The following is a 576,716-nucleotide window of genomic DNA, read 5'->3' on the forward strand; positions in this document are numbered from 1 at the left end:
TTTTAGTCCATTTGGGATCTTATGGTCACTCAGGAACATGGTTAAATCCAACTAAAAAGAATAAAATGAGGGCTGGGGATGTGGCTCAAGCGGTAATGCGCTCACCTGGCATGCACGGGGCGCTGGGTTCCATCCTCAGCACCACATAAAGATAAAATAAAGATGTTGTGTCCGCCAAAAACTAAAAAAAAAAAAAAATATATTAAAAAATTCTCTTTCTTCTCTCTCTCTCTTTAAAAAAAAAAAAGTAAAATGAAGCAAATAAATAATAGGCTAAGGTTAACATCAACCAATATTAAAATAGTTTTTAATCTAATAAAATTAATCATTTTAATGAGTCACTTTTATGACTTTGTATAAAAATTCTTCAATCTGATATTTTTTAAGAAATATTAATGTTTTTATATTGTGCACTTTATCTTTGTACTTGTTGACACTGGACTAATTAATAACATTTTAAAATTTTTTCATAAAAATACTTTATAAGATGTCAAGTGAGAAAATAAAATCAGTAAATTTAGATTGAATTATTTGCTGAGATTTCTAATGATCCAGAAGTCAACTTTTATGTATGGGGCTTATTTTTATCTTACAGATTAAAAGGTAATAATTACTTAGTATAAAATTATGCAAAGGGGTGCTGAGCCATAGTTGGCAGTGCTGCATTGTATGAGAGTAGGCTACATGAGGTTAATGAGCTTAAAAGATAAGAATACTTTTGCTATGACATATTAAAATTCTAAAACCAAGCTATATAAAAGGTAGGAGATAGCTAATATATTTATTAAATCTCTTTAAAAAAACATTCTTCAGTACAAATAATATGCCAATGTAAAATTATTGTTTCCCCCATATTTTAAAACAACTTATTTTAATATTAAAGTTAAACCAGGTATTTAGAAATTTACATAGAATACCTTCTACCTTATGATACTTCTTCCAGATTCGTTCATAAAGTTTCAAAAGTTTTCACACTGCTTAAAAGGTGCAGGGGTGTTATCAGCAAAAATGGTGGAGAAAGAACCTTCCAAAACATTCTCTTTTAACTAGCAAGTTATCAGAATCATCTTTGGCAGAATTCTGCAACTTAGCAAAGACTTGCTAAAACCTAGGGAATCTTTCTTCAAGAAAAAGTGGTTAATCTAAAAAAGAACAGTCAATTTTGTGGCATTTTTATCATGTTCTAGCTATATTTCCTGCTCTCCAGCACAGTGGTATCCATGAAAAATAAGTCCACATTCCTGGCACATCTTGGCAGCCACTGGAGTTAGTGGAGATGGAACTCTTTCAATGACTTATTCAGAAAGATCTGTCCTTATCTGACCTGTTTTAAGTATCCGAAAAAGACCCGTCTTATATGGATGACTTATGCTCCCAGTGCTAAAATATTTCTCCCTTATGGAAGATGTGTTTGGAGTGGGTAGTTCTGGGGGCATTTTTCAGAAAATAATTATGGCCCAGGTATTTTACAATTGTGGAGAGAGAGGGAGGTATTTTACCACTGCTCAGAGAGTTGATAACTACTGGGGCAAGTAATAGACTAACCAAAAAGCTTAAAAGGGAGAACTGAAAAATGAGCTGACTACATGGGCTTTGAAAAGTTCCAACTTATTCCTGGGAATATAGAAGCCCACATCCTGGGAATAGAGAAAACCTTATGAGGCCCAATGGGTTGTTCATGTCTGACTGACCTTAAGGCTATGCATAAGCAAGAGGCAAAAGTTTAAGGCAGAGTTGTGAACTGCTAGATTGAGAATGAAAACAGTATCCCAACATGAATGTACAGCCACTCTGCAAAAATTAAGAGTATTTTTTGATCCAATCATATGGAAATTTCTCTATAATTAATAGCTGACAACTGTGTTAACAAAAGAGAGACTTAAGTGGTTATACATGACAAAGAACATAGACTTCATAGAATTATTTCATAAAAGTCACTACATAGACGATAACAAACATAACAAGTGGCAGGAACAAAAACCCCTAGGGAAAAGAGATGGTCTGATTTACGGAGTTGTCATACTATATTATTTAAAATATCCAGTTCCCAACAGAAACTTATGAGCCATGCAAGAAGTAAGAAAATTTAACACATGCTGAGGGAAAAAAAAATAGAAACTGTCTCCAAAAGTCTCAGATGTTGGTTTTGTTCAAGAAAGATGTAAATAAACTATTTATGTTTAGAGAGCTAAATGAAAACCATACTGCAATGTCATAAAATGGCATGAGAATGATCTCTCATTATTAGAATTGTAGAAAAAGGACCTAAAAAAATTCTGAACTGGAAAATTATAATTACTGAAATAAAAAATTGACTAGAGGGGTTCAATAGCATTTTTGAGCAGGGAGAAGAAAAAAAATCAGCAAAAGAAGATAATCAATTGACATTATCTTGTCTGAGGGATAAAAATAAAAAACATTAAAGAAACATGAATGGGCCTCAAAGAACTCTGGGACAATATCAAGAGCAACATTAGGATTCCAGAATCAGAGGACAAGATAAAGGGGCAGCATAAGAAAAGGTCTGTAGAAGTAGTGGCCAAAAATTTCCCAAATTCAAAGAAAATAATAATTTTACACATCAAAGAAACCCAATAAACTCTAAGTAGGAGTCAAAGAGGTCCATACCATGACACAACCAAATCAAACTTCAGAGGGAAAAAAAAGGTGGGGGAAATCTTGGAAAAATCATGACAAAAGAGATTTATCAAGTGTGAAGGATTCTCAAAAATATTGACAATTGATTACTCATCAGAAACTATGGAACACAGAAGACAGTGGAATGGTGTTTATTCAAAGTGTTTGGGGTGAAGGTGGAACACAGAAGTAAACGAAATCTTTTAACCAATAATTCTGTATCAGTCAGAACTATCATTTAAAACCTAAGGATATATCCTGTTAAAAGGAACCATCCACCAACAAGACATAACAATTATCAATTTGTATGCACCAAACAATGGAGCTGCAACGTTCATAAAACAAACTCTCCTCAAGTTCAAGAGTCAAATAGACCACAACACAATAATTATGGGTGACTTCAACACACCACTCTCGCCATTAGACAGATCCTCTAGACAAAAACTGAATAAAGAAACTATAGAACTCAACAGCACAATCAATAACCTAGACTTAACTGACATATATAGAATATATCAACCATCATCAAGTGGATACACGTTCTTCTCAGCAGCACATGGATCCTACTCAAAGATAGACCATATATTATGCCATAAGGCAACGCTTAGTAAGTATAAAGGCGTGGAGATAATACCATGCACCATATCTGATCACAATGGAATGAAATTGGAAATCAATGATAAAAGAAGGAAGGGAAAATCCTACATCACATGGAAAATGAACAATATGTTACTGAATGATCAATGGGTTACAGAAGACTTAAAGGAGGAGATGAAAAAATTCTTAGAGACAAATGATAATACAGACACAACATACCAGAATCTATGGGACACAATGAAAGCAGTTTTAAGAGGAAAATTCATTTCTTGGAGTTCTTTCCTCAAAAAAAGAAATAACCAACAAATAAATGAACTCACACTACACCTCAAAAACCTAGAAAAGGAAGAGCAAAACAATAGCAAATGTAGTAGAAGACAAGAAATAATTAAAATTAGAGCAGAAATCAACGAAATTGAAACAAAAAAAAACATTGAAAAAATTGATAAAACTAAAAGTTGGTTCTTTGAAAAAATAAATAAGATAGACAGGCCCTTAGCCATGCTAACGAAGAGAAGAAGAGAGAGAACTCAAATTACCAACATACGGGATGAAAAAGGCAATATCACAACAGACACTACAGAAATACAGAAGATAATTAGAAAGTATTTTGAAACCCTATATTCCAATAAAATAGAAGATAGTGAAGATATCAATAAATTTCTTAAGGCATATGATCTGCCCAGATTGAGACAGGAAGACACACCCAATTTAAACAGACCAATAACAAAGGAAGAAATAGAAGAAGCCATCAAAAGACTACCAACCAAGAAAAGCCCTGGACCGGATGGGTATACAGCGGAGTTCTACAAAACCTTCAAAGAAGAATTAATACCAATACTTTTCAAGCTATTTCAAGAAATAGAAAAGAAGGAGCTCTTCCAAATTCATTCTATGAGGCCAACATCACTCTGATCCCAAAACCAGACAAAGACACTTCAAAGAAAGAAAACTACAGACCAATATCTCTAATGAACTTGGATGCAAAAATTCTCAATAAAATTCTGGTGAATCGAATACAAAAAATATCAAAAAACTTGTGCACCATGATCAAGTAGGATTCATCCCTGGGATGCAAGGCTGGTTCAATATACGGAAATCAATAAATGCTATTCACCACATCAACAGACTTAAAAGACAAGAACCATATGATCATCTCGATAGACGCAGAAAAAGCATTTGACAAAGTACAGCATCCTTTTATGTTCAAAACACTAGGAAAACTAGGGATAATAGGAACTTACCTCAACATTGTAAAAGCTATATATGCTAAACCTCAGGCTAGCATCATCCTAAATGGAGAAAAACTGAAGGCATTCCCTCTAAAATCTGGAACAAGACAGGGATGCCCTCTATCACCACTTCTATTCAATTTAGTTCTCGAAGTACTAGCCAGAGCAATTAGACAGACAAAAGAAATTAAAGGCATAAAAATAGGAAAAGAAGAAATTAAATTATCGCTATTTGCGGATGACATGATAATATACCTAACAGACCCAAAAGGGTCTACAAAGAAGCTGCTAGAGTTAATAAATGAATTCAGGAAAGTAGCAGGTTATAAAATCAACATGCATAAATCAAAGGCATTCCTGTATATCAGCAACAAAACCTCTGAAATGGAAATAAGGAAAACCACTCCATTCACAATATCCTCAAAGAAAATAAGATACTTGGGAATCAACCTAACAAAAGAGGTGAAAGATCTATACAATGAAAACTACAGAACCCTAAACAGAGAGATAGAAGAAGATCTCAGAAGATGGAAAAATGTACCCTGTTCATGGATAGGCAGAACTAACATCATCAAAATGGCGATATTACCAAAAGTTCTCTACAGGTTTAATGCAATGCCAATCAAAATCCCAACGGCATTTCTTGTTGAAATAGATAAAGCAATCATGAAATTCATATGGAAAGACAAAAGACCCAGAATAGCAAAAGCAATTCTAAGCAGGAAGTGTGAATCAGGCGGTATAGCGATACCAGAGTTCAAACTGTACTACAAAGCAATAGTAACAAAAACAGCATGGTACTGGTACCAAAACAGGCAGGTGGACCAATGGTACAGAATAGAGGACACAGAGACTAATCCACAAAGTTACAACTATCTTATATTTGATAAAGGAGCTAAAAACATGCAATGGAGGAAGGATAGCATCTTCAACAAATGGTGTTGGGAAAATTGGAAATCCATATGCAACAAAATGAAATTGAATCCCTTTCTCTCGCCATCCACAAAAGTTAACTCAAAATGGATCAAGGAGCTAGATATCAAATCAGAGACGGTGCGTCTGATAGAAGAAAAAGTTGGCTCCGATCTACATATTGTGGGGTCAAGCTCCAAATTCCTTAATAGGACGCCCATAGCCCAAGAGTTAATAACAAGAATCAACAAATGGGACTTACTTAAACTAAAAAGTTTTTTTCTCAGCAAGAGAAACAATAAAAGAGGTAAATAGAGAGCCTACATCATGGGAACAAATTTTTACCCCTCACACCTCAGATAGAGCCCTAATTTCCAGAATGTACAAAGAACTCAAAAAATTAAACAATAAGATAACAAGCAACCCAATCAACAAATGGGCCAAGGACCTGAACAGACACTTCTCAGAGGAGGACATACAATCAATCAACAAGTACATGAAAAAATGCTCACCATCTCTAGCAATCAGAGAAATGTAAATCAAAACCACCCTAAGATACGATCTCACTCCAGTAAGATTGGCAGCCATTATGAAGTCAAACAACAATAAGTGTTGGTGGGGATGTGGGGAAAAGGGTACACTTGTACACTGCTGGTGGGACTGCAAAATGGTGAGGCCAATTTGGAAAGCAGTATGGAGATTCCTGGGAAAGCTGGGAATGGATCCACCATTGGACCCAGCTATCGCCCTTCTCGGACTATTCCCTGAGGACCTTAAAAGAGCGCACTATAGGGATACGGCCACATCAATGATAATAGCGGCACAATTCACAATAGCTAGACTGTGGAACCAACCTAGATGCCCTTCAATAGATGAATGGATAAAAAAAAAATGTGGCATCTATACACAATGGAGTATTATGCAGCACTAAGAAATGACAAAATCATAGAATTTTCAGGGAAATGGATGGCATTAGAGCAAATTATGCTAAGTGAAGCTAGCCAAGCCCTAAAAAACAAATGCCAAATGTCTTCTTTGATATAAAGAGAGCAACTAAGAACAGAACAGGAAGGAAGAGTACGAGCAAAAGACTAACAGTAAACAAAGATGAATGGGGGGAGAGAAAGGGAGAGAGAAGGGAAAGCATATGGAAATGGTAGGAGACCTTCAATGATACACAAAATTATAAGAGGTTATGAGGGACAAGGGGGAGGGGGGGAAAAAGGGGGAGAGAATTGAACAACAGCAGAGGAGGTAGAGAGAGAAGATGGGAGGGGAGGGGAGGGGAGGGGGGATAGTAGGGGATAGGAAAGGTAGCAGAATACAACAGTCACTAATATGCCATTATGTAATAATGTGAGTATGTAACAGTTGTGAATCTGCAATCTGTATTTGGGGTAAAAATGGGAATTCAAAACCCAATTGAGTCTAATGTATGAAAGATGATATATCATGAGCTCTGTAATGTTTTGAACAATCAATAAAAACAAAAAAATAAAAAATAAAACCTAAGGAGAAAATAAGACATTCCCAGTTAAACAGAAACCGATGCAGTTTATCACTAGAAGTCCAACCCAGCAAGAAAAACTGAAGGGAGTTCTTCAGGCTGAAATGGAGGGATACTAGATAGTAACCCTGATCCACATGAATAAAAAAGTTGTTTAAGTAAGGACAACTACATATGTAATTATAAAAGACAGTGTATTTTTTGTTAGTAATGTTTTCTTCTGATTTCAAAGACAACTGCATTACACAATAATTATAAATCCATGTTGACCCATGCATGATGTATAAACATGTAATTTTGACTATTAGAGTGTGGAGGAGTAAAAACTCCTATAATATACAGGACAGGAAAAGGGGGCAGAAGAAAAGGTCTTTAGAAGTAGTGACCAAAATTTTCCCAAATTCAATGAAAATAATAATTTTATTAATAATAATAATAAACTACAAACTATAATATTTTGACAAAATTGAAACTACTTTGGCATAAACTAGTTTTGAAGCTAATTTGGTATCACTTCAAATTAGATCATCACAAACTAAGAAAACCACTAAAAATAGTTGTAAACCTAAAGGAAAAGAATTAACATAAGAATTAAAATGTTACTATAGGAAATATATGTATATAACACAAAGTCAGGTTTACAAGAATGAAAAGACATACAGAAAATAATCGCAAAATTACAGCTACAAGTCCTACCTTCTCAGCAATTACACTAAATATAAATTGTTCATATTTTTCCAATGAAAAGGCAGAAATTGGCAAAATAGACTTTTAAAGAGACTTATCTATATGCTGAAAATAAAACACAAGATTTAAGATTCAGTGAGACAAACTGAATGTTAAAGGATGGTAAAAGTTACACCTTCTAAACAGTAATCATGATAACTAGGGAGACTATATACTAGAGAAGCAAAAGAGACTTTAAAACAAAATTTGTTATCACAGATAAAAGGATATCTGATATTGGTAAAAGAATCAATCTACCAAGACAATATAAAAGTTACAAATGTATATGAACCTAACAACAGAACACAAAATACATGAAGCAAAACTGGCAGCATTGAAGGGACAAAATACAATTGAATACTACTACTACTACTACTACTACTACTAATAATAATAATAATAATAATAGTTGAGGATTTCAGTACTTTACATTCAAGTGGATAGAACAAGTAATCAGAAAGTCAAATATGATATGGATGTCTTGCACAAAACCATAAGCCGTCTATATCAGACATCTATAGAACATTCTGTGTACCTATAAACATCTGTAGAACATCTGTAAAATGGTAGACAAATAGATTCTTTTCTAGTGCACTCTCTGGGGTTGACAAAGCAATAAAACAAGTCTTGATAAGTGTGAAACAATAGACATCAAACACAATATGTTCTTTGGATATAATAGAATGAAGTTTGAAATCCATACCAGAAGGAAATTTGGAAATCCACTAGTATATGAAATTAAATGATATATTCCTAAATAACCAATGGACCAAAAAGAAAATCATAAGAGAACTTTAAAAACATTTTGGATATAAATGGAGATGAAAAAATATCAAAAATTATGAAATACAGTAACAACAGAGCTCAGAAGGAAAGGCATATCTATATATGCCCACATTAAAAAAGATGAATATCAGCAATTTTCTACCATAAGAAGCTAGAAAAAAAGCAGCCTCCCAAAAGTAAGCAAAAGAACTCAAATAGTAAAGATTAGAATAGAAATAAATGAAATGGATAGTAGAAAACAGTTATGAAAATTAGAAAAATCAAGGCTTTTACCTCAACTGACAAAGAACAAAGGAGAACACCCAAATTATTCATATCAGAAATGAAAAAAATGGTTATTACTACCAACTTTAATAAAAATTATTACAAGGAAGTATTATGAACAATTAGATGCTAACAAGTTAGATAACAAATGCACAAGTTTATACTAAAACAGACTCAAAGAAAATTTGATGAGACTGATAATAAGTACAAACAATGAATTAATAATTTAAAAACTTCTGACAAAGAATATCCCATACCTAGATGGCTTCACTGGTGAATTCTACCAAAAGATTGAAGAAAACACCAATTCTTTAAACTCTTCCAAAATATTCAAAAGAATCAAACACTTTCCTAGCTTATTCCCAGAGGTCTGTATTACTGTGGTACAAATACCAAAGACATCTCAGGAAAAGAAAAACACAAACTAATATTCTTTATGGACAGAGGTGCAAAATATTTCAAAAAGTATTAGAAATTGAACTCAGTTTTCTTAAAAGTATTTTTTTTCCATGACCAGGTAGAATTTATCTGAAGTATGCAAGATTGTTTCAGTGCATCTCAATCAATGTAATATACTATATAAAAAGAATAAAGGGAAGAAATGCAAATTCTTATCACTAGATGCAGAAAGAGTATTTGACAAAATCTTACAATTAAAGAACAAAATACTGGACAACTAGGAATGGAGGGAATCTGGCCCAACCTATTCAAAGGCATCAATTAAAATCCACATCTAACATCTTGTGTAACTGTGAAAAACTTAAAACATTCCCTCTAAGATCAAGAACAAGGCAAGTATGTCTACTCTCAATTCTTCTTTTGAACTTTGTACTGGAGGTTCAAGCCAGGGGAATTATGCAACAATATAAAACAAAAGCAATCCATATTAAAAATGATGATCTGATTTGTATCTAGAAACTTCCCACCCAAATCTCATGTTTTAAAAGCATGGTCCCAGTGCAGCAAGGTTCAGAGGTAGTGTTTTTTTTTTTTTTTTTTTTTTTTTTTTTGGAAAAGATTGGATGGTGACACTGTAACCTCATCAGTGGATCATGGATTAATCATTTGAATGGACTGTTTGACGGTAACTGTGCACAGGTGAAGCATGACTGGTAGAAGGGAGTCTCTGAAGGGATGCCTTTGGGGACTATATCTTGTCCTGACTCCTCACTGTCCTTCTCTGCTTCCTGTGCTTACAGCTTTCCTCTACTGTGCCTTTATACCATGATGTTTCTGTCCTCAGGTTGGCCAACCATGGACTGAACCTCTGGTACCATGAACAAAAATAAATCTTTCCCCCTCTAAGTTGTTTTTATCAGATGTTTTGGTCACAGCATGCAAAACTGAATTAACACAGATGATAAGAGAAATTATATCTGCAGATAACATGATCTTATAAATAAAAAAACCCTAAAGAATGATCACACCTGTCAAACACTGTTAGAGCTAATAAAACAGTTCAGAAAAGTTGTAAGATATAAGACCAATAAAAGACCAATAAAAAACAGTTGATTATAGGCTGAATTTTCCCTCCTAATTCCCAAATTCATATTCTAAGGACCTAATACCTATATCTCAGAATGTGATGATGGAGATAGGGCTTTATAGAGGACATCAATTAAATTAGACCATTAGGGTGATCCCTAAGCCAATCTTATTGGTATCCTCATAAGAAGAGAAAATTTAGACAAAAAGAGAGATTCCAGGAATGGTGGTGCATAGAGAAAAGACCACGTGAGGTCACAGAATAAAGTTGACCATCTGTAAACCAAGGAGACAGGACTCAGAAGGAATGGAACTCAGACATGTTGCTCTTTCACTTCCAGCCTCCAAAACTGTGGGGAAAAAAATCTGTTGTTTAAGCCACCCAGTCTGTGACATTTTCTTATGGCAGCCCTAGCAAATTAACCTATTAGTAATTAATACACCATAAATAAAAATAGAAAAAATTTTATTTTCAATACCATCAAAAAGAATAAAATACTCAGGAATATGTACAAGAAAAAAAGTACAAGACTACAATATTAATACTAAAAACTAAGAGAAAATGTTGAAAGAAATTCAAAAAGACCTAAATAAATGGAAAGAGATATCCAATTCATGGATTAGGAGACTTAATTCTGTTAAGATGACAATAATCCCTACATTAATTTATTCATTCAGTGCAATCCTTTCCAAAATTTCAATAGCTTTTTGGCAGAAATGGACAAGCTGACTCTAAAATTCATAGGAAAATGCAAGAGATTCAGAGTAGCCAAAATAATCTTGAAAAAGAGTAACACAGTTGAAATATCCACACTTATTTCAGTGCTTACTAAAAAGCTGTGGAAACCAAAAACAGTGGGGAGACAGATAAACTGGTAGGGGAGGCCTGAGAATCTAGGAATAAACCCTAGATATCGATGGGTAATTGATTTTCAGCCATGATGCGAGGATCATTCAGTAGGAAAGCAATAATTTTTCCAACACTTGGCAGAAACAACTCAATATCTACAGGCAAAAGAATGATTTTTGTCACCTTCCTCATAACATATGCAAAATTTCACACAAAGTTTACCTAACTGCAAAAGCTAAAACTTCTTTCTTCTTTCTTCTCAGAAGAAAATGGCATAAATCCTTGTGACTTTGGATTAGGCACAGGTTGTTTATAAACATGACTTCTAAAGCAAAAGCAAGAATCAAAGATAAATATGTGGACTTGGTTGATTAAAAAAATGTTTATTAAAGAAAACTATCAAGTGAAAAGACAATTTACAGAATGAGAGAAAACGTTTGCAATTCATGTATATGAAAGGGCCTAACATCTGCAACATATTAAAAAACCCTTACCACTCAACTGAGAAAAGAGGAATCTGATTTAAAAGGATAGAGGCTTGGTTAGACTGTTCTCCAAAGAAGTTATACACATGGACAATAAGCACATGAAAAGATAGATGCTCTGCATGATTATTTATTGGGAAGATACAAATCAAAACCATAGTAAGATACCACTTCATACCAACTAGGATGCTTATAATTAATTTTCTTTAGAGGAAAACAGTAAATGTTGGAAAGGAAGTGGATAAATTGGAACCACTGCATTATTGATGAGAGTGTCAAAAGTTGTAGCCACAATGGAAAATAGTTTCTAATTTCCTCACAAAGGGAGTGTAGAGTAGCTGTATTTCCTGCGTGTCCTCAAAGGTTATACAAGTAGTAGTTGGATGTTCATTAGAGCATAAGTCATCATAGCCAAAAAGTAAGAACAATCCAAATGTCCAACAACTAATGTTCACATTTTTTCCCAGAGTATTTATATAGTATGTCCATTCAATGGAATATCTTTTGAAAATAATAAAGAGTAAAATACTGATAACATGCCACAGAATGGCTGTACCTTCAAAGCATTGCACTAAACAGAAGTCATATAATACACAAAAGACCACCTATTCTATGACCCTATTTATATGAAATGTCCAGAATAGGCAAATCCATCAAACAGAAAAGTAGATTAGTATTTGCTGTGGGCTGGGAGAAGAGGAAAATGGAGAATGGTCATTGGTGGGCATGGTATTTCCTTTTGGGGTGATGAAAAAGTTTTAGAATCAAATGAAAGTTTTGATCCTATCATCTAGGGGAATAATAAAACCCAATGGATGGTAAACATTTTAGAGTGACTCTTAAGCCATGTGCATTGTATCTCAGGAAAACGTTCATAAAGATGGAAAGAGAGGAAACTGAGGACAAAGGAAAAGAAAATTACAAGGTGAGAAAGGAGATGTAGCACAAGACAGAAGGGCTGCAGTGGTTGACCCTGGGTAACTCAGAGCACTCTTACAGTCACTCAGAAAAACCCAGTGACCAATGCCTGAGTAGTAGCCTCCACCAGAGGCTCTGCAGAAGCTGACATGAGAAATGAATTCCCTGTGGTTTCTTAAAATCAATTCAGAAAAATCTGGATAACTAAGTCCACAATAAGCATTTGGGCAATTTCCTAAATACTTCATTATTACGCATTGTACAACATATTCTTCAACACATTTACTTCATTTTTTAATTCACTAAGTGCATGTCAAGCAGTTGCTCATTTTCTTTTCTTTTTTTTTCTTCTCCAAATGCAAGAGTTTAACTATCTTTGAGTCCAATAATTTTGGAATAAGACCTATGTTTCTACTGTGCATAGATGCTTATTAAAAAGAACTATAAGGTAATGCCTCTACCCTTTTTAAGAGTATACTGTTTCATTAATTTTCTTTTCTACTATGTTGAGTTGCTCATTTTTTACTTTGCTATTTACTAGTCAAAAATCATGTTAGCTTATTAGTTTCAGAAAGAAGACTATACACATGTCATTTTATATTGTTATTAATTTAGTCTAAAAAGTAAATGTAGCTTTGATATGAGGCTAAGAGCCAATAAGTATTCTTGCATGTTAAATGTTCCTGTAATAAAGAGTGTGCTATTAGCTGGTAGGTAAATTTTTTAATGTTCATCTGATTAAAAAAATTACGGCGTTCATAAAATTGTCTACCTAAATCTATAAAGAAAAAATCTGAAATATCTATCTGGAACAGTACAATAAAATCCCATTTGATTCTGAGACCAGATCAGCAAGATGAACAAATGAATGTTGTAACTGCATAGCAGAAGTCAAAAAATTAGCCCTATCAAATGAGGAGAGAGAGGAAATGTCACAGATCTAGAGCAAGGTCATAATATTAGAACTGAATCAAAGCAGTTCACTAATAGTAATATCCCTTCCTCTGATCACAATTGTGTCAAGTTTTAAAAGTCCTGGAAAAATGGGTAAGAATTATTTCCTGAAATAATTTTTTAAAAATCATAATAAATGCAAAGTACTACATAGGTTATATTTCAATTGTTTCTCAGTTTTTTTTTAAACCAACTGAGCATATTGTTTTCTTAAGCATCCTGTCAACCAAGTTTTAATTTAGGACAGTTCCTAGGAAATATAACATTGAGTTGGAGGCAAGATGAGATGATTAATTGCAAGAACCTTTAATACATATATAATTTCATTTGAATGTGTGAAAATACCTCTGGGGGTTGTTGGAGATAAGGGATTGTAAACATGTTTGAAATATGCAGATATAATAGTTCAGGTCCAATGTCTGCTCAGAGTTCCATGTTGTTAAGAATGATCCTGATGTCTGATCCTAAAGGAGAGAATGTCCTGTGAATCCCAGATCTTTGCCATGGACAAAGAACAAGTATGACACATTTGCAATCCCTAAGGCATTTGTTCCTTGTGAGATTAGCTCAAATTAAGGCAGCAAGTACATAAACCAGCTATTCCTTTCCTGTCTCTACAATAAATATAAGCAAACTGCACTCCTTACAATATCTCTCTTATATCTGATGAAAGATGATGTAATTTCTTCCACAAAGACGTCTGAATTTGTCACTGTGCAAGCAAATAGACACTTCAACTGTGGTGAAACATATATGGAAGGCTCAAACAATTTAGGCCACAAAGTATACTACTTTTAATTAGCCAAAGGGATATATCCTCCTACCTATATTTTCTTTCTTGTTTCTTGATACATGTGAGGCAAAATGCATTTTTACAAATAATTGTTGGTTGACATTTAAAGTAAATTTTATAACCTAAATTTATGACAATGATAATCTTAGTTCTGAGCACCATATCATCAAGCATGATTGACTTTTCCTCACTTTTATCCTCTCCCATACTTAAGTTTTTTCGATGTGTATAACTTTTCAGAATAAAATTAAGACAGAAGTAAAACAATGGAATTAAATAGTACCAGTGAGAAAAAACAAGACTGTTCAGATGATCTCTGAATTATCATTTGGCTCCATTTCAACTTTTGGCAACAGATTTACACTTACAAAATATATATGGCATCAACCAGGAGGGCAAAGCATCTCTGCCAAAAACATAATAAGAAAAATAAACACTGCTAATTTGCACATATAATAATGAAAGGAAAAAGAAAGAAAATAAGAGTAGGAAGAGGCGAGAATGTGTTTTGTCTCAAAAAGAACAGACATTTTTCCTCCCCTTGCTGGGAAGGAAGGGGGAAATATCCCAGGTTAAAAATAGGGTCTTTAATAGGTTCCCCATAATGTTGCCTATCATGGAAACTCGAGTTGTATGGAAGGATTTAGGAAGCTTTCCACATGGATTCAGGAAGTAATGACTGCAAGGAGAATGAAAGAAAAAAAATCAACATCAATTAAAATACAACCAAGCTGTGGTTGGATAACTTAGTCTTAAACAGGTAACTTTACTAGGTACCCAAATTCCTATGTAACATTAACTAGAAGTAAATACACCTGGTGGAGCAGAAATAAAAGAACCAGGTTTCTTAAATATGCTAGCAAGGGGGGAATAAATTAGCCTGGAGAAAGCTCAGGAGAGAGCAAGTTCTTGGCATGATAAAGGGTTTAGGTATGGCACGTTTATGTGTTTAAATATATACACTAATTGCTCTGAAATAAAGAATAAATTGGGTATCATATTAGGGAAAACATGTTATATGTCCCCTTCCAATGAGAAAGGCATCCTTTTATGGCATCAAATTCAGAGTAGATTGTTGATCTGGACTCAGCTCCAGGGAGTTTTGTAACAAGTCAGGGCATCTATTGTTAGCATCCATAAACTCTTCAGAATATTGAATGTCATGGGCAAGAATATGGATCTTTTGAATATAGAACACTAGCAAATGTATAATTTAGTTCTTTCTCTTCAAGAAAAAGCTATTGCTAGGAAATCTTTGAAAATTTTGAAACATACAGAATCAACTCATCTAATCCACTACTCTGACCCTGTAAGAGTATTACTATAAAATTCTCCACATTTGATGCATGGGGAACGAATGCTAAAAGATTGTTTATCATGGAGGAAGTGAAATTTCGTCCTGATAGTCTTTCAATAGTACTTTTAATCAGTAGTGTTTTACTTCTTTCCTTTGAATTTATCTCTTTCAAATGAGTGTAACCTTATGCCAAATAAAATGTAAACTAAATGGGGAGGCCTGAATGGGTTAACAGTGAAGCAGATCCTGAAGCTGAAATAACAAAAACAAACTAGCTAGGGAAAGCCTGTTAAAGCCCCTGTAGGAAATTCAATGGGGCCTCCTGTTCCTTTAAACTCTCGCTTTCGCTCCCGCTGACACTTTACAAAGCCTTGGTGGCGGCAGCAGGACCGCGCTACAGCGGGCTATCTTCCACCACCCTCTGCGCGGGTCTGGGGTCCGAAGGGGCCTCTCTGGGTCAGTAACCCAACTGGCTCCGGTTTGCTTTCTTCACACCCCAACCACGGCCCAACAAACCCTCCCGGAAGGGAGAGCTGAAATTAACCCTTTAGTGCCCGGGAAGACCCCCGCCAGAGGCGGGCGCCTACTGGGGCCTTGGTCGGTCCGATCCAGTCTCCAAACCCCGCTGTTCTGTACCCAGGAGGCCCGGGAGCCAGGTGGGTGCGGGCGCTGCTGGCCTTACTGCAGAGGGCGCAAGCCGGGTGCCGGATGGCGCCCCAGCAGCGCGGAGATGCAGCCCCCTGCTCCCTTCCTCGCTCTCCCGGTTCAGCTCCTCTCCTGGTGCTCCCAGGAGCCGGCTGCCCCGGGCACGCGAGGCTGGAGTTGCCCTCTCACTCCCCCTGGCTTTGCTTCCCCAGCTTAATCTGTCGGCGACGACTCTGCCAGTCCCGAGGAAAGTGCAACCATTGGACAGGTCGGTGCTGGCTGCTGGTTTGGGGAGGAAGGTGGGAGAAGCCTGGAGGAGCGAGGGGGAGGGCGGAGGGAGGAGGGAGGAGGGTGCAGCCGCAGATCTGGCAAATTGCAGGCTGCCTTCCCTCCCTGAAGTGTGGAGCAGGAGCGTGGTGGTGGCGGCGCCTCCTCCTCCTCCGCCACCAAACTCCCGGGCGGCGGGGATTTGGGGCCACCTCCTCCTCAGCCTGGAGGAAACCTCTCCCGAGGTTTCAGCCTGACTTCTCCCCCCACCCCATTTTCTTTCTTCTTCCTCTTTTTAAAAAACACACACATTTCCCCCCCTCCTGGCTTCAGATCTCAGGCTGCAGCAGCCCGAACCTTCCCAGGGCTCAGCTCTTTGGGGCTGCCCATCCCTCCGGCTGCCAGGAAGGACGCGCGCCCAGCATTGGGCGAAGAAAAGAAGAAAAACTTGTCGGAGGGGTTTCGCCAACCCACAGTAACCCTCTTCCCACAAACCTAAACCTCCCACCGGGGCCACCCCAAGACGGGAAAGTTCCTTCGGAGCCGACAGTTCTCTTGGATTTTGCAGGAGGCACCCGCGCTGGCTGTGGAATTAGATCTGTTTTGAATCCAGTGGAGCGCATCGCAGGGGCTAGGAAGTCACCGTCTGCCGGCACTCGGGTGGCGCTGCCTGTGTGGAACAGAGAGTTTGAGAGCTCTGGCTGCCCATAGCGTTTCCAACCCGCAGTTGTTCTGTGTCCGGTGAGAGCTGTGAGTGTGGCAAGTTGCAACACAGACCCAGAGGTCCGGAGAGTGCTGTGTTCCCTTTTGCATTCCCTGGTTATTTTCGGTTCCTGACTGTGAAGTCCCATCGAAATTACAAAGGCCTCCAAATCCTACGGAGACCTATCCACAGCGCTCCGCAAGCATCGCCCCCCATCCCCACGGGGAGCCCAGGAGCCCAGGGCACCGGGGAAGGACTGGCGGGGCGGGGGAGAGAGGTCTTGGCTACGGCATGGCGAGGTTCCGGCGGGCAGATCTGGCAGCTGCAGGAGTTGTGTTACTTTGCCACTTTTTAACCGACCGATTCCAGTTCGCTGAAGGGGAAGCTGGCAACCAAATCAATGGTAAGATGCGCTTTCGCTTGTTGATTTTGTGCAAGCTTAAGACCTCTCCGGCACCCCCATTCTCAGCCCACTCCCACCTCATCTTTCCGCCCTTGGGAAAGTTATTGCAGTTGTTCTTCTGGTAAACTTGAGCTCCCCAAATGGGGAGAAGGTCCACGAGAGAAGGATAGGGGCTGTGGGCTTTCTTGAGGTTTTCTGCTTACTTCACCTGGGCGATAGGGGGTGGTACTGTCTCCCCCAAGCAATCCAGAAAGAACCCCGGGATAACCTCTGATGGATTCCTCTACCAGGAGCTGGCACCCGGGGCTGCTTCTTCCCTGTTGCTCAGTTATACTAAGCGAGAGCGTGGTGGAGGTAGTTGGGGGATGTTGTGACAGCCAGGGATTGCAGATCTCCCATTCGCAGGATAAAATTTTATGTAGCTCCTTGTTGCTACTCCCAGGCAATATCCACTACCTACCGACCTCTGGCCATCTGGGGCTGCGCAGGCGCAGGAAGTGGGGTGGGGTTGGTGCTGCCAGGCTCAGAGGTGGGGAGAGCAGGGAAAGGTGGGGTGGGCAAGTTTCTGGAGATCAACTCCTGGCTCCATTGTCCTCCGCCTGTCCGATTTGCAAACAGGCCTGAACTTGCTGGAGGGTGACTGGGGAGCCAAGGGGTTACTCTGATTGCCCAGACATTGTCCCAGCTAGGAGCCCAGGCCTTAGCATCCTCCCAGTGCCAGGGTCTACTCCTCTGGTGATGGTTCCTGCCAGGTGCATGACCGCGCCCCCAAGGCCAGGGCACTGCTGGAAGCCAGGGCTGCTTCCCTGAACCCTGCCTGCTGCGAACAGTAGCCTCTCCCCACTTCTGCTCTTCAGAGAAGAAAGTGAAAAAACAAATAGGCACAGAGACCTCGACAGACATTTGTGAACTTGTGTAGACTTCCAGAAGAAATGAGAGGTGGGGGGGGGGACACTTGGAGGGAAAATAAAAAAAAGAAATGGAACTTTCTGGTTAGGATAATCAATTTCATTCTATTTTGCTTTGTGTGTGTATGTGCTTAATTTTGAGGTAGCGAGAATGGTAAATGATTCCTCAGAAAGTAAGTCTGTGTCTCCAGTCCTCAAACATGAGTCATAGATGGAAGGCTAGGGAGACTACCTGGGGATTCCAGGTGAGAATAAATCTTGGAGGAAATCCTCGAATGAAATTTTACCAAATTGAAACCTGGAAAAGAGTCCAAACACTAGGACTGTCCCTGATATGGATTTTTATAGAGAAAGCACAAATACTTTATCTGTGCTCTTATTTATGATTGGAGGGATGTGTATGTTGGGGGGGGGTCCTTCAGGGGTGGGGGAAATGGGTTGACCACACCTATAGATCTGAGAAAAAAATGCAAAATTTCCTGGCTCTTGATTTGTTCTGATCTAATGGGCATGAGTTGTTCTTGACTATGAATAATTTATATCAGTAGACCATACCTTCTGTTTATTTCTCTGGTACATTTCATTGGTTGAAAAAAATAATAATACTTTTCCCTCTCCAGGAAAGGACATATTTGTAACAAAGGTGCAACAGTAATTTTCATTGGCATATTCATGGAATAAATAAGTAGCTCAAGAAAGAAATTTTACAAAGGAGGTTAAGAGAGGTGTGAGTGCCAAAATGCATTACAAATTGTTTATTTAAAAACTTCTTTGGCACCAGGAGTAAATTATGCATTTACAGTACAAGAATAAAAGAAAAGTCAGCAAATATTTATATTTTCCTGAACTTTCGGAAATTAATAATTTTGAGAATAGAAAACACACACACACACATATACACACACTAAATTTGCTATTCCAAGTTCTTAAAATGAGGATGAAATTCACTCTACTCTTAAACTGGGCAAGGATTTAAAAGCTTTAGCTCTTGTGTATATAAAATACCTAAGTTGCCAACATGATTGTACCAGTATTTTAAACTAAATCAATAATTCTGAAGGAAATCTGCTCTTAGAAACCTACAGGTTTTGGGGATTGAATAAAAAAGTAGTTTTAAATTTCTTGGTAATGTTTTGAGACTTTATTATAATCTGAAATAGTTTATTTCCTGGACATCAGTCGACATGGAGTTTTATGAAATAATCTTGGAATTAAATGGTTAGCCTACCAAATATATAAAATATAGCAAGGTAGAACAGTAGGAAAATTATAGTTCCCATCATAAAATAACCTATCTAAAAGTTCAACCCAAGGGAAAAACTCCAACAGTCTTGAAATTTGGCATGTAGTAATCAGGATCTTTATTACAGACATTTTGGCACAGGAAAAACATCTGATTTCATAACAGGGACATTTTATTATGCATTACTTTTGGAAATGTTGCAGTAGATTTTATTGCCACCAGAGGGCAGAGAAACTGCTAATTTCTTCTATTCTTCCTCTAATGTTTCCTTGTTCTAGAGGCAAGTAGATTACGTTTAACACATCTTGTATACGTATTTTAGCTATTCTTTTTCAGGTTGAATATTTTCTATTATTTTTTTTGCTTTCCTTAAAATCAAACAATTTAGTTTGAAATATTATGAATTTGTGGAGTGTTCTATGAAAGTGCCCCTGTTAGACATATAACTAGTTTAAAGTTTCTGTTTGCGGATATACCTAGAGCAAATGATACAGGAAGGGTTAATTCAAGTGAATAATTCCTATGGAATTAACATGATTCAGACTATTGGACATTTGAAAGGTTAATTATTTTACCTATCAAAGACTTGTTACTGCATACAAAAAATAATTAAAATATGGAATATAGGACCTTTTTGCTTTAGAAAATAATATAAATTGTAGCCTAACTTTGGGTAAGTTTGAATTGAAGCATAAATGTGACTAGAACATTTACATCAGAGATAAAATTTTCATTCATGGACATCTTCGTGGAGGTTTAACTATTAAAATCAGTAATTTGCCCATTTGTTAAGTTTGATCTTCAGAGTTAGACTTTTATCAGAGAGAATGTATTTGAATAACACTTATCAATAGAAGATATTTATATGTTTCAAACAGTTCCTATTCCAAAACCAGTATGGTTTTTATGAGGAATGAATTGATCAACAACTATACTCATGAGATCTAAAGTGTTAAAACTGTTAAACTGCCCCCCCCTTTCAAGGCCATGACCATATGGCCACAGCCACTTCCCTACCCTATCTTTTTGCATGTGCTTTAGCATTCTCACCAAATGTTGAAGTGTGTACCATGTGTTCCTTCCTACCTTCTTACCATTGCTTTTGTTCTTCCATCTCTGATTCCATCTCTGTCCGTCCATCCATTCATCCATCCATCCATCCATCTTCTTTTTCTTATAGGCTTATCTCAAGTGACGCCCTCCACAAAAGCACTGTTGTCTAGTGCCTTCTTTGAGCCACTTTAAGGAACTGTGGTGATGCACTTTGATAGTGCAGGGTTTTCTTTTCTTTCCAATTCTGCATCTCTTTCATATATTCTATTAGACCAGACCTCACATTCTTGAGGTCAGGGTCTATTGTCATTCATTTCTGAAGCTGTTGAGGCATCTACCATGTAGGCTTAGGCATGCAATAAATAGTTGTGGAACTGAATGGAACTGAATAGACCTATAGTTCAAGCTGGATTATTGCCTTAAATGCCACTTTGGGGTACTTTTGAAAAAAATCTTCACCCTATAATTTTTCCATTCATAAAAATGAGTATAGAGTCTAGCTTATTGAATAGTAGTTTACAAACCAGAGCACAGGATCTAGGGATGTACCAAACTGTCCTAATGCTTTTGGTGAGTAGATTTTTGCCTTTTACCTATTATTAGTAGGTAGGAATTTCAAAAAGTTCATTTCACTCTTCTCCTATACTGTTGGTTTCTGGCTAAGTGTTCATTCATGTTCTTAATTTAATATCTTAAGATATAGTATCTGTTTCTTTACATATAGATATACACATATATATAGTGGTGGTACTCTTCTAGTTTTTAGTAGAGGTGAAAGCTATTTAATCAGTGTTATTCATGAAATTGCTTTTGAATTGAACTGTGCTTAGATCTTATGCCATTAATACCAAGCAAAGCTTTACAAACTTAGTCTAGGGCTGGGAGTGTGGTTAAGTGATAGGGCTTTTGCTTAGCCCTGGATTCAATCCCACAAATCTCATTTTGGTAGCTGTTGGAGGGGACGTGAGAAAACAATATCTGCTCTCTAATCTGCCATAGAAAATAAGAGCATAGATGGGGAGAGAGGTCTTGTGTTTCAATAACAGTCACAGTTCCTTATTTGAACTGATTCATTTATATCTTCTCGACACTGTGATTGGTTACCCTTGAAAATTTGGTTTCTTGAAAGCTCAGAACCCAATTTGTGGCCCATTTTGGACAAGCATTCGAACCTTGCGGCTCAGAGTTTGAGTCCTAGCTTGCTCGTGTCTTCCTCTTATCTTCCTGGCCTGTGGTTTGGGTATGGTTTTTCTGCTTCAAAAGTCTAGTTGAAGTTTGTTCAGCATTGTTACAGTGTTGAGAACTGTGGAGTCTTTAAGAGGTGATTGGATTATAAGAAAGATTGATGTCGTTCTCCTGGGACTGGATTAGTTCTGTGAGAGCACCTGGTTCTCAAGCAAGGCCAGGCCTAGTATTTTCTCCTTTGGCTCTCCCTTTGGCTTTTTTCACTGTGTTATGATGCAGCATGAGGAAGAAGTGAGCAGATGCTGGCACCATGCTTTTGGACTTTCCTCCCCCAGAACTGTGAGCTAAAAAACTTCTTTACTTCATCAGTTAGTCAGTCTCAGGTATGCTATTATAGCAACAGAAAATGGATTAAGACATATCTTTTCTCACTTAAAACCCTATACTCGTTTGGTAGATGTAAATAAATAAAATCCAGCCACCACAAAACATACAGTTTTAGATTAATAAGTTGCTTTTAAGCTTCCTCAGTCTTATGAATTCCAGTCCTTGGTCTTCATTCAGAGAATATATATATATATATTTTTTTTCCCAAAAGTGTTTGTATCTATAAAGCATCTTCACTGGGGTTCACATGGATCTTCTCTCACTGTCCTCTACACAATGATTCTGTTAACAAAGGAAGTTTCTACAGAGTGACAGACTAAGTAACAATGCTTTTATTAAACAGGTCTCTCAGGGCTTATTGTGTCATATGTTGACTGGTCAAACCAACAGAGTCCTAGCTGAGAAAAAAACAAAAAGTTATAAACAAGCTTTGTTTATAACTCATGAACTTGGTTCATATCTGTCCTTTGGTTTGTTTTTATTTTTCTTCTCTTTAACTAAAAAGGTGGTAATATATGGAATGATGGTAAGATGTATCTATTTAAACAGAATTAGAGGCCTTGTTAAAGGCCTGTTTGGAATTAGCACAGCCTGTTAAAGACTTCAGGTCTGAACATGGGGTCAGACACAGTGTGACCTTACTTGAAATACAGATTTTAATGCCTCCCTCCAGAGGCCATACAACCAGACCTGAGCACTGCACTCTCTTAGCCTCTAAATTAAAAAAGGCTGTTCTTACAGTTACTGCTTCTGTAGCCAAGGAGAGTGGCCTGAGATTCCGTCAGGAGAGGATCACAAAGGACAAGAGTGGTGCAGACTGCCTCCAGTTTATTTTCCTGGAATCTTGTCACTTAGCTCCTTGACACCCATTGCTGTTCACACATTAATTGAAAAGTTTCCCTAGAATCCACAATGATTGAGGTCTCATTCCATAGGCAAGGTGTGCATCATTGAGACCTTGAGCATAGAGAGAATAATTAAGAATTTGCTTTGTAGATAAACTGCATCTAAACATGAACCTCTAACAGTCTACTTTCTATGAATTTGTTGAAGTACTGAGTGACAGGCAATTTCTTTTTTTAAATCTTTTTTTTTTTTTTTTTTAAAGAGAGAGTGAGAGAGGAGAGTGAGAGAGAGAGAGAGAATTTTTAATATTTATTTTTTAGTTCTCAGCGGACACAACATCTTTGTTGGTATGTGGTGCTGAGGATCGAACCCGGGCCGCACGCATGCCAGGCGAGCGCGCTACTGCTTGAGCCACATCCCCAGCCCCGACAGGCAATTTCTAATGAAGGCTATCAATGCTTTTTAAAAGAGTGATTCTTGATAAGTACACCCTGGTTAACTTAGATTAGGATAATGCATTATCTGGTTCAGTTGGAATGCAGAGCTTTCAACATGCACTGATGTTTCTTGGATAGTTGTGATGGGTTCCTCTGATGTCTTGTTTGTTGTAGTTCCCAACACTCTTATCTGAGAAACCATTATATGACCATCCAAAAAAATGTTTATTTCCATCAAAGGTAAGTAAGACAGGAAGACTTTATCATTTTTAAAACATGTATTTCACAAATAACAATGACTTTAAATATGTGAGATAATCTCTTAGATGTGCTTTAGGAATAGTTCTTATTGAATCTATTCTCACATTGGCTTCATTCTCTCCAAGATGGAAGCTGCCACCAACCCAGTGAACCTCGTTATTTGGTGTACTTTTGATCATTTGTTTTACCCTGACCTTCCTGCAGCATAGTCTGGCACAGGTCCATTATTTTATCTGACTTCTTTAAGTTTTCCCTGACTCTTCTCCTTTGCTGTTTCTTTCCTTCAATACATGGAGAAAGGTCTACATACCAATTACATGAAGGAAATTTACATTGCAAAATGTTTATATTTCATGTGTTTGAGAAGTGATTTTTGTTATATAGCATTTTGATCTTATTGCATACAGCTTCCTGCTATTTAATAGACTCCTTCCTTGAACTTTTTTTTTTTTTTTTTTTTTGGTACTGGGGATTGAACTCAGGGGCACTTGACTATGGAGCCCTATTTCATGTAGAGACAACTCATCTCACTGAGTTGCTTAGCGCCTCACTGTTGTTGAGACTGACTTTGAACTCACGATTCTCCTGCTTCAGCCTCCAGAATGTCCTTGAACTTTTGATTAAAAATAAAAAGAACCTTAATTATTTTGCTAGTCCATAGTTTTATGTTTAAGATTAACTAAGGTGTACTACATGTATTTATTCTTTTAAGAATTATATCTTCTTGAAGCAGTAATATAGTATTTTAGTTTTGACCATTTACTATCTTTGTACTTCTTGAGAACACACATCTCTGATTTTTTTAAAAATAATTTGACCATTTAATTTGGTAATTCCTAGAATCAAAAGTTTAACTGAAACATACATTCATGTGTCTTTGCATTTTGTTCTTTATTTCTTTTGGAGTGTAGAAATAGAGAGTCATTTAGTCATATGAGTTTTTCTTTCTTTTTTTTTTATACAAGAAAGTCTTAAAGTGTACTTAAACACATTTCAGAAAACTCTGGTGCCCTGTGTGATAAATAAAGTTGACTTGGCTTCTAAGGTTAAAAAATTCCATTTCACATTGTAGCTTGAAAGCTTTCTTACTATATTCCAAAGATGTTGCTCAACTTTTTTCTTTCATGTGCTAGTTTAATATCACAGAATAATGTATGTCTGGCATAATGTATATCATAGCTCTTTTGGTTTTAAGTTGTAAAATGTTATTTTCAAAAATTATTTATTTCATTCAAATTAAGTGAATTTTATGAAAGACTTTTATTTTCCATGAGTTATGAGGAGCATATTTCCTGTATCAAAATACTGTGGTCATATTTGTTAATATGGCAAGGTTAAATGGATATGTTGTGAAACTATTTGGTTTGAGACTGAGCTGGATAATAATTTACACTCTGTTTTGTGTTTGACAATTGCATATTCTTGTTAGTCCTACTCCTCCCACAGCAGATATGTGGTCTTTCATCAGTGGGTGCTTAGTGCTCCTGTGGAGGCTGGTCTCTATGTCCTGTGCTTTTCTCTTCTGTTCATATTGCAGAAGGTACTCACCTTAGCATTTAGAGCTAGCATTCATGGATTACTGGGCTTGTGAAAGTTCTACTATAAAAGATAATTCCTGGGTTAAGCTCTGCTAAGATAACATACTTCAAAGATAAAGGGAGGAAACCCATAATTACCCCTGTACTGATATCACACATTCTTAATTACTATAGTTTTAAAACAAGTCTTTGTGTCTGATGGGACAAACCTGTTCTTCCTGTTCTTGATCTTCAGAAGTCTTCAGTATTCTCATGGGCTCTTTGCTTTTCCATATCCATTTAGAATAAACTTTTCAGATTTTGCTCAATAACTCTTTTGGAATTTTGATTGAAATGATATGACATCTTTGGGTTATTTTGAAAAGAATACAAGCTCTAAATAACTGCGTGATGATCCAGTTTCTTTTCTATGATATCTAATAGTCAGAATGAGTACCGCAGTGACAAATTGTTAGCTGTGACTATTTGACAGTGACCTTTTTCAGTTGAAAGGATGTGCCTGGCTTGAGGGCTAGTGCTGTTTCCTGATCACATCATCAGATTCACCGTACTCCTAATTGTTTTTAGGAACACAGGGACAATGATGGGTTAATTGAAATGAACAACTCAACAAGGGACAGAATGTTCATTTCCTAATTTCTTAGAACTACGGCAAAGGAGGGGTGAGCTCCAGGCAAACAACACGTCAAGATGATGACACTTTTAGTGTCCCTTGTACCAGCCTATCTCTTGACCAAAAGCAAAGCTCCCACCAAAAGTCTGCTACATCTTAAGAGAAAGCTCTGGTGAGAATATCAAAAACATCCTGGACATAGGGTTCTCCTTTTCTCATTAGCTAATTAATTTTGATCCCATGGGGGGTTTATATTGAGAGCGTCCTTCCCAAATTGCTTCCATTCTAAAGGTGATAGAATTTATGATCTTGTTTAGAAAGCCGGTATCTACAATTAGAGTTTCAAACTTCACCTTCGTATCTGAAGCTTATGAATGACTATTGCTCTGAACTCCTGAGTACTGATCTGAGTGTTTTCCAATCAGGAGTAAATGGACAAGATGGGCAGCCTGTTTTATGTCTTGGTTGTTTAGCCTTCATTATCTTTTAAACATCTGTTGTTCATTTCAGATATTTTTAAAAACAAGCATGATTCAAAGTCATTCTGCAGCTGATAGTCTCATTGTCTGGCTATTGCAAAACAGCTCCACACAGGAAGCCAGATTTGTGCAATCTTGGTTTTGTCAAGTTGTTTTTAGCAGAGACGTTTGTCAAAGAGGCACAGCCAATAAGAAGCTGATTTTTTTTTTTTTTAACCCAGGCACTGGTATTTGACTTCTGTTGGATTTTCAGCTTTTCTTCAACCTCACAGCCATTTTTTTTTTTTTTTTTTTTTCGCTCCAACCACCTACCATCCTTTCTGGCCTGGTTTACTTCAACCATTTCCCATTTTGCTTCTAAAAGTGTCCTGCTAGAACCCAGTGTTCATTCCAGAGCCCCAAAGACCTTTTGAAAATGCACATCTGGCTAAGTCCTTCTCTGTTGAAAATAATTTCCTGTGTTCCTGTGGCCCTCATGTTAAAAGGTTAAGGCCTTTGATAATCTGATGCTGGTTGATTCTATCTAGGTTCAAATTTGCCACTTCCTCTTCTTCCCCAAGCTTCCCACACAGTCTCTTCTCTGCAATTCTGCACATTCAGTTATATCTTCTTGGAGGGAAACTTACATACTCTTTTTGGCTACTTGTACTTCAGGTTTCTGCTTAGACTTAATTCATTGTGTAGTGAAACTTATAAGTGCTTCTGTCCCAGCACTAAATCCAAGATGGCTGCCTCACCACAGTGTATTCCAAACACCTTCCTTATATCACAGGTCATCAGCTGTGCCATTATTTGTGCCTACACTTGATTGCAAACTGCCAGAAATTGGAAACCATCCGGGACTTACTTCCATTGCATCACTGTCTTCAAGCACAGGAAGTCTTCTCTGAGAAATCTGTTGAATGAGAGACTCTGGTTGGAGTTCCTCTGGCATGATGGTGGCTCATTTACCCAGATTTATCACTTGAGCAAAGAGCTTTATTTTTGTCTTCTTTTTGCATATTTCTTAAACAATTTTCTACATCATAACTTCTGTAACATGATGCTCTGGGTTTAAATATTAATAACAAAGATGGATTGAAAAGCCAGAGATGGCGTGACTACAGGGTGAGGGGAATTGTCCTGTATTTTTGAAGAACTGAGAATTCATTTATAAAAGATGGCTCAGGAGTGAAGCAGTCATGTAATAGACCAGGAAGAACAAGAAAAAAAGGACGCTTTAAACAGTCTTATTGAAAGTAGTTTTAAATTTCTGAGCTTTGTAAATTTGAATAACATTTTCAAAGGCCATAAAAGGACAAGATTTTAATCTTCTGTAATGATTTATAACCCAGCAACTTGAACTATCTGATAAAACATTAAAATTAGTTAATTTTCTTCCATGGACAGATTTCACAGTTAGAAAGGATAGGCAGATAAACAATGAATACAATAGAAATCAGAGATAGAGCCATGACATTTGTTTAACCAGCTTTCCAGGTATCTCAAAGTGAAAGACAAAAACTGGGAAATATTCCCTGGGATGAGCTATGTAAGAGATTTTCAGATATAGATTATTAAGCAGCCTTTTAAACTTTTTTTTTTTTCAACGAAGGAGACTAAAAGATCTCTTCATACTGTGCTCAGTGATGTGAGCTAACTTTAAAGGCCTTAAATGTGACTCACATGCTCACATTGGCATCAGTTTGGGTCAGCAACCTGCACATGCTCAACCATTTGTTTTTGTTAGTCCCAGAGTATATTTCTGTCACCCATGTCTTTAATAGTTCTCTTGGAATATTCTTCACAGTTCTTCCTCTCTTCCACACTCATCATATGGTGTGAACATTGGAGATACATATGTATGTGTGTGTGTGTGTGTGCGTGTGTATACATACATACACACACACACACACACACACATATATATATATATATTTTTTTTTGTAATGGGGATTGAACTTGGGGCACTCAACCACTGAGCCACATCCCCGGCCCTATTTTGTACTTCATTTAGAGACAGGGTCTCAGTGAGTTGCTTAACACCTCACTGTTGCTGAGACTGGCTTTGAACTCACAAACCTCCTGCCTCAGCCTCCTGAGCTGCTGGGGTTACAACATTGGATATTTTCATCTGCTGGGTATCTTTTCCCTTTTCTTCTGCTTGTAGCACTTTCCATGGCTCAACAGTGCCTTCCCGCTGACTGTGCCATTCTTGTAGGCCTCTGATCCTAGTGTCATATGTCCCCAGGAAGTTCAGCATGTGTAGCAAAGGTGGACATTTATCACACCTCTTTGGCTTGAACCTTAGATCAACTAGTTCTCCTCTTCATGTTTCATATCTATTCTGGAAGAGAGAAGGTCTGTTTCCTTTCTACTCCAGGGGGTTACTGCATTGGGAAAACACAAGTCTATATCCATTCATGGGCCATCTTGAATTTCCCAATAGAAAAAAATCAGAAAATTCCAGTTTGGAGTTGGGATTTGTTAGCACTTAAAGAATCTTGGGGGCTGGGGATGTGGCTCAAGTGGTAGCGCGCTTGCCTGGCATGCGTGCGGCCCGGGTTCGATCCTCAGCACCACATACAAACAAAGATGTTGTGTCCGCCGAAAACCAAAAAATAAATATTAAAAAATTCTCTCTCTGTCTCTCTCTCCCTCTCTCACTCTCTCTTAAAAAAAAAAAAAAGAATCTTGGAAAACACATCAATGTTTTCATGTTGCTATTTATATAGTTAATTGATTGAAGACTTTCCCCTTCACTAAGGTATGAGTTCTTTGAGCATAGAATCAAGTTTGTTTTATTCCTTTTTTTGGGGTCTTTTCCTTGGCACTTTTTGTAGCGCTTCTTTATTGGAAGATAATAAATATTTATTAAATGAATTTCCTGCATACATTCATTTGGTAGCTTATAATCCACAGTGACCATCAAAATAATTCAAGTCACAGACATCAGGTGACATTCATCAGATGAATCAGAAGCAGAATTTTCCCTGGTGGTTTTCTTGAGTAAAATGTCTCCCCCACGCCTCATTTTTATGTATTACATTCTCTTCCCTGAGTCTTATCGGAATCTTATCTGATGAAATCTTTGTTTCTAATTTGGTGTCTTCCTTCATTTTTATCAGAAGCTGTGACTGTAGCAGATTTTTCTCTGTTGATTTTCTTGAGTAAAATTTTCCCCCACTTCTCATTTTTACTTATTACATTCTCTTCCTGGAGTTTTATCTGTCAAAATTTTTGTTCCTAATTTGGTATCTTCCTTCATTTTATCCTGCAGTTTCTATCATTTTATTTTACCTGCGGGTATAAACATTCCAAGCATCAGAACACAGGGAAAAAGAAAGTTTGAACTTTCTCATGAAGGACCCATTGTAGCTTTTGTTAGTCCCTTATCTCTACCCAGAAGTAATAGGCAAAAAAAGCCATCAAGCTGATAATAGCTGTTCCAGAGCTGGTGCTTATTAATTTTATTCATTTAATACTGTCGTTTATTGGCATTTTCTAGATGATTATGACTTTTTTAGAAAAATCGAATAACTGAACTTCAAGTACAGCACCTAGCACATAATAGGTCTTGGTTTTAAGATTGCTCACATGCTTATTGCATATGGATGGGCCCATGAAGTTCTATTTTACTTCTAATAAGTGTGGACTCCTCCCTCTATTCATTCATGCATTCAAAAGTATTCAAGAATTTTAAAACCTGGGTGGAGGAATAAGTTGATGCACTTATTAGAAGTAAAACAGGTTGTTGAATGCTAATCAGAAAGTGCTGCAGTTTGGATTATAAGTGTCCCTCAAAGGATCATATATAAAAGGGTTTGTTACAGTTTTGGATCTACAATGTTCTTCAAAGGCTTGTGTGTTGAAGGCTTAGTCACCAGTGCAGCAATATTCCCAGGTGGGGCTTTTGAGAAGTGTTTGGATCATAAGGACTGCAACCTTGTTGATGGGTTAATGCATTGATGTATTAATAATTTAACAGCATTTTTGGAAGGTGGTGGAAATTGCAGGATGTGGGATTTAGTTGGAGGAAGCAGACCATGGGGTATGTGTCCTGGAAGGGTATATCTTGTCTCCAGCTACTTTTTTATATCCTCCCTCCCCCTCCCCCTTCCCTCCCCCTCCCTCTCCCTTTCTCTCCTTTCTGGCTGCCATGAGCTGACAGCTTTGCTCTGTCATACGTTTTTCACCATGATGCTCTGCATCACTGGAGGCCTGAAACAATGGAGATTGCCAAGTGTGGAAAACACATCCAAATGTGGATTAAAATTTCTGAAAATCATGAATCAATCTTTTCTCCTTTAAGTTGTTTTTGTCAGGTATTTTTTCACAGCAATGAAAAACTGACTAACATTAGCTTATTCACTAGGATAGTGTTATTGGGAGATGGTGGGGATTAGTGGGAGATCTCTAGTTCTCATGCCGCCAAAGGGGATAATGGAAATTTATCCCCTTCTTCTTTTGCCATGAGGCTATGAGCTAAGCAATTTTGCTTTGTCATGTATCCCCTGACATTTCCATCTAGCCTCCCTATCCCCGCCAGAAACCTAAAAACAATAGGTCTGCACAATCATGGATTACAACTCTCTAAAACCAAGAGACAAAATAAACGTTTTCTCTTTATAAATTCATCATCTCAGGTGTTTGTCACAGTGACAGAAAGCTGACTACCCTAGAAACCTAGTCATCTTTACATATCTTGCCTTCTTTAATAATAGGTAGAAGACTGCATATGTTACACATCTACATGAGATATACACTCAGAATATGACATATTCATGATATGATGGGAATTCTTCATAAAGTTCAGTTTACCTGATTTTCATATTTTTTAACCATCTCCTCTGCCAGGACAACTTCAGTTGGAAAGTTAGAAGATATTTCTTTTTTCTTTCTTTCTTTCTTTTTTTTTTTTTTTTTTTTTTTTTGAGGGGGGTGGTGGTGGTATTAGGGATTGAACCCAGGGCCTTGTGCATGCTGGGCAAACACTCTACCAACTGAGCTATACCCCCTCCCCCCCAATTGGAAGATATCTCTATTAGGTCAGTTTAATTTTAGAACTTGGTGTGTGAGATTAAAAAAAAAACAACATAGTTTTATATTTAAGGAATGTGGTCTTCAAACATCATGAGCATGTCCATAGAAAGAACATAGTGCAAAGAAAATACAGCCACAGGAGTCTAGTGCAAGGGACAAACCAGTACCATGGGAATGTGGGAGTGACAGGGCCAGGGGTGAAGTCCTGCAGGGCATGCATGGTAGGAAAGGCTCTTAGTGAGAACAGCATTCTGTTGTCTTCTGATAGCTAGCAGGGTGCTTTTGAGGCCAGGTAGGCTTGGCCAGTATGTTGGCTCTGCCATATACTTACTTTGTGAACTTGGGCAAAAATATGAATGCCCTGGACCTCCATTTCTTCATCTGTAATATGGGAATAAAATAACCTATTTGTGTATTAATAATAACTACTCTGGAATATTCTCATTCTCTGAGGGGTTGGATAAGAAAAATGAGGAAGGTGGAAATGGTATGTTGAGGAAGACTGTATCCCAGAGCCCAGGGCAGGTCAAAGCATGGAGTGTCCCTGAGAATGCTGAGCTTTAATTATTAACTATTAAATATGAATAATTAATGTCTCCATTTTTCAGAGTGACAGAGGTAAAACCATATCACCTTAGAATTAGTGATAATCATGTGCAGCGGTCCCCTTGGAAAGTCAGGACTACCTCAAGCCAGTGGATCAGAGCAGCTGATTGCCAAGTGTTCTCTGAAGGTGCTCACTGCACCGTCAGCAGGCTCTGACTTGTGTGACTGCCTGTTGGAATGCAAAGCATTTTTCCCATTCCTTCCCAGTCCTCCCCCTCACCCAGTAAGAGCCTAGGGCACCATGTGGATTTGAAGAACATTATTCCAATAAACCAAGCATTGAAAGAACACTCAGGAACTTAATTTTTAACAACTTCATGTTGTGTAAAATGAGATGAGGATCCCAGAAAGTTTCCTTTTCTTGGCAGGGACTAAGGACACAATACTAAATTCTGCTGTATCATCTGTGAGGCAAGAAACCCATATTTTGACCTCATTTATATACACGCTTCTGGGGATACATACAATGCTTTGGGAGGACAGGACTCCCTCAGGCAGCAAGTGATTTTTTTTTTTTTTTGAATGCTGCTGCTCTGTTGATAAAGAAATTCTAAATGCTACTTCCATCTTGGTGAGTTTATCTAAAAAAAATAAGCAATATATATAGAACAATATGTCAGTGGTCCTAAGATTTCATTCAGGAATGGAAGATAAGAAATGTCAAAAATAAAACTGAGTCTAAATCTTTAAAAATCCAGTTTCCTGTGCATTTCATATTTTGCATTTTTTTTTCCCAGAGAGCTTTCATGTTTAGGTAGAGGTAAGGAAGCAGAGATAGGTGCATTCATGGTGTCATTTGGAGTGATGGGACAATCTTTGTTCCTATACAAATATTGCCTACACTGATGTGTCAGCCAGTAGCCTTTAACTTTAAAGGGCCATTTATATAGGTTTAGGAAAGGACCATGGAAAATCTAAATGTGACAGAAGTAGCAGTGGTCACCCATATCCTTTCTATTTGAAACCTATGGAGGAATAGGGGTGGTAAAGACAGGTATGGTGTCCTGGTTTAGACAGACTGGGAAAGGAAATTCTTAACAGAATTCCTGGGTTTGATCAAGAATTGCAAGAAGTCAGGAAGAGAATATGTGGGTCTGTATGTGCCTGGAGAGAGAGAGAGAGAGAGAGAGAGAGAGAGAGAGAGAGACAGTGTGTGTGTGTGTGTGTGTGTGTGTGTGTGTGTGTGTGTGTGTGTAGGAGCGAGGATTAATAGAGGCAGAGGACCAGGGATACCAAAAGGGGACTGGGAGAAAACTGGTAAAGTGAAAGGTGGGTGGGCTCAAAAAAGAACCAAATCAAAACACTGTTTGGACTCCATCTGTGCCTACCACCTCTGATGCTATTTTAATACACATTGGCTGAGACATTATTTGTGAATATTATCAGACGTTTGAATTTTCAGAATATTTACATCTTCCAATTGGATTAGCCTATAAGCAGGAAGAAATTGGCTCAATATGTAAGAGTATGAATTAAACTGAATATGCCATGGTGTTGGTAGGGATGGTGAAGTTCAGTTCCCAGAAGAGTTAGTCACTCGGCACACATTTGTCAGATGTATCCTATATGCCAAATATCATGTGTAAAAAGTTAAAAAATGTAGTCATTGTGAAGTAGGGGTTACAGTGAAGCACTGAAAACAGGACAGTAAAAGAGTCAATTCTAAGACGATGCTGTGTGTGTGTGTGTGTGTTGAGAGAGGGAGAACCACATGAACATAGATCAGCACAATGGGAATATGGGGTTAACAGAGACAGTCAGGGAAGCCTTCCTAGGGGTGGTACCTGAGTCTGGCTTTAAACTCTGTATGCGAGTTGGTGGGTAGAGATGGTGGAAAGGAACTCAAACAGAATAGCCTGGGAGCAGGAAACTACCGGATCTTTGGGGAATTGTATTTGAGGAATTGCATTTGAGGAGAGTCAGGTGGAGGACTTGGAAGGGCATTATATACGCAGCTGAAGGTTTATCTCTCTCCTGAAGGTGATGGGTGGCCAGTGGAGGCTTGTGAGCTGTGTGACAAACTCAGATGGGTCTCTGTCCTTCGTATGGACAGCAGAAGGAAGGGGCAGGGCTGGAGGCAGACCAAATCACATTCTACTGGATTTATATGGAAGAACTAGGTGAAAGCTTCAAATAAGAGGAGACATTCTGAGGGTTTCAGGAAACTCCAAAGTCCCTCTCTTCTCCAAAATGAGACTTGTTGAGTACCGAGGATCTTGTGGGACGTCCCAGCAGAGATGCAAACTCTCCCACATCTGGATTTAGCAGGGAAGTCTCGAAACTAAGTTTGCAAATTATCAATACAAGTGGTGATGGAAACTAACCAGGGAGCAGGAATAGAGACGAGCAGAGGGTCGAGATCCTATCCTAGAGAGATGATCTGAGAAGGCTGATCTAAGGAAGAACCCAGGAGGAAAAAAGGAGGAATAGTGACCTGGAGAAGGAGGCAGATTGGTAGGAGGAAAAATAGAATTACTAGGGCAGGGGGAAAAAAAGTAGTTAGAATTTGGCAAGGATGAGGTCATCTGGGAATTTTACTAAGAGTGGTTTTGGTGGAAGAATTGGGGCCACTGGTGCCAGAGTGTGGTAGGTTTGTGAGGAGGAAACAGTGACAAGGAGAACACTGTAATCTTAAACAAACAAACAAACAAACAAACAACAAAAAAAGTATATATATGGCTAGAAAAGAAATGGTAAGAGACAGTGGGGAGAGTGGAATAGAGGGGAGGGAAGGGTTTTGCTAGAGGGGAAGATTTGAGCTCTCTGTAGGCATGGGGGAAGTAGCCAGTCCTTATAGGGGCACCCTAGAAAAGCAGCCGTGCTAGAGAAAGCACACTAGGGTGGCAGTCTCTACAAAAAGGGTCACAGTTTTGTTTTTTTTTTAAATCACGTTTAAGAAAATTGCTGTGACATCTAATAAAAATTTAATTAAGATTTAGATGATATCACATTTTATGTAACCTGAAGTCATTAAATCCATGAAATCGCTCAGATAAAATAAAGTTTGTTGGAAAGAGAATCTCATCTTAAGAAGTAGCAGCAGGAAAAATGAATAAGTTCCATTTATTTTATTAGTTAAATGTGGACTACAAAACGGTTGTAGCATGATCAAGAAGTTATAGCTGCATTCGATAAAAGGTGTTTCAGATCATTTGTTTAGCTTTGGACATTTTGTTTTAAAGCCACACATTATACTTTTAAAGAAATGCAATAATTACTTTTGTTCTTTTAAACAGTATGAAGATCAGGAATTCAAATAATAAGCTGAGGAAAGAAGGTTGTTTTTTGATCATCATAATTAATTATTTTATTTTATTTTTTCTTACTTTATTTTATGGCTTTTGTGAAGATACATTTTTTTTTTTAGAGAGAGAGAGAGGGGGGGGGATTTTTTAATATTTATTCATCTTTGTTTGTATGTGGTGCTGAGGATCCAACCTGGGCTGCCGCATGCATGCCAGGTGAGCGCACTACCGCTTGAGCCACATCCCCAGCCCTCGAAGATACATTTTTATGGTGAATGAAATAGTACGTACCCAGCAAATATCGGTGAAATAAGATTTTTTTTTTTTTTTTTTATTTAAGGAATCAAGGAAGTAAAGTCCTAAGTATTCTTTTATAAAGACTCTGGAACTCTTTTCTCGCTAAGAAGTTGTAAACTCTTACAAAAGAAGCATTATTTATTTTCTCTCAATAATTCCATCTAAGTGAGTTGGAGTTTTAATCAACAGTTGTTTTATAAAATTGTTTGAGGAATGAAAGGCCTGATTATTATCATCTGTAAAATGCTACCAGGCAAGACATTCCAGGCTAGCTTGAAGTTCAAAAGAAACACAACAACAACAACAAAAAAATCAAGATTATTCAATTTTCAAATTAAAAATGAGAAAAGTTAAACCAGTAAGCCCTTCTTACCTGTAGGATATTTTTCAGAATAGATTAGAAGGTTGTTTCTCTTAGTAATCAGAGCATAGCAGTCATTGCTCTGAGTCCTCCAATTGGGGGTGCTGAGATGGCCAGGGACAGAGGACTAAGCTAGGGAGAAGGTAAATGATGACAACCAGTATTGCTAGGTCAGGTTCTGATAATTTCCCAATATTTATAGATATACCACAAGGTAGTTAGTTTGTGTTTTCATAAATTATCTGCTGTATGTCAGCTTTGTAAAGCTTTACAAAGACCAAAGCAACAAAATGTGATATTAATGAGTTTTGTTTCATGAAACATGCAGAAATGTTAATGCAGAATATAAATGTGCCTTGTTCTACAGTGATTGTTCAGCTTGTAACTGAACTTGTTGGGTCATTTATCATTGTTTGTCCATGTAAATTGCTCTGTCACCTACTTTCACATAAATCAGAAACACTAGTCTCTATTTTTGTTTTGCTTATTTCTTATTCATTTTAGACTCTTAATATTTAAACTGACTAGGTGTGAGTAAAAAGTCACTACCATAAAATCATTAACTTTATCACTTGCATTTTGGTGAAACAGGAAAAATAAATAGTTTTTATTTCAATTAATTGATATAGCTTTGTTTTTTTTTCTTTAACTAAAACTTCCAGGATCCAAATACTTGTTTTTTCTAAAATAGATTATATAATGCTTTCTTAATATATAAAATGAATAAGAGCAGCACAAGTTTTCAATATTTTCTATATGATTTAATTGCAACTCTATCCTTTTTCTGCCTACATAATGACAAATACAACATTTGATCACAATCGTGTATTTAAGACCCCCCCAAAATCGCCAAATCAGTTTGTTATAGTCTCCTCAAATTTATGAGGGGTTTTGAAATAATTTTGAAAAGTGTGAACTTAGATAAATTTAAATCACTTATAGATTAACTGCCCCTTATGCCAGGACCAGAGAATTTGGAATTTAGAATATTTTAGTATTTAGGAATATTTGTATATGCATAATTAGACATCTTGGGACCTCAATCAAAACAAGAAATTTATTTATCTTTCATGTGCATTTTATACATATAGCCTGAAGGTAAATTTATATAATATTTTGAATTATTTTTTACCTGAACAAAGTTTCATGGTATAGAATTTTCTGCCTTTAAGAAATTTCATATTTTGGAGTATTACAAATTGCAGATTTTGGGATTGGGGATGCCCAATCTGTATTTCTTATTTAATCTTCACCTGGATCCATTGACTTTTACTAATAAGGAAGTAGAAGTTATAGGGAATGAATCAGCTTATGCAATATTATATAAGTAATAGGAATAGCTAAGGAACCTATCATTCCAAAATTCAAATTTCATCTTTTTGTTGTATCGCGGTCAATTGTGTGCTGAACTTTCTCTCTTAAACTTTTTCAATTATCTACATGTTCTTACTCATAGTCAATTAAGTAATCCTAATTTTTTGATCCCATATATACTTAATTGAACTTTATATAATTTGTACTGTATTAATGTTATAATACCAGTAGCTTGCACCATTGAATTTTTTCTTCCTTATTGCTTTTATTTTTCTTTGAAAAAAATCACACTGGTAAACAAAAGAATAAATTTTTTTTGGTGGTGTTTTAATTAATATATATTATATAATGTTACCATTTACTTTTAAAATCTTCTATTCAGGAGAATGGTTATTTTCCCTCCCCAAAGGAACATTTTCCAATAAAGAGGCTTAATTATTAAATATAAAATTATGATTCATCAAAGATACTATCTTTAGGCTAATATTCCATAAAAAAATCAATGGTTAAAAAAGGTGCTTATTTTTCATATGTACATTTTACTTTGTGTATTAGTAAGGTTTCCATCTTGGTAAGAAATACCTGAGATAATCAACTTTTTGTTGATTTGTACATCTCACAGTGGCTGGGAAAGTAGAAACAGAAAAGGGTCATGGTCTCAATATCTCCTTCAAGGCCATGTCTCCAATGACTTAAATAACCTCTTCTAGGCCTCACCTACTAAAGGTTCACCCCATAGCATCTTGACTGGGGGCCAAGTCCAAGTTCTTCACACATAGGCCTCTGGGAAACATTTCAGATCCAAACTATAGCACTTTGTAAATTTAGTTGTTATAATGTCACTTTGTATCCAGGATGAACAGCAAAAAAACCAGATGCCTACATAAAATACAAAATCTTCAGTTATTCCAGGAGGTGCTTTAACTATTGAATACATAATTCACATTTGGTATTTGTCCTACTGAACATTAGTGAATTTTTTTTATAGCTGTTATTTTATTTTGGAAACTGAGTGGGAAGGTGTATACAGTTGCATCTTGTTGAAACTATTATTTTATTTTAATTATGCTTAATTGGATTTATTTTCATGGTCATTTTATAACTGACATCTGAAGATAAGCGTGATAGATGGCTGACTTCAACAATCTGATGGTTGATTAGAAAGCTAATGACAAGTGCAGACTGGATTGTGGAGGTCACTAGTAGGTTTTGATGACCCTTGACATTGTGAGTTTCAGCTTTTCATAAGCAGTGCTGAGGATCACCACCTTGCCACCTTCAGCTTAGAAACAAAGGAACAGGGGCCCAGTTCGGCTCACAGAGTTCTTGAAGAATTGTCTGGGGTGGATTCCAATATCATGAACCTCTAACTCTGTGATCTTGCGAAAGCTGCCACTCACACCCCCTCCTTAGTTTTGTTATCTGCTAAATTATAATAATTTTTGTGAGGTTTCAAATATGAAATATAGAAAACCCTTAGTACTGGTTTGGAGCACAAAACACACTCACCAATGGTAGCGGCTGTTTGTCTGTTGAATGTCTATTATAGATATTCAACAGATTTTCACATGCAATGGTGTGCTCTTCAGAATGTAGGCTTTGGATGTAGATCCGCTTATTTTCTTGCCTGAAGATCTGATTTCTATTAAACATCTTATGATAATAAAGGTTGAACTTGCTTTCTTTTATTTTAAGAGTGGTCATTTAAATCTTTAAAAAAATGTGAATTTTCAGAGTTTGAATAGATAGCATAGTATTGTTTTTGAAATCACTTTTTGAAAAATCTATATGGATAATAAAAAATAAGTGAATTTTAAGTACATTTCTGTGTATTGCTATTGGGAACCTAAGGAGTTTGCTCCTGCCTCTGATTTCCTCTTCTGATGCATTGATTACTGACAGATGTTTTTCCTTTGCAAAAATTTTATCTTGAAAATGCCAGGGAATGGCAATGGGTTTGGGTTGCTGGTTAATATCTGTATATAATTGTAGATGCAAAAATTTTTGCACCAAAGGAATCTATTAGGATTAAAACTAAAAGAAATCTGTTTATTTGACTGTAGAGAAGAAAGGAAATCACCAGTAACTGAGAATTCAAGAGTTTGAGCTCTAGGTAAATATGCAGTTCTCCAACAAAATTACAAATTTTTCAGATCCAGAGGATTGGAGGGAATATCTTGTTTAATCTCCTCATTTTACAAATTCAACCCAGAATGTTTATATAATTTTTTGAGGTCACACTGCTAGTTGTGGTGGCATGATCAGAGCTAGAATTCTCTTTTCCTCACACTGTTATTAAATTAAATTTGGCAATATGACTAAGCAAGTTCACAGCTCAAAGACAGAGGACCTTGAATAGGTACATTTATTGATAATAAAAATTTAATAGAAACACAATTTATTAACAAATTATATATCATGTGGCTTGAGCAACAATATGTAGGTTTTATTTATATTTTAATTTCACAAAGGACATTCTGATTTATATGGCATCATAAAATTTTGACAATTACCATGGGAGGAGGATAAGGGCCAGTCTATATGAGTTATTGTATTATATATCATATGTATATTACATGGTGAAGAGCATATATAATTGGTATATAATTTAATTTTTATTTTAGTGAAGCATTGCACATTACTGGTTAGATATATACTATTCATGTCATTGCCATTATCAAAGAGATGATGATGACAGCGAACAGATGTCAGAAAGCAATTACACTAATAGCAACATGATTACTGCCACAATTTAACTCTAGAAGAAACCTGTCTAGAAAGAATCCTCACAAAGCCAGTGATTTTCCTCAGCTGACCAGAAGAGGCATTGATCTGCATTCTTTACCCCACACAATTTATAATAAAATGGTAATTAAATATTTTTGATTAGATGAACCATGTAACCTCTTTTCTCTTTAAATCTTATTTTTCAAAGTAATTCAGTTACTTTCAAAACTTACATTAAAGAGGCATTTTCTTACATTTATTCATACTTAATTTGAACATGAACACTCATTGAAATATGTGAATTAAGATTTAAAAAGCCATGCTGGTTCTTAATTTTTTTAGGCAACCTACATTTCTTCCTTGATAGCCCTTCTATTGTTGTCTTTATTATTATAATACTGGGAATTGAACCCAAGGGCTTGCCTATGCTAGGCAAGCTCTTTACCACAGAGATACATTCTGAGTCCTTTTTATTTTTTCTTTTCAGACACCTTCTTGCTAAGTTGCCCAACCTGGCCTCAAACTTGCCACCCTCTGCCTCAGCCTCCCAAGTAACTAGCAATACAGACCTACACCATTGCACATGGCTCAGTATTTTTACCAGAATATTTACTGCTTTTCCTTAGTTATTCCAACTTATGAAGTCAATCCTTTTAATCATAGATATATTAGAAAATAGGAAGCAATATGCTGAAGAAAAATATTGTCTATCACTCATTGGTCAGAATGGTCCATTATATTGAATGTGGCAGGTTTCTTTCTGGTTTTTATCTGGATTTTTAAATTTACTTCATATCTATTGTCTTTCTCCCATCTATTCTGGTTCTAACACTTACCAGCTGGGATCTCAGTTAGCTAGACCTCAATGCCTTTCCTTTTTCATTTGTGAAGGAGGACATTAACAACCCAAACCCCATGAAGAGACTTTGAAGAGTAAATGGGATGATTCATGTTGAATAACTAGAAGAGGAATTACACATAGAGAAATTTCACTAAATGCTAATGAGTTTTCTTCTATCTCATTGATTTGTGTTTTATTTGCATATGATAGCATAGTACTGTATACTACTATGGAAATGAAAATGAACAAGTGACTCAATAGATGGACTGTCATTTAGCTACCTTTGCTTGCAATACAGTAACTAGCAATACAGATCTACTCCATTGCACATGGCTCGGTATTTTTACCAGAATATTTACTGGTTTTCCTTATTTCTTTCAACTTATAAAGTCAATCCTCTCTTTTTTTTTTTTTGAGAGAGAGAGAGAGAGATAGAGAGAGAGAATTTTTTGATATTTATTTTTTTAGTTTTTGGCGGACACAACATCTTTGCTTGTATGTGGTGCTGAGGATCGAACCCAGGCCACATGCATGCCAGGTGAGCGCACTACTGCTTGAGCCACATCCCTAGCCCGAAAAGTCAATCCTCTTAATTGTAGGTATTTTAGAAAATATGGAGCAATATGCTGAAGAAAAATCTCTGGAACCCCCTTGTGATAGGACATTGAAATTTTGCAAGGAACATTTATACTAATGTTTACAAATATCTTCAAATAACTACAATTTCTTTGAGGTTTCAGTTTTGGGGGAGGATTCTGACGTTTGAAATCTCTGGTACTCTCTAGGTGTTATCTGTGTTTAACTGAATGAAGGAATGATTAAAAGGTATCTTATGATGTTTTAGTGTGAAACATCTAAATAATCACAGGTGTAGAATAATGGATTTAAATGCTGGAATTACTTCTTAAGGTTCATCTAAACTGTCCCACTTCCTATTCCTGCCCTTTCGTAAGAAATGTCCTGACAATTGATTTCTCCCTATTCTACCCACTTGGACTTTGAACATCTAACCACCATGTTTTCCATATGTGCGAGTATAATGAATAGCAGTGATAGCTAACACTCATGCTGACTTCAACTCAAATGAACTTACATCCAGAGCATAGAGATTATCTGCAAATCTAACCCAGCAAAAGCTCTTACTGAGCTTGAGCAAGTTAAATGTAAAGGTAGCTAAATATATTGTACATTTAAAAGAAGACTATGGACTGAAATTCATGGATAGGCTCTTCTTAATATGTGGTTTAATGAATTTTACCTCACATTCCTGCACTCTCATTCATACACAGTAGTTCCCCCTTATTCATGGTTTCACTTTCTGTGTTTTCAGTGATGGAAATATCCAGAAATAGACAACTCATAAATTTTAAATTGTGTATCATTCTGAGTGGCATGGTGAAATTTCTGCCATCTTGTTCTGTTCTGCCTGAAATGTGAATTGTGCCTTTGTCCAGTGTATACAAGCTGTACGTAGTGCCCTTCCAATAGTCACTTAATAGTTATCTCAGATATGAGATAGATAATGTCATAGTATCACAATGTTCGTTCAAGTAACCCTTAAGTGATAGCTCAATGCTACATCCCAATGTCTATGTCACTGAACTCACTTCATCTCATAGGCATTATATGAACTCAAATTATCACAGGAACTAGGGTGAACACATATAATAAGATATATTTTTTTAAAGACAGAGAGAGAATTTTTAATATTTATTTTTCAGTTTTCGGTGGACACAACATCTTTATTTTATTTTTATGTGGTGCTGAGGATGGAACCCACTGCCGCGTGTATGCCAGGTGAGCGCGTTACCACTTGAGCCACATCGCTAGCCCATAATAAGATATTTTGAGAGGGGGGAAAGAGAGAATGAGAGAAGCCATACTTACATAACTTTTATTATATTATCCTTTATCATCTATTTTATTATTATTATTCTTACTAATCTCTTACTATGCCTGACTTATTAGTTCAACTTTATCATACATATGTATATCAATAAAAAATCTTTAAGGTTTTGTATTATCTATGATTTCAGGTATTTATGAGATCTTAGAACATGGGTCCTGTGAATGAGAGGGACCACTCTACACCATAAATGGTGCCCTTTCTTATTTGCTGCCTACATGTTTTCTGACATCATGTTTATATTATCTGATGTAATATAGATAAATTTAAGAAACATAATAAAAAAGTGTAGAGCTACAAGTGTATTCAGTGTTTATTAGCAAAGATTATTTCCCCAAATAGCTTAACTTTGAAAAATATTTTTATTCTCTTTTACATATGTTTCTTCTTGTCAATGCTTTTTACTTATGTCACTTTTTCTCTATAAAATTTACTGAGCTCCTAATGATTTTGCAATTATGTATTACATCTGTCACCCTTACAGGATTTTTGTTTCTCACCAAAGTTGTTTCAAATCACATTTAGCACAATTAACTTATTTATGAATATTGTTTGAAAACAAAGTGCTCATGTGGGAAACATAATTTACACTGCTGCATTTTATAGGATCACAAATGCATTTGAATGCTGAATTTTTATGTTTCACAATTTAAAGCTAGAGCATTAATTTGATAATTATTCAATACTTTATTTTCATGTTGTATATTTATAAAATTTCTTCTGAATTTTCAAAATGTCAACCACAGTTATGTTAGTATGTCCCCATGAGAACTCCATTCATGGGTTCAAATGGGAACTTCTGGGGGCAATAAGATATCTTCTAGTGAAGAAGAACATCAGGGGAAAAAAATATAAAAGTCAGAAACAAAAGAAATGGGAACTTTGCGGGAGGGGAATAACTAAAGAATAAATAAAAAGAAAGATAGCAAACTTGCATATTTTAAAGACAATAGCTCAATATTTCTCAGTATTTCTCTTCTAGAATAGTCTATGATGTGACTGTGAAAAACAAAAGCATGATTAGTTCAGGACAATTTAATTCTTAGTGGTGAAATTGGTTTCTTGAACCAATGGTAGGTAATTCCAGTCAATATTACTAACTAACCAAAAATTGAATTAAAGCTGTACATTTTCATGAATACTAATTGATGTCTATGTGTGATTGGTTAGAATTATTGTTGCTAACTGGATTTGACTAGCTTAGCCAATGCCTAACCACTGACTCCCACACCATTATAGGAGAGGAGAAGTTTTCTTCCCTAAGGCTATCAGGATGTGGAAATTTCCAGTGCTGCCAATATGGAAGCATTTATTATGTCCAAAATTCACAGGATTTTGGCCATTGGAAGCAGGAGTAGAGCCTCAGACTTGGTTCCTTCCAACATTTGCAAAATCCAATGGCCTGAAAAAAATATTTTGCTCTGGTTATTCTCTTTATTCTTTTCTTATGAGTGATAGGTACTTGCTCGGGCATAAGTCAAGTTCTTTCTTAGTAATAAGACTGGTCCTAGATGTGCTTCTTCTAGTGAGTCTTTCACTGTCAACATGTAGGCCATGTCATTTAGCATCTCTACTAATCCCTGTTTGTGTAAGAGGGCCCTTCCAACAGTTCTGAACTTCTCAACAGGTGTACCAAACAAAAAGGTTTCACAGGTGTACAAATGGAAATGCGTAGGATTTATTTTTGCTAAAACTTTAGGAAGGCAATTATGGTAACTTCTTGTCAGATGAAATGTTGAACCAAGCTGTGCAGAGGGGGGACGATTTATGACAAGCAGGAGGCAAAAGTGCCATGGTAAGCCTGTGCAGGAGAAGGCCAGGTGTTCACGGGGACCCAAGAGAACACTTCTTCTTCTGAGTGTCAGTCTCAGAGCAAGATCTTGGCTGTCAACATTTCTCTCAATAAGACACACTGTGTCAAAGATGACCGAAATAGTAGAGCTTTGTCTGTGAAAGCTAGTTATCTATTTCCTTCAAATCAGATCTCGTATTTTTCAAAATATCCTGGCTATGCCAAAAATTTACAAACTGTACTAGGTTTCATGAGTCAAAGTTCTTATTTCTTGCTTGGTACCACAAGTGTGGTCATGGCAACCACCCTAAAGAGTAAACATAAAACTGATGTTGGTGCCAAAGGTGAGTAATTTGGATCTGTTAGTGGCAAGGAAGCTATTTTTAGGGATGGAGGAGAAGAAAAAGAAAGGAAAAGAACATTAACTGTCTTTCTTCTTTATTTTCTTATGACTTAATATTTTTACCATAAGAGATCAGATTGCAAATTGGAAGTGCTCATATGTTAGCATCTTTCTGTCACTATAACAAATAGTTAAGATAACTTATAAAGATAAAAAGCAACTTATAAAGAGAAAAGCTTTATAGTTTTGATGGTAGCATCAGTTGGCCTTGAGGCTTTGGGCTTGTTGTGAGATGGTACATCATGGTAGGGAGCACATGGCAGAACAAAACATCACCTATGGCCAGGAAATAAAAGAGAGTGAGGAAGTGACTGGGGTCCCACAGCTCCCTTTAGGAGCACAATGTTAAGGACTTAAAGACTTCCCACTAGGTCCCACCTCTTAGAAGTTCCATCATTTCCCAAGAGCTCTACTGGGAACTAAACCTTTAATGCGTGGACATCTGGGGAACATTCCAAATTCAAACCATAGCAGAAGGGCTTTATAAAGTAATTAAATCTAGAGAGAGGGCAAAAAGAAAGTTAAACCTTACCAATGGCTTATGAATCGGCTTATCCTAGAGTTTTTTGGCTTTTAATAGCACAGTGTTGGTGGCGTAATGCATTCCATCCATCTTTTTCTTCATCTATAAAACCTCTCTTCCCTTTATGGGTTTAAACATTATCGTAAACTCTTTTGTCCACAAAAATATGATTGATTTTTGGATGGGTCTTTCATAAGCCCTGAATTACAGACTTCCTTTATCTTGCCAAATTTTTATGGAGTGTCTGAAATCAGTGACTTCCCTGGGAACCAATGAGAAGATACACAATATAGATCATATTAGTGGGAAAAGTCTCGTGGGCTAGGACCCCATGGTACTGAGTTGACCTGACATCATGGAGCCATTTGAGAAGTGTGACAAGCCACCCCAGAAAAAGAATTTGTTGGTCATTGGGTTCCACTTTATTTCAATTCCCTATCCCTAATGAAGCATTTTATAGCTTATTGCACCAAATATTTGAATGTCATACTTTCCTAAATAGGCCTTGAGGGTAGAGAAGTCCAGATGATCTCTAAGAGTGGATTTTAGTATTGGCAAAAATAACAAAACAACAACAACAACAACAACAAAACATTATAATAATCTGAGTGACTATTGGAAATGTATGGGGCACAGATTGCAGAAACTCTGAAATACCCACTTTGGTTATGCAGGCATGTAAAACACATTTGGCAGGGAGTATGTACCAGGAATTGAACTCAGGGGCACTTGGCCACTGACGTACATCCCCAGCCCTATTTTGTATTTTATTTAGAGACAGGGTCTCACTGAGTTGCTTAGCACTTTGCTTTTGCTGAGGCTGACTTGGAACTCTGGATCCTCTTGTCTCAGCCTCCGGAGCCCCTAGTATTACAGGCATGTATTACTGCAGTCGGCTGTAAAACATATTTTGAAACCACTGATATCAGTCATTATATCTGGGAAAACACACCTGACTGACAGGTAAACCTTAAGCCAATGATTCTCAAAGTGTTGAACATTTGTATTTCCCAGGAACTTATTAGAAGTACAGATTCTCATTCCCACCTAAATCTACCAGGTGAAAAACTCAGGTTTTGGGTCCCCAGCCATCTGGTATTAACACCCTTCCAGCAAATTCTAAAGCATACCGAATTTTAAGAATAACTACCTATACCAATACTTCCTTTACTACCTCTACTTTCATTTCCTAATAATCCCAAACTCAATGTATTTCAGCCCAACACTATTCATAGCTGACATTGTACTCTGAAAGGTGTTAACACACTATGCTAAGTGCTTCACGTATAATATCAGCTTCTTAGGGCAACCTTTTAATATACATGCTTAACTGATGCTTACAATGATAAACTTTACCAAGATGATCCAAGTAGCAAGTAGTTAGGTCTGGGATCCACCTAGTTTGACTCCTAAATCTGTGCATCTGACTACAGAAATGTGCTTTCTATGTATTTACTAAATGCAAGGCCATTGGCCACCTGTATTTGAATAAAATAGTCCCAGACCCAGAACAGTTCCTTTATCATACACTGGAAATTGATTCTTCTTCACTTTTCTCCCTGTGTACATGCTGTTTTACCTAGGAAATAACGTTTTCTTCTCCTTCATTTCAGTTCTGTGGCTGTTATTAAACTTAGACTCAAGATGTCCCTTGTTTCTGGAAGCTCCCTCTGTTTTTTCTTGTGTAATGATTTGCTTTAGACATTTCTCATCTGCTCTGGTTGTCATCTTCTGTTTCTGCAGTTTGGTGGTTTTGCATTGGTTGTATACCTGCTACATCTAATCCCCCAGATGAACTCAGAATTCTTTGAGAGAGGAGGTCTATTAGTGATTTTTTTCAGTTCCTCAGCAGGACTCTGTGCATGGGAGGCCTTCAGTGAGGCTCCTTGAGTGACAGGCATGCTTCTAAAAATCTCTTTTATATAAATGCCATTCTGGGTTAGGTGTGAGAGAGACCCACCTGAAGTATTAAAAGAAAATGTTTAAAATAAATGGAAAATTGAAACAGCTGATGTCATTGTTGCCATGAACTTGAATTTCTAAACATCTTCAATGCAATGTAAGAGGAATTTCCAATGTTCCCATGAAGTATACACTAGGATTTCTCTTCTTCTTCCTGTAGCACTGTTGCACCCACAGGCCGTTCTTTTTGGTTGCACTTGAATTTCAGCAAGTGGTGCTGGCTTCCTCCAAGGGTTTTGCATGGGAGGATGGCAGATATTTTAATGAACTCATTCTTCATCCCGTGAAAAGAAGCCTTCAGATAAGACAATTTCATTTGCTACTGCAATCTTAGGCAGCGCTACAGAAAGTTTTCAACATTAAGTGAAAATTAAGATTGTTGTCATTTGAAGAAGGAATCCCTGCTAATACTCTATTTATATCTCTTGTGTCAATATATTTATAAAATTGTAATTCCCTTGTGATTGTCTGATGCTGTATATTTATTTAAACATAGGGATTTGTGGAATTTACAACAAATATTTTTGCAACCAACATATGTGTGTAGATTTTAAAATGAAGACTACATTGTTAGCATAAAGAAACATTTATTTTATTTAAGGGAAATGACACAATAAAATAAATCAAATTCATGTTTCTTCCCCATGTGGTGAATTTATCGATGTGTATTATTAATTAGGATACTTATCCATATAGACAAGTGCTCCTTCTCTTCTTTCTCCCTTCCTCCCTCTTCCTTCCCCCATCCCCCAGAATTGTCAAGTTTTTTAATGAAAATCTAAGTCTACGTAGTGAAATCTAATCTTACATGTTATCTTGTTTCAATGGATGAAATGGGTTATTGTAAAGTAAGAGGAACATTAAGAGGAAAAGGTACTTAACAGGAAGGAGGAAGTAGAGGGGAAAATAAATGGCAGTGGAGATTTTCCACATTCCCTCCTAAAGGGAGGTCTGCTTTGCCTGTGGTGTGGGCGTTGGGAATGGTCCAGATACGTCAGTCTCTGAAAGTATTAAATGTAGTTCTCTGAGTTACGTTCTCTTACTCCCTAAATTACTTTAGAGTAATTTGATAGACCTAAGGTAGCAGTCAGAAAGTGCTACCCCCAGCTTAGCAAGTTCCATCAGTATATTTTGCAGCCACTAAATAGCACAGCAGGCAGGAGGATTATGCTGTTTAAATGCTAACCTGGCTGCCTAACTTCACATAATTGTTCCCCTTGTCACTTTTCTTCTACTGAATGCTTCAACTAGAAATATCCCTTATCTTACTCAGAAGAAAACTACACTTGCTTAGCTGATAGTTTTTTAGACACACACACACACACACACACACACACACACAAACACAATTTGAATAACAAAAAAGTAAATATGTATTTTCCCTGTCAGTAATTTTCAGTACCTAATATTGATTCTTCTGTAGTGAAAGTCTTTGTACTTCAAAATATTGTGAGAAATCAGCTAAGTTGTTTATAGATGATGTGCCCTAAAACTTTTGAGCCCCTACTCTTTTATGGGGCATTATAATTAAAAGGCCAAATAGAAAGCAAATTTGTGAAAAAGATTAATAGCTCATGGATGTTTAATCATGAAAGGCCCATCTAATCAGTTCCTACATGACCACTACTTACATACCTCATACTGAGAGACTCTAAAGCAAATAATCTGCATTTGAATTACTGTCTGTTAAATTCTTTATAAGAGCCACCAAAGTATGCATTTTAAATAAAATATCCTGTACACAGCACTTTGGAAAAGACATGAATTTTAATGCATTTTTGAGTAGCTGATAAGAAAGCAAATCATGGCTTACTCAGAATTCTTAAATGACAATCCCAGAACTAGAGCTCAACTAAGATGGATTCTGCCTTGAAGCTTATGGTCCTTGGCTATTGGATCTCAAAGAGGAGAATCTTCTTCATAGATAGTAGACCTTACATGTCATCCAATTTACTTTCAAAAACATCTGTTGAGTGCATGTCATATACCAAGCATTCAGGTATATAATCCCAGAAGGTTAAAAGAATAATAACAACTACTTCTTGGTTTTGAGGTACTAAAATGTAAAAGATGATATAATAATTGGACAAACATATTAATATATATTAATATAAATATAATTTATATTTATAGATATATACATACATATATATGTAAAGACATATATACACAAAGATGTATATATGTACATATATATGTATATGTACAAAATTTTTTATGACAAGTGTTACAAATAATGGTCTTATGAATAATAGTATTCTTATAGTACTATGTCTTGGGATGTAGAAAGGGTATAATTAATCTTTCCAGAGACAGTTAAATCCAAAAGGTGCTTTGTTTCCCTTGCTCCAACATTATCATCCATAGGAATAAGAAGATATAGCTTAGGTCCTTTCCCATACTCCTCACTATTTTTAACTTCTAGTTCTTGAATTTTTTTTTTATTTTATTGTTGGTTGTTCAAAACATTACATAGTTCTTAATATACCATATTTCACAGATTGATTCAAGTGGGTTATGAACTCCCATTTTTACCCCGTATACAGATTGCTGTGTCACATCAGTTACATTTCCATTGATTTACAAATTGCCTTTCTAGTGACTGATGTATTCTGCTGTCTATCCCATTCTCCACTATCCCCTCTCCCCTCCCCTCCCCTCCCCTCCCCTCCCCTTCTCTCTCTCCACCCCCTCTACTATAAATCGTTTCTTCCACTTATATAATTTTTCTCCTACCCCTCCTTTCCTCTTATATGTAATTGTGTATAACCCTGAGGCTCACCTTCCATGGAATTGAATTTTTTTTTTTTAAGGAGTGGTCGGATACACAATTGGTAATTGGCAAAGTGTTCATTTCCTGAGGTGCCCACCACTTGTCCTTTACCTCATAGCTATTTACAACACTGAGAAGCAGTCCTTGATGGAGTATCTGACTAAGACAGCGGGGTGGAGGGGGGGGTAACCACATTTTCTCTCTACTCTCCTCCCTTAATCCTGAAGAAGCCAAGTTAGCCCTGAGTGAAAACTAGTAGATGGTGACTGTGGTAGCCACTCTCCAAGGAGACTTTCGTCAAGAAATAGCCTGATGGTTAAATTTAGAAATTAAAGTTTGAATCAGGCTATACAAAATTGTTCTGAAAGTCTGGTTACTCCAAGTGTGGTTCATGAACCAACAGCTTCTAAATTCACTTGGGAGTTTTTTAAGAAATGCAAACATCTCCAGAAACCCAGTACAGCAGAGTCTCTATTGTAGAGAGGTTCTCAAGTGGTGCATTTACTCATTAACTTTGAGAAGGACTGGTCTCCTTCAGTGGGAGAGAAGATAAATCATTAAAAACTGAGAAACACAAACAGATTCTAGAAACAATTTTTTTTTGGCTATGGTGATATTGTTATAATTCATGTGCCATCTAAAGTTGGTTGACTATAGATAATATGCAAATAATGAATACACAAGGGATCAAAACACACATGCAGTTAAATGAATGACACTGTGGACTTTGTATCCTCTAGATAATGAAAATCTGCGTTTTTAGGAGGCAGTTTGTTATTTTGACTAGTCTGCAAAATAATATGTATTTCAAGGCTCTCCTGAGGTGAAATTACCAAGAGGCAATTATTAAGCAAAAGACTCTCCTTGTTAAAAATAATTTTTGATCTCTTCATATTGCAACATCAGTTTCTAACTCAATCATGTTCTTAGATTTGTACAATAAAATAAGCAACATAACTATCACCATCCTGAGAGTAAAGTGCTTTATACTAATTTTACAGACATGAACTAATCAAAGTAATTTGAATCTTGGACACGAATCAAGAAAGTCATTTATGCAACTACTCTGAAATGTGTTCTTTCAATTGCTTAATAAAAGCTACAGACACAGACCACACAACAAATAAAAGCTATAGGTTTAAAAGGCTCAAGCAATAGACAAGGTATCCAATTTAGAGCAGTTTGTTATCAGAAATTATAGAACTTAAAGAGTAATGTCTTGCTTTTGTTCTTAGGTTATGTGTCACGGTTCATTAGGAGCACTACTATTTATTCCCATATTGCTTATTTAATAGGAACTGCACAATATGTGCATGTTATTTTCTCTTGATTGAAGAATGCATGTGTGATTACATTTTACTACTTTGCTGGAGTAGTTTCCCCCCTGCCTTCTTTGGTTTCTCTTTTTCCCTATTCCTCTTCTATTTCTCTTCCTCTAGTTTATTTCAGGGTCCCTATAACACCTAGCAATTGCTTCTTCTTCTCCTTCTTTTTTTTTTTGCTAATGTCCAATCCCTGGAATATAAGAGTGAGGGCAAAGGGAAAATGAGGAACAAAGGAGGGAAGGCAAATAAAAGGTGTTACTGAACTGGGCCCTGGTTGCATAAGGAAACATAGCTAGATGCTTGGTCCCCACACTCTATCAAGTGGTTATATGAAACCACAACATCTTGGATCAGATTTTGTCTGGATCAGTTTATTGCCTGGATTTTCCCATCTTTTCTCTCCTTGGCCCAAACGTATCCCAAAGGACATTGACCTCCTATACTTACTCTGGCCCCCTGGGCAAACTAAAAGCTTCATCTCCATGGTTTGGTTGGGTCACACCTGGGCATTGGATGTGTTGTGACTGCCACCATGGTGGGTGTACTGGAATTCACACAGAAGCCCGATGCTAGACCCTGGGAGGCTAAGTCTGTTATTAAAGACAGGAGCAAAGGCCCCTGCAGTGGTGGTTGTATTATGCCACCCACTGGGAAAAGCACTAGGGGCTGTGTTGTCCTGGCATGGAGGCAAGTGCCCAAGGCCTGGGAGGTCAGTGGACTGAGCAGATCTGGCACATCACATAAACTGTGTTTACTGCAGTCTCTACATAATTGACTAAAATGATAGCATCTTAAAAGAAAATACCCATTTGCCTTTCCACAACATAAATACAACTAAAATACAGTGGAGAAGAGGCTTACATATGTTGTTTTTAATATAAATTAGTGATTATCAACTCAGGATGATTTTGCCTCCTAGAAGAGATATGGTGATGTCTAGAGACATTTTGGGAGGTTACAACTTGACAGGTACTTATGGCATCTAGTGTGCAGAGACCAGGGATACTGCTCAAAATTCTACAATACATAGGACAGAACTTCTATAGCAATTATTCAACCCAAAATGTCTCAGATGAGAAAAGTTGATATAGACAAAGGACCTAGATATTTTTATTATAAGGTTAGCTACTATTTTGTTGAACAATTGAAGTGGAAATCTTAGTTCCTATACCTTGGACTTTTCTGGGAGAATTCCAGCCTAAGCTAGGCTTCCAAAACCACCCATGCTTTTGAGTATAATAAGTATCTCAAGGCAAGAGGGACCTCAGAAGCTCCAGGGACAACTGCCAGAAAGAGACCGAGAGAGCCAGGGGCAGAGTCCACATTTTAAAAATTAACCCTTAGCTAAGTCTGCACAGAGGAGAGAAATTGAACTCTGATCTTTATTTCTTCTTCTTCTGTTCCCCATTTTTGTAATCACTGTTTTTAAACTCAAGAATTCTGGCAATAATTTTGAAGTCTCTGTACTTCAGTTGTTTATGGAGTAAACACATACTGGGGATCCCAACCACCACTTGTAAGTTTTCCACTGAGAGATTAAAAATGTATATATGATATTGCAAACATATACACAATTTTCAGAATCAGTCTGCATTAATTTAAAAAATATATATTACATATATTTAGCTCACAATTTGAAGAACTCTCCCACAGATTTTAAAATCACTTCTGTTATTGCTACAAATAGATTCAACTATAATACATCCACAGTGTAAATTATTGAGAGGCAGGGATCTTTGCAATGTTCATAGATGTATCCAACAAGCCTAGAATTGTGCCTGGTTCTTACAGTAAATATTTGTTGAATATAAGTTCAGATTGCAGTCATAGAAATGATAATTTTTAATGAGAAGAACATAAAAGTACACACATAATTAAAATTCAAATAGCTTTTTCCCCCCTTTTTTGTCTGAGTTACTAAACAGACTTTTCTAGGCCCATTAATGTGTGGTCTCATTTCAAATTATTATCAACTATTGACCTTTGAAATTCTTGAAATGGATATTGTCTCCTTATTCCCATTAAGATATTACATTTTTGGAATTCATCAAATATGGATCTGAGTCTTGGTTTTGCTTTTCACCATGGTATAATTTTATAGACAATTTAGTGGAACTTTCTAAGCCTTTCCTCTTTGTAAAACCCATGATACTCAGTTAATTAATGCAATGGACTTATTTTTGTGCCTATTACGAAGCATGTACTCAAAACAATTAGCTTCTAGTATTATCTGGTATTATTGGATGCTATTTAATAATTATGTTAGATTTTATAATTTGAAGATATTCTGTCAGTTTACTGTATTGACAGGTAGACCAGTCTTTTTTTGCAAACTGTTTTGTTTTCACATATATTTTTGCATGCGTTTGTTGATTTCTTTCTTTTGTAGAGATACATCTGTTTTCAACTTTTTAAAGCCAGACTCTTACTTTTGGACTTTTAGACTTCATCATAATTATTCAGTAACACATTTATTTTGTTGAAGATAACAGTTGAAGTTTTACGCATCACACACACACACACACACACACACACACACATCACACCACATATAGGGTGTCAGTATCTTATAACTGAACACAATTTGCCAAATATCATCTACCAGCTCAGTGATCTGGGCTGCACTTGGGAGAGACATTGACGGGGAGTCTGGGACACACACTTGCTGTGGCTCAGCAAGAGCTGTAGCTTTGTTTAGAATTTTAACACTGGTTTGTCTTTCCCTGTTCTTTTCTCTCCTGGACCTGTCGGCTCCACTCTGTCACTTCAGATGCTCCTCTGCTTTCCTCACACCTAAAATGAACTGTTTCCTGGCATGAAGGAAAAGGGGAAATCAAAACAACTTGTACTGAAATGTTGATGGTTCTAAATAGTCTTTATTTATTTTCCATGATTTCTTTTACTAGTATTCTTCACATCTTTGTTTAATCACATCCTTCAAGATACACTGCAGGATGGCGATGATGATAATATTATGTAAACAGAACAAGATTTATAGAAATAAAGAAATAATGTTTACCCAATTTATAATGAATCCATGAAACTATGGATTCATTATTGGAATATTTAAAATACCCTTCCTTTTCTCTAGAATTTATGTTTTGAGTATTTTTTATAGGGTTGGGGAGGGCTCAACAGAAGGGAGACATTTCTTCATTGGACTTGCTTACATAAACATGTCATTTAAATTAGAAATTATTTTTCCTCCCTCGGTTTGTCTTTATTATTGTTGCATTGGGAACACCATACAGACAAGCCCATCAACCACCCAGCTGGCCTCTTGGAGGAATAGATGCAGAAGGGGAGCAGGGACAGACCCTGTGTACAGCAAAACAGTTTAGAGCTGCTGATTTCTAGAGCGAAATTTCAAGCAGAAACCTCTCTTGTGGTGGCTCTAGTCCTCTGAATTGACCTTCTTTCTCTGGTACTTTCTCTGCCAGGAATCTGCACCATGCAACTAATTCTGCTCTCCCCTTAACTGTACGTTCCTGAGAGTAGATTGTGTGGTCCCCGAGTGAAACCCACAGTGCTTGATGCAGTATCAAAAATAAAGTACATTCTCAACAAATACTTGTCAAATAAAGGAAAGAAGGAATTCTTTAAATCACTTCCATTGTTACTTTAAGACTGTAGTGACATTACTTCAAGTTAGACATTCATCTGAGTTAGCAAACATTACCATATGTGAATATAAATATCTTTGGTAGTGTTAGGGGCTCTCCATTTAATAGGAATAAAATCAATTTATATTCCCCTCTTCTTAATATCTAAATTTGAATTAATTGCACCAAAGAAATATGAGTTTAAGGTGAGGGTGCCAAGTATAGGGGAGATCTTGGAAGAAGGGAAGTATACTTCAGGATATACCATCATTCCCTGTGATTATAGGCAAAAGCCCTCAAAATGGCACTAGAAGCTATTAGGCAGGAAGGCTGAGGGAAGCCAAAGAGAAACTTCAGATAAGCCTAAGAGATGGCGAAAATTCTTTAAGTCTTTTTTTTTTCTTTCCTTGTTACAACTTTTCTTATGTCTAAGACTCAGGTGTTAGACATTACCATTAGTAATGTATTTCAGGCACATTTTGGGTCAAATTAAGTAGGGAGTTGACATGGATTTATCACTATTTGTCAAAGACTTTCTTTGGGGAACAAGCAAAGAATAGCATTTTAGAATTTTAAAGATTCTTAGAAATCATCCAATTCAATGGATATTTTGTACTTATTTTACGATCAAAAAGCTTTACAAGTATTATTCAAAGAAACTCATAACTTTTAGGTGAAATGTGTCATATAGAGAAAGGCAAAGCTGATCGGAAGGTGGCCGTGGTCCCACTCACAACTGAGGCCTCCTTCTGTCTTCTCTTCCTTTCCCCTAAGATAGTCTGGACTATAATGAGAACTTGAGCTTTGGGAAGCAAATCCATGGACATTTGGAAACTTGATAAACTGGGTTAAGAGCAGAGAGTCTGTCTGGTTACTATTCCTGCACAATTGCCATGGTATCAAGATTCTGTAGTAGTAAAGCCACATGGCTCAGTGTTTCCTGTGTGCTTAGCAGGGAAGACACTTAGCAAAGACATATGAAATGAATGAATGAATGAACCCTGATGTACAGATTAATAGTGTGAGTATTGCCTGTGTTTGAGAAATAAACCCGTAGAGATTTGATTCACATTTGAGGGCGACTTTCCTCTGGTCAACTGCTCTCTTTTCACTGTGAGAAACCTAAACTTCTGTAAGGGTAGCAGGCATGTCCCCTTTGTTCGCCATCAATACTACCAAGGCCAGTAGCACAAGCCAGATGCTCAATAGATAAGTTTTGAATGTACTTTTTGAAAATCCTTCCAGATCCTTCTATCCTTCTATCTGTATGACTCACTCAATTCAGCAGTTAATGTGCTTGAATTAAATTAATTTCCTTCTGTGTTACAAGTGTTGGGTTAAAGGCACCACTGTATATTGTTTAATGCCAGAAGAAATATGAGAGTTAGGATTGTCTAATCTTCACTCCACTTCTGTGTCTTTTTGACTTTTCCTGCAGCAATTTTGACCCCCAGTTAGAGACAGAGCACATCTTTTATAAGCTTTTGGATTCTAAGATAATTGGCTTCATGCTAATGTCTCCACTGGACTCTGAACTTGATGGCAGGTACTTTCTTCCTTTCTTACCTGGAAGCTACATTAAGAACTGGGTCTTTCACAGAGAGAAAGTGTTTTCTGTAGGCTATCTACAATGAGTAGGAAGAAGTATTTATTTCAGAATCCAGGGAAATGCTAGCTCATTTTGTTTTCATCACTATAGGAGATACTCAGCTCTGCTTATAAAAGATGATAGTAAAGATGTTCCAAATGTCTACTTTCCTGCAGAACTCACAGTAGCAAAATGTCAATAATGAATATGATAATTAATGCTATATATTGCTGAACTTAAGGCAATTTAATTTTTTTTTTTAGTTGTCTATGTACCTTTATTTTACTTATTTATATTCCGTGCTGAGAATCGAACCCGGTGCTTCACACATGCTAGGCAATTGCTCTACCATTGAGCTATGATCCCAACCAGGCCTTAAGGCAATTTAAATGAAAGTATTATAATTCAATTTATAGCCTAAATTAGTTGTATTCTCTACTCATGGGTACTTTGGTGAGTGTTTTTTATATAAATGATATTTCCTAGTCCTTTAGATGACCACATCTTTTGTGTAAAGTGTGAAATTATGGAGGAATCCCACTTAATCAACAAGTAGAGGTTTTATGCAGTGAATATTTATTTAGTCATTTAAAAATCATGTATCATATGTTTACCATTTCACAAGCACTCTTTTAGGCACTGGAAATTCAGTCATTATCTAAAGAATCACAATAAAAATAACATCAGTGCCATAGTTTTGATCTTGAATGTCCTCCAAAGGCACAGTGTTGGAAGTTTGGTCTCCATCTTGGTGCTGTTGGAAGATGGTAGAGACTTTGAAAAGTGAGGTCCAGTGGGAAGTCCATTGTGCATTAGGAGCATTTCTTTAAAGGATGTGCTAGGATCCCAGCCCACTTCTCTTCTTTTTCCTTTTTTTCCTTTTGCTTCTTGGCCACAAGGGGAGCTGTTTTGCTACTCTACATTCTCCAGCCATTTGCTCCCACAGGGACTTGTTGCCCTCTCATCAGAGATCTAAAAGCAAACTGTCCTCCAGATCATGGAGTAGAACATCTAAAACTGTGAGCCAAATAAACCTTTTCTCTTTGTAAATGGATTATCTCGGGTATTTGTTACAGTAATGGAAAGCTGAATAATACAGTGGAATGGTGGGATGGGAGAATAAAGAAAGTGCTTTTCTCTAAATTTTTGTCTGTCTTCAGGCTTGAGAATTTGAATCAATCACAAATGAGAAAGTTTACTGGCTTTATGTATTGCTATTAAAACATTCATAATACCTACACTGTAGTATATCTCCTGACCTCCTCTATGGCAAATCTTTTCTTTTTTTTTTTTTTTCTTTTTAATGTGGAACTTTCCAATTAGAGTAAAAGAGAAGCAAATGGTGTAAGATCTGTTTACATCCTGCCAAGAGCTAGCCAAGCTTCTTAGACTTATTTTAGGTTTGCATCCTGTGCTTTTTAATTGCTATTAGTCCCTGGGGTTCTAATCTCTTATTCTTTTTAGAGTCTAAAAGTGAGGATGTGAACTGAATGGGACTCCAACTCTATTTAAATTGGCCTTGAGGAATAGCAGAAATAGGTTGCAAAGGGCTTCCCGAGAGCCGCAAAAGTGGTGTCTATTTTATATCAGCCTTCTTCTGATTTTCTTCTTCAGAGAAGTGAGCAAAGTAACAGGAGCTTTTTTTTCCCCCTACTTTTGTTTTTAAAGGGTAAAAGGAGGTGATGTTTATATATAAGATCTAAAAAACAAGCCTACTTCTCTTATATTTGTGTTTGCATCATATTTCAAATTTTAATAGCATCCGAGATATTAAGGATGTGAATGTTGTCCTTTTATGTTTGGGCCCTTATTTGGGTCCAGCTTTTGTTTAGAGAAATCTTGGATTACAGGGAGATGTTTGTGCAGAAGTTGTGTTGACAAAGACATCTGTGCAGATCCCAGTTCAAAACAATATTTAGTTCTGGGAATTGTTCAGAGACAGCTGCCAGCCAACATTACATTACAGAAGCGCTTGCAGGGCTGGTACACTACATGGAATGTTTTGCATTTGCCACTTATGAACTGACAGCTGGGTTGCTAAGAAATTATACTTAATGTTGTGAGGAGCAGCATATCAGACAGAGCATCCTAGGTTACAGATGAGCATCACTGCTTCTAAAGCAGGCCTGGGAGAGGGCAAGTGTGTCATGCAGCAATTCTTTGTATATAAGTTGTTTCGTGATGATAGCTCAAAATTATGGGATTGCTGTGGCAATGAGTTAATGATTCTGAAAGAAGGAAGCCAGCCTACATGCCTTGGTTTAATTCAATATCATTTTTTACGTGTTACTGTTATTTCTTCCTGCAAAGAACTGCTGTTTTCATTTTTGTTTTTGAAAAGAGAAAAGTCCAATGATTTCTGTCTGATTTCTTTTATAATAAATAATAGTAGGCTTTTTTTTATTTCAATTCACGTTAATGAATAAATTATTACCCAGTGGGTAATAGAGAATGCAAAAATTGATGTTTGCCTGTTTGGAAATAAAGAAAGAACATACTTATCAAGATTTTTTTTTAATGTTGAAGGGAGAGAATATTGGACTTACTAAATATGTTTTTTTTAATAAAAAATATAATGAAATATATGTAGGTCTCTGACCAATTAAAACCAATTATCCACAAATAATGCAACATATTACCTCATCTTAAGTAAAGGAGCAAAAGGGCAAGAATTGAAGCCAAATGCTATTTATGTTAAGTTCAGAAAGATTCTTTTATATTAATATGAGAAAGAATGATTTCATGCCGATTAATCATTTCAGTTCCTTGGGCTAAAATAGACCCCCATTTAGCACACAATCTTAGATAAAATCTGAAAATAGCACTTGCAAAGTGCTATGAAGTCTCTTGATTTTGATTCAATTTCATCTACCAACTTAGTAATCTTCTTCAAGAATATTTGAAGTAAATATTACCATGAATATTTTAGTTGCTGAAATTTATTGCAAAACTTTGTTGCTTGATATACAAGCAAGCAATCTCCCCTTATCTGTGGGAGGTACCTTTCAAGACCCCAGTTGGTTGCCTGAAACTGTGGATAATACTATACCATATATATTTATATATATAATGGATTATTTCTCCCTAACTACATTCACATGATAAAATTTAATTTATAAACTAGGCATAAAAGATATTGACAACAATTACTAATGTTAAAAAAGAACACTTATAACAATGTACTATAATAAAAGCCATATGTATATGGTGTCCTTACTCTGAACTCTCACAGTACAGAGAGAGTGGGAAACACAGGACATGGGACAAACTTGCATGTGGGGCAGGATGAAGCAGGACGAGTTTATCATGATACTGAGAACAACATGCAATTTCAAACTGATGTATTATTTATTTGTTTAAATTTCCATTGAGTACTTTTGGATCTTGGTTGTGGACACCTACATCATAGAAAGTAAAGCTACAGATAAGAAGGGAAAATAATAGTTTATCAATTATATTTCAGTATTGTATTATGCAAAATTGCAATGAGGGTAAAAATAGGAAGGGGAAATAGATTCATTGGATCAGGACCATGGATACTCTGAAAGTAAGATACCTGTGGAAATCCCAGTGGCCCTTCACCTGTAGTCGAAGTCAAACCACACACTCAAGTAACTTCTCTCTGTGCACACTCTTCACTGTAAGGAACTTGTTTCTACTTTGGGTTGAAATCTGTTGCAGCATAAGAATTCAGAAAGGTGAGGAAGAATTAGGTTCTTCTGTATTCATGAGGAATGTATTTATTTATTTCGTAGAGGTGAAACTGGATGTATTTTACTTTGTAAATTGCAAAAAAAAAAAAAAAAAAAAAAGCTTTTGGGTATTCAGAAGGTCCTGCCCTCTCATTATTTGATGAGTAGACTGAAAGATAATCTCTGGTTTTGTGTGTTTAAGCCTTTCTTACATCATGATCATTGATTTGCTACTTCCTGCCACTTAACATTCCACAATGATCAGTAAGAAGACCTAAAATACCTCCCGCAACCTGAATATTCCTAGGAAAGTTCTAATGGAGAGTTATCACTTTCCATTTCACCTTGGTTAGATCAGGAAGCTCTATAAAAAATTGAAGCTTTAAAACAAATGAGACATTTAGAAAGAGCAACCTATTATAGCAGTAGTAAACATAAAGTAGATTTTCACAGTTGCTTTATAGTTTCTTTAAGCTATTTCTCAGGGAACACAGAGTTTTCACTTATTTTCCTTGTAGACTCACAGTTTCTATTCCAGCCCTGTAGCTCATTATTTTAGCTAACCCAAAGATGCTTACATTTTTTGGCCAGCTCTGAAAGCTCAAACCTCATTGCCAACAGAAGATGGGAATCATTGGAATGGGCACATTGCAAAAAGCTGCCTTCCAGATAATTTTAAGTTTTCTTGCCTTTGGGGGGATGGTTAAAATAAAAGGAAACAAGGTGAAATTTCCCAGTTGGAGCTGGGTAGCAAGGCAATCATCTTTTGCAGCTGAGGTTTTCTCTAGGGAAATTTCAGAAAAATACATAAACAAACAAACAAACAAAAAACAGAGTTAGAATATGTAGACCCATCTTTGGAAAACTAAAAGTGGCAATCATTTGAAATTTGGTTGATTGTTGTCAAATTAGTAAGTAGGTCCTAATAAAATCCCTGTAAAACATCAACATTACAAGTAAAGAAATGTCTCAACTAGATTTAAACATGTTTTTTGAAAGTGCTATATTTAGAAATTAACTGTTATTGAGGGAATTTATAACATGTTCACTGATGTTACTGAAGGTTTCTATGTAGATTTGAAAGTTATTTCTATTATTTTCCTTAAAACAATAGGGAGCTGGGTGCTAATCCTAGTGAACTTGAACTTTCAGGAGGATAGCAAGTTCAAAGCCAGCCTCAGCAATTTAGTGAGGCCCTGTCTCAAAAATAAAAACAAAACAAAACAAACAAACAAACAAAAAAACAGGCTGGAGATGTGTCTCAGTGTTAAGTGCCCCTGAATTCAATCCCCAGTACCAAAATAAATAATAATAACAAAAATAATATAAAATAAAACAATAGGGACATCAACACTGAAGAATTCCTCAAACCTTTGACATGGTCTAGAAAATAAAAATGAATATTTCACAATTATTGCACCTAATACAAATTTAATGTAGTCTATCTATTTTATTTCTTTTCCTTTGTACTGGCACTATGAAAGCTTTGGAATTAACTACATTTGTGCCTCAACCTGGTGGTTCCTATGTTTTGAAATGATATTTGAAGAATAAAGTGTCATGGTCAAAAAGAATGAGATGTTGCAATAAACAGAAATAGGACACAAGATTTTTTAAGGAGAATAGATATTTCATTGATTACATTCTTGATCATTTTTAAACAGTTAATATCTTCTGCTCTACCCTACAGATTATTACAGACAGATTAGTATAGTTTTGGAGAGGCTTTTGAGTCAGACAACTCAAGGTTCATGAGTGGCTGTGTCCCTTCTCCTTTAACAGTGAGCCAGTGAGTTTAATTTCTCTTAAGTCTACATTTTTCTTATTTGTCTAATATATTAATATATAGTTATATCATAGATTCTTGTGAGAATTAAATGAGAAAAGCTATATGCTTTATTATTACATTACTTTTAACATTTAGTATTAATATTAAGTTAAATGTTTAATCTTTAATGTTATATCAAATAATATTTATTTGTATTTAATTATCTTATTAGTCTAATATATTAATATACAGTTATAGATTCTTGTGAGAGTTAAGTGAGAAAAGCAATATACTTTATTATTACATAACTTTTAACATTTAATATTAAGTTAAATGTTTAATTAATCTTTAATATTATATCAAATATTATTTATTTGTGCTTAATTATCTGAAATGTCTTGTTTTTATTTTACTTAATAGAATAGAACTGCCTTATATTTTAGGACATTATAGAAACATGTATAATTATTCAGAAAATAAGTTAAAATATATTTAAGATTCATGATGAAGGAAAATGCAATAAAGTAATGGTTATTTAAACCTTTAGTGAGCCACCATGAGCATCTCATGTGGTTGAGTTTTGTAATAACATTAACAGATTTGGGCATTTCTCAGCAATAAGAGACCAAAGAGAGATTGAACACATGTAACTTTATGGCAAAAGTAATTTATAGCCAGACTTACGTACTAGTGGGGAGGAAACTGGGAAAGCTCCTAAGAAAGAGTAAGCATTACTTTTGCACAGATGAGATGAAGGAAACAAGGGTCTTATTCAAATAACTATGCTGTGGCATAAGGCTAAAATTAAGTAAAGATGGATAGAAAGAAATGCACTTCCTAAGAAAAAATGTTGAAACGACTAGACATTTTAGCAAAATTGAAAGTGCAAAGCAAGGCATCTGTTATTTATCTTTAAATATGGTAAAAAGATGATAAATTAGTTGAAATATCAGGTAAAGTGCTTAGGTCATTTCCTGGCAATACTAAATGAAGATTCACTACAATTATCACTATGACTTCTACTAATTAATATTGTGCTAGATTGATTTGTTTGTAAAACACATTTGGTGTTAGCTTCTAAAAGTACATATCTGTCCTATGTGATTTACTGACTACTTAATGTGCAGTAGGTCTTGTGTTAAATGCTTGATGTACACTCTCTCATCTGATGTATATAGTAGCCCTAAAAGTTGTGCTTCATTATTATCTTCTTTATGCCGATAGGTAAACGGAGATTTAGGTTCAGGAAATTGCCCAAGATGAGAACTGGGAGTTAACCACTGGTAGGGCTGCTACTCACCATTAAGATGTGATTTAATCCACTCTCAGGGTGAAAAATTGAAATGGGAGACAAGACAGATGGAAATCCTCTTAGAAGTTGGAGCATCATTAGATTTAGTGTTCCCCCTCACTCATCTCCCCCCCGCCCCAGAAAAAAAGGAAGGACAGCAAAGCCAAGGATAATGAGAGCTGCATTTTCTTTCTGAAGAAATAGGACCTCATGAGGAGAAAAGGTCATTAATATAGCAAGTGGATTCATGAGGACACTGTTATCCCTTTAACCACATTCTGTTGACATGGGGGCATGTCATAGCTTGAAACCTCCCATAATTACAGGGTATATAAGCAGTAGAAGATAAAGCATAGCATTGTGACAGCCTCAAAATGTATCAGAGACATGAATTTTTATTAAAATTTGTTTTTTATGTTTTAGATTCTTTGAGTTAAGTCATGGTTCAAATATGGTTTTGCCCATGAGGACTGTCTGTACCTTTCCCATCTGTCTATGCAGCACTCCCAATACCCATTTCCTGCCCTGTTTTTTCTCTGATGGCCTTTGTTTTCTGGAGGACCGCATACTTAATACATCGCTTATTGTTTGTTATTTTCCTTGAGTGGAAGCCCTATGAGGGCAGGAATTCCTGTCTTTATTACTCACTTCTATATGTCCAGAGCATAGATGAGTGTCATGTATAGATTAGTCATGGAATTAGTAGCTCATGAATGAATAAAAGGTGCCTTTCAGCCTAGTATGGTGGTGTATGCCTGTAATCCCAACAGCTTGGGATTCTGAGATGGGGATCTCCAGTTCAAAGCCAGCCATAGAAATTTAGCGAGTTCTTCAGCTACTTAGGGAGAGCCTGTCACTAAATAAATATAGAAATGGGGTGGGGATGTTGCTCAGTGGAATGATGGCTGAATTGTTTTTCTTCAGAGAACTCAACTGGCTTAAGAAGAAATTTCTGAGACCATTAGCCTTAAAATTGTCTAGAACAAGAATGAAGCTTTTCTATGAAGGCAGCTGGGATCAAGTAGGGAAAAATTTGCTAAAGGTGTTCCAGGCAGCTCCATCCCTGAGATAAAGTTCAGTCCCATCATGGCAAGCATCAAAACTCACTCCCTGTGGTGGTAACAGTACACAGGTCAATGTAACATCTCATCCTGGCAGGAATTTGTGGCCTCAGAGAGAGAACCAGCCCAGCAGAAACAGTGTCAGTCATTAGTTCTTCTGTCCTGAGGACATCATGTACTTATTACTATGTTTTTGTAGTTTTTCCCTTAAATGTCTAAAAAAAGATCTCTGAATAATTTTGACATGGCTTTAGCTTAACTAAGGAGAAAAGCTTTTTAGCCACACCTAGACAAATGTGGTTTGGAGTGTCAGGATGCTCCAGAGGGAAAGGGGGTGGCAGATGTCAGCTGAGAAACTGGGTGGAGTGCAGGGGAGCTGGGCAGGGTAGGGAAGTGGGATTAGGTAAGCATCTATGCTGTCCCTCCAGGGTGCAATGTGGATCTTGGGTAATGGGGCATCAATCTTCCCTGGAATGAGTCAACCTAGATGCAGAAAACTTCATTTTGTTGCATCCAGAGACAGGCTTTTAAAGTTTCTCTGGGTCCCCTGGAAAGTCAGCAGTGTTCAGGGAAAGGGTCTGGGATTGTTTTGTTAACTCCCCCTTCATATGTCTAATCCTTATGCTGATTCAAATGATTGCACAAACTCCTAACAGAACTTTTTGGCTGTTTACAGGACACAAAAGAATTGTTTTGACAGAAAACCTCCTACTACAGCAAAAAGGCCAGTACTGGTTCATAAAATGAGTGTCATGCAGTGTGCTAAAGGGCACCATAGTTGAGACCCAATGTTTGTCCATGGAATTCCCAAGGCTCTTTGCTACAGTGATTTAGGATGGGAGAGCCTAGAGACACATTGGAAACAATAAAGAATGGCTGTGTGTAGTGTTGGCTAATTCTTTGCTTATTGTACTGCACACTCAGCAAAGTAGTTTGATTTATTTTGCAGATAATGGTTTTAGATGTTTGGGTAATGTGGATCTAACCCCGATTCCCACTGGTGGAGATTCACTTCCTTTACTGAATTTTAACCAAAGTATGATCTTTTGCACACAATTCCAGCGGTATACTCTCAGTGGATCTGGAATTGACCGAAAGCTTTTATCAAAAATCTTATAAAATATTGTTTAAAATCTACCTTTTCCTTAAAATTCACATTATAAGACATTTCATTTCATTTCTTTGGTATTGCAAAGATCAATTTCCATTGACAATAAGGTTAGGTGGGTTTATAAAGGTTATGCAGTAGTTGGTATTACCTAAAATGATCTGGAGTCCAAAAATGGTTTGGGAGTAAGTTCTTGGAACCAATTTTTGTTCTTATGAGGACATATTATAAATGATCAGTAAGACTTTTTCTTAGTCTTGGAAGTAGTTTTCCTATTCTCAAAATTTTAGACCTGATTTTGGGTGGCCAAGAAAGAGACAAGAGTCAATTCAGCAAGTGATAGGAGAAATGCACAAATCTGTTCTTATTAAATTAAGATTAATCTAATGAGTAACTTCCTAGGAGAGTTCAACAACACTTATGATCACAGTTGACTATGTCCCCTTACTCCTGACAGTTAATTCAGTAACAACTACTAATAGGTTTGGTGAGAGGTAGTATAGTGGCAAGAAACGGGCATGAGGTTGAAAACATGCAGAGCATTTAAGATAAAGCCTTTTCTTCTGTTTAGAAACAATTCATATAAAGCAAATGTGGAATATGTTTAATCATTGAACCTCCTCTGTAGTATCTAGGGAGGTAAATATAAGGACTCTTACTGAGTTCCACATGGGCACATCAATAGTTGTCTCTTTCCCACCCTCCAAATGGTCATGAATTCTTGGATCTGTTCTTTGTAAAGACTTTGTAACACGGAGAAATTGCAGTAGAATCCTTGCCTTCAGGGATTTGCGAGTCTAAAAGGCAATAACTAAAATATTCAAACACTTAGGATATAAAAGGTAATGTGCTCAAGAATAGGCTGGTGTTGCTAAAGGGCTAAGAGAGTCAGATGCTGAAAAGGGAATTTGCTTTTGGGGAGTTGAGGAAAAATTAGACAAAGTTTCTTGAAAAGACAAACCTTTGAAGGACAGATGTGATGTTGGCAAGTAGAACTGCGGCCAGAAAAGCAGACGGCTTTCTAAGGAAACTAAGAAAATCTGTCTATAGTGTAATTCCAGTTGGAGGATTTCAGACACAAAGCTGGGAATGTCCATTGACATGTCTTCCGCAAGGTTCTTGTGCCAGCCCAAGGAATTTCAAGTTCTTATAATATAGGAAAAGCAACTAATGGAAATGTGGAGGAATCTTATCATGAGACAGAAGATTAGTCCAAATGGCTTCTCAGACATTCTAAGGTATCACCCTTGGGGCCAATTATATTATTCTAAAACTGAAGGTCAAAAAACAAAAAACAATAAGGCCAAAGCAATCCACAGGTGCCATAGGAGATTTTTCATCTTGGCATGCTTATTTGGGCTCCAGCCTAGATAATGGTGCAGGAGGCAGAATCATATGTCATTTACTACTTCAATAACTTTCAAAAATATGGCAGTGATATAAGACAAATAGAAAAGATAGCTGGATATAGTTAATGGCCCTTTCTCATTTTCTTCATGGATTGTGTCACAAAAAATAGACAACTAAAGGTAATAAAAACATCATGAGAGTGAAAAGAATGATGTGTTTACTATGCAGAAAGAATAATCTGTACTGCTAAACTGATAAAGAAGAATATTGTTAGTGCTTAGAAATATTTTTATGCAGTAATTTGGTAGGGCCAATTTAAGTTTAGCCCAGCTAATGACATTGGTAGTTAACATTCATAGAGATAGTAAAATTTCCAGAATTCTGCAAAAATAAATAAATAAATAAATAAATAAATAAATAAATAAATAAAACGTGAGGTAGAAATAAAGGTACTACATGGTTTGAGTGTGTACACACATGCAAGAAACAACTTTTAGTCCCTTTCAATTATGCTCAGCTGAACAAAAATGAGATTCAGAGTTCTTACTGTGAATTTGTGTTTAAAGTAAAAGTTAAAATAGAAGCTAGTATAAATTTTCTAAGTAATCAACTGAAAAATATCTGTTTCCTTCAATTGTATAAATTTCCTTCCTAAATAAAATTCAGAAATTTGAAAATCAAAGAGGTGAGAGATTTTTATTATCTCTCTTTAGTTCAATGTCACTTAAAATATGGGACATTTTAATGATGAGGAAAAGTCATTATGTTGAATTACTTGATATGTCAAAGGCACTCAGTCCAAATTTACTCTTGAATTTTTTGGTAACCTTTGACTTGGAAAAAAAAAATCATCTTAGCACCATTTGTTCGGAGAACATTTTCTTTGGGAGATTCCACAACATTAGAGGATAATCAGTGCTGGGGATGTAGAGTCCAAACACTGGTCTATAATTTATTCTTCCTCATTTCTTATTTTCAAGTCCTATTTATACTATGATTCTGGCTGGGAAAATAGTAAAGAAATAGAAGGGAAATACATAGGTCATAAGATAAAGGTTTGGCATGATACAGTAGAGATCTTTACCATTCATGGCAAAAAGAGAGTTTGCTAACTTTGAAGATGACTTGAAACCAGGAAGAAAAGTTTATGTGAAAAGATTTCAACATTTGAAAATCTTTGCAGAAATGTTTCCTCAGCTTGATGAAGCAAATGATATAAAGATATAATTATATAGCTGTGGATTTTTCAGTTTCTCAGCCAACATTTTGCTGCAGGTATATATATATATATTTTTTTTCCCCAGCAATGGAAAAGATTTTAGAAGCCAATTCTTTAAGAGGAAACAAAGCAAAAACATCACAGCATCTCCCTGGGTATGACAGAATCACTCCTGAGTGTGTCTGATTTCAAGAACCACATTTCAGTGTTGCTTAATTTCACAGTGTTTTTCTGAGGTTTCATTTAGATTCTTGAATATGACAAGGTTACATAGCAGATAAAAGCATTTCTGCCCCTTAACAACTGTAACTGTTGAAAGGTTAAATATTATTATCTTTTAGCTCACTTAATATTGTTAAAACTCAGATATTTCATCAGTGCTGTTACATTGCAGGTACTTAACTCATTCAAAAACCTATATGATCTTTGGATAATTACATCAATATTAGCTATAGAATGCCCAAATTGAAAATTCAATCAAGGATTCAAAGATAAGCTCAACAAGGTGTTTGAGTCCTGCTGAATATAGATTGATCATTGAATATTGTGCTCATAAAATGGCATTAGTGATATTTGGACTGAAACTATTTTGTAGATGAGTAAGATAAGGAGGGGATGGAGAGGGAGAGAGAGAAGAGGATTAAATGACTTTTCAAATGCATACATATCATATAATCAGTAACAGAATTGGGAGCAGACCAAACTTCCCTTGGTCATCATTATTTTGATTACATTGTATTCAAATCCAACTCCCTAGATTGTTTTTTGCTTCTGAAATCCATCTTCTCTTTTTTCCAGATTAATATAATTTTCATTTGGGGGTACAATTATCTAGCTTATGAATTCTCCTCAATTCATGAAGCTAGCTGTGGCTATGGGACCAGGCTTTTGCCAATCACTTGTAGGAATGATGTGGGGAGAGTCTATATCATTGCCCAAGTGAATACTGCTTTCTCTGCTGTGAGCATTCAAAGATCCAGGCCTTGATGGACCAACAATAGGATGGGACAGGGTCCCTGAATGAAGGAAAACCACTCTGGAGAGGAAAATGAACCTGTAACATTGTTGAGACACTGTGTTAGTGTAAAAAAGCGTCTTCAGTTCTTGTGTTTTCAAAGGAGAGATTTCAGTCAAGACACAGAAGCAGTGCATTGTGTGAACAAGGAGAATTATTAAACAAGAAATGCAAGTACACTCTAAGAATGGGTGGTCCTGAGCTGGAGTGATCCTGTATTTCAGTCAGAAGACAGAGCAGACAGAGTAAACTAGGACAAAGGTTTATTTAACAAAAGAACATTACAGAGAATGTGGATTGGGGCTTCCCAAGAGAGGCAGGTTGCCCTAGGATATGGGTTCAATCTGTTTTTAAGTCCCTATTAAATCTGAGTTTGGTTTCTCCCCTGTCCCTAAGTCATATGATTGGCAGATGTGATTGACAGAGCGTTTATATAACTGGGGGGGTGGTGGTGGTGGTGGTAGTGGTAGTGGCAGGGGTGTGTGTTCTTGTGCTATCCCAGCATTCCACGGGAGGGGTGCTTGTGCTATCCCAGCATTCCCTGGGGTGGGCTGTGCTTGTGCTATCCCAGCATTCCCTGGAAAGCCCACAGGGAAGTCCAAAACCACAATGCTGATGATGTGACAATGGCCTGGTAATTTCCCAAAGCTTACCTTCGGACATTTTGCAGCTTAGTTCAGGAAGGCAGTGGGGCAAGGAGGATGATTGACTGAGCCGGTGGGCAGCATCCGGATAAACCTACAGCTCTAACTGCAAATGCACGTGGCCTTCCCCTCACCTAGCCTCAGGACCCTCCCCTTAGTCAGCCTCCAGTTTTTCCCTTCTCTGTGATCTGGTTCACCTCCATAGCATTAACCAGGTTTTCTTCACGTATCCACCACGTTTGTCTTCTTACTCCCTATCCACTGTATTTTGACCCGTTTTATAAGAGCTCTGCCTATTACTTAACTCATGCAGTGGTTACAGTATCATTTCTAAAGCTTTAATGTGACCTTCCCTCTTATTTGGACTTCAACATGCCATGGCATCAGTGGTATAACATCTTCTGTTGAACATAAAACCAGCCAATACCTTGAGTGGGACTTGAAGAAGCTTCGAGCAGCATGTCTGTAGCACACACCGTTAGCATCACTGCTTCCTTTTGAGAGAGATGAATTGAAGAACACAGGTAGCCAAGACATTTAGAATGGGGTTAAACAAGAAAAGATATGCCAAATGGTTAAGAATAAATTGGAGTCACTGCTTTATAAATTATAAATTTTATACTTTTTACAGACTATGGACTTAAGATATAGAGATATAAATATTTAGGAAATATCACATGGGTATAATATGCTTTTTTCATCAGCCTCCTGAAATTTTAAAAGGTTGAAATTATGTCATTTATAAAATGATCTTGAATTTTTTTATAATATTACCTTATTTAATTAAAGAAATTTTTAAAACAGTTGGAACATTTTACTTCATAATACTATTTCCACTTATTAGATTAAAAAATGCACAAACCTGTAAAGACAGAGAATTGCATATTGTATCAGTATCATGAGTCATAAATAAGTAGAATCATTTTTGTTGCAATGATAGAATTCACAGAGAAAACCTTTGGGGAAATATAGTACCCAATTCTGGGCAAATTCCTTTATTATATGTTGTGGTCATTGGCATTTGTTTAATTTAATCTGTCAATGAGCTTTTGTTTCTCCTGCCAGTTAATTGAAGCTAAAATGGTTGAAGTTATTTCTGATTTATTAATTTCACTGTATGGTTCTTATAGCTCAATTTGTTTTTATTGCCAAAGCAAATTATTTTATATTTTTTCAATAATATTTTGCAGCTTCAAATTACTCTGTAATCTCCTACACATTATGTAAAATGTGCTCTAGCTTTTTCTGGGTGTCATACTATTTTGAAATTGCCATCATTAGGCATTTTGATTTTCCCTTAGAATTAATGACAAACTTGAGTCATGGTATATGGAGGCAAATAGAGTGTCTCCCTCACAAATGCAGGCTCTCTTCAATTTATGGTGGGATTGCATCCTGTTAATCCTACCACATGTGGAAAATACTGTAAATTGAAAATGCATTTAACACCTAACCTCCCAAGAATCATAGAACAGAATGTACTGTAGGGTTTTGGTACACTCTCAGTGTACTTGGTAACTGGGAGCTGTGGTTCAGGGTGCCCTCCAGCACTGAGTACATCATACTGCCCATCACTAGCCTGGGAAAAAAATCCTAATTTAAAAATTATTATTATCATCATCAATTTATTTTTATTTTGGGGTACTGGGGAATTTGAAGAACAGTTTCTGCTGAATGCACATCACTTTCACACCACCATGAAAAATGAAAATCTTAAGTCCAACCATTATGATTCTCCCTTTCTAAAGGGTGTTTCCTTTTTATCTTAGTAATCCTGGATTTTCTTAGTTGTTATTGATACCAATGAATTAGGCATGTTGACTTCTCTTTCATATAAGTGAGCCTGTATTATCAGCTAGCAAATCCTTGCAGAATCTGGGGATTCAGCTTTCTGAAACATCCATAAGGAAAAATAAGATCCCTTCTTTTAGGGGAAGAAAGCAATGAAAGGAAGAAAGCAATGAAAGGACTGCTAATTAATGCCCTGAGATTGCAACTCTCTTCCTTCCTGTGGTTTTCTTAAGTCTGAAAAGAAAAAAAGAAGGAGGGAAAGAAGGAAGAGAAAGAGGGAAAGAAGGAGGAGAAGGAGAGAAGGAGAAGGAGAGAAAAAGAAGGAGAAGAGCTGGAAAAGGAGGAGGAGGAGGAGGAAAAAGAGGAGGGGGAGGAATAAGAAGGAAAAGAGGAGGAGGAGGAACCAAAATATGGATGTAAGTGCTACTTTATGCAATCATCTTAAGCCCTTAGACATCTGTTTGGACAAGATTTTGACTGCTTGTTCCAGCTCAAGTTCATGTGTTAACTTTGGCATGCTTCTATTAAAGTCCATAGAGAGTGCCTAACAAGTACCTAGTCAAGTATATTTTTGACCCATTGACTTTTCTCTGGGTGAATTCCTGGAATTATGTCACTCTGGCTCCCCTCTGAAGCAGTGTGAATGTTTATGGTCAGGTTTGAGAGAGCTAACGCAAACTCAAGAGTTGCTTGTTTTTTCCATGTAAGATCTTAAAAATTTTTATTTGTTGATTTCTGTCCCAGCTTCATACAATGAGATCTAATTACCATTCCGAAGTACGGGTATTAACCTGAATGTCATCATAAGCCAAAGGGTTTAGGGAATTTATATTCTTAAATTAATGAAAACAAGAAGCCCAGAAGGGGGATAACACTAGGAGGTCAAAGAAATGTTTAGGTTAATAACAATGGAAAGGTGAAGGAGTGGATTAGTCAGGGTTTTGAGCAATTGGATAGTTAACTAGGAGACCGAGGATGTAAACCCATTTCTGTTTCAGGTTCAAAGTCAGAGCTTCTATTTCAATTCTCCTGTCCTGCTTCCATAAATAGGTGCATGAGCTGTATGCTAGAACTAAATCAATAAATTAAATATAAGAGTGTAAAAGGTTTATAAGGACCAGAATTAAGTTCTCCACTTAGATTTGAGGAAAGAACTAGTAAAGAATGGATGAGATGTGGATAAACAGTAGCATGTGTCAAAAAGATTTGTTTAATGTAATTTCAGTGTTGGTCAACACTGACAAGGCTGGCTGAGATTATGCCTTGGATAGTGTTCAGAGCAGCCCAATATGAGGAACACATAAGACAAGAATGCATTTTATATTGGCTGCTTTTGCAGGAGTTTCATGTTTATCTTATACTTCAAGGAAATAAGTGGCAACTAAAATTTATTAAGAAAAAATAAAAAGTTGGGAATATAAGGCTTACAAGGAAAAAAAATAATGGAAGACGTTTAGTCAGCAGGGAGAAAACCTGGGTGGATATGGTGTGCCTTATGAAAACCAGACTCTCTTCTTTTCCATGTATAGATGTATTTTATTCAGATTTGAAATCCATAGCATGAAATTAAAAATTGCAAATTATCATCTTCTTCCTATTTCATATCTGTGTAGGTCATTCCACCTGCTGTATTAGTGCACAATGCTTTGTCTCAAATGGCTTGTCACTTATAGTGAGCAGGAAAAGAGACTGTTGAGAACTCAATTGTCACACCATCTTCTTCTTCACCTTCTCCTTTTTTTTTTTTTTTTAGAGCAAGAGAGAGAATTTTTTAATATTTCTTTTTCAGTTTTCGGTGGACACAACATGTTTATTTTATGTGGTGCTGAGGATCGAACCCAGCACTCCATGCATGCCAGGCGAGCGCATTACCACTTGAGCCACATCCCCAACCCACACCTTCTCCTTTATATTAAGAGAATTTGAGTAGTGTGGCCAAGGATCAGTCTTTTGGCTTCTCTGTTCTTGCTTTTCTTTTTCTTTTTCTCCTTGTCTTTTCAAACTTGAATAAAGAACCCAATGAAAGAAGAGAGAATCGTGAATGGAAAATTTAGTTCAGTCATTTTCCATCAAGTTCTGTGTGCCTCTCAGTCATGCCCCCGCCTTCCTCAGTACCTGTCAGTGCTTTGGAAGTCAGCTTTCCTTAGGTTACTGGTGCTCAAGTCTCGGAATAGTCTTTAGACTTTTTAAAGAATATCGAGGACCTAATAATGTATTGATTGCATTATCTCTCAATATTTACTCTATTAGAAATTAAAAATAATTTAAAAATATTTTCCCATGAGTTCACTTTAAAATATTTACATATGTAAATATGTTATTTTATTTTTTCCATATTTATTTATTAATATTCCATAAATATTTATTCCATATTTACATAAATGACATTTTTTGAAAAAAAGTTATATTTCTGAAAACAAAAAACTTAGAAGAGTGGCAATATGTATTTTTGGTTTTGCAAGTCTCTTTAGTATCCAGCTTAACAGATAGTGACTAGATATACTTATCTGCTCCTGTATTCAGTCTCTTCTGCTCTCACACATCATGTCATCTCTGGAAAACTCCACTGTGTTCTGAGAGAGCAAGAGTAGGAAAAAAAAAAAATCTTAGTATGATTGTGAAAATAGTGTGACCTCTTGGTGCCACTGAAAGGATCCCAGGAACACCATAAGACCCTCAGAACATACTACTTTAAAATGCATTAGTCTGGACATTTAGTGTGTGTTTGAAAGTGCTTTAACTGTGGTTGCTGGTAAGATGTTCTGGATAGTGACGTCATTGTCATTCAGTGAAACTCTGCTCATCAGAGAACCTAGTGATTGCGACTTGGAAAGTAATTTATGTGAATAAAAGACTGGCTCAAGAGTGCTGTAAAATGTGTTGTGTGTGTGTGTGTGTTTGTATATGTGTGTGTGAGTGTGCATGCTCACAAGTGTATGCGATATGTTAAATATAAATGTATTAATCAACAGAGAATGAGTAGAGACCATTCAGAGACATCAGTGGAACCAGCGAGAGTATTTTCCTCTGTCTTGGAAGTGAAAGTGGCCCCAAAGTGAGAGTAAAACAGATATTGTTGGTATAGGATGGACAGCTTTACACAGACAACGTCAGCAGGGTGTAAGTCATTTACAGATGACATTAATGCTGAGCCAGCCAAAAGAAAGAAGAAAACAAGATTCCCAATTACTTCTGCACAGCCCACATTCTGTCATGTGTAATTTTTTAATTGCATTTTGCTGTGTCGTCTCGTGAAGGAACATGCCTATCACTCTGCTTCTGGCAGTGCAGGATCTTTGGTGTCCACAAGTGAGAAATTATTAATGGATTTGTTATAATTAAAGCATTCAGCCTTTGAAGAATTTTCCTTTCATACCTTTATTTTTACTTCTAAAAAATAAGCTGGCAGACTGAGTTTCACCAAGAGTGCTAAAAAAGTGTTGTTTAATAAATATTTTTTTGAACTGTCTTCATATCAAAAGTGATAGGAATTTTACTCCCTAGGAATGCTGGGAGTGTTTAAATGACTGAAAACCATTCCCATGTATCTAGCACTTGGTATAAATGATTTTATTTATTCAGATTTTATTTTTTCAGGCCAAGTTCTTTTTCCTCTGGTGTTTGGTTTCTCACTGTTTGGCAGCCCTCAGAGCGATGATTAAACAACGAGCAAGAATGGGTTACCTATCGGAGGGTGCAGAGGATTAGACCCCAAAGAGATGTGTACCTGAGGGAGAATTAAGGGAGAGGAGGCCCAAGGAGACTGGGAGAAGAACAAGCAGATGGATGACATTGTGACTTGAGTATCACACAACAAAGAGTCACCATAGGCAAGCTCATAACAGAGTGAGGAATTCATTGTCAGGCAAGTGGAACAGACAGTGTTGGAGCAGACTATGCATTTGTAGATCTAGGTGGCCAAGTAACTGACATCTGAGAAGTGGTCAAATGATGGGGTTTGGAGCAGGAGTGACCATACCTGGGGAGGTTGAGAGGGGTAGGGTGACTAGTAAAGTCAAGGAAAGCTCAATTACTAAAAATTCCACTGAAGAGGGAGGGGACTTGCAAATCAGGCAGGATGCAGAATTCCACAATGAATGTATTAGATGAGCATAAAGAACCAGGATGTCAGTGTTTTGACTGTGTCAACCAGCATTCTTTGGAGGTGTCTCAACAGAATTCCAACTCACATAAACATTAATTAAGTACTTTGAGACAAATCTTTAAGGTTAGCTCATAGTTTAATCTTGCAGAAAGTTGTAGAAAAATACTGTGTACTTCTGGGAAATATTTTTATGATAATGGTGTTCAAATTTTGATCCACTGATTTATTGGAAAGATAGTTCAAGACTAATGTTTGTCTTTCTCTTAGTTTATGATTTAAAGACCTTTATAAAATGTTCAAAATGTTTGCAAATAGTACACCCCCTTTTTAATAAACATATCCTTTAAATTTATAAGGTGACTAGCTTTGTTGATTCTTTTCATTGTCAGTTATTTTTGTTTTTCTAAATGGCCATGCCCCTCTTGCTATTAATCATGCATTTGGGGACACACATTAACTCATTCAAGCCACTTGGGTCCCTCCAAATATACTGGTGTGCAATTCATTAAATGACTCATTAATTGTTTTCAAATCACAAGAGTCTCATTTAATAACTTGCTGGAGCCAGGCAATTAAATAGTGTCCTAGTGCCCTCAAAATGTATCCTCGTTTAATGACTCAGGCAGTCTTGAAAGGGAAATTTATTAAGTGACCACAACTATGCTAGGGTCATAAAGGTAAGCAAGTTACTTTTTTTGTTTGCTTTCTTCTTTTCCCATCTGTGACCTTCTCAATGTCTTGCTGAAACATCACCTATGAGTATTTATCAAAAATACAAAGATCTTTTTAAAATGTTGCAATTTAAAGACATAATGCACTTCCCAGGCTAAAGTTTATATAGCTCTAGACAGGAAAAACATAGACAAAGAAAGACCTTTGCACCTTGTATCTGAGACAGATTCCATATTTTGTCAGCAGGTAACCCATATAATTCAAATAAGTGCTATGCATAGGCACTGGTCTAAATCTTTGTCTTTATTTTCTCATTGAATTTGGAGAAAAATCCCCAAGGGATGTTAGGCTTTTAGATTACCTTGGATTTTACAGGTGAGGAAGCAGTTGAGGCTCAGAATAGTGATACGTAGAATAGATGGCAGAGCTGAAATCCTAACAGGTGCCATTAAATCCATAAACTTGTCAATCAAATTCAGAAATTTCTATTATTGCATAGCTTCCTCTATCCCATTTTTTTTCCTTCAAGACATTCTGTAAGCATTGCTTAATTCTTGCTTTTATTCTGCCTTCAATTATTAATGCCCACTTTGTGACTGATTTGATAGCTTACAGAGTAAAGGGCAGGGAGTCTATAGTTTCAAATCTTGGGGATAGTTCTGGACTTCCTGAAATTCCTTGAAACTTTTTAATCATGATAGAGAACTGGGTTTTGTTTTTTGAGTTTTTTTCCTCCATCATGGATTGCTAAGTTCCACTCTTAAGTCTCAACTTTGTATAAGCTTATAGCCTCTAAATGTGTAACACAGTTCACTTGTAGTAGGACAGAGATGCTGAACACCTGAGGAATTTTCAGGAAGCAGGTTTATTGTTTGCAGGGTTCAGAGGTGGCTCTCACCTAAGAATTCTTCCTCTGGACAAAGATTTTGGAAAGTTTTGAATATATACCCCATGTGTGGGGGATGGGGTTCTTGGAGGTTCACATGATAAGTGTTCTCTGTTCCATCCCCCTAGACTAGACACAGGTTTCATGAGGTTTTTGTTTTGTTTTGTTTTTAAACCAAGTAAACAGATGATATATTTTTGTACAACAAGCTTACAGATTTTAGAGGTATCACACCTTTTGTGTGCAAACTTGGCATTTACAAGAAAGACAAATCTACCAACCGGAACAACTTCTGCAGTCATCCTGCTGATCTGACAAGAGGAGAAGCAATTAATTAGAGTAAGGGTCTTTTGGATGGGGGTACCTGGTCAGTTTTACACTGTGTTCTGATATTTGTAAAATGTAGTTAGATATGTTTGTGTGTATATCACTAATGTATTTCTCTCATTTTTGCTGATAATTCCCAACACACATATGGCCCTTGCTTCTACAAGTCTAACATACATGTAGCCATCTGGAAATATTCTGTTTTAGGCAATTCAATTTTCCTTCCCCTTTACTACTTTAGTTTGGGATCCTTTCTTTCTGATTCCTCCACAAGGGTGCAACTTCTGCCCTTGATTTCTTTGGTTCTCTTTGTTGTTTGTTTTTGCAGTGCTGGGGATCAAACCCAGGGCCTTATTGTAGGCAAACGATCTGCCACCAAACATTCTTGGACCCCACCTTGGTGTTTTCCATGTGCCCTCCTTCCTATAGGGTCCTCTACACAGCTCCAATTGCTTCCATTTTAAATGTTTCTCTGTTTCTCAGTCACCAGAAAATTGAACTACCCAGTTAAGGAATTAGAATAATACAAATTATTCTATGTTTCCCTTTTAAAAAATAGTGGATGCTTAGTATTTCTGTTCTCTTGATAGTAATTAAAAAATGCACTATTCTGATGGCCCATACACCATGCTGTGTGGGTAAAAACTCATGACTTCACAGCTTCCATTTCCTGGGTCCTGATTTAAAGTACATTCACACCTGGCTTTTATCATCTTTCCCCTGCACTTTCCATTTCCTCTTTCCCCATTCTTCTGTTTCCCCTCCATAATCTCCTGTAATTACCATTCACATTAGCTGAATCACCCTATAGGCTTTTGAATGATATAGCCACAGAGTCTAACACAGGAAATATTATTTTCTGAGGCACACTGCCTACTTCAGTGCCTACTTCAGGCAATGTAAGATGAAAGCCATGGTCAGTCTCCACCTCTACTCTTGCTTCAAAGCCCCCTGACTGCCACTTCCCCACATAGAGAGTCAGCCTATTTAGACCTGCTGCCTTTAGGGGGTAGGTGACCTCTGGGGTCATTATACAACTAGACATGATTAAGGAAACTTCTCTTTTGCTTCTAGACTAATTCCATTTAGCTGTTATAACCCATGTTTGAAGTAAAACTTAGGTCTAATAACCAAAGAATTGTTTTTACCTTCAAGTTCTCAACAAAGCAAATGCCAAATGATATTACTCGTGAAATTGCTTCTTTGATTTAAAAAATTGGATTTTCATTTTCACAGAATATGTTAAGAGATCTTTCCTGAAATAAAAGGTAGCATAGCTTTATTCTCTTGTTAGGTTGTTCTCTTTTAATGAGTTTGCTTGTTTGTGGTGGGGGAAAAAAAAAGCAACTCTTACAAAAGACACTTCCTTTTGTTAGGAAGAAAAAAGATTTTATAATAACAGAATATGAATGTTGACAATACAAAGACATTTTCAGGCTACATTTACTATGGAAGAGTCATATATTCTTGGTACTTAGATGGTACTTATAAACATTTATAAACAATAATAATAATAATAGCTAGTATTTACAAATTTTTTTCACTATGTGCCTGCCACTGTCTAAGGGCTCCTAATTAACCCTACAACCACTTAGTAGTCTGTGATATTATTGTTTCTAGTTGTAGATGCAGATCTGGGGCCTGGTGAACTTGAATGTCTTAATTTATTCAAATCATTTTAGCTTGGGAGAAGTTGAGGGGGGATTTAAGGTCAGGTAGCATGGTTCTTGAGTTTTGCTTTTGACCACAATGCCACACTTCAGATACATAAAAGTGCAGATAAATAAAAAGGGCTTGCTCATGAAATCACATGCCCAAGGTGCTTAGTAAAATAATTCTACTGAGGAAGATTTCAGACATAAGTTACAACTATGACCTCAACCAAAATTCTTAGATGCTGTGGATATAGATAGTCATTGTGTTATTCAGCATTTATTTATTGTGACAAAGTAACTGAGCTAATCAAGTTGAAAGGAGAAAAGGTTTAATTTGGCTCACTATTGCAGTTTTCAGTCCATGGTGGTTTGGCTCTGTTTCTTTGGGCCTTCAGGAATGCAGTATATCTTGGTACAAATGGATTGTGTTAGAGGCCTGTTCACCTCAAGGGGACTGGAGAGCAAATGGATACTAGAAGGTGTTAAAGTCTAAATATCCCCTTCAAGGGTACATCCCAATGACCTAACCTCCTTTTACTAGGTCCCATGTGGTTAATATTCTACCACCTCCCAACTGCAAAACAGAATGGTGATCAAGCTTTTCACCCACAGCCTTTAAGGGACACTTCCAAACCACAGCAGTCCTGTATAGGACTATCAATTGCTATGAATTCATAACTCACGCAGTTACACATCTTTGGCCACAAAAGGTCATTCCTACATTAAGGATGATTTAAAGGAAAGATAACTTTATCAACGTAGATTTCTCATGTTTTAAGATTTCTTTTGCTTTTTCCCTTGAACTGACATACATTTAATTGTCACTTTGAAAAAAAAGTGACAATTTTTAAGTAAACTTTGAAGAAGAAATCAGAATAATCATGCCCAGAATTTAGTGAAAGACTTCAATAGTGGGGAACCAACCTTGCTCAGTTCCTTTGAGCCCACTTGAATGCCCAGGAATCTCCCTTCTCACAAATGTGATGAGGTCATTGAAGCAGCCAGAGAGACCCAGAGCTTGATCCTCTGACAATGCCATAGAAGATTTTGATGTTCTCCCATGTGCAAGCATAGCCATAAGGCTCAATAATGAATTCATTTATGTCTCAGTAGAACCCATAGTTTACAGAACAATTACGACTCTAAGACAGACAGCAAGAAGAGACTTCCTGCCAGGTGCAGTGGCTCATGCCTATAATCCCAGCAGCTTAGGAGGTTGAGGCAGGAGGACCATGAGTTCAAAGCCAGTCTCAGCAATTTAGTGAGGCACTTAGGAACTCAGCAAGACCCTGTCTCTAATAATATATATATATCTCATGGGGGCTGAGGATGTGGCTCAGTGGTTAAGCACCCTCGATTCAACCCCCAGTAGCAAATAAAACAAAACAAAAAGATGAGCTTTTTCCTTACTCTAGGCCTAGTTAAAGTGGCCTTCACCACTTCAACAATTCACCATTATCATTTGGGCTATGTCTGTTGAGGTCAGATCAAATCTATAGTTATTTAGAGATCTATAGTAATTTTATGTTACATCCTGAGATTGTGGCTCTGACCTTCATCAATGGAGAATAATCTTGTTCTAATAGGTAATTTAGCTAACAAAAATTTTATTAATGAGCTTATGCAGCTATCAGGGGTTGCTAGGTATGAGGAACTTCTTTGATGCCAGATATACAATGATTATGTCTACAACAAGCACATTTTGCTAGAGTTCAGTGGTTTATGATTTAGAGTGCATATGTGTTACTACAAAAAATTCCTTTCATACTGAATATTAAGTTCTACTTTAGACTTCCAGGGAGGGATATACATCATGAGTGTCTAATATTCTTGGTGTTTTTTGTAAGAAGCAATAAATAGCACTTTGGGGGGAAAAAGTACCACATCTAGTTATTTCATTTGCTGATATACTTGATGATTTTAATAATAAAGTGATCTGTGGAGCATTTAGTTTTTTCTGTAGTGAATTCCTGTACATACATTTTTATAATGCTTATTCCAAAAGTCCTAAATGTTTTCAGAAAGCCATATAATATAAATGTTTTAGTCAGCTTTTCATTGTTGTTGTTGTTGCTGTGACTAAAGGACCTGAGCAGAACAATTTTAGGGGAGGAAAATTTTATTTGAGGGCTCATGGTTTCAGAGGTCTTAGTCCATAGAAGGTTGGCTCCAGGTGAGGCAGAAGATCATGGCGGAAGAATATGGCAGAGGGAAGCATCTCACTTGGTGATGGGAAGCAGAGAGGTCTCCACTTGCCAAATACAAATATATATCCCCCAAACATGCCCCAATTCCCACCACTTTCAGCCAAACCTTACCACTTCAGTTACCACTTGTTTAATCCCTACCAGGGGATTAATTCACTGATTTGGTTAATAGTCTCACAACCCAATCACTTCTCTGAACCTACTTGCATTGTCACACACATGAGCTTTTGGGGGACACCTCATATCCAAATCATAACAATAAATAAATAGAGGGAAATTTCCCTATTCTTAAGAATGGCTATCAACTCCATCTGATGACTCCAAGTCTTATTTTAAATCAGGTAGACATTGTATACAAAAAGATGAGTATGTGACCAACATCATAAGTGTACCTTTGTATAGAAGCCATCCTTCTGAAATTAAGGGAAATACTTTAAACCTGTGGGTGATAAACAATGGAGACAAAGCTTTCTAGAAGTGAAATTTTATAGTCATTGAAACACATCTTTTAAGCATCAGCATGCTGGGAGAGCAAATGACAGCTCATGTCTCATCAACTAGTTACACAGCCCTTTCCACAAATGGTTTCTTTCGAGAAGTCTCAAGAGTCAACTTTGAAGAAGAAATCTGAATGTTCATGGATAGGGTTTAGCAGTTGACTTGAGCAGTTGGGAGCCAACTTTGCTAACAGCTCAACTCCTTTGAACCCACTTTAATGCCTAGGAGTTTCCCTTTCCACAGTTGAGATGTCAGAGAAACAGCTACAGGGAACCAAAGTCTGATCTTTAGAAGAATAAACCTGCTTAGACACAATATTCTGGGCTTCACGTGCAGCAGGAACCAGAACTCTAGTGGAAGGGAAAGGTAAGCCATAAGAACAAAAGACATTTCTGATATGTACCCAAAGTCTTCCAAGATTCCAGAGATCCCTGGGAAACCAGAGGTCCATTGTTTTCCGTTCTCACACAATCCTAAGAAGTTAGTTTGTTCTCTACACTTTTCTAGGCCATAGTGTAATATTGTCCTATAAACAGCAGTTCCAGGAATCAGAAATTCACTTACATGAACCACTCTCAGTTTCCACAGATGTTTATATATTTCTTAGGGGACAAAGCAGAGTAAGAGTCATTCATTTGTTCGTATCTCTTTGTAGACACTTTAAACTGAATTATTTTTCTTATAAATGAGGGGAAGTCTTGAAACAGGGGGTCAAGAGTCTAGACATCTCACAAGTTTATGGGGGCAATTCGGAGTATATTAGGATAGGACCAGGCATTTTCAGGTCTCTGAAATATAGTGTGTATTTTCCACTTAGAGCACATCTCATTTTGAACTAGCCATGTCTCACCATCCAGTGGTCATAGGTGACTAATAGCTACCATATCAGACTGCTCAATTCTGCAGCTAACTTTGATCAGTCTTCTGAAAGAAGAACTTTTTCAATAGCCATGTGAAATAATCTTCAGTTGTTGGAAAACAGGGTGGAGAATAAATCCCACTTCACAGTCATCCTAATCATGGTGCTTGGCAGGAAGCTCCTGGAGCAGGTCCAGTGGTGGAGGCTCTAGCCAACCCTGCAGTCTTTCACCCTAGGATCCAGTTGAGAAGGGCCCCCGTCTCTCCACAATTCAACTTGATCTGAGCTTGGCAGAGAGATTTAGCCACTGAGAGCTGACTCAGTTGCCAGTCAGGCCTGCTGTGGGGAATTAGCCCAGGAACTTACTACATGATCTTAGCTTTACACACACATGGAAAAGAAGGTGCACTGGCAAACTGTCTTGTTCCGTCTGCCACTAGAAAGAGTTAAAGAATTATAGACAGCCAGGGAATAGCAGTTCAGAGTTGGATATTGGTACAGTGCTAGTTTGTTTTTTGTTAGGTTTGCATTTTTCACTAACTTTGTGACCTTAAGCCAGTTACTTAACTAGATTTTTCTTGATCCTGGGGTTATTCTGGACAGAAGAAGATGTGAACATGTAGAAGTTTCTGTATCAGTTTAGGTATATAACTGTCCCACAAATTATTGCAGTTATGTAAATCTCAAGTATTTATTCTTTGCTTTAAGTCATCTATATCCTAGAACAATCCTTGACATACAGAAGATATCCATTAAATATATGTTAAACTAAAACACAATGAATGGATTGATTTAATTTTTATTTAGCACCTACAATGAATGGAATAGCCCCTGGGCTAGGTTCTGTGGAAAATTCTTGGGAGTTTTACCCACTTTTTTAGTACTTTGTCTCTGCTATAAAACAGAAAGCAAAACAACAGAAAGAAGCAGAGAAGAAAAAAATTAGAAAACAAAAACATACAAAACAAGGAACTCTAAACCAGGTGCATTAACCCTATGAATTCACTGAGGATTTGCAAGAATTTTTTTTCTGTTGCTTCTCCTGCTATTCCCCAAGCCTGGCTCATTTGCTTTTCCTTTTATCCCTGAGAAACACTTTCCTTTGAGGTCTCTTAGACCAGTTGTTTCTCTGAAGTTTGCTCTTAAAGTTGACTCTCATAATATTTTCAGGTTGCTTATTGAACATTTGTACACTTCACTGATACCCTAAACATTTAAGGGATTAAGAATAATTTAGCATAATGTGCAATTTCTTTTCCAACCAGGTAGTTTATAAAGATCAAACAACCTGCTTGCCCTCCATCTGCTGTTAGAGCTGGTGATGTTCCAGTAGCTAAACATTCTGGCCTTTAAAATACCAACTGTTGCCTAATTAAGACATTGTTTCTACAAAATGAATGCAGGGTTTTTTGATTGCATGTATTATATGAGGGTGAATCCTCATGAACTTCATCAAGTAGCTTCAGAAATGACCTTCGAAGGCCAGAACAACACAAAGTGGGGAAAACAGCAATACTTAACTTGTAACTTGTTTAGATTTTCGAGTTTTTGATTTCTTTTTAATTTTTTTTCTTTTTTGTAGATGTAGATGGACAGAATGCCTTTATTTTATTTATTTTTATGTGGTGCTGAGGATCGAACCCAGTGCCTCACGCATGCTAGGCAAGCACTCTGCTGCTGAGCTATAGCCCCAGTCCCCTTTCAATTTTTTTAAAGTATATTTGGTCTGAAAGCATCAGTTAACTGGGAAAAAAAAGAAGTTTTAAAACCAGCAAAGTATTAAGCTTTACATAGTTGCCAAATGTGAAAAGGTAGAAGGATTCTGAATTAGCACTTTGTATGACTACATGTTTTGTTTTTTAGATTTGTTTCAAATCTTTATTCATGTATCATATAAAATATTTTATAAATTACAGTATTTTTATTATCTCTGTTCTTATCTATTTTTTTTAATGTTGTTGTTTGTAGTACCATGGATTGAGCCTAGGGTCGCTTAACCACTGAGCTATATTGCCAGTCATTTTTTATATTTTATTTAGAAACAGGATCTTGCTGTGTTGCTTAGGGTATCACTAAGTTGTTGAAGCTGGCTTTGAACTTGTGATCCTCCTGCTTCATCCTCCCAAACTGCAGGGATTATGAGTGTGCCACCATGCCTGGCATACCTCTTTTTATTTTATTTTATTTTTTTCAAATCTCTACATTGCTTGGGCTAATTGGTATTTGACATTTTCTCATTTTTTCCTTGGATTATTAGGACATGGATTTATTTCAAGTCTTCCAGAGTTTCTTTGAGATATATCATGATAGGAAAAAAAAAGACAAAATATGTAATATATCATACTTGGGGATTTCTACTTGGCCCCATTATTTTTCTGTGTTCTACAGTAAGCAACTTTATTGATTCTTTCCAAAGGCACATAGTAAATGTTCCTTCATTTACCCACTTACTTACTTATCTATATTATTTCACAAAGATTTGAAAAGCATAGAATAAGATTGATGTGAAATTAGAATTAGAGAAAATAGGGAAAACAAGAATCCAGGTGCAACTAAAAGGTGCAGTGTTGGAGGTGGTGTTTGGAATAACAACATATGAGCTAAGTGCTTCTAAATCATTCAGTTGAGTTGAATTTTGGTTTTGACCTTCCTGATGGTAGACCAAAAAGAGAAATAAATATGCAATTCATAATGTCTGTTGGGAAAATACACGCCATTTCTTTAAAAAAACTAAATTTTTTTCCTATTCTTAATAAAAAAAACCAAAAACCCAACATTGCACATCCTGTCTTCAAGTTCAAGTCTAGTGGACAAAGTCCTCAACAGCATCCACATAGACTAGTAAATAATGGTTTGCTTTGTTATGGTCTCTCATTGAAACCACCTATAATATGCCACTAAGGTAAAGTTTTTAATGAATTGAGTAAGAATCCTAGATGAGGTGATATCTTTGAAATCTATAGAGTGCTTCTTAAGAGCTGGACTCCTCAATCCTCCACTCCAGCTGATGGTGTCATGTGGAACAGGAACTTCCTCCTGCCACAATATTGACTAGTCTTCTATATCATCAAACATCTTCCTTGCATGCTACTCTTCCAGCAACTTCAGACACCTACACCTATCCTGTGGTGCTTACTTTTCCAGGTTAGAGCTAAGAAACAGATACAGGTGGCACAATAAACCTCATTGGGAAACCAAACCTCTTGCTGTATTTTTGATCTTATTGGTAGAAGTGCATAATTTCCTTTCCTCTTTGTCTATTATAAATATTTTATGGATGAGTTCTTGGTTTATTTTCAGCATAGGTATAATCATGAATCCAAGAGATCAGTCAGTAGGAATAATTCAACCAGAGGCCAAAATAAACATGATCCCAGCATCTAGCCATCTGATGTTTTGGGGGTTTATTGAGATATTAAACCTTGGAAAAGACATTTTGAGTAATCAGTTTAAGGAAGACTCACATACTTAAAGATCTACAGAGTACATGGTAAGGTGGTAAGACTGATGATATTTTATTAAAGATGAGGGTCCTAAAAATTAGTCTTTTTTGAATCTCTTTTAAAAAGAGTTAATACTTTTTACAACTCTTTGTTTTAGTCAGGATTTTTTCTTTTCCGCTGTGACTGAAGGACCCTACCAGAACAATGATAGAAGAGGAAAGGTTTATTTAGGGGTTACTATCTCAGAGGGCTTAGTCATAGAAGGCCTCCTTGAGGCTTGAGGTGAAGCAGAACATCATCGCTGAGGGAGGCAGCTCACATCATGGTGATCAGGAAGCAGAGAGCGATTCCACTCACCCAATACAAAATATATACCCCATAGCTCTGCTCCCAATGAACCACTTCCTCTAGCCACAACCCACCTACCTCCAATTATCAGTTAATTCCATCAGAGATGGATTTACTGATTAGATTAAGGCTATAGCCCAATCATTTCTCCTCCAAACCTTCTTGCATTGTCTCACTTGTGAGCTTTTGGGATATACCTCACATCCAAGTCATAATACCTTTATTGCTACATAAAATTCTCAATCACACCTCCAGGTAAATAGTGACTTAGAGTAAATTATTTCTTTTGAATACTTCAGGATGAAGTCTTTAATTGCAAAATGTACCTGGGACAAAATATTAGGTTTTTTATGATATCACTTGATACAAGCCAAATCAATGTGTGACATAAGTTTTTGAATAGATGCTTCTAAGGCAGTCTCTTATCCTTAAATTGTTAACAATTGTACAAGCAATTGCTTATTGAGAGCATTCCTGGTTCATTCATGTAGTCAACAAATATTTATTGTACACCTATTACATGCCCAGGTATTTTTATAGGTAATAAAGGATACAATTGTGGAAGAAATATCCCCAACTCTCTACCTTCCAGAACTTACATTCTGTGGGAGACAGACAAAACCCAGAGTGAATGACAGGCCAAGTTAGAAAGTGCTTAAGCAAAATTAAGAAGGGAAAGTGACTAAGGGGGTGTGTGTGTGTGTGTGTGTGTGTGTGTGTGTGTGTGTGTTAAAATGTAGGTTTATTATTATTCATAGGTATACACATACATATAGGTGTTTGTGTGTGTGTGTTGTTAAAATGCAGGTTTTATTATTATTCAGGAATGGCAAGGCCAGCAGATTAGAAGATTGCCACTGAAAAAGTAGTTGCTGTTATACTCAGAGATTCCCAGAGAAGAGGCCATGCCAGGCGAGATCACACAGGAATACATCAGGGTTGATGAGGAGGCAGAGGGAGCCAAGAGGAAATATGGGCATTTTATGGGTAAGAGCCTCTATTATGGTTTTGTAGGAAGAAATGAATGAATCAGGGGAAATCGGGTTTGGATGGCTTAGTCCAAATAGTTCCAGTGGACTCTGAGGTATAGGGCTTTTCCCTAGTTGTCTGGTGTGTGATTCTGGGATTTAGGGGAAGTGGATAGTGTTTTGAGTGTCAGAGCCCTATGCAAAATGTGATTGAGGGCATAGCCTCAGGATTGATTGGTTTGCATGTGAAAGGTAGACACAGAGGCCTGAGGTTTATTATCTAGTAGTTGACATTCCCTCCAGAGTTAGTGACACTCTGGATATCAAAGCATCAAAAATACAGAAAATGAAAAGACACACCTAATGGAGTGTACATGTGTGTGTGTGTTGCTGCTGTTTAAGGATGATTAAAGATTTCACATATAAAATGATGTTTGAACAAAGACCCAAAGAAAACTAGGTAGAGAATGAGGCTTCGGACAACTGGGTTCCAGACAGAGAAGTCAAGGCCAAATTCTGGAGAATGGAGCAGCTTAGCATTTAGGGTAACATGGCAAGAAGGCATCTGTAGCTGGGACAGTCAGCAAATGTAAGAATCGGAGATGAACTGAGAGGTATAAGTTGAAGGGGAAGATCACACAGGCCAGAGGAACTGTCGGGGCTTTGGCTTTTGCTCTGGGTGGAATGGCAGCTACTGCAGTATTCAAACAGATGAGTGACATGATCTGGCTTAGATTTTAACAGCATCATTCTGGCTCCTGCACTGAGAATAAACCACAAGAGGGGAAGATGGCATTTGGGGCTAAGTTAAGAGGCTATTGCATAAAATATAGCGGCTGGAGCCAAAGTGTTATCAGAGAAAGTTATGAAAACTGGTCCCCGTGACTTTCTGAAGATCACATGTGGGTATGAGAGATTTATGGCAGTAGAGTCAGAGCCAGGAGAAAAACAAACAGGATGCTCTCAGTTTATGCATACATTTACACAAATAAGAGTAAAAGCCCCTCAGGGACATCTGCATCCTAGTGATCATATTTTGATAGGAAGCAAATGAATCAGATTTCAAGCCTTCACTTGAGCTTCTGGGCCAAGTATATTTGACAGTGCCCCAAGTGCACAGTCATGTATAGTGGCCCATTTTCACCTAATAGAGCATTTTCATATTTGCTTTTTTTTTTTCTCTCTCTCATCCAGGATGCATGCATCCAACTGATCAATAATTAAAGGTGGTCAACTTGGAAGAGTTGACACCATCGCTGCTAGAAAAGATCTGTTGGAGCATGTTAACCAATTTCCCATGGAAATGTTATTGTTAAATTGTCCTTTGAGTTTTTAGGGGCTAAAGTTTTATTTTCATGAGAGCTGAGAACCTGAAATTCTGGGCTTAAATGATATTGGTCAGTCTACATTATCATTCATTTCCTTTAAGGATCTAATTATTTGTACTTCCAATGAATTCTTTATAAAAACTTGAAGTTTTATTCATGCCCCATTATCCGGAAGTTATCTTTGATTCTTCTGTTGTTTTTCCCAAAACATTTCCATCTTTGTTCATGGTGTCCTTACCCTCTCCCCACTTGATATTTGGGACAATCAACAAGATGAGGCAGGAACATGGAGAGAGATGAGGTTCTACATATAAAATTGTAAAAAGGTAACCTGAGCTGGGAATAGTGGTGTAAATCTGTAATCATGGTGGCTCAGGAGGCTCAGGCAGAAGATTCAAGATCAGTTTTAGCAACTTAATAAGACCTTATCTCAAAATTAAAAATAAAAGAGGTTGGAGTGTATTAATTAGTGATTAAACATCCCTGGATTCCATCCCTAGTACCAAAACCTAACTAACTAAATAAATAAATAAAGGCAACTGGCAACATGTGTGGGATCAGTAATCAGTAATCTTCCTAGCAAAACAAAAACAAAAAATAATTACCTTCACTTAGTGATAAAATATAAATATGATTAAGAGGTGATAGAACATTAAGTCAATCACAGGAATATAGATAGCACACCTAATTATATTAATTTTCCTAAGTTGGTGACTTAATCAGAGACACTGACATTTTTCATAGGATACTTTCAACACAAAAACGGTAATCCATTAAACCAGTCTCTTCAAATTTTTTCCCTTATATTTATTTATTTATTTATTTATTTTATTGGTTGTTCACAACATTACAAAGCTCTTGACATATCATATTTCATACATTAGAATCAAGTGGGTTATGAACTCCCAATTTTTACCCCAAATGCAGATTACAGAATCACATCGGTTACACATCCACAATTTTACATAATGCCCTATTAGTAATTGTTGTATTCTGCTACCTTTCCTATCCCCTACTATCCCCCCTCCCCTCCCCTCCCATCTTCTCTCTCTACCCCATCTACTGTAATTCATTTCTCTCCTTGTTTATTTTCCCATTCCCCTCACAACCTCTTATATGTAATTTTGTATAGCAATGAGGGTCTCCCTTCATTTCCATGCAATTTCCCTTTTCTCTCCCTTTCCCTCCTATCTCATGTCTCTGTTTAATGTTAATCTTTTCTTCCTGCTCTTCCTCCCTGCTCTGTTCATAGTTGCTCTCATTATATCAAAGAAGACATTTGGTATTTGTTTTTTAGGGATTGGCTAGCTTCACTAAGCATAATCTGCTCTAGTGCCGTCCATTTCCCTGCAAATTCCATGATTTTGTCATTTTTTAATGCCGCGTAATACTCCATGGTGTATAAATGCCACATTTTTTTTTATCCATTCATCTATTGAAGGGCATCTGGGTTGGTTCCACAGTGTAGCTATTGTGAATTGTGCTGCTGTGAACATCGATGTGGCAGTATCCCTGTAGCATGCTCTTTTAAAGTCTTCAGGGAATAGTCCGAGAAGGGCAATAGCTGGGTCAAATGGTGGTTTCATTCCCAGCTTTCCCAGGAATCTCCATACTGCTTTCCAAATTGGCTGCACCAATTTGCAGTCCCACCAGCAATGTACACGTGTACCCTTTTCTCCACATCCTTGCCAGCACTTGTTGTTGTTTGACTTCATAGTGGCTGCCAATCTTACTGGAGTGAGATGGTATCTTAGGGTGGTTTTGATTTGCATTTCTCTGACTGCTAGAGATGGTGAGCATTTTTTCATGTACTTGTTGATTGATTGTATATCCTCCTCTGAGAAGTGTCTGTTCAGGTCCTTGGCCCATTTGTTGATTGGGTTATTTGTTATTGTCTAATTTTTTGAGTTCTTTGTATACTCTGGATATTAGGGCTCTATCTGAAGTGTGAGGAGTAAAAATTTGTTCCCATGATGTAGGCTCCCTATTTATCTCTCTTATTGTTTCTCTTGCTGAGAAAAAAACTTTTTAGTTTAAGTCCCATTTGTTGATTTTTGTTATTAACTCTTGTGCTATGGGTGTCCTATTAAGGAATTTGGAGCCCTACCCCACAGTATGTAGATCGGAGCCAACTTTTTCTTCTATCAGATGCAGAGTCTCTGATTTGATATCAAGCTCCTTGATCCATTTTGAGTTAACTTTTGTGCATGGCGAGAAAAAGGGATTCAGTTTCATTTTGTTGCATATGGATTTCCAGTTTTCCCAACACCATTTGTTGAAGATGCTATCCTTCCTCCATTGCATGCTTTTAGCCCCTTTATCAAATATAAGATAGTTGTAACTTTGTGGATTAGTCTCTGTGTCCTCTATTCTATACCATTGGTCCACCCACCTGTTTTGGTACCAGTACCATGCTGTTTTTGTTACTATTGCTCTGTAATATAGTTTGAAATCTGGTATCGCTACACCGCCTGATTCACACTTCCTGCTTAGAATTGCTTTTGCTATTCTGGGTCTTTTATTTTTCCAAATGAATTTCATGATTGCTTTATCTATTTCTACAAGAAATGCCGTTGGGATTTTGATTGGCATTGCATTAAACCTATAGAGAACTTTTGGTAATATCGCCATTTTGATAATGTTAGTTCTGCCTATCCATGAACAGGGTATATTTTTCCATCTTCTAAGATCTTCTACTTCTCTCCTTAGGGTTCTGTAGTTTTCATTGTATAAGTCTTTCACCTCCTTTGTTAGGTTGATTCCCAAGTATTTTATTTTTTTTGAGGATATTGTGAATGGAGTGTTTTCCCTCATTTCCGTTTCAGAAGTTTTGTAGCTGATATACAGAAATGCCTTTGATTTATGCATGTTGATTTTATATCCTGCCACTTTGCTGAATTCATTTATTAGTTCTAGTAGTTTCTTTGTAGACCCTTTTGGGTCTTATAGGTATAGAATTATGTCAACCACAAATAGTGATAATTTAAGTTCTTCTTTTCCTATCTTTATGACTTTAATTTCTTTCGTCTGTCTAATTGCTCTGGCCAGTGTTTCGAGAACTATATTGAATAGAAGTGGTGATAGAGGGCATCCCTGTCTTGTTCCAGATTTTAGAGGGAATGCCTTCAATTTTTCTCCATTCAGAATGATGCTAGCCTGAGGCTTAGCATAGATAGCTTTTACAATGTCGAGGTAAGTTCCTGTTATCCTTAGTTTTTCTAATGTTTTGAACATAAAGGGTTGCTGTACTTTGTTGAATGCTTTTTCTGCATCTATCGAGATGATCATATGGTTCTTATCTTTAAGTCTATTGATGTGGTGAATAACATTTATTGATTTCCGTATATTGAACCATCCTTGCATCCCAGGGATGAATCCTACTTGATCATGGTGCACAAGTTTTTTGATATGCTTTTGTATTTGATTCGCCAGAATTTTATTGAGGATTTTTGCATCTAGGTTCATTAGAGATATTGGTCTGTAGTTTTCTTTCTTTGAGGTGTCTTTGTCTGGTTTCGGAATCAGGGTGATGTTGGCCTCAGAGAATCAATTTGGAAGAGCTCCCTCTTTTTCTATTTCCTGAAATAACTTGAAAAGTATTGGTTTTAATTCTTCTTTAAAGGTTTTGTAAAACTCTGCTGTATACCCATCTGGTCCTGGGCTTTTCTTGGTTCGTAGTCTTTTGATTGCTTCTTCAATTTCATCCATTGATATTGGTCTGTTCAAATTGTGTGTATCCTCCTGACTCAGTCTGCGAAAATCATATGACTTAAGAAATTTATCGATGTCTTCACTATCTTCTATTTTATTGGAATATAGGTTTTCACAATAATTTCTAATTGTCTTCTGTATTTCTGTAGCATCTGTTGTGATATTGCCTTTTTCATCCCGTATGTTAGTAATTTGAGTTCTCTCTCTTCTTCTCTTCATTAGCATGGCTAAAGGTCTGTCAATCTTATTTAGTTTTTCGAAGAACCAACTTTTAGTTTTGTTAATTTTTTCAATAGTTTATTTTGTTTCAATTTCATTGATTTCCGCTCTTATTTTAATTATTTCTTGACTTCTGCTACATTTGCTGTTGTTTTGCTCTTCCTTTTCTAGGGCTTTGAGATGAAGTGTGAGCTCATTTATTTGTTGGTTTTTTCTTTTTATGAGGAATGACCTCCAGGCAATGAATTTCCCTCTTAAAACTGCTGTCATTGTGTCCCATAGATTCCGATATGTTGTGTCTGTATTTTCATTTATCTCTAAGAATTTTTTGATTTTCTCCTTTATGTCTTCTGTAACCCATTGATCATTCAGTAACATATTGTTCATTTTCCATGTGATGTAGGATTTTTCCTTCCTTCTTTTATCATTGATTTTCAGTTTCATTCCATCATGATCAGATAAAATGCATGGTATTATCTCCACCCCTTTATATTTACTGAGGGTTGCCCTATGGCATACTATATGGTCTATTTTTGAGAAGGATCCATGTGCTGCTGAGAAAAAAGTATATTCATTTGATGATGGTTGATATATTCTATATATGTCAGTTAAGTCTATGTTATTGATTGTGGTATTGAGTTCTATAGTTTCTTTATTCAACTTTTGTTTGGAGGATCTGTCCAGTGGTGAGAGAGGTGTGTTGAAGTCACCCATAATTATTGTGTTGTGGTCTATTTGATTCTTGATCTTGAAGAGAATTTGTTTTATGAATGTCGCAGTACCATTATTTGGTGCATAAATATTGATAATTGTTATGTCTTGTTGGTGAATGGTTCCTTTTAACAGTATATAATGTCCTTCCTTATCCCTTTTGATTAACTTAGTCTTGAAGTCGATTTTATTCGTTATGAGGATGGCCACCCCTGCTTGCTTACGAGGACCGTGTGCATGGTATATTTTTTCCCATGCTTTCACCTTCAGCCTGTGTATGTCTTTTCCAATCAGATGTGTCTCCTGGAGGCAGCATATTGTTGGATTTGTTTTTTTAATCCATGATACCAGCCTATGTCGCTTTATTGGAGAGTTTAAGCCATTAACATTTAGAGTTACTATTGATATATGGTTTGTACTTCCAGCCATGTTTGATTATTTATCCTTTTTTTTTAAATTTAGTTTGTTTCTCCATGATTATCTTTCCCCCCGCCCTCTGTCTTTACTGAGGTACTTCCCACTGTTGGCTTTGGTTATTGTTTTTCATTTCTTCCTCGTGTAGTGTTTTGCTCAAGACGCTTTGCAATGCTGGTTTTCTGGCTGCAGATTCTTTTAACTTTTGTTTATCATGAAAGATTTTTATTTCGTTGTCATACCTGAAGCTTAATTTTTCTGGATACAGAATTCTTGGTTGGCATCCATTGTCTTTCAGTGTTTGAAATACATTTTTCCATGACCTTCCTGCTTTCAGCGTCTCTGATAAAAAATCAGTTGTTAACCTTATTGGTTTACCCCTGAATGTAATCTGCCTCCTTTCTCTTGTAGCTTTTAATATTTTCTCTTTGTTCTATATATTGGATATCCTCATAACAATGTGTCTTGGCGTTGGTGTACTGTGATTTTGTGTGCTCGGTGTCCTGTATGCATCTACAATTTGTATATCCATTTCCTTTTTTATTTCTGGAAAGTTTTCTGTAATTATTTCATTCAGCAGGTTACTCATTCCCTTGGTTTGAACCTCTATACCTTCCTCTATCCCGATGACTCTTAAGTTTGTTTTTTTCATGTTATCCCATAACTCTTGGATGTTTTTCTCATGATTTTTTACCTGCCTTTCTGAATTGGCTAGACTCTTTTCAAGATTATATATTTTGTCTTCATTATCTGATGTTCTGGCTACTACTTGCTCCACTCTGTTAGTGATACTCTCATTTGAGTTTTTAATTTGGTTTATCGTTTCTTTCATTTCTAGAATTATTGTTTGATTTTTTTTATAATCTCTATCTCCTGATAAAGATGCTTAACTTCTTCTTTTATCTGTTTATGTAATTCGTTTTCAATGTGTTCTTTCACTGTTTGAATTTGCTGTCTCATATCCTCTTTAAGGTTCCATTCCATCTGTCTAAGGTGTTCCTTGAGTTCTTTATATGACCATTTTTCTGATGACTCTAGGTCCCCCTGAATATTTAGGCTGTCCTGCATTGTTTGTACTCCTTTTCTTCCTTGCTTTTTCATGCTGCTCATGTTACTTCTTGTTCTGTTTGACTGCTGAGTTACTGTTTACTCCTATAAATTTATTTGATGCTTGGGAGGAAAGGTATTAGAAGGGAAGGGAAGAAGTCACTAAAGAGAATTATAGTAGCAGGTAGAATTCAAGGAAGGGGGGATAAGAAAATTGAAAAGAAATGAAAAGACAAAAGAAGAAAAAAATAGGAAATAAAAAAAGAAAAAAAATTTTAAAATAATAATATTAAAAAAAATAAAAATTAAAATTAGAAGAAAAAAATTTAAAAAAATTAAAAAAATTTAAAAAACAAGAAAGAAAAATGAAAATGAACAAAAAAACCCAAATCCAAACAAACAAACAAACAAAAAAATCTAATAAATGCAGTCTTAGAGTTTGATTAACTTCTTTTCCAGTAGGTGGAGCTGTGCCCACAGGGCCAAGCTTCTCCTGTCAATATGGGGGAAACAATCACTGTGCAGCAGCTCCTCCTCCCAGACTGGGCGAGTCTCCAATCCTGAGTGCCTAGGGCCTCCTCTTGTGTCTAGTCACTTCCCCACTTTTCCTCTAGCCAGGCCCCTCTCACCGGTGATGCTCATCACAATACTGGTACACGCCAGGTCTGCTGCTCCCGGAAGCCCTGTTTTCATGAACGACTGGGCACACTCTCCCTGTTTGCCATTCCCTCAGACCCTAAGTTTGTAGAGCTTGGGGCTGAGAATCCTCAGCCAATTTTGCTTGCCCTCCAGTAGCCATGACCCGTGCAGCTGGTGCAAGAGACCTCAGTTGTCAGCACTGGTGGAAGTGGTAGCCAGAGTTCCGCGCCGTGGGTCCTGCGCCACTTCTGATTCCCTCGGTCTGGCTATTGCGCTCACGGGAGAGCTACCAGGGGCCCTTAAGGGAGAGCTGGGAGGGGCCCTTAAGGTTTCCCCGATGTGTGGAGAGGGAAGGCTAGGGGATTACACACCTGTTACTGCAGGTTTCAATGAAGTTATCTCCTCCACTGCAGTCTGGTGACGACAGTTCTCTGCCATGGTGTTATCTTGCAAATGGCGACAGTTCGTTTCCCTTTGCCGGATGACCAATGCAACGGGTGGGACCTTACTGTCTCTCCCAAGCCCCGTTTCAAACCTGTGGCCACTACCTATGAAGGCTCGGTTGGCATTTACCTCAGTAGGATCAGAAGGGCCGACCAGTTGTTTCAGCGCGATGGATTAGTGCTGAGTCACAGCTGTTTGTCTGCGGGAAGCAGTCGAACGGGAGCTTGAATTCAGCCGATCCAGGCTCAGTGTGTGTTCTGAGAGGCTCAGACTGTTTGCCCCAGATCCACTTCAGCTCAGCATTGCCTAGTGATCCTGAGCAAACAGCATTTAGACTGTTTACGACTCCCTATGCCCGCACAGCTGAAGAGGTCAGAGACTTGATCTCTCCGCGCCCGCCACCATGTTGGATCCCCTTCCCTTATATTTAGCTTAAAAGATTTTGAGAGCCAATTTATTTCCTTTCTCATTTTAAAATTGGCATGGAAAATCTTTCATCACAAGATTCAATGCTGCATTGAAAAAGAAATTATAGTAATAAAAATAATAATGAATTAGAAACTGTTAAGGTTTTTTGCTTTTTAACTTTTTACCTTGGTTCATTTTAAAGTGTAATTTCAAAATTTTTACAGTAAAATATTGTGAATAGTTAATTATTATTCTACCACACACACACACACACACACACACACACACACACACATATCGATACGTAAAAGACAAAAATTTTATTTGGTTATTTTCCTCCATAAAATCATATTTTCATCATAATTACCCCACAAAATTTATCCCCACAAATATTCTTTAAGTTTGAAACTCTTTTACTCATCAATTTATTTGTGATTCTTTGCATTAAAATATGTATATAAATTGAAATGGGACATTTTAAAAAGTTTTACATGGCAGTAACTCCGCATATATTGAATTATTTCTGTAGATTGAGTTATCCTTACAATATTGTTAGAAGCACCCAACTGTTGAAAATTTCACTAGTATATTCTGTATTCTGATACGTATATTAAACATAAAAGGATAAATACTATTGAAAATTCATACGTAAATAGCAGGGATTAAGGATGGTAGTTTGGGGTCCTGATCAAGAAAGATCCAAGAGATACCATACTAAGATCTGATGAATAAAAGGTGTAATCAGGAAGATCAGTTATAAGAAATAGTTAGTGTGGGTATTTAGGATCAAGATGGCACATGGTCATGTACACATAACCCAATGTAAAGAAAACAGATAGTGGCTGTTAATTCTCTGGCAATATTTCTTACACATCTCATCGCAAGGCTTGTGTAACCTTTGGAAGGGGTGGCCTAGTGGAAGGAAACTTGTGTTTTGGGGGCATATCCTGGGAGGGAACACAGGGACCCTGGCTCCTTCCTGTTTCTTTTCTCCCCTCCCCATCCCATGATGTGAACAGGCTACCTCTAACTCTGCTCTCTGTTATGATGGACTGTGGTGCCACAGGCCCACAACCACAGGGCCAAATGACCGTGGATTGAAACTGAACTCAAATTACCTTTTATCTTTATAATTTGATGATCTCAGGTATTTTTTCACATTGACAAAGCTGACTAACACAAGGGCATTTGGGTATTGGCTGTAAACCTTCTGACCTTTCCAGTGGAGGGTATGTCATAGAAAGAAGACAGAAAGATTGCCTCATTCCTTCAATGGGGCTGACAGCCTTATGCTTCTTGGCTGAGCATTTTTTTAAGAACTTCTGATTTGCCTTCATTTTGACTTTGATTTTTTTTTATCGCCACACAATTTTCTGATTTTAATTTTTACCACCAATATAAAATCCCCTTCAAAGAAGGAGTATACTATAAAAGTCATTTCTCTGCCTATTTGTATGATGCACATAAAAAAAAAAAACATTTGGCATTCAGATTTTATGTCAATCTCTAGAGAATTTGGAGAGTGCGAGTCCCTGGTCAGAAACCTGGTTTCTATGTATAAGAAGCTCTGGACTCATAATGAAGATGACTAGTCTCAACAAAGCTGAGAGTTCCTGAATCAAAATCTCAGGGATGTTGGTCACTACTATGAAACAGCTTTACACACACATACACACACACACACACACACACACACACATGCAGAGACATACACAGAAGATGAGATCATGAAGCTAATCTAATTTCTTTAATTAGATTCCTACTTATCTAACCCCAAACTAGCCTTTACTTCTGTGTAATAGACAAAACTAGAGTTTATCCAAGAGCTTTCTCACCTCAACATTATATTATCCAAACACAAGTTAGCAAGAAGAAAGAAATTAATAAGACTTGTGGAAACCAGCAAATAGTTTGCCAAAGTCACAAGCCAAATTTGACAGCAGCTTGGTAAGAGGTTAAGGTAATGACCAGATGACCACAGTGGAATAGTCGATGATCAACAGAGTGATTTATTCCGACTTACTCTCTCATTTTATTTTTATTCTTGCATTCATTTATACACACAATTATTTATACTACTATAGTCAAGCAGTGTTCAACACACTAAGGGTATCAAGAATAAGCATCAATTCTTATTTTGGGGAGCTTTGCTCTGTACTGGCTGAAGAGTATAGGCAGGTAGATAAATCATTACAATAGTGATGATATGATAATAATAACAATGATGATGACATCCTTCCAGAACAACACAAGCCAATCATTCTCCTAAAAGCCCCTAAGATCCAAATGCTCTAAGTGCTATAAAGTGTGTATATTTGCTGTACATCTAGAGGAGTCATTACCCTGTTATGTTATGGTGCTATTTGTAGTTGGGACCCTGGAATTCTAGTCTCACCTCTTTCAGGAGTATTTGGTGAAGAACATAAAATTAGCATTGTGTCTCTGTTAATCAGCCACACATACTCATGGTACCTGTGTGGTGAAAACAAGGTGGTGTTATAATCTTGGAATCATTACTGTGATGCAGCAGCATCTTTGACAGCCAGGAACCACAGGAATGTGGCAGGAGACAATGCTTAGTAAACTGTATATGCATGTATATATTTTCCTGCAGGTTTAATGGATTTTTATTTGTAAACTCACTTTGGAAATGAATTTGTTGTCATCATTACCACTACTCTATTGATAATAAAATAGGAATGAGAACAACTCTCATATGTTGACTACATGTAGTGTAGTCATCCTTTGGTATCTTTGTGGAACTGGTGGCAAGGTCCCATCAGATAGATACCCCAATTCGAGGATGCCATCACTTTTCAAGCTGCTGTGTTCTCTCCTTTGAAACAGAGTTTGCTACTGGGAGAAGTATAGGAGAATTAAAGATAACACACTCCATGCTCTACCTGTGTGGCCAGTTGTCTTATCTAAGGACATCCTCCTCTTCACTCTGCATCCCTCCCTCCAAACTTTGACCATCCTCTGGGATTGGGGCTCCTCTCCAGGAAAGAGGCTGAAGATATGGTTCAGTGTTAATTTTCATCAGTCTAAGACCATAGTTTTTGAAAGGGTGGGTACAAATTATCAGTATGTAGACTTAAAAACAAAATTAAAACCAGCAAAGGAATCAGTTAAGGTTTTTGATCATTCAGAGATACTGGTGAAAATTGAAATGTGTCTGCTGAAGGAAATAAGAAATTAAAGGTGACCCTCTGGCAAGTATTTTTGTCTACATACACTTTAGGATCTACGTTTTCATAGACTATTCTTAATTTGACTTCAAGTGCTGATGCCTCCTTTAAACCTTTTTTAGTTTGCTCTGGTATAATTGTAAATTAAACCTCCTCAGCTTTCTCACTTACGTTCTCTAAGGTTCTTTTTGCTCTATAAAACTTGCTGCATACCTTCCACCATATTTACCAGTGACAGTAAAAAAGTAGAATGTGAGCTTCAATAAAGCTTTTGTTAAACATCCCAGGCATTGGGAGATGTTAGACATAGTTTCAAAGAAAACTCAGAGGACCTTTGAAGTCATCTCATTTCACCTTATAGTTATGAAAATTAGAGACCCAGAGAAGAAAAATGATACCCCCATTGAAGCCAGGGCTTTCAATGGCTGAGCCAGGTAGAACCAAATTCTCTTATCCCTAGTGGAGAGCTTTTTCTACCATGCCAAGAAACATAAAATCTTTTCTATTTTTAATTCATTAAAGGACAAAAGTATTTCATCAATGAGGTATTTTTGCAAAATAATTTTGGTTCCAGTCAGTATTTAAAATAATTTCATACAGAGATAGTGAATAGATACATAATACTTAAAGACTATGTGTTCCATGTAAACAGATTCTGTTTCTCAGGCTTTAGCATTTCTGTCTGTTGCATCTCAAAATATTTCCCTGAAGCTATCTCCTTTTTTTTTTTAATAGTCTCCAGTCTATCTTAGTTTATTACTTCTGTCATTTTGCTTGGACTTAGTTTATTTTTCTCAAACTGATTCCACATGTTACTTTCAATCACAGCGTCTCAAGATTTTGGATGTACAGCCCTGAAGCATTTCTCTTGTTTGGTATTCTGCACAGATTTCAGTCTGAACATACACAGTCAGCACTAAAGCCTTTGTCTGAGTTTTGCCTGTTCCTCCACAAGCCAGTGCATGTTTCAAACAAGCAAACAACAACAGAAAACTTGTTTCATTCTTTGTACACAAATGTAGATGTTAACATGTTCGTCTTGAAACCAAAAAGAGCAGGAACTAATTATTTGAACCTTCTGTAAATGGTTTAACCTTATTGTGGACTGGAATGTTGCTCTAACAAAGGACTTTGGGAGGTAAATATAAAAATCAGTTACCAAATATCTCTTATATTTGCTAGTGAAGAATTAGCTAATTATTACCTTAATGCCTTGTGATACATTTGGCTTTGATATCACATTTTCAGTATCACGTTTAGTGCCCACAGCCAATAGGAATAATGAGATTAGTAACATCTTGTTGATAACAGATATTTGTAACATCTTTTTTTACTCTTCTTTAAGGGTCTATTTAAAGGTCTACTTTAAAGGTTGGCTTATTTTTAAATCAATCATTCAACAATATGATTGGCTTTGAAAGCTGTCACAAATTCATTTAGAAGTTAGTGGTATAGTCTAAGCACAACAAAGTAAAGATTACAATAATTAAATATGGTCAAAGAAATTGATGATCTGGTTAGTCTTTCTCCACTAGACAGTGGGATATCCTTCTATCAACAGACAATGAGCTAATTACATTTTTTTAAATCACCAGCTGTTCTAACTGTAGTGCAGAAAGCAAGCAGGACTCTTTCCTAAGGCAGTTTAATAATCTAAAATGAAGTTTTCTAGACTGAATTTTCTAAGCTTTGACCTGAGAGAGCAAGACCTTTAATAAGCTCTGCTGTCTGAGATCTCACGAGTTTTCAGAGTCTAAATGTTTGTGAATGAGGTGATGTAGAGTGAATTGAATTCCCATAAGAAACATGTGAACACAAGTTTCATTGCTATTAATAAATTTGCAAGTTCAAAGTTAATATGAGGTTATTTGAAATTTCAACTCTTTTATTGCCAATTATTCATTCAGCAAATCATTTGGTAACTAAGGCATTTCTTAAAATTAAGTTAAAATGTAGTGTAAATTTGTAAATCTCCTTGCTTCCCTCTATTTTTCTGATTCATTATGATGGAAGAAATTAACAATGTCACCAGCCTCGATGGTTGGCCAACAGTAGGTGGTTGTATGTTCACTTGTAGGTGGAAGGTACATTCATCATTTTTTTTTTTTTTACTTTTTAAACAATACTCTTGCTCTGGTGACATTTGCCTATAATCCCAGCTGCCAGGTTGAGGAAGGAGGATCACAAGTTCAAAGCCAGTCTGAGCAATTTAGTGAGACCATATCTCAATATAAAATAAATAGGACTGAGGATGTAGCTCAGTGGTAGAGCCCTTACCAAGGATGAATGAGGTCCTGGATTTAATTCCCAGAATTTCAAAAAAATGAGGAAAACAAATTTTCTAGAGCATTTTCGAATACTAAATTTTGGCATAAACTCTTTAGTCTGAAAATAGAAAATTTAATTTCAACTATAGCTTTTTATTTTTCTTTTACTCAAATCACATGTTAGAATAGTTGAAATGCATACACACACACACACACACAATGATGAAAATTATTCTTGGAAAGAATAGATGAAATCTTCAATTTTTCACTGAAAAAAACATGCAGTTTGGTATACAACCAAACTGTCAGAAAAAATACATCACACAAGATGACTTGAATAATCAAGTTTTGTTTTTTCTTATTTCAATTTTCTTATTTTGCGGAATACTAAATAACAATCACATGATCTGATTAACCTCACTCCATTGCCATGTGCAATCACTTTCTTCTCTCTCAAGAGATCTTCCATCCATTCACCTTGCTTTACACATCACAATCCATCCTAGAGTTATTTGGAAAATGTATTTTTTAAATCTTTATTAATTTACCAATTGTTTTTCCTTAATAAGAAGGAGAAGAACCAGTTATATCAAAAGATCATAATTGCTGGGCACCATGGCTCACATCTATAATTTCAGGGTCTCAGGAAGCTGAGGCAGAAGGATTGGGAGTTCAAAGCCAGCCTCAGCAAAAGCGAGGCACCAAGCAACTCAGTGAGATCCTGTCTCTAAATAAAATACAAAATAGGGCTGGGGATGTGGTTAAGTGGTTAAGCACCCCTTGGTTCAATTCCCAGTACCAACAACAACAACAAAAAAGATCATGATCACCAGGGATGCTCATGACCATTTATTAGAAAGAAATAAGATGTAAATGATTGAAAAGTTGTGGTTACATTGAGGACTTCTCAAAGCAACTGTCAGGCCAACGTGTTTTATAGTGGAGAGGAAAACAAATAGAAAAACAGGAGCTCGGTGCTTCTTTGTAATGACCTCCTTAAAACCTTCAAGCAACCCTGCGATATAGGCATTGCCAATCCCAGTTTTTCAGTTGAGTACAAAATTCAAAGTCTAGCCTCACATCTCTGTGACTTGAAACTTCTTCTTACAGGGTTGACACTTTTATTTTCCTAAAATGCCCCTTTCTGTCACTGGTAATTTTCTTGGTATGATATTTGTTATGTGAGACTAGTTTAGCTACTCCATATTTTGTGTGTGTTTGTGTTTTTGTGTTGGTATTTGCATAGAACATCTTTGTTTCCCTTTGGCCATATCATTAGGTTTGAAATGAGTGTCTTGTAGAAACCAGGTAATTAGGTTTTAATATCCACTCTGCCAGTTGCTGTCCTTTAATTGGTATATGTAGAATAATTAACACTTAATGAACTTAGTGGTATTTTGTTAAAATTTAAGTCTACTACTTTATTATTTGTTTTGTGAGATTTTTGTTCATCTGCTTTCCTTATTTACCTTCCTATGTGTTTCTTAAACATTTTTCAGTGTTCCATTTGGTCTTTAATGTTTTTGAGCATTTTTTTTAGTGATTCCTTTGGGAAAGGTACACATGAAGCTTATTAGTTTACTTCAAGTGAAATGAAGTGCCCTTAATGACAACACAGGTCCCTTTTCCAATGACACTTTGTAATTTAGTTGGCTTAAAAGTCTTCTTTACATACACTGAGAAACACATTAGAAAATATAATTTTGTTTTCAACTATCTAATATAATTTAAAGAATCTCAAGAGTAATAAAGAAGTCTGTTTTATTTACCCATCTATTTACCTGCCTGTTTGTTCTATATGCTGATGATCCAAGTTTCTTTCTGATGTCTTTTCATCTGTTTGAAGAATTTCCTTAAGCATTTTTGTTTGGGGGTGGGTGGGTGCTGGGAATTAAACTCAGGGGTACTTGGACACTGAGGCACATCCTCAGCCCTATTTTGTATTTTATTTAGAGACAGGGTATCACTGAGTTGCTTAGTGCTCCTCTTTTTGCTGAGGCTGGCTTTAAACTTTTGTCTCCAGCCTCAGCCTCCAGAGCCACTGGGATTACAGGTGTGCACCACTCCACCTAGCCTCCTTCAGTATTTTTTAAGTGGGTCACTGAGTACATTCCTTGTGTTTCAAGGTAGCTAGAAAGTTTGCCTTCTTGTCTCTATATTCAGTCTTCTGTTGGTAGTTTCCTTTATTTTATCCAGGGGTTTGGCTGTAATAAGAGGGGAGACAATGGTGAAATGTGTTTTCTCTGTTGTTCTGGATTGGACATCCTTCCTTCATTTGTTTAAATATGCTCATTTCAATTTAGAAAATGACTGTGGTACATAGTCTCTGCAACTTGCAGGGGAATAGAGAGCTCCTTTTCCCCTTCCCTCCATTTCTGCTAGCATCCAATAGCCAGCTGGTCCTTTCATGTTGACCTCTCTTGCACCCAGTAAAGTGCAGAGTGCATCTGACTTAGAACAGCTCTGGACATAAGATCAGGATCTCTATCCAAGTACAGCATCCCTCCCCTCTCTCTGGGTTAACTTTCCCAATTTTGGTTATTTGTGGTCATTGCAGAACTGCAGTAACCAATAATAATAAATGGAAATAAACAATTCACCATTTTCAAATTGTGGCCTTTTCGAGCAGTGTGACAAAAGTTCACTCCACTCTACCTGGATGAGTTTTCCTTTTGCCTAGAGTATCCACAGTATATAAGCTGCCTCTGTGTTGTCACTTAGCAGCTGCCTTTGTTATCAGAGTGACTCTCAGGTTATTGCCATGCTTGGATATAGCATTTTGATACTGTTCCTGGTTTTGGATATCACTAGTGGTCTTGAATAGTCCCTCAAGAATAATTGGGAGCTATTATAGATAAAATGATAAGGGAGAAATTATGTGAAAGGAACTTTCTTTTTCATTTGTCTTCTTTTCAAAATATTTGTGGATGGATAAGAAATTAAAGTTGGGGAAATACTCAAGTAAATATTACAACAGTAATTGTGGCTAACAATTATTATAGGTACTATCCTAAGCTATTCACTATTTCAAAAGTTATAGCACTCTATTAAACGACTATTATTATTATTATTATTATTGGACAAACAATTGAAGCTCAGAGACAAATGTCACCAAGCTACAGAGTGGTAGTGGTGCCGTGAACTCAAAGTTTTCCCCAAGGATTATTAGACTATAAATAAATATGTTAGATAAAGTCAGGTGGGTGGTACATTCCTGTAATCCTAGTGACTATGGAGGCTGAGGAAGGAGGATCTCAAGTTCAAAGCTAGCCATAGCAACTTAGGTGGCCCTAAGCAACTCTGTGAGACCCTGTCTCAAAAGAAAATATAGAAGAGGAATGGGGATGTTTCTCAGTGGTTAGCACCCCTGGGCTCAATCCCTGATACCAAACCAAACCAAACCAGAAAGAAATATGTGAAGTACATGGCATCTATTTGGTGCTCAAAAATAGGAGGTATAGCTGGTTACAGTGGTGCATGGCTGTAATCCCAGCAGCTCAGGAGGCTGAGACAGGAGGATCCTGAGTTCAAAGCCAGCCTAAGCAGCCATGAGGTGCTAAGCAACTCAGTGAGACCCTGTCTCTAAATAAAATACAAAATAGGACTGGGGATATGGCTCAGTGGTTGAGTGCCCCTGAATTCAATCCCTGGCATCGCCCCCCTCCAAAAAATGGGAGTTACGCACATAACTGTTATTATCTTTTTCTTGTAAGTGAAATGATCATTTTGTTCAGGTATAGTTCTGATTTTCTTACACTGAGCTTCAAGAGCACAATTCCATGTATATGCAGAAGAAAAATTTCTAGCAACAGTGGTGAAATTTGACCTTGCAGTCACTCACAAAGGGGATGTTCAGGAAAAATAAAAGTATTGCCAAAGGAGTTTGAAGACTGTTCTTCTTTATAAAAGGCTTGTGTGTAGAAGTGGCTCTTGACTGATTTTCATCATGTAAGTTTGAATGCTGGTATTTCAAATGTCTCTACTCTTCTTGAAAATTGTGGAATTTATTCAGTTAGCATTGGTCTTGATTCTGACTCCAACTTTATGTTACTCAAAGAGGCACAGACTTTGAATCCAGCAGTGCCATTCGAGAAAGAACATGTCCACAGAGCCTGGTCACAGAAGCAGCAGAGAACTGGATTCCACAGACTGCTGTCATGAAATTAAGCCTCTGTTACATTCTCAGCGGGCTACAGCATGTTGTAAGCTCAGCTGGGCCTCCTTATCAACAAGAATGTATTTTCCTGGATACTTCAGATCCATTCTGAAGTTGAACATAAGAAATATTACAGAAACTCAAATCACGCTTCATATTCATCAAACTCTGTGAATCTCCTTTGAATTTTGAACGTATATTCTCCCAAATGATTTTGCAATTCTTTAAAATATCTAATTCAGTTTAGCCCTTGATGCTTTCAGCCATGAAAAGAGAAGGCACTTCCTGCTTGTTCAATGTACATGTTCAGTCAGAATTTCAATAACCATCCTTTTAAGTTTGGCTGTTTGTATTTTCTCACATAAGTAAGAAAGGAATTCCGACAAAATATGGGTCTCTTAGAGACCTCTAATTCTCCAAAGTCCCTGATCTGTGTCAACAGCTGAGTAAACTTTTTAAATGGGTATTTAGAACCTACTCATCTGAATGGGTTACAATAAAATAAATGCCTATATTCTGCTTCTGCTTCATCTGAATAGCTCATAAACCAGAGAACTGGATAACAAAGAAACACACAATCACAATCCGTTTTTCCCTCACGTTAAAGCAGTGAACCTGAGTCGCAGAGTTCATAGCATGCAGCTCTTCTGGGGAATGACACACGGTGGGGGTGGGGGGCAGACATTGTATTTCTCTTTGAGTGTGAATGAGCTAGCGAAATATCTTCTCCCCTTTCCATGTCTGTATCCTGTGGCTGTAGTCTGCCCTTTGGGATTGAGAGCTAAGTTCTCACACTCCATTTCAGCCATGGGTTAGAGTGTGTGCATGGAAGTCAGATAGATATTGTCCTCTTGCCAGTAGGGTTAGGCAGGTCAAACCCTGAGTTTAGATGAGCTGCCCTAGGCAGTGCTGCTTTTAACTGGTTTACCACTGGTTTACCACTGAGTCACATCCCCAGTTCTTTTTATTTATTTATTTTTTTTAAATTTTGGGACAGGGTTTTGCTAAATTGCTTAGGGCCTTGATAAGTTGCTGAGGCTGGCGTCTAACTTGCAATCCTCCTGCATCGGCCTCCTGAGTTGCTAGGATTAAAGGTGTACACCTCTGTGTCTACTGTCCTTCATTTTTCAAGAAAGGAGATTAGGCCAGGAGAGATGAAGAGACCTATGGTTTAAGACATGTAACTGACAGAGCCAGGAAGTCCCACCCTGTTTTCTTGAAAGAATGTTATTAGATTGGGTTGAAGTAGTGAAGAAAGCTTTGTGGAGCAGGTGGAGCTTCTAATAAGCCTAAGAGATGAGAAGTACATGAGCAGGTGGAGTGTGAGGTCATTATGTTTTCTGTAGTTAGGAAAGCTAGGACAGCAAGGTCAGGAAAATGATGAGAGACAGAGATGAGCATGGAGGCTGGTGAGCCGACTGTTCTTCTCTAACATCAAGTAAATTAAACACAAGCTGAGTAAAACAGAATGCAAGTATTTTTTAATTAAAGAAATTTGGGGGTTATTAGGTATGCAACAAAAAGAGGGGTTTGGCCTGGGTTAGGACATTGCAATTATGTGCAAGAACATATTAAGGAAAAGGAATAAATTAATACCAGTGGTGCTTTCCTAATCCTCTAGTACCTGTGTCTCAGAGCACATTGGAAGTTCAGAGTAACTTGTTTGTGATAAGCTTTTCTTAGACAATAAGCAAAACTTTCTTAAAAGGAAGTAAATAAGGATAGCTTCCCTTTTGCCAGGTATCACAGTACTAAGCATTTTTAAATGGTTAAGAAGCTGCTACTTCATATGTAGGGTGCAAGTGGAGTTGTATGACCCACAAGCATCATTGTGTCGTGTTCAAGTGTGCATTACTGTGATGTACCTCTCCCAGGAAACAATCCGGATAGCCATCAGAGACCTTTGACATGTTAGCATAGCTTATGAAAAATGCAATGTTGATTAGTTAAACTTAAAATATTTAACTGTGTACATTTTAAATACAGAGTGTTGACTCCATTGGATTGTGGTTATAAACTCTGCAGAAATGAAAAAACAGGATCTAACTCTGTATAAATGGCTTCTCATTATTGCTAACAGTGTGCTATTTGGAAACTGTTTTTCAATCAATGCAATATGTAGGATTCTTATCCAAAAATCCGTCTTATGGACATTTTGGTTTTAGTTGGTATTACACATGCACTTACAGTGTTGTGCTCATTTCCATTTGCACAAAAACCTTATTAAAAAGGACATTATCTTGCATGTAGGCACTTGCTAAAAGGAATGCAGCTTGCTGGCAGAGAATATTCTGAACTGCCAATCTCACTGGGAGCCTGCTGTAAAAACATCTGCAGCTTGGAAGAAATGGAGATGGCTAATAAGAGTGACTATAATTAATAGTTAATTGTTTTAAGGAAAGCAATTAACAAATTGAGCTGATAATCTACCCAATTGAAAAACAAGAAGGGAACAGAATTCAGAGAAAGGTGGCAATGTGTATTGTCTCCCTGGTTGTTTCTTACGGAGATTGTTTGGTTTTACACATTTTCTTTTCGAAATATACCTGCAGAATGATAATGGTGATTTTATCCAATGAGACTTGATCTATTTTGCCTTTCTCTTCCATCTTTTGTCATTAAAATTTGCACTTTAGTTACTGTATGTTCAAAAATCTATCTGGTACTCCATTCTAGACTCTGTGGTACAGGGGGAGATTGTAAAAAGAAGCTGTGTTTAGTCTGCAGAAGAAAAAACTAGGCAAAGATGAGCTAACTACCTTCTAGTATTTGAAAGGCTGTGTTCTAAAAGCCAGGGATTTATTGTGTTGCACAATTCAATCACATTGATTTAGGACTAATGGATAAAAAATGAGAAAATAATGACCACATTACCTACGCCCAAATACACACCCAAATAATTCGATAGCAATGACATTCCTTCAGCAGTCAGTGACTGGAGTTGACAGTTGCTATTTCTTTGCCACTGCGATTTTTGTCTTTTGTTTTCTTTTTAATATTTTAAAATTCATGAACCAGGGTCTGTACATGCTGAGTACATGGTCTACTGCTACACGATACCCCAGCCCTGACTTTTATTTATTTATTTTTTGCGTCAGGGATTGAACCTAGGGACGCTTAACCACCCAACCACATCCCAGCCCTTTTTTCTGTATTATATTAGAGACAATCTCCCTGAGTTGCTCAGGGTCTTCCTAAGTTTCTAAGGCTGGCTTTGAACTCGAGATCCTCCTGCCTCAGCCTCTCCAATCTCTGGGATATGTGCCACGGCGCCCAGCCAGCACTGACTTTTAGAAGGAATAATATGTCTTCTTCTTCTCCCCATTGCCAGTCCCCATCACAGAGGCCAAGCTTCTGTGGCCCTCCATCATCAGCCTGCATTTTGCTTTCTCTATACATGGCATTTACACTCCTTAATGGGACTTGCCAAGTCTCTGTAGGCATTTGAATTTTGTCCTGACCTCTAAGGTCTCTTCTGGAACCTAGTGTTATGATGCTCAATGGTTCAAAATGACTGGCTATATGAAATTTGTATTCTTATATTCGAGTGAGCAATTTACTTCACTAGCTTCAATTTTTATGACTTAAAAACAACTCTTTGGCATCATAATTTTAAAAGTATTGTTTTGGTTGTGAGCGTTTACAAGTTCATCTTGATTTGCATGTGTTAGATTTGAGAAAATATGTTTACCATGCATCAATGAGATGACAGATCAAAAGTAAGAGTATATGTTGTTTTTATGGTTGTTTCAGAGGGGCAGTTCTAGCTCTGCTGGCCGTTCTCCTCATGGCAAACTAATGATAACTTCCCTATTTCCAGAAAATTCTCACACTGATTTAGGATTGGGAGATTATTCTAAGAAGATATGGTTCTTGCTTTAGTAGATCCTATAATCTGACATGATTAATTGACTTTGACTATGCATCATTATGTAACCAGACAAAAACAAAGCATGTCACGTTAATTTTACTGTTTGTTACATTTTTTTTTCCCATGAAATCTCCACTCTGCTTCCAATTTTCCTTTTGTAAGGTTACCCTTTAGCTTTAATTGGGCCAACAGAGCTACCCAGGGCTGCGGATGTACTGATTCTGTGAACTATGTTCTGCATGGAGGTGAGGGGCTAAAATCTAGCCTGCTGCCACACACCAATCCCAGCACCCTGGGGCTACTCAGGACAACTACATAGAAATGTCCCACTCAGGGGACACCTGTTCTAATTTACACTGACACTCTACAGGGGAGCACGGGCCCCTGAGTTAGTATTATGCCTCTGCCTACCTACAGTGAATCACTGGACAGTTTGAAAGTGTGCTTAAAAGCTTATCATCACTTATCCTTTATGGGTTTCTTTCTGGAGGGCAGAGCTGTACGCATGTTGGGGGAGAGAAGCAATTGGACACGCATCAGTGGTGGCTTTGTTTACTTGATGTTTTCTTTTTTTTCAATTGCCAGTCCTGAGGCTCAGCAGGAAGAAGCTGTTTCTGGAAGTGAGAGCTCTAGGAGTCATTGTTCAAATTGACTTGAGGCCCCAGGACTCTACCTGGGTGGAACTTTTCTTCTGGGGGTGACCAGCACTGTGTGCATTTTCTGTTCCTAATAGTTTTGAGCAGTCCTGCTATGTCTTCTTTATGCCTGAATTGGATGGGCCAGATCCCAAAAGAGAATGAACAGTTGACACTGTTCATGTACCAGCCATAGCTCAGTGATTGGAGTGGCAAAATGCAGCTCAGTGATTCAAAAACTAAAACATGTTTTTAAAGCTCATAAAGTTGGTCTGAAGTGCCAGAAATTCCCATTTTGGACTCTCTTCAAGGCAATGAAAGCTCAGACACTGACTCATCGAACTATTTCCTTATTAACAGACATTGGACCGCACATTTTTTGAGGGTTGAAAAAATAATTGAACTGTTGTTCAAAACCTCTGCGCCTCTCCAGTACAAAGTTCTTTCCAACTTTTCAGTTTGAGACTTTCATGATTTCAAAGGAGATCTCATCTTTCTATCTATATTGTTTCTCCTTATCCAACAGCTATGTGGCCAAGGTTGGCTTATGTTTTAGAAATCTCTGGAGTCATTTTAGAAGTTGCTCAGAGCTTTATTTCTTTAGACCAAGAAATGACAATTTGCCAGCATTAAGCAGAAAACATGCTATTGAGTACTAGCTTTATTTTGAAAGAATGAGGTTTCACGTGTTTGTGAACAGATTTGTGTCACTGACAGTCCACCCTAAAGTATCACATAACACTTGACATTTCCTTTAAGTATGCTGTCAGAAAAGTCTTGCCTAATGAGAATAATGTCTATCCAAATTATTTTAACAAAACATGTTTATTTTCAACACAGGGTTGACTGAAGAGTTCTTAGAGTAAAAGTCCAAGGATTTGTATAATCATTCTTTGTGTTAATATGATGTTTTTCTGAGGCCTTGGGATTATTATTCATACTAATTCGACTGCATAATTTTCATTCAAAATAGGCAGAAAAATTGTTTTATACAGTTGTTGCACTCTGGCAAGTTAAGATAACTTTAAAAATTCATGACTTGTCAGTAGAAGATGGAAGAAGAACTGAACAAGCCTCGTCTTGGCTTCCATTTAAAGATGGATTTGATTGTTTTTCCCTGGCAAAAACTAAGATGTGAGCCCCACTCTACTTTTTGTATAAAATGTTAATAATCTATAACTGATTTCCCCGGTCCCTAGTTATTGATGTACAATTTACCCATTTCCTTCAAGTTGCACAAGCAGGCTAGCAATTTAGTTGATCTTCTGATGATTTCCTATGCCAATCTCTTAGCAGGGTTATGCGATATTGGCCAATAACATCCTGATCTATTTTAGAAGAAAATATTGGAATGGATAGAAAACAATCTTTCTGAGCAGCAATGCAATCGGTGTTATTTAAAGTAGAGTTTTTAAGGAAACTAAAATCCCCAGACCTTCATCTAACTTGCAGGCAATCTGTGCTAATCATTTAGGAGATCTGAAAAGAAAACTTGCATCTGAATTTCTTCTTCTTTACTGAGTAATAGATTATGATAAGGTTTTCAGTTGCTTGATGACTCAGTTTCTGCATATATATATATATATATATATATATATATATGTAAATGTAAAATAAATTCTGGTGTCTGTGTTTTCACCTGTGATACAGGAGAAGAGTTAGTGGTAGTAAAATGGATTTTACTCCCTAGGTGGCAAATGGAGTTTCCAGGGGCTGATTTTATTACCATCTATGGAGATAACCATAATGGCTTGTTCCATATGACAATGAAGCTGTATGTCTTATCTATTACCTCTCCAGGCTTCTTGGGAAGTTGACAGAAAATGGATTCAAAATCAGGGCAAAGTTAAAGGTCTGCAAACTGTGACTGTATAGAATATAAATGTGTGGCCTTGCTCATGACAGCACAGTTAACTCACTTATGCTCTAGCAGTGACACCAGTGAGCTGTATTTAACATCAAAGCACCAGAGAAGGTCACCCAGGTCCTGAAGGAAAGTCTGTCATGCTTATTGCAGCTCAGCTGGAACCATGAGGTGGCTGAAGGCACGAAGAGCCCACAGCCTCTGTACACCAGTGAATTTATAATCTGGTGGTATATTCTAGCAGGCCAACGACTCTGTTTTAAGTGGGCCTTGTGCAGAGAGTCTAAGAGATGTAGTGACAGGCCTGCAAACAGTAAGGAAGGAGCTGAGCCTTTGGTCGTTTCAACATGTTTAATGACACAAAGCTTTGGGTCTATTTTTTATATTTTGGTTTGTGATGTTAGCAGCTGGCATTTGTATTCATATCATTGAAACTAAAAATAGCACTTGAGTAATTTTTTTTTTTTTTTGTATTGGGGATTGAACCCAGAGGCACTTAACTACTGAGTCATACCCCCAGCCCTTTTATTGTATTTATTTATTTATTTTTATTTTGAGACGGGGTCTTACTAAGTTGCTTAGAGTGGCACAAAGTTTCTGAGGCTGGCCATAAACTTCTGCCTCAGACTCTTTGAGCCACTGGGACTACAGGCTTGTGCCACTGTGCCTGGCTGCATCTGTGTATTTTATCATGGGATTTTATGCAAAATTATATTTTACTAAACAAACTGTCACTTTGCATAGACCTTCCCCCTCTTTGACTGAACAACTACAATAAGCAGACTAATGAGTCCATTTTTTCTGTTCAGGATCTATCCATTCTAAAACAGGCTTTCACTGGCCGCTGTGGAATGGTACTTAGGTGAGGAAAAAAAGTCAGCAAGTTGGGGTTGCCTACTGCTTCCCACACAGTGAACTGAAAAAGCATTGCAGCCTGCACAGTTTTTCTAAGTGGCTATTTTGTGCCATAGTTTCTTAGCTCAACAGTATGCTTATGATACCTATCCACTGGAATTATGAAGTCCCCATGTAGGAATATTCACTGTATCCATAGGATTCATTAGGGAATAAGGTAAAGTTGATATTTTCTTTGCTTTTAATATGAGAAAAATATAAATTAATAAAAAGAAATTTTAGAGAGTAAAATTAGGAACACTAATTTCAACTACATATACCTGATCAATTTAACCACAAATATAAAGAAGCAAAATATATATATTTATATATATATATATATATATATATATATATATATATATATATAAGCAGAAAAAATGTCACACAGCACTTTCCATATAGTACGAATCTGTGATTCATACCATTTCTTAGTATAAAAGAAAAGTAAGAAAAATAGTGATTTTTTTTGTTCATGTTTAACCAGGCATCCAGGTGAGATTATGTCCCTATTTGAATGGACAGTGTCCCCATTCCTGTTTAGTTTGATGGGAATTACAGTTTCTGCAGCAAGTGGGTGGCAGGTTTTTGTTGTTTGCAGTATTATTGTCAGAAAATCACCTAAAATAGTAGGAGAGAATGGACTGGCTTCCTGATAGAGGAATCAGCAGGCAGAATCTATGCGACCACCACACTGGGTCTGTCTTGGCTGAAAAAAGTAATAAGCAATTACCAGAAAGGGTGCATTCAATCACTTTCTCAAGATTCTAAGATGGAGGAAAAAAACTGGCAAATAGAATAACTTTTTCCCATCTGTTCCTGTTTTCATATTGTGCGGTTGTGTTGGTAGTGAGAGTGGACTCAGTGTTAATTTTGCTTAAAGTAGGGACTCTCCCACACCACACAAGTCCCAATACCACCTTTGAGACATATGGCATGTCTTTTTCTTGGTGGGGGGGTGTACTGAGGATTGAACTCAGGAACACTCAACCACTGAGCCACATCCCCAGCCCTCTTTTGTGTTTTATTTAGAGACAGGGTATCATTGAGTTGCTTACTACCTTGCTGTTGCTGAGTCTGGCTTTGAACTCATGATCCTCCTGCCTCAGCCTCCAGAGCCCCTGGGATTATAGGTCTGCGCCACCATACCCAGCTGCATATAAATTTTAATGGTGAAAAGATAAAGCATAGAGTCCGTGGAGTTTTTCAGATTTACTGAAAAATAGATATGTCATGGGAAGTATCAGTGAGACAGGGTAATAAATTATCTCTAAAGGCCATGAGAGCCCTGGATATGCTGATCACTCCATTATTTATTAAGATAGACTTGAGACCTTTCCAGGTAGCTGCAGACCTAAAGAGTTTTTTTGCAATGTGTGTAAAGATTGTCAGCTGGTCTTTGCCTTCCTCTTCATGTCTACTGCTGGGCCCCCAAGGCCATCAGCCTTTCCTCTCCCTACCCTTATCCTGATTTCCTGTGCCACTATTGTTATGGACCAAATCGACTCAGGCATTCATTTATTGAGTAATCATTCAATTTGTTTAGAGTGTCTTACACACTCCAGGTGCTCCGCAAGAATTCTGAGAGTAAAAATATTAAAAAATAAATGTCACCTAATAAGTGAACACATAAGGCACTAATCTATGGTGAAGCACAATAGTTCATGAAGCACAGTGGAAGGGGAAAGAGCCCCTGGAGGAGCCTGGAAAGTTCCCAGAGAGAGTTGATATTCTACTTAGCTTTTGAAGGATGAGATGACATTTTTCTGGTGAAGGAGGGAAGAAGAGAAAATCAAATAAAGAGATAAGTTTGCAGTAGCAAGAGATCATGAAAAGGTATAATATCTTCCGTGGCAGTAAGTCTTAAGCTTATGGTAGGTAGTGAAGGATTTAAGTCTGGGGAAGGAAATTCAGACCAATTTATGATGGGCATTGTGTACAATTTTATTAGATCTTTGCTTTTGATATTGGGGTACCAGTGAGTGTCCTAATGTAACTAGAGTCTTACAAATATAGATTTTCATTATGTAAATAATTTTTTATTGCACAATATGGGAAAACAAAAAACAGGTAAGCAGCAGAAAAGAAGAACATTCATATCCTATTAAAAATATGGATCCTCCCCGTGTCACTACTGTAGGCCACATTTAGGTGGGTCTTAATGCATGTAACATGTGGGAGAGAGAAGGATGGTAATTGTAATCAGGACCTTTATTCTCTCATCTAAGAGGAGACAGTCTTTGGTGTTGGGAGGGAAGATAAAATGTTTTTACCATTCTAAGAAGCACCCACCTCAAGGGTAACAGGTTTTGCCAGAGAACTCAGTGTGACTAGAGTCCTCTTAATTTATAAACCAACCCTCAGATTTCTATCTTGAAGAGTTAGACTAAATCTAAAGTAGTTTTAGCATTGCCTTTCTGTGCATAGCATCATTAAGCTCTGTTTTGGCCATGTGAAAAGTTAAAGTAGATTCTCATAGAAATCGCTAATCTTTGTAGAAATTGTTTTACACCATTTAACGGCTGTCTGACAAATAACTTTTTTTTTTATTTTATTATTATTTTTTTTTAATTTTTTATTGATTATTTAAAGCATTACATAGCTCATGATATATCATCTTTCATACATTAGACTCAAATTGTGTTTTGAACTCCCATTTTCACCCCAAATATAGATTGCAGAATCACATCTGTTACATATTCACATTTTTACATAATGCCATATTAGTGTCTGTTGTATTCTGCTACCTTTCCTAACCCCTACTATCCCCCCTCCCCTCCCCTCCCCTCCCATCTTCCCTCTCTATCTCCCCTGCTGTTGTTCAATTCTCTCCCTTTTTTTTCCCTCCCCCTTGCCCCTCATAGCCTCTTATAATTTTATGTATCCTTGAAGGTCTCCTACCATTTCCATATGCTTTCCCTTCTCTCTCCGTTTCTCTCCCCCCATTCATCTTTGTTTACTGTAGTCTTTTCCACATGCTCTTCCTTCCTGTTCTGTTCTTAGTTGTTCTCTTTATATCAAAGCAGACATTTGGCATTTGTTTTTTAGGGCTTGGCTAGCTTCACTTAGCATAATCTGCTCTAATGCCATCCATTTCCCTGCAAATTCTATGATTTTGTCATTTCTTAGTGCTGCATAATATTCCATTGTGTATAGATGCCACATTTTTTTTATCCATTCATCTATTGAAGGGCATCTAGGTTGGTTCCACAGTCTAGCTATTATGAATTGTGCCGCTAGATCATTGATGTGGCAGTATCCCTATAGTGCGCTCTTTTAAGGTCCTCAGGGAATAGTCCGAGAAGTGCAATAGCTGGGTCAAATGGTGGTTCCATTCCCAGCTTTCCCAGGAATCTCCATACTGCTTTCCAAATTGGCCTCACCATTTTGCAGCCCCACCAGCAGTGTACAAGTGTACTTTTTCCCCACATCCCCGCCAACACTTGTTGTTGTTTGACTTCATAATGGCTGCCAATCTTACTGGAGTGAGATGGTATCTTAGGGTGGTTTTGATTTGCATTTCTCTGATTGCTAGAGATGGTGAGCATTTTTTCATGAACTTGTTGATTGATTGTATGTCCTCCTCTGAGAAGTGTCTGTTGAGGTCCTTGGCCCATTTGTTAATTGGGTTATTTGTTATCTTATTGTTTAATTTTTTGAGTTCTTTGTACATTCTGGATATTAGGGCTCTATCGGAGGTGTGGGGGGGTAAAGATTTGTTCCCAGGATGTAGGCTCTCTATTTACCTCTTTTATTGTTTCTCTTGCTGAGAAAAAACTTTTTAGTTTAAGTAAGTCCCATTTGTTTATTCTGGTTGTTAACTCTTGGGCTATGGGTGTCCTATTAAGGAATTTGGAGCCCGACCCCACAATTTGTAGATCGTAGCCAACTTTTTCTTCTATCAGACGCAGTGTCTCTGATTTGATATCTAGCTCCCTGATCCATTTTGAGTTAATTTTTGTGGATGGCGAGAGAAAGGGATTCAATTTCATTTTGTTGCATATGGATTTCCAATTTTCCCAGCACCATTTGTTGAAGATGCTATCCTTCCTCCATTGCATGCTTTTAGCCCCTTTATCAAATATAAGATAGTTGTAACTTTGTGGATTAGTCTCTGTGTCTTCTATTCTGTACCATTGGTCCACCCGCCTGTTTTGGTACCAGTACCATGCTGTTTTTGTTACTATTGCTTTGTAGTACAGTTTGACCTCTGGTATCGCTATACCTCCAGATTCACACTTCCTGCTTAGAATTGCTTTTGCTATTCTGGGTCTTTTGTTTTTCCATATGAATTTCATGATTGCTTTGTCTATTTCTACAAAATTGAAGGCATTCCCTCTAAAATCTGGAACAAGACAGGGATGCCCTCTATCACCACTTCTATTCAATTTAGTTCTCGAAGTACTAGCCAGAGCAATTAGACAGACAAAAGAAATTAAAGGCATAAAAATAGGAAAAGAAGAAATTAAACTATCGCTATTTGCGGATGACATGATAATATACTTAACAGACCCAAAAGAGTCTACAAAGAAGCTGCTAGAGTTAATAAATGAATTCAGCAAAGTGGCAGGTTATAAAATCAACACGCATAAATCAAAGGCATTCCTATATATCAGCAACAAAACTTCTGAAATGGAAATAAGGAAAACCACTCCATTCACAATATCCTCAAAGAAAATAAGATACTTGGGTATCAACCTAACAATAGAGGTGAAAGATTTATACAATGAAAACTACAGAACCCTAAAGAGAGAGATAGAAGAAGATCTCAGAAGATGGAAAAATGTACCCTGTTCATGGATAGGCAGAACTAACATCATCAAAATGGCGATATTACCCAAAGTTCTCTATAGGTTTAATGCGATGCCAATCAAAATAACTTTTTTAAACAGTAAACATTTTAAAAAGTCATGTTCCAAAGTGCTTCTACATCTGTTTTCTTTAACTTTGAAGCTACTTTTACTGATTTATAAAATTGAGATCAGTATTTTTCCCTCTTGTACTGAATCAGAGTCTGTTAGTTTTCCATTACTATAATAAAATACTTGAGTTAACTTATAAAAAGGAAAGGTTTCTTTTGGCTCACAGTTTTAGAGTTTTCAGAACTTAATTTGTTGTTTTGTGCTTCTAGCAAGGCAGCACATCATGGCAGGAAATACGTAGCAGAGCCAAACCACTTACTTCATGGCCATGATGCAAATGAGTGAGGAGGGAACTAGAGACCCATTATTCTCTTTGAGGGCACACTCCCAAGGACAAAAGGGCCACCTCTTAAGTCTTTTAGGAAATCTGAATTATCCAAACTATAGCAGAGTCTAAGCCATGGCTAGCATGCAGCATAAGTCTGGAATAAAACTAAAACAATGCTACTTTTTGGTCCCACAGATACCGAGAACCTTCCTGTTGGTTATCTGCTCTGATATAAAGGACAAGAGAATAGTTTCCATTGCAATTTAATGTTAATGCCTCCTATGTTCATTTCACATTCTTTGGCCTTTTCATATGCAGTCACTGGAGATCGCTTTATAGTTAGAATTATATTAGCAACTGTCCTTCTGTAATCACTATGGCACGTTTCCTTGGAGAGTTGGTCTGCTTGGAGAGTCCAGAAGGAAAAGGTCCTCTTTCCTGGGGGATGTGTGGTTTGGACTTCTGTTCCTGTACGCAAAGGGCACATTCTCATTTCTTCCTCTCTTCCCCCAGAACTTTGTTTTTCACAACTTTTTTTTCTTGTTTTTTTGATAAATCTGAAGTGGCCAAACTTCCCTTAATGCTATTGAAATGTGAGGTAGTATACTCTCCTTAAAACTAAATTCAAAAAATCCATTTTGAAAGATTATTCTGAAGTTGATTTTAAAATGAGGATGACATATCAATGGAAAACAGCAGGACTCTGGTAGCAAACATTTACTGATTTATAGAAGAATCGAATCTTCTTTTTTTTTTTAAAAAAAAAGCTGGATTTTTTTTTCCTGTTGAGCTTTCTGCAAACCACTAATAAGGTCTTTAGTTTTGTGATCTTAGCATAATTCATGGTTGTCAAGAGAAATATTTGCTGACTTAGAGGATATGTTGACTCTTATCAATGAAATGCAAGGAAGCCAGTATTTACCCAGAATTTTTATTTCGGGCATCAGAGCATGCTCTAGATGTATCGTAAGAATGGAAAGAGGAAAAAAAAATAGTTGCACCTTGATAAGCAGAGGTGTGTACTGATTCTGTAAATCCTGTCAGTTACATTTGGGAAGATTGCTAAAGAAGCTCAAATAGAGGTGTGTTAGGAAGAAGCAGCAGGCATGGCCCTTGTGTTGGCTGAATGGTGGATAGAGAACAAACAGTCTTCAGCAAGTGGTGGAAACTCATGAGAAGGGAAGCTTGTCTGGTTAATTCAAATGACTTTGTGTTAACTTGGTATGTATAAATGCCATCCAAGAAAAGGGGCTTCAAGAGCAAGATTTGAGTCCCCTGTGAGCTGACCCTGGCTCCTCAGAAGTCCTGAGGAAGAACTAGCTTGCATGCATGTCTCCCTAGTCAGCATCCCCTTCCTTTCTTCCCCGATACTCCTCCCTCGATGTTGGAATTTGCCTAGTGCGCAGGCTGTCAGCCAAGCTGATTTTAATAACTGTCCCTAAGCTTCAGCCAAACAGCTGTTTTACAGGTGCACATTATTCAGCAATTCACTGTTAATATATTATTTAAAAGGTGCACATATGTCATCTAAAAAGGTATTTTGAATGCCCCAGTGGACTTGCTAGTTGAAGGAAGTCTATGGCAAATCTCTTTTGAAAACAAAAGAATCTCTTTATAATATCTGGGACAATCTCTACCACGTTAGTTTGGGCCTTGTATATATTTGATAGTTTTAAAATATGGTAAGGTATGTTTTCAGGTCATTGCTGCTCTGTGGAGGTACAAGCTGAGCTTCACCAGCTCACTTATCAGTTTTGTCACCGCCCCCTCCTTGGCAGCAGCATCAGTCTGTTTGGTAGGAGGAAAGGGCAGGCCCCTTCAAACTGGTTTCAAATTCCTTATTTCTGTGAATGATCCTTGATGAAGAATCACAATGTAACACAAATAAAGTTACTTGCTTCAAGGATGAAAAATTAGGAAATAAAGTTTAATTTCAAGGCAGGAAGTACCTTCTAATTTTTGAAGGTGTATGTGTGTGTGTGTGTGTGTATGTGTGTGGTGTGTGTGTGTGTGTATGTGTGTGTGTGTGTGAGAGAGAGAGAGAGAGAGAGAGAGAGCGAGAGCGAGCAAGAGAGCGCTGAGATTTAAGCTAAATAATGCAATTTTATAAAAACTTCCTGCCTGAAGAACCTACATGGCTGAATAAATAGATTTTTGATACTGAGCATTGAAAATTATACAAATAACCTATCCATCCTAGTGGGTTCTAGGTCAACATCCTGTCATTTTGTTACATCATGGTGACACAACATTCATTTTTTTTTCTGTCAAAACAATTTTGAGTACTATTTTGTGAACAAAATTTTTTGAAAGGGTTCCAGATGCCACTCAATTTTTGGTGATTTTTTTTTTTTTTGCTCCTGACATATTTATCTTCTGAGTTCCTCCAAAAGGCCTATGTATTTTTCACTGTTCTATATCTTTTCCTCTTATTCTCACCATCCCCTTCATTTTCTTCGCTTTTGGCACATATGTATATTTCCTGATTTTAAACTTCTCTTGCTTTCTAATCCTCCTTTACATATACCAAGACCAATGTTTCGGTCAGCCAGCAATAGTCCTGAAATTGACATTTCTGACAAGGTTCCAAATCTCTTTCAACAACTATTAAACGTGTTCTCTCTTAGTCTTGTTAGCAACCTCTTTCATTTGATTTTGTTTTACACACTGTGTGACATTTTATGACTTCCCCTTACTTTGATTTTCTGCTTTAAGATTGTTTTCTTCTGAACAGTGAGACACTAACCATGTGTGCTGTCCTTGGTGGGAGAGCAAGACAGATCTCCACATGAAATGATCTATGTAAATTGTAGTATTTTGATAGATTTCCCCAGTATCTCATAATGTAGGTTTTAGTTACTAAGCCCAAAGTTAGATCGTTATGGGAATAAAAAGCACATTCTTTCTGAGCATGTTTGAATATTAAACTTTCCAAACTAAATAAACTGAACTCATTGGTCTCCACTTAGGTAATACATCACATTTGAGATATGCAGAATCATGGCTATGATGTTGGGTCAAGGAGAAAGTGATTTGAAGAAGCATAAGAGGGATTTTGTCATGTTCAATTGCCTTTTTTTTTTTTAAATAGAAGAAATCATTGTGGCTACATAGATAGCATTTTGCTTTGCCAAAAAGGAATTAGATAATATTTTAACAGCAGTTTGAAAAAAGAAAGTCTGTGAAAAACAAACGAATGTTATCAAGTTTGTACTATAGTTGGTTAGGCCTGGGCTGGACTCCTGTCTGAGCTACTTTGTGAGATCTTAGGCAAATTACATGCCAAGCCAAGGGTCTTTCTTCTTCAGCAACATGCAGATGATGCTTTCTGCATGGGGTTGAGAGTGTAGCTTCTGGATCACATTGAGTGTTCACAGTGTGAGCTTTCCTACTGTGAAAATGTTGTTGGTCACTTCAACAGAAAGCAAAGATACACTTTGGTCACAGTCATGGCCTGATTCTACTTCAATCTCCAAGTCAAATTCACCCACCATTTACTAGGTGTTTCAGTGGCTAAAGGAGGATCTGAGTACAACTATTTCTCTTTCAGTGTTGGGGTATAGTTGGTTAAAAGCAAAGTGGTATACTAGTTCAGTAGTGTTTCCTACCCAAGAAGGTACATAACTAGTTTGTTTTCTGGATTGTTAAAACTCACAGAGTTTGTATGACAGCCACCTGACCATCCATAATTATGGACACTTCATTCAAACCTAAGAAATACTTAACTCCTTTTGTGTTTCTCTCATCAAAGTGAATTGGCTCTTGTGTCCAACTACAACTAAAAAAATAAATAAATAAACATTTTTAAAAAAATGAGTGGCCTCTTTATTAAAACTATCCAAAGAAAATCACTCACATGGATTTCAGGAGATTTGTTGACTCTTAGGGCCCCCAGTATTCCAGCATCAAAGCTAATCTTGCTAATGTCTTAAGGCTGCCCTTTATCCTGAAAGAGCAAGTAGACTCCCCTTGAAGATTTAGTAGGAAAGTAAAAAATTCATTGTTATGCTTAACAATTCATTGACTGTTAGCTGGTGAGAGATTTTAGCCTCTTCTCAGCTTCTGCACACACGGCATAGTCTGGCCCAGCCTTAGAGGCTTTTAGTGGCAACAAATACCCTTTGACAAGCCTCATGGCCTTCTCAGAAGCTTCAGCAGCATCCATGTGCTCCTGTGCATTGCTGTGAGGTAAAGACTGGCCAGCTGCTACAGCCTGAGCCACACACTATTCTGACAGCTGACAGGTGCTGTGGTCCTGGAGCTAGAGGAATATCAACTCCAATCTGCAAAGTGGCCAGCCCGGGACCTGGCAATGGAGGAAACCAAGGAGGGGTGACCTACAAATTCTCTCATTTCATCTTAGAGAGAAATGTAGGCTGTGAGAGTTGGCTGGAAGGAATCATACCCCAGAGCTTGGCATATGGCTACCTCCTCTTCGGTTCCAGTGTACGGATCTGTCTGTTGCCATTGATGGTTAAGCAAGAGCCAAGCATCTCAGTCACCTAAGAGAATATTCTTCTTGATATCATTCATCTTCCTCCTATTTTTTAAAATTCCTGCACATAATATTCACAAGGAAGAGTCATGTCCCTGAGGAAGCTCAATGATCTAATAAACAAATCAAGTCATAAATGACATTCAAAGGAATTAATATTTGAGAATAACATTTTAAAACAGTTAAATAATGTAACCAGAATTCTACCAGAATAGTATAGATGTGAAAACACTATCATACCCAGGAGAAAAGTTTGGGCAAGAATCACATCCAGTCGATAGATTCTGTTACTTATGCTATGACGGATGGGTATCTATAGAATTCATCAGAACCTGTGTAAATTAAGCAGACAAACATATCTTAGACCTATGTTGAGGTTAAAAAAGAAAAAGTTTAAGTTTTTGATGAATAGATATTATAAATTTGCTCTTAGAGCATCTCAATATTACCATTTTAAACAAAAAATTTATTAAGGTATAATTTGCTTGTAGAAAACTTCACCAATCTTAATTGTAAGCTTGATATATTTTCAGTGAGTAGCTAGCACCCTGATTAAGGAACAGAACATTACTGGTACCCCAGAAGTGTTACGTGCTTTTCTCTGGTTACTCTTCCATCATCCCATCTCTCAGGATTTCCACTACCTTGAATTTTAATAATATAGATTGGTTTTGGCATTTGTACTTTGCATTGGGCATTTGCAGATATTATCTGTAATGACCAAATGGTAAATATTTTAGGTTTTGGAGACCATAGAGTCTCTGTTGCCACTATTCAACTTGGCCATTTTTGTATAAAAGTAGCACCAGACAATATAAAAACAAATGGGTATGGTTATGTTCCATTAAAGCATTATTTACAAAAATAGAGTGATGGCAAGACTTGGCCCATAACTCCTAGTTTTCCAGCCTCTGCTTTATAATAATATGTAAAACTCATCTGCTGGTGTACCTGGTTGGCTTAGACTGGCTATGAGATCCTATCTCATTGTGCACCTATCTTCCCAACACTGCTGTCAGTGCTGTCTTGTTGTTAGCCCTAAAAGCATACATGGATGAGTATTTACACCATGGAAATGGGCAATCACTACAAAACATGCTCCACATCTTCCCTCTCCTGCTTTACTCATTCACTTTGGAATGTGACAATATTGTCAGTGGCAATTGACTTGATGTCTGTGAGGCTATGTTCATCTGCAATGGGGATTTGGAAACACCCAGAGATAATGTATACAAAGTGTTCAGAGAAATGGCTTTTACATAAGTATTCCTTTCCAACTCCATGATGGTTTTCTAAAGTATTTGCAACATTGGAAGATACTAATAGGTCATCTTAACAAATTTTACCTGTTAATTTTAGATTTTTGATCTTCTTATTAACTTTAGAAGCATCTCCTATATTTTCTCCCTGCTCTCTAATTACATTGAAGTTTAGACCCCTGACATTCAATACCAAGAATTATCCCAACATCCTTTGGTTTTTGCCTTCAGTCTCTTCTGTGACCAGAATTAATCTTTTCCAAAGAGTGCAATTTATTTGCTTGTGGGGAAAGTTAATGGTCCTGTGGCCCAGAAATTAAGTAATCTTCTCTCAAACAAGTCATGCATGGTCCTAATCCCACGTCCTTATTATCATCTTCAGACTTTTTCCAAGCCCTTCCATAAACTCAGGGCTTGGATCACACTGATGCTTCTACATAGCATCTTCTTACTACCCAGGCTTCAAGGGACAGTTTACAGGATATCTCATCAATTCTGCATACATTTTAATCCCTACCTGTAACCTCACTCACAGAAGAATGAATTGTTCCCTGTTTCATGTTCTCATGGTCCTTAGAGCTTAACATTCCAAAACCTGTATCACATTATATATATATATATATATATATATATATATATATATATATATATATATATATATCCCACTAAACTGTGAGTTCCATGAAGACAGACATTGTATTTTCATCTTAGTATCATCCCACCATACTTTTTCTGGCATGCTAATATGTTGTTGGAATATATCAGAAAACAAGAAAACACAAAGACAGAACAATGAATTTTTTTTCCTACAATCCAAGGAAGGATACTTTATATCCGAGGAAGCTCATTTAAGTAGAATTTCTCTCTAGATGAAAAAAGACTTCCTGGTCAAACTGAATATGAGAAAATATGGTGAAGGAGGCAGTGGCCAATCCTTGGTAGCTGTCCCATCCCAAGAACACATTTGAAAGAGCTACTTATCTGGTGTTGGCTGTGTATGAGGGCAATTGTAATTGTGATTTTATGAACAGAGTAACGATAGCTAACATTTTTTTTCAACTCGGGATGCCTTTTGCATTTGATTTATTGGTTGTTATAGAAAATCAAAATCTTTGTTTTCATAATAATATTGTCACAGCCATATTAACAATATTGCAGTGCATTGCATATAGATATTATTGGCACAGGGAGGAGACTTAGGGCTCTAACTAAAGCAAAAACATTAAATGTTTCCTAGGGCAGGGGTCTGAACACTTAGAAGCAAGCATTATAGTTACAAGGTAGCATCGAAAGAGACATTTGGAAAGGAAGTGAGATCAAGTTGTGAATGGCCTTGAAGTAAATCTTCAGAGATGGGGTCTGTTGGATAAGCAATCAGAAGTAAATGAAAGTTGATTATCAGGGGAGTGTTGTAATCAGAGTTAGGTTAGAGAAGATTAAACTGGTAGTCGTGTGCAGAATAAATTGGAGTAGGAAGAAATGGAAACCAGATCTCTTATAAGTAGTCTATTGCAATAGTTCTGAAAGGAGGTCAATGATGTAGAGCAGTAGTAGTGATTCCTGGAATCAAAGAGTGGGTGAAATCAAAGAAGTTTTCATGCACTAGTGTCTGAGACAGTTCACTTAAAATAAAGATAAATATGTGATAAACAGGTGCAAAATTGTGGAACAATATAAATTAATCAATTAACACATTTGAGTGACCTCTATGGGTATTTAATAAATGAATGAGATAAAACAACCATTTCTAGGCTGATACACAACAGAACTTTAACTGTGGAAAGCAACATTGGCAAAGACTTTGATACATATTGGAGTTGGGGGATAGATTACTCTCCTTCCAGAAATAAAGGAAAATACAGATAAAATATTATTTTAAAAGAAGTTCAACATCTCTAGCAATTAGAAAATTGCAAATCAAAACTACTCTAAGATTTCATCTCACTCCAATCAGAATGACAGCTATTAAGAATACAAACAACAGTAAGTGTTAGTGAGGATGTGGGGAAAAAGGCACACTCATACATTGCTGGTGAGACTGCAAAAATGGTGCAGCCAATATGGAGAGCAATATACAGATTCTTTGGAAAACTGTGAATGGAACCACCTTTTTACCTAGCTATCCCATACCCAAAAGACTTAAAAACAGCATACTACAAGGACATAGCCACATCAATGATTATTGCAGCACAATTCACAATAGCTAAACTGTGGAACCAACCTAGATGGACTTCAGTAGACGAATGGATAAAGAAAATGTGGTATATATACACAATGGAATATTATTCAGCATTAAAAGAGAATAAAGTCATGGAATTTGCAGGTAAATGGATCAAACTGGAGAATATAATACTAAGTGAAATTAGCCAACCCTAAAAGACCAAATGCCAAATAATTTCTCTGATTTAAGGATGTTGATCCATAATATGCTGAGGTAGGTGGGAGGATTAAATGAACTCTAGATAGGGCAAAGGGGAAAGGGGAGGGAGAAGAAGAAGGGGTATAGGTGTGGGAAAGATGGTGGAATGTGATGGTCGTCATTACCCTAAGTACAGGTAAGAAGACGCGGGCTGGGGATGTGGCTCAAGCGGTAGCGCGCTCACCTGGCATGCATGCAGCCCGGGTTCGATCCTCAGCACCACATACAAACAAAGATGTTGTGTCCGCTGAGAACTAAAAAATAAATATTAAAAATTCTCATTCTCTCTCTCTCTCCCCTCTCTCACTCTCTTAAAAAAAAAAAAAGACGCAAAGGCTGTGACTACTTTGTGTACAACCAGAGATATAAAAAATTGTGTAATATGTGTAATAAAATTGTGTATATGTGTAATATGAATTGTAATGCATTCTGTTGTCATATATAACAAATCAAAATTAAAAAAATAAAAAAAAAGAAGAAGGACTCTTAGGGAGTTAAATTTGCTGAAAAAAAAGCAACCCTGGTCAGAGTTTTCTCAATGATAATGTTTACTAAATTAGCATTTGGGTACATGGTTTTTTAAAACAGAAATATGTATTACAACCATAGGATTTATCTAGCAATCCTTCTAAACTTTCGTTTCTTGTTGATTTGTGAGATTCTTATGGCTGAAGTCTCATGAAAACTTGCATTTAAGAAGGTTGAAGTTTTTCTTCTTTTCCCCTTTTTTCTTTGGGAAAAGGTCACACACTGATGTGTAGGAAGGAGAAATCACTACAGCTGCTGAATGAGACCTAATAGTTGTAGGGTTCTACTGCAGCCTTCTGTTGGGCAAAGAGTAACAAATGTGGCATAAATGACAGAAAATATGGATGTTTCTGAGCTATAAGCAGATGGAAGCTTTATTTTTTCAACCATAACTTGTAAAATCTGAAAGATGCTTATTGGAGCTTTAAGAGTGTCAAGGCAGGGAGAGAATTGTTGGTGTGATTGGCATTTTACATATGTATATGCATATATATTTATACATATTCAGGATATATATTTATATTCAAGATGGCTGCTTTAATAAGTTCAAATTTTAATTATCTAATTATTATGTATCAGTTATCATTTAATTATTATTAAATATTATTAAAAGGTGTTTAGGTTATATAATATATTCATGTAAATGATCTCAAGAAGAGAGGATCATATCATTGAACAAATTTGTATGCTAGAAATGGAAGATAGGAAAATAACATCATTTAATGCCATAGAGTCCTACACTCTAGGAGGATGTATTTCATTTAAAATATCATGAGGGGGGCTGGGGATGTGGCTCAAGTGGTAGCGCGCTTGCCTGGCATGCATGCGGCCCGGGTTCGATCCTCAGCACCACATACCAACAAAGATTTTGTGTCCGCCGAGAACTAAAAAATAAGTATTAAAAATTCTCTCTCTCTCTCTCTCTCTCTCTCTCTCTCTCTCTCTCTTCACTCTCTCTTTAAAAAAAAGTATCATGAGGAACTTTGCACATTATAATGTAATTTGTATTAAAACGCCCAGAACTTGAAAATATATTTTCTAGTAAAATTTTAAAAACTGCTAGGAGGTAATGTATTTTAAATTCATATTAATATTCCAAATGATATACAGAATGAAATAAATTGCTTGCATTATCTGTTCCTTTAAAACAAATCCATATTTTGGCTACAATTAATTGAATAATAATATAATAAATACATTTTTTCTCTTATTTGAATTTTTGAAGACAGTAATTCTCTTACCATATACTTTATTTGAATAAGCATTAAAAAATCTCTTTACTTAAAAATAATTGTGGTAAAAGAACCCAAAATTGTCTCTTGGGTGTTCAACCATTTCTGAAATAGAGTTCTGAAAATAATTGTTTTCATAGGTTTGAATTTTCGCCACCCTAAAGAGTTGCATATTCTTTTAGGGTTTAATAGTTTTTAAACAGGTATGGGAGAAGAAAAGAGGGTCTATCTTGGCTGGGGTCTCCTCCTCCACCTCTGTGTCTCTCCACAGTAACTACTCTGTAAGAGCTGAGAAATTAAATTGGTTCTCAAGCCTCCTCTGCTTCTATGGATTCTGTGATTCACTTGCCTGTATTCTATCACCTGCAGAGATGGGATACTAGTATTGATACCGAGATTTATAAAGTACTTTGGGTTCCTTATTTGAAGTATGAAAATAAATTATTAGTATCTTCTGAAAATCAGAAATAAAAATAATATGCTCATCACCTATTAGTCTTATTGCTTAATAGAAGTATTTGATACATTTTGATACTTTTGAGATATGCTAAGAATTTGAGACAAGAAGAAGTATAATTAAATACCATATTGGAAGGAAATCTGTCAAGTGTGTTGGGAGTTGCTCTTCTAAATATCATACCTGTTAACATTGAATATTTATTGTCTCAGCTATATTTGGGATGCAAGATATGTGTGATACTTAAAAATTATATTGTTGTGGATCTGGGAGCTGATATCACATCTGAAGTAGAGTGCTATGATCATTTATTGGTAGACCTAAAGATTTTCAGATGAGCTGGGGATATAGCTCAGTGATATAGATATAGCTTAGTGATAAGGCATTTGCCTAGCATGTGTGATGTGCTCAGTTCAATCCCTTGCAAGAATTAAGAGCAGGAAGAGATCAATTCTCTAATTCTAGGGATCAATAGACCAATGAAAGCAGAACTCAAGTACTGTTTGATTAAGTTTACATGGCTGTACAGCAGTAGAACAAAACAGGGCTCTGGATCTCTGGTGGAATTCCCCATACCCATTGCTTATTTTATTTCAAGAATCAATGCTTCTGATTCCTAACACGTAAATTTCCAAAGATATTTCTAAGAGAATATACCTTTTAAAGTAACTGGAATTACAAAGACAGCATTGCATGTGTCCACTCCATATTTTACTTTGTAGAGGATAATGTGTTCTATCATGGTGGTAGTCAATGAAAATCTTCCTCAGAGCCCTCAGTGGTGGGCATCATGTGGTGATCCAGCCAGGTGACCCTTACCAGAACACCTGTGCCAAGCTGGCTAGACCCTGCATCCACCAGAAAATTGTAAGCCAAATGAACCTCTTTTTTCTTTTTAATGAAGTACTCAGCCTAGGATATTTTATTATAATAACACAGAATGGACAAATATATACACATTGTTTATTCATTTAAATATCTTTATAGAAGAAAGATTTCTTTTTTGAGACTCTTTTAGAAAAAAGCTTTACATTTCTCTTATGCAAATATACATGGCAATCCAAGGTTCATCTTTCTAAAAAAAGTTATTATTTGGGCTTGGGTTGTGGCTTAGTGGTAGAGTGCTTGCCTAGCATGTTCAAGGCCCTGGGTTCGATCCTCAGCACCACATAAAAATTAACAAATAGAACTATTGTGTCCAACTAAAAAATATTTTTAAAATTTTTATTTTTCCCCTTCACTTCATACCTTAGGAGTCCACTAACATTTATTGAGTTCCTATCGTTAGTTCCACTAGGTCCTATCATTTTATTTAAAAAATACATTTTTCATAAGAAATGAAATACACCTATTCCCTTTGCACACCTTTATGTATTGTATTTGTTTCCAACTTTTGAAATTTAGAAAAAAGAAAGCATTGGTTTTGAAGCAATGCTTCTAAAATGATTGAAGAGCTGGACACAAAGGCAGGGGCTCAAGTGTTGTTTATCTTGAACTAAAGGGAAGATTTAATAACTATTCACATTTGCTATTTTGTGAGGGTGGTAGTAATTTTACAGCCACTCTCTGTTTTTTCAAAAGCACAAAGAATAAATGGATTTAAACTGAAATACTAGAGATGCTTTTTGAAAAGATTGCCTGGGTTATAAATGCAGCTAAATATCATGGTGTGCAAAGTAGCACATACAACACATTCTACTGTTTCTTAAAAAGCAAGCGATCCACCTGTCTGTATTTTGTAGTTGTTTTCTCTAATAATTCTGGGTTCCATACTATGGGAATTGTATTGCATGATTCCATCAATTTCCCTTGTTATAAGCAAATTCTATAATTTCTCTATATAGTTTGACATAACTTGAAACATTTCTAATGAAACCTAATGAGGTTCTCTGAAAATACTACAAAAAATGTTGAATCTACTTTCTCCCTTGTCTAATTAAATGTATATAATATGATTTCATCCTTAGTTGACTAAATGTAATTTTTAAAACATTTTCTTGATATATTTTAATTATACATAATAGAGGGATTCCTTGAACTAAATGTTCATTTAAATATTCACAGGGAAAAAGTCAAGGATCCTTTGTAATAACAAAGGATGTCTGTTATGTATAATTACATTTCCCATTAACTTAAAATAAGTATTTTAGCCACTAATTTTAATATCTCCTCCTTTAAAAGGCCTCTTCCATGCAATTACAATGATTTTGAATGTGACTTTCTGTTGCGGTAAAATTGACACAAGAGTGTCTAAAAATCAGGGGCATAACTGGCACATGAGGACAGAAAAGGGATGTGTAGCTGAAGTCTGTAGTCATGTCATAATGATATGCTTAGCCATTGAGTAAGAGTGGTATAACTGGGTCAAATGGTGTTTCCATTCCAAGTTTTCTGAGGAATCTCCATACTGCTTTCCATAATGGTTTAACCAATTTGCTGTCCCATCAACAATGTATAAGATACCTTTGTCCTCACATCCTCACCAATATTTATTGTTACTTGTATTCTTGATAATTACCATTCTGACTGGGGTGAGATGAAATATCAATGTACTTTCAATATACATTTCTCTAATTTCTAGAGATGTTGAACATTTTTTCACAAATTTGTTGACTGATCGTATTTCTTCTTCTGTGAAGTGTGCTGTTTGCTTTCCTAATGGGACATTTTTCTTGCTTGCTCACAGGTGCTGTGTAACATTAGGTTCCTTTTCAGTCTAAGCATGTAACTTACTCTCATGGCTATTGAATTTAAACCTTTCTCGGATGATCTATGCAATTGGCTTTAGGTCTTAGGCAAATATTCTGAACATCTCATGCTGAGTTTTGTATCTTTGCTATTATTCTCTCAGAAATGAGGATGAAATGCCTCTGCCAGAATGAAAAATTCTTTAATGGAGCAGCTAATAGACAAGATTTGGCCCATATTATGCTTTAGCACATCAGCTTCCCCATATGCTAGTGGCATAGCTTTAGTTTATTGGTGGAGACTTATTAAGCACAATTTAAGAGAAAAAAATCACAGAATTGTTGTGCTTTGCACAATATTAGACTAGATAAAGCTCCCTGAGTCACTGCTTTTCTTCATAATCTGCTGCATATTTTCTGTGTTTCCCTTACATATATTGCCAGAAATTGAAAGAAATGATTAAAGTAGGACACGTACTATCTTTTCCTTCTAGATTTACCAAATTCAACTGTCCTAGGAAATTGCATTATTATAAGGACTTATATACTTGGAAGCGAAGGTACTAAGGGAGGTGCTTTGTGTTTTTATGTGAAGGAGACAGAATTTCCTGTGACTTACACATTGGAATGATCATGTTATGATTTGGATGTGAGATGTCCCCACAAAAGCTGATATGTCAAAAAATGCAAGAAGGTTTGGAGGAGAAATTATTGGGGCATAATCTAAACCTAATCAGTGAATGGATCTCTGATGGGATTAACTGAGTGGGAACTGGAGGCAAGGTGGAGTGTGGCTGGAGGAAGTGGTTCATTGCAGAAGAATGCACTGCAATTCTTATTACACATATACAGCACAATTTTCCATATCTCTGGTTGTATACAATGTATGTTGACACCAATTTGTGTCTTCATACATGTACTTTGGATAATGATGTCCATCACATTCCTCCATCCTTGCTAACCCCCTGGTCCCTCCCTTTCCCTCCCACCCTGTATATATTTATCTGGAGTGTGGAGGCTCTCTCTGCTTTCTGATCACCATCTGAGCTGATTCCCTTTGCCTCACTCTTCCGACATGATGTTCATCCTCACCTTGAGCCCTAGAGGAATGGTGACAGACTTCTATGGATTAAGATTTCTGAAATTCTGAGATCTCAAATAAACTTTTCTTCCTCAATAATTGTTCTGGTAAGATCTTTTAGTGACAGCAGTGAAAAACCTGACTAAAACAGATCATTTGCCACTTTACTGAATTCAGCCTTTTTTACCATTAAAATGGCTTGCGGTTAACTCTTACCACTTTCCCCTAAAGGTTATGGGTTAGTTTCTTCTTTTGGATACTTGTTATGCAGAAGTAACCACATAGCAAATTTATAACAATTTGAAAAACTTTTAGGTTATAACTATCTAGAATGTTTTCCCAAACCTGAATCAGTTTTATATGCTTCCTAGTAGCTGTACAATTTCTCCAGAGAATCTTTCTTGTAGCCTCATAGTAATACATATTCTCCAGAAGAATAGAGAAATTAAAGGTATAATCCCACTGAAAAGTCATCACATTCTATTGGCTTCTGTATTTTAAAGTGATGAAAATAAAGTCCAGGTTAAGAATCTTTTTTTTTTTCTCAATTCTGACATGTAAACTTGAGTATATATGTAAATTCACACCAATATGCCAGATATAATGTTAGGGCTATGTAATTGTTAACCTGTTAACTCCGTAGTTGGTAGTGCCATTGATTATTGCATGTCACACTGAAGTTTACGCTAATATTACTGCCCAGATAACATGGACACTGGACTTGTTGCCATTTTAGGTCTTTCTCTGCTGACCTAGTAACTGTAATCAGTTTTGTTATTGAGAAACTTTTCTGTCAAAGACCTGTGGGGTGAATAAGAACATCTGATGAAACCACTTACAAACTCCTGATGTGTATGTAGCAGACCAAAGTCATGCAGCCGTTCTGGTAATGAAATATTCTCCTATCCCATGAACCTTCAATTTGTTCAGAAGTGGATGTCATCTTGGCAGTACTCACCAATATTTGCTAGTACTTGCCAAGGCCAGGCTCTCCTGAACTCACTTCTCTAGGCCTTGGTCTTGTATTTTTCCCTGTGTAGCCCGGATGGAATAGAGGATGCCTCTAGTGAAATCCTTGGTGGTGAGCAGTTCATTAAGTGACCTGAATTGTCTCCAGGTTCATCAGACCTGCCAAGGACATTTTAGTGTTTTCCTGTCATCTTGTCTGTGCTTCACGAATGCACACATAGGCTTAAATTCCATTGCCTCCTGATAGGGGTGGATTAAATGTGGCTTGTGGAGTGAGAAGAGCCCGTAGTCTAAGCCCAACAAACTATTTTTACTCAATGTGACAAAACCTCCAATACAATCCAATCAGATATGAAGGATTCATATTATGTTGTTCTCTGTTGCGTTGAAAAATGTTTCCAGAGGACCAGAAATGTATTTTCACACCAGCTTCCAATGCTTTGTTATAATTCTGAGCAAGACCATGTAAGAGAATGAGAATTCAAATTGGACCCACTACTATGTATTGCTCCAATTCCTTCCACCCACTAAGGATAAGAATGGATCAGGCAGAATGCTTTCAATTCTGAAAAGACTGTCATCATCATCTGAATTGGTTGTGGCATATTAGGAAATTTTCTCAAAGCATCTCAGCTGAATTTGCTGATGCCTAACTGAATCCCCTGCTTCCAATCATCTCATCCTCCAATTAATTGCATATGTCATTGCCTGAGTGAGGAATCTTCTAAAATATAGCTCTGATCGTGGGAGATGAAGGAAGTGTCTCATTGCTTAAATTAAAAAAATCTAAACTTATTAGTATTGAATGCTGTGTAAACCTCCTTTTCAGCTTCCGTTTGATCCAGCCAAATTTAATGTCCTATTGCTAATGCTAATAAGTATAATGCACTGCCCCCCACCAAAAAATATCTACATCCTATTCCCCAGTACTCGTGACTCTGCTATGTTACTGGGCTAAGCAGAAGTAAGTTTGCAAATTGAATTAAGTTTGTAATCAGCCGCCTTGAGATGGAAAGATTATTCTGTACTAATCCAACGGGCTCAGTATAATCTCAAGGTAGTTTACTGGGAAGAAAAAGAGAATCAAGAAAAATATGAAGATGCTAGACTGCTGGCTTTAAAGATAAGAAGAGGGTCACAGGTAAGGATTTCAAGTGACATCTAGAAGCTGGAAAAGGCAAGGACATAGATTATCTCTTACATCCTCCAGAGGAAGACTGCAGTCCTACAGAGAGCTTGATTTTAGTCTTGTGAGACCTATTTTGAACTTCTGACCTCCTGTGTATATGCTAATAAATTAGTGTTGTTTTAGGCACTAAATTCATGATTGTCTGTTATAGCAGCAATTGGGACTAATACACCATTATGTAGTGCCTAGTTAAACAAACAGGCTCTAACCCCAGACCACCAAGTTTGACTCTTGATCCTGACATTCACTCTGTGCTCTTGGACAAGAACTAAGAATTTTCTGTGACTTGGCTTCTTCCCATACTCGCTGATTCTTCAGATAAGTGAATATTTTCATTCCTTCAAAACATCTGTGCCTTATTGCTGCCATGCTTTGTTAACATTATAGTCATAATTCTTGAAAAATATACCTATTTTATGAATCCAGCACTAATATCCCCTTTTCTACTAAAACTTACTGGGATGTCCTGAGGAAAATTTATGTCTGTTTGTTTTTGTCTCTGTCTCTGTCTCTCTCTCTCTGCAATTCCAGCACTTTTTTACAAATTATAACTCCTGCTATAGTGAATTGTTGTATTTACTTTGATATCTCTGTTAGTATTAAAAATTCTTAAAGAGATGGATAGGTTTTTATATTTTAAGTCCTCACCCCTCACCATCAAAAGTTCACATTGCTTATTATAGAAGTCCCTCAATATTTAACTATTGATATGTTTTGTGAAATTAATAGCCCAATATCATATTTTTTGAAGACTATCTTATTTTAATGACAAATGAGATCATGTACCTAGTAGGCACTTGGAATGTATTAGAGGATGAAATAGTTAAATTATCTTAAATTTACTGGGAAAGGAATTTTTAAGTTCACAGCTGACAACTTTTAATATAATTCTTTATTAAAAATACCCAAAAGTATATGTCAAAATATATTCTACTGTCATGTATAACTGAAAAAAAAAAGAAATAAAAAAAGCTGCTCAACAGTATCCTTTATATACATACTGAAGAGTTCCTGGCAGCATGATTTTCTCTGTCTTAGGAGTAATAGGAAGGTAGCAATGCCCTCAAGGAAGAGAGATTTTGATATTCTGTTCCACTTCAAATTCTATGAGTGACCAATAGTGCTACTTACTGTGTATTAATTAAATAACAATGGAATGCTCTGTTTAAGAAAACACAAATTATATAGGAAGCAGAACCACCTCCCCTGTTTATGGCTGGTAGTTTTCTTTATAAATAATGCTTGATAGTTTCTCTGGAAAATCATGATTGCTGTCAGAAAAATGTTATGCATGGTAGTTTAATGTTTTTTTTATTGGTTGTTCAAAACATTACATAGTTCTTGATATATCATATTTCACACTTTGATTTAAGTGGGTTATGAACTCCCATTTTTACCCCGTATACAGATTGCAGAATCACATCAGTTACACTTCCACTGATTTACATATTGACATACTCATGTCTGTTGTATTCTGCTGCCTTTCCTATCCTCTACTATCCCCCCTCCCCTCCCCTCCTAGTTTAATGTTTTAAACTCTGAAGAAAGGGTCACCTGCATATGGATTCTAACTTGGGTGTCTTAGGATTCTTGTGCCTTTGAGCCATGCTCCAAACCTTTCTTTTCTTACTTACATGCTATTTATAAAAGTAGTCGTTATTATTTCAGCAATTTTGCTGCCTACATAGTTTGCATTTTAAGTTAACCATTATATTAGTATATAATAAATAAATTTTAATAAGTATACATTATGCATTTCTATTATAAGGCTGTCTATACTGCATAGATTATACGCTCCTATATATTCTACTATCTTCACTCTTGAAGAGCCTGAATTTGTATCGAGCATTCTTTATGTGACTTGGGTTTTTCAAGCCTCAGGCTAGTTGAAAACTTGACCTTTAATGGGCTAGTGGTGGAAAAAAACTCTGATAGGCAGAAAGGAAAGAATTAGCAGCTATTCTGACATGGTCATTTTTCAGGGCTGGTCAGAGCAGAAGGATGTGGTATCTTGTGGAATTACATGAGGCTGGGCTCAGTGAAAAACTCAAAACAATTATTAGGAGCAGTAGGGGGTACATCAGAGATGCACCTTTCACCTCAATTGAAATGTGGTAAATGAAATTAACATTTCAGAGCATGGTTAGGGTGATAAAATAGCAGGAATGGTTCTTCCATTAGGATGTGAAAGGAATATTTCTTTATATGATTCACTCTGTGAATATCTAAAAGAAAATGTTAATTTAACTTGAAAATGGAGATTTTTTGTAAGTGGGTCTATATACACATTGAAGCTACTAAATGGAAACATGATGTTTGCTTTCTCCAGTTATATAGTTCTTTTTAAGTGAAGATATAGTTAATGTATACATCCCCTTGACTATATCATAATAATAGTATTTAAAGATCATTAACTGAGTTACATAGGATGCCTGATAATTTTAAGCATGTTCAGTTGGTAGAGACTTCATTACAGCCCAAGTTCTGGAGACCTACGTGAGTTATTGATGTACTGTGCCACCATGGGCCCAGGGCAAATGGACCAACTGAACTTGGACAGAAACCTCTTAGACTATGAGCTACAATAAACTTTTTCTCTTATTACATTGATTCTCTCAAGTATTTTGTCACGGTGATAGAAAGTAGAATAACAGACATGGCTAGGGAACATGACTTTTCAAGACCTGAAGAGAGCTCAGATTCTCTGGGGATATGAATTCCAGAAGAATGAAATAGAAAAAAAGACCCTGAATGGAGTGGTCTCAGCCTGTTCAAGGACCTACAGGAATCCAGGGTACCTGGAGAAGAAGGAATGAGGGAGATAGCATCCTACCCAATACCTATGGGTATGATGAGATCAGATCATGTGAGGGTGTCTCAAAATAAGGACTTTATGGCAAGATTTTTATTGTTATTATTATTATTTTTGGTGGGAGGTTCTGGGGATTGAACCCAGGGGCACTCTTCTGCATCCCAGCTCTTTTCATTTTTTTTAAATTTTGAGACAGGGTCTCACTAAGTTGCTGAAGCGGGGCTCAAACTTGTGATCCTTCTGCCTCAGCCTCCCAAGTTGCTGTGATTCCAGGGTGCTCTGTCATGCCCAGCTTATGATAATATTTTTACATGAGCCTTTAGTTAATTTTAAGCAGAGAAGTGATGTCATGACAGTTTTCACAAATCACTGAGGTGATGTATTGAGAACAGAGTAGGAAGAGACAGAAGAGAAAGCACTGAAGCCTGGTAGGAGATTTAGTGTGTTAATTTCAATTTTAATCTTACAGAGAAATAAAAAACACTGACTTGAACCAAGAAAATTGCTAGAAGGCGAGATTCCTAAAAGACATCAGTCTGGATGTTAGAAATGTCTAGAAGTTAAACTCTTATGCCCAGATACTGCTATAGCCCTGTGGATCCCCCCTTTATCCAGGCTACTATAACAAAATATCACAAATTGAGTGGCTTAGGAAGCAATAGACATTTATTTCTCACTGTTCCAGAGGCTGGAAGTCTGAGTTCCAGGTGCTGCTGACTTGGGGTTCTGGTGAAGTCTGCCTTCCTCTTGCAGACAGCTAACTTCTCTTGTGTCCTCATATGACAGAAGCAGGGAATGAGCACTCTGGGGTCTTAAAAGGCAGTAATCTCATTTGGATAATAATAGTAATCTCTACCCTCCTGATCTAGTTATATGCCAAAGTTTTCACCTCCTGACACTATCACCTTGGGGAGTAAGATTTCGACATACAAATTTTGGTGGGGATATTAACATTCAGTCCATTGCACTCCCAGTTACCAATCTCTGTCTGAACTTATGGAGCTCAATTCAGTGTATTCAGTCTTGTTTATTCTAAACACCACCCCCAAACAGGAAAATTGGGTTAAATGTCATTCTGATATTTTTAGTAAAAATCGGGGAAACTGAATGCAGTCTCTCCATATATATATATATATATATATATATATATATATATATATATATATATACACACACACACACACACACACACACACACACACATATGTATTTATATAATATATATGTATACATTTTTTATAATAAAACATCATGCAAACATGAGAAATTGCTGTGGTGGCATTATTATAGTAGTCTCTGACAGAATACATATCAGCCATCTTTAAAAGATTTTACTGTATCCAGACTATAAAATGAGTGCTTTTTGTGTTGAATTTATGGTCTTGAATCTCACTTTCATAGCTTTTAGCTAAATAATTTTTACCTGCTTTAGTGCCTTGGCTTATAGATATTCATAATCACCTGCGTTCATTCTTCACAAAACATATAATTCTATAAACCTATCCTATCTTTGAAAAATACCTTTTGAGCAATAGTGTTAGTGCTTAGCTTATATTAAATGCTCCATGAATATTTTGAATGAATGATTTTAATACAATCTCCAACTTTTACAGCAAAATAGGATTTTTCTCTGTGTATTACTGCCCTTTTAAAGCAAGTCCTCATGATTTTGAAGATTCATATGCAATTTATGATAATCTCCTATCATAGTGTGGGTTTAAGATGTTTATTTGCTTAATTTGCTTTCACATGATATTAAAGATAAAGATTCTATACAGAATTAATATAAACACTTCGGAGACAATGTAATCATTATTTAATATTTGTCTTCTGTTAATTCAAAAATTATCAATTTTGGTTAACATTATTCCATATGAGAAAAGAGTGGCGATTTATTATCTACTACTATTAAATTGAAATTAAAAGAAAAATTTTATTAATTAATCTGCTTTGTTGGACTTTTGAGTGAGCACTAGAAATAATCTTGTAGTTTGATTTCCTTGGGCTTGCATGCATCCAAATACTGTTCATGGCAGAAGGAAGTTAAACTAAAACTAATTTTTAAAAATACAGGTAGGCACACAAATCAGTGCTCACAAGTGTTCACAAGCTGGAGTGTGCTTTAAAGAGTCATATTTTATTTTAAAATATATTTAAAATTCTGCCCATAACATATGACATTTGAGTATTCCCCCTCAGCACCCTCACCAAAAACCTTTTCTGTTTCTGAAAAACTCTGTTTTCCAAGGAACCTCAACCTTAGTCTCATCTCTGCCAAGGAATGAAACCCATTGTGTGTGATATTGTCATTAACAACAGACACTGATTCAAATAGAATAATTTCCCTGTCATAAACGAATATGACTAAAAACTTGAGTATCTAGGAGATCTCTCTCGGCCTGCTTGTACTTAATAGTAACTGCTATTCAGGCCATAAAGGTGAGTTATTCAATAAGGCAGCCGACTGATGGCTGAATTTCTGGGAAATGACACTGATTTCTTAAGATCCCCATGTTAGTTACCATAATCAGTTGCCTAAATTCATTCAATCGTAAATAAATAAATACTACACAGATTCCACCACAAGATTGCAAAACCAAAACAATAGTTGTTCAGCTGAAATTAAATGATCTTTGGTTGTATAAGACTAATAGAAGTTGAAATAGAGGAAACTCTATTTAGCACTAAAAACCTCAGAGGATACCAATCTTATTCAGAGCATTGCCTCCATGTTTTGCTCACAGAATACACGGGGATAGGTTGAATATATGAATTTCTAATATGATTGCTTGGGTTAAAAGGACTTGCTTGGGTGTGTACTTTTTTTTTTTTTTTTAAAAAACAGCTACCTTGGAAACATACTGATTTGTAAGTAAAATCTGTAGAATAATTGGCCAGTCATCTCTTGCTTCAGGTTTTCCAAGAGGGAAGCATTACTGAGATGGAGGGGCAAATTTCAAACAGGTTGACTTGTTCTTGTTGGAGCCTTATGGGAGTCTGTCAAAGGAAATACAGGTTGTGTGTTTTTCAATTCTGTACCTTTCTACTTGATTTTCTATATGTAACTTGGAATCCTGTGATTTCTGTACATTTTCTTAGAAAAAAGAGATGATGCTATTATAGCCATCCTTTTCATACCTTACTTATCCTGCTGATTGATTTAGAGTGCTATATAGAAAATGCACTGAAGAGAGAGGTCATTGAAAATGAAGCCATTAGCTTGTTGTCAAAGTTCAGGCCAAAGTTAGGGGTGATTTGGACCAGGGTTGTGGGATAGAGGAGAAGAGAAGAAGAGCTATAGGAGATTTCTATTGAGGGTGGAGCCAATAGAACTTACTGAGACATTGGATGTCTATGCTGCAAGCTTGAGTGAAGCCCATGCCCTTGATTGTTAAGAAGGAAGAGTGCAGAGAAATGGAAAGTGAGGAAGGAGAAATCAAGGATATCTTCTATTTTTTTTTTTTTTGGTTTGAACAATAAAACAGAAGATCGGATCTGTCACAAATACCAATCTCATTTGCAGTTTGCACAAAAGTTCCAATGTATAGTAGTTCTAAAAGCATTTATATTCAAATGGATTATTCTGGATTTGGCTTAACCTGGAAAGATTGGAAGGGGAAAGATATTTCAAATTTCAATTTCAGAGCTGTCAATCTTGTATCTTACTTGAACACTGAAATTATTTGTTATGAAGAAGGTTATGATCCTCATGCTCTAAATGATCTCTAGGAGTGATTATTATAAATTATCCTTAATATAGAATGAGAAGAAAGCAGGCATTTTTTCCTTTTTATTTAAATATGACAGCAAATGTACTGTCTCAATGAAGTCATGTTCTTTCAGGCCTTGGTGATTTCTTTTAATTTCAGAGTCCAGAAAGGAAACTGACAGCTGATAACTTTCCAAAGCGTGGGAGGGATGATGGGATCCTGAATTTAAATCATGGTAAAAGCTTGACTTGAATCTTAGAAAGCTCAGTAATTGATAGCAACTGATATAAATCCAACTGAATGGTAAAAGATGGACAGGCTGGTTAGACATTGGGAAAGGCAGAGATTATGAGAATAATGAATAAATAGAACAATTGATTCAGTTAAACTAAATGTATGGGCTTATCTTTTAGAGCAATTTCTTCAAAGCCAATTGATAAAAATTATACCATGCCTTGCATATTTACTGATATTTCTCTAGTAGCCCATTTAGTACTATTTCCCAAGAACAAAATGTGGACATTTTTATTCTTTATTATCTTTACATGTTTTGAATATTACCCTATAAAGCCTGTCTTTCTGTTTCCTGCGTGTCTTTCTGTACTTGTCTTTCTCCTTCAATTTCTGCTTCCACAGAGTTAGGGAGAAAACACGGGAATCTTAAGTTCAACAGACCCAGATTGAAATATTAACTTTTTAAACTTTAGATCCCTCATCTATAAGAGGTAGTAAAGTACTTATAAGATTGTTTGGGGGAAAATAGATAAAATGTATAAAAACACGTACATATTGCCTGATATACAGTGGGTGCTGCTAAATATAAATCAGCTTTCTTTCTCCATATAAAAACTAATTCCTGACTGTTTTCTTTTGCTACACTGGAAATAAGCTGTCTTCTTTGGAGCTGTCATGGTAATTCATTTACATTTCTTTTTCTAACTATTGGAATAAATATCAGGCATGTAATCACTACCAGGCTGTAAATTCCTTGAAACTCCAGAGATCTTACTATTTTGTTCTTGTTGTTGTTATTTCCATAGCACCATTTTTTTTCTTTTACATGAAAATAAGTCTGTATTGACTGGAACGGTAAGAGAATGAATGGGTACTCCTCTCAAGAGGGGCACTTATCCCTTGAATGAAAATATCTCACTTATTTCTATATTGATTACATGTTAAAATGGTAACATTTTAGATGTACTGCATTTACTAAAATGTTATTGAAATTCATTTTCCCTGTTTCTTTTTATCTTCAAATGTATCTTTGAGAAAGTTATTGCTGTGACTCTTGTTTTTATTTCTATTGAAAAGCAACCATTCAAGAATCTCAGTGTTAATGCATAAGGACAACAGCTCTCAAACCTGTTGATCTGAGAATTTGCTAATTGTTGGTTAAAAATAGACATTAAGAGGTAAATGAATGGTGAGCAAATATACAAATGGAAGAACAAAAAGGAGGTGGAATAAGAGATCAGCAAACGTATAGATTGTGTCTGTCTCACACATTCTGTGTGTTCCCATTATCTAACATGTTCTCTGTCAATTAAAAGTACTTATATTCATGTCATTCATACCAGTATTGTCTGAAAATTTTAATTGGCTTAGTCCTATAAATGAACTTCCTCAATTCTGCAATGTCTGTGACTGACAGCTTGCCTTACACTCATATCCTATATCAATTTATCAATTTCTCTTTCTCACAGAAGATTTAAAAAAAATAAAACAACCACATTGAATAACACCAGAGATATTCTCTTTTATCGGTATGCATTAGGCATACAATTGAAAAACTTTGCTAATGGAACATTTATTTGTATTTTAAGTCTATTTTAAATGGTCTTGCCTTCATAAATCTTAGATTTTTTTATTATTTGAAAGAACATGTTCATGTGGGTTTGTAATGTACATTGATGGAAAAAGCATAAAATAGAACTCTCCTTTTTCATTTTAATAAATCTATTTAGTGACTAAAACACTCTATTAAATACCCACACTATTGCTCATTATGTTGTAATAGTTCTTCATTTAATAGCTTAGCACTTATGGATAGTCTAAATCTTTGTCATTCAAATATACATAGATCTCTATCACCATTTATCTGGTTTTTCTTTTCTTTTTCTTTTTCTTTTTTTAAAGAAGGTAAAAAGTCTGTGCCATTATTTTACAATTGGATATGCTTTTTTATTATAATTTTTCCATTCACACTTTAGAGTAGTTCTAAGTTACAGTTTGACCTGTGGGAGAGTCAAATTACCCATTGTAATATTACCTATTATAAAAACGTTTATATCTGCAAATTGGCAAGTTTTCAAATATGACTGTTGAAATTAGAATCTTTTCCTAGGATAGAGTTCTTTTATTTTCCTTTCTTTCCTTTTGTTTTGTTATACTTTTCTAGCTTCCTAAGGTGGAAGATTGTAGCATTATTTTTTTTAAGAGAGAGAGAATGAATCTTTCTTTCTTTTTCTTTTTTTTTGTAGATAGACACAACACAATGCCTTTATTTATTTATTTTTTTTGTGGTGCTGAGAATGGAACCTGGGTCCCGCCAGTCCTAGGCGAGCGCTCTACCACTGAGCCACAATTCCAGCCCCATGTAGCATCAATTTTTAAAGTGATTTTCAGCACTTGTTTTTTTTTTTCTAAAGAAATATTTATAGCTATACATTTCCCTGTAAAGACTGTATTAACTGAATCTCAGGTAATGTTCTAGAATGCATTTTTCTTATTATGCAATTAAAAACACTTCAAATTCTCTCTGATATTTCTTCTTTTATCCATCTAATATTTGATTCCCAAAGTAAGTCCACAGGGTCCAAAACATATTCTGTATAATTTAATTTCTGGAAAATTTAAGAGAATTCATAGCCAGCATATATCTTGTTGAATAGCCCATGTATACTTATGTTATCTATTTAGCAATTGCTGATTATAAAATTATTCAAATATTAACTAAATTAAATTGGTTAACAGGATTGTTAAAATCTTCAATAATATTAATGTATGTTTAATTTTTGGTAACAAATACTGACAGAGAAGCATCAAAATCTCCATGATTGAGTTAGGATTATTTTTCTCCACCTAGTTCTGGAACTTTCCTTCCTATTTTCAAGAACTTGTCTATTTGAGGCATCTAAATTTAGAGTTTTTGTGTCTTCTTGATGAAACAGTCATTTTTTCATGATGCCATGTTCCTATTTATTCTGAATGAGATTTCAAGTTTTGAAGACTATTTTGTCCAATGTTGAGATACTTTCCCCAAATTAGTGTTTTATTTTATAGCTTTTTTTCATTCTTTTATTTTATAAAATAAATGTATATATGTATATGATTCTATGTGAGACATGTCTTTTGTGAACATAAGATAATTTACTTGTTTTTTGTTATTGTTTGCAATATTGTATTAAGTATTCAGGAGCTGCCAAATTGAAAGGTTGCCATTTAATCTTAATCTGAAAGAAAAACTCTAGATTCCTAAGGTGGAATGATTTTAAGTGGAAGGAACTTTGGGTTTTTTGAACTACAACCCCCACTGTGTTTTTTTTTTTTCTATTTGCCATTTCTTATTTATTTATTGTCATTCTTTTTGTTTATTCAATCTGACAATCTATACTTTAATTTGGATATTTAGTTCATTTAAATTTAATTATTAATATTGCTGGCTTAAATCTACCTTTTTGTCACTTTTATATCTGTTTCATCTGCTCTGTTTGCATGTATCTCCTTCCTACTGTTCATATCATCTAATTTTTTTTTTTTAGTTTTCTATTTCATATGATCTACTTGGGCTATTCTACTTAATTATTTAGTGGTTGTTCCGTGGAACACAGCATGCACTCAGAACTTATCAAAGACTATGTAGAATTTTTTGAAAGAATATTAGATCACCATATGTGTAAATGCCTTACAATAGCCTTTGTCTCTTCCCTTCTCTTCCATTCTTTGTATTATTGTAGTCTCATATTTATATTTATTTATTTGCTTATATATTTCTTAGTATATTATGAAATTCATAATAAATTTTATCATTATTTTATTTTAAATATTGTCTTTGACAGATATCAAAAAGGGGATAAAATAGCTTTTTACATTCACTGTCTTTTTTTATCCTTTCAGGTACACACTCTGTTTTTATTCCTATAGATCTAACTGTTATCTGGTATATTCTGGAGATCGACCTGCATCACATTCTCCTAGCTTTTATCTCTGAGTATGTCTTTATTTGGCCTTCACCATTAGAGAAAACTTGCTTTATATTGAATATTCAATTTTGGTTGATGATCTATCTCCTCCTTTCATCAAAGGTGTTCCTTCACTGTTTTCTGGCTTTCATTGTCTCTGCTGATAAGTCTGCCATACTTCTTATCATTCTCCCTCATAACTAATAATCAGTCTTGTTTTCTCTGGCTGAAGTTTTTCTTTTTAGTATTCAGTTCCTTGACTTGGATGTTTCCAGATGTAGTTTACTTTGGATTTGAGGAAAGGCAATGATATACTTTTCTCACCTTTGTTTCTTCTATCCTTGGAATGAATGACTCTAGAAATATAGTCAAGATATAGGAAAAAGTCTGCCATTAACAAAGGGGTGTAGTTTAAACTTTCATTAACAAATAGAAGGGAGATCAGTAGAGGAGAGGTAGGGGACCAAGCTGAAGGGAGGAAGGGAGAGAGGGAAAATCTGGGGGAAAAAATTGACCAAATTATGCTACATGTACATATAAATACAACACAACGAATCCCACTTTTATGTATAATTAAAATGTACTTATTAAAACAATTGAAAATATGAAGCAAGCATTTACCATGCATCGGGCCTTGGGTTAGGTGTTAGGATACAACAATGAAGAGACAGACAAATCTTCCTGCTTCTTTGAGGTCATGTTCTTAGAGCACAGGTTGGAGTTTTAGGGACACATATGGGAAACAACAAACATGCCATAATTAGCCTATTTAAAAATCATAAGTAAAGGAGATATGTGTTTTGAAAACCAGGCAAGGATTATCAGGATATGGGGCCATAGGAAGGCCAGAGTGGGAATGAGTCCAGTTTGCAATATTGTATTAAGTGTTCAGGAGCTGCCATATTGAAAAGTTGCCTTTTAATCTTAATCTGAAGGACAAAGTCCCAAAGTGAGCAATTTAAATGGAAAGAACTTTGGTTTTTTGAACTACAACCCCCACTGTGTTTTTTTTTTCTATTTGCCATTTCTTATTTATTTATAAAATTTATTAACTTTAGAATGTGAGTTAGTTACTATGCTAAATAGAAACAGTACAAATATAATTAAGATAGATATTTAAGATCCAAATATATAATTAGTAATATAATTAATATAAAGTTGATTTCATGTTTATGGTTAGTTCTAGATACCCAGTTTCCAGAGAGGTAGTAGACTTGGTGTGTCGGCCTAGGGTAAAAAATAAAAAGTGTGAATCCCATACAAAGACATTCAAATTCATGTCGTGAAATATTGTGCTGGACTCAGAAAAGACATCTGAAATTCTAATGCTTCTAGCTGCTGCCAGTTTGTAGTTCCTTTGAGAAAAGGGCATATCAAAAACTCAATGCAAAATACAGGTGTGTGAGCTAGAGGTTTGCATGAAATAACAAAGCAGTGGGTTCCAATCCTGCAAACTAGAAAACACTTAGGAGTGTGTGTTGCTCCAAATTAAAAAAGGTGACTTTCTCGCTATTCCTAGTACAATTCACTGCTACCATTTGCACTTAAAAATGGGGTATAGTTTATTAAACTGTGTTTTCAGGTGATTCAGTTAAATTAGCTCGTCAGCAGCTCCTGGGTCCTTTTTCTGCTAAAGGATTTGGTGTACCCTTCATAATTTCTCATAAACAAAACAAACTCTATTCTGCATAACTTCTGCTTGTTTCTTACATCACATGCCATTAAGTCTGCCTAGTTTAATTTTAAGTATCCTGCAGTAGTTTTTCTCTTGCCTTTTCTGTCTTCTCTCATTATGGATGAACTCTCTTCTGCTGTGGAAGTGTCCCCTCTATTGAAGCCAAGTCACATAACTGAGAAAGGGAAAAATATTACACCCTCCTTCCTTACCATTGCACTAGGTCAAAAGATCTCTTGGGTTGTCCTTCAAACCTAGAATTTTATTCTGAAAATGGTTTACTAACAGAATCATTAGTAAATGTGCACATTTGAAAAATGCTCCATGTCCAGGGACTTTACAGTCATGCATATGGTGAAAATAATTATTATAAGATATTGCATACAAGTAGCTCTTGAAATGTGCATATACTACAGTTGGCAATGAATCGTAGTAATAACAAGATTGTCCCATATAGCTATTTGAAGATAACTAGAGACAGTGTTGTGCATTATTTATTAATACTTTATCTCAGACGTATACAATCAATCCTATTTTTTAATGGAAATAGAAAAACTTAAGAAAAGTTAGTAATTGAGGTGCTACTGGGAATGCTTTTCTTTAATTAAGGAGAAATTTTAGGTATTGACTCCTTGGACACTTGCAAAGTTTTTGAAAACTCAGCACAGATGTCTGTGCCTTTATGGAGGGCTGGTTACATTGTGAAATTCAGCAATTTGAAAATATGGCACCATGAGAAAGATTTATGTGTTTTATTTGAAAACTGAGGTCTCCAAAGCTTTCAGAGAAAACTAGCACCGACTTACTTTTATTCCTCATTCTAGCAATTGATCAGGGACTGTGTGGAAATTAATTTTCAAGCACATAGAGTATGCTACTGATGTGTGTCATATTTTCAGAGGGATATTGATCTACTTATAGTTGTTTTGTTGACTCTAGAAATGATTTGCCATAAATTCACATGGTAAGAAATGTGAAAATATATAAAGTTTTAATACAAATTGGATATCCCTATCCAAAGTCCTTGGATCAGAAGTGTTTTTGATTCTGCATTTTTCAAACTTCTTAATGTTTACATATTCAAAATGAGATATCATGGGGATGGGACCTTAGTCTCAACACAAAATTCATTTTTTGTTTCAGATACACCATACACACAGTCTGAAGTTAATTTTACACAACGTTTCTAGTTCACCTGCATTTTGACTACAAATGGTGACATGAGATCAGGTGTGGAATTTGCCAATTATGGCATCATTTTGGCACTCAGAAAGTTTGAAATTGTGGAGCATTTATGAATTCAGATTCTGCATTAGGGATGCTCAACCTGTACAATGAAAAAATCTTGATTTTTGTAAATATCCTAAGTTAGTGCTTTAAATATTTTCATACGCGAAACTTCGTTTCTATCATATTCACATTTAGATTATATGTGTGCAATTTTAGAAAAAAATGGATCAATTTTGTGTTTTTGACTCAATAATATGCTACAAATAACTTCTTTCCATGGCAACACATGAAGTTATTTTTCCAACAAAAAAGGATGATTAAATCAAAGGCCCTATTACTAGAAATAATTGGATGGAAGTCTCATCCAAATTTATCTTTGATAAAAAGCTACTAGAAAACAATTCATACCGAAAAGAAAACAGCTAGCAATAGACTGATATTGTAGTAGTGAGTTTATTTCTTTTCTCAGCAGAACCTCAGATTGTCCAGATTTTCATTAGATTTAAGGTCACTATGGGTTGAGAGCTCATATCTTAATTTAAGAATCTCAAAATAGCTTGTCTTTTTGGTGCTTACTTAAATAAGTTTAGAAATATTAGTATCTCATATATATCTAAGTGTAGAGTGAAGAGCAAAGTAAAAAAGTTATTTAAATCAGTCATTCTAAACTTGAGGTTTATGTATCACCCATACAATCCTCTTGAGAGACACCAGATTGCTTTAGAATGTATAATGTCTAGAAACAGAATGGAATCCTAGAATCCTGTGTATCTTGAAGGGTTTGTTTAACACCTTAACCTCCTATCCTTATGACCTCTGGAAAAACAGAGCCATTGCCAGGATTTCTGAAAATACCCAGGGCATTTTCTATGTGTATAGATTTTAGGATTCTGCTTCCAATGTACTCTTTGTGGGCTGTGTTGGGTGGCATAGATGTAAAACCTTTGGGTCCCTCTCCAAACCATTTACTAAAGCAACAATTTCTCATATACTTAGGATGGGAAGTTCTAGAGAATAAGTTTAAACAGCAGCTGCAAACACTGGCAAAGTAAAACAGGTTATTCTATTCTTGCAGTATTTGGGGGACATTAAAACTTTATAATATTCATGAAGATGGAGCCTCAGAAGTGAAAAGGCCTCTCTCTCTCCCTGCCTCCCCACCCCCTCTTTTCTCCCTATTGTCTCCTCTACTTCCTTCTAGTCTGTTTTCTATGAAGGAAGAATACTTTTCTTTTAATACTCTAAAGTTGAATGGTATCCAATTCTTATGAACTTGAGCCTACACAGACACTTTTTAAAAATATTTTTTCCAAGCAAAGAAAGCTCCTTTCCACCCCTTGACTACGTAATTTTGGGAGATTTTTCTACTTATTGTTTTCTACCATATTGCAATTAAATTTTCATATTAAGCCATAACGAACACACAGACTGTCAAACACTTATTACTTACCAGCTGCCATTTTTACATTATCCATTGGAATAGGAACCATCAGTGTACATGGCTTTATGTCTATGGAGACTAAAGAAATAAAATTGATAAAGGTTTAAATGTACCAGCTATTGTAGCACTTGAGAAACTGAAAGGCAATAAGTTACTTGCCTTGAGCTGTGATACCTCATCTTAAACTATTCGTCTATGTTGTCATGCAGTTCTGGAAGCCGCTGATCATCAAGGAACTGTTGGAACTCGCTTAGCTATAGTTAGCAGGGTGCTGTTTGTTTTTACAACAAAATTCTGCAGTGTTTTTGGATAGTACTTCTGTGTTTATACCGATGAACAACATCAATTGGGATAATTATCATGGAATGGTGGAGATGGATATACCTAAATGGCAGCAATGCATTCCATGTAGTCCCATTATTTTCAAGACCTGAATACAAACCATTGATCCTCTCTGCATGTATCAAGAAGTTTCATGATGGTCCAACCAAATAAGATAGTGATGATTTGATAGTCAATGCTATGTTGCAACTGGATTGTCTTGGAACTCTCAGCACTTTGAATATGTGTAACTTAACACAATCTTGGGAAAGAGGGGCTTTTAAGTCTCTGATGCATGTGTCACTGTAAAGAAACCTTGTGAGAGGGAAATATATATATGTGTGTGTGTATGAGTGTGTGTGTGTGTGAGATACACATACACATATGCACACTCACACATACACACACAAACATATATGTGTATCAAAATCTCATGTACTACAAATGACATAAATAAATAAATAAAATGGAGACCAGAAGATTGAATAGGACTTTTTGCCATAGGATATGATTGGTTCTAGAATTCATGAAATGAACCAGATTTACCTCCAGCAAGTGATGGACAATATCAAAGCCAATTCTGTTAATGTGCATGTCATCTAAATGAGTCAAATGGTGCTGACTCCCATAGTCTGCAGTTGATGATTGGGTGGTCCATTAAACAGACAGCTTACGGCAACTTTTGCTCTGGGAGCATTGCAGTAATCTATGAAGAGAGTCAATTTGATCAACCTCATCAGAGTCTGCAGTGATTTCTGAGTGGAAGCTTGATTGCTTTGCATGGTTGATGTCTTGACCATGATCATAAGTCCCTCAAATGCTGATACATCATCTATTGTGTCATGCAATTGCAGAGTAGTGGCCTAACAAATTTGAAAAATTTTTTTCTATTGTGGCAATTGCTGTGCAGTTGAACGGAGAATCTACTTTAATTATCACCTTTCCTGTACCTTTTTCCAAAGCACTCCATACTGAAAGCATTGTTATTGTTATTGTTGCTTTTCATGTGGAAATGAGGTTCCCTTTTGGGGCCTAACTATATATTTGTATATTTAAAAGGTGGAAAGAAAAAATCAGTTTCTTTACTGCTGGTGAGCTGAAATTTAAATTTTCTTTTTCCGCCATAGAAATACTTGTTTGAAGAAATAAAAGAACAAACATTGCAAGTGAAATCTTGAATTTAGAACCCTTGGGTATTTTCATATCTGGCCATTTTTCTTTGGAGAGTATACATTGAAAAGGAATAGATTCCGAATTATTTGTTTTAACGAGCATTCTGTGTACAATAATAAAATAATAAAATGTGATCAAAATGAATTTTGAGGCAGGATCCCAAACTGAATTTTATTCAGGGCAAAGAAGCTTGAGCATTTTTGATGTGGTGAGTCCGTTTCTTCAACAGATAAGAACAGCAAAGGAAGCCTTTTCATTCAGAAACTACTTATTGACCCTATGAGGGAGACATTGTGGAAGACACTAATGATACAGGAAAAACCTCAGGGGCATAATCTGTTCCCTACCATGTTCCATGTCAGTCCAGGTGATGCATGTGGCACATTAAAGAAGCCTTATGAGAGAGAAAGAATCAGTGCATCTTTATGTGAATTAGAACTTACCCAGTTTACCTTCCACATTAAAATTAGTACTTCTTTTGGGCTGGGGTTGTGGCTCAGGGGTAGAGTGCTTGCCTGTCATGTGTGAGGCACTGGGTTCAAATCTCAGCACCACATTAAAAAAAATACAAATAAATAAAATGAAGTTTAAAAAAAAAAAAACTAGTACTTCTCAGAATAGCTTCAGAGTTTTGTTAAACCACATCTCACTGGACAATTCCTGAGTTTCTGCTTCAGAAAGTCAGAGTTGAACCCCAAGAATTTGCATTTCTGTCAGGTGCCTGGGTGATGCTGATGCTGGTGACCCAGAACCACACTTCAGCAACCGCTGCTCCAAATAAAGATCAGAAAGTGCTTCAATATGAGCAATGATGGGTGTGAATAGTAACTGACAGGTCACTTGAATCACTGTATAAATGTTGCAGCAGAAGAGTCACAGTTTCCATGAGATTCAAAAAAGTATATCATTTTTGTTTGCAGTGTCACTGTGAAACTAAAATAGTTGTGAAATTTTTAATTCAGTAGTTATAAAGTATATTTTATTACCTTTAAAAAAACTCACCAGATTGGGCAATTGCTAAGCCATTCAGAATCTTTGTGTATATTTGAACAAAGGAGTACAAGCCACAGATGGAGAATCTCAGATTTTCAATATTTAGAAGTATAGCATCTAATATATTCTTCATCCCAATGTACTATATGTTAATCGCCTTTCCATTAATATAGCAAAATACCTGAGATAATCAATTTAAAAAGGGGAAAAGTTTATTTTGGCTCACAGTTTTGAAAGTTTCAGTCAATGGTGAGTAGGTCCTGTTGCTTTTCTGCCTATGATGAGGCAGCACATCATGATGGCAGTGTGCAGTGAGGAAATTTGCTCACCTCATGGTAGTCAGGAAGTAAAAGAGAGAAAAAGGAGGGGCCAAGGACTCAATTTCCCCTTTGAAGATTTGCCCCCTTGTGGCCAGAAGACTTGCAACTGGTTGCACATCATAAAGTCCCACAGGAACACCATGGGAGGAGGACCAAGCCTTCAACACTTCTAAGTCTTTCAGGGACACTTATCCAAACCATAGCAAACCATTACTGACACATTTAATAATACAATTAATTCATGCTTTGGAAAATCTATTTTGACTTGTTATTTTCTCTGACGTGTCTATTGCCACCTTTATTATGAATTGTTCTTAATTCTGTTGTCTTTTGATTGTTTGTTTAATAGGTATGGCTCAGTTTTCCACTCCCATTTGTCTGGTGGACTCTCTGTACTCTGTGTCAATAATTCACTTTCTACTTCAAATTTGCAATATTTCAGAAGTAGACATCAGAGCCCACGTAATCTGTAGAAGTACTTATTTTCCCACTGAAATTAGGAGTAACACACTCTGAGACCATAGAAAGGCATGCACAATTTTCATTATTGTTATTTCTATCTGACATTTGATGTACTCCACCCAAGGGTCCAGATTTATGGGGAGGTATATTTTGGAAAGTATCTGATTAGCCCTTTTGTTGATGTTGACTAGAGTCAAGCTTCAGTTTCGTTAGTAGTTAGGTCATGTCTAAAGTCAGAAAAACAGTTTAAACTCTGGCCCTTTGGGAAGGTGATCATAGTTTATTTCTGTCTATATGCAGGTTGTAAAGTATATGAATTTTTAAAAAAGTAGTTAATTCATTTATTGGGTGAAATATAGAGAATGTGGCAAGTAGGAAAACTTTACTGCCAGAAAAACATCATCAGTTGTAAGCAATGGTGTGCCAGTAAACATTAATAACTGGCTTTCTGAGGGAAGGAAAAAGCCCAGATTTGTAATGTTTGCCAATTTCCTTGGCCACTCCCAATATGACTGAAGTCAAGCTTTCAACTAGACATCTCTGAAAATGGAGTTGGCAAGAGATGCATGCAATGGATTCCTGGGAGCCAGGCCAGCGCTCTAGTCACAGCTTTATTGTTAGTTGCTTGGTTGGTTTTCAGGTGGGTGAGTGCAGCCATCAGAAGGCAGAGAGGAAGCTCAGATTTTCAGTATCAGTCCTTTATATGAGCAGAGTTGGCTCTTTTCCAGACTACCAGCTTGCCACTCCCAGATAATATATTAAGTAGCTCCCCATCTTTCATCACTGCAGAAACAACTCCAGAGACTCAAAAGGAGCAATTCACAAAAAAGAGTTAAAAACTGATCACTGCAGAGACGATCATAAATGCACAGCATCAGAATTGTGTCTTTGTAGTAATGCCTCTGAGCTTTTGATGGCATATCTGATTCCCCTGGCACAGTGTTATACACCATTATTGCAGCACTTACCACCTTGCTGAGTCATTATTTATTTGCATGTCTCTGTGCCCCACTAGACCCTGAACATTTTAGGGAAGACTCCATCCCCCACCACCCCTATTATCTCTAAACATTAGCAGAATGCTTGGTTAACAATGGGAACTTTTAATGAGTTCTGTGCCTCTGTAGGAATACCAACTCCCCTAGCTCTCCTCAGGATTAACCCAGGACTCTGCCAGCACTGCCTGGCAATTGACTTTCCCCTCTGTCTAATCCTGTTCCTCACTTCTTTATAGAAGTTGTTGCTAAGCCTCAGGCTAGCATCATTCTGAATGGAGAAAAATTGAAGTCATTCCCTCTAAAACCTGGAACAAGACAGGGATGCCCTCTCTCACCACTTCTGTTCAACATAGTTCTCGAAACACTGGCCAGAGCAATTAGACAGACGAAAGAAATTAAAGGCATAAAAATAGGAAAAGAAGAACTTAAATTATCACTGTTTGTAGATGACATAATTCTATACCTAGCAGACCCAAAAGGGTCTACAAAGAAACTATTAGAGCTAATAAATGAATTTAGCAAAGTGGCAGGATATAAAATCAACACGCATAAATCAAAGGCATTCCTGTATATCAGGGACAAATCCTCTGAAATGGAAATGAGGAAAAACACTCCATTCACAATATCCTCAAAAAAAAAAAAAATACTTGGGAATCAACCTAACAAAAGAGCTGAAAGACTTATACAATGAAAACTACAGAACCCTAAAGTGAGAAATAGAAGAAGATCTTAGAAGATGGAAAAATATACCCTGTTCATGGATAGGCAGAACTAACATCATCAAAATGGCGATATTACCAAAAGTTCTCTATAGGTTTAATGCAATGCCAATCAAAATCCCAATGGCATTTCTTGTAGAAATAGATAAAGCAATCATGAAATTCATATGGAAAAATAAAAGACCCAGAATAGCAAAAACAATGCTAAGCAGGAAGTGTGAATCAGGCGGTATAGCAATACTAGACTTCAAACTATACTACAGAGCAATAGTAACAAAAACAGCATGGTACTGGTACCAAAACAGGCGGGTGGACGAATGGTACAGAATAGAGGACACAGAAAGCAATCCACAAAACTACAACTATCTTATATTTGATAAAGGGGCTAAAAGCATGCAATGGAGGAAGGATAGCATCTTCAATAAATGGTGCTGGGAAAACTGGAAATCCATATGCATCAAAATGAAACTGAATCCCTTTCTCTTGCCATGCACAAAAGTTAACTCAAAATGGATCAAGGACCTTGATATCAAATCAGAGACACAGCATCTGATAGAAGAAAAAGTTGGCTATGATCTACATACTGTGGGGTCGGGCCCCAAATTCCTCAATAGGACACCCATAGCACAAGAGTTAATAACTAGAATCAACAAATGGGACTTACTCAATCTAAAAAGTTTTTTTCTCAGCAAAAGAAACAATAAGAGAGGTAAATAGGGAGCCTACGTCCTGGGTACAAATCTTTACTCCTCACACTTCAGATAGAGCCCTAATATCCAGAGTATACAAAGAACTCAAAAAATTAGGCAATAAGATAACAAATAACCCAAATCAACAGATGGGCCAAGGACCTGAACAGACACTTCTCAGAGGAGGACATACTATCAATCAACAAGCACATGAAAAAATGCTCAGCATCGCTAGCTGTCAGAGAAATGCAAATCAAAACCACCCTAAGATACCATCTCACTCCAGTAAGATTGGCAGCCATTAGGAAGTCAAACAATAACAAGTGCTGGCGAGGATGTGGGGAAAAGGGTACACTTGCTCATTGTTGGTGGGACTGCAAATTGGTGCAGCCAATTTGGAAAGCAGTATGGAGATTTCTTGGAAAGCTGGGAATGGAACCACCATTTGACCCAGCTATTCCCCTTCTGGGTCTATTCCCTAAAGACCTAAAAAGAGCACGCTACAGGGACACTGCTACATCGATGTTCATAGCAGCACAATTCACAATAGCAAGACTGTGGAACCAACCTAGATGCCCTTCAATAGATGAATGGATAAAAAAAATGTGGCATCTATACACAATGGAGTATTACTCTGCATTAAAAAATGACAAAATCATAGAATTTGGAGGGAAATGGATGGCATTTGAGCAGATTATGCTAAGTGAAGCCAGCCAATCCCCAAAAAACAAATGCCAAATGTCTTCTTTTATATAAGGAGAGTAACTAAGAATAGAGTAGGGATGAAGAGCATGAGAAGAAGATTAATATTAAACAGGGATGAGAGGTGGGAGGGAAAGCGAGAGGGAAGGGAAATTGCATGGAAATGGAAGGAGACCCTCATGGTTATACAAAATTACATACAAGAGGAAGTGAGGGGAAAGGGAAAAATAATACAAGGGGGAGAAATGAATTACAGTAGAGGGGGTAGAGAGAGAAGAGGGGAGGGGAGGGGAGGGGAGGGGGGATAGTAGAGGATAGGAAAGGCAGCAGAATACAACAGAGACTAGTATGGCAATATGTAAATTAATGGAAGTGTAACGGATGTGATTCTGCAATCTGTATACGGGGTAAAAATGGGAGTTCATAACCCACTTGAATCAAAATGTGAAATATGATATGTCAAGAACTATGTAATGTTTTGAACAACCAACAATTAAAAAAAAAGAAGTTGTTGCTGAAAGCAAAGCACTCCACAGCCAATCTCCTTCTTGCAGATCTCTACTTAAGAGACAATATTTCACTTGGGAGTTTTTGAATATTGCATATTGAAAAATCTGGAAAATTTGGACATTTTTCTACTATAACACACTTCAAAGCAGCATGAAGTCATTTGCATTATTTAAACTGAGTATCACAATTAGTTAGTGGCCCTTTGCTTGGGGGCACTATTAAACTAAATGATACATTAGAATCTCAAACTTCCTAAAATTTCTTTACCACTCTTCATTAAAATTACCTGACTCTGCCGTAATTAATGCAACAGAGTTTCTAGATAGAGTGCAAGAGCTTTTGAGACATCACACAAAGTCATCATCACAAAGTCTTCTCCCAGATTATTCTGAATTATTGGTGTGGACTATTGGCCATTTTTTATTTGTACTACCATTGAAAATGTGGATATGTATTTTTGGTCCCAAGCAGCCAGGCCAATGCTATACCTTTGAAAAAGACATCACCTTTTGGTGTTGAATTTTCACATCAACTCCTTAACATGTCGTGTGGGATTCCTTAGTACAAACAATTCCCACATGCTGCACATGTCACCTGGCCAACCTGCATCTGCACCTGGAATAATATGCTGTGAAACCAGAAATGCTTCTGCATAGATGAGGCAGGAAGCTTGGGGCTGCCCAGATCCGAAGCAATAGCAGACTTCTCAGGAAGACAGTTTTTTCTTTTCCTCCCATTTTGTTATATGACTAAATAAAGGCATCCAAATGTATGAATCTCAGAATTCAGAAAGATTAACGTCTGACTCTACAGCATGCCCAGGAACAGCCATCATTAACCCTGGGCTTATGTGCCCTAGTTTTAGAATGAAGTTCCTAATTTAATTATATCCCAGTAGTCCTCAGATGGATTCATGCTGCCCTTCTCATTAACAAGATCCCATTCTCTATTTGAGAGGATGTTACTGTTAGGTATCAGTCAAATGGGACAAGGAAACTTTCCTTCAACAATTTCTTTGAATAAGGGAAAAGCAGAGTGGGCTATTATAATCACATTGTGATCTGATTTGATTGCAAATCAGAGGAATATATAGCTATAGAATTGCAGGTACTAGAAATCCATACAGAGCTAAATAATCTCACTGTGTATGCCTCTATCTGTATCTCTATCAATATGTATATGTATACGATATAGATACAGAAATATGTACACACACATATCATGATTTCAGTTACATTTTAAATGGTGCCACTGTAAGTCAGCAAGTGAAATGTCATAACATAAGCTTATTTTATTAAATTCCTTTGTCTTGTGAATTTAGTACACAGATTCATATATTAGAATTAAACTTTCTTTCCTCCCTTCTCCTCCCCTTTCCCTACATTCATCTTTTTTGAATATGACTGAAGAAAAGTCAGCCATGCTGGGCCTGACTACTAATCATGGTGAGGCTCAGAGTGAATGAGCAGGCCTCCTTGAAAAGAAAGCAATTGGTGTTAGTGGTTTTCCTCAGCATCTGCTCTGGGTCCCTCACATCGACTGTCCAGAAATATGGAGGCAAAGGGAAATACTAGGAGGTGATTCTGAGGACCTAGCAGTGTGACAGAGGTGGCTGGTGTTGGGGCAGCTGCATTCATAGCCATATCCGGAGTTCTGAATGGCCCATCCAGACATAAATCCCAGCCTGTCCTCATCAGTGCTAACAGATGGCAACCTTATGGTGAGGCTAGTTTTATGGCACACGTTTTTATAATCTGTAGAAGCAACCCCCCCTTGAGTAAAATGTGACTATCATGACACAATCACATAAACCTTACTTCTAAAAACAGAAAAAAATATGTACATGTTTTGTTATAATGTATTAACTACTTCATTATAATTTTGTTGCAATAGCAAAATCATAAAATGGGCTTGTTGAGAAAAATTAATCAGTAACTTAGGCAATTAGCATGAGTTCATTAAGATTCTCACATCAAGGTTAATTTTCAAAAGATATGCCCAGAAGATGGAAAGGTGTAACAGTGTCAAAAACAAGTGAAAGGAAAGGATATTAACCAATTATGCTTCAATAAGCCCAGAAAAATAAGGGAGTTTGCAAAAATAAGTAAACGAACAAAGTGGGCTCATAAAACATTAGTTAGCTACTTGGGCTTAGACTCAAGAAAACCACTTCATTCATTTCCTTTTTCATTCCTTACTACTATGAAAAAAAAAAGTGAAATAAACATAGTAAGAGAACACAATGCAAATCACAATGATAACAAACTAATGAAGAAGGAATAAAATACATGAAAAATATGATAAAATCATATCTACTTAATTGTTCAAAATTCCAGGCATATGTGAGTGACATTTTAGTGTACCAAAATATATAATACATGTATATATTTTATTTGTGTGTGTGTATGTGTGTGTGTGTGTGTATATATATATATATATATATATATATATACATACATGTATGTATGTGTGTGTGTGTGTGTGTGTGTGTGTGTGTGTGTGTGTATATATATATATATCTTCACAGCCACTTTGATGGTAACAACTAACAACTGAAGGAGGAAAAAAAAAAACCTTGCTTTCTATTTTTAGAGGAAAATACACAAGTAAACAAGAGTCCAAAATGTACCTGTATCAAAAGTGAATGTTGTATAAAGTTACATCAATACAACTTTAGTTTTCAGAAAAATCAAAGACTGCATCCTGGTTATTATTATTTGGTATTGTATACTCAGAGAACACATTTCATACTGACATTGAAGTAATGGATCTGATTTATAGCAACTGAAATGATGAAGAAAAAGGAAAAAATATTGTGTACATGAGCTTAAAGAACTTGGAATATTTAGGGCTGACAAGACCCAGAGAAGAAAGACAGTTATTTTAAATATTTGAAAGACTGTCATAAAGATGATGGTTGAGGCTTCATTTATGTCACTCTACAAGGCTGAAGAACAATAGGTAAGTTGAAGTTCGGAGTAAACAGGTCTCCACTGGGTATGAGAAAGAGTTTCGTGAGAGTGCCAGCTATTTAAAGTAGAAATGAACTGCTTTGTGAGATAGCTATGGTCAAATGGAAGGTGAAGTCAATTGTTCAGTTCATGGTGGAAGGAATTTCTTATTATATGAGGCATTAAATATGATGACCTACAGATTTCCATTGTTTCTAAAATTCTATGTATCATTTAGGGCAGAGCATTATTAGGGACTTAGACAAACCATATAGGACTATTAATATTTGAACAATGCTGTTCATTCAGATCATTTTATTTTTAGATATTGCCAATAGTGGTAGCACATAGAGGAAAGGTTAAATAAAATGTCCCTCAGCAATGGAGATGGTATCCTGTAAAATATATTGATTAAATACCAACATCACTGCAACAGATGGCATAACCCAGTGTTAGACCAGTAAGCTTTGTCAGGGCAGGGCTGCCAATCCACAAATTGAAAACAGGTGGCACAAGTTCCCTGGAGGACTTGGCATCTGTAAGTAATCAGTTACTGTAAAAGTCCTGGTCAGACACAAATTAGCTTCATTGCCGATGACATTTTTAATAGCTGAAGGACCTCACAGCTTTATTTAATTAGAATTACAGTATACGCTATATATGTGGCTGATCACCTTGGACAATTGTTTGGTTCTCTTCAACTTTGTTAGTCTAAGTTGTGATATTCTAGACATTTTATTTTTGTAACACAATGGGATCATAAAACCATAATGGAAGGCAAGATGGACCTATATGTCTATATTGCTCCAGCATTTTCTCCAGTTCTTCTTCTCATCCATAACCAACCCTTAAGAAGAAATCAAATACATATGTATTTGGTTTCTCCTCAGTGGAATTTGAATCCCACAAAAACCAAAGTGTGGTTTGAACTGAAAATGTTCATTTTTAAAATTTGTTACCATTCTCTCTGACATTATATTCCAACACTATCCTCTCCCTCCCCAGTGGATTTGGAAATGAATTTAAGTTTATTCATGGGGGAACTGATAAAGATAGATAAAGTCTCAAATTGCTAACATTATCCAAAGTTTTTATTCTCCAAGCCTTGGGTCTTATACCTCAAAATTTCTCTGGAAATGTGGAAGATAGTGAGAATTCAGTAAGCCCTTGCAATTAGTTTGGAGAAAAGTGATGAGTTTAGCATCCTTAGGCATGTCCTGGGAACACTTCTGTAGATTCCAGTATGCTATTGACCACTATTTCAGTTAATAGGGTAAAATATTTTTCCTTCTGATTATGCTCTCGGTAATTTGTCAAAAAAGAATTTGCTTTGTTGAAATAGTAAGTCACTGTACTTATGACAACTGAGACTGCTCACAAAACAAGATACAAACATAAAGTAAAATAGTAAAATAGTTTAAAATACCCTATTTTAAAAAATAAATACCATATGATGTCAAAGGACAATAGACTCCTCTATACAATTCAGATTTTTATTTACCTGCAGATTTTCTATTTTCTACATAATAAAAATATAGAGAAGTCAAAGGCAGAATTATACTACATAAAATAGCTAACATTTTATTCTATGCAAAGAAGCGGTAGGTAGAATTGGCAGAATTCACATTTTTTTATTATTATTATTACTGGGTTATTAAACTCAGGGGCGCTTAACCACCAAGCCACATCTCCAGCCTTTTCTTTTTTCTTTTTTAAATTAGAGACAGGTTCTCACTAAGTTGCTGAGGATGGCTTTGAACTCATGTTATTCCTGCCTCAGCCTCCCAAGCCACTGGGATTACAGGCACAGGCCACTGCATCTGGCTCAGAATTCATATCTTATCCCTGTGGCTGTATATCAGGGTGCCTCTGCCTACAGCCTTCTCCTCCACCTTGCAGATATTTTGTCTTCAGTTGTTACATTCTTTCCTACTGGGTATCACCCTCTTACCTAAAAAGCACAAAGCATTTTATGTTATTGCCTTTGGTGGAGCCTTTGGTTTGTGTTTTATTGGTCTATTCAGGTAATGAATGGCCAATTTATTGTTAGAGAATAACCTTTTGGTCACAATGGTCCTCATACTTTTTAAGTAATTATTTTCAGTAATGGGAATTATAGCCAGGGAACATTTCAGACAAGTGCTCTGCCTCTGAGTTACTTCCCTAGCCCTTTTTATTTTTATTTGATTTTAAAATAGGGTCTCAGAAAGTTGCCAAGGATGGCCTTGAACTAGCAATCCTCCTGCCTCAGTCTCCTGAGTAGCTAAGATTATAGGTACCCACCACCAAGCCCAGATTCTCATACCATTTATATGTCAACTATCTAATCATAATCAGAGTCCTCTTCTTTTTTCTTTTTTTAAGTTTAGAGAAAATTCCTTGGAGATTGCAATCATATTTCCAGGGGTCAGTTCATATAAGGAAAATGGAAATACCTTTGTGTTGTTTTTGACTGTAATGTGAACTTAACAATATTCCTTCAGATTTCATAGCCATTGCTAACTGTGAAGCACATATAGCAATCTCTACTCTACAGTCAATAAAGATGTTACCCTGTCTTATTCTTCATTTAAGAAGCCGGCTTGGCCTTTTCTTATCTATTATAGTATGCAAACATCAAAGTATATTTTAGACCATTTGTATGATCAAACCCTCTGGCATGACTTTATAGACCCCAGAGATTCCAACTTGGTTCAGGAAGGGATTTCTGGAGCATAAGATGCAAGATCCAGGCCTTTGGTGGTTCAAGAACTAGGGCAGGGAAAAAGTGATAGAGAACTAGCTGGTGAACGTTTGGTGCCACCTGAACAGTCCTAAAGGGGTCCTAAACTAAACATATTCTACAGTGGGAATCATGTTCTGAGATTCATTCCAACAAAGCAGGATTTGTCAGAAGTTAAGTTGAACCTAAAATGTATAAAATCCCTTAGCTATGTTGAAATTAAACTGTACATCTGTTCCCAGCATCAACTGCTCCTTTATCTATCTTATATGTGATTTTATATGTGATTTCAAAAATATGGCTCATTTTATGCTGTAGTTAACTTCTGATTCTTTTGTGAATTGTAAAGAAGTTGTTGAACTATTCAGGTTCATTGTTCTTTTTTTTTGTATTCTGCTGTTTACTTTTTAGTTATTTGCTTCTTCATGAAATTGTTAGAGAAAAAAAGGAGTGAGTGAATTGGTCTTTTTATATGTGCAACATAACAAGATGAATGACTTACTTTAAGTGATGAAAGTTATTGGCTGAAAACAAGTTTTGCAATTAACTGCATATTTGGGTCCCTCACATGTTTTCAGTTCTTTGTTACCATGGGTAAGTGGGAAAGGACCATAAGTTAGTTAACATTTCATCTCTCTCCAACACAATTGCTATGCCCTAAATCACAAGTAAGAAGTTAGTAAAAGGGCCAGGGATGTGGCTCAAGCGGTAGTGTGCTCACTTGGCATGCGTGTGGCTCAGGTTCAATCCTCAGCACCACATACAAACAAAGATGTTGTGTCCGCCGAAAACTAAAGAAAATAAATATTAAAAAAAATTCTCTCTCTCTCTCTCTTAAGAAAAAAAAAAGGAAGTTAGTAAAGGGCTGACATGAGGAGGCTGTAGTCTCTCTCCTAGGCAAAGGAGGCATGTAGTAAGCCCTAGTGAGAGGGCAGCCTGGATAGGGACAGTGTGTGAAAGAAGCATCTCCTGTGCCAGCAACACTAAGATAAAAAACAAACAAACAAACAAACAAACAAAAAAAAAACGAGCCACTTCGGGACATAGGATATCATTTGGGCTTTTTTCATTCAAAGATTGATTAGGGGGGTCCTGTGTTGTTCTAAACTTCTACTTGGCCTATGTTTTTCCCATTTATTCTTTTTGAACCAACATCTATTAAATTCCTTTTTATGCATGAAGTATCTTATGCTGGGGTCGTAACAAGTTGACTCAGCCCATCCAAAGAAGGGAAGTCGGATATGATTACAGGCGCTATAAGTCAGCATATGTTAATGGCGATGGCAAGGGGAAAAAAAGTTCTTGTGGATGTGTAATCAAGCGGGGCATCATGGTCTGGGGCTTACAGAACAGGATGGCTTGTTGGGAGACATTCTAAGACCAGGGAGTGGCCTGAACCAGGCATTGAGGCAGGAAAGTCCAAAGATGAATTGGAGCATGAGAGAGCAGTACATTTTAGCTAGTAGGTTTGAATTGGAGTTAGGGCATCATTCAAATGAACTTGAATTTCAGACTAATAAACATAGCCTTTATCCTGTGGGTAACTCAGAACTAGTAGAATATTTTGAACAGGTCTCTTAATACTATCAAGATACATCTGGTAGCCCTGAGAAAGGGGAACTGCATTCAGGGATACACTGAAGTTGTCAGGATAAAGAACAGATAAAACATAACATTTGATTTAATATTATGCAATAAAATGGAAGTGGCCCTTCATTGGTCAATCAGAGGAACTTGAGCAAATTAATGCCTTCTAGGTGCTTTTTCTTTTCTTTTAACATATGAAAACAGTTTTATTACTTGCATAGCATTGTTCAGAAGTTGATGTAGTCTTACTCTCTTATTTCTCCCCATACAGTAACTATAGCTCCTCCAAAGAATCTAGTTTTAATAAGACTTGTACATACCCCCTTATCTTCAATTTCAAAACCCCCAGAAATCCAAAATCCAGTACTTCTAAACTTATTTAAGCAGCAAAATCTTATGTGAACTAACAGACCTACTTTTTATCCCATTTTCCTTATCTAGTATGATTATTCATTTGTTTTACAGCTGATATATCAGTATAATTATTGGGTTATGAATGACTCATTCCTACCCATAGCAGCTATTCCACAATACTTGCTAACATAGCAGATTATCCTCCTAGAACCCAAACATCCTGTATCCCAATATACATCTCCCTTGGAGACTGGATTTGTGATGTGGAGTGGAATCCTGCTGATGCAGCTTAGAGACTAGACTGCCTGATGTTGGGATGTGAAGTTGTGGGTGAGGAATTTATGGATGATAGAGACCATAGGTTCTGGGGTCAGTCATATTGGATAGCCCTGTAGATATCCAATGCTCCAGTCCATATTCCACCTTCAACTACTGTGACCTTTTAATGGCTCTTTTTAGAGCAGCATGTATAGCTTTTTCTACATAAGTAAAACAAATGTATAGAAAACATTACAACTCCCTATATACATGCAGTGAATAATCAAAATTGAGGAAAATGTCTAAAATGTTCTATAAACCAGTGTTTTTGCTAAAGGGAAAATTGATTAAGGAAGATTTTGCTCAATTTTTATAATGGGAACATGCAAAAACTCCTTCAATCCATGGGTAAAAATTTAGGCTTCTAATCTACAGTTCTTATTTAGACTTAAACCTGTAATTCTTCATTTTGAATTTTATTTTATTTTTTTAACAAACTGTGTGTATGGTAAATTTTTATGTCTATGAAATTTCAACTATTTTATACAATTGATGGAGACATTTTGATTGTCTAAAATCCTTCACAATATAAGAGCAAACAGTCTCCTTTCTTTCCAGAGAGAATTCAGGTCATGGATCTCATGCTTATTGCTTATACAACAACTTATTGTCCTTAATATTGTTAAGGGATTTGACAGAAAAAAAAATGATACTTTCCCAAGGATACTGTAGCCTCTCAATTTTTAAGTAAGGATTTCTAATTTCTATTATAACCTAAAATTAGTAAGTACAAATTCATGACGAAATTCCTTGGGTAGGTCTTATGGAGTCAGACATGTAAGTTTCAAGTTTGTCTTTAGAGAAACAGCAGTTTTGCCAGTAGAGAAAAAAAGTTGTAATAATGGAATTTTCCCTGTGATGATGAATTACCAGTTTGAGAGGAAGTGGTTAGGGAATGGTGGCCTATCAGCCAGAAAGGCCCAAGAACAACCATTAATAAGCACTCTTTGGTTGGATCCCTATCATTATGGTGCCTGAGCTCCCTGGGAGAGCGCCATTCTGCCTCCATGAAACATTCAGAATTGTTCATTAAAGAATGAATGAAAGAGTATAATAAGCTGTCAAAACAGACTGCAGAAGTTTTTGAAATAAGAATAAATATTAAAATTGGAACATTTTGTTTTGTCAAGAGAACTCTATTGGTGAAACTAGGGTCATCATAATTACTTGACTGGGCTGGGGATGTGGCTCAAGCGGTAGCGTGCTCGCCTGGCATGCGTGCGGCCCGGGTTCGATCCTCAGCACCACATACAAAGATGTTGTGTCTGCCAAAAACTACAAAAAAATAAATATTGAAAAATTCTCTCTCTCTCTCTCTCTCTCTCTCTCTCTCTTTAAAAAAATTACTTGACTAATTTGTCAAAAAGTAAATTGTAGGACATTTTATGTATAACATTTTATGTATAACATTTTATGTATGAGTCCTACATTTCTAATACAGATTTTTAAGAGTTTAAAAGGGAGGAAAGCATGATTGATCCAGAGCATCAGTAGATGATCTTTTGGAACTGTTTTTGAAAAGCTAGAGAAAGCTAAAGATACATAGATTATGGGACTGTTCCTTTAAGTAGGATTTACTTAAATCAGATTTCCATCAGGAAGTAGATTCAGCGGTCAGTTTCACATGTAGTTCCACAATCTTCAACAAAATCAACTTACTACTGGATCCTCATTGTACCACGAGATGTAAATCATTAGTTCTCCAACCAGTTGGTGGTTTCTGTGGCTGGGAAAGGGCTGTCAGCCAGTCTATGGCCTGAAATGTTGGCGATGAAGCAACATTAACATGGAAATTTGAAGTCACTTAAAGGCCATGTTTCATATGCTGGTAGCTGGACCCTTCTTTGCACTGAGGAAGAAAGGAAAAATAAATGGTCTCAGTGCTTTGTGCGTCAGGAAGGGAAGTCACAAGTTAGCCTGTCTGCGGTGAGACAGTCTTCCACAAGAAACAGGGATATACAATTAGGGCCTTACTTTCCCAGTATCATGGTCTCCTCACAGTTGGCTATAAATGTCATATAATGTCTTTTAGCAACTTGTATACTTCATGGGGTCAGGGTTGGGTCTGTTTTTGCGTCTACTCTATTCCTGGAGAACACAGTTGACATTTGATAGATTTTTGTTTAAGTGAATGAACAAACTGATATCTAAACGGTTATGACTGTGATCATGTTTAGTAACATCATTATGCCAATTTAAATAATGAATCAAGGAAATGATCTGGTCTTGATTCTTAAAGCAATTGGTTTAGTGACCTGGGAAAAGATCAAGATTTGTCCTTCATGATTAAAATGAGTTTTTTTAGATTCGTTCCTTATATTCTTTCTATTTTCATTGAAGTAGAAGAGATACATACAGTTAAAATAGTTTTTTTTTTTAAATCAGCATTGGCATTATGATTTGAATATAAGATGTCCCCCAGAAAAAGTTCATGTGTTAATATAGGAATGTTCCCAGGTGAAATATTATTAGGGCTGTAACCTGGTTGCTGCATATTCCATTCCTTGGACTCACTGGGTGGTGTCTGTGGGCAGGTGGGGCTAGGCAGGGGAGGTAAGTCACTGGGGGGGGGGAGTGTGCCTTTGGGGTTTATATATGCTGTCCCTGGCTCCTTAGCTCTCTCTGCTTCTCATTTGCAAGGAGCTGAGCAGCTTTCCTCCTCCATGCCCTTCTGCTGTGATGCTAGGCTTCATCTTTGACCCAGAGCAATGGTGTCTGGTCAATCATGAACTGAACCTCTAAAACCCTAAGCCCCATATTAAACTTTTCCTCCTGTAAGTTGCTCTTGGTGTGTGTTTTGGTCCCAGCAACCAAAAGCTGACCGACACAATTGGCCCTGTCATATTCCACGTTCTTGAGGCAGCTTTTTTCTTTTTAGATGTTCCTCTTGGTATTTAATAATGTATATTTAAGTGATATGCTTCTAGTGCTAGCTCTGAATTTTCAAATTTAATAATCACCTCTTAAATGACAATGGAAGATAAGATTTTAGCTCTTTAAATCCAGCTTCTTATTACCTACTATTTCCCCAACTTCCCAATATTAAACAAAGCTTTATTAATAATGGAAGAAGTTTTCAGCACTGAGATGTGTCATAAATTTTCATTTCTTTCATTTGTCTTTTGAGTTGGTTTCCCTGTCTCATAAATTCCTTCTCTTTTCCTTGCCCCATTGTTTAATTTTGGTGCAGTATATCTTCCAGTCATTTCCTGGAAAAAGATGGTTAAAAGATACATTTTTGAGAGATTTTTTTTTTTTTTGCATAGCTTCAACAGTCTATGCCATGCAAAATGCCCTACAAATCAACTCTTAAGTTGAAACGTAATGGAAGGTATCTCTTGTATTACTCAGTTTTATATTGTTTTAACTGAATACCACAGACTAGGTAATTTACATAGAAAGGACAGTTGTGGAAGTTAGGAAGTCCAAAAGCTTTGCTCCAGCATCTGGTGAGGTCCTTCTTGCTATATCCGTAGCATGGCAAGAGGTCAAGAACTCCAGACTCACATCTCTCTTCCTCTTGTAAATCTAATCCCACAATGGGGCCCCATTCTCAAAACAGCATTTAACCCTCACCTCCTAAATCCAACATTTGAGTTTGGGGAATAAATTTTCAAAACATGAATTTAGGGGATCCATTCAAACCAAAGCATCACTGTTTTGTCTTCTAGTTTCTGACATTCTTGTTGAAAAGTTCTAAGTCACAGGGCTGGGGGTATAGCTCAGTTGGTAGAGTGCTTCCCTTACATGCACAAGGCCCCAGGTTCAATCCATAGCACCGCCCTCCCCCACAAAATAAAAGTTCTAAGTCACCTTTACATTTTGGTCTGTGATATTATGCCCTCCTGCTTCTTGTTTATGCTCTTTTTTTGTTTTGTTTTGTTTTGGTTTGGTTTGTTTCACTGTCTTACCCACACTGGTCAAAAATTTCATGATGGAGCCAGATATGCATATGTGTTCATTGCTTTCATGGCATGACAATGGATTCTATCAGTTTGGATACACATCCATTGTAGGCATTTTCTTAGCAAATTTCTTAAATGTCTTTTTTCTTTTCATCTTACTGTACTTCCTTTTTGGAGTCCCTATTGCTGAGAATTGCCTTCTGGAATATTCTCTCTCTTTGCATTTGCCTCTCTTTAATTTTCATCTTTTTATCCTCATTTTCCCTTCAATAGTCTCTTATAAACTTCTTTTTATTCCTGACATTAAAAATTTAATTTCTAGGAGCTCTTTCTTTTTTCCTATTGTTTTTATTTGAAATAAAATCTATTCTTATTTCATGGGTGAAAAATATTCTCTAAACTTTCTGAAGATTTTCATGATAGTTTTTATTTCACTGTATAAAATCTGTTCTCTTCAAGTTGTCTCTGTTCAATGTCACTCTTATTAGAAAATGTTCCTCAGATGCCTTGACATCCTTTGCCATTTGTTCATATTGTTAAGTAGGATGCTATAAAGTTGATTGGCATTCACTCTAGATTGATATGACTGGGCCTTTTGGTTGGAATTTCCCAATTATACTATTTATTAATCTTCTGTGTTGGTTAGATTCTAGAACCTTCTACCAAAAGTATGGACCATGACTAACAGCTAGTCAGATGCAGGACCCCTGGCTTCCACTCTAAAACCACTGATCTGAATCTCCTCTTTCACAACCTCCTGGAAAAGATGAACTGCCCTGGAATACAACCTTGTGGTCACCTGCTTGGAGTGCCTAAACCTGTACATCCAGCACTCTAAGAAGCCATAGGGTGAGGGAGCCTAGGGACATTGTGTTCACTTTCTTATTGTCCCTGCTTTCACCATTACCTGTGTCTTTGTCATGTCATGCTGCAATAACAAATACTAGATAACATTTTTGGTATGAAAAAGTACAAATTCATTATTGCCAATCACAGTTATACCACTGTGCTACAGGACATTAATTGGGACTTCTCAACAACTGCACTCCTATACCTTGTTAATCATTCACTCTTCATCCTCTCTGCCCCACACCCTTCCCAGGTTCTGATAAACCACTATTCTCTACTTATATGAGATCAGCCTTTTAGCTTCCAAATGTAAATGAAAACATATTTTGCCTTTTTTTGTCTCACTAATTTCATGTAAGATAATGAGCTCAGTTTCATCCATGTTGCTGCCAGTGACAGAACTTTATTATTATTATTATTATTATTATTATTATTATTATTATGGCTGAGAGCATTCCGTTGTGTAACATATTTTCTTTATCCATTCATTCATAGTGGACAACTAGGTTGATGCCATACTTTACCTATTGTGAATTGTGTTTCAATAAACATGGAAGAGCAGATATTTCTTTGACTTACTTATTTCATTTTCTTTGGATATATATACCTAATAGTGAGATTAACAGTTCTACTTTTTTTTTGAGAACCTCCATATTGTTTTCCATAATGGCTATATAAATTACATTCCACTATAAGTGGATGATAGTTCTGTTTCTCCACATTTCACCAGACATTTTTTTTTTTGTATTTTTGGTAATAACTGTTCTAATTGAGATGAAATGATATCTCATTGTGGCTTTTATTTGTATTTCCCGGATGATTAGTGATGTTAGTTCTCAAATTTAATTTCAACTGAGTAATAAGGTGAAATCATGTTGCTAACAGCAGAATTCAGTGTTACTTAAGGGTGTAAGGATTGCAGAAACAGCAACACAGGGCATGTTTTATTTCTATTTCACCCTTCAGTAATTGCTTGGTATTTGAATGGGATGCTAAATAAAATGCTACCAATCAATCATAATTCCATATAAAACTCAATACTTTAAATATTTTATGACAATTGGACCTGGTATTTTTTAATATTAAAGTAAATTGCAGGCTTGGTAGGCAAATGAACAATAAAAATGACAGGTTATTGACTACTCTGAAAAAGCTTAGAGTATGGGATAAGAATAAGTTCTCATAGTGCTTGTTTTCCCCTTTCCTCTGTGTAAATGACAGAAAAGCAGTGTTGCGGGATTAGCTATCATTATGGAGATTTGCAGAAGCATTGTAGTCCTTCAATGTTAAAAGAAATTTAACTTGATTTAAGCAGGTTCTTGAACTTTGATATGGGAACCTCATTCCCCTTACTACATTTTAAGAAGTATACCCATAGAAACAAGATGGATGAGGACTACATCCAATTTTGTGATACCTCCATACAGTGTCAAATTTGTGTCCCTGAAATCTAGTTCAGTAATGGACACATACTCACTAAATAGTTTCAGAATAATCTGAGCCAATTGGATGTACTGTACTTCTTCCTTTCATCACAAATTTTAACCAACTTCCTCAAATTATCAGCTGAGTTTCTAGAATTTTGTTATGATTTGAATGTAGTTCCTCCCCCTGCCTCCAAATTCGTATGTTGAAACCTAACTCCCAAAGCATAGTATTAAGAGGTAGGACCTTAGGGAAGTAATTAAATCATGAAGGAACTCTCTTGAATGGGGTCAATGGCACTGCAAAAGAGACTGAAGGTAGTGCTGCTGCCCATTCTGTCATATAAAGACATAGCAAGGGGCATACTTCTGAAGAAAGTAATGACCTATTTCCAGATTTATAACCTGTTGTCAGTTTGATCCTAGATTTCCTGCCCTCCAAAACCTCGAGAAATAAATTTCTGTTATTTATAAATCACTTAGTCTAAGCCAATTTGTTATAGCAGCTTGAATGAAATTAAAACAGGGTTTTATTTTCCTCCCTGTTTTAGTTTCTCTGAAGGTATCACTATAATTATGAGTTAGTTAAGTTCCTAAACTTGTGACAATGTGAGTTCCCATTTACCACCTTCTAAAATAAACTTGCCTCTGGGTTAGATAAATAACTAAGCCTAGAAAATCCTTACTGATCTAGGAGTCTGGCATTTGGTTTATTTTCTAATTGAATATTTATCATTGAGTAATCTCTTTTAAAAAGTTTCCTTTTCCTAGCAAGTGTCATATATGCTGGGTATTATTTGAAGTAACATCAAAGTACCTTAAGTGCTATTCAAATTCTCTTTGATGCTTTTGATAAGTGCCTCAGGCTTCTTATTTCAATTATATTTTGCTAAACTGTTGACATATAAGACATACAAGAGATGAGAACAAATGTCAATTCGATGACATCTTTTCAAATTTTTAATAGCAAATGATTTTGTTTTCTTTTATATCTCTTTTATGCTTAAATGAATGGATCTTTACAATGGGTATACCTAGGTGATAGCTTCAGCATATTGGCAAATTTTATCAAGTTGTACTTGAAAGGAGCTTTTACACTCTTGCAAAAATTAATTAAATGCTGAACACACAGGAAAGGATCAGTTACATTTTTGCTAAGTCTGGTGCCTTAATGTGCCTATACTGCTGTAACACAATTTCATAGACTGGGTGGCTTAAACAACAGACATTTGATTTCTCACAGATCTAAAGCCTAGGAGTTCATGATCAAGGTGTACATAGCTGACTTCTCAATAATATCTTATCTGGATGTGTGGGTGAGGAGGTTGGAAATAGAAAGAAAGAAAGAGAAAGCTCTGGTGTGTCTTATTAGAAGGACATTAATTCTCTCGGATCAGGGCTCCACCTTTATGGCCTCCTTCTTTTACCTTAATTACTTCCTTAGGTGCCCTGTCTCCAAATACAGCCAAATTCGGGGTTAAGGCTTTTACATATAAATTTTGGGGAGATGCAAATGCTAACTCCATAAATCCAGTTTTATAAATTTCTTATATTTCCCATTTTGAGTTAGTTTTTAAAGGTTCATTAACGTTTAATTCCGAAATGTATTAAGCTTGTTTTATTTCTTTCAAAGGGAGGATGGATAGCTAATGATTTTTTTGTGTGTCCATGAGAATTATAGAAAGAACAGGAAAGTAAAGTATGCCGTGTTTGATTCTCAGCTGTATTTGACTCAATTACTGAAATGTTTTTCAATAGTGCTATACATTCATTTTTTGTGTTTTAGATTTCATTTGAAATCCTTTTAGTTTATTGAAGAGGCAACACACTTTGAACAACTTAGCATTTGCCTTTTCCAAATCTTAATTTGGGTACGAGACATGAAAGGTGACGTAGTTGGCATAGGTGCAGAAAGTATTTTACAGGCAAAGGAATTGAGCCCCAGAAAAAAAGACAATACAGGACTTGTGGTATATTTTCTCTGCAGCACATGTTCTTCCTTGTGTCCACTTGGGGTGCAACTGAGACTTGAACCTCATTCAGTTTCATATGATCTTATTGGTCCATTTATTCTAAAATTGATGTAGCAGAGTGTTCTAGCAGTAAAATTCTGAAACCCACACTGACTTCTTTCCCAGGACCTGCATACCTCTTTGCATAGCCTGATAGGTTGATGTGAGATTTCACAAGACGATTGACAAGTTGGGGGTGGGGATCAACTTTACTTCTCAGTGGTGGCTAACTCAGGATGGATTTTTTGTTGTTGTTGTTGTTGTTAGCTTACAGACAACCTGTAGATGGTACCTGTGGATCAGAAAACAAAAATGCAAAATTATTTAAGTCTGTAAAACAATGGGTTGTTTCATTTTAGCATGGGAATAAAATTAGTCTGGTGTTATTCTGGCTGTGTAGAATTCTCTTTTAGGAGTGTAAATTAATGTGAGCATTTTTATACAAGATTGGTAATATTATTGTTGTAGCATTTAAAAGTAGACACCATGTGTAACTAATTAGAAAAATTTTTTAAATATTAAAAAAGTAAACATCATGCTCACTGCATAAAATTATGATGAATAACTATATATTGTTTTACTTTTCTCTTTTCACTTTTTTTAAATTGGTTACTTAGCATCCAGTAGGAAGGTTTTATATTTAAAAAAAATGAAGGAGACCTTCAATGATACATAAAATTATAAGAGGTTATGAGGGGCAAGGGGGAGGGAAAAAAAGGGAGATAATTGAACAACAGCAGGGGAGACTAGAGAGGGAAGATGGGAGGGGAGGGGAGGGGAGGGGGGATAGTAGGGGATAGGAAAGGTAGCAGAATACAACAGTCACTAATATGGCATTATGTAAAAATGTGAATATGTAACAGATGTGATTCTGCAATCTGTATTTGGGGTGAAAATGGGAGTTCAAAACACAATTTGAGTCAAATGTATGAAAGATGATATATCATGAACTATGTAATGCTTTAAATAATCAATAAAAAATTAAAAAAAATGAAAAAGAAAAATCTGACATATTCTAAAAAAATCGGTTTCTTTATTGGTTTTGGTGGATGTAAGTCATAAAATTATAAGTAAATGAACGATGTGACCTTCATTCTAGACAGGTGATGGTCATTCATATTGCTGAGGGAACAGTGAATTGCTATAACACTGAATCACTATATAGTTGCCTCTTTATTGAACAAGAACATCATATCTGCAAAGCCAATTTACAGATGATAGAGATATGCTAACATTTAAATATGTTATTATAAAAAGTTCATTTCAGCACTTTGTGCAAGTCTTTTAAAGTCCTTCAATTTTCCAATAGAAACATAATTTTTATACCAGTTGTATGTTAAACATATATTAGGATGTTTTAAATCCAAAATTATTCATATCACATTAATGTTATAATTTTTCTCAAGAAATATATCTCTATTTAACCCCATTTAATCAAAATGATAAAATTCTAAATCTTTACTTTTCATTGATTGAATAACTTTGTACTAATAATTATCAGAAGTAGATTTGATAGCAACTGGGTCTGCAGAAGGTGAGTTCTGAGTTCCATTTCTAAATTAATTCCTTTTCCTAATGCTTTAAATTGTGCCTACATTATAAGGATTTCTGATATCTTTGTTGGTTGTTATTTTTTAAGAATGAATGACCACTTGACTTCTTTGAAGGTCATAGTCAGGTGGAGGAATTGACCACTACACTAGGTCAATATTCACTAAGCAGGTGAAGACACGAAGTCTTTGGTATAAGAGCTATCCTTATGCAATAATTTTAGGTAACCTTAAGGTAGCTAATGTCCCAGAGAGACTAGATTATTTATGTAGCTTTATTTCTTTTTGCTTTTCACCCCTATCTGGGTTTTTCTTTAGATCTTGTTTTTTTTTTTTTTTTTTTTTTTTTTTTTTTTTTTTTTCTGGAGTTACAGGTTTAATTTATCTCTCTCCAGTCTTGGTGCTGAAAGTATGGTCTACAGACCAGGGAAACCCGCAGCATTACCTGGGAGTTGGTCAGTACTGCAGAATGCCAGGCCTGTGTTGGACATATGGACATATAAGTCAGATCTTCATGTTAGCAAGCGCCTTCCCTTCCCTCCAGGAAAATTCTGTACCCACATTGAGAAATCAAGTTCATTTTCTCAAGTAGCTTATCTACCAAGGCCATCACTCCATCAGTTAATTCCAATATTTACCCTATAGAAGTCAGGGCTCAACTCTAGGGCAGTAAAATTATTACTCTGATGGAGTCCAGAAATTTGCCATAATACTATGTATTCACATGGGTTGTCAAAGTGTCAAGCAAGAAAAAGTAGAAGAGATTCATACATGCACCTCCTGTATGAGAATGATTAAGTTCAAAGAGAATTCTAATCTCCATTATCCCTAATTTTCATTGTGTACCCTTATCTCAAGAATATCCATTTCTGGTCGTTACATTGGACACCACAAAAGAAGGTGTGGTGCTGGAGTAGGATACTAGGGAAAAGAATATCACTGTAACAATGAGTTGGGTACTGACACTAAGCAGTCCACACAGTCTTTGGGTGGGAGCTGGAACACCCTGATGTCTGAAGAACTTGGTTCAGGTGTCAACTATCCAAGGACTGGTGGTGGGACTACAGAGAGGGTATTTACCCACTTGTGGTTGAATTTCTTCATTTGTAAAATTGGAGCAATGTTACTGCCTTATGTAACTCAAGAATCAGTGTGAAAACTAAAAAAGGTAGGTTTTAAGAAAGTATTTTTAAAGGGGACATATGCAGATAAGGAATTAATATAAACTTCCAAATATTTGAACAAGGCTTTTCCATTTTGAGTATAAAATCAGAACTAATATCCATAGACCATTTTATGTTTTCTCTCATATTTGACATTAAAAACATGGAAGGTGTCCTCAAGGTATAAATGCATGATCTTTAACCCCAGAGATGATGGAGAAATATAATTCAGTGTTTCACTAAAAGTATTATTTCTCCTAGTTCTCTGATCCACCTGCCTCACTATCTCCTGGAGTCTCTGAGAAAGGGTAGGTTTCAGAAAACCTCAGGAAAATTATATGATTCTGATGCATTTTAAAGTTTGAGAAACTAGTTTATTATTTTCTTTTTGTCAATTTTAGGAAAATGAAGACTTTTTATTAAACTTCAACTTCCAGGTGTTTTAGTTTTATAACTAACCCTAATTTCCCCTGTCATATAAAAAGTGAATTGTACATCTGCCAGGTTGCTCATGCATTCAGTCAAGATTTCTTGCACATCTACTATAACTCTCAGGTCTTATTATTTAGCCAGGACACCAACACCATTACTCTTTGCAATTCTGAATTATTAAGACAATAAATGCATTGGCAACCAAGTGTCTTTGGTGAGACTTCTGGTAGAACTGTGAACCTTGGGTAGAGTTTCTGCTGTGAGAATAAACCTCCATAAATTGCGGGATGTTTCCTCTGCTTCTTTTGTCTTTGATTTTAATTTAAAATTAAATTGCTTTTCTACCTTTTTTTTTTTAAATTTTATTGTTGGTTGTTCAAAACATTACATAGTTCTTAAAATACCATGTTTCACAGATTGATTCAAGTGGGTTATGAACTCCCATTTTTACCCCGTATACAGATTGCTGTGTCACATCAGTTACATTTCCATTGATTTACAAATTGCCTTTCTAGTGACTGATGTATTCTGCTGTCTATCCCATTCTCCACTGTCCCCTCACCCCTCCCCTCCCCTCCCCTCCCCTTCTCTCTCTCCATCCCCTCTACTATAAATCGTTTCTTCCACTTATATAATTTTTCTCCTACTCCTCCTTTCCTCTTATATGTAATTGTGTATAACCCTGAGGCTCACCTTCCAATTCCATGCAATTTCTCTTAACTCTCACTTTCCCTCCCGCCTATCATCCCTGTTTAATGTTATTCTTCTTCTCCAGCTCTTCGTCTCTACCCTGTCCTTGGTTACTCCCCTTATATCAAAGAAGACATTTGACATTTGTTTTTTAAGGATTGGCTAGCTTCACTTAGCATAATCTGCTCTAATGCCATCCATTTCCCTCCAAATTCTATGATTTTGTCATTTCTTATTGCAGAGTAATACTCCATTGTGTATAAATGGCACATTTTTAATCCATTCATCTATTGAAGGGCTTCTAGGTTGGTTCCACAATCTTGCTATCGTGAATTGTGCTGCTATGAACATCGATATAGCAGTGTCCCTGTAGCATGCTCTTGTTAGGTCTTTAGGGAATAGACCGAGAAGGGGAATAGCTGGGTCAAATGGTGGTTCCATTCCCAGCTTTCCAAGAAATCTCCATACTGCTTTCCAAATTGGCTGCACCATTTTGCAGTCCCACCAACAATGAACAAGTGTACCCATTTCCCCGCATCCTCGCCAGCACTTGTAGTTGTTGGACTTCTTAATGGCTGCCAATCTTACTGGAGTGAGATGGTATCTTAGGGTGGTTTTGATTTGCATTTCTCTGACTGCTAGCGATGTTGAGCATTTTTTCATGTACTTGTTGATTGATTGTATGTCCTCCTCTGAGAAGTGTCTGTTCAGGTCCTTGGCTCATTTGTTGATTGGGTTATTTGTTATCTTATTATCTAATTTTTTGAGTTCTTTGTATATTTTGAAAAATTCCTTTTGGAATAGTAAACAAAGAAAAATGGGGATAGAGCAAATTAGATTATTTTGCCTATCTATGCCACACTTTGATGTGTGGGGTTGAAATGTACATTCTGCTGTATTCATGGGTAATAGTGGAGATGAGTTATTTTCATATAGAAAATGCTGATGTTACATGTTGAAAATGCACAGTCAAGTGTTTTATATACTTCATTTAATAAAAACTGGCCCCAGCTTAGCATAGTTCCAGTAAAAAGTTTTAGACTTTAAGATAATATGAACATGTACCAACACAACCATTCTGTTTCTCAATTTCTGTATGGTAATTCAATAGGTTACATAAAATAAACAACATTTATTATATAATAGGCTTTGTGTTAGATGATTTTGCCCAATTTTAGTAAACATATGTGTTCCTACATGTATTTAAGGTAGGCTAGGGTGCACTCTGATGTCAGGAGTTTAGAGGTATCACGTATATTTCTGACTGAGGCTCTTTTTCAGTTTATGAAGGGTTATTGAGAAGTAACCCTGTCGAATGCTCAGGAGCACCTGTCCATGAAATGGGCAAACTTATAATCTTAGACATTTAAGTTGTCTGTCATCTATCCGTCAGCCTAAAAGTACTTGCATTAGTCAAGTTTCCATCAGATTGACAAAGTACCTGAGATCAACCAACTTGAAGGAGAAAAGATTCATTTGGTTCATGGTTTCAGAGGTCTTAGTCTTTGGTCAATGGCTCTGTTGCTTTGATCCTGTCAGTGGAAACACATTTATCTCATGATGACCAGAAAGCAAAAAGAGTGAGGAAGGGAATGGGATCCCCAAATCCCTTTCTAGGAAGGATGACTCAACCTCCTTCTGCTAGGTCTTACCTTAGGTACTTACCAAAGGCCCAGTACCTTCCAGTAGTGCCGCAGGCTGTTGACCAATCCTCTAGCTTATAGGCCTAGGGGGATAGTCAAGTTCCAAACCATAACAGTACTGTGCTTCTTTTTGTTTCATAGTTTTCTTTATGGTGCCAAATAACCATGGAAATTGGCCAACCCCTTATGGAGTGAGCATGTGGATATTTCTCTATGACAACTGAACATCGTCAGAGCATTTTTCCATTTTATTTTTATCAGTTGAGCTTAAGGTAACTGAACATACACGAATCATTCCTCAGTGAATAACAGAGATGGTCTTTATAAAACATGTACCAGACAGATCTGGCCTTTTCCTCCTAAACCTTTCCAGTGGTTTTCTGACTCCCTCAGAGTAAAACCCCAGGGTGGTCTGTTTCCTACTTGTTTCTCCTCCTTCTCTCAAAGCACCCAGCCCTTGACCCCCCAGCCTTCCCTCCCACACATGCTTTCCTCCTGCCTGTGCTGTGGATAAACTCATTCCTGCCTAAGCTGTTCTCTGATGCTGCTTCTGCAGAACAATGGAAGCTCTACGAAGCTTCGGAGCTGGCAAGTGACATGATTAGATTTATGAATGAATGAATGATTTTACAGTAAGTTGAAGTCAAAGTAATTTTTTTTTTTTTTTACTCAATGGGAACTTAGGCATTTTTCAGAGTACTTTGAAATGTTTTAAATGCATGATATTGGCATATGGGTTTTAGAGATTGGTGAGAGGGTTTTCTCAGACTATTCACCTTGGATTTAAGTATGGTAGGTTAAGTTGAACATTCTCAGGGAAGACCTGAATCTAAGCTTTAAGCTGAAATTTACATATAAATAGAAAATTAAATCAGGTTTCTAAACAGCTATTTTTTCTTAAATCCAATAATAGGTTAACAAATTTAAGATTTATACAAACAGAATATTTTTGACTTAATTTTAATTAAACTTCATGGAGTATTTGATTGATAAGTGAGAAAGGAACAAAGCATTCCCTCAGCATTCCAAATAGTAATGAATGATGTTGATGGCTTTAAAAAATGACTCCGGTCTGCCTGTCTGTTACCCAGCCAAATAATTCATAATGAAGGCAGGTTAAAACACTTCACTTCAGAGCAGTGTGTTGTGAGACGTTATGTAAAGTTAACATGAGACCATGACAATGTATTTTCTTCTTCTGCTTCTATTTCTTTTTTCACATGTCATCTTCTATAAACTGTATGCTTGAAAGTTTGTCTCTTGCTTTTCCTCTGGGAAACGTGAATGAAAATTATCTGTGTAGCATAAAAACATGTTATAAGGAATAAGAAATAAACATGTTATAAGGACTAAGAGATAAATAAGAGATTAAATGTGTGGATTCTAGAATAGATTCAGTCACTTAACTTTAAAGTAGGACTAAAGTTGAAGGGAAATAGTGGTTTCTGTGCATGAACATTGGAAATACTCATGGCTAGTTCTCACCTGTTTTTGAAATGGGAAGTAGTCAGGTTGTATATATTTATTTCATTAATATCTCACTTTCTCAATTTTCTCTACTGAAGCGTGGCCATTCTGAAGCTCATATTAATTGAACTATAAATGCAGTAAACCCATTATGCAGTTTTCATGTAAGTGAAGAGAATAGTAAGGCCAATCCCTTTTCCATAGAGTATAGAAACATGGACTCAGGCCCAGGCCTGGAACAACACACTGCACATTCTAGAAAGACAATATCAGATCACCTATTGTCTCCAGAGGGCTTCTCTTCACTTAAACTGATTCCCTAAATTATTTTTATACAATCTGGCACCAGTCTAAATACCTGCAATCAAAACATGTTTGCCTTGCTTTTCACTTTCCTAGTTTGCTAAAGACTTTTCTGGCTTTTCCTTGCCATGGACCTCATTTCACATCACATATTTTACACTAACTTAATACCCTCTCTTTAGTCCTGAGTGTTATTCATGCACATCTGGATTTAAATTCATGAAATTTAAATATTAATATCTTTGCTCTAGATTGTTTTTCTGAATTTCATCATAATTATTTGATTTTTATTTAACAGAGTAGGAAACGAATTCAGGATCATAACATCCATTTTATCTCTCATTCCCTTTCTCCTTATTCTATTTTGTTTAAAACTTAGACTCACTTATCAAATAATTGCACTTTGGCTTCTTAAAGCCTCTGATAAATAAATTTAGTGCCATTGTCCTTGATTTGGCACCAAATTTATCATTTATATAACTGCCATTTTGGGGGTAATCTATCATATGAGCCTACTGTCCCATTTGTTAGAATTTTGGAGACTCGTTTTTTTTTTTTTTTTTTAAAGCTGTTCCAGGCCTAACTAATAATTGAGAAATACAGAATTGGAAGATGCCTGATATGTATATTTTCTAGGAAAGATAAGGATATTCCAATAATTTGTAAAGAATTTTAATCCTTCCCTGGGCTAACAATTTCTTGTTACCTTTTATACTATCATCTTTGCCTTTTTTCCCCCTTGAATCATTTGTAAGTTATAGAAATCGTATCTAACCTTTTCTCTCAAAATCAAATAATCCCCATAATACGGCTATCTACAGTTTGTGAGAATTGCCTCAATGTAATATTCAGGCTTATGTCTGAAGTATCAAAATGCATTATTTACTGCATGGTGGAATAGGATCAGCATATTGAACAATACCATAGAGATAAGGAAGAGGAAATACTTAATGTATGGCATCATCTACAAAATTGTATACTCTGACATGGATAAAACATATTATAATCTCACTGTTCAGTGATAAAATCAAATGCTGTATTGCTTTAAATATGGTTATTTTCTGGCAAGAGTTTTTAACCTGTTTGAAAAGGTCTAAAATATGTACATTGGCAAGTTTTCAAATTAGGATTAAGTTGGTGATGCCATATTTAGGGGGTTGGCAATTTAAAACTACTTTACTGTGATTTAATCAGTAGAATGATTAATCAAACAAATACTAGGTGATAATAAACTGAATGTAGAATTTTTACAAAAGCAGATGTTTGTAAAGTATGATTTGAATCAGACTATATAAAAGGTGGTATGCTATCTTTATTCCATAGGCCAATATAGATGACAATATAGATCAAATGCTTATTTTTTATTGATTTGTAATAAAGACTGCCTATTGAACAAAATGCCCTAGGTGAGAGAAAAAGTAATGGGCACCTTTCTTTCCATAGGTATGACAATTCTTCTAGAAGATTCACGAGTCTAGGGTGATATAGATCACATAGTCAAGACACACATGATCTTTCCTTCACAGTTTCAGGAGAGACCATCAATAAAATGTTTTAACTTGTGTCTTGTGAGAGGCAGAAGCATTCTCCATACATTTATGGAATATTTTTCCCATAGTATATGCTGAAAATAAAGATGTAGATAATCATGCTTATTGAGTTTTATCTAAAAAAGTAATCCTTCCATCTGTCCTTAAGTCAAAACTCTGCAAAAACAACGGAACAATATAATTAAGGAAAAGTATGTCACCATAAATAAAGTTGTTTCTGACAGATGTATAGCAATAGAAAATGTAAATTCAAATAGTGAGAGGGACTAGGGTAGGGTACTACTTGCCTTGCATGCATAAGGCCCTGGGTTTGATCACCAGTATCACGGAAAAGAATAAAAATTGTGTCAGTGATGGAACCATCAGAGATTCCATTTTCACCTAATATATAAACTTTTTTGAAAGACACCATCCTGCTGATGAGTGATGCAATGGGTGTGCAATAGTTTTCATAGTCTACTCTGGAATGTTTCCTGAGAGAAGACTTGAAGTGGTTTACAAAGATTTAGCATTTCATATCAAATTGAAAGTATTGCCATTGAGACTCAATTTTTCATAGATTCTGATTATTTGTTGAATATTATATAACCATTACTATGGAAAGATATTATGTAGTGAAGTTACGCACATATATGTACACATGTATGCAGTCATATACATAATTTTATGGACGTGTCCATGTGCATACATGCAGATAAATATCCAAGAAGGAAATTATGTGTTGATAACTCCATCACCTGTACATGAGATAGTTGTTGGATATTTTAAATTATCTCTTTTTCTAAACATATCTATCTCAAATATTTATCATAGCTTTGTGGTGAAAACATTCAAAATTCCTTTTTTTTTTTTTGAGATAGAATGTAGCTTTTTCCTGTTGTCTCTCTACTATGCAATAAATAGCACAGCAGAAACTCTGCCCCTATCTAACTGAAATTTAGGACCCACTGATCAACTTTTGCCATTTTGCCCTGCCAACCTTGATGTCCCCAGCCTCTGGTAAGCATCATTCCACTCTCAGCTTCTATGAGATCAAACGTTTTAGATTCCACATATAATTGAGATTGTACAGAATTCATTCTTTCTGTGACTAGCTCATTTAAGTTGTTATAGTGATCTCCAGTTCCATCCATGTCATCACAAATGGCAGGACATCATTTTTCAAATGGCTTCATGGTATTCCATTGTGTGTATATTCCAGAGTTTCTTTATCCTTCCAACAAGTGATGGATGCTTATGTTGCTACCGTATCTTGGTGATTATGAATAGTTCTACAGAAAACTTGGGAGTGTGGGTGGCTCTTTTATGGAAAGATTCATTTCCTTTGTACACATACCCACTAATGGGATTGCTAGATCATATGTAATTTCTCTTTTTAATTTTTTGAGGAAGCGTTATACTGTTTTCCATGATTGTACTAACATATATTCCCACCAACAGTGTGCAAGGCTCTATACCCTCACCAGCACTTCCTTTGTCTCTGTGATAATAGCTATTTTTACTGGAATATGGTGATATCTCATTGTGGTTTGAATTTTCATTTCCCTCATAATGAGTGATGTTGAGCATTTTTTTTTTCATGTTCCCATTGGCCATTTGTGTGACTTCTTTTGAGAAATGTCAATGTGGGTCTATTGCCCGATTTTTTTTTTAACTGAGTTTGTATATCTATTTCTTTATTGCTACCAGAGTTCCTTATATATTCCAAATATATTCCAAATATTAACCCCTTGTCAGATGCACACTTTGCAGTATTTTATTTCTGATGATTGTTTCTTTTGTTGTGCAGAAAGTTTTTAGTTTGATGTGATCCCTTTGTCTCTATCTTCTTTTGTTTACTGTGCATTTGGAGTCTGCTCACAAATTGCTTGATCATTAACGATGTCCTGCAATGTTTCTCCCAATGTTTTCTCCTAGTAGTTTCTCTGATCTATGTCCTATGTTTAAGTTCTCATTCCATTTTGAGTTGAGTTTTGTAACTCCTGTGAGATAGGGGACTAGTTTTATTCTTCTGTATGTGGATACCCAACTTCCCTGGCACCATGTTTTCAAAAGATTCTTTTTTTCAACATATGTTCTTAATAACTTTGTTGAAAATCAGTTGTTGTAGATGTGTAGATACACCTGTAGGCTCTGTATTCTGTTCCTTTGGTCTGTGTGTCTGTTTTCATGCCAATACTATATGCTGTTTTGATTACTATGGCTTTATGATATGTTTTGAAGTCAGGCAGTAAAATGCCTTCTGCTTTATTGTTTTTGCTCAAGATTTTTTTTTAAATCTACAATTTTTTCCTCTTTGTCTACCTCCTTCTCCTTGTTTTCCTCTTCATCATCATCTTCCTCCTTTTCCTCCTTCTGATTCCATTAAGTCTTTAGGATTGTTTGTTTAGAATCCTTTGGATTTGGAACCCAGGGAGGTGTTCTCTATAACTCAGCTAGTTTTGCAGCCCTTTAGGATTGCCTTGCCTTTGGAGTTCTGTGAAGTACTTCACTGGCATTTTGACAGAGATTGTATGAATCTGTATATCATTTTGGGTAGTAGGATGTTTTAACAGTATTGATTCTTCCAATCCATGAACATAAGATATCTTTCCATTTCTTTTTCTCTTCACTTCAGTTCACTTATCAATGCTTAATAGTTTTTGTTGCAGGGAGCTTTCTTCCTATTTGGTTAAATTCATTCCTAAGTATTTTATTTTTAATTTTTGAAAGTGTTGTAAATGGAAGGCATTCCTAATTTTTATTTCTGGTAATTTGTTATTGGCATATAATATTGCTGCTAGTTTTTTTAATTTTTAAAATTTTATTCATTCTAATTAGTTATATATGACAGAATAATGCAATTCAATTCATATTACACAAATCAAGCAGGATTTTTCATATCTCTGGTTGAACATAAAGTAGAGTCACACCATTCGTGTTTTCATACATGTACTTAGGGAAATGATGTTGCTCCTAGTTTTTGTATGTTGATTTTTATAGCTTGAAATTTGCTGAATTTGTTTTAAGAGCTTTTTGGTGGCCTCCTTAGGGTTTCATTTATATATAAGATCATGTCATCTTCAAACAGTAGCAGTCTGACTTGATCTTTTGCAATTTGATTACCCTTTATTTATTTCTCTTGACCCATTGCCATAGCTAGGACTTCCTGTAATATGTTGAATAAAAGAGATGAAAATGGGTATCCTTGCTTTGTTTCACATCTTAGAGAACTTAAAGTTTTCCCCATTCAGTACGATAGTAGCTGTTGGATTATTATATATGGCCTTAATTGGGTTGGGTCAATTCCTTTCCTGCCTAATTTGTTAGGTGTTTTTAATCATGAAGTGATATCCAATTTTATCAAATGTTTTTTTTTTTTCTGCGTCAATTGAGATGATCATATGATTTTGACTTCTGTTGTATTCTTTTTTAAAAAAATATTTTTAGTTGTACATGGACAGAATGCCTTTATTTTATTTTTATTTTTTTTTTATTTTTCTGTGGTGCTGAGGATCAAACACAGTGCCTCTGCACATGCTATGCAAGTGCTCTACTGCTGAGCCACAACCCCAGGGCTCTATTGTATTCTTAATAATTCAATTTTTATATTAGAAGAAAAGTAATATTTAGGTTAATGTTTGAAAACCGTTTCAGGTACAATAGTGCTTCTGTCTTATTTTGTTCATAAATGGGGTGGTTGTAACCATACAAAATTGTGGAATTCCCATCTTTCAGCAATTTTTTGAGTTGTAGCATCTTTTCTTAAACCCAGATGCCTTTATAGAACAAACTCAATAATTCTCACATTATTAATTTACTGAACATAGTACATATATAAAATATAATTTTTGGCAATATCCTGGCAAGGAGTGCTTGCCCAATAATGAAAGATATTATGTTTTTAATTATTTTATGAAATTTGGATAATTTTCTTTGTCATGAACTAAAATCAGGCAATCATAGGGTGAGTTTTTTCTAAATTTATATTGCAATAAGTATGTAAAGAAGAGAGTTTTCTAATTTGTCTGGAATTTTCTTGTGACTAAAAAACAACAACAAAAAAACATTTACAAAAATGTATTGTGAAGAAAAAAGAAAGGAGTGAAACCATAACATTGTAAAAGTTAGAGCTCTGCTAATGTTTTAAGTTTCAGATGTGTCCCTGTAAAAATGTCAATTTCCATCTGGCTTTGGTGACTTCATCCTTAACTGGTTGTTTGTATATTTCAGGAATATATCACAAAAATTGAAGTCTAATTTTAGTATAGTTTTCACTGTCTTGATTTCTTTTTTAATGTAATTTTGTTGATTGTGGTTTATTTACAATGTAAGTTAAATTGTGTAATCAGCATAAACATATGCAATCATGCAAATCAATTAAGAAATGTTATTTGGGAAAGTAGTGACAGAATTCAGACATTCCTGGCATTTGAGAAATTCCTGAGATCTTTACCACTACTGCTCTTTGAATGACTCTTACTTGCTATTCAAATTTCAATATCTCTCTTTAAAAAAAACCTGAAAATATCTTGTAAAATTCAGTGGATTAAAATATAGTATCAACATTATGATACACTTTTTGAATAACCAAACAAACTTTAACTAAATTTACACTGATCTTGAACTTTCTATTTTTCATCATTTCCCCATTTTTAGCTTGAAGTTTTCCACATTATTGGGAAAGAGAATAATTGGAAGATGATTTGTTTTAACTCAAAATTGTAGGTTTACATAGAGAAACATTTTTTCCCTGTATTAAGGTGCTTCATCTTGAATACTAGCTTGAGTTAATTATAAAGTGTCCTGAGTAAGTTGAGTAAATTCTGTGCCATCTATCTGATAGTAAGTATTAAGAACTACTTAATCAAGTAAGTAAATCTTTGCATATAAAGCATTCCAAATTTAATATGAAGAACAATATATCCACTTGGTTTTAAGAATTATGATGTGATTCTATATCATGTACAACCAAAAGAATAAGAAATTATTCTTCAGTTTTGTATGATGCATCAAGATGCATTCGACTGTCAGGTATAACTAAGTAGAACTTAAATAAAAGAAAAAGAATTACATGCTCTTTCCTGAAACTAAGTATTTGTGAATTCTTTACTTAACATATCTTTCCTGTGGTTTTTTTTCCATAGAACTTTTTTGTAGTTATTTTGAGATATCAGAGCTAAGTGGTTTTTCCCATTGCTTTATGGATCTGAGATTGTGTGAACATTTATTTCATTAACTATATGAATCAAATGTGAGAAGTAGAACAACTTGGGGAAAATTACTTTTCTCTAGTTGCATTAATCTCTCTGAATCTTTTAAAGGATTTTGAAGTTATGGTGCTATAATTCTTATCTTTTATTTGTTGGACCTCATATATAGCAAAAAGAGGTGAGAAAAGTATAGGAAATTACATAGAAATTTGCAGGACTAATTTTTTCCAGAAATGATCCAATGTATCCAAGTAGCATAATATAAAAACCTTAAGCATAAAAAGAAGATTATCATAAGCATGAGCTGCCATCAAGGGGACCACAATGCCACCACCCCAACTATATTGTGAAATAAACCAGGGAAATAGTCCAGCTGGAGGTCTGGGTAGTTTTAGTGAACATTTACTATAATAGCAAAAAGGAGCATAGACATAGAAAACAGCATGGCACTTCCCTTCCCCTGGCTTAGGTCACAGTGATTTGCAGAAGAATGTAATTTATTCGATAATTGTAATGCAGCAAGAACAGAGTGATTAGTTTTAGTAAAGTTTGGAGATCTCATTAAAATAACTGTAGGAAAATGAAGCGGTAGTGGTGATGAAAGGCTTCATCAGGTTCAAATAGTTGAAGTGGGTGGCCTTTAATAACAGAGACAGTGCTTTTTTCCTCTCTCCATATATGCAATACATTGTAGAAAATGTATATAATGTATATACACCAAAAGAACAAACCAAAAACCAGGAGCCATCTTGAATAACAGAGAAAAGGGCTGGCAGTGCTACAATGTATTTCTGTGTGTGTGTGTGTGTGTGTGTGTGTGTACGCGTGTGTGCGTGCATGTGCACGTGCACCCACACACATAAGTATAAATATTTTTTATTGTTCCAATTCAAATTTTAAGTAGTTTTCTATTTTTATTCGAATTTTTTAAACACAACTTTGAGTATTTCCACAGTATCATGCATTAAAGGCTTTTAGTAGAGGCTCCAAAGCTTCTGAGAAGTAATTTTGGTTAAAAATAGAATCCCTGTAGTGTTAGTAAATTATACAACATTAGAGTTCAATGCATGTTAAAAAAATGCCTTATCTAATACTGAGAACTACAATTTTACATTAAATCTTTGTGAATGCAGGAAAGGATTTGATTTTGTTGCATTCTTTGGACTTTTGTTTACCCTGTATACTAAAACTTAGCACACAACAGGCAGCCTATAAATGCTGTTTCCCTGATTTTATTTTAAAGCCTTATTCAGGAATGATATTTAACAATTAATGACTAGTATTATCTGATTATTCATAATGGACAAAGCCCAGGCCATGGGGCTGAGCAGAGACCTAACTACATTGTCACATCAGGTATCATAATCATCCCATTTCTGTGGATTTACTTTCCATGCTTTCATTTACTCACAGTCACCTATGTTCTGAAAATATTAACTACAAAATTCCAAAAATAGATAATTGGTAAGTTTTAGATTGTGTGCTGTTCTGAGTGGCATGATGAAATCTCAAACTGAATCCCTCTATCTAGCTGGGATGTGAGTCATTCCTTTCCAGTGTATATATGATGTATATAATACCTACCCATGAATCACTTAGTAGCCTTTTCATTTTGGTTATCAGGTCAAGCAACTCGTATTTTAATTAACTATGGCCCAAAGCACAAAGTAATGATGTGGACAATTTGAATGTGTCTTACTGAACCTGTAAAGTGCTTCCTTTAAGTGAAATGTTGAAAATTCTTGAATTAATAAGGAAAGAAAGAAGTAATTTGCTGAGAATGCTAATATATATATATATATAAAGAATGAATCTCCAATTTTTGAAGCTATGAAGAAGGAAAAAAATTGCGCTAGTTTTCTATTACATCTCAACCTGCAAAAGTTAATGACCACAGTCCTTGATAAAAGCTTAGTAGAGATAGAAAAATCATTCTAGCATAGGATTTGGTTTTCAGGCAGCCACTGGGGGTCCTAGAACATATCCTCTGTGAATAAAGGGGGCTTATTCCCTCCTGGTTGTTCAATTATATATTGAGCATTGCTTATCTTTGGGGGGCAGGTAGAAGTCCCAGTTCGCTACTAAGTTATTTGAGGTCAAATTTGAGAATCAACATAAGTCAAATTTCAGAAAAATAACATTGGGTTTGTTTCTGAGAGTATGTGGTGTCTTCCATTTATAAATATCATCTTTTAATGGCCCTGAGTAGTTAAGTGATTGGCCTATAGATATATCCTTAGGTTTCATTTTCAAAAAAATTAGTGATAGAAAAAACTTTGTTTTGAGAATGTTGTAAGTGTTGTTGGCCAACATCCAAGTCCAAACAAATCTCTAGAGGACATTTAACCTATGGAAATTTGGTGCTAATTTGCTAATGTTTGATTTATGTGATTTAAATCAGGCAGAATTTACAAAATACAATCTGATAGAAGTCAACGTGTTGATTGTCATCTGTAGTCATTGGCTAAGTCAGTCTATTCTCAACAGTGGGTCATCAGGGATTCTGACCCCACAAACAGAATATAATGTGATGACAATATGGAATGAGATTGAGTCCATCAGACATCTGGTCATCTTAATTTAATAGAAGGCCCTCAGCGATTTGGGCCCTAGGCATTTGGATATCATCTCTGACACTGGGCACCATTGTAACAATTGATTCCATCTGGCTTGTTCTGACTCGGAATGTTCACATTTTCCCAAGAGAAAGGCTGTTGGCCATGACTGGTCCTTGTTTACAGAATTTTCTGTCTCCCATAGTTGGCAGATTAATGCTTTTTGATGCATCAGGATGTAAGTTTTTAGTGAAAAGCCCTCATTTTAAAATGAGCCATTCCCAAGACAGGAAACACAAGGGCAGCATAGGATGGCTAATGCATCAAAGTGTAAAGCTGTTTACCAAGTAGTTTTAGTTATTTATTGTGCTGTGGGACCACTGGACTATCATAAAACATGAATTTTGCCAAATAAAATAGGAAACATGAAAACAAATGTAGAATATTTAATATATGACTGCAAATTGCCTAAAATGCATTAACAAGATATTCAGTCAAATAGTAGAATGGTAGCAGATATTTAGTTAAAAAGAACTAAACATTTAGCTCAACTACAGAATAATAGACTTTTCTAGTTTAGAGGTATCATAAAGGTTATAAGGCTGCACCCCCTCATTGGCAGATGGTATGAGGTTATATACTTAAATATTCTATGTGGTTTCTAGGTTGATAATGCAATGTTCTCTATGGACAGTCACAAAGATTTTATTAAATGATAGGACCTCTGATTTAATTAGAGGCTCTTTACCTATTTCTAGATTACTTGTAGATTACAGCTTCTGTGAAATGAGCCTGTTCCCTGAGTTTTGACAGGTTTATCTGAAAAATCAGTTCTTGGTTGAAATCTACTTGAATTGCTGAAATCTACTTGAATTCCATTTAAAAAATACTAGGAAGTTAATAGAAAAATATTCAGTGAATAAGAAGATTGTTTTTAATGACTTCCCAACCGCTCATGTTATAATAAAAGACATAATCAATATTAGTAGCTGTTCCTTGCTGACCCTGCTGTGAGTGCTCAGTCACTGGGCTGGTATGCTGCTATCCTCATTTGCTCTCACCTGCTACATTGTTTACTTACCTTTGCTATTTCAATGCCACATATTTTTGCCTGGTTTTTATTTTTCCTTTTAGATAATTTTCTTGTGTTATATCACTAAGATTTGGGAGAGATTGCTAAATTCATACCTGGAAGAGTTGATAAGAAGTAGATTATATAACATTTTAGACCACATCGGTGTCCTCATATGTAAAATGGGATGATGGGACAATCCAGATACATTAGTAATCCTGACTGATGGTAGTTATTATTAATATTATTTTTATTAACCATTTCTTATAAGTAATGTATAAAACACCTTTGTTCATAACCATTAGCACAGTGTTTTCTTTTATTTTTAGTAGTTCCCTAATATTGTCTTCAGTTTCATTTTATTACTCATAAGGCTGATTGAGTTTTCTATTTCCTACAGAAAAATTCACTATTTTTACCTACAAACTAAAATGCCTATAATTTTATTTAATAGTACAATTATAAAATATTAAATATTATGAGTGTAAATTGATTTGGTCTATATTTTGGATCAAGTGCTTGGTAATTAGTTTCCCATTCTATTTTGTTTTGTTTATATTTTTCTTAAACTTCCAAACGTTCTTCACCAGAAATGTACCATACAGTGAACAAGATTGCTGTCATGATGTGAAGTGACAGAAGGGTAAAGGTGCAGAACAGGGCACTTGCTTCTTGGCCGTGACCCTTAAGGTCCTAATTCTGTGCTGCCTGAGACAGAGAACTCAAAGCTTCTAGAGTAATTTTCTACTAACTTTCTATTATCAATTAATAATCATTCTCTTTTCATCTACTTCATAGTTTTTCAATCTCTCTGGACCATGCCCACATTCTTCCAAGACAGGTGTTATATTTCTCAGTGATCTCATTATCAAAGAGGACAGAGATAATAAGCTGCGACCATAATGTTGCTGGACATTACACCACCAGCCAGTGACCTATTTTAAGTCAAATTCACCTCAGATCAATAGAAGCATCTACAGATTTGTTTCCCATTATTTTCTCCTTCTTCTGTTCTTTTCTCTGATTACTGAGAAACATGGCTGAAATCTGAATGAGCTAAATAAGAAAGCAATACCACATATACATTTTGAACACTGTCTCAGATGAACAGTGACCTAGTCAATCATGCATTCATTGATTTATCATTTAAAAACCATATATTTATTAGATACTAGTGCCTGTATTTATACCAATAGGACACCCCCAAACATTATACTATAAAATATCTCTTATTGGGGGCCCCAAGACCCCCCCCCCAGCAACACTGGTGATTTACTAAATAGATTCCAAGAGTCATCATATAATCACATTCAGGATTTGATTTATTACAGCCAAGGAATACAAGGGAAAATCAGAAAAGTGACAAGGCCCATGGGACAGTGGAATCCAGGGCACATATCTAAGTGTCCTTTTTAGGTACATAGGAATGTGTTTCTTACACATTTCTCCAGCAATAAATTTTGACAACACACATGAAACATTGTCTATCAAGGAAGTTCATTATAAAATTAGTCCCCATGGTTTTATTAGGAGTTGTTCACACAGCTACCTTCTGTCTAGCATGTACCCCAATTCCAGACTCCCAGAAGGAAGGCAGATTTTCAGCATAAATGATATTATATACTCAAATGATTTAGGCACAGTGAGGCACTTTAATCAGAGAAGGCTTGGGAATCCTTCCTCAGACTAAATTCCCAGGTGTCAGTCCACCACCAACCTTGCAAAAGGACTTTCTAAAGAGAGCAAGTCTCAGGCCTTCTGTGTGAACTCTTTTTCTGCACAACCTCATGTTCAAGTAGGTAGGCCTGAAAGTGTTTGCAAAGTAAAGTGAAAGGAGTTATTGGATTATAAGAGAAAATTCAGTTAGCTATTCAAAGGAAGATTCATTTCAAAAGATAATATTTGAGCTGGGTCTTGAAGGAGTTGTTAGATTTACCAAAGTTTTGAGAGTGGGGGAGCAGTTTTCATTTATGCAAAGGCAACTACGTTCATTGCTGGTAATGAGATCATTGAGAAATTCTGTGTGCTGGGAGTGTAAGTCATGATGGGGAAAAAGAAAGGTAGTTGGAGCAAATACCTGAAGTGTTCTATAGTTGGGTGAATAGGAAGAACCCAGGAAGCCCAGGAATCTCCTGGAGAGCTTTAATAACATGGCAGCTATTTCCTACTCAAAACGCTCAATCTCTCTAGATTAAGCATTCTCCAAGCTTTATCCACTATAGTTACCTCCCTCTGTAATGCTGTCGAAACCTCAAAGTCCAACTGGGGTAGTCAGTTTATTATTGAACATAACCACAGATATCATTATTTGATGGAATTTTTCTTCAGTTCTGCAATACATTGAGATCAAAGCCATATGGCAGTCTACCTTAGCCAAATATTTTCATCTATTCTCAGATGAATCTAGCAGTAAATCTGATTTCAGTGTAGAATATGACTATTTCTGCAGAGGATTTACAATGGTGATTTGGTTCACTTGTGAAGTACAGAACAAAGTGCCTCTCAAAAGGTATAGTAGCAATGTGTTCTAATTAAATAAGATGCATGTCAATTTATGCAGTTACTTCTTGGTTGTTTGGCATGTGTACATTATAAGTATAGTTCATAGTTAGAGATGAAGAGATGGGATCAAATATTTTCAATATATAACTATTCATTAAATGCAAGATATTTAAATGAAATTACTGGAGTATGACAAAATAAATATACTCAGCCCAGCACAGTTTACTTCCATTTTGCTTTATTTTATAATAGATAATGACACAAAAGAGACCTCAAGATTTACAAAAATAGCGTAAGGATACACATGAGTTTCTTTTTCTCAGATAAATTTATGGTTCCGTAATGATCTTCTATTGGAAAACTAATGAAGCACCTTTTTCAATAACAGTTTGCTAATATAATGTCTCATTATTTGCAAATAGAATGTCTCAAGAATGTGTTAAGATCTATTTATATGTGTAGAAATGTGTGTTTTTAATGCTTCCTTATATCCAAATGGAAATCATTAAATATACTTAATGTTTCCATGAGCTATCTGATTAACAACTGTAGTCAAATATGTTGGAGAAAATTATCTTTGAAGGTTTTCCATCACTGGTTTAATTAACATACAGTAGACAGAAAGCAAACAATCTGTTCATCCAGACTCCTCACCAAGCCCTCCAGTTGCCTGTGTTTTCACTACAGCTGGGAAGGGAAAAATTACATCCCATCTATCCCTTTGTCTTGCTTCTGAATGATTCATTTTGGTGCTGATTTAAAGAGTAATTTGAAATATTTTTATGTGACTGAAAAACAGGGAAAAGCAGAAAACTAATTTACAATATAGATAACCAAGTTGTGATTTTTTTCTTCTGACTTTTCTATCTTTATTTCTGTCAAACATCCATTTTGACTTGTTTTATCTTCTCAAAAAAAGCCATTCCCAAATGGGATCGAATCTACACCAATTTCATATTTCAGTCTTGATGAACCATGTACACTGAATTATGAACACAGATTAACATTTCCTCTACCCAAGATCCAGAAGCCTGGCCTATTCATGGCATAACCAGGAAAACAGAATTAGGTTTAAAATGGCAACCCAAAAGATGTTCACAGAGTCCAGGCTTTACATTCAGAAATTTTCTCATTAGCAAATCTCCCAGGCCCTTCCTGAGATCCTGTTTATTCTTTGTAAACACAATTAGAGGGAGAAAACAATTGGTTTCAGAGTTTGTCATAGCAGGTTTTAGGAGGAGCAAACATGTGGATGATAGATGGAATCCAACAGACTCCTGGGACAGCTGTCAGTGGGAGAGCTATGCAAGCAAGGTTTGTCACTGTATGGTGCAGGCACCTGTGAAAATGTCACACTGAACCCCAATAGTATGTACAATTAATATATGTTAGTGACAATAAAATGATTTAAAAATTAAATGGTGAGAATAAAAAAGAAATCAGAAACTATTGTTAAGCAATGGGAGACAAAAGAAGCCTACAGGAATCTGGACAACCTCACAAGTGCTAGTGTAAGCATATCTCTCTCTTTTATATAAGAATTCTGCCTGCAAAATTCACCCACCCCAATAATCCTGCTAAAGATTGAGTGTGGATATTTACTTGAAAAACAAGAGTTTGATGCAGGAATCACACTTCTCAGATTTCAACTTACATGGGAAATAAGAGCAACATCATTCCTAAGTTTTGAAGCTTCTTTGTAGTTGCTGTTTAGAAAAAATGGACAGGGAGAAAAATGAAAAGAAAGATTTGAGAAACATGAGAAATAGAATCCTATTTCTCCTCCACAGTTAGTTATTCTGTTTGCTCCTGCTCAGGCCAAGATTCCAGGACTGAGGTGAGACCAATGGACCTAGTGAGAGTTGTAGAAAGAACTGAATGGATCTACATTACACATACACCAAAAGAAAATGGTAGGATTATGATCAGAATGGAGAAAATAACATCCATTTAAAAGAAACTGAAAGGGTAAGAGTGGTGGCATATGTCTGAGAGGTCCCAGCTAATCAGGAGGATGAGGGAAGAGGTTCTCTTGAGCCCAGGAATTCAAACCCAGCTTAGGCAACATAGTGAAGTCCCAGGTAATCAGGAGGATGAGGGAGGAGGATCTCTTGAGCCCAGGAATTCAAAACCAGCTTAGGCAACATAGTGAGGTGGAAGGAAGGAAGGAAGGAAGGAAGGAAGGAAGGAAGGAAGGAAGGAAGGAATTTAAATGAAATAAAAGAAACCAAGAGTTACTTTGAAATTCTTTATTTGAAGATTTTTAATGAAGACAAATATTCTTTGAGATTTAGGTATATTTTCATTTGATTTATACATTAGAGATCTGACATCCTCCTTACTGAAGTGCTCTTATATACCTGTGTGTATTTTTTTTTAATTCAGTTTTCTTTCTGGTGCATTTTAATTCATTTACTGCATTATCTCCCTTACTATTTCTTTTTTCTTTCTTTCTTTCTCTCTCTCTCTCTTTCTTTCTTTCTTTCTTTCTTTCTTCCTTTTTTTTTTTGATAATGGGGATTGAACTCAGGGGTTCTTAACCACTGAGCCACATCCCCAGCCCTATTTTGTATTTTATTTAGAGACAGGGTCTCACTGAATTGCTATTGTCTCGCCATCGCTTGGATAGACTAACATGCTATCAAAGATACCATCTCAGTGTCCAATTGTCTCTTTATGACTGTTAGTTTCCCCATAGGCATTGCCTCTTCCTCAAGGTATAAATGACAGTCACCACCCTGAGTGCAAGTTAAATGTGTCTCTGAAGTTGACCTGAGTTTTGTGCTGCGATGTCTTTTCTGGGTGTTTTAAAATTTTATTGCTTACCTTGGTTGTAAGTTGTCTCATATATTTTTGATAATGAGGCAGGATATATAAATAAAGCAAGTAAAATTGCTTTATGTAGCTGTACCTAAGATCATAGGTCTTGAGCCTGACACATCCTCAGAAAAAGCTGCCTTTGCAGGAAAGGCATTTTCATTTGTATTTAAAATATGGGGCAAGTAAAGCACAGGCAGATTTATAAATTATGCTGAAGGTTTGCTGGTTGTGGGCTAACAGAAAGCTAGTCCACGTCTCCTGAATCTTTAGAATTTTCCCATTTCTTAATGGGAATTAACCAATTACTTGTCTGGTACTATGATTCTTGCTCCAAAAGAGACTGCCAATAATATGCATTCATTCACTCATTCAGTCATTGATGAATATTTAGGTACTGTCCAATGGCCATTAGTGACAAGAATATTAAAAAAGAAGCATTTTCTAGAGTGACAATGACAATATTGATATCACATATGCATTGAATTAAATTGTAGGAGGTTGGGGGACCATGGGATATCCTTCCTGTCCATGAGTTTTGCTTTTAAGGCAGTGTTGGGGATTGAACCCAGGACCTAGAGCATGCCGGGCAATTGCCAAACCCCTGCCCACATGAGTTTGCTTTAGTGTACAGTTCATCAAAGTGAGCACAGGGCTGTATTTATCTTGACCTTTAATTATTTTGTTCCTTGTGGTTCTATTGGAGACTCTCTGGTAGGTTTTCTTTCTGGTTCTATCCACCAAAGTTTAAGGATGTAAGAGCTCTTTTTAGGTTCACTGCAAAACCTCTGGATGTCCTCTATGTCTAGAAGAATTATTAGCACCTCTCTGAGTTGAAAGGGATTTTCAGCTATTGTGTCTGCCAGTGATGGTGGTAACTTTAGTTAGTTACTGGGGTTCTATATTGCTGATTCAGTGGTATGGTGAAAAGCTACATTAAATACACCTTGGTTTCTTGGAATGTTTTTGTATAGAGGGGAACGTCCTTACCAAGATTAAATCACTTTTCCCTTCACCCTTTTTGAACCTGTATCCGGCCAGTTATAAAGCCTGTCGATTCACATCTTTTGGTAATGGTTGGGTAGAGGAAGGCTGTTCTTCTTGCTCAGAAACTGAATTTTCAATCTTTGTGGTACACCTTCGCCTGCTGACCTACTGAAATGAAAGACTAGGAGTGATGATTAAATCTAATTTTCCCTCCTGTAGTGGCAGGCTGAGCTGGGTCAGCAGGCTGGTCCTTGCAGATGGCTTTAAAGTACCTCTGTGATTTGATCTCTTTGCCGTCCCATCCATTTCTATAAGTGCCTATCACTGTCATCCTTTACCACCCTGACAAGATCCCAAGGTGAGAACAGCACAAATGAACAAGCTCAGCTGCAATGACTCCTGAGGGTGTTACTTATTAAATGAGTTAGGCAATGAACCAGGTCTGGCTTGTAAACTACAAGGCAGGTTAGCACATTTACAATAAGATAATTCCATCTATTATTTGACCTATTCAAGGAAAGTGGTATTTCTTTGAATTTCAGCATAACTCATGCAAAATAATGTAAACTTACAGAGGTCTGAATTTTATTTTCATATTAGCTGAAAACTGCATGATTTCATTCTTTTGTTTGGATTCTAGATTACTTTTCAGAACAGTTAAAGTGTGTTTATGAAATGCACTTGTGCAGGGGATGGGGGGGGAATACAGATTTCTGCACTGTGCATCTATTTTAGGAACTCTGTAAGATCTGTACATTAACCATGGTCCATTTCTGGTGCATCCTGAAATGCATTCTGCTCAGAGATGCTCATGCCATCTCAAAAAAATATTATAAGTAAACTGATTTCACTGTTATAAGTTGGTTTCATATTCTAATGACTAGCAAAATTACTTTTTCCTTCACTACTGAATAATATATATATGATTCATACCAAGAGGTAACATAATTTGTTTCTTTTTCAGATTGGAGATATGAAGTTGCTCAGGCCTTCCCTGGTACAGCAGAGGAGGTGGAAGTGGACTCCCAGGTATACAGCCACAGGTGGAAAAGGAACCTGGACTCTCTCAAAGCAGTAGACACAAACCGAGCAAGCATGGGCCAAGACTCTCCAGAACCCAGGGGCTTCTCAGATCTGCTACTGGATGACGGGCAGGACAACACCACACAGATTGAGGTAGATAAATTATCTGGGTAGTTGAGATAGATTAATGAATCTATTTGTTGTAATGTGCCCAACTTCTACTTCCCTTCATTTCAATTTCAATCTTTTGGTCTTAAAAAAAAAGAACAATTCATTTTTTTTTTAATATAGCAACTAATCCACTAATTCATTCACTCATGAAATACACAAATGTGGACTTGGGGTTGTGACAGCACTGAAGGGACAACATAGTATCTGTTGTTTGGAAATTGATTGTGTTGAAGGGTCTAAAGTCCATAACCAAATCATCCATGTCTCATAAGACTTTTACAAAAATGTGTACCCTGGTGTGCCAGGCAGGAGGACAGAGTGAACCCCTCTTGAGCTTGAGGGTTAGAGCATTAACAAAGAGGTTTTGCCAGGAATGGGTATTTAGGCAGGAGCTTAGCCTACTGAGAGGAGTTTACTCAGTCAATAATTTGTTAATGGAAAGAAAGAAGGTTCCTGGCAGTGTGAATCACCTCTGTGATGACTGAGTGTTGATACAGCATAGCATGTTGGAGTCTTGTGGGTGACGCAGTGTCACAGTTTGCCCAATGCTGTAGGAGTTTCCAGGAATCTAGGACCTCGGGTGCTAACAATGGGCTAGTTCTGGACAAACTAGGATGCTTGGCCACTCTGTGACTATATGTTGTTCTTTGTTATGGTTGGAGCCATGAAGCAGCAAGAGGAAGTTGGAGTGAGTTTTGGTAAGTATGAAATTTGCAGAACACACATTTTTAGGCAGATTTTAGGGTCACTCAGATGCCTCAAAGGTGGGGTTACATTTCGTGTTTCCAGAGTCGTTAACATTGCGATCATAACCTATGATCTTGATTGCGAAATAGACACAACCAAAACAAATAAGCAAATCTCGTGGAAACAAAGACTACCCAAATGAGAAAAGAGGCTCCTTATTTGGTACAAAGGGTGTCAGCCACCTTCATTTTGCCTTTGCTGAAGACTCAAAGTATGGAAAGGAAGTGGAAAAATGGTGGGAAAATGGAAGGCTTCGGGATGCTCTGATTGGAGGTGTTTGGCATGGGAAGCTGCTGGTGGACTAATACAAACAGCATCTCTGGTGAACGGTATGAGGGACATATTTGAATTGTACAGTTGATTTGAAATTAGAAACAGGGACATGAATAAAGGGAAGCTCTAGGTTATTAATCAAGTGCTGACCATTCAGATCTGATTACTAACAAGGCTGTAGTTTGGCTTCTTGGAATGGTCGCTATAGCACTTGGGGGTCATAGTTCCATGGTGATGCACAGTCTGGCCATTTACAGCTCATGTATTCTCTCTCTATTTGAACTTTTAGTTCCAACTTTCTCTCAGATGACAGGCTTGTGATTTTAAGAACGAGGGAACACTCTTTCTCCTGGAGCACTGTCTCCAAATTGCTCATTATTTAAGAAAATAATTCAACGTCATGGGACAGATACTATAGTCCTGCAAATGGTACCACGGTATCATTTTGTTCCATCACAGTGAGAGACTCTTCAGAAGATCTGAAGCACATACTGTTGGAATTCTGTGTATGTGAGAAACCCAGCAATTTCTGAAACCCTCTGCATGGCCTCACCATGTGGCTATGGTGTTTCCTGTCTACCCCAGCCACTTCCTTTAACCAGCAGCAGGGGATGCATAAGGAGCAGAAGTTGTGTAATTTTAGGGTCATAAGAGAGTATTCTGACTCCTACAGTGTGTCTGCTATTTTGGTAATAATGTTGTTTTAACAACTTAGAGTAGGCAACATCGTCTACCCAAGGCCTTTCATTTGCTGGGGTTTAGCATAAAGAAGGGAGAGTCAATCTGAAATAATCAGGCATGTACCCTGCCCAGGACAAAGACCTTACAAACTGAAGGGGGACAGCACAGGTTCCTGGAATTCTGTGATCTCTCCTAATCACTAGTGTAATAGAAACTCCCTTTCTCCCTTTTTTCTCATATCAAAATATAATCCCTTTGTTGTTATAACAGTGATTTTGTTGTTCCATCACTTTTTTTCCTGTTTTCTACCTTAACAGAAGGAAATCACAAATGATCAGGAGTTTTGAATCAGTACAATGTAGGAGGAAGGATGGGCAGGTAGCTCTTTTATGGATACTTAACTGGAGGCTGAAATCTGATGGATGCTCTATGGATGATGTCTATTTTGGTCATTACAACAACCTTGTGAGATGTGTGTCCCAGGTTCCCTGGGCAATAATAATGACTTTTTACACAGGGCATTTTCTTTTTAGTTTTAGAGGTTTTCTATTAATCATTAATGGGGTTAGCATTCAAACCCAGGCTTGACAAGCTCCCACAATTTATCCTTTTAGTTATCTGAGCTTCCTCTACTAAGAGGAGAGACAATTGCAGTTGCATTCTGTAGTGTTTTTGGACAGGCAGCTCCTACATATCCACAGGGAAGTAACCTTAGGGTTCCAATATGCCTGGAAGTAGTTTATTATGGAGCCACAGCTGCTCTCATAATCAGAGCACTGCCTACCCTTATATTGAAATTTATTTTGATCGGATTCTGGGTTTTGATGGAGATGATGGGGAATCTTCCTAAGTTGTTCGTAGGTACTGCTACTTGTTTTAGAAACAAAAGTCTTTGTCTGAAACTTCATTGGAAAGTTTTACTTCTCCTGATCCTCAAGTAGTATTTAGGATACATTAAAGATATGCTGACTCTGGAGTAGTTTGTTTGAACACTGATGCATCCCTCTTGGAGAGAATTCTTTTGCCCAATTGAGTGAAATATTAATAATCAAAAGAACCCATTGGTTAAAAGTGACTACTTACAGGTAATCATTGTGACAAGATTTTTCTTACCTTTTAGGAATAAGCACTTTGGTTCATACGTCCAAATATAAGCAAGGTACATGAAAGACTATGGGCATCTTTTGCTTTAAATGCTTTCAAAGTCAATGTCAAGAATTTGAATCATTTTGTCCAGCAGCCCTGTCTGTAGCTATTAAAATCATTTGTATCCCAGTGAAACTGAAACCACTAAGAAGGACATTATTGAAAATGTTCTTCTCTTTTCTTCCATTGTCTAGACTTCATTTCCCATTTTAAAAAACCAAAACAAACAAACAAAAAGAGACAATAGCATGCTTATCCTTTTGTTACAATTTCATTCTTAAATACACAAAGGCTGTTATTCTCTTTGATTTGGTGCTTGGTGATAGTATTTTTTCTGGCTCTGCATCAGAATAGATAATGGAAGGATTGTAAAACTGGCTATCCCAGTAAAAGAATTCTTTCAATTTAAGTTTTATTATTCTTTTTATTGTTTTATTTTAAAATTTTCTTCCCATATAGATATAGTAGATTTCAAAAACATTTTTGTATTTCCTCTTGACTGCAAGAACCCATCAATGGTAGCTGTCACTATTGATCTGAATGTTGATATTCTGGTAGATATGTATTCTTTTTTTTAAAAAAAAAACAAGGATTGAACCCAGGGTCAATTAATCACTGAATCATATCCCTAGCCATTTCTAATTTTAGGGACAGGGTCCCACTAAGTTGCTTAGGGCCTCACTAAGTTGCGAAGGCTGGTCTTGAACTTGTGATTCTGCTGCCTCAACCTAATGATTGGCTGGGCTTATAGGCATGTACCATCTCACCCAGAGAGATCTTTATTCTTATGGGTCCTCTATTCATGTGGCCAGGTAATCAATGAACCTTTGCTGATTTGCAGGAATTAAACTCAAGGTGTCAGAAAACAGCCAGCAAATGTGCAACTTTTTAGAATTATTTCAGAACTATAAAGGAGTACACAGGACTTTCAGGTAAAGTTGAAATCCATTCATGATTTGGCCTTGCTTAAGCAGACTGCTGTGAATCCCATGATTCCAAGGATATAACTGTAAACAAACAGTCTGGGGGACACCTTGTCACCTGGAAGCAGGCTGCTCTTCCGTTTCCCAGCAGGGAGCTCTTACAGTAAGATCAGTGGTTCCTAGAATGAAGAGAGCCTTAGCATTTGTTTGCTGAGAATGACAGATGCTTCATAAAGTTCAGTTTCATCAGCCTATTCCTAAAGGATAATGTTGGTATCTTATAGTTCTTCCCTTTGTTGAAATTGATCATAAATTCCTTTCTGACACTCTGAAGCAAATATGTAGTTTTTCTAGTTAGTTACATGTAATATTGGAAACTGTCTTATAACTTCCCTTGAGAATCTGAGTAAAACACACATTTGAATGTCTTAGTTCTGCGCTAGAGGCTTCCTGACAGTCTGCATTTCTAACAAGTTCTCACTGATGACAGCCGTGGCAAGACCAAAGGCCACACTTTGAGTTGCAATGAGCTAGACCACAATGCAGAATTAGATATGAGTTTTGAAGATATAAATGGTATGAAAAATCTTTTTTATTGTTTACCAACAGAATGCCTTATAGAGTTCTCATGCTGTTAAAAATAAATAAATAAATAAATAAAATTATAGGCATATCCATAAAAAAGGGGGGGGGGAGAATAAAACATCACGGTGTCAAGCAATTGAAAAGGATAAGAAATATGGCATAGGTTGATTCCTATGTGATGTAGAGAGCCAGGATTAATGTAGGGAAAAGGTGTCATTTGTATGTGTCATCTTCCATGTGTGAACCCGAGTTCATATCTAAGGAAAGTACAAAGGAGAATGATAAGCAAATATATGTGATAGATTTAGCTAAAATTAGAGATCAAGAATTTTTCTCTTACATACATATGTAAAACTCTTTGATCTTTTGCCATTGCACATGCTGCCAGTTGTGTGGGAATCTTATTGTTTCAAGTTGTACAATACATTTCTTTTAAAATTACCAATTGTCAAATGCTGCACACGGGTTATTGTATGAGCTCTAATTTTTTGTCTATGTCTAACAGGGTGATCTATTTAAGATGAAAGACATCATTGGTAAATGCTTAATCTAAATAATAATATGATTGCCTTTATGATTATTTTTATGAAGAGGCAAATTTTATCATTTTGATATAGGCAGAATCTTCATGGGATGCTTGTAGTAATAGAGAATATATCTGATTATCCATCAACAAAATCCTACTGTGCCCATGTCTTTTAAGCCTAAATAAACTTTCTCAGTTTGACAGTAAGAATAATGAATATAAATATAAAATAGTAATAAGATGCATCAATTCACAGAAATAAAATAATTAGTTTGTGGAACTCTGTGATGATTCTGTCCTCTGGCTGTGTTCCACTCAGTGAATTCAGGATAAAACTTACTTACGTGCCAAAAAAAAAAAAAAATGATGTGATAAGGCAGATTTGTGACATTCATTTTTAAAAGAAAGAAAAGTATTACCTGATCCTGAACAGTACTATTGCCATATTTATTATGAATGTGAAAAGCTGGTGACTGTTTTTTTAAAATGTAACATTTCCATTTTAGGGAAACTAAAAGTCATAGAGATTTCAGCATGTGGTCGCAAAGTCAGAAAACTATACAAATGGAATATATTAAGATTAATACTAAACACACACACATATTTGACTCCAAAATGAATTGTAGCTTCCCAAATGCATGTAGGTGTTAGATTGGTTTCCAAGAAATATGAGAAAGAAAACCTTGTGGGTGCATGCAACTGAAAATAAGAAGAAATATGGCATAAGTTAATTAACATGTTGGAAACTCTTATTATGTAGTAAGCCAGGATTAAGGGTAGGGATAAAGTGTCATTGGAATCAAGTCATGAAGAGTCACAAGATAACTAGGTGTAAAGGTATTTCTAGGCAGACTTTTGCACAGATAAGCAGGGATAAGATTTTCTTTTATTATGTGAGATTTTTAGAATGTATACTTGGGAGCCACTAAAAGATTCGATACAGAAAATAGCAAGATTGTATTAACGCTCCTAAAATATCACTATGGCAGCCTGAATGAGAACTAGATCAGAAAGTCCAAGTCTAGAAGAAGAAAGATGAGTTCAATTTAGCTGAGAATAGTTCTGAGGTGAAAAGAGAAAGTAGCTGGGGGAAAGGCCATGGATAAACATATGAATTTTAGAAATATTTATATTTTCAGTCATTAATTTAAATGAACCACTATGGATGAAATTTTGCCCATATTTTTGGTGCTTTCCTGAATTTTAATGACAGATATTTGTCATTACCTTCCCTGGGAGGGCAGCTTGTTACTACCTTGACACTACCCATCTTTTGTATGTTGAGATGGCCCTCATTTCTTCAACTATGTATTGCCAAAGATACTACATTAACTGAGAACAAAGTCTATTTCAATTTCTTCTCTTTGGGTAATTGGCAAATATATGTAGTTTCAACTTTTCATTGGATTCTGTTCATTTTGTAATATTGATGAGGACTTTTACTTTTCAAGGAGGAAAATGCACTGAAAATAGTAAATCAGACAGAAGTGATATCTGTAATCATTGCTCATCCTCTAAAATGATAATGAGGATTAAAATAGGGTACCATATATCTTGCTCAATTATAGATTATTCTTAGCTTGATATGTCAGCTCTTCATTGAAACAAAAATGGAAAAAGATCCATATATGTCCCTCAAAGAGTTTTATAAAGAATAACTAGATTATCTCTGTGATGCTTCACTGTTAGCTAATTGAGTATACTTGCAATAATGGCATGGAAATAGTCTTTGGAATGATACATACAAGTTGTAAAACTAGTAAGTGTATTAGTCATATAATTTATTTTCAGAACTAGAATTGTGAATATTTTTGAATTGGACATATACAGAGAGAAATATCATTTTTAATCTCCCCATCCCTTGTAGGATTCTGAGATTAATTTTAAGACTATTACACTGTGTTTTTCCTACTTCAATTTTCTACCCACTTATGAAGACCCCAGTATGTCTTTTCATTGCATTACATAGTGACAGTGATAGGAAACTTCTTGTATGGGGAATATCAGAAAACTGATAATCAGTTGAATTTCTCTTTTTTTTTTTGCCTTGCAATTTTATTTTCTTTTTTACCCAGACTAATTTCCAATAATATACTTAAAATAGGATTGTATGAAATTATTTTCAATATGAAAAATATAGTTTAGCTTCAATATTATATGTCTAGATATGTATCTACAGTGGTCCCACATTATTTTTCACTTTTGTAGTTTTAATTACCTGTGATCAACCATGACCTGAAAATATTAAATAAAAATTCCAAAATTAAACAATTCATAAATTTGAAAATGTACACCATTCTGAATAACTAAACAATTCAGTTTTATGTTGTACCCCATTCTGAGCAACATGATGAAATCTTGTGCCATTCTGTTCTTTCTGGTCCAGCATGTGAAATATCCCAATGTATCCATTCTGTAAATGCTACCCTCCCAGTAGTCAATTAGAGTCACTTAGCACTCTTGGTTATCAGATTGGCTAGCAAGGTATTTTAATACTAGTATTTAACCATCCCTTACTTACTTCATCATGACTGCAAAGCATAAGAACAGTGATGCTGGTAATTCAGGTATGGTAAAAACAATCCATAATATGCTTCCTTTAAGTGAAAAAGTAAATACAACAAAATATTTTGAGAGAGACAACATCCACGTAGCTTTTATTATGTTTTCATGATTATTTTATTGTTATTTTTGTTAAAGTTTAATTTATAAATTACATATAGTAAAAAATTATCATAGATATGTATGTTTGAATATGTAAAAATATAGTTCATATAGGGCTTCATACTGTTTGCAGTTTCAGGCATAGTCTGAGTGTCTTGGGCTCTGTCAATCATGGTAAGTTGAACAACTATAAGTAATTTTTAGAAATTGTGCTAAAATTCATATTGGCTGTTTTGTTAGTTCAGAATGTATGAAATCTGCATATGTTGAGTAGAAGGCTCAGAGCAAAGGAGTAAATGGCCACTCAACATGGGCTGGAACTCAGGAACAGAAAGGCCAGTAGATGCCTCAGCTTCCTCTTCTCCTAACCATTCATAGAGATTTATGCCTCAACCAGAGTACAGCTGGATGCACCTACAGTGGATAGTGTTCCAGGAAGGAATTGCCCTTTTTGCTTCCCCATACATGGATGGTGGAAATGTATAAGAGAAGTAAATACTTGTGGATCAAGCATTAAGTGGTCCAGGTTTATCTGCCAGCAGTGTTGATTGGGGATACCAGCTTCCAAGGAATGTGGAGTTAAATTCTCCCACTGTGGATTATAACCTGTTTCCTCAGCTAATTAGTTTTCTGACAATAAAGAAAGAACCTCTGAGATCATTCACTGGACTGCCCCTTTCTGTATCAATGCATTATGTCTTAAGGACTTCTTGTTTTACATGTTATTTTCAGAATTATAAAAGGTAATTAAAGTATTGTAGCCCAAAGGTTAAATAGGTCTATGTTGGCATAGACACGATAATAGTGTGATCTTTATTACTGCATCCAAGTAAGTAAGGGGGTCTCTATTTATTCCATGAATATTTGTAATATGATTAATCTGCCAACCCCTTTGGTATAACTTACTTGAATTTTAAAATTGATGATACTATAGTATAGTGCCACTATAGTGCACCAGTCACACCAAATCTTTGCCATTTATTTCATCTAACTAATTACTGTTCACTGCATAATTTGGCATCGATTCTTTGAAAAAATAAACGATATGAATCTCTGATAAATAGTGAATTTTTGTAATTCTACGAGGCAACCAGAAGTTTCTATGGACCTTTGCCAAAGATGTCTCATGTGTGTTTGCCAAATATTGTGAATTTTATGAAAACAGTGTTAAGTTTATACATAAATAGTCCGTTGTAAATACATGAGACATTTAAAGTCTTCTGATTATTCAAACTTAAGGTAAGAACACTTAGCATTTCTATTTTTAAGCAAAATTATGTAATATATTCTCTAAGTGTTCAGAGTTTTACTTCACCTTGTATTTCTGAAAAAGATTTAGTATAGACAAGGGTCTCTTTATTAAAAGAAAGTATGCATTTGTATATTCATATTCATCGATTTTGCATTTGTCATAAAGAAATGTGCGAATGTGACACTATATGCTCTGGTATTGGGGAAACAGATATCCTAAGGTCTTTTCATTTTGAATGGAAAGAGACTGCCTTAGTTTTCCTTTTGTGCTTCCCTGAAAGAAAACCTTTCTGTTCGTGCTGTAGCAATGCATGGATGTCTGAATCTGTCGAGAAACAAGAGAAGAATTGAACTTTACAGCCCTTGGGAACAGTTGTTTTGAGCTATTTCCATATGGTATTTCAAGCCTGAGCTATTAAATTGAAGTACTAGTTTGAAATCCATCTCACTGAATTGAATGTATGGATTAAACACAGCTGAAACTATTTCTCTTTTACAAGTAATTTCTAGCCCTTTTGTAAGCTTCATATATTTATGCAATCTCAAGCTTAAAGAGAAAAGCCATAGAAAATAGTTTTTCATCTTTTAGACATTATCTCTATCTTTTAACCTACCTATCAGGTATCCATATTATTTTGAATTCATAAATGCAAATCCCACTTGTGGCCAAAGGAATTTGAAAAAAAAGTGTATAACAAAACTTCTATCTGTTTAAAATTCCACTTAATTATAACCCCTCTTATTAAAAAGGAATGAAAAATTTCAGGTACTTCCAAAACTAAAGAGATTTTTTTCGAGATAGTATTTTTTTTTATCAAAAAATAATACTGCCTGACCTTTTGGGGTTTAATGATTATAGTCTGGAAAATTTTTATAATTGTCAAAGATAAAGACATTGATTTGATTTTCAGATTTTTCTAAGGAAATCTAGGCTATAGTATTTTTCCATAATTTTATAGTGTTTTCCACAGTGTTCATTATTTGAATGCAAATCTTTACTTGTTCTATCATTTAAAACTAGTATGGAGGGTCTCCTTCCATTTCCATGCAATTTCCCTTATACAAAATTACATACAAGAGGAAGTGAGGGGAAAGGGGGAAAAAAACAAGGGGGAGAAATGAATTACAGTAGATAGGGTAGAGAGAGAAGATGGGAGGGGAGGGGATGGGGGATAGTAGAGGATAGGAAAGGCAGCAGAATACAACAGACACTAGTATAGCAATATGTAAAACAGTGGATGTGTAACCGATGTGATGCTGCAATCTGTATACGGGGTGAAAATGGGAGTTCATAACCCACTTGAATCAAAGTGTGAAATATGATATGTCAAGAACTATGTAATGTTTTGAACAACCAACAATAAAAATTAAAAAAAAAATAAAACTAGTATGGAGTAAAAGATAATATAAAATGTCACATTCTGAAAATATTTATAAGAAACATCAACAGATCTTCCAAAAGAACTGAAAACAGTTAATTTGTCCATTGCAAATAGGATTACAGAATGATCTGTTATCTTCAAAGGCAGATATATAAAGTGTCATTTTTCTCTTTCTTGGATACCATTTTAATAAAGAATGACTTGTCATCTTCCCTTGTATATCAAGTAATCAGATGTTGCTGTGTTATTTTTAGAAATGAATGTTTTTTTTGTGAGACTAGAAGCATTTCACATTCAAATGGAATGAATGCAATTAATAGTGTTTGTAACTTTATGAATAAATATAGAAATGTGACAGATCAAAGTAATAAGTACTCACTAGAAATTCTTTTATATCACTAATCAGAGCTAGTGATAATAAAATTATCTCCTAAAAATAAGCAAATGTTTTTAGACAAATATTTTTTATTCCCTGATATTAAAAAAATGAAAGAAATATTCTTCCATTATACACATAAGGAAATAAAATAATTAGTACATTCAAAAGCCACTCCTACTCTTCTGCAAATAATTCATCCCAGATGAGCTTACGGCAGAAGACTTTGTAAAGTACCAACAGTCAGGTATTTACTGACTCACAACAGACTCAATTGGAAGCTAAGATGGTAAAAGTGTTGTCTTGTGGACTTGTGGATAGCTCATTGAGAGAGAACTAGCTTAACATTTACAAGGTCCCAGGTTCAATCTATAGCACAACAACAAAATATTATTTTGCCTCATTGAGTAGATTTACTGGGTTCAGAGCAGATTTAGAATGTTTTTAATATACTCTGTTCATTTTTGTGGCTGAACAAAGATAAATGCCATTTTAAAGATTATCAGTGACTGAGTTTAGCTCAGTGGTAGAACAGAAGCTTAACATGCACAGGGCCATGGATTTGATCCCCAGCAGGAAAAAAAAAAAAAAAAAAGAAAGAAAGAAAGAAAGAAAGAAAGAAAGAAAGAAAGAAAGAAAGAAAGAAAGAAAAAGAAAAACAATATTGAAAGTAAAAGGACTTTTTAAAATGTTGCTTTCTAAATGTATATTTCCTGCCTTGCTATTAAAAAAAATGTGATATATTGTGTACACAATCTGTCATATGCACAAAAGAGAAAAATCTACATTATCTCTAAGAACAATTTTGAAACATTTTCAAAGGGATCTTTTGTCTTCAGTTAGTGATCACTGGTGAATGCAAATTATAGTAAATGTTGTAAATGACTGTAGGGCTATTCTTCCTGATTTTTTAATTGACTTTTTAAATGTTGGTAATAAAGAATCTGGGAAGGGAGAAACAATTTCCAAATTTGAAATGGTCCCTGAGAAAAAGCAATGAGTGAGTTGATAGCCTAGAATCAGAATCTGGGACAAACATTAATTTTTTTCACTTTGTTCCATTTTATTCCAGCACAGCTTACTACCAATGATCTTCAGCCACAATATCAATGTATCATTGTCCTCCCTGGGGTGGCAGTGGCAAAATTATAAAAGGAAGAATTTGGCATCATAGGTAGCAATTTCAAAAATTATTATCTCTAGGCAATGTGTGCATATATATATATATATATATATATATATATATATATATATATATACTAGAAAGTTTTTTGAAATCTATAAGTAGAAACTTTGGTAATTTGTGTCTGCATATGTATGTCAGTGTGTATGTGTGTTTGTGTATGTATGTATGTTCATGTAAAATTGTGTCAGGTCCTACTCATGTATGTGTGTACCATTCCTAATTATTTTCATTGAAAACTACTTCAATGGCAATAAACAGAGGCTTGGATCACCTTCTGCCTTACACTTGGTGTGCACATCAATTAGAAATCTTATGTCCCTATATAGTACAAACAGCTTATTTCTTTGATAGGGACAATAAGAAAAACTAGAGAGCTACATGGAGGGCTGGTGAAAGGTCCCTTTTATTTCATTGAATTCTTTAAGCTTTAAATATGCTCTGGACTGTGGCTTTAAATAGGCTTTAAACGTAGAGTAGATTATTTTTGTTTAATAATAAAGTTCAGAAGTTATGACGGGCTGGAGAAGAGATAGACTGGTGATTAAGATGATGGACAGCTTGATTGAGCTTTGCCCGCCCTCTCTTTCCTCATTATTCCCCCTTTCCCAAACCCATAACAACCTTGCCCACCTGGTCTGTCCCAACCACTATGGTCCTTCTGCTCCTTTAATGGTAGCTATGCCCTCTAAATCAAGTATTTCTCTTAAAACTTATATATTTCTTTCATTTGAAAAAATAAGAGGCCAAGAATAGCCAAAGCAATCCTCAGCAATAAAAGTGAAGCAGGAGGCATCCCGATACCAGTCCTTAAATTATATTACAGATCTATAGTAACAAAAACAGCAAGGCATTGGCATCAAAACAGACATGTAAACCACTGGTACAGAATAGAAGACTGAGACCAACCTACATAAATAGTTATCTCATACTAGACAAAGGAACCATAAACACATATTGGTGAAAAGATAGCTTTTTTTTTTTTTTAAACAAATGGTGCTGAGAAAACTGGAAATCCATGTGTAGCAAAATGAAATTAGGCCCCCATCTCTCATCCTACACAAAAATCAACTCAAAATCAACAAGGACCTAGGTGTTAGGCCAGAAACCCTGTGCGTAGTAGAAGAAAAAGTAGGCCCAACTCTCTATCATGTTGGCTTAGGAACCGAATTCTTCCACAAGACTCCTAAAGTGCAAGAAGTAAAATCAAGAATCCATAAATGGGATGGTATTAAATTAAAAACCTTCTTCACAGCAAAGGAAACAATCAAGAACATAATAAAGAGACTATGGGAGAAAATCTTTGCCATCGCAAATGGAGCATTAATCTCCAGAATATATAAAGAATTTAAAAAATTTAACACCATAAATAAATAAATAAATAATAACCCAATCAGTAAATGGGCAAAAGAACAGAACAGGTACATCTCAGAAGAAATACAGGTGGTCAACAAATACATGAAAAAAAATGCTTATTTCTAGCAATTAGAAAAATGCAAATAAAAAGAACTCTAAGATTTCATCTCACACCCGTCAGAATGTCAGTTATGAAGAATGCAGACAACAATAAATGTTGGTGAGGATGAGGGGCAAAAGACACACTCATACATTGCTGGTAGGACTGTAAATTGGTGCAGCCACTCTGGAAAGCAGTATAGAGATTCCTCAGAAAACTTGGAATGAAAACATCATTTGATACAGCTATCCCACTCCTTGGTTTATACCTAAAGGACTTAAATTCAGCATACTACGGTGACACATCCATATCAATGTTTATAGCAGCTCAATTCATAATAGGTAAGCTATGGAAAAAACCTAGCTGCCCTTCAACAGATGGATTGATAAAGAAAATGTGGTACATATACACAATGTAATATGACTCAGCCATAAAGAATAATGAAATTATGGCATTTGTTGGTAAATTATTGGAACTGGAGACTATCGTGCTAAATGAAATATGCCAATTCCAAAAACCCAAAGGCAGAATGTTCTCTCTGATATGCAGATGCTGTCTCACAATAAGCAGGGGTTCTGGAGGGAAGACTAGAAATTCACTGGATGAGACAAAGGGGAAGGAAGGGAAGTGGGGGGATGGGAACAGGAAAGATGGTAGAATGCATCAGATATAACTTTCCTCTATTCCTATATGAATACACGATCAGTGTAACTCCACATCATGTATAACCACAAGAATTGGACATTATACTCCATATATATTGGATATATCAAAATGCATTCTACTGTCATGAAAAAAGGAAACATATTTCTAATGACTTCTGAAGGTTGACCACATTTCTCCCATCCCTGTAACTTCAAGGCCATGGGAGCATAAATACATCCTGTTCTAGAATAAGTGAAAGGACTTCTCTACTTAAAGCAGGGTTTGACAAATATAACTACAGACATTGCTCCAACCTGGATAAGCCATAAAAAGACCAGACCATTTCAAAAGACCACATCGAGGGAAAATCTAACTCAGATTGCAGTCTCCTCAAGGTAACAAGGTTGGGTACTTTGTTGTTGTTCATAAAGAATCTGTTGATTTGAAGTAAAAGTTATTGGGTGCAGGAAGAGAAGTCACATAAAATTCAGAAAGGACACTGAGAATTACTTCCTTTTATACAAAAAACAAACAAACAAAACAAAACAAAATTCAATTGTGGTTTGTACTATAAGTACAATAGAATGTGACAAGAACTAAACCAGATTATTAACAAAAACTTGGTATTTTCTTTGGGGCATTTCCACATTATAATAAGTGATAGAGTGAAGTATGTGATGATAGGTCATCCACTGGGATTCTTGAACCAGCCATAAGTTTGCTTTCACACTCAATTTATCTGAGTGCCATTTTCTTCTGCAAAAGAAGAGATAATGAATGAAGGACAGTGGGCAGTTGCAAAACTGCAGAGAAAGTGTTTATTCCTCAGCCATGGTATAGAGATCTTCCTCCTTCAGGCATAGGAACCTCCACTGTGCATTTGCTTGCTGAAGGACCTATTTAGTTCTGCTTATGAAAGCTCATGCCACCTGCACCTTCTCTTCTTCACCCTGGAACTGTTTCTGAAGAATTGCAGATTTGAGGTTGTCCACATGCAAAATAAGAGTGGGAGACAGCAGTGCTGATGTTAGCAGCTTTGCCTATTGAAGCATTCTGCACAGAGAAAGTGAAGCCACAGCAGTTTGCAAAGGCAACTGGGCCTTATAGGAAAAGCACACTCTTGGCTTTAGCAAAGCACTGCAGCTTTGGTTTTGCTTGGCTATTTTGCTTCTGCTGTGTTTACCCACTTTACTGCTTTCCTCTGCTTCCTCTTTCAGACCATGACAAATTGAGATATTGCAAAGGCTCACATGCCTAAAGGTAGAGACCTAGCGATAGGAAGAGAGAGGGAGAGAACACAGAAGCCCCTTACTGATTCCTGTTCATGCTGTTGGGGACAGGAAACCTTTAGTCCCTTCTATAAAATTATAAAACTAAACCTGAAGCCCCTACTGTAAAAATGTGAAACTACCCACCCAGAGTGCTAATTGGGCTTTTGCAGTTGGAGCAAACATCACACTGCTTTGAGTAGCTAGCAGGTATTTGAGCATTAAGGTAACAGAAAAGGGATGAGCCTCATCAAAACACTGGACCCTGCCAGGGTTGTGAACCTACTTCCTCCTGGGAAAATCAGCAGTGGTATCCAGAACCTTTAAAAGAGTAACGTCTCTTAACATCTTTTAGGGAATTAAGGGATACCTCTTTCCAAAGCTCCCTGTGATTGTGATCAATCTGGAGTTTCTCTTCCCATCTTCTTGATGGATTACATATCTGCCTAGTTCTCACATGAAAAAATTAAATATCAATTTTCTTTAAATAGCTGTTTACCCACTGTTTTGGATTGATTATTCCCTTTCTTGTGACACAGACTTCCTCGGAATGGAATTCCATACAGTATGATTAGTTTCCACTTCTGAAACGAGTAGCACATTCCAAATTTACTTTCCTGAGGTTTAGTTAAAGTTTACCTTGATTGGAGTCCTGAGTGTCCCCACACTCTTCAGTTCCAGATGTATTTTTTTTCCAATTTCATATTTAAAGATAACCACTGCATTTACACTTTGTTGACAAATGTAAATGCTCATGGGCATTATGCAGATTATAATCCAGGTGTTTGAAGAAAAAGAAAGAAAGAAGCACATGCCACATGATTTATTTCAAGGAGCATTCTTCCTGGACATAAGAAAACAGGGCACAGAGAATAAGACAGACCAGAAAGAGAGCTTTCAGCCTAATGGGGCAGCTGTTCCTCAGTAGCAGCTGATTAGGGCCATGTGGGAATGTGTGCCCAGGATTCCAGACTTTCTAGTTTCTCAAGAGATATCCAAATACTTAAATATTGGCTATTCATTCATTTATTTTTCTCTCTTCTTCACATATTGACTAGCATAGTGATAGCAAAACAGAGCATGTTTCAAACCCATCTGTCCAGTGGGCCACCAGTTGCTATTGCAGTATACACCACACAAATGACCAATCACCTTCCCTATTGATGTTAGCTTTCTAGGTCATCGCCCAGAGGGCCTCATTTTCAGGTTTGGGGGGTACCTCACGGCTACCTTCATGTTTACCCCATAGACAGTTTATTATGTGTTGAGTTGAATTGAACCAGATACAATATTACTGTTGGATGTACATTCCAGACTTCTCTGCTACTTTTCCTTTGTATATATTTTATGATAGTTCAGGTAAACTACTTCCTTTGACTTCCATTGAAAACAAGAAGTTGTGAATGGTTTTTAGAGCACTTGCCTTCACTGGTTATTTCCAGCATATGTCCAAGATTGCGTTCTTGTTTCTCTGCATTTGAAATTGCTGTCATGGAAAATCTATTGCTTGTCCATGATCAACATATTTCTCTAGTTTTTTGAAAGAATCTAAACATGGGCCAAAAAAAGTGCATGTATTATTATATACACATGTATTAATGACACACAAATGTTATAATTTAAGCAATTACATTTCTTAAAATAACCATCTTTGGTTTTCTTTTTCTTTCTTTCTTTTTTAATGGAAACATTTTAGACTTGCCAGCAAGACTGCAGAAAAGTTAAAATGATTTGAAAAGTTGGCAAAAAATCCATCTTTCAACAGTACAGCACATGGTCAGTGGTTATCACTAAAAATAAACAAATGGGTTGAATGATCACCATGTATGCAGGTATTGATAAAATATAAAATGGATGTAAGCATTTCTAAGTTGCACAAATTTGGAGCAAAAATGAAAAGAATGAAAGTCAGTCAAATAACTCACTGGGGGTAAACTTGTAGTTCAAAATTGGCTGCATTGCTTCTCATTTTCATAGCAGCTTAAGTACATAGAATTGGTAGCTTGCTGAAAACACTTGTTTTTGATGAAATAATAAAGTAACTGCATCTAGTTTAGATTGACAAGTTACTAGCAGAGCTAGGATCAGGACCAATATCTTTTGTTTCTGGCTCCTGAAGACAGACAGCTCTTTTCCTTGTACCACTACTCTGTTGGTTCCTGGTAACTGATACCTGTTGCTGGATTGTTGAAGCCCTAACCCTCAATGTAACTGTATTTGGAAATAGAGTCTTTAGGAGCTAATTAAGATTGGCAAGGTCATAAGAGTAGTAGCCTAGGAAGTGATTTCTCTGACTCTCCTACTCCTCTATTCCTCCTCCTCTCTCCTCTCTGCATGTACACACAACAGGGAAAGACCACATGAGAGCATACAAGAAGGTGGCCAACTAAAATATACAGGAAGAGGGGCCTCACTTATATGCACCTAAATGTTGGACTTTCATCTAATCACTAAGACTGTGAGAAAATCTATTTTCTGTGGTTTAAGACTTCTAGCCCACAGTATTTTGTTGTGTTAGTAAAAGCAGAGTGCTGTACCTATCACATATGAAGAGATGCCATATTACAAGATAATTTTCCAGAAAGAGTCCTTCTGGTATTTCCCACTTTTGGACATCTATTCATCCTGCCAATCTGAATTTGTCCATGAGTGGAGAATGTCCTTTTTATTAAAGATAGCACTACCCTTCAATCAGGAGACAGGCTGCATGATTAGCAGCATAGCTGCTAAAATGTGAGACTCAATGTGTATCTTATTTATACCTGTTTTTTTTTTCCTCATGGTCCATTTCCCAGTGAACTCATAGTGGTAATAATTTTTTTTTTAAATAGCCATTTCAATTATAAATGGTCTTTCTCCATTCATAGGGACTCCCTCTAGTTTTGGTGTTTGAAAGATTCCTTAATTTCTTGTACTTATTTCTCTTTCTGTTCTAGCCTAAAATTTTATAAATAATATTTCCTTAACCTTTTAATATTTATAGGCTGCACTATTTTGGACACTAGTTGTATAGCTAACTCCTTCACATCTCTACCACATTTTGCATGTGTGAGCAGAACCACACAAAATTGCCTATATCCTTCAGTAACCATAACTATCTGGTGAGAATACTGAACATCAAACAGCTTTTTTTCTTATACCCCAGATAAATCATCCATAGACAAGGATATTGCAAAAAGTAAATAGTATCCCAAGAGGTCTAACCCAAATAAATGAGGACAGAGTTAAAACCTAGAAAAAGAAGGTGGAAAAGAAGGAAAAGAAATAATCCAGAACTTCTATTTTTTAAATTCAGACTGATTGATTATAGGTTATTCCTGTCTGAACAGTGAACTCTTTGTTTAGTCACCAATTACTTCAAAAAGTGTTTCAAAACACCATGAAACTGAGTGTGGCTTAAATTTATTAATTATAGTTAGAATAATGTTGGATATTATAAAATCCAATTTATCTTCATATAGAAAATGTATTCATAATATGCCTTTGTTAAAAAATCTTCCAATGGGAATTTTACTGTCTTAAGAAAGAAAATTGTTTTCAATATCTTCACCATTTATTAAAATGTTTTCTCATTCTTATCCAAATTTTCAAACCTCAAAGTATTCACCTTAATTTTTATTTTGACTTCCATATACGGTAAGATCAGTCCCTCATGTTCTCCAAAAATCTCTTCCCCATTCATTTCTCATGTAAGTTAATGCACTGACCTTGACCGCATAGGGCTTTCTCCTAGAGCCACATTTTATTGTGAGTATTTGTTCACAGTTTTACTCAGCAAGAATTTATCATGGGAGCCTTAGGTACCTACAGATGGAGTACCAATCATGTATGCCTCAATTTAATCTTGGGTTGCCCTCTATAAATCAATTTATTAACTGACAGGTAAGAATATACAGTGCATGTTTTTACAAGATAATAATGTTCTTAGATTTAACTCATCATTTTTTCCCATTTATTCATTCAACAAATATTAAATCAGTGCTAGTTGCTAGGATTCTGAAATAAATAAAGAATATATGAATTCAGCCTCCTTGGGAATTACAGTCTAGTGCAAAAGATAAAAATAAACAGATTAATCTATTATAAATATGAAGGAACAAAGTGAGTATGGAGACAGAGGTTATTTTTTGGAGGTGAGAAGGGTGTTCTAAGACAGGACAGTTAATGAAACCCCTTCCAAATGCTGAGGCAAGAAGCCAGAGGTCCTTGAAAGCCATGTGAAAAGATTTTCATTTTTTAGGATCCTAATGGACTCAGTGGCCATTGTTTGTACTATGGACCTCTATATCATCAGAAGATTCTCAGAGATTTCTTTCTAGAATAAGGATCAGAATTCCATGTATAGACACCTGTACCTATTTCCTAGTTAAATATACTTTGACAAGTTCCTTGCATATTCCTTTGCACAGTAACCTCTCAGCCACCTGTAGATAATGAGAGTGATGTTAGGGGCTGTTTAGAGTCCAGTTCCAACAAGAAGCAATCTGAAGTTCATGTGTGTTAGTTTTCTATCACTATAACAAAATATCCAAGGTAATTAACTTTAAAAAGAGAAAAGGTTTATTTTGTCTCACAGTTTTGAAGGTTCCAGTTCATGTTTGGGTCTCCCCATTTTAGGAGCCTATGAAGAGATAGCAAATAATAAAGGGAGCACCTGGTACAGCAAAATCTCTCACATGATGAGCCACAGAACAAAACGAGAAGCATAAGGGGCCTCACAATCCCCATTATGGACACATTCTTCTCTATGACCTAATGTCCTTCCACAAAGGCAGGTATCCCAAACATTGCTCCTCTCTCAATAACACCACTCTGAGAACCAAGTTTTTGTTTTTTTGTTTTTTTAACATGGTGGCCTTTTGGGGAACCTTCATAATGCAAATTATAACAACATAAAAAATAATTTATTTTTATTATTTTTGTTATTATTATTGGGACTTTTGACTTTGAAAATGACAATCTTTCAACTTTGTGATAGCACTTACAAATTAAACTTACTTGTCTGGAGAAACATTAAGAAATTCTCCAGGCTTTAGCTCAGCAATTTTATGATCAATATTTTGCTTATTTAAAGGTGTTCTTTCTAGACGACCTCCAAAGGAAGAGACAAACATTATGGCAGCAGATTCAGGAGTCTGGATACAATCATAAAACAAAACCGGCAGGGGGCAGGTGGACGTTTAACGTTTTATTTTACAAAGCAATGGCATTTAAAAATACATATTATATACAATGCCTATGATTTCAGAAAAAGAAAACATGATAAAAGAAATAGACTTGAAAGAATGAATCGTAGTTGAAGTACTACATGTATCTTTTTTGAAAAAAACTTACCAAGTTTCTTTATCTTTTCATATTTTACTATTTGGGATTCACTTTTTTATGAACTCTTCACTATGGATCTAAACAACTTTTTTATATCACAAATGCCTTGATTACAATGTGCTGTGGTTGAATGGGTCCCCCACAAAGCATGTGGAGGAGACTTCATCCCCAGTGTAACAGTGTTGGAAGATGGGGACTAAGGACTCTGCTCCATGATCTAGTTATCAGGTAGCTGGGTCCTGATAAAAGGATGGCTTTGGCCTCCTCACCCCCTCAGTACCCTTCAGCCATGATATGGTACCACAAGAAGGCCCCAGCCAAATGCAGCTCCTTAATCTTGGACTTTCCAGCTTCCAGAACCATGAGCCAAGTAATTTCTGTTCATCATAATTGACCCAGTCTGTGGTATTCTGTTATAGCACTGCAAAACAAAGTCATAGGAAAATAACCGGAATTAATTATAGGCAGCCACTTTCCAAAAACCTTTTATTATAAAAAAATTAACCTGAAAATGATTTTATTGCTTAATAAGATACTTCTGGGGGAAATTTCCACCTATAGTTTGGAAACATTCTGTTTCATTTGCTTTGTTGGCTTTAAAAATGATCCCTGTTATTCCTTCACATGTTTTGCAAACCATTGTTGGCAATATTTCTTGCAGTAAATCCTTTAGGCCATCACCAGTTATATAAAAACTTAGCTACATAAGGCAACCAAATAAATATGTATCGGATTTGAGAAACTATGTCTTACATATTGGACTGATTACTCATAAATCATCAAGTCAAAATAGCCTAGTACAAAGACCTGGATTGAACTTTTGATTTTGTGCTGGTTGTAACAGAACACTGATGTGCTATTCATGCTCGTTCCCATTCTTCTGATCCCAAGGAATATTTGTTACATTCTTTACCCTCTGAGTAACCATATGAATTTTTCTCTTTATCCTATTCCCCATTGTTTTTTCCTTCGTTTTCTGGAATAATAAATATTCCTTTTAGAGGATATCACAAAGATAACTTTTGACTTTTTCCTTATTGGTTGTTACTAATGTTTTTTGCCCTCAAACAATAATCAAAATTTTCTCTACGAATTACCTACATCCCTTAGTCTGTGACAATTCTAAGCAGATTTGTTTGTTTTGGTTTTTGTGTGGGGGACTGAACTGAGGGGACTTTGTCACAGAGCTACATCCCCAGTCCTTTTTGCTTTAAATTTATTATTATTATTATTATTATTATTATTATTATTATTATTATTATTATTTGAGACAAGGTCTGTCTCATTTCCTCAGGATCTTGGTATGTTGCTGAGGCTGGTTTTAGACCTCTTACAGACCTCTTGTCTCAGCCTCTCGAGTCACTGGGATTACAGGTGTGTACCACCCCAAACAGCAAAACAGTGTTTATCCCATAGTAGATAAGTCAGTAAAACTTCTACTTCACTATCTCAGTTCCAGCAGAGAAAATCCATGAGAGAATGAAATTATCTGCCTTTACAATTATTTGAATATATATAGAATTCTAATATAAGATCATTCAATTAAGTGTCCCTGTTCTGATTTCTTTTGAACTTTTTATTTGATAAGCACAGGTAATTCAAGTGGCCCTAGGGTATACTATTAATGTAGTCACTTAATGTGGTGCTTCCTTTAAGACTGTGACATTAATGTAAGACTATGGCTTGTTTGTGTTCTTGTTTACTATATACTTCTTAAAATGAAAATCCCCTGAATAAATATTTTTGATATCCTAATAGCTTAAAAGAAGTCCCTTTATAAAAATGCAGCTGATTTACATTTGAACTACAAACTTCTGGAAACAGAGAACTCCTCTCTGTGAGTTTCCACTCAGAGATACCAAATGCCAATACCAAGACTGAACCAGTTGCTTTAGAAACATGACTCATTTCTTTAAAGGAAAGAAAAAGATAATTAAGTGATATCATTTCAGAAAAATGCCCTCTCTTTTAATGGAAAGTATCATGAATAGAATTATCTGGAGATCTTCTAAATATTCCAGAGCCCAAACTACAATATTGCACACCAACTCAATCAGACTCTGGGATGGGTGAGATCCCAACACACAGGCAAGTCTAAGAACCTCCTAACAAGAGCATATTCAATCAGTCAGCTGAAATTTTCAAACTCATGGGTGAATAAGGTTAAATGCATGAACTTAAACCTCCCAAAGCTAAATACACCTTCTTTCTGCTGAGTGTTCTTAACATTGCATTTGGTAACATTACATCTGCAGACAAATTTGTGATGGTATACAGTAGTTCAAAGGTATTTGTTTTGTTCTGGCACTGTTCAATGCTTTGAACTACATAGGCATGCCCACCTTGATAATTATGTCCTGAGGTATAAATATGTGCTCCAAATTCACATGCTACAAATTTAATCCTCAATGAAACTTTGTTGAATGGTAGAGCCTAATGGGAAGTGCTTATTACATCCTAGGTTTCTGTCCTCATGACTGAATTATTGCTGCTATATAAAGGACTAGTCCCTCTTGCCCTTCTTCCATGTTAGGACCCAGTACTCATCTTCTCCTGCCTGTCTGCCTGGTACAGTGTGAGGCTGCAACAAGAAGCCCTCACCAAACATTGGCACTTTAATCTTGAACTTTCCAGTTTCCAGAACTGTGAGAAAACAATTTTTGTTTACTTATAAATTCTCAAGTTTGTGCTATTCTGGTATGTCAGCATCAATGGACTAAGCCAGTCACCAAGACTGGCTAGTGGTCTTTAAATTGTGCAAATCTCTCAAAGTAGCAGAACTTATCCACTGCACTTTTGAAGATATCTTAACACTTGTTTCAAAGCTGGTATGACCCCAGGTGGAAAAATCACATGAAATTCTGCATTAAATGAGTGCAGCAAAAATAATTTGAGGATTCTACATTTGTAGTGTTTGGGACAAATATAAATGCAACCTGTGAAATACTCATTAAAGATCCCAGAAACTGTCTAGATTCAATATCCATCACAGAAGAAAAAAATTGGACACAGCTTACTTCATGAAGAGGGATTTCAAACATAGGAAGAACATCAAGGGTCACCTTTTCAAAAAGAGACGAAGGACTATTTGTTATTTTTATAGCTCTCTGAACCATAAACCTTACCATATGTGGTTGGAAAGTGGCAAGTTCAATACAGACATGAGTGAAGTTCTTACGTTTTTTGATCACTCTGTACGAATAAGATGGATTTTTTTTAATAGATTTCTGGTTTAGGCATGATCATGTTGAACTTGGGACATGTTTAGTGGCAATTTGGAAATTTCAGCTGATTAGTGTTCTTTGCTCTTTTGCAGTGGTTCTCAGACTTGAGAACCACTCATCTTGGATTACATCTTGGATCTCATCTTGGATCACATTCTATCACACCCAAGATCTTGATTTAATGATCTGGTGTCTGACATGAATTTCAGTGATTCTAACCTGCAGACAAATTTGTGATGGCACACAGTAGTTCAAAGGTATTTGTTAGTTTCTGGCACTGTTCCGCCTGAAGTATATATTCCAGTAGTTGGTGAGGGAAAAATAGAATGGCAGATATTATTGGAATATCCGCACTTGTGCTGTATTTGGGAACCTATGATATTTATTTTGCTTTATCTGTTTTCCATCATTTAGAATGATGTATACAGATGTCAAGTTCTGCTTTCAAATGCTGAGTGACACCAGTAACTCTGAAATATCCGGGCTGTCCCAGTTATATTGACTGAATACTTCAGAGTCATTTTCAAAAGCCCTTCTCCTCTCAAATACTGCAGTCTTTTGAATTCTTCACATCCTTTTCTACCCATGACCTCTTTCCCTTTTATTCTTTTAAGCAACCAAATTTGAGCTATTATGATTTTATTCTTAGCCTATTGAAATAACTTCCAAACCAGTGTCTGTTTCTAATTTCTCCACTCTCCAGTCCATCCTCTTTTCTAGATTTTTCCTTCCAAATACACCCTCACTCTTCTTATTCCACAAGCCTAAGCTGCTTTTAGAGAAAAGCTCAGACTTTCTGGACTGACATTCACTGGTTTGTGAGACGTAGATTCTGCCTTTCTGATTGTACTCACTTTGTGGTACTCCCTGTAAGTGCCTGTTGTTCTGTTTCTGTAATATTCCTATTTTTTTTTTCTACTCTTTCCCCTATACTTGGATCAATCTTTCTAACTGAAACGACTGTTTAAAGTTCCAATTCATTTTTCAAGGCCTAGAATAGATACAATTACTTCTATGAGCCTTATTTTTCTTATCGCTAAAACTGAATGAGATTTTCTCCTTCTTAGAAGGCTCACGTTACTGAGTCTGCCATTAGTACAATAGCTATCTTAAACTGCTTGGAATAGAGATATTTGAGTATCTATTTTATCTTACTCTATTGCCAGCTAAGGCAGAGCAAGAACTGTATACATATATTATAAGCATCTTATTGCCCTTTACAACCCCCAGAACTAGGCCTCTCACACACATAATCAGAGCATCAGGAATGCTTGTTAACTTAAATGAGTGACACCTAAAAGAAATGGTTGTAAATAAATAGGCCACTTTGCATACCTTTCTCCTTCAACTACATTCTCTTGAATATTTTATCAGCTTCAATTTTTCTTGGGGTCATTCCAGCTAGTTCTTAAGAGAGTGAGAAACTAATAACACTGATGTTTTCCCCTTGGTGATTTTGCAAGACAGAGATAAAAAAAAAAAAAAAAAGGCAAACACACTTCTCAGATGGCACTAAAATAAAAAGCTCTTCAAGCTATCTTGTGATTTTATTGCAAGATGTAAATGCTAGCTTTATAGATCTGAAAGTGGATCTTCCTGCAAAGTCAGCATAACCATATTGTGAAAATATTTGTGTGAATCTTGCATCAGTCATTTTCAAACAATTGTTCAACAGTTTGTGATTTTTGTTGTTGTTCTTTTTACTTCTGTGCTTGAAATCTGTCTCCCTTCGCTCTTGCCCTTGTTTGACCTCCACTTCAGCTACCTGAAGTTAAGTGAGTTGCCAACAAGCTTTTCCTGCTTGGAAGATGTGATCCTAGTGACTTTATAATTTGAAACTAGCTTTTACATTTTTTATTTAGAAACCAGTCATTGAGGACAGAGTGACTGTTATGGTTTGGATGTGGTGACCCTGAAAGCTCACGTAAGAAGGTTTGGAGGAGAAATGACTGGGTAATAGCCTTGGCCTATTCAGTGAATTAATCCCTGATGGGATTAAGTGAAGTGGTGGGGCATGGCTGGAGGAGGTAGGAATTAAAGCCTGACTTTGGTGGATATATTTAAAAACCTCTGCCACCCTCTGCTGTCATGACACATGGAACAGCAGCTTCACCTGGAGCCTTGAGGAATGGAGCTGGCCTTCTATGGACTAAGACCTCTGAAACCATGAGCCCTCAAATAAACTCTTCGTCCTCTGTAATTGTGCTGGTCAGGTCATTTAGTCACAGTAGCAAAAAAGCTGACTAAAATAGTGACTCTGCATTTACACATAGCCAAACTGCTCAGCTATTCAGGGTCAATTTGGATAGCATGATAGGTTCAAAATGACCACAAATTTCCCCAGTTCCACACAGAGTTAGGATCTATCTTTCTACCCTTGGAATCTAGGCTATGCCTTGTGTCTTGTTCTGATCAAATAAATGTGATAAAGTAATGATGTGTGGCAATGGCTCAGGAGGTGCTATAGCTTATACTCCTACATACTTGTTTCTGTTATCTTGTGAAGACACCTAATCTAGCCTCTTAGAATGAGAGAGCAAATGGAGATGGAAATCCTAGACATATGACTATTATGACTATGGCCACCTGGTACTCTCCACCCCCCAGATACCATGCCAGCTGACTGTAAACTAGAAGTGAACTCATCATTCACCTCATAACATAGAACCACCATTCCACCAAGCCAGGCGCACTTCACCAGCCTGCAGAGTTCTGAACACAGGGAGGATTGTTTACAGTCACCACGCATGGGGTGGTCACCACAGGCCCAGCAACATGTCGCTAATACAGTGACTTGAAGTTTTTCTAAAAGAGCATGGAAATGGATTTATAAATGAATTGAGTCAGTTTACATATGACGTCTTCCTTGCTGTTAAGAAAAATCTGCTACTCTGACTTCTTTCCAAGGAGGGGGCAAAAGCAAAAAAAAAAAAAAAAAATAGCCATGTGAAATGTAAAGAAGCTCTAAGATCAACAACTATGGGTTCAGTCACTATAATGTACCAGGCAGTGTTTCAATATAGCAAAGGACAAAATGCAGAGAGGTTTTCCAAGGGTTAGAGGAATGTAATTAATAAAAAAAAATTTTAAAAGGAATGTCTCCTTTTCCCTCTCTTTATTTATACAAACACACACACACACATAGATATATAAATTTATACATATAACATATAGATTTAGACAGATATATCTATACATATATATATAGTTAGATATATAGATATCTATCTATATATATCTATAGATATCTGTATGTCTATACATATATATATATATATATAATATATTATATATATATATATATATATATATCTGTAAAACAGTGTTTTTAAACAATTTATGCAGACTCAGAAATAAAACATGACACAACAGGGACTATCATCCTCAAATTCTTAACACATGGAACAGCGGGTACAATGTGTGTTGCTGGAGAATATTGACATAGTCATGGAACAAGAAAAAAGTCTGGTTTGTGTAGAGAAGGTGAGGAAGAGGGTGAGTTGGAGAGATGGTTAAATCAAGCCCAGTGTTATCATTTGACTATGAGGTTCCTTCAAAAGAACTCATGTTGGCTAGGGATTGTATCTCAGTGGTATAGTGCTTTCCCTGAGTCCTATCCTCAGCACTATTTAAAAACAACAACAACAAAACTCATGTAGAAGATGCATAAATATTCAGAGGCAAAAGCATTAGATTATACTAACTGTAGCCTCATCAGTGAATTAAGTGTCATGGATTCATAATTTGAGTAGACTTCTGGGTGGTGACTGTAGGCTGGTAGGGCATGGATGGAGGAAGTGGGTCATTGGAGGCTTGACCTTGGGGGTCACATTTCATTCCAGGATCCTTGCTGTTTCTCTCTGGGCTTCCCATCTGCCAGGAGCTGGGAAGCTTTCCTCAGACTTGTCCTCTCACCATGATGCTCTGCCTCACTTTGGGTCTAGAACAATGGAATTGGATGACCAGGGTCTGAACCTCTGAAAATGTGATCCTAAATAAACTTTTCTTCCTGCAGGTCGTTCTTATCAAGTATTTTGGTCTAAGCAACAAAAAGCTGACTAACTCACCCAGGATATGGGAAAGACTTTGGAGTTGTAGCCTTTGTAGAGTAGGGAAGAAATATGACTAGATCACTGTTTCAAAAGGATTACTCTGTAGAGAAGACAGTGAAGGGAAACAATAGAAGTAGGAAGGCCAATGAGAGAGCTCTTACAGAAAACCTGATAAACAGCCCCCTGAGACCCATTAGAATAAGTTTTATGTTTATTTTAAATACTAAAAATAAATAATTTCAAATGAGTACTGTAGAAGTTGTTGGAACATAGAGTTTGGAAGCATGCAGAACTGCTTTTAAAAAAAATTTAGTTGCAGATGGACACAATACCTTATTTTATTTATTTATATGGTGCTGAGGATCAAACTCAGTGCCCCTTGCATGGGAAGCAAGCACTGTACCACTGAGCCACAACCCCAGCCCCAGAACTGCTTTTATATCCCTGAAAATTACATGGTATTAAGGAAGCTACTCAGTGTATCTCAGCCTTTCTTTTAAAATTAGATTTGATTCATTGAGTTATTATAATGACTAAATATATAATGTATATTATGTGCTATGTTGAGGGCTTGAAATATTATAGGTTCATAAACATTAGCTCTTCTTGCTAATCAGTTTTCATGTATAGATGATTATCTGTTTTTCCAGTTTTAAAATGAAGGACCAAACATCAAAAGCCCATAGTGATAGATGGAAGGAATAGAGACTATACTTAACTCTGATAAATACAAATCCTGGAGGAACATCCCTGCATCAATAAAAGTTGGCAAAAAAATAATATCTTGGAATAATACCTGAAGATTTTTCCCTGGAATATTTCTATTAATAAAAGTAGTATCTAGGGGCTGGGGTTGTAGCTCAGTGGTAGAGCACTTGCCAACATGTGTGCAACATTGGGTTGGATTTTCAGCACCACATATAAATAAATGAATAAAATAAAGGTCCATCAACATCTAAAAAAAATTTCAAAACATAATATCTAATAACCTTTTATTTATTATTACCTATTTCCCAGTGTTTATTGACATATTTATCTCAGTGTTGTGATTTGACTATTTTTATTCTAGTTTCCATTGAATATTGAATATTGAAAATATAGGCTCAGAAAGTTTACTTTACTTGAAAAATGATAAGTAGTATGGTAAAGTAGTATTCAACTCTGAGTAATAAATATGCCAAGTGATGACAAACTTTCTAGCAAATTTCCATTCATAGTTTCTCTATTCTTTGTTAATCACTGCCTGAATCTAGGATGTGAAAATTTTGAAAATACAGATATGTTAGGAAAAAAGAAGAAAAAAAACTGCAGGAAATCATTTTTCTATGACATTGAATGAATAATAGTATGAAAAAACCTTAAGGAAAATTGTATTAATATACCTGTCACCTGAAATACCAGACCGCATAGATTTTATATATTAACAGTTGCCTTAGAAATGAGAATATTGGCCAAGTGTTGACTATTTGGTAGAAAGAAACCAGGCATACAACTTTTCCAAAAATGTTTGTCATGTAAAATTCTTACCTGGGATATAATTTCTAAAAATTACTCTTGAGTAATATTTTCCATTATCTTTTTAAAATTATTAATTGTCGTTGGTTCATATTTTAATTTTTCTGTAAGAAATAGACCAAGACAGAACTATTTGGATTTTTTAAAAGCTGTCTTACATTAGAAATCTTGAATGATAATTTTTATTAGTTCAATAAAATGAATAAATTTTCCAAATTAACACATCTGGATGTGTTAATTATATATATATACTTCATAAAACAACCATATACATCAATGTGGACTAAATTGTCTCCCTCCTCAAATTTATATATGGAAACCCTAGTCCCCATTGTGATTGTATTCAGAGATGGGCCTTTAGAAACTAATTAATGTTAAATAAGTTCATAGGGGTGAGACCCCAATCCCATGTAACTGGTGTCCTTATGAGAGGAAGAGGAGGAGATCTAGAGAAATTTTGTCTTCACTTTGTGAGGACACACTAAAATAGTGGCCCTTTATAACCTAGAAAAGGAACCCTCACTGAAAATCATTTGGATGGCCTCTCAACCTCAAGAACTATGAGAAATAAATTTCTGTTTTTTAAGGCATCCCATTCATGACATTTTAGTATTACAAGTTGATTAAGGCAGTATGGCCTGGCCATAGATAGGAAATCTAAAACAAAAATTTCCATATTTTTAAATAACAATGATCTTTTGGATTTCATAAACATTTAGGGCCAACTACATCATAATTGTTTATTTTCAACTAATTGGAAAAACATGCTATGCCAAAAATTATAGAGACATTCAGTGGCACTCTGAAATGGACATGCTTTTTACCCATCACAATTTTATTGTGCTATTGAGAAACAGTAGTGCACTCAGATGTAAGACATACAATTTATTCAGTCTGCACAGTGAGGCATAATGTTCCCAAGAGTTAGTTCTTAGACCCTGAGCAAACAGTCTATGAATTTGCCTGCAATCTTGATGCAGATCTACAACTTATCAGTAAGAATCATTAAGTACCTATTGAAATGGTACTGGTGCTAACTGTAACTAGCTACCTATATTGGCTATTCAAACTGCACTTACTTGTTTTGGTGAGGATCACGTAAATCAGGCAATCTTACCTACATCTATCAATCACTTCCTATTTGCCTTGCAGTCATATGATTTTAGAAGCTAAGTTGAAAGGCATTTGCAGAGAGGTCTGGTTCAAATCGTGCTTACACAGAACTTACAATGACTATTTAAAGTAAGAATCTGTTCTTCAACCCTAATCTCCTCTGAGCGGATTATTTTAATGCTAATTTTATGCATGATAATAGAAATCTCATATTTTAAATATATTTTTTGATTAAACATTTTTGAAAGGTTTTTGAAGCCCTGAAAAATCTCTTTTAATGGACCTCTATAGTGGCCAATGTTTGCTTAGGAATTACTTACTTGAACTTATGAAAGACAAACTGAGATTATTAATAATTCATTAAAATCACTGTCCCAGATTCTCTTTCTGGCCTCTTCTCTCTTACCACTCCACTCCAGGGAATGATACACTGCGCTCTCTCAAAGTTTGAAGGTTATACTAGAGACAGATAAATAAAGGTATGATATATCCAGGTGGAAAATACATTATTTCATTTAATAAATAACCCAATAAAAATATATACCAGCATATCTCAAATGACTGTTGATCTAGGCATTCTCTTAATTAAATTAAATTGTATAGTCTTAATTTTGTTCTGATTTTGAAGTATCACAGGTGTGTGATTTTCTCCTTGGTCATACAGTTCATCCAGCTCTGAATAGTCTGGAGGACAATCTTGTCTATTATCAGGAAAATGGGAACATTAATAATGGGAATATTTCTGGAATCCCACAAATTATATGTTGCACAATATTCTGACTTTATCATAAATTCTCATACACATACATTCCACTCTACTAATCCTACAGTCTTGGGGTGATTAAACTAAATTGGTAAAATAAACACTGCCTATAAAAGTCATTGTTAGAGGGCATAGTCCAGAGTCCATGCTGAAATTAAGTCAAGTGGGTAAGAATTTTTAGGTAAATGATGAAGATTTGTGTAAGAAACAGAATCAAATGTAAAAGATGTGTATAACAAGAACTATTGGAATGATCTGATAGAGCCAAGAGGAGATTGATTTTAATTCTTCTAACACTATAACAGTAAATTGAATTATATATCATATAAATGTTATTACTATCTGGAGTCGATATGAATGCAGTATTTGCTGATATATACTAAAGACTATTCAAAAATAATATGTAATTGTTCCTATCATGCTGAAATTGCTTATTTAATTATGCCAAACACTTTATATTTTCTTCATATGTTTTAAAAGTGTGTTTAAATATGTTAGTGTAATTTCAGTCTTTCATAATCTATTGAAAGAAAGCTAAATACTATCATTCATTTATTGTTAATTAAAAAAAATCTAATATGGCCAGGTGTAGTGGCACAGGCCTGTAATCCTATCACCTCTGGAGACTGATCTATGAGGATTGCAAATTCAGGTCTAGCCTCTGGAACTTAGTGAAATCCTGTCTCAAAATAAACAATAAAAAGAATAGGGATGTGACTCAGTGGTAAAGTGTCCATGGGTTCAATCCCCTCTACCAAAGGGGAAAAAAAAGAAACTAATATGACTTAAATATATTTCCAGACCTACTTCCTATAGGTGACCTTCACCTAATGCAATTGAAAAAGTCCATGCACCCTCGATCCAGCTGAGACCACCAGGCATTCTGCTGATGGGTCCTGTGGGTCCAAGATTGCTATCTTTCTTTATGGTCTCTCTCAGGGAGAAAAAAATTCAGTGTGTAGGAAAGTTTATACTGAAATGAACCAAATGTATAATTGACTCCACTAAAGTGACAGAACTTATTAGTGACCAATGCTGTGAGAACAAGAGGTCAGTTGCCTGCCTGCAGATGTAATGTCTTTACTCACTATGGCCATGTCCTCCCAGCAAGCCCTTCCCCACCTTCCCTTACCAACTCACAAATTTGTTAGAATGTAGCTGCCCTCAGTCTACAGCCTATTGTTGAGATCCCTGAAATAGGCCCTAGAAATAAGTCAGCAGATTATACTGGGGTGATAACTGAAGGGAAAGAATGAGCAACTCATAAGGAGTCTCTTGGTGATAAGCATCACTGAGATCCAGCAGCACTATTGAGTAATTTAACAGAATTACCTCATATGCATTCTATCACAGTGCTTCTCACTAAAACGATGTGTCTCAGACATGTGAAATTAATGATTTCTACATAAAGTAGGCAAACAAAGAAGAGAGATTTTATGACAATGCTTCCATAAATTGCTCGCAACATAGAATCATGTTGGATTCAAATTTCAGCTGGGTGCAATGATGCATGCCTGTAATCCCAATGACTTGGGAAACTGAGGCAGGAGGATCACATTGTTCAAGGCAGCCTCAGCAACTTAGCGACACCCTAAGCAACTTAGCAAGACCTTGTCTCAAAATAAAAAAATGGAAAGAGTTAAGGGTGTAGTCAGTGGTAAAGCATCCCTGGGTTCAATCCCCAGTACAAAAAAAAAAAAAAAAAAAAGACTCAGATTTCAAATTCTCTCTCCAATATTAGATTAAATGAATATTTCCCTATGTTTCTGTTAATACTGAATTTCATTGACAGCAAGTAGTACAAATGATTAGACTGTACATTAGTTAATTTGTTGAACCAAATAATTTAAGAAAAAGATTTAATGGAAATTTGTATATCTGCCATTATTCATAGTAATTTTAAGTTTTTAACTCTGAAACCCTATGTTGAGTATCTAGTTTATTAAAAGATTCTTGTATAAGAACTCATCAAATTACCTGTCATGAAAATTCCAAAGTACTATTAGCTGTACACAGCATGTGTCCTGAGGCCCCTCGATACCATTGGTGGTTTGTTTTTGAGAACTGACAATTGATACCTTTGTGCATCTTCAAATATTTTCTAAAGCTTTATATGAAGAAAATGAAAAATAAAATGGTTGTATGTAATTGGTTTATTATAAATAATTAAAATAATATAGATTGTGGGAATTTCCCTCTAAATCCCATCTCTTAAAAATTACCAATCAGTATATAGTATATATCTGATATATATTTTTACAATCAGAGAGGATATGTGTGTGTGTATATATATATATATATACACACACACACACATACATATATATATACACATATATACATACATATATAGAGAGATGAATAAAATATTTATTCATATGTGGAAAGAAATAATTTTATAAATTAGGATTATACCATGAGAACCACATTTCAGAAAATTAATGAATTTAATATTTTTTTCCTAGTCTTGGTGGCATGTATGGAAGCTGCAGGCCATTAGTTTCAGACTTTTGCCTCTTATGTTAAAAATTAAACATTTGAATTTGTTACTTTAAAAATGATATTTCTATAACTTCAAGTTTATTGTCTGCTATGAAACATTAGATAATCATATTTCTATTATTTCTATATTTTTATGGTGAATAGAAACTATATTCTGATTCAGAGGCAGAATAACTGAATTACCTATTTCTCTTAATTTAATATTCATGGAATCAGTGCCCACCATTAAGTGTTTACCTTAGCTTCTTTGTTGCCATCTGTAGACAATGTTGTCTACAGACAATGGTTCTGCAGAATTTCTATGATAGGAAATTTGATTAGTCCCTGAGTTTACTTGATTGTGTAAACAGGTACTACATATTCAAGAAGTTCTAATTGGTGATATATTTACTGTGAATTTGGATGTATCAGAAATCTATTGCCTTTATTCTTAAATTACAATTTCATTGAGCAAAAATTCTTCAAGTCACAATTTCATTTTCTGAATTCTATAGACATCATTTTCCCTAAATGTTATGTTTTTTTCTCTCTCTTCACAATTTGATTTGTCTTTCTAGATACCTGTAGGACTTCTCTATGAAATCTATGAGAAACCTCATCAGAAAATTCTGTAGTATCCAAAATTTTACCTCAGATTTTCTTGGGACTTGCTGATTTCTTATGTCACTCAACATATATATATATATAAAATGTTCAACATCTCTAGCAATTAGAGAAATGCAAATCAAAACTACTCTAAGATTTCATCTCACTCCAGTCACAATGGCAGCTATTAAGAACACAACAATGGCAAGGATGTGGGGGGAAAGGCACCCTCATACACTGCTGGTGGGACTGCAAATTGGTAAAGCCAATATGGAAAGCAGTAGGGGGATTCCTTGGAAAGCTTGGAATGGAACCACCATTTGACCCAGCTATCTTTCTCCTTGGTCTATACCCAGAGGACTTAAATACAGCATACAATAGGGACACAGCCATCTCAATTTTTATAGCAGCACAATTCACAATAGCTGAACTATGAAACCAACTTAGATGCCTTTCAGTAGATGAATGGATAAAGAAAATGTGGTATATATACACAATGGAATATTACTCAGCAATAAAAGAGAATAAAATCATGGCATTTGCATGTAAATGGGCAGAGTTGGAAAATATAATGCTAAGTGACATTATCCAACCCCAAACAACCAGATGCCAAATGTTTTCTCTGATATAAGGAGGAGGATTCATAGTGGGGTTAGGAGGGGGATCATGGGAGTATTATAGAAACTCTAGTGAGTGGAAAGGGGTGGGAGGAGAAGGGAGGGGGGCATGGGGATAAAAAGATGATGGAATGAGATGGACATCATTACCCTAAGTACATGTATGAAGACACAAATTGTATGAATATACTTTATATACAACCAGATATATGAAAAATTGTTCTCTCTATGTGTAATATGAACTGTAATGCATTCTTCTTTCATATAAAACAAACTAGACGGATTTAAAAAATCAATGCCCTATTAGAGCATTCCAAGTAAAAAAAAATAGGCATTATTTTAAAGTGAAATATATATTCTTTGTGAAATCATTCTTGTAAGAATGTAATGTGTTTAATTACACCTGGCAAGAACCATTCAAATTCGCATTCCCCCTTATTGATTGTGGAGCACTCTTGAAGAGGTAGCTAGTTAATTCAGTGTTAAATAACTTTATCCAAGAACTTTTATGTATCCATGCATATGAAATAGGTAGGACAGTTATGGTCATACAGTATGGTCTTTATAGTTTTTAAGTCCTCAATGAAATGGATGTGGAGTTCAAATGTCTTTGCTGCATAAGCCAAAGATGTGAGGCATCTGAAAAAAATTAAGTTTCATAAAATCATCTCAGTACCCATGAGAGAAGAGATCATTTGCAGTAGAAATCAAGTAGCCTGATTAACAGATGATTTGCCTTCTGTATCTTTGGTTTATGTCTTCTGTTCCTCTACAGCTGCACATTTCCAGGCATTTTTGAGAAACCTGAATTGATAGGATTTTCATCACCCACTGTGCCATCTACTTTCAGTAGCAGTTAGTTTCTAAAATGAATTGGCAACTGGGCCTATCACAGTAGTGTTTTGTTTTATATTCTTTGGTATTAGAAATAGTTTGCTTTCAAATAGAAAATAAAAATCTTTGTGTCCAGAATGGCTTTTGACAACTCTTTAAATACCATTACTCCTAAAAAAGAATAAGATGTGTTTCGAATAATTTAGCAGTGCTAAAATATCACATTTGGGTAGATGTCTGGTGTATGGCTTTTCTGAATATCTGAGCCGAACACCTCTCTGGAATTTCACAATTTGTATGTCTACATTGTTAGGTAAACAGTAAGTTGTCTCTGTCTTGGAAAAAAAGTTGCTATGACAACTTGGCAAGCTTGGGATAGAAAAATCAAATACCAAGTTCTAGTCTTCAGTTTTTCAATATGTTCAAAGATGGGATATTGGTTTGGGCAGCTCTGATTTAAGTAAAACATGGAAGTGTATCTTCACATAGCCATGTGAGTGAAATTCATTGTAATTGGATAAAGGTTTATGTGCATATTGCATATAATTCATTATTTTAATACAATGGTATTCTTTATGATAATTTCAAGACTATTGACTCATTGCAGAGATTCAGGGATTAAGAAAAATTGCTACTTTTTTTTTTTTACTAATATTGACTTTAAAATTTATACTGAATTCTATTCTGCAAGTTGGAAATTTTATGAGTTAGTAATTATATGAGAATTTGGCAGCATCATAAAATATATTTTTTAATTTGCCTAAATATTATATCCTTTACCTTAGTGCTGCTGAACTCTTTATAATAATACCAGCAATAGCAATAAAATATTTTAATTTTTTTATTGCAACTCAATGTTGAAAGCCATTCTTCCATACCACTCATTTAAAATTAAATGAAACATCTTTTGTTATTCCCCCCTGATGATTTCTGGCAAGTTTTATACAAGCTTCCATTTCTGCTGTGTGATTACCTAGAAATACTAGAATTAAATGAGAGATGTTTGTCATGCAGACTTATAAATCTGTTCAAGTTGCCTTAATCAACCTTGCTGAAGTTTGGTTTCAAGTAAGAGAAAGCTGGTTTTCAGCAAGGATTCCTTTCGTTGACAATCACATAACCTCGGGTGATTTAAAAGTAAAAGAGATTGAACAGGTTCAGCAGTAGAGCACACTTAGATACACTTGATCAGAGAGCTGGCTTTTCCTTTGCCATGTTTATTATTCTATGTATTTGTATGTGTTGCTGTATCTTCTGGTAGGGCCTCCACGTGGCAGCAAAACAGGTAGCACTTCCAAGTCTCCCATATACATATCTCAGTAGTCTGGATAATGGAAGTTATTTCCTCCCTACCTAAGCTCTTGAGCATCTTGCCCATAGGCCTCTCTTAGCACATGTGCAAAGTGGTGTGTACTCATATCAAGGAAGGTGCCCACCTTCCTTGTTATTCAAACCTGATGTTCCAGTGGTGAAGCACAGGACAGCAAGGAGGGCTGAATATGAAGGCACAAAATGCCATGCTCTTTGTCTCACAGAACCCAAAGGATTAGAGTCAGTGCCATGATGTTCTAAAAGGCAGGGATTGAAAGCCCACAAAGATTTGGAAGCTCCCTTGGGCTGCCTGGCATCCTATTCCTGCTCTCTTCTCATATTTTTTCTTCTTTCTCTGCTGACTTTCTTTTTCTTCCATGTGGGCATACACAACATTTGAATGCAATACCCAAAGTCTGGTTGGAGGTTTACCTATAATGTTTATCAAGGAAGAAAAAAGTTCCCTCTCTTTTAACATCTAAATCACCGTTCTCTACCTTTGCATTGGGGTCCTATGATTTATTTTAGTCAAGAGGCAAAAATCCCTTTAGAATACTATGTAGAATATTCTTTTCCTTTCTGTAGTCAATTATATTATTTACATATGTGTATATATATATATAGTGCATGTATATATATATATATATATATATATATATATATATATATAAAATGACTTCTGATAAAGTATATAGGATTTTTGTTTAGATCAAATTTCAAAAATACTTGTAATTTATTTCATTAGCACTTAATAAATGCATTGGGAAGAACCGATATCCCAATCTTTATTATTCAAATCATAGTCTTTCAATTCAATCAACATTTTTCTTACATTTATCCAAATGTCTTCAGGTGTATTCTATTTAGGGACTTCTCAAATTGATAAGCACAATTGTGTTTTTATGGTTAAAAAAATGCAATCATAATTAGCCAAGAATTGTATGATTTGTTCTGGATGTTCCTCATCAAAATTACTTTTTTAAACATTTTAATCGATTTATTGAGTGGGAAACAAAAAATAAAAGCTTTGTGAAAGACACCATGGTGATGCTAATAATGAGGATCCAAATAAGAAATTAATAACCCAGATTAAAGGGAAATGCATATTCTTTAATTTTTTAGAGCCATTAACTGAACACAGGCCTTGCTATAAGCTTATTTTTAAAGAAAAGAAATTTCAATTTGTTGTCATTCAATAGTAGTTATAGCTCAGACTTCTAGTAAATATTTCTAAAAAAGATGTCTTTTGTTTGGGCAGCAATCAGATTCAATATTATTGTGGTAGAAAAGACAGCTGTACAGAGAAAATATATTTGGCTGTAAGTTTTATTACTTAACAGTGACTCCTAAAGAGGATGGCTAATTTTTTGTATATTATTTTCATCATCTTAATTCACTTTCTTTATGATTAAATAGTATTTTGCTCTTTTGAAGACTACTAAAACTACTAATATCAATAGAATTTTTAAAGAGAATTTTAGGAACAATATTTCAGTTCTTGATATAAATTCTTCTTTATTCTTCAGGAGGATACAGATCACAATTACTATATATCTCGGATATATGGCCCATCTGACTCTGCCAGCCGGGATTTGTGGGTGAACATAGACCAAATGGAGAAAGACAAAGTGAAGATTCATGGAATACTCTCCAATACTCATCGGCAAGCTGCAGTAAGTGTTTGGCATTAGGGTTTCTTTTGTTCCGCTACAAAGTTTGTTGGATTAATTGGCATATGAATTGGTATATGGCCTGGTCTGTGTGATCATTTTCCAAATGTTTTCAGTTCTGTAACTGCAATATACATCAATAACTGCATAAAAATATTAAAGACAGTAAGAGGATTGTTTTGTATTGCCACCATTAGTTGAACCAACCTTTGATCAGGGATTCAAAATTAAAGTTCACCTTCTATTATTTTTAATTTTATAATTCATGAGTCAATGGAACTATTTTTAAAAATTACTTGACTTTGGGGGCTGGTATTGTGGCTCAGTGGTATAGCACTTGCTTAGCATGTGCAAGGCCCTGAGTTCGATTCTTAGCACCACATAAAAATAAATAAATAAAATAAAGGTTAAAAAAAATGACTTGACTTTGGTTGGCTTCCATTTGATGTGGTTTTACTGTTCTTGGTTTTGGAAAAGATTTAACCAAAATCATTAGAGATTTAAATAACATATGTAGACCAAATAATAGGTTTAAATGAAAAAGTTCAATATAAAGGGAAAGACTAAAATCTGGAAGGCATTAATATGATCATTGTAAGCCTGGGCCCCTTATTTACTGGCCTTGTTTCCTTCAATAAATAATTTAGCTATTCTAAGTAACTGCTTTGGCATCTGTTAAGCAGAGATAAAAGAAAATATTCATACCAGCCAATATATCTACTGACCTTATACAGTAATAGATATCCTATCCTGTGTGCCAGCCTCTTTCAATCTCTGCAATAATCCTATGATTTAAATATTACTAACATTTAGTTACTGCAGATCTGAGAACTAAGTCTTGGAAATGTCAGAGAACCTACCCAAATGTCCAGCTAGTAAGTAGTGAAGTTGGGATGGTCATGCATATGGTCAAGCCCTTGCTCAAAATGTGTGTGTAAAATTGGTCACATTTTGATCATGGAATGCACTTTGGTCATCATTTTTTATTAGATGCCTAATTTAGCATTTTCAAGTTTCCTTTGGCACATCATCTTCAGTTTAGTATGGCTTCAAGTGAAAACAAAGGGAATTTAGCCTCCTGGATGCTATTATCATTATTGATATAAAGGTAGAATTAATGGAGCCAGTGGTTGAAGTTATTTAGAAAGGCATTGATTTCATAAATGTTCAATATAAAAAAATTGACAATAGACTTCATTGTTTATATACAGATATTCCTCTGCTAGGAGATCAGCTTGAAAGAGTTAAATGGAAATTAATTATAGTTCTCCCTGATGAGTCATAGAACTTTCAATGTAGAGCACATTTTTTTTTTTTTTTTTTTTGCCAGGCAACCCCAAGCAAGATGATAGATTCAGAAATGAATCACTGTGTGATTTAGAGCAGATCTTTAAAAGAAAAAATTTTTTAAAAAATGAGAAAATTAAGATTAGGACAATGCCAACCCAGAATTTGTTGTAATTGGCTGCCTTCCCATTATAAGACAGTGCCTACTAGTGTAAAACACACTTCCTGGAGTTTGAATGTTTAGTTGTCCAAGTGGGGATTCTATGATGCAGTCTAGTCTGGGTGTCAGTCACTGTGGGTGATAGCTACAGGCAGAGGAAAGTTCATCAGTTAAAATGTGAGCTGATCTCTTCTTACACACTGATAAGGCCATCAGTGTGTTCTCTGCTTTCCCAAAACTAAGGAAGATTGTGTGTCTTGTCTGTTCTTAAAGAGATTTATTTTTTCCTCTCTCTGAGATAGGTTTTTTTGGTTGTCTCGACCTCAGTTTTCTGGTTGTCTCAGGAAGAGTTATGATGATTTAGAGGATCCATTCATTCTTTTTGTTCCTGTGGGAGTGACATGGTTGCCTTCAAATCCTAAGGCAGGCCTAAACAGAAATAGAAGGATATTCTTCTTGTAATGTAATGTTTCTGGTATTCCATGCATTGATTTTTAATATAATTGTTAGAAACCTTTCTTTGAGTTACCCTGTCATTGTTGTTCCTTGATTTCTTGCTTTTTCATGTGTATTTTTTAAACTTGCTGTAATTAGTTATCAATGACAGTAGAATGCATATAAATGGAGTATAAATTCTCATTCTTCTGGTTTTACATGGTATATAATCACACCAGTTATGTAATTATAGGCACATAAGGTAATAATGTCTGATTCATTCTACTATCCTTCCTACCCTCAGATTATCTCCCCTCCCTTCACTCCCCTCTGCCAAATCCAGAGTGCCTCTATTCTTCCCTAAGTCCCACCCTTGTGGTGAATTAGCATCCACATATCAGAGAAAACATTTGGTCTTTGGTTCTTTGGGATTGGCTTATTTAGCTTAACGTAATATTCTCTAGCCCTATCCATTTACCATTAAATGCCATAATTTTATTCTTCTTTAGGGCTGACTAATATTCCATTGTATGCATGTACAACATTTTTCTTAATTCATTCATCTGTTGAAAGGCACCTAGGTTGATTTCATAGTTTAACTATTGTGAATTGAGCTGCGATAAATGTTGATGTGGCTGGGTTTTCATGTGTATTGAAGCTAATTTTTTAGTGTTATAAATCAGTTCTATACCCACTTTGTCATACCTATAGAAGTACCCATACACATGCACACAAAGCACACTTACAAGCATACCCAAGCACAAAAACACACCCAGGCACGTTCAGACACACACTTTGATTTATTGCAATATGATATAATGACTTAGTTTCCTTTCTTTTTTTCTTTTTTATTCATAAAAATCTTGGAAACCTACATTTAAATAAATTATATATCTTAAAATTTTAATAAATTTACTTACTAGAATTTTTTAAAAATTTCCTAAGCACATTTTCTCTTTAATAATTTGTCTGAGCTTCCAGAGTTGTACAGAGAAATCCATGTTTCAATACTTCCACGGTTGACCACCCCACTGTTCAAGCCCTGCCTGGCTCTCTAATCCATTTTCATTATTCCTTCCTCCAAATGAATCAGGTTGTTAGAGATGATGACAGAATTGTAATATTAGAGTAGTCACATGGCCAGAGGGCTCAGTACGGCCCTCATACATGCTCTTCCTTGGACACATCACACACACACACACACACACACACACACACACACGTACACATGGCATGTGCACAAAACCATAGCTACTCTTCCCTTTGATGTTACTGAATGCCTTAAGCACAGGAAAAAAAAATGTTAAATGGGCAACATGGGTCCACTTTATTGATTAGGTTTGCTTATTTCTTAATAGACAAAATTCTTGATGCAAAGCTCTCTCCTAATTTGGCTGGAAACAGGATTTAAATTATTTTCCCTCAGGAAAAGAAGGGGGATGTTTCTCAAATCTTATCACCAATTGATGTAATTTGTGTGCTCAGGGGCATGCATTCTGTCAACAGATTAGACTGTAAGAAAAGATTTGGTTAGAGAAAGACCCAGGGGTAGCTAACCAATCCAGCTCTCTGTGAGCAAGAGGTGGCAGGAGAAAGCAGGAAAATTTACCTCCCCCAAGAGGTGACTCTCCAGCTTCCCACTGTCTCCTTAGGAATGGGTGAGAATAGGGTGTAGGAGAATGTCTCCTTGGGAGCAGGATAGTTTAGAGAAAAACTCCTCCTCTATCTTTGTTATCTATTAACTGTGGTCCAAACAGTCTTTTGGAACCTTGGATTAATATTGCAGAAAGACAAGGGTAGAAATAAAGTCAGAGTCTCCCCATCCACATTACTATCTTTCCAGAGCAGAGCAAATCATAGAAATCATTTTATTCACATGTCTGCCATGCCAAAACACATTGAGTTTCTTTCTCTCTTCCCTTTTTATAATGTGAATTATAATCCTTAGTACTTAGGTTACACACATACATCCCAGAATTTTATTTTATGTTCCTTTAAATCTGTCCATTGTTCTTTTTGTTTAAATAGCATTTCTTAAATCACTATTGCAGAAAAAGCAGATGTTAAAATCTAGTTTGGCAATTGACAAATTGAAGCAAGGAGTATGACTACATAAAGAAAGGAAAGTGAAAAATTTCTAAGAGTCCTTCCCATATGGCAAGCAATAAGGCAGGCATTTTATATGAAAATTCTTATAATTATTTGAGTACTTTGTTCTTCATTCAAAGACATGACAGTTATCAGGTTGCAGATCTAGAAGTTTTGACTATAAACCTGAAAACCAGCCTGGTCTTGTTTCTTTTCCTCTCTCTGGATCTTTTCTAGTCCACAGTTTTGTGATTTTTCCTCTGTACTTCTATATCCATATTATTTAACTTATCGATGATCACAAAGTTGGACATATTAGAATTATTATGTCTTCTGAAACTGCCAGTGATATTCTGATTCACAGCTCCCAGAGAACTATCCCTGTCCCAATAGAAGGAATCTGGGGTTAGAAGTGATAAGACATTGGCTCCAACACTTATTATCTTGGATTCTGGCCTCTCTGCAACTCAATTTTATAACTTGTTAGTAAGGGGTAAAAATGCCTGTCTTGACTCCCTCTACCCCAGTGCTATCCTGAGAATAAAAATGAAATATGTTATGAAAGCACACTGAAAAACCGGGGAAGAATATGATATTGTAGAGCAAGGTTATTTGAAAAACCTAATTCTTTACAATAATAGTGATCAACCATGTCAAAGGAAAGCCAGAGCCTAACAGTAGTTAAAGCAGTCCAGACTAATTTTGCTCAGTGCTAATTTTATTCACAATGGGAAGAGGTATAGCTATAGAACTGTGCTCAATTCTGAACATAGCATGGGCAAGTAGGGATTTTTAGCCAAGGAGCAGAGAGTGGGTGTCAGTAGACAGAAAATTACCAAAAAGTAACATCCAGGAGTAAAGGGAACACCAGCTAAACTGACCCGTGGAATTCTTGCTGAAGCCAGGCTAGGGTGATCAGACATCACCTTAAATATAGTGGAGGATAAGGAACCTGATAAGTTATTGAGGGTAAGGATGGGGGGGTGGGTTCTTGCAAACTAACACAGCTGAGTTTTTGTTGGTGGCATTTTTTGCTAAAACTGGATTTTATGTGTAAGTACACAGATGGGCCTAGCAGAACTTTCAGAAACCTGACTAGAGTTTGGCCAACCAAAGAATGTTTGTCAGAAGGTAATCAGATATGATGGAGGGGAATTCTTGCTAAAATGACTTAGGGCTTTTGCTAAAATGGAGTGATGTCAAAATTGACACCAAATAAGTCTGAAGGTTGAGGCCTGGTGGAGAAGGCAGCTAGAGGAATTTGACATAGTCAAGGAAGTCATTCAGAGAGATAGATAGAAATGGATGAATGGATGGGATATAAGTATACAGTCAATGGTCAGATAGATGGATGGACATAGTTGATATAGATGATATAGATTAATATCTATATGCATATGTATTATTTGTGGCCAAGCAATTGCTGATGTGTTCTTTTCCAGACATAAACATCCTCTGGCTTATTTTTTTAAATTATTATTCTTTCTCCATGTCAGTGGGTAGATTGATTCTTTAAATAAAGAACACCTGCAAAATAAAATCTTTGAAGCACTCCTCTTCGTCAATCTCACTCTCTTTATCATAATACAGGTAAAGCGTTTGATGAAACTGGTATCAATTTTGACGTGGTGATTGTTTCAAATTTTTAAATTGGATGTGGTGGTTGTTTCAATTTTTTTAAATTGTCCTTGATGAAGTTCTCTGACTCTTGAATGTACACATAAATCTTCATTACAAAAGTTAAGTTTTCTGGAGTTGTTTTCTTTCACACCTTCAGGAAAATATTGCTTCAATTAGCATTCCCACTAGTCTTACATTTGCATAATGCTTATGTTCAGAGAGCTAAACTTGACTGCATCTGGTGACTTTAGTTGATTATTTTCTAATATTGCAGCATTTCAACTTTTTTTTCCGTGCATCAAAAAAATCTGTTGATATGGCTTATTTTTCTAAACAATTAACTTGAAAGAAAATTTGATTTGTTATTTCTATTAAGCTATTGTCTAGACCACACATTTTTCTCTGAGTTCTGCTTACAGCATCTAAGTTGGTTGCTTTTATTTATTTTTTATTTTTAATTGGTTGAATAATCTTGCTGTTGCTTCATTTCCAGTAATACACCCACCTTTCATCAACCTGGCCTCATTTCCATTGTTTGTCGGAGTATTCTCTAATTGAATGACAGACTGGGATCACTTATGTATATGCATGTGTCTCTATAGCTTAATGGTTAAATAAGATTCTTAAATACATAAAGAAATTATTTTCATCAGTTTTCCATCACTGTAACAAGATACCTAAGACAATATTCTTATAAAGAGGAATGGTTTGGTTTGCCTCATGGTTTCAGTGCACTGAATATTATTGGTGGACTCAGTTGGTTTGGGGGTTGTGGTGAGGCCGGACATCATGGTAGGAGCTGCAGTGGAGGACACTGCTCATCTGCTGAGGGCTAGGAAAAAAAAAAAAAAAAAAAAACAAGGAATAAGAAGGACCTGGAGTCCCATTGTAACAGAATCAGGTGAGCACTGGGGAGTTCTTGTCTCAGGCTCCCAAAGAATGAAGTATGCAGATGAGGGAGGGTGAGAATTCAGTAGCAAATTTATTAGAAGCAAGTAAGGAGAGTTTTCATAGCACAGGAGAGGTTCCAAAGAAGGTCTCATGGGTGGCTCTCTGTCTGGGGGTTTTTATACTATTTTGATGGGGAACTAATCTTTCATTGAAGAGTCCCCCTGGATTGTTCTCTTTCTCTGACTCAGTTGAAAGTATACAACTTTCTTGTTTTCATAATGGGATGATGAAATGTGTTGTTAACTTGAGTTTTTCCTTTACTTGTTTCTTAAAACAAAATAATTGCTTGGGTTCACAACAATTAGTTGAGGTTCTAATGTTACAGTAGTCAAGGAAACCTGGGTTAACAACAGAGTATATGGCCATCCAAGTTTGAGTGGAGCCTTCCATTCAGACAGCCAAAAATAACAAACTTTAGCCAAAGGTTGTAATCTGGGGTAGTGGTCTTGTCCCACCCATTATGCCCTTTGAGGTCATGCCTCCAAAGACTTTATTCCTCTCTACCAGTAAGGCCCAACCTCTTAACAATTTCCATAATCTCTCATAGGGCCCATCTGAGTACCAAGCCTTTGTCACTTTGTCACTTGAGGAGACATTCCACACCCAATCTATAGCAGAAATGTACTTGTTATAATATAATGCAATATTTTTTCAATACTATTTATATTTTTATTCTTATCGAACTCTAAATACTCAGGTAATTCCCAAAGTTATAAACGTCAATGGATTTTTTTTTCTAATATTTAATAAGCTCAGTCTATTCTTCAACCTCCTAGGAAACAGCTGTAAATTTCAAAAGTGATAACCAGTTTAGTTGTTTAAAAGTAACAAGGGATCAAAAGCAAGATACCATAAGATCCAAATTTAAGGTCATTATAATCTATGAGACCTTGAGAAAGGTCTCTTTTTTTTTTCTTTACTAAATGATTATGATATTTATGTCTGTCCTGCCCACTACATAACAGTAGATTTTAATGAGATGTTATGGCACTACTTTGTAATTAAATATTTATAAGTCCTATCACTGATTCATTTTACTATTATTGCTAGACTTAACTCATTTACCAATTTTGAGATGCATTTGCTCTGTCCAGACTATTATTTGATCGCCTATTAGGGAAAAGGCTCTGTCTTTTTTTTTCTTCCACAAAACTAACATGATTATAATAAGTGGATTTTATTTCTCTTTGTGCCAGAGAAACGGGCTTTGTACCTTAAAATGACAAATTTAGTACAAATATCTATTTAACATTAATACATAAGTAGATATATGTTACTATTCATTTAAGTTACCCTTGTAACTTTTCCTGAAGTCAGGAATCAAATTTTAGACCTGAAGGGATCTTTAGGGAGCCTTGAAGATTGATGCCTATGAAATCCACAGTGATTAATTTGTATGCATCTAGCAAAGTATCAATTTCCCAAAATAAGAATTTACCTTATTAAAAAAGAAAAAAATCATACTTGATTTCATCATATTTCATGGCAATTGAATCTCATTTCTCCATTTGAGGAGGATGGACACCTTTTTTATAAAAATGGAGAGTCATACAAGGTAATCTAATATATTCTCTGTTATCCATTAGAGCTTTGGAGAAAATGTCAATAGATAAATGTCACTCACCTTTTCTCAGTCGATGGGTAGCTAGCTGAACTCTTGATACACAGAGACCTAGAACCACAATGCTTGGATTTGAGTCTCTACTTTGCCAACTACTAGCTATGTGACCTTGAACATGTCATTTACTCTTTCCTCATCACTTTCCTCATCTGTTAAATGGAAATTATAACAGCATTTGCCTCCCAAGGTGATCATTAGGGTTCAATGGTTTAACATTTATACGACATTGAAATAGCACATGGTACCATGTTAAAGATGTTCATAATAATTATCATCATGCAAATGTTTAATTTTAAAACAATCATTTGTCACTGACTGAAAATTAGAGAGTGTGTTCCCTGAAGAAAAGATTATTATCAACTGAGGACAGGAAGGATTTTTTCAAGGTGTAAATGATAAACTCATAGGAATATTTTGCTGCTCTGCCCTGTTTGAGGATCACTGGCCAAGGAAGTAACAAAACTGCCACATCCCCCATGTGTACTCAGGCTGAAAAAAGGTTTTGCAAGTCATTGCTTTAAAGGTGCTTGGCTAGTAGGTACCTCTACACTTCAGTTCCTTTGATGGAAAATTCTGGGCCATGTAAGTGCCACCAAATAAATAAAGTGAGATGATGTTATCCAGAAACGAATCTATTCAGCTTTTTAACCCATGTCACACTTGCCAGAGTTTTCTTAAAGCAATGGTTTTAGAGCTTCAAAGTCCATTTATATTACATAGAGCCTTAGAATCCAGAGGCCAGAGGGAGAGTAAGCAGCCTTGAGGGTTTGTTAGAAATGCAGGATTTCAAACCACCACCACCTCACCATGTGAATCTGAATTTGAACCAGAGCCCTAAGTGATTCATTTGCACACTCAGATTTCAGAAGCCTGGGGAAGTCCACTACCTGGCTACTAGAGCAGTGGGAAAAATCCAGAAGTAACTTTATAAAATTCTGATGCACTTTCTCTTGAACAGTGATTCTCTGAATTTTGCCTGATAGTAAATATTCCCCTTGCTAATTTGAATGATTTGCAAGCATAGGCAAGAATTTTCACAGAGTCTCACCTTGCTGAGAACCATGCAAGGTGAGATATGGTAAGGGTTCACTTCATCTCAAGTCTAGAGGAGCTAGCATCAGGTAACATCAAAATGTTTACATTTTGTTGTCCACTGTATGAATATTCCTTTGAAGAGGGTCATTCCATAGGTGGGGCTGATTAAATGTTTAGCTCTGCTCTGAAAAAAAGTGCTGATCAGGTTAGAATCTCCAACTCAGAAAATCAATGCCATTGATGGACTGTGTTTGGGAAAGAAGTAGCCAGTTCCCTGTCTGTATATTTGCATATTGATTAGCTCTTTTCCATGAACATTTTGATCTTTTAATTAGGGTTTCCAGTGTTTTCAGTCACTGGATTAATGACCCATGTCCTGTTGACTCTTCCCAGAGTGTGAGAATTGGTTAGAATTCCATTTTTTTTTTCTTTTCAAAACCTACATGGTAAAAGCATTACTAATTATCCTGCCCACTGCACTATTTTATTATCGACTCCCAGAGGCTCATTTATGACCTGGAAGCAGGTTCTTACTTTACACAAAATAATAGCAAAAGAAGTTTGCAATGCTCTAGTCCGTACTTACCTGCCTCCCCATGTTTTATCCTTTCTAATATTTGCTTGTTGTAGAAACCTACCAATTTACATTTTTTTCCATCCATGGGTCTATTTAGTCATGCATCACTGAACAAAGGGAATTATTCTGTGAAATGTGTCCTCAGATAAATTTGTCATTGTGCCAACAATGTAGTGTATTTGCAACAAAGTTAAATGGCTTAATCTTAGGGACCATTTTTGTGTTGATGGTCTGTGGCTGATGAAATATAAGGCTGCACATGATTGCACTTATATTTATACCATTCAACTACCTGGAAATTTATATTACTTTTAAGTGAAGTTATTCCAGTTATTTTTTTTTTTTTTTTGATAGAAAGTCACAATTACCAATGAGAAATTTTGAAAAGAAAATAAATGGCTTTTAAAGTTCAGAAAATAAACCCCTGGCTCTGTCCTTGAAAAAATGGAAGCCTCTGATACCCTAATATCCAAAAAAAAAAAAAAAAAATTGAGTAATGGAGGCTGGGCAATCATTGATGATCAAAGTGAGCACACTTTACCACCAGGCTGAGGTGGCACCCAAATGGTGTGGCGCAGCCTGTGCTGTTGTTGTTGTTGTTGTTTGTTTATTTTGTTTTGGTTTTGCTTTCTGGTTGGTGGATATTGGGGACTGTATCCAGAGGTGCTGAACCACTGGGCCATATCCTCAGCCATTTCAATATTTTTCTTTAGAGACAGGGTCTCCCTAAGTTGCTTAGGACCTCACTACATTGCTGAGACTGGCTTTGAATTCACCATCCTCCTGCCTCAGCCTCCTGAGCTGCTGAGATTATAAGAGTGGGCCATCATACCTAGCTGACCCTATATTTTTGATTTGAGAAACTGGCTCTTTGCTTTTCTCAGATTTTCTGTTTTGGTGGTGTTGACCTTGTGCATTTGTGTGCTTTCTAATTGTTTCATTATTACTTTGTTTTAAGAGAAATTAGGACAAAGCAGGGTAAGAAACAGGTGATGGGGCAATTGAGTAGATTTTCTGTCCCTAGGGCATCCTGGACATTCATGCTCTTGCTTTCCTTCTTCTATTCAGCAAACATGTAGGAATGTCTGCAGTGCCATCAGCTGACCCACAGGCGGGCATAAAGTGCCAACAATTAAATTGTTATGTCTACCAGGACCACAAACATGAAGGCCTGAAAATATTAATGATTCTAGTAGAAAACACAGTTATTAAAGGCCTGAATTGGCGGGAGGGGAGATGAATCACCTAGTATAATAGAAGGGAGACACGAATATGTAGTTGTCAAGACTCTGTTTTGGAGTCAATTATATTTAGACTGAAATCTTGGTTTTGTTACCTAATATAGCTCTTTTTGTCTGTTTGTTTGTTTGTTTTGTTTTTGGTAAAGCTTTGCTTTGAAATGATTTTAAGATTATAAAAAGCTTCCAGAACATTCCAAGACATTCCCTTAGCTCCATAAATGTTAATACTCTATATATCCACAGTATAATGATTAATTCCAAGACATTAACACTGGTACCATATTCTTAACTATTCTGCAGTTTCCATACTCTTAACTATTCTGCAGGCTTTTTTCTAATTTTGCTTGTTATTCGCATATTATCCTTTTTTAAAAAAAATTCAGGCTCCAATATAGGAACTACTTTGCATTTATTCATCTTTTCTCTTCTCCTCTAATCTATGACAGTCCCTCTGTCTCTCTTTGTCTTTCATGAACTTAAAGTTTTGAAGAGTATTGGCCAATTATTGTGTATAATGTCCCAGATTTGGGGTCTCTGTTGTTTCTTCATGATTAAATGCTTTTAGGACGAAGGAAATGGAGATGGTCTCTTTTTTTTTTTCTTTAATGCATTGTATCATGAAGTATATTGGTAAGATTTGAATATGTTCTCCAGCATCCACATGATGGAACTCACTCCCTAAGGCTGCAGTATTTGGAGATGGGGCCCAATAAGAAGTGACCAAGTCATGGGGACTGTGCTCTCCTGAATGGATGCCATTATGGCAGGAGTGGGTTAGTCATCATATGTTTGCTCTAAATGTGGATTTGGTATGTTTCTCTCTCTCTCTCTCTCTCTCTCTCTCTCTCTCTCTCTCTCTCTCACACACACACACACACATACACACACGCATACTCTCACACACATTCCATTGCCCTTTTGATTTTCATCATGGGATGATACAGCAAGAATACCCTCACCAGAAGCCAGCCTGTTGATTTCCCAACCTCCAGAACTATGAGAAAAAAGATTTTCTGTTCTTTATATATTATGCTATCTCAGGTTTTCTGTTATAGCAGTAGAAAATAGATGAAGACATAAATGATGCCAGAATGTCTAATTAGTGATGGTGCTAACTTGCATCATGTGTTAAGGTGATTCCTGCCAGGGTTTATTTCTTCACTGAAAATGCTGATCCCATTCTCCTAACACCAGTAAGTACAGTAGTTATGATGATTTCAACATAACAAAAATGCAGGAATCATGGCATTGCTCAGAAATATATTGTCTAGTTACCAATGTGATTAGAGATTTCCCTGCATTGGTTTTATCTTTTTTATTAAATGTCGTGATGATGTATATGTGTATCACAAAGAACACATAACATATCACTTATAGCTATGTTTAAGGAATCAAATAAGGGCAATTTTTGTTTAGAAAATTAGTTTTAAATAATTATTGCAGTGGTAGGCAACTTCACATACATAACTTAACTTAATGTTAACCATTATTTACAGAGGGTTTATAAAGGTCCAGGTATAATTCAGTTATCTGATCCCTTTAACAAGCTTTTAAAGAAGTCTACTTACACATCACAGAAGAGTGAACTGTCATTTAAGACAGCTAAATAATTTATGAAATCATATAAACTACTAAATAAGAATGTTGGAATATAATTTCAGTTCTCTCCAATTCCAAAATTATGCTAGATCCTTCAAAAATTAGAAAATAATGATTGAAATTTTAAAAATAAAGTTCCATTTAGTTGCTTTGAAGATTGGAACATCTGTGTCATGATTAGCAAAGGAATAAAACTGTAATAATCTTAGCATTTGTAGGTGAATGAATTTTATGTGGACCTTATTTAGTTTCAAGAAAGTTAACTGTGAAGTGCATTTCAGAGGAAAATATCATACCAAATTAAATTAGATTTATTATGGTTTTATGTAATGTTTGTGAAATCATTTACATTTATTGGAGATATGAACCTTCATAAAAATAAGTGAGTACTTTTATATCCATGCAATATCCAGTATTTAATATCCATGTAAATAAAGCAAATGTATTTTCCTTAAATTTTGCAATTCATCTCAAATTTTACACTGGGCATAAAGAAATGAACTGAAAATAGTATTTTATTTGATCTCCTTTTTGAAATTATTTTTTGAAAAAGTAGCATAAATCTCTCTTTATCAAAAATATTAATAATGTCACACCTATTTGACTCTTTCAAGAGACAAGCATGTGTCCCTCAAACAGAATATTATTTAAATGAATAAAAATAGATGCTTAACATAAGTCTGCAAAAATTAATAATTAATGCATTTATTCATTTTTGAGTATATTCATAACCCCTGTATTCTATAAATCTTATGCTATCATGATCCCATGAAATCAGCAATTATGAAAACCTTTGTTATCTTAGATTTTCTGCCCAGTAGTTGCTTTTAGCAGGATCATGGCTTATAAAGATGAAATAAAGCGACTTGGTCCAACCAGTATATACAGTTTTATTACTCTACGTAATATTATTATACTGAGCTTTTATTTTATCTTAAAACAAAAAATGGAAATGGATTTGAGGATTATAAATATGGTTACTCTAGATTCTTAATTCTTACTAAGAAGCTTCTATCTTCAAGGTTTTGCAAGCTTTGATTAATTAATTTGTCTTTGTAAGACTACTGAGAAATAAGCAAAGAAGTTAAATGACAAAAGGGTATGTTTAGGATTATAATTTTATGGTATTAAAAGATTAGTGGAGATTATAATAATTAATCTAAAACTGAATAGCAATGGGCATCAAAAATACATAAAAGAGGTAAAAGGATGAGGGCACTCTTAGAAATCTAGTCGTTTGGCCCCCAACATGATAGTCTGTGACCAACAGAAAGTTCAATGGGACATTTTCATGGAAGCACCATCTGGTTTTAAAGGTCACAATTACATATAGCTATAGCTGCCATGAATTTACATCAAACCACCTGGACTCTGTATATTCTACCAGATTGTCAAACCATATCCCTAAATTTAGCCTGCACCATGTGAAAAAGTAGTACTGCTTTTGCTTGTCTCAAAATTACCATCTCCATTTTCCAATAGTTAACCCCTTTCTCTGGAGCATAAGAAACTAGGTAACAATTTTACTCACTTCTATTGTGTTTCTCATGATGTTCCACATGTTACTTTTGAGCTTTAAAAATGTTATCCACAGTCATTTACACCATAGTTTCTCTGTGATGTCTCTTTTTATTTGCTATGGCTTTTGGTGGCAATGCCCAAGACTCTGTTAACCTCTTTAGTTGTAGAAGAGGTATTTGTTTCCTAGACAGTACGGGGTCATTTTAAATTAATTTTTAGTATATAATCAGAGGATATATAACAAAAAAAAATTCAGCAAATTTTCTCAAAACTAACCTAATAGCTCTTTTTTTGTAGTTACTTTCTCAGCTGATGGCATTGTGGTTCATATTCAACAAGTGAGAAGTCTGCTTCATTCTAGATTTTCCCCACTTAATCCAAACCTTTATGTTTGTAAGTTCTTTCAATTTTACTTGATGTATGTTCACATACCGCTCTCACTCCCCTTGTGACAGGTTCTTTTAAAGGATCCATTCCATTGCCCTGTGCTCTTGGTCATTGTCTTCTGTTGTTCTTACTCTCCCTTGCATGGTTGTATTGTTTACCTATGAATGATGCTCTTTCCCATCACTGAGGGGACCCAGTGAGACTTACTCCAGTTCTCCACAAAGTGCCTAACTCAGTGCCTGGTGTATTCAAGGTGATGAATAAATGGTTGTTCAATGGCTGACTGGATGAATGAACAAGCAAATAAAACACCCATTTACATTCCCCTTACTTATGTCTTCCATGCCACACTGAGACAAAGTAGTGATCGATTATGCAGAAGTAATTATGTTGAATATGTAAACATTTAGTTTCCAAATGCTTCCTGAAGTTCTAGTGCTTAACTGTGTCATGTGTATGTATGTGTATGTTTTTAGGTGATATAACAACTTTCCAAATTTTCCCTTTACATGTGACCCATCACTTTGTTTTATTATCTCAGTAATTAAGAAAAAACATTGCTTTACATCCACCATACCTAGGTGCATATTCTAGTTTCCCACTGGAGCCATTCTTTTTTCTTTAAATTTTCTGGTGCTGGGGATTGAACCCAGGGCCTTCTGCATGCAAAGCAAGCACTCTATCAACTGAGCTATATGGAGCCATTCTTAACCACTCATTATGAGTGATTTTCCCTTTGAAGTGGTTGCAATATGAGCTTTATGCAGTGCTTTAGATGTGTACATGTATGTTGAGAATGTTAGGTGAGAGATATCCGGAACATGTCTTGAGCTAAAAAGTCCCTGTGATCTCGCATTTACTGCTCCTATTGATACTTTTCCCCATACTGAAACTGTGGGAGGCTGTTTGTAACATACTAGCGATTTCCAATCTCAAGTTGTTTTCTCTGCTGTTTCTTAATGCCTCTACAGGGGCTGATTCTCAAGAGGCTATAATGGTAACACACCTTGTTATTTATTTGACTTTTTTTTTGTCTCATGTTTCCCACATCCTTTAGCAAATACCTTCTAGGATTGCTTTCTAAAAAGAATATTTTCCCTAAATCCTTCTTTCTGGGTCGATTTGGGAGGTAACCCAAACTAAACCAAGGCTTGACGGCATGGAAGCCATAACTGACCAAGGATGAGCGACTATTCTAGTAAGAAGAAATGTCATGAGGAACGACAAGAGCTCAAGGTTAAGAATGGCAGATGCAAGAAACTAAGAGATGCCCTTTACACCTGGCTGGAGCAGGCAGCGTAAAAGAGAAAGCTTCAAAGAGGCAGGTGCCAGTTAGTGGTGGGTCTTAGAACTGATTTTCACTATGCTGATATCATTACCAGTGACAATGACACTCTGGACTGAATGATATGAAGAGGAGGAGTGATACACCAGACAGTGTGGTTCAGGGGAACTGGAGCCAAGACACAAGTTATGAGGAAATAACTACCATATCGTAACTACACAGGGGGACAAGTGTCAATAGTGACTGAAGAGAAATGCATGGATTTCACAGCTATGTAGAAGATAGCGTCTTCCTAAATTGCCATTGCTATTCTGTATCAGAGTGCAGCAGGTTATGGCAGTAACTAAGATAAACTGCTCACTTCAACAGGGAAGCATTTCAGTTATTCCTGTTGTATACAAGGGTGGTGTATTAGTAAATTTTCTGAGAATCTATTTGTTTCTCAAGAAAACGTCTTTAATTTATGTCAGTATTGATGTATCTTTATCTAATTTGAAGCAAATTTAAATAGTTGCAATGGCTAAGAAAACTCAGGTCATCTCTCTCTAGGTCATCTTTTGGTGGTACTTGATGGAGGTTGTTAATGACAGATGTTTAAAGCAACTCATTTCCAGCAGTGAGGTGAGAATGCTTGAGGGTGTAAATTTTACCAGTTTACTGATGAGCATGGAAGCAAATTGGAATGATGGAGAACCATATGTATAGCAAGCGCCTGTATGAGATTATTTCTGACTTCTTTGAGATGAATGATTTTGCTATTGCAGCTTTCATCTTTGTGTTATTAGTGGCTACCTTTTATAGGTACCGCAGTGAAAATGGGTTTGGTTGTCCCCATTAGTCAGCACAAAAGAAACCTTTTTATGAAAATGTGGCTTTCATTAAAAAGGAAAGAAAACCTAATTGAAAGTCACTGTAAATTTTGAATGATTAATTTCACGCCAAGTCATTAGAAATCTCTGATGGATATAAAAAAAAAAGCAATCATTTGCAAAATAGAAAATGGAAAACAGCTAACTTCCAACAGATACATTTTTTCTGTTTTTTTTTTAATTTGTGTATTGGGAGAGATATAATGTAGAAATTGTGAAATTTTAACATAAAAGCCTGTAGGTAGCTTGTATTTACTATTGGGCTACAAACCAGCTCATTACTTTTTCTTTGGATTATTTTATTTCAGGTGATCATGTTGTTGTAATTCAGTGGTTTTCTTATTTTTTCCCTAGCAATAATATAGCTACTTCATTATCATTTCAAGCACACAGCAAAAGCTAGGATCTGTGTTTTGTTGTATTGTGGTTTTTAATTTTCACAAAAGTTATTTTTAAAAACTCACATGCATGAAAGTGTGTGTATGTATGTATGTGTGTGTGTGTGTGTGTGTGTGTGTGTATTTTCTTTTAGCAATTAAGATCCAAACTTTCAGGCCCCTTTCTAGAAAATAAGAAGGGCATTATTTATTAATGAACTTCCTAAGATGCTCTAATACTCCTTTATATCAAATAAAAATCTCTCTCTAGTAACCAGGATTATTTATCATACAACTTTGTACTTTTGCAAAATAGACATAATATACTAAGTCTGGAGAACTCATTATTTAAAAATCAAAAATGTCTCCAGTTCTATATCTGTAGGTGCAAGACATTTTCTACTGTGAAGCTATCTTTCATTATGGGCTATATAGAAAACAAATTGAATATATAACAGTGTAAGATAAAAATCTTTTGATTTTCCTTCAATGAGTCTGACATATAACATACTCTACTATTTTGCAGGAACTAGACAAACTACAAAGACCCCAGATCAGGGTGATAGAACTTAATGTTCATTGGACAATTAAAACCAGTACTGATGGTACAGAGCATAGCTTGATGTAGATAGTCTTTGTGAGTTAGGAGTAGATCAACAGAACAGCAAAACTTTAATCTTTTCACATACTTCAAACAGTTACCAGAAAATATTCTTTAATACCATCCAGAATTCAGTTTTTAGAGGTCAACTACAATAATAATGGGGGAAAGTAGAAGCATCAGTTTTTTTTTAAGTGAAAGGCTCTTCATTTTACTTTTACTATTCTGCACATTATTGATTTTTTTTTTCTGGTGTTGTTCCTTGCAGAGAGTGAATCTGTCCTTCGATTTTCCATTTTATGGCCATTTCCTACGTGAAATCACTGTGGCAACTGGGGGTAAGTGGTTTTCTACCCATTCACCTTAAATAATCTACAGTTTCACTATAGTCATTACTTTGAATTTATCCCATATTTCAAGAGTGATATTTATTGGGAAAACCATTGTCTTGTGGCAAAAAGTTGTGAGGATATTCTTATAAGCTAAGAGAATATAGCTTTGGAAAAACTTTTTAGCACAAAGTAAAAATAGTTAGCATAATGTTCAGCTTAGATTCACCTCTGCTTTCCTTCTAAATTTTTATTCACTTTTTTAAATATAATAAGCCTATACAAATGGCAGAAATTGGAATACAGCTAGAGAAAATGTTCTCAACTAAGCTTTTGGTGTATTTTTATTTTGTTCTAATGTATGTAGTTGATAGATGTGAGTATCTCGACACACTCACAACCCCATGGATATTAGTTTGAGCTGGGTGTTTTCCCAATAATGCCACCTTTGTTGACTGACAACTTGTTTGAGGGTCTTAAAAATCAACACTGAAACCCAGTTTGAATTATTAAAGTTTTGCTATTCTCCACAAACGTGGAGGTTTGTTTGACAATTAGCAGTATCCTACCAAAGCAATTAGTATTAGAAATAGGTTGGGACAATTTTAAATAAAGCTATAAAGGTTAGTTTGAGTCATTAATTGTAATTTGGTAAGTAATAAACATTAAGAAGATAAATCTAAGTGAGATTCCTATAATGCCAGCACTGGAGAGGCTGAGGCAGAAGAATCTCAAGTTCAAAGTCAATTTGAACAACTTTGTTACTTACAGAGACCCTGTCTCAAAATAAAAAGAAATGATAGCTGAGTATGATGGTGCAGACCTGTAATCCCAGCATCTCAGGAGCTTGAGACAGGAGGATCGTAAGTTCAAAGCCAGCCTCAGCAAAAGTGAGGCTCTGAACAGCTCAGTGAGACCCTATCTTTAAATAAGTTACAAAAAATAGAGCTGGGGATGTGACTCAGTGATTTAGTGGCCCTGAATTCAATCTCCAGTACCAAAAAAATAAAAATAAATATGGGTGGCGCTGGGGATACAGTTCAGTGGGTAGAGTGCTTGCCTTGCATGCACAAGGCCCTGGGTTTAATCTGCAGCACCACCAAATAAAATAATAATAATAAAGTAAAATAAAGTAAATAAGGACTGGGGATGTACCTCAGTGACTCTTACCTAGCATGCATGATGGTCTGGATTCAATCACCTGTACAATACTGAAAAAAAAAATCTAGACATTTAAGACAATACTTTAAAGTGGAGAAAAATTGGAATCGGTACAGGTACAGTACTTTGAAGGATGTAGCAAAAGTTTGTATGAGATGCTTTGGTTATTCTGCTCTTACAAAGCAAGATGAAAAAAATGTATAGCTTCGGACACACATTACAATGTCCAGCAGAGGACTTTATGAAGCATTTTGTTTTTTAAAAAAGGACTATATGCAAATCATAGTACAAAAAGATGATGGTTCGCTGTGTGCATGTTGATAAAGAATACAGATAATTGTTGTTTTCTGATGTTTAAGTTACCTGTGTTCCATTGCATTTTAAAAAGTGAGTTCTTAAATCATGTGTTTAAAATCTGTACACACGGTGGTTTAAAAAAAAGATGCATTTTCAATTTCTCAAGTTGTTTTATTTTTGAACCTCATGTCAGTGATTCAGCTGATGTGGATGATGATTTGTCTTAGTGGAGTGGTTGGTGACAAACCCAGCAGATGTCTGTGTCATCTTTACTGCTTCAAAGTGCCGTTTTCCTTCAACAAGATCCCCCAAATGTTGATAAACCTGATGTTTTGAATGATCTCTGTCTTCTTTGGAGAAAATGCTGATACAAAGATAACTTTCTTTTCATCTTTACTTACAATATACTAGCCTGGAACTTCTGTATATAAATCTCTATACCTCATGTAAAGGGGGATAGCAGAAATAACTTAGAGACGGACCTGAATTCCTTCAAAATAAAACCAGAATCTAATGTACAAGTTTTCGGATTAATAAATAGCTTGCTTGTCTTTCCATTGTTCATTCATTTAATCAATTAACCCCTTTAAGAGACACTGTACAAGAAGCTTCACTGTACACTTGGAAGGATAAGCTCTAGTTCCTGCTCAAGAGCTTAGAGTCTAAGATGAGGAATAAGACATAAATAAACATTAAGAGAAGGCTGATTGTAAGTGCTCATGGAGCAGGATCTCGCTCAAAAAAGAGATGATTCTTGTTGGACCAATTAGCAGGTTTGTGAAAGAGCCCACCTTTGGTCTTGGTCTAAAGGAAGATAAAATTTCAGTAAGCAAAGAAATAGTCTGCAAAAGGTGAAGTGTGAAGGGGCATTCCAGACAAGGGGATGCCAAACTAAGTGACAGTCCTGAGCCCACATGGGATATGCTTGGAGGGCTGTCAAGATAATCACTTTATCTTGAAAGGAAGGTTGGAACAAGAGTCCAATGAAGATGGCAGGAGCTATATAATTTGAAAATTAGAAATTTGGATGATATCTTGCAAACATTCTTTATTCTTGGGTTATTGTGCCTGAAGTAGGATGGATTTAGTAGAAAAAGAGAAGGAGCCAGTGCAAGACCTATAACTTGAATTATTTAATCACTGTGGTCCATTAAGTTGCAGTGAAAAAAACTAAGAACAACTTAGATGCCTTCTGGACCACTGACTTGATGGATCTCTTCTGTGATTGGCTAGCTGGTATAAACAGACAGGCCTATGTGACAAATTCTCATCAGCCTTACAAATCTTAAATCAATTATTAACCATGCAAGGCTTGGAAGAAAAAAAAAAGAAACCACATATCAGGCTAAAGAAAGTTCATTGCAGGCCATTTCACATAGGTTAGGGCTGAGATTATTAAGAAGGAACATATTGGTTTCTATTCTAGGAGCTGTCAATTCTCCTTGTGTCTACAAATTCCTCTTGAACCTGTTTCTACATTGGATGTGGGAAAAACAAAGTGAAATGTTTTCATGGTGAATCCAAGCTGTGCAAATAAATAAAGTGGACACTCTAAACCACAGTCCCTTTCATCTTACCTCGCTGCTTGCCATTTCCCACATCTTCTTAAAAATCTCTTTCCCCATCCCCTCCACACAGACACAGACTGATTTAAAACTGAAATTAACTTCAAGATAATGCCTCATGTTTTCTAGGATCAATACAATTTCAAGTCAGAAAGTAGTTTAAAAATATAGACATTCATATAATTCACTGTGGCCCAGCTTTGTATTTCATAATATTTCACTATGAATAAACTTAAGTCCCTAGTTAAAAAATGCAAATTAAAATCAAACATTGGGTCATTTATTTATAAACTACTAAGATAAAATATTTACCTATTGAACATTTTAATATGCACAAGCCTCAATCAGCCATACAAATAATGCATAAAATGAATCGGAAATACAATCTTATTTTCTGGTTCACTGATAACAAAACCTGAAAGCATTTATTTATATTGTATTTTTAAAATCCTTTAGAATACAAATATTTCAGGCCGTACAAAGCTAATTCTCTATGCATTTCATAAAAATATTTCCATTAATGGTATCACTAAGGTGTGTCATTTGCATAACTCACTGCTTATTTTCTTTCTGTATGAATACCTTAATTAGCTCTTTTGTATTATTAGGGTGATCTTTTAGATGCTTCAAAAAGTAGAATTAAGTTTGAGAATTTAAACTTTAATGCCTGTGGCCATCACTGCTGATGGTATTTTTACCCAAATCCATAATGGGTGCACATGACTAGCATGAGTTAGGATTAGGGTGGTGGGTTAATTGCTGCTTTATGTAACAGGAAAGGGAAGAGGTATGTACAGTTATTCAGATAATTCTGCTCCCAAACTTAACTATGTGGACAGATGGTGATTCATAATTAAAACATTGTGTGGAATTGCAAGCATTTGGACATGAGATTAGAAAGCAAAGGTGAAATGAATTAAAAAACAAATATGAAAAGCATATTTTCTACATTGATTATATGAAGGATATGCCCTGTCTTCCTGTCTATACAAATTTCCAGTTGTAAGTTTCATAAGGGACTTCTGAATTTTAGGTCTATTTTCTTTTCATTTGCCATGTGGTAACTAAGAAAATATAAAAGTGTTAACTCAATAATGAACTCTTATTATCAGAGAAACGAATACATGGATATTTGAAGAGTCAACAGGCAAAAGCAAAATACAAATTACTCTTCTTCCCCTGGCTCCTAGTCTCCTTAATTCCCTTCTCAAGATAGAAACACCTGTTACTTTTTTGAACTCATAATATATTAAATGTAAATTTACAATAATTATATTGGGTCAATAATCATTTGCTTTTCTGCTTTAACTCCCCAGTAAGAAAGATTTTTAAAAAATGAATACATATTATCTTCATTGAGTTTCAGGAAGTATATTACCAAATCTTATATCTTCTTTTGTTCTGGCTTTCAAATAGTAATATTTTATTTATAGTTTCAAATAGTATTTCTTGCTTTTTAAAGGGACTTAATGAATAACAGGAATAAAATGGATTTTAGGGGAGAAACAGAGTTAGTTATTGTAATGACTGATTTATAAATACCATCCCCATCTTCTTTCAAGTGTGTAACCTCATGAGACAGAACTTGATGTATCCATTAACTTTTAGAATCTAGTGAGAAAGCAAAGTTATTTTGTCTTTTAAAATTATCGTTAGCAGAAAGCAGAGATTGTGAATACCCAGGGATCTGTAAATGAAGGGAAGATATAGAAGTTATAGATACTAGACAAAAGCAAATCCATTCCAATTTGGTTTACCAATTTCATGTAACACCTTCAGTTCACAAAGGTTTCTGGACAGAAGATAAATTGTGTGTTGTCTGTTCCACTGTGTGTAACTGATTCTCTGATATACCTCCAAACACCATAGAGCTCATCTTAGCAGTCCCTGGGATGGTTTATTCTTCCTCCAAACTGTCCAGTGTCAGCAGAAGATTCAGCAGATTTACCAACATTACTACATTTCTTTTCCCTCTGGCTTTAGGACTTGCATTATTTGCAAGCATCTTGGTTTCCACTACTCTGGACACATGTTGTATTTAATTGGCACTGACTCCCTGGGTTTGTGGGTGGGAAGTGTCAATAAATGACTTGGAGAAAAGCCATCTAGAAGCTAGAGCAGAGTGATAGGAATAAGCAAGAAAAATATCAAAGGCAGAAATATGGATCCAGTCAAGGACAACAATTAATTATACATAAGTGAAAGAGAGAAGCATCTGTACTTATGACTAGGAGATAGGATTGGTGGAGAGTTGATCAGCTGAGATGAGGGTTTGGGTAAAAACCATTTCCCCCCAGCACATCCCCTTTCATTGACATAACAGCCTCAGAAGAGCCCACTTGTAACCAGTGCTTGAATATACACTTAGGAATATTTATCTGTAAAAAGCATCTGTGGATTCAGGTTTTATTGGAAACATCAACAATAATACTCTGTGTACATCCTTTCTTAGTGACTGAAGCAATCATTCAGAAAAATAGAAATATTACACAAATGCTTCAGTACATCACCCAGCTGAAAATAAAGGGAGTCCAGGTGACTCTTTAATTAGTAAAGTAGCAACATGTGACAGATGGTCTGTCTATCATCTGTGTTTTCCTATCTATCAAATAGCACAATAAAATTACCTTCACGTAAAGATTTTCAGGATCATTAATTAATTCATATGTTATTGATATTTGTTTCATAGAAAATATTACATAAATAGTGTATATGATTACTATAATTTTTATGTTAATTTTCTTTTATTTCTTTTTGAAATGGTTTCTCTGTAAAGCTGTGTTTATTCACTAAATCTGTTTGTCTGTAGTTTCTTAGATGACATAATTTTCTAGATTTCCAAGAAAAAAAAATGTAAGCTATAACTCAAGGAATATTTAGAAAATTAACTTAGAGCTGTGGTAACTGCTCCTTTTACAGGCTGAGTCATCCATTTGTGACCAGGAAATATAATTGTATTAGATGACTAGTATATCCATTTTATCAGGGTGATTTTATCTGTCATTTCTATGTGCAGTGTGCAATGTCCAGTTTCAAGTTCACTTCTAAAGACCTCCCAATATCTGGGACTCTGGGACACTTTCTAGAAATCCTTGTCTTTTAGCACAAGGCAATAGAATCTTGAAATCTCGACCTAATAGTGATATCATAGCAGGAATTATTATATGAAGCAGGTCACATATGCCAGTATGCTTCTTATCCTATCCTTTTTTTTATTAGTTGTTCACAACATTACAAAGCTCTTGACATATCATATTTTATACATTAGAATCAAGTGGGCTATGAACTCCCATTTTTACCCCAAATACAGATTGCAGAATCACATCGGTTACACATCACATTTTTACATACTGCCATATTAGTGACTGTTGTATTCTGCTACCTTTCCTATCCTCTACTATCCCCCCTCCCCTCCCCTCCCCTCCCATCTTCTCTCTCTACCCCATCTACTGCAATTCATTTCCCTCCATGTTTATTATCCCGTTCCCCTCACTTCCTCTTACATGTAATTTTGTATAACAATGAGGGTCTCCCTCCATTTCCATGCAATTTCCCTTTTTTCTCCCTTTCCCTCCCACCTCATGTCTCTGTTTAATGTTAATCTTTTCTTCCTGCTCTTCCTCCCTGCTCTGTTCATAGTTGCTCTCATTATATCAAAGAAGACATTTGGTATTTGTTTTTTAGGGATTGGCTAGCTTCACTAAGCATAATCTGCTCTAGTGCCATCCATTTCCCTGCAAATTCCGTGATTTTGTCATTTTTTAATGCTGCGTAATGCTCCATGGTGTATAAATGCCACATTTTTTTTTATCCATTCATCTATTGAAGGGCATCTGGGTTGATTCCACAGTCTAGCAATTGTGAATTGTGCTGCTATGAACATCGATGTGGCAGTATCCCTGTAGTGCGCTCTTTTAAGGTCTTCAGGGAATAGTCTGAGAAGGGCAATAGCTGGGTCAAATGGTGGTTCCATTCCCAGCTTTCCCAGGAATCTCCATACTGCTTTCCAAATTGGCCGAACCCGTTTGCAGTCCCACCAGCAATGTACAAGAGTACCCTTTTCCCCATATCCTCGCCAGCACTCGTTGTTGTCTGACTTCATAATGGCTGCCAATCTTACTGGAGTGAGATGGTATCTTAGGGTGGTTTTGATTTGCATTTCCTTGACTGCTAGAGATGGTGAGCATTTTTTCATGTACTTGTTGATTGATTGTATGTCCTCCTCTGTGAAGTGTTTGTTCATGTCCTTGGCCCATTCGTTGATTGGGTTATTTGTTTTCTTATTGTCTAATTTTTTGAGTTCTTTGTATACTCTGGATATTAGGGCTCTATCTGAGGTGTGAGGGGTAAAAATTTGTTCCCATGATGTAGGCTCCCTATTTACCTCTCTTATTGTTTCTCTTGCTGAGAAAAAAACTTTTTAGTTTAAGTAAGTCCCATTTGTTGATTCTTGTTATTAACTCTTGTGCTATGGGTGTCCTATTAAGGAATTTGGAGCCCGACCCCACAATATGTAGATCGGAGCCAACTTTTTCTTTTATCAGACGCAGAGTCTCTGATTTGATATCTAGCTCCTTGATCCACTTTGAGTTGACTTTTGTGCATGGCGAGAGGAGGGGATTCAGTTTCATTTTGTTGCATATGGATTTCCAGTTTTCCCAGCACCATTTGTTGAAGATGCTATCCTTCCTCCATTGCATGCTTTTAGCCCCTTTATCAAATATAAGATAGTTGTAGCTTTTTGGATTAGTCTCTGTGTCCTCTATTCTATACCATTGGTCCACCCGCCTGTTTTGGTACCAGTACTATGCTGGTTTTGTTACTATTGCTCTGTAATATAGTTTGAAATCTGGTATCGCTATACCGCCTGATTCACACTTCCTGCTGAGAATTGTTTTTGCTATTCTGGGTCTTTTATTTTTCCATATGAATTTCATGATTGCTTTATCTATTTCTACAAGAAATGCCGTTGGGATTTTGATTGGCATTGCATTGAACCTATAGAGAACTTTTGGTAATATCGCCATTTTGATGATGTTAGTTCTGCCTATCCATGAACAGGGTATATTTTTCCATCTTCTAAGATCCTCTTCTATTTCTCTCTTTAGGGTTCTGTAGTTTTCATTGTATAAGTCTTTCACCTCTTTTGTTAGGTACTTTAAGCTCAGTCATCAAACAGGGATACATTGATGGTATGGGGATGAGCACTGCCCTGTGGATCCCAATAGTGGCCTTTCTTAGAATTGAGATTTATTTAAACACTTACAGTTTAACTCAAAAACATACAGAAGACCCAACCCCAAGTGAAAACTTGAAAGTTAATTAAAGGTACATGTAAGGCTTTGCCTTTTAATTAGACAAAAGTTTATTTATATCTGTTGTTTCAATGCTACATTTATTTGCAGTATGTTTTTCCTACATCATAGATAACTTGTAGGTATAATGTAGTTCAAACTTGTGTTCTCACTTTGAACTGTATAGCTTTGGACCTGAAGGGTAGTTTTAAAAAAGTAATAGATCAAAATATTTTGTGGATTAAGACTAATGGGATTGTGATGGGATTGGATTACTTTGTTTATCTGACTAGCTTGAGGGCTACTGATAAATTTTTATTTGAACTACCGGAATTGTTCAAATGAGAGTTTTCTGACTAAAAAAGCAAATAAAGTAAATTAATTTACTTTTAATTAGTTAATTGTCAATTACTTTTAATTAGTTAATTGTCAATTCCCTAGGATACTTTAAAAAAAAGAACATCCTTACTTAAGTACAAAATTAATAAAATTTGGGGCAATTATATTTTGTAAAAAATAAGGAGAGCATGGGTGGAAATTTACTTCCCACCTCTATTCCCTTTAGATAGGGAATAAAGGTGGGAGGGAAAGGGAGGGAGAAGGGGAATAACAAGGATAAAGGAAGGAAATGGTCATCATTATACAAAATTCATGTATAAAGATGTAAATTTGGTGTCAACATACCATGTATACAAACAGAGATTTGATAAATTGTGGTATAAAGTTGTATTAAGAATTGCAATGCAAAAAAATTATGAATGTAATGTACTCCACTAGTGTCATGTAAGAAATAATAAAAAAAATTGTATAAGTGATAAAGAGTAAAATACTTTAAATTTTACAAATTGTGGTAAAATATACATAGCAGATGAAGTTTATGAAATTACTATTTCTGAAACTATTACTATTTATGAAATTACTATTTCTGAGATCTTAGTCATTGAGGTATAAAAAAGAAGTTTTTTTCTCTTGACTATCTTCTTCTTCATATGTAGTAATCTCTTTAGTTAATTTGTTATTTTCCTCCAAAATGCCTTAGAAACTTAACAGCTTCCCAGATCTTTGTACTAGCGTATTTTGCAGGCCAAATTTCCTGTTGTTGTTGTTCATCTTATCTATGGTTCAATAATTGAAGATTATTTAGGAGAAATTTTTGGAACTATTTTTCAATATTAGATAAATCTAATCAAACTGATGATATTATTCAGAAATCATTGACTACTTCCAACTTCTGTAAAGTTTAAAAAGTAAAATTCATAAAATATAACTAGATATTATTTTTTATACAATCATGTGTTAATATAGAAAAATGCTTATGATAAAAATCAAGATGTAAAATTGAATAATACTATGAGAACAATTATTTAGAAATGCACAGCAAATAGAATAGGAGATGAATTAAGTACTGATTATTTTAGAATCACTGCATTAAGAGTGGTTGGTTTTCTGTTGCCTAGTTTCCAAATGTTCATGTAAAAAAATGTTTTTTTGTTTTGTTTTGGGAGGGGTTGATTGATTTGGTGTGATTTGGGTTGGGTTAGTTAGTTTGTTTGTTTGCTTGTAGGGTAGGGGGTAAAGCCTAATATATGCTAGGCAACTGCCCTAGCACTGAGCCATATCCTGAGCCCTGAAAAATGATGTGTCAGTTTAAATTCTTATATAATAATTATTATAAGAAGTGAGTAGGAATCTGACTTCTTTTTGCTGGAGATGGCTACCCATTGATTTTAACAGTTCTTAATAAATTTTGTTTCTCATCAATATACATTATGCTACAAAGTTCTCTTATTTTTCATAGAATTAAAAAAATATATTATTAACATTTACCTGATTTTTATCATAAGTCTAACTATAAAAAATACATCAGGAGTCTATTTTATAATCATGACATTGGGAATTTTTTTAGAGTGGTATAAAGCCCAGAAACTATAAGGAAAATATTGATAAAATTGCATATAGTCATACCTCATTTTATTGCACTTAGCTTTATTGTACTTTGTAGAAATTTCATTCTTTTTACAAATTGAAGGTTTGTGATAATTGTGTTGAGCAAATCTATCTGCTACCATTTTTTCAACAGCTCAGATGATCATTAGCTTTTTGTTTTTTAGAAATAAAATATTTTTTAGACAGATCTGACAAGTAAATGGTGAATGTTTTGGTTTGGATGTGATGTGTGACTGTGAGACTATGCAAGAAGGCTTAGAGGAGAAAAGATTTGGGTATGAGATCCTTAACCCAATCAGTGAATGATCCCATGATGGGATTAACTGAATGGTGGATGAAGGCCTCTAGGATGTGGCTGGGGGAGGTGGGAATTGGAGACATGCCTTTGGGGTATGTGTTTTGTATTTGGCAAGTGGAGTCTTTTTCCACTTCCTGATCATCATGTGAGCTGCTTCCCTCTGCTACACTCTTCCCCCATAATGTTTAGCCTCCCCTGGAGTCTAGAGGAATGGAGCCAGTTGTCCAAGGCCTGAGACCTCTGAAATTGTAAGCCCTCAAATAAACTTTTCCTCCTCTCAAATTGCTCTTGTGGGGTCTTTTAGTCACAGCAGTGAAAAAACTGACTAAAACAATGAGAAATGACAAAGATCCTTTTTAAACAGAAGTTAAAGGAATTTCTGATTTTAGGAATTTGTTGATCCCTTTTTAACACCAACCCAAAACTATGGAACCTGTTAGGGAGTTGAAATGGCAGAGCAAATCTCCATTCCCAAAATCTGAATGGATATGTGACTTCAAGGACACTTAAAATTCTGGTTTTGGAGCAGAAAGCATTGTAACCAAAAATTGATAATAACCCCTAAGAGCAAGGTTAAAGTTCAAGTATAGATTGGTCTAATAGTAAGCAACTCCAAGGGATTTCAGTCTTAAGGAAACAATTAAACATTTATGGACTTGGCCTTCCAGAAACACAGCAGATTCTCCCAATGAAAGTCTGAGAAAGGTCCCTCTTGTCTCTGGGAAGGAAGGAAGAAGCAATCACTGTGGAGGACACCCAGCCTTCTGCAAAGGAAAGGCCTAATATTTAGGGAAAGGTTTGCATCAGTTAGGGCAGAAGTATTCCTTCCACTAGAGCAACCCTCTTCAACCTTCCCTGTTGGCACAGGGGAAAACAAAATATGTGGTAAATAGTCCAGGAATGCTATATCTAGGGAGGGAAGTGACAGGCAGGGGGAAAATACTCCAGTACAGAAACCTCTGGGAAGGTCACAGACCAAAAATACTTAGGACTGAGAAACTTATAAAAATCGAAAATGAAAGAGGAAAAGAACTTGGAAGAGTTGCATGATTGCAATAAAAATGAAACAGGAGTATCCAAAGAGAAGAGAACAGAAGAAATATTTGGAGTAATAATAGCCAAGATCTTTCCAAAATTGACAGACACCAAGCCAAAGGGCTCAGAAAACACCTACCAGGAAAGGAACAACCAAAAACTGTGCCTATGCGTATCATTTTCAGACCAAAAAGGAGGGAAAAAAAGTCTTAAAGAAACCAGAGAAAACCATATCTGCTGAAAAATACTCAACCAGCATTCCTGAAAGCTGTCAAGGTCATCAAAAGCAAGCAAGTATGGGAAGCAGACAGGGGGATGCTCAGCAGGCATGACAACTGAATGGAATGTGGCGTCCTGGGAGGGCTCCCAGGCAGAGAAAGACATTACCTGGAAACTAAAGAAATAAGAGTTTAGTTGATAATTTAGTTAATAGTAATATATCAATTAACTTTCCAATAATAATATGCCAATTGATGTTTCCTTAATTTTAACAAAGACACCATACTGTTAAGATGTAACACTACAGTAGAAAATATGTGGAGTAGATGGAAAGACTCTAAACTGTCTTTTTAATTTTCTGTACATCTAAACAAATTCTAAGATACAGCTTATTTTAAAACACTGGAAATACAAGTGGCAATTAAACATATGAAATGATATAATCATACTCATAGTAACTAGAATACAAATCAGAATTACAATGAGATACTATTTTCAAACGTGATTTAGAAAGATTTTTTTAAATGAATTTTTATTGGAACATCATAATTATACATAATAGTGGAATTGATTATGCAATATTCATACATGCATATAATTTGATCAGTTGCATTCCCCACTACCTTCCATTTCCTTTCTTTCCTTATTCTCTTGCTTTTATCTACTTATTGCCCTGTTACTTTTAATACTCTTATATTTTATTTAGTGTATATGTTTGTGTGTATATATACATATTATATATATATATATATATATATATGTATATCATATATATATATATATATATATATATATATATATATATATATATGAATGATTCATTGTGGAATGTTGTACATAGACATAGCATAATTTGGTAGATTCCATTCCCCAGTACTACACCCATGGCCCTTTCCTCTTCCCTACCTCTCAATCCCCTTCCTCTACTCTGTTCTTCCTTTTATTCCCACCACCACTATACACATACACACACACACACACACATAAATATATATAAGACATATACATATATAAAATAAATACATATCTAAATGTATATATATATATCTGAATATAATATATATATTCATATTCTCTCTCTCTCTCTCTCTCTACCTTTCACATATGTGAGAAAACATCCAACACTTGACTTTCTTACTCCGGCTTATCTGTGCATGATGTTAATATTTTCTTTAGAGTGTAAGGAAGGTGCTTCAAGCATTGCTAATGGAAATTCATTATTATCTACTAAATTATAAAATATATAATTGACACCGTGATTTCTACTTCTAAAAATGTATCCTGATGATATCCTGGCATACATCTGAAAGATCTATATAAGGATAACTAATACAAAAAAACTGAAAACCACCTGAATGCTCATTAATAAGGATGTTCAGGATAAATAAGTTATTGTACACCCATAGAAAGGAATGTTGTGTGCTCTTTAATTAGAATGAAATAGCTTTATGTGTGCTTGGTTAAAAAAAAAAAAACGAGATGCAGAACTACGTTACTTATATTTAAGTGTATGTATATGTATGCAGACAGATTTATACATGCATAAACTCTCTCTGAAATAATTTGGAAGAAACACGATGCTTGCAAGAAATAGACAAATCTCTTCAAGGACATATAAGAAAGTATTAATAGTTCTAATTCTCAAAGCAAATCAATTGGTGGATGACTGGAGGTCAGGAATAGGAAAGAGATGTAATTTTCACAATCAGTTGAGCATATCAAATTATTACTGTATCACATATTACCTTTAAAACACCATTAATATTTAAAATCCTTATTGGTAATATTGATAGGAGTAAATTTTGTCAGTGTATGTACTTTTATGATATAATCTTATAATAGATGTATCAAAGAAAATGAACAGTCTATAAGAACATAATGTGTAAAGTTTGTTTCATAATTGTTTCTATTTCAAACTTATTCTTTTTTTTTTTTTAATGTTGAACATAGAACCCAGGACATCATACATGCTTGGCAAGGACTGAACCACTAAGGTATAGCTTCAATTTTAAAAATGCATAATGTTTTAGAGTTTGAGGCAGTTGAAATTGTTCATGAAAAAAAACCTGTTTTTTTAAGAAAGGATAATTTATATTTATTTTTTTTGAGGGACTATTGTATACCATCCTAAAACATGGAACCCATGACACTAGTTTAATACAACAAAGGTTCCTGAGGACAAAATTGAATTGGTATCAAATTGCTAACATGGCCAAGAAAGAAGGGCAAAAAAAATTTTTTCTTGATTTAAATGCATCAGTCACAGTAAGGATAGAAGATATTCCCATTTTAATATTTTATATTATTAGCAGCTATCTAGTTAACAAGAAGATCATTTATTTATTTATTTTTTTGTTAGAGTAGAATTTTCTTTTTTTTTCTTTTTTTTTATTGGTTGTTCACAACATTACAAAGCTCTTGACATATCATATTTCATACATTAGATTGAAGTGTGTTATGAACTCCCAAATTTTACCCCAAATGAAGATTGCAGAATCACATCAGTTACACATCCACAATTTTACATAATGCCCTATTAGTAACTGTTGTATTCTGCTACCTTTCCTATACCCTGTTCATGGATAGGCAGAACTAACATTATCAAAATGGCGATATTACCAAAAGTTCTCTATAGGCTTAATGCAATGCCAATCAAAATCCCAACAGCATTTCTTGTAGAAATAGATAAAGCAATCATGAAATTCATATGGAAAAATAAAAGACCCAGAATAGCAAAAACAATTCTCAGCAGGAAGTGTGAATCAGGCGGTATAGCGATACCAGATTTCAAACTATATTACAGAGCAATAGTAACAAAACCAGCATGGTACTGGTACCAAAACAGAGACTCTGTGTCTGATAGAAGTAAAAGTTGGCTCCGATCTACATACTGTGGGATAGGGCTCCAAATTCCTTAATAGGACACCCATAGCACAAGAGTTAATAACAAGAATCAACAAATGGGACTTACTTAACCTAAAAAGTTTTTTTCTCAGCAAGAGAAACAATAAGAGAGGTAAATAGGGAGCCTACATCATGGGAACAAATTTTTACTCCTCACACTTCAGATAGAGCCCTAATATCCAGAGTATACAAAGAACTCAAAAAATTAGACAATAAGATAACAAATAACCCAATCAACAAATGGGCCAAGGACCTGAACAGACACTTCTCAGAGGAGGATATACAATCAATCAACAAGTACATAAAAAAATGCTCAGCATCTCTAGCAGTCAGAGAAATGCAAATCAAAACCACCCTAAGATACCATCTCACTCCAGTAAGATTGGCAGCCATTAGGAAGTCAAACAACAACAAGTGCTGGCGAGGATATGGGGAAAAGGGTACTCTTGTACATTGCTGGTGGGACTGCAAATTGGTGCGGCCAATTTGGAAAGCAGTATGGAGATTCCTGGGAAAGCTGGGAATGGAACCACCATTTGACCCAGCTATTGCCCTTCTCAGACTATTCCCTGAAGACCTTAAAAGAGCATACTACAGGGATACTGCCACATTGATGTTCATAGAAGCACAATTCATAATAGCTAGACTGTGGAACCAACCCAGATGCCCTTCAATAGATGAATGAATAAAAAAAAAATGTGGCATTTATACACCATGGTGTATTACGCAGCATTAAAAAATGACAAAATCATGGAATTTGCAGGGAAATGGATGGCACTAGAGCAGATTATGCTTAGTGAAGCTAGCCAATCCCTAAAAAACAAATACCAAATGTCTTCTTTGATATAATGAGAGCAACTATGAACAGATCAGGGAAGAAGAGCAGGAAGAAAAGATTAACATTAAACAGAGTCATGAGATGGGAGGGAAAGGGAGAGAAAAGGGAAATTGCATGGAAATGAAGGGAGACCCTCATTGCTATACAAAATTATATATAAGAGGTTGTGAGGGGAATGGGAAAATAAACAAGGAGAGAAATGAATTACAGTAGATGGGGTAGAGAGACAAGAAGATCATTTAAAACTAAAACAACTTCCGAAGTACTTTCTAAGGAGAGATAGGAAATGGAAGTGGTTTTTATGTGTCATAAATCTTGCAAATTTGGCAGCAAGAAGTACAAGTGTTTCCACAGTAGACCCAGGAGGAAGAAGTGAGTTAGAAATAAGAAGGGCCAAAACTGCAGGCGCTCTTCTTGCCATGGCTGGGACATTGTTTAATTAGGATGTCCAAAGGGCTTAGTGACATTGGGCAGGATTGACACTCTGGAAGTGGAAATCTTCTGGAACAAAGAGATCCACAGGGATGTCCTCATTCTGGCCATCCTGTCTTTGAGCAGGGCTCCACAGAGCAAGAGCCAACTGACCTCTGAGTAGCAGAGGCTTGGCTGGGTTTCAGGGCTGGCCTTGGTGAGGTGAGAAGATGTAGTGGTGCCTTCCTGAAGCCTCTGTGGAGTCATTCTGAGTAACTCCCTGCAGGAGGTGGGAGGAGGACATTTCCCAGTGAAGAATGCTTGGGCTGGAACCTACTCTAGGCAAGATGGGATACATTTCCCACCAGGAGATTCTTCAAAGACAACAGACAGCTCCTGGCTGTCCTCAAGTTGCAAAAATACCTTAAAAAGTCAAGAAGGTATAGAATGCAGGATTCAGTAACAACTTCTGAAGGTGCTCAGGATGGCTGCATTACAGGTAAGGGATTACATTCTAAGTTTGTAAAAATATCCCTATTGAGAAATCTGCACCTCTTTAATGTTGTCCAGGTGGAATCTTTATATCTTTCTTTTTGATATGGCAGACTTTTAGGTCAAGGACAAAAAGCATGTATTTCTTTTTTTCTCTGGAGGTGATGGGTTATTTTGTTCAGTGGTTGATCTCACAGCAGTTTCCCAAGCAGCTTGGCACTGTTAATAGCAGGCTCTCATGTCTTGATTTTTTGGTAAAGACTACTATTCAACTCAGAGTGTATTTTTTTAATCTTATTTTCATAGACTAAACTGCAGCTATGGTTTTCAATATTTCATGCTTCGTAGGTGACTATCACGAAACAGATAAAATGCTAGAATGAAAAACAGACTGTGTCTCAGAATTACCAGAGATGTTTCTTTAAGATGCAGTTCTCTGGGCCCTGTTTAAAGTGGCTGCTGTAGAATTTCCATAAAGGAGGGACAGAGGGTCAACAGCCTGGTTAGCAGGTAGGGCCAGGAAGGGCTGAACACAGCAAGGGGTCTCTCAGTTCAGTCTGCATGGCACACATACTGTGCTGGGCAAGATTCTGTTTCATTTTCATTAAAAAAAAATCAAGATTCTTAATATTTCAAGTGTCCAAATGTATATAAGATTTGTATTTGTTATTGATGGTTAAGGTTTTGTTTGGGAAGACATGAGAAAGCTGGTGTGCATAATGGAGACCAAAGCCCTCCTCTGAGCCACCTCCAGACATGGCCACTCCTACTCAGTTAGACATTCTGGCAGCAGGACCAGCAATGTAGTTTTCAATAACTCCCCAGGTGATTCTCCTGTTTATTTGTGCATGCCTATGGGGACAAGACACACTCTAAGGAACAGCTTTTATGTAACATCTGGTCAGTGAGGACTCTGTAGTAAAAATGCACTCATAAAAATCTCTCTACTTACAATATAGAGGAAGCAATTAGAGGTTTTAGATATAAATTCAACTACAGCTGCATATAAGCCAGAAAAGACAGGTGCCTCAGTCTGGCTGGGCACAGAATCACGAGCCACTCAAGCAGGAACAAAACTTTATTTTTGAAAAAGCCGCCAATACTCCCTATGCTTAGGCAAGCCAAAAACCGGTCCACCCATGCACACGTCTACGGGAAGGGGGGGGCAGACCTCCCCGGGAATTCCCTCCTACTGTCCTTCCCCAACCAATGGGAACTCTCCAGGAGTCCCATAACATGAGTCCCCTAGCAGGCCAAGGTGAACAGCAGGAGTCCAATTTCCATATGAATGTAAATCTTAACATAATCATATCATCTCAATGGCTAGCTGGAATCACCTTACAACCAAAAGTGCCATGCATCATATTATTTGCTTGTGGCTCCTAGCAGACAGGGAGGAAAATGACACTACTCATCCTTAACAGAGGATCTAATTACTTTCTTGTAATAGTTTGCTTGACAGATCAAGATTTAGACCTCAGAGTAAAGATTGTTGCTCCAAGGTTCAATGTCACCTCTGTTTTGTGTCTTTCTCCCTAGAGGTTTCACTAGGGATAAGTACTTGTTTTGTCTATTTTGTGGTCTGACAGTATTTAAGTGATAGATCGCTTGCCTGGCACGTGTAAGGCACTGGGTTCAATCTTCAGCACTACATGAAAATAAATAAATAAAGGTATTATGTCCATCTCCAACTAAAATAAATAAATAAATGAAAATTAATTAAAAAAAAAGATAGCACTTATTGTCTTTCATTAACTTTTTCCAGATATGAGTCCCAAACTATAATGTTTATCCACATTCTCTCCTTCTTTATTATGTTGTTTTTAGGAAATAAGGGCATTGTGCACCCCACCTCAGCAAAACCAATTTTCAGGATTCTTTCAGTTTGGAGCAAATGCAAAATTTGGAACAGTCAGTTCAAATTAACAATATAATCATGAGCCATCGCCATTTGGATACAATCTCAAAACTGGACACAGAAGTTACTTTTATTTATCATTTCAAAAATAAGATTCAGTAGGATGATATATGTCACAACCATCTCATCATAATCACTGATGTGTTAGGAGCCTGTGTAGGAAGGAGTTCCTTGAAACACCAGGCCTCCAGAATAGCAGATCAGTCGCCTTCAGAGAAGTGTCATGAAGACCAGTTGGGATAACTACTGCACCACTTACATGTGCCCTGTACTAAAGACAATGTCCTAAGATTAAAGCTGTCCGCATAGAGTCTTGTGGACCTTAAACACATAGCAAACAGAACATACAAGAAATTACTTCTAAATTTTATGAAATAATTCCTAAGTTCATTATTAGTAAGATCTCCTCTTGAGCCCCTAATATTGGACAGGCAAAGATAAGAACATAAAGATTTTGAAAAAGTCATTAAAGTTCTTGATTTTAAAATCTATTTTAGTTATAGGTTGTTAAGTCTTAAGTGCATAGCTCATCTTTCCTATGTCAGTCAAACCTGTTTTCATTTATAGACGGACTACCTAAGTTCTCATGGGCTAGCAAAGACCCCAGAATTTTGATCTGGATTTGCAGATTCTCCTCTAACCTCTGTGCTGGGGCTTGAAGAAGACTTCATGCGAACTGTTCAGCCCAAAGATACTACCTGTAACTCCAAAAATATTTCAGATAATTTATTAGTAATTCTAAAAATGCTTGGCTGGTTAAGTAATTTAAAAAAATCCATAGCCAACTTGCCCATTTCTATGTAGTAAAGCACAATTCATCATTTTCATTTCCTTTACCTTACACAGAGAAAAGATTCAAGCCAATAAATATTGAAGCTGTCCAGTGAGAGATGTGTTGAGCTATGTGTAAGACCCTGTGTGACTGTAGAACCTCTAGGAGCTTCTAACCTTCAGTGATTTGTCTTCCTTCAATAGATGCAGTTTAAGTATTTAAGCTTTGACGCTTTGGCAGCTGGATACACAATCCTTGATGAAGAGCCACTTGCTACCAATGAAAAAGTAATTCCTTCACCTAATGAAGTAGAAAATTTAAAACCAGGGGCAATATATTTGCAGTTTGTTCTAAAGGAAAAAAAAAAGTGGACTACATTTGGTAACCACATAGATTCCATGTCCCAGGCTTATTTCATTAGAATATTTTTTTATTAATGGTTTCCATACTACTTCTGACATAACCTTGAAGCTTCCTGGTATCTTAATTGATGGCACATTTGTTTTGGCACTTGGGCATACCACCTACCTCTTGCCTCCACTTGAATGCTAATAAAGTGCATTTGAGACTGTATAGAATTAAAGAAATAGAAGATATAAATTACTACAGAATTCAGTCCATAAATCATGATTCATTTTTATCTCTGAAAATAAAAATTATCTAAACAGCTATGGGTCAAACAGTAAAAATTCAAATACTTCATATTACTGGGGATGGAAGAGGCCTGGAGGTATTTCAAATCTCCTTTAACTCTGTTTCTGACAAGTGGTCCCTAATGCATAGAGTGAGGATATCTCATAATGCTGCAATTTATGTGCCAGTGCTTATTCTACATAGCAGATTTTAAAAAGCTAAATGTTCCCAATATGTATTAAATTATTTTGAGTGACTATCCCCAAGGCAAATAAGCATTTGTAGCTTTGCATTTAGAATAAAGCAGAATTATGAGTGAATAAGGTACTTTTCTGGGTCAAAATTTATCATTAAGGTTCAACATTTTAGTAAAGATCTAGGACTTTGGAGTTACTACTGTTTACTGGTAGTTGTAAAGTCTATTGTTGGTACAAGAGTCTTGCTTACAAGGAGCAATGCTGAGCATTACCAATGGAAAAACCAGAAGGCTTGATCACTGTCCCCAAGAAAGGTAGACTTCAATTTTAAACAGTATCTCTGGTAACTATTTCTGTTTACCACTAGGTAGGCAGCAAATATGTTGGTTAAAGGTATTCTCCAGGAATATGGCTTTGTTCAAGTTTTGCCTCTGTAATTAACAACTCTGTACCTACTTTTCCTTAGTTTTCTTTTCTGTAAGTTGATTATATCAATAGCACCTACTTGAAAATCATTGTGAGAATTAAATACTATAATATACGCAAATTGCATAGAACATTCCTCGGCAAATGCTAAATTTTCAATAAAATTAACTATTTGGGCTACTTTTTATATTTGTTAAGGAAGATATCTATTCCATAGTTTAGAAAATTACTACAACTTATAATTTACCCCCAAAATAATATTATGAAGCACATAGCTATTGAGATGTGGGGAGAAGCTCAGCTCACAATTAGTTGTGAAACTTATTCCAGCATATTCTCACCTTAGTAAATGATTCAATGCATGCTTTGGTAAAACCATAAATAATGCCTGTCATGGATCTTCAGAAACATCCACAGATAGTCAAAAGAGGAAATTTTAAATTGGCATAATTTCAAAGTCTGCTGTTAAACTAAAAATATGTGGATGTGTGCTGTGTGCGTGTGTGTTTGTGTTAGTAAGGCTTGGAAAGGCCAGCCAAAAGACCAATTTCAATTGCATGAGCCATGGATGAGTTTGTAGAGAAAGTAGCATTTGACTTGGATCTTGAAGGCCAAGAAACTTGTGAGGGGAATTTCAGGCAAAGGAAGCAGAAACATAGGCAGATTCTTTATGGCATTTTACAGAATAGTGAGATGTCTAATGGCTCGTCCATTAGATTCCTAGAGCAATTTACTGAGAGTTCATGAAGAGAGTTTAGTGACATATGAAAGTCCTCAGTATTAGGGGAAAGTTGACCGTCATGTAGTAACCAGTGAGTTGGGTCATTGAATGTCTTGTATAGGAAACTATTATGGTTGTATTTTTTTGGTATACATTGTGAAAGACAGATGGAAAGCAAAGTCATTATTATTCTGTTGTTGTTATTATTGTTGTTGAATTATTATTTCCTTAGATTGGTTAAAAATAAGGGTGCCTAAATTAGACAAGGTGAAGAACTCTGAAGAATGGGATGAGAAAGGGAATAGTTCATTGACTATTATATAAGAACTTTTACTGTACATTAATTAATTGAAGATAGAATAGAGTTCAACTGAGAATAATAATTAACTGATATAAAAAACATAAGATAAATACCACTTTCATACATTTAGTGATAACCATACCTTTCTTTTAACATGGGATCCATCTTGACTTGGAAAGGATGAAAATGGACATTGGATACTATCACTATTTTTTGTTGTTATTGTTGTTGTTGTTTGTTTGTTTGTTTCCAAGTCCTTTTGGTAGTTTAGGTAAATTAAAAGAAACAGCCTATAGTTGCCACAATTTGGACACCGAAGGGTAAACTGTGAGACTCATTTCAAAGCATTGCCAGGGGCACAAGGAGTGTTGGGGAAGTTGGCTCACCACAAATGAAGCTGAACCTTCATAGCTTGGTAAACCCGTTGTCCTAAGTGCTGGGTACACAGCCCACAGAAGTTCATGGTGGTTCAATGATGGTTCCAATTCCCATTCCGTGCCTTTTTTTTTTTTTTTTTTTTTTTAGAAGATGGCAGTAGACTTAAATAGTAAACAGGAAAGCAGGCATATATGTTCTGGAACACCAGTTTATTTATTTTTTTAAGTTTAAACATAAATCCCACCAAAATCAAATCATAGCAACCATTTTTCACAGAAAATAAGCGGAAAGCAAACCTGACATCACTCTTAAGTTCACAAGCAAAATTGGAAATGACAGCCAAGAGTTAGGAAACCGTAAATTCCAAGTGAGAGGTGGTTGTGATGATGAGCAGCACACTGCATGAATTAGAAGGAAGGGAAAAGGTGAAGGGAAATGAGCTCTGCAGTTCTACCTGCAGGCCCTGGAGACAGTAGCATCCATATATTTAATCTTGCTTTACTGTCTAAATGCATCCTTCCCATCAGTTCACCTTTGTTCATTTTGTGCCTTATAAATGTAATATTTACAGTACAATTAATGCCTTCAGTGGAATGATTCATTAGCAAGGTAAAAACAAAAGTAGAGAAAGGTCCTGAAGTTCCAGATTCTTCTTTTGCATAACAAACGTGAGTACTCTATAAACATTACACACAAGATGGACATTAAAAACTGGCTTTCAGGCTGGGTGTGGCAGGACACTCCTGTAATCCTCGTGGTTCAGGAGGCTGAGGCAGGAGGATCACAAGTTCAAAACTAGTTTCAGTGAAAGTGGGGTGCTAAGCAACTCAGTTTATTTATCTCTAAATAAAATACAAAAATAGCGCTAGGGACGTGGCTCAGTGGCAGAGTGTCCCTAAATTCAATCCCTGATACTAAGAAAACAGACAGACAAAACAACAACTATGGCTTTCAGTTAAACTAGAATTACCTAGCTATCTTCTTAAAGGCCATAGAAAATAATCCTTTCACAAAATAGATCCTAAAAGATAAATGCCTACCATAGGCAAATATGAATTTAAGAAAATCAAACAACCAAATAATACTAATTAAACGCTTTTATAGAATATTAGTAGTATCATTAATATAGTGCCCCATTTTTCACAATTTAAATATTAAGGTATTTTCTGTAGAATATCCAACTACATGTTTAATGAATATGTACCAAATCATTGGAATCCTGTATTGTACACAGGAAGAGTAGAAGAATATAGCTTTGTGAATTTGAGCATTGCTAGCTTTTCTAAGGTTTTAAACATTAGTATGTAGATGTATTCTGAGAATTCATATATATATATATATATATATATATATATATATATATATATATATATGAATTCCGTCTTTTAAATCTTTTAGATCTTTTAGAATCTTTTAGAATCTCTCTGTTTAGGACCAACAGGACACCCACCACTTTATCCAAACCTGAAATCTTGTTGTCATTCTTGATGCTGCCTTCTCATCAACACTTATCGCATCTAATAATAACCAAGACCTGAATAATTGCATTTTTTTTTTAGTCTTCCTGTACTACAACAACTTTGCTACTCACTTTCCGAGTTCACCTTCTCTCTTCTGAGAGCTCACATCGTTGCCTAATTCATTGTTATTCTTCTGATCTTGCCCTTGAAAACTTCTCTCCACATGACAGAATAAGAATCTTGTTAAGATGGACATGTCCTTTCTGCTTCAGCAGGAATTTCATGAAATGGAAACTGTCCATTTCTTTAAATTTATCTTTTATCTGGACAGCCCTCCTACACTGACTTTCAGACATTCTTAAATACTTTGAGGTTCCAGTGACATTCTTCCACCTATTTCAGGTCTTTTTAAATGCTCAAAGTCTTCAGGTCTAAAATCTTTGATGAGAGTGCTCCTCCTCCTCCGATTCTTTACTCAGATCATCCCTTTTCATCCTTGGGGTCTCAGCTTTATGCACTTCTTCAGAGAGCCACCCCTGGGCCCCAAGAATGGGTCAGGTGTCCCTTCAATATGCTCTCTAGTGCCTGACCCTGGCTCCTGTTGCAGAGCATCTACCTATTCCTCTCTATTGCAATCCCGGACCTTCATCTCCAAGCCTCTTAATGCTTAGGATATCCTAGGGGATTGAACACATGGGCAATTTAACAGATGTTTTTCTATGAATCTGTGCTTTTCCAGTTGAAGTTATGCAACATTTCTGTGGAATTTAACATATGGGGCTGGGGATGTGGCTCAAGCGGTAGCGTGCTTACCTGGCATGCGTGCGGCCTGGGTTCGATCCTCAGCACCACATACAAAGATGTTGTGTCTGCCAAAAACTAAAAAATAAATATTAAAAAATATTTTAAAAAAAGAATTTAACATATGTAATTGAGGGGCAGTGCTTTTGGCTTTAAATTGAAGGCTTAAACTGATCATAGGAGGAATATACGTTTATGTTAAGTTCTATCAAAAAGTCACTTTTCATAGTGTTTAATATTGGCAGGCCAGTTAATATTAGGAACTTTGTGATATTGATTTTGAAGCATAGATTCAAAAGGCAATTTATTGTTATAAATCCTATAGTATCAGCAGTGCTTGACATATACTGGGTACTCAGTAAATATTGGTTGAATGACCATGATTCGAAAGGCATTAGAAATTTTTAAAAGATGATAAAAATGATCATGAGGTGTTCAAATTCTGGAAATCAATTTTAGATAAAAATAAAAACCCCTTGATAATTGACAAGGAGGTTAGGAAGTGAATGCCCCAGAGTTTTAAAACAGATGTTAAATGTCTGTAGTAGGATGAATAATGATGACATAAACATATTTGACCTGCCTTCTTAGAATTTTCCAGTGTTGCCTTATGATAAGGAAAGAGGTCTTTGAATATATGATGAAATTGAAGATTTTGATAAGGAGATTATACCAGATTATCAGGATAGATCCCAAATGCAATCACATGTGTCTTATACGAGGACAGGAGATTTCACACAGAGGGGAAGGAGACAGTGAGATCTCAGAGGCAGAGATTGGAGTGGCAAGGCCACAAGTCAGGAAATTCTCACAGGAACAGAAACTGGAGAGGCCAAGAGGAGGCTATACCCTGGGCCTCCAGGAGAGAACAGCTTTGACCTTAAACTTAGCATCAGTCCAGTGAAACAGAGCCCAAATTTCCAGTCTATAGGACTGGGGAAGAATGAGCATTTGCCCTTTTAAATCAAAATATGGTGCCTATTTGTTACAGCAACTACAGGAAAATAATTCACTGTTAATGTGATCACATCTTTCATCTTTGGAATATATAAACCTGTGGCTATAACTACATTGTTGAAACAAATGTAGGGATAAAACAAGTAGTCTCTTGAATTCCATCTGCCTGGAGCAACTTTACATATTAAGAAATTATTAGTATTTTATTACAGTTTTCTCCCTTCTCCATTTTTTCATATTAGATTAATCATTTAGGAAAATGCATGAGAATGTCAATCCTAAATGAATCTGGTAGTTTGTATTTTATGGACTTTTTTTTGAGTGCATATTTCCTTTCTATAATATGCCTGTTCTGATAATATGATAATATAAGAAAAACACTAAGGAGTTTTTTTTCTGTTCTCTTGTTCATCACCACAAGATTTCTGTGACCTCTGACCACTGAACAGAGGTGGGAATTTCTTCCCACCAAGGATCAGTGGGTTCACCTGGACGCCACCTGGATGTCCTCGAATCCAATTCCATTATGAGGCTATCTACCTGCAGAGAGTCCCAAGGACTCCCCACCACCACCCCCGGCCCCAATGCAGATGCTGATTCAAGCCCCATGTTGTGGCCTGAGCTTCTAACCAACTGGTTCTATAAATCCCCATCCTTAGACGTAGTTATTTTTCTGGAGCAGCTCACAAAATTCATGGAAGCATTTTACTTACATTTACCAGTTTATCATAAAGGGATATCACAAAGGCAAGAATGAAGACACAGGAATAAGGTAAGATGTGGGGGGAGGAGCTCAAAACTTCCATGCCCCTCCTCAGACACATCTTCCAGGAACCTCCCTGTGTTCAGTTATCCAAAAGCTTTGTGAATACTGCCTTTTGGTTTTTATTCATTACATAGGCATGATTGATTAAGTCACTGACCATTGGTGATGAACTTAACTTTCACCCCTCTTTCCTCCCCAGAAGTTGGGAGGCTGTGCTGAAAGCCCCAACTCTCTAATTATGCCTTGGTCTTTCTGGTGACCGGCCCCCATTCTGAAGCTACCTAGGTAGTGCCAACCATCAGTGAATCATTTTGACACAAAGAGACACTTAAAACTGGAGATTCCAAGGATTTTAACAATTGCATGTCAGGAAATTGATAAAGACCAAATATATATTTCATACTATTACACAAGTCATTGGCAAAATTTATTTTCATTTAATATTCATCACCCTTGCTAATCTCCATATGAACTTTGGTTTCCCCAACTATTATACTGAGCAATCATTGGCTCTTCACATATGATCTCTCAATTTCTGGAAACTTCATTGTTCAGTTGAGAAAAGAAACCACTATTAAGTTTTTTTCAGAAAGACATCACATAAATAGGTGATCACAGAGAATGTAAGAGACACATAGAGAAAATAGCTAAATGCAAATAAAATACAACTTCACTTTCAAATTCAGTGAAATCATTGTGGGAATAGTGGCTCACTCTCCTTAATTCCCATCTTAGCTGGTCACAACAAACCTGGCTTTACTTGAAATTTAATGTCTTTGGAGACAACCTAGGTGCAGAGCAGGTAATTTACAAAACGTTTTTCCATCTATTAAATCTGAAGTAACCATTTGGAATTTGAGCTGAAGCAAAGGACCATTGTGACATGTACATTAATGGAAGCAATGTTGATAATATGGTTCAAACTATGTGAGGTTGTTGTCTCATAATATTGTTCCTCTTACTGTCTCAGAAGTCTGCAGAATCTTTCCTTTAACTCTGACATATCCTGAGACATACACTATAAATGTCTCACCCCAGGTCACACAGAGAGTTTTAGCTAAGACAAAATTCATATGGGTTTGATTTTCGATCCAGTCTCAAGTCAGAGTCTCTGCTCTATTTCTGTCAGGACTGTGCTCCAAAGTGATTCATGTAAGAAACTCTATGGCTAGTAATGATAGAAAACCTTACCACTGAGATTTTCTTCGTTCCTCATCAAAGCCCAGTGGCATTCATTTCTTAGGAAGCTATGGAGACTCTGATGTGGTTTTATATGCATCCTAACTCATAATATTCATGGCATAAGGTTGTTGAAAAGGGTCAGTGTGATTTTGGAACTTTTCTTCCTCCCCTTCCTACCAAAGGAGTATTATTGCCACTCTGATGGTTGACACCATTTAAAGTCACCAAATATTGAGATTATTCATTTGGAAGATTTTTTTCCTCTAATACTCCTGTCATTCTCATAGATTAAAAGAATGTTTATGTTATCAAAGTAGTAACACTGCCCTTAATTTCTTTAGTGTCAATCATAACTGACAACTAGGTGCTGTGATCAAAAGACAGGATGCCAGCCCTTGAGAATGGCATCATTCAGTAGAAACATTGTCTAAAAATATGAGCACAGATGTAATTTAAAATATTTAATAGTTGCATAGAAAGTAAAAAGAAGCAGGCAAAATTAATGTAAGAATATATTTTAACCAAATGCATCCAAAGTATTACCATTTCAATATATGATCAATATTTAAAATTATTAATGATATGTTTCTTTCTATGCTTGAAGCATTTCTTAATTTCAACTAGCTGCATTTCATATGCTCAAAAGTCACCTTGTAGGTAATTCTACAGTATTCACATAGGCTAACAATTTATTGAGTGCAATAGATCCAGGGGGATTCCTGTTTGTGGAGGTAATAACAAACTGAAATAGAAGTACAACATGGGGAACAATTACATAGTTTCTGATAAAAAGACAAGTAGTCAAGAAAGTTGTTTAACTAGAGCATATGTGGGAGCTATCAAAAGAATAGATGCAAGAGCATATTGCCCATAGGGAAGAGAAGATGAGATATACATAGGTACTCAGGTTTAGATGTTGAATGTCCCCCAAAGATTGTCTGATAAAAGGTGGATTTCCATAGTGTAGAAATAGTGGGAGATATGGCACCTTTATGAAGCAGGGTCCACTGGATAGATATTAGGTCATCAAGGTCTGCCCTTAAAGAGGATTTAGGACTCCAGCCTCTTTCTCATTTTTTGCTTCCTGGCTGCCATGAGGGACTAGCTGTCTCCCCTACATGGTCCCACCATGATGTGCTGCCTCACCACAGGCTCCAACATAAGAAAGCCAACCAACTATGCACTGAAACCTCTGACATCATTAACCAAATTAATCTTTCTTCTTTTTAAACTGATTATATCAGGTATTTTGTTATAGTAGTAAAAAGCTGGCTACCAGAGTAGGTATTTTCAAGATTTCAACTAAGCTTGTGATACTGGAGAATTAGGAGTGCAGGAGAAGAGTGGGGTGAAGAGGAGGCAGAGACAAAAGTTGTGAAGGGAAGGAAACTGAAGGCAGAATTACTAAAAACCTTTATATTCTACTGAGGAGTGTAAACATTTTCTGGTGCACAGTCTAGTTCCCATGGATTATTTTAGGCAGAGAAGTTATAAGGTGTGATCGATGTTTTAGATGATTTGGTCTAAATCACCCTGGATTGGAGCATGGTGTTGTTTAAAGTAGAGATTGTATAAGAGGCTATAGAAATGCCAAAGGAGGGTTCATGAAGATTAGACGACTTAGAAAAAGGTTGCATGGTCAAATATATTTGGACAGTGTCAAGGTAATTGCAAATAAATTTATCTCCAATATTTTTTCATTTAAATTTATGATGGGGGTATTCCCCAAATCAATTTGACCATAGAACTCTGTTTTTTTCCAAGAACTGTCTTGTAGACCAGTGTCACCTGGAACACCTCCAGAATGCTGATTTAAGAATTGTTCTATAAAGAGGAAATATAAAGAGGGAACTCGGTGACTTTTCAAGGGTTTTTACACTCTTTTTTTTCTGTCCTGATTAAGCTCTTATAGGTAACAAATCCCTTCATGCATGATTCAGTTTTGGTGCATGATTTTGGTATATTTCCTTAAGCTCTATTTTTTTTAATCAGGGATATAGAAAACAACTGGGAAAGAAATAATATTTCAGGAAAAAATTAGGACAAACAGAAAAAAAGTGACAACACAGAAGTAAAGGAAAATAGGAGGAGGAAAAGGATGAAGGGATAATTGAGAAGAGGGGACAGAAAAGAGAGAAAGCAAGAATGAAGAATTATTAGTGTTTAAATCACTGACAAAAGGAAGGCAATTGAAAAATAAGAGGCAGGAGGTAGGGGAAATAGAGGAAAGAGGAGCAGTGCTCAGACTGATTGGTTGATACTGAGGATGGAACCCAAGTATGCTTAGCCACTGAGCCACATGCCCAGCCTGGTTTCTATTTTTTTTATTTTGAGATAGTCTCACTAGGTTGCTCAGGGTATCACTTAGTTGCTGAGGCTGGCTTTGAACTTCTGATCTTCCCATCTCAGCCTCCCAAGCTGCTGGGATTACAGCATGTACCACCATGCCTGGCAATACCCAGACTTAAAGGAAGGATATAGTTTCTAGACTAAGGAATTGAGCAACAGTCCCAGATAGAGAAGAGAAACAAGTAGGAGAAATCTTCATGCCCCGAGGACTCCAAGCTTACATGCTAAGAATTACTCATCTATAAAATAAGTAATGAGGCCAAATTACTGCGATACATTTTAATAAATTCTGAAATCTAAAAGTCCAAGCAAATTCCTAGGTTCATGTTTTGGGGAAGGAAATCAGGTGGGAAAGCATGAATCAGTGAACATACCATCATCACAAGCATTGTGCAGAGTGCATGTTCTCCCAGGGTGGATCTGAATGTTTGTTTCACACATGACAAAAGCAAAATTAATTGCCTTCTCAGGCATATCTGAATGAGAATTTCAGAGGAACAATTTTGCAGCTTTCTGTTTGGCTGGTTTTCAGATCTGTCTAGTCATTTCTGTCTGGTAATCTGTGGACTGTTTTCTTGTTGTGCCTTGGGAATAGAGTTCCCATGGGCCCACTAAGAGAGACCAGCGCTTTGAATTGGTCTAGAAGGATTTGTGTCCTGTGAATAAGTGATTTAGAGTTGAGAGTATACTCCCCACAGACCAAGTTAAAAGATGTCTTATTTTACCCAGAAATGGGTCATTTGAATCAAGAGAGACTGAGAGTGTGTAAGGTAATTACAGGGAGCAGGTGGTGTTCTCAGCCAGCGCTGGCTTTGATGAAACAGTGATCACAGCCTGCAATAGCCTGTGTCCTGTTGAGTTCTGCAGGGAAAAAAGGAAAATTTTAATCACTGACTTTGAAGTGAAAACCAATATTCTGGCATCCCTCATTTATTTTCCATGGCAGATTTGAGATACTCTTAATATTTTAGCCTCATTTCTGTAGAAAAACCAAGAGTAGGATCCTTTTTTTTTTCCATTTCTTTAATTTATTTCTTTTTTTTTTAAAGAGAGAGTGAGAGAGGAGAGAGAGAGAGAGAATTTTTAATATTTATTTTTTAGTTCTCGGCAGACACAACATCTTAGTTTGTATGTGGTGCTGAGCATCGAACCCGGGCCGCACGCATGCCAGGCGAGCGCGCTATTCCTTGAGCCACATCCCCAGCCCTTTAATTTATTTCTTAAACATTTGCCCCAAGTACATATCCTGGACTTAGCAAGAATCTATTATGCTTTTACATACAAATTTCTTTTTCCAATTTTAAGGTTGTAATTGTGTGGGAAAAGTTGCTGAATCAAAACCCAGCAGAATATCAGCAATGTTTCCTGAGTAGGTCAACCTACCTTTGAAAACACTCAGGCGATTTCCACAGAATCAATGGAAAGTTGTTATAGATGACTATGCATTCTATGAAGATCTGTTTAAATTTGAGGCAGCACCTTGCTGGAAATATATTATTTGCTTGAAATGAGTATATAAGAAGAGCTATTTCCCGGGGTGACAAATTATTTAATTTTAAAATAATATTCTGGGAGTAATATAGTACTTTGAAATTAATATGATATACAATACATATTATATATACTTTAATATCTATATAGTATAATTACTTTTAAAGATTTATACATAAAGTTTTGTTCACATATATATTACATATATGAAAAAAATATATATAGAGAGAGAGAAAGCCTGACTGTGTGGTCTTAACATAAAATGTTGGTTCCCTACTAGTAAAAGTTTCCTTTGGCTGCTATAAAAAATTAACACAAATTGATAAACTTAATGGCTTAAAACAACAGAAATTAATTCTCTCACAGTTCTGGAGGACACAAGTCGGAAATGAGGATCATAGAGCCAAAACCATCATTTTAGGGCCACACTCCCTAGGCAGAATGTGGAGTATGTGCTTCTTGCCTTGGTTTGTGACCACTTCACACCCACCTTCAAGGTCACTGTCTTCTACTCTCTCTCTGCTCTGTCTTCACATTTCCCTAGTGTGTGTAAGATTTTCCTTGGCTTCCCTCTTATAAGGACATTTGTGTTTGCAATTAGGGCTCATCCCATCTCAAAATCCAAAACTTCATCACTTCTTCATCAAGATCCTTTTTGCCCCCCAAGAGCTAACATTCACCGGTTCCAAAGAATAAGACCTGGATGTTTATTTTGGAGAGAGTGACAGGGAGTTGGTATGTTTTTTATCTGACCACATCAATCAATATCCATTAATGTTTTTGTTCCTACTAATAGAATCCCAATTTTTTTCAAGAAAGCATTGTTCCCCAAGATGTAGGAAATGGCTTCTGATGAGTCAAATCCAATTATGACAGTCTACTTCTACGTGCTATGTTGCTATACATGGCCCCATAATCCAGCTCTAGCAAATAAGATGTCAGAAAAAAATCAGTTTAAGAGTTATTTCTCAGAAAGTTTGACTAAGAAGCTAAATGGGACTGGGATGTATCTTAGTGGAAAAATGCTTCCCTAGTATGCACAAGGCTCTTTGTTTGATCCCTGCCTTTACAAAAAGGGGAATATCAAAGATACTACATGGAATTGGTGTAACTAACAATATCTCTACTGCCATTTTTCACTGTTACATTGAAAATGATCCTTGTTATAGGGGCAAGGACTTTTGCAATCATGAGATATAAATTCTGTTAGAGAAAAAAGGATAAAGCTAAGAATGGGAAAATCAGAAAGAAAGAGATCATCATAAGCAGTTGAAATAATGCCAACACCTGTTCATTCCAGACACATTCATTCTTGATATATTAAAATAGAATAATAATGATAAAGTAATAAAATAAATGTTTATTTAAGCTACTATTATTTAGGTTTTCTCTTATTGCACACAAAAACATTTCTAACTGGTATATTCTAAAATATTTGGGAAATACTGAAGAGCGTGAAAAAAGAAAAAATCACTGTTGATATCAAGACACAAAATCATCACTGTTAACATTCTGTATTATATTCTTCCACATGTACAAAAGGCATATGGAAGTTCATTCTATTTTGAAAATTGTTCTTTGGATCTAATTAGGATAGAACGACCTTTTCATGCTATTAAATATTAATCTGCAAAACTAGCATCTATATGATGGGCTATTATTTTGATAAATCATTATTAAACAAACTTCTGCTGGAAACTTATTTAAAAATTCAGTATTTTAAGTCCTTTTATTCCTTTCCCATACACCTTCAGAAATGTTTCAAGCTTTGTGTTTTTTAATATTGCCATTGTTTAGTGCTTATTTGACAAGAAAACATAAAATTATAGTGATGAACAGAAAAAAACAAAGTGCTTCTTAACCCTAAGAAAATTTTACTCTTTTCACATTACTTCCTCTCTCATTTGAAGAGACCTAAAAAAATTCTAAGAGGATAAAAGCTTATTAAGGTTATATGAGGGAGTGAATATAGCTGCTAGGGAGATTCTCTTAATTATGTTTGACTAGTGTCTTATAATTTATTTTACTATTCTCTTTCAGTAATTCATTCTAAATCACCATATTTCTTTGAATCAAAATAGCTTTTATGCAAAAGGCAACACTAAATAGTGTTGATATAATGAAACTTCAAATGCATCCTAATACATAATATTGATGCAAAACAAAAATAAAACATTTCACGTACCACCTATTCTGTAAATGGATTGATTGAAAGCATGAGTCTAACAATTAATTCTCTGTCACAGAATTCATAGGAGGTAATGTGGGCTAATAGCTTCAGGAAACCAAACAAAAATCCATTTTTTTTTTTGGCCCTGGAAATAAGTACACAGTAAAGATACAAAGTCTAAGAGAAGCTAATTCTAGCAAATGCTGACTATCTCTAGAAGTATCCCCATCATGGAGAACCAACGTAGCAACAGAAAGAGAACCCTGAATTGCTTCTAGTTGAACCTGTGATTCACCTAGAGGGAATCTCATGCTTTTCTTTCTCACTGAACAAAGTTGCCAGATGCTTCTTTTGCATGTAGGAGTTTGGAATGAAATGTTTATGAATTTGTAATTCCACTTTTGTTTGATATATGTGTGTGTGTGTTGGGGGGTGATGAAAGGAAATGGTAGGTTTCCATAGAAACACAACAGAAAATCCATAACATGGAAGTGATGTGATATAAATAATTTTTTTCTCCAAAGTATATGCTGGAAGTACAATAAACATTGTGTAGTTATCAGCCAAGTGCAGACATCTTGTGTAATTCAGAAGATACTTAATTTAATTCATAGTTGACTGCAGCTCCATTGCTCAGGACGTGTCAGGCCTGTTGCTCTTCTCCTCTTCCCCTACTATGTAATTTTAAGTGAAATTGCCTTGGCCTGCAGAGTCATTGATAACAGCTCAGCAATGCAGGTGACAGAAAAGGAAGGGAGGGAAATCCTTTAGTTAATTAAATAATTTTGCCAATAATTTGGTGCATTTTACATTTTGATTCTCTGTCCAATCTGGTAATCTCACAAATATTCATCACTAGAACATGGTTTTTGCTGGGCTCTCATCTAAATTGAAATAAAAATGGCCTGCAATGTATCAGCAGCCCTAATTATATCCACGCAAGCTAGAAGAAAAGAAAATTTAAACAACAAATTGTGAATTTTGGTGGCAATTAAAATGGCCATCTCCATGTTGCCTTGTGTGTTGTCCTCATTTGCCAGTTTAATAATTCAGTTTGAAGTCATTATCATTAAAATTTCAACGCACTCATTGACAATAGCTATGATTCAACTTTTAAAAAATATTTTTTCTTGGTAGAGTGATAAAAACAAATCACAAGGAAAAATTGTGACACAAAGTATGAATGACAACCTCTTTGGTGGGTACAGTGACTAGTATAAATGATGCAAGATAATAATATAACTAATATAACATGCTTGAAGTTTTGAGAGGATGGGGTAATATTGGTCTATTTATTCATACTCTTCCAAAGCATGTAAGTAGTTTCCTTTAAATTCAGTAAATGCATATCAGAAAGTTTATGTTAATTCTGGATCAAGGAAGGAAAAAAATTGAATTATAAGGGTAAATAAAGGAAGCTCCTGCAACTCTGGTTGGTCAATTTATTTTTTGGACTGACATTACCAAATGATCTACCTTCAGCAAAAGTTCCTTCTTTCTGCCTCTTGATGTTTTCTGTTTCTTTCTCTTCCCATTTCATGCTCTTTGTATCTCATAACTCTTGAACACTTATTTCTCTCAATTTCCTCTTTAGTTATTATGCTACTACTTCTTTTCTTCTACTGTAAATGTCTTTGATTGATATCCCTCATGGCAAAACCCTTAATGTTTTTACTGTGCTCTCCAAGTTTATTATTACTGAAACACCAAAAACACTATGCACACTTTAACAAACAGTGGCATTGACTGACTTTCATCCTCTGTGATCTCTTTGCAGCATAAGTTTTCTGCTCATCATCTTCTTGTGAAATATTCTGTTCTCTTGAAATGTATTAAATGACAATATCTTAGAGGTTTTGTTCTGGTCTTTATTGGTCTTATTTTATCAACTGCTTCTTCCATCATTCTGTATACACAGCATGCCCTAAAATGTGACTCTGATTTCTTCTTTTAGTTTTTTATATTTCAGAAGCTTTCTGTCTGCTATATTCCCAAATCTGCAATCTCCATTTCATAGTTATCCCCCTTGAACATCCTCTTACATATACTTATCAAATTATTTTGATTTGGACAACTCAATATTTCCTAAAATACAGTACATTTGGGTAATTGTTAGCATCTGTTTGAGAATGAATGAAGAATACTGCTTCCCAAAACAGTCATTTTTTTTTCCTCCTACCATCCTTTAACCCATAAAACAGATCACTCTTAATTTTATGAAATGAGCTATACATCTATTCTAGTCTGTCCCCATCTGTATACAGATTCTGTATATATTTTGAAGTGATTGCTGATAATATTTGCTAAAATTCAAGCAAGGAAGTATAAGAAAGAGAAAAAAAAAGTTCTTTTAAAGATTTTGGTTTGAGCAACTGAGTGAATGGCAGTGACATTTATCTTGGTGCTGAACTCTGGGTAAGTGCAGGATGAGAGGATTTTGCCTTAGGCTTGTTGAATTTAGATTTCTCTAGAACATTCGAGTGGTGATGTCTAACAGGTAGTTATGATTTATGAGTCTAAAGTTCAGGGGGAAGTGGGAATTAGAGGTATCAATTTAAATCTGTTTTTAAAGCCATGGAATAAATTAAGAATACCTAAATAAGAGGTATTTTTTAAAGCCATGGAATAAATATGAACACCTAAAGCTTGGGATTAAGTACCTAAACAAGGGGTCTTGGACTTAGACCTGGAGGACACCAGTATTTAAAGGGAAGCAGAGAAGTACACAGTTTGAAGGAGACTAAGAAGCATCCACAGAGGACGGAAGGAAACCAAGAGTGTGGTATGATTGAGGAGATCTGATAACAGATTCAAGGAGGAGAAAATCAGTCCTTTTTAAGGAATGCTGCTGAGAGTCAGAGGAAGGGGAGGACTAAAACCTCACCATCAGAGCCAACTCATCCATTAGGGTCACGAGGCACAGTGCCAAGGACTCATGATACTGTTGGGAACTTGTGGCATATTTTAATTTTCGTTTATTTTAAAATAAGAAGGAAAATATGATGCATATCATAATAATGAATGTATAGTAATCAGTCTATTCTGGATTATAACTGTCTTTATTAGGATGTTGTTACATAATTTTAAATATGTTTGTGGAAGAAAGAGCCCACAGAGGTCTTAATGTGGTGTTGCTGAGCATCAGACCGTAAGGAGGTCACTGTTCCATGGGTAAGAACAACTTTAAAGAAGTCATGGACACAAAAACTTATGAGCTGTAGATTCTAAAAAGAGCTAGAGAGGAAATGGAATGTGGAAACAAAAGATAGCAGTTTTAATTTTTTTTTCATATTTTTTACTGGTGCATGATTGTTGTACATAATGGTTTTGTTACATATTCACACATGCATGCAATCTAACAATATAATTTGGCCCCAATTATTTCCCCTTACCCTTGCTCTGTTCCCCTGGTAGAAGATATAGAATTTTTAATGATTCTTTAAAACAATTCTGTGAAGGGCTGGAAAGAAATTTGATCACAGCTGGAAGAGAAGTAAAGCCAAAGGAAATTTTTGCTTTGTTTTGTATGATGTAAAGCCAAAGAAGTTGTGAGTGAGTGAGTGAGTGTGTGTGTGTGTGTGTGTGTGTGTGTGTGTGTGTCTGGGAAGACTGGGAAGACATCTTTTAGAAGCTTTAATTGAAGGATTGGAGACCTTCTGGGCAGAAGGGCATACAATCTACCCTGAGGAGCCTTTGATAGTATAGGAGCTAGTTCTTCCTAATAGTTTCTGTTTTCACAATGATATAAATGGCTGAGAGCAAGGAAGTCTGTGGTAGGTGAGGACAGAGGACAAAATACGAAATAGTCACTTTTATATTAAGAGATTGGATGAGCTAAGAAAATGCAATGGAATAGCTCAGGGAGAGAGAATATAAGAAAATTTAAAATGTTAACAATGGTAGTAATCTCTGGGAAATAGGATCAAACATGATTTTTGCTTTATTATAATTTTTTGTTTCAAAGATTTTATGTTGAAGTACTTTTTTCACTTTAAAAAGCTATTATTTTTTTAAAAGTCTTTTATCTTTAATGTACTGCTGTGGTTTCTATTTTTTATCAGGTTTTCCTTGGACTAACTCTAGGCCCTTGTAAAAAGACAAGGGAGGGCCTGAGTCCTAAATCTCCAATATATGATGGTATTCTGTCAGATACATTTTTCTGGGTTATTTTAACTGCCTTCTGTAGGGATATACTGATTCTCTAATGAAAATAGCATTTTTTTCCTCCTAGGAAGTAGATCCCCTTCTAGGTATTTTTTTTTAATTAATATATCAATTTACACAAATATTTTACATCTATCTTTTATTTGTTAGCAGGTAAGTTTCCTCTCACCTTCTCTTTTGATATGGCTGAGTGCACTGTCTCTTTGAAAGTCACAGGATCCCCACATCTCTTTTCATTCCCCTTCTTCCAAGTGCCTCACTTCTTTTTTTAAGGGTGTGAGTTCTGCACTTGAGGAACAAAAATTGAAGACAGGAAGATGGTGAATGAGGAGGAGGTAAAAAAAAAAACTGTGTAACCAGCCTCACATTCTTCTATCATTCCTTTCCCTCTTCCTCCAGAGTACCCCTTAATGTGCCCTGGTAATATGTGAATGATAGGAAAGAAATAGAACTTCCTATTTATTGTCAAGAGAAAAGAAAGTAAAAGTAGAAAATAATAGTTCACAACCACTTTAGCCACAGGTCCCATCTAATTTTATTTGAGTAGAGACTAGGTTAAACTGCAAGGTAGAAATGTTCATTTCTTAAATGTTTACCCTGATACTTAAAAAATGTTGTTACTTATTAGTACACAAGTGATATGGACTGTTCCTGAGATCTCATCAAGAAAAAATGTTATGCAGAAGACAGTGTTTGGAGGCTGTGGTGGGAAACAAAACATCTGTATCCTCTAGGGTCAGCATTTTTATTTTTTTGAAATAGATAATAGTAAACTGCAAGGTGACATTGGCAATGGTGGTAGTAATAGTAGGTGCTATTCCAGTGGGAATAGAATAGTGGTGATCAATGTTTGTGGAGTGCCCACTAGGTAGAAATTGTATTGAGGACTTTAGATGTATTACCTCTAATACTCACTGTAAATTAACAGTGTAGTTTTTCTATTTCCAATAAGAATAGCAGGAATTAAGGCTTGGGGAGATAAATAGATGAGAGTCATATAGATAGCCCCCCAAATGGAGAAAAGGAACATAATTAGGAACAGAAAAATATTTTAAGCAATCACCACTCTTTCGGCAATCTTGCCAACCTTCCACTATCATAAGAGTTTCCAGACCCTCTTAATTCTGGGTTCTGTGTGGTATCACCAGAGCACCAACTGTATGATCTTAGGGACTATTAAAACCCCCAGTATCACTGTAGCTCCCTACCATCCTATCATTGGTATGAGGTGAGCTAGTATTAATTTCAGTACTATTTCTACTTTATTCTGTGTTAGAATTGTCACATATGCAGTAAATATTTGTTGCCACATAAATCAATATCCCATTTTGGGGACTGACTTGCAGACATAAACACAATGTATCATGTGATTTTCATAGAAAGTAAATTCCTAAGCTCAGGTAAAATGGATCACTAATAATAGTCAACCTCTAATGCCTATGTTGTAAACATAATTATCCACATTATTGGCAGTAAGTGATAAAATACACATTAAAAATAAAATATCTGTTCATATTTGGTTCTTAATAACCAAATTATCAAGTGAAGGGGAAGTCCACCTGTTGATAATTCATAAATTAGATTATCAAGAATGAAGGCATCACTGCATCCTCTCCCCAATCCTCCCTTTCTCTTTCTGGGTTTTTGTCTTTCATGTATTTCTCTCTGATAAGTTAGGGAAACATGTGATCACCAATAAAGTTGAAAAAACCAAGTTTCCAATAGCCCATCCTGTATCTTTCCAGTTAGCTCAGCCATCACCATGTTTGAGTTGTCACTGTTGACATTAAGAGAAACTCACAAACGCCCTGTTGCCTTGTGAAATGATGGCATTCAGAATTAGAGTCGATGCAAATCCTTGACCTGCTCTTTAGTGATGTGGTCTGGGACAGCATTTAATCTCCACAGATTAAATGATTGTTCATTTCAAAATTAGGAGATTAAGTTACATAAATGATAAGGTAAATCCTTGAAAAGAATATGATTATTTAAGATGCATGTTGCCTTGAGTGGTTTAAAATGTTTATGAATTCAACAAATATTTATTGAGTGCCTAGTTTGTATCTGACCCTAAACTGAACATCTGAGATATAGAGAGAAGTTAAAGCACAATCCTGCCTTGAAGGAGTCATAAAGCTACATTGAGAAACTGGATGGCAAAACCATGATTTTGTTGACCAGAGTCCCTTCCATGGTGGTTGCATCTTCCTTCCATTTTTGTTTGTTTATTTGTTTGTTTGTTTGCAAAATTCATTCATCATTGAAGACTCCACTTAACACACTAGCTACACAACCATGTGACTTACAGGTTGAATTAGAGTAAAATAGAAGGTCTTCTAGGAGCCACGGCCATGACTGCCATGAAGTGTGTGGATTTTCTTCTTTGAACAAGGCCTCTGTCAGGACTTGGACCACACAGTTTGGTCTGGGCCATGTTGAGGGTTTTGTTTCCCATAAGAATGACAGGAGTCTTAGAAGAAGCCCAAACAATGGTGTCCCTAATTATTGGGTTGATCTTTGAAAGATAACTCTGGCTGACACATCTGTGTCACAAGGGCATTGCCACCTATGGTCACAGGGCTAGAATTTTCACTGTGATCTCCCTCAGGACAGCCCATGGAGCCCAATCACTCCTTTCTGTCCCCCTTCTCCAAGCCACTCCCTGACAGTACAGAGATTAGATTTTGTGTGTCAAAGGGGTTTACAGGGTGTGGAAGGAAGAAAGTGGGGAGTCAAGCTGGACAACTTATTACGTCTTCCTCTTCCTTTTATATTTTGGTCTTCCAGTTTCTCAGAGAAACTATGTTCTTTATCATCGGACAGCTGTTCATAATCTTTCCCCTACATTCCTATATTTTTTCAGTGAACTATTAAGCCTCCTTCAACTTTTGACCTTTGAGAATGCTCACTGAGCTGCCATTTCAAATATTGTATATATTTTATATTATGTGCTGTGAGCTATATACTAAGCCCAGCATGCATTATATATGTTTTACTATGTACTATAATATGCCATAGACTCTATGCTATATAGCATGTAATATATAATATGTACACTACCTATTACATACTCTATATACCACATTCTATATACTATATACTTTAATTATATACAGTATTCTTCTTCATAGTATAAAATTCCTTGGTAGATATCATTGCATCTGTTTATTCCATTAAGTATCTTCACCAACAAAAATTTCACAAATTTTATAATAGTATCTGTAGTTTCTCATTGATTACCTGGTATATAATATCCATACATATTTCTCAAAAGTTTGATATGGAATGATGATTTGGAAGGGATTTTGAAATTTCTGAAGAGAAGCTACATGGATTGGTGAGAAATCAGAGAATTAATAAAGCTTGAATAAAAAATGCAAAGGCAGAATTAGATACCTATCAATCAACATGAAAACTTCTGTTTTGTTCTTAATTGTAATCAATTATAAGGCTAAATCTACCTTTATGGACACCGTCATAAAATTAGTGATTTTCCCTTACCTTCCTTGAGTGTCAGAGTCAAGCACCTAAAGTTGCTTTGGGAGACTCATGATGTGAAGGTGACCTTCAGTAGTCTTTCTGAGGAACAAACAGCAAAGTAGAAAAGAGGGAATTCAGTTTAGAACATTTTGAATGTTAGAGTTTATTCAGTTTAGAATATTTTAGCTTTTGCTCTTGGGATATGTATATTGTCAGAATGAAAGCCATTTCAAGATATTTACCTTTTAGGGAAAAGAATGTATTTATTTACCTGAAGTAAAGCAATTTCATAAGGGAATATGAACAGAAGAAGAAACATTCATGAAATTAATGTAGAAGATTATGCTTATGGAGATTAGTAATTCTTCTAGATTCATCTTTGCACTGTTTCACTAATAGTTCCAGATACACATTAAGTGCTTTGCAATTCTCCCTATCAGACTTCTTGGATTTTTCTTCTCTGCCTGTGTATATCATCCTCAGACTTTGAAGTGATATTTTTGAAATAAATCTTCAATATATTCTTAGAAATTCACTGAAGGAAACCTTCATTTGAAGAAAATCTTCCATTCACTTCATTTATTTGCTCCAAGAATATAATTCAGCATCTTGTTTCATCATCAAGGGAAGGACAGAATTCAGAGAATAGAGCAATCTCCTTAGAACAAAAGCTGATCATTGCACAAAGACCTCTCTAGTCAATCATGCTCAAAATAGACAAATTGTATATCATTACCAATAACCATTGGGTGAAAAATCAGTCAGTACAGTGGGTTAATATTAGTGATAACAATTTCTTGATTCTTCTGCCCTACCCTTTTGTAACACATTGTGTCTTAAATTCTCTTCTTTAGAGCTTCTAGATAGCCAGAAATTTTTAAAAATTACACACACACACACACACACATATGCATACACACACACACATACACACACACACACACACACACACACACACACAATCTCTGCTCAAATAAGCTTAGGGATTACCACATGCCGAATTACTGTCTTGGGGAATTTACATTATGAAGAACTCTAAGGCATACTACGATTTTTAGAAAATGTAGTAAGGTAAACTAGTAAATCCTTAGGGGAAAGAAGGCTCAGAGAACAGATATAGTAGCAATTTTATGTTTCTCTCATCCTCTCCACAGTGCCCTTTGCATGTAGACAGTGAATACATATTGTATGAGGTAGAAGATAAAGACATGGCTGGCAATTAAGAAAATGTGTGTATAACATGTCAGGCATAATCCAATAATGGCAGAAAAAGACACTTAATAGTGCATCAGTATTTGAAAATGGTTGGATATAGGCCATTATCAATATCAGTTTGGAATGAATCTCACTCTTTTTTACTAGAGATATGTAATTTGATATCTTTACAAATTACCATTCATCTACACTTTTATTATCTCTTGTCTTTAAAACCTTCCACAGACAGAACATATTCTGTTTTTTAAGAAATACTCCATGAATATCCAGTTTGTGATAGGTACAAAGTTCAGATTGTAGATGGATTAAAAAAAAAGAAGGAGGAGTTTTAAAATATTTTGTAATTGAATCAAATAAAAGTTATATAGATTGAGGATTTTTTGTGAATATATACAGTAAAGACTGAAAAGATCAGATCAGAACTGATATCAACAAATGTCTTGATGATTTTTCTAAGGAGAAAAAGAAAAGAAAAAAAAAACTTTGTCTGGTGTAAAAGGTAAAATAGAATCTCACCCATTGTTCTCTGAAATGCTAAGCCATATTTCAGGAAGCTTATAATATTTATGACTTTTTCTTTCTGAAAAGAACATCACATATTTGCCAATTTCTGATTACACCAGTTAATCTTTATTAATGTATATTTTCATCCTCTGTTCCTGACATGCATTTAGCAATAACTCTTGACTGTTGGGCATTGTCTCAATGACATAATATGTCATCATTTTTTTATAATGCATTATGACCACATTAATGCCTCCATTGGGAATTGCTGTCATGTAGAGATTTTAAATGTTTACATACACAATGGTAAGTTGAGCACATTAGATATTGTTGTTACTCCTGGCATGAAAAGGCAGCTTCCCTCTTAGGCTGATATATTAAATTACATTTCAGTGATACACTGAAAACATTAAAAACTCATTATACTAGAGTCTTTCTTCTTCTAGGACATTCTGCCCTCATGTTTGGAAGCGTACATCCAAAGAATTAGATCAGCTTGATTATTTTGTTGGAGAAAATATCACATTGCCTATAAGTTTATCTTCTTGATGATTCTAATAAGGAATTTTCTCTTTGAAAGTTGTCTTTCTCATTTCTTCTTCCAGACAGAAAAATAATTATAAGGACATCTCAATGGGGAATACTTAAATGTGTTCTTTTTTAAAACTACTATAATTAGAAAATGATTCCTATGCTAATAAATCTTTAGAATTGCCTATTAGTCAGCTTTTTCATAACTGTGACCAAAAAAAAAAAAACCTGACAAGAACAATTTTGTGGAGGAAAGGCTTATTTTTGCTCACAGTTTCAGTCTCAGTTCATAGATGGTCGGCTACATAGCTCTGGGCCTAAGGTGAGATGAAACATCATGGCAGAAGGGCATAGCGTAGAAAAGCAGCTCAGGACATGGAAAACAGAAAGCAGAGAGAGCTCTAGTCCCCAAGGCCAAAATATATACTCCAATATACTCCCCCAGTGATCTACCTTTCCCAGCCATATTTTATGTGCCTATAGTTACCATCCAGAAATCCGTATTGTGGATTAAGCCACTGATGAGGATACAAGTCTCATGATCTAATTCTCTCACCTCTGTCACTTCTGAACATTCTAGAAATGTCTCACACATGAGTTTTTTGGGGGGAAACACCATATATCCAAACCATAACAGTTGGAAAGACCCTAACCTAGTCAATGCAGTTCCAAAACAGGAAAAACAACCATCTCAAAAGCAGGACCCTCTTTCTGTCTTTTCATTGCTCAGATCAGCTCCCAGAACAACAGCTGGCAGAGCCAGCCCTCATATTACTCAATGAGGGAAAAATGAATTGTGTAAAGCATAATGCACTTTTCCAAGCATTCACAAAGATGTTATAAAAGATGAGCCAGATCCCTTTTCTCTTAGAAGGAATATGTCTAATAAAAGAAGAAAAGAACACACACAGTATAATTCATATGAGCTCCAAAAATATTCTAAGTGTCAGAAGGAAGTTGAAAACTGACATGAAAGTTCAAAGGCATGAAGATGTCTGCCTGGCAGAGATATAAATTGGCTCAGGAAGAGGAAGGGAAAGCTGGAGATCAGGTGCAGTTTTTGACAGGAGCAGTTGGGCAGGACATGGAATCTCCAGCAAGGGGAACTTGAGAGCTTGCAAGAAAGAACTAGAAAACCACGAAGGCTGGGAGACCTGACCTTGCCTATCCTGGAGATGAGACAGGATAGATTAATTAGTGCTCTTCAAGGATGGCAGTAAATGACAGACAGTGCCACTTAGAACCTTTTACCATAAATGAGTTCTCTAGTGTGACACTTCTCACAAGCAGTTTCATGAAATGGGCTGGTGAGAATTTTTTTTCTTTACTCATTTATATCGTTGGTGGCATTGGTACTATAGAACCCTCTTATTTTGAAAATCATATGTTTTGATTTCTGTGATGTCATTGTCCTGGATCAGTCTTTGTTCCTGTGGCTCCTTCCTGGGCTCCCTCTCATCCATCACCAAGGCTGGGCTTGGCATCCCTGTCCCCTGACTTGTCTGTGTGTGGTGACCTACACACTAACCAGCCTCATGTTCTTATGCCTCCATCCTGCTCCTGGAGACAATTCACCTGGAGGCTTTCAAAACTGGGAATCATCTCCTCGGATAACCCCTACACCACTTTATCAGTCTTTTCATTTTTTCTTCAAGTTTTGCAGTCTCCCATTTTGAAATTATTTTTGGTTTTGACCCATATGATCTACTTTGATCAGCCTTGTCCCTTTATTTATTCAATGGACCCATCCTGTCCTTTCAATTTTCTCTGCAGACAGCCAGCTTCCATGTTCCTTCACATCTACATGATTCCAATCATCTCTGACTCCCAGATATGCCCCATGATCTGGGGTCACTCCCTCACCAATGTACCCATGTAATTCTATCAAACTACACTACAGTAGGGCCATTACTTTCCCCCCTGCTTAATTACACAATAGTTATCAGCAAACATTTATGGAGAACCTGTATGAGCTACACAGAAAACTAGGAAGTTGGGTCTTCAATGACAAAAACATTCCTAGCTCTAGAAGAATTTTCGTTTTAACATGAGTGACATACTTGTAAACCTAAGTTACTTGCAAAGGACCAAGCTCTAACATGACTTAAAATGCCTGTATCATTCTCAAATGAACGTCACATAGCTTATTTATTTTAACCTTGATGGTAAATTATGTCATTTTTAAAAATAAATTTATGTCTGTCTTTTCTTGAAAGATAAATTATTTCTTTTACCTACACTGGCAATTAATGATATGAAATTGTAAAATTTGAAAGATAATATGCCTTTTAATTCTGTTCTGGATTTTTAACAATAATTATTCTGGGATTCAAAGAAAAATCTATTTCCCTTGGACCATAGGTGTTCTCTAAGTAAAATATACACATTTATAAACTAACATTTGGTTTAGTTTAGTTCAAAAGCTAGAACAAAAATGTCAAAGAGAAATGTTTGTTTTGTGAATAAACATTGTAAAAAGCATCCCTCTCTAATCTTTGTAGGAAAAACACACTTACTTCATTTTAAAGCCAGTTAAGAATGACCAAATACTTTTTTTGTAAACTTTGCATGAGATCCCAGGGTATCAATCTCATGGTTACCCTTTCTCATTAGAAAGTTAATTCTCTCAGAGGACAATTATTCTGAAAAGCATTTGAGATGAAGGAAGTTCATGGATCCTAACCAATGCTTTGGAATATTTCTTACACTCCTTTGCAAATGCTCATTATGAACCGAATGTTTGTGTCCTCCTCTAGTTAATAAGTTGAAGCCCTAAACTCCAATGTGACTGTATTTCAGATGGGATGTGTGGGAAGTTATTATGGTTAGGAGAATATAAGTGGGGACCTTCATAATGGGACGAATGTCCTCACAAGCAGAGGCACCAGAATCTGGTCTCTCCACTTTCACACACCAGAAAGAGGCCATGTGAGGATAAAATGAGAAGGCAAGACAGGAAGAGAATCCTCACTGGGACCCTGGAACCTCACCATGGTGGCACACTGACCTCAGATTTCAGCCTCCAGGACTGTGAGAAAATAAATTTCTGATATTTTAAACCACCCAGTTATAGAAGCCCAAGCACACTAAGACAACACTGGGTGACTTTTATTCAACAAGTCTTTCAGTTCCTGAAGCGATATGAAAACATACTGAAAATATAGACATAGGAATTTAAATAACTCTCTGCTACTATGGGATCCTTTATATTATAATTCCTAAGGTTGTGAATGATATACAAAAGTTGGATTAGCCTTGCCCACATGCCTTTACTCTGAAATTATCCTTCAAGCCTAGATACAGCCTGTTTTTCGAGCACTTTCCTTTTAGAAATGAGATCATCATCTTTCATTGGATTCCTACCTCAGCACTCTTACCCTGTATCCAATAAACCATCAGGACATTGATTCTACTTCTGAAAATCCCTCTGATGTGTCTTCTTCTGTCCCCTACTCAAGTTCAAGTTCATTCCACTTTCTACCAGTTCCTGAGATAGCTGATGCTTGGACTCTTTCTTTCAACTGTGATGTCTCCTCACTCATTTTCCATATTCTGCCTAGATGAACTTACTGACTTTTTACAATTTTTATGGTAAAAATCTATAGATAATATGAAAAACATTCATGTACCCATCACTGGACTCTAAAGGTAAAATCAAAAAATAGTTGAATCTTTGCTGCATACCCTTCTTAGTGTGTTTTTCATTCCTTTTTTTTGTTTGTTTGTTTTTGGATTTGTAGACGATCTCCTGAACGTTGTGTTTACCAGATTGTACTTCTAATAAAGAAAAACTGATCATGTTATTATCTCTGCTTAAATAATCAGTGTTTTCCCATTGCTTCTGAATAATAATCAACAAATCTTCACCATATCTGGCATGGCCCTCCACGCCCTGGCCCCTGTCTAGACCAGTACAACAAACATACTTCTTACTCAATAATTATTTGCAAATTGAATGAATGTATAGCAAACACTGCACTGAGACAAACTTGAAAAACGTATGGAGCCTATTCTTTAGGGTTTTTAAACACTGATAAGAAATAGGAACAGGTCAGTAGATGGATGTGACAATAAACAATTTTAACCCTGTGTGATAGGACTTATAATAGAAGCCTGAATAATCACAGGGAGGGAACATGGAAGGGGTACATCAGATCTTCTGGACTTGAGGGAAACCAAAGAAAGCTTCACAGAAGAGGAGACATCTAAATGGAAGCCTGAAAGGTGAATAAGATTTCTCAGGGCACAGGAGTAGGAGAATATATTTTAGGTAGCAAAAGCAACCTGTGAAAAATGCATAAAACCCATGGTACCTGCAGAGAACTGTGAGTTGTCAGAGCACAAGGTATGTGTGAAGAAGAGATGGGAAGTCAAGTTGAAGAGCCAGCAAGGATCAGACCAGGGAGGTCTTTGCATGTCAACAACTCTCATTCTCAAAACTCAATCTTTTTTTCTTGTTGTTGTTGTTGTTGTTGTTTATCACTTTCTCCTTTAATAGAAGTGTCTACTGAATGGCTAGATACTGATGAAATTAGAGTTTTGTAACTTTTATAAACACTAGGTAGGAGTCATGTTGCCATAAATCAAAAAGACCAGCAACCCACTCCAGTATCTGCAAACCATTCTTATGTTTTAGTCAGTTTTTTTTTTTCACTGCTGTGACTAAAAGACCCAACCAGAACAATTGTAGAGGCAGAAAAGTTTATTTGAGGGCGCTTGGCTTCAAACATCTCAATCCATTGGCAACTGGCTCTATATCTAGGTGAGGCTGAACATTATGGCAGAAGAGTGTGGCAGTGGGAAGCAGCTCACATGAGATCAGAAAGCAGAGAGAGAGTTTCTATTCACCAGATAGAAAATATATACCCTAAAGCCCTCACCTCTGCTCCATCCCACTTCTTCCAGCCACACCCTACCCACCTTCAGTCACTATTCAGTTAATCCTATCAGGTGATTAATTCACTGATTGGGTTGAGACTCTCATAACCCAATCATTTCTCCTCTAAACCTTCTTGCATTGTCTCACACATAAGCTGTTGGAGGATACCTCACATCCAAACCATAACATTCTTCCCTGGCCCCCAAAAGCTCATGCCTATCTCACAATGCAAAATATATTTTGTCCATTTCCAAGAGTGCTCATAGTCTTAACGGTTCTAAGATTGCCCAAAAGTTCAAGTCCAATGTCTCCTCTGAGACTCATGGCAAGCTTGAATCAGGAGCTCCTCCTGTAAAAATCAGAAGCGGTTTAGAAGTATACAATATATCAAGGTACAGAGTAAGAATTTCCTATGGCATAGAAAGAAGAGATTGGACCAAAGCAAGACTGAAATCCAGCTGGGCAAACAAGTCATATAGTTCTGTGTCCAACATCTGGAGCACATGGCATGATGTTCTCTACAAAGGGCTTGAGTAGCTCCACCCCTGTGGTCTTGTTGCTTGCAGCCCAAGTGGCCTTTCTGTTAGCTTATCTCTGCTCAATTCCTGCAGCTTGCCTGGGACTATGTTCCATGTTACTGGCATTTCTTAATCGCCGGGGCCTCCATAGCAGCTTCAGCTTCCTCTCCACATTCAAACCATAACACAGTGTACCTGCATTAGTGTCAAATTTTGAAATACCTTCAACATTACAAAGCTCACAAAGGATGCTGATGATCACCCAAGAGTCCATAGTGACCTTGGCATACCTGCTTTCATCCTCTGACTTTTGTTAGAATGTATGGACTTAGTGGGATCCAAGTTCACCCTCTATCCAAGGCCACTTATGAGAAGTTGACTCAATGGAGTGATTTCGACACCTTGCTGGTAATGGTAGAGAACCTTTTCTTTAGCATAAGAGGTATCATCTTCCTCAATGGCATAAGTACGCCTGAGAGGGGATAGCATAGTAAATGTCATTTACCACTCATACCTTATGAGATTTAATAAGGTGTGAATATAATACCCCATCCAATGTTTCCCTAGTAAAGATTTAACTAAAAAGGAGAGAGCGAATAGTCATTCTTACCCAGGTAAGTTTTCTGATAATGGCAACATAAGAAAGACTTAATGTAAAGTATGGCAGCCTGGACAGTGAGCAATGATACATCTTGTGGGTGTCTTCCTCATAGTTCCTGCATCCAAAATCAATGGAAAGGTTAAAACATGACTCATTTTTGTTAAGAAGTTTTAAAGAGATATTATTTTATCAGTAGTGTTCCATTTAATAGGCTTGCTCTGTTTTTTTTTTTTTTTTTTTTTTTTTTTTTTTTTTTTTTAATTTTGAGCACATATACAAGGTGCACCATTGTGGCTAAGTTGGGTTTTCCAGGCCAAATCCTGCCTGTGGCCACTTTGACTCCTCCATTCACACATTCAATAGAAGCCACAGAAGAATATCTTTGGAAAGAATTCCTCCCAGAATGATGAACTTTCTAATTCTCTGCTTTAGCAGACTGAAAGGGAAATTAAAAAAAAAAAAATGCCTCTAGTTCTGATGAGTCTGAACCAGTTATAGAAAAGTGGGTTTGGGATGTGGGCCCATGCTGCTCCTTTAGAAAAGCACCTTATTAGGAAACTGGGTTATCAACTACAAAGGAACTTCTAAGCTTTCTCACAGTTCCCTTTGAGAAGTATCTTCTTTCACCTGAAGAAAATGATAGCTCCTTTTTGGTAGATGTCAATGTAAAGCTGTTTTATTAAAAAAAAAAAAAATGAACATCTAAGAATTTCTTTTCCCCTGGGAGGCACTAAAATATTGTAGCTCCACTTGGAAGGTCTCTTTCTGCTGGTGTTACCAGTTAATGTGAAGGAGGTGTAGTTCTAATATCCACCTGCTTTCTTGGTTGTGATTCTATTGCCTGCCTGTATTTGCTACATACTCATCTCTGGCTGGTATCACTCTCTGTCATTCTGATCTTAAACAGATGGCTTGAAAAGTAAATGATTCACTTTTGTGAAGAACGTTTCCTTTGACTTTCCTTTGGTTTGATTATCAGATATGGAGGTTTAATTGTAACAAAAATGTTGAGAAGAAAGTTATAAATAAATAAATAAATAAATAAATAAGCATCTCTACGAAAATAGCAAGAGAAGTAAGGTGTTCAGAGAACTGCAGATTGTTGGCTTGAAGTAAATATACTTATTTCTTTCTGATTTGTATATAAATTTTCAAGAAGAAATATCACAGAAAAATAAGTAGAATTTTATTCACAAGTAATGACATATAGCTCAGTTGGTAGAGTGCTTGCCTTGCATGCACAAGGCCCTGGGTTCAATCCTCAGCACTGCCAAAAAAGAAAAAACAAGATAAATAAAAAGCAATGAGATATCTTCTAAATATTTTACAAACTATTTTATTTGGCTCTATAAAATATTTTTGTGATAGTTGTTTTAGTTAGATATCTAAGCTGTAATTGTATTCATGCTCTACAAATTTCAATTTATCATTTTGATATCTATTTTAAAGGAAGATTTTATTGTTTCTGCACTTAAACAATGTATACCAATAAAAACAAATAAGAGTTGTAAAGACTGAAAAGAAAAAAAAATACATTCTCATTTTCAGGAGATGTAATTATCAACATAATGTAGCACCTAAAATTGAAGAAATTATTGGAATTAGTTCAACAAATAGTCAACACCATAGAATATAAAACTAATATATGAAGTCAACTGTGTTTCTGATTGCCATGACAGATTAGAAAATATAATTAAATGCAATGATTTCAATAATAGAACTTTTAATAGAAATAAAGAAGTCAGAATAAGTTTTGAAGAAAAAGACATTTGGCATAAAATTGATGAAAAATTATTGAAATATTTCTCTGAGTATCTGTACAAATCAAGATTAATACTGTGCTCATGATTTGAAAGACTCAAAGTCAAAAGAAAATAAATTCTCCCAAAGTGTCCTCATTTCAATAATACTTTAGAAAAAAAGACATGCTTGTTTTATTTTTGTATATATGTGTGTGTATGTGTACATATGTTTCTTGAATAATCCAGACATTTATGAGGAAAGCCAAGAGCTAGTGACTGTCACACGTCCCTAAACAGATGCATACTTGATTCCTCAGGTATAAAGAAATACTAATAAAACATTGTGGTGTCCACAGAGAGAGAAACAAATGCTCAGTGGATCAGAATTGAGATTTCTGAATCTCATATATTCATGACAATTTATGCAAGTTAGTGAGAGTAGGATGGCATTCCGCAACCACTCCAAAATGAGTCTGTGCTAGTTACTGTCCCAATATATTAAACAAAGCATCATGTTGGTACACACCAAATAACCTACAAAAATACTACAAGTGGAAGAGAAACTTAAATAAGTTAGGTAATTTGCAAACCTTTTAGAGGAAAATTTAGAAGCATACATTTATAACCCCAGAATAGAGGAAAATATCTCCATGATTTCAGAGTGAAGAATCATTTTAAGAATGGACAAAAAGCACAAACCATACAAGTGAAAAGAAATAGTATCTGAAACATTAAAATAAGAAAGATAATAAGCAACACTTACAAATCGATTTAAAAAAGGCAACCTTTTCTAGTTACATCACAGAAATGGAAACTTCAATGCAAATTTAATGTTATTATTATTAAACCTCAGAGAAATATAAATAAATGTCACGTGAGCTAATTTCAAAAACACCTGATTGGCAACAAATATTCAATGACAGCAAATTTTGGTGGGGATATGAAGCAAAAGGAATAGGCACTTAATGATGGTGATGTATCCATTGCTATAATTATTTAGTCTAGGTTTATACTTTAGAATAAAGTCTTATACTTGTACACCAGGATATGTGCAAAAAAAAGTTATATTAAACAAAACAATAGCAACAGAAGGTAAACATGAGACAATATAAACGTCGCTAAGAATCTACTGGATAAATTGTGGTATGTGTGAATAATGGGATATCATGAAGCTGTAAAAATGAGTGAAACACAGCTACATGCAAAACAGATGATTCTCCAAGGAATCTGGATTTGAACAAAAATTAAAACTTCCACAAGAATGCTTATGATATGACTCAATTATTTTAAAGTCTAAACATAGGCAAAGCTAATCTTCCTTAGAGATGCAAGCATATGGTATAAACTATTAAGAAAATGAAGCAAATGATAAAGAAAAATTCATTACAGTGGCTAGTCAGAAGGAGGGAAACAGCATCTTAAAGGTCATATTAATATTCTGTGTTATATATGTATATATTTTAGTCTGGATGGTCAATAAAAATACACAGATGTTCATTGCCTACTTAATTTATATGCATAAGCACAAATTCTATACATATATTATGACTTTTATGTTTTTATTATTTTTAATTATTAAAAGACATAATCATATATCAACAACTAGAAATTGGATGAATAGCACAGAATAATTTGAAGAGTATGAATACATATTTAAAAGTTTTAGAATCTAAATAGTCCTTGCAATTCCTCTCAAGGTCAAGAAAGAATGCTTTATTAGCATTTTGATCAAGATAAATATATTCAGAGATTTTTTTTTCTCATGGTAGGATTATGGGAAGTAGAATGCCTAACATTTAAAATGGGATGTAATTTATGAGATAAATGAAAATGCTACACAAATTCTACTCCTTGGGGCTTCAATGACTCCATTAAAATGCATACAAGTAAATTCTATATAGTTATCACACTTGAAGTATGTATATTCTAATAAATCTTCCCTTGAGTAACACTAGGAAGACAAGACTAAATAAGCTTGGTTTTGTTTGTTTGTTTCATTTAGAGTGGGGGAGAGCATAGGGAGAGATATATGAAGCGAGCATGTAGAAAGAACAGCTAATGGCTCCATTCAGCCTCTCCATGCCCTCTGTAATTATAGTGCTTCCTAAAATAGAGTGGAAAATTTTTATGAAGAATTCATTGTATCTGAAAAGAAATGCAGTTTTGAAAAACCCAGCCTAGTGGCTAAGAACTGAGATATTGACAGGTCTGTGCATCTGGGTCAGCAAAATGAAAAAAAAAAAAACTTGGCTAAAATGCTTTTAGAAGAAGTAAGCTGCCTGGATTATATTGTGCTTTGGAATTTAAGATACTCAATATGGGTTTCGTATCGATTTACAAAATCTATGTACTTTAAGATGCTCTTTTTTGCCCAGTATAGTGGCACATGCATATAATTCTAGCTTCTCTGGAAGCTGAGACTGAAAGATTGCAAAGTCAAGACCAATCTGGGCAACTTAGCTAGACCCCGTCTCAAAAAAAAAAAAAAAAAAAAAATACTGGAGATGTAGCTCAGTGGCAGAGGGACCCTGGGTTCAATCCCCAGTAATAGAAGAAATAAAAAACATGATCTGTCTGCCTCTGAGTCTCTATGCAAATATACCCATGTATAGATGTGGCTATATAATAGGTTATTGTGCACGTGGTGTGTGTGTGTGTGTGTGCGCGCGCATGTGTATGTGTGTGTGTGTGTTATATAAACCCTTTATGCAAACAAACTCAAATGTGGTATAAATCTCTTTTCTCAATAAAGTTATTCTTTCAGCACTCAATATTATATATGTCCAAGTGCAACACATATTAGTGCAAAGTGCAGACTGTATTATGGATGCATTATTGGTGAAAGCTCTTTTGTTATTGGTTATTGGTTTATTGTTTCCCTTCAATGGACCACTCTATCTCAAGACACATGGCCTGAATAAGAGGAGGAGGGGTATGTAGCATGAGCTGGAGAGAGTGGATTATAAAATATTAAAGTACCTAATATTACCATTTCAAGAAGTAGATCTATTTTTAAATGTCACAATCTGATCAGAAAAAGGAATCAATAAGACATCCTAGGAATGCAGATATAATATTTACTGGACTTATTGATTGATTGTATGTCCTCCTCTGTGAAGTGTCTGTTCAGGTCCTTGGCCCATTTGTTGATTGGGTTATTTGTTATCTTATTGATTATTTTTTTGAGTTCTTTGTATATTCTGGATATATCTGAAGTGTAAGGGGTAAAAATTTGTTCCCAGTATGTAGGCTCTCGATTTACCTCTCTTATTGTTTCTCTTGCTGAGAAAAAACTTTTTAGTTTAAGTAAGTCCCATTTGTTTATTCTTGTTATTAACTCTTGGGCTATGGGCGTCCTATTAAGGAATTTGGAGCCTGACCCCACAGTATGTAGATCGTAACCAACTTTTTCTTCTATCAGACCCAGTGTCTCAGATTTGATATCTAGCTCCTTGATCCATTTTGAGTTAACTTTTGTGTACGGCGAGAGAAAGGGATTCAGTTTCATTTTGTTGCATATGGATTTCCAATTTTCCCAGCACCATTTGTTGAAGATGCTATCCTTCCTCCATTGCATGCTTTTAGCCCCTTTATCAAATATAAGATAGTTGTAACTTTGTGGATTAGTCTCTGTGTCCTCTATTCTGTACCATTGGTCCACCTGCCTGTTTTGGTACCAGTACCATGCTGTTTTTGTTACTATTGCTTTGTAGTACAGTTTGAACTCTGGTATTGCTCTACCTCCAGATTCACACTTCCTACTTAGAATTGCTTTTGCTATTCTGGGTCTTTTGTTTTTTCATATGAATTTCATGATCGCTTTATCTATTTCTACAAGAAATGCCGTTGGGATTTTGATTGGCATCGCATTAAACCTGTAGAGAACTTTGGGTAATATTGCCATTTTGATGATGTTAGTCCTGCCTATCCATGAACAGGGTACATTTTTCCATCTTCTAAGATCTTCTATCTCTCTCTTTAGGGTTCTGTAGTTTTCATTGTATAAATCTTTCACCTCTTTTGTTAGGTTGATTCCCAAGTATCTTATTTTCTTTGAGGATATTGTGAATGGAGTGCTCACCATCTCTAGCAGTCAGAGAAATGCAAATCAAAACCACCCTAAGATACCATCTCACTCCAGTAAGATTGGCAGCCATTATGAAGTCAAACAACAATAAGTGTTGGCGAGGATGTGGGGAAAAGGGTACACTTGTACACTGCTGGTGAGACTGCAAATTGGTGAGGCCAATTTGGAAAGCAGTATGGAGATTCCTGGGAAAGCTGGGAATGGATCCATCATTTGACCCAGCAATTGCCCTTCTCTGACTATTCCCTGAGGATCTCAAAAGAGCGTACTACAGGGATACTGCCACATCAATGATCTAGCGGCACAATTCATAATAGCTAGACTGTGGAACCAACCTAGATGCCCTTCAATAGATGAATGCATAAAAAAAGTGGCATCTATACACAATGGAGTATTACACAGCACTGAAAAATGAAAAAAATCATAGAATTTGCAGGGAAATGGATGGCATTAGAACAGATTATGCTACGCGAAGCTAGCCAATCCTTAAAAAACAAATGCCAAATGTCTTCTTTGATATAAAGAGAGTGACTAAGAACAGAACAGGGAGGAAGAGCATGAGGAAAAGATTAACATTAAACAGAGACGAGTGGGGGGAGAGAAAGGGAGAGAGAAGGGAAAGCATATGGAAATGGTAGAAGACCCTCAATGTTACACAAAATTACATATAAGAGGTTGTGAGGGGGAAGGGGGGGAAACAAGGGAGAGAATTGAACAACAGCAGATGAGGTAGAGAGGGAAGATGGGAGGGGAGGGGAGGGGGGATAGTAGGGGATAGGAAACGTAGCAGAATACAACAGTCACTAATATGCCATTATGTAAAAATGTGAGTGTGTAACCGATGTGATTCTGCAATCTGTATTTGGGGTAAAAATGGGAGTTCATAACCCAATTGAGTCAAATGTATGAAAGATGATATATCATGAGCTTTGTAATGTTTTGAACAACCAAGAAAAAAAAAGAAAAAAAAGATCTAAAAAATTTCTTAAAAATTGGGAAGAAAAAGAGCAACACAAACAGAAAAACAGGCCAAAAAATGAAAAAATTATAGAAAGAAAATGTCAATGGCCATAAACACAGGAAAAGAGCCAGGTGTGGGGGTTCATGCCTGTAATCCCAGCAACTCAGGAGGCTAAGAAAGAAGGATTACAAGTTCACAGCCAGCAATTTAGCAAGATTTGCAGCAATTTAGTGAGACCCTGTCTCAAAATAAAAAATAAAAAGACTGAGAACACACCTCAGTGGTAAAGCACCCTTGGTTTAATCCCTAGTACAAAAATAAATAAATAAATGCAAATAAACACAAGGAAAAATATTCTGTTATTAACAAGAAAAATATAATTGTTGTATTACCTGTCAAATAAATACCTTCTGACCAAAAAAAAAAAAAAATTTACTGGATAAAAATGACTCATTTAACCAAACCCATCCCTAGGAAACTCCTAAGGAAATGAGGTTACAGTCAGCTCATAATTATGATGTTGAGTAATTCTGATAAAATAATAGAAACTTTAGATAAGTGAGAAAGGCAAAGGAGACGGGAGACACTTATTCCAGGTATGGGGCCATACTGGTTTTTTTTTTTCATTACTTGTTTTATATAATCCTTGTAACACTTCTGGTGTGAATCTATTCTCATTCCCATTTTAAAGCCATAAGTCCAAATATCAGAGTATTTAAATAATTTATTCATAGCATGTAATTATTAAATATCAGGGACTGAATTTAAATTTTTTAAAATTTCAAAACCAAATTCTTTCTCTATATAACTTTTCCTACAGAAATTCCCTGAGTATTAAATACTACTGAAGATAAATGAATCACCTAGGATAATTAATTTAGGAGTGTGTGTTAATAATACATCTACGTATGAGAAAACCTGACCTTGGACTAGAAGCATCCAAAAAGTATTTGGGAACAGAGCAACAACCCAGTAATGAATATGCAAGAATTAATAAAGTTTGAAGGTAAATTTCTCATGTAGTAATGGGGTTTGATTTAGAGAGAATGAGAGCGTCATTCAATGGCAGCCCATTACTGAAATGAGCAACACCTAACAGTTTCTCAACTGTTGGTAATTGTTGCAATGGGCATTGAATAGGACCATTCTTCATTGTGCAGGAGTATGAAACATCTAAAGCTGACTCTCCCAACTGAATCTCAATGGTGTCCCCCAGACATGGGGGACATGAGCATGTCCACAGGATTGCAATGATGAAGAGTGAAATTGATGCAACTGCAGTCTATAGAGCTCTAATTCTGAAATGGTATTGAAGTGCAGATGCTCACGTATTTGTGTTGAATGGTAGAATTGCAGTTGACTTTGTATTATCTTCACTGTTGTTTAAAAGGGGGTTAATTTCAGTCTAATTTTACAGAAGGATTTGCAAAGTCATTGAGAGTAAAGGATGACATGAGGTCATACAGCTGAGTCCACTAAACTTTTCCTTCTCATATATATAAATGCATTTATTTATGCATACTCATGTGTGTATGCACACATATAACATATACACAAAATATATGTAACATTGTGTATACACAAACTGTTATACATGCACCATATATATTTATATGTGTATGTACGTTCACACACGCACACACACACAACATATTTAATGGTATAGTTCCAATAGGTTGGAACTATAAGTGCTAAAACAATTGAAACTCAGACTAATGGAGGAAATACTTCAGATACTTGAGTTACTTTAAAGAAAAAAAAGGAAGGAATCAGCCCTAGCTTGGGGGCCGGTGGTACAATGCCCATGGCTGTCTTCAAGAGACCAAGTACTTCTTCCTTTTCACTTCTTTCCTGCCTAGATGAATGGTCTTTCTCTTGCACTGAAAAGGGGAAAGACAATGAGGAGACTGTCAGCATGGTCAGGATGTGTCATGGCCTGACTTGCATGAATTCGGGTAAAATTTAGGGATGAGATCTCTCTCTGTCCTAGGAACATCTAAACAATTATGGAAAATGAAAATACATCTGAAGAAGGAAGATGGGGGAGTGAAGTTATCATTTTAAAAATGTAGAATAAAATTTGCTTTATAAACCAGAGACTGGATAGATTATAATTGGCAAGAACCCAAAAGGGCTATGATTCTGCTTTGTAATAACATCTACTTTTAATTTACTTAATTTTTATAGTAGGACATTTAGTTCTATAAAATATCCAATAAGTGCAATAAGCTTTGGTGATGAGACAAAAAATACAGCCGCTAATTATATTTGGGCATCTTCTTTGTAGGACTGTTTCTGGGTTTGTGTATGTAGTCCTGAGGATCAATCCCAAGACCTCATTCATGCTATGCAAGTGCTTTACCACTGGCCACATATACAGTCTACATTTTTAAGAATTATATCAAATGATAGTCTTTGAGTCCTTAGAAAAAGAAGAGAGGTATTCTGGTTTCTCATGGTGGATGGTGAGTGCTGGAAATTAAGGAAAAGAAAGAACAATGTATAATAAGCTCCTCTCCAGAGCAGAACAGAGACTGGATTGAGGCCCAGCTGATCACACAAGGCTGTACCCCAAAAGCATTATGTAGCTTCCAGGCAACATATGCGGAAATCCCATAGGGATCCAACACACACAAGTCAGAAAGCCAAGATGTAGTCTTCCCAAAAGGCTACCCACAGAGAGCAGAGTCTAAGATAGCAGGTGGATTCAAGAGAGCAGCTGGTGCAAACACAGGGCAGTGTACCCCAAAATGTAGCAGACCTCAGGATAAAACTCCAAGCTAAAATTTGTCTGCAATATTTAAGTCTAGCTTGTGACAAAAGGAGCTCTGTATCTTTGGTCTGGGACTGTAAATTATTCAAAGCAACTCATATTCTTACTCCCCATGTAGGAGTAAGTCTTGTGTTTCTCCTGGAGGTAATGACATCCCCCCCAGCTTTATTGAAGTGTAACTGACAAATAAAAGTTATATCCATTTAAGATCTACAATGTAGTGCTTTGATATCCATATATAATGTGAGATGATTGCCACCACCAACCTGATTAATATATCTATCACCTCATGTAGTTCCTTTTTAAAAAAAAATTTGGGAGAACATTTAAGATATACTCTCTTTAGCAAATTTCAAGTACACAATACTGTACTACCAGTAATGGTCCTTCAGCTCTCCAGAACTTATTCATCCTACATATCTGAAACTTTATACCCTTTGATCAACACCTTCCCATTTTCTCCACTGCAAGCTCCTGGGAACCACCATTCTGTACTTTGCTTCTGAGTTTAACACTTTCTATATCCATTCATCTGCTGATGGACACTTAGGTTGATCCCATAACTTGACTATTATGGAAAATGCTACAATGCACATACTACTCTGGTATTCTTTTGACATGGTTATTTTATCTCCTTTGGGTATATAGTCAGAAATGGGATTTGGGGGTCATATGGTAGCTCTTTTTTAATTTGAGGGTGAGCCGACATATCATTTCCATAATGACTCTACTCATTTACATCCCCATGAACAATCTTCAAGGCTTCCCTTTATTTTTTTTCTGCATCCTTGCCAATGTTTGTTAACTCCCCTCTTTTTGATAATGATCTTTCAAATAGGTATAAAGTAATATCATATTCTGATTTTAATTTGCAGTTTTCTAAGAATCGGTGATGCTGAGCCCTTTCTCACATACCTGTTAGCCATTAAGATATATAGTCTTCTTTTGAAAAATGTCTATGCAGGTCCTTTGCCCATTTAATCAGGTTATTTTTTTCTTGTTACAAAGTTGTTTGAGTTTCTTATATATTTTGTATAATAACCTCTTTAAGGATATGTGGTTTGATAACATTTTCTGTTATTCTGTAGATTGACTTGTCATTCTGTTGATTGTTCCTCCCTTTGCTGAGAAGAAGAATCTTTTTAGTTTGATAAAATCCTGTATTTGTCTTGTCTAATGTTTTGCTTTTGTTGCCTATGCACATGGGGTTGAGGTTATATTTTTAAAAAGAAAAAAGAAAAAGCAATAAGGTGCACATTAATTTCAAGAAAAAATTCCCCCTATGTTTTAGTCTAGTAATTGTAAGTCTTCGTTCTATTTTGCATTGATTTTTGTATATGGAGTACGATAATGTCCAATTTCATTCTTCTACATGTGGATACCAAGTTTTTCTAGCACCATTGTTGAAGAGACTCTACCTTTCCCCTGTTGTGAGTTACTGGCAGCTTTGTCAATGATCAAAAACTGTAAATGATTAGACTTATTTCTGGGCTTTTAATTTTCTTTCATTGGCCTCATTGATCTTTTCTATAGGTTTTTCAGCATACATTTCATTCACTTCTGCTATGATTCTTTATAGTTCCATTCTTCTGAAAATCATAGGCTTATTTGTTTTTCCTTTTCCTATTTCCTTGAGGTGTCATTTTAGGTTATTTTTCTGAGATCTTTCTTTTTTCTTTAGACCCAATTATTGTTACAAAATACTGTCTTAATACTGCTTTATCTGCATTCCATAAATTTGGAAATGTGTGTTTGCATTTTCATTTGTCTCAGGATATTTGTTGATTTCCCTTTTGATTTATTTTTTGACCAGTTGATGATTCAGGAATGTGCCTTTTGATTTCTGTATATCTATAAATTTTCCACTTTTTTTTTCTTGTTGTTGGTTTCTAATTTCACATCATTCATGGTCAGAAAAGATACTAGATATGTCTTCTGTCTTTTTAAGTCTGTTAAAACTCTTTTTTCTTCTTTTTATTGATTTTATATTTTTAAATACAGGACAGCAGAATGTGTTACAATTCTTATTACACATATAGAGCACAATTTTTCATAGCTTTGTATATAAAGTATGTTCATGCCAATTCATGCCTTTATATGTGTACTTTTTTATATTACAATTTTTATTACAAATATATACCACAATTTTTCATATCTCTGTTTGTATATAAAGTATGTTGACACCCATGTTCGAGTCTTTATATATGTAGTTGGCAGCTATTATGAAGACAAATAACAATTAGTGTTGTCGAAGATGTGGGGAATAAGGTACACTCATAATTGCTGGTGGGACTGCAAACTAGTGTAGCTAATATGGAAAGCAATATGGAGATTCCTTGGAAATCTGGGAATGGAACCACCATTTGACCCAGCTATCCCTTTCCTCAGACTATACCCAAACGACTTAAAAGCAGCATACTACAGGGACACAGCCACATCAATGTTTATAGCAGCACAATTCACAATAGCTAAACTATGGAGCCAACCTAGATGCCCTTCAATGGATGAATGGATAAAAAAAATGTGGCATTTATACACAATGGAATTTTACTCAGCATTAAAAGCAAATAAAATCATGGCATTTGCAGGTAAATGGATGGCATTGGAGAAGATAATGCTAAGTGAATTTAGCTAATCCCAAAAATAAAAAATGAATGCTTTCTCTGATATAAGGAGACTGGTAGGGTAGGGAGGGGGAGCATGGAAGGATTAGATGAATTTTAGGTAGGGAAGAGGGGTGGGAGGGGAAAAGAGGGGGCAGGGGATTAGCAAGGACAGTGAAAAATTTTTTTAATGTAACATATAATCTATCCTAAAGAATGTTTCATGTGCACTTGAACAGAATGTGCATTCTGCTGCTATTAAAAGGAATATGTTTATTAGTTCTATTTGGTCTACAGTACAGTTCAAGTTCTCTGTTTCGTCATGCCCAGATGATCTGTTAGATGTTTAAAGTGGAGAATTTAAATTCCTTACTATTTGTAGTATTGCCATCTGGTTCTGTTAATATTTATATATTTATGTTCTCAATGTTAGGGGCATATATATTGTTATGTCCTTTTGTTGAATTGACCCCATTATTATTATGTAATGACTTTCTTTACCTCTTGTGAAAGTTTCTGATTTAACCCATTATGTTCCATCATCCTAAATATAGTACTGATATGAAAACCTATAAAACCAGTTGATATAGTACTGATATTAGGTTTTATAGGTTTTCATATCAGTACTATAAAATTGCTCAATTAAGTTTTTATGGTATTGGATGATGGGACATGGATTAAAGCCTTTTTTGTCTGATTTAAGTATAGCCATCTCTATATAGTTATCATTTCTGGGGAATTATTTTCCCATTCTTTCACATTGGACATATGTGTGTACTTAAGATAAGTTTCTCATAGGCAGCATAAAGTCAGATTTTGTTTTTTATCCATGTAGTCATCTATGTCTTTTGATTAGAGCATGTAATTCACACATTTAAAGCAATCATTAGTAGTAATGACTATTGACATTTTGTTAATTATTTTCTAAATGTTTGATAATCCCTTCTTAGTTCTTCCTCTCTTGCTGACTTTCTTTGTTATTCAATTATTTTTGTAGTGTTATCTTTGATTCCTTTCTTTTGCTTTGTGTTTTCTCTACCAGCATTTTCTTATGGTTACCTTAAATCTTATGTAAAATATCTTCAAGTCATAGCAGTATAGTTTAAATTTATAATGTCTGCTTTATATGAAAACTTCACATTTTAACTTCTTATATTTTATGTAACTGATATCATAATTTTCATCCTTTTGTATTGCATATTAACTATTAGAGTTATTTCTAAGATTTCTTTTAAATTTTAGTCTTCAGTTAAAAGTGATTTATGTACCATCTTTACTGAACGTTGCTGAGTTTGTCTACATTCTGATCCTTTCTGTGACTTTTATTCTTTTGTATGTTTCTATGTTTTTAGCATAATTTCAACTTGAATAAGTTTATGAAGTAGTTAAAAATGGTGAGGAAGTCTCTTGCTTTTGTTTGTCTGGTAATGCCTTTATCTCTGGTTCATTTATGAAAGTCAGTTCAGATGGGTATAGTTCTCTTGTATGGCCATGTTTTCGTTTGCTTTGTTTTGTGTTTTATTTTGTTTTTCAACACTTTGAATATATCATCTTACTCTCTCCCGCCCTGTAATATTTTTGCTGAGGAATCCTCTGATAGCCAGATAAATGTGACCTGATATTTAATAACTAGCTTTTCTTTTGCCTAAAAAATTCTCTCTTTATCTTTGACTTTTGAGAATTTGATCATGTCTTCATGATGATCTCTTTATGTTTAATCTAGTTGGAGTTCTTTAGTCTTTGTGAATTTTGTTGTTCATTTGTCTCTCAAAATTTGGAAAATTTTCTATCATTATTCCTACAAGTAAGATTTCTGGCTTCTTTTTCATTCTTATTTCCTCCTGGAATTCCCAGTTTGTGTTTTTGATTTGCTTTGTTGCATACCATAAGTCATGTGGAATTTCCTCATTCTTTTTCATCTTTTTTCTTTTTATTCTTCTGGATAATTTTTAATGACCTTTCTTCAAACTCAATGACTCCATGACTCTTTCTTTGGCTTGATTGAATCTGGTGTTGAAATTTTCTAAGGATGTTATTTTAAAATTCTATCAATATGATCTTCAACTCTAGAATTTTTATTTGATTCTTTTTGGTGATTTCTCTTTGTTAAACTTATTTTATTCACATATTGCTTTTCTGATATCAGTTAGTTTTTTGTGTTCTCTTATAGTTCATTGAGCTCATTTAAATTCTTATAATTTCTTCCCCCTCCCAACCCTGGCTTTTGACAGTGCTAGGGATGAAGCCCAGGGCTTCCTGCATTGCTAAACAACCAATGTAGCAAGAGCTACATTCTTGCCTCATTGAGATCCTTTAAGATAATCATTTTGATTTATTTTTCTGGTATTTTGCAGTCTCCAGTTATTTGGATCTATTATGTGTTTTTATTTGGTTACTTTGGTACTGTTATATTACCTTGATTATCTGTGATCTTGTTCCCTTATTTTCATGTTTGTGCATTTGAAGAAACAGTAAATTCTGTCACTCTTTACAGACTGATTTTGGCAAGGAATACCCTTTATTCGGCCGAAACATGAATTATGAGCAGGTGGCCGTTGGATTCTGTGGGAGGGCTTGCTGCTGGTGGCCTAAGGCTGACTGACTGTCACAGAGTGGATGGGCCTAGTGCCTGACTGCAGCAGCTGTCCTGTGCTGTGCCTTTGGATCCAGTCTTGGTACATAAAATATTCACCAAGCTCCAACCAACATCTACTCAAGGAAATGACAGTTCACAACCTAAGTCAAACCCTGACATTGCATAGCACATTCCAATTCACTAGCGGTGTGTACCCCATTACTTTCATAAACCTCTGTGATCGAGCCTTTTGAAATACTACCTGGGTCTATGTAAGAAAATAAGTAGACTTTATTTACAAAATTCAGAAAAAAAGGGCACCATTCAATGCCCCCTACCCCCGAAAAGCTAGATCTTTTGTGCACTATACAGCTCTAGGGGATTCATTCACACAGGGTACAGGGTAAATAAATCCATATCTAGAAATCCTGGATAATCAGAAGCTTATAAGTGGATGTGGAGTGAGAAGTATTGACAGTGACCATGAAGAATTAACAAGAATTAACTATAAACAAGTTACATTGAATTATTTGAGGAGCAAGATGGAAAAGGAAGAAATAAAATCAATAATTTTATTACTAATTCAAAATGAAAATGGGCAAGGAAGTTTTTTTTTGTTTTAGTTTTTTGTCTTTCCTCTCACCTTTGATTTCAGCTCCTATTCCTCCATTTGGAGTTGAGGAGAGGTACTTTATTTATATAAATTATTTTCAATTTATATAAATTTTTATACTGATAAAAATTCTGTGAACATAATTTGTAACCAAGTTATCACTTGTTGCTTTTTCCTCCCCAGGAAATGACCTTGTTATGGTTTGTAATCCCCAATGGTGTCTTAAGCCAATACAGTGAAGGAGTCCATGGTATGAGATATGATTACACACACACACACACACACACACACACACACACACACACACACCTAGTATATAAAATATATTTGGTATATTTTACCTTGACAGCTAGTTGAAAATATAAAGGAAATCGACAGTATTATACGTTGCTTCTTAAGAACTCATGAATATGTTTGTTAATTTTCTAATTAACCATTTCTATCACACATGTTTTTATTTAAAAGACTGAATTATAAATGAGCATTTTTCTTACAGCAGGTAGTTTATAGGATGTAAAATCTATATTATGACTTATAAAATGCAATTTGTGAAAAATCAAAAAGTTGAACTACTCTCAGATTTCATTGGTTTGCTTCAAGCAAACTGTCTGCCACCAACACTGTACAGTTGACAAAACAAGAGCAACATACAACATCCAGCTAATTCATTTATTTTTTTCATGAATGGAAGCAGAACCTATCACATTTGAGGTTAATGAGAAATCAGAAAAAGCAAACCGTTCTCCAGATCTCATCTGTAAATTTTATATCTATTCTGTTAATGGGTAGACATCACAGGACCCATGTCATAACTAAGGTGACAAAAGTGACATGGGCCATTGTTATTTGTACTCTAAGAGCAGTATTTAACTACGAATGTTTAGTGCCCTCCAGGCATACGGATTAGTTCTAACCTTGCCTCTGGGGTCAGAAATAGTAACTGAAAGATGATGAAGTAGAATATTTTATGTAGCCCCTTGTACATTCAAGTTTTATAGAATATTTCACAGGCAATTATAGCCTTTTCTGGCTTCCTTTATTACCATGACACTTTCAATTAAATGAAACAACCATTTGCAACCAATAGGAGGTTAATATTTTTACAAGGTACCTGTTCTATCAGAATATAAAGAAAGATGTTCAAATTAAAAGCTGTGGACAGTAAGTGATTTTATTATCTATTGCCTTGCAGTTAATTCCAATGGTGCACCCTAACCCAACCAGGAATAAAGCAGATAAACATATCTTATACTCAATCTGAAGTTCAATTTTAAAGTTATATAAGCATCCTAGTGTAATTCTACAATCAACTAGTATGAATTACATAGAAAAGATACTGAAGGGTGAAAATTACAGGGAATTTAAATGATGGTCTGGGTTTTTGCTGATTTTAATTTTCAACATTCTTTTTGGATGCTTTTCATCTACACTAATTCCATTATACTTTCATTTTACAGATTCTGTAACTGAGGCACAGAGAAGTTAAAAAACTTAGTTAAAACACCAGGAAATAATTTAACTCTCTTGTGAAATAAATTCTCTCATTGTATGTAATTCCCCCACCAATTTTAGTCTCATTTGTCGGAATCTAATTTAAACCTAGTCAGCAGGGATTTAAACCTATTTATAATATCTTCCAATTAAAAAAAAACAGACACTTCAGCAATACAATAAATATAGCAGAATTTGAGGTGATTCCAATTCTTCTCTAATAATACATGCTTGAAATTTCACACAAAGAGAACACATTTTTTTTTTCTTAAGTGTAAAATCCAGTGAGGGACAGTATGTGCTTCTGGGAATTTTTAACTTGAGGAAGTGATCTCAAGAGAAGTCAAAGGAATAACACCTAACTTTCTGTTCTCCAAAATACCTCACACAAAAATGGACTCAATGAATTCTACAATATGCCATGAAGATCCCTAAATTTTGGAATCATGAGACCTATTATAGCTATATGACCTAGGGCAAATTACCCAGTCTTATTAAATACTTCATCGAATAAATAGAGATAATAATAAAACCAACATTCTTTTTGAATTATTGTGAGGATAAAGTAAAGTGAGCACATGAAACTAGTGTAATTAGTAAAGATCTATATAGAGATTGGTTAATTTCATTATTAGCACAATTATCACATTATTACCCCAATAATATTTCTGGTTAATGTATATGTATCAGTGATTAATAAATCATAATCATTGAATGTGATTTATTTCTGATAGAACCTATAATAAATAAATAAATAATAAAATAAATAAAATCCTCAAATGACCTGTAAGTGGCTATCAGCCTTTTGCCTTTGTGACTGAGCTACTTGACATAAACAACTTAGAAGAGGAAAAGTTTATTTTGGCTCATGGTTTCAAAGGTTTCACTCCATGGTCACCTGGCTTTGTTGCTCTAGGCCTGAAAAGAACTGAAGTCAGAGCATCATGGTAGATGGGTGCACCAGAGGAAATCTGTTCTGCTCGTGATAGTGTGGATGCAAGAGATGGGGGAAAGGGCCTGGGATAAGAGAAACCCTTCCAAAACAGGCCTCCAGTTACCTACTTCCTTGAACTAAGTTCTACCTCCCAATTAGGTTATTAATCCACTAGTAACCTATCAAGTGGATTAATCCACAGAGGAGGTTAGATCCAGTTATTTCCCAAAGGCCCCATCTCTGAACACTGATACCTTTGGGGCCAAGTCTCCACAGGATCCCTCCAGGGACATCCCAGGCCTAAACCATAACAAAGGGGTTTACATATTTCAAAAGAATGATTCAGATGTTTAGAGACCACTTATAAAAAGCAGTTCCAAGAGATCCTTCAAGGTGCAAAGAACAAAACTACTGATCACACCTGAAGTCAGTCAGAACTTGACTTGAGGTTTGGAAACTCAGAGTGTTAGCTATTGTTAAAGATTCAAAGGGCAAAGCAGGCTTGCTTTTTTTTTTTTTTCATTTGGTTCTTTTAATGGAAGATATTTTCTGAGTCCCAAATTATCAGGATAACAAGTTTTCAACAAATCTTATGACAAGAAATGTGGCTACTATTTATATGACAAGGACATAATGAGTGAAGGAATTTTATGATTAATCCTTTAAATGGCTACAAAGACATTGGAAGAAAACAATTAAAATGTATTGCTTAAATATATTTAAATGTTATTTAATATATTTTTATATGAAGCACTAGAATTTTTTTTTCCTCTACAACTGGGTATGCCCCATGGTAACCAAAGAAAAGAGATAAATGTGTAAATAGGGTGTTGGTAGCTATAAGTACCTTTACTGCTTTGGACAAATTTCATTACATTAATTTTATATAGCTGGTTCTTATTCAATATGTAATTGCATTTCCCTTCTCTTAGCAAGCTAGTAAGTTTACTTGTCACTCAGTTATTACTACTGCTAAAGTGGTAGTTTGTAAATCTTGAAAATTAAGAACTATTGCTAGAATGAGATGTTTTACTTCTTAGTCATTAAGAACTAACCTAGGTTGGTTCCACAGTTTAGCTATTGTCAATTGATTTTTTTAAAAGTGTCATGTATACACAATGGAATATTACTTAGCAATAAAAGAGAATAAAATCATGGCATTTGTAGGTAAATGGATGGAGTTAGAGAAGATAATGCTAAGTGAAATTAGCCAATCCCAAAAAAACAAATGCTGAATGTTTTCTCTGATATAAGGAGGCTGATTCATAGTGGGGTAAGGAGGTAGAGTATGGGAGGAATAAATGAACTATAGATAGGGCAGAGGGGTGGGAGAGGAAGGGCAGAGGGATAGGAAGGAAAGAGAAGGGGCATGGGCTTAGAAATGATGATGGAATGTGGACATTATTATCCAAAGTAAATGTATAAAGACACAAATTGGTGTGAATATACTTTGTATACAACCAGAGGTATGAAAAATTGTGCTCTACATGTGTACTAAGAATCATAATGCATCTGCTGTCATATATAAATTTTAAAAATTAATTTAAAAAACAACTAACCTATGAAAGCCCAGTTTGGTGGCCCATATCTCTAAACTTAGCTACTTGAGAGGCAGAGGCAGGAAGAATGCAAGTTGGGCAACTTAGCAAGACCCTATCTCAGAATAAAATTTTAAAATGGGCTGGAGATTAGCGCAGGGGTAGAGCACCCCTGGGTTCGACCTCAAGTACCACCAAGAACAACCAACCAAAAATCTAACCTGAGTTATTTATAGAAATGTTTTTCAATGTGACCAAGAAAGAAAAACAAGGTATTCCCTGGATTATTCATTTTTCAGAGTAGTGCTTTTTTTTTTCTTCATCCTCAGGTTATTTTCACATTGCCCCTTGATGGTGTGAACAGGGGTATTAGTGTTAGAAGTGACAGACGTGTTATCAAGCATGGTCACTGTTTCTCATTCACTGTCTTTGCAGCAATGGCAGTACTTGTAGTAATAGGAGTTGTGATTTATTTTAATGTTATGATAATGAAAGTGCAAAGAACTCTGTTTTTACTGTTATCAAATTCTCTTGTATTTTTACTTAGATACTATTTGAAATTAAGCTTTTGAAATATGGAAAATCATAGTGCTGAAAAACTTTTTTTTTCTTTTTAAAGGAAGTAGTTATTAATGATTCCCTGATCTGAAAACTGAATTATAGATAACAGAGAGTAATTCCTTGCCAAATCTATAGAGAAATATTGAGGCACAAATGTAGCTATCTTATTTATTTTAAATATTTATATTAATAATTATGTACATGAAATCTTAAAAAGTTTATTTCATACAAGTTGAGAGAAGAATAGTGGTTATCAGAGACTGAGAAAAGCAGGAGAAGGAGGAAGAGGAAGAGATTAGTCAACATGTCTAATGTTACAGTTAAAATGGAAAAAAAATGAATTCTGGAGTACTAAGGCCCAGTATGGTGTAATTAATTATTGTATAATTAACAATAATGCCTTATCTATTTCAAAATATGAGATTTTGAATGTATCCAGTATAAAGAAATGATAAAAGTTTAAGGTGATACATATGCTAATTATAGAGATGAGCATTACCCAATATATACAAGAATTAAAACATCACATTGTACCACATGGATACATACAGATATTATGTGACAATAAAAATTTTTTTTAATGAAAGAGGAAAAAAAGAATTAAGCTTCTGAATTCATTGTTGGTGCTACATTTTGCAACTCTTTAATTCTAGGAATTACCAAAGCTTTTCTTAAATAGTTGTTTTGGTGAATAGATTTTGTACCAATTGAAAATTATCTTCCAGCCTTGAATGGCTGCCCTTTGTACTAAGCATATAGAGAATATAGAGCAGGAAAATAACTATTTGGAACTATTCTCTCTGAGGGAACTTTCAGACTCTAATTCAACATTTTTCTTAAAGATTATACCTGTAGGCATTCTATATCCATTTAAATCATGAAATTATAAGTGTATACTGGTAAAGATAGGAAAAATAAATCATTCATACTGATAAATATTTGCTCTTCACGTTCATAATTTTAAGGAGGTGATATTGGACTTTGAACATTAAGGGTATGACTGAAAATCTAGAGGGAAATATAATAAATGCAATGATTATAAAATCATAAATTGCTATTAGTAAAAATATATTTGTTTGTTTTTTAACAAAAAAGTGCTCAAATCTGTAAATAACTAGATTTGATTCTAGAATGACTTATCTAGAAATTACATGTTAGAATTATTTAAACATTTTTAACAGTAGATGGACATAATAACTTTATTTATTTAATTTTTTTGTGGTGCTGGGAATCAAACCCACACATGCTGGACAAGTGCTCTACCACCGAGTCACAAATCCAGCCGAAGAATTTTAAACCATAAACAGCACAATATTCCAATGAAATCTTCATTTCTGTCATAAAGTAAGATAGCAAAGTTTAACATTTTCTGAGTCTTCAATACTACACAGTTTTGTAAGATTTTTTTAAAATCTTATATGTCTTATTAATTCTTGTGAAAATTGAAAAATGATCTATAAGAGTCATATCTAGTTAACTCATAATTGCTAAAACATTATAATTGAATTGTCAAAAATAATTTGCTTCACATTTTATTTTTTTTAAATTGTGTATGCATTCCCATTTGCATGTTTATTCTCAATGTGTGTTTCTTAAGTTCATATTAAAATCAGTTAGCATTCCCTGAATGGACTCTTCATTCAGGCAGCCACAGACCCTGGAGGCAAGAAGCCAGTATAGGATTACCAATTTGTCATGGATAATCCACAAAGTAAATAAATGTAGTGTGAATAATTGAAAGTGGGTTAGAGTTGTAACACAGTAGCTATTGAAAGTTAATTCAAATCTAAGTCCTCCATAGTAAATTCCCTCTCATTCTCCAACTGCTAAAATAGGCTGACACTGATAACTGTCTAAATGAAGAGGCATTTGTACATCGTCAATAATTGACCATCTTATCTGCAAACATAGATCTTATCTTCTTGATGTGGTCATAGTATTATAAAGACTTGAGTAATTTGAGAAATTTGAAAGCTTTGTCATAGGTATTTAGCCACTTTCAAAAAAAAAAAAAAAACAGACAAAAATCATTTCTGCATTTTATCAAGAAGTGTGATTTCTTAAACTTCCTACACTGAGATTATAGTTTAAGAGAAACCAAAAAGCTATTTTGAAAACAAATTCACTTCTACAAAGGACTTGTATGTTAGGCCAGTGTTAAAATATGAATGGACTAAGAATAAAAAATTAAATATTTGAATTACTTATAGTAGTGTAATAGCATTTCTCAGACAAATAATCTCTTTGGGTCAATAGTTACTTTCCTCACAATTAAAATTGCACCTATCAAAAAATTATGATTTAATGGTCTGCAAGTTACTTCCAAATCATATGAAAATTGTTACTTTACCCAGACCAAGTGTTGTCAATCAGACATTAAAGATATTATGTTCCTTTTGCATATAGCTACTATATTTTATTTCCAAATAGGATTACAATTGTGTTGGAGGCATTCTAATTACAATTTTATCTGAACTTATTTATTTAATATATTTTCTATTTTTCTAATCATAGGCTTCATATACACTGGAGAAGTTGTGCATCGGATGCTAACAGCCACACAGTACATAGCACCTTTAATGGCAAATTTTGATCCCAGTGTTTCCAGAAATTCAACAGTTAGATATTTTGATAATGGTATGTATCCCATAGCCTACTTCTTGTTGAATTTATATTTTTAAACATCAAGCTACAGAATCATGTTAATATTTTTGTGGGGCTTTTTCTTTTTTGTTCTTGTTGTTTTGATTGATTAGATTTGTAAATCACTTGATGCAAATGTCCTGAAACAACAAATGTTGTCCTGTTAACTTTAAAGATGTGATGTAAAGTGTATGGTCAAATGACATTCATTCATTTATTCCTTCAGTTGCTCATTCAACAATGTTTATTAGCTTCTGTTATTCACTATAATAAACGAGTTCCTACAGACAGTACCTCAGACAAAGCAAATGCGTTTATTTGCTTCTATTTTTAATAAATCCTTCCTATTTAAAAAAATGCAAGTAAGTATAATTCTGCTGATTCTAATCTTCAAGTAGAGATAAGTGGCATATGGATATTAAATTTCCAAAATTTATGAATTCTATGTATCTATAAGATGAGCATACCTTTTTAAAAAGTAAGGTAGTAGCTATTTAAAGTACACTTAAGAAATTTCCTGATTTTAAAATATGAAATAGATCCTGTTAAGACTGACCAAGTGTCTTGACTTTGTTCTATCCCTGTATTTCTTTTGGGAACATATAAGGTAGAGAAAATGTATAATGTACCATTAAATGCTACTAAATAACAAATTCAAGATCTTAGAGACATAAATGAATTTTTAGCTATACATTTCCTTGACAGAGAAAAAAAAAATATATAGGCAAAGAAGACTTTTGCACTGGAAAAAATAAAGAAAATTTTCTGTATTCTTTAGAATACAAAAATAGTATATATTTGGTCAAATATCAGTTTCATCACTGAAAATAGTAGACTCCTTTAGGGTAAACAAATTTATTTCTACTTTTGTCTTATTTCTGGCATTCAAGGAAGAAATTACTACTGGGTGATATAGATTAGATGGTGACAGCAGCCTTAGGGAAAGATGATCATTTTGCAAAAAAACAATCACAATGAGTGAGGTGGAGCCATATCAGAGGTTAAAATAGCAAAAGAAAAAGGAAAAAGGAAACTAACCTTAGATGGAAACCTTGGGAAAACCACAGAACAATCTGAATACCATCAAAATGTATTCAACATTAAATGGCTATATGTATTAGCCATAATAATTTTTTCTCCCTGTTTTTCAGAACTGATACATCCTATCAACTCTCCTACCTTGTTTTGTTGTTGTTGTTGTTTTAACTCTTGAGTTTCTAATGCCTGAGGATGTTTGAGTATATTTTATGTATACTTGAGGCATAATTATAGCCCAAAACTTATCTGAAGCTCATTTCATGATCTCACACAGAATCATGTTAGGCATCCATTCCAAGTAAATAAGAAATAACTTGATAATAGTTCATTATTAGCTAAGCCCCACCACTCACTAGGTTATGCTAAGGGCATTCATTCATGAGCACAAGATTTTGTTGACTAAGTTTATATGTTATTAGCATCAAAATCATAGTTATATTAAATAACTTTCCCCCCTTATATATTCTCTCATATACTCTGTTCCTATGATGCTCTTAATATTTCAATTTTACTTTCATTTAAATAACTTTTAAAATTTAATGTATACCACTCCAACTGAACCCTAAATTCCTTGAAAACAAAGACTGAGTATTCTTAAGAAATTTTTCTCTAGGACCTGGAGTTAGGACTTCATAGGCACTTAGTCACAATGAATATTCAATGAATGAATAAATGAAAAATTAAATATGTAAGATGAGTTTTTACTTTCCAAGAGTTATAAAAGTATTAGTACTCAAGAATTAATATACTTTTACCTGTTGAAATAATTTTCTTTATAGCATCTAATGGAAATATTGAGTTTCTACTCTATTATATTTAAAGCTAAAAATTGCTGTTTTTATTTTAGTGAGTGAAACACTTTTAAATATTGAAATGCTCTTCACAAAGCCCTGAATTTTACATGGCAACTTGATGAAATGTTCTCAACATCCATTGGTTAGGATCATTGATAGAATGTTTGAGGATGGGAAACTCAGCATTTAGCCAAGCAAAGCATCTCTAGAGGAGATAGCAACAGAGTAGAAAGTTTCTTCTTAGAGGATATTTCTGTAATATTAAACGCACTAGATTTAAAAAATTATGAGTTGATGCTTCCAGTTGTTACAGTCAGCCTGAATGATAAAGGCTGTCTGAGTCACAGAATATTAATGCACAAAAAGAGAAAGCTATTAAAAGTAATCCTTTTTACTAGAAAAATAATCTGATGACTCATGGGTAGCAAACAATAACAGTATAATTCTTACCAGTGATAAGAAGCCTTATCTAGCAGAGAATCAGAAAATTTCAAGTTGATAGTAACTTTAAATAACATTAGTTCATTCTACTTCAGTTTTTATTTGGGTGATAACAAAGTTGGCATCCATTACAGAACAGGTAATTTAATTATGGTTAGGGAAGTCCAGCTTCAGGAAGCATTTAAGATGGGTTAGCCACTCATGTGATCTAGGTGTTTAGACAACTTCAGAGAAGCAGCCCAGATTGGCTGTGTCAGGAGGTGGATCTCACCCAGCTCTTTGGAAATGTGAATTCAGTTCTTTAGTTCATGGATTTCTTTAGGCTGTATATTCTGCTGCATCGTAATTGTCCAAGGAAAGTTTTTTTTTCTGTCCACTTATCTAATGCATTGCATGGAAAGCAATATTTTAAATCAACTCAGAACAGAGATGTTTTGCTTATTTTAAAATTTAATGAAAACATTTATACTCAGTCATCTTTCCATTGGTATTATATATACTAAAATCCACAAATGTTGAAGAAGTCATGTGATAACATAATATAAAACAACATTTGCAAATAGTGTTATTTTTTGAAACTTGCTACTAACAATATATTGCGAATAGCATTATTGAAATCTAGCAGAGAATCAGATCTAGTAGATCTGATATTTAGTTTATTTATGTTAACCTCTCATTTTCACAAAGAAGTTAAGGTCACATCTTTACTTATATTAAATTCAGAAATTCATGGAAGGCAAGAATTATATACTTTTCATGTTATAAAAGAGGCAACAGGTTTATGTAGGTTAATTGTGTCCAAGCTTACACAGAAGGATCTGTGGGGGCAGGACAGAAATCAAGATCTTCTGCCCTCTACTTCTTGCTTTCTCTGCACTACCAGGATGTGATAGAAATTAGAGAATAAGGAAGGACCAGAACTTGAGGGTCAGAGATATATGAGGAAAACAAACAAAGTTGAAAGGCATTTCATGATCAGAAAACCCTTGTACTTATAAAATTATGCAATTTTCCAAAAATGATAGTATAGTTCTACAGGTGCCCATGGAGGGAAGAGTGTTCAACCATTACAATGATATATGTTGGATGTTTCCTGTGGCTAAAAGCACCAAGGTCCAGTTCAAAAACTTTTTCCCCCCACTTATAAAGTTTTGCCTCTGAAGCAATGCATTTTTATACTTAAACATTCTTTAGAGATTTCCATTTGGGTATTCAAAATATTTCAACACTTGTCAATTAGTTCAAGAGAAATTACTGTCAGCACAAAATGATTGCTGGAAATTAGTTCTGCCACACAACAGAGGGAAAAAAAATCAGATATGTTCTGCCAGGGGATACATTTTGCTCTTTCAGTGCTATGATTTCCCTTTGCAATGCAACATTTTTTTGGAAACAAGATTGTTTTGTTAACAGAAGAGAAAATCTAGCATATAGAGTTAAGCAAGTCTTAGCTGTTCTGTTTGTTTGCTTTAAAAAACAATAGATAATATACAGTGTGTGTCAAAACAAAATATGAATTCTGACTGGTAATTATTAATCCGTTTCAACTTAACACTTCATGTTAATAGTTTCATAGTGAAGTCTGGCAGATTGAGTCATCAGAATATAATATACAATATGAATATGAAGTTTCATCCCAGGGTACTGCAAAGGGGCTTCAGAAATCTTAGCCCAGGTCCCTTTAAGCTAACTTTCAGCCTCTTGGAGGCAATCCAACAAAGACAGAAATGCTGGGAGGCATTTTGAATCAAAGAAAATTCCCATTGATGTTAAAGGGGCTTCTTCAGTGTGGAAGAGTATATTTCTAAGTATGGAAAAGACATTTTTAGGTCATTTATAAGTAAGTCAAGCATGTTTTTAATGTGTTTCTTTCTCATCAAAAGTATTTGAAGTTCATTTGATGAATTTGAGCTGGGTTTTGAAAGTGTCTCATGGAAATTTAAGCAAATAGTACACATTAACATTAATGAAATTCCTAAGGCAAAATTCCCCCACACTGGGTTGGCTCAATATTAACCTCAGTATGAGGTTAGATTTTTCACCAAATATTTAGAGAATTCTCCAATGCCATCTCAGTAACAAAATTCCAATTAACCACATAAAACTGAAATGGCACAACTACAGGATTTAAAGGCTAGATCAATGTTTGTATGAGTGTTCCCACCAGAATTAATCCATGTATTTTTCTCATTGCCTTTCTGCCTGTTGCCTGGGATCTGTAGGCACAGCCCTCGTTGTCCAGTGGGACCACGTTCATCTCCAGGACAATTACAACCTGGGAAGCTTCACATTCCAGGCAACTCTCCTCATGGACGGGCGCATCATCTTTGGATACAAAGAAGTAAGTGATGTGACCTACTGATATTCTACCTCTCCTTGACCTTGACCGTGACCCTTTTTCTTCAAGTGTCAAGTACAGGATATTTCAGCCATGAACTTCAAATAATTTTCTTACCTATGGGTTTCATTTGCTTAATAGAAAAAAAATTGTTTTGTATTTTAATCATCTGGGTAGTCATCATTGTCCATTTTGGGGATATTGTTTTATTTTGTATTCTGAAATTATTGACATTATGACCCACATATTTTATACAGTTATTAAATAATTATAGTGTTATTATAGTGAAACATTTCTAAGAAAAAAATTCTAATTTGCAAAGATTTCTCATCTGTACCTGAAAGTTTAATTTTATTGTTTTTTTAATTGCTTTGTCAATTTCTGTGACTTTTTTTTGTTCTGATTCCTAAAGCATAAGTAAATATAAACACATGCATACCTCAGTGACCCAATACTGAAAGTTCCAGGACAACTGTGCCTACAATCCCTTTAATGTTTATTGAAATCTGATAGAAATGATTAATTAGAAAGCGTCAGTAATAGGAAAAAAAAACAAAGGAGGAACTTAAACCTATGGCTTGATTCATTTTAAAAAATGGACAAAACTAAAGAAATGAAAATTTACTAAATTGTAACAAGTTTAAAAATGTTTAGAATAAAAGTGTGTTTGATTTCAAATTCTTTTGATAGTGTAATTAAGGTCTATCATACAAAGAATATAGGAAAAAAGTTTCAAGAACTACATATGTAATGTTTTAGGCAGTCAAGAGACAGATCCTGACAATGTAAATTAATAGTGGGTGTTATTAATCCATAGGTTAATGGATATTTATAATAATATAGATGCCATAGCTTATTTTCAATTGAGAAGTCATAATTTTCTTAGGAAATAAATCCCTAATTATAAAAAGAATGTTGATACTCAAGAAACTATCTGCTTTGGTTGAATCTTCTGAAATCATCTATTCCATAAAGTAAAGGAGAGTTCAATTTCTACTAAATAGGTCAACTTCTGAAAGTCTACTGACTGTGTCAGATGCTTCTCTTCATTTGAAGAGATTTCCCATGTGAAACTCTTTTTTTTTTTAATTTTTAATTCACTGGGGGAAATAGTGTAAATAAAATATAATCTAGGATGTATCCTATTCTATACTTCTTCACTCAGAGCTGTTTTGATATTATAGCCTACTGTATTTTTGTATCATATTCTCTAGAAGTTGAGAGAAATCTCAAAATGACTCATTCATTTCTAGTTTTCCTTGTAATCTACTATATTACTGCAATGTCAGAGTGACCTTTAAGAATGTTGGTTTTCAATAGTTGTAACCAACAATGGTAAAGTTTCTGGAAAGATCAAGGTCACTAAGTCTAAAGTCTTAGATCTGACCAACTGCTGACTTGGTCAAAACACAGGTTTGTGTTCTCATTGTGGTCTCTCTCTTTCTAGTTTTTATTGTCAAAATTGTCAATTTTATTTATACTGCTCTCAGATGGTCTCACATTGCTGAGTGTGTTGATTCTTTCTAGTCTTCCTTTGTTCTGGGGCCATTGTAAAAACTTTTTTTCTTCACTTTAATCAAAGAAAAATTTTCCATTATGGTTTTCCTGTTTGGTCACAGAGAATCTTAAGCTGATAGGCAGCTTAATGTTGTTTTGGTGTTTCCAGACTGCTGTCCAGTTAATTATTTACCCTCTGTACTCAAAGTTCAAAGAAATCATTTTTATTTTATTATTTGCCTTGTTATCCTGTCCTCGGCCCTGATCAAAAAGCAGTTTCTTCTTCCCTTTTCTGCTCTTCCCCCCAATAATTTAACAATACATTTTATTTATCTGAATTTTTATTTGTAATCTTTGTCAAGGTTAAGAGTTTCTTTGCATTTGTGGTGAGAGAGCTAGATGTTCTTAAAACTTTTAGAAAAATATTTATAATCATGTGTTTGCATTACATAATACTTTGTGTAATTTATTATCCTTTACAAAATGCTTACCCATAGATTACAGTGTCCATTTGATCCACAATCCTTATATTCTTAGTATTCTTAATGTGTTATAAAAGCACCAGCACATACAGGGTGTTCAACAAATGTTTGTGGCTTAATATGGAATTAGATTACACATGATTATTTTATAGCTAAGCAAGCTGAGGCAGAGCCATTAAATGACATGTTTGAGGTCACAGAACAAGTTAAGGACAAACCCAGGAGGAAAAGCCTTAATTCAGTGATCCCAAGGCATCTCAACCTTTGTTCTCTCCCAAGGAGATTATGTGTATCAATTCACAAATCAGTGCCTTGTTTTTATTTTCCAATAGATATTTCTCAATGTTTTCTGTTTAATAGTCTTTTTTTTAGACTCCATCATATTCCACAAATACAAGTATACTCAGGAGAGGTATTCCTACTTAATTTGTCAAGCTAACCAAATTGAAGGAACATAATAAAAAAGTAATGTTTTGTGTTCCTGTCCAGGCTAAAATTACAGAACTGAAATTAGAGAGAGCAAAGTAAGTGTAATTCCTTTTATAATAAATTACTCCTTGCAAGCTAGTGTCAGCTTTGTTTGATGGTATTATATTTTGTGTGAGAAGAAAAATTATTACAAAAAACACAAAAATACAGGATTTAGTTAAACTGTACATTAAAATTTGTAATTTATGAAATAAATTTATTAAAACAAATTTTACTTTCACTGCTCTCAGATGATTTAATCCCGCATTTAATTATTTTTTGTTTAGTAACTCTTAGCTTGCCAGCCCCACAGTAACCATTTGACCTCCAATTGGGCCATGCTCCCAACACGATTGTTTCTCACAGTGCAGGCTAAAGAGTGATCAAGGAATTATAAAAGACATTTTTATTCCTGATAACATCTGATTTGTGAATGGATTTGTGAATGGAGGTGCCACCACTGTGTTCCTTCACCAACGTCCAACTGTCCTCTGTGACCATATGGTGAGAGGTGTATGTCAGCATGCACTCCTTTAAATAATTAAGTCATTTCTTCCAGATTATAGCACTATTTTATTCATCCAAATATTTGAAATTATATTTTAAGTTATAGACCCTCTATTGTAAAACAACCATTTATTTTAGTTAATTTTTAAAGATATAATTACTTAGGATGAAGCCAAAAATCTTCACCAGAAAGAAAGACCCCTTACATTTTAATTTCTTTCAAATTTTCCAACTGTTCCCTGTAGTGTACCTTTTCTTTCAATTTTATTGTATCCGTTTGTGTCTTTTACCAATTAAATTGTGGATTTAATCATCTAATGAAATAAAAAATGTTGTCCTCTATTTCCTTGAATATTTTGATAACAGTTCTCTTAAAGTCCATGACTTATTAATATCTGGATTTTCTGTGAATCTGTTTCTATTATCTATTTTCTTATTTTCCCCCTCTGCACTTTCATTCATTGGTCTCCTTGCATGCTAAGTATTTTTGACCAAATATTGTACATCATTTACAAGATACTAGAGAAATGCTCTTGAAGTTGCTGATACTGTTTTTTTTTCTCTAGAAAGGATTTACTGTTTTGCTTGTTTGTTTCCAGTAAGGATAGGACAGATAAATTTTATCAGTGAAGGGCTAAGCTCATGCCATATTGAGCATCTGTCCTTTTGAAGATAGTACACTTCTGATTAGCCCTCACTCTTAGCATGTAGTCCTTTAGGTATCTCTACCAAAGGCCTGAGTATTGATGGAGCTTTCACCTGAATGGCCTTGGATGCCTAATCTTTCCTCAGATCCTGAAGGCAGGCTGAAGTTCTAGTTACCTTCTTGGTCTCTAAGTCTTCCTTATGACTGGAAAAATGTCTTTGATGAGTGATGTTCGTTTTTCTTCTGTAGTTAGTTTCCCTTCTCAGAGCTCTTGACATTTTGAATCCTTACTCTTTGTTAACCACCTTATGTTTTCAACAGATGCTCTTAATATTTTGTCCATCTTTCTTGCTTGATCTAAGTTGTAGAAGTTGTATTATGCAACTTCATCTGCCAATTCAGTTTTAATAACAACCTCTGAGCTTGTTTTAAAAACTTAAAAACTAGCATTTTTGTAGCTCTTCCTATATCCCAGGCACTGAACTCTGCTTAAACTTGATCTCACAATCTCATGAAAATAAAGAGGTAGCTACTTGTCATTTACAGAGAAGGAAACTTAAATACCCAAAAAAGATTAAATAACTTCCCTATAATTAGTGAACAAGGATTCAACTGAGAAAATAAAACTCCAGAGCCTATAAGTCTGACCACTATACTTGCATGATTCCCTGAAACTCTTTTTCACTGTGAATGAACTGGTTCTCTCATTTGGTTATCCACAGCCATCTTTCTTGGGTGGTCACTATCATACTGAATTAGCAACTTGGGAGTAAGGTAAAGGTGATTTGCTTTCTAAAGCATTTAACTTATTAATTTTTAATTTAAAAAAATGGAAAGAGACAACCTGGTGCAGTGGAGCACACCTATAATCCCAGTGACTTGGGAGGTTCAGGCATGAGTAACACAAGTTCAAGGACAGACTCAGCAATTAGCGAGGCCCAAAACAACTTAGTAAGACCCTCTCTTAAAATAAAAAATAAAAAGATCTGGGGATGTAGCTCACTGGGAAAGCACTCACCTGTTTCAATCCCCAGTACCAAGAGAGAAAGAAAAGAAGAAGCTGTACATGTGTTAAAAGAAATAGCTCCTTTTCTAAGAAAGTAGAATTTGGAAACTCAAATTCACATTTCCTAATCTGTTAATAACTAAGTATGACCCTAGAACCCAGAATCTTTATATTATTTTAACTGCTGTTGAACAGTGATGATTACAATGGATTTGAACTGAAATTGCTGATCTATTGATAATATAAGGAAATTTTTTTTTAATTCCAAAAACATTAGAGATTTGAAGTCAAATTCTTTCCAGTCCTTGGTGCTGCCTATCACAGCACACCATCAAAGTTTCCAAGCCACACTTCCTCTGACCTGCTTCATCTCTCTTCACCTGATACATCTTCAATTTTCTGTTACTCCAGATGCAGACTAGGAAAGGATGTAATTCTTTTTGTGTGTAGTGTGAATTTGGTTATTTTTCTTACACTGGCTTATGTGAAGGACAAGAATTGTCATTGATTTAGAATAATCTAATTAAAAATAAAATCATGTGATCCATGTAAGGTGACAGAAGAAAACCATATAAAACAAATGCCCAGTGCGGGAGTCACCTTATTCTGGCCATTTTTTTTGTGGAATACTTTACCCTCTTCTTCCACTGCAAATTCTACAGGAGGTCAATAGAGAGGAACTTTACTATTTATTAAGTAAAATCACTTTTTAATCTATTCTACAACTTAAGTACTTAAAACTAATGTTCCTTAGTGTAACATTTACTGCTTCTGTGGGAGAGTATATTGTCAATAAATCACCATTACCAATTTGTTGCAGGTTTCAATGGGGTCCTTAACGCATTTTAAAAATTTCTTTGAAGACTATTTCTCTTATTTAAACTGTCATGACCCTAATTCGTGGTTATCAGCTTGAAAGGATTAAAAGATGAATACTTGCTGAACTTGCAGAATTTGTGAGAAAAAGATAATTCAAGAGAATAAGAGGGGCCAAAAAAGAACAGTGAAGTGAGACCACCATCATTTAGGTGTAAAGTAATTCATCTTCTATAACTATGGCTGTATAAGTGAGAATGTTTGACATGTGTAAATATAATATGTGTGTGTGTGTGTGTGTGTGTGTGTGTGTGTGTGTATACCTATGTATATACTGGTTCTCTCATTGGGTTATCCACAGCCATTTTTTGGGTGGTCATTATCATATTGAATTTGCAACTTGTGAGTAAGGTAAAAATGATTTGCCTTCCAAAGCATTTATCTTATTAATTTTTAATTTTAAAAAAATTGAAAGAAGCAGTCTGGTGCCATGGAGTACCTACAATGCTAGGGAGGTTCAGGCATGAGTAACAAAAGTTCAAGGACGTACCAATTTAGCAAGGCAAAAAATGACTTACCATGACCTTCTCTCAAAATAAAAAGGGCTAGGGATGTAGCTCAGTGGTAAAGCACCTACCTGTTTCAATCCCCAGTACCAAAGAAACTTTACAAATGTGTGAATAGAAAAAGTTTTATATATGTGTATACACTTACACACATATGTATTACAAACATATTACAAAAGCTGATTTAAAAAATATGTTAATCATCTTTCCATCCCTATGATGAAGTACCTGACATAAAGAACTTGAAAAGAGGAAAGATCTATTTTAGCTCATGGTTTTAGAGGTTTCAGTCCATGATTGGCTGGCTGTATTGCTATGGGCCGGTGGTGAGGTAGATCATCATGGATCATGGCAGAAGAACATGAGAAAAAGAAAGAGAAAGGAGAGAGGGGCCAAGAAAGAGACATAGGGGTGGAGAAGGAAGGGACCAGGAGCAAAATACACCCTTCAGGGCATATCTCCATTGACCTACTTCCTCCAGCTAGGTTCCACCTCTTACTATTTTTACTACCCAATCATCTATTCACATTATTAATTTATCAAATGGATTAACCCACTGATGAGGTCAGAGCCATCATGATCTAAATCACTTCCTAAAAATCCTATCTCTGAATATTGCTGCATTGGATAAAAATCATTTTAACACAAGAGCCTCTGGAGGACATTGAGATCCAAACTCTAACAAAAGCTCTTAAATAATTCTAAGGAAATGGCAGACACAGATGTTTTTATGTTATAGAACTTCTCTGTATTTTAAATATGTGAAATATTAAAATTTTACCTATATAGCTTTAATTAGGATCTGATCATTTGCATGTTTGGTTATATTTTATTTTTAGGTATGACACATATAAAAGCTTCTGACACGTTAATTTTTCAATTTACTTTCTATAGTGAAAAAATGACAAATTGAATAGTTGTTCATTATGTTCCTTCAATAATAAATATTCTGAATAAAAAATAAGTAAATAAATAAAGTAGCAAGGTAGAAAAATCAATGTCCTAGAGAAAATAATTTTAGGAATAGAAAATCTATTGTAGTGGTGATTCTGCCATTAACTGGCTATGTGGTCCCTTGGGCAATTTATGTGATATCTTTCTGGATGCTTTTTCTTTCCTATGTTTTTTCAAGCCTCACCTCTCTTTCTCTCCCCTCCCTCCCTCCCTCCCTCCCCCTCCCTCCCCCCCCCTCCCAGTAATCTATTTTATTTATTTATTTATTTTTTACATGCATGGCAATAGTGGAATGCCTTACACTCATTATTACCCGTTTACAGCACAATTTTTCATAACTCTGTATTGAGAGGTTTATTTCATGGAGTGAGTGTTCTGCTGATCATAGGGCTATATCCAGTCTTCCTGCCCTGATGTTCCATAACCAGAGAGCCCCTTTGTCCCTGGGGTTAAAGGCCTGATCAGCACTCCAAGTATCTATCCCAATCCCAGGGTATAGAGTTTTCTCAACCTTCTTTCTTTCCCTTCAGTGTTTATTCCCAGGCCATGTGTAGGCAAGCTCCCTTATCTATCTGTTGTCCCAGGAAAAGTCCCCACCGTAGGGTTTTCTGTTTTGAGCCAAGCCGCTTGGGTTGGTGGGCACCGCTTCCCTGTCCTTTCCTGCATGAAGCTCAAACTCTAGTTTTTCCATTCAGTAGTGAGTAATCTTTGCATTAGAGCTCATCCTGATTGTACATGTTTTTATATTGTTTGTGTGTGTGTGTCTATATACACATTTGTAAAATAAATATGTCACTAACATTTAAGTATTACAAGATGCTAAATAAAAATATAAACATCTATATTTTCTTCAGTCATCTGAAGCCCTTGAAGCACTTAGCTTGAATTTCTATATGACAAAATGTGGCTGAAAAAAATGTACTTAGAATGTGCTTATTTAATTTCTCCTCCTCCATTTTCTTCTTTCTTATTCCAAGGCCACACTAGTTTGTGTGATGATGTTTAGAGTACTTTGCTTACAGGGGCGCATTTGACTTATCAATTTCATGTGCTGGTACTTGACTTATCAATTTCATGTGCTTGTGTGAGGCACTGGTTTCAATCCATAGCACTACAGAAAAATAAAAATATACAAAGTATTTTTTTGGCAACTCTGCATTAATATTTTTGCCTTTATGTGCTGTTTTGTTAATAACTGAAGATAGCTTGACTTTTAATATCAGATTCTGTACTGAATAATGCAGAAGCCAGACATTTAAGGAAGATGAGTTGGGAAGTTAAGGGTTAAATGCAGGGAAGAGTGGATAAATTAGAAAGCTTTGATTTTTCCCTGAGTTTCGTTGTTGTTGTTGTTAATGTTAAGCAACTAAATGCCATATTGCTGATTAGCAAGTGACCAAAAATTGGTTTAGAATAATTCTTTTCCAGTTAAATTCCGCTAGGCATATGATTCACCCTTTGGAACAGATACTATACAATCAAGCTCTTGCTGAGATACTGTGCTGCCCATTAGATAGATAACAGGGCCCATAATGGAAACAAATGAATGTTTTGGCGAGGTTTGCTGGGCAGAGCAGAGGACAGAAGAAAATAAAATTCCATTACCTCTTATTTAAGCTCATGCTGTTATCTCCCTGTTTGAGAGGCAGACGTAAAAGCTCATGTTCTAGGGGTTATGTTGGCCCCTGTGTCCTAGGGAATGATACTGCCGTATGCAGGAGAGATCAGCTCTTGTTGTTGAAGCTTCTTCTTCCAAAGGCCAGGGTAGTCTGCCCTACTGTTGCTTACTCTTTTAATTATCTTTTCCTGCTTTAATTATGTCTAACCCCTTCTGGCTTTTCTGTTTATTTTGTTCCAATATATCATTTGTAGAAAATTTATGCCAAATAATAACCTTATCTGTAACTTATTTTAGAACAAAAAATAAAATGTTTTGAGAAAGGAATTTATGAATGCTTCTGTAAGTCAACACAGAAGCATATTTTGACTAGTAATAACACTGTCTGTGTTGTAGAATGAGTGTCATTACAAAACCAGATCTCCAAAGTTTATAATACTGATCATACAGAGGCCCAGTGAAAATTTAGCTTTGTTATAATCATGAAAGGGCAACTATCATAAGCATTCAAAGATAATGAAGATATGTTTCAAAGAAAGAAAACACTTCTGGAGTGCAGTTTTTATTATTTCCTATTGGCTTCCTGGTATCTGCAGTTTAGCTGACTCAGCAGACATTTTGAGGGTGAATATAAATTTGTATGTAGAAAGGATTAAAAATTGAGCTCCCCTTAATCAAACTTTTTAGATTTTTTAGTATTTTCGCATCTTTTTTAGCAGGGATGCACTGACTTTAGTACTTCATATCCTTGCAAATACAGAGTCCTCTGTGGAATGGATGATCATGACAACATGACACACCCCATTCTTGTACTCATTTTGCCCAATACTGGCTATAATTCTTAACAGTTTATTTGCGTGCACACACATACATGCACACACACAAATACACATCTCATACACAATTGCTTCATTGATATTAGTCATGAAATGGCTCATTTTTTATATTTTTAAAATTTTTGTGTTCTTTTTAGTTGTACGTGACAGTAGAATATAATTAAAATATTTATACAGATATGGAGCACATGTTATTTTAATTTGGCTTCCAGTCTCTGGTTATACATGATGTAGAGATTCACTGCAGTGTATTCATATCTGTATGTAGGAAAGTTATGTCAGATTTATTCCACTGTCTTTCCTATTCCTTTCCCCTATCCCTTCCTTCCATTCCTCCTTGTCTAATCTACTAAACTTCTATTCTTCCCCTCCCCACCTTGTTGTACATTAGCATCCAAATATCAGTGAGAACATTCCACCTTTGGTTTGGGGGGATTGGCTTATTTTGTTTAATATAATAGTCTTCAGATTCATCCGTTTACCATCAAAAGTCATAAAGTCATTCTTTTTATGTCTGAGTAATATTTCAATGTGTATATATACCACATTTTCTTTATCCATTCATCTGTTGTAGGGCACCTAGGTTGGTTGCATAGCTTAGCTATTGTGAATTGAGCTACTGTAAACATGGATGTGGCTGTGCCACTTTAGTATGCTGATTTTAAGTCCTTTGGGTATACACCAAGAAGTGTAATAACTGGGTCAAATGGTCTTAAGTTTTCTGAGGAATCTCCATACTGATTTCCAGAGTGCTTGCACCAATTTGCAGTCCCACCAGCAATGTATGCATGAGTGTACAAAAGGGTATATTTTAAATGTGGCTTTTAATAGTTCTCCTAATTCATCTTACTAGTCTCTAATAATTTATACTGACATGCAAACCTACAGGCTCTTCTGCCTTGCTCCCTGGGAACTCATCCAGATTACTGATCATTCATAGATATTTTAAAGTAAAAAGAAAATAGCCCGAGAAGGTAGAGTAAGAAAGATATGAGAATATCAGGCAGGGAGAGGCCAGGGAGCCTCTATAGGAAACCTCTGCAGAATCCTGGTGTTGCCTATCACTGACCTTTGACTAAATTAAGTATTTAACTCAATGGGAAAAAAGAGTTTGGGTTTTTTTTTCTCCTTTTCAAAACCTGAGATGTAATCATTTCATAAAAGGCTTGGGCAGTTTCTGGGCAAATGGAAGGCACTGAGAGCTCCTTGTGTATATTCATTTTAATATTTAATCAGGACAAAATTTGAGAGTTTTAGAAACCCCAGTCTCTTACTAGTGAACTCTCTAAAATTTTAAAGAAATGCATTTGAAGTCACTCATATTGCCATAGAGTGATGGTCCTTCTGCATCCTTCTCCTGGTCCTCTCCATCTCTGCACATTTGGTTCTGCTCTCTAGAGCTGCTTGAGTTGCTCTCCACACACCCAAAAGATTGCCTTCTGTTGGACTGAGGTGAATGAGTCCCCTGAAGCTGGACAAGACAGCATTCCTGATGAAACATACACTTTTCTTGATAATACCCTTTACCCTCCTTTTTACTTCACTGGCCTTATTAAATTCATGCAGTACCTACACAGTTCATCAAAAATTCAACTTTCTGTCTCTTTTGCCTCTTTTATTACAATGGTGTAGTCCAAGCCACCCATCTCCTACCCGGACAACTATGATACACTCCTAACTAGTTTTTCTGATTCCCTCCTCCTCCTACAGTCTTGATCACAAAAAATCTAGTATTTTTTTTTTCAACCTAAAGCAATTCCTTTCCTCTACTTAAACCTCTCCAAATCTTCCTGTATTTTTTGGAATAAAATCCTATGTACTGCCATGGCTTTCAAGGAATACACATTCCTTATGATCTGCCCCACTATCTCCTACCTTTTTTAACATTCTTGGTTATTACTTTTGCCCCAGCTATGGAGATGACATTTCAATTCCCAAAGCACACCAAAAGCAATTGAGACAAGCTCTTCACATGTGCTGGTACCTCTACCCAGAATGGTTCCCTGAGTAACCACATGGCAGACTTTTACTTCTATTGAGTTTCTTCTGGAAAGTTACCTTATCAGAGGGATCCTTAGTGACTATCCTTTCCAACAAAGACACCCATCCTTAACTCTCCACCCAGTTGTCTTCATGGTACTAAGAACCTTATCACATACTCTATTTTTTATAATTACTTGTTTTAATATCTACTTTACCCTGAAGCTTTCTGAAAGCAAAATCATTGTTTTATTCTCTGCTGTAACTACGGTGCCCAAAATAAGGATATCTTTTGAATTAATATCTGATGAATGAATGAATTTTTCCTATTTCATCAAACAGTATGAACAGTATACATGTCTTTTGGGGTGGGGGGAATAATTTGTATGTAGTCAACATTATTCTTACTTTTTCTAATCTGTACTCTCATATTAAGACTCAGAATTGACATATTTAGATATTAGAGGAGAGTGGTATGTCAGAATTGGTATTCAGAAGTCATTGGCTCATAAACATGTAAATTTTCAAAACTGATAACAAGTTAAAATATATCCCTTAACTATAAATGATGGTTTCTGTCTATTTCTACCCTTTTTATAGATGGCTAGAATATCTTCCCCTTATAGTTTTTGTTTGGATCATAGTTAACAATTTACTTATTGAAACTTTAAAACATCAAGATCACTCAATAGAAGGAAATAACAGTTTGAGGATTAAAAGAGTCCTTAAGATTGTCTACAATGATCTTCCTAGAATGTTGGTCAATTCATCAGATAATGTTCAGTGATAGAACCCTACGTACACCTTAAGGCTACCAAGTTTGGTTTTGAATGGATTTTCCTAGGTTAAATAAATCTTCATCTAGTTTTCTTATACATATTATTCTTAGCTTTTGTAATTCACAGACCAAAGAATAAACTAGATGATAAAAGAAATATAAAAAAATATGGGAGTGGGTACAGAAAATGAAACTTTTCCACTGGAACATTTTCTATCTTTCCAGTTTCACTGCATGTAGAATTAGAGAGAGATTTATCTGATTCCAAGAAAACTAGGAGGAGGAATGCCACATCAACTTATGCAGAAACTCCCACAGGAATTTGTATTGGCTACTTGATCTTTACCAAATAATGTATTGGTCAGAATTGCTATGTAACAACTCATCCCCTCATGTAGCGGCTTACACCAACTCCATTTCTTATTTCCCATAAGATACCTATGGATTACATTTGTAGTTACACTGATCTTTACTGGATCCTTGAGTGCCATCCATTAACTGGTGGATATTCTGGGAGCTGGCTGGTCAAAGGTGCCCCCTGTTGGGAAAAAAAGGTTTCCTTCATGTGTCTCTCCCATGCATTCAGCAGAGCAGCAGGGTACCTTCCCTAGCAGTGGCATATTTCCAAGAGAGGAAATAGAAATTTGCAAGCACTTTTTAAGCTTATTTTTTGCTTCATGTTTGTGGTTGTCTTCTTTTGCCATATGACCGAGCATCGAGTCAGAGTGAGAGAACATTGCAAAGTTAGAAAAGAGTCTGGATTGAGGCCATCAGTGTAATCAATCCACCACAGAATAAAAGCACTGGAGAAGAGGGTTGGACGTGGAGACTAAATACAAAGGAAGGGGGTGAAAGGAAGGAAAGAGAGGGAGAAAACAAAATCAGAATGAAAGATGAAGAGAGGTAAAAAGGTGGAATGCCTAATCTGAAGGGAGGACACAGTGCTGGGAAGGTTATAGGAACAAAGAAATAGGATCTGAAAAATAAGGTCTGGGGTAAACACATAGTATTCATAACAGCATAATAGTGTTTTTCAAATGATGCTAATATAAGCCCAAGTTCTGTTATGAATATTGGATAAAAGGAAATACAATAAATTATTGCAGAGTAATCTGGTAAAGTATTCTGTAACTTGCAAAGGAAAACTACAGTTGTAGTGTTGGAGAATGAAAGCCAGTGATAAATACCAGTAACAAAGCTTTCATACTTGTTTCTGAGCAGGCATTCAGGAACAGTATCCTAACCATTGAATGACTTTGTTTTATTAGGATGAATAAGATATAACTTGGGATTTTTTTATGTATGCCTTTCTATCCTTTTGTCTTTTCTTCCTTAAATGAGAGTCTGACTTATAAATATGAGTTAGATTTCTATCAGCACTCCTGAATCTGTAATAATCTAATATCTCTGTTCATCAGTTTTCTGTTACTATAACAAAATATCAGAGATAATTAACTTATAAAAAAATAGGTTTATTTTGCAACACAGTTTGGAGTTTTCAGTTCAAGATAAGATGGACTCCTTGCTTTGGGCCTCTAATGGGAATGCCAGATGGCAATGGGGAGGAGCATGTGTACTTACATCATTTGTTCTAGGTTTTATGTCTAGAACTCCATGTGTAAGCAGGATCTTCGTGAAAATAAACATGAAATAAAATCAATTAGGAAAACAATTAGTAAGAGAAGAATCTCTATTCTTGACATTATAGCCTTTGTTTGTAGCATGAAGAATCAGTTAAATTGGTTGAAAATCTATGGTTTTCCATCCCAAGAAACCATCTCTAGGTCTATTTGCTCTCTTGTCCAAAACTCATCAAATGGCTCTAAATTGATGTTACCTTGAGGCATTATATATCTGACTTCTGTATTTCCTGCTCCTCCTCTACTCCCTCATCTCTCTCACCAGATTTTTGTTTGTGAAGCAAGATGATCTCACTCTGAATGCCTAAAGGAAATTCAGGTCTAACACAAGTAATCTGCTTTTTCTTTTCCAGATTCCTGTCTTGGTCACACAGATAAGTTCAACCAATCATCCCGTGAAAGTGGGGCTGTCTGATGCTTTTGTCGTTGTCCACAGGATCCAACAAATCCCCAGTATGTAGAAGAAGGGTAATTGCAAAGTGTGAGCCTTCTGTGAGGGTAAATTTTAAGAAAATTGATCTCAGGCAGATGTAACTGGACCAAAAAAGAAAAATCACTTAGATAATTGCTGCTTGTTAATTGTACTGTGTGGTTTATAACTCCTATTGGGGTTGGCTATCTCCATTACCCTTGAACTAATAAATACAAGTGAGTAGGAATTGAATAGCTCAGGCAAGAATGTGCACTTTGGGATTCTTTGAGATAGTTGGCTGGGTTGAGCAAAGATAATTCTTTTATTAACTAATAAGAACTATAACAGTGACAGATTATTTGATTGATAGGTCTATGATTCTCCATGTTTATTTATTTAAAATCAGTTGATGAGAAGAAAATCAACTTTGTGCTATTCTGTATTTAACTAGTTTAAGACTGTTTGAGAGACTAAAGGAAAATGAAATAAAAAGTATAAATTTAAGTAAATGAAAGTTTGAGTGAAGTTAGACCTACCAGAAAAGACATGTGACATGTATCCTCCCCTCTTAAATCATTCTTACCTATCTAGTCTAGTTTATACGTTGTAGAATTAAAATATATGTGTTATTTTGGGCAACTGTTCATGATGTTAGAAAATTAAAATGTTGCTTGGTGTCCAGATCTGTGGTAGAGAATATTCTGTTCATGTAAGACACTCTGAGTTCATCCTCAACACCAAAAGAGAGGGAGGGATGGAGGTAGGAAAGAAGGAAGGAAGGAAAATGTCAAAATGTGAACTGCATTTCGTAGCTGTTCTGATTATGTAAATAGCTATCTTTTGAAACCATCTCAGTTTTTTCAACCTCCCTTACTTCCAGACAGTCCTGAAGAATGCTCAGGGTGTTAGTACTGGGATTTTTGGGTTTTTTTGAGTCCTAAATGTGCTTATTTAAAAGCAAAGGGCAATAAAATATATCTCAAGATTAGATCATTTCTTTCCTTTTTGTTCAAAAGTTCTTTTCTTCTTTTATTTCATTATAGCCGTAGACTCAATTTATCACATGTGTATGCTGTTTGGTCTTGACTTGAGCTGATTCTGCTTAATTATGTCATCTCTCAAACACAGAAAGTAAATGGGGTGGAAACTAGACTTTTAAGAACGATGGATTGGCTGGAAATGTTATAAGGGCTATCTAAGTTAAGAATGGCATTCAGATATGAACATGTATCTTCTGTGGGGTTTCCCCTTGTTAGCTTAGAATTTGTGGGAGATAATATCCAAGGGAATTGTTAAATTGAGGAAGATTTTCCAGAAACTAAATTGCGTGGAGTACAAAGCAAGGATATATTAGTATGTGCAGGCAACATAAAGGCATTCTGACAGAGCTCTTAAATAAGAGGCTGAGCCCTGGGAGAGCCAAGGTTGGCTTCTGTTTGAGGAGGAGTGTTCTCACATTCTTCTATTCAGAGGTGTTAAATCAAGCATGACTTGAGTCAATTATTGCACAAGAGAAAGGAAACACTAGTTTTAGTTTATTTGTTGGTTCTTTCTATGCCGGGAAGAATTTTATTTGTAGCTTGCTCAGAAAGTATTTTATTCCACATTGCTATCCTGATGTATTGTTGTTGAGAGAGGGAGGAAAAAAAAAACAGCAAAGTAGAAGAGAATTTTTTAACAAATATATTTTAATATGGAAGTTTTATATATGTTTTCTAGGATAAAATTGTACTTAGAAGTCAAGGTTTCAAAATGAAAATTTTGGATGCTTTGTTTTTCTGTAAAAGGATAACTGTTAAATTTTAGGTGGAAAATATCTTTCCAAATGTAAATTTTATCAAATAAATCAGCAAAATTCATATGAATTTTTATGCTAGATTATGTCTAACATTCAGGACTCAGCATTCAACTTAAAAGATTACTGGGACTTGAGTTCAGAGGAAATCTTCTCTCAGATATTTTTGTTTACTTAGGATGGAATTCACATTTCCTATGAACCTTACTATTCAATCCTGAGAAAATTAGCCAAGAAGGACGGGAAGTTTTGAGTCTCTGATGTTCCCCTCTCTGCCATTAGATGAGACCATATTGAAGCAAGAAAATTAGAATTGATGTGTTCTACTTAAAATTCACTTCAGGAACAGAAAATTTAAATCTCCCTAAAAATCTGTTCCCACTTCAAAAACTGCAACAGTGTCTGTTATATGAGCTTTTGTGTAAGAGGAGAAATATATTGCATTGAATTCTCAGCTAAAAAGAAAAAATATATATTTTTGTCAGAAATTTGGATAACCCCAGATTGGTATAATACAAGTTATTATTTTTTTCTTGAGTAATAAGATGACTAGAGATCTATATGTTACTAATTTGTACAATTAGAACTTAAGGAAATATTTAAGTCCTTTTCAAAATTCTGTTCACATTATTTCACAACTGTTGCTATTACAAGTAGCCCTTGCAGGGAATTTAAATATTTTTATTTTTGTTATGAATTTTTCTTTTTCTTTCCCTGAGTGGATTTACAGAACTGTAGACCATTATGGCAAGTAATGGGCAATATCATTTCTTCTGTATTCCAAGAAGCATTGCATAGGATCTGATTCTCATAAGATCAACTTTCTGTCCTTTTAACTATTTTAGTTACATGGGGTATAGAACCCAGGATTTTGGCATAACCAAGCCAAGACAGCATGAAAATGTGGGTCACAGCATTGAGACTAATTTTTCTCAATGGAATCATCATTACTATACCATTCTTATCAGATTTGGTGAAGATTTGATCAAGCAGTCAATAAGCTGTAAATGTTTTTATTTATTTATAACTAAACTTTATCCCAACCCATCATTATCATCATCAACAACAAAAACTTCATTTTTTTCTTTAGTTTTTAATGGCTTCCAAGCTGGGTGCCATTGAGCATGCAGGAAATACCCACTTGGGAGGCTGAGGCAGGAGGATCATGAGTTCAAAGCCAGCCTCAGCAACTTAGCAAGCTGCTAGGCAACTCAATGAGACCCTGTCTATAAATAAAATACAAAAAAGGGCTGGGGATGTGGCTCAGTGGTTAATTGACCCTAAATTCAATCCTCAGTACCAAAAAAAAAAAAAAAAAACTTTCCAAATTATAAATTGTTTCATTTAACTTTTTGAGCATTGTTAATTAAAATGGCTGGTTTTCTATCCAATAAGTTCATGAGATTTTAGTAAACCGATAAATAGTTCCAAAGTTATAAGGAAAATTATTCACTCTTTCCTCTTCCCCCCAAATTAAAAAGCATATGGTAAAATCAATATTTATAATTAAAAAATAAAATGAAAGATAAAATCTATAAGGGGTGCTGTAATGTGAATATTGGTCATGAGACCCTGAATGTATTATTTAATTCCTACAACTCTCTTTATATGTACAAAGAGCATCTTGGTACCTAATACAGTATGTATTGAGTCTGCAGCAACTGACACAAAGTAATCAGTGTGCTTGGACCTGGTGAGCAGTGCTCTTTCCCCCATCATCAGCATCACTTTAGGTGACAGTAATAATAACAGATGTCATCACCCAGCCTGGGTGCCCTTTGGAGTGGGCCCACAGGGAATTTCCACAAAATCACTTGGACTCAGTGACAAGAGGGAACTCTCAGTTGGTCTGACTATGACATTGTGTAGGGTTTTTTGCTTTTTTTGTTTGTTTGTTTTTTTAGTGTCTCCTTGTAACTTTTGTATGTTTCTGCAGTATAGTCTTTTGCCTCTAAATCACTTTCTGTTTTTCATAAAATATTTTTGTGATACTTTAGGGACAGAAAAAAATCCCAGAAATCAGTTGTTACATTCTCTACAGAAACATATAGAAAAAGAGTCTCCATGTAATGCCTTCAGTTATTCATTTCAGAAATATGAACATAAATGTATACTTAATACCATTAGAAGCATAATGCATTTGAATTCAGGGGAATTTAAAAATAATGGAAAACATAAAGAATAAAAATCAAATTACTTGTAGATCTACTAAAAAAGAGTTAACAATTAATGTTTTCATGTATCTGTGTCTTGTTTTTCATTTACAGTATTCATGCACACAAAGAAAAGTGGCATTGTGCTATGAATATTTTTGTAGCCTGTTTTTTCCCTTAAAATATAGAACACTTTTTTTTCTACACTGTTAAATATTTGTCTAAAATATATTTTGGGGAGGGTACCAAGGATTGAACTCAGGGGCAGTTGACCACTGAGCCATATCCCCAGCCCTATTTTGTATTTTATTTAGAGACAGGGTCTCACTCAGTTGCTTAGTGCCTCGCTCTTGCTGAGGCTGACTTTGAACTTGTGATCCTCCTGACTCAACTTCCCGAGCCACTGGGATTACAGGTGTGAGCCACTGTGACTGACAATTTGTATAAAATATTAATAGCTACAACAAATCCCTTTATTTCATAATATATGTAAACTTTTCCTTCACTAGTTGTATATTATTTCTCATAATAATTTAACAATGCTGAGCATTCTTGATTTTAAATTTTTACATGTATATGATTCTTAAAAAAGAATTTGTAGATGTTTAGTGCTGATAGTGTTTTGTATGTATTTGACAAACTGTTTTGTGTAAATGTACCAATAGCCTCTCCTATGAGCATTATATTAGATACCCTTTTTCAGATATTATCATTTTTTAAACTTTGAAAATTTAATAAGCAGAACCTAATATTTCATTGTTGCTCTAATTGTCTTTTGATTTCCAGAAACTTTTAATATTTTCATATATTCATAGATCATTTGTACTTTTCCTAATGTTTGTTAAATAGCCTTAAGAAATTCCTTCTCAGTCTCAGCTTATGTCCTTTCAAATCCTTTTATACATACTGCAGAGTTCTTCCTGGATGCAAGCATGATTCTTCCTAGTACCACTTAGGTTTGTTTGTTTCTCTCTCCTTCAATTTAGTATTTTGAATTCTAACCTCTAGTTGCTGAGTGAATTTCCACAACATATCGCCATGATTTCTCTACCCTCTGAGTTTAATGAGCATAGCATTTCCAGCAAGAAACCCTTAAAATCTATGCAACGTGGTTTTTCCATTTGAAAAATTTAAGGCTGTGTTATTTTAGTAGTGAGAAAGTGGTTGTAACACACACTTGCAGAATTCTAACAATAGAAACCAAGAGGGATAGTAAGTGACCTAACTTGAAATGGCTCTACTACAAGTCATAGCAGTAACTGTTTCTGAATCCCTGAGAATACTCCACTTTATTCTGCTCACCAACACTTGGTATTTTCTTAACAGCAAGTCCTTTCTCATTAGCATCTGCTTCTTTAAATTTATTGACATTGTTCCTGCTACACCATGCCTTCGCTTTCTAGGTTATTATTTCACACTCTCCATGAACATCTTCAGAAATAGAACTGACAATTAACTTGCAGAGCAAATATATTTGACAATTTCTTAAAGGATCATTGAACTCTCAGGAATGTTTGTATGTAATTTGGCACATGTGGATTTATTTTATAGAGCTTACGGACCATGTGATGATTTTTCAAATAAGTTGACCAAAATTATTTAGGGTGTCAATAAAATAGCATTACTAAACAAGAAAAAAAAGTTTTGGTTATTAATATACCAAATATTTTAAGCTTGAATTCTTAAAGAAATAATAGCATAGATCAATGTGCTCTTCCAAAGATTTTCCTGTGCTTCTGATAATGTTTTGAATCTCACCCTTCCAGTAGGATCTAGATGGATACTGTGCACTTGCACTGTGGCTAGCAAGCCTGAGAATTTGAATTTTTATTTTTATTAAATTGAGTTTAATTAATTACATTTACATTAAATAGCCACATGTGTCATCCATCAATAGACCATAAACATATTTAAATAAAATAATTACTTGTTGAATTTCAAGTGTGATAGCTACCCATAACATTCCTTCTTTATTCTTTGCTTTTTATAAAGCCTTACAATATTAGAAATGATTAAGTGGCAAATTTTTAAACTGTAACCATTATGCCTGATTTTCTCTGTGGAAAATAATTCTTAGTTTTCATATCCATTATAATTATTTAGCAAGTATAATTTTTAACATGTGATCAAAACTATGGAAAACAGACAATCATGGAGAAACTTAAAAGTTTTTTTTTCTTTCATAATATTTTATAGAATCTATTTCAAGCCCTTTCAGATGTACTGAGCCTCATTTGCTTTTTTCAAAGTTATCAGGCTTTTCATTCATTTGAGGCTAGATCAATCTATAAATCTTCAGTAAGTTGTCTCATCTTACCTTTGCTCTTCTTCAAATAGAAAGCCCTTCAAAATTATTCATTCTGCAGAAGATAAAATTGCCTCCCTTTACGGCACAATTTCATTAGGTTAGACGCTTCTCAAGTATTTAGGAGATCATGAAAACTCCAAAAAGGGGGAAATAAATGGAAACCATGATATTTGGGGGAAAGAAATAGCCTCTGATGAATAACATTTTGCAAAACGATATCTTATTATTTTAATTCATACATTTCTAACATATTCTATATTTTCACCCTGACTTGATTATGATGGAGAAGTAAAAGTTTCAAAATTTGGGGGACATTAGAAATCACTGATTAATCAATTTTAAAACATTTGAGAATTTTGCTAAGTTTCTATGAATCAAAAAGATTTCTTTCCAGAACTTGTATTTAAGCAGTTTCCTTTAATAAAATTTATTTATTAATTTATTCATGCATTCATTCATTCATTCATTCATTCATATTTTATTCATACTACATTCTGAGAGGAAAAAATTATCAATTTAAAGTCATGTCATTCAATTGATTTATTAAATTTGAATTATGTTATTTCTAATATAAAATATTAAATTCATAGAAAGGATTTTTATACATTATTAAAATTTCAAGGCTTTGAAACATTCATTTAATAAATGTGTATTTATTGGTTATTTATAAGGACAGGATTAATTAGTATAAAAAGAAAAGTCCAATTTAATGTTCTTCTATTTTTCAAAACAGTGAATAAAAAGTTCCTTACAGAACTCCACTCTGCAGTTGCTTTACTCTGAAAGATACAGGAAATTATCCCAGGCAATACTCAAAAGCAATCTAAGTTAAATTTTTCTACACAGCCTTATCTGCCTTTTTATTTTAAATCACAACTTCATATGTTAGATTTTCTAACTTTCCTCTTTCATATTTGCTTTTGAATTTATGCTTTTCCTCAACTTAATTATTTATTACATTTCCCCTATTACATAAGGAGTATTTCTGTTTTAACTTACAGTTTCCTACCACACAGAGAGTATTTCTATTTTTAATTAATATTCATTATACACATTTATAAATATGCCTACACATTAAGTTTTCCAGTTGAATTTTGCTACAGGATATTTTGATTGTTAAAAATATAGGTTGTTTTTTCCTTTTTCACATGAGGGCCAAAAAATCTAGGTGACTTAGTACTAAATGTTATGTGTGTGAATGTGTGTGTGTGTGTGTGTGTGTGTGTGTGAGAGAGAGAGAGAGAGAGAGAGAGAGAGAGAGAGAGAGAGAGAGAGAAATTTTATTTTAAGATGAAGAAATCTTATATTTTTATCAAATTTCATTCAATGAAGTGACAATCTTTTTATTTTTGAAAGAAAATTATATTTAATAACATGAGTTTTAATGACATGAGATTTAATGACACTGAAAACGTATTAACAGTATTTCATAAGTTTCAGGAACAAGGAGGTACCTCTTCAGCCAGGCAGCTTGGGAAAATAGAACAATGATGTTAGTGACAGGTCTGCAGTCCATGTGCCACAGTGTCCCACTGTGACAGTGTGCCCTGGTTTTGGCTTTCTTTTTTGGGCAAAGTGATTTTTGAAGGAAGTCAGGAATTGCAAGTGGTTCAAGCCATTATTCACACATATGTGGAAGGAAATGTAAGGATCATACAAGATCATGTCTCTGGGGCTGGGAATGTGGGTGTGGTGGCACATGCCTGTAATCAGGAGGCTGAGGCAGGAGGATTACAAGTTCAAAGCCAGTCTCAGTAATTTAGCAAGGCCCCAAGCAACTCATTGAGACTCTGTCTCTAAATAAAATATAAAAAATAGATGGGGATGTGGTTGAGTGGTTAAGGCTTCTGGGTTCAATCCCAGATACCTATACCTATATATATATATATATATATATATATATATATATATATATATATATATATATCATGTCTCTGATTTCCTTCAGGCATGCTCAAGAAACTTATGACATCCGGACACTAAAGTTTCAGTAATGTCCTGAAACTTTGAGGGAATGAGAGTAAAACCAAAGATGTTTTGATTAGCACTTCATGGTAACTTAAGGTTTATGTAGTTTTATCTAATGCTTAATTACATTATTATTTAATAGAATTAGAACTACCAAGGGAATTGAGAATAAAGGTTGAGGCTAATGCATTTTTTATTTGTATGTATTTTATTTAACAATTCCAACTAGCTAATTCTGTTATTGTATTGTGTTTTTGTGTGAGAGATTGTAACTGCTATGAGTGTCCTTTTAATCTCAAGAGTCTCTTTTTTTCCTGAGCTTCATGCTGAGAATGAACCTTGTAGCTAAGCAATACATGCTACTTATATTAAAGAGTACTCAATAAATGGTGCTGTGAGTTGGACTCAATTTGAACTGAAAAAGGAATAAGATATAATCATATAGAGGCAATCATTAAGCATTAGTAACACAAATAAAGGAATATTAGCAAATTATTTATGAGATAATTCAGACAATATTTTTATAATGTTTATGTAAATGTAAGTATAGGCAATTTAGGAAATTACTCAGATCTTCTTTGTGTAAATGTTAGCATTTTAGAAAGGCAAATAAACTACATCATGGCTTATTATGCCACAGGATATTCATTAGTCTGTGTTCATTTCAGTCAAGATAGATATAAATTGGAGAGGATTGTTGGTGTTTTCATATGGTAAATCTGTGTCTCTCCTACTGATAAGTGATCTGACTTTCTCAAACATTCAATTTAGTATTTGCACTTCAAATCATATCACCTTAACAGATCAATCACTGACTTCTGTTTTCTGTATGTATGAATCCAGTCAGATTGAATTTAATTTTTTGACTTTAAGCATCTCTGATGGATGAGTAATGTACTTAATCTTGGTTTTGTAAGGCACTAGTTGAAGTTGTATTTCCACCACTAAGACTAAAAGTTTGGTGTTACTTTTTTTGGCTTATTTTTTGAAGAATACACTTGAGCTAAATCCATTTCTGGAATCCAATGAAAGCTCCTCACATTGGCAGGGCCGACCAGTGATTCCTAATGACGTGTTTTTGACAGAGGTGTCTCTGAAATTCTGCAGAAATGACCATTTGGAAACTGTCATTGATTGGCAGGTCATCAAACAAAAATCATTCTCATTAATTTTGGTTTTGTTAAATTAATCTCCTCCTAATTGTTGGAATATCCAAACAGGTAATAGAACTAGCATAGAAAGATCCCTCTTTCCCTTACTTCATTTTCCTGATCAATAATTAACTCCTAGCAGTTTTCTAGTCACAGTCAGTAGCTGAGGTTTTTTTTTTTTTTTTTAACTATAGAACATAAGTACTTTATTGCAATAGGGAAGCATTCACCTCTTCCCTCAGTTTCTGCAGAAAAGAAGAAATGATACATGTGGATGTCTTATATCATGTAAATAAGGGTAGTCCTTTCAAAATGCACTATTTACTTTTGAAATTTTCACATTGCATTTTTTCCCACTTGTTTACTACATGCAGTGTTTCATGCAGGTATGGCCATTAGTAGTGGATCAGGTAGCTATAACGCCCTCCTGACTGGGAGAATTCTAAGTTCCTAGTACTTTGTTGTTTCTTTCAGTGAAATCCCATGTTTTAAAGATTTTGTATATCAAATTGCATATATTGGTTAATGACTGTTTTCTTTTCTTATCAAAGTAGTTGATGTTTTTAAAGTATAATACAAAATAAATGGAATACCGTTATCTTAAGCATCAATTAATACCATAGACTCTGCAAGACATTTTAGCAGGAAAACTGAAGAACACCCATCCTAGTATTTGGGAAAAACCATATTATTTATCTACTTCTGAGAACTCAAGTGCTTAGCAAAATACTTGGGAAAGCAATATATTAGGAACTTATCCTATTTAGACAAAAGCAGGAAATAAGCAATCATTTTATTTGCCTTAAACGGTATTTTTTTAAGATATCAAGATTCATATGCCTCAAGGAACCTTATGTAATGAAACCAGTGTTTTCTCTGATTTTTGATGTAGTGTATCCTTTGAAAAATGCATATGGTACTTTAAGTTATATTTTAAAAAATAATTGGATTAGAATTTTTAACCTGTTTTCTAGTCTGATAACCTAAACATATTTTCAGTGAGTGGCTCTAGTACAAGTTCCAGCCTTCAAATATCTATTTTCTTTACCATCCTTCTTTCTTTTCTAGGAGTAGAATTTCGTGGTAAATAATGAGAAATGGATGAAAGGATATCAGTAGAGAAAGTAGAGATACATGATAGCTATAAGTAAACGTTTGGCCTCCTTCTGCTACCTCTTGGATGTATCAGTATATTTCTTTTCCTGGATACATTTACTAAAAGGCAGCTCACTCTCTTATGGGCCATTCTGCTCTGTATCTTAGAGGAGATCATCATTGGGTCCTAATGACTTCAATGAAAATTTAATTTCCTCTGAGATGAGAATGGCGACAAATATCTAGAAGCTTGACTCTAGAGCTTTAGTGTGATTTTTAAAAAATATTTATTTTTTGGTAGTAGTTGAACACAATATCTTTATTTTATTTTATTTTTATATGTTGCTGAGGATTGAACCCAGTGCCTCACACGTGCTAGGCAAGTGCTCTACCGCTGAGCCACAACCCCAGCCCCCTGATTGTCATTTTTGTGTATTTAGATCTATAGAAAGTTAGATAATTATATGCAGTATATAACCAGCAAAAATTTTGATTGCCACATTGGAGTTAGACAAAAATTATATCTGACATTTAAGTGTTCGTTCTTATTCACTGTAAAATATGTTTGCTTATATTTAATTATTAAGGTTATTGCCAAGGTTTCCATTTGACGTCTTCCTCAGGGACTTTGATGGATTTGTTGATAAATAAACTTCATGAAATATAATTCCTTTATAAGCTATATATTAATTATGTATGCTATGTTAATATACAATTTTAATATACCGATTTTTAAAATTATTTTTCTTTTTTCCTCAAACGTTATCTAGGCATATCTGCCAAGTAAAGATTCTGTATTTTAAGACATACAAGATAATGATTTGCTATAGGTACACATTATAAATTGATTATTACAATTATTCTAATCAATACATCTGTGTCTTCACATTGTCACAACTTGTATATGGTGGGTGAGGACACTTAAAATGTATTATGTTATCAAATTTCACACAAAATAGAGTGCTATTAACTATAGCCAGCATGCTACATAAAATTGGTTTAAACTCTGATTTTACTTTTATCAAAGGATTTTGTTTGAGACTGTTAAAGCAGTCACATTGGTATTCTGATATTCACTTTAAACTGTGAAAAATTTTAACTGTTACCCATCCCTAAAAAGTTCACTTCAGCTCTAGTTTGAGAGACGTGGTGTCATCTTATCATCTTGCCTTCCTGTGTCAAATATTTTTAACACATATAAATCTATCAAGAAGACATCTGTAATATCCTGAGTGATAATGAGTTGGAGGCCTGCTAGCTAAATGAGAGGTCCAAACCCTAATCAGCCTTTACAACATCATTGATAACAATACTTATGGGTAACTGGACACAAGGTTTTAAGTATCTTTTGTTTTTTTAATAATTGATTACTTTGTAGGATGAAGCTTTATTTTGAATCTTCATCAAAAGTGTCTAATTCTACATCCAATATTAAAATGTTGCTTTTTTTAAGTGGGGCAATTTTAAAGGTTGATTTTCTTTCCATTTTTGTTCTTATAGATGTTCGAAGAAGAACAATTTATGAATACCACCGAGTAGAGTTACAAATGTCAAAAATTACCAATATTTCCGCTGTGGAGATGACCCCATTACCAAGTAAGTTAATGTGTGAACACAGTTAGTTGAGAAAATGAGTTTGCAAGCCTGATGATCCAGTCTATTCAGTAATTATAGTTATTATATTAATTATGTAATTGTCTTTGATATGCATGCTTATTTTGATCCTGAGTGTGTATAGGGATAGATGATGATTTATATTTAGTTCAAGCAAACTCCCCACCCCTTCCTTGCTCCTCTTGCCCCCCACAGTTAGTCCTGATGAGTCTCTTCTCCTATTTCCTAGCATGTCTGCAGTTTAATGGCTGTGGCCCCTGTGTATCCTCTCAGATCGGCTTCAACTGCAGTTGGTGTAGTAAACTTCAAAGGTAAAATAAAATACAATGAATTCTAAAAATTTAGAAAGACTTGTTGGCTATTCTCTCCCATTGAATTTTAAATGTATGTCAAGTATGTAGATTATACATACACTAAAAAGTGTATATGTGTGAAAAAATATATATGCCATGACCAAAATGCTAAAAGAAGAAGAAGAAGAAAAAGAGCTCAGAAGAGAGGATTTTAGAATATCCCAATGTCTGAGAGCTCAAAATGACTAATAACATTCATAGTTATAGTTATTTTAATTATAATTTTTTTTCTGGCATACATTTATAATTTTCTATAGGATTTCACCTGCATGAAGTAGTTGCTGAATCTACAAACTGATGATTTGTGTCCATATACTAAAGATGATCTGAGATACCCTTCCCAGAGCAAAGATGAATTACTATAATCACCACTTGCAGGTGTTTAGGAATTCCTATTCAATATCTCAAACTTTATTACTGAAGATTAGAGATGTAATTTGAGGCTGACACTATCTGACCTTTACATAAATACAACATGTGGCTTTGACCTCACATTGTGGCTGATTTTGAAATTTAAGCTATATAACTTGCTGGTTTTCAAAAATGTTTACTGTTTTTTATGGGTAGTAAAAAAGGACTGTCTGGTCCCTAGAGTTTTTCCTACATTGGATGATGTGGGAGATATATGATGCATAAGAGCAGATTGCTGCTCCTGGGTGTGATGAATGGACCTAGTTCCACCAAACACTTGCATACATTAATGCAAACTGAGCTGATGTAGAGGAGAAAGCAGCTACCCGAATACATGCTTAGTTTCTGGAAAGGGGATTGTAACCTTGGTGGATCTGGGGAAGACTCTTAAGTAGATGTAAAGATATTTGCTTTCTGATGGAAAGACCAGCTGAAGGCTTATTAATGTATTCTGTTATTTGCTCAACCATTTTGTGCATCAATTATATCCCAGTTGCTTGGAACACAGCAGTAAATAATATCAACATGGTTTCTGCCCCCCATGGGGTTCCAATCTGTCTGGGAATAAGTTCCCTTCTGACCTCCAGAGTCTATGAAAAATCAACCACTTATGGTTTTAGGCAGTGGACGTTGCTGCCATAGAACACCAGCAGTCTGTGTTTTATTATTCTCTAGCTGCAACATTTGTCCCATGCTAAGGGCATGATCAGAAGGGTTTCTAAAGTTATTGAAGGGGGGAAAAGAGAGTGTCAATTCTTTGATAACAAGTACTCTTTAGGAAACATTTTTAACTTGATAACTTTGGGGCAATCACTGCAGTATTGTGACTAGAACAAAATTACTTATGATAACTTCAGTTTTGTTTTCAATTTAACATGTTGTTCCAGGATTTCCCTTGGGAAATGAATTTCAAATAATGGAAAAACAAGCAGGCAGTTAGCATTTTTCAAAACAGATTTTAACTTAGTTATATATCCAGAGTGGGAGGAACTGCTATAAAATCTAAGGTTGATGGGCATTTATATTTACATTTTGTGATGATTTCATAAAGATTACATGCACATTAAAAGTTATTCAAAAGCTGGGTAGCTACAACCAAAGGGAATCTAAAGAGCTGGGATTTTAACATGTATACTTCAGTAATACTGAACTCAGAAATGAAAAAAATGTCCAAAATGATTAAATGGAAAAACCTGATTGGCCTTATTCATACCTACTTCAAAATCAAGTTTAGTGGTCATCATCCTGGGCAAACCTCCATCCTTAGCATTTAGCACAGGACCTGCAGATGCTTATTCATTTACCTCCTTTGCCAAGTCTAGGTCTGTTAAAGGAAAAGACTATAGATCTCCAAAGAATGTGCCTGGTACTGCAGAAAGATGAGGGAACAAATCATGATTAGGTTCCAAATAAATATACCATGATTAGGTTTTTCTGAGGCCAAAGGGTTTCTCAGGATGAGGGACTTCTGATGCTAAAGCCAGAAAAGCCCAAGGAAAACTCACATCCGTTGACCATCCTGGCCAGAAGAAGATTATCCTTGACTGAAATAATGTTATGATGAATATAGGATTTGGAGACTTATCTAGAATCATACATACTACTAACATTTTTTTTAAAAAAAAACTATGTATTGTTTGATGGAAATACACATGTAAATTTTCAAACAAGCAACTTTGGCAATCAAAATATATCCACAGGTTGGAATCTGCTTCCACTATTAACATTTTCATTTTATTAAGATATTTCTCAACCAGATATTATGCCAAGGAATTTTCAAATATTACCCTTAAAGCCTTTTTACAGCAGAGGAAATTGGGGTTGATTGGTGCTGTTGTCTGTGCAGGGTGTCACACCTCTTCAGTGAAACATTTGGAATTGAACTTTGTTCTGTGTTACTCTCAGCTTTTGATCTCCTGAGCTCACTTGATTTGCCTCACACCTGCCAGGTCGATGGTGCACTAGGCAAGCTAATCTTCACTGCTTTCTGGAACATGGTAGACATGCTACTGGAAAAACAAATCTTTTTGTAGTTGACACTGAAAGAAAGTTACATGGTTTTGAAACTGGCATTAGAAGAATGTAGAAGAGAATCACAGTATGCCTAAGATGCCTGTGTAATATTGAAAGCATAGTTCCTTTACAATTAATGGAGGAAAGAAAGGTAGCAAGTCATAGGAATACAGGAGGAATTCATCACAGAACATTACTTTAAAAAGTACAAGTTTTCTGTATGTTACTGTTTGGTATTTTGTTGAATACCAAACACCAATGATTTCTTGGATTTATTTTTAATTCTTCAACAACCCAGTTATACACATAACAAAATCTGTTTAATTAATTGGCTTAACTATGGCTCATTGCACTTTTGTTCAACTTAATTTCCCCACTGCATTTTATTAATTTCTTCCTAGACCTGTGAGCTTCAAAACTTCGCTTTGCCGTCCAGCATTATTTCCCTAGACCTTTTAGAGCTTTTATAGGAAAAAAAATTAAAACAAGAGAAGTCTTATTCTAAGCAGCACAAAAATTACCCCTCTGTTGTTTTTTTTTTTAATTTTTCTCCTACTGTTCTTATTTTCTTCTGTGCTTATTTGTCCCTGAATGATAATTCAGTTGCTGGTAATTACTGAACTCTCAAGTTAGGCTTCCTCTAAAAAGATAAGATGATTTTAATTGGTTGGTTGGTTTCTTTTAATTCCCATTTTTTTAAGGGAGAAAAATTAAAGCAAAATGTTTGTAATGGCTTTTCTAAGGTCCAAGATGGTTGGAGTTATAGGAACATATAAGGAGATCCATGCCTGAAAAGTACTTATTTTAAAAACTTGGTAAGGGTTTGCTTATTTCCACACAGTAAATTGAGAGGACTTGAATCAATTACTTTCAATTCTTCCTTATATATATTCACATAATCAACAACAAATTTTAAATGTCTCTGTTCAAGTTACTATTTAAGATTGTGCATTCAGTGGTGAAGAGAGACCAAAATCACTACCTGATAGAACTTATCTTTTTAGTGAGACAGGATAGATTTTAAGCAAACAAATATGTAACTAGTAGAAGTAGTAGTAATGAGAGCGGGATAAAGGAAATAAATAGGACAATGTTGTCAGCAATATAGCAAAGTTGATTAGAACAACAAGAGTTTTACTTGTTGGTGTCATTTTTAATTGACCTTGCCCTGTTAGAGTTATTGATTGGATCAGCCATCATCATCTGAATTTTTCAACTGAAAATACATTTGACTCTTAAAATACTCATGTATCAAATACTTTCCACATAATGGGCACAGATCAAAACACTGAGGTATTTAGAATAATAACCAAGTATTAGTCAAAGCCACGGTTCTCATGGAGCTTGGAGTTTAGCTTAGTAAGCAGAAAATATATGAATTGATAATTAAGCACAAACTCTCCAGATGGTAGTCAGTGATGCGCTGAATTTGAGGGAGCTGGTATTTGCTGTGGAGTGGTTGGCCCTGAAAGACTTCTGGGAAGAGGTAATGACGAAACTGAGATTCGAAAGATGGGGAGACAGCCTCTTGCATTTCAAATGGAAAGGCAAGTACAGCTGCCCTGGGTGGGCACAAGCTTGATCTGAGGAGGGAGAAGCTCCATGAGTTGAGAATAATGTGAGCTGGCATGAGGAGAGGGTGAAGTCAGAAAGATGGACAAGCACCCAGGACACGCATGGCTTCTAAGCCAGGAGTGGTTTCATTCCCAGGTTAATGGAAAGCCTTTAGATTTTAGATCTTTTTTTTATTGATTATTTAAAGCATTACATAGCTCATGATATATCATCTTTCATACATTTGACTCAAATTGTGTTTTGAACTCCCATTTTCACCCCAAATACAGATTGCAGAATCACATCTGTTACATATTCACATTTTTACATAATGTCATAAGTGATGAGACTTGTTTACGTTTTAAAACTATAACTCTGGCTGCTCCAAGGAGAGTAGATTTGTTTGTTTGCAGGAGGCAGGTCAGAATGAAAAGGAAGAGCATGTGTAATAGTCCATAGGAGGGATGTCTTTGAAAACAGATGATAATTATGGGGATTGTGAGAAAAGGATGAATGCATGTTGTATTTTGGAAGGAAACAAGTTACTTGCTAATGGGTTAGAAGCAAAGGAAGAAGAAAATGTAAGAATCTTTTTACCTTTATTTATACTTAAATTTATTTCAGCAATGTGATATAGGTAGTAGTACCTTTTTTTTTTTTTTTGAGATAAATAAGATGGCATAGGAAACAAAGACTAGAGGGTGGAGAAATAAATAGTTTGTTTGAGGACAAGTTAAGTCTGAGATGCCCATCAGACCTGAAGTGGAAATGTTGAATAGGTAGGGATACATAAACCAAAAATTCCAGGAAGGAATTATGGGCAAAGCTTCAGAGTGGAGAATCATTATCATATAGATAGAGTTTAATTCATGGAACTGAATGAGATCAGGTATGGAGAGAGTGTAAATTGAAAATAGCCTAAGAGGTTCCAGGCAGTAGCTGTGTGGCATAGCATAATGAGGTGGGATGTTCATTTTTCCTTACATAAAATAATCTTAAAAGTATTTTCACATGCATTCATGTTTTTCAAGACAAAAAATACCTACGGAAAGATATACGAGAGGCTAGCAACAATATTTGTCCCTGGGGAAATGGAAGTGAACAGCATCGGACATGAGAGTGTACATAGCTTTTCGTTAGGGACTCTCTTGTGTGACTTGAATTGTTGCCACCAGAAATTGAAGGAAGGATGAACAGGCAAAAGAGAAATAAGGGGCCATGAGCTCCTCTAAGTAGGAGAAATATAGCCTTACTCCTTTTGCATCTCCTGTATTACCCTGCACCATGCCTGACCTAATATAAATGTCCAAACCATGTGGTTGAACTGAATAATGCAGAAAATTGAGGCTAGACATTTCTACTTTCCTGAGGATTCTAACTGCTCCTCTGGGCTATATCCGTTTATTAGTCTCAGTGTCAACCAAATTGGTATAAAAAGAACTAAGCTGATGTACAGCATAAAATGCCAACATTTACCATTCGGTGTGTTGCGCTGTGCTTAATCTTGTGAGACCATCTCTTGGTGCCCACTTTTCAAAAAATGTTGCATCTTATATTTTCTTGGATACAATCAATGTTATAAAATTGATACTTGTAAAAATCTGGGAGTAACTATGTTCTCTTTCCCTTTTGTCAAAGAGTAAGCAGAATAGGGATACCCATCTAAGGGGTAAAGACATGTATTTACCAAAGAGTCTTACAACATATTTATTTAAGAAGAAATAGAAGATGATGGAAAGACATTTCCTAATAACTCCTCTATATTTTTTTCAATCTTCTTATTTCTGTTGCATTTCCTTGAGTGTATGGTGCTGACGATTCTCTTCTATTGAATGAAATGGTTTCCTTGGCAGCAACAAAAAGAGGAACAGGAAAAAAAAAGTGTCACACATAATGTATTTCAGAAATTCTGAAAATGTATAAATCAGAAATATTGGCCAATAATTTATTGAAGATATGAAATGTGTTATCAATTAAAATTAATTATGGCGAAGAAACCCTTCTTACATAGATACAGCTAATGTTTGAAGGTAGAATGTGCTTGCATCATACATTCACCCAGCTTATAAAAATTAACTTACACAAAGTTGGGAAGAGAGAGATACAGAGGACAAACTTAAATAGTGTAGCTGATCCAGTCTTTCCCAACCAGCAATCTTATACTTTTAAATGACAGTACCAGGGACACATGAATATCCTCTTTCCTTGGTCTTGTTTCTATGTGCCCCTTTAAGTGGGCACATTTGCAGCAATGATATAACTGGTGCATAAAGAGTTAGTTGGTATATTTTCCGTATCTCATAATTCTAGAAGTAAGTCAACAACTTTAGTGTCAATCAAAGACCCACAGTTCATTCTGACATAGCAGCAACAACTGGGCTTATTAACAGACAGTGTGTTGGGCTCCTGTGGGATGCTCTACTGAGGAAATACTTGGCATGTTTCAACTCTGATTTTGCCTTTTTACTCATAAGAATCTAACTCTCCAGCAAGGGGCAACTCTATTGTCATCCTTTGGGAGATGACAAGGTAATTTTGATATACAGCTTAACTTAGTCCAAGATCATAAGATTAAAAAGAGAGAATCAGAAACCCACAATTGTTAAATGACAAGCCAGATACTGGCCAAGAGTGAAATTTAAAAATTAAAATAAACACACAGTTAGAATCAGTATAATTGTACTTGTTCGATAGAACATTTCATAGCCTGGACAAAGCCATAACCTGTAGCCCTTTGACATTATAATCTGAGTTTGTATTTGAACTACTTGTAGACTAAAAATTTACATAATTCACATAAATAAATTTATTAGCTTGGGTGATTAGGTAAAAAGTCTGTACATAATAAATAGATACAATTTAGGAAATCAAGGAGCCTTGACCCAGAATCTATTATAACCTCAGACTCATTTTAATGGATTGGGATGGGATAAAGTCTACTTGCAAAGGCACCTAATTTCAAATGGAAGAGTTTTACAAGCATTTATTGATCCATGTTCCCATATGTTGACTTTCTTTCAAATTGAAATCACCTCTATTTGATTACCAAAATCACTGAAAACTAATATTTCGATAGCCAAAAATATTAGTATTTTCAGCATATAAATTGAATGTCTGGTTTAAAACATGAAGTATGAATCTATTTATAACTTTAAGAATTGCATTTTCTGACCTTTGATAGGAAGTATTTCTTTGCTGAAATATCAGATCCAAAAAAATATTTAAAGAAATTTTAACTAGAATGCTTTATTGTCTTATTGCCTAGTCATCCTAGATGTGATAGGAGAAAATTGCTGTCATTTATGATTGAAGATATCAGGAAATCATTAAGCTTTAATTATATACAGTTAGCAACAATGGATAAATTACCCATGGATCTGAAACTGGTGACCACACTAGCCAAAGTCAAGACTACTAGTGTTATAATTTGGATCTGGAATGTTCCCCAAAGGTTTGTGTGTTGAAGGCTTTGTCTGCAGAACAACAATGTCCAAGACAGGGCTAGGGTGAGGAGTAAAGGGCTTTTGGCAAGTGAGTTGATGAAGAAAGCTCTGACCTTATCAGTGGATTAATCAATTGATTGCTGAATGAATTACTGGGAGATGATGGAAACTATAGGTGTTGGAAGAAGTAGGTCACTGGGTGTTAGTTAGCTTTTCCACTGCTCTGACTAAAGGATCAGACTACAACAACTATAGAGGAGGAAAAGTTTACTTGGAGGCTTAGAGTTTCAGATGTCTCAGTCCATAGATAGCCAAGTGCATTCCTCAGGTCTCAAGGTGCTGAGCATCATGGTGGAAGAAGTATGGCAGAGGGAAGCAGCTCACATTGTAATCAGGAAGCAGAGGGAGACTTCTCTCATCAGATAAAAATATATACCCCAAAGCTACATCCCAGTGTCCTAACTCCTCTAGCCACACCCCACCTGCTTCCAGTTACCACTTAGTTAATTCCTTCAGAGGCAATTCATGGATTAGTTTAAGCTCTCTGAACCTAATCATTTCCCCTCTGAACCATCTTGCATTGTCTCACATGTGAGCTTTGTAGGACACAAACCATTATGTTGGAGGAATGCCTTGAACATTATATGTTGGCCCTGGCCCCTTCCTCACCCCCACCCCCTCTCTTTCCTGGTTGTCATGAGCTGAGCAGCTTTCCTCCTTCATACACTTCCACCATGATGTTCTGCCTTGCTTCAGGGCAAAGCAATAGAGACTGCTTAAGGTGAACTGAAACTCTGAACCCTTGAACCAAAATAAGTTATTTCTCCTCTAAGTTACTTTTCTCACATATTTGTCACAGCAACAAAGAGCTGATAAATATAGTCTTTCTCTTTAATGTATTCTCTATTAAGGGCATTGGACTTTCTTTATCAGGAGATAGTTGACTACCTAGGCAGCTGGAGTTGAAGCAGCCTAAAGCAGTCAACAATTCCAAGATTACTGTTAGACTGAGGGCCATATTGTGTGGGCTGAGGAGAATTAGGGTGAGTGTCTGGATGGATCCCTAGTGACACAGCCAATGAGTAGCAGAATAGTGTTTCACAAAGCAATAAAGCTCTTTGACTCTGTATCCTGAAATGTGAAATACTTGCATCATCTAGATATATGTGACACTTACATTCTTTAAATTTGAGTGGCCCAGTTTCAGTAGATCTCAAATATCAGTATTAGGTGAAAACTGCCACAGGAGCTTGTTACATATCCAGATTCCTTTGCAGCTCACAAGGGGTTTGTATTCAGTAGATCAGAATGCAGCCCATGCATTCAACTTTCTAATAACATCTTCAGGGAACCTGAGATGTTCAGAGAGGAACACTGTGGAAATGCTGATTTTGCATGCCTGAGCGATGAATCCTGGAGGGCTGTAGTGGTTTTACCAAAATTATGAGGAAAATCATTCTTAATGTGAAATTGAGAAATAATGCAGAAAAATGCAATAGATAAAAATATTTGCTGTTAAGATATATTAAATGTTAATGAAAAGCTTGTTATTTTAAAAATCAAGAAGTTTCTGGACAAAAGGAAGTATAATAAATAAATTACAAGATTTTGGAATTTTATTAGTTAAAACCAGTGGAATATATTTAATTTCAGAACTTTTTAAAAAACTATTTCTACCAAAGTGGTAATTCAGTGTGCTCAAGAAATTAAGGTACTTAGGGAAATTCCATGCAGCCAAGGTCACTTTGACCTACAACGCTAAAGGAAGTGATTAGATTTTGACTTTAGTTTTTCCTAAGACACTACCAGTCTTTTCAAAATTTTTAAAGAATATTAGATTTTTGTTTATTGTCTTGAAATATAATGTAAAATTGTCTATTTTTTCCTCCTTTTAAGCATTCTAAATCTAGCTTCAACAAAATGTTCTAATTCTTTTTGCATGAGTTATTTATGGCAATCCAGTAAGCTATGATATCATTTTAATCCATCACATGAAAAGCATTTTGAGTGACATTCCAATATAGAAGATTCTTTTGACAAGACACAAACAAGACTAGTAGCACAGTTTGCCTTTGAAGAAACTGCCATGAATTAGAAAGTGGCATAGAGAGGATATTTCCATTTCATCCTAATATTTAATTTTTACCACACGCATGTTCTTACCTGTAAACAACAAATCAATAAACAAAAAACAAATATTTTTAAAAGAAAGGATAGAAATATATATTAAGGCACATCAGAACAATTTGTGCACCCATCAAACAAATTCAAAAGTTAACTTTTTAGAAGCAGAAAATTATCAGTGCTAAATATATAGGATAAACCTCCTTCCTATGGAAAGACAGCATTTGATTGACTAGATTTTATGTCTACAATGCTTGCAATTCTTTTTGAGAAAAAAAAAATGGTATTGAACTGTGTATTCTATCTATCTATCTATTTATCTATAATCTACTGTGCATTTTGGCCTTTGTTTCCTTTTGGCAACTGGAACATTGCCAGAGGCCAAGAAGGGATGTGAATATGGAATAAAAATGAGTTTTCTTTTTTCCAGACTCTTAAGAAATAGGTGCTTGAGCCAAGTCTCCCAATCACCAAGTCCCAACTGAATTATTAAGACGTTCTCCCAGTTTGTTTCTGATTTTCATTCAAGGTATGCAGTATTTGCTCTTCATCCCAGCACCATTTGGCAAACCATAGAGGGAATCTGTAGAAATATTTAGCATCACATATGTTTATAACAGCTTTTTCAAGATTATTCAAGTGACTCTAGTTTTGTTTATGTGTTAACCAACTGTGGTAACGACATTTTATAACCTTATAATTCAGCAAGCTAGACTACAATAATTTCAGTGTCACAAACATATATGAAGTATTTAAAATGCTAATTTAAAAATTTTATTTCCTTAATTTTCTTCCGCTAATAATGAGTTCCTCTGAAATAATTAAAAGCAATTGCCTAAAATGAAATTGCATTTGTTCCACCTAAAAACAGTAGGTGTCAAATTATTATGGAAGCATATACTCCTTAAAACATAAGGAAATAAAAATTTAAAAACAAAAATTAAGGTGCATCTGTTAAAAAAAATAATATGAGTTTTAAATATTAGAAGAATGTTAGATTAAAAACCTTCTATTGAAAAGGTTGACATGATGATAAATTAAATTAAAAATAATATGAGTTTTAAATATTAGAAGAATATTAGATTAAAAATCTTCTATTAAGGTTGACATGATGATAAATTAAAACATTTAGTGACAGTAATTCATGGTTTAATTGTTTAGATGGGAATCTAAAAATAGATAAAGATATTTAAAATGCATATTCATATTCAAGCCATCTTTTTCAATATTTATGTAAGAAAATTATTATAATATAATTGGAATAGTTTCTGTTGTTTTACTTTTTGTTAAAATCTATCTCCTAGGAAAGTTAAAATATGACCATTTTATATTTCTTGATAGGAACATACTATGTAAGATTTTTATGATATTTTCTAAATGTTAAAGATTTTACTTTCTGTCAAGTCCTGAGTCAGAGATACAATTTCACCCATTAGAAAAGCCTGCAGAGAATTTGGAAGAAAATTGTGTCTCAGAAATTCTGACATTTATGGAAAAGTGGAAGAAATCCAGTATTTTAGCAATGCATGAAATAATCCCATTACTTCTTTACTTCGTAGAGTATCTATGTACAACTGTTATAAAAATGCATCCTTTTGTATAATTGTAGGGTAATCTGACCAACGTGGTATACATTATCAGGGGAAAACAAAGATGAAAATAATTCAAGATAAAATTAGAATTATTCATTGAATAATAATTTGCTTTTCAGTATTCACTTGATCCTACAGAAAAGGACTGACAATTCTGGACCTCTTATTTTTCCAAATGAATTTTATGATTGCTTTTTTTATTTCTATAATGAATGACTATGGGATTTTAATTGGAATTGCACTGATTCTATTTAGTGCTTTGGGTAGTACAGCCATTTTGACAATATTAATTTTGCCCACCCAAGAGCATGGGAGATCTTTCCATCTTCTAAAGTCTTCTTTAATTTCTTTCTTTAGCATTCTGTACTTTTCATTGAAGAGGTCTTTTATCTCTTTTGTTAAGTTAAGTTGACTCCAAAGTATTTTTTTTCAGGTTATCGTGAATGGGGTAATTTTCCTAATTTCTCTTTCAGAGGATTCTCACTGATGTATAGAAATGCATTTGATTTATGGGTATTGATTTTATATCCTGCTACTTTGCTGAATTTATTATTAATTCTACAAGTTTTCTGGTGAAGTCTTCTTTTTTGAATCCTCTAAGTATAGAATCATTTTGTCAGCAAATAATGATAGTTTGAGTTCTTCTTTTCCTATTTGTATCCCTTTAATTTCTCTTGTCCGTCTAATTACTCTGGCTAGAATTTCAAGGACTATGTTGAATAGAAGTGGTTAAAGAAGGGATCCCTGTCTCATTCCAGGGTTTAGAGGAAATGCTTCCAATTTTTCTCCATTTAGGAATGATGTTGGCCTTGGGTTTAGCACAGATAGCTGTTACAATGTTGAGGCATATTCCTACTAGCCCTAGTTTGTCCAGTGTTTTGATCATGAAAGCGTGCTGTATTTTGTCAAATGCTTTCTCTGCATCAATTGATATAATCATGTGATTCTTATCTTTAAGTCTATTGATGTTATGAATTATATTTATTGATTTCTGTATGTTGAACCAAACTTGCTTCCCTGGAATGAACTCCATTTCATCATGGTGCACTATTTTTTAAATATGTTTTGGAATGTGATTTTCCAGAATTTTATTGAGAATTTTTGTGCCAATATTCATCAGGGTTATTGGTCTGAAATTTTCTTTCCTTGATGTGTCTCTGCCTTGTTTTGGTATCAGGATGATACCAGCTTCATATAATGAGTTTGGAGGGTTCCTTCCTTTTCTATTCATGGAATAATTTGAGGTGTATTGGAATAATTTGAGGAGTACTGGTATTAATTCTTCTTTGAAGGTCTTATATAACTCAGCTGTGAATCTGTCTGGTTCTGGGCTTTTCTTGGTTGGTAGGCTTTTGATGGTATCTTCTATTTCCTTGCTTGAAATTGATCTGTTAAAATTGTGTATGTCCTCTTGACTCAGTTTGGGTTGATCATTATGCCTCTAGAAATTTGTTCATATCTCTATTAATTAGAGAGATGAAAATTAAAACTACTCAAGATTTCATCTCACTCCAATCACAATGGCAGTTATCAAGAATACAGACAACAATAAATGTTGGCGAGGATGTGGGAGGAAAAGGCACACTCATACATTGCTGATGGGACTGCAAATGGTACAACCAATCTGGAAAGCAGTAAGGAGATTCCTTATAAAACTTGGAATGGAACCACTATTTGACCCAGCTATCCCACTCCTTGATCTATACCCAAAGGATTTAAAATCAACATACTATAGTAATGCAGCCACATCAATGTTCATAGCAGTTCAATTCACAATAGCTAAACTGCAGAAGAACCGAGATGCCCTTCAATAGATGAATGGATAAGGGAGTTATAGTGTATATATACACAATGGAATATTACTCAGCATTAAAAGAGAATAAAATTATGACATTTGCAGGTAAATGGATGGAGTTGGAGAATATCATGCTAAGCACACTAAGTCAATCCCAAATCCAAAGGCCGAATATTCTCTCTGATAAATGGATGCTGATACATGATCAGGAGAACATGGGAAAAATGCAGGAACTTAGATGAGGCAATGGAGAGGGAGGGGAGGGAGGAGAGGTAGGGTGCATGGGTTCAGGAAAGATGGTAGAATGAGATGAACATCATTACCCTAGGTACATGTCTGACTGTGCATATGGTGCAATGCTACATCATGTACAACTAGAGAAATAAGAAATTGTGCTTCAATTATGTGCAATGAATCAAAATGCATTCTACTGTCATATATACCTAATTAGAATTAATTAATTAACTAATTAATTAATTTAAAAAGAAAGAAGGACTGGGAGATTTTGGACTAGCAAGACTCATTTCTCCTTCCTAGAAAGCTACTTTTTCTGTCACCTCAGCTCTTGAATTTTCCCTTCAATGACAATTCATAATTAAGGGACAACTATTCTCTCCATGAATCTTAACCTTAACTGTAACCATTGCTAATGATAGGTTCTTCTAAAAATAGACAGATTTCATTTTCTTAAAATAATGTCTCTGATCACAGGAAAATACCTCTATATTGACCTGTGCCCTGATCAGAATTAATCTATCCCTCATCACACACCATTAACACACAGGTTTATTTTATCATTTCCCAAATTTAATTTCCCTCTGCTGATAAATCACAGTAGTTCTGTATTGAAGGACAGGAAGGTAGATATAAGGGTAGAGATGCCTTATACCTGAATACTTAAAATAATTTTAATAGCTACAATTCATTCTGTGTTTACTATGTGTTGGGCATCTTGTGAAAATCTTAAATCCACTAAAGTCTATTAATTCTATAATTTTATTTGCCCAGATAGCTATATGATGCAATGTGAAAATTCCTGTTTAATAAAATAAATGAGAATTAGAGAGGTCGAGAACCTTACCCAAGGTCACAAAAATAGTAATTGGTGGAGCCAGGATTGAAGGGTTTTTTTTTTGTTGTTGTTGTTGTTTGTTTTTGTGTTATTTTTTTGATAGGCTGGATGGTGGGAGAGATGAAAAAAATAAGTGTTAACATATAAGAAAACACAGCTTTTACATGGGCTGGACAAGCAATCCTAAATGGTAGGTATTCATCAGAAAATAGGAACAAGACCCTCCACAGCCTACCCAAAGGATTTCGTTAGTTTAATAATACTCACTTCCATTCAAAACTTACTTGAATGGCCTGTTGTAAAAGATACATACAAAGTTTCCTTTAACTATAATTGTGGTTATGTTCATACAAATTGCATGATTGAAAAAACAGTTTTCAAGGAAAAAAAAATAAAACCATTGATTGGTCAAAATAATAATAATACATGAAGCTGGGTGAGTGGCTCAAGCCTATAATTCCAGTGACTCCAGAGGCTAAGGCAGGAACATCACAAGTTCAAGGCCAATCTCAGCAACTTAGCAAGGTCCTAAGCAACTTAGTGAGACCTTTTCTCAAAATAAAAAGTAAAAAGTCTGGAGAAGTGGCTCAGTGGCAAAGTATCCTTGGGTTCATTCCCAAGTATCCTCCCCCCCCCCAAAAAAATAGCATGTATATTTCTTAAGTGAGAAAAAATATGAATAATCATTTAAAATGGCATGCAGCAAAAAATGTATGAATAATGTATTGTATATAGGACAATTACTCTCATTTCACTTTATTCTGTGTCATTTTCTACACATATATCAGAAGCTAGAGCATAAATTTATCTCTGCCTTACTCTCATAGGCCCACATGTAGGTCTATGAAAACAGAATAATCTCTGATCTTCATTTTTGAAGAACAGACTCAAAATACTTCAGGCATTTGAAATTTTATTATGCAACCATAAACTTGGATTATCTAAAATAGTGAACAAGCAGGCACACAGAGTTGGAGGTAAATATACAAGAAAACTTGACTTAAAAGGCTTATTGAGCACAGAGTCTGTATAAAGATCAGTGTTGTTTATGAAGTGCAAGAATCAGCTCTGTCCCCTAAACACACATATGCCCAGTTCTCTGGGACAGGCTTGCCATGGGCTTGTCCCACTGTCCCATTTAGTCAATGTTTCTTTCTATTTCCAACACGGAATGTTTGCCCCATAAATTTTGTGGTTACTCTGCCAAACACCACTCCAGTATTTGATTGTCCTCCAGTCCTGCCACTGTCTAAGCTTACAGAGCATTGGTATATTCACAATTTAAAGCAGAGCTGGAATTTCTAAGCAATTATTTTCCATAATGGAATTCCTGTGACAAAGACCATATGGCCCACAATCCCAGAATATTTAAAAGCTGGCCCTTTACAGGAGAAGCTTGCCAAATAAATGGAGGCCATAAAAAGAAAAGTGTTGATTAATGAAAAAAAGTAAAACAGTGTTCACAACAAACTAGTTCAGAAAATAATATTGGCTCTCTGGTATGAGAAGTTTAAGGAAGTAAGGGTAAACAATTTAATTGAGTATTACCTGAAGAGAAGAGTCAAAAGCAAAGAAGAACCAGGTCAAAATGATATAATAGTGTTTGCAACTGAGTAATAAAATGGGCTTTGAAGGTGTTGAGTTGATGGGTGTTATGAGCTGAAGGAGAGAGCAGCATGAAGATTCAAGTCCGTATATGCATTCGACATATGCTTATTTAGCTGTTTTTGTTGTTGGTTGTTTATTTATTTTTGGTACCAGAGATTGAACCCAGAGTTGCTTAACCACTGAGGCATATCCTGAGCCCTTTTTATTTTTTGTTTTGAAATAGGATCTTGCTAAGTTGCTTAGGGCCTTGCTAAGTTGCTGAGGCTGACTTTGAACTTGCTATCTTTCTGCCTTGGCCTCCTGAGCCCATTTATTTAGTTTTGCTGTAAATATGTTTTCTATGTGGATTAAAGGCATGTGCTCTGCAGTACTAGGTCGGTTTCACTGAAAACAAAACTAAAGAAAAACTACAAAGCCAAGAATGGTTCTATTAACATAAGGTGATGTTAACTATATTTTATGAAGCAGAAAATTGCTTCACACTCTAACTTTTAAAATCTTTCTATTTTGCTGTCTTTAATAAGACATAGAACATTGGTACACATGAGCTGCATAAAACTGTAATAGAATTAGCATTTAGTAATTTGATACTTTATATGCCTGAACAAAGCCAATGTGGAATAAAGCAAGGAAATATGGAAGAACACACTGTTTTATCACCAGGACTGATCCTCAAAGTGAAAAGAACTTACTCAAGAATTGTTAGTAATCTCTATAAGGACCTGGGCCTGGGGTGATCTTAGAAAACTTCTACCCTTCCAGGTGAGCTACAGAAGGTTTATTATAAAGAGAGCATAACAAAAAATGCAAAAAGTAAGCCAAGCTATTTATAATCTAAAGGTCATTTTTTTTAATGTTCTGGGGATGAAACCCAGTACTTTATTCATGCTAAGCAAGTACTCTATCTACCATTAAGCTATATCCCTGAGCCCAGTACATCTTATTTTTAAAGCATTGATATTACAACCTAGAATTCAAGAGGCAAATCAATCTCAACAGTCTACACACACACACAACACACTCACACAAACACACACACACACACACACACACACACACACCATAAACAATATATGATATTTATATGTATTTGTGTGTTAGAAATTCTCAAACACAATTTTTAAATAATAAGGGAATCATCTTCGTATCATTGCAGCAAGTTCTATAAGTCTTAGAAAACTATTTCTTCCAAAGTCAACTTATTTCTACTTGGAATAATTAGTCTTAAATGTTTAGAATATGAAATCAAAATTACTGTGAACTCTCAATATGAACAGAGTTACATAATGTTCTTGGATCAAATAAATTGATGAAATGGAATAAAGACTAATTTCATGTGGAATGATTAATTAATGTAAATTAATACAGACTATCACATATGTGTAAAAAGATATTCTAATTTAACCTAGTTCCTTGAACAGTTGTCTCACAAATAAAATTGAAGGATAGAGAAGTACAGTATCAAAAAAAATTACTGGACAAATGTCTTTTAAGAGAGACTGTGCTGATAATGATTGTTAGATACATTGTTACTTTCTCTAGCCTTATATGCCCTTAACATTGAATCTTTTGGAGAACAAGAAAGAAAATATGTTGCTTTCCTCTTCGCAGCGCCCTGTTAATGCTATATTATCATATTTTAAATGAGCTCATAGTACTTGTCTGAAAAATTTAATGACATTGTAAAATATAATGATAACAAGCCTGGATTAATTATGGGGAGAAATATATAAGTGATTTAATAAAATAGTTTTCAAACTTTTTTCTTTTTAAGCAGGAAAAATCATTTTGAAAAGTGGAAGTCTAAATACACACAGATAAAATTTCATAGCCTTGGGTACAGTCTATGGTTGGAATTCACAGTCAAGCCCTTCTCTCTCTTTCACCTACTGGAACAGCCTATGAGGGCCTTGACAAAACTACATGCTGAATTCTGGATAGAACTTAAAAATCTGTGACTCATGTATGTTTCCTGGGTAAAAGCTACTAACCTTCCTAATCCACCCAGTCCCTACAGATCATTTCAAAGGATCCACATCAACTATAAGTAGGAACACTTTTGTATCTTAAGCAATGGGCAGAGATTGGGGGAGGCATTTATTTGATGTAACAGTTTATTGATTATTCTTCCTGAAGAGGTGGGGACAATGGTAATGGTCTTTGATGTTCCCAAATTATTTGTTTTCTGTTTCAAAACAGCAGTCAAGAAAAATTAATCTTTACCATTCTTTGAGAAACTAGAAATACTGTCTTTGTCCCATTCTCTGTAAATCTCAACATATCCAATAAAATTCTGAGACTTACTTGTAGGAAAATAATAAATTGGCAAGAAGAACTTTCTTTTGTGGGACCATTGTCCTATCCAAGGGATTTCTCATTCCTTCCAGAGTTCAATTTTGCAATTTTAACAGAACAGGTAAATTGATTCATGACTTGTTGATGTTCCCAAGGAAGAGGGTCAAGTATGAGAAAAGCAGAAGCTGTGAATCTAATCACCATGGAATAAAAATTTATAGCCAAAGAATAGCATTCTAGAAAGGCACGGCATACCTAAACCCCAAGAGTTGACATTCCTTTTTCTAAACCAACAGCAAAGTAAAAGTTACAACTTTTTCCATTCCACTTTTTTGCATTCACAGGTGCTATTTAAGTGTAATATTTGGCATAAAGTCAGAGATTTTTAAGAAAGGATGTCAAAAATGGAATCCTGCAGTTACCAGTAGTTTCCTTTGTGATTGAGTGTTTGCTTCAGGGGCTCATGGCCCTGGGGAGGAAAATTTCCTATTTCTTCTTTATTTCCCTGAAGATTCAACTCCAACTTTTGTTCTACCAAGGTAGCAAAGTTGCATGCTGACAAGAAATTTATAGATTCTGAAAGAATTCATTAATCAGCACTGACTCTGTTGGCCAAAAATGCTGACCCCTTGGTGAGGACTTGGAGGGTACTATGTGGATTTTCCTCTATGGGTCAGGTCACAATGTCTTCATAAAGCACTTTTGACCTATGCTATGTGCTAATGGAAGGTATAATAGCATAAAATAACTCGTGTTTATTGAGTACCTACTATGTTAAACATCACAAGAGAATTTTTATCTTTATTATCTCATTTAATTCATACCAAAACCCAGCAAAGATAGATTTGACCATCTCCATTTTACAAAAACTGAATCTCTAATATTAACTTCCATAGATTGCAATTGATGGCTGAGTCAAAACTGACCTTAGTTTTGTTTGCCATTCTAAAGCTCATTCTCTTTCCCTAAATAAGATAGCCTGAAGGTTTTCTTTTTGTTTGTTTGTTTGTTTTGCAAAAGTCAAATAGGAGTAATTGTGAATAATATTCCAAAGTTGAGGTGAGAATTACATGGCTGACAGTTGTCAGAGTTCAGGTCAACTATTCTATGCCCAAACAAATGTCAGTAACCTCTTCTTTTCCTTTTCTTGTTCCTGTGATGGTCATATTAAATGGACCGATTTTTTTTTAAATACCAGTACCAGGTTGAAATTGTGAATCAAGCTGTTAATTATTAATTCAAGTTTAGAAGCTCCATTGCTTATAGTGCCTATACTTGGAAAGGGAGTTGGGGTGGCAAGGTAGGATCCTCTTATCTAATGTGATACAAAGTGATGTGCATTCAACTTTTTGAGGATATGCTAGTATGTTATCAGACACAGGATTCTAGAATTGGTGCATTTACTTACGTGGAAAAATAGCAGTATTTTTAATAAAATACTCAAACTTTATAATATTATATGCTAAAAGCTACAAAATGGTTAATTTTATTCTTTCAAGGAATATGCCAATACATATAATCTATTTTTAAAATAAAAATATGCAACATTTTATTCACATATAATTTGAAGAAACAAAATAAAACAGACCATATGCATGTGCTAGAGTCTTCTTTCAATAACCGTATTTCAGCCTTAGATTGTCATTTATCTTTGAAGAGTCACAGTATTTCTAAAGAAGTTGAAAATCTTTCATAAATAAGGAGCCAAGTTATTAAAACATTTTCGACTAGACTCTGTCTAGTTGCCAAAGCCATATTTAAGATCAATGAACAAGGAAATATTTTCTTCATAACACTGGAAAAACAAGCCTGACTTTAAATGTTAATAGCTCTTGGTTAGCTAAAACTTTATATTCATATGTCTAATTATGAAACTTCTGCTAGATAAATTTTCTCTCCTAGAGCTGAGGCTGTGACCTTGGTTAGGGATGGGAATTGAAAAAAGGGTGTTCCTCTATTAGAGGACATTCCTTGGGAGAGCAGCTTGGGTTGAGTTTCAGAGAAGGTATAAGTAGAATGGGATGTTAAAAGGCCTGCATAACAGAAGGCAAGTTGCCAAAGTATGTGAGAAATTGGAGAAAACAATTTGGGAAGGAGTTTGTAAAGAGGGAAGGGAAGGTATGGATTTCAGTGCTGTTTGTATCTTAATCTTATATAAATCCCAGCAAGTACCCACCCAGAAATCCCAGAGCTGATCATTTCTTGAGTTGAATATGTTGATGGGTTGTTCTCTGTCCATAGATGGCTGGTCTCATTTGGTTGTACACTCTGATCCTGGTGTCTTAAAAAGAGGAATGCCTGCAACTTTTTACTAACCTGGGATTTTTACCCTACTCAAAATTTCCCCATTTAAATCTAAATACTTAACTTTGAAATATCTTTTGGTCTCTTCCTGACTTCATCTTTGTACTAGTGAAATAATTTGCTTTTCAACTTTCCAACATCATAACAAGTATTATTTTGTATCTGTGGTGAGGGTTATTATGAGTCTTAACCATTCAATGCTTTATTTTCTATGTAATCCCACTATGAGTTGATTTATCATTTTATTTCAAATTCACATGAGGAAGGTACAAAGCAAAAGCAATTAAAGATTTGACTGTCCTCCAAGCTTCACTTTCTGGGGGTCTATCTTTGCCTTGCCTCTTCAAACCAACACAACACATTGCTGATTAGAAGTAGTTAGTGGCCATGTGGGCTTGTTTCTCACCATAGGATTCAGTTTGTCCCATTATGAATGAGATTAGCTGTAGAATATTCATGGATATCCTGTAGTATTCATGAGTGTAGAATTTTTGAACATTTATAGGTAAAATCAAAATAATTAAAACATGGTCCCATGCATTTATCCCATGAATACAAGTATGCTTTAATTTAAAGAAATCTATTAATGTGATTAGTAGCACTGTTTTTGAAGATCATTTGATGTCTTGATAAAAGGAAATAAAAATTTGATAAAATCCAATGATTTTTACTAAATAAAAATGTTAGTGGACTGAAATAGGAAGATACTGATTAAATTCAATAACAAATATTATTTCACAACAACATATGAGATATATTGAACACTAAAGCCCCAGAAACATTCTCATTAAGCGAGGGAATAAATCAAGAATGTGATCACTGCTATTATGTAACATAGTTCTATAATTCTAGTGAATGCATAGAGGAAAAACCATCAAATGAAAGATATGACTATTGGAAAAGAGAAAAGCTTTTATAAATAAAGGAATCAGTTACAGAACAATTGTACAAAACAATATCTTTCTGTATCAGAAACAGCCATTTAGAAAATACCATCATGGAGCCTCCTTAATAAGAGAAAAATAGATAAAATTGTCACAAACTTAATAATGTGTAGAACCTGCATAAGGAAAACAATGACAATTTGGTGAGGCACTTATATAACACTTAAGTAAACATTTTAAAAGCTGAAAATTTTGAATGTATTAAGATGTCAATTATTTTCACATTAATTCTGTCAAATGCACAATGAGATTATTACTTGAAACATCAAAATTGATTATAAAAATCACAGAGAAGAATAAATGAGTGAGACTACTCAAGAAAAAAATTAAATTAAAAATAAGATCAATGATGGAAGACTTAAACTACTAGGCATTATTCAATAAATGATCCTGGGACTCTTGCTTTCCTATTTGAAAGAAGTATGTTTTTTTTGTTTTTGTTTTTTGCTGCTCTCTTAGTCTTTTTTATTTCTTAATTTGTCCTAATTCGTTATACATGAAGTAAAATGCATTTTGACATGTTGTACACAAACAGCACAACTTCTCATTCCTCTGGCTGAACATGGAGCAGTTGTATCAGTAGTGTAATCATACATGTATAATGGGTAACAGAAGTATGTAATTTTAAATTTAGTTTTTACTTCCAACCATATACCAAAACAAATTTTAAAGATTTTAGAGAAATAAAGAATAAAATAATGGACTAAGTAGGAGAGAATCTGACGAATACTAAAGTAGTGGAAGCCTTTCTCAGCAAAACAAAAACAAATTTTAAAAGAACAGATTGAAAATCTTCACTATGTAAAAATATGTACGACCAAGAAAAATCATATCTAGAATTGAAGAAAAATAACAAATGATATATTTATACTCTAGATTCATAAACGTCTTTAAAAAAGAAAAAAGCCCAATCAAATAAAATGAGGAAAATAAATGAGGATACGATCAAACATTATATATCACTTTTAAACTAAATTCAGAAGAGATGTTGACATATTTTATAAGGCTTGTTTAAGGATTAAAATGACAAGTATCTTATATGTGGTTAGAATAAATTTTTATAAAACCATATAGCAGAGTGCACATTATTATTAACAATTACCTCTTAAGGGATATTTATGGATAGGAAAAATTCCCAGAATATTATATTAACTGTGAAAAAGCAAGCTATTACATTTTATGATTCCAATTTGTTGAATGCGTAGGCAAAAGTAAATATGTATTAAATAAAGATTGGGTAGAAAATAAAACTAACAATATCTTAGCATTGAAATATACCTGCTTTTGTTTGTTTCTATAATTGTCTCTATATTTCTATTAAAATGGGTTATTTAAAAAACTAGACAATGTTTTTAAAGCACAATATGATTTAAAATCTAAATTGTTTATTGCACAAATTGAGGTTTGCAATTTAGAAGTGTCATGATTATCAATTACCCAGTGAGTCACAATCAGTACTTTTTTTAAGGAAATAGAGTAGAATAGAGGATATATCTATGCCTTATATGAATCTTTAGTAGAATGAGAAATAATTTTAAAAGTACTGCAACAAACATTTAGGTTCTAATAAATATACAAAAATATAGTTTAATGCCTATACACTGTATATTAAATATATTTATTACTGTAGTATTTCTAAAGCATTTGAAAAGCTCTGTTTTGGAATAACCCATTTTTAATAGAATTGAACATTTCTGAAACCACATACTTTCAATGATAATAGGTTCACCTCCACTTGATGAATTTGAAACAGCACAAAACTCTGTCATTGAGGAAATCAAATTTCATGATCTATGCCTCCATTAATTAGGGCAACAAAACAAGCATACTTTCCAAACAAGGATCTTACAACTATGAAATTGAAGATACAATGCTCATAGGGAAGGAAGGTTTATTTCAATATTTAGCCAAATTTGCATCATTTTAAATTGCGTTGCTAGCATATTTCTACAGATAACAGTAGCACTTAAAAGTTAAATGGGGAGAAAAGATACAAATTGGAATTTGCCTTAAAAATCAGATGGCAGCCAGGCACAGTGGCACAAGCCTGTAATCCCAGCAGCTGGGGAAACTGAAGCAGGAGGATCAAGAGTTCAAAGCCAGCCTCAGCAACGATGAGGCACTAATCAACTCAGTGAGATCCTGTTTCTAACTATAATACAAAATAAGGTGGGGAGATGTGGCTCAGTGTTTGAGTACCCCTGTGTTCAATTCCCAGTACCTGCCCCCCTGGAAAAAAAAAAAAAAAAAGATCTGACTGCAGGTAAGTCAGTCCGAGCCCTTTGAGTCAAAGAACTCTTAATTATTTTCAAATTAGGGAATACTTTATTTCCCCTTCTAAGTAGTATCTTAACACACTTTAAAAAATGTAAACATGAAACAAATACTTAAGTGTTTAATATTTTAGATAGAATTACCATTTCCTTGATTGAAACATGCTAAAAGTTAGAAGGTCTAAGCTCCTTATAATTACTTTGCTCTAATCTGGGATTAGTGGATTGCCCAGCCTATAATTGACTTTGTTTTTATGCACTTCAATTTGAACACAGATTTCAGTCTACTTTTTATATGTTCTTCATTCCATTAAAGCACTGAAAATGCACAATCAAGGATTACTTTGTCAACATCAGCAGTGGCTTTTAAACAGAATGATTTCTGAAAGGATTGACCTGTTTCCAGAAAGGCCTAAATATTATTGTCTCACTCCCAGCATTAATTCTTTCCTGTCCTCCACTCTCTGAAAAAAGACTAGCTATCATAAATGACGTTCATAGGACCAAAGAACTTTACCACAAAAAGCCAATTGCAAAAAAACCTTTTACTTGTTAAAATTTTTATTGATGAAAGATGAACTGGAAAGATTTCTATTTTTTTAACCAATCATTTGGAAAGAGGATTAAGATGTGAATTTTTCAAACATTATTGGAAAACTGTAAAGATAGATGTTATTTTGATGTTATTTTGTAAACACGTTTACTGTAGATACTATACATCTAGAAAAAAGATTGAGTCTTTCTGTTACCACATATATGGATGTCAGAGATGAGATGATTTGATCCCTTCTGATTCCATCTGAAACTCATTTTGAGGGAAATGTCCCTTTATTCTGCAAATTATTCTTATTGATGTTGAATCATGATTTTGAACTACCATTAACATCAAGAGTTTTTATTTAAAGAAATCTTATTCCACATTCTCACGTTATAATGTTAGACAATTTCATAATTTATCCTGCAATAGTGTCTTTATAATTGATTACTGATAGAGTTCATCAATCATTTGCAGAGCTGTATGTAATGAGTAGTTTAGGCATGAGAATTCTGAAAAAATTTAACCTCAAGTTTGTTCATGTTAGAAGAAATATTTTTAGAGGTGAAATTATTCCTGCCATGCTTAAGGCTAATTAGGAACAAGAAACACACCTCAGAAGGAAAATGATATGATTTTTTTACTAGTTTTCATTGAGAATAATGATGATTATAAATCAATAATTTAAATTTTATGACCTATCTTTCAAATTAATTTTTTTCAATAGTTGAAAATAAAATGTTTTTCTTATATTTTACAGCACCCTAGTACCTATTAGCTACTTTATCTTATGATAAAATATGTCATTACTTAAAAATTGTTATTTATCATCTCATCTAAAATATTTCTCCATCTTTTTAAAACATTTTTTTTCTATTTCTTTGATGCTGGAGGTCATTTTTACCCCTTTTGGAGACTGTGGCAAGAAACTTTCCCAAATGTTACAATTGATTTTTCCATTATGATAGCACACCCTGATAAATACACCTAACTCTGTGAGAACCATAGAAATCATCAAATACTTTGATGAGGTAGGTATTCATCCTAAAATTTTCAGAATTTTACAGATCTTTATTTTTACATAATTTAGTACAGATGTTAATAAACTGCAGAAAGTGGGTCAAATATGATCCACTTTCTGTTTGAAATTTTATTGGCACATAGACTCACCCATCAGTTTATGCATATATCCATGTCCACTTTCAAGCTAAGAATGGCAGAGGTGATTAGTTGGAACAAAGAATATATAGCTTCCAAAGCCTAAAGTATTTACCCTCAGGTCCCTTACAGAAAAATGCTGACCCCTGATCTAGAAACTATTTCCTGATGGGGTCTTGAGATTCTATGAAGTTTCCTTCCTTAATTCTTCTTCAGTTCTCTTTTATAACCATTTCATCTTCCTAGTAAAATGACACATGTTCAATTGTTCAGTCAGACATGCATTTTATTTTTAATCCTTATCATTGTTTTTGTGTATAGTCTAATGCTTATTTCCTTCATCCAAATATTATATTACCCTTGCCAAAGAAGTAGTCCTTTATTTGAAACTTTCTACAAAACTGAGATAAGAAAGAAATGAGATGTAATTTATTCTTTTATCTCTTGAGATGATAGGGCTGCAAGCAAGGAGAATTTTTTGGTGGTTGTTGTTTTCTAGATGGAATTGTTTAGTAAGTTTCATTTAACACCTATTTCTGGGGTTTTGACATGAGTACCTTATAGAAATTAAGTGAGAAATAGAATTAATTTGAACTATAACCCTCTATCAATTTCTATTGGAATTAGATAATGGTAAAAAGATAATATGTTGGGGAAAAACCATTGGGAACTTATTGTATTTAGGCAATGAGACCTCTTAGAAATTAAATTTAAAGGAATATTTACAAAACCACAGTTTTTATCTACTTACAAATATTGAATAGAGATTTGACACAAATGTGATGTCAACTTAGATTTTTCTCTCTCAAGATTCTATAATACTGATTCTCAAATATGATGATAGAAACTTTATATTGTAAACACACATAATATTAATATTGTGCATGGAATAAGTTCCTAAAGTATTCCTGAATCTTGTCTGTATAGTGAAAATGTCACTCATTTTTCTACAATCATCAACTTTGCTACCTGCCTGCTACAAAAACATTAGTTACTTAGGTGTTAAAACAGCAAATGATAGCCCTGCATGGTGGCACACACCTGTAATCCCAGCAACTTGGAAGGCTAAGGCAGGAGGATCACAAGTTCAAAGACAACCTTAACAAAAAGTAAGGCACTAAGCAATTCAGTAAGACTCTGTCTCTAAATAAAATACAAAATAGGGCTGGGGATGTGGCTGTGTGGTCAAATGCCCCTGGATTCAATCCCTGGTACTCCCTACCTACCCACCCCCCCAAAAAAGAAAAAAAAAACCTACTAATCCTTTACTATGTACTGGACACTCTACTTTTAATTCTCATTTAATCTCCTCCACTTCATCTTACAGATGAGGAAATAGGTTTACAAGGGAAAACAAAATTTAAGGGCAACAAAGTTCCAACTAAGAAGAAAAACTATTTTGACATATATTATACAGGATGATGACTACAGTTAATAATTGCATACTATATGTTTTAAAACCACTAGGAGAGTAAATTTTTACATATTTTCACCACACAAAAAGAAGTTTATGAGGGGATAGCTGTTAATTAGCTTAATTTAATCATGCTGCATTGAATACATATATTGTAATATCCCTTTATATGATGTAAATATATGCGATCCTAGTTTGTCATGATACAATAAACTAAATGTTTTTTAAAAGAAGGAAAATTGACTTCCCTGAAATCACACACTCTTTTTGTACTGACATAAAATTCTGACTCAAAACCCTTACTTCTAACCATCTGCTCCCTGAAGGCTTGTAAGTCAATGGTAGTACAATTGCACTTGGCTTTTTCAAGACTTTAAGAAAGGGTTGCAGACTCTTCTGGTGGCATGAGAGGAGATGTTTCTGGGAGGAGATCAGGCTTGCGTTGAATGGCGTTTAGTCATTGGGAATCCCAGACCTGTGAAGCAGCATGTTCAAAGGGTAGTTTCATGAGGGAACCAGCATGTGCAGGGAAGGATATTAAAGTGCTATTATGGGAACACAGGAGCATAGGAATGGGTTGTGGTGGGGTGGCCTGTATGAGGGGCAAGGGCCCTGCTCATAATCTACAAGAAACCAGCAGTTTTCAAGTTTCAGTGTGGTAAGAATGGCCTAGGATGGGCCCCCACTGCTAGAGAATCTAGGGCAGTTAGACACAGGAATTTCAACAGGCCTCATAGGTAATTCCACTGAGGGAGACCCTCTTATGAATCACTGTTGAAAATATTGGCAAATCAATATGCTGAGGCATGACATGGATATCTTTAGTATGTTTAAAAATAAAAAATATTAAAACGCAGTTCATAGAGACTAGAAAGTGTTTCCAAAGATGATTTCTGATTTATTTAGAATCCAGAAATAACATGAAAATGGCTTTTTTAAAGTGATTTCTCCCCTCCCCTTCCCACACACAAACACACACTTATAATTGCTTTGGGATGCTACTTGGATTAATGGGTTATAAAAAAATATGCTGAAAAAAACAGGATTCAGTTTTATTCATTTTTTTAAAAGGCACTGTAAACTGGTTAAAAAAAAAAAGTAGAAGCTTTATAAACCAAATCTTACTTGTTTTAGCATTCTGAGTCCTCTCTCCCTTACTGTTAGTAAACCACAGATAAATGAGTAGGCAATTAATTGTGAATTAATTAATTACCTAATTGACACATATTTTCAGTAGAACTCAATTTTGCACAATATAACTGGGGAATTATTTAGCAAATCAAGGAAACTACAATGTTTCTGTACTTTTCCCTGGAATGAATTTAACAATTTAAGCAACTAATTTTTCTAAGGTAAAATTTCAGATGACATACAAATTAAAGATCTGGTGCTATCTTGTTAATATAAGGTAAAGGCTCACATATCCCATTGGCTTTGGATACATCTGAAATCCAGAACGTGAACACAAAGTACATTTTTAAAATTATCTATTCCATTTAATTACTGATGGCCAGGTGGTTTCCCAAAAAACATTTTTTGTAGAAAATTAATACACTCAGCATCATCCAAAAGAGAATGTCAGTACATTCTTCAATATTTAAACAGACTTGAAAGCAAAAAAGAAGAGAGAATAGTCATCTAACTGATCTGGAATTAAATAGACGCCACACATCAGAATCTCACTAGGTAACCAGGCCATAGTCAACAGGGAATTCTCAAAGTTAGGATGCCAAATCATACATGGATGTTTATTCCGTAGTTAAGCTTGTTGAACACAGATGGTAGGCATAAAATAGCTGAGCTTCAATGAATCATGTCTGGAGAGAATGATAGATATGGCCTTTTTTGTTGACAGTGGGGTTGTTTTCACATTCCACTTGAATTAAATTATGCTCTTTCATGGTACATAATCTCTGGCTGGGATTCTTAGAAAGAGCCATTATGGAGACTTACTGCAAAACAAGTGGGGGGAAAAAGATGTTTGCAAAGTAAAACTGTTATAAGAAATGTAAAAGAATTAGTGGATAATTTCATTTATTTTGAAAAATAAATAAATGCCTATTATATTAATATAGATTTATATGTGTGTATATGTGTGTGTATACACAAACACACACATATTTATATTTTAAAAATGATCAATTTATATCCTTAATCGACTAGTGAAAGCTGTTTTGAGTTCCTAATATGAAAAAGATATCATGGATCTAATATACTATATGTGATCAGTATAAGACTCTGACCCTAACTTTAAAATCTTCTCAAATTTGTGATTGAGACTGAAGCACATGAAATATAAAGTAGAAAACTTAAATAGTAAAGTAAGATGTAACCGCCCAAATATGAAGCATTATCAGAATGTGTTCTGGATTATAATTTCTGGATTTTGAAAATGAATGGGTTGCATCAAGATCCATACAGAAGACAGAACATTATTATGGTCAAGGAAAAGAACAGGAACAAAGTCTTACTAACAGGTTCTTGATAAATTAGGCCTTTGTGGTAGTGTTGCTGGACATCCCCAGGAGCAGACATGGGTTCACTAGAAGGTCTCACAGAACTTCTCAAAGTTATTATGCTCAAACTTGCCATTTAGTACAAAAAAAATAAGGTGGATTAAAATGAACAAATGAAAAAGACACATAGTTCAGAATCCAGGAAAGACCAGGCAAAGCTTCTGGTACCCTCCGCAAAATCAAATAGACAGCACCTCCTTCTCCCACCAACAGTGTATTTCAATGCACAGGTATTAACAACCAAGGAAACTCACCCAAGTCCCAGTGTCCAGGGTTCTTAGGATCATTCATACAGGGATGGAACACCCAGTAACTAACCTTACCTATGTCTCAGTCTCCAACTTCCCCAGAGGTCAAACTGATACAGCATAGCTCAGGACTCCAGGTGAATAAAACTAGACATTCGTAATAAATCATGTTATCAGCACAAGCTATCTTGCCTAACCCAAGATCTAAGATTACACTCTTATCAGGCAGGATATTCCAGGGTTTAGAGGCTATCTCCCAGGAGCTGTTTGAAACCCCCAAACTGCACATTAACTCTACTGCACAATAGAGAAAGAGGTTATGGAATGATGGGTGTTTCTGTCAGCTTTCTCACTGCTGGGACTAAAAGTCAACCAGAATAATTATAGAGGAGGAAAAGTTTATTTAGGGGCTCATGGTTTCAGAGGTGTCAGTCCATAGACAGCCATCTCCATTCTTCAGGGCTTGAGGGGAGGCAGAACATTGTGGTGGATGAGTATGGAGGAGGGAAGCAGCTCACACAATGACTGGAAAGCAGAGAGAAATCACCACTTGCCAAATACAAATGTATACCCCAAAGCCACACCCCTAATGCCCCACCTCCTCCCCATACTCCTCCTTCCTTCAGTTACTTCTCAATTAATTCCACCAGGTGATGAATTCTCTGAACCTTCTTGAATTGTCTCACATGTAAGCTTTTGGAGGACACCTCACATCCAAACCATAATAATGGGTATTAAATAAATAAGAAAGAAATCTTTACAAAAATGATACCTGCAAAAACAAACAAACAAACTTGTATTCATTTATTTTGATGATGAGAAAAAAAATAGGAGGAAAAAAGAAGTAAACTTCATAGAACTGATCTTGCCTTTGTGGGAAGGATCTAAGCCTTCTGAACAGAAGAATCAGCCTCAGGGTACAACCTCTTGTCTTGTGTGACCCTAATAGTTTGACAACTAGGAGAAGTCATTAACACTGAATGTTTCACTGCTTCTTCAGTTACCAGTTATGCAGAAGAAAGTTGATATTATGCCCAACTGAAAATCTGAGAATAAACTACTTACCGACCTTTTTCTTTAAATTTCTGTTCCCTATCCTGGACACCATCTTTCCTTTCAAAATGATGCTGTGATCTTCAAAGATGTTCCAGTGGGTTTGATCGCCATCGGCAGGACTGGGTGGACAGCGGATGTCCTGAAGAGGTACGTGAGTGCTTTAATATGATGAGATTTCTGGGACCAAAGCATTGTATTGTGGCTACATTCTCATTCTTAATGAGAATAGCATGTAACAAAAATGGCATGTAACAAAAATCATCAGGTACTGAACTCCAAATATGTACTAAACATTGGGGTTAATTTTATATGTATATAAATATGGGGTTAATTTTATATGTATATTTATATATATATAATTATACATATATATGCATATATTTATAATTAAACTGATATATATCCATTTATTCTCATATCTATCCTATGAAGTAGGCACTGTTATTATTACCCTTGTATTACTGAAAAAAAGAAGAGAAGGTAGAACACAGAGGGGTTAGAGTGTAGGGCATGAATTTTAAAATTATTAAAAACTACAAAGGTTTTCTCATTCAATAAAGTATATCAAGTCAAAGTACTAGTTTAAAAACTTAGGAAATGGATAGTGACTAGAAACTTTTCTTAAAATTCATTTTGGGGAGATGCCTCATAAGATCTTGAAAAACATATCTTTAAGAATGTTCTTGATCTTTAAGTTGTAGGGTTGTCAATGAAGCTTTAATTAACTTTTTGACATTCATTTGGGGATTTACAGTGATATATATGAATCCTTACATCTTCACTTAGCTAACAATGCTTCAAAAGAAAATATATTAATGAAGCTCTGATTGTGTTTTCAGATCATTGTTTCTTTCTTGTAATCAGTTAACTCAATTAAAAATATTCAAAATGAAGATCTGTATTTGTTTAAGATTCAGAATGTAATCCCGACATTTTAATTTCTTGCTTCAGTGTGGTCTCACTAGGAACCATAGAGGATAAAGAAAATCCATCATATTCTTAAGTTTTCCCAGGATATTTAGAGAAAAATCACTATGTTCTATGGACTTTGCTTCAAAAATAAATTTAAACATTCCTTTATCTTCCCAAGGATCTCAAACTCTCTAGTACATTCTACGATATTCATTGTTTCCGTTTTATTCTGTAATTAAATGATCAACATTACTAGCTTTGTGGTAAACAATTCTATCCTTTCTTTACAGATAAAAAAATAATTTCACCAACTATGTTCCATTTTCCATGCCTAAAACTAGGGTTAAATTTTCTTTCTCATACTGTGGTATCAATTTACTCAGTAAGTCTAATGAACACTAAAATGCATGTTTGTGAAGACTCCGGGGAACTGTCCAGGGCATCTGTAAATGCACCACATGCATCATATTTGAGGGATCTCAGAAAGCAGGTTTCATATCCTGGGGTAACTGGATTTGCTGAACTAAAGTGTTTAAGGACATCCTCTTTGTAGGAGAGAACCAGAACAGAACCATGGCTCTTTCGGCCAGTTCCTCACTTATCCCAAGTTGTTGCATTCCCAGCACCTTCTGCAGTTATCCTTGAGAACTGTTAGTGAGAAAAGTTAGAGAACTGGGTCAGTCCAAGGCCACCTGGAAAACTATCCTGCAGTGTTCTAAGAACTGATATTTAAGTGTGAGGAGTATTTCCAGCAGGATAGACAGAGCATAAGGTTCAGCTGGATATCTAACCTTCACTTAGAGAATAATGCGAACAAAGACAGAAGAACTATAAGTGCCTGGTCTTGTTAATTAGGATAAAGGAAGGGTCACATGCAAAGGTGATATTTAATTTGAAACCTACAGGGTAAGTTGAAGCAAAGAAGAGGCATGGTAAGTAAACAGGGCCCTAAATATAAGGACTCCACAAAAATTCACCCTCTCCTAAAGGCAAGGGAAAGCTATCTGAAGGGTTTTAATCAAGGGATGATATCTAAATGGCTTTTTTAAAAGAATCAACCTGTGGATTGTGAGACAAGAGGCTAATACACTGGGTGCTACTATAACCCAGTCCAGAGATACTGCTGATCTCCATTCAGTTGGTAGGAAAGTGGGGGCCATGATTAGATGGTGGAAAAGAACCAGTAGTTTTTGATTCAATGGAAATGAGAACTAATGTTTTTACATTTTCCTTCTATATGCTTTTAAAAAATTTTAGAAATTTTTATAACTCTGAAACATAAGAGAATGAATACCTGTGTCTGTACTACACAATTTCAGAGTTAGAATTATCAGTGACTAAATAGCTGTCTGCTCCTGCTCCATCAGAGCTCTGTTTTTCCCCTAATAAAAATAATAAAACTCTTCTGAATTTTGAGGTTACCACTCAGAAATTTGTTCCTTTACACTTACCCATTTTGATTCAGTGATGGTAGTTGATTCACTTTTTTACCTACTTATTCTATGGGATGAGCAAATCATTCATTTCTTCAAAAGGTATTTTTTGTGTGCTCATGTCCCAGGCACTTTTTAGGAACTGAGGTGTAGTATTAAGGAAATGGAAAACAAACCAAAAAAAATCACCAAACTCTGCCTTCCTAGAATTTACTTTATAATACAATCATATTTTCCTTACTCTGTTTTTTTGTTTATGGACATAGTTTCCAGGTTTTCACCATTATAAAAATGTCTTATCTACATCTCCTTATTTAAGTATATAGAAGTTTCTCTGATATTCCTAAAAGTGGAATTTCTGATTGTGAACCCAACAGGGAAATTCTTCAGCTGCATTTTGTTCAGTTGTTAATTCACTCTTCATCTTGTTTAATCTTCTATTTAAGTATTCATTGAGGAAGTAATTTTAACAAATTCATTTTTCACTTCTAAAATTTAAATTTTACACTTTATTTAGTTGGTCAAGTCACTTTTATATACTCATGCTACCATATTTCTTTTAAATTTTACCTTTCAATCCTGAAAATATTCCAGATATAATTTTTATATATTCTATATTGGATGGTCCCAACATCTAAAGTTCTAGTGCGCTAAATGTTGTTCATCATTCATCATTTTCCTAACTTTGTAATCAGACTGCTCCTGTATTTATTATTTTTTATTTCTTTTTTTTATGTCCCTTAATAGTACTACAGATTTGATCTTATTCCATGGGAATCTCTAGGACCTAAATAGGTGATGATTTCCACCAAAAAAAGATTTGATGATGAAACCATGAGGATTTTAAGAATACTACAGGTCCTTCCTTTATATGAGGAGATATTTAGCTTTATCCCCCCACCCTCACCATTTGCTGCTGATGCACGGATTCGTCCCTTAAAGTGATAGTGACTTTAGCGTTTTTTTTAATATTTATTTTTTAGTTGTAGTTGGACACAATACCTTTGTTTTATTTATTTTTTTACTATGGTGCTGAGGATTGAACCCAGGGCCTCACCCTTGCTAGGTGAGCGCTCTACTGCTGAGCCACAACCCCAGCCTCTAGCTCTTTTTCCATAGGGAAAACCTGCTATTTTACTTCAATTATATATACTATTCCTATTCTCTCTATAACACACAACTTTTCTTTTGTTTTATTTGGGGAAGAAGGGGAGGACAATGGGAAGACACCACTAGAGAGTTTTCTTACTTTCTGCAAATTCTAATGCTGTTTTAAAATTTGTGCTTTATCTAAAATCTAGTTGTTATATTTCATAACAACTAGAAAGCCATTTATAGTCTTAATATGCCTTTACAGGTATAAGTAAACTGCATCTGCGATCCTACCTTCAACATGAGGTGTTTGATAGTACTGTTCATCGAGAATAGAAACACAAGGGGAGAATTGTAGATTGCAAGTTCCATTCTAGACTTCTAGAGCTTGAGATGTAGTGAGGTCCACATGCAGATGTCCAGTCAATAGATGAATATTTAAGCCAGATGTCTGAGAGAGCAATGTGGGGATACAAAGATATAGATTTGTGGATACTCAACATGAAGATGTTAAGTAGAATCACAGGTATTGAGGAAATGGCAAATGAGAATGCATAGGATAAAATGACAGGTCAAGAAAGATTTATAAGAATTACCAACATGAAAACCATAGAAATGAAACAGAAAAAAATTGTTAGGTATCAGAAAATTGATGACAGTATAGAACACAGAAACCCAGGTAAGAGTGGATGTCTATGCTAAATGCTGATGAGATATGGATAGTATTCCCCAGAAAATTTGCTGAGAAGATATGTAGAAATATTGGTATAAGAAATTTCACCTGAGTTGGATTGCATAAGAACAAAATTATCCTAAGTGGGAAATATGGGATTCTGAAAGGATAAGAACATACTAGTCTGTCTGGAAGTATCAGTATGAACAGAAGGAAAAGTAGGATAATGTGAGGTCAGGGTGCATTATGGAGATGTACAAGGACTGTTCGTAAGATAAGGTCACACATGTGTGAGTATGTTTAAGTGTTCATAGTAACAAATCATAGAATTAGGACAAATATTAAAGAAAATGGATGTAATCTAATAAGCAAGATTCCAATACCTAAGAAAGTGAGCTCAGTTGGGCCAAAGCAGAGATCAAAATAATCACTATACAAAATGGCTCCCATCCATTACTATAGAATGAAAGAACAGGTCAGTTTCAATTGTATTGAGTGTGCCGAGTTTTAAAGAAATTTAAATAATTCTTACTGAATACTTCTCTTTTGTTATATTGTGTGTGTATAAGTATGTTACAGTAAATTCCACAATTATGTGTAATCATAATGTACCAATAATGAATGAATACAGAAATTTTTTTTAAAAAAGAATTCTTGCTGATGATATCTCTTTTATCAAAGACAAAAATACTGAGCCCATCAGGTAAAATTGAGAGAATTGTTATGAGATTATAGTTTTAAGTAGAGTGCAGACTTGAGAAATTGATACTGAGGGTCAAGGCGAGTAATTAGCAGAACAGAGCAGTATTGTCAGGCAGTATGGATGGCTTAACTAAGGATACAGAGTGGAGCTCCCTGGGCAAGAGAAGTGGGTACCGGGGAATTCATTTTCAGCTATGCCTGGCTTTGGGGCAGATGTGGAAAAAGTGGATCTTTTAATATCTCCATTGTTGAAGATTTTCTAAAGAACATATAATAGGGCAAGGTGCTTGAAGCTATTGAAAAATGATGGAGTGAGGCAATAAAAGAGACTTAAAGAAATAAAATCATTGTGCTTGGGCTTTCTAAGTAATCAAAGAATAAGAAACATTTGAGTGAGAATGACCTTGTACATGGATAAACTGAGATAGGATAATGGCGTTTATGAGTTCAGACTTAAGCATCTCTTATTGAAGATCCAGCGGGTAGGGATGCCAAATAAAGTGGAGTCAGAGAGGTGATCATTAAATCTTTGGAGTTGACAAAGTGCAGAAATTGCAGTTTGGGGTATTCAGTGAGCCCAGAGGATGGTGGGACTTGAAGTGGAGTACAAACTATAATTATATGCAATTAATGAAAAGGAAGCTGTCTCAGGAACTCTTCAGTATTCACTGAAAATGTGCCTAGGACTTCCCTAATTACAAGAGAGTTTAAAGAAGGTATTTATTTAACAATTTCCAAATATGGAATCTGTACCACTCTTGTGCAGATCAGTTCTTTTCTATTCAAGACCTACCAGAGAGAGAAGAGTCCTTCAAAGCACAAAAAGGTGGGTTGGAACACCACCTTCTAAACTGCAAAGGTTTGAATGCTGGAGATTGTTCATAGTGAGGATTATAGAATTTATTTTTGTAGGCTATAAGTAAATTGTAGGAAATGTATCTTTCCCTGGGAGCTTCAGGAGAGCCCTTTCAGGGAAAACTAGACCACGTGTTTAAGAGAGTGCTGTTCAATCCTTTACTTGTGTGATTTTGTATATTTAAGATATTCATTTGACCTGTGGCAGATTAATTCTGAGAAAACAAAGTAGCCCGGAGCAGTTAGCACATGTTTGGATTTAGCATTGTCTGAGATGATGTACCTCTTTCTTCACATACGCAACTGTCGTTTAAATCTTATCATTAAACACATTTTTTCTTCCAATTTCAACTTTTTTCTTCTGATGTAATGTCTTTTATAAACATATTAATATGGAATTTAAGGCAAGATGAAAGTTAACAGCCCATAATGATAAAAATCTAAATATCTAAATATGGACCTACTTTGTTATGTCCACTTTTTCCTGTGTCTCTTCTATTTTATGAATTCTGTAAATTAATGAAACTTACAAATATTGTCTGGTACAAAAAAACAATACATTGGCTGTCTTTTTCATGAACCTTTTGTACTTTACAACCCAACTTCTTTGATGCAATTTTAAAAACTATAAGTGTGATCTCTCAATTTGCTTTCCTTTCTGTGTCCCCTACCAGTCTAAAGAGAAGATGTGTGAGAACACAGAGCCCATGGAAACATCCTCTCAAACCACCACAACCCTACATGCGACAACCACGCAGTTCAAGGTCTTGACTACCACCCGGAGGACAGCGACATCCCAGCTGCCTACCAGCCTACCCACAGAAGGTGCCCCAGAGTGGCTTTTTCTCCAGTAGAGTGAAAAATCACTGTGTTGACACATACCTGAGTACCTCCTACCCTCTGAGGGCCTAGTTATTCTTTGGGAAACTAAATTTCTAAGGGATTTCTAAGAGGGAAAAAAGAAACAAATTATTATAAATTGAAAATATATGCTATAATTTTTTAATATGCTTTGCCTTTTGTTAAAGGCTTGATTGTTACCTGTGATCTGACTTATTGTCCTCCCTAGAAAAGAAATATAGACTTCTTTTCAGATAGCTAAATTTAGCAGTGACCAAACTCAATATTGCAGTCACAGGATGGAAAGGCAACATGCATATAAAATGTCCATTGATTCTGAATTCTGAGCAATAGATAGTTCTATTCACCTGCAATTCTAATACTTCCTGAATATAGTCAATGAAATGTTAGTCTATAACCTATACCGAGACACTTTGAAGGTCACAAAAATTATCCTTGATAAATATTATCTCTCCTAAGGATGGCAAAACAGAAGAATATTAACATATAAGCACAATTCCTGGGAGAAGAAGGCATATTTGCAAATACTTGATAAATTTCTGTTTGCATGCTACTTTTAAGAAGTAGGCAGACATAGGAGAATAGTTGGCCAAAAGATAGCTTTGAGGAGAAAAAAGAGTCTTAGCTGTTCATTGCCATAGGCCTGCTTTTTTTGGATAGGAAATTAAATGAAACATTAGACCTTGGATTTTAATAGAAATAAAGGTAGATGGAAAGAAAAAATCAAATGCATTTTATTGTTTTTAAAAGCACCATTACATATAATTCATTATTTTGTACTGCTATTATTAAAGCCCATGAAAATACTTTTGTAAATTAAACACTACCCTTTAGAATAAAATATAACACCAAAATGAAAAAAAAAATCCTAAATTTTGTTCATTCAAGACAAGATGTTTTGATAAGTTATTTTGGTCATATTTATTTAAAATCAAAAGCATTGGTTTTTATATTAAATTTATAATTGTTGATAAACCTGATTATTCTCATTACTTTGCAGTTTTATTGATATTGATTTTTAAAAAATGAATAAATAAGGTATTAACTACCAAGTCCTATAAATTTGTTTTAGAAAGTTACAAATAGATGTATTTTTAAAATATAATTATGACTGTTTACCTTTCTTACAAAACTTAAGGCTCATATACTTTACTAAATTCTTTTAATCTCTAAAAGTAATTAGTACTTCATAATGTACAGTAGATCTTTCCCTCATTGAACTAGAAATTTTCTCAATAAATTATCAAAGTCTAGATATAGTACAGTTAAGGCAATTAATAGAAAGTTACTGGCCATCCAATTTATAAACATTTAAAATCTGTTTTTATTATAATACTTTTGCATTTCTTTTCCAGATGATACGAAGATAGCACTACATCTAAAAGATAATGGGGGTAAGTATTAACACTTTTATCAGCATTTTTAGATACAAATTCATTTTAATATGAGAAAAGACATGTGGATATCTAAAGATATTCTGAAGTTATATTTCGGTGTTTTTTTTTTTTTTTTGTTATCTAACATGGGAAGAATTCATTGAGTTTACTTGAAAAGTGAAATGAAATCCTAATTTTTTAATTTGTCTATAAAACTGTGTGACATTGTTTACCAGCTATATAGTAGACAATTCATTCACACATCTTGCATTCTTGATTGTTCTTGTTTTTGTTTTGGTTACATAAACAATTATCTATATAGCTGCAGGTATTCGATTCAATTCTTTTTTTAGTAAATTGGTCAACAACCTTTATAATAAAATTAAGAAATATGACAATAAGTCTAGAAATGTCTGTGCTAGGTCTTCTCATTTGCTTTATAAAGCACAGGCCCCAAAATTAAAGTTCCAAAGAACATCTTATTAGGTATACAAGTAAAGTTTTTCTATGATGGTTTAAAAACACCTGTACTGATACTTGAAATTTTGAGGGGAAAAATGTTTTACCAAAAAAACTTTACTATTTTTTTTTAAAACTAGTTAATTTTTTATTAAACTGTATTAGTCCACTTGTGGTTCTCCTTTTGAGTGTGTTGGACATTGATAAAGATATTTTCTTTTTTTTTAATTGGTTGTTCAAAACATTACAAAGCTCATGACATATCATCTTCCATACATTTGATTCAAGTGGGTTATGAACTCCCCTTTTTTACCCCAAATACAAGTTGCAGAATCACATCGGTTACACATCCACATTTTTACATAATGCCATATTAATGACTGTTGTATTCTGCTACCTTTCCTATCCCCTATTATCCCCGCTCCCCTTCCCTCTCATTTTCCCTCTCTACCCCATCTGCTGTTGTTTAATTCTCTCCCTTGTTTTTTTTCCCCTTTCCCCTCACAAACTCTTATATGTAATTTTGTGTAACAATGAGGGTCTCCTTCCATTTCCATACAGTTTCCCTTCTCTCTCCCTTTCTCCCACCCCACTTGCCTCTGTTTAATGTTAGTCTTTTCCTCATGCTCTTCCTCCCTGTTCTGATCTTAGTTGCTCTCTTTATATCAAAGAAGACATTTGGCATTTGTTTTTTAGATAAAGATATTTTCATAGCAAGTATTTATGTGGCTCGGGAAAGGGTTTTTTTCTTCTTGGCAGGACCTGTTTTGTAACTGTGGGCACATTGTCACATTGACATGGGCATCAGGTGACAATTTCTTAAGCCAAATGCAAAGAATTGAGGATTTTTTTTCCTTATAATTATAGAGAATCAATATTGTAATAACCAATATTCCTATGCTTTCTTAGGCTATTGTGTGTGTGTATGTGTAAAATCTAAAGATACATATATATCTCTCTTTATATTTTATATCAGTTCATCCTAGAGAAAAGCTGCTCAGACTCTCTGTAAATCACATCATTACATCAATTGTCTGTTGTCTTTGCATCTGTATTGTAGTGTTTCATTTCACTCATTTCTTATTCATTATTGTTTTACTTTAGTAGGTAGGTAGATTTGTAGACTGGCATTTATAAAATATGTACTAACTAGAAATAAATTAAAGTCTTAATGCCTGAAGGGTCTTTAGCAATCTACCCCCATCAACTCAGGATTTCCTAGAGAAGGAAATTAATAAGTATCAGATGGTCCTAAATCCTAATGTTGGGGTGATCTTGCTTTGAAGGAAAAGGTGGGTTGTGAAATGAAATGGAATAGAGGAAGCACAGTAGAGAGGCTTCTGTTTTTCATTGTATTTGTGACATTTAATCCTTAATATAGATAGAAGTTATATGGATACCTGCTCTATTTTTCTCTATTTTCTCTCTCTTTCTTCTTTTTTATACATAAAATATTCTATAGTGCTAGCCAATAAAGCAAAGGATTCCTGTGTTCCAATAGATACGAGATACTCTGAGTAAAAGAAAATTAAAGAAGTAACTAAAGACATTTCTGTGGTGGAAGACTATTTATTCAAAGCCTCTGTGTTCATTCATTCATTTCTGCAGAATGTCTTCTAATTGCAAAGCATAGCTGCAGACTGGAGGTTACAGTAGTAGACCAGGTTAGACATATTCCCTTCTTTTAGAGAATATGCATTCTAAAGATTCTGCAAGATGGTTGTAAAGATTTCCTACTTGGCATTTCTCCATTATTTGACCATAAAAACTTTTCACCAATAGAATCTCACAGACTTAATGTTTTGTTGAATACACTTTGGTAATTGTTTGCCAAAATAGTACCAGTTATCTCCAATTAAACCCTTAGTTTAGTTTAAAGCATCTAAGAATCACAAAACAAAGATTTTCTTAAAGCAATGCATTAGAAATTCCTTATGATTCTAAGAAGTCAAGTTAAATAAATTCCAGGATTAAAATCTAGGATTTTTGGTACACTAGGCAGTCAGTTGCTGAATTTTCAGTTCATATTTAGATAATTGATAATGTAGCAGATATTTGTCAGAATTCCAAAATATTGCATTAAGACCAAATCTTTGTATCTGGGATTTTTATTAAAGCATTTAAAAAAAAATTTCAAGTACAGCTAGAAAGGCCAGTATGACCAGTATTGTGTTTCTTCAATAGAATAGTTGGCTGGGGTGTAGCTCAAGGGTAGAGCCCTTGCCTAGCAGGCATGAGGCCCTGGGTTTGATCCCTAGACTTAAAAAAAGAAGAAGAAGAAGAAAATTAATTATGTATTGCTTTTTATAGCATTCTTATTAAAATAGTATGCTATCTTTGATTTTCATTTTATGCAATGTGAAGATATAGTAAGGATTACTAATTTAAATCTTACTTCATTAAACATGTTGAAAACAGAATTTAGAATTGTCCATCCCTGCTAGTTAGAATTTTGCATGATTGAGATAACAATGAGTAAGTAGGTCTAACTTAAATGTCTTCTAACATTTTATTAAGAATGATTTTTTAAAAACATGTATACTAACTAATGTATTGGGGGGCCATTTCTATGTATTGTTACAAAGAAATGCAGCATATTCGATTTCTTGATTTAAGTTCTTGATTTAATTGACTTTCTTTAAAAGCATTTTAATTTAGAGATCTATGCTTTTCTGGAAAAAGATGGTGACATTTTTCAAAATAGCATATAGTTAAAAACCAATGACTGTCTTTCCATGCATTGTCTCCTAGAGGTATTGAATTACCTAGACACTACATCTTTCTGAGACATTTCTGTAGGTTCAAATAGTTGATTTTCTTGGTGGGATTCACACCTGACTTTATTATGCATTCACTTTCCAGGAGATTTTTCTGTCTTTGATATAAGAACATAAAATACTTCTGAACAGCTGGAGACCAAAGCCACACATCAGGGTCCCCCACTAAGAGGAGCCAGGCTGAGTTATGATCTGCTAAGTCACTCTGGTGAATCTCAGTTTTGCATTGAGTTTCCTGATATATATAGCTTAAGTATAGATAGAGCCTCTGGAAGTTTCAGACTGTTTGCTAGACCAGAGATGTCATATTAGCCTTTAGGGTTGAGTGGAAACTCTAAGCTCTGTAAATAATGGAGAAGAGAACATGAACATATCTAAATGAAGGGAATGTTATCTGGTGAGTTCAGATCCCCTTAGTAAGATATGGCCTTCATTGACCACCAGAAATGGCTGAATACAAAAGTTCAGAAGAGCTAATATAAAGACAAAAATTTCTCTCTGAGTATTACTGGTTACATATTCATAATATTAAGTTTTTTAGAATAAAACCATTCTAATCAAACAATATACCTATCCCTTTTTCATATTAAAATACAGAATGGATGGGGCAGTAGTAGGAGGGAAATATTACATATATATTTGGTCTTATTATTATTTCCGCAAATTGCTGTTATTATCATTTCCATTTTATATATTAGGAAATAGAGGTGCAAAAAGGTTAGGCTATCAAGGTGGTATGGGACAGAGCTGGAATGAAACTCTATTCAGCCTTCATGCAGACTCCAAATCCTCAATGACGTCACAGTATTGCTTTTTTTTCTTACATTATAGCTCTCAAATTGCACATGGGAAATGCTACAATAAAATTTCTTTTTATACCTCCTTTATTCTTTTTCCTTCTCTGAAGCAACTGATTATTTGTGTTTGAAAATGAATTTCTTTTTCCTTGTGTAATTATGCATTAGTTTCCATTTTATCCTTTCTGATAAAATCACAATGCATTATATCCCCTATTTAACTGAGAGATGTCAGAATCTTTGGTACAAGGCAACTTTTAGTGTATCTTTGAAATCTAATTTAAAGTTCTTTCAGCCTTCTTGGTTTCTCTGAAAATTCAGATTCAATTCACCTATAAAGGGGTACCTATACTGTAGTCTTTAAGTGCACTATATATGTGGATAATGGTTATATTCAGTACTACCAACATCTTTGGGCTTTCAAATTCTAGTGATAGCTTATTAGAAGAATTATACTTTCAAAGAATGACCTAACTATCTATTTTAACAGGTACAACTATTAAATGCCTTCTTTGACATTTAAATAGGTTGCTTTCAAATGGCACTGGGCACATAATTAGAAATGTAAATGTCTTCAAGATGCAGACTGAATAAAGTAATATCCAGGGCTGAGAGGAGGTTGCAAGTTGAATCAATGACAAGAGATTTTAATTGAGAAGTAAAATTTTCAATCAGATTCAACTCAATTGAGCAAATTGAATTATTGTACCATTCTACTGTATGTAGATGTTAAATTTATTAAATCTAGAAAATCCTGAACCGACTTCATTATTTAAAATTTGTTGACAGATTTATCAGAGCATCAAAAATTACATTCTCTATTGATTGCTTTAAAGCCTCTTTCCTTTGATTTATTTGTTTCTTTAAAAAATATTGAACATAAATCTTTAATTGTTAATATTTAAAGTAACAGCATTGGAGTTAAGCATGGTTTAGAAAGCAGGGGTTACTGTGTTTGCATTTCTTCCTATTGATGAGAATTTTACTAAATTTTACTCTGAAAAGCTGCATTTTGGAAGTCAGGGTAAGGTTTCTGTCAAGGAGATGCCGAAATTGCCATCTTCACAGAACATGACTCAATCAATACACAGGCACAAATTTGCTAAGCAATTAATTTCAGAGGTAACAGAAACTTGGAAACTACTATGGAATGGTTGATTTAAAGCTGTGTTCACCTTCCTTTTTCTGAATATGTCGTAAGACTTTTTGTCCAAAGGTAAAATGTTAGAACATTATTCTGACTTTGTCACCAAAATGCTTCTAAGGTTGTACTTTTACTATCTAGTCTAGTGTTTCATTTATCATTCAGTTGAATTATTTTTTGACTTTCATACTTAAATCATCAAAACAACATATCTTTCTCTATTTTTTCCTTCCTTTCCTAGTATTTTTTTTTATCAATTCTTTAGTGTAGGTAGATCACAGTTTTACAAGCAAAGGGAAACTGTTATTTCCTTTTGACAGGCTATTGAATAGCTATCACTTTCCATTTCTAAATCTGTAAGATATCTTGGTATTTAGTTTTATCTATTGCCTTGATTGGCTGCACTGAGTTAGCATTAACTCTTTTCTAAGTACATATATACTCAATAGTGAAAAGTTCTTACACTTTTGAATATTTTGAGATTTCCCCAGGATTGTCTCTCTTAAACCTTTGTCTAGAGTAGTAGTTCTCAACCTTTTCTGTGTATTGAACTCACCTGGTTATTCTTATCTCATTTTCTACTCTAGTGTATAAAAATGAAGAACTTAGACTATCCTAAATCAATTAAATCTTAACCTCCAGGGCTAGATCCCAGGAGTGAAGATGTTTTAACTTTTTGCTCCTAGGGATTACAGTGTGACATTAAGTTGAGAGCTTGATCAGTGCTTCCTAAAGGATAAGCATCCCAATCATTGCTTTAAGAGATCACATGAAAATCTTACTCTCATACTGTATTTCAAGGGTAGAGCCCAAATGATTGACTTGCACTTCTAACAGACTCAATAATGCAGTCACTACCACCCTCTGAACCATACTTTGAAAATCCAGCATTGAGTGAATTGTTGATTTCTTTCTTCCAGATTTCCCAAAATAAGAATGACACATCTTAGTTTCACTCTGCCAATTGGCCTTCACTTCATGACTTTCCTGAAACAAGACTGTATTTGTTGGCACCAAGAAATTATCTCTATCTTCATATAAAGAATGCATCTTGCAGTGGGCATGGGGCGCATGCCTGCAATCTCAGTGCCTCAGGAGGCTGAGGCAGGAGGATCATGAGATTAAAGCCAGCCTCAGCAACAGCAAGTCCTAAGTAACTCAGTGAGACCCTATCTCTAAATAAAATACAAAAACATGCTGGAGATGTGGCTCAGTGGTCGAGGGCCCCTGAGTTCAATCCCCAGTATAAAAAAGAAAAGAATGAATCTTGCTCTTCAGAGGCAAGGTACCTGAAAGCATTATATCTTTTAAATGTCATAACTAATTTAAATATAGCATGTGAAAATTAGTCCATTGAAACTGTATGAAAATGTATTTTTAGTAATAATAGTTATGTTTTCTGCATTTTGTTAAACTATATGAAGTTACTCATTTTTTAAAACCATTTTTACCTGCAAAAGTTGCAAAGTCATGATTTGACTTAATAGTTTGAAAAACTGATATTGAGAATAAGAAAAGAAAGCAAAAAGAAAAATCACATGGAAATATATTTTTCCCCTTTATGTTGATTTGTAGACAGGATTTGTAGTTAGTTTATGCTGCCAATAGAACACAGGATAAAAAAATGCAGCAGAGCCTCTCATAGAAAAATGGAAATGTGGCTTCCAAGAAGTAGCTCTAAATATACTTTACATTTGCTGTTGGCAGAATGTCTTCCCACATCCCTCTGATCAGTAGCTACTTTCCTTTCTGTGCTCTTCTTCTACCTGTTTTCTATCTGTGCTGTTCCTGTCACATATGTAAGCTTGGGAATATTCTGCTAGAGGAAAGAAATTTTTATACTGTTGGATTTTGAAACCAGGGACTTATGAGTGTTCCTAGACGTAGGTTTTGTGCTGCTCAATCTCTATGGTATATCTTGACAATGTATCAGACCTATGTAGTTATTAGAGTTTTTTTTAAATGTAAAGTATGCATGCATTATGAAAGCCTTGTACTACTAATAGAAAATGTATATCCCTAGAGAATTAGATTAAATTAGATAATGATTTGATTTAACTTAATTTGATTTATTCAAGAAACATTTCTTGGGCTGGGGATCTAGTTAAGTGGTAGAGCATTTGCCAGGCATATGTGAGCCCCTAAGAAACATTTTTTTTTTCTTTTTTGTACTGGGATTTGAACTCATAAGAGCTTTTAATATTGAGTAACATCTCCAGGCCTTTTTATTTTTTATTTTCAAGCAGGGTCTTGCTAAATTACTTAGGCTGTGGTTAAATTGCTGATACTGGCCTCAAACTTGTGGTCCTCCTTCCTCAGCCTCCAGAGTCTCTGGGATTCTAGGCTTGCACAATCTTTCTTGGCTAGGAAACATTTCTTAAGTTACTCAGAACCAGGTCCATTAGTAGGATTTCTGTGTGTGTGTGTGTGTGTGTGTGTGTGTGTGTGTGGTGTTGGGGATTGAAACCAGGGCCTTGTGCATGCAAGCCAAGCACTGAACCAACTGAGCTATATCTCCAGCCCCATTATTAGAATTTTGAGATACAAAGTTAGACAAAGTCTAGCGTCTGCACCAAATAAGCAAGTGGCCAATGGACAGCAAAGAGAAGTAAATCTATAATTAAGTATGATGTGAAGAATGCAAAGATAGCTCAGGAAAAATTGTGAGAAGGCAGAGAAAAGGCAACTAAATAAAACCCAAGCAGTGAGAAATCTGTGATGCCTGATCTAAGTTTTGCAGTAGGGGTGGGATCTTTGTGGAGAAGAGGTAGAAAAAAAGGGGTTTCAGTGCAGGGATCAACATAGATGGAGGTTCAGAAGCATGAATAACGCTCAGATCAATGTGGGCAACTCCAAAGAGGTGAAGAAATACATATAGTAATTCTGGATGGTGAGGTAGAGAGGTAAGTTGGGGCTTTATTACTCATGGCTTTCTGTGCCAGGCAAGGGGGCTTGAACTTTATCTCAAAGACATTGGGAACCATGGAACCATGTAGTCAGGGAAGTGCCAGGAGAAGGTCTACATGGTTGTAGGTAGGGAACAGTTGTGAAAGGATAAGACTAAGTATAGGAAAACAGGACAGGAGATAACACCAGTAATCCACAGAAGAAATAATAAAGGGCTAAAATAGCATTTGACAATGGAAATAAGAAAAAAAGCATGGACATATGAAATGTTTTAAATGAAATAGAACCTACATAAATAACTAATATCTGATTCATGTGATTGTGTGATTTATGTGATTAAGTAACTAAGAATAGACTCTTGGATCTTGGATTTAATTGGGGTGGGGTGGGGTTGGACTATATGGCTGTTTACTAAAGACTGTAGGAAGAAGTTGTTTGTGGGGAAGACAATACACTGAATTTGAGTCTGTTAACTTTGAAGTTCCCCAGGGGGTCACCAAAATGAAAATGCTCAATAGGCATTTGTCTATATGAGTGAAATTCATTTGAGAAATATGAGAGCAAGATATAAATTTAGATATCATCAGATAAAATGATTGGAGTTATAAGGACAAATAAGATAGCAGAAAGATATAAAAATGAAAAAAAAAACTAGGATAAAAAGGGAAACTAGCTTTTGAAATTTTGTGAAGAAAACTGAAAAAAAAAAAAGGTTAAGGAGAAACCAAAAGGGTTTGGTTATCACAGAAACCAAAGGAGGAAGAGGAAGGTCTGAACACCACCCATGCTACAGACAAGTCAAGTGAATAAACAAAAAAGTGGCCATTAGATTAGGTAATATGAACACAGCCGTTGACCTTGACTGGATTGTTCTACAATCCATGGTGGTACAGCTTCAGTCAGAAATTGAGAAGTCCATGGAAAATAAGGAAATTCATGTCAACAAAGATGACTTTTTCAAGAAACTCGATAAATAAAATAAAATAAAAAGGGAAGAAGAAGTTTTTTTTTTTTTTTTACATTGATGATGTTTTATTTTAGGAGCATATTTACTTATTGTAGGTATTGAGGAGAAAGAACCCATAAAGAAGAAAAAGAGATGATGGAGAGTCAAGTGATATATCTGGAAGTAGGAGAGGAGGTAGATAGGAGGGAAAAGTTATGGGATTTGAACAAAGGTTGCTCTTTCTCAGTATGCTGTAGCCCCTTTTCCACAGTTTTAGTTGCCTGGGGTCAATCATGGTCCAAAAATAGTGAATGGAAAATTCCAGAAACAAACAGCTTCTAAGTCTTAAATTGAATGCCATGCTGAGTAGTTTACTGAAATCTCACACTGACCCATTTTATCCCACCCAACCCACAAATCATCATTTGTCCACTATATTCACATTGTATATACTACCCATCCATTAGTCCTCTCAACTATAAGATCAACTGTCTCAATATTGCAGTGTGTGTGTTCAGATACAAGAGCAGTGATGCAAAAAAGGGGTACAAAATATGGAAGGATAGATTGATTAATCCTGGTACCATATAGCAATGCTTCAGGTTATATAGGAAAAACTATAGTGTGTATAAGGATTTGGAACTATCCATGGTTTGGGGTATCCATTGTAGATTTTGGAAAGTATCTCCAATAGATAAAGCGGTAGGGTAAGTGGGGACAGCTCAGAATGTGGGATCTAGGAGTTAAGAAAACCCATAAAATATCTATTGGGGGAAAGGGAGCCCCCTACAGGTAGAAAAGGGCCTGCCAGGGTGTTTTGGGAGCCCTCTGACCTTAGTGATCATCCTCAAGGTTATATGACTTCAACACTGAATCCTGTTCATATGTGCCTGAATATCAGATCATTATTACTTATTTAATATCCTGGTACACTTTAAGAAGGAAGGAAGGAAGGAAGGAAGGAAGGAAGGAAGGAAGGAAGGAAGGAAGGAAGGAAGGAAGGAAGGAAGGAGAAGGAAGGATAGAAGAGAGGAAGAGGAAGGGATAGAAAGGAGGAAAAGAGAAAGAAAGAAGAAAGAAACAGGAAAGAGGATGTTGGTAGAGAGAAAAGATATGGCTTTTTTGAAAAGACATAATGCTTTAAAGTGGGTAGTTTAATCCATTAAATGGTAAATTTAGTCTAATCTTTTTTAACAGATTTTCAATGGATTGCTGTTCCATTAAGACTCATTTTTGCTGTAGTTTTTTTCTGCAGAGCTCAAATTACACCATGCAAAATTTTAAATATATCTTAGGTAGTCAGGGCAGGAGTTAATTATTTAACACTAATTCATAACAGTGGTAGAAGCTACTTTAGCCAAATGTTATTATTTCAGCTACAATAATGAATTAACAACTTTCTGGATAAAGTTTCAACCATAAGTGATTTTAACACATGTTACCATTATGCTCAGCAACCACTAAAGAAATAATATAAAAATGTTGAGGTAAAAATCCACTAGAGGGGTGTTAAGTGTAATTCTAAGAAATATTTGTTTAACCTCAAGAAGGCAGGAGAGAAATCACAAAAAAAAGGTGGGAACAAAGAAACCCATAGCAAAATGGTAGAGCAAACCCACCCAGGCCATTAATTATATTAAGTGTAAATAATACTCAAGTATATAGTTTATCAAACTGACTTTTAAAAAACTAAGGTCCAGGGTGGGGTTCTAGCTCAGTGATAGAGCACTGACCTAGTATGTCTACTCCTAGAACTGCAAAGAAAGAAAGAAAAAAAGGATAGGGGAAGCAACAGCTAACTATATGTTTTTATAAGAAGTATACATAAAAAGGCATAAGGATATAATAATGCGTCAAGGTAAAGTGATAAAACAATATATACTACAAACATAACCATAGCAAAGCTAAGCTTCCAATGACTGTACGAACATCAAACTAAATAGACTTAAAGACAAATGTATTAAGAGAAAGGAAGAAAATATAAAACTGAAAGAAAGGTGAGTTCATCAGGAAAACATTATAATTTTTTAAATTACCAAAATATCAAAAATAAATATCCCTTCCCCAAATAAGGAAAGCTGTATTTTTGAACTTGACTGTTACTCACTTCAAATATGGTTGGTAATTATAGAGCATTATTCCCAGAAACTACAGAATATAGAATTTTTTTCAAATATACATGAAATGGTTCCCGAGGTAGACCATATATGGAGCCATAAAAACATCTTCAATTTCAAAAGATTGATGTCATATAGACCATATTCTTTTATTACAAAAGAATCAAAGAATGTCATTAAAAACATGATACCTATGGGTAAAAGGATCAAGTTTAAATATTCTTAACACAAAAGTAATTGATAAGTGGTTTTGGTGGCAGACATATAAATCAACTTGATTTAATTGTGTCACAATATGTACATTTAACAAAACATCATTGCACAAATTGTAAATATATGCAATTTGTATCAATTATATCTTAAAGAAGCTGATGAGAAAATACAATATCTAGAAAATCCCAAAATATGCAAAAAGTAAACAATGCTTCTAAATAATATATGAATAAAACAAGAAACCTTAAGGAAAATTAGAAAATATTTCAATGAAATGACAGTGGATATAAGAGACCTAAATTTGTGGAATGCTCATAAAAATTATTTAGAAGAAAATTTATAATTCTGAATGTCTATATTAGAAAGAAAAATGTGTTTAATATTAATGATTCAAGCTTCCAATTTAAATTTAAGACGATGAGTATACTAAGCCCCATAATAATTAAATGTCTCTATTATTTGTCAATTAATGATAATATTAAGAAAATGAGGCAATAATAAAAATAAGAGTAGAAGAAAGGAAATATAGATGATAGAGAATATTAGCATAATCATGAATTGATTCTTTGAAAAGTTTAATAAATTTAATATCCTCTCAGAAGACTAATTTTTTTAGACATAGTAAATTAAACATCAAAATTAAAAATCCTTTTTTCATCATAAACTCTGTCAAGAAAACTAAGGGCAGGTCACACACAGGAGGAAATGGTTATTACACTCATATATCAGGAAGGACTTTATCCAGAAACTGTAAACAACTCCTGAAAAACCAATAAGCAAAAAGACAACCAAAGCATAAACAGGAAACCACTGCAGACCTGTGACGATGGCCAAGCACTACACAGTAGTAACACTGATGAGAACATGGTGCTCTGGGGCACAGAGCTAATACTGATGACACGACAGGAATATCGATGAGGATATGGCTACTTGAACTCTTTCACATCACTGACTGGAGTGTAATATTGTACAGCCACATTGGAAAACTGTCCAACAGCTTCTTACAAAGTTCTGGCCTTTTGAAATGTCATGTCTATGCATTTATCCAAGAAAGGACATAAACACACACACACACACGCACGCACACACACACACACACACACACAGTTATATAAGAATATTCAGGATGAATGTATTCATAAACTCTCAATAACTGGGAACAGTCCAAAATGTCCATCACCAGAAGAATAAACAAATTGATTTATACTTATGCAAAGTACTATTCAACAGAAAGTAGGATGAACTAATGACCCAGATAGATCTTAAAATAATTGTTAAACAAAAGAGCCAGACATATCAGAGTATGTGCAATGTGATTCCATTTGTATAAAATCCATGCAAATGCAAATATAATCTACAATAACATTAGTATAATTTAATTTATATGAAATCCATGTAAAAACAAAACTAACGTGTAACAGCAGAAGTCAGCACACAGATTTCCTGTGGCCAAGGGTTGGTAGAGATTGACTGGAAGGGGTGAGAGGGGACTTTCTGGGGAGATGGAAGTATTCCATGTTTTGATTTGCATGGTAGTTACTCCACTATACACAGTTATTAAAACTTGTTAAATAGTACACTTAAGATCCATACGTTTCAAGGATGCAGATTTTATTTTTATTAAAAAAAGAAAGAAAAGAAGTATTTTTATATGCTTCTTATAAACTTGATCTCATTTCTTAATAATTCTCATAAATACATTCTTCGAAACTTCCTGAAATTCTCCAGTAAATCAAAAAGGCTTATCGTTATTGAACCAGTTTCCTTAATTAGTAGGTATAAAATTTGACATTTCCAATTATTTGATTCATGTTTTGTTCTAAATTATTCAGAGAACCTTGCCATGTAGTTGGTAATAATGATAAATGTATCTAGCAGTTACTGGGCTATTTACAGGTAGACCAGCAGTCTTCTACAGATGTGGCATGTTTAGCTCATTCCATCTTATAGCACCCTATGCACAAAGTCTTCTTATAATCTCATTTCACACATGAAGTATCAGAAGCACAGGGGTTTAGGTAATTTGCCCAGGATCACATAGCTTATAAGGAACATAGTTCTCCATCACAATCCTAGTAAGTGGGCAATTCTGATGCCACCCAGTTGACTGTGCATGCCATTGTGGGGTCATTCTGCTCCTTTTAAAGCTATCCAGTATTCTCAAAAAAAAAATGCAAATAGCACCAATTTTGCTAAATCAGAGTTTTAAAGTAGGAAAGAGCCTTCCTGCTTCGCTAATTCCATCCTCTGACACTTTAAAACTTTAGCCCTTGCAACTGTCCAACTCGTGGGAGTTTTATAGGTCCACGCAGTTGAGCTTTCTTGTGAAACTGATTTGGTTGAACAGGGTAGGTCAGGCCTAGTGCCACTCTCTAGCCTAACCATATTCTATCCACGCCAGGGTCTAAAGATAAATGAACAATAAGCACAATTTTATGATATCCCTCTTCCCAAGCAGGTACTGATTCTATCCCTGTTAGAGACACAAGGTAAACCACAGTTTGCCTGTATTGATACTAAGGTGTGAAATGTAAATACCTTGCAAAGCTGGTACTTGGTGGTTTCTTTCTTTTTTTTTTTTCTTTCTAGTCTTGATATGTGTGGTGCTCTTTATTAATTCTAGTAATACACACTTAAAATGAAATTCAGTGACACTCAAGGCTTTTACCCAGCTATTGTTTGTTGTACTTTTTTTTAGGGGATAGTGGTTATTTCCCACCAGATTCTATCATATCCTGCTCATTTTTCCTCCTTCAGAGTTGTAGCATACATCCAACCCTAGCAAATAATAGAAGGATCTTGTGTTTCTTATATGCATCAAGGATGGCAATTTCAACCTCAAGGCAACATGTGCACATACATGCTCGTGTATGTGTGCGCGAGCACACACACACACAAAGTATTATCTACAGCAACTAAATTAATCCATGCTTTCTTGGGAGACTTAAAGGTTATCTTTAATTTTAATCATAAAATTTGGCATCAGTGATGGGAGATTGATTTAATATACTACAGTTTTCAAAAGAAGCAACTTACGTTTAAGAACTAAAGAGTTGATTTATTTAGATATTCTACTGGACCTCAGCAACAGGACTACCCTGGACATGGGTGTATTGTACAGTATCTTGCCACTGGAAAAGCTATTCACTGGCATGTCTGTGCTTTTATCCAGCATGTCCTTAAGTTTAGTAAGGTGTACCCCATTTCCATGACTAATTTCAAGAGTCCTCATGTTGCCCTGGTAATGAAGCCATGATTGGAAGGACTGAGGCAGTAATCAATAGAACCATAATTACTATTTATAATAGAGTTTTTCAGAATATCAATAAAATCAATGTAGTGAAGTACAGTAATGAGTAGGAAAGCAATTAGTATGAGTAATACTAATATCGGCAATCTTTTCATGGAGCACTGGCCAGAGCTAGAGAAGCATCTTCTCTTTTCATAGTTAACACTATTGTGCCCATTTCACAGAAGAGGAGACACAATTGAACAGGTGATTGTCCTGTATGGCAGGCAAGGTGAGATCTAGATGCCATTCCCTGGAAGCCCCAAAGGTTTCATGTCAACTGAATCTTTCCACACCATTAAGAGGCTTTGGGGGCTTTATTTTTGTATTTTGTATTTTGTTTGTTTGGTTTTTGGTGCTAGAGATCAAATCCAGGGCTTTACAAGTGCTCTATCACTGAATCATGCCCTAGCCTTAAAGAAAATTCTTATCCCATGTTCAGAAAACCTGATAAATTTGATAGTGCAGTAAACAATTCCTCGTGATCATCCTAGTATTTACACATAAATTATCTCTTTTTGCTGAAATGAGAATGGATGGAATTAAATGGCATGAAAAATCATTCTGTTCTGCACCCCTCGAACATAAAAGTACTTTACCAACCTTACTTTTGGTGGTTCACACTCACATGAATATACTCTATGGAAACTCTACTAAATATTTTCTGCAGTTAATAAATCTAAATGTCTTATCCTTGGAAGGATTTTGTAGGGAATTAAAGAAGAAACCATTCCATGAAACCCTTCAGTTTCATATTTAGTGGAAAAACTCTTTTTCTGTGGATTTCTTTTCTATAGATTATTTTGTAGAAGTAGAAACATTTTATCTTTCAAAAATAATCTCTAAATATATATATTTTTTAATTTAAAAGAATTTTAATTTTTTTATTTTTATTTTATTTTCTTTTTTTATTGATTATTTAAAGCATTACATAGCTCATGATATATCATCTTTCATACATTTGACTCAAATTGTGTTTTGAACTCCCATATTTTTAAATAGAGAAAATTGATAATTTTATATAGAAAATTAATGTTGGGAAAAATGTAAAAGTTAAGGCTTATAAAGATCTTGATTAATATTAATACTAGAGGTATAGGTAGATTATTTCAACGAGTAGCACATAAGAAATGAAAAACAATAATAGATTATTACAAAGATTTATCTTTGGTCTTATATTTGCTGTAAATGCTATAAATCTAGTCTTAGATGATTATGTATAAACATGCATAAAATCACCAATCACTTAATGAGGCTAGAAGCAGGCTATCATTTAGTGACAGTTATCCCAAACCCCTCATTTTGATAGAATCAAGCATTTTCTTGTAATATAATTTCACAGAAACTTTATTTGGCTTTATTTTTTCAAGATAAGAGGTAGCAGATTATTTTTTTTCTTAATGATTGCTGTATTCTAAGCTCTTTTAGCTCAGAATGTTTTATATGTTTCCCTAAATGAAATTTCACACCTTCCCTGTAGTAGTACAGGCTGTGGGAAAAAAAGAAAGAAAAAAACGTAAAAGCTAGGCCATTGCCTTTTTCAGACATTGTTCTCACCATATGTGAGGCACTTAGATGTGGTTGTGTGCCCATTTTCATATCTTTTTAACAGTAGCTACCCAAATCCCTCCAATGACAATGTCAAAGGGACAATGTGACTTAGGAACATGTGGATACAGTGATACATGTTGTGAATAATGTATACCTTGTATGAAAGTTTCAAGCACTCTAGTCCCTGAACAATATTGACAGATTGCTAAACACCCAGAAAATAGTAATACCATGATTAATAAAATGGAGGAATTAGAGAATTTTAAAGATTAGAAAATATATGTAAATATCAAGAAAAACTCTGAATGAAGTCAAAGTCATGATCATATATATAGTAAGTTAAAGAACTGAGAGAGAAAAATGCATGAGCCACAAAATCAGACCAGCTACAAGAGAAACAAACTTTCAAAAAGGAAAGTCAGTTGAGCTAAAATTTTTGTTACTTGATTTTCTTCCATTATATGCTATAGCTTATAAATGGGTTAGATAATATTCCATGGGGAAAGTTGTCTGTGTGTTTTTTAATCCAAAGTTGAGCATTTTAAGCATTTATAGCTTAACTTCATTCTGAAGCTTTAGAAAAGCACATTCTGGCGTCGTCTATGTAAGATTCATGGATTTTTAGCAAATTTGTGTAAGATTTTGTCCAACCCATCAGGCTCTCGATCCCCCAAAGGATATTAATATGTTATGGAATTTATGGGCTGTAATGCTTCACTTTCAGGCCAGGAACAGAGTTAGTTCTAAAGTGAATAAAACTTCAGACAAGGAATATTTCTATTTTTGTTTCACTTTAATATTGGACTTTAGTTACTGGCAGGATTTAATAATAGGTACCGATCACTTTAGCACTATATTAAGATCTTTTACCATGTTAGAGGATTATGCTTATAAATACAAAATATCAGTGCCATATGTTTGTAAACACTGGGGGAAAAGTCAGAGGAAGAGTAAGGAGACAGTTATAAAATTAAATGCCACACTTTGAAGAAGCAGATAATAAGTTTTCTTTCTTGAATCGTTCTACCTCCTTGTTTCTTTCATTCTTCATATCCATACATACAGTCATAAACATTGCATGGAATGTAGGAAATTTAACATATCATGTAAGGTCTTAAATATATTTCAATGTGTACTTAATTCCTTTTATAAACCTATTGTCTTCTCTGATATAGTAACTAAAATTTACCCAACAATGGCAGATTGCTTTGATAGATGTGATAATGTTTGCAGGCCTCTCTCTGTCTGAATATATATCTTCATTTTATAAAGTATTGGAAAGCCACCATTACTACATGGGTCACTCAGTGGATCAGATGAGAGTCTATTATCTTTAATGCAATTGATTTTCTGTACTTCATTTATGTTTTAAGTTTTGTTCATTGGTAGACTTTTAAAATATGCCTCCATATTTCCTTTTGTGACTTAAATGCCATTTTTTGGTGTTCTAATGTCCTTGGTTGTTAATTCCTCTTAATACACAATGTAAGACTAAAGAAAAGTTAAAGGTTAGAATTCCCCTGTGCGTGATACTGTGTGTATGAGAAAGATCACTGGTTTTAGTTCACGTTTAGACATGAATGAAAGAGCATAAAATATTTCTAAAATCAGAATAAGAATTTGTGCCTCAAGACTAGATTCCTTCTGACCTTTTTAAAATAGTGTCCATAATTCCAAGTAGACTGTGATAGGCTAAATCAGAAGTCTGTACTTGCAGTAAGGTTAGAGTTTTCTTTGACCCACATCTGTGTGCCAGTCCAAAAGAACAATCGGTGGAGTCACAGGAATGACTGTTTCCAAAGCTGACATCTTAGATTATTGTCCTTCTGAAGCAGCGAAATCCATCTATTTGAGCCATCTGCCCTTGGGGTGAATGAACTAAATTTCATTTATGGGAATTACTGGATTCTTGGTTTGGTTATACTTTTTAAATTTCAGTTTTGCTTTAAAGCACTTATCCTTTTTAACATAAAATATCCATGCATTTTTTTTCTCAATGCCCATAAATATGCAAAATCTGTACCATTTGATCAAGTGGTGATATTAAACTGGAAACCAAATAGTGAGAAAATTTTAAATCAAGGGGGTGCTTACCTTACCTTCAGGTACAGAAACCTTCTATAGTCCATTCTATACCTGTTTCTGTGGATTTCTAAAGTCCTTAGAAAGCAGTTGGAATAAAGGTACCGGGCTGTGTAGGAAGTAATTATAAAATCACTGCAATAGCAAATAAATATTTATATATATATAAAATACATATACATACTAAATAATATAAAAATAGAAGAATATGTTTCCTAAAAAATATGCCAGCAATATTTTGGTCACTCCATTTAAATGATCACTTGGAAGAATTTTGAGATAAGTATTAGCATGTGACCAATAGATACTCCTGTAATATTTTGGAATTAAATTTCCTACATTTCTCCTTGCATGGTTTATTCTAGTTACAAGCCATCATGAAATCATATGACACTTATAGACTTCTAAATATTTGTCAACTGCTTAGTAATATTGAGAATACATGAAAATTGTTTATTTTATTTAAATGATCATCTTCTAAAAATATCATGAAATGCTTATTTGGCAAGTAACAACCCAGATGCTGTAAAGATTGCATTAGACATGACCAGGTCTTGTAACATTCTAAAACAGGAACATAAAAGAAAGTTTTAAAAGAGAGAGAATATAACTCCAGTATTTCTGATATTTTATTCTTAGAAATATGAGTAACTAATCATGGTACAAGAAAATATGTATGCCTAATAGAGAGAATGGGTGAGGTTTACCATGTTTAAAGTGCAAATCTGGTTTTATTTTATAGCCCCAATATCTACAACCTAGAGCCTGCATTTCAAAGATCATCTTAGTTCTGACAAGGGCTCCTATTGAATAAAACATGTCCCTTGCTCTCTTCTTTCTACCTGGGGAGGGCTGCCTCTTGCCTGCTGCCTCCTCTACACATTCTGGCCCTCTGGTCTACTTAGGTGGTGACAGCTTGAGACCAACTCACCAGCACCTTGAACTGAACTGCACACACAGAAAAACATGAGGCCAAGAATTGGCAGGCGGTGTATAAAAGACTACAAATCCCAGAAATACAACCAGATGCTGGCCTACTGGATGGAAGGAAGGATAGAGAGAGGAAAAGAGGTAGAGAAGAATAGATAAAGACAGGAAGAGAAAGAAAAAGGGAAGGGAGGCCAGAGCAAGGGCTGAGAAGACCATTGCCTGGAATTATAATTGGGATTCAAAGAAACATTGAAGACTTCCCTTTTGACTCAAGTAGATATTTTTGTCACATTTTCCCCAAAGTCACATTTTTAAATTAATCTTATTTTCCCATGAAAGTAATGTGTCATAATCTTGTAAAAATAAGAAAAAAGCCAAATTTACAAAATGCAGTCATATAAGCATACTTAAGAAGGAGGTCAAGCTTTTAAAGCAATAAATGTTAAGGGCAAAAGCATAGTTTATATGGTGCCATGAGTGCCAAGAGTCCAACCATACAATTTGCCTCAGTCTGCTTTATATAAAACTACAATAATAATGTAATAGTTTAGCATTAATGAAGTGCTTAGTGCATACCAGGCACTCTCCTAAGAACTTTTTATGTATTAAATGTTGGATTTTCACAGCAATGATATGGGGTAATTACTGTTATTGACCACATTGTGGAGATAAGGGAAATAAAGACCAGATAGATAAGTCATTCTTATATCCTCATTTGATTTTTTACTGGAGAAATGGCCATTTCAAAAGCTGTCACCCATTTTCAACAGTCTTTATTTTTATTTCTCCTTCCTTCTTTTCAATCAAACATAAATGTAAGTAATTTTGATAGATATACATACAGACCTAAGCCCCAGTCCCTGGGAAGTGACAAGGCAGCCATAGCCTCTGCCCTCCAGGAGGCAAAAATGTTAATTCTTAGACCATGTTTTAAATTAATTTTCCTTGACTTGAAACCAACAGATTCTTTTGGAATTCTTTCCCAGAATGCATAACATGAAGTAAGAGGAAAGGGAAGTACTTACAGCTCATTGTTAATTGAAGAAATATTGATTAGAAGTTCAGAGTTCAGGCTCTGAGGCCAACCTGCTTATGTTAGAGCCAGTACCATCTTAATAGCTTTGTAACCTTAGTACAGCTCTTAATGTCCCAATGCCTTGGATTCCTCATCTATCAAAAGGGAATCAATAATGCCTACCTTTTGGGTCTGTGGATTTGATATTTGCAAAGCAGTGCAAATATGCCTGGCACATTATAAATGAATGTTTATATTACGAGTTACTCTTTAAATATGATACTCTTTCACTAGTAAATTTCTGTTATGTAAGGGAGACTTAGAGGGTTTTGAACATTAGATTGGGAGAAGGACTACTGAACACCAATGAGTCTCAAGCAAAAAGTGAACAAAAATATAAAGGATGGTGGAAGGAATAAGGAGCTCATGTTTTTTTGCTTTATCCAGACTTTGGTAAGTTTGTATGGACCTCTTGTTCTGATAGGGTAGTCATGCTTATTTATTATTAATGAAAATTTAAAATAAAATAAATAAATTTATGCTTATTTAATGAGGTTAAATATACAAAAATGTTTAAAACATAGAGACAGAGCATAAAAAATAACAGAGGGGAATTGTTAGTGAAAGGATTGGGAACCACTGTTCTGGAACATCTGTGGGTCTTAAGGAATTATCTAATGATTCAAAAATACCAATCAGATTATCTACTAGGATACAGTTACCTGCTGCACATAATTTGGGAAGCTCTCCGAATGCCTGAGTAATCATCAAAGATTACAGAATCTTAGAACAAGAGAGGACTTTGGAGATTAGTTTTATTTGGTTGATTGACTTTGGGATGGATAGTTATTACTTTAGAAATTAAATTCCTCCTCTTTCTAACTTTGAAAATGTGCATCCCAGTGGCAGGCATCTCAATAGAAGTTAGAGAAAATGCTATCAGACTGTGGCACAGTGGAATATTTTCATATGCTGTGGTTTTTCCCTTTAGATAGCAATAAAACTATTTGAGGGTCATTTAGCATCCATCTGTTATACTTTTAAAGAGCAATTCAGTTTAAAACAGACCTTGAAAATTATACTTTGATCTCATGCTCAGATTTTCTGAAATGTGTCACCCACCAAGAGCCATTGGGTACTCTTCATTTGAAATTTTCTTAAAGAAAATTATTTTTTAAAAAAAGCAATTTTCTTAAAGAAAATGAGAGAGGAGCTCCTGAAAAGTAATTCATTTTCATTTTTTTTTTTTAAGGAAACTGTTAATTTAATGAGAAAAAAATAAAATTAAATTTATAATCCTTTTAGAATAAATACTTTTTTATTGAACAGATTCAAACTATACATTTATTTTTACTCATTAATAATATGGAGTTTTCATTACCCACGTAACCTCTAAAATTGGTATTATGGACAAGAAAAATTGAACAGGAAATAAAAAGAAATCTGTGTTACTTTATTAAAAACATAAATTTCTGAACAAATGAAAATGTGAACTTAAGGATTCACATCTGAAGGCCCTGACAGCTGGGATGTTCTTTCAGCTTCGACAGATGACAGTGCAGCTGAGAAGAAAGGGGGGACCCTGCATGCCGGCCTCATCGTTGGAATCCTCATTCTGGTCCTCATTATAGTTGCCGGCGTTCTTGTGACAGTCTATATGTATCACCATCCAACATCAGCAGCCAGTATCTTCTTCATTGAGGTAAGTGCCAAGTATAGCATATAAAACCCATGGCGGTCGGTGAACTGTATCCATTTGCTAACTCCACCTGCATTTAATATTTAGCACACGATTTGTCAATTTCAAGTTGGCTGATCTCACCCACATGCATACACATGCTTACATATTGATAGATTGCTTTCATATGATGGGTTCAGTATCCCTTTTCTCAGAAGCTTTTAAAGAAACAAGCTATCTCGCCTGTTACAGATCTAAAGGAAAATAGAAACCATACATTTTTGGTCCTATTCTACCATATATGTTAACCAGCTGTTTTCCTGATCCTAGGAGGAAACCAGCATATCCTGGAGGCTCTTGGACTTGACTTAAAGCATTTGATGTATAAATACTAATTGTGTGTTGGCTGGTTTTATGATACAGTATGGTGGGCCTGCTCTCAAAATACTTACAAACTATTTTGAAAAAAAAGGGGGGATTTTCTTTAGAGAATGATAGATATGAAAGATGATGGTACGAGCTATTGCCATTTTGCATAGTGTGTGTTATTTATAAGTGTGTATAAAATGCACACATTCCCACTCATACACACACTAAAACAGAAGACCTGTTGAATCAGTGCTTTCTTTATGTACAGAAAGTAGATGTAGTACCAGTGCCAGGAACAAACAGGTAGAAGGACCAAGGACTATATTAGGGACCAGAGCCAAGCCCCTCACAGAAAGCTTCCAGTCTGGAAGGCTGAAACTAAGGAACTTAGAGGGATAAAGGGGAACCAGTGGGTAAAGTCAGTGTGAGTAGGTCACTTCTCTTATCCCCAAGACTGGGTTGGTTTCCTGTGTCCCCTGTATGAACAGCTTTCACTCCAGCATCTTCAAGGGGACATTCCTTTTCCAACACTAAATCATACCAGCAATACTAGAGTAAAGAAATCTTCTCTTGCAGAGTTTCAAACATGTTAGAGTTCAATTCTAATTCATTAGATCATATGCAGAAAAGTTGCTTAGAATTTTTGCTGACTGAGAAATTATAAGTCTTTTAAAATACAAAGTTAAAATGACCTTTGCCCCTTCTAACAGGGATGAATACATGCAAATGAATTTAATAGTTGCTTTAAAGTCCTATTTGTGTCTCTTCTATCTGCAGAATAAAGTGTGGTCTCCTTCAAGGTCTTGACAATCCAGATCTTATCTATCATTTAAATTTTTATCCTATGGCTCTCTACCTGGACTTGGAACTAATGCCATATGTCAATCTTAGCACTTCTCCATATACAGCCCAAATGCTCCATGCCACAAAGACATTTGCTCATTCTATTTTCTCCACCAATAAATCCCTCCCCTTCTATCTCACTTTTGAATTCAGGAACCAAACAACTTTTGATACCATAAGTTTCCTTAGACTATCTCCTGTCTGGGTAGCTGGACACGATCTCTCTTCCAACTCTGAAACTCTATCCTTAGCAATACACCAGTACTGTTCCCTGACATTTACCTTCCTGTTTTGCATTAGAGCTAAATCTGTGCATAATTCATTCCACCCTTTAAGACTGATAAATTCCTTCAGATCTGGATTATGTAAGTCAAATTTCTTTCTTAAAATAGTATGGTATTCTATCAATATTTCCTGGAAAAAATACATAAGTAATATCCAATTGCATTTTAAACTTCCATTAAAATTTTATATAAGACATATTCCAGAAATGACATTCTTATTTAATATTATAGGTATTGGTAAATTATCAGGCATTGAACTTAGTTGGAAAGTTGTTATTAAGTTTGGTTAATGGCTCCATTTTCACAGAAGAAAGTGGACATCTTACCTGAGATTCTGAATGCTTTCCTCAAAGAGCAGATAATGACAAGCTGAAAGTCTCAGTGCCCAGCCAGACATTGGCCTTCTGGTGCTGTGAAAAAGAGTAGGCTATGAAATAACTGAAGAGAATTGTATTAGCAGCAAATTGTACAGTGCAGAGAACCTAGTTAAAGCATTTACAGCAATCCCTGTATGACTACAAAATGAAATTCTAAAATAGCAGGGGTATTTTTCTTTTGCATTGGCCTCTTCTTTTGGCAGGAGTGGGTCCCAGGGATTGAACTCAGGGGCACTCAACCACTGAGTGACATCCCCAGCCCTATTTTGTATTTTGTTTAGAGACAGGGTCTTACTGAGTTGCTTAATACCTTGCTTTTGTTGAAGCCGGCTTTGAACTCGCAATTTTCCTGCCTCAGCCTCCTGAGCAGCTGGGATTACAGGTGTGTGCCACCCGCCAGGTTTGCATTGACCCTTTTAAATCAATCTCAATGTGTAGGGAGCTTGTTCATGCACATATAAATATACAAATGTTGATTCATTACATGTAAGATGTACCACATACTTCATGTGTAGAATATTAGAGAGAGGGGAATTGTAGACATAATTTAGTCCTATACCCTTTTAACACAGAGAAAGCCTGAGACTCAGAGAGGTGGAATGACTTATCCAAGTTCAAACAGTCTTAGTTCTCAGAGTCACTATCATCTTTCCACATGTAAGTGACACAGAATCATTCTGCAGGCTTCCCACTGCCAGAGTCAGCTAACATCATTACCTTCACATCCTGGCTATAGTCATGCAGCTCAAGTGGCTGGTCGGCAAAGGATTTCTGGAAGGTGATAATCATAACTTTACTATTATTAAAATGAACCACTGCTTGCAAAATCCAAACATAGACCCATGATGACTGCATGGTTTGGGACCTGCCAGACCTAAAATTTTGAAGATATAAAATTAATAATTAGATTTAAATTGTTGCTACATAAAGAATGTGATCATTTATAGCAATCTTCTTACTTTGCATTTTATGCATCAGGTTATACTTCTGTCTACTTTTAAAATAAAAATGATGTGTTTTTCCATTATGAAAATGATACCACTCCTAGAAAATTAGGACAGTGCAGAAATGTGAAAGGATAGTCATTTATAGTCCTATTAGGCAGAATCAATCACTATTAATATTATAATTAATTTTATCCTGGAATTCTTTTATACATAATTTGATGTTTGCCCATCTTAATATCATTGTAACTTCAATGCAATGCAAATTGATGTTCATTTTTTTTCAAGTGACATTTTGTAAATTTTATTATGAACTCTTTGTACACATGATTGCAATGGCTGTAAACATTCCATGCAACTTTCATTCAATAGCTTATATTGATTGCCTCTTAGGCTGGCAGAATGGTAATTTAGAAAGCAGAATGGCCTAACATGTGCAGAGAAGTAAAAAATAACTTTTTTTCACCCTAATTTAACACTGTGTGTTAGTTTCCTATTGATACTGTAACAAATTACCACAACCTAACAGCTTCAAATGACACATTTTACAGTGCTAGAGTTTAGAAGTCTAAATTCAGGCTCACTAAGTCATGGTGTTGGCAAGATCAGTTCCTTCTTCAAGGAAGCTGTTATCTTGCCATTTTTTAGCTTTTAGAGACTGCCCCGTGTTCCTTGGCTTGTGGCTTCTCCAAAATCTGTTTCTGCCATCACATCAACTGCTAACTCTGAACCTCCTGCCTTCTTCTTATAAAACACCTGGTGGTTACACTGGATCCATCTGAAAAACCCAGGATAATTTCCCTATCTCAAGAGGATGGGTTTGGAGATTAGGACAGGGATAGTATCTTTCGAGACCATTTTTCTGTTGAACACAGACTGCATCAAATATAAGATACATCATGCATTACCAATTAAACTGTGGCACATCCTTGTCTGTAAGGTATGCCCTAATTTTAGTGATATCAAAACTATGACCCCATGTGTATCTTGAATATTTCACAGTGAAATGCACGTTGCAATAAACACCTGTATAAATTAATTCCTGTGTTAGATACTTCATATTCTGTGATGAAAGTTAATGCCTCTGCCCTTGTGAATGTACCAGAGCTAACAAAATCAATGTTACAGAGCCTCTTTCTCAAATGGGCTCTTCCCTATGATAATGAGCTGCATTGTAAACGTATTAATGATAACAGCTAATTCATTAAATTCATTAATTCATTAAATTCACTAATAGTTTTGATTTACACTTATCCTTTTATTTAATCCTGATGAAGACCCTATGAGGTATTAGAATTATTTTAATATCATAGACGAGAAGACTGAGGCATTCAGTCACTAGTGGAGTGAGTATTTGAGTCCAGCCTCTCCAACTCCAGAGACCACACCCTTAACCAGTAGGCTGCCCTATCCGTTTGTTAAGATAATTTTTATATATTGTAAGTAGAAGTGTAGGATGATGTATATCTAAGGACATATATTATTTCCTTAGAACAGTTTCCCCAAAATAGAAAAAAGGGAAAAGAACAGTTAAAAGGCATTTAATAAATATTGCCAAAATCATTACCCAAAGGTGTAGACTCATTCATATAGCTGTTGTTAATAGTCAAGTGATGACAAAAATGACAGTGGCTGTTACCTATGTATTTTATTCTTGCAGAAAATATATACTGATTATTATTCATTTTGTGAACATTGACGCTCTTCTTTATATAAAATGTTTATATGGGCCTTGGCTTTTAAACTTCTTATTTGTAGGAAGGAAACTAGATAGTAAAGCAAATCATTTCCCCTATAAACTGCATAATTAAGCAAGTGAATTGACTGTTTACATCTCATGTCTTCATGTACAGGGTAAGGATAAGAGCGCCATCCTCCTCAAACATCCAGTGTCTATCCAATCTGGCAGAATAGTCTATTTTTCACTAACTTATCTTCTACAATCCTCCATCATCCTCCTCTATTCTTAGACTGAACATTTTGGTTGACTTTTTTACTGAATAGCTTGCATTTTTTGTTATCCATCTGGCTTTTGCCAGTTACTTTCAAAAGGGTGTCTGATTTTGACCAAAATCCATCATATTATACATGTTTTGAAATCTTTTTAAAATGCTTATTTATTATCTTGAAACAAACTAACAGAGAATAAATATTGAAATAAACTAGTATTCTTTTATTTTTAATAGATTTTGATAAAACTAGGGTCTCTTTGGAGAATTCTTTGTGCCTTAAGTTCTACGTTAAAGCTAATGATTGCTGAACTTTTCTAGGCATGAATTCTATGATTTATTACAGACTTCATTGTTGCATGAATATAGGCCACAGAGATCAGTGTTTACACTGTTGAATGTCTGGAAAGACATGTATATAAGATACACACTGAGTTTGGTTTAGATACGAGGTGTCCCCAAAAGCTCATGTGTGATATAATGCAAGAATGTTCAAAGGTGAAATGATTAGATTATGAGAGGTAGAACCTGGTCATGGATTAATCCACTGATATGGATTGATGGTGATAATTGTAGGCAGGTAGGCTCTGGCTGGTAGAAGTAGATTGCTAGGGGTTTGCATTTGGGGTTTGCATTCTTTCTCTAGTGAACTGAACTCTCTCTTTACTTTCTGGCTAACATGTCCTGAGCAGCTTTCCTCTGCCACACTCTTCTGCCATGATGTTCTGTCTCACATTGGGTCCAAAGCTATGGAGTCACCTGACCAAGGACTGAACATCTGAAACCATGACTCAAAATATACATTTTATCCTCTAAGTTGTTGTTACATGTTCTGATCACAGTGATGAAAAGCTAACAAAAACACACTGGATTTTAAAGTTAGAGTACAAAATAAAATGGAATGTAAATTATTTCAGTGATAACTTATATAAATTTAAATGTCAAAATGATAATATCTTGGTTATATCAGCTTAAATACATTATTGAATTTAATTTCAATTATTTTTACTTTTTAATGTGACTACTGGACATTTTTTGAAATTATCTATATGGCTCATACAATGTATTTCTTGCAGGATGCTGATTTAAAGAAAACTACTGAGAAAGGGGAATTAGAAAGGCATTTGATTCTTTGCTCTTTTTTAAGTAAGAAATCAACTGATTTTCAGCAGAGTAAAAGAGAAGTAATTAGAAACTTGAAGAGGGAGAAATCTACCAAAGCCAACTGGCATATTGACTATTCACTCATTCATCTATTTAATATTTGTTCAGCTCCTATTAGATATCAGACACCCAAGATACAATAGTAAGCAAACCAGACAAAAGCCAATCCTTGCCCTCATAAACTCATGGAGCTTACATTCCAATAAGTAGAAATAGATGAGGAGCATATTTTAAGTTAGGTTTGGATTTCACATTGGATCTTTAGTTTTAAAAAAAAGTTTGATAAAATGTTACTTTTTTTTAAGTACTAAGATCTACCGGGTGTGGTGGTACATGCTTGTAATCTCAGCGACTTGGGAGGCTAAGGCATGAAGATCACAAGTTCGAGGCTACCCTCAGCAACTTAGAGAGACACTGTTTCAAAATAAAAATAAAATAAAAGGGATGGGAGAATAAAGCTCAGGGATACAGCACCCCAGGTTTAACCCCCATTAACAAAATCAAACTAACTAAAAAGATATGTATTGATCAAATAGCTGAGGATATCAGAGTTTGTTATGATCTTTATGTCTCCACTTGCAATTTGATAATAAGTAGGATTATTATTACCATCATTTTATCATGAAGACTTTTATAGACCTCTGGATATATATATCCAGAGGTCTATAAAGATATATATATATAGTTTTTTTAAATAAATGACAGCAGAATGCATTACAATTCTTATTATATGTATGCAACATGATTTTTCATATCTCTGGTTGTACATAAAGTATGTTCACACCAATTCGTGTCTTCATACATGTACTTTGGATAATGATGTCCATCACATTCCACCATCCTTGCTAATCCTCTGCCCCTTCCCTTTTCTTCCCACCCATCTGCCCTATCTATTCCTCCCATGCTCCCCCTCCCTACCCCACTATGAGTTAACTTCCTTATATCAGAGAAAACATTCGACATTTGTTTTTTGGGATTGGCTAACTTCACTTAGCATTATCTTCTCCAACACCATCCATTTACCTACAAATGCCATGATTTTATTCTCTTTTATTGATGAATAAAATTCCATTGTGTATAAATGCCACATTTTTTTTTATCCATTCATCCACTGAAGGGCATCTAGGTTGGCTCCACAGTTTAGCTATTTTGAATTGTGCTGCTATAAACATTGATGTGGTTGTGTCCCTGTACTATGCTATTTTTAAGTCTTTTGGGTATAAACCAAGGAGAGGGATAGCTGGGTCAAATGGTGGTTACATTTCTAGATTTCAAAGCAATCTCCATACTGCTTTCCATATTGGCTATACCAATTTGCAGTCTCACCAGCAAATTAAGTAAAATAAATAAGTTAAAATATTAATCTCATAAGCAGTTAGTTTCCCTGAAGGGGTAAACAGTCTCCCCATTCTTAAATTGTGCATACTGGTTTGAATTAGAAGTTACGAGATTTTTTTTATAATAAAATCTGGAAGTAAATGTCAAAATACCAGTTATTTTTCATATCATGGTTTAAAGTTCTCATCCTTTCTGGTGGAAGTGCCCAGTATTCTCTATCAGCAAAATTATATGATGTCAAAGAAAAAAATAACCTCAGCATGCATGCAAACTAGTGATTCTGTAACTTTTCCAAACTAAATTGTACGAATTCCCCAAGTATCCACCACAAGTACTTATTCCTTAGAGTTTGTGTTTTATCTTAAAAACTTGGAATTTTTTTTCATTTTACTCTATAATATATACTGTATACTATAGAGTTATAATATATAATGTTTGATGTAAAAAAATGATAGTACACAATCTTCAACCAATATTAACATTCTAAAGGGTTATTCTCTTTGGGGGAGAGATGAGGATATGTACTGGGGATTGACTGGGGGCACTCGACCACTGAGCCACATCCCCAGCCCTATTTTGTGTTTTATTTAGAGGCAGGGTCCCACTGGGTTGCTTAGCGCCTCCCTTTTGCTGACCTTGAACTGAAGATCCTCTTAGCCTCCCAAGCCACTGAGATTCTTATCCCTTTAATTTGTATATCCTTGGCACCCCAGTTGTATAGTTCTAGTTACTATAAAATCCAAATAAAATCAGCATAGATCTCAGTTCCTAAGTGGAAAGTGTCTTTTCACACATTTGTTGGAGTCCAGTCCAACATAGAATGGAGACTTAGGATGGTGTAACAATTTACTTGGGTCATAAGACACGTGCTACAGAGCCAGGGCTTCAGCTCAGGACCCCTCATCCTGGTCTGGCAGAATCATAGCCAGATCCCTTTGATCTGTCTACCAATCACAAGGGTTCCTTGTCCCAAGGAATATTTGTGGATAACAAGGACTGTTGGAGAATGTGATACAAGAAATTCAGGCAGCTGTGGCCCTCAACTTTTCCTGGCAATCCCTAGTGCCACCAGGAAAGAAGCCAGAGAAAGGAGCCAGGCAAAGATTCAGAGGCTGCTGCTTGGGTGGAAAAAAAAAAACAAAAACGTGTTTACTAAAAGTTTAACATCTTGCTGTGCAGCTGCTGGCTGAATAACACGTGGGAGTCTGGAAGACATGATCCCTTGACTAACCTGTATGGGAAATAGAGAAATAGTTTCATAGATCCACAAATCTTTTTTTTTTTTTTTTTATCTTTTTTGAAGTCACACATTTTTTTGGTAACTGAATTTAGCCTTTAAGGTACTTCTTACACTTATTTCAGCATTTGAGAAAACTCAAGGGAAAAAAATGATTCACTGAAAACAAAATATTTCTTATTTCTATTCTTAGTGGAGGCAGAAGATGGTAATCATTTTTGATGAACTGCTAAAGGGAAGGAAAGATTTAGGCAAAACCTAACTAAAATGGTTTAACGGCTCAGTAAAAAAGCTGTATTGTTAGAAGACAGCTCTCCCAACTGTAGCAAAATATAAGGGGAAATGGGTAAAACTAGGTTACTTTTTAAAAGAGATGTTATTTTGAATGTCTATGACTTAATTTCCTCATTTTCTGTCCTAAGATGCTGGAGTTTTATTTGTGTACAGTCACTGGATGTTTATGAGACATCAGTTCAAGTTCTTAGTGATTGCCTTTCATATATAATCACCAAAAATAAATTTCTTTCACAGATGCCGTCTTATTTTATTCTCCTGGTCAACATATTTTCATTTAAATTCCTAAAACTAAAATAGTGTTTCCAATGAAATATTGTCTTCCCTTCATTAGGAAGGATTATTAAAAGTATTGAATAAAATATGCTTCACCGAGCTCTCTGCTCTAATTCCTTCTTAATTACTGTTCCCTAACTGATTATTTTTAATGGTACATAAAACCTTGAAAATAGACAGATAGTGTTCATAGGGAATGTCTTAATTGGAAGGAATCAAATGAATAAATAAATGAAAGCTGGTAAAGCTGCAGTTCACTTGGGCATTTATAAACTTGAATTATGTCATTTTTAAGTGCACAATATGTGTTTTAGGTATTCTGATCCTTTTCTTCTGTTACCTCTTGAAAAGATTATTGTACTTAGAAGTACCAACTGTTGAGTAATTTCTTCCTTATGACTTTGTTTACTGTTCTCTGGTAAAATAAATACTCAAATCTTTTTATTGGTGGATGCAGATCATAAAAATTTTAATTTTGGCAATAATCATTGTCTCACATAATAATAAATTTATTCCTTTATACAAATTTCCCACCAATTCCATTTAGTTTAATTATTTTTTCTGGTAACAATAAAAAAATAACTAAATATGTTGAAAATTATGACATACTTGGGTTGCACTTATAAGAAAATTAAAGATTTGTGTGTCAGAATTAAAAAATACTCAGAATTTAGGGAACAGAAATATGAAAGAATTTATTATAAATAATAGAAATAATTGTGCCTTTGTAATTCTATGAGAAATGATTAAGCAAATGTATTTTCAATGTGAAAATGGATCAAGATTATTTTGCTCTATTTCATCTGATTATCAATCTAGAAAAATTCCCTTAGTATATAACAAAATAATTTTTAATTCAAAATTAATTTTTCTTCTATGGCATATTAATTGAATCTGTATCAGAATCATTAGTTCTATGTCTGTTTTCTCTACCTTGGCTAATTATTGTATTTATATTATAATTAACAAGATAATTAAAATTATTACAGATGAGATAAGTTTTGAATAGATGAAAAAATCTTTCATGTATTTTTAAAAGTTGGTTTTAGACATCAAGTCTGAGCAAAGTATTATGCTTGGCACAAACTTTGAAGGAGAAATGATATTTGCTTTGTGAAAAAGAAAATAAATTTGTTGTAATTATTCAAAATTATAGTAACCTTGAAGTCCTAGGATTTTAGTTGGAGTTAATCCTCTCTTTTCTTGTTTTATATTTGACTTTATGTCACATCTTCTTTTTTTTTTTTCTTACTTTTTGTATTTGGTGTTGACCTTGGAATATCTGACTGTGGCTTAGTAGCTTATAACTAGACTTGCATCTTGAATATGACAAAGTTTAATATGGAGAAAATTTGATATACCATGAGAATAGGTAAAAAATGTTGAATTTAATTGAGAAGTAATTTCAAAATCTATCATTCATAGTATGTGCATTACATGTTTCATGAAGAGCAAGATGGTCACATCAAAAGTGGTAGGATCCATTCTGCACTCTATTCTTTAGAAGAACATAACCTCAAATGTGTTCAGAGGGGAGAGATTAAGAATGTTAAAAACTTGAAAAACAGTGCCAGGAACAAATGAAGGAAAGGAGAAGGTTGAGCAGAGATAAGCACAAAATGAGAAACATAGTAGCTCCGCACCACTGTTAGTGGGCTGTCCTAAAAGCCAGGCAGCTGACCTATTATGAATGCATCTGTGTGATAGCCTCCAGGATCTTTGAGGACAAGCTGTGCAGATAATGAACTTGGATTCATTATGAAGACTTTCTGTGGGCTAAGGGTGTTATAAGGTGGTGAGTACTTTTCTAGAATGCACAAGGCTGTGGGTTTCATCCCCAACACTGCAAAGAAGAGACTGCTAGTCAGAGGTACCCAGAGATGCTTCCAAATGGATGAACTCTGCATCAGCAGAGGTATTTAATTAGTTCAGAAGACCCCTTCAGTAGGGCCTCATTGAGGGTATTTAAACATAATAAAAGTGTTTAAACTATAATGAATTTAGGGTTCATCTGTCCCTATGAATCTAGAATATCCTTGTTCCTCACTTGCCCAAAAACTGTTTATATCTCAGAAAGATACCAAAATGGCAAAGTAAAGCAGAAGGTATGCTTATGCATTCTTGTAGAATGTGATGACATCTTATTTTTTAAGGAACCCAAAGAGAAAAAAATAAAACCTACACACATAAGGAAGGCTGTAACTCTCCTCTCCAAAAAACAGAATAATATATGAGGTACTAATTGGGGGAAAAGGGCACCACCTTTTCCTCTTTTATGGAAATTGGTAGTACTGGATAATGCCTTAGGTTTTATTTTAGTACTAAGATACTAAGTGTTATAATGTGCCTTATGCAAATGATTTGCAATGGGGTTGCCTGAAACAGGAGAAGAAAACAGAACCAGAGATACAGAGTGCTATTCTTTGCTTTCTTCCATAATCTTCTCCACAAATTTCTTAAATTTGATTTGAGAAACGGATGGGTGAATGTATATGCTTTCTTTAAAGAGGTAGGATTCACATGCTTGGTGTTTTCTACTTACAAATAGGACACTTTGTGGGTTTTTTCATTTCTATCTTTTTCTTCCTTTCTCTGAGATGGACTACTATGAAGTTTTTGACTATTCTGAGGTTGACTAGTCTGATATCATCCTGACATGTGAAATATGGCCATTTAGAACTACTTCTGCTACTCTGTTTCCTTGCCTCTCATACTCTGCCAAGCAGTCTTTGGGACTTCTTAAATATTTGCATTCAACATTCTTCTATGAAAAAAAAAAATTGGCTGAGGGGTACCAGGGATTAAACATAAGGAGGCTTAACCACTGAGCCAGATCCCCAATTCTCCTTTTCTTTCAATGTTTTTATTTTGAGACATGTTCTCACTAAGTTGCTTAGGACTTCTCTAAGTTGCTGAGTTTGACTGTGAATTGTGAACCCCCTGTCTTATCCTCCCTAGCCACTGGGATTACAGGCATGCGCCATAGTGCCAGGCTTTTTTTTTTTTTTTTAATTTAAAATAACATTTTTCCCATTCCTAATTTATTAGAATTTGTGCTCATTAGTACTTTTATGGTATAATCACTGCTAGTGGAGAAAGTGGTTCTCACTCATTCTCTTAAGTATAGCAAATGCAGATTTCAATTAAGTTGAAACTCCATGTGCTGATGAATGATGCTATTGATTTGCATCCAAGACATTCACAAATTTGTTTCCCTGACATAGAAAGGGTAGCAATCACCAATCTTGATCAGGAGGAGCTAAGAGGATGTTGCAACTACTTATCTTTTCTCCATAATTCTCTACTTAATGTATCATTATCTCTTATTGGTCTCCAAGATAAATAAATATAAATACACACACACAAACACACACACACACCCCACATCATTTATTAATTGATTTCACCACATAGTAAAATAGTTGCCTATTTTTTTTTTCCTTTTAAAAGGAAAAGTGGGTAGAAAATAAAATATTCCAACATTATCAGTAACATTTTCACTCAAATTTGGTGAAAGATTTTATAGTGATAAATGATATGATTTAATAGTAAATGCAAAATGGTCCTTTAAATGTCAACAAGAAGTTCTAGTAAAAGATTATGGGAAGTTGTTAAGTGGTGGTAGCAGCATATATTTTTTTATCTTTGAAAGATCTCCATAAAAACAGAACAACTAGATATGAAAATCATAAACCTGTAAGCAGCATTTACAACAGAACTAGCTGACAACTTAGGGCCAAAATACAGGCATCAGCCATAAGTACATATAAAAATAAGCCTCCCAGAGCTCCAGGACCCAAGTGTTGTCACCATTGTGTGAGAGGAAGCAAAGGAAGCCACACATGTCCAGTGATCCTGAAAACAAGACAACCACAAAAGAGCCATGGGGCATTGGTTGGAAACAGCAATCCTATGTGAGGACAGCAGCAGGAAGTAGGAGGGAGACTGATAGCTCAGTTGCAGGTAAGAGAAAGGAACCTGGGTAGCATTTCTGAAGGACCTGGAGGAACATGCCCAAGGAATTCTCAAAACTGACCTGTCAGGACCAAATTCCATGACAGCGCCCACACGAGGATAAAGTGCAATAAAAGTTCAGTAGAACAGGGGCAACACTGATTTTTAAAAGAAGGATTCTATAAAGCTGGAGATGGGAACAGAGGAAATATCAGGAAATGAAGCATTGTATTTTTGTGTGTGTGGTAGCTATCATTCATTCTGTACATACTGTGCATCAGGCACTATTTTTAAAAATGGGATATATTTAAAATGTATAAGATGTTTTGTATTATGTAGACATAGAAAAATAACTACCATTGTTAAACAATGTATCCTATGCATCAATGTCCATAGTTACTTTTTGTAGGATAAAATCACAATCTAGTCTCCTAGCAATTTTTCAGTATACAATCAGTTTTATTAACTTTAGTACTCATTCTGTACATTAACTCTATACATGGTTCATCCTACATAACTTCAGTTTTGTATCCTTTGACCTAATTCACCCTAGTTCCTTCACCCTATAACTTTACCCCTACTAACCACTGTTCTTTTCTGTTTCTGTACATTCTTTTTATTTCACATGTAAGTAAAATCAGACAACATTTTCATTTCTGCTTCTGGCCTGTGTCACATAGCATAGTGCCCTCCAGTTCATCAATGTTATCACAAACAGCAGTAACTTTTTCTTTTTGAAGACTTCAGCATTTCGGTGTATGTGTATACATATACATATAATATATATGCATATGTGTGTATATACACACACACATTTTCATTACCCTTCATTTTCCAATGAATACTTTGGTCATTTCCATATCTTGGCTCTTGTGGATTATCTAAAAGCACTATTTTAAACAGTAGTTGTTAGTTTCCACTGAAAATGATACAAATACCAAGAGGTTCATTTACATTCCATTTCTACTCCCTTTTCTTGAACAGTTCTTGGTGAGTTATCCAAATGATAAGGGGAAGGGAACAAAGAACAAGTGATCTCAATAATTCACAGACTTTATCAACCACTGCATATTATACTGTTGGTTATACAATAAAATCAGTTGTTTTATAGGTTCTGATAGATATATCTCAGGTGTTGTGCTTTTCTATTTCTTTTTTTCAATTTTAATATGTTGCAAATGGCCTTACTTTCATAACTGTAACCTGGCTTACACAATACCATTAAAGTTGTGATTGGCATGTCTTTATCACAATGTGAATAGACTGTACCCTCAATGAAGCTTTTGTGGAAATTAAATGAATCTTTGTTAAGACAGTGATGAACATCAGTGGACGTGTGAAGTAAGGAGTGGTGACAGTGGCTATTAGTAGCAACATTCCACCTGTCAATACCTCTGCAAGTGATGTACATCACATATTCCTTAACATCCCAAAATAATAATGCTATATTATTTTTCCTGTCAGGATTATAGTTGTAATTTTTTTAAATCTCCAAGTTGATTTGACAAAGTATGGTCTCAAAACTGCAAAATACATAAATTGGGTTTCTGAGATTAAAAAAAAAATACAACCCTTGTGATTCTCCATTGTTCAATGTAGAAATTTAAATAGGTTTAAAATTTTTCTATCATTATAATTTCTCCTATGTCTATACAAATTAAGATTCAATGTTCTCGTCTTACATGAGGCTCAGTTTTTGTCCTAGTTTGAGTGGTAGGCTTTGTTCTAAATCTTCAAGTGAATAGCATCCAGTCTTGGATTTGGTAACATAAATTGTCCTCTGGGGTTGTTTCTGACTCATGTGATTAATTGTGGTTGAAAGCACACAACTACTTTAGAGGACAAAATAGCTTCCCATTTATGATCCCTCAGGTCGCAGCTGATGAGAGCTTCACTACCCTTCTCTCTTTGACTTCATTTAGAAACACATTGGTACTGCAGACAAATCACTTTATGAGGACAATATCTTGAGGAGCACGGCCAGTCTTATTGTTGTAGGAATGGCACTAACTCACGTTTGACTTTTACTGGAACATTTATGACTAGGGCTGCATTATCTTGTCTTCTGGCCCCGTCACTGTTCGATAGTGAACTAGCTCGTTTTCACACCCACTGAAGAGTACTTTTCTTCAGAGTCAATTGCCTGACTAATAGAAAATTATTACTCAGTTTTAGTAGAAAATAACTACTTGTGGCAATTGAGAGCCCTCACAAGTGCATCAGAAGATCCCTTGGTCCTAGTGTGAGGTGGCTGCTAAGAGCTGAATTTGGGTCTTCATGGAGGGAATCTAATGGAATGGCGCTAATTCAAGAGCCATATGAAGAAGGAAGATAGAATTTAACAGGTTTCATTTGCATGAAGATTTGTGTCTGAAAGTACTGTCAATCACTTATCAGAGTCTCACCACTCCCCAGTGAGGCCAGTAATGCAGGCACTGTCATAGTCTAAATTAAAGTGACTGAGGCTCCCAGAAACGAAGCCATTTCTAAAAATCCTGCATCTCTTTAGCAGTAAAGACCAGAAGGGTGTTCTCATTCCTTGCATTGGATCTGTGGGATAAGGAAAATAAGAGCCAACGATAACTCCAAAGTACAAAATTTAAGGAACTGGTCCAGAAATGAAATTATCTGGTGACCAAATTAGAAACATCAGAAACCAAAGTTTGTTTTGGAAGGAACAAGAGGGAATGGATTTTGAGCATGTTTGGTTTGAGCTGATGGTCACATCACAAATGGGACACTTCACAAAAGCCACCAAAGAGAGGGACTGGCAAAGGTAGAACAGGTGGGAAAGATAGAAATTATAATAGGGGAAGCTGAAATCTAAGAGACTAAAGGAGCCTGCTGCAGAGAAAAGAAAGTTGGAGTGCTCCCAACTAAACCTTAGGACATGGAAACATTCAGGATTTTTGAACAAGTAAAGGGGACAAGATCAAGAACAAAACAAAACAAAAACAAAAACAAACACAGAAAGCAGCAAGATTCAGGTGCATGAAACAGGGAAGAAGAATGAAGAGGTCAGGAACACTATGAAGTGCTGTAGAGATGTCACAAAAGAGAAAAAGAGGCATTAATCTGATAATGAGATCATTAGTAACCTGAGAGAATGCAATTCTAAGAGTGAACAGGCACCCAATTTAAGAGGTTTAAAAAAATAAAAATGGTTCCATGATGTGAAGGCATGCATTCAAAAGAGAGAGTACTGAGAATACAAAAAAAAAAAAAAAAAAAAGTCAAAGGATCTTTTTTTCTGAGGTTGAGTACAGACATAAGGGGGAAAAAAATAAAACAACAGAAGGAGTGTTTTAAGGTGCTTAGGAAGGAAAGGAATGAAGTAACTTCATAGCAGAGATGGGATTATTAAGCAGGAAAAGCAATTATGCAACAGAGAAGAGTATTTCAGATAAGGAGCAGCTCCAAAGGCACTGATGAGGTGGGGGAGGATTAGCATCTTCTTAATGGCTTAATCTTCTCAGTTGAAGTGGGTGGAGAAGTACAGAACTGAGGGAGGGCCGCAGGAAATTAGATGCTGGAAAATGAACAGACAGAGTCCCAGCGTGTTCTAAGGATTCAACAAAAGAATTAGTAAACTGATCACTGACTTTCCAATTAAAATTACAGTATGATTTTGAGGGAGCTGGGTTAACCTAAAGATGTGACTTTTTCTGCACTAACTGCATCTGCTTAGATCTAGAATAAGAAAACATAGGAGATGAGGATATTTCAAGAGGATGGGGGGAGCTTACCCAGAACAGATTGTGAGATGGATGAGAGAATAAAGTGTAAGTGGGTTCAAGGAAGCCCTCAGGGCTGACAGGAAGTTAAGTGAAGGCTGGGTGAACTGTAGAGACTAACGTGAGTCACTGGTCTATAATCCAAAGGATTTAGAGGCAGTGCCATGTGGTAGCCAAAGTCTGGAGATGGCTGTTTTAAAGCAAAGTAGAATGAGCAATATAGAAAAGATGGAAATGGATATTTTCAAAATAATCCAGGAGGAACCCTGAAATAAATAAATTTTCCCCAAATAGACTGCATATGTCTGAATTTTCCTATAGAAGTGTGTCAATAATTATCGTATTGGCTGAGTCCTGCATTGATTTATTCCCAACTGAATGCCCTCCATGGTATTATCACCAGTCATTCTCAGTTTTGGAAACAAAGAATGATAACAAGCAGATATCAAAAGATGGGGAGAAATGTCAAGAACATAGGTTGTCACTCAAGAATCTGGATGCTGTGCTATAGCATAAGCACAGCATTTGACTTGTGTGCAAGTCAACACAAACTTTTATAATGAATATGAGTGATGACCATGGCAGATCGAAATTGTCCCAAGTACCAGTAGTCAATCAGAGAGTGCCTTGTCTGTATAGCATGATAAAATTATAATAAAATTAAAATTAGATTAACTTTTTATTAGCCCTATGTGCTAGACATTCTAAATCGGTACTGATAAAATATTCTTCACTGAAAGAAACATTTGTCAACCCAAGTGCTAAAGAGTGGATTCAGCTACTATTGAGATTTACTGACATAATATATGTATAAGCTTCAACTTGGCACAATTTTATTATTTGTCCTTCAGTACCCATTGCCTTCTATGTGGCTGTTAATTCAGAACTGTCAGTTACATACTAGCCCCCGATAGTGGACTCAACCATGTGCATTCATTCAAAGAATAAGTACCTAGGGATTTGGGATCCATGACACTTGCTTCAGGCACAAGTGTCCCCAACCCCAGTGGTACATTATATGTTTGGGTTAAAATAGTAAACTCAAGACAAAGTGTTCTAGCATTGTGGTTGTAAGCATAAAGATACAGAATTCAAAGTACTTCAGTTCTGTTATTACAAGTGCAAATCATTCTCTGAACTTGGTGGCATTCCCACTCATTTGGCAACATTCCTTCGTGTGTCTTTCTTCTTTTTCTTCAGAAAAGTACATTCATTCACTACAAGTCTCCCTTTTGCATGGTAATATTTACTTTATTTTTTTTTTTATTTTTTAACTGGCCTGTTTATATCAGTGAAATTCAAAACCTCCCAATTTTAACTGTCTGCATTTCTTTTCTGTTCATTACTATTATTCATTTCCTTTTGTGATGATTACTGAAAATAATGTTGTGTTCTAGAGAAGGCAGATGTTACACAGAGGGTCCACTCCAGGTGGTAAGTATCTTCAGTACCCCATGCACTGGGTATCTCAGAGTGGAACAGGATGTGACACTTGGCCTCTAGAATATTTAGAGAACAAGACAGCTATAAGAGCCTGTGGTATGCAGCCACATAAACAACCCTGGGTGTGGCAAGAGATATTGATAAAATACCAGGAAATGTCTGAAACAACAAAGGCTTCTAATCTGTAGTAGGAGAAAGTTCTGGGGGAAAAAATGTGAATTGGATAGTGTTTGTGTAAGTAAAGATGATTGAAGTAAGTAGCATTCCAGCTTGCCTGAAGAGTGGGATATAGACAGGAACAGAGAGGTGATGGGCTCTCACCCTTCCCTGTGCACCTTGATTCACTGAAGTCCTTTTTAAATATACACCTTCCTGGATCTCACCTAGAGAGTCTGAGGTTGGCCTCAACATCAGTTTTGTTTTGTTTTTGTTTGTTTATTTGTTTGTTTGAAGTTGTCCCAGATGATTTTATTTTCAGTGAGCCTTAAGAAGCACCAGACAGTGAAATAAAATAATGGATTTTTATACAAAATAAAAGATTTTTTTAAATAAAAGATATTTCTTCGCATGTTAAAGAGTCTGTACTTGATTTAGCAGAGAGTAGAGAATCATTGAATTTGTATACTCTGAATACTTGAACTTTTGGAAAATCACATGAATGATATGATATTTTGTTAAGCATAGTAGATAGTAGTCCCATATGTGTTTGGGGACAGTTTTCACTTTGGACTTGTACTGATTATGGTAATGACTAATATTTAAGGATGACCCATAGGATAATTCTAGAATAAATTCAACTTCTACATGAGGAACAACCAAAATAAGATAAGCAGAAAATGCATAAAAAGCACCAAAGCTCCATTTCACACCCAAGATTATTCCTTGGAATTTCAGTCACATCAGAAGGCAGACAAATCAATGTGAATTACTCTTTTTGAGGAAAAGGTAACCCATAACTCATGAAATGGGAGTACCTATTTTAATTAGATTGCAAGTTTTACTGGCGAGGTTCCAAAGCCATTGTGTTTCCCTGTAGATAGGGTTGCCAAATAAAATACAGGTCACTCAGATAAATTTGTATTAAAAGAAAAGAATCATTTTTTAAATGATTCCTTTCTTTCTTTCTCTCTCTCTTTCTTTCTCTCTCTTTCTCTCTCTCTCTCTCTCTCTCTCTCTCTCTCTCTCTCTCTCTCTCTCTCTCTCTTTCTTTCTTTCTTTCCCATGAAATATAGTGTTAAAAAATGACTCATTTAACTGAAATTCAGATTTAACTGGTGTTTTCTGTATTTGTTTACTAAATCTGTCAACTCACTGTATTGTTTGTTAAGACAAGAAATATTCAACATGAAATAAGGGAAATGGAGAAAAACTTGTATTTCTAGGTATAAGGAAAAAAAAGTGTTCTTCATCTCTACAGACTTCAAAGCTAAGAATTGAAAAGGTGACTTTACTGCAAGAACAATGCATTTGATCCCCACAAAGTCCTGCCAAAGACACAGGGAAGGTTATAGTTTAGTGTTTTTATATTTCATTCACTTTGGGATCCATCAGCATTAGCATTACCAGGAGCTGGTTAGAAATGCAGAGCCCCCCAGACCCACTGAACCAGACCCAGCACATGAATAGATGCCTTTTGATTTGTAGACACAGTCCAGTTTGAGAAATGCAGATTTAGATTTTTCGTTGATGGTGTTTTTTTTTTTTTTTCAGAGAAGGTTTATTTAGGAAGGTAGAGATACATTCAAGGGGGTATGTAGGCCATCTTCAGAATAATAAACAAATGCAGATTTTGTTTTATAGTTTTCCAAAAACATGGCTTAAGAAATCTAGGATTTGGGGCTTGGGCTGTAGCTCAGTGGCAGAGCGCTTGCCTAGCATATGCAAGGCACTGGGATTGATCCTTAGCACCACAAAAAAATAAACAAATAAGCCAGATATGATAGCACATGCCTGTAATCCAGCAGCTCTGGAGGCTGAGACAGGAGTATCAAGAGTTCAAAGACAGCCTCAGCAACAGCAAAGCCCTAAGCAACTCGGTGAGACCCTATCTCTAAATAAAATACAAAATAGGGCTTGGGAAATGGCTCAGTGGTCGAGTGCCCCTGGGTTCAATCCCCAGTACCAAAAATAAATAAATAAACAAATAAATAAAATAAAGGTATTTTATCTATTTGCAACTACAAAAAAAAATTTAAAAAGAGATCTAGCATTCATAACTCCCTCAGGTGTCTGGGAACACATGTAAGTAGGGTTCTCACTACCACAATTAAGGGAGATTTACCTTGTGTGGCATTTTATTTGAAGGGGCAGGGTCTCTGGCTTTAAGATTGTTTAAAAGAAGAAATTTGAAAATAATCAATAATCTAGTTCATTTCATTGTCTGGATAAGGAACCAGTAACTAAGAAGATGTGTGTGTGAGACTTGGCCATAGTCCTATGCTGGGAAATGATTCCGACCACTTTCAACCTCTCTGTTCAATTGAGGACAGCAACTCAGAATACCCGAAATTTCCAATCAGCTGCATGTCAAATGCCATCGTGCACCTTGAGTGTCTTCTCTCTGGGTCTTGAATTTCTAGATTAGCCCTTTTACATTTCTACCTTTAACTTCTTTTCAAGGGTTCATCTAACCCAGCAAAAAGCACTATCTGTTTGGACTCGGCACTGGAGGACAGATCCTCTGCTGCAGTTGTGTGTACACTGCTCACTGAGGGTACCCTACACATTTGTTTATGAATATTTCAGCTAATTATCTTGCCACAGACCATTGAAACAGATCTGGATGACTGTTCAATTAATAGTACTGAAGGAGTATATAGGGAGAATCCTGCTGGCACAGCCCACCCTAGTGCTGACATATCACTGTGGACATTTTCTTCTGCATGTGATTAATCACACAAATAATTCTCAGAAATGAAATTAAAGATCACCCACGCATTACAGCCGTAATGTTTTAAGGCATTACATCCTGAGTCTCTGTAATGAATTAACATCACAGTCTGGTTTGAATTTTACGATTTTTAGCAAACATCCTGCTCTGTTAGCAAGTGACCCCGTGGCCTCTATCAGTTTCTGTAATTATGTGAATTAACTATTCTAAAAAGGACACAGATTTGGAAATGTCTAAGCTTCAAGAAAGAAGTTCAGTATATCCCTTCCAAAAAATGCCAAATTACACTCATCACATTTGCAAGATCATGGCAGGACCGGAATAATACCCAGGTTTCTAGATCTCTCCATCCATGCACTTCCCAGTCCCCAGGAGAGGCAGCTCACTTTGTAGTACCAACATTAAAGACTTTCTGTGAGAACTAAATATTTAGCCATCCTGGTAAAATCATAGTTACCTTTTATTTTCATTTATATAGATGTCTCTGAGTAGCTGCAGATTGACACCCAAAAAAAGCAGTTTCAATTAGAACTAATTTATGTAATTTTCACTGGAATTTATGAATTCTAAAGATTAATAGAGCAACACAGTCAGGACAACGATCAGAAGAACTACAACAAAGACGGTCTGCTTATTTTTTTTTAATTATGATCTTTTTCTGACCTTTAAAGTCAATTATCTCAAGCAAGCAAGAATGAAGATTTTAGAGAACAAATTAGCTCTCATTTTTACAGAGGAGGAAACAAAGGTACAGAGAAATCAAAGGACTTATTAATGACCACAGAATTGTCTTGTGATATGAAATCACATTGCTTGTGAAAATATTCTAGGAAAAAAAGAAAGGAATTTGTTATTCTTTATTTGGAATTTTTAGAGGTAAGATTGGTATGTCAAGGGGTTGTAAAGGAACATAAAATAATACCAGTATTTTAAAACTCCATTTGCTTGATCATGTGTTAGCTTTCATTATAGGTTGTGTATCCCTTTTCCAAAATACTTGGGAGCAAAAATATTTCAGATTTTGATTTTTGTTAATATTGGAATATTTGCATATACATAATAAGATTTTGGGGATGGAATCTAAGTTTCAAAGCAAAATTCATTGTTTTGTGTTTATCTTATACACAGAGAGCCTGGAGATAGTTTTGTAAAATGTTTTTATAATTTTATCCATGAAGCATTGTTTCATCATGTGGAATTTTCCATTTGTGACATTGTATCAGCACTCAAAGTATCAAATTTTGTAATACTTCAGATTTCGGATTTCCAGAGTAGGGTATACAACTTTTATAAATTTTAAGGTATTTATTATTATGCCACTTACCCATTCTTTTAATTTATTTTTTAAAAACTATAAAAGTATAAGCTTTTGATTTTGTTTGAAAAGAAAATTCTCAAATAATTTGTAGCTACATTACACTGATAACATTCAAATTTAGTAATGAAATGCAAATGAGTGATATACACTGATAATTTAGCCAAACTGTGAGAGGTGTATCTCTGGGGATTTTAAATCTTGTCATGGTATATTTATATTTTTTTCTAAAGTGAATATCAGAAAAAAATTAAGAACAATGATCTTTAAGAATGATGGACAATGATCTTTAAGAGTATGGAAAAAATACCTAAAAATAAATTTGTATTGTATTAAGAGAGGAAGCTTCACTGCCCAACATATTTATGCTATATTCTATGGTGAGCTCATAAAATACATGGTTAACAACCCTACAATCTTTTCAGCTGAGATAAAATTGATAACTTAGTAACTCTTATTTATTAACAGAACATTAAAGTTTTTAATAACTTATTTTTAGGAGTAAAATGAAAGTAAAATCATGTTCACATGTTTGGGAAGTTATGCATATGCCATTGATTTTTAAGCAGTAATTTCTAAAGTGGGCAGAAATAACTTTGGAAGTAGATTTTGTTTTAATCTAGATTGTCATATGCTGCTTTCCAGGTTTGTGCAAAATGTAAATGACTAGGATTTGCATTTTGAATGATACCCTATATGCAAATCACCTAGTACAAAGTCCCTATAGCACAACATGTTTAAGGGCTAGGCTTGGAAATTAGTGCTAGTTCATGGAGCATTAGTTGCCAGCTGGACCCACAGGGCATTTGGAGTTTGGAAAGGTGGAGACTGGAAGCAAAGTCTTAGTGGTGTTGCTTCGGCAGGGCAGTCATGGCTTAGGAAAAGCCCAGTTGCAAAGTCATGGAAACTAGAGAGGAACCTGTAAAGTAGTGAGTACTATAGGCCTAGCATGTGGGCCTCACCCCTCCAAACAGGAGTAACCACCAGTCACAACACCCACCTCCCTAGATTTGCTTAGCATTTGTCTCCACTGGTGGTGATTTTTCAGTCCCACTTCAGGTACCTTGTTTTGCTATGTGGCCCTCTCAGCTAAGTAGTATAAGGCATTCCAACCACATGATGTCATAGAGACAGCATCTAATATTATTAGTAGGCAGAATGCAATTACCTCGATTGGTATTTTTCCAGTGTAGAGTAAATACCCATTCCTACTCCATGTGAAAAAACTTCTTCCATAGTCATTAATCATTGACTGTGGCACGTCAGTGACAAATCTAGCAAGACACCAAATGCCAGTATATGTACACTGACATTTGACCTTTTTTTGCATTAAAATTCTTTAGATAGAAATAGTCTTCCTTCAATATTTATTGTCTTATTTACCCCCAAATCACAGGCCCTTTGATAAATGGAGTAATCGTTTCTAGTGTCACTGTGGTTGTGAAATGCATTTTAGTGTCTTCTGCTGCTGAATCTTAATAATTCATTTCAGCACATCTATTTCTAAACCACAGAAGTTTTGTTCGAAGGAATACTAGGGAAAAATGCTCTTTCTGACAAAACACATAACCTGTATTTTAGGACTAGTGTCTACTATGCAATTTAACTTCATAGGATCAAGTTTGTCCCCACCTTCTGATAATGGATTCCATTTTCAGGTCCAACAAATTGAATTTATAAACAAAAAAATATCATAAATGGTTATCCTGAACTTAATAAATAATTTCTCAATAAACTGAATAATACTTCTTTTAGCTCATTTACTAGGAAGTCCAGCATCTAATTTGAAAGCACACTTTTAAAAACTGTTAAAAACTTTATAGTGATGCATTTTTGGTGAAATAATAAATGAAGTAATGCCAATATTAATTTCTAAAGGAGAAATTGTCAACAGCTTTATATTTAAAAGATTTATTTTAAATTGTAGCTCATTTTTTGCCTCTACATTTGAGAACTTTTCAGACAAAAATGAGCATAAGACATTAAAATTTGCCTATGAGAACTCTCCATCCACTGAGGCAGGTGTTGCAAATCAACAGCCACTTCCCAGGGTTAGAAGTGCCATCCTAGAGACAGAAGCACAGCGCTTCAAGGGTTTCTAGAGAACAAGTTAATTTTACCTGTGGTGGTAATGAGGGCTCATTCAACATGTTAGTAAATTTACTTAAGTAGTCAATCTAGAATACTGGGCAAATATATTTTTTTCTGATGATAATACTGTACCCCAAAGCTCATTATTTTTGCACTTTCTGTTGCAGAGACGTCCAAGCAGATGGCCTGCCATGAAATTTCGAAGGGGTTCTGGACATCCTGCCTACGCTGAAGTTGAACCAGTTGGAGAGAAAGAAGGTTTTATTGTATCAGAGCAATGCTAAAATTTCTAGGACTGAACAGCACCAGTACTGGCTTACAGGTGTTTAAGACTAAAATTTTGCCTATACCTTTAAGACAAAAAAAAAAAAAGCAAAACAAAACAAACAAACAAAAAAAAGACACACACGCAAAGGAGCCCTAAGCTGCTGTAGCCTGAAGGAGACGAGATTTCTGGACAAGCCCAGCCCAGGAAGTCTAAAAGAAATTTTCAAGCTTATACTGGATACCATTTACACTGAGTATGGAATTCCCTAGTGGAATGACATCTATAGTTCACTCGGAACATCTCCTGTGGACTTTTCAGAAGTATAACAATATTATGATGCTTTTTGGCTTAGGTGCAGGGTTGCAAAGGGATTGAGGAAAATAATAACAATAAAGCTTTAGTTCACAAGGGATCTTCATCTTTGGTTCAAATGTTCTTCTCTGATATCTCCAAGGTAACCGTGTTCCAAAGCCTGAACCCTTTCACTCAACAAAGCAATGATGAATGTCTCAAGATTGCTGGGAACAATAGCTCACACAGGAGGAAAAGCAAACACAAAATAAGAGATTTTTCTATCTTTTCCAAACAGACGTGTGGCATGAGGATTTTGTTTTTTTGGCTCTAGATCCATCTGTTCCAACAAGTTCATTAGTTTGCAGGATGACCCTTTCATCTGTACAGGAGGTTTGCAGGATGCCTGCCTGTGTCTTGGTCAGGAAGGCCCTTTCTATGAGCTGTGACACAATTTCCACACTGTTAGTTGAGGATTAAGAAGGAGGGAGTAGTAAATGAGGCTTTCCATTCTCTTGCCTCAGAATAAAGACATCTGATTGGCGTTCAGAAACATTGCTTCTGTCTCCCACCCACAAAGTCGCACAGAGCCGCAGTCGCTGTTGGCCGATGGAAACAAAAAGAAATAATACCAAGAGTTCCTTGATAATTTTTGAGACAAAAAAAAATGTTAAGGGATTTTAAGTATATGGGTTTTAATTTTTTTTTCTATTTTAGTGCAAAAAGCCCATTTCATTGTCTATTCCTATCCAAGAAGTAGCTCAAGTCAGGATATCCCTGGTGATATAAAGAAGGAAAGAACACTGCTGAATCATACAGTAATTTTCTTTAAAGCACATAGTAGTTACATAAATATATATATAAATATATTTTTGTTTATAACTAACACAAGGCAGGCTCTTGTGACTCTAAGAGTGCATTTTGTCATTAAGACAGAACAAATGCAAGATGTATCACTGCATTACTTCCATAGAGTTGTAAAATAATCCTTAATATTAGAATATTTTTATGTCACTTAGTAAAAGTGGTTCAGTTAGTGGCAGTGCCTGTCAGTTCCCTGCCTCTTTGATCCACTCTTTTTCATGTCCAACCCCTTCCCTCCCTGGCTAAATGGAGCAGATGCTTAAAAACTCTTTAGCTGGACCTACCATTTGCCCAGTAATCACAATCCAAATTTTAAAAATTCCCCCCAAATGAAGGAAAGCATCACTTGAGGAGGAAAGGGGTTAATATGCATACTGAGCTCCTAAAGTTTAAATTCCGTACTGTGTACAATTTTATCCACACACTGATCCATGAAACTTACATTCCATGCCAAGAAACTGTTGGTTTTTGAAAGGTACAGTGCTCAACATTTGCAGAATCAGGTCTCAGAAAGCAGAGATGTCTCAAAAGTAGCACTTTGCTGACAGCTTAGCCTCTGTGCACAATGTCTCCGTTGGACAGCATCAGTCCACTAACAATGTCACACTTTATCATCACCATTGTCCGACATAAGCAAGTGCCGCTTTCTGTCATGTATATTTTGCTTTATCTTTTAAGTATCTAATGAGAATGCTAACTTTTTACTAACCTGCTTAGTTAATGATGGCAAGAAAATAATAAACTGAAAAGCAAGGTGATTGAAGGATGTGATGACAATCTGCTATAGCTGTGTTCAATTTATATGAAATATCCCAACTTATTCTTGTGGAGTAGGTTGGGTCAGATAGCAATAACCAGATGATTTAACCAATGTAACTGGTGCAACTGGCATTCTACAAATACATAATGGAACACAAAGACAACTTCCTTCTGGGATATGATAATGCTTCTTTTCATCAGCTTTGATGGTAGGTGTGGCTTCCAACAGCAATGGATTGATTGGCAGTTATATAAATACTTGCATATTTTGATCCAATTCATTATACACTTCTTTTAAGCAGTAATGTTGTCCTTACACCCATCGGAGCTTGTCTTCCATTTTTACATTTACAAAATTTGATAATCTTGTTTCAATAAATAAATAAAAACCTTCTGGATTGTTCAATGATCCAAAGCACCAAGTTGGGGGAGGGGTGTGGATTTTGGAAGTAGAAAAGCTGCTACTAAAGTGTGGGGAAACTTCCTAAGAGAACTTAGAGTTCAAGGTGGTGAGAATTCTGTGTTGTGTATAAATTCTTGAGTTGCAAAGAGAAAATGTTGAGTGAATCTATGTGTACTTCTGGTTTGCTCTTGATGCTCCTTTGCTGCAAAGGGCAAACACAGTTTCTGGAAATTTCAGAATGGACACCACAGCATTGAACCCTACATGTGTTATGTATTAGAGAAGGTGCCTGGGTATGTGACTCAACATGCTATAAGAATAGGGAAAGAATCAATAATAATTTTAAAAAATAAAAATAACAAAGGGACACATACAAACTTCTGTAGAAATCAGGTAAATGGTGCTGCAGAGGTATTTAGCTATTTCATCTTAATTTTTTATAAAAGTAATAATCAGTGATTAGCTAAATGTATTAAATGCCACCAAAGATGTCTTAAGGAAATCAGATGGCACTAACAGTAATGTTGATTTGTTTTGGAAGCGTTTGGACCTAAAGGTGTACTAAAAAATAGAAAACTAAAGATAAATTATAAAGGACAACCCACCACAAGTATATTAATCTCTGATTTGTATTACCTACAGCTATGATGTCCACTATCACCCACTAACCCAATGTGGCAACTAAAATTTAAATCAGTTAAAATTAAGTACAATTTAAAATTTAGTTTTTGAGTCACACTTGCCACACTTCAAGTGAGGAGGCCTCAGATGGTTTGTGACTACCATCAACACTATACTCATTGTAGAAAATTCTAGTAGAAAGTCCTAGAAAGATGTTTCCTTCAGATTATTTATTCTTGAAGACAAATGAAGAGGGGAAAAGAGAGAAGATTTGGTATCTCTTTTACATATGAAGTGTTTTTTGTTTTTTATTTCAAAGAAAACTCATGGAATTATGAAGAGCATGACTTTGAGTCTCCACTATTTTATTTTGGAAAAATCACTTTAACCTTCATAAGTCTCAGTTTTCAATTTTGGAAAATAAAAACATTTCAGTCCGGTTTTCCTAATAAGATTATCATGCAGAATGATTAAATGTACAGATGAACAGACTTTTAAAATCTTATGTCAGTGTAGTCCATATAAAACACATTTATAGGTCCAGGGTCAGCACAAATTTGCATTCAAAAGAAGATTAGTCCATCAGTCCAAAAGGCAATCAAAGACAATTCAATACATTTCTTAAGAAATTGTCAAAGAATAATGCATTCAAAACACACAAAAAAATCACTTAAATTCTTTTCCATCTATCTTCATATTTCCTCTAGTATTTGTTCCACATGATATCCATCCAGCTACTTTTCTTTTCCCACACCAAAATTGCCTGTGTGTGTGTGTGTGTGTGTGTGTGTTTACCAGGGATTGAACTCAGGGGGGCACTCAACTACTGAGCCACATCCCCAGCCCTATTTTGTATTTTATTTAGAGATGGTCTCAATGAGTTGCTTAGCATCTCACTGTTGCGAGAGGCTGGCATTCCACTCAAGATCCTCCTGCCTCAGCTTCCCAAGCTGCTGGGATTACAGGTGTGCACTACTGTGCCTACCCTGTGTGTGTTCTTCAACAGGTTGGGTTATTTGTTATGTAGAGTTACTTAGCTTCTCTATTTTTTTCTGACATCCCATTTTACACTTCTGCAAAAGTAAGTCCAGAATCTGAGCAGACAGAAGGATTCTCTTTAATACTACAAACATAATTTCATATTTATTTTAATCTTATAACAAATGTAGGAGGCTCTGACATTAAAATATAAAAATACATGGGACATATATGTAAGATTTTGCAAATGCAGGCTATATAAAAGGAATATAAATACTTTAAATTATGCTAATATTCAGGTAATCTATATTCTCAATTTAGCATAATTCACCAGTTTGGGCCAAAAAAAAAATTCTATGTCATTTCTTCCTGAAGGAGTAGATTTGGTAATATCCCTAGTACGTTTCCCATTTTTTAAAAAAAAAGTTTTTTGGAAGGATCCTTGCCTTGGTTCAAGGCACTTTCACTCTACAATAAGAAATTAATATTTAACTATGGCTAACTGAAAAGAGGGAACCTGTGGGGTTAGGATTTCTTTCTCCTGTGAAATGTTCTTTGGCTTTGTATTTCTTCAGGCATTTTTCTAGATGTTTTATTAAAATGTGATCCACTAATTCCAAAGGATTGTTCTTTCTTTCATTTTCCTGCCCATGACCCCACTTTGGGTATCAGCACCTGAATGCCAGATGATGGGAGGTCATCTAATCTAACATCTTCATTTTAAAGAGATGTGGTAACTTTGCCAGTGTCAGCACTGGGTATGGAACTTAAGACTCCTGATGGGTGGTGATTTTTGTTCAATTCTTATTGCCTGCACCCCTATGTCAGCAATCAAGACCAACCAAGCAGCTCAAAATCCATCTCCAACCTCACTTTATTTGCTGTCTGGATTATCTACTCTGTTGTGTAATATGGAACATTGGACCAATCTTTCTTTCATATTGCTGTATTCTGATGCTGCTAGTTTAATAACAACTAAGGCTTTCAAGTTCTAGTCATTGCAGGGTCTTTCTTGGGTTCACAGGTCCCCTCCCCCACCTCCCCATCTGTGGCCATCCACATTAGCAATATTGTTTTATCTTTGCTGTTTAAATATTTTCTGTCTTTATTTCACTTCTTCCCAAATGTATTTAAATACTGATACTCCTCACAGTTGGTTTTCTTACCACATATACAATCATGATTTTTGTTTTCTCTTTAAACTGTTTAAATGTTTTTGTCCCTGAAAGGCCTTGCGAGTAAAGATTGTGAGGTCAGGTATATTAAATATTATACATTCATGTTACCATGTGTTTATCAAACACTTAACGTTTCACAGGGCATTTTGTTTTATCCTTTTATTTGTTCATTCATTCAACTATTTACTTCAATTAATTATTCATTGAACACCTGATGCAACCAAGTTACGGTTCTAAGATCTTGCATAGTAACAGAATTCAGACATATAAACTGGTCATCATAATACAGTAAAATCCTCAAAAACAACTTTGCCAAGAAGACCACTCCAAATTTTTATTCTACTTAGGAAAATATAAAGTATTTTATTTGAAGAATGTTTCTGGAATATAATACAGGATTGTACATCTGTGCTCTTTGCTTTATTTTGAATCATCTGTTAATTTCAAATCTAAGAATAAAAGCTATTCAATAGGTGTCCCTGACCAGATATAATTTCCACTTTACTTCTTACTGAGCAGATGCAAGAGTAGAAGTTTCATCTGGTACCAACATTTCTGTTGTGGCTTTTTGAATTATCAGCATGATTGTTTTAAGGTCTTCAAAAGCTCTAATGTACCAAAGAAGCATTTGCACTTTAAGTGTGTATGGTTGTTATGTCCTTTATTGGGTAGTCTCAGGTTTTCTCAACCATAACACTACTGACATTTTAGACCTGGTAATTCTTTGCTGGGGATGAGGGAAGTGGCTCTGTATGGTACAGGATACTTGGCAACTTTTTTGGATTCTACTGAGTAGACAGTGGCGTATACATCCCTTCCTGTGTGGCAAACGTGTTTTCAGACATTGATGTCCCCTGGATGGAAAGGAAAGAAGAGGTTAGACAAAAATATCCCTAGATTAAATCCGATGTATTATCTAGTGAGTAAAATGTACCGGGAGTCCATTTTTTTTCCTCTTTCTGTTGTCATTTACTGTCATTGGTAGTTCTTTATTTATAACCAGATTTAGAATCACAAACTCTTTGAATTAAAAGAGATAGAAAAAGTCACACATAGATCAACAACACATCATCTATTTTTCCATATGGTTTACAAATTTACAGATAGGAGACTGAAAGATTGGTTATCTCTAAGAACTTCAGAATTAACTCTTCCATAGCTAGAGATAGGACCGTTGAGTAATTATCTTCACTTCTATAATTCCTGTGCCAGGGAACTTTGCATTCCATGTGGGGACTTGATACTCATACAACTTCAGTGTCTCAGAGACTTTGGGGCATTTATTTTTGTCATTTCACACATCTACAAATCTTATTCCTTAGTCTTTGCTTCAAATGTGCATAGAAGTTCAAGTTTGGTGCATCTGATTTAAGTATACCCAGACTTTCTATTTCTAATTCCTGAAAATTTTCTTGTTTGCTTCATCAGAATCTTCCATTTTCTAGTTAGCTAACACCTATGAAGCAATAGTAACAATATTGATTTTTTAAAATTGTTCTTCTATAGAAAAAAACAAACAAAAGTGATTGTTCCAGGAAATTGAAAATTGTAAATTTCAGAGTTGGAATGCTTAAATCTGTCAAGCCAAAGTTTACACCATTTGATGTGCCTTATGTTGGTTTTCCTGTAAGGTCACTGATTTCTTATGAATAACTGAATCCAATCAGTTTGTGCTTAGTTCTGTTTTGCACACATTGGAAAACATGGTGGTTATACAAAAACAGTCCCTTAAAAATATTCCAGAATTAATAACAAACTCCCAACTGAAATCTCAGGCCTCCTTTACTCTTTTCTTAAAAGACTAACTCAGACTGTGAAGACCTCCATAATTATTTACTACAAATGTACTAGTTGAAAACCTTATTTACAAAGTCTATGGCTATTGAATATTGAAAAGCACACCTAGGAAAAATTCTCATAAGATAGTCATGGAAATTGAAAACTACAACCTCAAAATGTGTATAATTTTCTCCTCTATCACTATTGTATCAGCTTACATGGTATTACATCTTAAACTTTTGATTGAGCTGATCCTCTAACTTCAATTTTAATTGTAATACACCCGCCTAAGTATCTCATAACTTATACCATCCAGTGTTCATTGCTCTCATAATGATTATTACAAAGAAGCAGATGATAATTATTAAAGTAAAAGAAATCACAAAGTTGAATCAATTTTCCATATTAAGTTTATAGAACATGTTGGCATTAGCTACTAAACAAAACACTTATTATGAATGACCAAATTATGACTACAGGAATAAAATGCTCAAAACTTATTATAAGGTAATTGCTAGCTCATTGTCGACACTGAAAGATTATGTTACTTTAAATCTAAGATAAAAGACTGGAAAAAATTATATACAAATCATAAGCTATTGCTCATCTTTATCTAAGATTTATTTACCTTTGAGAATTGCTAAAAAAAAAACCATCCTCTTCTAATGGAATAAAGTAGAAAACTTTTTTGACTTGATGGATAACAACACCATATTCCTTTTTATTCCAGCTGGAATATCTCAATGACTTCTATCTGTCCCAAGAAGTTTGGATGTTTAGGTAGTCTCTATTTTCTCTAGTGTTACCAAAATATAGATATTAAAGATTTAATTGAAGTATCTATTACCAATCATGCAGCTCTAAATCTTTTGTGGCTATTAAATAAATAGAGAGCATGAAACTAATTTTAGAATTTTTCTATATTTGGGTGATATAAACATAGGAGTGGATGAACAGAGATGATTTGTAGTGGGAAAAGCAAAGATCTAAATTACTATCAGGCAGAGTTTTTAACTTGTTCAGAGCAAAGTGCATATAAATGTTCAATGACTTTAGCTCAAAGTTAGGTCCTTAGGACATCCAGACCCTGGAGCACAGATTTCAGAAGCTATGCTAAGAGTCATGTGAAGTACCCAAAGCTCGGATGTGCCCACTTGGTCTAACACCCAGCCATACCATCACTCAGTTGTACCTCTTCTATGGCATTGATCCTAAAACCATTGCGATCCTTGCCCAAGGGAATTGGACTACATATGGTCAGGTAATAACCAGAAAGAGACTTTGCATTTATCTCCCTGTGACTTTAAAAGCATGATCACATTCTTCAGTTTTCTTTTACCAGAGACTATGAGCCAGCCAACCACACAAGGCAATAAAAAATAAAAATAAAAAACAGTTTTCCCAAGGACCAGGTATGAAAGGGTGCTTTCATCTGTGAGCCCAGAGCGGGACCTCTGTAAAGTGTGAATGAGTCTCAGGACCCAGACCCCAGTGTTGTTGTCGAGACATTCTGGTGGCATCTATGCAACCATTTTAAAGGCAGTTTTAAGAAAAACATGCTCAGATCGTCATATTCATAGCAGGGGAATAAAAACTCCAGTTAAGCATCTTCCACTAGGCTACTCTGAAAATAACTTTAGGAGAAATCAGAGTTTCCCTTGCAAAGAAATGTTAAAATCATTTTAGGGAAATGGGCTAAGTTTCTTTAGACACAGACATCTTATGTACACCATAACAGTCTTGGGGCCCTGACTGAGAGCAGGGCATGTCTTTTCACTGGTTGATCAAAACAAGTCTCTCATTTGCCTGATTTGAGGCATTTGGACAGTGCCTGGGAAGTACATTATTTTCAAGGGAATAAGAGAAAAAAGAGAGAGAGAGAGAGAGACAGCCTTTTTTTCGTGCCAGCTGGGATCATGGGAACTTCAAATGCCAGGAATTTACTACTGTTTCTGGTAATTCTGCTTGTAGTCATTTGCAACATTGAAGGGTGAAAAGAGAAGAAGTTGAGCACTCAGAGAGGGGCGGGGGATGCTGTCCGTGTTTCCTGCCAGTTGCACCAGCGCACAGAATGGTTGTGATGCATTTCGAAGTGGGTATAATTGTCCCCTTTGTGAGAATCACAAAGCCCACTGTGGCACTCCTAAAAGAGAACACTGAGGAAAATCTGACCCTATAAACCCAGTCAACCCCAAACAAAAGGAAAGATTGTGTGGGAGAGCACAGCGCGTTGCCAGCACATTTCCCACTGTTTTTAAAAGCCCTGGACGTCCAGCCCAGGACGTGTCTTACAGGTGAAGGTTGATTTTGCAGAGGCTTTTCCAAAACTTCATTAACACAGAGCTCAGGAAACTGAGCATTCTTAATTTCTTCCAGTCTTCTGGGCTTCGTTCCTATTCCCTCTCCTATGTTGGTGAGACATTCCAAGCCTGCCTTCTGTTGTGCTAAAATAACACACATACTTCACCATGACCTGATGGAGGACATACCTGAGTCTGCCAATGTAGAAACCACTGTATCTGAATTTGCACTGATGGTATCTGAGAGCAGAAGAAACCTCAGTTGGAATCCTTTGTTCAAATCCAGTAATTCAGATGCTACATACTTCTTCTGCAAGCTTTCTGGTCCTTTTACTTTATTAATTCTCTAGTTTGAATGGATCCATGAATTTGCCATCTATCTTTTACCTGGGGATCAGTATGATTGCAATAATGTCTTCTTCGCACAACTTCTTCCACTAAGTTTGTCTGCAATTCTTCTGCTTTACAGTTTGTGGGGAATTTGTTTTTCCTTCCTAATAATCATTTGATAAGAAATTCAGTGTATTTACAGCCACGATGACACAATACATCTCTTCAGGTCTGGAAGCTGGTGGTGCCCAACTGTTACATGTGTTCTTACTGTAGGTTGCAATACTTTTAATGAAACCATGTTGTTGTTTTTGTTTTTTTCACTCTCAGTTGGAGTCAACACATTTGGGATTTTAAAAGGGGGAGAGGGAGCTATTTGTGTAATACTGCTGTCATATTTGGCTATATATTAAAAATAATAAATGAGCATTTTGTTTTAATTTCTTAAATGCTTTTACCTTGTCTTTCAGCCTACTTTTGTTTCCTTTCCTACATTAGTTTTCAAAATATTGTTACTTGATGTGAAAGAAAATGTGTGCTGAGTCCAGAGCCACAAGTTAATGGCATGATGAAAAAATCCTTTCACTTTTCAACTTGCAGTAGTATGGGACGGACACCAACTAGAGTGAGCTGCAGAAAATTTTAAAAATGCAGGATGGCTTAGCATGTGACTGGGTGAACTCTTTGTCCGCTGTCCCCAGCCACAGTGCCCAAACATTGAATTCTCCTTCATCAGAACATGGGTTTTTAAATGCCAAATTAAATTCTAGAGCTGAAATAAATCAAAGTACCTCAGATCAGCTCTTGCCTCTGTTGAGAGTCCTGCTTTATAAGCTCCTCCTCTGATTTTCCAAATGAATTCTGGAAGGTTCTATATTAGTTCATCCTCCTTTTCCCAAACTGGAAATGATTGTACCCCTTTCTCAGGGGCTTTTGGATGCATGTCTCTGGTAATTTATGAGGAATGTGTAAACTGAGATGTTTCCAATTCCAAATATTCCTTCTCTGTTTCCTCATCTGTCATTCTTGGACTATCCTTTAAACACCACCAAGTACATCATAGGCCTGAACCCAGGACACAGAAGCACATGATACCTGATGTGTCAGAAATTCCAGACAGTGGTATTTTCTGAGCAACTGCTTTATGCATTTCAATTATGATTTTAAAATCTTAAACTCTGTATGACCTCTTGGACTGTATTGATTAAACTTTGATTTCATGGAGTAAATTCAGAACTTTAACTTCAAATGGTGTGAATTGTGTTTATGATACAAAAAAAAAAAGAAAAAACTCATTAATGCAAATCATGCAACTTTCTCTGACAATAGAGAATCATGAAGCTAATACTTTAAAGAAGTCATTTAATTTGTGCCAGTTCTTTAAATGATGCAATGGAAATGAACCTGAAAAATATATGTTTAAGAACAAAGATGCTAATGACAAATCATACAACTTTTAAATTAGCTGTACCATAGTATTATTATTATTTTATTATCTCCAGCCTTCATAATTTGTTGCTGTTTTTGTTGTTGTTTTGAGACAGTCTTGCTAAGTTGGTAAGGCTGGACTCAAACTTGCAAGGCACTTGACTCAGCCTCTCAAGTCGCTGGGGTTACCGGCAAGAATCACAGAGCCCAGCTGAATTTATCTCTTATATATCTGAAGACTATGTCTCACTGATTACCTCTTCCCAACCACTATTTTCAGAATCAGAGTCTTTTGACATGCACATTAATTTTTTTTCTCTGTTTATTTTAACAAACATTTATCAAATGACTTGATGACTACAGAGTAGTGAAGGAGACACACACTTTAAAATGTATTGTAAATCAAGCATCATCAGTCCCAGGATGGAAATATTTACACAGAACGATGCAATTACAAGAAGGAAGAGTTAATTCTGTGTGAAAAAGACCAGTAGCTTTCACAAAGCAAGGGGTAGGTATTTGAACTTCAACTTGATCTCTTTTTTAAAAAATATTTTTTTTTTAGTCAGACATGACACAATATCTTTATTTTGTTGTTTTATGTGGTGCTGAGGATAGAACCCAGTGCCTCACCTATGCAAGGCAAGTACTCTGCCACTAAGCTACAACCTCAGCCCTTCAGCTTGATCTTGACAGATGAGTAGGTCTTCAGCAAGTGTGGCCATACCAGGGAAAAGGTGAACTATGAACAGAGGGGCTATCAGGAAATGAGAGCAGGGGAGTAGCCAAAGCCAGAATTGGGCCCTTGATGATGTTCATGGCCTTATAATTTTCCTTCAAAGCAACAGGTACACTCAAATCCTCTTAGAAAAATCTCCCAGTAGGCAGAGGAATGGGAGAATGACATGGTAGACATCTGGGAGGCTGTTTGGGGGTGATGGCTTAAATATATCTATCTATAGCTTCATGACCCCTATTCTTTCTTGGTTTTCCACTCTTCATCTCTGTGGATTTAGTCCTCTATTAATGAAACCCACACTCACCAGCACATGTGAGATGATCCTCTCCCCTCTCAGATACCCCTCCCAGCAAATTATGTATTTTTCCTCTCCAAGGTCACAACACAATACAATTTAACAGATGTTCACATCAAGTCAGCCAGAGCTGCCCAGGTTCACCTATGTCTTATATGAGAAATCTCTTTTTTTAATTTTTTTTCCTAAAATTCCAAGGAGACCTGGGCAGCCAACACTGCCCAAGGTGGAATTTAATATTCTACTATGATGACCATAAAGCAGGAAAATGATGCATATTGTCAGTTTCCCTCGGTCATTTTGACATGATTAATAAATTCTTAGAGCTTTGCTCTCCACGAGCATTTGGGTAGAAAGGCTTGCTCCTGAAATAAATGGCTTAACAGTTTCTTTTCTTTCTTTTGTACTTAGCCCATCAGGTTGCCCTCTGAATTAATGAGTTAGTAAGTGCTCAGTCTATGGTATTCACAGAGCTCAGCAAATCTGAATTAAAGCAAGGAAAAGATCAAAGTCTGTCTCATAGAGATGGAGACCTGGGGCATGGTAAAGCCTCCCTGGTAGCTACAGTCCAATGTAAAAGAGAAGAACTGGACTTCAGCCCCAGTGGGGATCTGGATGTCAAGATTGTCAGAAACTAAAGACAAAGTCTCCAAGATTCCAGACAGCAAGAGAATTTCAAAGGGTGGAATCAAACTGCCTCTGGGTAATTTGAGAGTATATTGAAATATTTCAGAGCTCCCCAAGGAAGCAGATAAACACCTGATTCAGTCATCAGGGGAACTATGAAAATGTCAGTTGTGAAGGAGGCCAACTGGCTCCCATGACCCTGGCTCTGTGTTTAAAGATCACAGCCTTGAAGTTCAAGTGCATTCGCGCTGCGAGCGAGAGAGCGTGGCTTCTGCCTTGGAGATGTAAGGAGCTGGGAGAACAAAAACCAACAGGTTGGTCAGGCTCCTGGAGGCCTCCCGTTGGCGGGGAGCAGGGTTTCAGATGTACACTTCACTGTCCTAGGGTGTAGCCTGAATACAGGAAGTGAAGATGAGTGTGCAGAAATAGAGAAAATATAGAAACACAGACCAGACACTACTGCTTTAGCTGATGCTGATTTCCCTGATCCAGGCCACTGGATGAGTTAAGACATGTCATCTATGTATCTGCTTCTCCAAGTCTAATGAAAAGCAATTATAGTTTTTATTTTTTTTATTTTTATTTTTTTTTGGAGACGCTCATTGTTATACAAAATTACATATAAGAGGTTATGAGGGGAATGGGATAACAAACATGGAGGGAAATGAATTACAGTAGATGGGGTAGAGAGAGAAGATGGGAGGGGAGGGGAGGGGGGATAGTAGAGGATAGGAAAGGTAGCAGAATACAACAGTCACTAATATGGCAATTATAGTTTTTAAAATTTCAAGAATGTGTTAAAGAGAAAACCAGTGAGAGTCCCACAGAGTTTGCAACTTCAGTATATATAGAATCCAGAGCCTCTGTCAGTGATGGGCTTATTATTTTCTGAGTTGCTATCACTTTAAAGAACAACAAGACACACTTGGCCTCCCAGAGCAAATACACTTCAGAATTTCCAACATGTCCTGATAAATGTTCATTGACCCCCTTTGCTGTACATTATTCCAATGGCTTCAGAAAACTTAAAGCCTTTGAACTTCTTCCAAATACTATGCTCACTTTTCTTTATGGTGACCTTTACCAAAATTTCAGGGTTGCAGAACACAATGGGCTATGTTCCCCCTGCAGAATGTCTTTACACAATTGCAATTTAGATATTTTTCCAGAAGGATTCACTGTGGTGTGAACCTTGATAAAATGTGAAGCAAATTTCTCCTGCTGGAGTTTGGCTGGGAGCCCGGGGGGATAGGCTGCATAAATTATTCTAAATGCCATAGGATCTTGCATCTTATTTCTTTCTAGAATGTTTTAAATCTGCATCTGGATGCCTTGAAGTGAGATACTGAACAAGCAAAGCACATTGCAAGAAAGAGAAATTGAGACTTGCAAAAATAAAAAACGAAGCTCCCATCCCCATTGTAAACAGTGCCATTGGAATTTAATTAGATGTCATCTGAGGAGATGTGAGTTATTTGAATAAGACCAGATCCCAGCAGGGTAAACAGCAATAGGGCAAATCGAATGGGAGCACTTGTATTAGAGAGAAAACTTAAAACAAGGGCTTTGGTGTGCTAGGAGAATTCCCAGTTGTGCATGAGGCAATGAACTCTAGCAGAGGGGTGTGTGCATGGAAGGGGAGAAGGAATCTATTCGAATTTTCTATCGTTTTGCTTTATGGCCATTGTGAAGCTTTATTTTGGCTCTGAGATGGGAGTTCATTTACTTCAGACAGACTGTAGCAACCAGTTTGATTCTCTTGACATAAAACCACAACAAATAACTATCGTGATTGTCACCGCTCAGAGGCATGAAGATAGCCCCCACTAAAGTGGAAGGAAGGTTCCAGGTTGATTCTTCTTGCCCTCCTCATTAACATCAATCTGGGACCTCTGGTTCCTAGAGACGACTGAGGAGCATCAGTTTGCATATGTCAGTTTCCAGAGACAGATTTCCTCTCTCCTCATTGGTCACTTGTGGATGCCCCCCACAAGTGACCAATGAGGAGACAAGTTCTGTGACATCATGCCACTGACCTCTCAAAGCCTAACTGTTCTCTCTCTATGAAATGAGGATAAAAATAGTACCTACTCCTGAGAATCGTTGTGACTAATAAATGATCTAAAATACTTAGCTTTGTGTTCTGCCATACCACTCACTAACAGTTAGCAGTGCTATCATTATGGTTGCCTAAGAAAAATATGTTGACTTTGATAGGAAAAAAAATGCCATCTAGTTCTTAAGAAGATAAAGTTAGGGAAAAAAACAATTAACTGGATGAATCGATTGCAAAATAAGATGTTATCTTACGAGAGGGAAACTTCTTACTATCTTTCTTATTCTTTTCCCCCAGTGAATCTCATTTTTCTCCATTATCTAAGTCAATATTATCCTTTCTTCACTGTAAGATATGAAAAAGCAAAATGGAGGGTACTTAAAACCTTAAGTGATGAGAACATTAAAAATTAAAGCAAAAACACATGTCTATGTTAAGAAATATAGTGGTTTCTAGAATTTAAAGAGGCTCCTCCCCTTCTTAATTCATTTGTGATTTACTTGTGGTTTCAGGGGAAATCAAATCATGCTTCTGAGTGGTTATTCTGAAAAAAATTTTTTAATGTATCCTCATTGAATTTCTGTTTGTAAAATGAAAATATTTCTAACATATCTCACTCATTCACACAGACCTTATACTAATGGCCTGAGTCAGTGTGTAGCTTCTGAACTGTTTCTGCCCACCTAACATTTCTGACACACAATGTGTGTGTGTTGTGGTGGCAGTTCCCACACTATTCTGGTTTACATAACAGGTGTCTCCCAAAAGCTCATCTGTGAAAAAATGCAAGGAAGTTTAAAGGTGAAACGATTAGGTTATTAGAGCCTTATCCACTGATATGGATTAACTGGGCAGTAACTATAGGCAGGTATGGTGTGGCTGGAAGAAGTAGGTGCCTAGGGGTGTAACTCTGAGATTTACATTTTGTCCTTGGTGAACTGAGCTATCTCTACTTCCTGATGGTCATGCCCTCCCACCATGATGTGCTATCTCCCCTTAGAACCAGAGCTATAGAGGTAGCCTTCTATGGACTGAGGCCTCTGAAACTGTGAGCCAAGTAAACTTTTCCTCCTCCAATTGTTCATGTCAGCTCTTTTGGTTACAGTGAAAAAACACTAACACAGCGACCATTTCTCCTACTCTCTGGACAAACACTCAAATCCTACCACTGAATTCAATCCTTACAGTAACTACCTATAGTCAGCACAGACCCCATGGGTTAACCACTCAGTCTCTCAAGGGTGTCTCCAATGGCACATCTCGGCATCTCAATGGGAGGGAAACTGCTTCCTTTACTACTTTCTTACTCATTCTCCTTGCAAACTTCATTTTCCTCCAGCATCTAAGTCAATATTTTCCTTTCCTACTTGAATATATGGAAAAGCAAAAAAAGGAGGGGACTTAAAACTTTAAGTGATGATAAAATTAAATATTTAATGTGAAAACACAAATTTATGTTTTTTAAAAAAAAGATAGTGGGTTATAGAATTTAAAGAGGTATTTCTCACCAACCAGCTAAAAATTCCATGGGTTCAATAATTTGCTAAAACAGCTGACAAATCTCAGGGATATGGTTTGTTTACTGTTATTTGCTTATTGTAAAGAATACAACTCAGGGATAGCCAGACGGAAGAGATGCACAGGGCGAGGGACAGGGAAGAAGAGCCCCCATGCCCTCTCTGTGCTTTCCCAGAACCCTGATGTATTCACCAACCTGGAAGCTCTCCAAACCATCATACAGGGGTATTTTGGGAGGTCTCATTACAGAGACATGATTGATTGAATTGTCAACCCCTGACGATTAATTCAGTCTCTGGCATCTCTCCCCTCCCTGGAGGTTGTATGGTGGTTCTAATCAGGTTATCTACAGCTCTGAAGGGAGGTGGTTGCCAAGTAGGGCTACACAGGATTGCATCTCAGGACAAAGCCACAGCAAGATAAAGTTGTAGGAAGCAGTTTACATGCAGCAAGTAGGGTGGGAATAGCTTGATTTCTTGGCTCTTCATGGACTGACTATTATGAATATGTAATTTTGAGGGTTCCAGAACATTCCAGAACTATTTTTAATTGTCAGGTACCTAGCCCAGGAGCCATTAAGGTGAATGTGCTGTGATCTCAAGTGAGATCCCAATAAGGGAAGTGTTTGGAGGTGGATTTAACTGGCTATTCAAGAAGTGGGACTGACCAGCATCCAGCCAGGGCCTATAAATTGGATTAAGACCACATTTAAAACCAAACCAAATCATATTAGAGTGAAGCAGTGAGGGTGGTGAGACTTGGTCAAATTGTGGCTATTTGGAAAGAAGAACCAATAGATTTTGTTCATGGTTTAGATATGGGGTAAAAGAAGAAAGAGGAGTTCATGGGATCCCCAGGTTGTGGAGCCCGAGTATAAAACATTGCTATTGCCATCGTCTGAAATGGACAAGACCAAAAAATAAACCAGTTTGTAAGAAAGCATTAGAAGCTGTTTAGAGCATTTTGTTTGGGGGGGGGTGGTGGGAATCTAAATGAACTTATTGAACATAAAATAAATTTATGTCTCTAAAGTCAAGAGAGATATCTGAACTGGAGATATAAATTTAGGAGTGTCTGACATAAATATGATATCTAAAGCCATGGGACCCAATGAGATCATTCAGAAAGTGAATGCAGATAGGGTCAAAATGTGGCCAAATGACAGAGTACTCAGCGTAGTCCAGCAATGAAGATGTTAGCCCAGGAGCAGCAAAGGGTGGAAGAAGAAAAAGCAGAGAGTGGGGTATCTCAGGAGCTTTATAAACAGTGTTTCAAGAATACAGAAATATTCAAAGTCACAGGCAATCAAAGTGCCCTCAAAAATGACGATAAATTGCTACTTCAACCATCAGATTGCAAAGTGATTGTGTTTTCAAAGATGAAAAACATTGGTTGAAAAACAACGTATACCATACTTAGAAAAATAATTGGGATGAACTTTCTGTGGAACAATTTCTCATTATACAAAAAGAAGACTCCTAAATCTAACTTTGAAGATCCCTAATGCTAGAACTGGCGAGCTATAATTGGACCAATTGCAGAACACACTGACCAGGAGTCCCCCCCCCCCATAGCTGGTCTAAATGTGACCCTTTTATAGACGTGTGCTCAGGCTGACTTTCACCTTACCCCATAACATGTCTTCCCGTCTGTTTATGGCTCTACCTCACAAAATATGCCCCTCCCAGGGAGGTATAGATAGACCTTCCCATGGAGGGAAATGCCCCATGCTCTGCTCCATTAGCAACATCAGAAATGATGAGAGAGAGATTTTTCTATACGCCCAGTACCTATCAGAGTGCCCAGAAATAGTAAGTATTCAATTAACATTTTTTGAATTAATTAGAGTCAATGAATGAACGAATGAATGAACTGCTTGGTTTTTCAGTGAGCAAAGTGCTCTCCACTGCTAAGGTATTATCACTGGCTATGAAGAAAGGCTATGAAGTGCCTCTTGGGCAGAGGCCAAGCATGGACAAGGCTGCTTTGGTGAAGATTCAGAGTCAACCGTAGCTCATCTACCCAGTCGCCGTAAAAACTCAACAGGTTTCCTCCCAATGGCTTTTCTCTTTGCATCCTTGGGTCTAGTTAGGTTTTGTAGATCAGGCTACTCATGATCTCAGAGGGGCAGGTTTGTGGATGGACAGCTTTTCCCAGGTGTGGCATGCACCTGTTTACCCTGGTCTTCCTGATTCTGGAAAACTCTCAATCTCCCATTGTCTTGCCCATTCCCCAGCCAAGAACTAGTGAAAAGCTTTCCTAGTGTTTCTGGCCACAATTCCTTGGCAATGTACATTAAAGAATTCTGTCTTTTTTTTTTAAATCTCACTGTAAAAATCATCTAAATGCCCCCACTCCCAAGCTTCAGCTTCTGGAAGACAAAAGTAGGAAAGGGGAATATCTTATTTCCTGACTTTAGTTTTCTTCTTTGCCACATCCAAGGCATGAACTAATAGCATAAAACAAATAATTCTTGAATGAGGGAGAAAAGAGGCAGAGTAAGAAGAAAAAACAAAAAATAAATAAACTCATAAAGTGTGCACACATTACTAATTGGTCAGACGTTCATCCCTCTCTTAATAAGCTATAGTCAGAAGAAAATTAGTTGGTACGTGGCTCCAAGTTTCAGAGAAACTTTGAGCTTGAGTGCCAGGGTCTGTGTCGAATATTGAAGACTTGTGGCTCTTTATAACTATTTTCTCATAGAAATGTTTTCCTTCAGTCTCAGCTTTCTAGAAAATTGTCTCTTTTTATCTTATAAATATTAGCATTGTAAAGTATTTCTTAAAGGAAAAAAATTTGAAGGAAGTGTACATTCTATGATATTTTATGTTTGTTTTATTTCTTTAAATTTTCCAGGCTTGTAGATGCTAGCTTTTTGGAGGGTGTGTGTGTGTGTGTGTGTGTGTGTGTGTGTGTGTGTCTATCTGCGGATTGAACCCAGGCTCTCATTATTCCCAACCCTGTTTGTTTCTTAGTACCCTCTTAGTAATTTCTTAAAAGCTAATATGATAGTACCTACTGTTGATAAAATTTCCAACCACATTTAAAATATTCACTCTTTTTTTAAAAAATAAAAAAGCAGACCACAGAAAAAAACTCCCTGAATTATTAGTTTTCAAGAGACAAATAAGTGATACATAGCAAAACATATTTACTCCATGTATTTAGGAATCGTTTGGATTTATTTGCTCATTTGAATGAAGCAGAGGACTTAAAACGAACATTTGTTATAAAAATAACTTACTTGCTTCAAGAAGGATGATGGCTTAGTTTGGGGAAATAACTAAGTGTAAGAGGTACTGATCGTTTTCTAATTTTTCTACCTCTATGTGCAGCCTGGGTTATCTTAAACACAGTGGCTCAAATGCCTTATATTTTATAGCCGCCAAGACAGCTATAAAAGAACATTTCATTAGGTTTCAACCGTATGTGCACTTTTCTTCAGGTTTCTGAAGAATCTGGTGACTGTAGTGTGCATATTTTTGTCTTCTTAGTTTACTCTGTCTCACTTTGGATTACAATTCCCAGGTAACAGATAAAAGCTCTCTTCAAAGCAGAGGTGTCTTCTAAAACAATCAGCACTGCATTTTGAAGTAGGGAAAGGGCTGAGTAGGAAAGAGACCTGAGGTGATTGGGTGGGGCCTGAGCTGGGGAGATAGATTAGCTCCAGAGATTAGAACCCTTGGGCTATTTATTAATGCAAACACCTTCAGCTCAAGGGTGGGCTGGGCTCTTTTGGAAATGATTTGTGATCTAATTTGAGGTTGTTGTTTATGCTTCTAACACCTAATTTATTTCATTCTGGCAGATAGCATAAATTGTGTGCCGTAGATAGGAAAATCCAGAGGTCAAGAGTTGCTACAAAGCTATGGCATATCATAAGCTTCACTAATCACATCCAGACAGTCAATCATTTTCAGGTTAAAGAGCTTTCTGTGTCTGCTCACTACCCTTTACTGTTGTGAAGAAAAATCCAGCACCATACCTGGCATATAACAGCTGTTCAATAAAGGTAAATTTCCTTCTCTCAAGGAGGTCAATGAATTAGTACATTACAGAGAAAACTAGTCCCGTGGGTATTTTGCAAAAAAGTGAATTCCACAGGGAAGAACTGGAGGGAATTGCTGAGTCAAGGGCTTGGCTCTCTGAAAACTTCCAACTGCCTATTGGTGTAGGTTAAAAGCAGAGACCAGGAGTCACATTATCAGGGATCTCCCTTTCTTAGCTGTGAGACTTAAGCTACATGTTTACACTCTTGTTTCTTTCTGATAAAATGAGGATAATAATATCCTCTATTAATAGGATCAGTGTATTAATATTTATAAAACGCAACAGTGCCTAGCACATAATAAGTACTAAATAAATTTGTTAAATAACTATAGTCTCCTGAGAAATTCTTCAGGAAAAAGTCAAACCTGAGAGTTTCTCAAGCTGTCTTTGAATACACGAGCCCCCACCCCACCCACCAGCAGGGTCCTGCTCCTCAGCACCTTCCCACAGTAACCTTAGCTGGGGCAACAATGTCTCAAAATGTTCTTTAGAAAACCCACTTGGGAAAGTTCATTGGTTTTACTCTCATCCAAAAATTAAGAAGAAAAGTTTGAAAGCCTAACCAGTGTATCTTTTCTTCATATTTCTCAAAGCCTCTGAAATCAAAATGGAAAATTGTAGAATACACCAAGGGAAAAAGTTCCAAGTTAAAGAAGGGCATGAAATACTGTTAATTTTCATCTTGAGTCTCACTGTGGGGTCATTAATAATAGCTAGCATGCGTTAAGTGTCAATGTACACCAGGACTGGCCCAGCCTGTTTATAGACTATTCTGAATCATAACAACAATCCTAAGATGTAAACACTATGGTTCACCCCATTTTATAGATGCTGAGGTCACTCAGCTAGAAACCATTAGAGCCAAGAATACAAACATGGGAATTCATAGCCCAAGATCCACGTACAGGAGGCTCTTCCATTGTAGACATTCAAATTACTTCACTCCAAATCCACACGTACTTCCACCCAAGAGACTCATGGATCCCAACCCCAAGTTTTGTGGTAGGATCAGATACTTTTACAAACAGTCTGCCATGGGGATTAACTTGGATCATAGGGATAATGTTATACAGTAGCAGTTGTCAGACCCAAGTATAGAAAAAAAACTCTAAAATAATAGACAATTAACTACAATGCATAACTTTACTCATAATCTGTCCCCCTCAAAGATTTGACATCTTGACAGATTGTCTTACTCTATTCCTGCTACCAGAACAAAATGAAATGGGTAATTTATCAATGATAGATATTTATTTCCCACAGTTCTGGAAGCTGGGAAGTCCAAGATCAAGGCAATGGCAGATTCAGTGTCTTGCTGAGAGTCTGCATTCCAAGACTTCCAAGATGGCATCTCCTTGTTGCATTCTTTGGAGGAACAGAATTGTGGCAGAAGAGGTCAAAGCACAAAACAGGTATTAACTCTCTCTCCTAAATCCTTTGTTAAGGGCACCAATCGCATTCATGAACATACTTTATAAAGCAAAATCTGTAATTGCCTCTTAACATCCCCCACCTCTTGATATTCCCACTTTGGGGATTAAATCCCAACATAAAAACTTTGGAGAAACACATGCATTCAGACCATGGCACATACCTACTAAAAAGAGGAGTAGGGCTTGAATCTAAATGTTCTTCCTTCTAGTAAAGAGCTCTTTCTGCTGCATCTCACTGCTACATCAAAAACTTTGGGAATCTCACTGGGATCTGCCTTTGTTTTCTCTTCCCATTTGCTGACATTTAACAAATACTATTGCTCAGTTCTCTTTATCGTCTGCTAATGCTGAAATACACTGTAGAGTTCTCAAACACTGGCGGTGTGTGCCTGCTTCATCTGGGTTTGGCCAACCATGCTCACAGCATTTGGAAGGATTCATGGAGACTCACCTACAAGGACTGTGTCGTTTTTGCACCATCTGGGCTCCATAGCATTCAAAAAATAAATAAATAAAATATTAAAAGTGGGCCTTCATGTAAAGAACAAAGTAGAGTTTGTAGCTGTTATTGTTGAAAACCAATTTAGTATAATGACTTTCAACTAGTGAAATTCAACCCAACCCAGAACATTTTCCCTTTTGTGCAGCAAATACAACAGATGGGTACATTAAAAAAAGAAGAAGAAGAAACCAGGATGTTCTCAAATGTTCAGAGAAAAAAATACCTTATAAATCAAAATCTGCAATACACCCATACTTAAATACACAATCAGGTTTTTCTTTCCAATCTATTGACATTAAACATATCCATCCTGTCTATGTTCATGTAAATATCAGAATCATACTTGTTTTGGGGTGCCATAATTCTCTTCAACTGCCATCACACACGTGCCTGCATGTAGATAACACACACAAATCATATATGCACAGCACATTTCTGCCACTGAATGTTTAGCAAGATCCTCACAGCTTAGAAAAAGACCACTGTCCACCAAAGGAAGCATGGGTGTAAGAAACTGCTATAGTTTGAATCTTGAGGGTCTCACCATGCATTAAATCCTCAGTATCCAAGAGACAACTATTGGGAAGTGATAGAAACTAATATATTGGGCCTAGTGGGAAGAATTTGGGTCATTAAGGATGTGCCCTTTGGAAGGGGCTTGGGGAACCACAGTTGTTGTTTTTTTTGTTTGTTTGTTTGTTTTTTTGTAATCTTCTCTCTCCCCCCCCCATCTCTTTCCTAGCCATTAGGTGGGTGGTTTTTGCTCCTTCATGTGCTCTTGCCATGATGTGCTGCCTCACCACAGGTCCAAAAGCAATAGGGTCAAAAGATCATGGACTAGAATCTCTGAAACTCTAAGCCAAAATGACTTTTTTCTCTCTATCAATTGATTATCTCAACTATTTGTTACAGTAAGGGAAAGCAAACTAACATGGGGCCTCAAATCATCTTGACTGAATATGCTTACTATTAGACTTGCAGTGGCTATTTAAAAACCCTCTGTGGTAAATAAGCTAACACATATATCACACGTCAGACCCATGAAATCAGTAGCCTCTCCAGAGGTGGCTCTTTCCTTTCTAGGTTCTCATTTCTCTTTTCCTTCAGGTACCTAAGTCCTCCATCAGGCTTAGGATTCTGATTCTTGCCACCACCCCTAGCCACTAGGAATGCACTGCCCCTCTGTAGGCCTATTCCAGGAAACACATGCTTTACTTAAAGTGTGCTCTCTCAACCACTTCTGCTGGAATCTTGGAAGGAGCGTGTTGCAAATTCAGATTCCTGGCTCCAACTTTAAGACTATTGAATCCCATTTGCCTATAGATGAGTCCTAGAATTTGGATGTTTAACAGGTTATGTTTACATTAATGCTTCAGAACCACAGATATTTAACAAATATACAAGGGAAAGTAAGATTAAAAATTTAAAAAAAATGAGAATTACAAATAAGGAATCCATACAATTTATACTTTTGAGAATAACAGGGCACACTGTGTCCTACAGATATTTTACACCCACCTAATATATACTATTGCCCTCTGATTCCCTACTTGTATCTGCAACTTTGCACACTTTGAAGCAAGTAGCAGGGGCCATGGGACATTGTCTGGTACACCAAGAGACCATGATGGCTGGCTACCAGCATGTTTCTTCTGCTGTCTTGCTATGTCCAGGCACATTTGGCATTACCAGCAGACCCATGCGTGTTATCCTTGAAGGGGAGGTGCAGAAAGGAGTCAGGAAGAGGGAGACCACTTATCCATGATTATTTTTCTATGTAACCACATTAACCTGGAAAAACACTAAACCAGAGAGGATACCAAGTCAACAAGAGCAAACTAGGACTGTCTCAAGCAAACTGGAACAAAAGCACAAATTGTGTGACATATGTATGGGCACCTTATCTAGAGAGCATGTATTTTATGCAATATTGACCGGAAGTGATATTCAGCTTGATTTCGCTATCTTAGCCACTTGTGATGGTTAATTTCATGTGTCAGCCTGACTACGCTAAGGGATCTCCAGATCACTGGTAAAACATTATTTGTGGATGTGTCTTTGGGGGTATTTCTGGAGGAGATTATAGAGTTTGAATCTGTATTCTGAATAAAGATGATCTCCCTCACCAACATGGTGGCAGTATTTAATCTGTTGAGGGCCAAAAGAGAACAAAAGGCAGAGAAAGGACAAATATGTTCTCTGTTTGACCTGAGATAAATATATTCTACCCTTGAACGTCAGCACTCCTGACTCCAGGGCCTTTGAACTTGGTTTGGAATGGTAACACAAACATTCCTGGTTTTTCAGTTTGCAGAGGAAAGACCATGGGACTTTTTTTTTTTTTTTTAAGAAAGAGAGAGAGAAAAAGAGAGAGAGAGAGAGAGAGAGAGAGAGAGAGAGAGAGAGAGAGAGAGAATTTTAATATTTATTTTTTGGTTTTCGGCGGACACAACATCTTTGTTTGTATGTGGTGTTGAGGATTGAACCTGGGCCGCACGCATGCCAGGCGAGCGCACTACCACTTGAGCCACATCCCCAGCCCTACCATGGGACTTTTTTAGCTTCCAAAATCTCCCAAGCCAGTTCCTCCTAATAAATCCTGTTCTATATATGTGTATTTAATCCTATTGGTTGTTTTCCTAAAAAAGCCTGCATAATACACTTTGGCATTTCTACTTTTGTCTCTATTTTACATTTTCCCTTCCTTGAGGGAGAAATTCTGGTAAGGGATGCAGACATTGATTTCTTTGCTCACTTATTCACATAACAAATACTTAGGGCCAGCCCACGACAGCTGGAACTTGATGACCCAGAGATGAAACCAGTTACACCCCCAGCCCTGAAGGAAATGGAGGAGATAAATCCTGAAAAAAAATGTATATGAATATACATAAAATCAACATTGTGATAAATGCTTTGGAGAAAGGAAGCCAGGAATGTGCGTGGGCTGGCTGCAGTGGGGCAGTGAAAGAGTTCAGGAGCAATGTCTCCCCATTCCAGCATGGAGCAGTAATTATTTAACCACGTATTCCTATAAAAAAAAAATAAAATGATTAAAAAGTTACATTTTTTTTTCTTATGAATTCTAGGACCCTTTGCACAAAGAGGACAGAGTTCCTTCTTATATAATGTCCACCATTGCACAGTGGACAGAAGAGCTCTTCCTAGGGCATGGACACCAATACAAAGGAGGCTTTGTGTATAAGTGGAGCATGAAGGAAACTAGCAGAGTATGACGAGATGAGACCACTACAGAGAAAACTAATGCATTAAAATGGATTAATTAATACAATAATACATTGATAATCATAATTAATACTTAATACACTAATAATAGAGTTTAGAGCCAGAAGTTAAAGCTGAGTGAGCCAAATTATTTAAATTTTGTAATTTCTATAAAATTAAGATAAGAATAGTTCTTACCATGTGCCATTTTCAGTGTGAATTAAATGAGCCAATATGGGTTGACAGGCGTAGATCACTGCCTAGCACACAGCAGGTATTCAATAAATAATTTCCAAGTATGTGCTCTACTATCTATTATAAAAAGTGAATCAATATTATATTATATTGAAAGTATATATTTTCCTAATAGAAGTCTGTACTAGTGAATAACCCCATTAGACCCCGTTACTTGATCATGATGAAGATGAGAAATGCATAACATGAGAGATGACCAAGACAGCAGAGCATCATAGACGTCAAGAGGTACAAGAGAGAAAGCCCATAGACAAGGAAAGAAGAGTAGCTATCAGTAATGGCAGAAGGGCCATGGAGAATGAGAGACTGAAAACCAGAGTGTCGGGCTTGTTATTTGATGATTGTTATTTTCTTCTAAAAATTGTTGCAGTTCTCATGAGAAGTTACCATGCTACATTCCTAAATGTTGATGCCACACTCAGTCATTTACCCCTCATGATGACAAAACAGCTGCCCGTAGCTCTAGGCTTGCATTCCCACACCTTCAATTCCTGTAGGAAAAAAAAAGAAAAAAGAAAACAAAACATAAACCATACATCTTTTCTCAATGAGCTCTGCAATCATACAAAGATACCACTGTGTTGGTTTTAATTGGGACCCTTGCCTGTCCCTAAAGGGATCAATGTGGCTGGGACAAAGAAGTATTCTGAGGAGTCCCATGCCATCCCTGGTATCAGTAATTCTTACACTTTGTGGATTGAAATTGGTAGTAAGGAGATTCTACAAAGGTAAACCTGAGGTTAAAATTGGATACTAGCAACAAAACAATGATCTCTTCTCTGATTAGCACATATAAAAAATGAGTAGGCACTGTTGCTTCCCTTGAAATGAACCCAAGGGGCAGTCCCGCCATCTTGTTAGGTACCAGTGGCAGCCGGGCTCCCTCTCATAGCCTCTCAGAGATGTGTGGTCCAAGGTAGAAGCTGGACACCTTGACATCATCACCTATATAAATCTACAGAATTCTTCTATATATCTAGGTGGTTTCCATCATTTCTAATTGGAAGGCTTGTTTCAGTATTTCAATGAACTTTCCTTAACATTCATCAGTTCTGTTATAAACTTCCTGGCAGCAAAGAGCGGAACTTACCCTTCCAGGGGAAATGGTGTCTGAGAGCTCTGGGTGAAGAAGAAATGCAGTATAAGATTTCAAGGAAAATCCTTCCTGTTACTTGAGGTTATTCTCTTCACTGTTCAGGGGAGAATGTTGGTAAGATTCAGACTCAGAAAATTAGATTTGGAATGCCGGATGAAAACACTTTTAAAATGAAATTAAATAAATACATGTTAGAAATTGCTTGTTCAAAATACTTCAGTTTCTCTCTTACTCTCCATCGAGAACATTCTCATACTAAATGTTTCTTAGAAGCAAGGATTCAGCTCCCTGTTGTTCAAGTTCTGCAGAGATTCTACCACTTCAAACTTCTGCACTAGTTCTAAGTTTTGGAAAGATAGAAAGCAGTCATAATCATTTATATACCTACATCCAAATACCAAACTCCTGTTCTTTAAATCTTGCATCCCTGAGCTCAAAAATGCAAAATGATGTCTCCCAAGATTTAGGAATCTACTCACTCTATTAACAATCTAAGTTGTACTCTTCATTTCATCTCTGTCACTCAATTATGGACTATCATAATCAAATCTCTGTGCTTTGTGTGCTTTGCATTACACAAGCTGAGGAGCAGTACAGATTTTTTACTGCCCCAGCAAAAATACAAATACTTCTGTGCTTCCAACAAAAAATAGATCTTCATATGCCAAGACAGGAGGGAGAGGGAAGAAAAACTTCACATATCTCCATTTACCCAGTTCTCTCTGCACACTTTTTGCAAGGCACCAGTTCCGGCATTTACCCTGTTCTTTCTATACACCTTTTGCAATGCTCCAGACTCTTCAATTTCAGCAGTTACTATAATCTTCCAGATGCTTTATTATTATTATTAATTTTAGAATCACATTTGCTTGCATCCCTCTACCTGAAATCATATAATGCGTTTTCTGCCTTTGTGCCTGTGTCTCTCACACACGCCTATCCACCGGGTAATTTCATCCCGTAGCTCATCAAATTGCTCCTCACTTTCTGTTTTGTGAGAATGCACCACAGCAGTATCTTTAGCTCCATTTCTAGCTTTTCCTGCAGGGAATTAAGAGATGATTCTCTAGCCCTTTAAAGCAATCTTGGGACCTTATATCAAACGAAAATCTGTGTATTGTTTGTTTGGCCAAAAGCTGTCTTAGCAAGGAATGAGCATTTCTTCTTCTCCTTTTTTTTTTAATCAGGGAAATATAACTGTTACTCTTTATTTTAATGGTGCTTTCTTTGGTGGACATCTTATGTTTTCTGGGAGGAAGATTCTTAACTCTAAAAACCTTATAAATGAATAGACTACTAAATACTAAGACTTGCCTTTGGGAAAATATCTAGAAAGGGGACAAGAGTCTCTGAATGGAGTAAATGGTTCATGTCATTAAAGAGATTAAAAGATGGACACATGGAAGTTTTGAGTATCGTCTTCACTGTGGCTGAGACAACACAACAGAGCAAAGTTCACATGTGCTGGAGGTAGTTATGAAAACAATAAAACAGCACACAAATGCATGCTCCAGAGTGCATATGCTGCCAATGACCACCTATACACCAAGGGACAATAGGGGCAGATTTCAATGTAAAGCATAAAGGAGAGGCTGGGAGCCAAGCCCAGACATAGAGCACTTGCCTAGCACCCGTGAGGCTCTGGATTCCATCCCTAGCACTGCAAAGATAAAAGAATGTAAAGGAGAGTGTTAATTTGGGAGATATTATTTTCCCAGATCCTCAGCAGCACCTCCTTTGTGTAGGGGGTGTGTTCAAGGGCAACACAACTTGGGGAAGAAAAGATAACACTGTCTCCCTCATCTTGTTAGGGATGGGGCGAGGGGAGAAGAGAGGGAAAAAGTAAATAAAAACATGTTCTTTTAAAAAATAAGCCTCGGATCAATGAGGGCTACAATCGAAGATGAAGTGACCATTGTTACCGTCAGCCTTCTGTTTCAATGACAAATATCTGAGCAATTTATACAGAGGAAATGAGTTGCTTTGGGCCTGGACTGGCATATCATGGCAGGAGGACATGACAATGCAAACTACTCACTAGGGACAAAAGGGAGGAGAGGAAGGGGCTGAGGTCCAACAATCCCCCGTCCACACAAACCAGGGATGTAAGCACACAATGATGGGGCAGACCTCCACAGATTCAGGGAAGCCATTTATTGATCTTCATGGACTTGGGTGTCATGGGGACTCAATTTTCAGGATGTGAAAACGGCCATCAGTTACAGAGGGGACTTTGGTTTTATGGGGTACAATTAGGGTGGTTTCATCATTGGAACTTGTGATAATTCACACAACGGTCAAATCTTCACAAAAGGTATTTTATATATTTATTACAACTGAGTATGAAACAACAACAACAACAACAAAACAACTGTACGTCCTTGGAGAAAGAATACACAACTACAACAAAAAGGCAAGAGCACAACACTATTTGTCTTAGCTGAGGGTTTAAAATCACAAATCAACCAATGAAAATAATTTAATATGTTTTTGATAAAACTGTCAACATGTGCAAGGAACAGGCGAATAATGAAAATTTAATTATCTTTCAAGGAAGCATTCAGTTTTACAAAGACACGTTAAAGAGAAGCCACCACCACACACAAATCAAGGATTTTTACAATGCAAAATTTCATTTGATTTGTCACTCAGAGGCTGGTTTTTTAGTTGTTTGTCAGCCGTGGTATTTAGCTTTTCCATCATACACATGCCAACAGTTTCTTTCTAAGTAAAACTAGACACACGCAACATCTCAGCTCTTAAAGTTGGCTCCTCCATTTATCCAAATACAAAAAGAGCCAAAAATTGCAGTTAAAATGGAAAACAAAAACTATTTTCCATTCATGCATTGCTTTTAATTATATGTTTCAGAAAATAAAATCACCTTTAGGCAGAGACTAAGCATGAAAAATATCCACTCAAAATCTAAATCCCAATATTTCTAAAAGTCAAATGCTGGGAAATATGGTAACTACCGATGCTTACCCATACCATTTTCCTATTTATAGTAATTCACAATCCTATTATCTAAAACACTAATTCTAAAGACAGTATACACTCAAAATTATTTCACTTTATAGAACTAAATTTAGTCTTGCACAAAACAGGGAACAGGGATACAGATTTTAGTTTGAAATTAATTTTTTGCCACTTCATTGTTCTATGAACTCAACCAATACCTAATATCCCATCTCTGAAGTTACAGTAGGATTATGTCTATCTTGCTTTAAGTATCATTTGAAACAAAGTGGGGTATAAAAATTAAAAATAAATAATAATCTCACTGTTTCTCTAAGGATTTAGTAAACTGTATGAAAGCTGTCTGACCTGCAAAAAACATTGAAAAGCCACACAAGTACTCAATAAACTACCAAGAAAGCTTTTTGAATACCAGAATAAAGCAACTCTTTGAAAGCCTTACATTCAGCAAGTTTCTTCATGTCATTTCACCATCAGTGATACCTAGAGGCTAGGTTCCATCTTCAGGTAGGCCAAACTAATCATCTCATCAAGATTGCAGGCCACATGTCACAACACCTAAGAAAAATGCCTTCAGAAAATTTATTCCTTCCAGCAGATTCCATAGTCTCTGAAACTCATTAAGCATGACTGATACCAGATATGGTGGCACATTCCTATAATTCCAGCAGCTTGGAAGGCTGAAGCAGGAAGATCGTGAGTTCAAAACCAGCCTCAGTAATGGCGAGGCAGTAAGCAACTCAGTGAGACCCCGTCTCTAAATTTTATTTAGGGCTGGGGATGCAGCTCAGTGGTTGAGTGCCCCTAAGTTCAATCCCCGGGCCAAAAAAAAAAAAGGCTGATTATGGAACTGGTCTGGGAATTCTGTTAGGATTTTTATATGTTTTTTTTTGCTAAGGTAATATAACCACTTAAAAGAGCAAGAGGAAGGTACCTAACTCTAGTAATCTTAGAATTTCGTGTTATCTCAGTTTGTTTTGAATTGCTGAACCTGGGCCCACACTCCTCCCAATTCCTTATATCAGGAACTCTTATTTGTTTCCATGTGTTTATATATTTATATGACTAGGTGTTTTTGTTTAGAAACCAGAAACAAAGAAAAAGTCTGTAGCTGGTGGAGAACCATGAAACAACAGTCATAACGTATTTTTTGCCCCCTCTCTTACCTTGGATTAGTTTGTTCTGTTGAGAGCCATGAGACACTGACATGGAGAGAAACACATTTGGTCCTGAGAGAATTCCTCTGTTGTGAGAGAGATTATTTAATGAGGCTTCACCATCAGTGCCTTACACTGAACCAACAGCAATATGATTTCTAGTTCAGTGTCCTTGGTACGTCTTGGGAAGTAATTGCTTTCACTAATGGATCTGCACGTAATTGTAAGTATAAAGAGCTGCTGTCTTTTGACTGTAAACAAACTATCAGTCTGATTTTTTTTAAAATTCCAGTTAAAAGGAGGAGGTTCAGAAGAAATATCCCAGAGGACACAGTATGCAATGCCTTAGGGAGATACTGTATTTAGACAGGGGGAGGTGGAACTTTCCAGGAGAAGGTATAAAAACTTATCAGGAGTCAGTACAAAATAAAGAACTGAGCAAGATGAGATGGGTTGTTCTCTATGGAAGGGATATAGTCCAGCTTGGCTGAGGTAGTAAGTGAAGATAAAGACTCAGCTAGTAAGAATCTGCTGTTACCATTCAAGCAGGCACAAATTGTTAAGTTAGCCATGGAAAGGCACTCAGAATTTTATAAGCAGGAAAATTACATTCAAGAGAGCAGTGAGGAAGTATTGGTACAGGATATTTCAATCATCCAAGTAAAAAGAAATGAAGAGGCACTGATAAGTACGGTGACTGTGGAAAGAAAAATGCAATTGGCAATGCCGTAACAACCCATCTCTTCTTGCTCAGTTCCTTATTTGTACTGTGTCCTGATAAATTTTTATACCTTCCCTGGAAAGTTCCTTCTCCCCCTGTCTCAATACAGTATCTCCCCAAGGCATCGGTACTGTAACTAGGCTGTTTAAATCAGGTAGACATACAGTGTCTTAGGTTCACTGAGTTGGAGATCCTGGTGAGTCATAAATGGGAACAGGTGCTGAGTGTGGTGGGCACACCCATAATCCCATCGGATGAGACAGGATTTTGAGTTCAAAGGTAGCTCAGCAAAAGTGAGGCACTAAGCAACTCAGTGAGACCCTGTCTCTAAATAAAATACAAAATAGGCTGGGGATGTGGCTCAGTGGTAGAGTGACCCTGAGTTCAATCCCTGGTACCAAAAACAAAAAAAAAAAAAAAAAAAGGGAACAGGCCTAGCAGACAAGCAGGACACAAGCCTGAAAGAGAGAAGGAAGGAGGCCAACAAGACTAGAGACATCTATTTGGGAGTTATTGATTAACATGTGGGATTTTCACTGCTCAGTACCAGTAAGTCTTTGCAGCCCCCAATTTTTTTGGTACCTGGGATTGTGCCCAGTGGTGCTTAACAATTGAGCCACATCCCCAGCCATTTTTTTGTATTTTATTTAGAGACAGGGTCTCGCTGAGTTGCTTAGGGCCTCGATAAATTGCTGAGGCTGGCTTTGAACTCATGATCCACCTGCCTCAACCTCCTGCGCTGCTGGGATTACAGTTATGAGCCACAGCGCCTGGCTGCAGCCCCAAATGGATAGTCAGTTTCGCCTTCTGTGAGTAGTCTCCTTGTGCAGAGAGGTGCACTTGCCTTCATACACACTGATTGTCTTTCTCCACTCCACAACCTACTGAGGGGCAGAATCTGGTCCCTAAGCATAACTACTTCCTTCCTCTTCTCTCTGTTTTAAGGTTTTCTTTAATAATTTTTACAGGGAAGCAGACACAGTCAACAGAGGCTCAAAGTTTTCTAACTCTTTCAGAGGGGATTCCTGGTCTACAGTTATCTGAAAAGGTAAGTGAGAAGCTTCTAAGAGCCTTCAACCCTCCCTTTATTCCCCTGAACTTAGGTTCACAATATCTTCTTCTTTCCATTCTTACTAAAGGCTGCAAACCCCCTTCTTAGCTTCTAGGTGCAATCAGAGCTGGAGATGTTTGCAATGGAAATCCCTCTAGACTTCATTCTTTGTGAAAGGGTCTCTGCTCCTGTTCCAGAATGTTCTTCCCTGTCTCCTTCTCAAAGATCAGTCCCACTATCATGCTGTTTCCCCAAGAATTAAGTGAGCCAATAATAGAGGTTTTATTGTTCAAGCCCCTAAAATCTCCAAATTGAGAACTTTTCATTCTAGAACACAGAACTACAAGAATTAAAGGCAGCATGATCTTTGCAAATATTAACCACACCCTGTGACCAAACTCAGAAAGCAGAGCTGCATTACAGCATTTCCCCCTATAAAATTATTATTGCACTAATATTCTTGCTATTAAATAAAACTAATAACCACAGTTGAAAAGAATTTAGCCATACATATTTTCTGTCTTGATGGAACGAAGTCCCAATATGTATCAAATCTATCTACGAAATCTCTTAAACATTGTGTTGTTTGTGGTTTTTTCTAACAACCACATTTCCTGAATGTTCTCAGTGTTAACTGAATGCAGAATCTTCAGATTTTAGGGAAAATGTGGACTGCAAAGGAAAATTAAAGTGGTCCAGATTATTTTAGGTTTCTTTTCCTCCCATATTCTTTGCCCCTGGCATTGAGTACTGTTTTAAAGTGGCCTGTGACACTTTATCTTGAGATGCTGAGCATAAATTTTTTCCTCAGACGTGTTCATATGACATTCCATCTGCTTCCAATGCAACATGTGGGTGAGATCTTCCAAGATGCAGTGGTTGTCAGGACTAATAGGTTTATTTTTATGCTAAAAGGCATAATTTAATGGCCTCCCTTATTAAGGGTGACTTATAAAGTAGACATTTCTGCAGTGATGCATGATTTCTGTTTTTTCAACATTTAAAATCATTGGATGTGTCAGGCGTTTACTTTGTTGGGAAGTTTCAAAGGTTGTCAGATATTAGAGATGAAGGGAAGTTGAGGTGTTCTTACAACACTGGCATTTTGGACCTGAGATAAAACACAAAAGCCTCATGATCCAAATGGACCAAAAATTGGCTGAAATTGATGTAAGAACTTTCTGTGTGTGTGTGTGTGTGTGTGTGTGTGTGTGTGTGTGTGTGATTTGAGCCCTTCAGTCTCTAAGCCTCAATCTCCCGACCTTTAATTGGAGCACCTCCGAGGGGCATTTTAAGTCTCAAATGAAATAATGAACAGAAAGTCTTTCTGTAAACTGTGACTCAGTAGGTGGAAAGGCAGGGTCATTCTACTCTGTGCTCAGTGGTTCACTTCAGTTTTCTTAAAGGGTACGCCTGGTCCTCAGGGTCCCTGGTGGATGGCCGTGCCAAGTAGTCAGCAACGTTTCAATCTTCCAAGGACCTGACGACCTCTGCTGGGAATGTCATCCAGATCAAACCTGAAGGACCCCGGCAGTCATGCCCCTGGCTGCTGGCAGCTGGCCCCTGAGTCTCCTCCCATCACAAGGAAACTGCCTTCCCTGTAGCGGCCTGCTTCCAAAGACCCGCCCATGTCAAGGTACAAAGGTCCAGCTGCTTTCCCCCACTCAGGCTGCAGGAGGCATCTTGAAAGATCCCACTTTGCTCTGGAATAGGAGAGGCCTTTTTGCAAAAGCCTCACAGTTCACACTCTCCCTCAGTCCAGAGGACTGAGACCCCAGGACCTGCTCACACCATTTTTAATATACATATCACAGAGAACCCCTCAGGACTTTAAGCAGGACTTTCCCACCTCCTTGTGGGTTGTTGCCCAGAGCACTGCTTAAAATACTCTCCTGCATTGCAACTCCACATTTCAAAAACTGGCGCCTTTTGACAGGTCTCCAAGTAATGTGTGCCCATCCAACATGGAAAACCACCATTTCAGTCTCTGCACCAGACAGCATTGTTTTTAAGACTGAGCAACGGTGTGCTGGAAATGGAAGTTTCGGTTGGTTCTTGTGGTAAATTGAAATAATAACTTCCTTACAGAAGTTTTGTTCTAAGACATATATAATGTGATAATATGTCTGCTATTGAAGATACTCAAATGGTGACTGTAGTTATTTTTATAGGCAATCAGGAAGATAAAAGGTTATAGTCCCATAGGTTGGGCCTGTGGTAGATGTGCTTAAATTAGATCTTTAAAAAATACCAATAATAGCTAGGTGAGGTGGCACACAACTATAATCCCAGTGACTGGGGAGGCTGAGGCAGGAGGATTGCAAGTTCAAGGCCAGTCTTAGTAACTTAGTGAGACACTGTCTCAAAGAGTGAAAAAAACAACAATAAAAAATAAATAAATAAAAATTTAAAAAAAGACAAAAAAAAAAAAAAAAGATGCTGAGAGTACCCCTGGGTTAAATCCTTAGTATCACAAACAAATAATAGCAAAAAACACTTCACAACTATAACAATAATAATAACATTTACTTCTAGAAATATGTAAGAGCAGTTTATCTGAGTATCTCTGATAGCAGACAAGAGAAGGATAATATTACACAAAATGAAGGACTGAAGGACTTATGTGAGATTACTATAGAGAGATTTTTATACGAAACATGAACACACACCAAATGCATAGTTGAATATCATTTGAAAAAATTCAGCCTGAAGTATGCAGTCCAGGTAATAGCATAACACATTTGCTATCAATTGCTTCGAGTCATACAGGTAAAAAATGATAACTAGCAGGGTGAAGTAAAGCCGTTTGAGAGAACTGTTAACTACGTGGGATTTTAAAAATTGCTATTATTTTCCAGAAAATGGTGATCACCTTTTCTCACCTCAGTGAGGAAAAAATTATCTACATGCAATACTCTCAGATTTCCATTGAAAGGTGGGAGTTGAGAGCTGAACGAGGAGGCATGTGGCTATTCACATTTCCCATTTTTCTGTTCTTGCACTTTTATTTTTTAAAAAGGACATGTGCCTCTTCTTTCTATGTAAAACAAATAGTCATCAAAAGAAGCTGTTGAATTTAAAAAAAAAGTGATTTCTTCATCTTAAGTAGGATTTCTGGGGCAGGCTAGAGTCAGGATTAATAAAGCATAATTGTCCACCTTGTCACCCTATAATCCAAATCAGTTTAAAGGCTTTCAAGTGCTTAATTCAGACTTTTTTTCCTCTAAAGCTCTTACAAATGACCATCACACACTAATCAGAGAGGATCGGACATATCAGAGGTAGCCAGCTGGCACTAAGGTTTGTCACAAGTTTAAAAAGAAAGTCAAGGAAACCAGCTGATTTCCATATTGTCTCCAAGTTCTATTTATAGCATGACTCAATATCTCAGATTTTTGTGATTCATACCAAATAAGATCACAATTGGTTGCTTTTATAATTTTATAAAATTTTTAAATATTTCAAATGCATGATTTAATGAACACTTGCTCATAGCACTTTTATCTTAGGAATTCTTAGAATTTTATCACATTTATCTCAGATTCTGTTTTTTGTTTTTGTTTTGATACCAGGGATTGAACTCAGGGGCACTCAACCACTGAGCCACATCCCCAGCCCTATTTTGTATTTTATTTAGAGACAGGGTCTCACTGAGTTGCTTAATACCTCTCTTTTGCTGAGGCTGGCTTTGAACACGCAATCCTGTCTCAGTCTTCCAAGCCACTGGGATTATAGGCCTGCACCACTGCACGTAGCTTTCTCAGGATTCTTTTAATAATAAAATATCGTTAAGTTTTTTAGAGCCTCCTGAATATTTCTTTATGATTCCATTCTCTATTCTCCCTACCCAGAATAACCACTATTCTGGATTTGTAATGTTCTCTAAGTATTTTTGTAATTTTAATAATGTACACTTAATGTAACCTTAAACAAAATACAGCATTTTAAAATTTAACTGATACTACATTTCAACATGCTTTGATCTGGATAAATATTAGCCTGTTAAGATTTATCTAAATTTATATTTATAAGTTTAATTCATTTGTTTCCCTGCTGTACCAATTCCATTTTGAAAGACACAATACAGTCATCCTTCTTCTAATCTTTACAGATCTAGCTTATTTCGAAATTTTCTTTTTTTCAAGCATCCATAATGCCATAAATGAGGGGTTCTCTGTGATATATATATAAAATGGTGTGAGCAGGTCCTGGGGTCACAATCTTCTTCAGTTATACTCAGTTTTTCTAATTTGCTCTTGATGATAGTTTAGCAATGTTAAGATTCTTTCTAATCCTGTACAGGAATTCCCAATTCCCACAATCTGATTCTGACTTGGTATTACAGATTTGTAAACCATGCCAGTCTGATGATTATAAAACTGTATGTTCTTTTTTTTTATATCTTTTTTTTTTTTAAAGATAGAGTGAGAGAGGAGAGAGAGAGAGAGAGAGAGAGAGAATTTTTTAATATTTATCTTTTAGTTCTCGGCGGACACAACATCTTTGTTGGTATGTGGTGCTGAGGATCGAACCCGGGCCGCACGCATGCCAGGCGAGCGCGCTACCGCTTGAGCCACATCCCCAGCCCTAAAACTGTATGTTCTTACTTTACTTCTCAATCTGTAATCATAGTGAGGTCAAGTCTATTCGCAAATTTCTTTGCTTCCATTTGTCAGCTCATCTGTGCAGATTTTCTATTGGGTTTTTTTTCTTACCAATTTTTGCTCTATATTTTTAGATAATACAAATTGTCAAGGTAGGTATTAAGGTAATGATGATGGTTATACTAGAAAAAGCTCAAATATCTCAGTGGGTCAGAACAACCCATCATATATTTTCTATTGTGCTATCTATGCTTCTCTTCTGGGACCCCATTCAGAGAGTGAATAGGAAAAAGAGATAATGGGAAAGGCATACCCACTTCAAAACCATTTCAACCTAGAAGTTACATATTTCACTTCCATTTAATCCCACTTGCTGAAGTAGTCACATTGACCCCTCTTTGCTGCAGGGGCCAGGAAATAGGATCCCCAGCAGGTTCTTTACCCACACCCTGCAACATTTTATACAATGCCCTTTGAGCACAAATTCAATCTTTGGTCATCAGTAGAATAATTATGTCACATTTGGTTATCTGTATTCCAAATGTTATTGCTATGTTTTGGTCAGCTTTTTCACTGCTGTGACTAAATGACCCAACCAGAACAATTTTATGGGAGAAAAAATTTATTTGGGGGCTCACAGTTTCAGATGTCTCTCTCAGTCCATGGACAGCAGATTCCATTCCCCTGGGCTCAAGTTGAGGTTGAACATCATGGTTTTGCTAGCTCCTGAGAGCGTGGCAGAGGGAAGTAGCTCACTTGATGATCTGGAAGCAGAGAGAGACTCCACTCACCATATACAAAAATATATACCCCAAAGCCATCCCCCCCTCGCCCCCTGAACCGTCTCCTCCAGCCACACCCCACCTCCTCCAGTTACCACTCAGTTAATCACATCAGGGAATTTATTCACTGATTGGGTTTAGGCTCTTACAACCCAGTCATTTCTTCTCTGAGCTGCCTAGTATTGTCTCACGCATAAGCTTTTGGGGGACTCCTCACATCCAAACTATAACACACTAAGTCTAAAATTTTGCTGTGCTTTTTAGTATGGTTATAAAATTGGTGTGCAGGTCTTTAAATTTTTGGATGAAATTTTACCAATCTTTCCCCTTATGGTTTGTGTGTATTTAAGGATTCCTCTTTAAACGTGAGGTTATGTATATATTCTTTTACATTATCTCCTAAAGCTTAAAAATTCGTTTTCCAAATTTAAGAACTTTCGTGTACTTGAACTTCATTTTGCACACATTGTGAGCAATGGATATTTTTGTTGTTGTTATTTTCTGGTATGGAAAATCAATTGTGCCAGAATCATCTTGAGAATGGTCATGATATTCTTTCTTTGTGTTTGGGGGTTGGTTTTATGCTTGCTTTCATATCTTTTTCATTTATTTCCAATACCACTTCCTCTTAATTAGCTTGATTAAAATAAGTCTGAATTTTATGTAGGGAGAATTGTTTACCTCCCTGCAATAAAAAAATAGTGATTGAGATGAATTTTTTATTTTAGAAGCAATATATATCTTTCATGACTATTTTTATCATTCCTTTTATCTTTTTTATCTACTTATAGTATTTGCTACATTAATTACTCTATATGGAGCCTGATTTTTGATTGAATACTTTCAATTCTATTTATTAGTGTAAAAGTGGAACTTTAGATATTTCTATATTATAATGACTTGGGTCTGGAATGACCCCCAAAGGCTCATGTTGAAGGCTTGGTCCCCAGTGCAGTGGTGTTCAGAGGCTGGGTTTGGGGGAAGTGATTGGCTCATGAGGGCTCTGATCTCATTAGTCCACTACACTGTTGATAGACTCATACCTCAGTGGACTACTGGGAGGTGGTGGAAACTGAAGGAGGTGGGACTTTATTGAAGGCAGTGGTTCTTTAGCAGCATGCCCTTGGGGACCATATCTTGGGCTGGGCCCTTTTCTTTCTGTTTTTCTCTGCTTCTTGGCTGCTCTCAGGTAACCATTTTCCTTTCCCATGCTCTTATACTATGATGTTTTGGCTCACCTCAGACCCAAAGCAATGGAGCTGGCCCAGTGTGGACTGAAACCTCTGAAACCAGGAGCCCAAGTAGATCTTTCCCCCTTTAAGTTGTTTTTTCCTCAGGTGTTTTGTCACAGTGATGGAAAGCTGACTATACACATATCAATTATAGTAAAATAAACATTATATTCTACTATTCTTCTTTCTTCATTTTTTAAACTTTATTAATTACACTAAGACTTAAAAACAAAATGAACAGAAATGGTGACAGCAAGCGTATTTGCTTGTTTTGGCTTAGCTTGAAAGAACTTCAACTATTTCACTATTAAATATGAGGCATACTACAGACTTTTGGCAAATACCCTTTAACAGACTACAGAATTTTTCTTGTTTTTTTTTTTTTTAATTCTAATGAAAAGGAAAATTTGGAAGCAGTTTGCTAATATGTAATTGAATATGTTTTTTTCTCTATTTGTGTAATTTTAGACTATAAGTGTACTTTCTTATCCTCTTTTGTCAAGTTTTAGTTTTAAAAGTTACCATGGCATAAAAACAAGTTATGGAATATTTCTACATTTTCTCTTTTGTGAAATCATTTCTTTAATATAGGAAAAAATTGTTCCTGAAGCAAATTTTGGTAAGGTCTTCTGTAATACCACCTGGGTCTGATAATATTTCATGGGTATACTTTGGCTACTGATCCAAATTTTATAAATGGTTATAGGCCTATTTAAGTTTTCAATTTCTGCTTGAGATATTTCTATGAATTATTATTTTCTGAGAAGCTTAGTTATTTTATCCAAGTTTTCAAATCCTTTGGCATAAAATTAGAAATAGAAATATTCTGTAAACTTAAATATTTTATACTATGTACACTGAAACTATTCTCTCTCTCTCTCTCTCTCTCTCTCTCTCTCTCTCTCTCTCTCTCACTATTTTGATCATTCTGATCTTCCCAATGATTGTCTATCCCATCAGATTCGTTGGGATCAAGATTTTTGTCACACTAGTCATTTCTATATTTCTTTATTTTATATTTCATTACTTTTTGCTCTCATTTATTATCTTCTTTCTTCTGTCTTTAGATTTACTCTATTGTTTTTCCCACTTTTTTGAGTTGAAAATTAGTTTATCAATTTTAATGATATATTCATTAAAGTTGAAAATTAGTTTATCAATTTTAATGATATATACATTATATAATATACATTGGAAGATTTAATAAAGTTAAACTTTACCCCATGGTTTTTAGCAGCTTTTATGGGAATTCTCTTAATAAATGATGCATTTCACATATTCAGTGTGTAAAATCTGATGTTCTGACACTGTGAAATGATCACTCTCGAACCTCGACTCTTAGCGGGCCATGATCTGCTTTCTGTCTTAGTACAATAATTTGTATTTCCAAGAATTTTATATACATGGAATCAAGCAATATGTTTTCCTCTTTTGTCTGGCTTCTTCATTCAGCATTAGTTTTTGGATTCATTCGTGTTGTTGCCTAGAGCAACAGTTTATTCTTATTTTTTTTTAAAGTAACATTTCATTTGGTGGACATACAAAGGATTATTTTTTCAATCCATATACCTATTATGGTCATTTGAGTTATTTTCAGTTTGTGACTATTACTAATAATGTTGCTATGAACATTCATATGCAGGTTTTCTAGCTTCATACATCATGTCTTTGTGATAAATGCCAAGAGGGAAATGTTTACATAGTGTCAAAGGTTTATATTTAATTTTAAGAATTTGTACAACTGTTTTCCAAAGTGGCTTGGCTATATCCATATGCATTCTGAGTCCCAGTCCTTCCACATGCTGGGCAACCCTTCATAGAGTTCAACACCCCCCTCCCCCGTCTGTGTGTGTGTGTGTGTGTGTGTGTGTGTGTGTGTGTGTGCGCACCAGGGATTGAACCCAGGGGCATTTAACCACTAAGCCACATCCCATTCCTTATTTTTTATTTTGAGTCAGTATCTCATGAAGTTGTTTAGGGCCTCGCTAAGTTACTGAGGCTGTCTTTGTGATCCTCCTGCCTCACCCTCAGGAGCTACTGAGATTACAGATATATGCCACCACACCCCACTCAACTTTTTCAATGAACCCATTTTCAAAAATGTGTAATAAGTGGATTAAACCTCAGAAGAGGTTTAATCTATATTTCTCTGATGAATAGCGATGTTTAACATATTTTTCTGTGCTTTTAAAAGTATCTCTCTGGGGCTGGGGATGTGGCTTAAGCGGTAGCGCGCTCGCCTGGCATGCGTGCGGCCCGGGTTCGATCCTCAGCACCACATACAAACGAAGATGTTGTGTCCACCGAGAACTAAAAAATAAATATTAAAAAAATTCTCTCTCTCTCTCTCCTCTCTCACTCTCTCTAAAAAAAAAAAAAAGTATCTCTCTGGTTTCTTTTTTTTTATAGGTTGTTCACAACATTACAAAGCTCTTGACATATCATATTTCATACATTAGAATCAAGTGGGTTATGAACTCCCATTTTTACCCCAAATACAGATTGCAGAATCACATCGGTTACACATCCACATTTTTACATACTGCCATATTAGTGACTGTTGTATTCTGCTACCTTTCCTATCCTCTACTATCCCCCCTTCCCTCCCCTCCCATCTTCTCTCTCTACCCCATCTACTGTAATTCATTTCCCTCCATGTTTATTATCCCATTCCCCTCATAACCTCTTATATGTAATTTTGTATAACAATGAGGGTCTCTCTGGTTTTTTTATGTAGATGTTCAAATTCTTTGTCCATGTTTTAGTTGGGTTGTTTTCTCACTGTGGATCTTTGGGAGTTTTTAGATTTTCCAAACACAAGTTTTCTTTTTTATCACATACATGCTTTGCAATCATTTTCTCCCAATATATGACTTACCTTTTCTTCCTATTCATGTTGTATTTTAAAGAAGTTTTAAATTGTGATCACATCCAATTTATTGACGTGTTCATTGTATGGACCATGCTTTTAGTGTTGTTTCTAAGAAATCTTTTCCCAACCCAAAGTCACAAAGATTTTACTCCTACATTTATTTTTAGAAATATTATAGGCTTAGGTTTATGGAAATGTATGATATTTTACAAAGATACTATATATCTCTATACACAATGTATCATAAGGTATTCATTGTGAAGCATATGGCACACTAAAAAAGTATGTAATATATTTAAACAGTAAAAGAATTTAAAAAAAAACAACCCTAATGTATCCAAAAACCAAATATATGAAAAAAGCATTACCAATGTGTATTCATCTGTGAGCCCAGAACTTCTACACTCGTCTCTGGGAGAAGCCTCTTTTCTTTTTAAAATAAATGCTCAGATCCTAAGCAGCATATTATTTTTATCTTTTATAGAAAGGAAAAAATGTTTCCATTCCTCAGAGACTTACTTATCTTGCTTAATATTATTCATTTGAGAGTCATCCATGATAGTAGAGAATATGGTTGTAGTTCATTCAATTTTATGGCTATTGTTGGATTGTGAAAGTTTACTACAATATATTTATCGAACCCACTAGGGCTAACTTTTGATATTTTAAGATTTCTATTTTAAACAGTGTTTCACTAAACAATTTTATATATGTCCTCTTGGACAATATATGTTTATATATATACATATATATATATATATATATATACACACACACACATGTATATGTATATACATATACAAACATATGTATATACATATGTATGTGTGTATATATATCTATATCTATATATAGATATAGATATATATTCAACTTGACTAGAAAATTCTCAACAACATACTATACTGATGTAGTCACATCAATGTTTACAGCAGCTTTATTCACAATAGCTAAACCGTGGAACCAACCATGGTGTCCTTTAACAGATGAATGGATAAAGAAAATGTGGAATGTATACACAATGGAATATTACTCAGCCATAAAGAATAACAAAATTCAGAATGTTTTCTCTGATATAAGGAGGCTGATTCATAGTGGAGTAGGAGGGGGAGCATTGGAGGAATAGACGAACTCTAGATAGGGCAGAGGAGTGGGAGGAGAAGGGATGGGGCATAAGATAAGAACTAATGGTGGAATGTGATGGTCATCATTACCCAAAGTACAGGTATGAAGACACAAATTGGTCTGAATATACTTTGTATACAACCAGAGATATGAAAAATTGTGTTTTATATGTGTAATATGAATTGTAATACATTCTGATGTTAAATATAAATAAAAAAGAATAATAAAATGATGGCATTTGCCAGTAAATGGATGGAACTGGAGGCTATAATGCTTAGAGAAATAAGCCATTCCCCCAAAACTCCCCCCGCCAAAAAAGTCCAAATGTTCTCTCTGATATGTGGATGCTAACATTCAATAAAGTGGCGGAGCGAGAATAGAAGTTCATTGTATTAGACTAAGGGGAATGAAGGAAATGGAGGATGGGAATAGAAAAGACAGTAAAATGAATTGGACATGACTTTCCTATGTTCTTGTGTGAATGTGCAATCAGTGTAGCTTCACACCCTGTACAACCACAAGAATGGGAAGTTATACTCCATGCATGTATGATATGTCAAAATACATTCTACTGTCATGTGGAACTTAAAAGAACAAATAAAAACTTTAAAAAAGAAAATGATAATCAGTTTCTAAAGAAATTATTCTAAGTTTCACTCCCACCAGCAGTGTATCAGACTTTTACTGTCAAGCTTATCTAACATCAGTTGGTATTTTGAGACCTTTCCATGTTCAGCACTCTGGTTGGTATGAAACGGTATCTTGTCATCATTTTAGTTTTCATTGTCTTGATTATTAATGAAGTTGAGCAATTTTTCATAAGTTTGTCATACCTTTGTGTTTCCTTCTCTTTTAAATTACTGCTTATGTAATTTCTCATAATTAAATCAGGTTATTCTTATTGAGTCAGTTCTTTTATATGTGGACACTAATATTTTAAATTATGTTATAGAAGTTTCTTTTCCAAATATGAAGCTTGCTTTTTTCACTTTTCATGCTGTCTTTTGAGGAACTAAACTAAACTTTATTTTAATAAAGTCAAATATCATCCTTACGATATTCTCAGAGGGGTTTATTTGGTTTTATTTGGGAAAATTTTCTTTACCTAGTGGTAATAGTATTTTACAAATATACATATATAATAACTGAGTTTGATTTATTCCATTAGTGAAAGAAGTATAGTTGGTTCAATTTTAGAAAATCTATTAATTTATTGTGAACATCAACCATCAGAAAAGAAAATCAATGTAATATCTCAAAAATGCCAAAAAAGGGTGGGGTTATCTCCCACTTATTTATTTAAAACTTCATTTCTTTTTTTATCACTTTTGCCAAATGATCATCAAAAATTTTTAGTTATTTTTTAGAAAGCTAACATATGACTATGCTTATTATTTATTTATATACGCTCATTTCTATTATCTTATTATATTCAACTTTGTAAACATTCTTCTCTTAATTTGGATGCTTGTCACTAATTTTTAGATATTTATAATCAAGCATTTCTTCATTAGTGTAAATTTGTTTTTCTGAATAAATGCACTATCTGTAAATACTTTGCTTATTTCGGGGGGAAAGGAAGTGCAGTCATCCTTTCGACAAAGACCATTTGCTTCACTATATATTTTTAACCTGTCATCTTTTCCACATTTGTACAATTTTTCATTTCAATGTTAAACATCATGTTACTTTTTAAAAGACACTTTAGATGATGATTACATCTACATGTGGCCAACTTTACCCATGCACCGGCAATGACGAGTCCTGGATGCTGCTACCTGACCCGTAGCTTTTGTGAAACACCTGCATCCTATGAAGTATTATGACCGTTAAGATGTTAAAATGTAAAAGATCTGTGCTTTCCTCTGAAATTTGACCACTGAGTCTTTTGTGCAGGACTAAGGCGATTCCTGGAACTCAGGATTTTTCATCAAACTAGGAAACCCCCAGTAAATTTATCAAAGCTGGTCATTCTAGGCGAGTCTAATCAGTATTGCTGCTCAAAAGTACAAAGTTCCAGTTATAAAATGAATAAGTTCTGAAGATCTAATATAGAGCATCGTAACTCAATAATACTGTGCTTTATATTTGAAATGTTCTTGGAGAGTAGACCTTAGGTGTTCCTAACACACACATGCACACGGAGAAAGGTAATTTTGTGTGGTGATGTGTCAACTTCATTGTGGAAATCACATATGTGTGTATACACACACACACACACACACACATATATATATAATTATCACATTGCACATAGTGAATAAATTAATTATTTTAAGCTGGAAATTATTGTGTTTTTACTTGTGTCAATTTTACCTTTTTTCCCCCCTGTTTCCATCAAATCAGCCTCTGTTTTTTATCCTTCCTTCCATTTATTTATTTTATTTATTTATTTATTTATTTATTTATTTATTATTTCTTACATACATGACAATAGTGGAATGCATTACAATCATAATTATCTATTCACAACACCACTTTTTAAACTCTGTATATAAAGTCTGTTCACACCGAATTATGCCATTATAGATGAGCATTATTATTATTATTATTATTATTATTATTATTTTGCATTACAATTCTTAATACACCTTTATCTACTCTGTTTTTTTTTTCATGGTGTTTTACTATGGCTTATTTTCTTTCATATATACATATATGTAATTTTTTGTTCTTGGCTCAGGGCTTCTTCCCAGTGGAGTTACTAAACCTACACCCTTCATCTTCTTGTGGCAAACACTTTGGGTTTTGATTTCTCTTAGAAGACTATGCACCTTCTTCAAATCCTTCCCTCTGGAGCTCCGGCAGAAGACAAATAGAGGTGGAGGTGGGCAGAGCTCTCTGACCTGCTTTTGCTAACCGGGTGTCCTTCTGACAGTCCTGGCTTAAAATAGGAGTCTCAGTTTCTATTCACTGTCCCAAGTGGACCCATGTGTACTGAGAGAAGGAACCTCAGCACTTGCCCCAGGCCTTATGTGCAGGCTGACAACACACCTGGCCTACCACCACCATGTGCCAGTTTATCCCTGTAGCATCTGGATTTCACACTGATGCTCCACCACTACCACCCTCAGTCTGTCTCTGTGTCAGGTCTATTTCACCCTCCTGCCCTGATGCCTCAGAGTTCTATCTTTGTTTTTGGCTCCTAGAGATTTCCCTTTGTTTCTATTTGGCTTTGGTTTCAAATTTCATTGTTGGTGTTTTATCTAGCATTTCAGTATGCTTATTGGAGGTGGCGGTCTGCCTCAATTCAGTCAGCCATTTGGCAGAAACCACTGGAAATTATTTTTGGCCTCTTTAACTTCACACACATGCATGTGGGCTAAGCTTCTTTTCTGAAGACCAGTTCTACGTCTTCTGACAATTCTGGTGTATATCAGTTAACAGAAATAAAAGTCAAGCCCACTTTGTTTCAGGTTTCATCATAAATCCTGTAAATGGATGACTGACTTGGATTCCAGGTTTTTAAAGATGGTCCATCAAGTCTAACACATTAGCAGCCTGCAAACCTCAGAACATCTAGCAAACACTCAAGAGTTCCAAAATCAGTGATGAGAACAGTTTCCCAGGGGCATGTGACCTGCAGGAGGAGCCCGGAGTCCTGCTTCTCATCTTCAGACTGATAAGGGCTATAATCTCAAGGGTCTTCTGAAACAGAACGTTATGGGTGTGTCATAGTTAAAAGTTCACATTCCAGTTTTACAACACACTGGTTGTTACCAAAAACCGTTTGAAATTGTGTTTGCTAGTTTGTACCATAAAATATTTATAATTAAGATAATGTTTTCATCTAGTAACACTTAATTTGTTGGTTTATTGAAAGGTTAAATAAGAACCTGTTTAAACCCAATGGCATATATTCAAACATTTCATAATATCTATTATTATCTCTAATTATAGCACATTTTATCATAACTATTGCTGGCATCTTTCTCCTACCCACTCCATAGGAAGCTCCTGAAATGCAGAATTTTCTTCTTGTTCATTATTGTTTCCTTAGTGTTGAGATCAAGATCCACACATAACATCACTCAGAAATTTCTTGAGTTCATAATCAGAGTCATGATTTGGGAATATTCATCTAATAGAGTCACACACAAGAGATCAGGATGTAGAAAGACTGGATCCTGGGAGATTGGTTCAGAAATCATTATAAGATGAAGAAATTTGATGGTAAAGTATCATTAGAAATGACAGTTAAGAGTAAATAGGAATCGAAGACTTCTAACCTGGTTAACTTGAGGGAAATAGTATCCATAGAAAGGGATTTTAAATTTTAATTTGGATAATTTATTCCCCTTTTAAGCTAAATAGCCTTCATTAAATCCTCATCATCTGAACTAACCTAATATGTGTCTGATCTTTGAAGCCTGAAGACCCCTGTGTAACACAGGTGTTCTGGGGTGTGTGTGTGTGTGTGTGTGTGTGTGTGTGTGCACCCCAGGCAAGCAGTTAACTTGCAAATGATTTTGACAGAAACCACTCAGGCCCAGTTGCTCCTTCTGAAGATAATATGTTTTGAAGCCTTTTCCTTTGAGTATATTCACTTCAAGGATACTTGAAATTACTCATTAAGAACTTTACTGTGGCCAAAACATAATAGTTTGGAGAGGAGCAACCGCTTAATCCATCAACTGAATAGGCACTCCCTGTTTCTTTGTTTTGCTGGCCATAGTTCGTTCATTTCCACTTGTCGTTTAGAAGCTGCTAATTGTATTGATGTCATTCTGGAGTGTTTTATTTTTCAGAGTTGTCTCTTCTGAGATATATATATATATATATGTTAATGACTCAAGTCTGATAAAAGGAGAAACATCTTTGAAAGCCACAGAGATTGCAGGGCTGCGGTGTGACTGTTTCGCTAGATCAGCCACATGAAGTACAGACTTCCAAGGACATAGGAGCAATGGGGCTTCCTGCATGAATATCTTATGGCTGTCATTTATGGTGCCTTTGTGGTTTGCTCCCATGTCTCCTCAGAGATGACAGGATTTTTATTTAGGGTATGGTTGGTGGCCCGGGATATAACCAAATAAAGTCACATGCCCACATGCTAATTAACCTAGGATGCACTTCATGCAGTCTGAGCTGCTTGCTCCTGAGTGTTGCTTTGAGCCCTGGGAGGGATAAAGGCTGAATTAACTTTAACTACTTGTGAAGTTCAGTAATTACTGCCCACACTCTGCCTTACATTTTATTGCTACTGTCAGTCTCACCCTTTGTTCTGGAAAAATATTTTCTATTGATACTGCCTACCCACTCAAAATTAAACATGAATTCTGTTTCCCACTTGATGGGAATCCAGGTTCTAAACTGGAATCACTAGAATTTAAAGCAATGCTTTCCTTTTCCAATTTGTTCCATGATACAGCCAGCTCTAAAGGTTGGTCATTTTATCCATCTTTCTTCTGTCATACTTTACTGAACAAAGCCATTTAGCACCTAACATGTGAACCTCTGTAAAAAAAAAAAAAAAAAAAAAAAAACACTATGAAGGACATTGAGTATAATTGCTGTGAAGTTTCCTTTTGTTCCTGCCCCGGACAGTGGGTACCAAAGCAACAGAAGAAAAAAAAAAATACTAAATTGTTTTTCTAAAGCACTGTATTGATTGGGGTGTAAACTTGACTGGATTAAGAAATACCCAGCTAGTCCAGCACTATTTATTCCCAAGCTCTCAGTAGGCATTAAGCCTGGCCCTCTTCTGCTAAAAGGGAAATCCAGGTAGTTTAAAATATACCCAAAAGACTTAAAATCAGCATATTATCATGATGCAGTCACATCAATGTTTATAGCAGCACAATACACAATAGCTAAGCTATGGAACCCAAATAGGGGCCCTTCAACAGATGAATGGATAAAGAAAATGTGGTATATGTACACATTGGAGTATTAGTCAGCCATAAAAGAATTACTTTATGATATTTGCTAGAAAATGGATGGATCTGGAGATTGGTAGACTAAGCAAAATAAGCCAACTCCCCAAAATCAAAGGTTGGATGTTTTCTCTGATATGTGGGTGCTAACACACAAGGTGTGTGTGGAGGTGGGTGGGGGATAGAAGCTCAATAGATTAGACAAAGGGGAATGAATGGGAGGCAGGAGGGATGGAAATAAGGAAGACAGTGGAATAATTCTAACATAACTTTTCTATGTACATATATGATGAATCCACCACAGTGAATCTCTACATTATGTATAACCATAAGTCTGGGACCCTAATTAGAATAAGATGTACTCTATGTTTGTATAAATAAGTCAAATTATACTCTACTGTCATGTATAACTAAAAAGAACAAAAATTTAAAAAAAAAAATAATACCTGGGACCAACAACTACCAAAAGAAGAATGGTTGCACTGCCCGGGGTGTGTCTGTGAGGTCGTTTCCAGAGAGGACTAGTGGGTGAATTGATTGACTAAATGTTCTCAAAATGCATCTCCCGATTGACCGAAGGCCTAGATGGAACAAAAAAACAGGAGAAGGGGGAATTCTCTCTTGTCCAGAGCCAAGACACCTTTCTTTTCCTCTTCTCTGACATCAGAATTCTAAATCCTCCAGTCTCTGGACTCTGGGACTCGTAACAGTGGCACCCAGACACAGAGATATGCCATTGGCTTTCCTGGTTCTAAGGCCTTTGGACTTGGACTCAGTCAGATTATCAGCTTCCCTGGTTCTCCAGCCTGAAGATGGCCTACCAAAGGACCCCTCAGCCTCCATATTGTTGAGCCAATTCCCCTAATAAATCTCTTTTCATGTTGTTATAGTTTAGATGTGGTGTCCACCCAAAATGCACATGGAAGACAATGCAATAAGGTTCAGAAGAGAAATGACTGGGTTGTGGGAGTCTTAGCCCAATCAGTGAATGAATCCCCAGAGAGGGATTAACTGAGTGGTAACTAAAGTGGTGAGATGTGGCTGGAGGAGATGGGAATTGGGGCGTGGCTTTGGGTTAAAGATTCATATCTGCAAATGGAGTCCGCTCTCTGCTTTCTGATCACCATGTGAGCTGCTTCCCTTTGCCACACTCTTCTGCCATGATGTCCTGCCTCACATTAAGCTCCAAGGAGTGGAGTCAGCTGTCCATGGACTTAGAGCTCTGAAACTGTGAGTCTTTCCTCCTCTGTAGTTGTGCTAGTTGACAAGGTCTTTTAGTCTCAGCAGTGAGAAAGCTGACTGAAACACACGCACATCACTCCATATACACCTGAAAGTTTTGTCTCTCTGGAGAACTCAGACTAAAACAGAAATTAGCAGCTAAGGAAAAAGGTGGTGTAGGGAATAGGGGTGGGAGGGAAAGGGAGGGAGGAGGGGAATAGCATGGATGGTGGAAGGAGACCCTCATCATTATACAAAATACATGTATGAAGATGCGAATTTGGTGTCAACATACCTTATATACAAACAGAGACATGAAGAATTGTGGTATAAAGGTGTATTAAGAATTGTAATGCAAAAAAAATAGTAATAAGAGAGCTCATATACAATGGCATAATTTGGCGTGAACATACTCTAATACAGAGTTATGAAAAATTGTGCTGTGAATGGATAATTATGATTGTAATGCATTCCACTATTGTCATGCATGTAAGAAATAAAAATAAATAAGAAAAAAAGAAAAAGGTGGTGTCATAACAAATACCTAAAAATGAGACAGCAGCGTTAGAACTGGGGAAGGAGTAGAGGTTGCAACCATTTTGCAGTAAGTGCTAGAAAGAGCCCACCTGGCCATGACTGACCCTGGCGAGGGTACAGCACAAAAGATCCATAAGGAAAATTTCATTTTTAGAGCTTTCTTAAGGGATTGTGAATAGAATGGAGATATAAACGTGGACAATAAAGGCTTTCCTGGTGAAGTATTATCGATGAGGAACAAGGTACTGGAAATTGAAGAAAAAGGGCCATCCTTGTTATAAAGTAGCCAGGAACCTTGGCTGAATTATGTCTGTGTCCAGGATTTTGCGGAAGGTAGTGATATTTAGCACAAGAAATCTATGAGCAGCAAAATGCTCAGGTTGTTACTTACAGCAAAATGCCAGGAGAGACAAATGATTTTAAAATTGAGTTTATAACTAAAAGGAAAGTAGAACAGAAAAGTTTGGAAAATTCTCAGCCTGGTCATATAAAGAATAAAAAGGAATCAGGAAAAAAAATTAGGGTGTGGTCAAGTTTGATAAGGAAATTAGTGTGGCTAGAAGGCAGCCAGGCACCATTTAAGGAGAGAATGCTTCTGCAGGCATTTCAGAGCTCTTGGGGACTGGGCACCCAAAACAGGGCCTCGACACAGCCATTCCCAAGAAACTGGAAGGACTCAGTTGGCCCATGGGACCTTGGAGCGCACCACCTAGGGTCATCTTAGGTCTCTGCTCCCCAGTTTCCAGTGCAGTGGTCTTTTGATACCCCAGCTAAGGTGGACCCAGGTGTGACTTGGGGTACCACTCACTCTGGGGGGGTGCAAGCTGTGGGCTGTGGTGACATCCACATGGTGCTAATTTCTCAGGTATGCAGCGTGTGAAAGCCATGCAGTCAGGGGTTCCTCAGTCAGCCTCAGGCCCCAGGTAGGATCTGTTGCAGGAGCAGAGCTACCACAGAAGCACTAGGCAGTGCCCACTGGAGCCATGGGAGCAAGGATGCCCCCAAAACTCCAGAAATGTATGACCACTGGTCTGGGATTTCAGTGCATGTCATGTTGCTGTATCCAGCAAAGCTATGGGAACAGGACTGTCACAACTTCTACCCCAGGATGTCCAGGAGGTGGGACATGGAATCAAAGATTCCAACTCGTAAGATTTAATGTTTGTCCTGTTGAGGTTGGGATTTACCTGGAGCCAGTTACTCCTTCCTTCTTTCTTATTTGTCTCTCTGGGAATGGTACTGTCTATTCTATGTCTGTCTCACCATTGAGCTTTGTAAACATACGACTTGTCTGATTTCACAGGCTTGCTCACATCTGGAGAGAAACTTACATTGGAATGTCATACCTGGAGTCTCACCCATATCTGATTTAGATGAGACTCAGAATCTTACTTTTTATTTTTTATGTGCTGGGGATCCAACATACAACGTTATTCATGCAAGGCAAGCTGTCTACCACTGAGTTACACCTCCAGCCTGAGACTTTGGATTTTAGACTTTTGAGTTGACATTGGGACAAACTAAGACTCCTGGGTCTGTGGAGGTGGAAGGCATGTATTTTTCCATGTGAGAAGAGCATGAATTTAAGAAGAAGAAAAGATATGAATGTTTCTGTCCCCCTAGAAATACATATTGAAATTTAATCCCCGACACAGTAGAATTGAGAGGTGATGTGGCCTTTGGAAGGCCATCAGGCCACAAAGCTCTCTCTGTCTTTGTGAATGGGATTAGGAACTTTTATAACAGGGCTCAAAGGAGAGTAGCTCATTTCTCGCTGCCCTCCCACCTTCTCCATGGAAGAACACACGTTCCTCCCTTTCTGAAGATCTAACGTTCAAGTCACCATCTCGGAAGCAAAAATCAACCTTCACCATATGCTGGTATTTGTAGTTTCCAATCCACAGAATTGTGACAAATGAGTCTCTGGTTACCCAGTTTGTGGTTTTCCATTATAATAGAGTGAAACAGACTAACACCCTTCGGATCATCAAAGTGCATTTCCATTGTTATATTAGGACTTCCTGGAGATCAGAGGCCACAGCTTATAATTTTTCCACTTCCTGATAAGATACAAAAGGCCCAGAAGGTTATCAATGTGGGCAACGAGGGTGACGAGGTGACAGATGTCACAGACTGCTGATTCTGGGTCTCCTCCCTGAAGTTAGCTCTGGCTCCTCAAGATGTGAGCTTCTGAAGCCTCCTTCCCACCCACTTCCCTTCTCATTCCTAATCGGGAAAGGGGAAGATTAGTCAAGATTACTGATTTGTTTTGTTTTGTTTTCTGACTAATTTCCTGTGACATGTTCCATTTTCTGTTTAATCTCCTAGGATGCTCTCTTTAACAAAGGACCTAATCTCTCCTCTTTGGACATCAAATATTTTTAAATGGCTCCTGATGACTTGAAAAAAAAAATGAACCTTTACCAGTCATCCCTAAAGTATTTTCATCCCTCATTTCCTCATTCATTTATTCAACAATTATTTACTAGACATCAGCCACAAACTAGACACTGCTCTTGGGACTGAGGATACAACATGGAATGAAGTCAGAGTGCTTGTTCTCATGGAACGTCCACCCTAGGCTAATGACAAATAGGTACCTTAGGAATAAATGTGTTATAAAGTGAAATACAACAGGGAAAGGTGGCTTGAGTAATAGATGCGGGGTGCTTGCTATTTTGCACAGTAATTAAAGGTAAAGACAATTAAGCAGAAACCCGAATAATTGAGGGAGGAAACCATATTAGTAAACTGGGAAGGGAACACTTCAGAAAAACAGAAAAGGAAGTTGAAAGGCCCTTTGGTAGCAGTTTGCTCAGCTTATTTGAGGAAAAACGGAGGCCAATGTGACTGCAAAGGTAAGAGAGAAAGGGATAGTAGAGACTAATAAAGTCAGAGAGGAAGTGAGGGCAAGTTGAGAAAAAAGACATTAGACTATGGAGGAACTTTGGCTTTAACGTAGGGACTTGGAAAGTCAGTTGAAAGTTTTGAGCAGATGTTTGAAATGATTCAAATTAAAAAAAATATTTATTTTTTTAGGTGTAGATGAACACAACACAATGTCTTTATTTTTATGTGGTGCTGAGGATCAAACCCAGGTCCCGCCTGTGCTAGGCAAGCGCTCTACTGCTGAGCCACAATCCCAGCCCCTGATTCAAATTTTTGTAATTAAAAAATTGCTATGTCTGCTATAAGAATAGACAATGAAAAAACAGGAGTAGAAGTAGACCAGTTGAGAGAAAATCACACTATACCAGGCAAGAACAGTTGGTGGCTTAAACCAGGATGGGGTGAGAAATGGTTCAATTACCAATTTCTTTTGAAGCTAGATTCCACAGAATCAGCTGGTAGATTGGAGGTAGGAAAGCAGAGGGCTGGGAAGCAAAAAGGTCATCAAGTATTCCCACAGGATGGTTGACTTGAGCAGTCGGAATAATGAGTTGGGGAAGATGAAGAAAATCAATGTGAGGAGGCGAAGTTTAGAATTTTGCTGTACCTAGGTTTAAGTTTGTGGCGTCTGTTAGACATTCAGATAGGGGGGGTGTCCAATAAGCAATAGAATAAATGAGCCTCGTGTACTGGAGTTTTATTATGCTCAAAACTTAAATGTGGACATTTCCAGAATTTGGATGTCAGAGACACGAGACCGGATGAGATCACTAGTGAGGGATGACAGAGAATGGAGGAGGAGGAGCAGGGCACAGCCCTGGGGAACTCTGATGTTTAGAGGTTGTCAAGAGAAGGAGACACCAGGAAAGGAGACATCGGGCTTGCAGCCAGCAAAGTTAAGAGAAGAGCCAAGAGAGCAGGGCTGAGAAGGAGCCAAGCAAAGCAGATGTTTCCAAGAAAGGAGGGAGTGGAAGAGTGAATAGGGCAAAGACCGGAGCAATCAGCCTCTGCATTTGGCAGCAAAGAGTTCACTCCAGACCTGGACAAGAGGAGTTTTGATAAGACTGTAGAATGTGAGCCTCACTGGAGGGCACTTGAGAGCGGGGGAGATCCGAGGCAGTGAGGAGGTTGTATGGAGAGAGCTCAGTCCTGGAGTTTAGCTGGATGGGGGAACCGAGAACTGGGAGATGGGAAGAGGGTTGTATGGGCTCTGGCAAGGTTGCTTTTCCCCCCAAAGATTACCTTGATGAATATATGTTGATCAGCACAGCCTATCAACATGCCTTTATTGTGATAAGAAGCAAGCTTCTTCATTTTGTCTAGTTGATTTTTAGACTCTTGGATTCACCTGGCATCAAATCTGTTAAGAAAGATATTGTGAGATTGTTAGAATATTATCACTGACCTATCTCAGATTCTGATGAGCTATTCTAATCCACCACTAAAACATCCTAAAGGGAGATAGCTCCACTTTTAGAGTCACATGACCTTGTTTGAGAGCTACCAGGCATTCTCTTAAAGTAGTTAATGAGTTTTTACTTTAATCCCGCCCTAGATACTTCAGGGTCAAGTACAGGTTCAGAAAGGATTGGGCTGCATTTGCTTGGATTTCCAGTGAGTGTGGTTTAGGAGATATGTCAAATACCAGGTATTCAACCAAGCCCAGGAACTCAGATGTTCAGAGGCTAAGGATAAATCAGGAAAACCAACCATGTGTTGGAGACCAGAAGGTCATGCAAACTGAGCCAAGTATGGAACAGAAGCGGGCTAACAATAATATATCCAAGTGCTACAGGAAATATAACCAAGGGCTGAGACAAGGGTGAGTTTGCAAGTGTGATACTGCAGGTGGGTTTATAGGCATTTTGGCCAGTACTTACTGAGTTGGGTCTTTCTTATTGAGCTACTGTATCTCCAGTAAGTGTGTTTAGTACTTCAGGCACATTTGCTCATTTAATGGTTATTACATTACTGCAAGTGCAATATTGTTTGCTTTGTTTTATTAGAGGAAGCTGAAGCCCAGGGAGGTTATTTACCCAAAGTTCTACACCTGTTATATGGTCTATCCAGACTGTATTATAAAACACAGCCTTATACTCTCCTGAAGGTATGCCAGGGAAAGTCTCCATGGCACCACTGTTAGGAGATGGGAAGGTTTTGAGGCTACAATGGAAATAAAAACCATGAAGAAATAGTAGCAAAATCATTGTTGACAACTGTCTGCTATCTATGTCATTGTGACATGACAAGATCTGGTAAGATTGGCAAAATTGAAAGCAGACAGAAAGTATTTGGTATTTATATAGAAGCATTTCCTTAACCTTATCCTCCAAATTTGAATAACTATTGGTTTTCTAAAACTTGGACACTCGCATTCTACTGTGAGGCTTGTTGACTCTTATTAGTCAAAATATTTCCTGTTTCTAATAGACTTCATCTAGTCTATAACACCATGAAGTGTGTTAGTTCATTGTCATCCAAATATTACTCACATACAACTTGTGAACTTATTGGGAACATGTGTACTCTGTGTACTTAAGAATAACGGGGGATCCTGTTTGTTTTGGCTCAAAGTTACAATGACAAATTGACAAGTGAGAAAATATAAAAATTACTTGCCATAGAGGTGTATAAAATGCAAAGAAAATTTGTAGTGGGAAAAATCCTTAAGGACAATGTTACCCAGAGGCCACTTTTTATTTAGATATAACTTGCTGCTGGTATCCTTCTGATTTTGTTTTAAAGGTGTTCATCAACAGGACCATCACTCATTGAAGACATAGTGTGAAAGGTTCTCAAGCAAAAAAATAAATACAAGTATTTGACTTGGGGTAGTAGATATCGGATGGACATGCCTTTTTAGCCAGTAGACATATAAATGTGCGAGTCAAGGGAGCAGACTGAGGTGAAGGTAGGATTTGTGTCATTACCACTTAAAACAACATAGGAATTAGGAGAGTGTGCACATGCAATACAAATAGAGCAAAATCAAGGATGGAAAGATTAGTATGTAAGGAATAAAGAGATCAAGATCAGTGAGGGAATATTGAGAATAACAGAATCAAAAGGAGAGAGTGGTTCTGTAATGATGGAAAAAGAAAAAATATTTTAAGTGTAAAGGTGTTATTAAAGATTAGAAATAAGAAAAAGGAGATGATGAAGACAACATGCTAAATTCTAGGCATTGTATTGAAATGAGTAAAAATAATTTCATCTTCAACTTAGACAATTAGAAAAATGTGAAGAAATACTTTTATTTTTTAAAAGCAATAGAATAAAATGGGTTCGCTACCTTCATTAATGTGTTGAGGCTTCCCATTTATGAATATGCCACATTCTTTTCAGCTTTTCATAACACTTTATAATTTTTTTCCACTAAAGACGGGCGTACATTTTGCAAGGGATCTCCCAGTATTATTACTCTTGCAAATATTATCCTTCTACTGTATTTTCTAATCAGTTGCAATGGAAGTCAGGAGGATTCATGTATATATGTTGATCTTGAGTGTAATGCAAGTCTAATTCAAGTACAAACAAACAGAACTAGCAAATTGTTTTTAAAATTCTTATGGCAGGATAAAGGGCCAAGAAAAACTAACTATTCCAAACAGAGGGATGGTTTTCTCTACCATATATCAAAACTTACAAAACTTTAGCAATTTTTAAAGTGTGATTTTAGCCAAAGAATACATAGATGTTAAATCAATGAGATATGTTAACTCTCCAAACAGTACTAGCTGTATGTGAGAATTAGCTAGAGGTATGAGGATAGGATTCAAGGAATCAGTGGAGAAAGAGAGGATTCATCCACAAATCCTGTTGGTACCACTGATTTTCAACAAGAAAAAAAAAACAACAAAATGAGTCATTCCTCATACCATACATAAACATGCATAAAACATAAATTTCATATGAGTTATAGATCTCAATGTGGATAACAAAACTCCAGAATTTTAGAAAAAGTAAAGAGAATTTTAAAAGGCTTTGTTAGACAAAGCATCCAAACTTATAGGGAAAGACTGGTTGCATTTGACCACATTAAATTTTAAGATGTCAATGTAATTTAAAAAAAACAGCATATGTCAGCAATAGGGTCACCCCATTCACTTCTACTGTGGCTCCTTTATGTGGTTGACAAGTTGATTCTTGCTATCAGCCAGAGAAAGCCAAGCACGTTGGCCAGGGGCCTCAGTTTCTTCACATATGGGCCACTCCACATGGCTGGCCTACCTTAAAAAATGACAGTAAGGTTGCAAGTTGCAGTATTCCAAGGAATAGGAAGTAGAAGTTTCTAGTATCTTGAAATCTGAACCTAGAAATTTCTATAAGACTACTTTTGCCATTTTTGAATTGTCAAGCCTACTCAGATACAATGAAAGAATAGCCAAAGAGTTTATGGGTATTGTACATATCATTTTTTTTCTGGCCTTCAATGATTTATAAACCTCCCACATGAAATATACTCCATACTCTTTGTAAGACCCCCAAATGTCTCAGTCCACTATGGCATTGACCCAAGGTCTAAGTCTCATCAATCACTGAAATCTGGTTCACATATGAATGAGGCTAGTTGGGTATGGTTCCTCTCAATCTGAAGACACTGTGGCTTTCACAAAACTAACAATAGTTGGATTGATGTAGGAAAACTATAACAGTTCCATTCAAAAGAGGCAGAACAAATATACCCTGTTCATGGATAGGCAGAACTAACATTATCAAAATGGCGATATTACCAAAAGTTCTCTATAGGTTTAATGCAATGCCAATCAAAATCCCAATGGCATTTCTTGTAGAAATTGATAAAGCAATCATGAAATTCATGGAAAAATAAAAGACCCAGAATGGCAAAAGCAATTCTAAGCAGGAAGTGTGAATCAGGCGGTATAGCGATACCAGATTTCAAACTATATTACAGAGCAATAGTAACAAAAACTGCATGGTACTGGTACCAAAACAGGAGGGTGGACCAATGGTATAGAATAGAGGACACAGAAACCAATCCACAAAATTACAACTATCTTATTTCGATAAAGGGGCTAAAAGCATGCAATGGAGGAAGGATAGCATCTTCAACAAATGGTGCTGGGAAAACTGGAAATCCATATGCAACAAAATGAAACTGAATCCCTTTCTCTTGCCATGCACAAAAGTTAACTCAAAATGGATCAAGGAGCTTGATATCAAATCAGAGACTCTGCGTCTGATAGAAGAAAAAGTTGGCTCCGATCTACATATTGTGGGGTCGGGCTCCAAATTCCTTAATAGGACACCCATAGCACAAGAGTTAATAACTAGAATCAACAAACTAAAAAGTTTTACTCAAACTAAAAAGTTTTTTCTCAGCAAGAGAAACAATAAGAGGTAAATAGGGAGCCTACATCCTGGGAACAAATTTTTACTCCTCACACTTCAGATAGAGCCCTAATATCCAGAGTATACAAAGAACTCAAAAAATTAGATAATAAGATAACAAATAACCCAATCAACAAATGGGCCAAGGACCTGAACAGACACTTCTCAGAGGAGGACATACAATCAATCAACAAGTACATGAAAAAATGCTCACCATCTCTAGCAGTCAGAGAAATGCAAATCAAAACCACCCTAAGATACCATCTCACTCCAGTAAGATTGGCAGCCACTATGAAGTCAAACAACAACAAGTGCTGGCGAGGATGTGGAGAAAAGGGTACACTTGTACATTACTGGTGGGACTGCAAATTGGTGCAGCCAATTTGGAAAGCAGTATGGAGATTCCTGGGAAAGCTGGGAATGGAACCACCATTTGACCCAGCTATTACCCTTCTCAGACTATTCCCTGAAGACCTTAAAAGAGCATACTACAAGGATACTGCCACATCGATGTTCATAGCAGCACAATTCACAATAGCTACACTGTGGAACCAACCCAGATGCCCTTCAATAGATGAATGGATAAAAAAAATGTGGCATCTATACACAATGGAGTACTATGCAGCAATAAAAAATGACAAAATCATAGAATTTGGAGGGAAATGGATGGCACTAGAGCAGATTATGCTTAGTGAAGCTAGCCAATCCCTAAAAAACAAATACCAAATGTCTTCTTTGATATAATGAGAGCAACTATGAACAGAGCAGGGAGGAAGAGCAGGAAGAAAAGATTAACATTAAACAGAGACATGAGATGGGAGGGAAAGGGAGAGAAAAGGGAAATTGCATGGAAATGAAGGGAGACCCTCATTGCTATACAAAATTACATATAAGAGGTTGTGAGGGGAATGGGAAAATAAACAAGGAGAGAAATGAATTACAGTAGATGGGGTAGAGAGAGAAGATGGGAGGGGAGGGGAGGGGGGATAGTAGGGGATAGGAAAGGTAGCAGAATACAACAGTTACTAATAGGGCATTATGTAAAATTGTGGATGTGTAACCGATGTGATTCTGCAATCTGCATTTGGGGTAAAAATTGGGAGTTCATAACCCACATCAATCTAATGTATGAAATATGACATGTCAAGAGCTTTGTAATGTTGTGAACAACCAATAAAAAAATTTAAAAAAAGAGGCAGAACATAGTCCCAGAGCACACACTGGCCCTTTGCAGGTTTATAACTCACATTAGCACCTGCTGCTATTTTCTTCAATCTGGAAATTCCTACTCCCTGGAAATCATCCTGCAGAGCTCTTGGCTCTGCTCTCTGGATTTTTAGTTCCATCTTCTGAGTCACCCTTCTCCTTCCATAAGAAATGACCAACATGGCAGCCAAGTACTTTTCCCAGTCTGTTTCCTTTTTGTGCACATTTTGGGTATCAAAGCATCTCTGTTGTTTTTTGTATCTTGTCTCTTTTACTCTTAGCTCATATAATTTCTCAAATACATTTGTGGATCTATTATTTATCGATTTATCATCTATTCCAGTGATCAGAAATCTACCCACATGTCTTACCAAGATGGACCTTGGGTAGCTAGTGAGGTTACAGTAGAACATTATCCTTAATACCTGAAATTCCTATTATTTATGTGTCCATGATTTATAAGATAGGCCTTTTGATTCTCATAAGTCCTAGCAGGTAGATGCTTAAGTCACTATGAAGTCTTATCAAAGCATCTTAAAGCCATGCTCTTGAGATCCTTGTCCTGAAATCATGTCTTCCTAATACAGCTCTGGGTTTGGTCTTTGCCCCAAAGCTATTTCTTTTTTAAAAAAAATTTATTTAGTTAGTTATAGATGGACACAATGTCTTTATTTTATATTTATGTGGTGCTGAGGATTGAACCCAGTGCCTCACACTTGCTAGGCGAGTGCTGTACCTCTGAGCCACAATCCAAGCCCACCAATGCTATTTCTGACACAGAATTTATTTTTGAGGTTAGAAAGTCCAAGGCTCCTTTATACATCCTCTAAACTTCAGCTGAAAACTTAACTAGTTTTGGTTTTTAAGCTCATCTTGTTCTCATGTTTTATCATATGCACCTAAAAGAAACTCATTGCAGCTTTTGTCCTTTTAACCTGGAAATCTCCTTTGCCAGATCCACAGATTCATTAGATAGAGACATTTATTTCTCTTTTCCACATTCTGAAGATACCAGTTTCACTTTCCTTTTCACCACTCCATAACACTGGTCATCTTTTTTTTTTTTTAACATTTTCCTTGTCCTTCAAGTCCTTACCAACTGTCTCCTTGAGACACTTCCAGCCTCCACCTGCCACCTGATCCGAAAGCTGATGCTCTGTTTTGGTATTTGGTCAGGGCATTGTTCCAGTTCCAGGAAACAGTTCCACTCAAGTACCCCGAGAAATGCGACATGGGAGCTTCTGGCATCTGAAGTCTGGACTTAGACACTGCACAGCAGCACACCGATCAAGCTTTCCCAGATTCAAAGAGAGGGGCTAGACATAGTGTCCAATAAGTTGGGGCATCTCTAACTTAGCATGGATGGAGAATCCTGAGACGGGAGCAAGTTGGAAGATCAGAGTTCAAGTCACCACATGGACTTTAAAACATACAAGTGAATATTTCAAACAGGAAGTTGGATATGATCATGGACCCCAAAAGAGAGATCTAGACTTGAGGAATCAAAGAAGGTTTAAAACCAAGGCCTAAAACATTGCAGCTCTGGAGTGTCAGTGATGAAGGCAGAGAAAGGCTGGAGGAAAACCAGGCCAGCATTGGGTCATGGAAGCCAAAGAGGAGAGCAAGTTAAGAAAGAAACAGTGGTCAAATGACATGCATACTCTTTCCCCCAGGCTTCCTGCCGACTCAGCCAAATGGAACTCAGAGTAGAACAAATAAGAACATACTTTCCTGTTACGTTAAACTTACTGGCAGGATTCTGGCAGATGATGAAATTTGCTTTGTAAAAGTAAGGAAATATTTAGGTGCTGGGAATTTCTAGACCCCCCAAAAAAAGTATGTATAAATACATGTATATTTCCAAAAAGCTTGACAGCCATGACAGTTACAGGCTAAGCCAAACGCAATCCTAATAAAGGCAATATGCAAGAAGCAAGGACAGGCAGGCGACACCATCACCGTGCTTTCAAATTGTCCTAACACACCACAGCCAAACATTCAGCTATTCACTCACTTACTTTTAAGAAGAAGGACAGTCTTCCAGGATAATTAGTGACCAAGGTATGATTAGTGTTTTCACTAACTGTGAGTCAAATAAGAATGGTGTTGACAAATAGAAATTTCCTTTTCAAACTATGTTCACAGAACTGAATTTTGGAACGATGGCCACCTGGGTGCTATTCCTGGATAAATTCAAGCTGGTTTGCATCTATTGGAAAGGAATGCTACAATTTGCTTAAAATATTCTTCCATCCTAGAATGTCTCATTGACCCTCAGTCCAGCTCCTGCCCACTCTGGATGTCAGAATTTCATCTCACCCCCATTGTTGGCCTCTACTGTCCTTCATGGAAACAAAGCACTGGGTTAGAACAAGAACACCTAGAGTCTGTTTCTTTCAGAGGACCTGGAATTGCCTGCCTCCAGGGATGACTCCCCTGCTGTGGAAGGACATCTTAATTCATGACCCGAAGCATCATCACAGTCTTGGAGGTGGTGGGTTTTATCTCATAGGGAGAAAACTGTGAAGCTGAGGCTACATAAATATTTCCAAATTCCTGAAGCTCAGGAGGAAATGCTTCAAAATCCTCCATGTTTAATATAAAAAGCCAGCCCAGTGATTTGCTGGCATACTTATCAGGGCTGGGGTCACCTCCTTCAGGTTGGTTGTCTTTGACATATTCCAGAGAGGACACAAAGAGCTGCTAGCAATTAAGTATAAAAATACAGAAAAAGAGGCTAAAGGGAAAATACTCAGAGAGGTAAGATGTAAAAGATTCCAAGAAGGGTTTGGAAACTGTACAAGTTTATTCCAGAAGATTGATTTGAATTTTGGAAAAAGTCTCCTTACTGCCCAGAGTTTATGCAAATCCAAGCTCTGAATGTTTTTGAGGTCTGCCTTATCAATCGTAATATATAATGGAAAGAACTAATTATCTTAGAACTGTGCAGCTGCATGCAACCTTCAGATTAATATCAGAGTTCAAAGAGAGAAGCAGATGTGTAAAGCAGAAGCAAGCCAGATATGTACTTTGGAGCATTAGGAAATATTTGGTTTGATGAAAGAGTCTTATTCAATAATAATTTCCCATCTCTCAACCATGGCGATGGGATTAATATATATTAGTCTGTCAACTAGGTTGCTGTTTTTCATTGTATTTGTTTTTCCATTTGGGGCTTAATAGACAGGAAATTGTAGCTTTTTCAGAGCTTGTGTGGATTTTGTAAATCCCAAATGGAAGATACTCAGAAAAACAAATCCAAATAAGGTGCCTCTGCTATTTATTGTCAATTGTAATGTATTAGTCTCTCTTTAGCAGAACTGAGACCAACACTGAACAATTCAATTTGCTGAAACTTGTCTCTTAATTTTTTTAGCTAAATAGTTGAGGTTTGGACACAAAAATGTTAAGGGCAGCAAGTGCTTGTTAGCAATGAGCTGGAAGCAATCCTTCGAGATGCCTTGAAAACCCAGCCCAGTTATTGCGAGCTTGGAAAATCCCAAAGCCAAAGACTCTAAGTATTCAATTTGACTCTGAAAGAGGCCTAGCTTTGTGACATTCACAGATCTTGCGATCTTAGCTGAAAGCCAGCCTTCTAGCAGAGGAGGAGAAAGCATTCACTTGGAAATGATCTACTTAAAATTGTCTACAGTATAAAAAAAATAAGTAACAACTAGAAACCTGTATGGCTGTTATAGAAAATGGTCTGGAGTTTCTTCAAAATATTTAAAAAAACAACTACTACATGATCCAGCACTCTTCTGCAACAATAAACAAAGGAAATGTAATTGCTGCCATACAAAGACATCTGTCTTCCCTTGATCAGTGCAGCATTAGTCACAATAACCAAGATATGAAATTGACTTAAGTGTCCATCAATGGATAAATGATAAAAAAAAAATACTGTACACACAACACACACACACACACACACACACACACACACACACACGGCAATACTATTCAGTCTTAAAAGAGAAGGAAACCAAATCATTTGCAGCAACATGAATGAAACTATGAAACTGGTGGACATTATGCTAAGTGAAATGAGCCAGACACAGGAAGACAATTGCCACATGACCTGACTTATTTATAGAATCTAAAAAAGATAAACTCTCAGAAACAGAGAGCAGTTGGTAAGAACTGAGTAAGGTTGAGGCAATGTTGACCAAAACGTACAAAATTCCAGTAAGAAAGGAGGAATAATTTTAAGAGCTGTACTACACAAAATAATGATCATAATCAATATAGTTAATAACAGAAGTTACTAACATCACTAAGACAATATTAATTGCTAAAAGTATGTTAGAAATACATATTGTGCTTGAAAATTAATAACAGTGTATTTTTAGTGTTCTTACCACAAAATTTATGTAAAGTAAAGCATATGTTAATTAGCTTAAGTTAGCCATTGTGCTAATAAAAGAACAAAGAAAGACCACTGGAAGAAGATATATAAAAATGTAAATCATCTATAGGTGGAGAACTATGTTTGACTTGATTCTTCTCACAACATCTCCCCATTTTTTCCAAATGTTTTGCAGTAGGAATGGAATGGTGTTTAATTGATAAGAAACTAAGTATTTTTAAATGTACTAATTAAATATTACTTAATCTAACAGAACGCCAGCTTCTATATAAAATGAACACATTAGCTAATAAGTAGCTAGACTTATAAGCAAATTTTTGTTTTTGTTTTTGTTACAGGGGATTGAAGCCAAGGGCACTTAACCACTAAGCCACAATCCCAGCCCTTTTTAATATATTATTTAGACACAGAGTATGGCTGAGTTTCTTAGAGCCTCATTAAGTTGCTGAGGCTGGCTTTGAATTCACAATCCTCCTGCCTCCGCCTCCTGAGCCACTGGGATTACAGGTGTGTACTACCATGCCCAGCCCTTACAAGTAAATTTTTAAATTCACTAGCCCTTCTTGAAATGTTTCCTACTAATAGATTACAGGGACTCCTATCCCATGTTTGTGGATTATAAGATTTTTCTATTGAATATACCAATTAACAAGATAACTTTTTTTCTATTTTATTTTATTTATTTATTTTTTTATTGTTGGTTGTTCAAAACATTACATAGTTCTTAATATACCATATTTCACAGATTGATTCAAGTGGGTTATGAACTCCCATTTTTACCCCGTATACAGATTGCTGTGTCACATCAGTTACATTTCCATTGATTTACAAATTGCCTTTCTAGTGACTGATGTATTCTGCTGTCTATCCCATTCTCCACTGTCCCCCCTCCCCTCCCCTCCCCTCCCCTCCCCTTCTCTCTCTCCACCCCCTCTACTATAAATCGTTTCTTCCACTTATATAATTTTTCTCCTACTCCTCCTTTCCTCTTATATGTAATTGTGTATAACCCTGAGGCTCACCTTCCAATTCCATGCAATTTCCCTTAACTCTCACTTTCCCTCCCGCCTATCATCCCTGTTTAATGTTATTCTTCTTCTCCAGCTCTTCGTCTCTACCCTGTCCTTGGTTACTCCCCTTATATCAAAGAAGACATTTGACATTTGTTTTTTAAGGATTGGCTAGCTTCACTTAGCATAATCTGCTCTAATGCCATCCATTTCCCTCCAAATTCTATGATTTTGTCATTTCTTATTGCAGAGTAATACTCCATTGTGTATAAATGCCACATTTTTTTAATCCATTCATCTATTGAAGGGCTTCTAGGTTGGTTCCACAATCTTGCTATCGTGAATTGTGCTGCTATGAACATCGATATAGCAGTGTCCCTGTAGCATGCTCTTGTTAGGTCTTTAGGAACAAGATAACTTTTTAAAAAAAAATAGACAAGTCAAAAACAAGTCACACAACTAGTGATTTGCTTTTCCTTGTACAAATGAACTATCACTATGTCCTGGCACATTATGGCTGCCAAATTGTGGGGTGATGAATTGTGCGGGGTGAGAAATGGTGACAAAGAGCTGAAGAGAGGCTAGGCGGATCTTCCTGGACTCGGAGGACTGTAGATATTATGTAGATTGAGCCACTGGTGATCCTAACCAGTGAAGGTGTCAGGGGAGAAGGGCAGTTGGCATGGACTCCAGTCTGGAAAAGAGTATCCATCATTAATAGCAGAAGTGATAGATAAGAGCATGAGTCTTCAGCCACGGCAAGCAAATTCCAAAGAGAATGAGAGATTTCTCGGTTTTCCCTCAGGTGCAAAGAGCAGCATAACAGCAGAAGGTCAATGCCTGTGTCTATTGCCGTCTTGTCTACAAGTGCTCCAAACTAAACAGGAATAAAACCAGATACCATGCTTTTGAGGCCTGACACTATGCATACGCTTTATTTTCCCCATCTCATTCAATCTTCTAAGGTGGGCAAATTATCCAACTTTTCCAAGATACCTAAGTGGTGGTAAATTAACTTGGTCAAGATCCCACATCTGGTGAATGGTAGAGTTGGAGTCAGAACCAGGTCTAGGTGACTTCAAGGTCATGCTCTTCTGTGTTATGATGCCTTTTCTACCAATGTCTGTTTAACACAGTGACATGTATATAGCTCTTTGCAGCCTCTTAGTGTTATCCCATAGGATTCTCACACCAGCACTGTTATGTAGATGGAGCAGATGTTAATCTTGAGAGGACATGGGAACACAAACAATGGAGAGATTAAGTGGCCAGTCCAAGGTGACAAATTTAGCAAACAGTGAAGAGGGGTCATGGACCCAGGATTCTGCCTTTTCTTCTAATCCATAACATTTCTCATTTCATCCTGTAATTCCTGTAAAAGGCATATCCCCAGTAACCCAAAAACCTACCATTTTGCCCACACAAAGGGCCTTTGTGTGGTAGTGGAAGCTATATATGGACTACCAACTGAAGAGGAAGAAGAATGATCTAGACTGTAGTCAGGATGAAAATCCTGCCAGGACATAGGATCAACCTCTCTCTCTAACCTATGCAAATGTGATCACCATAAAGAGTTGGATTTGCATGTGATCCTAAGTATGGTTTAAGTTACTACATCTGATCATTTTCTGGGAAAATCTTGAGCCATACCTTATAAGTAACAAAGCCCTTGATGCCAATGACAAATTCCCCTTTAGCTTGAAGTACAACCATCAGGATGATAGAAGTGTTCCTCAATAATAAAACTGCAATCAATTTTTTTCTGCTTATTTGACCCAAAGTACTTTTTGATGGAATGCCTTTCCTTCAGGTTTGCTTAGAGGGGAAAAATAGAGCAGGAGAGGTAAAAGTTACATGTTGCCAGTAATTGCCATAATAATACTAGGTAGCCAACCACTCTTGAGAGGTGGTAGAAACTTTGAGGGTGGGGCAAAATGGTAGGTCTTTAGGTTATTGGGGGTATCCCTTTTACAAGAATTATGGGATCCCAATCCTTTATTCTCATTCATTTCCTCTCTCTCTCTTTTCCCCCAGGACTGGGAATAAATTCAGGGCCTCATGCCTGCTACACAAGCAATCTACCACTTAACTACATCCTCAATCCATTTTCGTTTTCTTTGCTCCCTGGCCATAAAATGAGTGATTCTGCTCTGCCATCCACTCCCCACTATGATATACTGCCCTGCCACAGGCCCCAAAGCAACAGCGCCCACCAATCATAGACTAGAATCTCCACAATTGTGAGCCAAAGTAAATCTTCTTTCTTTACATGTCAGTTATCTCAGGTATTTGTTATAACAACAGACAGCTAACACACACACACACCCCAAAACAAAAGGGCAATGTATAGCATTTCAATGCTCCTAAGTCTTCAGATTGAAGTTGGTTCTGTTGATCAAAAGCAGGCTTTACTGATTAGCTCTGCTTCAGTCAGTAATTCGGCTGGTCTGGGGCCATGACAGTTCCATGGGTTCAGCTCAGGTCTAGTCCATGCATATGTATTCTGGAGCTGAGACTGAAGGGGAAGCTAACAGCAAAGGACAAAAGGCCCTCCAGAAAGCAATTAAGTCAGGGTCGAATGTTTCAAATGCTGCTAGGCTGGGTCCCCAAGGATTCTGGGAAGACTTGAGTTCCTTTCCCAGGGCTTTGAGGGGTCATAAACCAATTAAGATAAAAGTACATGCAACAGTGCCCAAACACCGCCAACCTTCTGTTGGGGAGAGATGGAAGACAAAAGGGAATGCAACATCCCATACACGGATCCCAGGGCTGAATCTGGGCTTTTGCAAATACTAAAATAGTGAGAATAAGAGACTAGTCTGTCTTTTTTTGTTCTAAAATTCTAATTTACATGGAAGAAATCATGAGTGTCTTCCATGTAAAACAGATAGAACAAAAGATAATGAATAAAATATTGTCAATTTTGGGCCCAATTTCCAAACTGATTAAAATGACAGAGACAAAAATGAATGTTAGTGACTTTTTTTCCATATTGAAATATTCTGCCATGATTATGTCTTGTTTTGCATAATGAAAGGATAGTTCCTACTCTAGAGGTCTAAAGTTTATACTTGCATGATTCAAATATCAGCATTCATAATTTATGAACAGCTGATTTACACTACTTTATTTGAGTAGACAGAAAATGCTCTTCATTAAAAATAAATTCCTAACACATGAAAGTTTTATCTTTGTTTTTTTTTTTCCATGTTGGATTCCTAATAGTTGTTGGCTAAATATTGCTGCAATGTCTAATTTTGAATTTGGATATATTTTTATGTCTTTATCTTAAGCTCTGAATCTATATTCTTATATCTGGGAATGTTATGACAGGTACCAAAAAAACCCCTAAAATATAAAATAAGGCTTTTTGAGATGTCTAACAAGAAAACATGAAAATCTAATTATCATGGAAAAATCTCAGTATATTAAAATTCAATTTTGGTCCATGTTGAAAAACCTTGTTTGCTGATCTGAAGAGAAGTTATACCAGCCCAGTTCCTCATTGTTCACCTTCAGCTAAACCCAATCCTGTTCTTTGTCAGTTTTAACCTCTTTGGATCCACAGTTCTGTTAGATTGCCATTCTGATTCCTCCCCTCTGAGACACTGTTTCCTTTCATATTTCCTAGTTTAGCCATCATAGACCATGGGTATGTACCTTCAGTCTTTGTAATGTGTTCCGACTTCCAAGAACATATGGACTGACCCAGTTTTAGACCACTGGAATGTTCCGTGTTTGCTAGGAGGGAACTCCAGGATCAGCAATACCATCATGGGGATTAGCTGGAAAAAAAAAAAAAAAAAGAGCCAGTTGTAGGATTTAATCACCAGATTCAACTGGAGCATCTCTAATTTTATCTGTTTTATATAAGCCGTGTATATATATATATATATATATATATATATATATATATATATCTCATTTGAAAACAGGGTTTTACCATTCTGAAATCTCTCCTAAAATGCATTGCCTTATAATCAGCTTAGAAAATAGGAGGGAGAGATAACCCTCCCTGAAGCGCTTTTGAAAGCATCCTAGGAAGGCTCAGCAGTTCTAGGTCAATTTGTATACACAGCTACCTCAAATCCAATGAATCATTTTCAAAAATTTTGTAAGAGGTAAACTTATACTGGCAAAATCACATCATTAGATCTTGCATTAGTATCTGTCCATAGGCTCGCTCCTTCAGCATTCCTCTGGGAATCTTGACAAGCACCAATGGTACTTTACCTCCAATGGTCATGGGCTTCTCACACAGCTAAAGGGAAGGATTCTGAAAATGACTTTTCTTCCCCTTATTTATATCCTTTGAGTCTTTGTGTAATTTTTGTAGTTATTTATTTATACATCTTGATGTTATTTGGAGTCATGCATAACAATGGTTCTTTGATTTTATAGCACACAAAGCAAGGTGATAAGTAATAGTAACTTTATCCTTGAAGACTTTATATTTTCATATTTTCAAAGAGCTTTTATGTTGATTAATTTAATTAAAATACACACACATTTTGGCATGACAATGTTATGACAGCAAGGGAAATGGTTAATTGTGATAAGACCTGGTTTTTAAGGCCAATGACTCCAAGAAGTAGCCACTCTATTTTTAACCATCAGCTGATTAGCATCTGCAATCACAGACCAAAATGGTTCTAATTGCCCCAACTGTGAGATTAGCTGTGGGGTTCTAGTGTCCCTTTGTCTCTTGATTCTGATTTCTCTCACCCCTGGTCTTGGCTTGGCTTTGTGCTTTGGGTTCCTGATCCCATTACTTCTTTCTTGTTTCTTTGTCTACTTCACTCGTGATTCCAATCCTATTTCCAGTTCTAGTAGAATTGAAGCTGCTCAGCTGTTCATTTCAGTGTAGAGCATAATAAAAATTAAAAATTAAAAAAAAAAACTAGGAGGAGGAAGATGGCGGCGAAGGGAGTGCATCACCCCAGTGCGCCGCGTCACTGTGCGGGAGAAAGACGAGGTGAAACAGCTGAAGGCTATCTTGTTGGGAATTTCCAGTGAAATTGAGGTGCTCCAGAATCTAGTGGACGGATTTCCATCGCGCGAGGTTCGGCTGCGGGGGCTCGGTCGCGGGAGATTTCTCCGCACGGAGGGTCACGCCCCGCAGCTGGAGTCTGCGGCGCGCGCTGGGAAGCGGCGAGGTGCCGGAGCGGGGGTGCAGCGATGCGGATTCTGGGGGCTCCTGCCAGTGGTGCAATGGCCGTGCTTAGTGCTGAGTTCCGGCTTTGAGACAGAGGAGAGAAGCGGTCCAGTTCCGTTCTCGACACCGGTCGGACCACGGAGGAGGACAGCAGCCGCCATCTTGGAGAGCTGATGTAATCATCCCTGTTTTCTACTGATCTCAGCTCATTCAGCTACGGAACAGGTGATTGCAGGCTGGTATTTGCCTGCGTCTCGCAGACAGATCGCTCAGGCTCTGGGCTGGAGAACCAGTGGAGAATACTCCTAGGGGCTTGCTCCTGGCAAGGCGTGCGCCGGGCTCTGAGCGGCCGGATTCTGGTTCCAGGGGCTGCTTTGGCCCAGGGCTGGGGAACCTGCGGAGACTGCATGTTGAAGCCAGCTCCAAGTGGAGCGTGCGCTGAGCTCAGGGCGGCTGTGTTCTGAATCCCAGAACAGTTTTGGCCCAGGGCTGGGGAGCCCGCGGGGACTGCGTCTTTGAGCCTGCTCCCAGTGGAGCGTGCACCGAGCGCGGAGAGCTTGGAGCAGCCGGGCTCTGGCTCCCGGAGTTGCTTTGGCCTGGGGCAGGGGAACCCGCGGGGGTCGCTCCTTGGAGCCTGCTCCTAGCGGAGCGTGAGCCGGGATCGGAGAGGCCAGTTCTGGCTCCTGAAGCTGCTTTGGCCCAGGGTTGGGGAACCTGCGGTGACTGCTTCTCGGTCTGGGTCCTGCTGGGTGCTGTGGGGGCCAGGGGGGCAGAGTGGAGCTGCCGCCTGCGCCCAGAGGAGGCCAAGTGACCCGCCGGCGTGGTATCATGACACCCCAACTGCAGCTGGGGCCGAAGAGAGTAGCCGCCCACGCCTAGAACAGGACCAGCGACCTGAAGGCGCGGTAGCCAAGTCACCCCATTTGGAGTAGGGGCTGTGCAGAGCCGCCGTCTGAGCCTACAAGATAGGCAGACCTGTGATCCACTGGCAGGACAGGCCCGGTAGCCTGCCAGCGTGGTGGACACGTAGCACCGAGGCAGTCACATCACACTGGTTGGAGTGGGGGTGGAGCAGAGCCGCCGCCCATGTCCAGAAAAGGCCCAGCGACCCGGTGGAGAGGCAGTCAGGTACCCCCATTGGGCGTGGGGGCTGAGCAGAACTGCCGCCCGAGCCCGCAAGGTAGGCAGACCTGCGACCCACCGGCGGAACAGGCCTAGAGGACTGCCAGCGTGGTAGACACGTCACACCAATTGGAGTAGGGGCCAAGCAGAGCTGCCGCCCACATCCAGATCAGGACCAACGACCCGAGGGCATGGTAGTTACGTCACCACAATTGGAGTGGGGGCAGAGCAGAGCCGCCACCCGCGCCCGCAGGGTGGGCAGACCTGCGACCAACCAGAGTGGTAGACAGATCACCCTAATTAGAGGAGGAGCACAGCCACTACCCGCCCTGCAAGGGATATTTTCCAACTATACAAGAGCAATATAAATAAATAGGGGGAAAATTTCAAAAACACAACAGTTTCACCAAGCAGAAAGAAACATGAGCAGTATGAAAAGACAAGGAAAGAAAGGACCACAAGCAATGCAGGTCAACTCAACTCTAGAAGAGGTAATAGCTCCAACAGATGGAATGTCAGATAAAGAGTTCAGGATATACATGCTTCAGATGATCTGGAGTCTCAAGGAAGACATGAGACAGCAAAATCAGACAATGAAAGATCACTTTGACAAGGAACTACATAAACAAATCCAGGAAGTAAAAGATCAATTACACAGGGAGATAGAGGTAATAAAAAACAAACAAATAGAAATCCTAGAAATGCAGGAAGCAATAAACCAACTTAAAAACTTAATTGAGAATACTACCAGCAGAGTAGATCACTTAGAAGATAGAACATCAGACAATGAAGACAAAGTATTTCAACTTGAAAAGAACATAGACAGCTCAGCAAGACTGCTAAGAAACCATGAGCAGAACATCCAAGAAATATGGGTTAACATTAAAAGACCAAACTTAAGAGTCATTGGGATACAGGAAGGCACAGAGCTCCAAACCAAAGGAATAAACAATCTATTCAATGAAATAATACGAGAAAACTTCCCAGACTTGAAGAATGAGACAGAATCCCAAATCCTAGAAGCCTATAGGACGCCGAATGTGCATAATCATAAGAGATCCACACCTAGACACATTATAATGAAGATGCCCAACATACAGAATAAGGAGAGAATTTTAAAAGCTACAAGAGAAAGGAAGCAGATTACATTTAGGGGTAAACCAATCAGGATAACAGCTGATCTCTCAACACAGACTCTGAAAGCTAGAACATCCTGGAATAACATATTTCAAACACTGAAAGAAAATGGGTTCCAACCAAGAATCGTGTATCCAGTGAAATTAAGCTTCAGGACGGAAGATGAAATTAAAACCTTCCACGATAAACAAAAGTTAAAAGAATTTGCAGCTAGAAAACCATCTCTTCAAAAAATCCTTGGCAAAACATTACAAGAAGAGGAAATGGAAAATAACAATGAAAACCAACAGTGGGAGGTAGGACAGTAAAGGGGGGAAAGTAATCAAAGAGGAAAACAAATCAGGTTTAGTAACATTAATAAACAAATATGGCTGGAAGAACAAACCATATCTCAATAATAACCCTAAATGTTAATGGCTTAAACTCACCAATTAAGAGACACAGGCTAGTTGAATGGATCACAAAACAAGACCCAACAATATGCTGCCTACAGGAGACGCATTTGATAGGAAAAGACATACATAGACTGAAGGTGAAAGGTTGGGAAAAATCATACCACTCATATGGACTGTGGAAACAAGCAGGAGTGTTCATACTCATATCTAATAAAATAGATTTCAATCCAAAGTTAATCAAAAGGGATAAAGAGGGACACTGCATACTGCTCAAGGGAACCATACACCAAGAGTCTAATAGACCACCATACAATAATCATGGGAGACTTCAACACACCTCTCTCACCACTGGACAGATCTTCCAAACAAAAGTTAAATAAGGAAACTATAGAACTCAATAACACAATTAACAACCTAGACTTAATTGTCATATATAGAATATACCACCCAACATCAAGCAGTTACACTTTTTTCTCAGCAGCACATGGATCCTTCACAAAAATAGATCATATATTATGTCACAGGGCAACTCTTAGACAATATAAAGGAGTAGAGATAATAGCATGCATCCTATCTGACCATAATGGAATGAAACTGAAAATCAACGATAAAAGAAGGAAGGAAAAATCATGCATCACTTGGAGAATGAACAATAGGTTACTGAATGATCAATGGGTTTTAGAAGACATCAAGGAGGAAATTAAAAACTTCTTAGAGTTAAATGAAAACACAGACACAACATATCGGAATCTATGGGACACACTGAAAGCAGTTCTAAGAGGAAAATTCATTGCTTGGAGCTCATTCCTTAAAAAAAGAAAAAACCAACAAATAAATGATCTCATACTTCATCTCAAAATCCTAGAAAAAGAAGAGCAAAACAACAGCAAAAGAAGTAGAAGGCAAGAAATAATTAAAATCAGAGCTGAAATTAATGAAATTGAAACAAAAGAAACAATTGAAAAAAATTGACCAAACTAAAAGTTGGTTCTTTGAAAAAATAAATAAGATCGACAGACCCTTAGCCATGCTAACGAAGCAAAGAAGAGAGAGAACTCAAATTAGTAGCATACAGGATGAAAAAGGCAATATCACAACAGACACTTCAGAAATACAGAAGATAATCAGAAATTATTTTGAAGCCTTATATTCCAATAAAATAGAAGATAGTGAAGGCATAGATAAATTTCTTAAGTCATATGATCTGCCCAGATTGAGTCAGGAGGATATAGACAACCTAAACAGACCAATAACAATAGAGGAAATAGAAGAAACCATCAAAAGACTACCAACTAAGAAAAGCCCAGGACCGGACAGGTATACAGCAGAGTTTTACAAAACCTTTAAAGAGGAACTAACACCAATACTTTTCAAGCTATTTCAGGAAATAGAAAAAGAGGGAGAACTTCCAAATACATTCTACGAGGCCAACATCACCCTGATGCCTAAACCAGACAAAAACACCTCAAAGAAAGAAAACTATAGACCAATATCTCTAATGAACCTAGATGCAAAAATCCTCAATAAAATTCTGGCGAATCGGATTCAAAAACATATCGAAAAAATTACACACCATGATCAAGTAGGATTCATCCCTGGGATGCAAGGCTGGTTCAATATACGGAAATCAATAAATGTTATTCACCACATCAATAGAATTAAAAATAAGAACCATATGATCATCTCGATAGATGCAGAAAAAGCATTCGACAAAGTACAGCATCCCTTTATGTTCAAAACTCTAGAAAAATTAGGGATAACAGGATCATACCTCAACATTGTAAAAGCAATCTATGATAAGCCACAGGCCAGCATCATTCTGAATGGAGAAAAATTGAAGGCATTCCCTCTAAGATCTGGTACAAGACAGGGATGCCCTCTCTCACCACTTCTGTTCAACATAGTCCTCGAAACACTGGCCAGAGCAATTAGACAGATAAAAGAAATTAAAGGCATAAAAATAGGAAAAGAAGAACTTAAATTATCACTATTTGTAGATGACATGATTCTATACCTAGCAGACCCAAAAGGGTCTACAAAGAAACTATTAGAGCTAATAAATGAATTCAGCAAAGTGGCAGGATATAAAATCAACACGCATAAATCAAATGCATTCCTGTATATCAGCGACAAATCCTCTGAAACGGAAATGAGGACAACTACTCCATTCACAATATCCCCCCCAAAAATAAAATACTTGGGAATCAACCTAACAAAAGAGGTGAAAGACTTATACAATGAAAACTACAGAACCCTAAAGAGAGATATAGAAGAAGACCTCAGAAGATGGAAAAATATACCCTGTTCATGGATAGGCAGAACTAACATCATCAAAATGGCGATATTACCAAAAGTTCTCTATAAGTTCAATGCAATGCCAATCAAAATCCCAACAGCATTTCTTGTAGAAATAGATAAAACAATCATGAAATTCATGTGGAATAATAAAAGACCCAGAATAGCAAAAACAATGCTAAGCAGGAAGTGTGAATCAGGCGGTATAGTGATACCAGACTTCAAACTATACTACAGAGCAATAGTAACAAAAGCAGCATGGTACTGGTACCAAAACAGGCGGGTGGACCAATGGTACAGAATAGAGGACACAGTAACCAATCCACAAAACTACAACTATCTTATATTTGATAAAGTGGCTAAAAGCATGCAATGGAGGAAGGATAGCATCTTCATCAAATGGTGCTGGGAAAATTGGAAATCCATTTGCATCAAAATGAAACTGAATCCCTTTCTCTCGCCATGCACAAAAGTTAACTCAAAATGGATCAAGGAGCTTGATATTAAATCAGAGACACGGCGTCTGATAGAAGAAAAAGTTGGCTATGATCTACATACTGTGGGGTCGGGCTCCAAATTCCTCAATAGGACACCCATAGGGCAAGAGTTAACAAATAGAATCAACAAATGGGACTTACTCAAGGTTTTTCTCAGCAAAAGAAACAATAAGAGATGTAAACAGGGAGCCTACATCCTGGGAACAAATCTTTACTCCACACACTTCAGATAGAGCCCTAATATCCAGAATATACAAAGAACTCAAAAAATTAGACAATAGGATAACAAATAACCCAATCAACAAATGGGCCAAGGACCTGAACAGACACTTCTCAGAGGAGGACATACAATCAATTAATAAGTACATGAAAAAATGCTCACCATCCCTAGCAGTCAGATAAATGCAAATCAAAACCACCCTAAGATACCATCTCACTCCAGTAAGATTGGCAGCCATTATGAAGTCCAACAACAACAAGTGCTGGAGAGGATGTGGGGAAAAGGGTACACTTGTTCATTGTTGGTGGGAGTGCAAATTGGTGCAGCCAGTTTGGAAAGCAGTATGGAGATTTCTTGGAAAGCTGGGAATGGAACCACCATTTGACCCAGCTATTCCCCTTCTCGGTCTATTCCCTAAAGACCTAATAAGAGCATGCTACAGGGACACTGCTACATCAATGTTCATAGCACAATTCACGATAGCAAGATTGTGGAACCAACCTAGATGCCCTTCAATAGATGAATGGATTAAAAAATGTGGCATTTATACACAATGGTGTATTACTCTGCATTAAAAAATGACAAAATCATAGAATTTGGAGGGAAATGGATGGCATTAGAGCAGATTATGCTAAGTGAAGCTAGCCAATCCTTAAAAAACAAATGCCAAATGACTGCTTTGATATAAGGGGAGTAACCAAGGACAGGGTAGGGAGGAAGAGCTTGAGAAGAAGATTAACATTAAATAGGGATGAGAGGTGGGAGGGAAAGGGAGGGAGAAGGGAAATCGCATGGAAATGGAAGGTGATCCTCAGGGTTTTACAAAATTACATATAAGAGGAAATGAGGGGTAAGAGAAGAATAATACAAGTAGAAGAAATGATTTACAGTAGAGGGGGTAGAGAGAGAAATGGGGAGGGGAGGGAAGGGGAGGGGAGGGGGGATAGTAGAGAATAGGATAGACAGCAGAATACATCAGACACTAGAATGGCAATATGTAAATCAATGGAAGTGTAACTGATGTGATACAGCAATCTCTATACGGGGTAAAAATGGGAGTTCATAACCCACTTGAATCAAACTGTGAAATATGATATATTAAGAACTATGTAATGTTTTGAATGACCAACAATAATAAAAAAAGTAATGTTTAGAAATCAAGGACATTTCAATTAATTATGACCCAATTGTTTTTAGTGCATATTTAATGTTGAATGTTTGGAACATAGTTTTTAGCACATTAAAGTACTTGATACTGAAAAAAATGAAAAAAAAAAAACTAAACCAAAAATATCAGTACACCCTCATCCTTTTTACGGAAGATTTTAGAGAAACAGGAAATCAAATTAAACACTATTTCTTTTACTAATTGTCCTTTATTTACAGTGGAGCTGCCACAGCTAAGTTGGTTGAATCACTGAATTACCTATGACCTTTTCTGCTCGTTAGAATAAAATCAGCAGTTTGCTTACCAGAAAAATATTATCAGTTGTTAACCTCTTACTGTTTACCCTTCAGGTCGAAGCTTAAATACCATTTCCTCATAAAACTGACTTGCTTTAGTTGTTGCTACAATTTGAATATACTCCAAAATTCGTGTCTAAACTTAATGCCTTTTGTGGAGGTGAGGTCTTCTGAAAAAGTGGAGTCATGAGAGTGGAGTGGTTAGTGCTTTATAAAAAGACTGAAGGGAAATGAGCTTAGGCCCCTTTGCTTTTCATCTTTTCTGCCACATAAGGACACCCAGACATTGTCATCTATGGGAAATGAGTCTCATGACAACTGCTTTCATCTTGGACTTCCCAGCCTCCAGAACTGTGAGAAATAAATACCAGTTGTTTTGTTATAACAGCACAAATGAACTAAGACAGTCACCTGGTAACACCCACACATAACACTGCATGCTTTACTCCGTCACACATTCTTCAGTTTTGAAAACCCATTCCTTTCTCAATAAACTCTAACTTCAAGGAGGGTAGAGAATGTCTTGTTCATGCTCAGCATCCTTAGGTGCACCACAGAAGCCAGTACATCACAGGTCTAATAAAAAATTTTTGATCAGTATGAATAACCTCAGGGCACGGGAAAGCCACTGTGGATGCCAAGGTCTGGCCAACTTTGCAGGGGATTGAATATCTAGCTGGGCATGCACGACATATGATACAAGCACAGACAAGCATAAAATCAAGGATCATCAAATAAGTGTTCAACGAAGCTACATTTTTAGTGAAGTTTACAAGGAATTAAGGGGGTGAGGATGGTAACTTAGCATAGCCAATTTTTTTTTTAAGTGATACTCAGAGAAATAGAGCAACTTATGTTAGTGGAGGGGATCACTTCGACAGGGAAGATGGTGTAAGTCAAAGTGTCGATGCTCATGACTTATGGATTCCAGGGTCACATCTGTACAGTTTTATTTTATTCTACAGGATACCAAGGACAATAGAGAATTTTCCTTTCTTTATTTCCTCCCCCGCTTCCCACTGCAGATATCATAGTAAAAGCAACTTTGGGAAATAACCATGACAGTATACACATGTAAAAAATGGAAAGTGAACAAACAGAATTTTGTAGTCATCCATGAAACAGGAAGAGGGACACAGTTACTCAAGGGAGGAAGGAACAGGAGTAAAACCCACAGGATCTGATGCCAAACTCGATGAAGAGGATGTAGGAGAGGGACATGTCTTAGGGTACTCCCAGTCTTTGAAGGAAGGCAAAGAATACTAGGGACATGTTAAAAGAGAGAGAAAGAAATCTGAGTGAGGTTAAGGCCATTGAGCCGGAAGTGACAACAGCAAGCCTCACAGGGGAGGCATCTCCCAGGCTTGGTTTGTAGAATACGGTGCTGAAGAGGTTGATTTGGGGGGACAGTTGCATAGAGATATTTTGCCACTCTGAAGAACTAATAGAAGAAAATCTTCAGTTGGAGAAAAAAATTTAATGTATGAACTTTGCTTTATAAATTTAAAGGACAATAATAAAAATATTCATTTCTCTCATGGAGTTCCCAAAAGTTAATACTGACCTTTTGGTTCAAAATTCACATAACGTATCAGTGACTTCTAATCTTCATAAAAATATCAAACATTACTATAGTTCTTGATGTTTTGACATTATTTCTAACTTAAGATGTTAAAGGTGAAAGTCAAAGATTAAACGTAATTAAAGTTTAAACCAAGCACATCTCCAAGGTCAATAAGCACACAAGTTTCATACCACCATTTGTTATAAAAGGAGGGATTCTCAAAAGATGTGAACTTTTGTAGCATGAGCAACTCGGAACAAAAAGAAAAATTGGCTTGGCTTTGAGAACTGAAGATCTGAGCAGGAAGTGGGCCAAACTAGCTGCAAAACGTCTGCACTGTAAAAATAATTCTGCAACTTTTTCCAATGGTGCTGCACAGCGCCATGAGATATTGGGGAGTTTTTTAGTGTGGATGTGCTGCAGATTCTTTAAAAGACTAATGAATAGTGAGCAAGGACAGGGCCAGCTATGAAGTTGCTCCAATTTTTATTGATGAAATGTTGACCCTTCTAAGGGTGCACCCAGGGCAGGGATGAGACTGCAGGTTGAAACCAGTCTGCCAATTCCCACCTCATTAGGCTCCCATCTGATTTTAGCATATTGGCACTGAACACTGATGCAGGCCTTTGTCCAACACAGGAAGCCCTCCTGACACTTGGCGATAGGTGTTAGGAGCCACACTGAGAAAGCCAGGAGACTGACCAGATGGTAGCTCTCTCTTGGACTTCTTCAGAGATTTATGTTCCCTATGAAGCAGAGGGAATTGGGCAAGTCCTCCAAGCACATGCCCCACCCCCGCCCCTTTTTTATACTTTCATCATATGAAGAAGTCTGGTCTAGTCTTTTGGCAGCCTCAGTAATTTGGCAGGCTGGCAGTCTTGGCAAAGCCACACAGCTCACAGACTCAGGGGCCCTTCAGACCGCAAAGCAATTCTTGCAGTTCACAAAGTTGCTAGCTGAAAGGGACAGAAAAAAGAAGTGACCCATCGCAGTCACCTAAAGTCATTCTGAAAATATGACCAGCTCTGCCAAGACATAGAGCGAAACAACGTATGTAACAGACATTCCAGGAGGGAACTTATGGTGAAAAAATTTTAAATCCATGAATCTTTTTTTTTTTTAAAGAGAGAGTGAGAGAGGAGAGAGAGAGAGAATTTTTAATATTTATTTTTTAGTTCTCGGTGGACACAACATCTTTGTTGGTATGTGGTGCTGAGGATTGAACCCGGGCCGCACGCATGCCAGGCGAGCGCGCTACCGCTTGAGCCACATCCCCAGCCAATCCATGAATCTTGAGTGGGCATTATACAACCTTTTATATATTGATGGCCAAACATTTCCCCAGGGTCAGCCCTGACTGCAAGGTGTTCATAAGGAAAGAAGAAACCTTCATTTTCATTTTATGATTATTATTATTTTTTCATATTTTCTTTAAAGGAAAGGTAATAAGAACACTTAGAGATTCTAATCTTCCACTCTTCAATCTTCAACTGACTTAAAAAAAACAAATTATTGAGATATAACTGATATACCATAGAGTTCACCCATTTAATCCATAGTTTTGGGCACATTACATTATTAACTTATTCAAAATATGGTGAAACTGAATTTTCCATTTGGACTGTTTTTAAAAATACCATTCAATGGCTTTAAATTATGTGCACAGGGTCATCCAACCTTTACCTCTATTTCTAAAATGCTTTCTTCACACCCCTCCCCGAAGCTCTTTAACCATTAAGTGATAACTCTTCATCGTCCCCTCCCATTATCCCTGAAACATATTCTAATCTGTCTCTATGAAATTGCCAATTTTAGTGTCTTCCTATAAGCAGAATCATATGGTTTGTCTTTCTGTGTTTGACATAGTTTATGTAGTACCGTGTGTTCTAGATTCATCCACATTGTAACATGTGTAAGAACTTTGCTCCTTTTTGTGACCCAATTATATTATATCATATGGATACGCTACATTTGTTTTCTCAATTATCTGGAGATAGGCACTTGGGTTACTTCCCCCCTTTTGGCTATTGTGTTCAATTGCCTTTTGTGTGCCTTTTAAAGGGAAGAGAGTGTGCCTGGATGTATGTTGAAATCAGTTGCACTTGACAACAGTCAACGTCCTAAGGATAGGCATCCAATTATGAACCTTCCCATGCTCAGAATCAGTAAAGATTGCTTGAAATGATTTGCATATGTATAAAATAAAGGACAGAATCACTGAACACTTACTAGCATATCTATTTGGGAAAAGGTAACATGGCTCTCCTAAGTATAAATCATACCCGACTAATTGAACAGACTTCTTTGAGGTGATACGTATTTATACATGGAAAAACAGACACTGAGAATATGGCTTGCTTTAACTTTCAAAATGTCTTAGAGAAAGTTTTACACTAAGGGTATTATGTTTTAATTAAATCACCACAGAATTGGAAATATGAGCAAACTGTTTTACTATTATAGAAAATTGACATTTCATTCAATGAATATTTATTATGTGCTTAGTTAGGAACTAACACAAAGACATACTTTCTGAATTTGCCCAAATCCACAATCTGGGTGGAATGGAAGCTCAAAGAACAAAACAAAATGTGCAGGACATAAAGGGTCACAAGAAAAAAATGCAAAAATATTCTTTAGAGGATCAGGTGTAAGACTAATCCTATTTTAAATATATTTTAAATAAACTGGTGAAGAACCACTATAGGGAAATCTTCAAATATATACACATTCCACTCAATTCCTACAGGAAAGAAAAAGGTGAATTTATACTTTGCAAATGAAAAATAATAGTAACAAAACAATTGATACTTATCATTCAGTGTGGAAAAGACAAATAAAGCAATCCAAATCCATCCTAAAACTGAGTTTTCACTTAACAATTATGTTCTATAGATATGACCAAGAATAAGTATGTACACATTTTGTACACACTTAAATCATTATGGTGGGTTCACATCTTTATTTATGATACAAAACAAAAAGCAATGTCACAAGATAATAATAGGAAGACTATTTGGAAACAAACCAGATTATTATCTCTTGACCTAATCGTGATATTAGAACAGTCAATACCTAGTCCTTTGATTATGTGTTTTAAATTATAGAATCATGGTGTAGTATGATTCTGCATTATCACAAGGTCCATTTCAGTGATTATATCAACCATGTCAGAAATAACCTTTTATGGAAAACAATCTCTAAACTTACATTTTGTGCAAGAATTAAACAATATAGTGGCATGAAATGTTAAAAATTCTAGGTTAAAATATGCTCACATTTTTTCATGTGAGTAATCAGAAAAGTATGCCATAATTAACAGGAGAAAGGACAGAAGTAATTGTTTAGTTTTTAGCACGTTATTTTCAACGTCAACAACTTTTTAAGTTGTTGTTACCATTCAGTAAAGTCTGAGATACCTAATTGTAGAAATGATAAGTACATGTAATATAAAAACAAAGGAGAACTTAAAAATGTGTCAGAACCTTCCAATAATGCCACATTTATAAAGTTTAGTACACATAATACACCATGATCTAAATGAGAAATGAGGTTTACTATACTTCATGCTCATCTTCATTTTTCTGCTGACTTAATAGATCTGTATTTAGTGGATGAAATATGATTGAGTTGAAAAAAGTTCAGAGAAGAACATGATCAGAGCAGTGGAGGGAAATGTCCATGAAGACAAATTCAAAAGTTTAGAACTGCAGTTGGAAAGATAAAGTCGGTGAGGCTATTTCCAGTGCTGTTAAAAATTGTGAAAGGGGGCCGTGCTCAATGGCACCTACCTGTAGTCCCCGTGGCTCAGGAGGCTGAGGTAGGAGGCCCACAAGTTCAAGACCAGCCTCAGCAACTTAGTGAGGCCCTAAGTAGTTTGGCAATACCATGTCCTCCGTCCCCCCCCCCAAAAAAAAGACCTGGGGATGTGGCTCAATGGTTAAGCACCCTTGGGTTCAATTCCTGGTACCAAAAAAAAAAAAAAAAAAAGTGAGGGCTGGGGATGTGGCTCAAGTGGTAGCGGGCTCGCCTGGCATGCGCAGGGCACTGGGTTCGATCCTCAGCACCACTTAAAAATAAAATAAAGATGTGTCCACCAAAAATATATTCATTCTCTCTCTCTCTCTCTCTCTCTCTCTCTCTCTCTCTTAAAAAAAAAGTGAAAAGGGAAACTTGGAAAGAGTTAGTTAATCAGTCCTGTAATACTTGAATAGAGAGGAAGTCTCTCCAGTCACTAATGAGGAGAATTTTAAGATAAAGATTTGGGATGCAATTCTTCATGGTACCAGGTGAACTAGTGTTAGAGTTTAAACATGAAGGGAGAAATAAAGTCATTTAAATATTAAAGTCACAAATTGACAAGTTATGCTAGGAGAAGACAACTGGTAGAGTTCAAGACTTACCTCGTCTATACAGATGTCCATGCAGGCAAACACATGTTCTAGAAAGGTATCTTGATACCCACATCTTAGAATGCTGAGCTATATAAGGGCAATCAGCTTAATTTGTTCTTGTGATTCTTCACACTTGTGTTTAAGAAAAGTTCCAGAAGTGACACCTGAAAATGGTCTAAAGAGAAATTAGGTAGAATGGCTACCAAAAAAAGGATCAGGACTTCTTTATCTCCCAGAGCTTAGAACCACTCTTACTAGATTTTGAGTGACTACACAAAGGTACTAACCCACATTCTCTCTAATCCTTCATTCCAAGAGAACAGCTAAACAAATCTATCCATTTTAGGGAGGAAATGAGAAAAAGATTCTGAACCCTAAAGATTCTGAAAATATGTATGTGACATCATCATTCTTTTAAAGTTGCAAAAATAAAGTGGTTTTTTTTTCCTCTCAAGAGTTTTTTCTGGAAAGAAAATTGTTGATGAATGTTGTCATTTGTATTTATTACTAAAGCATCTGTCATAGTCATAATATTTATACAATTATTTCATCATTTAGCTTGTATGTGAAATGAGTTGGCCTGTAGATTTCACTATGTTTATTTTCTCCTTTTTTTTCCCCAAATTATAGCTAAATCTGAATTGAAGAAGTTTGGATTTGATAAAGATCAGTTAATTTGTACTGATCATTGTCTTGGGCAAAAACATATTAGGAAACCATCAGTTTATACATAATCTGGATCAAGATTTACCTGGTTTCATTAAAGTTCAAATTATTAAATCTTAAACAGGGAATTAAACCAGGATTCTCTCAGGATAATACACAAATTAGATCAGTAAAATACAGATAGTGCTTTACTTTATCAGGGACTCATCTTTGATTCTAAAATGTTCCAGCTGGATCTAGAAGGATAAATAGAAGGTTCTAGGAAGTTAGGGATAAAGTAACTGTGGACTGAATTTGATTTAGAAATGATTGCCCTTTATCTGCTTAGTTACAAGTACACTATGTGCCAGCAATTATATAACTAGGAGCAGAAATCATTCTTCCCTCTGGTAAGAAAATTTAAAAGTAAAATCCATGTCTCTCTCTTCTGAGTTCAACTGTCAAATACCTCTGGAAATAATATATTGGTGGAAAATGCTAAATATGCTTCACTTGAAGTGCTCTATCAAAAAAGCACCAACATGAGACCCATTATTCAATAATGTAACATCTGAATCAAGTGGGCACATTGTCTACTCACAGATCGGATGCCAGAGCCGTAGGAAACATACAATGACATGGACTACAGGCCCCTTTCCCCCTGTTCCTGAAATATACAGTAGTAGATATGTCAATTCCATGTCCTCTAAAGAGTTCTAAAAGGAAGTTATGTAGCTAAGGCTATAGCATTAGGGACTCCAAAGACTTTGATGAAAATTTTTTATTTTACGATCAAATCATCGTGATGTTCTTGAAATCCAGGCTGGGGTTGTGGTTCAGTGGTAGAGTGCTTGCATCGCATGTGTGAGGCACTGGGTTCAATTCTCAGAACCACAAATAAATAAATAAACAAACAAACAAGTAAAATAACAGTCCATGAACAGCTAAAAATATATTTAAAAAAAGAAAGAAAGAAATACCTACTATTGAGCACTTCCACATAACTTGCTATGTTCTTTTTACTTTTTCATCTAAATGTCCTGAAATTGGGCAGATCAGTAAATGTCTTTCTAAATTGTCCTATTTCTCTCCAAGCAATGAAATAGAAGATACCATCAGAAGCCTACCAACAAAGAAAAGACCAGGACCAGATGGATACAGGGCCAAATTCTATAAGACCTTTAAAGAATAACTAATATCAATACTCTTCAATTTATTTCAAGAAATAGAAAAAGAGGAAGCACTTCCAAACTCATTCTATGAGGCCAATATCACCCTGATTCCAAAAACAGGCAAAGACATATCAAAGAAAGAAAACCTTAGACCAATATCTCTAATGAACATAGATGCAAAAATTATCAATAAAATACTGGCAAATTGAATACAAAAACATATTAAAAAACCCATAGCAAAGTAGCAGGATACAAAATCAACACCTATAAATCAAATGTATTTCTATATATCAGTGACAAATCCTCAGAAACGGAAACGAGGAAAACTACCACAAAAAAAAATTACATACATACATACTTGGGAATCAACCTAATAAAAGAGGTGAAGACCACTACAATAAAAACCACAGAATGCCAAAGAAAGAAATTAAAGAAGATCTTAGAAGATAGAAAGATCTCCTTTGTTCTTGGATAGGCAGAATTAATAATACCAAAATCACCATACTACCAAAAGCACTATACAGATTTAATGCAATTCAGATTAAAATCCCAATGGTATTCCTCATAGAAATAGAAAAAGCAGTAATAAAATTCATCTGGAAAAATAAGAGACCCAGAATAGCTAAATCAATCCTTAGCAAGAAGAGTGAAGCAGCTGGCATCATAAAATGACCTTAAACTATACTACAGAGCAATAATAACAGAAACAGCATGGTACTGGCACCAAAATAGACTGGTAGACCAATGGTACAGAATAGAGAACACAGAGACTAACCCACATAGCTACAGTTATATTAGACAAAGGTGCCAAAAACATACATTGGAGAAAAGATAGTCTCTTCAACAAATGGTGCTGCAAAAACTGGAAATCCATATGCAACAAAATGAAATTAAACCCCTATCTCTCATCAGGCACAAAACTCAACTCAAAGTGTATCAAGGACCTAGGAATTCAACCAGATACCCTGTGTCTAATAGAAGAAAAAGTAGGCCTAAATCTCCATCATATTGGATTAGGCCTCTACTTCCTTAATAAGACTCTTGTAGCACAAGAATTAAAATCAGGAATAAATAAATGGGATGGTTTCAAACTAAAACGCTTCTTCTCAGCAAAAGAAACAATCAGTGAGGTGAATAGAGAGCCTACAGCTTGGGAGCACATTTTTACTACTTGTACATCAGATAGAGCACTAATCTCTAGGATATATAAAGAACTCAAAAAGACAAACATAAAAAAAAGCCCAACCAATAAGTGGGCAAAAGAACTGAACAGACACTTCTCAGAAGAAGATATACAATCAATCAAAAAATATATGAAAAAAATATTCACCTTCTCTAGCAATTAGAGAAATGAAAAATCAAAACTACTAGAATGGCAGCTATTAAGAACACAAACAACAATAAGTGTTGTTGAGGATGTGGGGGAAAAGGCACATTCATACACTGCTTGTGGGACTGCAAAATGGTGCAGCCAATATGGAAAGCAGTATGGAGATTCCTTGGAACACTGGGAATGGAACCACCTTTTGACCTAGCTATCCCATACCCAAAAGACTTAAAAACAGCACTATAGGGACTCAGCCACATCAATGTTTATAGCAGCACAATTCACAATAGCTTAACTGTGGAATCAACCTAGATGCCCTTCAGTAGATGAATGAATAAAGAAAATGTGGTATATATACACAATGGAATATTATTCAGCATCAAAGGAGAATAAAATCCTGGCATTTGCAGGTACGTGGATGGAGTTGGAGAATATAATGCTAAGTGAAGTTAGCCAATCCCCCCAAAAACAAATGCCAAATGTTTTCTCTGATATAAGGAGGCTGATTCATAGTGGGGTTGGAATGGGAGCATGGGAAGATTAGACAAACTCTAGATAGGGCAAAGGTGAGGGAAGGGAAGGGAGGGGGCGTGGGGGTAGGAAAGATGGTGGAATGAGATGGACATCATTACCCTGAGGGCATGCATAAAGACACAAATGGTGTGAATATACTTTATATACAACCAGAGATATGAAAAATTGTGCTCTATATGTGTAATATGAATTGTAATGCATTCTTCTGTCATATATAACAAATTGGAAAAAAAATTTAAAAAAGAAAAACAAAGAAATTGTCCTATTTCTGAGAATGCTTTCTATGCAAGATCAAACTTTCCTATTTTCTCCTATATGTGAATTTATCTATGTAAATTGATACAATATCACTAAAAACTGACTTTAATTATTTTTTAACAATCCTATTTAACTCAACAGAAAATCAACCATTTGATTTACCTGATCTTTTTTGTCTTTATATTTGGAAAGTTAGCCAATCAAGGCTTCTCAAAATTTAAAGTGCATACAAATAACTTAAAGATCTTGGTAAAAAGTAGATTTTAATTCATTAGGACTTGAGATTCTGCATTTCTAATAAGCTCCCAAGATGCTGGTGGGCTGAAGACCACACGGGGAGTAGCAATCATGCAAGTATTATTTAAGACGCCAATCACAACACTTGGGGTGATCTGAAGACATCCTGATAGTGCCATTGAAATTCTATATTTTTATCCCTGGAAAATCACACTCAGGAACTGCTTCTACCTCGATCATTCAGCATGCAGATCCACCTTGAACTCACACAATCAAACCACTCCATTTAAAAGACAAGGTGTTGGTAACATAAAGTCACTTAATTTTAGAACGTTACCTTCACATGAAGAAAAATTACTTTTTGTTTCAATCAACTTTACATATAAAGAGTAAAAGTTGCTTTCTACTTTCAAGAACTCCTTGTAAAGGAATGACAGGGACTAGACTTTGAAAAGGTCAAGAGATTTGCCTCCCCTTTCTACCGCTGAAGAATTTCATCACTGTTTTTGTGGAGTGCTGAGCCGCCTGTGCTTTGAAATGATTATCTACTATTTCAGAGATTTAGCTCAAGCGTTGCAGTTTTTCATAGGTAAGTTTCTTGCTGAAGAAGGATTTGAGATTCTGATAGGCTGGCTGGCAATATAGCCATAGTCTTTATAGTAAGATTCAGATATATCCTTAAGATGCAAAATAACAGAGAATATAACACATAGGATAATGTATTAACAAAATAAATGAAAAATATAAATAATTTGAAATTATTATTTATATTTTTGAAATATAAATAATATTTGATATTAGTTGAATAATATTAGTTGAAATTCTAAGTACAGGAAGAATTTCAAGTGTCAAATACATAAGAAATTTAAAGAAAAGAGAGAATTGAAGAAACACAAGGGAACATCATCAGGCATAACATGAACAGATTCAACTGGATTAAATATTGAAATCCCATATATACTCATTTTCAAATCAGTAAATTCTATAGATACAATTTCCTTTGTAAATGAATTCCAAAACTTGATGCCTTCAAAATAGAAATTGATACCTAGACAAAGGAAAATAGGTAAAAGAGTTAAACATGTATTAAACCGATTTCACAGAATCTATTCAAAATTAGAAACAAATGTATGATTTGCAGATATTAAGATAACTGATTTTAATTAAGATAGAGTATTTCCATAAGTAGGAAAACAATAATTTGTATAATTTGGTAAGGCGTCATGTTTTGACAGGTTGTTAACTTGAAAATATTAAAGACAAATAACATTGTTCATTGTGTCTTTACTGAAGAACCTAAGTGAATTAATTTAATAAGTGATGGTGACAAATAATATTCAGTAGAACACAAAAGTTAGAAAACGTATTCAACTTTGTCTATACTACGTAAGAAATAGATTTTAAAATTCATATATGTTGTCTCTCTGGATAGAGAAATTGCTACCTCAGCATAGTGATAATGCCAACCATACCTAAAGGAATGATAGCACAAAAATTAAAATTTGGACGATAATAGAAAGAAAGGATTAAAGATGGTAATAGACGCATGCAGATAACCCCAAAGAGGGCGCTAACTGGTTACAAAGACACACTCAGTGCCTCATGGCTCGCTTATCTCTTCAGGAAATGCTTAAGTCTGGCAATGAAACTGCAAAGGAACAGCCCTTAAAGGACTGAATCTTTGTAACGGTGTCTTCCGCTAAAAATTAAAATAGGGTTCATTTCAGGTTTTTGGCAATATTTTGCCTTAAACCTCAAAACAAATTTCTTCAAATGTTCTCAGAGCTTATTCTGGCTCTGTTTTTTCTTTTTTGCTTTGGTATATAAGCATCCACCTGGCTGATGGTCTAAATCCAGAGAGAAGATTTCCCTTGAAGGGGAATTTTTTTTTAACATTTCATCTACACCAAGGTAGGTAAGCAACAGAAATACACATGCAAACGTGCACGTGGCTTTTTAGGAACATATCTATTTTTGACGTTAGTGTGTACATAGGTATGTATGCATTCGTTGCTGGGGGTTGAACCCAGGATCTCACTGTACCACTGAGCTACACCCCAGCCTTCCTTTAGGCTTTCAATTTTTAGCTGCTAATTATTTTTTTAAGCATCAGAGACAAATGAATTTCCCTTTGAGGATACTCTCATGTGTAGACTGAATGTCTATGTGTCTCATGTGTTAAAACTTAGTTCAGTGGGATATTATTAGAAAGTGAGAGCTTTGGGAGGCCGTTAGTTCCTGAGGGTAAAGACTTCAGGAATAGCCTCTGTAAAAGAGACCCCCAGAGAGCTCCCGCACCCCTTCCACCAATTGAAGTCAGTGGAAAAGACAGCATTCAAGAAACCAGAAAAAGAGGGCCCTCACTAGACACCCAATCTCCTGGTGCCTGGAACTCAGACTTTTCAACCTCCAGAATTCTGTGAAATAAATTACTATTATTTCTAAGCCACCTAGTCTATGGTATTCTGTTACAGCCATCTGAATTGATTAGGATGTTTCCATTAATTTAGATGTGTTCCAGCCACTGTGCTAGGAGCTGGAGCTACAGAGGGTGAAACAGCAGAGCCCACACTTCAAAAAGACTCACAGAATAACAGAGAAGACCATCACTTCCCCAATAAGCACTTGATGAATAAAATTAAATAAGAAAGTGTTTAGGCCTTTCATTCGTGCAATTTTTCATTTATGCATGAGCTTATTCTTTCATTCATTTATTCACATACAGTGGACAGGAAAGATAAGGTCTCTGACCTCAGGAACTGGGAGCTGAACAAAGTGCACACACAACTGCACAGAGATTGTACAGACAGTGAGTCGACACGAATTTTATTTTTAAGGTACTTGTTTGATTTTACCACCTTACACACAGTGTAATTTTTGAATGTTGCTTCATGCTATGTTATAAATGTGTCCCTGATATCAGGCTTAGTTTAAAATACTGTATTTCCAATTTAAAATACCTTCCCAGTGGCTGTTTTACTGACTATAGCTCAACCTACATCTCATTAAACAGGCAAGCAAGATGATGTTTGGAAAAAAAGGATCCCGTAGTGTCAGAAGTGCCTGTGGGCACTTAAAACCACTGAGTTTATTTATGTTCATGAGGCCTATGATAATGTACTTTGTAGGGATATAGGCACAAAATAGGTATAAAGAAATCTCTATGTGTGCAAAGTGTCAACAGAAATATCCTGGCAAAATAACATGCTCGTAGAAATTTATCAATATCTTCTCACATTGATAAGCAATTACTTCTGGCTACTGTCAAGTTCACAAATTCCTCAGCTATTTAGAATGAATGATTCTTGCCCAGAACGTTCTCATAGTCTGCTTGAACAAGGTAAGAAGGAGCTTTCAAAATGTATTAGAGTATCTGATGTATGAAAAACTCAAGCCCCTTCAAAATGAGCTGCAAATATCTCAGGAAAGGACGTGTATGTGTTTCCCATTTCACTGACAGAGGAAAAGAGAAGGAAGTTTGGAACTCACCATGCCAGTAGGAGTGAAAGGAAGAAAACTGAATCACAGAAACCAGAAAATTAAGCATTTAAAAAAAGAATACCGCACTCCCCGCAAATCACAGCAAGTTATTTTGTGAACATCAACAAACTAATTCTGTGTTTATGCAGAAAGGCAAAAGACTTAGAATAGCCCACACAAATAATTAACACAGTTAATATAATTTCTTAATTAACACAATTAAGAAGAACAAAGTTGGAGGACTGACACTACTGAACTTCAAGACACTATAAATCTTACTATAAAGCTAGAGTAATTAAGACAGTGCAGGACTGGCAAAAGAATGAACAAAAACATCAGTGGAACAGATTAAAGATCCCAGAAAAAGATCCACATAAACACAGTCAACTGAACTTTAACCAAGAAACAAAGGCAATAAATTGGAGAAGGAAGAATCTTTGCAACAAATGATGCTAGAACAAGCTTGGCATGCACATGCAGAATTATTTTTTTAATTTAAAAAAAAATAGAGGCATGACCTTTTAACTTTTATAAAAATAAACTCAAAATGGATCTTATAAATAAGTGTAAAACTACAAAAATATAAAGCTACTGCAAAAGAATATGAAACAAATCAAGTTTACCTGGATTTATTGATGACTTTTTAAACACAACACCCAGAGTGCAAAAGATCCAAATAGATCCAAGAGATCCATGGAATTAAAAATGGAGAAGTAGGACTTCATTAAAATTTAAATTATGAGAATTATGAAAATTTTGAGCTACAGTGTTAGGAGAATAAAGACAATGAAGACTTACAGAAAATACTCTCAAAACACATATATAATAAAGGACCTATATTTAAAAATCTACATAGAGTAAACTCAACACTTAGATAACCAACAATGTGATTTTAAAATGCGTTGAAGATCTGATCAGACGCCTTGCCAAAGAAGATCAATTAATGGCAAACGAGCATGTAAAAAGATGTTCAACACCATGCATTATTAGGAAATTGTGACTTTAAACAACATTGAGATACCACAAACATACCTAGTAGGCTGGGTAAACTTTAAAACACTGACAGCATCTAATGCTGGTGGGAATGTGGAGAAACCGGAACTCCCATTCATTACTGATGGGAATGGAAAAGGTGCAGTCACTCTGAAAGGCAACTTGGTAGAAGAGAGGCAGTTTATGAAAACTTTCTGTAGTTCCTACTCGATTTTTCTGTAAACGTAAAATTGCTGTAAATATAAAGTGGGTTTTTTGTTTTGTTTTGTTTTAAGGAAGAGAAAAAGCAAATGTATTCTGGAAACAAAACTCACATAAAAGTATATAAAAAAAGTTTTTTAAAATAGAGGATAAACTCACCACTCAGAAGAAATTACAGGACAAGAAATTTAAAGAAATATAAACTTGTCCATAGAATTTGAGTGTTTGTCAATAGGACTGTTATCTTTTTTAATGCAAAAACAGAAAACACCAAACGAAAGACAAAAAGTTCAGTGAAATTCAACCCCATGTTGCTTTCTTAACAAATCTCAAAGAGATCTCAAAATGACACAATTGTGCTATGCATTGCACATATTTGTCTCTTTTGAGTGTTCTATGCATTGCATAAGTTCATTTTTCTGTTTTGGCATATGTCACATTCATATTCAAAACTAATTGATATTATTGTAATTAATTGTCCAAGAGATGGGTCAACTAATCTAATATTTCTCAGGGAATCATCATCATAAATTAATATTTAATGTGTTGCATTATGCAAAAGTATAGTAATACTTTCACTGCTCCATATTGCAATGATTCCTGACATCTCCATGAATTTTAAGAAATGTTATTTTCCCACTACGTGACATATTGATAAATTAAGAGGGGAAATACTGTAGAATTGTGCAAAATGATCTGAAGATTCAATAATGAACAGGTATTTATAAATATTAGCAAATGGTATAGTAGTTAAGTAGTCAAATATACCCCCAATGAGTGAGCATTTAGTCCACAGAAGCAGATTGGGTTGATCTAAAATGCTAAAAAATACTCCAGTTAGTGTTTTGTTTCTGGGGAGTTTTTTTTAGGCATTTGTTGCTTTATGGTAGTGGAAAAAACTCTTTCTGAAGGTCTGATTATTAATTTATCATTAATTATCATGTGAGTTTTCTTTGTTGAAGTGATTTTTTTTAGTTGGAATTTGGATATTCCAATTGACTCTCAAATAAAATTGGTATGTTTCAAAATTTCCCTCATCTTTAGGACAAGTAATATTTCCTGCTTCAAAAGATGATAGTGTCAGCAAACACAAGTATAGTAGTCACTCCTTAACCATGGGGGATATCATGACCTTTTTGATGCCTACAACTACAGATTTTATTGAACCCTATACATACTGTTTTTTTTCCTTTATGAATATACCTGTGTGTGATTAAGTTTAATTTATAAATTATGCACACTAAGAAATTAACAATAACTAATAGAAGAAATTGTAACATTATACTGTGATAAAAGTTACATAGGGTAGACTCTTTCACATGATACTATGATAGAGGACCTGATAACTGAGACAGCTGAAAAGTGACTAATGGGAAGGTAACATATACTGTGCAGATACACTAGACAAAGGGATGACTGACATACTGTGTAGGATATAGTGTGATGCCACAAGATTTCATTGCATTACTCACAATGGTTTGCAATTTAAAACTTTGAATAGTTTACTTCTGGAATTTTCTAATTAATATTGTTGGACTATATGGTTGACCATGGGCAATAGAAACTTTGGAAAATGAAAACTGTGAAAGGGGGAAATAATGTTTGTGATATCAGCCACTTTACTTCCTAGATTTCATATGCTGAGCTTTCCTTCTACCATGGAGTAAACAAAATAAAATGTTACCATGTTCCTGAGTCTGTAGGACACAGGAACTCTGACATGGCTTCTCTGAGTAATCAGTGTCATTTGATGTAAATATTTTCATCTGCTGATCATGATATCATTTAATATCACCTTCACCTATCCTTTCTCCTTCCTGTTTTTGAGAATTAAATTCAACTTGGTCAGAATCAGTGACAAAAGAAAAACACTACAGAATTGGCAGAAATTATGGGATTAAATTGTGGATGGTAGAACTCCAAATTTTCAAGAATGTAGGTTTTTGATACTTCATGGAGATGGAACAATTTTAGTTGACTGTTGTCTCTGTCTCATCTTTACTATAGCTTAGCCTATCCTAACACACACATATTTTGGAAAACAGTTTGATCAGTTCTACAAAGTCGAAAGTGGACAAATCATGTTACCCATTAATTTTATTTCTTGATGTTTCCTAGAGTAATATTTGCCTCTTGTATGGTATACACTGCAGCACTTTTTGTAATAGCAAAATATTAGAATCATGGAAACATTAGTCAAAAATTGGATTAAAAAACAACATGATGATGAACTGCACCCAGCAGTTAGAAGAGATTAACAATACACTGCAATTTTTTTAAAAAGTATGATAATGAATAGAGTTTAATAGTTAAGCTTTGCAGATAAAAATGTTACAAAAGCATAGATAAATGTGACACTATTTTTTACACTACAAACACACCAAAAGGAATAAAATGTTTGTAGCTTACTAAATGTGAATGCAAAAATACAACGATTAGTCTTGATGTGTAACATTAGATTTATGATCTTGAGGAAGGGTCAGAACAAAGTAGAACTTTGAGGTCAAGAAGGGCTATATTTGTCTATCATGTATTATAACTGAAGAAAAATGATGTGAGTATTGTATTTGTGCAATGCTTTGAAAATAAACATGACGAACAAAGAAGCAAATGTGATCGAATACATGGTTAGTGTTAAATTGTGATGGGAATAATAGTTCAACATATGATAAAACTGTACATTACTGACTATTAGGATAAGATGATTTGTGTACAATAAACTCTCCTAAGACTTGGGAAAATATTTGTTTTGTTTTTTCTTACTCTAAGACCTCTGTGCCATGACTATAAAAGATAAAGTTTTCTCTTTTAGTAGATCACAACAAATTCTTGGTTCATTATAACAACATCATAATTCACAAATCATAAAATGCACCCATTATAAGTGTACAGTTGGGTGAGTTTTAGTAAATTTTATGAGTTGTGTAACTATAACAATACATTTTATAACACTTCACCCCCAAAAGTACTTTTGTGCCATTTTGCAGACAGCTTCTACTTCTGTCACTAGCCCTAGGAAAATCATTGGCAAATATCTGTCTCTACATTTTGGATTTTTTAAAGAAATTTCATTAACTGGCATCATATAATATGCAAAGTTACTGTCTGGTTGGGTTCATTTAGTACTATGACTTGAGATTTCATGGTTTGATATGTGTCAGTAGTTCATTTCTTCTTAATGTGAGTATACTATATAGTTGTACCACATTTTACTGAGCTGTTCATATGTGAATGGGCATATTGATCATCTCCTTTGGGAGATAGTAAATAATGTCACATTCAAGCAACTTGAAGTGAGATCATCCTAAGTGATCAGGATGGGACTAAATCTAACATCTAGTGTGCTCATCAGAGACAGAGAGGAAAAGATACAGAGAAAAAAAAAGAAGAAGAAGATCAGGTGAAGAAGGAGGCAATAGTTGGTGTTTATGCTGCTACAGGAAACTGGAAGAAGCAAGAAAGGAACTTCCACTCCCAGCTCCTTCGGAGGGAGTGTTGTCTTGCTGATATTTGATTTTGGAGATGTTGGACATCTAGCTTCTTAAATTTCTGTTGCTTTAAGCCACAAAGTTTGTAGCAATTAGTTTTAACAGGTTTATTTTTTTATTATTAAAAAACTATTAAAGGTATAATAAAAGCATTGCTAGTCATATGCTAAGTGATTATTTAACTTCTTAAAATGTTACCAAACTTATTTCTCAGAGTGATTGTTCATAGTGTAAATTTCCCAGCAGGAATGTATAAGAATTGCAGTTTTTCCACATTATTGCCTAGATATTCTCATTTTATTTTAGCCATTCTAATCAGTGTGCGATAATGGCTGTCTTCTCAAGTATCTAATGATGTTGTGCCTCTTGTGTTTATTTCAGATCTCTGCCCATTTTCTCATTGGAAAGTAAATTTTCTTATTATTCAGTATATGAATTCTTTACATATTTTGAATATAAGTCCTTAATCAGAAATGTTTACAAGTATTTCTCAGTCTATGGGTGTCTGATGAAAGGCAAAATTTATACAGTCCCACCTGCAATTTTTTCTAAGATATATTATATATTTAGTGTCATAGCTATGAAATTTTTGCCTAATACAAGGCCACAAATATTTTCTTCTATATTTGTATTGGTCACCTTTTTGCTGTTGTGCTCAAAATATACAACAAGAATAACTGAGAGGAGATCTTGTTGTATAACCTTGTTGGGATCCTAGGTTCAGAGGTTCAGTCCATGGTTGACCATTTCCATTACTCTGGGCCCCAGGTGAAGAAGAACACCCTGGCAGAAAGATGGTGTTGGAGTAAAGCTCATGATGTCCAGGAAACAGAGACAGGAAGGTGACCACCTCCTGCATCCACACCCCACCTGCCTACAGTCGCCATGCAATTAACCCACTCAAACTGGGATTGACAGATTAGATTACAGCTCTCATAATCTCATGATGTCACCTCTTCACACTCCTATATTGACATAAGAGCTTTTGGGGAACACCTCAAATCCAAACCATGATAATATTTTATTCTAGAGACATTATACTATGAGATCTTACATTTGGATTTATAATCCATTTTGAATTAGGTGTTGTGTATGGTGATATAAGGGCCTAGAGTCATCTCTTTACATATGGATAACCAGCATCACTTGTTGAAAAGACTATCATTTCCCCCATTGAATAACTTTAGCATCTTTATAAAAACTCAATTGGTCATATGTGTGTAGGTTTACTTCTGGATTCTCTAGTCGATTCCATTGTTCTCTATTTGTCTTTAGACTAATATTACACTGTCCTGATACTTAAACATCACATTATGTTGTGAAATTTGATAGTATATAAGTCCTGCACTTTATTCTTTGTTTTTCAGATTTGTTTCAGATACCCTAGGCCCTTCATATTTCTATACAGATTTTAGGATTTAGTGTTCTACAGCTTATGGGATCTTTCATACATCAAATGCAGGACAGTTCATATGAACCAACTCTTGCTTCCATTATAGACAGCTGATATTTAATAATATAGACTGACGATTCTGAGAAAGGGAGCATCTAGAACAAACACATTTTTTTTTTATTGGTTGTTCAAAACATTACAAAGCTCATGACATATCATCTTTCATACATTTGATTCAAGTGAGTTATGAACTCCCATTTTTACCCCAAATACAAATTGCAGAATCACATCAGTTACACATTCACATTTTTACATAATGCCATATTAGTGACTGTCGTATTCTGCTGCCTTTCCTATCCCCTACTATGCCCCCTCCCCTCTCCTCCCCTCCCATCTTCCCTCTCTACCTAATCTGTTGTTGTTCAGTTCTCTCCCTTGTTTTCCCCCCGCTTTCCCCTCACAACCTCTTATATGTGATTTCATATAACGTTGAGGGTTTCCTTCCGTTTCCATGCAATTTCCCTTCTCTCTCCCTTTCCCTCCCACCACTCGCCTCTGTTTTATGTTAATCTTTTCCTCATGCTCTTCCTCCCTGCTCAGTTCTTAGTTGCTCTCCTTAAATCAAAGAAGACATTTGGCATTTATTTTTTAAGGATTGGCTAGCTTCACTTAGCATAATCTGCTCTAATGCCATCATTTCCCTGCAAATTCCATGATTTTGTCATTTTTTAATGCTGCCTAATACTACATTGTGTATAAATGCCACATTTTTTTTATCCATTCATCTATTGAAGGGCATCTAGGTCGGTTCCACTGTCTAGCTATTGTGAACTGTGCTGCTATGATCATTGATGTGGCAGTATCCCTATAGTATGATCTTTTATGGTCCTCAGGGAATAGTCCGAGAAGTGCGACAGCTGGGTCAAATGGTGGTTCCATTCCCAGCTTTCCCAGGAATCTCCATAGTGCTTTCCATATTGGCCGCACCAATTTGCAGTCCCACCAGCAATACAAGTGTACCCTTTTCCCCACATCCTCGCCAACACTTAGTGATAATTTAAGTTCTTCTTTTCCTATTTTATGCCTTTAATTTCTTTTGTCTGTCTAATTGCTCTGGCTAGTATTTGAAGAACTAAATTGAATAGAAGTGGTGATAGAGGGCATCCCTGTCTAGTTCCAGATTTTAGAGGGAATGCCTTCAGTTTTTCTCCATTTAGAATGATGCTAGCCTGAGGCTTAGCATATATAGCTTTTACAATGTTGAGGTAAGTCCCTGTTATCCCTAGTTTTTCTAGTGTTTTGAACATAAAGGGATGCTGTACTTTGTTGAATGCTTTTTCTGCATCTATCGAGACGATCATATGGTTCTTATCTTTAAGTATATTGATGTGGTGAATAACATTTATTGATTTCCGTATATTGAACCAGCCTTGCATCCCAGGGATGAATCCTACTTGATCATGGTGCACAATTCTTTTGATATGCTTTTGTATTCGATTCGCCAGGATTTTATTGAGAATTTTTGCATCCAAGTTCATTAGAGATATTGGTCTGTAGTTTTCTTTCTTCGAAGTGTCTTTGTCTGGTTTTGGGATCAGGGTGATGTTGGCCTCATAGAATGAATTTGGAAGAGCTCCTTCTTTTTCTATTTCTTGAAATAGCTTGAAAAGTATTGGTATTAATTCTTCTTTGAAGGTTTTGTAAAACTCCGCTGTATTCTCATCCGGTCCAGGGCTTTTCTTGGTTGGTAGTCTTTTGATGGCCTCTTCTATTTCTTCCTTTGTTATTGGTCTGTTTAAATTGTGTGTGTTTTCCTGACTCAATCTGGGAAGATCATATGACTTAAGAAATTTATCGATATCTTCACTATCTTCTATTTTATTGGAATATAGGGTTTCAAAATACTTTCTAATTATCTTCTGTATTTCTGTAGTGTCTATTGTGATATTGCCTTTTTCATCCTGTATGTTAGTAATTTGAGTTCTCTCTCGTCTTCTCTTCGTTAGCATGTCTAAGGGTCTGTCGATCTTATTTATTTTTTCAAAGAACCAACTTTTAGTTTTATCAATTTTTTCAATGGTTTTTTTTGTTTCAATTTCGTTGATTTCCACTCTGATTTTAATTATTTCTTGTCTTCTACTACATTTGCTGTTGTTTTGCTCTTCCTTTTCTAGGATTTTAAGATGAAGTGTGAGTTCATTTATTTGTTTGTTTTTTTCTTTTTTTGAGGAATGATCTCCAGGAAATGAATTTCCCTCTTAAAACTGCTTTCATTGTGTCCCATAGATTCTGGTATGTTGTGTCTGTATTGTCATTTATCTCTAAGAATTTTTTGATTTCCTCCTTTATGTCTTCTGTAACCCATTGATCATTCAGTAACATATTGTTCATTTTTCAGGTGATGCAGGATTTTTCCTTCCTTCTTTTATCATTGATTTCCAGTTTCATTCCATTATGGTCAGATATGGTGCATGGTATTATCTCCACACCTTTATATTTACTGAGAGTCGCCCTATGGCATAATAAATGGTCTATCTTTGAGTAGGATCCATGTGTATCCACTTGATGATGGTTGATATATTTTATATATGTCCGTTAATTCTAGGTTATTGATTGCGTTATTGAGTTTTATAGTTTCTTTGTTCAGCTTTTGTCTAGAGGATCTGTCCAATGGCGAGAGCAGTGTGTTGAAGTCCCCATAATTATTGTGTTGTGGTCTATTTGACTCTTGAACTTGAGGAGAGTTTGTTTTATGAACATTGCAGCACTATTGTTTGGTGCATACAAATTGATAATTGTTATGTCTTGATGGTGGATGGTTCCTTTTAACAGGATATAGTGTCCTTCTTTATCCCTTTTTATTAACTTAGGTTTGAAGTTGATTTTATTCGATATGAGTATGGCCACTCCTGCTTGCTTCCGAGGGCCATGTGAGTGGTATGATTTTTCCCAACCTTTCACCTTCAGCCTGTGTATGTCTTTTCCTATCATATGAGTCTCCTGAAGGCAGCATATTGTTGGATTTTTTTTTTGATCCAGGTTACTAGCTTGTGTCTCTTGATTGGTGAATTTAGTCCATTAACATTTAAGTTTACAATTGAAATATGATTTGTACTTCCAGTCATGTTTATTTATTTATTTATTTTAGTTTGGCTAGTTTTTACTTTTTGGTTATTTTCCTCCCCCTTTACTGAGATACCTCCCGCTGTTAGTTTTGGGCACTATTTTTCCATTCCTCTTCTTGTAGAATTTTGCCCAAAATGTTTTGCAGTGCTGGTTTTCTGGCTGCGAATTCTTTTAGCTTTTGTTTATCATGAAAGATTTTAATTTCATTGTCAAATCTGAAGCTTAATTTTGCTGGATACAGTATTCTTGGTTGGAATCCATTATTTTTCAGCGTTTGAAATACATTGTTCCAGGATCTTCTCGCTTTCAAAGTCTGTGATGAAAAATCAGTCGTTAACCTAATTGGTTTACCCCTGAATGTAATCTGCCTCCTTTCTCTCATAGCTTTTAATATTCTCTCCTTGTTCTGTATATTGGCTATCTTCATAATTATATGTCTTGGAGTTGGTCTATTACGGTTTTGGATGTTTGGGGTCCTGTAGGCTTTCAGGATTTGGCAATCCATTCCATCTTTCATCTCTGGGAAGTTTTCTAGAATTATTTCATTTAATAAGTTGTCCATTCCTTTGATTTGAACCTCTGTGCCTTCTTCTATCCCAATGACTCTCAAATTTGTTTTTATGAGATCCCATATCTCTTCGATAGATTGCTCGTGAGATTTAAGCATCCTTTCTGTGTTGACTATATTCATTTCAAGTTGATAAACTTTGTCTTCATTATCTGATGTTCTGACTTCTACTTGATCTACTCTGTTTGTAATATTCTCGTTAGAGTTTTTAATCTGGTTTATGGATTCCTGCATTTCTAGGATTACTGTTCGTGTTTTTTTTTTTTTTTTTAATCTCTATCTCCTGGTAAAGCTTGTTCTTTGCAGTTTGAATTTGTTTAATTCATTTTCAAAATATACTTTCATTGCTTGGATTTGCTGTCTCATGTCTTCTCTAATATTCCGTTCCATCTGAGTTAGGTATGCCTTGATTTCTTTTCCTGTCCATGTTTCTGATGCTTCTAGGTCCTCCTGTAGATTTAAGTTGTCCTGCATTTTTTGTAATCCTTTTTTCCCTTGTTTTTTCATGTTGTTCACTTTACTTTCCAGCTCTGTTTGACTGCTTTGTAACTGCTTTCTCCTATACATTTGTTTTGGCTTTGTATATCTCTGTTGTCTCTCCTTTGTGGTGGGAGATTATGCCTAGAAATGTTGGGCTTTATTGTACTTTAAAGCTGATTCATTCAATTCATAAAAGGCTTCCAGGTTCTGTATACATATAGTGATTTTTTGTTTGTTCTTAGGACTTTTTGTTTAGGTTAGGTGCTATGATGGTATGAGGGTTAGTATGTCTTGGCTACTTTAGAAGATTGCTCTACTGAGGGGGGATACTAACAGGTGATTGGATCAGGGTGTTGGTAGTAGCTAGGTATTTAGGAGCCCTATAGATAGCCTTGAGACATTCACCTATTTGCATTTAGACAATTACACGTAATGGAAGACGTAATGCTTGGGATGAAAGTTGAGGGGTAGGGGAATGAAGGTGCTCTTAAAAAGAAAGAAGGAGAGAGAGACAGATAGATTAGAGGAGAATGAAAAGAACAATAAGACTTGAAACAGGAAAGAAAGAAGGAAGGAAAAGGGGAGAGAGGAACAGAGAGAGAAGCAGAAAAAAAAATTGAAGTCTTAGAGATCCATTTTCTTCTCTTCCAGTAGGCGGAGCTGTGCCCTCTGAGCGGAGCTTCTGCCCTCTACCTGCCAGTAGCAATCCCTGTAAGGCGTCTCCTGGTAGTCTCTCAGACTTGTCAGTCCAGAGCCGTTTCACCTCTCCAGCCCCTCCCCCCTTCCTCCTGTCAGCCACCCAGCCAGGTCCTGTTTCCCAGAATTGGTTCCCCAAAGGTCTAGTACACTTGCAGCCCCACCGCGCATCCCATCTAAGCCCCAGTGCTGTGGTAAACTGGCGGCTAAGACCTTGGGAGTCGCTGCTGGTGATATGGGGGGTTGGGGGTCGGGGATCTCTTCCCCACAGACACGCCCCAGAGAGATCCCCGAAGTTTCCTAGCTGCCTGCATCTGGATGGGGCAGGAGTCACACGCCTGCTAAAGTGGATTCTGCTGGGAAAGAATTCCGTCGTCTGGACTCCGATGACGTCACCTCTCTACTATGGCAGGCCCCAGGCTCCTTGCCAGAGCAAACACATTTTTTTACAAACCATTGAAACACAGGAATGGCCATCGCTGCACATATCTTTCAATATTCTACTTCAAATGTAAATTACATATATGTAGTTAATGACCTTCAATGTATGAGAGATCTAGATTCACATTTTAGTCTGCTAAACAGTGTCTTCATATCTCTGAAATTCAGACCCATTACCTGTGAAAGAGCAAACATAATAGATAATATGGGGGATCATTTGGCATCTACTATATTCAGAATTTACTGAGTATACATTACAGAACATAGTAGTTATAAAAAATTCTCTCTTTATCCTTCCATGGATCTACTATTGATTTAGTCAATAAGTGAAATCCAGTTAGTGATATAGAAGCTGACCCTACAGTGTTGTACCTGACAATGTCTCTGTTCACATGGATCTTAGATTCCTAAAGGGTGAGATGAACCAAAGGCAAGTAAATAAAGCAGGTTATTATATATAGTACTAATTGATATGAAGAAAGTATGGTAGGATACTACCACAGAAAGTGGGTTAGTGAGAGGGGGCGTTTTGTATGAAGACTAAAAAGGAAGGCCTTTTGTGGTAAGTGACAACTGAGCTGAGACAAAAGGGCTGGGTATAAAAAATTTAGGGGAAATTGTTTTAAAGCAGAATAAGTGGTAAATTCACAAATAAATTTGTAAACTTACAAAATACAAGTTTCTGGAATAGAGAGAAGACATAAGTGATTGGGGGTCAGAACAAGTCACTATAAACACAGAAGTGAGAAAATACAGAGTTTAACACTTATCAGCAAGAGAAGACATCAGTTATCTAATCAGTGGATTGAAAATGCTCCAAGCTTAGGACAATAACGACTTATTGGTTTTGATGAATTTGTGCATTAGCAGCCATACCTTTAATACATAGTCCTTTGGGGGACATTTAAGATTCAAAGGGTAAGACAATCTTCATTTTCTTGCTTCCTCTCTCCAGGAAACAAGTAGTTAATATTCCAGATATTGCACATAAATGGACTCATAGTTGAAGTCTTTTGTGACTGGCATTATTCACCCAGCCCAATCTTTTCAGGGTTCAATGCATGTCATAGAATGTATTAGCTCTTTCTTCCTTATTATTGCTGAATACTATTCCATTGAATGCATTTGTCACATGTTATTTATCCATTCATCAGTTGATGGGCATTTGAGGTGTTTGCAATTTTTGGTTATTATGACCAAGCTTTTACAAAATTTTGTGTGGGGATGTTTGTATTTATCTTTTGTATATAGCTAGGAGTGCAATTGTTGGGCATTATGGTAACTCTATGTTTAACATTTTGAAAGGCTGCCAACTGGTTTTTTGAAATCTCTGCAACATTTTACATACCCACTAGTAAGGAATAGGACTTTCAATATCTCCAAATTCTCAACATTTTATTTAATGTCTTTTTTACGATAGCCATACTAGTCAGTGTGGTGTCTTATTATGAATTTGATTTGCATTTTCTAAATGGCCAGTAATGTTCAGGTCTTCCCTTGTGTTTATTAGCCATTTTTAGATCATCTTGGAAAAATGTCTATTCATACACTTGACTCATACTGAGTTGGGTTGTCTTTTTAATTACTGAGTTCTATAACTTTTTGTGTATTTGAGCAATAAGACCCTGATTAGATGTGTTTCACAAATATTTTCTTTTATTATATAGGTTGTCTTTTCACATTACTGATGGTATCATTGGCAGCACAAAATTTTTTAATTTTTGTGAAGTTCATATTTATTTTTATTACAAGGATTTATCTTTGTCATTAAAATAGCACCATAAAGAACATCAGACCTTTATGACTAATTAGTCACATCATATTATGACTAATGATTTACTTAGTGAGTTAGGATAACAGTTTTGATTAACAGTGAAAATATTTTTAAGTTAAATTCACTATAGAGAACAATTTTGCAACAGCTTATATGTAATTATCTGTTATCGTCATTTATCAGTTATCCTTCTGAGAATTCACCAGAGCAACACAACTTCTTTAGTCATTATAACTACTTACTGGATTTTTTCAGTGCAGAATTAGCTTTAAGGGAACTTTTAGGTTGATTAAAATATCTGTTAATTGAGGATGTTTTAGTTCTGTGATACCTGGTGGTAGAGTAGTTCAATATCCTGTATTCTTGTTCTCTCTAAAAATATGCATATAGACAGAAAGCTAAGAATAGGTAAGATCATAAAATGTTCCAGGCATTTTATAAGGTGTTTTTCTACATGGAAAAATAATTAATAATAGAGTCACTCAAGAGAGTTCCAGAGCTACAAAATATGTCCCTCCTTTGTTTTCTACTCCTGAAACAGAATGCAAGGTATTCATTCAATTTGTTGAAGAAAATTTTCTTAACTGCCTATTATGTATCAAGTTATTACAATTTCCATTCTTACGTCACAAATGAAGAATATGAAGCTCAGTAAAATAAGAAACTTGAAAGAAAAAGTAACAACACACTACAAAATCAAATTAAGGCCATTCTGATTACAAAACTATCTTTATTTTAGTGTTATTTATTTAACACTGAGGATTGAACCCAGTGGTGCTTTACCACTGAGCTACATCCCTAGTCCTTTTTATTTTTGGAGACATGTTCTAAGTTGCTTAGGGTCTTGCTAAGTTATTGAGATTGGCCTCAAATTCATGATACTCCTGCCTCAGCCTCCTGAGTCACTGGAATTACAGGTATGCATTACCATACATGGGCACAAAACTGTGTTTACTGTAGCCTGCCATGCAGGTTCCCATAGATCCATCCTGCTTATCCCTTCTGGTAAGCTCATAAGAAATTGGTAATAAAATCACAGCCCTAAAATATCAGTCATCTTATTAGCTCATCTAGCTGCATGTATTAATTATTAATATAGTCTCAATGTATTTTTCTTCACATCTAGAGTTGTACTAATACACAGTCATACTATAAGAGTTGTTAGAAATATGTAGTAAGTAATTCCTGAGAATGTTCTTAAACAAAACATTTTAAAGCCCTTATTTTTATCTTACAATGTTAGGAATTGTGACAAATTGAATCATTGTTTACAATACTTTTTATCATCCCACTTCATACCTCATACCTCTATCACTTTTACCATCAGCCTTTTGGATGTTACATTAGTCAGTTTTCCATTACTGTAACAAATAAGTGAGATAAATAAACTTGCACAGAAAAAAGGTATTTTTTTTTTTTTGGATCACAATTTTGGAGGTTTCATTCCACAATTACTTGACTCCATGCTCATCATGGTAGTGAGCATGTGATAAAGCAAAACTGCTTACTTCATGGTGGCCATGAAGCAGCAGAAGAAGAGACCAGGGTCTCATAATTCCCCTTGAGTACATGCTCCCAGTGACTGGACAACCTTCCCTTGGGCCCCATCGTCTAACGTTTCCATCCCTTCCCAATAATACCAAGCTGTCAATTAAAGCCTTTTACCTGGGCCTTTGTGGAATATTTAAGATCCAAACTACAGGAAATACCAGTTACTAAAATGGGTGGAGTATGGTTTCTGTTTTAGTCAGCTTTTCCACTGTTGTGACCAAAAGACCAGACAAGAACAATTTTGGAAGGAAAAGTTTATTCAGGGCTCACAGTTTCAGAGACCTCAGTCGACAGGAGGCCTCCTCAATTCCTTGGGGTAGAAATGAGAAAGAACATGATAACAGAAGAGTGTGGTGAGGAAAGCAGCTCAGAACATGATGACCAACAAACAAAATGAGATTAAGCTCAGCTCACCCAATATATACCCCAAAGGCATGCCACCAATGACCCACCTCCAACAGCCACACACTACCCACCTATAGTCACCACTCAGTTAATCTCTATCGGGATTAATGCTGCTCAGGTAAAACTCTCATAACCCAATCTCTTCACCTCTAAACCTTCTTGCATTGTCTCACTCGTGAGCTTTTGGGGGACATCTCACATCTAAACTGTAATATTCCAACCCTGGTTCCCAAAAGTTCATGCTCATCTCACAATGCACAACACAGTTAGTTTATTGCTGAGAGTCCCCATCATCTTCACAGTTTAAGCACTGCCCCAAGGTCCAAGTCTCAAGTGTCTTTTGAGACTCAAGACAAACTCTCAGTGTGAGTCCCTGTGAAAATCCAAAGCAAGTTACACGTATCTAAAATATAAATGTACGGAGTAAACATTTCCATATGATGAAATAGGAGCATAGAAAGAAGGGATGGGACCAAACCAAGGCTGAAATCTGTCTGTCTCTGCTTAGTTCCTGTAGCTTTGCTCAGTAGATGTCCCAAGTTACTGGCATTTCTTAACCTTGGGGTATCTTCACTGCAGCTTTGGTTTCTTCCACAAATCTCCATGCATGGCCTCTCAGGGGCTGCCTGTAGGGACTCGGGCCCTGTTGCACTTTGCCTGATCTCCCAGTTCTTCCTTTTACATCTGGGTGGAAGCTTCCATGACCCCCTAGTTCTGGCATCCTGCAATCCTACAGAACCGGTACTACATGGATGATGCCAAGGCCTGCTGCCATCTTGAGCAGTAGCCAAGCCTCCAGGGACCCTGGCTGCAGCCAGCTGAGTGCCTGGGTAGCTGAGCATGTTGAAAAACTTCCTAGACCCTTTTGTGTAAGCATGGTGCTCCACTAGTCTCAGCTTAAAATAATTTTAACTTTTACACTCTGGAGCCTGAGAATAGGTGTGGTCTTGACAATTCTTGAGATGCCTCCAAGCCTTCTTTCCTATCATCTCTGGGCAAAGCCTTTAACACTTCTTTAGTGGCTATAATAGCTTTAACAATTTCAACTTCCTTAGCCCCAGTTTTACTGACAGATTTCTGGCCAAACCAAAAGCTTTTCAGATATCTTTGCTTTGTTTTCTACTCCTGATTATCCCCAGTAAACTTGGCTACAAGCCAGCCATCAGTGTTCACATCACCACCTGAATATGATGCTGCCTAGAAATTTCTTCTGCCAGATAAAGAAATCTATCACTTTTAAAACCAGCCTCACAAAAAGACTCAGGACACAGGCAAAATGTCTGAAACCTCCATGAGCCCTATCCTTACTGTCTTTAGTCCTATTAGCATTCCAGTCTTCTAAACACCTACCAGAATTGCCCATTAAGGTCCACTTACAACATTCTAGAACATTCCCAGGTTTTATCACTAGACTTTCGGAAATCCCTCCCCCAGATTCCTAAAAGCTCCAAAAGCTTCTGAAATACAGGGTCAGGACAGTCAACAGCAACAACCTCACTTCTTGGTACCAATTTCTATTTTAGTCAGCTTTTTCACGGTTGTGACCAAAAGACAGAACAATTTTAGAAGGAAAAGTTTATTTTAGGGCTCACAGTTTCAGAGGTCTTAGTCCATAGAAGATCTGTTCCATTTCTCAAGGCTTGAGGTGAGGCAGAACATCATGGCAGAAGAGTGTGAGGGAAGAAAGCAGCTCAGGACATGATGGTCAGGAAGTAAAGAAAGGCTAAGCTCAGCTCACCCAATATATACCCCAAAAGCACTCCCCAAATGACCCACCTCCTCCAGCCACAACCTACCTGCCTATAGTTACCACTCAGTTAATCCCTATCAGGAATTTAACAAACTGATTATGAAAGACTCTCATAACATAATCATTTCACCTCTAAACTCTTTGCATTGTCTCACACATGAGCTTTTGGGGGACACCTCTCATCAAAACCATAACAGTGTCCAATCCCATTAATACTATGATTGACCACTGACTTTCTCTGAATAATGTAATATGGACAAAAGCAACTGTGGGTGATCCCTGTTTCTACCTCAGTATACTGTGCTTCCAGGAGCATTCATGATGATTATACAAAGAATTTCCTTAGCTACATCTCCAAAGTGAAACCTACAATAAATGCACTTGGAACACATCAGAGTTCAACCTGAACTGAGAAGCCAAGCCCAGCCCAGATCAGCTGATCCAGAACAGTCCCACAAATGCCTGCGAATTATACTCTGATGGTATATGCCACAGAGATGTTCATAGTTGATACACTGCAATAGCTAATGAAGACCATATAGCTCAAGAAGAATTTTGAGTATAAGTACTCCAGACTCATTCATTTAATTAATAGCTCTACTTGGATATATGGAACATAGAAAGTAAAAAAAAAAAAAATAGAACACTTGGATTTCACCCATAAACCTGTTTCTCCTTCAATCTCCCCAATATAGTAAATGTGATACAGTTAGAAACCAGGAAGTCACCCTTGGCTCTTTGCATCTCATTTCTTACCAAGCAAATCCATCAGTTATTCCAAAATATTTTATGATTCATTCATGTCTTTCCTTGGCCTCTATAGTTTCTATTCTTGCTGTGAGAGCAATCTCTTCTGCTTATCAAAACATACCATAAAGAGTGTAAAAAGACAAATCACAAAAATGAAACCAAAAATTAAAAAAATATCTACCAAAAGTTGGTATAATTATAGAACAGTGTTACCAAATAGAAATATAATGGAAACGGCATATGAAATTTTAAATTTTCTACTGGTCATATTCAAAAAAGTAAAGAGAAACAGATGAAAATAATTTTAATATTTTTTAACCCAAAGTAACAAAATATTTTCAGCAGATAGTGAATATAAAAGTTATTAAACAGAATTTTACAAATTTCATACAGTCTCCAAAATTCAGTTTTTATGCTACACTTACAAAATAGCTCAACTGAGACTAGTCATTTCAAGTGTTCAATAGTCATGTGTGGCTAATGAGAACACGAATGAATTTAGACTATATGTATACTTATGGATCAATAAGAAAAAGACAATTCAAAAGAATCATGAGAAAAAGACATGAATGTAAAAATGAGTACACCTAACCATTTTTATTCTGATCCTAAGCACAGTTACATTTAAAGTGCTCTTGCTGAGATCAGAGAGACATGGTGTTAGGAGTGGGGATTTCGTTCTCCTGTAAAATGAATAAAAAATAATTGCAAATCTTAATTTTATAGAGTCCTGATGTTATTTGATTTTTAGAGTTTAAACAGACTGACCACACTATTCACTGAAGTTTCTCTTTAATTCTATCATATTTTAATGATTATCGATGTTCTTAAAATTTCAGTTATCCAAGGTATTATGCTTCTATACAATGAAATATTCACTATCAGAATGCTATTCACCCCAAAAGAAAGAAAAAAATATGAAGGTTTAAATATGAACATTTGCCTAAAGTCACAAAAGAGAAACTAACCTATCAAGTTTAACTTCTGGTTTATTGCAGACAGCATCCTTAACAAAGGATGTTTTCTTATCTCTTGAAAACATTCATCTTTAAGACCATTATTTCATATGTACCTGAGAATTTTGTCCTTTCAAAAGAACAATTATTGCAGTAATTCTCCTGTGTTGCTCTTGAGAGTTTTGAAAAGGTTATCCATTTAATAAATGCTACTATTAGACTTCCTGGAGCTTTTTGTTCATAGCATTCCTGATCAGCCTCCTCAGAGAAATAAAGAGTCAGAGAAATAATTATCAAGCCTCAAGAATAAAACTTTGGATAGTCTGAGATGGAAAAGTGATTATGAAGGTAAGAGTTAAACATTGGAGCCCCTCCAAGGTTGAAGATTTCATTATAATCAGGGAGAAGGTGCTTTGAATGATCATCCTGGGCCCAGCCACCCTAGTGTCCTGTGATCCCAACCATAAGATCTGGTATTGATTTTCTCAAAATAGGAAGTAAAATAAATCAAAGTAACAACTGGAAGATAGAGGAAAACAACAAGAACCACAGCAGTATATACAAAAGCAAAACCTAAAGATCAAGAGGAATAAGGCTACCATGTTGGGAAATTCAATAGACAATTTACGACCCTTGGGGTGAGAATCAACTCAATCAACATGCACAGTCAAAACAAGGAGCAATCACACTGGGAGCAAGTAATGGAGACCACACAGCAAGCCTGTGAGTGATGTAAATATGGGAGCAACCACTAGGTCCAAGCCACATGGAGCCCCCAGTGTGTCCATCAGGATGGAAATTGATGAAAACCCAGTGTGCATACGTAATCATCGTAGGGCATAACAACATTTGGCAGAAAGCTGGAGGACTTTGGGTGAACTACCCAGATTTTCCTCCCAAGGGAAAGGCAGTTGTTGAGTAATTTGGGAGCCCAGAGATAACATTGGGTTTGAGACTGGGAGACAAGGATTATATTTCACTCCCTGGAGTCCTCCTCCCCACCCTGAAGCAGCCTGGAGACTCTAGACTGCAAGGGATCTTGCTCTCACTTGTTCTGAGCATTGCAAAAGTTTCCAAAATTTCAAAAGCTTACTTTACTTTCAGCACTTTTAAACGCTACTTACCAATTTTATGGACTACTTATTTTGTGTCATATGTGATTTATAATGTGAAAAGTCCCCACCAGCCTAGTTTACGACCAGGAAGATGGTCCTACTGAGCTTTGGAATGGCTCTGCTTGTTCTTTGAGCTATAATATACAGCTCAGGTATTTTTAGGATATTGTATCAGAATCTAAAATTTAAGCTGGAAAAAAAGCACATCACTTTAAATTGAGTCTTAAAACAGTATTTTCCCATTTTCATTTCTTATTTCTCAGTCTTCCTCCAGGCACTTAAAAAGTAAAATATGGCTTTAGAGGATATACATTTAAATGACAGTGGAAGTGGCATGTAATTTGAATATAAAATACCTTAAATTACCTGTCCATTAGCAAAAAAAAAAAAACCTGATTTTGCACACCCAAAACTATTTTGTTTAATTGAAGTTGCTCAAAGAGCACCCTTTAATAAATATTCAAATGCAGGGATGTCAGTTAATATACATCTATTTGACTATTCTGTCATGGGATGAAACAGAAATTTATAAAACTAATAAGTAAAGACAATACACTACCCTCTTCCTGGATTAATGTCAATTCATGGATTAATCTACCTCAATTAATAGAAAAAAATCACAAATTTAAGAAAAATGATCTATTGCTTTTTTTCTTGCTAAAAAGGATATATTGAATTAAAAATACATATTGTTGTTTTATCCACAATTCTCTGTCTCAGTTATTAACACTTTGTCACACTGGATTTCTTTCTTTCATGACTTACATAAGAGTCTATTGATACCTTGACATGTCATCTCTAAATACTTTAGCCTTTATCTCCTAATAACAAGAATATTTCTCTATATAACCATATTTAAATTATCCTAAAAATTTTAACACTGATACAGTTCTATCATCTAATATTCAGTCCATAGCCCAGTTTCTCTATTTTTTCCAATGATGCCCTTCAGAATTTTTAAATTGATAATTTGGTAAAAGATCACCCATTGAACTCACCTGTCATATTCTCATCTATTTTAATCTATGATATTCATTAGTATCTGATTTTTGTTCACTTCTAAATGCTTCTGAGAGCATCTTGCAATGATTACTCATAAATACTTCAGCATATATCTGTAAAGAGCAATGGCACTCCCTTACATAAACACAGTGTGATTATAAAAATCAGTGTCTTTCTTTTTACTGCATTTATTGTAGAACCTATTTTACAAAAATTGATTTCTTCTTTTTATAGAAAATTGAGAAAACAGAATAGTAGAACTTGGAGGAAAAAAATCATTGCCATTACCTGATGCAAATCTGATTATTTTGCTCTTGTTTCCTTTTAGTCTTTTATCAACTATTAATTTTTGGCTTATTTGTTGATTTCATTTCATGATATGACAAGAAAATCATAACTGGAAAATTTAAATAATAAATTTTTGCTTCCATTTAACAGCATATCAAAAGCCAGAACAACATAAATCTAAACACAGCTGGAGCAAAAAGATCCAAACATTCAGGCTAATGATTCAGAAACCAGTGTCATGAGCTTCTGGACCCCCAAAAGCTGGGTTTAACTGTGATAGTGAATGACACACAAAATCTTTCCATTACATTGTTCTTTAGAGTTTTAAGGCAGTTCTCATCCAACAAAATTATAACTTCAGCCAGACTAATCTGAATTCCATAATTTTTCAGGGAGATACTTAATTGAAGAAATTTAAATGGGTGAGCAGCATATAACGAGATGGGATGGGAATTCCCTCAATTGCATTATTGCAGATTACCCTAATTCCTCTTTAAGAACTGCCTAGAGCGCATTACCAAGATAAAAGTATAGTTTTAAAATGAATTTAAGGGCAATAAAGGGCATGCAAATGAATAAAAAAATAAAATAATGCAGGATTGGAATAAATTTAAAACCTTCAGTCAGTGTTTCAGTGGATTTTTTTCTTTTATGATTGTGAATGTACTTATATTTCCCACAGGGAAAGTATCCTCAGACAGAACCATTCAGAACACATTTCAAAGGACATGGGGATAGAATGAATGTTACATGTATATTGACCTGAAGTGTCTTTGTAGAAACTGGCAGGACTGCCTGATTAAATAAAGTGTCTAGGTTTTTTTTTTTTTTTTTTTTTGGTAGTTCTTTGAACAAAACTCTATGAAAAGCCAAGCATAGACACCTAAAATTAGAATACTGTTCCAAAGTGTACACATTTATTACCACTGGTAAGAGTTTTATATGCATGCTTGATGAGAGTAGGACAATTTTTAGATGAGTGGACTTTTCTGAAAGAAAAGAAACTTAAGAGTATTTACAGTCTCTTATAACCACAAAGACTGAATGTAAAATGGACACAATTTATTAACTTAGAGCCATGTGACCTTTCAAACTGAGAGGCGCTTTGGAACTTTCTAGAATAATTTTATTATGACCATTCTTTCCATGGCTGTTAAAGGAACAGCCCATTATGTATATATACTACTAAGAGAAAAAATTAAAGTAATAAATTACAACTAAGACCTATTTGTTCTTTAGGAAAGAGTTATTTTAAAAATTATTACAGCTCAAAATAAAGTTTATGCTTTTATGATACTGTTTAAAATGTTGAAGTATTGATTTTTGCTATTATGTTTTGTAAGAAAAGAAATACCAACTTGTTAATATTAGAGTTTGAATATTTCATTAATATTAAAGTTTGGATAGTTCTAACAGCACATGTGAAAAGTTCATAGTGAGAGGCCTGCCTGCCCCACTACCCTGCAGACTGGAGATCTGGAGAGAGGCCCACCTTGCACTGGGGTTCCTTATTCACCAAAGTGTGGCTCCACAGCCCAACATCAGGGTACATATAGGCTTGAGGTTGCCATGTCCATGAGACTGGGATATCACTGCTTCTATCAAGGGACAATAAGGACCTGATAAGACGTCATCAAGGTCTCTGTGGCCTGGCTGTACCAGAGGTTTCTCTACTAGGGGTGCTAACAGTTATCCTGTTTCTGAGGCAACAAGGGTTGCCTATCTCTTGTTTCTCCTACTAATAGTCAACTTCTTATAATTACCCTCTCACTAGTTATATAATCTAATACTTCCATATTCTCACATCTTACCTCATAAATATCTCAGCCAAGCCCCCAGACCCCTTTCGATCATTAGAAACTATAAACCATTATGCAAACCTATTGACAATATGGTGGAAGATAACTGAGCTCATTATTTCTGATTATAGTGACACAATTGTAAATGTAAAAATAGAAGCTAACTGATATATGGCTGCACGTTGGGTAAATTGAGTGCTGTAATATCGATCTTTCCCTTAAAAGTGAGGTATTGGTAACCTATAGGGACACTATAAGACAATAGGGCAGAAGTTGTAATACCTCAGATCTACACTGCAAGAGAGGAAGATGCATAGACATCATGAAAAAACAAGGGAGTAAAGTACTCAAAACAAACCAAGATACTACAATAAGAGAACCCATAGATAGCACAGTAGGTGAAATGTCAGAGAAGGAATTCAGAATATACATAAATAAAATGATTTGGGAATTAAAGAATGACCTAAGTGAGCAGTTACAGGCAAACACTTATCACTCCAAAAAAGAGATAAGAGAACAAATACAGGTGACCATCAATCACAATAACAAAGAGAAAAGAGAACAAATACATGTTGCAAGAGATTACTTCAAGGAAGAGATAGAGATACTGGAAAAAAAAAACCCAGAAATCCTTCAAATGAAAGAAACAATAAGCCAATTAAAAAAACTCAGTAGATAGCATCACCAACAGATCAGATCACTTGGAAGACAGGACCTCAGACAATGAAGACAAAATATACAATCTTGAAAATAAAGTTGACCTCACAGTGAAGATGGTAAGAAACCATGAACAGAATACCCAAGAATTATGGGATATAATCAAAAGACCAAATTTAAGATTTATTGGGATAGAGGAAGGGTCAGAGATTCAAACCAAAGGAATGCCCAATTTCTTCAATGAAATAATATAAAAAAACTCCCAAGCATAAAGAATGAATTGGAAAATAAAATACAATAGGCCTACAGGACACCAAGTGTACAAAATTACAACAGATCTACACCAAGAAACATTATAATAAAAATGCCTAGATACAGAATAAAAATAGAATCTCAAAGGCCACAAGAGAGAAAAATATGATTACCTATAAGGGAAGACCAACTTGGATCTCAGCAGACTTTAAACCCAAACTCTCAAAACCAAGAGATCATGGAACAACATATACCAAGTCAAAAAGATAATGGATGTCAACCAAGAATCTTATATTCAACAAAATTAAACTTTAGATTTGATGATGAAATAAAATTCTTTCACCGTAAACAAAAGCTAAAATAATTTACAGCAAGAAAACCTGCATTGTAGAACATTCTTGGCAAAATATTCCATGAGGAGGAAATGAAAAACAACAATGAAAATCTGCAAATGGAAGAACTACAATAAAGGAAGATCCAATCAAAGGAGAAATCAAGTCAAGCTAAATAACATAAATAAACAAAAATGACTGGTAATACAATTCAAATTTCAAAAATAACCCTGAATGTTAATGGCCTAAACTCACCAATTGAAAGACATAGGCTGGTAGATTGGATTAAAAAAAGACTCAACAATATGCTGCTTTCAAGAGACTCATCATAGGATAAGACACCCACAGACTGAAGATGAGAGGTTGAGATAAAATATACCATTCACATGGTCTACGTAAGCAAGCAGGGGTTTCCATCCTCACATCAAATAAAGTAGACTTTAAGCCAAAGTTAATCAAAAGAGTAGAGATGGACATTTCATACTGCTTATGGGAACCACACATCAATAAGACATAAGTTATAAATATATATATACCCCGAACAATGGAGCATCTACATTCATCAATCAAACTCTTCTCAAGTTCAAGAGTCAAATAGATCACAACACAATAATTCTGGGTGATTTTAACATACATCTTTCACCACTGGATAGATCTTCCAAACAAAAGCTCAACAAAGAAACAATAGAACTCAATAATACAATCAATAACTTAGACATAACTGACATATACAGAATATTTCATCCTTCAACGAGCAAATACACTTTCTTCTCTGAGGAGAGGGATAGCTGGTGATTCCATTCCCAATTTTTCAAGAAATTTCCATATTGCTTTCCATATTGGCTGCGCCAATTTGCAGTTCCACCAGCAGTGTATGAGTGTACCTTTTTCCCCACATCCTCACCAAGACTTATTGTTGTTTGTATTCTTGGTAGCTGCCATTCTGACTGGAGTAAGATGAAATCTTTGAGTAGTTTTGATTTGCATTTCTCTAGTTGCTAGAGATGTTGGACATTTTTTTCATATGTTTGTTGATTGATTGTATACCCTCTTCTAAGAAGTGTCTCTTGGCCCATTTATTGATTGGGTTATTTGGTGTTTTTTGGTTTTGGGGGTATTTTTGGTTTGGGGGGTTTTTTGGGCTTAGCTTTTTGAGTGCTTTATATACCCTAGAGATTAGTGTTCTATCTGATGTGTGAGGGGTAAAGATTTGCTCCCTAGATGTAGGCTCTCTATTCACCTCACTGATTGTTTCTTTTGCTGAGAAGAAACTTTTTAGTTTGAGTCCATCCCATTTATTGATTCTTCATTTTAATTCTTGTGCCACAGGTTTGTTATTAAGGAATTTAATGCCTAATCCCACATGATGAAGATTAGAACCTATTTTTTTTCTGTTAGATGCAGGGTCTCTGGTTGTATTCCTAAGCCTTTGACCCATTTTGAGTTGAGTTTTGTGCATGGTGAGAGATACGGGTTTAATTTTATTTTGTTTCATATGGAGTTCCAGTTTTCCCAGCACCATTTGTTGAAGAGGCTATCTTTTCTCCAACACATGTTTTTGGCACCTTTGTCTAATATAAGATAATTGTAATTTTGTGGGTTAGTCTCTATGTCTTTTATTCTGTACCATTGGTGTCTAATAGTCTATTTTGGTGCCAATACCATGCTGTTTTTGTTACCATTGCTCTGTAGTATAGTTTAAGGTCTGGTATAGGGATACCACCAGCTTCAGTCTTCCTACTAAGGATTGATTTAGCTATTCTGGGTTTCTTATTTTTCCAGATGAATTTAATGATTGTTTTTTCTATTTCTATGAGGAATGTCATTGGAATTTTTATTGGGATTGCATTAAATCTGTATAGTGCTTTTAGAAGTATGGTCATTTTGATAATATTGATTCTGCCTATCCAAGAGCAAGGTAGATCTTTTCATCTTCTAAGGTCTTCTTTGATTTCTTTCTTCAGAGTTCTGTAATTTTCATTATATAGATCTTTCATCTCTTTTGTTAAGTTGATTCCCAAGTTGTTTTTGTTTTGTTTTGTTTTGTTTTGTTTTGGGGTTTTTTTTAAGGCTATTGAAAATGGGGTAGTTTTCCTTGTTTCCCTTTCTGAGGATTTGTCACTGATATACAGAAGTGCCTTTGATTTATGGGTGTTGATTTTAATTCTGATACTTTGCTGAATTTATTTACTGGTTCTAGAATTTTTCTGGCTGAACTTTTAGAGTCTTCTAGGTATAGAATCATATGATCAGCAAACAGTGCCAATTTGAGTTCTTCTTTTCCTATGTGTATCCATTTAATTTCTTTCATGTATCTAATTGCTCTGGCAAGTGTTTCAAGAACTATGTTAAATAGAAGTGGTGAAAGAGAGCTTCTCTGCCTTGTTCCAGTTTTTAGAGGGAATGCCTGCAATTTTTCTCCATTTAGAATGATGTTGGCCTGGGGCTTAGCGTAGGTAACCTTTATGGTGTTTAGATATGTTCCTGTTATCCCTAGTTTTTCTAGTGTTTTGAACATAAAGGGTGCTGTATTTTGTCAAATGCTTTATCTTTGTCTATTGAGATAATCATATAATTCTTATATTTAAGTCTATTGATGTGATGAATTATATTTATTGATTTTCATATGTTGAACCAACCTTGCATCCCTGGAATGAATCCCACTTGATTGTGGAGCATGTATATTTTTGTATTTGATTTACCAGAATTTTATTGAGAATTTTTGCATTGATGTTCACTAGAGCTATTGGTCTGAAGTTTTATTTTTTTGATGTGTCTTTGCCTGGTTTTGGAATCAAAGTGATTTTGTCCTCATAGAATGAGTTTGAAAGTGCTGCCTCTTTTTCTATTTCCTGAAATAAATTGAAGAGTGTTGGTATTAGTTCTTCTTTAAAGATCTTGTAGAACTTGGCTGTGTATCCATCCAGTCCTGGGATTTTCTTGGTTGGTAGACTTTTGATGGTATCTGCTATTTTGTCACTTGAAATTTATCAGTTTAAATTGTGTATATCATCCTGATTCAATTTGGGCAAATTATATGACTCCAGAAACTTTTCAATGCCTTTAATATTTCCTTTATTGGAGTACACGTTTTCAAAATAATTTCTAATTATCTTCTGTATTTCTGTAGTGTCTGTTGTGATATTGCCTTTTTTGTATTTGATAAAAGTAGCTTTGTGGCATAGTACATGGTCTATTTTAGAGAAGAATCCATGTGCTGCTGGGAAGAGAGTATATTCTCTCTTTGAAGGATGAAATATTCTGTATATGTCAGTTAACTCTAAGTTGGTGATTGTTTTATTGAGTTCTATAGTTTCTTTGTTCAGCTTTTGTTTGGAAAATCTATCTAGTGATGAAATAGGTGTGTTGAAGTCACCCAGAATTATTGTGTTGTGGTCTACTTGACTCTTGAATTTGAGAAGAGTTTGATGAATGTAGGTGCTCCATTGTTTAGGACATATATATATTTATAATTGTCAAGTCTGGTTGGTGTATGGTTCCCTTGAGCAATATGTCGTGTCCTTCTTTATCCTTTTTGATTGAGTTTAGCTTGAAGTCTTCTTTATTTGATATGAGGATGGAAACCCTTGCTTGCTTCTGCAGTCCACGTGAGTGTTATGATTTTTCTCAATGCTTCTCCTTTAGTCTGTGGATGTCTTTTTCTATGAGACAAGTCTCTTGGAGACAGCATATTGTTGTTGTTTTAATCCATTCTGCTAGTCTATCTATGTCTTTTGATTGGTGAGTTTAGGCCATTAACATTCAGGGTTATTATTAAGACATGATTTGTATTCCCAGCCATTTTTGTTTCATTTTAGTATTTAATGTAACTTGATTTCTCCTCTGATTAGATTTTTCTTTAATGTAATCCCTCCCTCTGCTGATTTTCAACCTTGTTTTTCATTTCCTCTTCTTGGAATATCTTGCTGAGGAATTTTTGTAGTGCAGGCTTTCTAGTTGTAAATTCTTTTAACTTTTGTTTATCATGGAATGTTTTTATTTCATCATCAAATCTAAAGCTTAGTTTTGCTGGATATAAGATTCTTGGTTGGCTCCATTTTCTTTCAGAGCTTGGTATTTGTTGTTCCACAATCTACTGGCTTTGAGCATCCAGTTTGAAAAATCTGCTGATATACGAATTGGTCTTCATTTATATGTGATCTGATTCCTCTCCCTTGTGGCTTTTAAGATTTTATCCTTTTTCTGTGTGCTAGGCATTTTCATTATAATGTGACTTGGTGTAGATCTTACAATTTGTTCTTCATGCTTGAGAAATTTTCTGGTATTGTCTCATTCCTTTGATTTGAAACTCTGTGCCTTCTTCTATCCCAATAACTCTTAGAATTGATCTTTTGATGTCTCATAATTCTTGGATGCCCTGTTCATTGTTTCTTACTATCTTCACTGTGTGATCAGCTTTGTTTTCCAGATTGTATACTTTGTCTCCATTACCTGACATTCTTTCTTCCAAGTGATCTAGTCTGTTGGTTATGCTTTCTGTTGAGTTTTTTATTTGATTTATTATCTTTCATTTCAACGATTTCTGACTGGTTTTTTTTCAGAGTCTCTATTGGTCTCTTGAAGTAATTTTTGCCACCTGTATTTGCTCTCTTATCTCATTGTTGGAGTGATCAATTTTTGCCTGTATTTGCTCATTTAGGTCATTCTTTAATTGACAGATCATTTTAACTATGAACCTTCTGATCTCCTTCTCTGACATTTCATCAACTTCACTGTCCATGGGTTCTGTTATTATAGTGTTCTGGTTTGTTTGGGGCACTTTCCTCCCTTGTTTTTCATGTTGTCCATGTGTCTTCCTTTCTTGCTGTGTGAATCTAAGATATGACAATTTCTTTCCTATATTCCTGTAGTACCTGTGCAGATTGTCTATACCTCACCTTGATGTTAGGTTTCCAGACCTTGCTGGTGTTCCCCAATGTATGCTACTGCATCCAGGACCTGGGTCCTGTGCAAATTGGCATGGGTGGATCTGGGCCCACTGGGCTTGACCTCCCGTGGTAGTCTGCTGGTCAGAATGGGTGGTCCTGCACCTGAGGCTAAGCTCTGGCCAGTGTCTGCCCCACTGGTGGAGGGGTGAACATGGATAAGGCCTACTGTGAGCCTTGGCCCCATTCAGGCCAGTGTGGGTGGATCTGGGCCTCCGGGCTTGACCTCCCACAGTAGTCTGCTGTGGGATTGGTTTATTTCACGTAGCATGATATTCTCCAACTTCAACCATTTACTGGCTAATGCTATAACTTTACTCTTCTTTAAAGCTTAGTAACATTCCATTGAGTATGTATACCACATTTTCTTTATCCACTCATCTATTGAGGAACACCTAGGTTGGTTCCATAGTCTAGCTATTGTGAATTGTGCTGCTATAAACACTGATGTGGCTGAGTCACTATAGCATGCTGATTTTAAGTCCTTTGGTTATAAGCCAAGGAGTGGGATAGCTGGATCAAATGGTGGTTCCATTCCCAATTTTCTGAGGAATCCCCATACAGCTTTCCATAGTGGTTACACCAATTTGCAGGCCCACCAGCAATGTATGAGTGTACATTTTCCACCACATCCTCACCAACATTTATTGTTGTCTGTATTCTTGATGATTGCTATTCTGATAAGAGTGAGATGAAATCTTAGAGTAGTTTTGATTTGCATTTCTCTAACTGCTAGAGATGTTGGACACTTTTTCATATATTTGTTGATCAATTGTATTTCTTCTTCTGTGAAGTGTCTGTTCTGTTCCTTGGCTCATTAATTGATTGGGTTACTTTTTTTTAGTGTTAAGTGTTTTAGTTCTTTATATATTCTACAGATTAATGCTGTATCGGAGGTGCATGTGGTAAAGATTTTCTCCCAATCTGTAGGCTCTCTCCTCATGTTGTTAATTGTTTCTTTTGCTGAGAAGAAGCTTTTTAATTTGAATCCATCCCATTTACTGATTCTTGATTTTACTTCTTGAACTTTAGGAGTCTTGTTAAGGAATTCAGATCCTAGACTGATGTGAAGATTTGGGCCTATTTTTTCTTCTGTTAGATGCAGGGTCTCTGTTCTACTGCCTAAGTCTTTGATCCACTTTGAGTTGATTTTTGTGCAGGGTAAGAGACAGAGGTTTAATTTCATATTTTTTTACATATGGATTTCCAGGTTTTCCAGCACCATTTGCTGAATAGGCTATCTTTTCTCCAGTGAATGTTTTTGGCACCCTTGTCTAGTATGAGAGTACCGTATATATGTGGGTTTGTCTCTGTGTCCTCTATTCTGTACCATTGGTCTATAAGTCTATTTTGGTGCCAATATCATGTCATTTTTTTAGAATAAGTGCCTTTCTTCCCAATAATCTAAATAGATATAAATGTGCTTTAAAATTGTCTCCTTTTTCAGACACCATTATTCTGAGTTTGTTTCTAATATCCTGAGGCCTGCAGTTCAATCATCTTTGGTAGTAGGGACACTTTTCAGTAGGTTTTCTTGGAAAAAAGAGAACAGAATTTTCCCTAGGTTTCCATTTCAATAAAGTTAAATTGAATTGTATTTTCAGGTACTTTTAATTGATGCAACAAAGAGAACAGAAACCTGATGATTTGGCTCAGGGCCTTAAAAAAAATGACTTCAGTAGGAATAGCCTCCAGGTTCAAAACATTAGACTTCTGGCTGCTTCTGCAGTAATACTTGCAGTTTAAAAAAAAAGTGAGAGGATAAACAAAAGCAATGGGAAGATTATTTCCTTGAAGACTGTGTATTTTTAGCTATGGTTTCTATATTCCATATTTCAGAATAACTCCCTTAGATAATTTATTTATGGCAAAAGTGGATTCAAGAGATTAAAACACTGAACAATCTAGAAAGAAACTTTTAATTATACAATTATTTATCTTTTTCCAAACTAAATGTCAGTTTCTAGTGATTATAATGATTATATAGAGAAATCTTTATTTGACATTATTAAGTACTTCTTTGGCTACTGAAAAGATAAAAGGCTTTAAATGTGGGCAGTGACGTGTAGGTAAACAATGAGATTTTCTACATTGAAAAAAAATAACAGTTGCTAATTTTATTAAGACAAGTGTGCATTATGATGTGCATGTGGCTCTATAAATTTTTTTTATAATCTATTAATAATTCTTGACTGGAGGTGGTTGATCATTGGCCTTAAAGTCCAAAGATGTTGAGACAAAGAGATGATGGCAGAACCAATTCCCTAGCACATGCTTTCTCAGATCAGGTGATCCTGAGTATGAAAATTGATTCAGGAGCCAATATGTCAATGAGTTGTGGTACTTTGTGCTAAAAGAAATAAGTCCCTGCCAAAGAAACCCCTTCCTACATCCCCAGAACCTGGAAATAGTTTATGTTACGTTGCAAAGAGAGATTAAGGTTGTAGATGGAATTGATGTTGCTAATTAGTTGAGTTGAGATGGTAAATAATCCTGGTGTATCCAGATGTGTTCACATTATCACAAGCATTCTTAAAAGTAGCAGAGGAAAATGTGACTTTAGAAGAAAGGCAACATTTGCTTTGGAGGTGGAGGGAGAGAACCACAGAGGCATGAGGGTAGTGCCTGGTAGCAGGGAATGAACACTCTCCTGGATTTCCAAAAAAGAATATAATTCAGATGACTTTTTTGTTTTAGTGCAGTGAAATCTATGTCAATTGTATAATCCTATATAATTGTAAAATGGCATATTTTTATTTAAAATGCTGCTAAATTTGTGGTGATTTATTATTAACAGCAATGGAAAATGAATATTCCAGTCTAAAGGCCATAGTGTATAGTAGATATACAGTATATCTATAGAATTAAAGTGTCATTTATGGGCAACTAGAAAAAAATGTCTAAAAAAATCCTTGGGGGACAATAATTAAAAAAAAAAACAATGTTGAAGAACATGGAACCAGAGTCACAAACAGGCTTTTCTGCTCATATATTTCATAAAAGGGAAAGCTATCATTTGGATCTGAAGTGTTCCCCAAAGATCTATGTGATAAGAGCTGAGTCCCCCATTTGGTACTACTGGAAAGTGAAGTCTCTAAGAGGCAGGGCCTAACATGAGGTCTTTAGGCCATTGAGAGACAAGTACTTGAAGGAGTCAGATAGACCTCAGCCCTTCTTCCTGTTTTTCACTCCCTGAGTATGAAGTGAGCAGTTCTGTTCCATGCAATTCCACCATGATCCCAAACTGATTGGGTCAATTGATTATAGATCGAAACTCTAAAAACATAAGCCAAAATAAAACCTTGTCTTTATAATTTAAATATTTAATGTATTTGCTATAATGATGGAAAACTGACTAACACAAGGGGCATCATAAATATTAGGATGGGTAAACTTTACAACATCAGAATCTGCTGCTTTCTCTAAAGCTGGTCAGAAAATTAGCACAAGTAGATTTAATCCCAAGTGTGAAGAATTAAGAAGATATTCCACAGGGGAAAGATTTATGGAACTCTGAACAGAAACAATGTGGTTTATAACAACTGGAGACCTGAAAAATCACTGATTTGTAGAATGCTTATATAATCATGTGCATAGTTGCATAAAAGGAAAAAATTGAAAGTTTAAAGGCCAAAATGTTAATGGTGCTTTCTCTGCATGTTCATTCTCTTTCTGCTTTTTGTTATTCTTGTTGCTGTTGTTTGTTATAACTTTCCTACAAGAATTATGCATTATAGGCATTTCTTATTATATGCCAATAGTTGGTACTTGGATAGGAACCAAAATTTCATAGTAAATAGTTTTTTCAAAATTCAGCTCGATTTAGACTTTAATTTTAAAAATAAGTTCTGGAACTATAAAATAAGTTTATGTCATTTTATATGTTGTTGCTACTAAACTTGTTACAAGTGTTTCTATATTATTAGAACTATGTTCTCAGAGAATACAGATTCTAGTAAATACAAGCATGGTGTTAATTTTGTTTTTTTCTTGTTTATCAAATGTATATGATTATTCAATAAGATCTTTCCTTCAAGTTTGATTTCTACAGCATAATTATAAAGAGAGTCAGGTTTGCAAAACTATTTGAAGGTTTCATTAGTTTTCTCAGGGATTTTGCTTAATCCTTGCATAATCAATTCAACCCTTTCAAAATAGCTATTTTGTAGTCATCTTCGTCTGCCTTTCTCTTCCTCAGTTTAATTGGTGTATTGTGCCAGATTCTCATTTGTCAATGAGTCGTCTTGTAATTAAAGGAGTCCATCAACCCCAATCCTCCTTTTCATCAAATTCATAAATCTTGCATGTTTCTTTACAAAATTTCAATTTCATCCTGCAATCTACCTGCATTGAGGAAGATATTAGGCATTTGAATGCTAACTATATAATTGTTTTGCTCATTAGTTGATAATGTTCTGATGACTTCTTTCCCTACATTGTTTTAAATTAGCAAAAACTCAGAAGATGAAAAATTGCCCTTTATATGTGAATCATTTTATAATATTTCATCATACACACATACATAAAAACATACTCACAAATGTATTTTGTATCTTCTGTTTTCTAAACCCAAAGCTGTGGGCTTAGAATTTGAAAAATCTGGTGCCATACCTTTCAGGAAAGAACTCAGTATGATTTTGCCATATAGTTAACCATAGCAGCAGAAAACACATAGCATGTGTGTTTTTAATGAGAATACTTCCAATTGAGCCATTTATATTATTTGATTTAATGGTTGCTATGGTTTAGATATGAGCTGTCTATCAAATGTTCGTGTGTGAGAAAATATGAGAAAGTTTAGAGGTGAAATGAATGGGTTATGAGAATCTTACACTAATCAATGTATTAGTCCATGGATATGGATTAACTGGGTGGTAACTGTAGGAAGGTAGGTGGGGCTAGAGGAGGTCAGTAAAACTTGCTGTTTTCTGATTGTCATGACCTGAGCTACTTACCTTGTGCCCAGATGGAGTTGACCATGTATGGACCGAGAACTCTAAAACCATAGACCCAAATACACTTTTCATTCTCTAAATTTGTTCTCATCAAGTCTATTGTTCACAGCAAAAAAAAAAAAAAAAAAAAAAAAAAAAAAAAAAAGCTAGAAAATGACGATAACAAAAAAAAAAAAAATGTGGGAGGAACAAATGTGGATGGTTTCAGCCTAGTGTGCATTATACATCTTTAGGGTTAAGAAACCAAATACACACTGATGGCTTCAATAAACAACGTATTTATCCAATCATCAGGGACTGTTTGGGCCTAGGCTCTAGGTACACAAAGAACTTATAATTAAATGGGCTAAAGAAGCCATCCATCTCTATTACTGAAAGTTTCCCCAAATTGTTGCCACCCTTCTTTGATAAAAATTGTTAATCTTTGTTAAAGATTGTTAATCTCAGAAAAATATGTGTATTTTATTAAGCACTAAGGATTTTACAAGCAAGCCCCCTCCTCCCCCCCAGAACAGGAATTTTTCTTCTCTTCCTACAAAACATCAGCCCTGGCCATTCACCACCATCTTGTTCAGAAATCCCCCTTTCTTCTCCAGCAGTGTGACCTACCTGGATTTTGTCATTCCCAAGAAGCCTACTTCTGGGCTTTGAAGGAACTGTCTTAAAGCAAGAAATATTAGAATTAAATACTGATTGTTAGGTCACATGTCATTGTTTATAGATGAAAAAACAAAGTTCCAGAGCACTTTGGGGGTATAGCCTTTTGCATTACTGGATGTACCATTCATATCAGACCTTGTGAGGCATAAACACTTGCACACACACAAAAAAAATCCCTCTGAGGAAGAATATTGTGAAAATGTAACTCTTTTCTATTCTCCCTCATCCATACGTGGCAAGACCCCTACAAAGGGGCATAACGCTGAAGGATGAATTGAAAAGAAAAGGGTCTGGACCTTTGGAGGACTCAACATTCTGTTCCTAAAGATCCTTTTCAACCTCTCTGAAAGCTGTCCCCTACTTTCCTACACACACACACACACACACACACACACACACACAACCATTTCCAATCACCATTACCAACAAATAGTTCCTACCTAAAACTGGAGTCTAGATATCTCTGTGAATTCCATTAAACCACAGGGACAAATCTGGGTCCCCTTCCACAACAGATAGGAAGAGAAGGTCGCAGAACACTGTTAAGTTTTTTTTTTTTAAGCTTCATAATTTCTGGGCCAAGTATTTACATGTGTTATCTCATTCAATGCACACAGTACTCTGAAAAAGGAGGTGTTCTTACATGTATTTTATAAGGAAGGAGAATGAGACTGGAGAACTGGGTGTTTTGCCGAAGACCACAGTCAGTGAACCACACACCAAAGATTCAAGTTTATCTGAATATACTGAGCAGAGCTCACAGTTACTCTCCAAGAAAAATCCACTTGTGTGAGTATACCTTTTTTCATAGAATGGCACAAGGAGGAAGAGCCAATATTCAAGATGAGGATACCTTTGACAAAATACACTTAGAGAATGATGCTGAGTAAGATAGTCTCCAGTATAAACACAGGCATGGCTGTAATTAGGCTAAGTACTCATCTAGAAAAAACATCATGTCATGTTATTCTCAGTGTGGTCCTTTAAAGAAGCTCGTATCCTTCAGCATCGTGTTTAATCTCAGAGTCACTCACTTTCCTGAGGGAAATTAGGTCGATGGTAGGAAAACTGACCATGCCACCAATATTTCTTGTCATAACACTAATGAAAAGACAGCCCTGTCTGCCAATATGACTAAAATTTTAGGCCAGGTGGCCAAGTTGGTGGAGAGGAGCTTCACAGCAGAGAAGAAAAAAGACCAGAGATGTGATGACTTCCCCCAGCTCTGCAAAGTGGTCTGAGACAGGAGAGCAAATTCCTCCCAGCTGAAGTGATGCAGGATTGTGATGCAGAAGCCCTATAATCCCTGCCTCTCGGAAGCTCTGGGATTTTGGACTAGGAACTTACCTCCCTGCATCTATAATTCCTCAGCTATGAAACAGGAAGTCTGGCACCTATCTCATACACTGACCTCATGACTGAACTAAGTGTTGAAAAATTAAGAATTCTTTTTATTTGTCTTTCTTCACATTTCTGGTTAAAATGAGTGGCCTTCATAAATTAACAAATTGAAACATATGCAACAAAAAGACAACGAATGCCATTAAATCAGCATGAAATACATTTGGCAAAGCTCATGTTAAAAAGTGTGTGAAAACTGTAGCCTTTAAAAAAGTAAATAAAATACCTAGGAATAAACTTAATCAATGAGGTGGAAAACTTCTACAATGAAAATCATATAACAATGAAGAAAGAAATTGGAGAAGACACTAGAAGATAGAAAGATCTACTATATTCATGGATAGGCAGAATTATTATTGTTAAAATGGCCTTGTTACCAAAATCAACCTACAAATTCAGTGCAATGCTCATCAAAATAGCAATGATATTCTTCATAGAAATAGAAGAAACAGTCCTAAGATTCATTTGGAAGAAAAAAAGACCCAGAAGATGTGAAACAGTTCTGAGCAAAAAGAGCTATGCTGAATATATCATAGTAGTCAAATTCAAATTATACTACAGAGCTAGAGTAACAAGAACAGCATGACACTGGCATAAATATAAACAGACCAATGGAACAGAATATAAGACATAGAGAGACACCCTTACATCCACAGTCTTCTGATCCTTGACAAAGTTGCCAAAAACATGTTGAAGAAAAGACAGCTTTTTAAATAAATGGTGCTACACACACACAAACACACACACATTTATATAAATAATATATAACCAATTCATATGTCTAAATGTCCAAAATAGAGGACTATTGTACAATTTTATAATTGTACAATATTCATAAAATGGATTTTAACAAATATTTTTCAAAAGGATATATTAGTGTGAATTGTTATCTAAAATAGAATAAGTGAAAAAGCTAGTTGCTTAATATAATACATAATATCAATGGATTAAATATAAATTTATCAAATTAAAAAACATCCAGTATACCGGGCATGATGGTGCATGCCTATAATCCCAGCAACCTGGAAGGTTGAGGCAGGAAGATACCAGATTCAAGGTTAGCCTCAGCAATTTACGAAGGCCCTCAACAACTTAGTGAGACCCTGTCTCAAAATAAGAAATAAAAAGGGCTGGGGATGTGTCTCAGTGGTTAAACACCCCTGGGTTCAATCTCCAAATGTATATATGTATATACATTCAATATAGCTATGATTTGCCTGACTTACTGACACTCAAGTTTCTGTATTTTAGAAGAACAGGAAACTCTAACTTCATAGGCTGGCTGGCACAGACCAAATATAGTCAAATGATATAGAGGTTGGGAGATCCCTAATGCAGGGAATATATGGAAGTTCACATATTTAGAGATTATGTAATACTTGTACTAGTAAGGTCAGTCATATTTCCCAATCTTATATATCCACCATGCCTTGATGTCCCCATAGTCCTTGATATCTGTATCTATTGACTACATACACACAGGAACAGCTATAGCCCAAGTTTGCCTAAAAGAAAACACAATCCCTGTAGGAAGAAGCCCCAGGGAAGTGGATGAGTAGTTGGAAACACTTGGCCCAGTGAGAAAACAGTAGAATTGCTTCACTTTTTCATTTATGTATTAGTAATAAGCTTTGCCTGTAGAAAATAAGGAAAAATTTTATTAATTTTTTCTAACTTTTTATTTGATTTCTCAGTAGGAAAGAAGAAATATTGAACCTGAATCCTGGAGTTTATTACCTTACAATTGTTTACAGCTTTTGCTGCACCAAGTTTCAGTAGTCGAAATGTATCTTAATATATTTTAATGATGACTTTACTTAGGTGACAGCTTATATAACTTTTATTCCTGAACTGGCCTCCCTGAAAGTTGGAAAAATACTATTAAAGAGGCATCTTTTTTCTTTTTTTTTGACATAGCTTTGGTGCACTGAACACGAACACAGGGGAAGCTGGACGAATTCAGGCATTAAGCTTCATGACCTTTACCGTTCTCCTGACTTTAAAAGTACTTTTGGATTATTTTAAAGGCAGTGTGTTTGTGTGTGTGTGTGTGTGCACGCGCGCGCATATGTGTGTGTGTCTGTGTATTTGACTATTTAAAATATGCAAAAATCACGAATAGATAAATACAAATGAAAACCACAGTAAGGATATCATTTCACATCCACTAGAATGGACATAATTTGATAGACGAACAATTAGGTAAAGGCAAGAGACTTGGAAGCCGCAGGTGGAACTGTGAATGTTGGAGACAATTTTGGAGAACAGTTGGGCAGTTTCTTCAAATGCTAAACGGTTACCACACGATGCCACAATTCCACTCCTACTTAGACACCTGAGAGAAATGAAAACATATCCACACAAAAATTAGTAGCATTATTTATAATAAGTTAAAGGAATACTGTGGGTTGAGCAGGGTTTGTCCCCTCCAGAACTCATGTTGAAATCCGATGACCACCGGCAAGTGTTGGGAAGTAGGGTCTTTAAGAAGTGATTAGGTCCCTAAGTGGGCATCATGCCAGCACCCCTGGACTGAGTTAATTCTCACAGGAGTGAGGGAGAGGGAGTTCTCCCTTTTGTAGGACAATTTGATTCCCATAAGAGTACACTACAGGCATTCTTTGTATTCTGTCTCCTCTGCCTATGTCTGCTTGTACCGCCACCATGGGGCCCTTGCCAGAAGCAGAGCAGATGCTAGTCTCATGGTCCTGGACTTCCCAGCCTCCAGAACAGTGAGCTTAAAAAAAAAGTTTCCCTTATAAATTACTAAGTTTTAGATATTATTTTATAGCATCAGACAACAGACAAAGGGGAAATTAGTGAATGGATTAATATTATTTTGTGCATCTTTACAAGGGTAATGCCATTTATCAAGAAAAGGAATGATGTACTGATATATGCCACCAATGGATGGACCTTGAAAAATTTATGCTAAGTGAAAGACAGTAGTCATAAAAGACAGATTTTATAAATGTATTTATTCTTAAATATTATATTTAAATTTACATTATTTTTAAATATTTTTAAAGCTTATTTGTGTATTTTTATGCCCTGAAAATTTGAAGGTTAATCCATACTGGCATGTTTTAGAATATTCCAAAAAGGAAATTACTTTTAATACCAACCTTTTAAATTTCATGAAGATTTTGGTAGGAATAATAGTATATACTATAAGCATTGACAAAACTGAAAATTTCTTTCTATGAAATATAAAATGCTCAGTATCTAAATCCAAATTGGGTGTGGTATATCAGTGTTAACTTTGGATGTTTTGTGTTTTATATTTATGTTGCAGTGTTCAAATTGCAAATATAACATTTAATATTTGTCATGCTTTTACAAAAGTAAATCCTAAGTTACTAAGCTTTGTCCATATGTACTCCTACTTTTGGAATTACTTGTTGTATATTAAAAATTCCCTTAAACCGCCCCCTCTCCAAAAAAAAAAAAAAAAAAAAGATGCTCTTGAACTCAGTAGATCCTCACTATTAGCAGGTCATTGCATCTTCTATAAATCCTTTCTCTCATTTCCTTCAGCTTGTCAGATTCTAATTACATGCTCATAGAGAAAATTGGATTGTGGTGATGTTTGCACAAATCTATAAATTTGTCCGTAATAAACAAATTTATAGAGAAAATAGTTAGTGATTTCATGGGAAGCGAAGAGGAAGAGAGGAAGAATGTGGAGGAACTGCTAATTGGTATAAGATTTCTTTGGGGGATGATGAAGATGTTTTAACCCAGATCATGACGATGATTGAACAAGTCTATAAATCCACCCCAGTTATTGAATTTTACACCACACTTTGAATAAATTGCACGGTATGTAAACAATACTGCAACCAAGGTCTTCAAAGCCAAAGTGAGGGCTGGGGTTGTGGCTCAGCAGTAGATCGCTCGCCTAGCACATGCAAGGCCCTGGGTTCAATCCTCAGCACCACATAAAAATAAATACATAAAAATATTGTGTCCAACTAAAAAAAAATATTTTAAAAAGCCAAAGTGACATTACCAGTGTGCAAAGGACACCTGCAGAACATCACAACAAGGATCAACAGAGAGGTCTAGACTTACAAAGGTAACCAAAGAGCATGGAATTTCACATGTAAGTTTATTTTAACAGGACCTGAGTACACAGGAATGGGTAACACTAAATGAGAAGATATTTCAGTTCTGAGTTTTCTTTCAGAATAATTGATGGAGGAGAGAGTGATGGAACGTTCACTGTGGAGGGAGGCTCTGCAGACGCACTTTTCTCCAGAGCAAGTCATTTCCTTCTTTATTTTAAAACCATCAGGAATAAGTGGAAATCTTTGACATCCTGTACAGCACTGTTTGTTTGCTTTAGACACTGCAGGAAATATTTTAGATTTTTATTCCTTGAGGAATGCACAAACAAGAAACAGAATAAGGAAAACCTGTGGGGTTTTACCCACTCCTACTTTCTGCAAGGGCCTGCTAAGATGTGCAGTGAGAAAGGAGAAAACCTACAAAGCTAGGACCAAAGTGAAGAAGGTCCACAGCTACCTTGTTAGGGTTTACAGTGCTCCCAAGGCAACAAATTGATGGTATTCAGAAGACAAATGTAAAGGCAATGGACACAATGCACCATGGCACTTAACTATCCCAGGCAGTAATCTTCTCGAAAGGTTCTCCTAATAAATGATTGTGGAACACAATGTGGGCAAGGGAGTAGAACCGAACCTTCAGTTGGATCAGCAAGAAGGCAAAAATTGGGTTTTAGCAACCTTCCCATCCAGCTAATCATTTCAAGCCCAAAGAAGTGTTCATCAGCAATCCAAGAAATGAATGAATTCTGTGATAAACACAGTTATCATCTATACAAACATGTAGACTATGAATTTACTATAAAAAATTGGATTGTATATTTACCATGAATGAATTTCATGATATGCAAATAGTACCTCAATAAAACTATTTTTAAAAATATATATATAAGGTTTCCAAAGTGCATAAAATACCACTACACCAAGAACATGTGCACATTGGAAAACTTGCCATCTTTTCAACAACTTTATTGAGGTATAATTTACATACCATAAAATTAATTTGTTGAAAGTGTACAATTCAATAATTTCTTAGTAAATTTATAGATTTGTGCAACATCACCACAATCCGATTTTCTCTATAGAGCACGTGTTTAGAATCTGACAAGCTGAAGGAAATTAAAGAAAAGATTTATAGAAGATGCAATGACCTGTTAATAGTAAGGATATACTAAGTTCAAGAACATCTTAAGCTTTAAAAAAATATTCACATAAAATATACTTAAAACTTGTAAGTATAACTTCTATATTTCTTATTTTAAAAATTGAAGGATGCTGTTATTACTGTTTCAAGGATTTCACCAGAGAAATACTGGCAAGCCCTTTTATATTTACTTCTGAAAAATAAAAATCTTTGATGTGTGAATTTTGAAAACATTTTAAAAAAGTAAAGTGTTTGAATTTTGCCTTTAAAATAGTGGAAAATAGGAACAGCCTTTTGAGGCATATGGGGGGATTTGGCTGCTTCTAATAATAATGCCTTCCTTTAAGGAAAATGAAAAGCAGATTCTTAGAAGCAATCAAGCAAAGTTGTTTGCCAGAATGGCCATTCTTCCCCATAAGTGATGCTAAAGGAAATCATGATAAAGAAGAAATAAACAGATTTTGTTGCTCTGATATGTGTTGACTGGGTGTGGAATGGAATGTGTTCTTTTTCCAGAATTCCCTGGTTATTTGCTTTATTAAACAAAAAGCCTACTTTTTCCACCCTCACCCCCAGCTGCCTCACAAAGCAAAAAAAAAAAAAAAATGCATTCAGTCCAAATTCAGCAATCAAAACCATGTCTACCTAATAAATGTCCAAGTCAGCCACAAAAACATGCCCGTAGGTGCAGATGTGCATGCAACTTTGAAGGAGGTCTGATGGCAAATGTTTTGGGCCACCAAGGCAACCTTCAAAACCATTTCATTTAAATATTGTCTATGAAACCCAAGAGAATTACAAAGTATGGTAATTTTCCAGGTAACTCCAGATAATTATTAAAGACATGAAAGGGAGATCAGACCTAAATTATTCTAATATGACGTTCAACACTGGCCACATTATATAGATATTGGTACAGTGTTGTATTTCATATTGTCTGATGACATACATTTTGATTTATTTATTCAGAATGAATGAAAGGGAGAACTTTGCCTCATTGAGTTTATAGAGAGGATCTTTTTTAATTGAACCAATAACACCTAAAGACCACAGGAAGAATTTCTCCTGAACAATTTATCCCTAAAATGATGTACACTTAATAGTTGTCCATGTACAATTATTATCATGTAAAGAACATTTGCTCAGCTCCTGCTATACCATATATACAATGAGTAGTCAATAAGTCTTTTGATTATATTTAATTCAAATCTGTTAATGTCCTTTATTATTATTTTTCCTTAAAAATATGTCATTACTTTAGTTAATTTTCAACAGCCCTAAACTAGGTGTGGTGGTGCACACCTGTAATCCCAGAGGTCTGGGAGGCTGAAGCAGAAGGATCATGAGTTCAAAGACAACCTCAGCAACTTAGCGAGGCCCTAAACAACTTAGCAAGACCCTGTCTTAAAACAAAATATAAAAAGTGCTGCATTGATTACATATCCCTGAGTTAGATCCTTAGTTAAAAAAGAAATAGGTCTAACATTTAGAATAGCTGCACATTATTCTTTTCTAGGTGCTCATAGACTTGAGATTTACTGCTAGATTTGAAAAGAAAGAACCCTTGGTTCCTTGTAACTTCTCTGAATTTCTTTAGTAAAATAAGAATATTATAATTTGGATCTGAAATATCCCTTAAAAGTCCCTTAAA

The 576,716-nt window shown here is 35.8% G+C and overlaps 1 protein-coding gene across 1 annotated transcript; it reads left to right on the top strand.

Annotated features, from left to right (window-relative positions):
- The first annotated feature begins 15,826 nt into the window (after positions 1-15,826).
- On the top strand, positions 15,827-442,678 carry PLXDC2 (plexin domain containing 2). Its single transcript, XM_081299629.1, has 14 exons — positions 15,827-17,461; positions 197,853-198,064; positions 236,556-236,702; positions 254,622-254,691; positions 325,950-326,072; positions 330,574-330,692; positions 344,837-344,936; positions 356,866-356,961; positions 357,209-357,290; positions 387,774-387,834; positions 394,029-394,179; positions 395,571-395,609; positions 417,360-417,520; positions 442,166-442,678. Exons 1-14 carry the CDS (start codon positions 17,350-17,352, stop codon positions 442,280-442,282), a joined length of 1,590 nt encoding a protein of 529 aa, XP_081155755.1. The 5' UTR covers positions 15,827-17,349; the 3' UTR covers positions 442,283-442,678.
- Positions 442,679-576,716: the final 134,038 nt, after the last annotated feature.

Source organism: Spermophilus citellus (assembly GCF_964194105.1).
Source record: "Spermophilus citellus genome assembly, chromosome: 6".
NCBI classification, from domain to species: Eukaryota; Metazoa; Chordata; class Mammalia; order Rodentia; family Sciuridae; genus Spermophilus; species Spermophilus citellus.

Bases quoted from the DNA above. Each gene is read 5' to 3' on its own strand.
- PLXDC2 (XM_081299629.1), top strand. From the start codon at position 17,350: ATGGCGAGGTTCCGGCGGGCAGATCTGGCAGCTGCAGGAGTTGTGTTA. The intron at 356,962-357,208 runs GTAAGTTAATGT...CCTATTTCCTAG, and splicing joins GGAGATGACCCCATTACCAA to CATGTCTGCAGTTTAATGGC. The intron at 394,180-395,570 runs GTGCCCCAGAGT...TTTCTTTTCCAG, and splicing joins TACCAGCCTACCCACAGAAG to ATGATACGAAGATAGCACTA.